Source organism: Ptiloglossa arizonensis, chromosome 4 (assembly GCF_051014685.1).
Source record: "Ptiloglossa arizonensis isolate GNS036 chromosome 4, iyPtiAriz1_principal, whole genome shotgun sequence".
NCBI classification, from domain to species: domain Eukaryota; kingdom Metazoa; phylum Arthropoda; class Insecta; order Hymenoptera; family Colletidae; genus Ptiloglossa; species Ptiloglossa arizonensis.
Genome location: NC_135051.1, coordinates 8,029,138 through 8,508,556, shown reverse-complemented (window position 1 = coordinate 8,508,556; position 479,419 = coordinate 8,029,138). Strand labels below are relative to the sequence as shown.

The 479,419-nt window shown below is 37.3% G+C and overlaps 57 protein-coding genes and 5 long non-coding RNA genes across 145 annotated transcripts in view; 34 read left to right on the top strand and 28 right to left on the bottom strand.

Annotated features, from left to right (window-relative positions):
* The window catches only part of LOC143145458 (DDB1- and CUL4-associated factor 10 homolog), a 3,039-nt gene extending 1,557 nt beyond the window's left edge, over nucleotides 1-1,482 (bottom strand). The window contains exons 1-4 of one of the 2 annotated variants that reach the window (XM_076308852.1): nucleotides 715-1,482; nucleotides 517-630; nucleotides 81-450; nucleotides 1-6 (exon numbers count right to left, since the gene is read on the bottom strand). The exon at nucleotides 1-6 is cut by the window's left edge and continues 210 nt beyond it. In XM_076308852.1, the coding sequence (XP_076164967.1) occupies nucleotides 1-6; nucleotides 81-450; nucleotides 517-630; nucleotides 715-911 (687 nt within the window). In that variant the 5' untranslated portion in view covers nucleotides 912-1,482. The remainder of the gene's footprint in view (nucleotides 7-80; nucleotides 451-516; nucleotides 631-714) is intronic. The other variant, XM_076308853.1, reaches the window with a different exon arrangement.
* Nucleotides 1,483-2,017: 535 nt separating this feature from the next.
* On the bottom strand, nucleotides 2,018-12,565 carry St2 (Sulfotransferase 2). The gene is made up of 27 exons (XM_076310119.1): nucleotides 11,906-12,565; nucleotides 11,540-11,841; nucleotides 11,377-11,471; nucleotides 11,022-11,295; nucleotides 10,828-10,975; nucleotides 10,690-10,740; nucleotides 10,237-10,435; nucleotides 9,891-10,037; nucleotides 9,547-9,668; nucleotides 9,338-9,485; nucleotides 5,510-5,547; nucleotides 5,442-5,447; nucleotides 5,210-5,328; nucleotides 5,102-5,122; nucleotides 5,007-5,042; nucleotides 4,432-4,617; nucleotides 4,346-4,386; nucleotides 4,228-4,271; nucleotides 3,983-4,170; nucleotides 3,798-3,881; nucleotides 3,639-3,689; nucleotides 3,393-3,596; nucleotides 3,197-3,293; nucleotides 2,966-3,122; nucleotides 2,779-2,899; nucleotides 2,618-2,712; nucleotides 2,018-2,529 (listed from the first exon to the last, which is right to left on the bottom strand). The coding sequence occupies exons 1-27, from the start codon at nucleotides 12,253-12,255 to the stop codon at nucleotides 2,218-2,220; spliced, it is 3,636 nt and encodes a 1,211-aa protein (XP_076166234.1). The 5' UTR covers nucleotides 12,256-12,565; the 3' UTR covers nucleotides 2,018-2,217.
* LOC143145860 (uncharacterized) lies at nucleotides 3,860-5,152 on the top strand. The gene is made up of 4 exons (XR_012991784.1): nucleotides 3,860-4,010; nucleotides 4,095-4,286; nucleotides 4,689-4,860; nucleotides 4,964-5,152. It is a non-coding gene; the product is annotated as an uncharacterized LOC143145860 (long non-coding RNA).
* Nucleotides 5,408-10,464, bottom strand: LOC143145859 (protein Skeletor, isoforms B/C-like). The gene is made up of 13 exons (XM_076309637.1): nucleotides 9,203-10,464; nucleotides 8,576-8,795; nucleotides 8,396-8,504; nucleotides 8,093-8,331; nucleotides 7,837-8,005; nucleotides 7,645-7,756; nucleotides 7,437-7,573; nucleotides 7,223-7,358; nucleotides 6,972-7,161; nucleotides 6,802-6,902; nucleotides 6,252-6,506; nucleotides 6,067-6,174; nucleotides 5,408-5,999 (listed from the first exon to the last, which is right to left on the bottom strand). The coding sequence occupies exons 1-13, from the start codon at nucleotides 9,276-9,278 to the stop codon at nucleotides 5,806-5,808; spliced, it is 2,046 nt and encodes a 681-aa protein (XP_076165752.1). The 5' UTR covers nucleotides 9,279-10,464; the 3' UTR covers nucleotides 5,408-5,805.
* On the top strand, nucleotides 9,605-11,172 carry LOC143145861 (phosphocholine transferase AnkX). The gene is made up of 5 exons (XM_076309638.1): nucleotides 9,605-10,016; nucleotides 10,073-10,148; nucleotides 10,210-10,452; nucleotides 10,510-10,637; nucleotides 10,709-11,172. Exons 1-5 carry the CDS (start codon nucleotides 9,983-9,985, stop codon nucleotides 10,960-10,962), a joined length of 735 nt encoding a protein of 244 aa, XP_076165753.1. The 5' UTR covers nucleotides 9,605-9,982; the 3' UTR covers nucleotides 10,963-11,172.
* Nucleotides 12,566-12,938: 373 nt separating the features above from the next.
* On the bottom strand, nucleotides 12,939-18,976 carry LOC143145926 (uncharacterized). 2 transcript variants are annotated; one of them, XM_076309773.1, is made up of 4 exons: nucleotides 18,043-18,976; nucleotides 14,205-17,898; nucleotides 13,946-14,120; nucleotides 12,939-13,869 (listed from the first exon to the last, which is right to left on the bottom strand). In XM_076309773.1, the coding sequence occupies exons 1-4, from the start codon at nucleotides 18,465-18,467 to the stop codon at nucleotides 13,646-13,648; spliced, it is 4,518 nt and encodes a 1,505-aa protein (XP_076165888.1). In that variant the 5' UTR covers nucleotides 18,468-18,976; the 3' UTR covers nucleotides 12,939-13,645. The 2 variants fall into 2 exon arrangements, with proteins under 2 accessions (XP_076165888.1, XP_076165887.1); XM_076309772.1 differs by having other exon boundaries at nucleotides 14,205-18,976.
* A 663-nt stretch (nucleotides 18,977-19,639) lies between these two features.
* On the top strand, nucleotides 19,640-22,014 carry LOC143145487 (phospholipid phosphatase 5). Of its 2 annotated transcripts, none has more exons than XM_076308897.1 (7): nucleotides 19,640-20,246; nucleotides 20,320-20,576; nucleotides 20,766-20,871; nucleotides 20,965-21,112; nucleotides 21,194-21,322; nucleotides 21,412-21,582; nucleotides 21,647-22,014. In XM_076308897.1, exons 2-7 carry the CDS (start codon nucleotides 20,479-20,481, stop codon nucleotides 21,799-21,801), a joined length of 807 nt encoding a protein of 268 aa, XP_076165012.1. In that variant the 5' UTR covers nucleotides 19,640-20,246; nucleotides 20,320-20,478; the 3' UTR covers nucleotides 21,802-22,014. The 2 variants fall into 2 exon arrangements, with proteins under 2 accessions (XP_076165012.1, XP_076165011.1); XM_076308896.1 differs by having other exon boundaries at nucleotides 19,647-20,246; nucleotides 21,635-22,010.
* A 148-nt stretch (nucleotides 22,015-22,162) lies between these two features.
* On the top strand, nucleotides 22,163-32,014 carry Slmb (beta-transducin repeat containing E3 ubiquitin protein ligase slmb). 2 transcript variants are annotated; one of them, XM_076308894.1, is made up of 9 exons: nucleotides 22,163-22,653; nucleotides 27,475-27,709; nucleotides 27,797-27,983; nucleotides 28,136-28,592; nucleotides 28,692-29,065; nucleotides 29,143-29,221; nucleotides 29,305-29,488; nucleotides 29,558-29,605; nucleotides 29,894-32,014. In XM_076308894.1, exons 1-8 carry the CDS (start codon nucleotides 22,600-22,602, stop codon nucleotides 29,566-29,568), a joined length of 1,581 nt encoding a protein of 526 aa, XP_076165009.1. In that variant the 5' UTR covers nucleotides 22,163-22,599; the 3' UTR covers nucleotides 29,569-29,605; nucleotides 29,894-32,014. The 2 variants fall into 2 exon arrangements, with proteins under 2 accessions (XP_076165009.1, XP_076165010.1); XM_076308895.1 differs by lacking the exon at nucleotides 22,163-22,653 and adding an exon at nucleotides 22,692-24,760.
* Nucleotides 32,015-33,612: 1,598 nt separating this feature from the next.
* Nucleotides 33,613-41,557, top strand: Ranbp16 (Ran-binding protein 16). 4 transcript variants are annotated; one of them, XM_076309685.1, is made up of 16 exons: nucleotides 33,613-33,774; nucleotides 33,883-33,916; nucleotides 35,359-35,596; nucleotides 35,672-35,838; nucleotides 35,915-36,139; nucleotides 36,234-37,101; nucleotides 37,195-37,480; nucleotides 37,555-37,699; nucleotides 37,782-37,929; nucleotides 38,006-38,165; nucleotides 38,257-38,659; nucleotides 38,745-38,907; nucleotides 40,229-40,306; nucleotides 40,379-40,569; nucleotides 40,650-40,777; nucleotides 40,893-41,557. In XM_076309685.1, exons 2-16 carry the CDS (start codon nucleotides 33,902-33,904, stop codon nucleotides 40,990-40,992), a joined length of 3,315 nt encoding a protein of 1,104 aa, XP_076165800.1. In that variant the 5' UTR covers nucleotides 33,613-33,774; nucleotides 33,883-33,901; the 3' UTR covers nucleotides 40,993-41,557. The 4 variants fall into 4 exon arrangements, 3 of the variants coding, with proteins under 3 accessions (XP_076165800.1, XP_076165799.1, XP_076165801.1); XM_076309684.1 differs by lacking the exon at nucleotides 33,613-33,774 and having other exon boundaries at nucleotides 33,812-33,916; XM_076309686.1 differs by lacking the exon at nucleotides 33,613-33,774 and having other exon boundaries at nucleotides 33,812-33,916; nucleotides 38,745-38,883; nucleotides 40,893-41,556.
* Nucleotides 41,558-43,632: 2,075 nt separating this feature from the next.
* Nucleotides 43,633-46,512, bottom strand: Mms4 (Methyl methanesulfonate sensitivity 4). The gene is made up of 4 exons (XM_076310403.1): nucleotides 46,440-46,512; nucleotides 44,071-45,391; nucleotides 43,946-43,999; nucleotides 43,633-43,783 (listed from the first exon to the last, which is right to left on the bottom strand). Exons 2-4 carry the CDS (start codon nucleotides 45,361-45,363, stop codon nucleotides 43,673-43,675), a joined length of 1,458 nt encoding a protein of 485 aa, XP_076166518.1. The 5' UTR covers nucleotides 45,364-45,391; nucleotides 46,440-46,512; the 3' UTR covers nucleotides 43,633-43,672.
* On the top strand, nucleotides 46,491-54,751 carry Alpha-cat (catenin alpha). Of its 3 annotated transcripts, XM_076310401.1 has the most exons (9): nucleotides 46,491-46,712; nucleotides 47,183-47,524; nucleotides 47,611-48,343; nucleotides 48,729-48,755; nucleotides 49,566-49,799; nucleotides 49,889-50,491; nucleotides 50,570-51,247; nucleotides 51,611-51,785; nucleotides 54,638-54,751. In XM_076310401.1, exons 2-8 carry the CDS (start codon nucleotides 47,208-47,210, stop codon nucleotides 51,773-51,775), a joined length of 2,757 nt encoding a protein of 918 aa, XP_076166516.1. In that variant the 5' UTR covers nucleotides 46,491-46,712; nucleotides 47,183-47,207; the 3' UTR covers nucleotides 51,776-51,785; nucleotides 54,638-54,751. The 3 variants fall into 3 exon arrangements, with proteins under 3 accessions (XP_076166516.1, XP_076166515.1, XP_076166517.1); XM_076310400.1 differs by lacking the exon at nucleotides 54,638-54,751 and having other exon boundaries at nucleotides 51,611-52,121; XM_076310402.1 differs by lacking the exons at nucleotides 48,729-48,755; nucleotides 54,638-54,751 and having other exon boundaries at nucleotides 46,493-46,712; nucleotides 51,611-52,121.
* Nucleotides 54,733-58,950, bottom strand: Paip2 (polyA-binding protein interacting protein 2). Of its 2 annotated transcripts, none has more exons than XM_076310410.1 (4): nucleotides 58,450-58,609; nucleotides 57,953-58,159; nucleotides 57,651-57,839; nucleotides 54,733-57,574 (listed from the first exon to the last, which is right to left on the bottom strand). In XM_076310410.1, the coding sequence occupies exons 2-4, from the start codon at nucleotides 58,121-58,123 to the stop codon at nucleotides 57,476-57,478; spliced, it is 459 nt and encodes a 152-aa protein (XP_076166525.1). In that variant the 5' UTR covers nucleotides 58,124-58,159; nucleotides 58,450-58,609; the 3' UTR covers nucleotides 54,733-57,475. The 2 variants fall into 2 exon arrangements, with proteins under 2 accessions (XP_076166525.1, XP_076166524.1); XM_076310409.1 differs by lacking the exon at nucleotides 58,450-58,609 and adding an exon at nucleotides 58,827-58,950 and having other exon boundaries at nucleotides 54,737-57,574.
* Nucleotides 58,951-59,701: 751 nt separating this feature from the next.
* Bnip3 (BCL2 interacting protein 3) lies at nucleotides 59,702-77,836 on the top strand. Of its 2 annotated transcripts, XM_076310407.1 has the most exons (6): nucleotides 59,710-60,005; nucleotides 67,733-67,898; nucleotides 69,256-69,343; nucleotides 75,610-75,683; nucleotides 75,988-76,143; nucleotides 76,332-77,836. In XM_076310407.1, the coding sequence occupies exons 1-6, from the start codon at nucleotides 59,966-59,968 to the stop codon at nucleotides 76,381-76,383; spliced, it is 576 nt and encodes a 191-aa protein (XP_076166522.1). In that variant the 5' UTR covers nucleotides 59,710-59,965; the 3' UTR covers nucleotides 76,384-77,836. The 2 variants fall into 2 exon arrangements, with proteins under 2 accessions (XP_076166523.1, XP_076166522.1); XM_076310408.1 differs by lacking the exon at nucleotides 75,610-75,683 and having other exon boundaries at nucleotides 59,702-60,005.
* An 86-nt stretch (nucleotides 77,837-77,922) lies between these two features.
* LOC143146107 (uncharacterized) lies at nucleotides 77,923-80,161 on the top strand. The gene is made up of 5 exons (XM_076310118.1): nucleotides 77,923-78,208; nucleotides 78,296-78,447; nucleotides 78,713-78,873; nucleotides 79,394-79,595; nucleotides 79,783-80,161. The coding sequence occupies exons 1-5, from the start codon at nucleotides 78,095-78,097 to the stop codon at nucleotides 80,159-80,161; spliced, it is 1,008 nt and encodes a 335-aa protein (XP_076166233.1). The 5' UTR covers nucleotides 77,923-78,094.
* Nucleotides 78,873-79,437, top strand: LOC143146278 (uncharacterized). Its single transcript, XM_076310411.1, has 2 exons — nucleotides 78,873-79,054; nucleotides 79,127-79,437. Exons 1-2 carry the CDS (start codon nucleotides 78,908-78,910, stop codon nucleotides 79,391-79,393), a joined length of 414 nt encoding a protein of 137 aa, XP_076166526.1. The 5' UTR covers nucleotides 78,873-78,907; the 3' UTR covers nucleotides 79,394-79,437.
* An 11-nt stretch (nucleotides 80,162-80,172) lies between the features above and the next one.
* LOC143146275 (uncharacterized) lies at nucleotides 80,173-81,763 on the top strand. Of its 3 annotated transcripts, none has more exons than XM_076310405.1 (5): nucleotides 80,173-80,302; nucleotides 80,381-80,504; nucleotides 80,593-80,921; nucleotides 81,019-81,408; nucleotides 81,613-81,763. In XM_076310405.1, exons 1-5 carry the CDS (start codon nucleotides 80,267-80,269, stop codon nucleotides 81,637-81,639), a joined length of 906 nt encoding a protein of 301 aa, XP_076166520.1. In that variant the 5' UTR covers nucleotides 80,173-80,266; the 3' UTR covers nucleotides 81,640-81,763. The 3 variants fall into 3 exon arrangements, with proteins under 3 accessions (XP_076166520.1, XP_076166521.1, XP_076166519.1); XM_076310406.1 differs by lacking the exon at nucleotides 81,613-81,763 and having other exon boundaries at nucleotides 80,593-80,717; nucleotides 80,787-80,921; nucleotides 81,019-81,552; XM_076310404.1 differs by lacking the exon at nucleotides 81,613-81,763 and having other exon boundaries at nucleotides 81,019-81,552.
* A 16,817-nt stretch (nucleotides 81,764-98,580) lies between these two features.
* On the top strand, nucleotides 98,581-103,623 carry Golgin104 (coiled-coil domain-containing protein 186). Of its 3 annotated transcripts, none has more exons than XM_076309895.1 (9): nucleotides 98,581-99,155; nucleotides 99,288-100,941; nucleotides 101,034-101,304; nucleotides 101,381-101,784; nucleotides 101,844-102,364; nucleotides 102,491-102,756; nucleotides 102,854-102,877; nucleotides 102,988-103,137; nucleotides 103,206-103,623. In XM_076309895.1, the coding sequence occupies exons 1-9, from the start codon at nucleotides 99,062-99,064 to the stop codon at nucleotides 103,278-103,280; spliced, it is 3,459 nt and encodes a 1,152-aa protein (XP_076166010.1). In that variant the 5' UTR covers nucleotides 98,581-99,061; the 3' UTR covers nucleotides 103,281-103,623. The 3 variants fall into 3 exon arrangements, with proteins under 3 accessions (XP_076166010.1, XP_076166009.1, XP_076166011.1); XM_076309894.1 differs by having other exon boundaries at nucleotides 98,582-99,155; nucleotides 101,844-102,382; XM_076309896.1 differs by lacking the exon at nucleotides 102,854-102,877 and having other exon boundaries at nucleotides 98,584-99,155; nucleotides 101,844-102,382.
* Nucleotides 103,624-104,540: 917 nt separating this feature from the next.
* On the bottom strand, nucleotides 104,541-152,589 carry Mura (ring finger protein murashka). Of its 6 annotated transcripts, XR_012991629.1 has the most exons (11): nucleotides 152,292-152,589; nucleotides 123,284-123,600; nucleotides 120,777-120,978; nucleotides 120,230-120,317; nucleotides 120,050-120,153; nucleotides 119,216-119,842; nucleotides 118,519-118,719; nucleotides 118,138-118,430; nucleotides 117,737-118,040; nucleotides 116,531-116,659; nucleotides 104,541-109,085 (listed from the first exon to the last, which is right to left on the bottom strand). XR_012991629.1 is itself a non-coding variant. In XM_076308278.1 (10 exons), the coding sequence occupies exons 2-10, from the start codon at nucleotides 123,514-123,516 to the stop codon at nucleotides 116,585-116,587; spliced, it is 2,127 nt and encodes a 708-aa protein (XP_076164393.1). In that variant the 5' UTR covers nucleotides 123,517-123,600; nucleotides 152,292-152,589; the 3' UTR covers nucleotides 116,474-116,584. The 6 variants fall into 6 exon arrangements, 5 of the variants coding, with proteins under 5 accessions (XP_076164393.1, XP_076164396.1, XP_076164395.1 ...); XM_076308278.1 differs by lacking the exon at nucleotides 104,541-109,085 and having other exon boundaries at nucleotides 116,474-116,659; XM_076308281.1 differs by lacking the exon at nucleotides 104,541-109,085 and having other exon boundaries at nucleotides 116,474-116,659; nucleotides 120,050-120,135.
* A 1,951-nt stretch (nucleotides 152,590-154,540) lies between these two features.
* On the top strand, nucleotides 154,541-156,410 carry LOC143146240 (uncharacterized). The gene is made up of 2 exons (XM_076310351.1): nucleotides 154,541-155,269; nucleotides 155,962-156,410. Exon 2 carries the CDS (start codon nucleotides 156,006-156,008, stop codon nucleotides 156,408-156,410), a length of 405 nt encoding a protein of 134 aa, XP_076166466.1. The 5' UTR covers nucleotides 154,541-155,269; nucleotides 155,962-156,005.
* Nucleotides 156,411-175,776: 19,366 nt separating this feature from the next.
* Nucleotides 175,777-176,357, top strand: LOC143146241 (uncharacterized). Its single transcript, XR_012991863.1, has 2 exons — nucleotides 175,777-176,155; nucleotides 176,220-176,357. It is a non-coding gene; the product is annotated as an uncharacterized LOC143146241 (long non-coding RNA).
* A 1,548-nt stretch (nucleotides 176,358-177,905) lies between these two features.
* On the bottom strand, nucleotides 177,906-180,206 carry LOC143145637 (cytoplasmic dynein 2 intermediate chain 2). Its single transcript, XM_076309192.1, has 9 exons — nucleotides 179,929-180,206; nucleotides 179,778-179,862; nucleotides 179,503-179,718; nucleotides 179,201-179,435; nucleotides 178,934-179,123; nucleotides 178,667-178,866; nucleotides 178,461-178,603; nucleotides 178,187-178,389; nucleotides 177,906-178,119 (listed from the first exon to the last, which is right to left on the bottom strand). The coding sequence occupies exons 1-9, from the start codon at nucleotides 179,985-179,987 to the stop codon at nucleotides 178,050-178,052; spliced, it is 1,401 nt and encodes a 466-aa protein (XP_076165307.1). The 5' UTR covers nucleotides 179,988-180,206; the 3' UTR covers nucleotides 177,906-178,049.
* Nucleotides 180,207-184,243: 4,037 nt separating this feature from the next.
* On the bottom strand, nucleotides 184,244-197,286 carry LOC143146283 (uncharacterized). 4 transcript variants are annotated; one of them, XM_076310417.1, is made up of 5 exons: nucleotides 197,149-197,286; nucleotides 191,091-191,263; nucleotides 190,256-190,565; nucleotides 185,446-189,723; nucleotides 184,244-185,180 (listed from the first exon to the last, which is right to left on the bottom strand). In XM_076310417.1, exons 2-5 carry the CDS (start codon nucleotides 191,216-191,218, stop codon nucleotides 184,854-184,856), a joined length of 5,043 nt encoding a protein of 1,680 aa, XP_076166532.1. In that variant the 5' UTR covers nucleotides 191,219-191,263; nucleotides 197,149-197,286; the 3' UTR covers nucleotides 184,244-184,853. The 4 variants fall into 4 exon arrangements, with proteins under 4 accessions (XP_076166532.1, XP_076166533.1, XP_076166534.1 ...); XM_076310418.1 differs by lacking the exon at nucleotides 197,149-197,286 and adding an exon at nucleotides 191,921-193,751; XM_076310419.1 differs by lacking the exon at nucleotides 197,149-197,286 and adding an exon at nucleotides 192,143-193,751.
* Nucleotides 193,112-196,424, top strand: LOC143146298 (MORN repeat-containing protein 5). The gene is made up of 5 exons (XM_076310452.1): nucleotides 193,112-193,299; nucleotides 193,937-194,142; nucleotides 195,090-195,276; nucleotides 195,948-196,107; nucleotides 196,175-196,424. The coding sequence occupies exons 2-5, from the start codon at nucleotides 194,022-194,024 to the stop codon at nucleotides 196,406-196,408; spliced, it is 702 nt and encodes a 233-aa protein (XP_076166567.1). The 5' UTR covers nucleotides 193,112-193,299; nucleotides 193,937-194,021; the 3' UTR covers nucleotides 196,409-196,424.
* On the bottom strand, nucleotides 196,989-200,833 carry LOC143146286 (NHL repeat-containing protein 2). Of its 2 annotated transcripts, none has more exons than XM_076310427.1 (9): nucleotides 200,535-200,833; nucleotides 199,397-199,563; nucleotides 199,153-199,312; nucleotides 198,657-199,075; nucleotides 198,348-198,577; nucleotides 198,039-198,264; nucleotides 197,677-197,874; nucleotides 197,489-197,602; nucleotides 196,989-197,415 (listed from the first exon to the last, which is right to left on the bottom strand). In XM_076310427.1, the coding sequence occupies exons 1-9, from the start codon at nucleotides 200,692-200,694 to the stop codon at nucleotides 197,011-197,013; spliced, it is 2,079 nt and encodes a 692-aa protein (XP_076166542.1). In that variant the 5' UTR covers nucleotides 200,695-200,833; the 3' UTR covers nucleotides 196,989-197,010. The 2 variants fall into 2 exon arrangements, with proteins under 2 accessions (XP_076166542.1, XP_076166543.1); XM_076310428.1 differs by having other exon boundaries at nucleotides 199,397-199,625; nucleotides 200,535-200,674.
* A 43-nt stretch (nucleotides 200,834-200,876) lies between these two features.
* LOC143146297 (HIG1 domain family member 2A, mitochondrial) lies at nucleotides 200,877-204,926 on the top strand. Of its 2 annotated transcripts, XR_012991888.1 has the most exons (5): nucleotides 200,877-200,974; nucleotides 201,052-201,277; nucleotides 201,369-201,638; nucleotides 202,629-203,622; nucleotides 203,700-204,926. XR_012991888.1 is itself a non-coding variant. In XM_076310451.1 (3 exons), the coding sequence occupies exons 2-3, from the start codon at nucleotides 201,139-201,141 to the stop codon at nucleotides 201,530-201,532; spliced, it is 303 nt and encodes a 100-aa protein (XP_076166566.1). In that variant the 5' UTR covers nucleotides 200,877-200,974; nucleotides 201,052-201,138; the 3' UTR covers nucleotides 201,533-201,808. The 2 variants fall into 2 exon arrangements, 1 of the variants encoding a protein (XP_076166566.1); XM_076310451.1 differs by lacking the exons at nucleotides 202,629-203,622; nucleotides 203,700-204,926 and having other exon boundaries at nucleotides 201,369-201,808.
* LOC143146289 (rhotekin-2) lies at nucleotides 201,616-205,598 on the bottom strand. 5 transcript variants are annotated; one of them, XM_076310433.1, is made up of 8 exons: nucleotides 205,323-205,598; nucleotides 203,686-203,879; nucleotides 203,411-203,620; nucleotides 203,155-203,334; nucleotides 203,013-203,077; nucleotides 202,696-202,910; nucleotides 202,240-202,528; nucleotides 201,616-202,125 (listed from the first exon to the last, which is right to left on the bottom strand). In XM_076310433.1, the coding sequence occupies exons 1-8, from the start codon at nucleotides 205,464-205,466 to the stop codon at nucleotides 201,953-201,955; spliced, it is 1,470 nt and encodes a 489-aa protein (XP_076166548.1). In that variant the 5' UTR covers nucleotides 205,467-205,598; the 3' UTR covers nucleotides 201,616-201,952. The 5 variants fall into 5 exon arrangements, with proteins under 5 accessions (XP_076166548.1, XP_076166547.1, XP_076166545.1 ...); XM_076310432.1 differs by having other exon boundaries at nucleotides 201,618-202,125; nucleotides 202,270-202,528; nucleotides 202,983-203,077; XM_076310430.1 differs by having other exon boundaries at nucleotides 201,696-202,125; nucleotides 202,983-203,077.
* Nucleotides 205,599-205,736: 138 nt separating this feature from the next.
* Nucleotides 205,737-207,948, bottom strand: Rpn10 (regulatory particle non-ATPase 10). The gene is made up of 6 exons (XM_076310447.1): nucleotides 207,790-207,948; nucleotides 207,224-207,364; nucleotides 207,034-207,145; nucleotides 206,573-206,947; nucleotides 206,177-206,462; nucleotides 205,737-206,103 (listed from the first exon to the last, which is right to left on the bottom strand). The coding sequence occupies exons 1-6, from the start codon at nucleotides 207,813-207,815 to the stop codon at nucleotides 205,880-205,882; spliced, it is 1,164 nt and encodes a 387-aa protein (XP_076166562.1). The 5' UTR covers nucleotides 207,816-207,948; the 3' UTR covers nucleotides 205,737-205,879.
* Nucleotides 207,900-210,869, bottom strand: LOC143146292 (uncharacterized). 3 transcript variants are annotated; one of them, XM_076310442.1, is made up of 4 exons: nucleotides 210,365-210,869; nucleotides 209,832-209,917; nucleotides 209,534-209,731; nucleotides 207,900-209,037 (listed from the first exon to the last, which is right to left on the bottom strand). In XM_076310442.1, the coding sequence occupies exons 3-4, from the start codon at nucleotides 209,690-209,692 to the stop codon at nucleotides 208,234-208,236; spliced, it is 963 nt and encodes a 320-aa protein (XP_076166557.1). In that variant the 5' UTR covers nucleotides 209,693-209,731; nucleotides 209,832-209,917; nucleotides 210,365-210,869; the 3' UTR covers nucleotides 207,900-208,233. The 3 variants fall into 3 exon arrangements, with proteins under 3 accessions (XP_076166557.1, XP_076166556.1, XP_076166555.1); XM_076310441.1 differs by having other exon boundaries at nucleotides 209,832-209,909; XM_076310440.1 differs by having other exon boundaries at nucleotides 209,832-210,211; nucleotides 210,365-210,868.
* A 622-nt stretch (nucleotides 210,870-211,491) lies between these two features.
* On the top strand, nucleotides 211,492-213,251 carry LOC143146294 (SRR1-like protein). 2 transcript variants are annotated; one of them, XM_076310444.1, is made up of 4 exons: nucleotides 211,492-211,781; nucleotides 211,889-212,057; nucleotides 212,192-212,886; nucleotides 213,089-213,251. In XM_076310444.1, the coding sequence occupies exons 2-4, from the start codon at nucleotides 211,900-211,902 to the stop codon at nucleotides 213,109-213,111; spliced, it is 876 nt and encodes a 291-aa protein (XP_076166559.1). In that variant the 5' UTR covers nucleotides 211,492-211,781; nucleotides 211,889-211,899; the 3' UTR covers nucleotides 213,112-213,251. The 2 variants fall into 2 exon arrangements, with proteins under 2 accessions (XP_076166559.1, XP_076166558.1); XM_076310443.1 differs by having other exon boundaries at nucleotides 211,495-211,781; nucleotides 211,880-212,057.
* A 179-nt stretch (nucleotides 213,252-213,430) lies between these two features.
* On the bottom strand, nucleotides 213,431-217,307 carry LOC143146291 (short/branched chain specific acyl-CoA dehydrogenase, mitochondrial). 3 transcript variants are annotated; one of them, XM_076310439.1, is made up of 9 exons: nucleotides 217,202-217,307; nucleotides 215,357-215,462; nucleotides 215,147-215,247; nucleotides 214,805-215,011; nucleotides 214,532-214,702; nucleotides 214,296-214,421; nucleotides 214,041-214,223; nucleotides 213,819-213,954; nucleotides 213,431-213,711 (listed from the first exon to the last, which is right to left on the bottom strand). In XM_076310439.1, the coding sequence occupies exons 2-9, from the start codon at nucleotides 215,367-215,369 to the stop codon at nucleotides 213,536-213,538; spliced, it is 1,113 nt and encodes a 370-aa protein (XP_076166554.1). In that variant the 5' UTR covers nucleotides 215,370-215,462; nucleotides 217,202-217,307; the 3' UTR covers nucleotides 213,431-213,535. The 3 variants fall into 3 exon arrangements, with proteins under 3 accessions (XP_076166554.1, XP_076166553.1, XP_076166552.1); XM_076310438.1 differs by lacking the exon at nucleotides 217,202-217,307 and adding an exon at nucleotides 216,611-216,800; XM_076310437.1 differs by lacking the exon at nucleotides 217,202-217,307 and adding an exon at nucleotides 216,248-216,500.
* A 563-nt stretch (nucleotides 217,308-217,870) lies between these two features.
* On the top strand, nucleotides 217,871-222,490 carry LOC143146106 (uncharacterized). Its single transcript, XM_076310117.1, has 3 exons — nucleotides 217,871-217,993; nucleotides 218,192-218,451; nucleotides 222,358-222,490. Exons 1-3 carry the CDS (start codon nucleotides 217,871-217,873, stop codon nucleotides 222,464-222,466), a joined length of 492 nt encoding a protein of 163 aa, XP_076166232.1. The 3' UTR covers nucleotides 222,467-222,490.
* Nucleotides 222,438-234,122, top strand: Hts (adducin 1-like protein hts). Of its 8 annotated transcripts, none has more exons than XR_012991882.1 (15): nucleotides 222,438-222,686; nucleotides 222,782-222,968; nucleotides 223,040-223,422; nucleotides 223,581-224,030; nucleotides 224,116-224,252; nucleotides 224,329-224,446; nucleotides 226,149-226,262; nucleotides 226,409-226,501; nucleotides 226,629-226,824; nucleotides 227,126-227,263; nucleotides 227,360-227,431; nucleotides 231,189-231,256; nucleotides 232,595-232,723; nucleotides 233,153-233,305; nucleotides 233,643-234,122. XR_012991882.1 is itself a non-coding variant. In XM_076310425.1 (14 exons), exons 1-13 carry the CDS (start codon nucleotides 222,576-222,578, stop codon nucleotides 232,706-232,708), a joined length of 2,181 nt encoding a protein of 726 aa, XP_076166540.1. In that variant the 5' UTR covers nucleotides 222,438-222,575; the 3' UTR covers nucleotides 232,709-232,723; nucleotides 233,643-234,122. The 8 variants fall into 8 exon arrangements, 3 of the variants coding, with proteins under 3 accessions (XP_076166540.1, XP_076166539.1, XP_076166541.1); XR_012991881.1 differs by having other exon boundaries at nucleotides 232,580-232,723; XR_012991884.1 differs by lacking the exons at nucleotides 232,595-232,723; nucleotides 233,153-233,305 and adding an exon at nucleotides 230,852-231,013.
* Nucleotides 227,443-230,839, top strand: LOC143146288 (uncharacterized). The gene has a single exon (XM_076310429.1). The coding sequence runs from the start codon at nucleotides 228,305-228,307 to the stop codon at nucleotides 230,288-230,290; it is 1,986 nt and encodes a 661-aa protein (XP_076166544.1). The 5' UTR covers nucleotides 227,443-228,304; the 3' UTR covers nucleotides 230,291-230,839.
* Nucleotides 234,123-234,540: 418 nt separating the features above from the next.
* On the bottom strand, nucleotides 234,541-236,633 carry LOC143146290 (tubulin alpha-3 chain). Its single transcript, XM_076310436.1, has 4 exons — nucleotides 236,486-236,633; nucleotides 236,244-236,414; nucleotides 235,756-235,972; nucleotides 234,541-235,680 (listed from the first exon to the last, which is right to left on the bottom strand). Exons 2-4 carry the CDS (start codon nucleotides 236,244-236,246, stop codon nucleotides 234,557-234,559), a joined length of 1,344 nt encoding a protein of 447 aa, XP_076166551.1. The 5' UTR covers nucleotides 236,247-236,414; nucleotides 236,486-236,633; the 3' UTR covers nucleotides 234,541-234,556.
* Nucleotides 236,634-237,204: 571 nt separating this feature from the next.
* On the top strand, nucleotides 237,205-240,038 carry Ytr (U4/U6.U5 small nuclear ribonucleoprotein 27 kDa protein yantar). 5 transcript variants are annotated; one of them, XR_012991887.1, is made up of 5 exons: nucleotides 237,205-237,409; nucleotides 237,507-237,721; nucleotides 237,816-237,976; nucleotides 238,051-238,300; nucleotides 239,929-240,038. XR_012991887.1 is itself a non-coding variant. In XM_076310450.1 (5 exons), exons 2-4 carry the CDS (start codon nucleotides 237,603-237,605, stop codon nucleotides 238,245-238,247), a joined length of 477 nt encoding a protein of 158 aa, XP_076166565.1. In that variant the 5' UTR covers nucleotides 237,205-237,409; nucleotides 237,507-237,602; the 3' UTR covers nucleotides 238,248-238,252; nucleotides 239,929-240,038. The 5 variants fall into 5 exon arrangements, 3 of the variants coding, with proteins under 3 accessions (XP_076166565.1, XP_076166564.1, XP_076166563.1); XR_012991886.1 differs by having other exon boundaries at nucleotides 238,051-238,895; XM_076310450.1 differs by having other exon boundaries at nucleotides 238,051-238,252.
* Nucleotides 238,694-245,061, bottom strand: Fanci (Fanconi anemia complementation group I). 4 transcript variants are annotated; one of them, XM_076310422.1, is made up of 22 exons: nucleotides 244,375-245,058; nucleotides 244,026-244,309; nucleotides 243,781-243,948; nucleotides 243,488-243,711; nucleotides 243,197-243,393; nucleotides 242,968-243,104; nucleotides 242,685-242,905; nucleotides 242,262-242,614; nucleotides 242,013-242,145; nucleotides 241,642-241,949; nucleotides 241,389-241,583; nucleotides 241,151-241,308; nucleotides 240,907-241,077; nucleotides 240,692-240,843; nucleotides 240,402-240,601; nucleotides 240,159-240,326; nucleotides 239,908-240,082; nucleotides 239,607-239,823; nucleotides 239,460-239,532; nucleotides 239,202-239,345; nucleotides 239,022-239,120; nucleotides 238,694-238,900 (listed from the first exon to the last, which is right to left on the bottom strand). In XM_076310422.1, exons 1-22 carry the CDS (start codon nucleotides 244,456-244,458, stop codon nucleotides 238,781-238,783), a joined length of 3,981 nt encoding a protein of 1,326 aa, XP_076166537.1. In that variant the 5' UTR covers nucleotides 244,459-245,058; the 3' UTR covers nucleotides 238,694-238,780. The 4 variants fall into 4 exon arrangements, 2 of the variants coding, with proteins under 2 accessions (XP_076166537.1, XP_076166538.1); XM_076310423.1 differs by lacking the exon at nucleotides 239,202-239,345 and having other exon boundaries at nucleotides 244,375-245,060; XR_012991879.1 differs by lacking the exon at nucleotides 239,607-239,823 and having other exon boundaries at nucleotides 238,694-239,120; nucleotides 244,375-245,060.
* A 395-nt stretch (nucleotides 245,062-245,456) lies between these two features.
* Fbxl7 (F-box and leucine-rich repeat protein 7) lies at nucleotides 245,457-247,720 on the bottom strand. 2 transcript variants are annotated; one of them, XM_076308859.1, is made up of 3 exons: nucleotides 247,624-247,720; nucleotides 247,418-247,526; nucleotides 245,457-247,084 (listed from the first exon to the last, which is right to left on the bottom strand). In XM_076308859.1, exon 3 carries the CDS (start codon nucleotides 247,069-247,071, stop codon nucleotides 245,755-245,757), a length of 1,317 nt encoding a protein of 438 aa, XP_076164974.1. In that variant the 5' UTR covers nucleotides 247,072-247,084; nucleotides 247,418-247,526; nucleotides 247,624-247,720; the 3' UTR covers nucleotides 245,457-245,754. The 2 variants fall into 2 exon arrangements, with proteins under 2 accessions (XP_076164974.1, XP_076164975.1); XM_076308860.1 differs by having other exon boundaries at nucleotides 247,666-247,684.
* Nucleotides 247,721-248,220: 500 nt separating this feature from the next.
* Slu7 (Pre-mRNA-splicing factor Slu7) lies at nucleotides 248,221-250,496 on the top strand. Of its 2 annotated transcripts, XM_076308664.1 has the most exons (6): nucleotides 248,221-248,539; nucleotides 248,640-248,911; nucleotides 249,016-249,339; nucleotides 249,430-249,727; nucleotides 249,806-249,968; nucleotides 250,050-250,496. In XM_076308664.1, the coding sequence occupies exons 1-6, from the start codon at nucleotides 248,312-248,314 to the stop codon at nucleotides 250,388-250,390; spliced, it is 1,626 nt and encodes a 541-aa protein (XP_076164779.1). In that variant the 5' UTR covers nucleotides 248,221-248,311; the 3' UTR covers nucleotides 250,391-250,496. The 2 variants fall into 2 exon arrangements, with proteins under 2 accessions (XP_076164779.1, XP_076164778.1); XM_076308663.1 differs by having other exon boundaries at nucleotides 248,222-248,539; nucleotides 249,806-250,496.
* Nucleotides 250,497-251,309: 813 nt separating this feature from the next.
* On the top strand, nucleotides 251,310-259,534 carry LOC143145313 (cytosol aminopeptidase). 2 transcript variants are annotated; one of them, XM_076308577.1, is made up of 8 exons: nucleotides 251,310-251,463; nucleotides 251,805-251,920; nucleotides 256,877-257,040; nucleotides 257,162-257,336; nucleotides 257,417-257,741; nucleotides 257,808-258,076; nucleotides 258,182-258,360; nucleotides 258,444-259,534. In XM_076308577.1, the coding sequence occupies exons 1-8, from the start codon at nucleotides 251,380-251,382 to the stop codon at nucleotides 258,668-258,670; spliced, it is 1,539 nt and encodes a 512-aa protein (XP_076164692.1). In that variant the 5' UTR covers nucleotides 251,310-251,379; the 3' UTR covers nucleotides 258,671-259,534. The 2 variants fall into 2 exon arrangements, with proteins under 2 accessions (XP_076164692.1, XP_076164691.1); XM_076308576.1 differs by having other exon boundaries at nucleotides 251,365-251,463; nucleotides 251,787-251,920.
* LOC143145312 (E3 ubiquitin-protein ligase COP1-like) lies at nucleotides 252,472-255,962 on the top strand. Its single transcript, XM_076308575.1, has one exon. The coding sequence runs from the start codon at nucleotides 252,754-252,756 to the stop codon at nucleotides 254,812-254,814; it is 2,061 nt and encodes a 686-aa protein (XP_076164690.1). The 5' UTR covers nucleotides 252,472-252,753; the 3' UTR covers nucleotides 254,815-255,962.
* Med28 (mediator complex subunit 28) lies at nucleotides 259,344-263,483 on the bottom strand. Of its 2 annotated transcripts, none has more exons than XM_076308579.1 (5): nucleotides 263,465-263,483; nucleotides 263,051-263,123; nucleotides 262,593-262,947; nucleotides 262,358-262,533; nucleotides 259,344-260,517 (listed from the first exon to the last, which is right to left on the bottom strand). In XM_076308579.1, exons 2-5 carry the CDS (start codon nucleotides 263,108-263,110, stop codon nucleotides 260,299-260,301), a joined length of 810 nt encoding a protein of 269 aa, XP_076164694.1. In that variant the 5' UTR covers nucleotides 263,111-263,123; nucleotides 263,465-263,483; the 3' UTR covers nucleotides 259,344-260,298. The 2 variants fall into 2 exon arrangements, with proteins under 2 accessions (XP_076164694.1, XP_076164693.1); XM_076308578.1 differs by lacking the exon at nucleotides 263,465-263,483 and adding an exon at nucleotides 263,409-263,426.
* Nucleotides 263,484-263,802: 319 nt separating this feature from the next.
* Nucleotides 263,803-265,469, bottom strand: LOC143146105 (uncharacterized). Its single transcript, XM_076310116.1, has 4 exons — nucleotides 265,145-265,469; nucleotides 264,701-265,076; nucleotides 264,496-264,638; nucleotides 263,803-264,387 (listed from the first exon to the last, which is right to left on the bottom strand). Exons 1-4 carry the CDS (start codon nucleotides 265,467-265,469, stop codon nucleotides 263,885-263,887), a joined length of 1,347 nt encoding a protein of 448 aa, XP_076166231.1. The 3' UTR covers nucleotides 263,803-263,884.
* A 738-nt stretch (nucleotides 265,470-266,207) lies between these two features.
* On the top strand, nucleotides 266,208-272,643 carry LOC143146371 (TGF-beta-activated kinase 1 and MAP3K7-binding protein 1). Of its 4 annotated transcripts, none has more exons than XR_012991922.1 (8): nucleotides 266,208-266,425; nucleotides 266,510-266,747; nucleotides 266,818-266,950; nucleotides 267,017-267,257; nucleotides 267,329-267,585; nucleotides 267,662-268,116; nucleotides 268,877-269,037; nucleotides 269,287-270,670. XR_012991922.1 is itself a non-coding variant. In XM_076310599.1 (7 exons), the coding sequence occupies exons 1-7, from the start codon at nucleotides 266,335-266,337 to the stop codon at nucleotides 268,929-268,931; spliced, it is 1,470 nt and encodes a 489-aa protein (XP_076166714.1). In that variant the 5' UTR covers nucleotides 266,208-266,334; the 3' UTR covers nucleotides 268,932-269,152. The 4 variants fall into 4 exon arrangements, 2 of the variants coding, with proteins under 2 accessions (XP_076166714.1, XP_076166715.1); XR_012991923.1 differs by having other exon boundaries at nucleotides 269,245-270,670; XM_076310599.1 differs by lacking the exon at nucleotides 269,287-270,670 and having other exon boundaries at nucleotides 268,877-269,152.
* On the bottom strand, nucleotides 270,746-276,820 carry LOC143146372 (succinyl-CoA:acetate/propanoyl-CoA:succinate CoA transferase). The gene is made up of 6 exons (XM_076310601.1): nucleotides 276,392-276,820; nucleotides 273,323-273,475; nucleotides 272,291-272,530; nucleotides 271,796-272,200; nucleotides 271,452-271,718; nucleotides 270,746-271,381 (listed from the first exon to the last, which is right to left on the bottom strand). The coding sequence occupies exons 1-6, from the start codon at nucleotides 276,588-276,590 to the stop codon at nucleotides 271,197-271,199; spliced, it is 1,449 nt and encodes a 482-aa protein (XP_076166716.1). The 5' UTR covers nucleotides 276,591-276,820; the 3' UTR covers nucleotides 270,746-271,196.
* A 61-nt stretch (nucleotides 276,821-276,881) lies between these two features.
* Nucleotides 276,882-280,774, top strand: Vha55 (V-type proton ATPase subunit Vha55). Its single transcript, XM_076310598.1, has 5 exons — nucleotides 276,882-276,953; nucleotides 277,774-277,918; nucleotides 278,398-278,864; nucleotides 278,942-279,607; nucleotides 279,679-280,774. The coding sequence occupies exons 1-5, from the start codon at nucleotides 276,897-276,899 to the stop codon at nucleotides 279,943-279,945; spliced, it is 1,602 nt and encodes a 533-aa protein (XP_076166713.1). The 5' UTR covers nucleotides 276,882-276,896; the 3' UTR covers nucleotides 279,946-280,774.
* A 121-nt stretch (nucleotides 280,775-280,895) lies between these two features.
* On the bottom strand, nucleotides 280,896-284,231 carry Rlip (Ral interacting protein). 2 transcript variants are annotated; one of them, XM_076309076.1, is made up of 9 exons: nucleotides 284,067-284,231; nucleotides 283,725-283,863; nucleotides 282,903-283,153; nucleotides 282,571-282,832; nucleotides 282,319-282,499; nucleotides 281,934-282,248; nucleotides 281,504-281,855; nucleotides 281,174-281,421; nucleotides 280,896-281,113 (listed from the first exon to the last, which is right to left on the bottom strand). In XM_076309076.1, exons 1-9 carry the CDS (start codon nucleotides 284,149-284,151, stop codon nucleotides 281,003-281,005), a joined length of 1,944 nt encoding a protein of 647 aa, XP_076165191.1. In that variant the 5' UTR covers nucleotides 284,152-284,231; the 3' UTR covers nucleotides 280,896-281,002. The 2 variants fall into 2 exon arrangements, with proteins under 2 accessions (XP_076165191.1, XP_076165192.1); XM_076309077.1 differs by having other exon boundaries at nucleotides 283,940-284,075.
* Nucleotides 284,232-284,344: 113 nt separating this feature from the next.
* On the bottom strand, nucleotides 284,345-292,164 carry LOC143145571 (uncharacterized). 4 transcript variants are annotated; one of them, XM_076309070.1, is made up of 13 exons: nucleotides 292,000-292,164; nucleotides 291,058-291,176; nucleotides 290,907-290,974; nucleotides 290,589-290,817; nucleotides 290,387-290,512; nucleotides 289,873-290,322; nucleotides 289,470-289,634; nucleotides 288,939-289,398; nucleotides 288,227-288,869; nucleotides 285,117-288,146; nucleotides 284,917-285,043; nucleotides 284,706-284,848; nucleotides 284,345-284,644 (listed from the first exon to the last, which is right to left on the bottom strand). In XM_076309070.1, exons 2-13 carry the CDS (start codon nucleotides 291,089-291,091, stop codon nucleotides 284,438-284,440), a joined length of 5,682 nt encoding a protein of 1,893 aa, XP_076165185.1. In that variant the 5' UTR covers nucleotides 291,092-291,176; nucleotides 292,000-292,164; the 3' UTR covers nucleotides 284,345-284,437. The 4 variants fall into 4 exon arrangements, with proteins under 4 accessions (XP_076165185.1, XP_076165187.1, XP_076165186.1 ...); XM_076309072.1 differs by lacking the exons at nucleotides 290,589-290,817; nucleotides 292,000-292,164 and having other exon boundaries at nucleotides 291,058-291,106; XM_076309071.1 differs by lacking the exons at nucleotides 291,058-291,176; nucleotides 292,000-292,164 and having other exon boundaries at nucleotides 290,932-290,952.
* A 520-nt stretch (nucleotides 292,165-292,684) lies between these two features.
* Nucleotides 292,685-297,387, top strand: LOC143145576 (interleukin enhancer-binding factor 2 homolog). Of its 2 annotated transcripts, none has more exons than XM_076309081.1 (4): nucleotides 292,685-292,935; nucleotides 293,227-293,533; nucleotides 293,606-294,170; nucleotides 294,259-297,387. In XM_076309081.1, the coding sequence occupies exons 2-4, from the start codon at nucleotides 293,234-293,236 to the stop codon at nucleotides 294,540-294,542; spliced, it is 1,149 nt and encodes a 382-aa protein (XP_076165196.1). In that variant the 5' UTR covers nucleotides 292,685-292,935; nucleotides 293,227-293,233; the 3' UTR covers nucleotides 294,543-297,387. The 2 variants fall into 2 exon arrangements, with proteins under 2 accessions (XP_076165196.1, XP_076165195.1); XM_076309080.1 differs by having other exon boundaries at nucleotides 293,196-293,533.
* Scgbeta (sarcoglycan beta) lies at nucleotides 294,211-297,046 on the bottom strand. Its single transcript, XM_076309082.1, has 4 exons — nucleotides 296,599-297,046; nucleotides 296,211-296,463; nucleotides 295,846-296,092; nucleotides 294,211-295,698 (listed from the first exon to the last, which is right to left on the bottom strand). Exons 2-4 carry the CDS (start codon nucleotides 296,348-296,350, stop codon nucleotides 295,051-295,053), a joined length of 1,035 nt encoding a protein of 344 aa, XP_076165197.1. The 5' UTR covers nucleotides 296,351-296,463; nucleotides 296,599-297,046; the 3' UTR covers nucleotides 294,211-295,050.
* LOC143145575 (venom protease) lies at nucleotides 297,065-300,520 on the bottom strand. Its single transcript, XM_076309079.1, has 6 exons — nucleotides 300,150-300,520; nucleotides 299,181-299,435; nucleotides 298,382-298,649; nucleotides 297,885-298,150; nucleotides 297,661-297,818; nucleotides 297,065-297,274 (listed from the first exon to the last, which is right to left on the bottom strand). The coding sequence occupies exons 1-6, from the start codon at nucleotides 300,238-300,240 to the stop codon at nucleotides 297,104-297,106; spliced, it is 1,209 nt and encodes a 402-aa protein (XP_076165194.1). The 5' UTR covers nucleotides 300,241-300,520; the 3' UTR covers nucleotides 297,065-297,103.
* On the top strand, nucleotides 299,231-335,308 carry LOC143145579 (uncharacterized). 2 transcript variants are annotated; one of them, XR_012991729.1, is made up of 4 exons: nucleotides 299,231-299,513; nucleotides 300,277-300,470; nucleotides 333,772-333,996; nucleotides 335,087-335,308. It is a non-coding gene; the product is annotated as an uncharacterized LOC143145579 (long non-coding RNA). The 2 variants fall into 2 exon arrangements; XR_012991728.1 differs by having other exon boundaries at nucleotides 299,242-299,513; nucleotides 333,772-335,308.
* Nucleotides 308,189-330,778, bottom strand: Gbs-70e (Glycogen binding subunit 70E). Of its 7 annotated transcripts, none has more exons than XM_076309083.1 (5): nucleotides 330,167-330,777; nucleotides 318,966-319,220; nucleotides 317,407-317,919; nucleotides 316,562-317,070; nucleotides 308,189-310,904 (listed from the first exon to the last, which is right to left on the bottom strand). In XM_076309083.1, exons 2-4 carry the CDS (start codon nucleotides 319,212-319,214, stop codon nucleotides 316,897-316,899), a joined length of 936 nt encoding a protein of 311 aa, XP_076165198.1. In that variant the 5' UTR covers nucleotides 319,215-319,220; nucleotides 330,167-330,777; the 3' UTR covers nucleotides 308,189-310,904; nucleotides 316,562-316,896. The 7 variants fall into 7 exon arrangements, with proteins under 7 accessions (XP_076165198.1, XP_076165203.1, XP_076165204.1 ...); XM_076309088.1 differs by having other exon boundaries at nucleotides 330,665-330,765; XM_076309089.1 differs by lacking the exon at nucleotides 330,167-330,777 and adding an exon at nucleotides 320,934-320,951.
* On the bottom strand, nucleotides 332,076-342,419 carry Tnks (tankyrase). Of its 2 annotated transcripts, XM_076309074.1 has the most exons (13): nucleotides 341,622-342,419; nucleotides 338,574-338,933; nucleotides 338,005-338,207; nucleotides 337,602-337,927; nucleotides 337,254-337,507; nucleotides 336,842-337,175; nucleotides 336,621-336,751; nucleotides 336,314-336,542; nucleotides 335,835-336,220; nucleotides 335,304-335,756; nucleotides 334,689-335,218; nucleotides 334,262-334,611; nucleotides 332,076-334,180 (listed from the first exon to the last, which is right to left on the bottom strand). In XM_076309074.1, exons 2-13 carry the CDS (start codon nucleotides 338,764-338,766, stop codon nucleotides 333,940-333,942), a joined length of 3,630 nt encoding a protein of 1,209 aa, XP_076165189.1. In that variant the 5' UTR covers nucleotides 338,767-338,933; nucleotides 341,622-342,419; the 3' UTR covers nucleotides 332,076-333,939. The 2 variants fall into 2 exon arrangements, with proteins under 2 accessions (XP_076165189.1, XP_076165190.1); XM_076309075.1 differs by lacking the exons at nucleotides 336,621-336,751; nucleotides 336,842-337,175.
* Nucleotides 339,204-341,590, top strand: LOC143146104 (uncharacterized). Its single transcript, XM_076310115.1, is given in 10 exon segments — nucleotides 339,204-339,291; nucleotides 339,368-339,561; nucleotides 339,564-339,684; nucleotides 339,761-339,822; nucleotides 339,993-340,137; nucleotides 340,189-340,373; nucleotides 340,449-340,536; nucleotides 340,539-340,684; nucleotides 340,988-341,132; nucleotides 341,312-341,590. Coding segments are annotated over 10 exon segments (1,353 nt in total). The 3' UTR covers nucleotides 341,491-341,590.
* Nucleotides 342,420-354,860: 12,441 nt separating the features above from the next.
* Nucleotides 354,861-395,613, top strand: LOC143145304 (Y+L amino acid transporter 2). Of its 7 annotated transcripts, none has more exons than XM_076308551.1 (12): nucleotides 354,861-355,176; nucleotides 355,644-355,794; nucleotides 365,895-366,145; nucleotides 367,802-368,048; nucleotides 379,590-379,715; nucleotides 382,534-382,672; nucleotides 384,404-384,527; nucleotides 385,302-385,502; nucleotides 386,422-386,496; nucleotides 387,757-387,916; nucleotides 388,128-388,220; nucleotides 388,494-388,567. In XM_076308551.1, exons 3-12 carry the CDS (start codon nucleotides 365,903-365,905, stop codon nucleotides 388,565-388,567), a joined length of 1,482 nt encoding a protein of 493 aa, XP_076164666.1. In that variant the 5' UTR covers nucleotides 354,861-355,176; nucleotides 355,644-355,794; nucleotides 365,895-365,902. The 7 variants fall into 7 exon arrangements, with proteins under 7 accessions (XP_076164666.1, XP_076164665.1, XP_076164668.1 ...); XM_076308549.1 differs by lacking the exons at nucleotides 354,861-355,176; nucleotides 355,644-355,794 and adding exons at nucleotides 361,101-361,268; nucleotides 389,948-395,613 and having other exon boundaries at nucleotides 388,494-388,549; XM_076308550.1 differs by lacking the exon at nucleotides 355,644-355,794.
* Nucleotides 395,614-399,383: 3,770 nt separating this feature from the next.
* Gprk2 (G protein-coupled receptor kinase 2) lies at nucleotides 399,384-426,679 on the bottom strand. Of its 2 annotated transcripts, XM_076309108.1 has the most exons (7): nucleotides 426,496-426,679; nucleotides 410,332-410,427; nucleotides 406,727-407,084; nucleotides 404,383-405,289; nucleotides 403,556-403,693; nucleotides 403,133-403,261; nucleotides 399,384-402,993 (listed from the first exon to the last, which is right to left on the bottom strand). In XM_076309108.1, exons 1-7 carry the CDS (start codon nucleotides 426,545-426,547, stop codon nucleotides 402,898-402,900), a joined length of 1,776 nt encoding a protein of 591 aa, XP_076165223.1. In that variant the 5' UTR covers nucleotides 426,548-426,679; the 3' UTR covers nucleotides 399,384-402,897. The 2 variants fall into 2 exon arrangements, 1 of the variants encoding a protein (XP_076165223.1); XR_012991730.1 differs by lacking the exon at nucleotides 399,384-402,993 and having other exon boundaries at nucleotides 404,379-405,289.
* On the top strand, nucleotides 425,450-429,382 carry LOC143145588 (uncharacterized). Its single transcript, XR_012991732.1, has 2 exons — nucleotides 425,450-425,555; nucleotides 426,557-429,382. It is a non-coding gene; the product is annotated as an uncharacterized LOC143145588 (long non-coding RNA).
* A 2,414-nt stretch (nucleotides 429,383-431,796) lies between these two features.
* Nucleotides 431,797-432,968, top strand: LOC143145587 (uncharacterized). 3 transcript variants are annotated; one of them, XR_012991731.1, is made up of 3 exons: nucleotides 431,797-432,204; nucleotides 432,465-432,644; nucleotides 432,839-432,968. XR_012991731.1 is itself a non-coding variant. In XM_076309110.1 (3 exons), exons 1-3 carry the CDS (start codon nucleotides 431,840-431,842, stop codon nucleotides 432,499-432,501), a joined length of 342 nt encoding a protein of 113 aa, XP_076165225.1. In that variant the 5' UTR covers nucleotides 431,808-431,839; the 3' UTR covers nucleotides 432,502-432,701. The 3 variants fall into 3 exon arrangements, 2 of the variants coding, with proteins under 2 accessions (XP_076165224.1, XP_076165225.1); XM_076309110.1 differs by lacking the exon at nucleotides 432,839-432,968 and having other exon boundaries at nucleotides 431,808-431,864; nucleotides 431,925-432,204; nucleotides 432,465-432,701; XM_076309109.1 differs by lacking the exon at nucleotides 432,839-432,968 and having other exon boundaries at nucleotides 432,465-432,701.
* A 5,131-nt stretch (nucleotides 432,969-438,099) lies between these two features.
* LOC143145956 (lysyl oxidase homolog 3) lies at nucleotides 438,100-448,373 on the top strand. Its single transcript, XM_076309831.1, has 8 exons — nucleotides 438,100-438,765; nucleotides 441,520-441,666; nucleotides 442,145-442,432; nucleotides 443,091-443,297; nucleotides 443,724-444,021; nucleotides 446,409-446,537; nucleotides 446,684-446,807; nucleotides 447,714-448,373. The coding sequence occupies exons 1-8, from the start codon at nucleotides 438,561-438,563 to the stop codon at nucleotides 447,834-447,836; spliced, it is 1,521 nt and encodes a 506-aa protein (XP_076165946.1). The 5' UTR covers nucleotides 438,100-438,560; the 3' UTR covers nucleotides 447,837-448,373.
* Nucleotides 448,374-450,577: 2,204 nt separating this feature from the next.
* Boss (G protein coupled receptor bride of sevenless) lies at nucleotides 450,578-462,134 on the top strand. Of its 6 annotated transcripts, none has more exons than XR_012991789.1 (10): nucleotides 450,578-452,107; nucleotides 452,197-452,884; nucleotides 453,082-453,210; nucleotides 453,718-454,206; nucleotides 454,336-454,848; nucleotides 455,820-456,308; nucleotides 457,239-457,579; nucleotides 458,552-458,740; nucleotides 460,181-461,654; nucleotides 461,756-462,134. XR_012991789.1 is itself a non-coding variant. In XM_076309649.1 (10 exons), the coding sequence occupies exons 2-9, from the start codon at nucleotides 452,755-452,757 to the stop codon at nucleotides 459,411-459,413; spliced, it is 2,304 nt and encodes a 767-aa protein (XP_076165764.1). In that variant the 5' UTR covers nucleotides 450,578-452,107; nucleotides 452,197-452,754; the 3' UTR covers nucleotides 459,414-459,457; nucleotides 460,181-460,237. The 6 variants fall into 6 exon arrangements, 5 of the variants coding, with proteins under 5 accessions (XP_076165764.1, XP_076165762.1, XP_076165763.1 ...); XM_076309649.1 differs by lacking the exon at nucleotides 461,756-462,134 and adding an exon at nucleotides 459,390-459,457 and having other exon boundaries at nucleotides 460,181-460,237; XM_076309647.1 differs by lacking the exon at nucleotides 461,756-462,134 and having other exon boundaries at nucleotides 450,578-452,001; nucleotides 460,181-460,612.
* A 171-nt stretch (nucleotides 462,135-462,305) lies between these two features.
* On the top strand, nucleotides 462,306-468,019 carry LOC143145872 (synaptic vesicular amine transporter). Of its 2 annotated transcripts, none has more exons than XM_076309652.1 (8): nucleotides 462,306-463,082; nucleotides 463,890-464,099; nucleotides 464,795-465,061; nucleotides 465,196-465,236; nucleotides 465,558-465,704; nucleotides 466,027-466,348; nucleotides 466,490-466,670; nucleotides 467,144-468,019. In XM_076309652.1, exons 1-8 carry the CDS (start codon nucleotides 462,992-462,994, stop codon nucleotides 467,193-467,195), a joined length of 1,311 nt encoding a protein of 436 aa, XP_076165767.1. In that variant the 5' UTR covers nucleotides 462,306-462,991; the 3' UTR covers nucleotides 467,196-468,019. The 2 variants fall into 2 exon arrangements, with proteins under 2 accessions (XP_076165767.1, XP_076165768.1); XM_076309653.1 differs by having other exon boundaries at nucleotides 466,490-466,709.
* Nucleotides 468,020-469,377: 1,358 nt separating this feature from the next.
* Nucleotides 469,378-474,457, bottom strand: LOC143145873 (uncharacterized). Its single transcript, XR_012991790.1, has 2 exons — nucleotides 474,109-474,457; nucleotides 469,378-469,811 (listed from the first exon to the last, which is right to left on the bottom strand). It is a non-coding gene; the product is annotated as an uncharacterized LOC143145873 (long non-coding RNA).
* Between the last annotated feature and the right edge of the window lie 4,962 nt (nucleotides 474,458-479,419).

Below are 479,419 nucleotides of genomic sequence, written 5' to 3'. Positions count from 1 at the left end.
GTTTGGCTGGAATAGAAATCAACCGTTACTTCGTACCACCCACAAAATGCACAAGATAAAAATCGTTTAACCAAACGCACTCTAAATCCTGTTAGGTCTTGAGATAATGTTGCTAACTTAAGATTGTGTATAACAATGAGGTATCCTGAGGTGGTACTTATTAACATCTTGCTGGCATCCGGACTAAGTCTTGTTCGCATCAGTCCATTTGTATGAAACACACGAGTATGCAGAATACTATTTTCGGTAAACGTATTTATGTCCCAAGTATATATGCTACCGTCGAATCCACTGGTAAGTAACAAGCTATCCTTGGGACTGTATTCTATATTCTTAACCCAATTTGAATGTCCATAAAGCGTTCTGATTCTCTGCTTCAAATTTCTAGCATCCCAAAGAGCAACCGTACTATCGTCCGAACAAGTTGCGAACATACGTTGATCTAAGAATCTATTGCAGAAGGAAATTAAAATTAGAACGTGAATAAAGTACCATTTATAGATCCTTTGTACACACCTTACACAATTCACACAATCGTCGTGAGCATCTTCTATCGTATGAATCAAGCTCCTTCTCAGAGGATCGAACATTAAAACGGTTTTCTTCTCGCATGCTGCCATCAGGAGCGAACTGCAAAACAATAAAATTACATGTGTCGCGAATATGTGCAACAGTGAAATTGAGTTGAAGAACGTGCAACTTGTAAAAACTAACCCGTCTGGAGAATATTCCAGGTTAAAGACTCCTCCGTGAGTAACAGGCGATAATGCATGATCCCAAGAAGTAACAGGCTGTATAGAAGAATATAGGGTCTTGTGGAAGTGATCGGCATGTCCCAGAGGGAAATTTATGCCCAATTCGCGTTGCCTTAACCATAGGCTCTTTGGTTGCCTGGTTGTTATTCTAGGCATTTCACCCAGGTGTAAATTTCACCAGCATTCAATCCAATATATTCAACAGTTTACGAACGATGTTTCACCACTTTATAAGACAGAGCCCAAGAGGGCGGAATTCGAAATTTACGAAACTTTGTCTAGCCCTTCCTTTTGTTATACGATACGAACTATGGCCGTTGATATAGCGTCCGGATTGTTCGATGAAAATTCACAATTCTTTCTTTGACGGACAGAACAGCATCGACGCCAATTCCCTACAATTTTACGGTTTTCCGAAAGACGATCGTTTAGTACTGGGAAAAGCTGAGGTTAAGCGCAGAGATGCCACTAGTGAGCGATATTACACGTGACTCCTGACAGACGCCTCCGCGTTTTTTCTCACTCGATGATCTTCGACAAGGCCGAGAGCAGTGTAAATAACAGACCAAAGTGTCACGACCGTGTAGAATGTCAGACTCCAACGGGATTTTAAAGGAACTTTAAACACCTGACACAACACAACTCAACGCCATCTTTACTTGACATACAACGTCGTACGTGTGGGAACGTTGTATGAGAGAACTCGGCGCGAGCCTCGAACCCACTACTCACGAGCAAATAGATTATTCTACACACAAGTAGATAATTGTTACAAACATACTAAACGAACCATGTTTCCGTTCTACCAGTAATTTACGAATTGCCTATTTTTGTACTTCGTTGTATAAAAATAGGAATTTCTTAGACGAACCTAAATGACTAAGAGTCTATTAAGTACTCGTTAATAGAAAACCGGTCTCTTATTGTGTAGAAACATGTCCATCAATAGTCGTAATTAAGACGTATGTGTCGTTAATATACACTCGTTATGGATACATTAGCTAACCATACATTAGCATTCTTTTCACATTGAAAGCGTGTCATCTTTTCTTCGGTAAAATCGAAAAAATTATAATCGTGGCATTATTCACTAACTCGGAAACTTTACCGTTGATTTTTGCATAATTTTTCCTGTCATTATGTCCTCTCGATATACGAAAAGAACATAATACCTTCGTTAACCACTAACAGAAAACTTCGAATAACCGTCCTCATGAAAAGAATGCCAGTGTGTGGTTAGCTATTGTAAATACTCCTTGTCACCCTTCTAATATATTTCTTTAACAAAATTACGTACAATAAATGTGCGCAGGATATGTTTACACGAAAACACGTATGCGTAATACATTTGTAATTAACCTATAATGAGATAATATCGTAACGATAAAAAATGTAATTATCTTACATTTGGATTTCATGCAAGATTTACTTATATCGATTATAAACATTTGAATCGACCGTTTCATTCTTCGTCTAAGCTAATTATTTCACTGTTGAAGTCAAGGCCACTGCTACGTAGATGCTTTTCCGTCCATTCGTCAAACCTTCGGGACAATTCTTCGGACATATAGTTTCTCCAATCACCAACCTTGCCTTTCCTTATAAACTTTTCGTCCGCCGATACATTCTTTTGCGATACAATCTGTTCCAAATTCACGGCAGGATTTGCTGCCATTTTTGAAAATTCCAAATGTTCGCCAAGCTCGGCAATTTGCTCGTCCATTACACTTTTTCCCAAGAATTTCGCCGTTCTCTTGATTGCATCCGTTTGATTCTGACAAAAATTATTGTTTTTAAAAAACACTTCCGCGAATGAAATTTTTCGCTCTTTCACTATAATTTCGTATAAACCTTTAACTTACTTTTTTCATTTGCTCGTAAGTTATGAACAGTACATTATCCTGGTCTCTCATTTCCCAAAAACCTAACACGTGATTCCAAAATGGACCCATTGGAGCTTAAATAAAAATAAAAGTGGAAACAAAAGAAACTAAAACGAATGCGAAATATTTTCGATGCGTACCACTGTCTTCGAGAAACAACTCGGCAAAGTCCTCGAAACTTCCCGTGATATTGTAGAACATTCTGCAGAAATGATAAAAACTGACACAAGTGTCCTTTGGATTCCTTGCAACGTAGATGATCTGAAACCAATCACAATGTGTAACAAACGTAACATATTGTAATCGTTACTCGTATGTTTTGAGTACTTTTGGTTTCTTTTGATGGATTTGCTGCGGCAACAATTCCAACGGGAGGTGAGATTTGATGTATCTGGTACGTGGCATTTTTACGACGTTCTCGACCGAATCACCCAGTTTGGCAAACCATTCTACATAATTTCCCGCGACCATCAAACACGAGGCTCTAAATCAGTAACGTTTCGAATCATTAAAGATTTTTTTTTAATACCTATTTAGAATCGTTAAATTCAAACTCACTCGAGCAACGGATTACGCACGACCAATAAGGTTCGCGCCTTTTCGTAATTGAAATTGTTCCCGATGCACCACACCATCTCCTGTGCCCAATGACTGCCTATGATTCAAAAAAGCAAGAAAAACATATTCGAGAATGGATAAAATCACAAAGCAATGGAACTCGGGTAAATTAACATAGACATAAATTCAAATTTACCGGTTCGCGGATACGACACCATCCACACGTCGTCCTCGTAAATCTCCATGTCCCGTATCTTCGTTCCATAAAAGACAAAATGGGGCGGCAATAAACAGTGACTCGGTTCCACCCTCAGGAAACTAGATTTCAATCCGAATATCTTATCCATTCTTGCACCCACATCGCCTTCGATAGTGGTTAAGGTGATCGGTTTTTTGTCCATTGTGAACAATTACGGTATGATTACGTTAAATAATTACACACTTGAAATCCAAAGATTTTCAGCGCGGGAAAAAATGCTGATGCGGGTACAGTCTGCGAAGAAATGAAGGTTCACGAGTTTAATAGTGGTTCCTTGTCCCCCCCCCCCCCCCCAACACACACCACAGCCCAACTTTTTTTTTTATCTCGGCAACTTTCAACCGAACGATGTGTTTATGCTGGTGATGTAAGCATTTATTTTGTTTCGTATAACATTATGTGATAAATTATAAAATAAATTTTTGTCTTTAAAATGTGGGTTAGGAAGAGGAAAAAATTTCGTATTTAATTTCTTTTGAATGTGTCGAACAATCGAATACGCGCCATTTAACGCTTAAGGCAAAAACGTCGATATAATTGTGCATTCTCTTTAAGGTATAAATCGCAATGTTGCTTTATGATACGCGACTCATAAATGCGCCACCAATCGCGATATAAATGTAAACCAGTTATTTGCAGATGTCGTACGAATTGTATCCCGATGATATTAACTTTCTCGTTCATACAAGATTTCACTTCCGGAGAAAGTTGATGCCTTTTAGTCAAGGAATGAGCCAACTCGATACTCGATACATGTATCGATACAAATCACACGTCGCGCTTGAATTTACTATATTTAGGTTTACTTCGAATATGCTGGTCATAACAACGGTAAATATACTTTTATATTCCATTGTAAAGACAATTGTTCAAATTTCATCCGCGCTTACGCCACACACATCACGTGACAACTTAAATTCTAATCTGTCAACTGCGATGCATTTTCATTCTTTTATTCGTTATCTAAAATTCATGCCGTCAGTAAGTTCGTTTTTTCGCTTGGTTACGATGTCTGTACGGTATCCACTTTGAAAGGTATATGTGATGCATAATCTCAAAAATGATAAGTCGTATACACAGAAGTAGTACAAACCGACATTTTTTTGAATCTCGTTTCTGTGACACTTTCTCATGGATACATTTGGAATGAGTGATGCTGTTGCTATGGAAATGTTTCATTTCACTATATACGTCATCACCATGTTATGAATATTAATGTTCAACTTTATTTAGGTACTTTATTTATACAAAGTATAAACTCTTTTTAAAGAAGGATGTCATAGTTTAGGAAATGGCTTGATTAACAATGAAAGGCAATATGGATACACTGTTTCAAATTCCTGTGAAGAAATGCAATTATGATGCACTTGGAGCCGTATATTCAAACTTTTACATATATGTTTAGGTAATAAAAGTTTGAACCTTGAAGAAAATTTGAAACGGTTAAATTTATTTTCATTGCACAGTTATAAAAAGTATAAAAAGTTACTAATTTTTCCTTTAACCAGGTGATAAAATTATTATCGGACTATAGAGCACATTTAGCTGTACTAAACATCATAGGGCATACTCCGATACAAGTGATATCTTTGAATAAATTGAACGAGGTAAACCTTGTAAATTATATACAGCCCAGGTTATTCAACACTTTGTCATTTTATAGAATCCTATTAAGAATCGTAAAAGAAAAATGTAAGTTTGTGTCTGTTTGTTACATTACTAATTGATATGGAAATAATAGTAAAGTATCCTACTTGAAAAGACCCTTTTAAGTAAAGATATTTTAATAAAATTTAAAAATTGTATTATAATACACTGTATAGAAAATTTTATGAGATATAAAGATAATGTAATGTGGCTATTAATATTAATTCTAAAGATGAAAAAAATATAAGTAAGAATGATATATTTATATTTGTTGAGAATATCTTTCAGTATTCGGTTTAATTGTAATATCTTAATACATAATCGTTTAAATAACGATACCTGTTACTATAAGTAACACATGTTTTATTTCAGTAAGACATTTACCAATTTACAAAAATCTTTTTTACCTTACAAAAACGAAATATTTGAAAAGTTTATTGTGCAACTGTAACTCATTAATAGAAAGAAGAAAAATTAAGACTATACACATCTAGGGTGTCTTCTTTAGACCCTTTAGAAGTGTGTGATTGATGAAGTTAAGAATACGTATTTAGTTCCACGTGTATCAATTACTGTTTGTGTTCGATCCGTTTCTCACGTGGGAATCAAATACTCTACGTTATCATCGCGATCGTACTCTTTTCTTTTCAGTCAGTTTATATTCACATAGCGAGGAGGAGTGATTAATCTCGGTAGCTTAAATCTAAATTTGTAACAAACGAAAAAACACAGCCGTTATTCCTACAAAGAGCGACAACTTTTGCGCGACAGCGGCGTTCTTCGAGTAAGCATCCACCACGTGTATTTTCCAGCCCATGTTTGCGTGAGTAAACGAATTGTAATAAACAATATCTGGCCACGTGGAGTTTGGTGTAACTTCCAAGATTCCACCTTCCCCTGTTAAAACAATTGGTAATGGTTAAACGCCTTGAAACAATTTGCAAATAAATTTTACATTACTTACCAGATTCGCACACATTCACTAGCGATCTGTTAAATTGTTTAAACGTTGAAAAGTCATCGTCCAGTCGTCTGTCTCGTCCATTATGTTTACTCAAGCAAAGCGGACCAACTGTAAATATTGCTCATTTTAACGATTATTTATCTTTAGCTCGAACGAATTACGAATCGACAGACTGTGTTTCGAACCTGCTGTTGGTCTCGGTTGACCTCGTCTAGTGAACTCAACACCAGCCAGTACTCTAACTTTACTCTGTGCCGCATCGCTGAGCCGATCGTATCCACCATGTGTTTCGTCGGTTATGATCAACGGATGATACAAATTAGAGCTATGAGGATTGTTACCACCGTGAACACGGAAGTTGTAAGTCAGTCCTCGACGAAGATACAATTCTGGCACAAGCTGGCCCTCGATGTACCATGCCAAACCCGTAGATGTTTGTCCTACAATATATATGTATGTATGTATGTATGTATGTATGTATGTATGTATGTATGTATGTATGTATGTATGTATGTATGTATGTATGTATGTATGTATGTATGTATGTATGTATGTATGTATGTATGTATGTATGTATGTATGTATGTATGTATGTATGTATGTATGTATGTATGTATGTATGTATGTATGTATGTATGTATGTATGTATGTGGGGGGGGGGGGGGGGTGCGTGTGTGTGTAAATCGTTATATTATTTATATCAACGGTCAATGTCGTCTATCGTTGTCGCTATACCTGTGATTCCTTGATAACCCTTTTTACCTCCAGATGGTCCGATCGTGGCCTTGAACGTCCGAATGCTTCTGTCGAATATTTCCGCCTTCTCCCAAGGTTCTCTGTCAAGGAAATGTCTTTCGCTAAATATCTACAGTTCGAATTATAAACAATGCCTACTGTTTACTCACACAAGTTCATGGTTGGTCTCCGTAAAGTCCATGCACGTGTTCTCTGGTTCTTGACGAACCAGTTCCACCTTTAAATCGCTCTTGGGATATAGGTCGTGAAAGGTCGGTTCTTTGTTCTTGTCCAATCTACCCAAAGCCCATACCACGTACACCGGTCGATCCGTGGGATACTCTTTGTCTCCTGGATCGGCTACGGATTTAAAATACTCGATGCAATTTGTTCTCCGGTTTGTTCCGGCGCGTTGACTTACACGAGGTGAGAGTACGTCTGTAGGTAATGACATTGATCCCGTCTTCTCTCACAGCCGTGTATAATTGATTATTGTCCAGACCACCGAACAACTCGTCCCTGCAGACTCCTCTATATTGACCTAGAACTTTGCCACACTTTTCGCGACACAAAGGATAAATTATTCCAGGTGTGAGCGTCCCACACAAACATTAGACTCGTCTGTGTTTACGTACCGGTGCTTTCGCGGTAATGTTATAATCTCCTGCGTAACCTCTGGTCCCGTCCATATACGCGACTACGACGTCTGCGCCTTCCATTTGGCTGGATGTCTCCGAACCGGACAAACCGAAGGACATGTACTCGTTTTCGTCTGAAGATCGTCGGACATCGTACGATTTACATACGTCGCGACATTGAAAAAGAAATGAAAATTGTACTTACCGACTTGACCGGCCAATTGGACGGTGATCTGAGGACCGAAGATCTCCCAGCTAACTTGGAACCGTTTATGGAGCTGAATACAATTCGGCAACATCTGCGTATGCTTGATCACCTGTACTTTGATCGATTGCTCAATAGTACTTTCGGTGCTGACAGTGTAAACGATATTAAGAGATTGAAACAATTTGTTACTTTTACGAGCGAGGGGGGCACGTTCAGGCCGTCCGGAACGATCACAGAACCGTAATTCGATTTACTCTTCACGTCGAACACGCTCAACCAATCGATTTTGAAAACCGTCATGTCTCCTGGCAGTTGAACGATTATATCGTCCCCGTTGTATGCTCGAATCGGATCCAAACTAGTGGTGCACAGAACGAAACTCGTTGCTCTTGTAAATTTTAACGAGATTCTATCCGAAAGGATAAAATTCAATTTGTATACTCACTAGCCATACTCATCGGGGACTTTTATTCCCTTGCTGGAAGGTTGCGGTCCCAGACCCACCCAGAAGTACGTATCCGTTCCCTGTCCGTCGTACGTAAACTCTGGTATCTTGATGGTCTTCGAGTCCAGGATCACTATGGACTCGGAGGACACACCGTGCGATCGTTTCGTTAATTGGGAGATCTTCTGGGGCGCTGGTGGGTCGAACTCCTCGGGAATATACACATCCCCGAACGTATTCTGAGCAAATCGATTTCAAGTTGAATTTTTCCCCGGGTTGGACAATTTTTTAACGCGCTAGTACCTGACTCCCCAGATCGTAAACAGCGAACCATTTGATCTCGGTTACTTTCTTGTTGTCCGGTAAAGTGAGGGTAAAGTCTTTATTGAAGTACCGATCGAGGATGTTCGTTCTGAAACAGAGAGTACACGAGTGTTTACGAAACGAGGCTTTTTTCGCGCAATTGTACCAAAAAACACTGACTTGCCCCACTCGTCCGGCACGATGAAACCTTGAGGACCCGGTCGATTCGACGCGCCAGCCCAGAAGAAGGTATCCGCTCCGTTGCCATCGTAACTGAAAGACGTCAGCAGCAACGTGTACTCGTCAACCACGTAGACGTCACCGGAAACTTGATGGTGGTACGCGTTCAGCTTTCCCAGGTACTTGCCCCTGTACTCCTCTCCGTCCTCTTCAGCGGTACCTGAAGTAGTCGAAACTTGTTTGTTGGTAAATACTCGTTACCGTTTTGTTGGAAACGCAAACAGTTCTTTGTTCGGTATCACGGTATCACAGGAGGAGGGGACGAATGGGGGGAGGAAGGGAAGGGAACAAGAGAAGAGAAATCTGCGAACGCGAGAACCAGATCACCGTTTCTGCATTCCGAATGCATTCTTTACGGCGCGGTTATTTTACAATTCCGTGCAAACGAGCAACCAAATAAATCATCGCGATTCGTCGAATATTTAGCCGCGAACTATGCGTATCACACGACGGTTTGGAAATTGCTGGAAATCAGCCACGATGGCTCCCGCCGCGCGGAGACTTTAACGCCGACTTTAATCAATGCGATTAATTGTGCTTTCGTTCGGAATGTCTCGAGAAACGTACCGCGATCGGGGAGCACCACGCATGCCAGAACTGTCACGAGGACACGCGTTATCCACCTCCTCGTAACATCTGCCATCGCTTCATCTTCCTCGTGTTGTCGAGAACGGCTCAGAAATCGCTTCCAAACGATCGTACGTCGTTCTCGTTGCTCGCGAGACACACGCGAGCCGAAAGTTCCGTTGACGAGAGACCAGGATAAAGCCTCGGGAAGGCTGGTAAAGACACAAACGACGCTGCAATGGACGGCGGTTCCGACTTGTCCCGAGCACCTCTCTGCGTGCCTCTAGAAAGTAGACTTTGGCCGTCGGAACGGTTAGTACACCGCTCTCCGGCCACCTTGGCACGTGTTACCGCCTCGAAGAGAAAGTGTGCGTGTTCCGAAGGAGGTGGCTCGATCCGATTCAATGTCCACGCACGGTGTCACTGGACTTTCGTCCTTCCGGTGGTCGCTGGCACGGAATGCTGGCTAAAGAAAATAGAGAAGTCGACGAGCGACTAGGATGGAAAATAGAGAAGTGACTAACCGTTCACGGGATGCCTCGTTTGTTTCCGTGTATCGCATTTCCGTTCGATCACCGAGGAGAAGAAATCAATTTCGAAATCGCGACGCGATATTTTTCAATAACGATTACGATCCGCTTCGATGACTCTTTTATAAATCATTACGAGTCGCGTGTTACGCCCACACGGAAGGTACGCAATGTTTGATCGATTCAGAACCGGCGCAGACCACTGTGCACAATCTCTGGCACTCGAAGCGTTCGTATTTTCTTGACATCGATGTCGAGGATGATACTCGATTGTCAACGAAACGGTGAGACCGGTACGCGTGTTCCTAATTACGCATTATCGGTAAATTGTTGTTGCTAGATTCGATCGAGGAACAATTCCTGTGGCTCCTCAGATTCGCCAGCTTCAAAAAGATCAGAGACTTCCTCGCGAAGAAGTGAGTGAGCATTCACGTAGAAGCGTTTCATTCTTTCTAACATTCGTCGTTACGATTCTAGCCAGTCGATGGATTTGAATTATCTCACGGTGGATTTGAAAACCCCCGTTACGGCCGCCATCGATCGCGGGGACCCGCAAATTTTGTCACTCTTATTGGACAAAAGTACAAAGACTCTGGACGATGGTATCGCGCAGCCCTGCGGAAGAACCGCTCTCATGTACGCCTCTTTCTTCTCGAGGAACACGGAGATATTGCAGACGCTGTTGAGAAAGGGAGCCGCGGATCTTCGACAAACGGACGCGTGAGTAAAAGAATTCGAACGAACGATTTTTAATTTTTAAGAAAGATCAATCCGCAGCAGAGGCTGGACTTGTCTTCGATACGCGATCGTTGGAGAACGATTGCAAAACGTGAAGTTTCTGTTGGACTCTGGCGCTTTCGTAAATCGACGAGACTTTCAAGGACGAACGCCGCTCGCGACATCCGGTAAGATAGGGGGGAGGGGGGGAGACGAGACAGAGAGAATTCTCGCGCTTACCCAGAACTCGTGTTTCCAGTATACCTTTCGAATCCGGACATCCTGTCGCTTCTGTTGCACCACGGAGCGGAAATCGACGCGCGCGATAACACGAATCTCACCGCTCTTCAGATAGCCATTCTCTCGAGAAAGAGGGACATGGCGATCGCTTTGATCGAAGCTGGAAGCGACACGGGCGTCGCGACGCCTTCGACGGGAGCTTCGATCGGCGAACTGTGCAGAACTTGCGTCCCGAATGTTTTACGATGCCTCGAACCAAAATCAAGGACATAATTCGATCGTAGAACTTTTATTTGTACAATTTTTGTCGATTCAGAAGAAAAGACCCTGGCTGGTAAATTTCTCCCTCGTGAGCTCGTCAAATCGCTCGATCACGTTCTCGGGCATCTCTGCCCGCCATTGATTCACTTTACCGCTTCTAATAAAATCGCCGTCGACGTTGATTAATTTCAGCTTCCTGTTCATCTCCACGGCGTCCTCGTAGTTCACCGCCGGATTGGACTTCATGTTGGCGAAACTGAGATGTTCCAACAGTGCGTTTACCCGCTCGTTGGACACGGTTTTGTTCAAGAAGGCCGCCGACTTCTGGATCACCGTGGACAGATTCTAGATTTTGCGAAAAGTTTTCTTTTCTTTTTTTTTTTTATACACTTTCTACGCAACGGTTACGATTCTTTCCGTACTTACGGACTTCATGTCTTCGTACTTGAAGAACAAAACGTTTCGTTCGGCCCTCCTGTTCCAGAAGTGAAGAACGTGCTCCCAGAACGGAGTGAAACACACTGGGGGAGAAGAAACGAGAGCGTTAAACGACATCCAGTTGGATGTTTCGTGTATTTATCGCAAGTACGTTTTTCACCCAGGAAGAGGCGACAAAATGTGTTAAAGTCGCCCCGATAGCCTTCCATCAATCTGCAATGATGATAGTACGAGACGCAGGTATCTTTCGGGTTCCTGGCAACGTAGACGATTCGCGGTTTTCTCTCGCCGGTTCGAATTTGACGCGGAAGCAAACGATAAGGCAAGTGAGTCTTGATGAATCGTGGACTTGGTCGACTGCTCGCGTAGTTTACGCTGTCCGAGACCAGCTGGTGCAGTTTTACCTCCGGATGTCGAGGCATGATCGTGGTGTAATCGAAAAGCACCGAATGCCTGGCCGAAAACGTGTACGGTAATTATGAGAAAAGCACGGGAATGAACCACCGTGTCGACTTACTCCAAGAATGGAAATCTTTCCGCTAAGAGAAGCTTCGCACCCTCGAAATCAAGGTCGTTCCCGATGCACCAGATCATTTCTTGGGTCCACGTTGTACCTGATCGCATAGTTGTATCATTCGTGTTACATTTGCAGCTATTTGAAACGAAGAATGGCGTACCGGTTTTAGGAAAACTGCAAACCCAGATGTCGTCGTCCCTCACTTCGAAATCCTCGATCGCGCGTGCAAACTTCTCGAATCTCTCCGGCAAGCAGACACCCTCCACGGTGACGTAACCTTTGCGAAATTCCGTGATGAATTTTTCTTTCAGAATACGATCCAAGTCGTCGTTTACGAACCAAGGGGCCATTCTTTCGATTTCTATTCGTAACGATCGTTGATCAGAGACGCGACAACCGATCGTTCAAAGACGAACGAACACCCTGACATTCGAGTCAAGTAAACTGTCGTTAACACCGCGAAAATCGCTCGAACGAGACACGTCCGCCTTTTCGAGGGAAAACCGACTGTCTCGAAATCCGTGGATATTCTTATATAGAGCAACTAGTAATTCGAGAGGTTTCTTTATTTCGGTGTTGACACACTCCACTGGAACAAGGTTGCTGCCGATCTTTCGCGACTTTTTCCTTTACGAACTGTTTCTTGTCCTCCAACGTGAACTACCGATAATTGAACGCTGAAAAAACTGCGCGAACATGAAATCTTGACGGTGAGAAAAGACCCCATTTTGCGAACAATTGATCGTTCTTGCACGGTTTCGATTTTGCAACCGAGGGCAACGAACGAGGGATAAAAAATCGAATATTTGAAGTGAAATCGATCGGTCACGTTGCACGCCACGAGTCAGATGCAAAGAATTATAGTTTGCGACCTTGTAAACGAACGTGGCGCGCTTGGTGCGCGTGTCTTGCAAGAGAATGCAAGTTTAAGTAGGTAATGAACGATAATTGACGTACACGCGAGTCTGTACTTCGTAGATCGATGGCTTCGTCTTGAGCTGGTGTCGCGAGACATGGAAGAACTGGAGAACGGTTGACGCATAGATTCACTTTATTCGGAACAACCAAAACAAGTATTAATCGTCATACAAAAAAGTAAAATATTAGAAAAATCCGAGGGACTATATTATCTAAGTCTTACGAGTAACAAAGAATTGTGTACTGTGATTCAGGTACTAACAACTACTTTCGTCGTTTTAAAGCATCTCGGTTTCAGACGAACGAGCGATTCGGTTCGGTCGTACGCTTCGTCGACGCAACGAACTTCGATGAACGCTTTACCAGTAAAACGTCGAAGCTTCCACGTCATGAGAAAGTTCCTTATCGTTTCGCGACAGAATGAAAATTTCTTACTGTCGTATCGTCGAATAGAATCTAACTTACGCGCAACGTTTTCTAAACGTATATCCTTAGTACGAAAATACCTTGGCAAGACGAATTTCTTCATGTTCGATATGTAAATATCGTAGATATGATATATAGGCACAAATCTTGCGGAACGCGTATTATAATACTTTGGTTCTTAACCATACTACGGAGACTGATACTCTTTTGGGTCGTCGTAAATTTTTATCTCCTAAAACGATCTCTGAAAGAAAATCTTGAAATTTAATGGTCCTTCCGGTCCGAAAGGCAAAATACTTTGTACGCTCCGCTCTGGTCTTATTTAACCGCCGGACCACGATTCGCTAATTGACGTAAAGTTATTGACGCAGAGACACGCATAACGTGTCTCCAACGTTACATGTTGGATATAACGCTAACGCTCTGAGACAGATCCACTTGGCCTCTCAGTACCTTCTGCTGTAACTTTTTACAAAAGATTTTGGCCATCAGCTTGTTACGTCGCGCCTCTTCCTGCTTTTCCTGTTGTCGTCTTTTGTGCCGCACCTCGTTCAAACGAAGGTACCGTTTTTTCAGCCTTTCTCTCATCTCCTCGTCGGTGACTCTTCTCTGCGCGCAAACTGAGGATGAAAAGTTTTGTTTCAGTGGACGAAAGCGAAAAAAAAATGGACTCTGTCGAGCAACCTATGTGTTTACCTATCGGTTTGGAAGACGCCTTCGATGATTTGACGACGCCCGACGTACTAGCCATCGCCAGCAACTGTATCCGTTTCTCTTTGCGCAACAATCGCAGATGAGATATCTCCGACATGTACTGCCGACGCGTTTCTGCGTTACTCACGAATTCCGCTTTGTTTCTGGTCAAGTAATCCTTGAACGGTTGAACAGATTCGTTAGTACAGGAAAAATGCAAGGACGATTTCGGACTCGTGTACCGTACACGTTCCACATTTACCTGCAACGTATTCTTCCGCGGTGCGCCCATGCTGGGACTAATTTTCTTTACCGTGTTACAGCCACAGCCATCGGTTTTACTCCCATTGACGGTACGATTCGGTAATGGCACTTTCATCAACGCCCCCGAGCCATCGTTCTTTCGTTCGTCCTCTTTGGCGAACGACAATTCGTACGCGACCGGTTTCGGGTACGTTTGATAACTACATATCTTCGCGTTGTGACAAGCGGCGCCGCAACGACGACAATATTTCCAATCTCTGTCCGAGTCGCTCGGTTGGCTCGCTTCGTCGGTGTAATTTGGTTTCACGAGGCCGTTGCAGCCCCTACCGTGCGGCGGCTTCTCCTCGCCGTTGTTCGCCGCTCGGTTGTTGCACGAACAATCCTTCTCGCAGTCGCATTTCGGGCTGTTCTGCACTTTGTACTGAATGGTGTCACCGTCTTGCCCGTTGCTCGTACAATGAGCCTCCGCCCGGTGACCATAGTGACGCGTGGGATTGTGTTGAGCTTTGGTTCCGTTCGAATGACACTTGCAGTTACGAGTCTCCGGTTCGCGATTGTTCTCGCAGCTACAGTCGGTGGAACACTCGCACAACTTGGTGCGAGGGTTCTGCTCGAAGCTGGAGACACGTCCGTTGCCATCCTGACCGTACCCCGAGGAACCCGAGGGGATCGGTGCCCGGCCCTTTTGATTCTTCTCGCATTCGCAGGCGTTGGTGCAGTTACACCCTTTGGAAATCCCGTCCTCTCGCTCCCGCGAGTAGAACACCTTCTTCTGACAATTGTCGCGCTTGGCGAGTTTACCGTGTTCCAGTGGCTGCGGAGTGGAACAGGTCTGACATCCCTTGGACGATGGTCTCTTGTTCTCGCGTCTACCGCACTCGCAGGCATGTTTCAACTTGGAGGCGTTTATCTGGTTCTTGGTCTCCTTCTGCCTGAACTGGCTGACCTCCTTGGTCGCGCAGGGATGAGCCATCTCGGAGGAACCGGTGCTGTCGCCGTTCATTCGATCGAACGGTGTCTGTGAGCCGATAGAGACCTCCTCCTGAAAGTGGTCCACGTTCGCGTGGATCCTGTCCATTTTGTACCTGTTTGGACGGTCCTTCTGTTCCTGCAAACAGTACACGCAAGCGGTTACCACGTTCTGAATGGAGCAGTGCTTTGGACACTGATTGGCCTCCGTGCTCCGTGTACAACTGTTTTGGAACTGCATGGCGTCGTGAGCAGGACACTTGATGTAGTGGACGATCTCCGATTGGATCAAGGTGGGGATGGCGGACGCCTCCCGAGGGACCGTCTGCACACCTGTGCTGATCAGCTTAGTCGTGGAGTTTTGCGTGTTCGAGGCAGACACGATCTCCCCGCCAGTCTTGGAGTGAGCACCGGTGACGTTGGTGGCCGTCTGCGCGCAGCTGTTCCTCTTCTTGACCCGTTGTATCATGACGTTCGCTCTACCATCCGGTTGACACGTTGCCAAGTTGCAGTGAGACGACCACGGTTCCTCCAGAGAATTGGTTCGCGCGTCCGATTCGTTTCTTCGTAGATAGTCTTCCTCCTTGGTCCGAAAGCCACGGACTTGCGAATCGGACACGGTCTTCGGTCTGAAGGTCGTCGACTTGGGCTTCCTGGCAGGTCTGTCCAATCGTCGCGGCTCTTCTAGAAGCTTCTTCAGATTGGACAGGTGACTGATCTCGTTCGTGATCCAGATCAGCTGGTTCCTCTTCTCCATCTCGGCGTAACTGACCAGTTTCGAGTCCCCTGAGTCGGAGTTGCTGCACTTCTTCAGCTCGAACTGCCTCTCGGACAGCGTGGTGAGCAACCTCCAGTCGATCTGCTCCTCTTCGGCGCTGTTGCTGGAACGAACGTTTCCCTGACCTCTTCTGTTATTCACTACCGCGCTCAAGAGCATTCTGTTGCGATCCGGCGGCGTGCTGTTCGTCAGGGTCGAATCGCCACGCGACAATTTGCACCTCTCCTTCGCATTGAATATGTCCTGGATCTTCTTGTTACCTTTACGACCCCTTTGGGGAAAGAAACACTCGGAGCTCTCGCTCTTGTCGGTGGGAGTGTTGCTGCTTCGACGACAATCATCCGATCTGAGACCCATCCTCGCCTTTCGACCATCGTTCTCCGTTCTATCGGTGTTCTTGTCGATCTTGTCGCTGCTGCTCTCCAAAATGGCGTCCTTCGCGATCACCCCGACAGAGTTCCGTCCCCGCGAGGTCTCCTTCTGCGCGTTCCAATCGGCCGAGGAGTCGCTGGTGGTGTGCTTCTTCGTCAGAGCTTCGAGTATCTCCGTTCTGTACACTTTGCTACGAGCGTCGTCCGGGTTCCATGGAACGTTGTCCTCCAGATTGTGCTCGATTTTGTCGTCCGTGTATTTGGCGGTTATAAGTCTCTTTACCACGTGATGTATCAGTCTTTTCTTCACCTCGTTGTCGCATTTGTTGGCGTCGACCAGGCTCTTCAAAATGTTCACGCTTCGTTCCAGATCCCTCACCAGGCTGTCCGAGTCGCCCCAGAGTTTCTCGTTGACGCTGGAACTCGTATTGGGTAAAGTAGATTGCGACCTACCTGTATCCGAAGACGAGACGTGGCTGCCACTTCCGTTCGGAACGTTCTCGTAGATGTGCCCTGGAAAGTACTCGAAGCTATTTGCCCTTCCCGTTATATTCTCAACGTCCTCAGGATGGGGCGTCTGCGTCCTGGACACATTCTGCGACGGTTCCGAACAGCTACGTTGGAATTTTGTCTCCTCGCCACGTTCGCTGGCCGTGGCGTCGCACGTCTCGCCAGGTTCTTGTTTTTGCCTCGAATTTGGAACTTTGTACGTGCCCTTCGGGTTCCTTAAAATCGAGTTCATACTCTTTTGCAAACTAGTACCTCTCTTTGGTAACGGCGGCTTCTCCTCCTCGAGAACCGAGACCTGAACGCCCACAGACTCTTGGCTGTACGCGTTCAAACTCGTTTGTATGACTTTATCACAAGTGGAAGGTTTATTTACAATAGTGGCGATCGACGACGAAGAGTTAAAGATCAATGGCAACGGAGCCCGATTCTTATCCCTGGCGTATAGATTCAACTCGCTCTGACTTCTTTTCAATGTCAATTTAGAGGGCGGTATTACCAACGTGTTCATTGATGTGCTCTTTTTCAATGGCGACGTCGGTAAACATATGTTTTCTTTGTTCGTATTTTGTTTACTCGTCGCTTTCCGTGCATCGATCGAGTGCTTCATAAAAGGCATCTTAAATGTAAACGTTTTAGGCATCCCATGATTGTGATCTTTTTTCAAATACTGCGCGAACGAATCTTGTTGCTTGATGTCTTTAGGAAGCGATCTTTCGTTGGACTTTATATTGTTTCCTGCTATTATACCCGGTAAATGATTTTTCACGATAGGAGTGATTTCAATCTCGCTTTCCGACCCTGAAGCATTCCCTAACAAAGGAGTTGAGTTGGCATCGGGAGTAATAGACGTTTTAAAGTTCCTTTGACCTCCCATAAGCTTTCCTGGCATCCCAGATTCCGTAGTACCTTCGGGATCCAATCTCAAAGCGGCGGAACAACCTCTAGCTAAAGCCATACGTTCTATTGTACTTAAGTTTTTATCGCCTTGTTTATTGTGAGGTAATATATTAGAGTAACCAACGTCTGCTCCGCTATCCCATTCGAGAGGCTTGTGAGAAGCGATGCTAGAAGTTGGAGAAGATACCTTACGTTCTATGGATTCGGTTAAAATTTCTTGACTTTCGTTCTTCTCTTCCAGAATTGTTTCCGGAGTCACAGGTTTCAGATCGGGTGATAGAGACCGGGGATTCGATAACGGTTGAACATACCTGGTAGACGAATCTGTATTCGATGATTGGCCAATCAGAGGCGGCCTTACCCATCTTCTCCTTTCTCTAGGCACGTACGAACGTAAATTATATTCTTCTCCGATGCAATCTTGTCTACTAGCACCTCGTTTGGGATTCAACTCGTATATGCTGTAGTAATATTTAATGGCTTCCGGCGATGCACTGGTTGCAGGCAATGAAAAGTATTGATCCAAATTTGCGCTATCGGAATACTTATGATAATATTCCATCACCTGAGAAGAAAGACTTTTGTTTGCTGTCCCCAGATTGAACTTTGGCTGAGAAGCAACGACCCGCAAAGTCTCACGTTCGATTTCCCGTGGTTCTCTTACACGCGTGAGATCTTCCGAAGCTTCAAAATCTCTCAAACGACTTTCGCAACTCGACGCAGAGTCATACTCCATAATCACTAATTATGCATATCTTGTCATCTTTCATTAACGGTCTCATGCCTTGTCACATTTCGACAATAAACTTTTTCCTCGTAGAAGACCGCTCGTAAACATTCGAAAAACCAGGCATGTTTCTCCGTTTAAAGATAACGAAGCTTCTTTGAAAAGTACTATTCAAAAGAGAGGTTAGGACGCTATCCTAAACGAACTCGAATATAGAGCCGACCTAGTTTCTTCAACGTAACAAGCTTTTTAGCGAACAATTTAATGGTTATATTACCTCCGTGAGAACCGGTACGATACTTGGCACATTGTACATGATTCAAGTAGCGTTTGACAATTTATAAATGTTCACTACGAAAGCAAAAATAATTGTTTACATTTCCTTAAAAACTCAATCGTAAATTAGCAGTGAACAGTATCCCGAGTAAACAGATTTTTGCCGTTTCAGGGACTAATGGCTCAGTTCAAGTTACCCCTACCACAAAAAAGGTATACCTCATCTGCATCCGTACCCCTAATTTTTCACGATAATACCCTTCATGATAAAGCTTTACACTTTGTTCTGACAAACGAAAAACTCTGGTAACCAAATTATATAACTTGCTGCAAAATCTCATTGGTTCGTTGTATCTCTGCCCAGGAGTGTATCGTAGATTCGATACATAGTGTAGATCTCGTAAAAATATTAGTTTTGTGGTACCAAAATGTTCCAGATTGTTACATCAAGCGGTCAGGATAAATGCAATGAATTGTTGTATAACATTTTCCAAGACTTTAGTGGTTCACTTCAATAAAGTTCCCAGAATCACTGTTCTTAAACGAGAAAGTCGCTCCAAATCACTAAATTTACGAGATCTCTATTTCAGATCATATAACACCAATTCCCATTCTGAGTCCGACCGCCATCTATTGAGTTCCCGAAGAAATAATCCTTTCACTTTTAACCGCTAGATAGCGCCACCTGTCCCATATTTCGACTACATTTAAGTATATGTTTTGTGTAACACGTAATATAAATCCTCAAGAAATCTGAGTCCTACCGCCATCTATTGAGTTCCTGAGGAAATAAGCCTTTCACTTTGCCCCGCTAGATGGCGCCACGCGTTCCAAAACCAACTAGATTTAAGTATGTTTTTGTGTAAGTAAACACATGATATGACTCTTCTACGAGGAATTTAGATTGGATTAATTTAAATTAAAAAACTACGAGGTTGAAAAATTCTCCAACGAAAAATCGTCATAATCTTAAAACAAAGAAAGCATATGATAACAGGAACTAATGATAATGTTCCTAAATGTTGTAATTTGATGTATTTTCAATTATATATTACTATATATTTGATACACTTTTCGTGTAATAGCGTCCAATTATACTTATAATAATGCTGTAACCATTGTGATATTAAAATTAAGCAGGGAATGCATTTCTCTCTGGTTGCATATATATACGTACACACAATTGTACACAATAAAGTCTGATTCTCATAACTGCATCATACTCTGCTACAGTATGTATCAGTATTTATGCATTTACTATATGTAATTCATCAACGCAGCGAATCATTTTCAAAGGTAGCATCAAATCGAATGTTGTTCAAATCAAAATGGTGCAGCTGAAATGTAACGTATTCCATGCTACATTACCAGCATTACATTTCATTTAAATATACCTTCATGTAAACGTATAAAGAATTAACTATTACAAAAATTCAACCTCCCCGGAAAATGTTACAAATGATTGGTTAACACCCATTTTTATACAAAAATCGTATTAATCTGTTAAAAAAGGTTGGCGATAAAATACAGTAATCGATAAACATTTGTCTTTATTTATATAATAATCGAAAATATGTATTTTTAGATGATTTTACAATGGATGACTTCATGCTAATTAATGTCATTCAAATGTGCAGCTGTTTACATATCTGTACACCTGTATAATGAATCGTCTGGATTTGTGTAATTCTACAATTATTTATACAAATTTAGAAAAATATAACTCCATTATGATTGCTGCTACATGTACAAATTTGTAATGGCTGTTGCACGCAGTATGGATTTCTTGACAGGATTTTGGTTTGATGTATTATTACGGATTGTTTTAGCAGGATTGTTTATGTAAGGTTTCATTTGATAATAATACAGCACGTTATTTCTTAATCAATCTCTCAGAATTGTTCATACAAATATACATTGTTATTTTAAATTTAACCATATGACATAAAAATAATTCACTGATATTTGTAATAAAAAATAAATATACTTTTAACATTAACATTTTCTTTACACACACACACATATATATAGTGAATTAGAAAGAGCAGAACCATTTACAAGAAAAATTCACGAGGATGAATTGTGGTTGTATAAAAATCCAAGAACTGATTCGTATGTTCCAACTACAATATTATGGGTAATTTATTTTACACAAATGACCAAATTTTTGTATATCTTGAAATTACAACTAAGTTCTAGTTATTTATTACTAATTTATATATCTTTGTAGCCTCTTGTATTCCTTATGCCAGCCATAGTGATTTTTCTTGCTTTCTTAGTTTATAAAGACAGAACTGACTTATATCAAGCAGTATTATCTCTTACTTTAGCATTAGGATTCAATGGTGTAATTACAGACATTATAAAACTTATAGTTGGTAAGAATTTGAAAATATCAATCTTATTTATAAAATAATAAATAATGTATATCTAAAATAATATATGTAAATTTCTTGTAGGCCGTCCTAGACCTGATTTTTTCTGGAGATGTTTTCCAGATGGAAAAACAAATCCAGATTTTAAATGCAATGGAAATCCAACAGTGATAAGAGATGGAAAGAAGTCATTCCCTAGTGGACATTCTTCGTGTATGTATTCCTTAAAGAGATAAATGAGGTGTACGGTTTTTAATTAAAAATTATATTTCATAACGTTTCAAGTATTATTTATTTTTCAGTTGCTTTCGCAAGCTTTGGTTTCATTGCATTGTATGTAGCTGGTAAGCTACATACATTTAGTTTAGTAGGCAAAGGACAAACATGGAAATTATGTGCATTTATTTTACCCATTTGCATTGCTCTTCTAATTGCACTCAGTAGAACTTGTGATTATCATCATCATTGGCAAGGTAGGCATATTTTTTATTATACAAATAAGTTTTCTAATACTTCAAATTTTAGATGTGGTTGCAGGTTCGATAATAGGATTCCTTTTGGCATACATGTGCTATAGACACTATTACCCACCATTAGACTCACAAGTATGTCATAAACCATATGCTGTACTTACTTTTCAAGTTCAACCAGAAAACACAAAGAATCGAAATGATCAGATCAAATGGATTTAATATATTAGTAATTTATAGAGATAAACGGTGGTATTAAAAGAATTATTATAATAGTTTGGATCTTTCAGAAATTTCATGTTTTTATTTTATACATAATTTATGTATAATTATGAATGTAGAAAATGCCAATACATAAATTTTCAATGAATGTATATTAAATACATATTTTGATCAAACATTCTGCCATTAGGAAGTATCTATTTTACCAAATAAAATAATTTCAATATAAATGAGGATTTTAAATTATTTGAAATGGCGCGCTCCGAGTATGCGCAGAAACGTACATAAAAGTAAGCATTCGCGCATAGACGCCATTGTGAAAGTGTCGTGTACGGTTGCGCCACCAAGCTGGTTTCAGTCAAAGAGGAGTAGTCCAGTCGATGGTGTTAGTGTTTCTCGCTAAACTTTTTAACTTGGCGGTTGATCGCACATATCTTTCTTAATTGCAAAATTCGACCGAGTATCTCGCAAATTGTTAAAAGTAACCAACACCGCGTTTTGTATATTGTTCACGAATAGCAGGAAGCATACTGCAATATACCTTTTTCGTGCAAATTAAAAGTTGTATCAGGTTTCTCGGCACCGTGAAGTGACATAGTTATTTACGAGCTGTTGTGTTGGTGAAATGTTGTCTCAACTTCCTGTACATGGCGAAGCTCGTGAGCGTCGTCGGTCGTGTTGAATAGTCATCAAACGCTAGTGTTCGAACGGTGTTTTATCCCTTTCCAAGAACGTTCCACCGTATTGACCTGTTTCTCACAACCTAGATCAACGAGATCGTGCCAGTTGCGCGTGAAAATGATCAACATGGAAACGGATAAGATTATCGACGACACAAACACGAATCTTCAGGTACGCTCATACATTAGTATTTTTGACCCGCCATTCTACCGCCATCTTATGTTTCCTTATGACGGAGAAATTTGCTAACGTTTCGCGATCGGCCTTAATTCCTGAAAAACCTTATATTTGTCACACGTGTTTCACAAAGAGAATCGTTAATTGGATAAATATGTCATGAGTAAATTGTAGAATTCAATCGTATACTGTCATACGTGACAATAATTGTGATTATTTCTCTAAACTTTTTATCAAAAGTATATTTACGCGTACCTATCAATGACAGTTATCGCGACTGGATGAAAGTCTACATTGCATCATTTTTAGTCATTCTCATAGTAAAACAAACACTGCCATACATTTTTGTATTAATAATTAGATGGTTATCTTTAATCTAGATAAAGGAAAATATGTATCGAAAATATAATTCGCATAAATGATATGTGCTGCTACCCTTATCATCAAATGTTATTCTAATACTATAATATTTGTACACTTTAGTATTAATTTAGGTCACAAATACCGTTGTATTTGTATTATACATTTCATATATAGACATCTGTTTAATATCTTATAATGCTTTATTAGTTTAATCATTTGAAGTGTGTATACAAACGACAGTATCAAACGAAACGTGTTGGTTGTCTCAGAAGTTGGAATTTAAATCGATACGCTAACACTTCCCGTTAATATATTACTTGTTAAATCTATATATATATATATATTTTTTTTTTTTCACACACACGCACACATACATATATACATATAACGTTTATTCTTTTATTTAATATTATATAAAATACAGTACTTTTCATCTGAAAGTTATAGAACCTCTACGCGTGATAACATTTAATTGGTAATGACTTAATTTGATCGGCAATAATCTTCTTTGTTGCCGGAACAAAGGACAGATCGCTTAAACACAAGTCTAATCTTTAGGCTTGGCGAACTCTGAGAACAGGTTACTACATAATCAATGTTTTAACTCCCTCTTCACCCTTTCTCCTGTTTCTCCTCTTTTACAATCCCCTACCCTTTTTCAGCGCTTCTTCCGCGACTCTGAACTACTCTATGTTGTTACATTCGTGGTAATAGGGAACGATCGACAAAGATCTAAATTTGAGTTTACCTTAATTCAGATTAAACAACTTATACGCGATCGAAGTTTATTCGCAGTTTTGAGTGACTTTATCACGAAAAAGTCTCACGAGAAAGACTAGTCGATCAAACCCGCAAGCAAACCAGCCGTAAACCTCGACCGTGTATGGGCCGTTATAGAGCAAGTAATACACAACGAATGATCAGACGCACCAAAGTATCACTAAAATCGATTATTCCTTTATTCTTGAAATATAATAGTTTGTCTCTTTTTATCAATAATTATTCGATATCAAAGAGACAGAATAAGTACACTTGTTCTAACTAAAAAATATTTTCTTCTTCGTTGCACGGCGTTACAGCAATATTGATTTGTACGCACGATTGGGTATAAGCCAAAACTGTCTAATTATGCATACAAATATTTGGACCTGTCCTCTATCCTTCTACTATTTCTTAATTAAACTTAGATATGTATAAATTATTTACATTAAACTTTGTTACAACTATTATAAAAGAAAAAGATTGTGAAATACAGAAAATCAGAATCAAATTTAATAAGCATAAAAAATAAAATATTTTACGATAAGAAATTTCTCTAAAGGGCATAATAAATTAAGTACGTGATCTGCGCGTGCATTGAATTAAAGGCCAAACTGCAATGATAAATATATGTATATATCTCGAGGAGATTGTCTCTGTTTATGACACAGAAAAAGGGAAGAAGTTGCAATCCTTGCGTCAGAAGGTCTTGTGAATTAAAGTGTAGCGTTACCAACAATTCACTTCTTAACATCCATAGCAACACAATGGTTACAGTACTTCGTTAGTTGATATTTACTTTAAGATTGGATTTCCGTATCTGGATATTTGGTAAAAGTGTACCATAATTCGTTGACGTAAATGAACTCTACATTGTGTTACTGGAAGGGGCATGAGTCGACCAAAAAAAAGTGTAGCCCTCGTATTTATTGCCAGTGACTCATCATTCCGGTTATACTACTCACTACTACATTGATCGGTACGTTTTTAATTTTTTGCAGTTATTTCGGCCTGATTTGTCACAAAAAGTAAGTACAGATATTTGAGGGTTAACGAGGAAGCGATGCATTGCGACTATGAATTTACAATCGTCTTTCAAAACTGGATGCATGTAAATTTATGTATTGTGTATCTCCGAAACTCGTTTTTTTGTCACATATTTTTTCATTTTTATATTTAGAAAGACACAAAGAAAGATATCAATAACCAAGGACTACGAGAAATTTCGAAATCTCTGCTACTGCAAACGCGTTTTATCTTCACTAGTCCTATTCCTTTGAATGACAAAGAATTTTATTTTCCCAACCAGAAACCTAAGATATCCACGTTCCAGACCGTTTTAATTTTTTTTTCAATTCACTGTGTGTTAAATTTCCGCCCCGTAAAATTTTTTGTTGGGCAAACTGAAATAAGTATGTAACCGTAAATAAATACCTTCAAAACCGCAAGATATTATTCTCTTTTTCGCGACTCATTCTTGATTGTCTTTCCTTTGTAACCCGATACTCGTACGAGCGGTCTACGATAATGTTGCATGTATTTCAAATTTATACCCGGCAGAGCGTAATTTGTCGATGCCATTATCAGAAAATTATCTCGATATCGATATCGATATCGATACTGGAATTGATTCATGTATGCGAGTAATATAAATATCAATCGTCAAATTTTCGTTCTAATTACAATTTAGTCGAGTGAAAGAATTTATTCAAATTGTTCGACTGATCGAGTGCTTGGTTCGAACAGATTGTTTCGCTGCTCAAATTTCGTACTATTCGCGTGGTTCGAGCACTTGGACAACATTAGAAAATAGAGGGAATACGTAACGACGCGAAGACAAAGAAATACGAAGAGCATAGATTCGACACGAGTTCGCGATCCCGTTACGCCGGGAGCATCATGGAGAAACATTTTCAGGTGATCGAGGTACCCTCGGTCGCCAGGACTCTTCAATGTTGCTATGCCACCTTTTACAGTCCAGTGATCACAATATCTCGAACCGAAGGATCATTTTCTGCCGCAATGTATACACCTGATAATAATATGGTTCTCCCATTTTCTAGTTTTTGGATAGCTGCATTTTTAGTTTTGTTCTGGAGAGAGAAAGTCAAAGCAAATTTTAAACAATGAACCGGTTCATTGAAAAAATATTCTCCTCGCATATTTATGAATCTAAGTGTATTTTTTGTAAATATACTAATTTATGAATAACAATTTGCTCGTGCGGCAAATAAAAAATTGGTCGAAGGAATAACAAAACACGCGACACAGAATACACTTGGGTGTTAAGATCAGTAAGTTCTTTCGTTTTTCAATATTATTCAAAATAATATCGATCAATGTCTTATACTATTATCTTACTGAAATACTCAAGCAGGCGGCATTTTATCTAAAGTATATGATAAGGGATGGCATTTTATACTTTTTGCATGCACGATAATTTATATAATATTAATTTGTATATTACTAAATGAAAGCTTGAACAAAAAACAGAAACAAAAAAAAATGAACAATCACCATTACGTTCGTCGATTATTATAAATACAAAAGTTTATAAATAATTCTACGAATAAAAAAAGAAACAAAAGGGATAGTCTTTTTTCTAAAGCATAGTTTATCATGCATTTTTATTACACGTTAATTACATAATGGTGAAGTTCGGTTTAGGTTTCTCTCTCCAAAAGAAAACGGAAAGTGCAACTCTTTGGGAACTTTTGCACGATGACGTATGTGCACTTAACTAAAATGAAATGAAAAAGAATCGGAACTTAACATTTTTAACAATGTTTTTTCGTAAAGTATGTTAATGGCAAGATAAATGGTTTTAAATAATACTAACGTTATAGATTCGTAATTCCTTTAATCGTCTCATCGCGGTTACGACGTCAAAAAGGTTTCGATCGTTTCGTTTCTTCAATAGAAATGTTCAACTTTAATTGTGGAACGCTTAACAAGATATGCGTCTATTATAAGGGTTTTCGTTTCCAGAGGTGGCAAGCGTAACAAGTAGGTCAGACACGAAATACATATTAGATTAGCGCAGGCCACGGTCCTTCGGTACATTTTTTCTATACAAATGTCTGCCACTGCAAATTAATTGAATTTTTAATATTTGATTTATACATTTAGATAATCACGGATTACGTGTTTTGTTTCAAAGAAAATTCTTAATCCGCTTCACTCGCAATATTCGTAAATATTCGCGATTTCTATTTCTCGCGTTCACTGATAACGAGTGCGTTCACCGATAAATTGTCTCTGTGTACAATAGAAAATGCTATAAATCAAAGTAACGAATTGCGTGTTTGAACATCTATTTCTGCAAGCATTCTCGATGTCCTGTACATACAAGAGAGCGTGGTCTATCTGAGGTCAAGAACCCGGTACCACGCTCCACCTCAAGATACGTTTGTCGTGTAGTAGGTCTGCGATTACGCATATTTTTGTATGGTGCTTAACTCTTAATGTAGATGTACTAAAAGAAATATTTAAATATACATTGAATAAATATATGTGAGTATTCTTTATACGACCCTTGTAATGTATAATACATATTCAGTGATTGATGAAGAAATGTTTTCATGGTCTAAAGTTAAATTGGATTAAATTGCAAATATTTGTATATTTTCTGTTTTAAAAAAGCTCAATATTTATATTTATATACTGTATATAACTTGTATGATATTTTTTCAGTATCCAGTAACAATACTCTATGATCCTACTCGCAAGAAAGAATTGCCAACAGGGGTATCTGCACAGTATGGAGAAGAGAGGGAAATTTGTGTGAAACTGTTTGAAAGATGGAGCGAACCGGAACAAGTCAGTTTTGTTGAACAGTTGCTAACACGAATGTGTCATTATCAGCATGGACACATCAATGCATATCTGAAACCAATGTTGCAGAGAGATTTTATTTCTCTATTACCAAGTGAGTAATCCTATTAAAAATTTTCTGTTACAGTATCGAAATATATCTATGTATTAAAATTTTTATGAAAAACATTTCTGTTGTTAGAAAAAGGTTTGGATCATGTGGCAGAAAGTATTCTTTCCTATCTTGATGCTGATTCATTAATTGCGGCAGAATTAGTATGTAAAGAATGGCATAGAGTAATTAGCGAAGGAATGCTTTGGAAGAAACTAATTGAGCGAAAAGTTCGGACAGATTCAATTTGGAGAGGCCTTGCTGAAAGGAGAGGATGGTTAGTTGATGCTTTATGCTCTCTTATTACTCAAGCATAATAGTTAAAACGCGCAGATTTTATGAAATGAAAAATTAAACAAATAGCAAAATTATGTATAAAATTTTAAAATTACAGTGAACTACAGAAATTTGGTTACATTTTACTTTTAGGATTCAATATTTATTCAAACCGAGACCAGGAGAAAGTCATCCAAATCACAATTTCTATAGAACTCTTTATCCCAAAATAGTTAAAGATATTGATAGTATAGATAGTAATTGGAGAATGGGAAGATTTAATCTTCAAAGAATAAACTGTAGGAGTGAAAATTCAAAAGGTGTTTACTGTTTGCAATACGACGACCAAAAGATAGTCTCTGGTCTTAGAGACAATACAATTAAAATTTGGGACAGAAATACGCTACAGTGTATTAAAGTTTTAACAGGGCATACTGGTTCTGTTCTGTGTTTACAATACGATGACAAAGCAATAATATCTGGTTCTTCTGATAGCACTGTAAGAGTTTGGGATGCTAATACTGGTGAAATGGTTAACACATTGATACACCACTGTGAAGCAGTTTTACATCTCAGATTTAATAACGGCATGATGGTCACTTGTTCGAAGGTCAGAAAATATTTTCAATATATTTATTACAAATATCAGGATACTTTCATTCACTTTTATAAATTGGAGAGGGTAACATTACTTTCTAATTGTTTTCAGGATCGTTCAATAGCTGTATGGGACATGACATCACAAACGGAAATTGCATTAAGAAGGGTACTCGTCGGACATAGGGCAGCAGTGAATGTTGTTGATTTTGATGAAAAATATATCGTTTCTGCTAGTGGTGATAGGACTATCAAAGTATGGAATACATCTACTTGCGAATTTGTGCGAACATTAAATGGACATAAACGGGGTATAGCGTGTTTACAATATAGAGACTGCTTAGTAGTTAGTGGTAGCAGTGATAACACAATCAGACTATGGGATATTGAATGTGGTGCGTGCTTACGTGTTCTGGAAGGACACGAAGAGTTGGTCAGATGTATTAGATTTGATAGCAAACATATAGTTAGTGGAGCTTATGATGGGTAAGTACAGAAATTTCGTTCTTATATAATATTTTGTATTATTATATTATTATTATACTTATTGTTTCACATTATAGAAAGATCAAAGTATGGGATTTAGTAGCAGCTTTAGATCCACGTGCTTTAGCTAACTCACTATGTTTACGTACATTAGTGGTGAGATATTCCATATATTTATTTATTTTAACTCTGTAAAATTACTCGTTATAGTCGTAACTATGGATTTGTTCATGATGTAGGAACATACGGGACGTGTATTTCGTCTTCAGTTTGATGAGTTCCAGATAGTATCATCATCGCACGATGATACAATACTAATTTGGGATTTTCTCAACTTCAATTCATCAAATGGAAGTATATTACATGGGCCGGCAACAATACATGCTTCAGTTGTGAATCAATCTAACACCAGATCTCCATCTCGTAAGTATAATAAGAAAGGTTTGTTTACTGTACTTAATCTTTTCTGACATTACAAACATCTTTTTATAGCATTTGAGTGACGCATTAATAAGAAGATTTCTTCAATGTGATATAATTGTAAGTATAATACATAGTAATTTATTTTTAATCTTATTTACTATCTTAAAAAATAACGATTTTTCAAATTTCACATATTATTTCTAGAATACATTATACAGATTATAATCTCATACATAGAAAATATATTTTTTTTTAGGATTAGATACATATAGTGCATATATTCGTTTATTACATATGTAAATAAAATTTTATTGTATCAAGTTGCACAGGTACTTTTTTTTTAATGTTGTACCTAATAGGAAATGTGTAAAAATATGTTATGTTAATCGGTTTATTTGATTTCAGACAAGTGGTTAGTGAGCGAGTTTAAATGTGTTCACAATAGTGTACGCAAAGAATGAAGAATCAGTGCCCAGATTGAACAGCGCCTAGACAGAAACAGAATCTCAAAAAGACATGGTCATTGACTTTTGTTTATTGTTTGCTGTGAAAAGCAAAAGTAATTCTCTAAAATAGGATGTATGGAGTGGCACATAAAACTATAAATTAATTTATATGCGCTTGACGCACTGCGTTTAATAACGAACAGTATATTAAAACCATGTAAATACATCCCATGGATGTAAATAATTGTCTGCTTTGGCCATATCTGGAATTCTTCTACGCTCTATGACATGATAGAAGTTGACCACTTTCCTACTATAAAAAGAAAGACTTACGATACGTAAAGAAAATGAAAACGTTTTTAGGGAGGCTGGATACATTTAATAAGATGTTAGCTGTATTATAGTAAATTAATGATTTGTTTATGTAATTAATTTATGGTAAGAAGATTGTAAAATGTCGTTTGATTGGAGTACTTATCCTGTGTGAATGTGAATGATAAGGCATTGCTATGCACGGAGATTATGATAACCATCATGTTTCATTATCTTCGAAATCTAGCTGATGTGAAGCGGTATAACCATGTTTAGCATTATAGATGTACAGCCGTTAATCGAACATATAGCAATTTCCATAGACATTAATTTTATGAGATTCATATTATATACTGAAAAGTACATGGAAAACTAACTACCTGTACACAGCCATTGGTACAATACCATTTGCATTTAAAATATAAATTTTCATTATACCAAGATGTAAATATTGATTCATACAAAAGCAATATAATGACTCTGAAATAATCTTAACTGCTGTAAACAAATTATTATGTTTTGACTCATAGTCTCGAATAAATCATATTTTTCAGCTCCTGTTTAAGTTTACGTTAGTCACATTTTTGAAAAATATAAATTATAAGCACATTTTAAATAATACAATATATGTTAAAGTGGAACTATCATTTTCAAAATTTTGCACGCATTTATCAAAAATACAATTTGTATTTTTTTAACAGTCAGCATGAAAAGGTAACTCGATTACTCATTGGTATATTAAACAGCAGACCAAGCATATTACAAATTCTCAAAATTGTTAAAGTATAGTAATTTCTTAATGTGTGTATATTAAGAAAAATAATACGAAAATGGTTTGAATATTTTGACCTTATTAAAAAGTACGAAGCAAACTTATGAGTATGTAATTCCTGATTTTGATTTTCATGCATGTATTGTAAATTTTATACAACATAGATTTTGCATTAAAATTAAACAGAATACATGCTAAAACAAAGGAAAGAAATTAACTATTACTGATAAAACATGTGAAGTTATTTCACTTTTACATAACACAAGTAACAAATAGTATTCAGTAGTACTTGTACATTAATATACTATTATAACAATTTTTATATTGAAGGCAAAAAATTATGCAAAATTGTGAATTGCATGTAGTCAAATTGGATACAAAGAATTGTGATTTTTACGCTAGAACAATGGCATGAGAAATTTTCTATAACTTTAAGGTATGTATATATGGGACTCCAGTGCAAACTATACTTTTGTAGTATGCAGCATGTTCTGAATTCATGGAACACTTTAATGAAGAAAATAGCATAATAATAATCTTAGCAGGTATTAACATACTCTTTGTAAGCACATACTCCATTATATTACAGCTATCTATGAATGCGTACATATACTTTATTTAGAGTGGGGTCTTAAAACATTTGAGTTAATAAACGCATTATTATAAAAATACAAAATTTTCATTATGCAAAACACTACACTTGAGATCAGTCAATCATTGAGACAAATATTTGTGGATATGAAATATATAGCATGATAATTAAGAGGTCCATAATATTTGATTCATTTTTAGAACTTCGTGACAAGTGATGCGTCTTGACTGTAACTTGGGTGTTACATTTATCAGAAATAATAGTATGGCAGAAATATCTTTAAGAGAACATTGTGATGTTTATTGTTAGTAATAACACAAAGTTTCATGTATGAAATTAATTACATAAAAATGATATGAAGGCTGTGGAAAAGCTATATTCGAAATACAATACCTATGCAAGAAGATGGGAGAATTTTAATAGTAAGGATTATCCATCATTATCCCTTGACTTTAATACCTTTAAAAAAGTCTACCATTGCAATTATAATTTATTTTAAACATACAGAATAATTACACATTTTAAAATATTACATTTTCAATAAGAAAAAATTTGAAATCTTTGCAGATGTGTGTGTATGTGTGTGTGTGTCATAGAATTTTACTATTAAGATATGTACAATATTGGTATGAAAATTATAGTCATTTCATATCACTCAAAGTAACAACTAAATTGCAAGTTTAGGTAATAATTTAAATATTTTCAGATTGATAATATATGCTTAATATATTTGGAGTAGATATGTATCTTTATTTAGTAGGGAATAATGCATTCTTTTATGAAAAATTTATGTTTTATGATACATTGTGAAGATTTTGACAAAAAGTTGGAACTATTATTATAGTAAAAGATTCAATGATAAGGCCTCAATCCGAAGGTTATAATTATGTTTTATTATTTATGTCATACATATCATACACAATGGTATGTACTACTCAAAAACCAAAATACATAGTCATTCAGAAATCACTATCAATGACAATCCTTTTTTTCATGATGTAATTAAATTATCAACAAATGTTTTGAAAACAAATGCGTTAATTGTTTATTCATCTAAAACATTATCTGTATATAAACAATAAAATTTTATATCTGAAAAATTTAAAACTGAAATTTAATTCGGAAAAAATATTTAAAAATTAAATAAAATGAAATTTACGATATTTATATTAAAATAATTCTATTCATATTTATTGATAAAACTTATACTTTCATCTATGTAAAGATAGATTGTCAAAAATTCAAGGATGACGAATATCTGTTCCCTTCCAAATGGAATCGATGAATTTTGTATTAAATGTTTAATATATATATACACTTTGCTAAATTTTCTACGATTATTACCAATGTAATATTTATTGTTGTGTTTCATTCCAATCATGATAATGATTTAAAAATTTTAATGCAACTTACATATCTTGCTCGTTAATATTTTAATTACTAGCATTCGAATACGTTTACAACTCATTGGAATACAACACTTACCCAAATAATTTTTGATTATCATAGTGAAGATGCGGCTTAATTGTGCTTCTATCTTTGCGCGATAAATGAGATATGATTTTTTTTCTTCCTTTTTTGTTATTTAAGGTGGCATTGTCGATGTTCCCAACATAGTAAATATTACTTCTAGATACAATAGGTCAAATGGATTTTGGCCATTTAAGGGGAAAGTCACCATATTCCGGCTACCCTCTCTCTTTCATAGTTCGCTCTTATGCACGCTGCGTGGTTTAGATGCGTAGGAGCATACTACTAATTGCTTCATGAGACGACTTTAACTAATTTTAATCTTTCAAATCGTTATAAAACAATGCTCTGATAGTAGATCATGATAAGTAAAGTATAAGATAGGTTATTGTTTCAAGAATTAAAATATTTATTAAATGTATCTCATCTTTCAGAATGAACTCTGATTATAACTTGTATGCATGTGATAGGTTGCATGAGTCGCTATGAAATAACTATACTGTCAATAGTTTTGTGATTCCATATCATGATTTAGTGTCAGAAAATTGTTATTTCATAATGATTTATGTGAGATATCGCAAATATGTTACATATTTTGGCAAGTTAAAGTCGCTTGTATACCATTGTGTATGATATGTAATGCTCTGCGCATTTATGTTGCGCAGCACGCGTGAACAAGTTGTGAAGGAGAAGGGTAAGTCGAAACTTAGGGACTTTCCCCTTAAATGGCCAGAATCCATTTTGATCCATTATACATGTGTGGCAGTCAAGATTAAAGCATGTGATCCTGCCTTCATTGTAGATAATACGAAGCTGCGAAAATGGCGGACGAACAGGTGAGTTGCCGATCAAAATAATGTGCGAACCTCGAAACGCAACGAAGTTATTTACGACGAAGTGATTTCGAAAATCGTGCGGTAAACCAGCCGGTGGTAAATCTGTTGCTAGTTATGTGATATCGACGTGTGTCCCGAACGTTTTGCTGTTGGGAAACTCTTGAGTATTCTTCGAAGCTACTGCACTGTTTGTTGCCGGACTACAGTGATTATTATTTTGTCGCGCTGTCAATGAAAATGCAATCACGAACTGAAAGGTTCCTCAGCCAACTGATTAATTGACATTTTAATGTATGGATGAAACCATGTTGCCTATGTGCGAGACTTTAACCTTGTTGTCGTGAATAGTATTGTGTAGATACAATTTCGAAGTTTCAAAAGATAATTAATGGGTGGAAATATCATCTAAATCGTGAATTTCATACTTAAACATTATAAATTGGGAAAGTTCCATTTCTTTTCCAACATTCTCGTGTAAAACTATTGCTTAAAATTACTTTTAAAAAATACGGCATAACCTATCTGATACTCTTATTTTGCAACATAAACTAAGATGTTTTCTCTGTTGCTTCGCGTATACGTTAGATCATTGTTTATGACATTCGGTACAAACGTTCTTTTAAATTAATTGTGATGTTCTGGTTTAATTGAAAACAAATTAAAATGCTTTAAAATATATTCGTAAGATATTCACAAACCGAATTCCTTATTAAATTTAATCGATTAATATTTGTTATTTACAAAACATAAACCTCGTAACCTCAAAATATTACTTAAATTCTAAGGAAATAAATTAGCATTCTGTTTCTGTATCCGGAATAGTAAAAAGGCATTGTTATAACATTGTTTGTCTTTTGTTTATTAATTAAGAAAGTGAAAAAGAAGTCTAAAAAAAATTGTAGAATTAAATCATCAACGCTATTAAAATTGAATGTATTTAGAAAAACCAGATAGTGATTTTGATCACTCGCTTATATTATTCTATTCATCACAGTTGTTACTTTAAAATAATTTGCAAGAACCAAGTTTCTTATGTATTAGCTAATGCAATTTCCTTTTTTTTTTTCACATGAATAATTCTCTAGGGTTTTGTATATAATTTTTTATTCTACGCAACAATTATATCTGAAAAAAATATTGTTCAATAAGAGAAAAATATTTTGTAAATAAATGGTATGATTTTAAAAGTATGTTTCTTTGTTATAATGTCAAGGTTAATTAAGAAATATGTATTTAGCTATAATTATGTTTCATGCTTCTCGGATAAAATAATATGTTTTGTCATTATAAACTTTTGAATGTTAAATGTAACAGAAAATAAGAATTTAGTGAAGAATCTGAAAAGTGAAGCAATGGTTTCGAAGCTTATAGACTTGAAATATCTAAATGGAAATATCAAAGTATATGTTTGAATCATGTCACTAAGAATGGATCACATACAGGAAGTACGGCAGCTGGAGTTGCTATGCAAGCAGTTGTATGAATCGCAAGATTCTGCGCATCGTGCAGAGGCTGAAAAGGCACTTGTTGCTTTTCAAAATACACCAGATACGCTTACAAAGTGCCAGCTCCTACTTGATCGAGGAGATTCTGCATATGCTCAATTATTGGCAGCCACTACATTGACAAAATTGGTTTCACGTTCAGCAGGACTCAGCTTACAACAAAGGCTTGATATACGTAAGTAAATTGATTAATTTATAAAACCAAAAAAGATAAAGATATTTGAAATTAATTTCTGTAATTCTGTTTCAGGGAATTATGTTCTTAACTATTTAGCAACTCAACCAAAGTTACCAAACTTTGTGATACAAGCTTTGGTTACATTATTTGCTAGGATATCAAAGCTTGGTTGGTTTGATTCTGATAAAGAAGAATTCGTCTTCAGAAATGTGGTTAGCGATGTAGCAAAATTTCTTCAGGTGTGATATAATTTTGATTTCTCTGTAATTTTGTGAAAGAATTTTGATAACTGTATAATATTTTTGAATAATACAGGGATCAGTGGAACACTGTATGATAGGTGTCCAGTTACTTTCTCAATTGACTTGTGAAATGAATCAAGTATCGGATGCTGATGCAAATAGGTCTCTTACAAAACATAGAAAAATTGCCAGTAGCTTCAGAGATACACAGCTTTTTGAAATATTTAAGTTATCATGCACTCTACTGAGTACAGCACGTGAGAATTGTAAAAATTTAAATTTTAACGACGAGGCACAAGTATGTCTTTTCTTTTCTGCGTTTTTCTTACAGATAATTTAGTGTGTTTTATATATGTTCATATAACATTTTCATATATTTTTTTTAAATTTAGCACGGTTTAATCAGACAGCTTTTAAAACTGGCACAAAATTGTTTAACATTTGACTTTCTTGGAACATCAACGGATGAAAGTGATGATCTCTGTGCGATACAAATTCCAAACAACTGGAGGCCTATATTTCTGGATTCTACATCATTGAAACTTTTCTTTGATCTATATCATAATCTACCAAACACATTGTCGTCCTTGGCCCTCTCGTGTTTGGTTCAAATAGCATCTGTCAGAAGAAGTTTATTTTCAAATCCAGAACGGACACAATTTTTAACACACTTAGTTAATGGTGTGACACATATAATACAGAATCCAAGGGGTCTGAGCGATCCTGCAAACTATCATGAATTTTGTAGACTACTATTAAGGTTAAAAAGCAATTTTCAACTCGTAGAACTGATTTTACTTGAACATTATTCAGAAGATATACAGTTAATCGCAAAATTTACAGTCCAAAGTTTACAAATGTGGCAATTTTCGCCAAATAGTTTGCATTACCTTTTAACTCTATGGCAAAAGATGGTGTCATCTATACCGTACATAAAAGTAGGAGATCGACACTTATTGGATATATACACACCAGAAGTTGTAAATGCATATATTACTTCAAGATTTGAATCAGTTGCAGTAGTAGTTAGGGAACGTTTGGAAGATCCACTCGATGATTTAGGAGTGGTCCAGCAACAGTTGGAACAAATATCGGTAATCGGAAGGTGTGAATATCAAAAGACATATACCTTATTGATACAACTCTTTGATCAAGCTGCTAGAACATACCAAGAATTAATGACACAAACAGCATCACCAACTCAACAAATGGATATCACTATACAAGAGGGGCAACTCACATGGCTTGTGTACATTATAGGTAAGAAAATAATTTATAGACTATTAAATTCGACAAACATGAATAAAGCAAGATATATATAATGAGACAAATACATAATATTTTAAACATAAGGTGGTGTCATTGGTGGAAAAGTAACATTTAACAGTAATGAAGAATATGATGCAATGGACGGTGAATTGGTCTGTAGAGTACTTCAGTTAATGAATTTGACTGATTCAAGACTTGCACAAGGTGGCTGTGAAAAATTGGAGTTAGCAATGTTGAGCTTTTTCGAACAATTTCGTAAGATATATGTAGGTGAACAAGTTCAAAAAAATCCTAAAGTATACAGAAGACTGTCAGATGTTTTGGGTGTAAATGATGAATCTATGATACTCGGTATTCTGATCCGAAAAATGTAAGTATATTCAAACATAAATAAAACTGTATAATCATTGTTTGAACTATTAATCTTTAATGGACTGTTCACAGAATAACAAATCTGAAATATTGGGGTCGTAGTGAACAGATTATTTCAAAAACATTACAATTATTAAATGATCTGTCTGTGGGTTACAGCTGTGTTCGTAAACTTGTAAAATTAGAAGAAGTACAATTTATGCTCAACAATCATACAGTATGTATAAATAACTATTTTCAACTTTGTAATATAATAAACATCGAGCAAAAGTACTATTTGAGTATCTTATTATTAACAGGGAGAGCATTTTCCATTTTTGGGAAATAATGTTCCTGTCACAGAAATGCGTTGTAGATCAATGTTCTACACGTCTTTGGGTAGATTATTGATGGTAGATTTAGGAGAAGATGAAGAAAGATTTCACACTTTTATATTACCCCTAACAGGTATAAAAACCATTTTATATACGGAAATATAGGAATACATTTATTTAACATTTATTTTAATATTTTTTATTTATAGGTGCACTAGAAAGTCTGGGGCAATTAATGGGTGCTGCTGATCCTTCACTTTTTGCAGCAGAAGAAGCAAAAAAAGCATTAATCGGTTTGGCAAGAGATTTGAGAGGTTTAGCTTTTGCATTTAATACAAAAACATCATACATGATGCTGTTTGACTGGATGTATCCTTTTGTTAAAGATATAATTCAATCAATGTATGAGTGATAGTAACTCGTTCATATTTAAATATAAATTACCTTAATCCGTACATAGATATCCAAACTATACACCGATTTTATTACATGCTGTGGAATTATGGCATTACGAACCACAAGTCACAACTCCCGTCCTAAAATTATTTGCTGAATTAGTACAAAATAGAAGTCAACGATTACAGTTCGATGCATCTTCTCCAAACGGAATTTTATTATTTCGTGAAGCTAGTAAAGTGATATGTAGTTACGGTAATCGTATATTGAATGTTGATGTTATAAAAGATCAAATTTACCCTTTAAAATTGAAAGGAATAAGTATATGCTTCAGTATGCTAAAAGCAGCTTTGTGTGGAAGTTACGTAAATTTTGGAGCGTTCAGATTGTACGGTGACGAGGCACTAGATAATGCACTTAATACATTTGTAAAATTACTCCTTAGTATACCACAAAGTGATTTATTGGTATGTATTTGATTTATATAAATATTTATAAAGGTACTACAAACACAAGGACAATATTTTAATATTTCGTTATTATTCTTGATAGCATTACCGAAAGTTATCTACGACATATTACGTGTTACTAGAATGCTTGGCACAGGATCATATGGTTTTTCTCTCCACCCTAGAACCCAGAGTTTTCTTGTACATTCTATCAAGCATCAGTGAAGGCCTTACAGCACTAGGTGCGCAAAAAGACTCCTATACAGGTCTGTGCGGCTGATTCTATCTTATTATGAGTCTCTTAACCTCTATGCCATGCCTTGGGGCTGTTAGTCTCAAATCATTTAGGCCAATTTCTACTTACTAGAAAGGTATTCGTCCAATATTTTGTTATGTTTTTGAGAAATTGAAAAGCTATGAATATTTGATTATAATTGAAGTGTTGAAAAGTTAATTTTAATGAACTCTATCAATTTTGATACCATTTAACGTTTTAAAATTTGTTTAAATATTTCTATTCAAACTGTACATGAAAATATAGAATTATGTTTCGTATTACGCATGTATGGATAATTGGACAATTTTTTAATGATTTTATAATAACCGATTATTTATTCTGTCAACTTTATATAAAATATAAGAACTTTAAATAAAATGTTTGACAATAAGGAATTTATTATTTAAAGATATCAACAAAAAGATTAGTTAATAAGGATGTTTCATTTTTTTAATGTTCATTTGCCTTTTGCATTGTTGCTTGGAATGTAAACCTGCCTTTAGGTAATAGTTATTATCATAGTTTGAAACACATAAGAATAATTGCATATGCTGAGTAATTCATCCTCATGCATACGGAAAGAATGATTGAATCATCATGGTGTTATAATAGGCAATGAGAGGATTGGAGTTTGTAGAATCAAGACCCTATTTGCTATTGTAATGCTTTTTTAAAACTTTTATTCGTGTTTTTAGTACAATGATATACTAAAAACTTAAATTCTTCTTTAAAGTTAGATTGTATAATGGGTCTAGCACATATAGTCAGCCGCACAGCTGGCACGCTACTAAAATGTATGAATGTTTTACAGTTATAAGTTCTTGAATTATTAATTTACTAATTATCATATGCATGGTATATTAATATTGTTTGTTTTTCATGTTTTACGCTTTGTTTTTTACTTGACACATAGTAAGCTAAACAATTTACAGTGTATTTTTATGAATATGTAAAATACCAACAGTTTCTTTTTATTTTATTTTCGATTCACTCGCACAAAATTTATATACATGATTTTATATTTTGTTTTTTATTTAATTAATTAACGTTGAAAGTGTCAAACTACCTTTAATTTTTAATATAATTATATTCAGAAGAATGATACAATTAACTTATCATGAATACATAGTTTTACAGAGCACATATTTAAAAGGTAGGTCTTTATATTAAGTTTCACAATAATTATTGTGATTACATTTGCAGGTGATATAAAATTTTTATTGTATGCATTACTCTTGTATAATAATTTGTATAGATTGATTTGTTTTACATATAGAATATGAAATAAAAATAATGCAATTTTATTACAGATACAATGGTTTGTACTGGTTGCTGTGCAACACTTGATCATATTGTGACATATTTATTTAAACAACTATATCCAAAAGGTATGACCTATATAGTAATACACATATGTATAAATATATGACTATGCATGTAACATGTATCTTTTCTGACAGGGGGTTATGCAAGGAGAGAAAATGCTGTAGTTTCAGGAGGAGGAGATTTATTCTTACAAGTTTTAAAACAACATCCTGAAATCCTTCAACAAATATTAAGTACTCTTTTAAATGTGATAATGTTTGAAGATTGTAGAAATCAGTGGAGTATGTCACGTCCGCTCTTGGGATTAATTCTTTTAAACGAGGATGTAAGTGTACATAATTTTCCTTCTAATATTCTATAAAAGATAAACTAGTAATTTGATAAAACAAATATTTGTAATTTCAGTATTTTAATCAATTGCGAGAAAATATTATTAGAAGTCAACCAGTTGATAAACAAGCAACAATGGCACAGTGGTTTGAAAATTTAATGGAAGGAATTGAAAGGAATTTACTTACAAGAAATAGAGATAGGTAAGAAAGAATAAAAACAGAAGTAAAGGTGGTTCAATGTACAACAAATTACCATTCTTTATGAAAAATAAGTATAAGACAGTACATACATTTTTATTCATCTCTTTTATTTTAGGTTTACACAAAATTTGTCATTGCTTATAAAAGATATAAATGATACCTTGAAAGGACCTTATATGTCTGCAAACGCCGTCAATAATATGATGACGTTGTAGTGATACTGCTCTCTTTCTATTAGATTCTTCTAGGTTCTTGCCTGCCAAATGCTTGAATGTGTGTGCGAGTGAAACTATAAATTATGGTGGATTTAAAATTATGGTTTTAGATGAGTATAAAGATAATAAATTAAGTACTGTTGTTTTATAGAACCATTATTGTTTGGCTTCCTATTCTCTTGTTATCTTACTTTGTTTTCCAAATTCTTTTGATCTACATAAACATTTCAAACTTTAGCATAATAAAATTCATATTCATTTCTTAAGTGTATACATATATACATACATTATTATAATTTCGAAATTAATGTATGTATATGCATTTTATCCTAAATTTATAGATAGAAAAGAATAGATTCTTTTTATTACCTTTATACTCCTACTACTTTGATTCAACACAATATTGGAACATGAATATTCTTGCACATATATTATCTACAATGATTGGCAATAAATATATTACATTTTGTAGATCCACAGTTAATATACATTGAGGAATTTTTTATGGATAACTTGAGGTTGAATGCACATTAGTTACTTTCTGAAAGCGTTTAGAATATTATGAATTTAAGGTTAATATTTTTATCTTATTTTAATATAAAAGGAACATGTATGCCTTTCAGCACGCATTTTTTTAATTTCCAGTGCCAAGAATCAGCTTTTATACATATTGTTCATTATATTTACACTTTACTTTAAATAAACATTATATCGTCTTAATTCCTACATACTATTGGAAGATATAAATTAGAATAGGAAGCCAACTATATGAATTACTATCAAACATCTTGTTCCATATTACTTTTACTTGCAGCCGACTTCCATTTATTTAAATGTATTCATTATTTAAATATTTTTTATTGCGAAATATGGGTCACAATTGTATGAACAATTTGTAATGATAATGATAAAAAATTAATGGAATTACTATCAAAAAAGTATTAATAATCAATTATTTGAGAAACTGAACTATTTAAGTCTTTATGTTAATGAATACAGCATTCATAATATCAATGATACTCCATGAAGAACATTATTAAATTGATACTGCAAAAATTCACTTACAAATGTATTTTGTTACTATTATTATGTAATTATAAGTGTCATTGATAATATTTTATTAAAACAAAGTCGGTATTAAATATATGTTGCAGAAAGCTATTAAAAGTCATTTGACTGTTAACATGCATATTGTAACTTTCTTGTATCTATTTAAGTGATGCAAAGTTCTGTAAGCATTTTTAGCATTAAAATCTTTTGCACTTCTGTAAAGTATAAACGGTTAAACATTTTTAACAAATTAATTTTCTGTATTAAGGTTATGAATAATGTATATTATTAGCAAAAAAAAAAAATGAATTTCAATAATAAATACTTTTTCATTACATAAAGACCATCAGAATTATTTTACAAATGGGTATAATAATCGTGGTGAATGTATATAAGTATCTCCTATTTTTTACATGATTTCATTCTTTTTGTTTATATTGTTTTGTTTTGTATTTATTTTTTCCATATAAAATGCATGTTAACAGTAGAAGACTAACCATTTTTTATTGATATTACTATTTATACTATAAATGAAGATATTTCGATAGTTTCTGTAACTTCAAAGGTCACATTTTTAGATTAAAGATTTTTAAGCGCCCTTTACATACAATAGGCCTGAAATAAAATTTGTTTCACTGTGTACTGTCTTTTATACTTCATTAAAATTTCTTTTGTAACAATCAGATTGTACAATAATTTCAAAATACATTCTAAGGTTCAAAAAGATATTGTTCATTTTATGGCAAACAATACATTCTGTTAAATCTATTTTATTTCAAATGCGTCAATAGTTATCACTGTATCTTTATAAAACTTACGTTATATTAATAATAATTTCGGGAATTTTTTTGATTGAATTCGAATAAATTAATTATTAAAAAATTTCTCTTTAAGGCTACTGGCAACATTAAACAGTGAAAAATGAGTGCATGAAAAGTACGTGTAAAAAATTCATGTGAGTTTTCTATGTAATATTAGTTTATATACAATTAATAATTTCGTAGAAGATATATTGTTTTATTTACATAAAATATCACTTAGGTTGCATCTACTCATTTATATGTTTTTTTACTGTAAAATAGAGAAAAGTTGTTAGAACACAGCAAACATCTCATCTTTTTATAACAAATTTTTAGGCACTTTACTTTTAATAAATATTTGTAAAAATGTTAGAAAATTACTTTTATTAACCGACTGTCACAGTTAAGTATTTACTGTAAACGAATGTATTGTACATACTTTTGGTATAGTAAACATGTTAAATTTCATACTGTATAAAGTGTCAAAAAATATCTAATGCAAAATTAAACTAATCAATAAGATACCATATTCATCCATATAAGAATGTCTCCACTTTGTATTTGTTTTTCATTCAATTAAATTTTGCGTTAGATTTCCAGAACAATTAATGTATGAAAAATGGTTTAAGTTTTTATATAGTCTTAATATCATTTGTTTTATATCATTTGAATTTGAATAACTACCTACTATTTTTTTGTATTTATGAAATAAGCATACACTTGCATAAAATATGTGAGTATTTAAATTCAACAAGGAAGAAAGTAGTAACAAAGTACCATTAGATTTCTATAAAAATTTTATTTGTACTTTTATTGAATTTCACACATATTTAACTTAATACTCTTTCACCATCTTTAGCTGTGAACATTGTATACATCTTTTTACTTAATTCGGGACCAACTTTACGCATTGTTATAAGAGGCCCGGCTGCTCTTCTAATCTGCAAACCATTCAAAATGTTTGTGAAATGTAAGTAAAAGTATACTAAAATATTTAATTTTAATGATTTTAAAAATTTCTTTAATATAGTTTTCTTTGCAATTCATAACTCTTATCATTGTGCATGAGATATTATGAAGTATAGCTAAAATTTATAATTTACCGCAATGTCTTTCAACAAATTTAGTCCTTCATTGTGTGTACAATTCTTGTATGCCTGAAATGAAAGACAAAAAATATAAAACAAAGAGTTTGATTAAATTATGTTTAGTGTATATTAGAACTCACTTCCATCAAATCTGCAGGGCATGGATACACAGAACAAATTGCTTCTGCAATTTCAAGAGTACTTAAATTAAATTGACATAGTTGCTGTTGCCACAATCTTTTTAATCCATTTCCATCTTTATCTACACAAACTGTATTCCTATTATCTCCCATTATATACCAATCAAATTTACTTGTTAAATTTGTATTTTTTTCCAATTTATATGGTATTTCTGCTATAGCTTTTGTACATTGATAAATCATTTGGGCTAGATCTTCAAAATTGTTAAGTAGCCTGCTGCTACACTTACTAATTATTTGTATTTCATTGAGGCACATTTCTAGCTGTTGTCTCAATACTTCTGGAAAGTTCTTAAATTTAGAATTATTTTTAGTATTAATCTTTTTTATTTTATTCTTTGTTCCATTTTTAGCTAGATTTGTTTGTTTTTTATAGATAAAATAATCTTCTATACCAAATATTATTAACATCATATTGTAATTTGCTAATGATCCTTTGATAGTAGAAATAGTTGCACAAAAGCTGCCATCTGCTATTTTTGTTATTGCTTCATCCCAGTTCCAAATTATCAATATTTGATTAACTTTTTGGATATCTGTTACTGTGCATATTTCATTGGTTTCATTAACATAACTGTTTTCAATACTTCTTTTCCATGTGATACTGTTTGGTATTAATTCTTTGTTAATGCTGTATTGTATATTAGCATCAAGCAGTATGCTTGTGATTTTTGTAATAAAACCAAAATTTTCAATACCTTCATCAAGAACAACTTCCATAAATTTCATACATTCACCAGGTTTTATATTTTTTGACTTCTTTAATGCAATTGTTTTCAGTGCTTTTGCTCTAATTAATCGTTCTTGCCGTTTTAATCTTTCTTCTTTTAACTGATTTATATTTTTCTTAGCTACAGCTTTACCAGTCTTTTGCTCTTCTCTCTTTTTGTTTGTTTTATTCAAATTTGTTGTGGAATCAGATGAATCAGACTTGGTATATAAAAGTTTTTCATTATATTGCTTCAAATTTTCATTACTGGTAGAAAGAACCTTTTTTAATCCATGAGAGTGAACATTAGATAAAGAATCTTTATTAACATTAATTTGTAAATTAAGCGTTTTATCTACATCGTTAGTATGATAGAACTCTACTTCAGGAAATTCAAAGTCACTTAAATCATTATCATGAAGTGATGTTTTTTCTTTGTTTCCTTTGTTGACATTTCGAAGTTCATTATCTTCAATAAATAAAATAGATTCGTCCGAATCGCTTAGAAGAACTACTTCTGCCATTGTATCCAAATGCTTTGTCAAACGTATTCTTGAGTGTAAAAAATAAATCTTACATTAATAAAAATTAATACGCTAAATAAATAAATATTGTAGAACTATTTTATGATTCAATCATACTTCTCATAAAACGTTCACCTTTTAGATTACAATGTACAGTGCGATAAATTTAAGCGTGTGAAAGAAGCGGTGCATAAACCTATTTCAATGTCAACAAACGCTTATTCTGAATACTCATCAAGTGCGATAAGAATGTAACTTTTATCCATTCAACTTGAAAATGAGTAAAGGTAAATAAAATCCGAAAGTGTAATAAAAGCATATTAAAATTATGTGATAGGTTATCAATTCAATAAATAAATTTGTATGAAGTACGCATCACATAATTTTAAAAATGAATTCTGATACATATAAACATTGTTTTTCATATTTTATTTAAATTACATGTGCCACATGCAATCAAATACAATTATAGATATTTAATACATAACAATCTGCTCGTGGGATCAACAATTAATATAAAGCTTAAATAACGCCATCTAGCATTTTAACCACGCAACAATTAGACATTTGTTGAGAGTTGAAACGGAAAAGGGAATGCATTTCATGTACCGTATTTTTTCCTTTCAAACGGAATTAATTGAATGGACTTCTGGGTACCATTATTAATTTTTGCAATAATTTCTTAATGGGAGGAATATTATCAATTTTTCAACAGTTTATAGTGTTTCAACTACGCACGTCGAACCAACTACACCCCTGATCAGCACAGCGGTGTCGACATAGTGGTCCAATCAGATTCTAATCACATAAGGCAGTATTGTTTATATTCACTCATCCGTAAATTAAACGGACAATAGTAAAAAACCGATGATTTCAAGATGAAAAATAAAACAACGCATTGTATAACGCAATATTTCAAATAACATTATTTCGAAAATTTATTGGTCTGGATATAACAAATACGTTTCCCACGGAAGTAATTTGATACATAATATGCTTTAAAAGTTTGAAAAAGACATCCTTTGATTGGTTGTTTCATTTTCATGCAAGCAGTCTTGTATGTGTATACTCTATACCTTTCTGTAAGATTGCTTTAACGTCCATGTTCAAGCTTCGGGCGTAGACGGGTTTTGTTCGGTATCGTTAGCTTTTCAACTGTAGCGGAAATAATGACGTCATGAATGAAGTGTCGGTGACAAATGGATGATATATCGAAATGATATGGAATTGTGTATACGTTAAAATTTGCTTTCCAATGTGACTGATTTTGTTAAAAACACTACAAAGATAGTCGTGAGTGGGTTTTATTAAAGATTCCATAGGTTCTAAGCTATAGTCTTTTCATGAAGGTAAGAATTTGTTATTTCGTATTGTTTTCCGTATGCAAGTGTCAAAATTCGAAGAAAGATAGGTGCGTTCTAACGCGTTATATCTTTTTTAAACATAGATATCTTGCAAGTTATCAAGATCACACCTTTCGAATTCTTTTTACGAAGAAAGATTAAAATACGTGTAGTACAATATCTATTTAAACTTTGTAAAAAGTAAAATTGATCATTACAATTTTGTGTAGTCATTATTATATACTATATCAATAAATTAAACGAGTGTAATAATAATTATTAAATGTATAACGAAGAATAATTTAGAATAAGTAGAAAATATAAAAATTATTCCATATTTTTCTAATTGATTAATTTGTATTTTGTTTAATAAATTATCTGTATCATGCTATAAGAGCACAGGTAATTTGATTGATGTTTAAAGCATTTGTATGTTTCTTGTAATAACATATGTACATTGTTATTTTAATTTTCAGAATTGATTTATGTAAAACAATAAATATGTCAGATCATTTTGGACCAATAACTTTGAAATGGGATCCCAAGAACTTGGAGATTCGTACCATGTCTGTAGAAAAGACATTGGAACCTTTAGTTTTACAAGTAACTACTCTTGTGAATACAAAGGGTCCTAGCAAAAAAAAGAAAGGAAAGTCAAAGAGAGCCAGTGCTTTAGTTGGAACTGTAGATAAAGCAGCTAGTAATTTTATTGAGAAAGGTGAACAAATTGCTTATGAAAATCCTGATATTACTGATGAAATGTTAAGCGCCGTTGAAGAAGTAAGGAAAACAGGTGCAGCTATGAGCATTGCCGCCAGGTATCATTTGTTTCATTCTCTCACTTTTGCAATATATAAAGGAATTTATATATATTCCTATATTATTGTTATTTAATTATCTGCAGGGAGTTCTCTGAAGATCCTTGTTCCTCTTTAAAGAGAGGCAATATGGTCCGTGCTGCAAGAAATTTGTTATCTGCAGTAACACGTTTGCTCATTTTGGCAGATATGGTCGATGTGCATTTATTGTTGAAGTCCTTGCATGTAGTGGAAGATGATCTACAAAAATTAAAAAATGCTTCGTCACAAGGAGAATTATTGGAAAATATTAAGCAATTTGGAAGAAATGCATCAGAACTTATGAATCAAGCTGCAAAGCGTCAGCAAGAACTGAAAGATCCTCAGTTACGAGACGACTTAGCAGCAGCAAGAGCTGTTCTCAAAAAGCATTCAACTATGCTTCTTACAGCATCTAAAGTTTATGTTCGACATCCTGAACTGGCAGCAGCAAAAGCAAATCGTGATTATGTTTTGAAACAAGTTTGTGAAGCTGTGAATACTATCAATGATGTAGCACAAGGAAAAACTCCAGTTGATAGTCAACATCCTTATGAAGGACCTGGTGAATTAGCTGCTGCTTTAGATGATTTTGATGAAAGAATGGTAATGTCCCCACTTGCATATAATGAAGTACGTACAAGACCTAGTCTCGAGGAAAGATTGGAAAGTATTATCAGTGGTGCTGCACTGATGGCAGATTCTTCTTGTACTCGAGATGAACGTAGAGAACGCATTGTTGCTGAATGCAATGCAGTCAGACAAGCACTTCAAGATTTGCTTAGTGAATACATGAATAATGTAAGTATATATTTATGCATATGTATATAGTTTACAAATCATTTTCCATGGTTCAGAAACATAATTGATTTATATATGTAAAAATACATACATACACAACAAAGTAAACTAAAAAACACATCTGAACAAATTCAAATAACTACAATGTAGAAAAATTTAATTATTTTCATTTTTCTGAAATTTATGTTAACTTATATTTTACTCTATAAGATAGCAACAAGAATATCAAGACATTATTATACAATACATTTTGCAATTGTATAAGTTCTTACAAAGATATTTAGAACACATAAATTATTATATTATCATTTAATGTAATTGATTGATTTATGTATTCCTTAATATGTTTATTCTACTCATTTGTTTTTTATTTTCGTGACTGCAGTTACAGCTCGCTCGGGGTGGGAAAAGGGTAAATATGAAATCTTTGTGTTCTCGCACTGCTCTTGCATACAATTTACAAATCAAGCGAGATGTTTTAATTGCTGAACACTATATTAGTCCTTACATATATTATTTATGTTACCTCATAACAAACACTAATCAAATATTCCGTAATAACCAAGTGTTCATAAATTTTCCAATTATCCTCTAACTTGCACTACTGTACATATTATAGTATTTTACAATATGTAATATAGTTACCAATTAATGGAAATGAAAAGGTATATAGCGTAGACAAATAGTGCATATTACAAATGTAATTTTAAATTTGCTAAGATTAGAAAAGTTATAGATAGACATTTTTAATCAAAGTAAATGCGTAGTTTAAATTAATTTTAATTAATCATAGGCTTCACGCATACTTACTTTTTTTTAATGTAAAAATGTTATTTTATAGTGCAGAAAGACCTCCCATTTATTTAATTTTATCACTTTTTTTGTTAATGTTTGCCTGTGTACATAGCATTGTTTAAATAATTTAATATTATTCAAATTAAAACTTTTTTCTCGCTAAATAAATACAACTATATTGTTTATAATTAATGCCTTAATTTTGGATACATATTAAATATGTAAATTCACCAACTAAAGCATTTTTTGTACAATAATAATATAAAATCAGCCTTTCTAGTTGATTATTTACCATTATAATAATTATTAAAAAATTGTAATATTTTGCACTTTAATACAATTAGTACAAAGATAGTATAGATTTTATTTGATTTTCCATACAGTGTTAATTCTTATATATCATCTCTAATGACACTTATTTTAACAGATAGGAGTCAAGGAACAATCAGAAGGTTTGGAAAGAGCAATTGATCATATGTGCAGAAAAACACGCGATCTTCGCAGACAATTACGAAAGGCTGTGGTGGATCATGTGTCTGACAGTTTTCTAGAAACAAGTGTACCTTTGTTGGTTCTCATTGAGGCCGCGAGAAACGGTCGTGACAAAGAAGTGGAAGAGTATGCACTTGTTTTTACAGAGCACGCAAACAAATTAGTTGAGGTAAATTCATTATATATTATTATGTTTACTTGTAGTGTTCAATTTATTGAAATGGGTATAATTTAATAATTTTGTATTTACTTAATCAGGTTGCTAATTTGGTATGCAGTATGTCAGGAAATGAAGATGGTGTGAAAATGGTTCGTTACGCGGCAGCTCAAATTGGAAACTTATGTCCGCAAGTAATTAACGCGGCCCGTGTTCTGGCAGCTCGAAATCGATCTAAAGTAGCCTTAGATAACATGGAAGTATTTCGACAAGCGTGGGAGAACCAAGTGAGAGTATTAACCGAAGCCGTCGATGATATTACTACTATTGATGACTTCTTAGCTGTATCCGAGAATCATATCTTGGAAGACGTAAATAAATGTGTTCTAGCATTGCAAGAAGGTGATGCCGATACTTTAGACAGAACCGCAGGTGCAATTCGTGGACGATCAGCCAGAGTGTGTAACGTTGTTCAAGCTGAAATGGATAACTATGAGCCTTGTATCTATACGAAGCGGGTTTTAGAAGCCGTGAAAGTTTTAAGGGAACAAGTAATGCCGAAGTTTGCACAGAGAGTAGAAGTCGCAGTAGATGCTTTGGGTAGTAATCCCGCTAAAGATGTGGATGAGAATGATTTTATAGATGCATCAAGACTAGTTTATGATGGAGTCCGTGAAATTAGGCGCGCTGTATTGATGAATAGAGTAAGATAATTTAAAATGATAGATCGCGTACTTCTGTTTGCCACAATGATCTCACTTATTTCCTACGATTTATTTTAGGCGGACGAAGATTTAGATCCGGAAGACGTTGAGCTTGACGAACATTATACGTTAGAAACTCGTAGTAAATCAAGTGCTCAAACAGGTGAGCATGGTGTTGATGAATATCCAGAAATTAGTGGTATTACAACAGCTCGAGAAGCCATGCGTAAGATGCCAGAGGAAGATAAACAAAAGATTTTACAACAAGTAGAGTATTTCAAAAGTGAAAAACTAAAATTCGACAAAGAAGTTGCCAAATGGGATGACGCAGGAAACGACATTATCGTTCTTGCAAAGCATATGTGTATGATTATGATGGAGATGACAGATTTCACTAGAGGTCGCGGACCTTTAAAGACAACTATGGATGTCATTAATGCAGCAAAGAAAATTTCTGAAGCTGGAACCAAGTTAGATAAATTAACTAGACAAATTGCAGATCAATGTCCTGAAAGTTCTACTAAGAAAGATCTTCTGGCATATTTGCAACGCATAGCATTATATTGTCATCAAATGAATATTACGAGTAAAGTTAAAGCAGATGTACAAAATATTAGTGGAGAGTTGATTGTATCTGGGCTTGACAGTGCAACTTCTCTTATTCAGGCAGCTAAGAACTTAATGAATGCTGTTGTTCTTACTGTCAAAGCTTCGTATGTTGCATCAACAAAATATCCTCGACAATCTACTGTAACTGTAAGTATTATTGTTTCCTAATTATTTTTTTATAAATTAAGATTTATATTTACTTAAAAGTGTTTCTACATATATACGAGTTTAGAAAACCACATGTATCTTAGGTTTCTAATTTCTCCTGTATTTTAGTTATATAACAGTACATTATATATTAGGTATATTATGTATTAGTATATTTTTAATTATATGTAGCAACTTATGTACATACATAACTAATGTTAATGTTACAACTGTTTTATTAACTAACAATTGGATTACACAGTATGTAAGTATTTATGAAACTATACTATAGCTGTTAGTTGCACCTTCTATTAATTTTAGTGAGCTTACCGAGGATTATAATTTATTTATTTGTTTAATTAGTCTCCAATCGTTGTATGGAAAATGAAAGCACCAGAAAAGAAGCCATTGGTACGTCCTGAGAGACCAGAAGAAGTTAGGGCAAAAGTACGTAAGGGTTCACAGAAAAAAGTGCAGAATCCAATACATGCACTTTCAGAATTTCAGAGTCCTACAGAAAGTGTTTAAACTTTAATGTGTAAGTAATTTAATAAAGATGGAACCTAGAATACAGCATCACCTTTGGAAAGTCATACAAGCAAGATGTTTTATTTTCTGTTGCATACAATATTCAAATATTGTCTGTATTTATTATCAATTTTTTGTGTATCATGAAATATAGAAGGTAAGAATCAATTATTCTATAAAACTATATCTTAGACAGTTAAAAAAACGAAATTGAGCGTTTTGCAATGAGTTGTGCTACATATTTTTAGTATCATCAGTGTACAATCATATAATAGTGTACTACTACTTATAACACTTGTTATTAACAAAGCAACAGAGGATTTTTCATATTAAAACATAAAAAATATTAATTTCATGTCTACAATTGTGATAAAAAAGAAAAATATAACAAAATTATAATAAAAATATTTGAAAATAAAATATCTTGCATAAAAGAAATGTTCATATTCTTTGTAATTATTGATTTATAAATGTTTGAAAAGCAAAAAAGACAATGTATGATCATGTCAATTTTCAGATGACATTTAATTAGATCTCAAAAATTAATCTCTTTTTCTAGAATGTATGTGAAATTTAGATATCAATTATATACAAATAAGTGACTAAATGTCAACTATATTTCATAGAATATAAGAATGACCTACAATTTAAAGACGAATCATTTGATAACTCGTGTTGATTATAACATTTTAATCAGTATAAAGTATTTACGAATATTATTTAAGTAAATTATACTTTACTTAAACGAAGTTTACAAGTTTTTATTACTCGTAAATACCGATAACTGAATATATTTTTTTGCAAGCAATATCTACAGTGCAAGAAGTGTGACCACAATACTTAATTATATAAAAAAATCTACAATACCAATTAAATGTCTAAGGAATGCCAATTTTTTTCATTATTATGTGTATGATTAATATGCAAATATCAATTTTTAATTATGCATTTAAATTTTTTATGGAATTTTATGAAAGAGTATCAAATAATGAGTGGTGTGTGTATATTAGGACGGTTCTTAATTATAGATAGTCGAAATTTTATTTGCTAATTGTTTTGGTCTCATCCCTCAGAATGGTTCTAATAGATACACAAATTATTATGCGCGCATATACTTTTTTATGTAAAACATTAACATCTGTGAGTTACGTTTTCTCGTTTTTCGATCGAACTTATATTTTACAGAAATTATTTTTTTATATATTGGACTAATTCGGGGGTGTGAGAAAAAAAAATAAGGACCAACCTAATGTATATGTACGCATATATGCACGACAGCTTCAAAGGCCTCATATTTTTTATATTACATTATTGTACAAGACTAGTAACTAAATTGGTCTGATTAAAATTGGTGGAAATGTATTCTTAATTTTTTTCAATTTATATTCAATATTTCAGTCATTGTATTTAACAGTTTTACCATCAACATACTTTCTTATACATATCCAGGAAAAAAGAAAACGTCTCTGATTGACAGCATAAAAACATGTACTTTTGGAATATTTCAATATTTAATGACCTTGAACAATGAAGTTCTCGGTTCAAATAATTTTAACAATAATCTTAGGCCTTGAATTTCTGCCAATGTGTTATATTAATGTCAGTTTCTTATTGTAATGTATTGTTTGACAATAATATTGCTGCATACTTTGTTATGCTTTCACATAAAGTCTGCTAAGATACAGGTAACAATGTTAACAGTGTTAACAATCTTCCCAGCTAATAATTATATAAATAATTCCAACTGAAAAATATAAATGTCGATTTAAATCCATCTTTATAAAGTAATAATCTGTATAGATTCAATCCATACATGTATGTTTGATATAAAAAAATACATTACTTTCTTGCATAAGTTCTTATCTGTACAATTCAGTTGCATACATGTTTTTTTTATGCATCTCGAGTTTTTTAATATTACGTATTTGATTATAGAAAATTGTAATATTATCCATTGTGTTTACGATTTGTGAAGTACACAATTTTGCAATTAAACAAATTGTATTAACTTTCATCGACAAGACTTACAGGAAAGCAATAAGAAATAATACAGTATTGCATTGGAATAAAGAGACTGCAGATCAAAGTATTTAACAATTGTATATAAGTAAATATGATTACACATTTTTGAAGAAATCTTATTTACAATGATTTTGTAACACGTATAGTTGATAAGAAGTAATTGTAAAGAAACTGATACCAATTTCATACTTTATATGATGAGTAAATTATTACATTATTTACAGTCGTGCATAATCAATTTGAAAAATTTTTCCTTTTAATACAATATTAATAAATGTAGCTACAAGTTGGATGCATTATCATTACTTTTATGAAATAGATTCTCGCAGAATTAAAAGTTTATTTCTATAAATTAGTATTATCTGCTAAAATAAGATTGCATATAATTCAATATTTGATATAAACTTACCTAGACATACTGACCAATTACAATTCATTGCATTAAACGAATTTTGTAGTGAATGTTGCATGACTATGAAAATAGTATGTTGTATATGCAACAAATATATAACATTAATATCAAATTTCACTTTTATTTTTATTATTTAGTTATTATAGTAGGTGTTGGTTACTAGAGTACATCAAAGTGTTTGCAGAAAGTTTGAAATAGCAAGGTTTCACATTTTGTTGATTTTCAACGTATAATATGTATTGGTATCAATTTTTTACTGTTGTAAGACAAATACTAATTTATATAGGAGTAATTGTAAAATTAAATTGTAGTTATTGATATGCTGCCAAATATAAGGTGATGCTTTTAATAAATATCTCCTTTTTATCATTATTTATATTTTTTAATTTGCCATATGTGTAACTGAATTAAGGATATATATGTTTCAGAATAATAATTCTTAAAACTACAAATTAAAGGACAGGATATATTAAAATGTTCAAATACAATACACAGACTTGTATTTTATATATTTCATTTACATACTAAATGATACAGAAATAATGATACGTCACGGGAAAATCGCAAATGCAAATATTTAATGGCAATGGTATGATATAGTAATTCAAACTCGCTTAAAAAATATAATTATTTCTAATTCATTACACATTGCTCTTGCAAATGGTAATTACAAAAGACAAACTTCACCATTACTTAAAAAAGATTATCTACCATTTGGATTACATTCTTTTTTTTGCATTTTAAATTTTGTACTTTTTTATCTTCCAACATAAAGTTGAACAAATATATGTACTGCACAAACGCATAAATTATCAAGTAAAAGTAGAACACAATATTTATGCTTGTTAATCTGAATGTTACAAATTATGTTTATCGCTACAATTACCAGATTCTTTTATATAATTCTCATAGAACTGCATTTTATTATATATAATATACGAGACAATTGCAGTAGCTTATTTTTTAAAACCTAGATATTATCTTGTCATTATTAATATTATTATTACATACTAAATAAATACAGGTACCATTAAAATAACTCATAAAAAAAACTGATACTTATTTTTCAGATATTATTTGAATTTGAGACAATTTAAGTTCATGAAAACTCACAAGTATTATGCAACAAAGCATTATATATTGGTTACATTGTAACCGAACAAATTCACTATTTTCTTCTACTGCTATAAAAACAGCTTCCACTGTAATGCTTGACATGCTATTAAAAATATTAATAATATGATTTAAATATTGCATGTCATTTAAATTGACAGCGATTCAATGACTACAAGATACATGTTAATATAACTATTAGTATATGCTCCGTATTTAGACTTTTTTTCATGATTTTATTGCAAAGAATAAAAGCATACAAACTAAATAGCTGCTTTCAATTAGTATATTATGCCATTCTATCAATATTATATAACAAATTAATTAAATTTACACCAGATCCTGATAAACAGAGTTTTAAATCTAAAAAACAGACAGTCTCCCCATATTAAGTTGAATTTGAAAATTAAGAGAAATTACTTAAATTTATGGTTAGTTGTTTCACATGATTGATGTATTATTAAATTTGAATCGTTTTCAAATAAATCTATAAATATCTGTAACACATTTTGTTACAAACTACATATACACTTCTTTTTTTTTTCTTTTTTTCTTTTTCCATTGTTGCATGGAGCCACAAGTGGTAAGAGATATGTGAAAAAATTCAAAAACTAGATAATACGAAGCGTTATGAAATTAATAAGGTGCCTTAACTGTGAGTAATATATTTGATAAATCTATTTAATTTGCTTTATAATCACAGTTCCTGCATTCATACTAAAGTATGTTGTGACTAAAATAATACAGATTTACCACATGCAATCTTACAAAATCCTGACAGTATGTATGTCTATCACAATGCAAAAAATGTTAATAAAATTTGTACATAAGTATGTGTTTCCAAATAGCACATATAGTATAAGTGGTGAACATTGTGTTTTAAATGTTATTAAATTACAATTTTATATTCCAAAAGTTTGCTATGTTATACTCAAACATTGTTTAACAAGAATGATATGCAAAGTCTTTTTATAATCAATTTTAAATTACCAAATCTGAAATGTATTCACCACTTATAATATTTAAATATTATATTTCATATACATATTCTAATGAGTTTTGAAGTATTATCGTTTTATAGAAATTTTATTACTTAGTTAAAGTAAGTAAGCAATATGACTACTCTCAACATTACTAAAGAGAGCCACAGAAACAGTCCTTCACAGCCTGTCTAAGACTTTCATTTGAGATCTTTAAGTCTTTCAGATGTATGCTGATAGAGGACCAGAATTACGACATAGGTTTTCTCTTTTTAAATGAAGTAAATTGACAATAAAAATCATTGTTGAAAGTTTTACCACATGATTGGATATATTAAGTATGCTTCAGTAACAAAATATGCATTGGATGCGATACATTTTTCAATGCAACATTTCACTTACATCAGTCTTAACGACTTCAGTATATTGTTCTTAGTTTATGTCAGTGACACTACAGAAGATGTATACCAGTATAAAATAAGTGTTATAAAAGGAACTCTTAGAGAAGTGTTTCATCTAGAAACGCATACTACATTATAAAACCTTTCAGATCTTAATAAAAGAAGCATTCTGAAAGAATTAAAAAAAGATATGCTCATCTTGGATGCAATAATTAATTATCAGGTGTACATATGTACAACATAATATTTCATGGAAAAGTGAATGCAATGTATCAGAATTAACTGAAAATTCCAAAATCTATCGATACACAATTTTCTTTTATACGCTGTCTCAATTTGCAACAACTTATATGAGGTAAAAGTAGTGAAAACATTTACTTTTGGGAATAATTGTTCTTGGTTAAACAAGAAATATAAATTGCAAATTTCTGTAACAAGTGATTTATGTGTATATCATTATGGATTATATTGACACAAAATATATATGTAAAATTAAATGTTTATAATATTATGCAATATCTCCTGTCTATAAAAATTTGAATAGCATATTTCTTTAATTTATGGTTATGCAACTGATTTCATTAATCTTGGACATCATATAACAGCATTACGTATTATCCACTTTGACATTCGTTATATCTTTGTACGTTTAGTCACAGTCATTTAACTCTTAATATGATTCAGTTAATACAACTGTGTTACTGAGGGTGGTAAATATTAGCCATACACATAGCCCATTTTTATTATCTTTAAAGAAAGGAATGTATGGCTTCTATGATGATTCGGCAGTAACTTCTGGCGGTGTACTTACAGATGTTACTGCTGACTTAAATGCTGGAACAAATTCAGCAGCATTTGGATTTAATGTACTCTGAAAATTTACATTGCGCAAATTAGATTGAATATACTCTACGATATAATTTAAATGTGCATTATTCAAATTATACCTGTTTAGCAAGGTCATCGTGCATTTTTAGGTTATTAAGTTGCTGACAAAGTTCAGCACCATTTTCAGGCATGCTTGTAGCAGTAGACCAAGCAACAGAATTTGTATTTCTTTCGTGTTGCCTTTCATCTTCCCACATTGCTTTTAAACATTCCTCTGTCAGCTCTTCCTCCATTAACTGTTGGATCACCTATAATGTTTTTATAGAATTGTTGTTTTATAAACATTATTATTTTGTAACAACAAATAGGTACGTTTTGTTTAAACTTAATTAATAAATCAGTAAAATAGTCATTACTGAACCTCTTTATCAAACTCCTCCTCATTTTCCATCCATAGATACTCCGAAAAATCACTATCCTCTGTTTCTTGTACATCGATTTCAGATTCAAAGTTATTGTCCATATAGGAGATAATATCAGTTTCGTGCCCATAATCATTTCCACAACCACTGGTTGGAATCTTCATTTTCATTCCAAATATGTATTTAGCAGTACAACGAGTAATTATCTAAAAACAAATTGATTTCTCTTTACCTTACAATACATTTTTAATGTATTTAAATATTTTATTTTATACACAGAAATATATTATATATTTATATACACAGTTGATACATCTCAATCATTGGATAATAATATTGGAAAACATTTAATATATAGTGAAAAATACTAACTATGGATTGAATTATCTGAACTATTCGGACAATTAAATTGCGTATTTTATCAACAGAACAATGGACTCGATAAAATGTATCACGATAAAAAGTTAGAAAGAAAAAGTATTTAACAAAATGCAACCTTGAACTCTTTCTGCGTATACGAGATTCGCAAACGAAACGTTTAAATATGCAATTGCTTCGTTTACACATATGGTAGCATCGACTGCGAAATTACATTTTCCGCCGAACAAACGGATCAATTCTAGCGTTTACCATTAATTTATTATCGAACGCGTGACCAACTGAAAATTTTGAACCGTTGTATTTATCGCATCGTAGCAATCGGATACGGGAGAATATCGCTTGACAGATCTGTTACAGGGCAACCATTTTTAACTGTCTACTTTGTAGTAACGACAAAGCAATATTTATTAATCTTTATTCATAATTATGGCGTGCATCTATTGTTATTACAATCGAAGATAATCCCCTATTAAACGTGAAGTGTAAACATACCTTTTAACAGTGCGTCTCTGGACGATTTGCGATAGAAAACACGATTTACGCAGTTCATGGGTGAAATACGTGTCGTGCAACACAAATTAACCCTTGAAGTAATGCTGGGACGGTGCTGCCACCACGTACAAAAAGAGCAATGCACTCTGTGCTCCAAAAGTTGATAGATATTGATTTTGATCTGGACATCAGGTAATTATGAAATAATGAGTAAGTATCCAAACTTTATATTTTTAAATATTTTTTAGATAATCCGTAAGCATGTAATAAATTAACAAATGAAAGGTCAGGTCCAAGTATATTTTGTTACGTTGTCAAACGACATGACAAGCAATGGAATTACGAGTGCAAATTTTTTTCTAAAATGTCTAAATAATTGTAGAATTTTTCGTTGACAAAAATTTGTTCGATAAATTTTGTTTATATCAAATAAACTATAAATGTCAGGATACGTTGGCACATTATAACGTACGAAGTTAAACAAAGTATTTCTTGCTAGAAAAAAACGAAGCAAATATACTTACTATATAAATGAACATGAGTTATACATACGTGTGTTCGTACATATACTTAAATAAGAAATGAAAATCTTAAGAAATAAAATTACATTCATGAACAAAGATAAAAACAATAGTATATACTTCGTTTTAATATTTTTCAAAGATACTTTCCGCAGAGTCCACTTTTTTTTAAAAACAAAACATACGTGCTAAATGCGAGATATTTATAATCAGATACATTTTCCGAGATAATTTTTAATTTTAGTTTAGTATGTGAAATTTTGTATTAATTTATAATATGTTCTATGATTATTTACTTTGTAATTTTCTAACGAATAAAGCGTAAACATATATTTTGAGTTACCAGTGGAAGATCATCATGGCTACCGAGGTGGTCCTTCATTTGACTTGAGCAGTGTATTTACATTGAAGCGCGTGCTGTGCGATTGGCTGATCCGGCTGACGTGCGTGTGTTGACGTTTCATCAAAACAAAGCACAGCGCGCGACCGAACGAGCATTTTATCACGGTGGTTCGTTGTGAGTGTATCGTCTTCTGCGCAAACAGAGTTTACGAAAAGTGTACATTGACTGTAACTACCGTACCGAGTTATAGTGAGCGAGTGCCTTCGATCATCATAATGTCCATCGTGAAATTTACCTCGGACGAGAGTCTAGGCGGTGAGTAAAGGGGTCCTTTTCCAGAAAGATGCGAGCAGCTGTCAGTTTAACATCGCGGCCATTTTGCGCGATTGTAGCTGACGCATAAACAAACGCGATCCTGCTTCCTTTTGCGTCGCAAACGTATTTATTCGTAAAGCATACTATTCTGAAGGTAATTTGTGTTGATATCTGTTTCGATTTTGAATCAATGGAAGTATAGCATTGCAATAGTATTCGCGTAAAACGATCGTGTATAATTCTGAAAATTTTGGCGCGATCATTTTCTTACTACTATCAAGACATAAGCCGGTATTGCATTAAAGTAGGTAAATTCGCTCGTTTAAAAAAGTCTCGGTTGTCAATTGTTCAAGTTCAGCCATTATAAGTTAATTAATATTTGACAAATTTAATGGAAATACGTCAATAATGAGTTCGCGTTATTTGAAGATTCCGTTTTGTTTTTTCACTCTTAAATTATATTTCCATTGTACGAAAGTATTTCGTAAAACGTCGACATTTTGTGAAATAAAAGGCTGGTACATTCTAAATCTAGGAAATGTTTATGCAAACCAATGTATGATAACTATAATTTTTATTCTTGTTTATTCGCAACAAAGTGAACACAATCTTATCGATCTTTAATTCGCCTTATTAACGACGATGGAAAATTTTTTATTTATACGTGGCTATTTATCAAATAGTTCCTTGAAGGTTTTTTTTGTTATATCATTGCCATTCTGTATGCATGGTGATAGAACACCACACAGGAAAAATGTACTACACGGTGAAACAAGTTTCCTTTAATACCTTTAAAGGACGAAAAGCGGTAAAGGAATTATACTTTGGGAACGAGAATTCTTGCATGGTAAAGTTTTCAAATAAAAAGCTTTTGGTTTCTTGTTGTATTTCGGACACCTATTAATAATATTTTAATTTCTATCAAAGTTAAGAAAATTTTATTGAAAATTAAAACAAGGTATAACAAATTAAAACATCATATTTTAGTCTTTTATTCGAAATTAAAATAAATTGTTTAGATAATCCCCATATTTGACCTCCATTATATATAATTCGTTGCAGTCTATGTAACGGCAGGATCGTCGGTTGGTTGTTTACTTTGAAGCACAGTTGTCACGAAAGGGAAAAAATGAAGGGCAAGGAAAACTAGCTTTTATTACATTTCTTTGACGGTCATGAAACTCGTTAACTTAAACCAGACGAATTACGGATAACGATGGACATATTTCCAAGAGGTACATTGTATATTCGATTGAATTACTCTGGAACTTCATTTTGGTCTATATATGTACCTATCACTGTAGTCAAATTTATTGCAACGAACAAGGTTGAAAAGTGTGAACGACACGAACAACGGAAGCGTTTTTATCGATCCTCCTAAAGGTTATTCTAGGTCGCGAACCAAACAAATCGTACGTTGAGAATAATTAGGTCAGTGTCCTACGAATTGACTTAACCGTTCTATTTAAACGGTCCTAACCTATCAAACGCGGCAGTCGGCCAAGTTCAGGGACGTCGTCTTTGGGACGTTGAATTTACATATTTCTCGAGTGCATTGTTTATTTTCGCGTTATTTCCGAGCGGTCGTGCGATCGTTTCGAAAAAATTATAGAAAAACCGGAACGTGACTAGTGTCAGGGAAGCAACGGCGATATCGTGACGATATCGGTTCATTATCTTGACGTAATGTTTTTTTCCGTTATGTTTGTATAATAGGTATTGTCGTGCATTTAGAATTACGAATTACGAAGGACTAAATGCTACGAGATAACGAATGCAAATTTTTTACAAGAAAAATGGAGAACAAAATCGACTTCAATTATATGTACATAGGCACGTTCGAAATAAGTTTTTATCGAAATTCCGTAAAAAAAGTTCTATTCTACGATGTATTTTTTTCATTGTTGTTTGTTCTACGTGTCTCGCGTAGCAGGTGCTACGTAGCAGTTAATTGTAGCGTAGGAACTGGAGTTAATTTGGACGTTCGATATAGAAAAAGTTTACTTTTTTCCTGGAACATTGACCATTGACTCGAAGGCTGCGCAGCCGTAATACTGTCTACGTGACTGTTCTCAGGAGCATCGAAAAGTGACGTCATCACGTGGACGCTATTATATCGGGAACCGGCAGGATAACTTCTTCGGATGTGACCCGATTTCTGGGAATGTCTCCTCGGTCCCTTGTTTGGTAAACATGACTTACAAGTCACACCTGCATCGCTGTGAAGCAATTCAACAGATTGCAAATAATATAGACGCAACAATTTACTCTACGATTTTAGTTGTACGCCAAGTTGCACCGGTAGTCGTGTAGTAATGTGTTGCCATTCAAGACGTCTACGTTGCGCGATAGGCAATACAATAGCTTCACGCTGCCTACGAGGAAGGTTGTTTAACCTTTAGCGGTTCAACTGTGCCTCCTAGGAACGAGCAATGTACCAGCATAGTGGTCCAATCTAGAACGGAGGGTAAATTGAAGTTCAGACTATAGTTATTCACTGATTTTTCGTAGATATGTATTTGATCTTTTTCGGAGCTCGAAGTAATTAAACTCTTCACGATGCGGTATTATTTTGTTGAGTGATCCTTCTTTATATTTTTTTTCTTTGCAACAAGTTGTACTCGTGACCAACTACAATACGATCGTTAATATTAGTACACCTTTTCGACCATTTTCTGGTAGCAGTGGTCTTATAAAAGTTTGCACAATGGCAAACCCGAAGAGAGAAACCTTCTTAAGAGACTATATAAATACAATAGTATCGTTGCCCTGCGCGCCTCCGGAACGTTTGATTAAAATGGCGGACTGATGAAAAGGGGGGCATGTTCGTGTCTATTTTTAACCGTAACTCCGTAACACTTAGCCTGTCGTGATTTCGTGGCACGTGACGTTTCCTGGTCGTTTGTCGTGCGTTCATCTCGTCTGCGTCAATGGTGTCTCTCTATTGGTCGCGTTTCACAATGAACGTTGTTAATCGATTTAACGCGTTACACGCGTGTCATGGAATACTCTCTGCTTTCAGTTGTAACGGTTATACGAGGTCAGGGAACGAAATTTTACTTTTTCTATTATATAGAATTTATAGAATATTCAAGGCACAATAAGGTGCTGTAACTCGAACATACGAAATCTTATCCAATCTAGGTGTATCTTACGCGATTATAGAATTTTTCACCTCAATACCAGGAACTATTTTTTCCTTTTCTGTTCGCGAATAATTTTGAAGACAGCGAAGGAATCACTATTATCCATGGTGAATCTGTTACGTTTCTATTGTAAACGTTCTCTGTGAGTAAAATGGGTCTTTAACGATTGTGAAAATAGGTCGACTGTTTGAATTCGGCGCGCTCAAAGTTCACCGGTGGTCCTCGATTGAACATCCTCTCTCTCAACATAAAACCGTGGAACGATATTCATACCAGACCACGGGAGTCTCGAAAATGATTAAACTTTTTTCAAGGCAGAGCGAACGAAAAATTTCATCAATTTGGTAATATGCACCAGTTCGTATTAAAAAGGTGTCTTGCACCTTCTAACGTTTCATGATGATTACAAAAGTTGTACATCGAGTATTTCGTACGGTCATTTATACAGGTATTCGATCAAATTGCGCACCGTTTGCTCTTTCGCGTATCAGTTGCCACGCGAACAACGTACCGACTAATAAATAATCAACGAGGGAAAAATGTTCGCGTACATTGTGTGCTTTATAATCTTCATCGATTCGAAGGAAGTTTTCTCGGTTATCGTTTTCGAGTCACGGTCACTGCTTCGAACGTTCTCCATATTGGAATTACGAATTGTTTCGAAAAAATTTCTATAAAAACTTCTGCGTCTGTAATTCAGACGACCAATCAATTTTTAATACGTTTCTCGATTATAGCGAGAAGTGCTGCCAATGGAAAATAATGGACGATTGTCTGGGGTCGATCGTGATTTCGCGTTGAATGACGGTGTATGTAGGTATTTACGTGCAACGACTCGTACAGTAGCGTGGTTCGCAGCGTATTCGCTTATCGCGCGTCAATTTACGAGCTTCGAGATCATAAATTCCCAAACTTGTCACAATGCGTGGTACAATTGGCCGCAAATTACGGCGTATTTTGTCGTCTCTCGAATCGCGCTAACGTCTTCTTTCAATCATTCGTATACTTTCCACTCGGGCTGTGTCATCGGCAACATGTACGTGTAAGTACGTATATCTTAATCAATGTTTTTTCGCGGTGTTATTCGCGGAGTTTGTCGCGCAAATTTACTTTGTCCGTCATGTATCATATATTATACATATGTGTATATATATCCTCAAAATATATCGTTTTTCAATTCGAGTTCAAAGTAATTACCGTCCCGTTTGAACCGGACGATCCGACATTTTGTAGCAAAAGATTATTGTTATCGAATCACCGAGGAGGCGGTTAGATAGGTACATCGGTATACTAATACAATAGTAGTAGTAGTAGTAGTAGTAGTAGTAGTAGTAGTAGTAGTAGTAGTAGTAGTAGTAGTGATGTCTGAATATTTTCGTGTACATTTCGGTGTGCGTATACTATCGGTATTCGTCGTAATTAATGTGTTTGTTGAAACGTGTTTACCCGGGTATCGTTCGTGAATTGTGTTCTTTTTGTGGAATGTCGAACATAACCGCAGTGCGATACGTTTGCAAAGTTAACACGTGTGTCCTTGCGACGCACGTGTTCCTTTATTTATTTTGATCGAGTCGGAGTAGTAGTTCTTTTCGAAAGTGGTTGCCAAGTTCCATTGGAGTCCAAGTTTCCATGCATTTCTGTTTACGATTCTTTAGGCTGAAGGTCTGAAAAATTCAAGAAATATCTGTGCACACCTAATTGTGTTAGGTTACGTTGATAATCATTATCATTGTCAGAGGATGAGTAAAAATAACCTGACCTTTATTGTTCGACGTTATGGTTTGTAACATTTTTTTTCTTCTTTCTCAATCGTGTACAAATGTATTTCGTTGGAACCTGGTGTCTGACGGTGTACGATAATGCCACCAGTTGATACAACCTTTCCATATTTATCCCAACATTATCATTGGAAATTAAGTAATGACAATTTACTGTTTCGTTCCCGACGTTCCTTTTTAATTCCATTTTACTTTTGGCAAACCGACGGCGACACTCGATGTCGTTAAATCCCCAGGAAATATCTGCATACGTATGTATGTACATTGGTGGTGATATTTGAAATTTTGCGATGTTGAACGTTGGGCGTTGGGCAACAAAATACGGAAGGAAAACAATCGTCGATTATTTTCTTCTGCTTTCTTTTCTTCGAGTCATCATTTTTATTACAGGGATAAAAGATCGATACTTACGTCGACTTCTCGTGCAGCGCAGTTTACTGTAATACGCACCTCCGAGACAAAATTAATAAAAATGAAGCAACGACGATGTTATTCGATGTTAACTTCGATAATAAAGTTTGACGAATCGTTTCGAAAAATTACGTCGTTGAATCGATTTATTACATCCATGAATTATTTATTCATTATTACGATCGAAGGAAATCGATCAATTTCGTATAGCCTGACGTTAAATTTAAATAACAGATGACAAATGGTATACAAAACTGTACTAAAACAAATGTCCTCGCAACGTTGGACGCAGTCAGTGTTAAAGATGGGTGACTACCATCGTGTATTTTACGAAGCTTTTCCGTAGATATAGAGTCGTGTAATTATTATTAATAGCAGCAGGTTTTTAGTCTTGTGCAATGTTAGAATTATACTAGCACAGGAGGGGAGAATAATTGATCGATAGAGTTTGGGGAAAAAATGTGTTTTGTAACTACAAATGCAATGAATTTGTACAGGAATGTCACCGGAATCCATTCTCCGTTTACTCCGGTCGATGGATTCTATCATTAACGATACCAATCATTAGTGGTGGGTGTGTATTATTATGGTTATATATCCTCGAAGCAATAAAAAACTGCAAACGTGTCAGTCACGTAAATAGACCGCATTGCAGATTGTAAAAAATTGAATAAACAACGCTTTGTGATAAAATTGTTCAACGTTTTCATATGGTTGTGCGTACTTGGTGGATCGATCATCGTCGATCAAACATTATCTAAAAGATCAGCCGGTGTTTTTTCTGCAATGCTGATAATTGTCGCACAAGGAAGCACGAACGTTCGAAAGAATTTAATGCGTTTTAGAATGCGAACACGAACCGTGGTATCGAAACCAGTCGAAAGGAAGATAGATTAATGGAGAAAGAGGTCGGACAATGATCTTTGACGTTAGTTGGCTGACTGGATTAATCATTGGACACGTTCGATGTTGTACAGTATTCTTCCTTCGCTGTTCTCTAATTTCTTCTCGCTACGTCGCATTGTGCGCGTAATGCTGAATACGTAGACCCGCGAAATATAATTGAACGCAAGTTTCACTTTTGTGAAAGTTGAAGTTCTTTGACCATCAAATGATAATTTTACATCGAATCGGAAGAGTTTCGTAACTCGATGAATTTGTATTCCTTTATCGGGAAATCGCGGAGTGCTCGAAAGTTGGAGCATAGTAAATTGTTTTAAAAGGAAACGTATACGATACGGAGCAAACGAGTCACGATGAATCATTGATTCGTAGCCGATGATACGGGCAACGCGAGTGAATCTCCTTCGTTTTTTATCGTACACGTGACGAGCCAACCGCATGGAAATTACACAAGTAACCATCGACACGGTAAATCTCACGTTGTACGAACAACTGGAGCGTGAACTCTGACCTCGGCGACAACTCCTTTTCTTACTTCGATCGATCATTTGCCAATTTGATACAACGATGCGCAAACTTTTGCATCTTTCAACACCTCAAAGAACCAAGTATAAACGAAAAACGAAAGACGAAAGTTTTAATCAAATTGAAAAAAAGGATAAAGGTAATTAAAAGAAAAAGAAACAGATTTCACCCTCCCGATACTTTATTTGCAAACAATGAAGCTGTCCCGAGAGACAAGCCGCTGACGCGTCGGTTATCAAGAACGATTAATTAAAAGTCCTGTTGCGTTTTTCCCCGTGGAAAACCAGGATAGATTCTCGTTACACCATCGAACTCTGGCTAGGTCAATCGTACAATCGCCTTAGGTAATGACGCAATACGCTATATGATCGCTACGTCAGAGCCAACGGACCTTGTCCGTGAACTTCTTTGATAATAGAGTCGAAGATTGTTCGATAACGGAGTCGTGCGATCGTGTTTTACGTTCCCGCAAATGCAAGGTCTCACGGGTCGATGTTTCTATCTCAGCGGAAGTCCCAATTCCTGCACTTGTTCCGTTAATACATATACACGTACATACATACACACATACATGCATACATAAATACATAAATAAATACATACATACATGCATACATGCATACATGCATGCATATGTATATCAATAGCCAAAGCGTCTCCCATTTCCAACATAACGACGTTTTATCAACTTGTCCACTTGCGACGAAATGCAACGTCCAGTGGAAACTTAACACTTTTGTCTACCGCATCGAAGCAAATTTTCTTTTGATTTTATCCGGCATTTTGGAAATCGATCTAAAAAAAAGATTCAGCCTCAGTAATTAAGAAAGTTATTATTCGGGTCCAAGTGTTCGTAGGTTTCAGGTGTCCTTGTACACCCAATGACTTTCCAAGCTATGGTCTCCTTTCTACATACGTTCCGTGATTCCACGTATAACGTCCGTTTTTCATTTGACATTCGCAGAGTCATGGGTGGAACTGAGTTCTGTACCCGACAGGGTAACACCATTACCGTTTGGTAGCGGTGGGGAAGAGTACCTGCGATTACTGAAAGAAGCACAAAGGGATTCCACACAATCGTCCGCCAGGCATTCCTTGGCGTCGTCTCGGCGAGACACACCGAGAGACAGGTAAGGCATTTTACTCGGAAAATGTTTCGATCGACTGTGGACGAGTTAGCGAACATAATTTTAGAACCGAATCCAACACGAGAAAATAGCGATTAAAGTTCGTGTACGGTCAGTCGCTATCAATCACTGTCAGTCACGCGACCGAGGTTCTACCGTGTTAAAATTTACCTTTGTATTCGCATCGAAGTAACGAAATATTAATAAGATGGAACCTCGATTGTCCGACTAGAATCATTTCATAAACGAGAATAATGTACGTATTTTCCAAAGGATGATCGATAACTATGGTAATAAGTTCGGAGCGAGTTTGGAATTCAGTGTAGATTTTTTTGACCGATGACTGGTAATTTTAAACACCAAAGGAAGAGTGCCCGGGAACGCGATCGAAATTAAAAATCTTGCATCGATTACTGTTAATTACGAAATCGGTCTATGCGTTTGCGAGTTTAACCGAATCGTCAGACCCCTGGTTTCGTTCGTTGCTTTCCCCGTACGGGAACCAAGAGACCGAAGAAGAGTCAAAAAAAAAAGGGGGGAAAAAGTGAATAAGCGGTAGCATGAGTCAGAAGATGCCGAGGGTGGGTGGGGCCCGTGGTAGAGACCAACGAGGAATCTTTTTCTGGAAGGTTTCTTTGTGTACGTTTGTAGGTGTTGGTACGTTTCAAGGATCGCCGTACGACAGACGGAAGAAAAGGCAAACAAGCCGTCTCACTCGCTTACCGTATCTGTCGATCCATCTCCCGAATAACATCTTCCAGAATTTTTTCTTCTGGTCGAAGATTTCAGTCGTGGATAGGATTTTAGTCGATTCAATAACGCTACCGGTTTTGAAATTCTATTCGGAATTTAATATCGTATCGCTGTACAACGCGCCACGCGACGACGCAGTTCTTTTCTTGGAATTTTTAAACGCTCCTGGAGATAACGTTTCCCCAAGGTCACGCGTGCATCGGCGTAACGAGATAACGCCTCGTGTTCCAAATTCGATCGATTTGCGGATAAAGGAGGGCTAATGAACTCCCGTGACGAGTTTCTCGTGTTTATTTTCTTTCCATGACGTACCTGCGGGATCCACACTGTAGCGATCGTGTCGCAGGTGTTCGACGATGTCGTCGATCGATGGTTTCGCGTTATCTTGGTAGTTTCCCTCGACGAATTACAAAGAAAAAGGTAACGATCAAAGTCGAGCATGTGTTGTCAGTAACCGTGCGAGTAAATGGTAAACCGGAGGAGGAGATGCGAATTATTTTTATTCTTTCGTCGTTGATTCGAGTACAGATGAGTCGTTGTACGCTCGCTTCTCGATGACGGACTCGTGAGAAAAGTCGTGTACAATTTTTGACATGTTCTATTGCAGCCCGAAGAGCCCGCCAAACAGCCCCAACACGGAACTCTCGACCGAAGACGAGCTCAAGGGTGTCTATATAAATTACAACTGTAACAAGGTCAGTTTCATAATCGATTTCTAACACCGCGTTGTGCTTTCATGTGATCTACGATTACGAAAAACCCAGCGTTCGCGACACTTTCTTTGTCCAGGTATTGTTTCGCAGTCGATCTGCACGAGTCGTTGTAACAACAAGTCGATGGACTTGATCTTGGTGAACAGTTGGACGATTTAAAGGTTGCTCAGTTTTTTCTTCTTTTTTTTTGTCGGACTCAGGTACCCTGAACTCTCGTCGAATCCATTGTCAAGATTTTCTTAAGCGACAATCGTAAAATGCAATTTATGTTATTCAAAGTTTCCTTCGATTCTTTGCTCGATTCCATATATATATATATATATATATATACACACACACGTGTAATGCGGGCGGTAATAGTCGCGTCAACTGGATACGATCGAGAATCACAATGCTTCGTTCTTTGCCCCAATTTTTTCCCGCGGTCGGTGCATGCTCTGGCAAGGCTTCAAAGGGATATGCAACAACTGGTTTTATCGAATGAAAGAACCGGCCACTTTCTACGCAAGGTCTACAGATTGCTGACTCGCGTACTGCGGCCTCGCATAGAGCACGCGTTCGGAACGAGTTCAAACGGAACATGCATCCCATTGTAAATTGGGGAAAAACGGTGACTTTTGAAAATCGCGATCGAAAAACCGCGATCTAAAAGTAGTAATAAATTTACCGAGCTCTAGACGATCGAATTTCGATCACTGTTTACCCGCGATTGGAATCGGTCGAGTGTTTTCACGAGTATTGTTGCGATGTTATCTTTATCGTCGGAAAAATAACAAGTCCGTGGTCACGCATGTCGCGATATTTTCAAAAAACAATGAGTAATGTATTTGTGAGAGTGCGAACGCGCGACAGGTACGTTGCAGCGAGTTGCGCGATATCTCCTTTGGGTAGTCGTTTGCGAACGCACCGAGGTCGGATTTATCGTCTTCTAGGGACGGTGGTAACGAAAACAGCGAGAAAGACAATTGTATCGGGGCAGGATGAGTAACACCGATAACGAACCGCCGCAAAGAACAGCGAGCGCGCAGCGGCAAGGATTTTCCATGAGTCAGTTGCTCGATTGGTGTTGTCTCGAGTACGTACGCAACTTTTCTTAGTGTACGCACGCCTTTGTGAAGGCGAGGTCTTGGAAAGTACAGTAGTCTCTCCGCTACTTTGAGAATTTCCGGTCGTTTGCCTTAACCGCTCAGATAAGATATTAAAAATAGAATATCCGAGGAAGCTTTTGTTTCCCCCGTACACCGGGTTATACTTTTGCAACGTTTTTATCGAGGATACCACGACGCATCTTTTCGAACGGCCTTGATCGTTTGTGATCGCTAGCAATAAGAAACATCAACGTTATTCTACAGTTGCAAAGATTCTGCGACGTAGAAACGGGGCCTGGTATGCGCTGCATGTTGCCGGCAGGTAATCGGATGCGCGCATTCGTTATATGTACACCTTACCGACCAAGGATACCCAGATTCGCATGCCAGCGGTGTGTAGATAGAAGTACAGTTCTCCGACTACGTTACCCCGTCATGGTTCGAAACCTTGACGATTCCATCCAAGTAAAGATATAAAACGCCGAGAAAACACCCGTAAATAATGCCTGGTCGAGTGCTCGGTATCGATCCGTTGGACGGTAAGACACGGTAAAAGTGTCCATTTTCGTAGCGATTTATGATTTACCCCTTTCCGTTCGTTTATCGGTAAAATCGCTTTTCTTCGATCGAGCGTACAAGTTGAGTCGGTACTCGTGTAAGTAGACCGTATTGGCTAATGGCCAATAGTAAACGAATGCATTACGTAGATGTCGCGTTTCGTCACGGAATGAAAAGACATGTGTACGTACGGGCACGACGGGCCGTAGATCGTTCACCTGCGTGCGTGTTCTCCAGTAGTGCGCGTGTATTGCCCCGTTACGGCCAGATCACGCGATCGCGAATGAGCGAATCGGCGTTCTCTACGCTCTTGGCTTCTCATCTCCGTGCAAAAACCGGTCCACCCGGTGGTTCGTGCGTTGCGCGTTCGCGAAACGGGCTCGACTCGCGACAAGAAACGCTTCGAGGAGAGAGACACTCGATAGCAACGATAATACGGCGGTACGCTAGTCGAGATTAAGTCAACTTGGCCGTTATGCCCATTCCACGTGAATGCACTCGCGTTGTTCCGTGGAACGCGATAAACACCGACACGCTTCGTCGAGCGTACATACGCTGGATGCAATAATCTCGAGACATTTTCTTTCGAGATAGGCGAATAACCGAGGCGTTGTCGTATTACTGTAGCGATAGATACGCGATGTATGTATGAGGCATGGTCGGTCAGAGAACTTTTTCTCGCGACCGGTCCAACTGAAACGGCCCGTTCCAAGACAAACCAATGGGACGTAAAGGGACGAAGTCGAGCCAGCTTTGTTTCCAGTAGCTGCCGATGCCGATTCGTCTCGCGGAAACGTAAACATCGGTGGGAATAGGAAATGCAGTCATCGGGTAGCCACAGTTTCTGTCTCTCGGATTATCGGTACTTACCTTTCGAGTTGATTAATGCGGTTCCATCGACACTGTCTCTCGGGCGGTGTTGTACGAAATAAACGCTAACCGTCGTCCTCCTCGCGGATGTTTCCAATGCTTGGGAAACAACGAAGGCAAAGTTTCTTCGCGTAGAGAGCGTATACTGCGCGTTAAAAAATTTCTCTTTTGCGCGTACCACACGAACGTGACATTGCGCGGTAACGCGTTCCACTTCCGCGTAATGTCAAAGGGGAGTCGGGCGCGATGCATTTTCCGCGAGGTCGCACGATCGGTTTGCAGAACTTCGAGAAGGATTTTTTTTTTATATTTCGCAAGTTGGTTACCGACCGGGCTGCAAATTCCTCGATCGAGTAATCGAATAATCGACCCTCTTCCAACGAAATGCGGTTTTCAAGGGTTTTCTTCCGCTGAATGAGACCGAGACACGGCCTCGTTGGTGGAGACTTGGTTTATTACGCTCTGGAAAGGAAACAGGGGGCACCGAAAAGAGAAGGCTACGATTATCACGAGCGGAAAAAGAGCAACAGGAAAGTGGGAGAGGAGTCTGCTTTTTAATCGTCGCAGTAGTCATCGACCAATCGGAAAACAAACGATCCGGAGATCGTGCAGTGTACAACATCAAACGAATCGTACGCGGTCGTCGTTTACCAGGGGCGACACATGGGTGACCTGGTTTCTCTCGATCTTATCTTGATATCGATTTTTTTCGCGACTCGAGTTTGTCGCGCGTACCAGCGGTTAGATAACTTTACTGTTTCAGAGTTTGAACAACGCAATTAATAGATTGTTTTTACGTCACTCGACGTTCGATGCTTCTTATTCGCGAACGAGAGCAGCGACTCGCGTAGGACGATGATAAATTATACATGCAAATAAATGGGTAGAATTTCATCTACGCCGACCCCCGTCGCAGTCGTAAAACTTCTCCGCGATCGAACGAGTTTCCCTCGTAATTTAAAGAGCTATTCCAGAACGGTTATTAGTCTTCAATTATCGGTTTACGTTTTAATCTTACTTATCGCGAGTCGACGGTGCAATCCAGACGTAAAATATAGTCTTAAATGCGGATTTAACCGTACGTGCGCTTAATTTTCTTTGCGACGGTTTCGCGGCGCGTTGAGACAGTCGGTGAAGATCCTTTTTAGGTCGCTTCTCATCGGCTCGCGTCCTTGGTGTTCGTTTGCTCGTTGTAAACGTTGCCTCGAGAACGTTGCACTTTGGTGCATTATTACACAAATAGGTAGCTGCAACCGTAATCCCCGCGTTATAGAATATTTATACCATTTTCGGTTCGTGCCGCGGGTTTATTTCAAGAATCGAGTCACGACACCGCGATCCTGCACCAAATCGGGTCAGGTTTACCACATATGTGTAGGTACGCTGCATTTTTTTCTAAACGCGTCTCGATGCGTATTTTTGCTTCGCCATATTGGAGCAATAAACAGATCCACGCGGAGATATAAATTCTGGCCGGAAAAAACTTACATAAATTTACTACACCCAGGGGTCGAAGAGCCAATAAAAAGACCGTGTTCTTTAAGATTTAAGATTTCAATTTAAATCTTTCTTTCGACTATTAATTTCTAACGATCCAAATTGTCATCTGTAATAATATTGAATCGAGAAATAAAACGTTTCATTTACCAACACGAGCAACAGGCCGTCGTGATTTATCGTAATCGAGAACCGTACGACTCAATTATAAATAAAACTTCATTGTAGGTGTCGTTCGCCACATGTTTCGCGCACTTTGCGCAAACATTTACATATGAACGCGAGCGTTGGAGCTCGTTACGACCTCGAAAAACAACGCTCAAAGTTTCAATTACGTTATTTGCAAATATACAACGTTCTATGCGCATTCGATAACGACGATCGCATTTCTGAAATAGCAATGAGAAATGTATGTTGAAATCCATGAAACATTTGCAGGGACATTACCGGTTTGTAAAATACGCTCCAATCGTGTGCCAAGTTTGTCAACGCTCGCATTAAACGCGGACGACTTATTCCTCGAAATAGTGTCGACTCGGTGTGGATTAATGCGTAAATAGAGCTCGAGAGTAAGTATGGACGCTATCGCTCTCTTCTCCTGAAATTACGTCTCGTAAATTACACTTGTCTGTACGATGCAGGCATCGACTTTGTCCGTGCACCGTTTTGGAACTTTTGCTCCTCAAGAGTACACGTGAAATTGCACGTGTACAGTATGGGTTCAATTACCGCTGTAAAAACTTTAGCAGATACGTAACACAATACGTAGCGAGTGTATTGTATTTGCGTTCTGGAGTGTCATTTTTAGGCTTCTGCACCGATCGATATATCGTGGCGCGTTATCGACGATAATGATAAGCACTCGGTGTAACGAAAACGCGAACCGGTGTGTCGTGAAAAATTTCGAGACGCTTCGACGTTTGCGATAATCTTAAATAATTCTATGTACTCGTTTGAAAGAAACACCCATGAATATTTACAAACCGACGAACGTCGTTTAAAAGGAAACTTATGTAGATACATGTATTCTTGCGCCTTGCTCTAGATCCAATTTGTCCGGGATGAAATAATAAAGAGAACCGTGATTAAAATTGGACATCGCGTAGGTATCAGTGTTTGCATTCTCGTCGGGTTCGTGCAAGTAAACGTGCAAACAAATAATGAATCGTACAAAACATTGAAATCAAACAAGACGCGTAAAATACAGATTTAGTCCAAGAACTGGTGGCAAGGGGGATTGTTTACAAACAAGTGTACGTTTCGTTTAATTCCGTGGCGTATCTAGCGATACGAGTGTCGCGTCGCGATTGGCCTACCGCCAATACAAGTTGCCCTTGGATGCTTGTGCTCGTACTCCATTCGAAGTCATTCACAGATAAGAAGCGCAAAAAAGGTACGCGTTGCTCGTTTTGCTGGCGCACAATTTCGACCGTATAAACGTCTTGCCTTCGATCGATGTTCTCGGTCGAGATTTCGCAAAGAAAATTATCAACGAGAACGTTACTTAAAAATTTACAAGTACGGTAAATTACAAGTGAAATATGTAAATATTCACCGCTAAAACGTTCGAGGATTGGGGGCGGGGGCGTCAATTGTGCTTTACTAATAACGATAACTCGATTCAAAAGTTGACAAGTATCAGAGTTGGCGTTCAACGTGCAACTTTGAACGTTAACCCATAACTGGTTGGTAAGGTGGGATATGACGCAGACTCCGGGTAATTGTGTCATTGCCGAAAGTTTCCTTGAGAAATTAATAATAAATATTTAAATAATTACAGCGAATTCTACAGACCCCACCGTACCAGTTACGGGGTTAAAAAGTCGATCGCCTTATGCAACAAAGCGTGGTCGATTGACAAGTTGCTATCGAGTTCTTCTGTGAAGACAAGAAACCGATCTCCGTTTGTAGCGCGCTCGTTTTACCGCGTTAGCCAAAACCGTGTAGCGGTGCGCTCGAACAAGCTTTGTATTACACGTGCAATGCCGGTAAACCGACACCGTCGTGATTTTAATTCGATTCAGACGCTACGTAGAGCCGTGCACATCTTCAGTTTCACCGGATGACACGAGATCCACGTGCGACTCTAAACGCTCGCAAATCGGATTTCCAAGGATTAACCGAGGTTTTTCGTACGAGCAGTCTTCCGCGCGCTTAAGGATTCTACGCCGTCGAGAAATAATGATTCAGTGTTTAGTTAGGTACCTATAACGATTCTTCTTTCGTTCTGTGCAGGAGCCGGAGGTTTTGGATAAAACCACCGACTGGATGTACGAATGGAGCTCCCGTCCGGACCAAGTACCGCCGAAGTACGCAAAATATTCTATTTTTAAATATTTACGCCCTCTTTGAAGTACTTGAAAGTGGAGCACCTTGAAAAAAAAAAGAAAGAAAAGAGCGAGTGAGAGAGAGAGAGAGAGAGAGAGAGAGAGAGAGAAGCTGGCATAATCTGGTAGACGGGCGACTCCGCGTCTCGAAATAAGTCAAAATAATAGAATAAATCTCTTTCGTGTTTCTCGACGACCCTGTGTATTTACCTTGCTCGACTTCTGAGAATACCCCGCGTCACGAGGCAAACGCATATTACTTACCGGCCCTATTTTTGTATTTCAGAGACTGGAAATTCAAGCATCCTCTAGGAATGAACAAACGCAAATCCTACAGCATTCGTACCACGAAAGTTGGCAAGATTGGCTTGTTCTCCAAAGAGGTCCTCTACACTCTTGTCATTACGAACATTCTGTCGGTCTTGGTTGGAGCTGGCTTGGGGTAAGGACTAATTCAATGATCGTATAAAGATAGTTTCGAGATCACCAGCGTGATCGTTTGTTCTACGGAGTGCTCCGTTATATTTCTTTCGTAAAGTGTGCCGTCACCGGTGCGAATCGTTTTCTAAAAATTCCATAACGAGCCGCGCGCGGCCCTCTTAAAGATTAACCCTTGTTTCTGGTTCATAGAGTGTGGCTGACCAGGCGAGGATCGATAACGTCCAGTGTGACCATTGAGTGAAGAAACACAGTTAGGAACGCGAATAATAAGGATTGCTGCGCTTATGAATTTGAAAAAGGATCGAGCAGAGGGTTGTTCCATATCGAGTTGCAAGAAAGACTGAAGAGCCAAGTGGGTCGATCGAGCCTAAAAGAAAAATTGAAACACGCAACACATTACTTCGATTACCCCCGAATTTAATATTAGTACTATTCGTCTTAACACTAACCTGCCCGCAAAACTTAACGGTATACTTATCGAGCGCCGTATTATCGTGTAAATTGTATGCAATTATATGCTTAGAAAGAAAATGTTAAAGCGAAAAACGTAATAAGAATAATATGATTTATTATTATAGTCTAGCATTGTTGAGGAAACAAGAACATGTCCAATTTTATACTGTTTCTAATGCGTTTCTATCTGCGATAGTTTATAGGTATAGCTTGGATAGTATTTATCGATACTTAATTATTACTTGTTACTACTACTTGGAGCTAAATCAGATTCGAGCGAAGGTACAGAATGTTTATGTAGGAAATTGGTATACGAGAGGGAGGGTGTGTATCGTTTGGATATGAGTGAAAAAGGAAAGAGAGATAGGGAGAGAGGACACAGCATAATAACGAGGGGAGGAACGTAACGAGGGTGTCTTAATAAGAAAGGAATTGTAAAAAAAAAGAATTCTGCCGAATTGAAACGAACGTTCAATGTTGGTACGAATAAGCAAACGCGTTTGAACGCGATAAATGTCGTATTCGATTAATGGAATTCGCAGTTTCCTCTTTCGGCAGCGTGTAATAATTGAAAACTTTCCGTAATGTACGGTACGATAAGCCGAACATTGATCGAGAATGTTTTATGCGTATGGTTTCTATTCCGTTCTTGTGTTTTTGGATTTTGTATTGTTCGCGACGGTCGGAACATTTATAAAAGATCGTCTATTTGATTATTTAATTTTAATTTCGTTATGCATTAAACACAGAACTGAAAGTTCAAAACACAAATATTTACTCGAATTGGCGTGTTTGTAATCTTATATATTTATTACGTAAATAATATCGATGATACGCACGAAATATTATTTGATAGCGATTTTATACGCCGTGAATCATTTTTTTATTGAATTAAATTCCTATTCTTTTCTCAAAATTTTATTCCAGGTGTAATACGTTACAATGTTAATAGTTTTGCGGAATTACAAATCGCTTCCCCCGACAACAACGTCTGGTTGTTATCAAATTGTGACAAAACAAGACTTAATAGCGATCGCGATACTTTGTCAGTTTTCCAAGGTTCATTAAAGGTTTTTCCACAAATAATAAGTACACATATATACTTGTACCGTGTATTCAGTGTAAGATGCTGTATATTATAAAATAGGGCGTATTCGATGTAAGTAGAAATTAGCCACACAGATTTTTTGTATTTTCAATATAATTATGTATATTATACAAAACCTTTTACTTTCGACTGCCTTCGCATTGTTCGATCGTAACTTACAAAGCTTATGCGACCTGTTTCTCAACGTTCAATCTGAAAGTATCCACGAAACGACAGTCCTTGGTTATCTTTCGTCCAAGAAAATGGCGTGCAAATCGAAAAAATCGGAAGTGATTTTCCTAAAAAAATGAACGTCCAAGCAAATCCTATTGATCGTCCACAGCATCGCACATTCCAAATTTAATACACTTTACGGGAAGAACGAAGTTCCATCGAACTGGATCTACGAGCGATGACGAATTACGATGACGTTGATGGTTGTGAGAAGAACGTCAAGATCTTCGTTAGAATCTTTCCACACGAGAGAGCTTGTCCATCGTGCACGAGGATGGATGTTGAGCGCAAGGTAATCGAAGCACTCCTCACTTGTGTATACGGCGTTTAAAAGTACCTTGATCCATTTTCCATCATCCTTGATGTGTTTTCCATCTAGAGAATTTATGTACGATGTTTGCAAGAGTTGCTACCGAATAGAATCGCTTTACCCAGGCAACCATCTTACCGGTGCTTCAAAACTGACGGAATCTTTGTCGACTCTACCCAAGAGGAGGTTTACCGTGTCTCGACGGAAGACCTCGTGTCAAAGTAAATCATAATCTGAAGTTCCGGGTTAATATCCGAGGCTTCCTGCCGACCATATCTTTTTGAGAAAGGAAGCTTCGACAGACTGCAAAGTATTGTCGGTAGAAGAAGTATACTGAGCGTGTACATGTGATAGAAACTGGAGCGACAAGACGAGAGACTGAGAGACTTTTACGAGTTCGTTATGTCTCTTCCACCGATAATGAGCAGGGAAGTAAATTCAAACTTGGTCAACTCGTGATTCTAGCTAATCAGTCACCGGTTTCAGAATTTTAGACGGCGTGAGCTGTGTGGTGATTGGTCACGGACAAACAGGCTCAGGGAAGAGCTTCACGATCACTGGACTCCAGAACAGTTGGGAGGTATACGGTTCCGGCGTATGGAGATCGAACCCTAGTGTCGTTCACGGTGATTACGTTCCTCTTCTCAGCACAGGGGTCTAGTCGCGCGGCTCTTCTCCGACATGTTCAAGGAAAGATCAAGCAGGAACGTAGACAGCAAGATACAGTATCGCCTGAGCTTCGTCGAGCTGCACGGAAAGGAAGCGAGAGACTTACTGCTCTCTGAAACGGAAAACAGGATCTGGATAAACGATCGGGATCCATTTAAGGTGCTGCTTTATACCCGTGCGAAGAGGACTGTAAAACGCTGAACGAAAAAATCTTAACCGTGACCATTCTAGGATATCTCGATGGCTAGCGTGAATACCGAGGAAGAGGCGCTGAAAAAGATTTTCGAAGGAGAGCTCCGAAGATCGATCGTCAGAGGAACAACCTACTTGACGTCTCATTTGTCCACAGCCGTGATCACTGTCCATGCAACCAATATTAGTTTGATTACATCGTGGGGAGTCGTAACGACAGCCAAAGTAACATCTTACGTCGAATTTCATAGGCTGCTTCCCCAATCGACGGTCGTTTGCTCCACGTTTCCCAGATTCACGTCGTAGAGATGGCTGGTACAAGCTCCGCGGGAAAAGAGAACTGCTCGAAGACGGTGTCGGATATCAGCATGGCGAATTTGACGAATAGTCAACTGGAGCAGTATCTCTCGTACATTGGAGGCAAGAGACCAATCGTCCACAGGGCGACACGTTCCATTAACTTGTTGAAGATCCTGGGGAACGCTTTTTCGGTTTCATCCGTGATACGGTGAATATAAAAAATAAATAATTTTTCGAATGCTCGTCTACGAAACCTCGAAACTTGTACGTCGGTGTATCCAACAATTTGCGAAACTCTTTCCAGGCAAGCCCTTTCCAAACATTATTGTATTTGTAACCTGTACGTTAGACTGTAGCGGGCGTAACAATTGCTAAACAGTCAAATCTATCGACAGTTTCATATCCCACATTCGGATCACGAGGGAGGATCTCGACATCACGCTATCGACGTTACGGTTCACTGCAAACATCGCGAAGCTGAAGCCAGTGAAGATGAAGAAAGACGTTAAACATCGACCAGATCTTTTAGTGCTTAGACTTCAGGAGGAGATCGATTCTCTGAAGAAGGAGCTGATGATAAACGATCTGTTTCTCCGTCAGGAAACTCTGACAAATATCTCTCAGTCGCGAGCGAAACAAATTGAACGAAGCGTTCTAAATTTTCTCGGCGGCACGATCTCCGATTTCACGCTGTTTAGTGTGTCTCAAGCCGAAGTGCTGCTAAGGAGTATCATGGATTTATATAACAGGTTGCGTCATTCTTTTTGCACGTAACGTAATTTAGAGGTTAATGTTCTGACGACCGAGTACACTAGGTTAACCGTTAAAGAGGCTGAAGTTGAAAAGCTGAGGGAGAACTACGACAATGTCGTAAAAAATATGGCGCAAGTTAGCGCATTGACAGGATTATCGAAGGTACTTCATTTCATCGTTTCTTTTCTATTTACTCTTTCGATTGATCAGTTTCTTTAGTGCAAAATTATACGGATATAGGAATCTGTGTTATCTACCGATAGTCAGCCTCGGAGTCGGAAGAGAACCAGAAGTTTAATAGGGACCTTACCCGAAGTAAAGGAAATTTCTGACGAAACAGAGAGAAAAAAAGTTGGAAATTTAGGTAGAACGCCTTGGTTAATTCTGCATTTTCTGGTGTTTATACATTTAGCGCTTTAAAGAGGATTTAGTAAATAATTTAAAACGTGCAGCAACGGTAGGAGTGACGTTAGGACCATTGACAGAAGAAGAGGAAGAAGGAGAAGCATTGAAATACGATAAACATCTAACAGAGTTTGAACGAATACCTAACGATGACAGTCAAAATGCCTCGATGGTTTGGATCTTTATCCCTAGTGTATCAAATTTAAACATTTCTTTCCTTATCAATTTCCTCGTGTTGAAGATTCGGCGGTTACTCGAGCGTTTCTTAAAGGAGGACAAAAAGTACGGGAGATTTAAAGATAATTTGGATAAAAGCAAGGAGATTCTCGTTACCGTTCGTCGGAGATTCTTGAACTCGATCAATAACTACTTTCAGGTGACGCGAATTCGATTCTATATCTGAAAGAAAGTTTCGAACTAAATTCTCTCCAATTTCGTATTTAAGGTATTAAATCTTCAAAATTATTCTTCAGGCGAAGAAATATTTGGAGAATGCACGCGATGAACTTAGTAAATACCAGAAAATTCAATTCGCCATGGAAAATGACTGTAAAGAAAGTTGGGTTCCGGAAGTCGAGAAAGGCATCAGTCGTGATATTGCGTGTCGCGAAAAAGTTGTATTAAATCTCGAGGAAGAGATTACACAGGCGCAGGAAGAGATCCGTGAATTAATCAAGGAACAAATTGAGATGCGTTCGAAGTTGAAATCTGGTTTCGGGGAATACTGCAAAACAATAGATTTCGTATTGCTTTACAGAGACAAGTCGATGAAAATGTTGCTAGATCCCGTCGAGAAAAAATCCTCACAAGTAACTAAATGCAAGTTCAATCAGTTTCAGCGAGCGATGATGCGCAAGTTTGAGGTAAATGTTTTAAGTATAACACGGCATGTATTACTGGATGTACAATAGGCCCTTTGCTTACTTTTAATATACTATTGTAATTTGAAAATTAATCGATCGAAAGCATCCATGAGGACTCGCTTTACTTCTTAGTTTCATACCTATATAAATATATATATATATATATATATATATATATATATTATTTTACTTTCTCAATGTTAGGTAAGAGGAAGGACGAAGAAAGTGTGACAATACAAACGGGCATCTAAGAATGTTATCTAGAATCAATAAAAGTTACCACATTCGCTTACTGTGGCAATCGTTATTGTATTATGTAACGCAATAAAAGTATTTCAGTTTCGTATTAGCATAATGATAATCGATGATTTATTCTTACAATTATGACTAGACCATCTCCTTCGTATATGCAACCTACAATGCACGTTGTTACGTATATAGTTAGTGACTCATTAGTTTTCTAATATTTAATAGTGTCTAATCGTCCGTAATACTCTCGTTACTTCCTGTCGGTGTTTCGTCTAATATTAATACACTTTTAATTGTAAACTTAACCAACACGAGTGAAACAATTAAATCGTTTTCGTGCTTTTTCCCTTGTTTGAAGTTCAAGTGGAATTCGTTGACTTACAGTAGTAGGTCACGCATTCAGTTCGTAGCGGTTGACAGGACAAGACGTGACGAGGAACGCGCGAGGGTGGAAGTAAGTGAGCATTAGTTTTCTAACATTTAATAGTGTCTAATCGTTCCTAATACTCTCGTTACTATCGGTGTTTCGTCTAATATTATAATAATACACTTTTAATTGTAAATTTAATCCATGCGATGGAAACAATTAAATCGTTTACGTACTTTTTTCCTTGTTCGAAGTTTAAGTGGAATTCAGTGACCTACAGTAGTAGGTCGCGCATTCAGTTTGTAGCAGTTGACAGGATAAGACGTATCGAGAGACGCGCGAGGGTGGGAGTAAGTGAGCATTAGTTTCCTAATATTTAATCGTGTCTAATCATTCTCAATACTCTCGTTACTTGTTATCGGTGTTTCGTCTAATATTAATATACTTTTAATTGTAATTTTAACTAAAAAGAGTGAAACAATTGATTCGTTTTCGTGCATTTTCTCTTCATTATAGAGTCCTTATCTATATATATCAATTCGTATCTACCAATTAAATTGTAATGTTGGGCATAATATTTCTAGTTTATTTATAGCTTAATTGAAATACGATAGTGTTTATTTCGGTAAATAAACTCTTGGATTTTCAATTCACAAATTTTTCACCTGGGATATTCTCGATCCCCACGACTAAATATCGACAAATTTATTCTGTATAAAGGCTTAACGATCCCGTGAATCCCTCGTTCCTCGAAACATTAGTTTTGCTGAAAACTCAAACCATTCCCAGTCGAAGTTCAACAACAATCCAATGACTTACAGAGGTAGGTCGTCATTCAATCCGTGGCAGTCGACAGTTAAAGACGTATCGAGAGACCTGCGAGTATAGAAGTAAGTGGACACTTCTCGTTAACATTTAATCGTGTCTAATCGTTCCTAATACTTTCGTTACAAACTATCGGTGTTTCATCTAATATTCATGCACTTTTAATTATAAATTCAATCAATACGAGTGAAACAAATCGTTTTTGTGCTTTTTCTATTCATTACAAAGTGCGGATCTATATAAATCAAATCTTATCTCGAATTAAATTGTAATTTTCGATCAAATATTCCGATTTCACTTATTGCTTAATTATGATAGAACAATATTTATTTCGATAAATGTGTTTTACATTTATAGTTTTTTTTTGTTGCAGATTACCAATTGTAGCGATGGTGTCGTACTACAGATGAACGCTGCGATATTTAAGGATCAGCTAGAGTGGAATTCATGAATTATTGGTAAAATTTTCCAAGTAGTAAGAATAACAGATTACATTCCTCTTTATTCATTCCATATTTATAACATGTATATGTATATTTGATTTTAATTATCTGTCACTTGAGTGTCGCTTATCGCGAGCATATGTGATTTACAAAAATCAAATAAAAATAGATTAATTCGAATCTAATGTCGATAGTTGTATCTATTTGATAATTGGAATAACTCATATATTACTAGATTTCGGTCGTGGTTTAATATTTTTCTTTTGTACGTAATGTAATCGATGTTCCATAAAATTATCTCTACGGACCCATTGCAATTGTGTTTGCGTACGCGTTTCGGATGCGAGTTTTTCAACGCGTAGCCGCGTATCAACGTGTCTTTGGAACACGAGTAGCAACCGATCGACTTTGATCTTTGCAACGAGTTTTCTAATATTTATGAAAATCGCGATATGTATTTCTCGACGAGAATGAACATGTTCGCAACTCTAGTAACGAAAACCCTCTATTGAATAATTAAATATTGAACGAGTACATTGTAATAATTACAATTATTAACGTTCATATATCATTAATAACAAGCAGTATTTTCTTTACAAACACTCGATAAACTATCCCTCCCTTCCTCCCATCTTTTCTTTCAGGAATTTTGTCGGCCGCGCGCAATGCGGCCAAAGTGGCTCCGAGTAGAGTCTCGTACAGGCTTTAGGTCCACGCGATGTAGACTCATTGTCAGTGTTTCTCGCGTATCGTAAATTCTCTCGAGAGCATCGTGGCTCTCTTTGCTTTTTCAATCTCGTCAATAGAATCACTTTTGTTCGCCGGCTTTGATACTCGGTCGCGTTACATATTCAGTTTATATTTTTATTTCTTTTTGTTGTAATATCTAAAATTAATCGTCACCGGTATTAGAGTCAGTGCATCATTGACTCAGGAGGGGTCTCGTGCAGTCCTCCACGAGCACCAACGTAAGTATCTATCACCATTGTTCTCAAATGCATGCATATCAGCCCTTGTAGTTTACTATATCTGTTTTCTGATTTTTTTAGTTCCAGGGTCCAGAGACTTCTACGATGACATCTGGCTGGGACATCGGGCGGCGCTAAACCAGGGAACAACGTAAGTACCTATCTGTCGGTACTAAAATTGAAACCATTTTGAAACTTTAGAAACAGATCGTTACGTTTTCTGATTTTTTTTGTTACAGCCTCTCCGCCTTGGGGTCTCCTACGATGACATCTGGTTCTTGCCGAAGTATTCACCTGTTCGTGTTCTACGATCGGTGAGTCGCATGCAATTTTTTATTCCTCCGGTTCCCAATCATGTCGTAGGACGAAAGGTCCGAATCGACACGGGTGACCGGTTGTATTTATATTTGCGAGTATAGTGACCGCGAGTATATTTACCATATACTCGCGAGCAATGATATTTCTCGTTTTACTTGTACGTATTTCTTAGTTGAGGTTATAGGGCCTTCTTGTATACCGCGTTTTTTATACTGCGATATAATTATTTAGCAAAGAAGTCGAATACCCTCCGACTTCGCAATTCTAACGATTAGTATTACGCAAAAACGATATTATCGAATATTTTATTAGTTTCTATATTGTTCTATATTGTTCGAGTCTCGCGTTAAAATATGATTCGGGTATTAACGTTTACCCGTAGATTTTATGTTACATATCGTATACAAGAAGGCATTTCGCGATGGTTAGATTTCCGAGTCAAAGTAACAGATTTGTACAGAATTTTCCAACTTTTGAAAAATTTACTTTGACGACAAAATCGACCAAGGGTTATTCAAAATTTTGAATAATTAAATAATTTATCTTAGATTTTTTTGATCAATTTCTTTTTACGAATAATTCTTTTACTAGTAGCTTATTTGCATAGTAGAATTTTTCAATTTTCTCTTGATTTTTCACAAATAAAAAGTCGAGTCATTTTAACAGAAAGAAAGAATACTCTCTCGTTAAATATTACATACATTAACCACACGTTTCTAGTTCAGGATTTTCAGCATGATTTTTACGTGTTCATTGCCGGAACTCGTTCAAGTGCCCAGGTGCTACTTGCTCGAGCGAAGGCAATGGACACGATGTTTTCTTAGTCAGTGAGATAAACAATAATATTATATATGAGTGTCTGACAATGCGCTGGCGTATCGTGCACGACGTAATTTCCACATGTGTGTGTGTGGTTAGGCTGTGGAATTGCGTTGGTTCGCGAAAATATATCAAAGAGACTATGAATTAACGAATACTCTCTAACATCGTATTATCAATGACGGTAACTATCTATATTAACTTAACTTTTGCCATTACATTCACGTGACAATTGGTCTCCTTAAAGAGCCACGCAATAAATTCTTATGCTCCTTATGAGTAAATGTACGCAATGGTCGCCAGCCATTGTCAGACAATTTTAGGAACTTGGTACGTACCCTTAGAGTGTGCATGTTGTGATAAGCTCGGGTGTCGGAGGCGTCCCGGGGACGCCTCCCTAGGTTAGGCTCATTGCACCCGGGCGTTATGCATGAGAACCGCGGAGTGGTTGTGTTTGAGAGAATGTGTTTTGCCATTTTTTAAATATAGGTCTAGGTAGGTTAGGTAACTTACCTTCTGGTATGTGTGCTAAGAACTGTTAGGTAGGGCCAGGGCAGGTCGTCACATTCTCAATTCGGGTAGGCGCGTTTTCGCGTGACGTACCTGCACCTGTAGGACAATTCGAAGAATAGATGGCGAAGCTAGTGCGAACGAAGAATGTCGTTTGCATCTGGCGTTGCTTTCTATTCTTCGGATTTCTCTGCTTTAATTTTCGTGGACGCGGTCGCGTCGGTTAGGCCGGCACGACCAACGGTTTTCAAAATCGTTTGCACGGTCGCACGCGTGTTGCGCGTGGTTTTCGCGAAATGTAGGGTTTCAGATCGGGCAATGCCGCCCGAAGAGAGAAGAGGCTGCAAGCCGCAAAGGCCCTAGACAAATTGTCTCAAGAGTGGGCTGCAACGAATGGTTCTCCATCTTCGGATATATCTATCCGAGGATGGAAAGTCATTACTATTACTATTTTGTCACTGTACTCGCACGTAGTTGTGTAGTAGTTAGTTTTTTTGGCACGTGTACACTTACGTGTACCACGCGTGCCGTGGCACCCCATCCCCAATGATATTGGGCAATTCGCGGTTTGAATTAGCGTTGCGAACAGGAAACGATCACGGTTCGAATTAGCGTTGCGAATGAGAAAGAATCGCGATTGCAATTAGATGCATGGACGAGAAGTCGTCACGATTTGAATTAGGGTTGTGAACAAGTAATGATCGCGATTTGAGTTAGCGTTGCGAATGAGAAAAGATCGCGTTTGAATTAGCGTTGCGAACAAATACCAATCGCGATTGCAATTAACCGTACGGACGATAAATCGTCACGATTTGAATTAGCGTTGCGAACAAATACCAATCGCGATTAAAATTAGCTACGTAAGTAGTAATTATAGTTTAAATTAGCGTTGCGAACAAATATCGAGCGCGCTTGCTTTTGATTTTGCAAGATCTGAATGCAAAGATTGCATTCATTTCTAGAATAGCGTTGCGTTCGATGAGTACTTACCGATCGCGATTCCTTTTAGTGTTGCGAATGACGAACATTGAACGCGGTTGTATTTCTATTTTCACTTAGCGTTGCGATATCGATTAATCGCGTTGCTTCGAATTAACGAATTAACGACGCGAATGGTTCGTGTATTTTTTTCAATTAGTGTTGCGACTCACGTAACGCCCAAAAATTGCCACTAGAATCACTGTTGGATTCACGAAACAGCTGAATCAGCTGTCCAGCACGTGATTCCCCGCAGTCTAAAATGACTGTACTCGAATTAAAGATAGCGTTGCGAATTATTTAACATACATAGGTGCACGGTATTCAATTAGCGTTGCGAACTATAAAGCGCCCTAACGTGGTTGCTTTCGGGAGTTTTTTCATTTTGCATTTTACAATATATATATTAGTGTTACGAATAACGAAACACCTCGCGCGATTTTTATTGAGAATTTGTTTCATATTTTGATCAGTTAACTTCACGAATATGAAAGCAACCTATTTGGTTGCTCTCGGGAGTATCTTTTCTTCTTTTTCATTATTATATATTTAATAAAGTAGTGTTGCGAAAAAAGAACGGTCCACTCACGGGTTTTTTTGCAAATTTGAGAAGTAGACCATATTGCAAAGAAATTGCAATTGTCGCGTTACAAGTCGAGCGTTTGTAACTGAAAATACTGCTGAAATATAGAATCGTATCTGAAATGTAATTTTTACGAATTATACATATTTATTACACATTTGACGTATATGTATCATAATTCTGGTACGGTGCCAGTAAAACGATAATGATGATAAATTTAACAAATTATTGTAGCTTCTACAATAGAGGGTATTCGTTATTAGATTTGCTACGGGATATATTATTTTTGCAAACGCAGTTGATTTACAGAAAAATTTGTATAATATAGTAGTGTATTTTATAAATATTCGAAGTCCTTTGCATCGATCAAAGTTGACCCACGATCGTTGCGTAATTTAATTGAAAATTAAAAGACTCGTACTGAAAAAGTACGCAAGCTGCAATTCGATAGTTTGTATCGATAATAAATTTTCAAGTGGAGTCTATATTATCGCGTCGCTATCGTTTAATTCTGGATGCAAAAATAATTTAGATTAAATCCAGTAAAATATGATTATTCCTATATCAATGACGTTAAAAATATTTTAAAATTTGCATATTCTCGATAAATAATATATGAAATAAAATTGAAATTCAATTTTTATATAACAAAGAAACAATTAAAATTTTAGTTTTCCGGTGTCAGTGTTATTGTGATTGTATGCATAATTTTGTTTTCTGTCTAATAACAAATTTTATTTTCAGCTATTTTCTTTCTGTTATTTCTATGTCTACTAATCGATAAAATAAGTTTTGTTTTAGGATATGTGTCTGTGCATATTTTGAATTGGGACTATAGATAAGCGCAAAGAAGAATGACAAATGTAAAGGAATCGGAAATGGTGTGTGAGGAGTTCAAAATGGAACTTTATTATAGCCAAGAGGAAAAAATGATAAAACTTATGACATTTTGTCTAATATCCTTCAATTTATGTTTCAGAACAATCTTCGTGGCACCGTTCATCAAAACAAAAAGGAAACATATAATGTTTCCTCGTATTTTTCTAGATATTTCTATTAGGTAGGATGAAAATGAAATTAGATGTTTAGTTAGGTAGGCTCTTTTTGACATTGTATTTAATATCCACAGTTTATATTTCAGGACAATCTTCTTGGCACCGATCATCGAAAGAAGAAGGAAACATATAATGTTTCCTTGTACTCTTCTAGAAATTTATATTAGGTAGGATATGAATGAAATTAGATGTTTAGTTAAGGAGGCTTTACTGGTAATTTAATATTAGCTTTTAGATAGGGAGGATATTACTATTAAGTACAACTACTAGTTTAGGTAGAAATAATTAGAATTTAATTAGGTAGGCTTGTACTCCATTTTGCATCGACTTGTGCTTCATTTTGCATCGACTTGTGTCATAGTTAGCCCTTTCAAGGCAGATTCTTTTGAAAACTCTAATGGTTGTTGGTTCTTCGAACAACGATCTAACCACGATCGTTGCTTTGTTGAGTCGTATATTAGGCAGGTTGTAAATCAAACTTCTGTGTAAATGGAGGGTGGTTGGGTAGGGTTAGGGTAGGTCTCTACACGCAGCAACCTCCACGTGGTGAGACCTGGGCAATCTATATTACTTAGTATGTAATTACTAATTGCATCACCTGTAGTAGGGTAATACACTTGTTAGCTACATACAAAATAATATGAGCGAATAGCTGCGGTCTTTCTTGTAGACTTTACGATAGACCTAATTTGATTTTAGTGTACATCAATGTATCCAAGCTAGACAATGTTCCATTCATCCTGTTCATTTTCCTTTCAAATAAGCGCACCAGCATTGAACTCGCCTGATTTTTCACGAAGTTATAGTCATTCGATATATCACTTGCATTTTCAGTCCTTGGCTTTCCTTCGTTACTCGAGTACTGTAGCAACGCAGAATTCGAACAAGCGGATTTGTGATTGCATGTTGAGATAAGTACTATTGTTCCGTTTATGGACAGAAAAGTAACATTACGCCCGTCTATGGTCAGACAACTAGTACACACCACCATGTTCAAACAAGTAGTACAACCCCATTCGTGGTTAGACAAGTAATAATGACCCCACACCATGTCAGTCAAGTAGTATAATACCGTCCGTGGTCAGACTAGCAGCATAACGCCGATCTATGGTCGGACTAGTAGTATCACTCCCCGTCTATGGTCAAACATGTGGAAAATGTGCGTCTATGGTCAGACAAGCAGACATGCATGTGTATGGTCAGACTATTAGACATAAAGAAAGAGCTAGTAAATTATTGGCAATCATTTGCGCTTCGAATGAGCCCAGAAATATTAAAATCGGGTGATTTTCAACGAAATTATAGCCATTTTACGAACCGGCTGCATTTTCAGCCCTTGCGTTTCGTTCGTTACTCGGGCACCGTAGCAACCTAAAATTCAGATAGCCACAACTTTGTTAACAATTGAACATCCGTAAATATTAATAACAATTGCGGAAATGAACAAACATTCACCAAAACCGATCGCCTTTGCAGATTTCGCAATATCTTGATGTTTATTTATCATAAGTGTTTATTGATAACGCATAAGTGTAAGTATTATTATCATTCTGTGTTCGCAATGAAATTTTTCGTTGAGGTTCGACCGACATTGTCGAGGCTGCACATATCGATTATGCAGTCATGGATGTTTATCACGATAATTTTTCTAGAAAAGCAATTAATTGAATTTTAGCGTTTTTAAGTAAAGTATACAACTTCTAGGCATATTGTATAATCATAAGAATCAAACAAATGTTAAATTAATCTACCAAATAAACAATTAGTACTTTCCATGCTTTAGAACTTTACGAAACACGTTTTTACTTCGAATCTCGAACAAAATCAATTTCTATAAGTTACTTCATCATTTGTAATGCATAAATAAGATGAACATTGTTCGATTAATATTGAGAACATCCGAGAATATTAATAACAATCGCGGAAATGAACAAACATTCACCGAAGCCATTCGCCTTTGCAGATTTCGCAATATCTTGATGTTTCTTTATCATAATTGTTAACAACCGTTGTAGGACACTAGCTTAAACAATTATTAACAATGTCCTGGTATAAATAATGGCTAAAAAGCCATTAATTTCTTGAAATATTCGATTAGATCGGACAAAGACAATCGAAGTAACGGTAAGTGATCTTGTGGTTGATATATAAGGAGCCCCTCGTTTTCATAAATTTCATTCCATGGGGAGCCTCCGAGGTGGATGGATGTCATCGTTTTAGGTACTTTGAGGGGGGGGGGGGTCCTCTGTGTGAACGGTACTGATCGCCCACTCTCAAATTTTTTTTCTTTTCTTTCAGTTGCTTTTCCATGTTTGTTTCTTTATCACTGTTTCATTTATTTTCTGCCACCTAATTCATGTCATGTATTTCATTGTCTTTGGAGTCAAATTCTTTATCATGCCTTGACGTGCTTAATTCTCTTAGCTAGGTACATCAGAACCGAGGAACATCGAGGGATCGAGGAACGTCGAAGAACGAAGAACGAAGAACGAGGAACACAGAACGAGGAACGAGGAACGAAGAGGACTCCGTCATCGAATCCGCCGTGGGATATTCAGCTTAGTTTTAAGACTAGACTAAGTTAGCCTTAAGGCCACCATGTACGAATCTCTGTACTCTGCCAAGCAATTATGAAATTAGTTAGCTATAGAATTAGCTTCTTCTTGCTCGCTTCCTCGTTTCTCAGCCCGGTCACCACTGCTTGTTGCATAAGCAAGTGACCGGCCGTGTAGGTGGTCCTAACGGTTTGTCGCCGTCTCTTCCGGTGTGTCCGCTTCCAGAGGGGGCATGTTGCGAATACAGGAGCAGGCATTTTTTCCGGTCCCTGTGGAAGTCTCCAGGATAAGACCCTCTCTGTGTGAATTTCTCGTGAGCCAAATCCTTGCTTAGCGGCTGGCTCCGGAGTTTGGAGCAACGGGGCACTCCTCTCGGGGGGTGAAAGGCGTCGCTCCTTTCCTCTTGAATCGGGCGCACCGAGGGGAAACGGGATAGACCTAGTAGGACCAACTATACGGTTCGCGTCGCATCTTTCCAAATTTTGCCTCGTTTTGTTCGGCAATGTAATTTCTTGGCAAAACTACACAAGGGAGATCGATGGAACTACGGACAATAATTGTTCGTCGCGGGTAGTAGCGGGCTAATTGGCTGCGAATATAGAATAACTTTTATCATTTAAATAATACGTACATAGAATAATTACTTAGAGAGTAAGAAAAATTGTATATTACAATGAAGAAAACTTTTGCAGAGCATAAGAATGTTAGGTACTTAAAGTATGATGATAGAATATAGAAATACGATTGTAACTGGAAGAGATATGTATATTGTATTAAATAAATCAAAAATATTCAGAATATTACGAGTTTTTTATTACAACTTTCCTCCCCATTACTTGCATTCCTACGAATCACTTCAACAATAATTGAATGACGTCATTTCCAACAATTCACGAAAAAGATATACCTCCTTCACTATCACGTTCTCCTGATACCAAAGTCCCGAAATCAGCGAAAAATTTCAGTCAAAGTACCGAAGCCCGTTTAAAATTTGCGCCTCGAGGAAATTCTTGGAAATGACGTCATTTCCAAGAATTTGCGCCTCGAGGAAATTCTTGGAAATGACGTCATTTCCAACAATTCACGAAAAAGATATACCTCCTTCACTATCATGTTCTCCGGATACCAAAGTCCCGAAATCGGCGAAAAATTTCAGTCAAAGTACAGAAGCCAGTTTAAAATTTGCGCCTCGAGGAAATTCTTGGAAATGACGTCATTTCCAAGAAGTAGCACGATAGGAATACCTCCTCGCACATCATGTTCTCCTGATACCAAAGTCCCGAAATCGGCGAAAAATTTCAGCCAAAGTTCAGAAATTCGTTTAAAATTCGCGGCTCGGGGAAATTCTTGGAAATGACGTCATTTCCAAGAAGTGGCACGATAGAAATACCTCCTCGCACATTATGTTCTCCTGATACTAAAGTCCAAAAATCTGAAATTCTCTAAAAATTTTGCCCGAAATTCAGACTTTGGTATCAGGAGAACATGATGTGCGAGGAGGTATTCCTATCGTGCCACTTCTTGGAAATGACGTCATTTCTGAGAATTTTCGGAATTTCGCGAAAATGACGTCATTTCTGAGAATTTTCGGAATTTCGCGAAAATGACGTCATTTCTGAGAATTTTCGGAAAAATTATAGCAAAATTTAGAAATTCTTGGAGTGGTGGAAATAAAGTGGGAAAAGAAAAAATTCTAATTATATTTTACTTAATGAATTTATTAAAATGTATTACAGTTACATCGATCTACCTTCACAGCGACTTCTTTCGCGTTGATCCTACGTGGGTCCACCGTGGGTGCACAGCGAATCCGCCGAGGATGCACCCCTCTCCCCGGCAGCCCTCTCCAGGGGGATGGACCCCCTCTCTCCGAGGGTCCAAGTCCCCCAGAGAGGGAGCTCCGTCCGCCGCGGGGGCTCCCGGGCGAATGAAATTTTCGGAAGCCGGCGGTTCTATTTATACCCTCGAAAAGGTGACTTACCGTTACTTCGAATTTATTTGTACGATTTAAGCGGATATTTCAAGAAATTAATAGCTTTTAAGCTATTATTTATACTAGGACATTGTTAATAATTGTTTAAACTATGGTTCTACGATGATTGTTAATAATTATGATAAATAAACATCAAGATATGACGAAATCTGTGAAAGCGAACAATTTCGGTGAATGTTTGTTCATTTCCACGATTGTTACTAACATTTATGCATGTTCTCAATATTGATCGAACAATGTACATCTTATTTATGCATTAAAAATGATCGATTCGCCTACAGCAATTAATTTTGATCGAGCTTCGAGGTATATAGTAAACGTGTTTCTTAATGTTTCAAAGCATGGAAAGTAACAATTGTTTATTAAATACATTGATTTAACATTTGTTTAATTCTTATCATTTACACAATACTCGTAGAAGTTGCATTTTTTACTCAAAAGCGGCGAAATTCAATTAATCGCTTTTCTAAATAGAAAAATCTTCGCGATGATCGATATGTGTAGCCTTGACAATGTCGGTTGGACATCAATGAAAAATTCCTTTGTGAACAAAGAATATTTGAACGAAATGATATTTTAAGCCATTATTTATACTAGGACATTGTTAATAATGGTTTAATCTACAGTCCTACGATGATTGTTAATAAATATGATAAATAAACGACAAGATATTGCGAAATATGGAAATTGGATTTGTGTGATTCTTTGTTTATCCACGCGATTGTTATTAACATTTATGCTTGTTCCCAATATTAATTGAACAATGTGCATCTCATTATACATTACAATGGATTAAGTAACTTAAAGAAATGGATTTTGATCGAGATTCGAAGTAAAAACTTGTTTCGTAAAGTTTTAAAGCAGGGAGAGTAATAATTGTCTATTTGTTACATTAATTTAATATTTTTTTAATTCTTATAATTTACATAATTCTTGTAGAAGTTGTATTTTTTACTTAAAAGTACCAAAATTCAATTAATCACTTTTCTACATAGAAAAATCATCGTTATGAACACTTGTGAATCGACAATCAATATGTGTAGCCTTGACAATGTTGGTTGCACCTCAATTAAAACTTTCCATCGCGAACGAAGAAGAGTGATTAGTTATGTATCGTCTACTTTTTAGGAAAAAGAACAACTTCTACGCATATTGTCTAAATTACAATAACTAAACAAATATCAAATTAATGTACCAAATAGCCAATTATTACCTTTTATGCTTTAAAACTTTACGAAACACGTTTTTACTTCGAATCTCGATTATAATCAATTTCTATAAGTTACTTATTCGTTTGTAATTCATAAATAGAATGCACATTGTTCGATTAATATTGGGAACATGCGTAAATGTTAATAACAATCGCGGAAATGAACGAACATTCACCGAAACCGTTTGCCTTCGCAGATTTTGCAATATCTTAACGTTTATTTATCATAATTATTAACAACCGTCTTTGGACCGTAGATAAAACAATTATTAACAATGTTCCGATATAAATAATGGCTTAAAATCTCTCAATTTGTTGAAAAATTCGTTAGATGTTGCAAAGACAATCGAAGTTACCGTGCGATAAAATAAATGAATAATTCTCTACATATCAAAATTATAGTTTGTATGTATGCAAATATATTCTGAACGCGCAATTACAAATTCCTATAACGTGGTAATATCATGGGTTGCCATCTATTGTAGAACGGATTAAACTACACTTAAGGGGTGAAAACACCTGGCGGAGAAACGCTCAAGTTTGTCGAAGAATTATTCTAACCTTCAACAATAGATGGCGCCACAAGCATTATTTACCGACATTACAGATAAGTATCTGCTTTCGAATAATATTCCCTACCGTGCTATAAAATAATTAATTTTTCTTTACATTTCGAAATTATACTTTGTATGTATGAAAGTATATTCTGAATGCGCGATTCCAAACATTTGCGACGTGGTAATTACATGGGTTACCATCTATTGTAGAACGGGTTAAACTACACTTAAGGTTTGAAATCCTTTAGCGAAGAAACGTTCAAGTTTCTTGCGTTACCATTATGCTTATGGCGCCATCTATTGATGAAGGTCAGAATAATTCTTCGACATACTTGAGCGTTTCTCCGCCAGGTGTTTTCAGCCTTTAAGTGTAGTTTAACCCGTTCTACAATAGATGGCAACCCATGCAATTACCACGTTACAGGAATTTGTAATTGCACGTTCAGAATATATTTGCATACATACAAACTATAATTTCGATATGTAGAGGAATATTCATTTATTTTATCGCACGATTACTTCGATTGTCTTTGCACCATCTAACGAATATTTCAACAAATTGATAGCTTTTTAGCAATTATTTACATCGGAACATTGTTAATAATTGTTTAATCTACGGTCCAAAGACGGTTGTTAATAATTATGATAAATAAACGTCAAGATATTGCGAAATCTGCGAATGCGAACGATTTCGGTGAATGGTTGTTCATTTCCGCGATTGTTACTAACATTTACGCATGTTCTCAATATTAATCGAACAATGTGCATCTTACTTATACACTACAAATGATTAAGTATCTTATAGAAATTGATTTTGATCGAGGTTTGAAGTAAAAACATATTTCGTAAAGTTTTAAAACATGCAAAATAATAATTGTCTATTTGGTACCTTAATTCAACATTATAATTTACACAATACGCGTAGTAGTTGCGTGTTTTACTTAAAAGAGCCGAAATTTAGTTAATTAGTTTTCTAGATAGAAAAATAATCGTGCAGAACACTTGTGAATTGATAATCGATACGCATAGCCTTGACAATGTCTGTTAGACCTCGACGAAAAATTCCTTCCCGAACAAAGAATATTTCACCAAAATGAAATATTAAGCAATTTTCTAATCGAAAGATTGCTAATAATTGTTTCAACCATTGTACAATGATAAGTGTTGATAGCTACAATAAATAAAAACCGAGATATTGCGAAATCTGTGAAGACCGACGAACGTTATTGTCTCTTTATATATCTCATTCATGCATTATAAATTCATAATTAACTTTCAGAAATTAATTTTACTACTAGACATAAGGTAAAAGATGGTTACTGATATGTATCTTATATAAATAAAGATTCAATACATGGAAAGAAATAATTGTTTGTTATATATATTTATTTCATCCTTACCAATTCACACGATATCCATAAAAATCTTCGATAAAGATTACAGTTTTTCTCGTTATTCTTCTCCTTTGTTTATGTTATATATTAAACAAAGTAAGAGATAATATTGCTTGCCACTAGTTGAAATCTATGTAATAAAAGCAAACTGTATCTCTTTCTTAGTAAACATCGCTATATGGATCAAAAGATCGTTTAATAAAATTATTTTTTGCACGCTTGACAGAAGAGGCGGCATCTATAGCTACTGGACCTATTTCCGTAGCCAGATGGAGACTCACGGACTATAATCACTTTTTTGCACATTAAATCACATTTCAGCATAAATGAACATGTAATTGTAGTATTTGAAACGCTAAAAAAATATCAAATCATGTTACAGAACCAATAGCTACTGAAAACCTGCATAAATCACCATTACTTTTTATTCTATATAACAAAATTGTTTATAGGTAGTAAACTTAATGTAAAAAATAAATTCCACAGCCTAATAGCACAGCTAATTAATAAGTCAGAGTGTTTTCAACAAATTTTTGCAAAATAGTTTAATAAAATTATTTTGTTTTACGTATGAGAGGTGGCGCCATCTGTGACTACTGGGCAAAGTTTGACAAGAAATAATGTATATTTCCGTCAGTAGATGGCAGCACAATGCACATTCTGGCATGTTTCATTCGTCGCGCATGCGTGAAATTGTGCTGAGAAACATATTGATTACAAAGATCCCTACTAACGTCGGCAATGCACCGCTTCTTTAAATTTGCTCGTAAATAATTAATAAGGTTAACAATCATTGCAAAATTTGACCAAGAAGCTTCCTACGAATGTCTGATATGCAACCGTGTCCAAATTATGCAACAAATGGAGGGAAAAGTCGAGAAAACTATCGATTACCCCTATCGCCACACACGTCGGCAATGCAACGGCTTCCGTAAATTGCTCGTAATTAATTAATGAAGTGAACAATAGTTGCAAAAGCAGTCACGCAAGCTTCCTACGAATCTCAGCTACCTAATGCGTTTTCAAATTATGCAACAATTGGGACGGAAAGTCGAGAAAACTATCGATTACCCCTATCGCTACCAGCAACGGCAATGCAATGCTTCGGAGAAATGTTTATAACTAATTAACCACGTTAAGAATCTGCGCCAATATGGTCCTTGAATGCAGACACGAGCTTCAGCTACCTAATGCGATTCTAAAAGTTCACATTTCAGCCCTGTAAATAAGCGAAATTAACATTCTTTCCCTAAGAACATTCTTGCACGCCATTTTGTCGCGAATTCTTTCTCCGTTCTTCTCGCACGCTGTTCCTCTCTTTCTCTTTCATCGATAGACGACTTCCTTTAACTTTCTGTGATCCTGCTACCAGCGCTTGAAATCGGTAAAGCAGACATAAGAGTTACCAACCCTGCATTTATCGATGGCCATAGGATAACTAAGTAACGACGTAAGAAGTCATTGTCAAAATTGTTCCTGAATATTGTCAGCAATTTCTCCTGAACAATGGAAGTCCAAATTATCTAATAATCGAAACAAAATTCGAAAGAATATATCGATAACCTCTAATATAACGTGTACCGGCAATACAACAATTCTGTAAAGTGTTTAGAACAAATTAGTTTTATTGAGAATCTGTGCCAAACGGTCCTCGAATCTTGCAACGAACCTCTGGTACCCGATTCATGTCCAAGTTATCCTGTAGTCAGGACGAAAGTTCGAAAAGGATATCGATTACCTTATTACAAACGTCGTCGATAGAAGAGCTTCTTTAAAATGGTCATAAGAAGTTAATATCGTAAAGAATTTTTACAATAATGGTTTTGCAATGTTGTCACGTACCTGTGCTACGCTATGGAAGTGTAAATAATCCAGCAGTTAAGGCATTTTAAGAAGAAATTCCCATTTGTCTAACCTAAATATTAGAGGCTATGAAATAAGCACTCTGGAAGTATTATTACATTTAAACTAGTTTACTAGTTCTCCGTGAATCATGTAGTTCCATCTAATTTGTACCGTGGAAACTATACTTCTTTAAACTTAGCGGCTTTTCCGCTACCGGCGCTAAATTAAGGTGTAAGGTCAGGTGGATTCCTTCGCTTCTAGATGTCTACACTATTTGACTGCATTTGTTATCTTTTTAACTAAAATGAATTTTATAGTAATACTTTTATAACGCTTAATACAATTGGTGTTGTATAATATTTATTTGTTGTTATAGTTTTATTTACAAATGTTTAGAGAAAATAAATCGTTTTACGATAAACTTTAAAGATGACTTTCTTTTGTGCCTATTTAATACGCAATAGACATCTCTACATATCAATGGTTTTGGATTGACCTCCTCGCTTAAAAACGGCGTTTTTGGGAACTATATTCAATTGTACTATACTCTACCTAGCTAGATCTATGCATATACCGTGAAAAAAGATATATATACTACGCTACGTAGCGAAAGGTACAAGTGGGTTACGATTTCCGATTGGTGAAATACCTATGTATTCTTAGTGTCAGAAGCATTTGCATTATCAAAAGATACAATTCCTCTCAGCAAAATTCTTGATCGATGTTTTCAGATCAAGCAGTAAAGCTATCATGTTCACAGCAATGGTTAGAAACGGCATGATTAATGACATCTGAAGTCTTTTTGATTTTAGGTTATTTTCCCTAAGTTTAATTTTTATTTTTACGAATGTCACCCTATATTATAAATGTGAATTTGTGCCAAATCAACAAATTTCTTCAATACTAATGACTTTCACTGGATATTGCAATATCATCAAGTAAAGTCAAGTTGACTTCAAAGAATTGGAATTTGCAATTTTTGAGATGGATGAAGAAAAATCGGTTAAAGATGAAGTATTTTCAAAAAATCTCAATCAGACCGATTTCGATGTAAAACTAGACGTTCCACTTACAGAAGGTACGGGATAAATATTTTAATAAATGCAAACGTATTAAAGTATTTGATAAGTCATTTGATAGAAATATATCAGTTTGTTAAATTTAGAACAAAATTTGTTAATATTAGTTTCCTTTTTGTTAATATTTGTAGTAACTGATTCCTTAGTTCAACATGGGATGAAAACTAGCAAAGATGTGATTTCAATTCAGGAGAAATTTGAAAAAGTAGCACAACCTAAAATAGATTCAGTATTATTAAACAACAAGAGGATGGAGCATCATTCTTTGACAGAAGAAAACAGTATTATTTTGCCTATTAAAAGTTCTACTTCTCTAAATGATTTATCAAACAATAAGTTTTTAAAATCTCAAATATTATCTGTTGATACAGATCTAAAAGGAAAATCTCTTCATAAATCATCTTCCTGCAGTGATATTAGATTACCTTTGTCAACATCATCTAGTTCATTTTCATGCACATCTTTGAATATGGTTTCTAATAATGTTAGAGAACCTTTGGCATCGAGTGAGCGTGAACAGTTACAATTAATACGAAATGATAAAATAGAAACACTTTTCAGTACTAAATTATGTATGGATTCTCAACAAATAAAACCCTTGGAGAAAAATGTTATTGTAGAACATGATAAAACTTGTGAGGTTCAAAATGTCATTGGAACAGAAGAAAATATAATATACACTTCTATCGTAAATAGCAAATTGATGGAAACTAATGGCCCAACAGAAATTTCAAAAAGTATAACAAAGTATGAAGGAACGTGTAATAATGAAGAAAAAAAATCTTCTCAATATATTGGGAATATCAGGCCACTGAGCAATGTAATAATTCGACCAACTTTGGTTGGTGATAGTAAATTGGTTAAAATTCCACTGCCAACAAATCCAATTAATATAATGCAATCAAATGCTCAGTTTCTAAACAAGAGCCGCAATTTTTTAAACTTTATTACAGAAAAATCGACAAACATAATGGAGAAAGCATTATTACCGCAACATTTAACTATAAAATATAATTCAGTGATGAAATCTATAGATGGTTATAGTGACAAAAAGTATGCAAAGGAATCTGTTAGTACAAAAACTCCTTTGACAGAATTAACATTTCCTACTGAATCAAACTTACTGGAAAAAACAAACTGTATCTTATATCCATCAAAAAGTTCTATAGATTTGCAAAATAAAAGAGACACATGTATAATAAATTGTGAAAATAAAACTACTACTGCAGCAAATATAAATGGAGCAACAAATATTCACACAGAGAGGAATGATATGAAAAATGATAATATTACTGATTGTACACAGAATAACACAAAACAAGTTGGAATGCATTCTATTATGGACAAAATTAATCAAGGAAATGATAATGGACTCTGCATGGAAGCAAATGGAAACTGTAACAACATTAATTCTGTAGAATTGAATTTAGAGGACAATAATAACTCCTCCTCTGAACATTTAAGACAAAGTTTGCAAAAGCACCCAGCATACCTCACTTTATTAAAAGATTATGCTGATATAAAGGCAAAGTGTTTAAAATTTCAAGAAAAAATTGATTATGTGGAAGAAAGAAATAGAATATTAGAAGCAGAAAATAAGGGAGAAATCTATTCTATACAAATTGAAAATTTAGAAAAAACAATAAATAAACTTACATTCGAACTGCACACATCATTAACAACACAAGAAACTCTTAAAAAAGAATATAATGCTGCTAATAAAGAAAGAGAAAGTATGGTAATGAAGTATGCAGTTAGTGAAAAAAATCTTATTGACACTCAAAGGTATAATAAGATTTTGATACTTGTACACATACATAAGCATATTGTATAATTTATAATGTTCAAATTTTAATTTTTTAATGTATTGTAATTAGAGCAAGAGAATGTGCAGAACGCAAAGCAAAAGAAAGTGGAAAACAACAGGAATTACTTCAAATTAAACTACGAGAAATGCAAGGAGAACGAACAAGGATATGTAATATTTTGGATGGAAAATGTCGTGAAGTAATTGACCTCCAGAAAGAGGTTGAAAAATTGAAAGAAGATGTAAATATGAGGGACATCAAATTAAAGTGGACTCAAAACAAACTTAAAACGGAAATTGATTTACAAAAGGAAACTCAACAAAAATTAGAGAAAGCTACAGTAATAATACATATAGTTTATTGTATTCATAATTATATGCTTATAAATTTATGATATTATTTTATTTTATTTTTAGACCAGAATTAATGGAATGAAGGAAGAATGTGAACAAGTACGTAAAGAGACACAAGAATCAATGCGTAAATTCCAACAATCGGAAGAAAACAAAGCTGTTACATTGGACCAACAATTAAAAGAGCAACAGGCACGCTTAATATTAGAAAGACACGTTATAGAAGATAAAGAAATATTGAGGCTTCAATTACAAAAAGAAGTGGAGACATTGAAGCATAGACAACAAATCTTAATTGAGGAAAACAATACACTTAGTTTAAAAATACAGGATGCTGAAAGAGACCGTTTGGACTATGAGAGTAATCTGAGTGGTTTGAAAACCATAGCAAATCAACATCGAAAAGAAATTATAGAATTACTTGCTAAAGAGTCTGAGTTAGAAACATTAAAAGTACAGCTACAACAGTAAGTATCACAGTCACAAAATCGTAATTTTGTTTTATTACTTTATCTGTTTAATTCAGCAAGGATCAATGCTTGGAATCAATTGAAGTGGAAATGAGGCAGTTGCGTTCAACTAATGAAGAATTACAAGCTGATATGTATGCATGTCGTCAGAAGGAAGCTGATATGCTAGATTTTACACAAAAGTTAACAGATAAAAATGTACAACTTCAATCAGAATTTACAACCATTGTAGCTAAAGTAGAACAGTTGGAAAAAGAGCATGGACCACTACATGAACGTATAAACTATTTGACTGACAAAATTAAGGTGTTAGAAGAATGTCTTGCAAAAGAACAGAAAATAAGAAGTGAAGAATGTATGATTCTGGCCAGGCATCTTGCTGAACAGACTCAATTAGCACAAGATCTTGCTCAGAAATTGGAGGATAGTCAAGGAGAGAATGCTGTATTGAAAAGAAAACAGCAAATAAGTATGAAGGAGATGACACGAGAACTACAGCGATATCGAAAGAAACTAGAAGCTTTTGAAACATCATCGCCTTATAATTCACTAGGCGTCACGTCTAGAACTGGATCAAGTATATCCCTTAATACAGGTTTTTCAAGCATAATAATTTTGTCGGTTATAATTATTCAATTTGAATTATACTTCTTTATATACATTTTCTTGTCGTGTTTTTTTTTATACTTTATACTTCTTTTAGGAGATACTTTAAATGGTGCCTTATCTGATAACAGTATTAATGGTGATCAAAGCATTCAATTTATGGAACCCAGTAAACAAACCTTAATAGATCGTATTATAAAGTTGCAAGAAGATAACGCTAAAAAAGCGGAAAAACTAGATTTCTTTGAAGAGCATTCCCGAACTTTGGTTGAAGAATTGCAGAAAAAAACGAGAATTATACAAACCTACATTTTACATGAAAATTCTGGTGCCATGGGCAACAACGAGCGAGATAAATATAAGGTACATTTTCATTTTACTTACTAACTAAAATATTTTGTTGAATGTGCTAAGTATTTAATATCAATAATGATACTATATTTTACTTTCTATATACAAGCATATCAAAAGTAGGAGAAATGCAGTAAGTTTAATAACAAAAGTTTAAATATTATTTCATGAAAAACTAACATTAGATCTAAGTGTAATTCTAAGTTAATTAGATACCTGGTATTAAGGATTATTTAATTATAGGCTGAATTAGCAAAACACGGTGGAATAATGGCCTCAGTTTACAATCAACGAGTTTCGGATGGTAATATGACATTGGAACTATCTTTAGAAATAAATCAAAAGCTGCAAGCAGTTCTCGAAGACACATTATTTAAGAATATTACTTTAAAGGTAAAATTATAAATAAAATAAATTAACATCTATATTTTTTTTTTTGTTTGTTAATATTGTTCTTATAGGATAATATCGATACTTTGGGCGAGGAAATAGCAAGGTTAACAATGCAGAACCAACAAAGGAAAATTGCAAATTAAAAGTATGTTAGAATATTACACTTGTACTTACCTTGTAAAAATAATGGAATAACTCGTGCACGTATTAAAACTGCGAAGATAGACATATTATTATGTAAGAGATTTATGGTATATAACATATTAATATACATTTGAATGTCATATACTAAAACATAAAAGAAATTACACTTTAATTGGTAACACAAGAATACTAAATCATTATCTCAAGGATATATTTTACTTTAATTCGAATAAATACATGTATATTTTTAATTTAAAAATATCTAGGTATAATAATTTTATGCTTACCTTTATGTAGTTTATTGTTGGAAGTGAATAATTTTGAACACTGCAGAATTTTGTATTAGGAGCTTATATTTAATTTATTATACTTTCTCATGTTGCGTATAATCTGTGAATAAGTGATTTGGGTATAACTATTAAGTTTTTTTATATGTTCTTTTATTGTTCTTTACATGGTTTATTTAAATTTAATGATTATATTTTTATTGAAACTGTAAAATATTATATAAAAACTGCATTTCAATATCGAAAGAACAGTTCTATCATATCTAGTCAAAAATTATGATACTTAGAAGAAATAATTTGTTGTTTTATTAAAGAGTTTTAAATGCCACTGCAAAGTAAACTTGCTGCACTCAAATTTTGTCATGAACATATTCATTTTTACATTTAAATGTAGCAATTACCATTTACTTGTACCATTATCATTTTAATATGCAAAATTACAGTTTTAAGGAAGCATTCCATACCATTAAAGCATTAGAAATTTTTAATATGTAACCAAAAATTTCAAAGAAGAACTTACTAATATTATATCAATTTCATGTATATACAAAACACAATGTAACATATAGGTATGTACCAAAATGTGTGAATTGAAAACTGTATATTATACATAATACAAAAATTGTAAACTTCTGTAAAAAAAATTTTTTGCTAATATATCAAATATTGCAGAAAAATCATCAGACTTTTCTAATTTAATACAATTATAAGAAACATAAAACGTGTTTTAGTTTCCAATGTTTACTTAAAATCAATAGTTTTTATACACAATTTATTAATAATTTTATTTTAGATTTGTTAAAAATAAAAAATCTTTTACTTACCGTAGTGAGTCTTTCATTCATTATTAAGTGAATTTCTGTTGTTGGCCAATAAAAGGAAATATAAATTGAAGTGTAATGAAAAATGCACAGTACTTAAGACGAATTGTTTTACGCAATCATTTTAGTAATTAAAAAGATTTTAATGATATAGGATTGTTCACACGTTTAATGACAACCTGTACTACATAATATAAAGTATTTGATTATAACAAGACAAAGCAGACCTTGTGACTCTGTAATTTATATCCATTTGGATTTTTGTTGTCAGGTAATTATGAAACTATTACACTTTTACTCCATCTAATAAGAGGAACACACCTATTATTCGCAATCGATCTCGAGTTCTCTTGAGAAATATCGATTTCTCGCTATTTGCCATATATAAGACACATTATTCCATCAGACAATAATTTTGTTCTAAACGTTTTGTTCTTCATTCTCTTCTTATTTTTCTTCACCCTGTATATACATATGCACAGCACTTACAATCTTACAAAGCATGTGTACTACCGAAATTTACAATCGAGTGAGGCAAATTACGATAAACTGCGATTTAGTCGAAAGTAGGAATGTGTACTCTTTACGTATCTTGTGTGTACATATGACCTGTGATTTGTACGCGCGCGCGCGCGCGCGTGTGTGTGTTACGTAGCGTGGATATTGCTTTTTGTACATTGTATCGCGGTATACACATGTACATGAACTTACGTTCTACGTTCCATTTATTTTCTTCCAAAGGATCACGGATCGTTTCGCAATTAGGGCAACCTCAAGCGACGATTTGTAAAGATAATATGAATATATAATAATGATGGTTGCTTCGTTTGCCCCGACAATGACTGACACGACTACGTGAGGTATTAAGTAATATTAAAATTTCGCGATCGAAATAGTATCAGTTCGATTCTGATTCTGAGTTTCGGTAAAAGAACCGTTATGTTGGTGGGTAATTACGTGGGTGAAAAATACATGTTTGATCTTGTCACGTTTTGTAGCATTAACTTTCAAATAATCTTTTACTTCTTGCTGTATTTAATAAGCGTTAAAATTTTCATCCGATTCTCCCTTTGCTTGAATTGAGTGAAACTCGAAAAGGTACAATATTTCTTATATCCTTCGCGATTGGTAATCACATTGTAACAGAATTTCGTAAAGAGAATTACGTAAATACTATTATTCTGATTTATCGACTATTTGCGTTAAACGAAAATACATGCCACCGTTACTGCATTACAAAAACATTGCAACTGCCTATCGATGCTATTTCCCGTTACAAATTTGATCGCGTGTCATCTTTCACTTTCAACGTCGCATGTTTACGTAGAACCCAAGTTTTATACATTATACATTTGCATTTTACCCAGTATACATTTGCACCGATATCAACGAATATTCTTCCCTTGCGAAACCTGTTAATCACTTTAACGAGATTCGACGTAAATTTTTTATACAAGATATCTTACTAAAATCAGGACAACAAATTGTCTCTTTTACTTCCGACGATACGGAAAAACTGTTTCAGACGTAATTCGAAAGGTTTCAAAGGGTAACTACGATGTATGTTTTACACTTTCGAGGTTCGAAGCGATTAAGCATTAACAGAGCGATTTTATGCACTTCGTCCAATACGTAAGTCTGTACCTAAATGTTGTCGATTGACGGAAACAAATCGTGTGTCCAATCGAAAACATCTCGCTCTGTAATATGAGATAAGTGAATCCAAACAAAACCATGTGATTGGAGTGGGGCCGTTGCAATAGCAAGCGGCCATTTCCCGAATACATACAAATACTACGGAATCTCGTCGGACTCGTGATACGTTCCTGACTGAAGCGCCGCGTCGAGATAGCAAAGCAATTAAATTTTCGTCGCGCGACAAGTTCTGTTTACACTCGACTTCTTCGTTTCATGGAACATGCTGTAATTATGCACTTCCGTAGAAAAGTCTCTCAATTGACCAGGGCGAAGCAAATGCGCGCGAACGCGTATGCCCTCATGCGAGCTGATGGAAGCAGGCTTCTCTCGCATCGATCTGCTCTGGGCGTACGCTACTTCTCAGTGTTCACTGGATAGAATTACAAATTCCCATTTCAGCGAATAATAAGAAAAGAAGAAAAAAAAGAAGCGTAAATCTTTCAGTCGCTCTCGTTTTTTCGACGACAGATCGATTATTTTTTAGATGCAGAGTCGATGGAAAAGGTGCAGCGAAGTCGAAATTTTTACGAGTCGCAAATATAATACGATCGCCTTTATTTTTTTTTTCTTTTGTACCAACTGTCGTCGACTACCGTGATCGGTAACAAAGGTTTCGAATTGCGTAGTAAATACGGACCGTACCTAGAGGACTTCACTATTACCCCATCGACTGTACGCGGTGTAACGTAACATTTTTGGATCTAACAATAAGTGCTTTAAAAAGCTTCTAAACGTCGCGGCACTAGATTTCAGGCTCGCAACTTCACCACCCTCGATACACCGCATTCCTTGAGCGCGTGTTAATTTTACCTGGTGAAATTGATTTCGACCCCGCCGTCCTGTAGTCTGTTCGCTCTGCTTGCCCATTCCTGCGTTAACTCTCTGCCCGGTTATATCGAAGTTGCCGACTACCAAGAGGGAGAGAGTTAGTGCTTAGAGAGAGGATGGAGAGGGTAGGAAGGGGGCGGGAGAGATACGTTCAACTCCGCTGATTGGAGAGAGAAAGAGAAAGAGTGAGAGACAGAAACATCGAAAGTGAAAGATAAAACGTGAAGCGAAGAAACGAAAATGCGGATAGAGACGATAAAACCCAGGGAGGTACAGCAGAGCGAGAAACACAGAGAATAGGGGGGAACGGGGTTTATGTTCTAAAGTCCACGACCCACCCCCTATAAATTCTACTAGCCAGAGGGGTTGGTATTAAAGAGGAGCTGTTCGTAGGCGAGCGTAGCTGTCGAGCGCTTAAAGTGGATACAACGTTTCGAGTGTGCCACTGATCGCGAGATATGAACATATCCCACTTTAAAGTGACTCGAATACTATCGCGTCAACCAGACCCTCATGGATTACGTCCATCTTTTGTACGCGATTTCTTTTCATTTTACTCTTACTTTTTTTGTCCCCCTTTCTCCCGTTCCTCTTGTGACCCTCGCTGCGCGTTTTAACCAGGCACGAAATGCACGAGTATCGAGGGTGGCAAGAGAGCACGCCGGGGATCCTGTCGATTGGAATAGCATCGTCGTCGCAAATTAGAGTCTAACTCCCTTTGGTCGGGGCGCGTTATATTGCGAAATTCAGCGACACGATCGAGGGGGCCCCGTTACCACGGCAGCCTTGCGGATCGATCGGTAATGGCGCGATCGATAATACGTGTTACCGTCGGGTTCGACCGGTGTCGGTGGAATATGAGAACCAATGAAAACGAATCGATACGAATTTAACCTAGTAATGAGTCGATAAAGCTTGGTCCCGGCACTTCCTAACTGAACAGAGAACGAATAGGGAAATAGTCGATACAAACACGACGCGACGTGTATGCTCGTGCGGTATCGACTAAAAACATACAAAAAGGGATTGCGATCAATTGTGTTTCTACGTCGCGCGTGCAATTAGATGAGGACAAAATTCGAACGTTCGTTAGCCGTGTAGATACCCTCGAAGCACGATGTTAAACGAAATCAATTACGATCGTGGTTCAACGTGGTTTGAATTCATGGAAATTGCATGCGAATAACAAGGACGAGTCGATAAATAAAGTTGAACTGAAAAGAAATTTTGAATGTGTAACGTGAAAAAGTCATGTAATCTGAGAATAATAATGATTGATAATATTTCATTAATAATAGTAATAATAATAATAATAATAATAATAATAATAAAAATAATCGTGATAATATTAATAATAGCGATAAAAATTATAATAAGGATAATGAAAATAATCGCAGCGGTAGTAGTAGTAGCAGTAGTGTCGGTATTAATAATATATAATGTTTGGCATCGTTATCTTCGCGTCTGTACAATGGTTTGCTTCCACGGAGACGCGGTTCGATGTTTTTTCTCGTTTTTTTTTTCCCTTTAAAACGATCGAAACGTCTCCCCGGTAGACAGAAACTCGTTTCGTTTTGGTGATTAACAAAGTGTTCCCGACATTAGCGATTACAATCTAATTATTGATAAACTTAATGAACCAATATCATCGTACGTTAATAATAACATAATAATAATGGTAGTGATGCACAACAACAAAAACAACAACAACAATAATGGTAATAATAATAATAATAATAATAATAATAATCACCATCACCACCGCCATCATCATCACCATCATTATCATCATCATCATCGTCATCGTCATCGTCATCGTCATCGTCGTCATCATCATCATCATCATCATAATCATAATCATCATCATAATAACAACAAGAACTAACGAACAAATTAAATAGTGGTAATACAACTAAAAAACGTTAAATCGAGTGTGTATAAAAAACGTCTAACGCATTTCTAGTATATTAACGAAAATAATGGTATCAGCAGCAGCAGCAGCAGCAGCAGCAGCAGCAGCAGCGGCAGCAGCAGCAGCAGCAGCAGCAGCAGCAGCAGCAGCAGCAGCGGCAGCAACAGCAGCAGCGGCGGCGGCGGCGGCGGCGGCGGCGGCGGCAGCAGCAGCGGCGGCGGCGGCGGCGGTGCCGGCGACAGCGACATTTAATTCTTACTATAAAGTAGAAAATCCTTATAGAGGTCGACTGCCGAGGATAGCGTCTACGATCCCGGTGATATTACACTAATTATTTTGCTAACAGTATGACCTACGTTGACTACGCCAACGAGAGAGAGAAGTAAATAAAAGAAGGACAAACAATTTCCGAGGAAAAGAAACCAATACACAAGGCGTACCTTCTGACGGGTAGATCATCGATTATCGAATTCGTGATGATTCAACGAAGAAAAGTTACAAGATAGAAATTAATCAGTTTTCGACCACGCACACTGATTCGGCGACAATAATAAACATTTCGTAGACATTTCTCGCGAAAAAACAAAATCGCGTATTTTAAACGGAATTCGAATCGCAGTAATTCCTCCATTTTTATCGTAACGGTTGTAAGGTGACCTTGAGTCGAAAACTGACCAACATCCTATAACTTCGCCTTGACAAACGATCATAGGTTGTGTAAGTCCGTCTGCAGACGTCCCGAACTTTAAAACGTTCTTGCGCGTTGTAAGTTTTGCACGGGCATCGCTTTATCTTTTTTCAACGGTGCCCGTTCTTTTCGAAACTTCGTTTTGCGAAGCCCAGATGGCGGTGCACGCCTTCGAGATAGGTCCCGACGTAGAAACGCCGAGGAAAAAAGAAAGCCGCACGATAAAAAAGCACTGCCTCGCCGCGAGAGAAATACTGTTACCGTTTCTTCTTTCGCACGTGAACGAACAAATTACGTAAACTAATGGCGGTGCTTGTACTATGTGTGCCAGTGAAGCGATTCGCCGAGAATCGGTGCTTCTTTATCATGTTCCCTCGCACACGGGCCGTTGTACGCGAATCGCGTTCGATCAATGTATTTGAACAAACGCGCGTGAATACACTTGGACACTCCGTTACTCCGTGGCTATTGTTTTTCTCGCGAGAACCGGTGTTTGATTTTATTGCCGTTTCCTAGACGCTTCAACGAGCAAAACGACGCATTTTAAGCTCGATTCGACGCGATGTTGCCGTCCAGGCGAAAAGTCTGCGCGTCAAACTGTTAATCGCTGGTCAGGTGTTCGGTAACGACCAATTATTATTATTAAGTCACGACCAACACGAGCATCGGTTACAAAGGAACGATACACGTATATCGTTACCCTCAGTTAAATAATTAATCTTCTTTTCTTTCTTTTCTCCATGCTTGTATAAACAATCTCACAAAAAAGTAATTTCGATAACGTGATGTTCCTCTTTGCTAAAAATGATTAAAAATTCCCGAGTATTGAACCGAGAAAAAGAATTCTAATGGGAAAAATTGATTATTCTATCGGCAAGGAAAGTGCCAACGGACGAGTGTATCGTTTAACATCGGGACTTCTTGTGTAAATAACTTGCAACGTTTTTTTCGCGTGTGCTCGGTAAAAGCGTAAAGGTCGGAAGACTTGGCCAAGGCTCGACGTTATTTTAGTAAGGCCTTTAGGTTGTGCGTCCACGTTGCTCGCCGGTGCTTTTAGAAGATGAATACTTCAGCAATGGCCTTCGATATGCATAAATCAGTTTAACGCGCAGCTGGCCTCAACGGCGCACAATACGACAGCCAAGTTAACGCGCAAGTTCAATATTATACTTGCGGGGCCAACCACCTTCCCTCTAACCTAAGTGATCGGAAATCAAACATACTTTCGCGTTTCACGGTTAGTTGGAACCCCGCGTGTACATAACGCGCGCACGTCTACGGCGTTCCCCGCGAGTACAGTGTGTATACAAACGAATACATGTCACCCTATGTACAAATTATACGGAGCTTATCGTTACGTCTACGAAGCGACTCGCGCGAGCTCACACGTCGGAACAATTACTTTTGGTATTGTTTATCGGTGATCGATTCCTCGAACGTGCACGAAACGACGAAGGGCGGCGCGACGATGCTTCGAATACCAGAGAAAATAAAACAAATACACGACACCGGCCCTGTTCGCGGCCGACGCAAATTCCATGTCCGAAAACTCTCGATAGAGAGCGTACGAACAGTCTGGAAAGCGAAACCGTGGAACGTTCCAGGAACCGATCGCGTTTTTCTGCTGCGACTGGTACACTAGGCTTTCGGGGTGTATTTATGGTACGCGTTACGAGTAAATTATACTACCTTAGACTAAACGTATCGAGGGACGGAGCGTTGGATGGGTGAAGATTACCAGAGCCGAGAATCGACATTCTCGATTAATGCGTTTCACGTTTTCGCGACCTGGGCTTTTCACTGTTTTTGGGTTTTTTATATAGTTGTGTAATCTTTGGCAAACGTGCTTCGACGTTTCGCCGCTATTGCAGGTAACTTCGTCGAACGTACGATGACGCACCGATCATAGAGTACCGTATAGTATCTAGTAAAATACAGCATCATACAGTTGCATACATACAATATCATACATCAACAAACATCCTTATACTATGTCAGACGGTATCGTACATCACCGTAGAATACCGTACGGTGATCAAATATCGTCGTACAGTATCGTACAGTGCGATACGATATTGTACGATACCGTACTCGTTCGCGCAGTATCATACACTAGCTATCATACTATGTCATACATTATGATATATTATCATACATTGCCATACGTTACCGTAGAATATCATGCACTATGATATATTATCGCGCGTCATCGTACATTTTATCGTATAATATCATGCACTACGATATATTATCGTACAGCATCATTCGTTCTCATTCACTGTCACGCAGTTATCATACATAGCCGTATCGATATCATTTACTATGATATATTATCGCACAGAACCGTAAGCTACTACGCGTATCGTACCGATACTATACTATACAGTATCCTACAATATTATATTACAGCGTCAACGCGTCACGAGAGCCGTGACGAAGCCAGCTGCAATGTCGATAAAATATTAGAAAGCTTTTCCGAAAGGTCACAGCTCGCGCTTCGAAGCCGGAAATAGTATCAATCGACATTGATTATCGGTACTGACGATTTCGAAACAATTTGCTTCTACCCTTCTTTTTCCTTTTTCTTCTACAGCCCAGCTTTCCCTTCTCAGAAAGATCTCGAAGATCCAAACGGATGTTTTAACCAAAAAGTGAACGCAGTTACGTTTGAGTCGATCATATTCGGCATCGGTCTCTTCTGATTGAACGCTCGTCCCTTGCGACAAACTCTTTTTTTCTTTCAGTTTCGCGCGGATTTACACTAGTAGAAAACGAGCTTTCCCCTTCGTCTTCCGGCCGAGTCGAAACGCGACAAGAAGGGCTAGCACGTGAGACGCGTGGACACGATGGAAATTTTTGTGATATGTGTTCTCTTACACGTCTAGGAAAAAACCAACACTCCTTCACCGTCATTTCTCTCGTCCAGCCCCTCCCTACGTTCACAAACACGCGTACAAACAACACATGCATACACACACACACACACCCACACGCAGCAAACGTGAGTTTTTGATATCGTGTTGGACAACGATCCGGGTTTTACGTCCCGCTGCACACTGCCCAACTCGCGTTCGCGGCGAGCCGATGGGCGACCGATTGAAACGAGAAAACGTTGAACGGAGATTTCCGACTCGTACTCGTGACTCGTCGTCCAACTTCGTTCGATCGTATCACGCGTCGTGACGCACTCTGCGAACGCTCGTCGCGAATGCGGCTGGTAAGAATCCCGTAGCTCGCTACTAAAAAAGTACATGTTTTACGTATATGCGGTTATACGGACGAGTTTCGCTTCCGTGTGAATCGCTGTACACCGTGTCAACCCGCACGGCGTGGACAGATCGGTGGATAGCGCGTAGCTCACGAATGGAGAAACACTATTAGGCTAGACAGAATTGGCGACTAGTAGCCAATACGTTGCGTCGACGTTGCAACGCGGAGAGTATAGAAAATTTTACACGGTCCGCGCATCGAAATTCGTCGACCGTTTCCCCGTACAATTAACAATTATAACCGCACCCGAAGCACCTTCGCGAAAATCGGTAACGGGTGAAAATTCGAGAACCAAACAAGTTCGTTTAAACATTGAAATCATAAGCCAAGAAAGAAACGAAAAGGAGAAATGAAAAACGAATCTACGAGAGCTTCGTATCTTGCTTCGAGTGTAATGTTATCGAGAGGACACGTCGCGTTTCGTATCCTCGATCGTTTTTCAGCTAGGCAGGCGGACACGGTAGTAACAATTCTCTAGCCACGTGTTCCATGATTTTGCTTTTGTGCTCCAGACTTCCGTAATTACGTTCTCGCGCACACAGCGGTGAATTTTCAGACACGATCGCTGCGGAGCTACTCGAGCGTTCGAGAATCGAGCGAATTTTTTCGAAATCGGTGAATTCTCTCCGATCACTCGAACGTCCCGAGCACTCGATTAGCTCCGTCTCGATAATCGTGCGACACAATGATGGTCAAAGTTCGGTTTTGTCCAATGGGTGCATGGTACGCGTCCCCTTCACCTTTCTCGCTCGAACTCTCCGTTTCCCGATACTCGATCAGTACGGTAAAGGCACGCAATAAGAAATGGAAGGATAGATCAAGGAGGTACAAACATGATCGTACGGTGTCACGTTCGTTTCCAATACGAGTACGTTAGTCGACCACCTTTCTCTGCATAATGTTTTCATTCTTCGTTTAGCGGCCCGTCTGACGCGAAAACCGTGAATCAATCAAAATGTTGCCATTGTTTCGTTCGTCTCGAGTTGAAATAACCGATCCGACGAAAGAATCAAGAAAACGAGGGTTCTGGCGATGCAAGTTACAAAATTGATCGCAAGAGGGTCCTTTCTTTAACATCTTTCACGAAAGAATCGAACAAACGGGTGTTGCAACTTAGAAAAATATTTTCTGAACGAGAAAAATAATTGGAAATTTTTCCACTTGGAAACTGAAACGCGTGGATCGAAAAATCATGATTCTTTTTTTTTCTGGTTCGGTTAATTTTGGACAACGTTGAAGGCCTCGACGAAGAATCTCGGAAACGTAGAAATTTTTCTTTCGAAAGAACGAGTATTTGAGCGCGTCGATTCGAGCAATTGAATCCAATTCCGTGAGGAGACATTTTTCAATATTTCTCATCCTTTTTTTCTTTTTCTTTTTTCACCTTCACCCAATGAACCATAATCTTTAACTTTTAATCTAAACGTCGAACAATTCGCCAGTTCGGTTCTCCCCCCCCCCAACCCCCACCCACCGTCTCTTTACTCACCCGTTGTTTTTTTTTTGTTTCGTTCGGTTTTCTCACCGCACGTGTGTTTATTGTTTATGAGATGTGTGTATAAAAAAATATGAATCGTTTCATTTCATCTATTAGAGGTAGATACGCAGGAAACAGAAGCAGTATTCTTATCTTTCAATCTTACATTTTTTTTTTGCTTTTATTCAGCTTTGGATCTTCTTCGCGTAGTTTTACTTTTCTTTTAATGCGTAAATAACTATTGCTGATGGGTCTGACCGGTTGTCATTGTTCTCTCTCTCTCTTTCTCTCTCTCTCTGTACTCTTACGATTCGAACTTGAATTTGATCCGCCATTACGTCTTCTTTTTCGTTCCGGAAGTCTACGTTCTACGATAGAATGCGATCGCGTTAAACAACGTGTACAAAAACTTATCTATCTCTCGTTCGTTCTTCGAAAAGGATACACAGCTCGAAGAATGAGATGAAAACAAAACGAAAAAAAAAAAAGAAAAAAAAAACAGAAACAAGTAACCCCCGACAAATCACCGCCTGGTGAAACGAATTCTCACTCGTGAAGTGTTGTCCGATACGTTACTAAACAGTCACAACCGCTCGACGAAACAATCCAACAGGTTCAACTCTACCCACTTAGCACCTGAACGCTATTACAGCAAACACTTACGATACAATTATTCGACGTGACAAATTATAATCACTCGAGCCACGAATGAAAGAGACACAAAAGAGCCGTATTGTTTACTCGATCTTAAGCGAATCTTTCACGACCACTTTTGCATGTTCCTCTTTAACGGACGATAACGCCGCGCGCGTATTATTCTTCATTTGCGAGAAGAGACAAAGAGAAGAAGAAAAAAGAAACAAGGAAACAATTTTACACACTACATTTGGTTAAGCACCCAAACGAATACCACTACGATTGGTTTGTTTGCGCACATGTATATATGTATAGGAGTGTTTATGCAAGTTTTTATGTACAATTTCTAGAATTAAAAGATAACTATACTCATATAATAATAATAATAATAATAATAATAATAATAAAAACTTGGAAAGTTAGTGGGAAAGTGGCAATAGTTTTTTTGTATACGGATAATTATGTACACAAATCCCGAGATATTGTATGTACAAGGTGAGTATAGTAACCGGGACGGGTTGTATCTTTATTTTTATCGGAGATTGAAAAAACATTGTCGGGAAAAATTTCGTATCGTTTGTCAAGCTCTAGCATCGTGCAGAACGATTTTTTTCCGAGGTGCATCGGTGCAGTTGAAATTTGCAATTTCACGAGTTTCTTAAACGGAATTCTATAATTGTTTTTGTGCAATTTCAATCTTCGTGAGATTCTGCAATATTTGAATACTATATCGAAAAAATTAATATTTTTCAAGATATTGAAAAATAATGTCTATTCGTGAGCTTTTGTTTCAGTAGATAACATAAAAGAGCGAATTGCAAGCAGTTATTCAAATGTGAGTACTCAGCAACTGAAGAACGTAACTGAAAATGTTTCGAACGCAATAGTGGAACATTTGACCATTTATCGTAAAAATTAATAAAGAGTTAAATATCTTAAAAAGTATTAATTTTTTCGACATGGTACTATAATACCATTTTACGCAGAATCGTTTGAAGAATCAAATTCGCAGAAAAAAAAAGGTATACTTCCATTTAAAGAACAAGTGCAACTTAACACACTGCAACTGCACACTGCAACCGCACCGATGCAACTCTGAAAAAAGTAGCACAATACAATAACAGAGCTTGACAAACGATGAAAAATTTTTCTCCATAGTTTTTTTTTCCATCTTCGTTAGAAACAGAGACACAGTTCGACCTAGTTACCGGACTCACCTTGCACGCGCGCGCGTGTGTGTGTGTGATCAATGGAATAAACGCTGCAACGTTATTCGCCTTGTACAAATTCTTTTGCATGCTGTAATTTAAAATCGTGTACCTTTTTTTTTCTTTTTTGCAATTCGTTACGGTCCTTTTCTCGAACACCGACATGATTCCAAACTCTGAATGCAATCCCCCCCCCCCCCCCCCCCCCGTGTATTCTTCTTTCTCGTGTCACCCCATCGACTCGTGGGAGACGCACGGACTGTTGTGTGGTTCTTCGTGAACGTGAGTGGGATCGTTAACCAAAAAAAAGAAGACGCTCCCCGTCGGCCCTCCTCCAATCCACCCCCACCCCCTTCTAACAATCTCTCCCTGCCCCTGGCTAGAGAAAAGGCGCGAACGCTTATCAAAAGGAATTTGCACAAACCAGCAACGTGACAGCTCGCGACAGTTGGCGCTAGTGCACTTCAGCAGCTCGGCGTCAGTCGCTACTGGTGCCGCTGTTCCCAAAGTATTCTCCAGCGTCGCCGCGGCATATTGGACACGTTCGGTTCGACTGTAAAAAGAAAAAGGAGAGAAAATGACGAATCGATCGATGGACGGTGACGATAGTCCACCTTGAACGGTGGACGATAGTTTGCATTTTCGACAGTAAGAGATACACAATTTGAACACGAATGTCACGATTGATAAGAATCGCTGAAAATCGTTGAAGATTGAATTTTGTCCACCATGGGAGAAAATTTGTGGTACAAATAAGGTCGTGAGAATTTTGCGACTCGAAACAAATGCCTGACATTGTGTGCTGGTAAATCTATATATAATATAACGTTTGCTACGTTATATATAGTACTATATATAACGTTGGTCATCGGTTGGAAATACGTATACTGAATTGATTTTCCATTGTAGCATGAATTTTTACTCACGATGAATGCAGATGAAATATATTCCTGTGAGAATTGTTTTTTTATTTTTTATATTATAGAAAGAAGCAAAAAAAAAGAAAAGGAAAGAAAACCCATTATTATGGCATAATGGGTAATAAATTGGGTATATTTGTTGTTCCTCTTACTCATTGTTATACTTATACTATTATTGTACACCTTTGTTTATTACAGAGGACTGAAATTCCAGCTGAAAACGTTCATAATACACAGGTTAATTTTAGATCCCATTCGGTGTAATGTTTTTGTTAGGTAAGAAATATATTGGACATCCATTTAAAAACCTAAAAGTGACCTTCACGTTTCGATAAAGAAACGAATTGTTGTAAAAGAGAAGCGAAAGTGAAAGAGAATTTCATATTAACCTCCTAGTGGCGAACACCAGGTCTTCCATAGATAGAAATTTTAAAGTAAAGAAAAACCTTACACTTTCTAAATTAGTGTTACCGAATTCCAAAATCGAAGTGAGTAATACTTTCTGTAAGAAAGTTCTGTAAAGAATATTTCACCTTTTCTTTAAGAATATAATAATACAAATTTAACAAGAGATCTACCAGAATCAATTTTAAAGAACCATTGCATAGAACTAATCTCACTACAGGTGAAACGTGACCCGGAGTCCGCCACTGTTCCGTGGATCGTTCGATCCTATGGTCTCTCAAACCTCTAAAATCGACGTCGCTTACTTTGAGCCACTTGTCGATGCACTTCGAGTGAAACTCGTGCGAGCATGGCAGAACGCGGAGCGATTGCAGTGCCTCGAAGTCGCACATGCAGACCACGCAGTTCGTCTGGTCACCCTGATGCGTCTCCGCGTTGAATTTATACGAAGGTAGCTGCTCGACTTCGGCACGCGTGAGTCCACGCGGTTTAGCCTCGCCCAGTCTCTCGGCCAGAGATAGCAAAGCCTCGTAATTCTCGGTCGCCGAATCGGGCGACGACAGCTCCGCTTGGCTGTACGGGGATAATGGCGGGTTACTGAACATCGCTCTGGAAATTGCGAAATTTTGTTGATTGCGCCAGGGGCAAACCGGTGAAATTCAAACGCGACTACAACGAATGTCGTCCACGTCGTGGTGACGCTTACAAGAAGTGGAGTAAGAATCCCGGATAAGTTGTCGGTGGTATCGGTGGCGTGCCTCTCCATCTGTTGGACCTTGGTCGTCTGAGCGTGTGAACATTCGACGCGGCGCGTCGCGTTCTGCTCTGTATCATCTCCAATTGACTGTTTCTGGTCTCCGAAAGGAATATGGGTGGCGGTGTCGTGACTTGAGTGAGAGCCGGAGGCGAGTACGAGTGCGGTAACGGTAATGGAGCACCAGCGGCAGCCCCGACTCTGTGATGGTGATGGGATTCGATTAACTCTAATTCAACTTCTCGCTGCAACAAAGAAAGGGGAATACGTAAATATACACTCGAAGGCACGCAGTACGGTACAGAGGGCGAGAGATAAAATTCCTCCCGGTACCTGTTGCGAGAGCTGATGGTGTGCGGTGTAATGAGTAGTATGGACGGGCGGCGGAGGCGCGTGAGCATGATGAAGAGCCGCGACAGGACCACCGGCTGGCGTTGGATATCCTCTGGATGCAGCGCCGACTATCGAACCGACCAGACTGTGACCCGGATGGGTAGAATGAGCTGTTGAGTAGTGACTGTGATGATGGGTGACCTAAGGAAATACGTTCATTTGAAGCAAACCTGACCGAGCTCTAACAGGGTGGGTCGCGTTCAGATAATTTTCTAATTGAATAATACTTGGAACGATCAACATTTTCTATCGCACGATGACCGAATATTTATTTATACTATCTATTCAGTCCCCGTAAACGATGCACCAGAATCGTTTCCATTGCCAAAGAATAATCGTATCGCTCGTGTTAATCGTACACAAAACGTACCGAATAAATTCCCTGCTTATGCAATTACTGTATACGAAATGTGGATATATTCAGCATTGACGGTACGATTGCGAAATACGTTTGGTATTCTCGGGTCGACGGAGATGGATAAAAGTATTTTCTAGCTGTACAGTCAGCGAATACACGGTAACAGATTCAACTACGTACGTACAGTGTGCTCGGATACGTTTTGAAAATACGTTCTACCTATACCTGAACCCTCGACCAACGTAGAATCGTTTGATCAGATCGGGAAGGATTATTTACCTGACACGAGTGCGCGAACGCGTGCGCTGTGGGCGGTGTGTATATGCTGTGCAGCTGACAAGGGAATCTGTAACCTGTTCCCGGTGGATGCCAAAGCGGTTCCCCGCTAACGGCGACCCCCAAGCCGGAAACACCGACTTGACCAACGTCCACGACCACAGGGCCGTTCGCTCCTTGCGCGGGATGATGTCCAGTGCCCGCTGGATGATGGGGATGGGTCTGATGCGCGCTATGCATGTTGTGATGCGTGTTGTGCAGATTGTGGTGCGAGCTGTGTATATTGTGATGGGAACCGTGGATCCCGTGATGGGAACTGTGAATCGTCGGATGGGAATTATGACCCGGCAGGAAAGGATGAGACAACCCGAAGGAATCCGTGTAACGTTGATAACGATTTCTGATCGTCGGGCTACCCCGAGTGGACATGTGATTACGGGGCGATCGTCTCTGAGGCGCCGGTGAGAATTCCCATGGCGGTGGCGTCGGCAGGGATGGCAGGGACGATATAGACGGTAGAGCGGTATGCAACGACGGTGTGGGCGACGGTGGTGTTGTCTCCCGCACTTCTATACCGGAAACGGCACCGTTGCGCGATATTCGACGACGTTTTCTGGATGGAGACTCGCTCTGAAACAAAAAAATTCGCGTCAATCGTTTGCCCGTTAAATACTACTGATCGATTACACACTTTCTGCGAGCGAAGAGAAATTTTAAACGAAAGTACTTATTACTTTCTACTCCGTATTTAAAATACTCTCGTGTTGGAAGCGATGTAAAAAGAAAAAAAAAAGAAAAAGAAATATTGTTCAAACCCAATGATGGAGGATAATTTACCTTTCTGCCATCGTCTTGACTAGGTTGTCTATAATATGGCGGTGACGGCTGCATTTGTACCGGGCTTAGAGGTAGCTGATTTGTGGCTGAAAAACGTGTCGTTACTTTCAGGAGAATTGCAACGAGGGAACGCGTACGAGTAGTAAAAATCGATAGACCGTTTCAAAACTCCGAATATACCTTGAGAACTTCTACGGTACTCCATGTCGACGCCGCTAGCTCCGAGGCCTGGACTCATATTCAATAATGGACCACGCATCGCGTTCTCCTGCGAGGGTATATCAAATTTTTTTAAATCGTCCTTTATACACGAGCGTTGTCTCGTGCGCGCGCGTATGAGTAAGTAAGTGAGTGACTGAGTGAGTGAGTAAGTAAGTGAGTGAGTGACTGAGTGAGTGAGTGAGTGAGTGAGTGAGTGAGTGAGTGAGTGAGTGAGTGAGTGAGTGAGTGAGTGAGTGAGTGAGTGAGTGTGTGAGTGAGTGAGTGAGTGAGTGAGTGAGTGAGTGAGTGAGTGAGTGAGTGAGTGAGTGAGTGAGTGAGTGAGTGAGTGAGTGAGTGAGTGAATGAGTGAGTGAGTGAGTGAGTGAGTGAGTGAGTGAGTGAGTGAAAGAAAGAGAGAGACTCTGTGTGTATGTGTGTGTGTGACACTAAGAGAGAGAGAGACTGAGGGAGAGAGAGAATGTGTATTCGAGCGTGTGGGTGCGCGAGAGAGAAAGAACATGCTTACTTGGCCGCAGATGTTGATATGCAATGGCGGAGAATTAGTCGGCGGGCCCACGGGCTCTTGTGGAAAATGTGCTGGTGGACCTCTTGATTGCGGACTATGCTGCGGGGGCGGTTTATACCCCACGCTCGATCCGCCCACGTTCCCGTGATACGAAACTTCCTTACCGTTTGGCCCGGAAGACGTACCAACCCCGGGACAATCCCTAAACGTATAGAAAAGCATGAAATATTAACAATGGCGCCATAAAGCCTGCCCAAGTGATGTTACGGTGAAAGTGGCGTATTGTCGAAGTTCAATGTAAACGTGTATTTAAATACGGTCGCTCATAATTTGCCAGCAACGTTTAACTTTCCAATCCCTCGCGATTTTGAATCGTAACAATTACGAAATTGAATCCAAACGTTTAAAAAAAATATTTATTAATATTTTTTTACAATTTGAAGTAATTTATCCAGATTCGTGTAAAATTGTAATCAGTACTTGGGGTCGTTTCGTACCCACGCGTGAAACGTGACCACTGTAGCACGAAATTTTTGAACGTACACTTTCACCGTAACATGCGTACACGCGTAATTCCGAAAAAGTTTTCTTCCAGCCAAATTATGATCAACGTCCATTCTTTGACACCGACGCATACCGATCTATTGAAAAATTGGTATCTAGAATACCGGTTTAACGGCTCGACGATACCGGTGAAACTATTAGCAATAAACACATTTATACGCGTCGCGTACCTATACTGTGCAATTATCATCATGGCAACGACATTTCTGTTCTCTTATCCTTAACTCGTAACTAAATCCGAACGTGTGATAAAGCGTTCCGTTGGACTAGATACCGTGTCACGAAGGGAGCACAGTATTATTTCTAGCTTTGCACAGCTGAATAAATGTGGCCGTCGTATGACGAGATTCTGTCGTGTTTACACGAATCGTTTACGATACAATAAATAGACTTACACGTTCGAATCTATCTTGTGGGGCCCGTCGGTAATCGATCGAACGTGAATCCTGTTTTTAACGTTAAAACTCTCGGTCGATAAGTAGGGACCTCTTCCACGCGAACAACATAATACGCAACAATAAGAAGTACAGACGCAGAAGGAAGAATCATTGTGTATACTCATCCAAACTGATATTTATAAGGCTGGCATGCTAAACAAGATAACCAGTGAAGAAACGTGTAAACATGGTACGCAAAGAACAGAGAAAATAGAGGGGGTATAAAAAAACAGAACAAACGTTCAAACATTCGTGGATAAGAAAATCATAGTTACTCTGTTAACGAATGCTAAGGTTTGTTATTGATCTCAGTCGTACTTTCAAGGTCGCGTGCTGTATGGTGTCTCATGCAGCATATGAGTCGCACGAAGATAAATTCAAAAATTTACATTCCGCGAACGATCGTCATCGAACACACGGATACAACTTTTTCGCTTTATATTTACTGTGCCATTCGTGGATACGCCGATTCGTCTCTCGCGTGTATGCCTATTCTATTTACAACGTGATTGTATATACAGATACACTTTCACGAGCGTATCACCTCACGAGCAAGCTAACGTCTACGTTTTCTTTCTTTTTTTTTTCACATGCAAATACGCACATCTATGTCGCATGAACATAGACCACGATCGAATTCTCAACGATCGGGAGAATCTGACGCAATTTCCCGCATTTCCAGCGACGCGAACGCCGAACAGAGGGGTTAGGATTCGACGTACGAAAATCGAAGGAAGAAACACCGGGGTCTTTGTTTTTTTAACGAAGCGACAAACACGACTGAACCACGCAGCGTGGAAACAAAAGTGCGCCGCGGCAACGTCTGCACACGTAGCGTCGTAACGTGTGCATCGCGAGGGCACCCTTGCGCGCGTTTATTATCGTTGATTAGAATCGTCGACTCTTCAATGTCGGTTACACTGAAAATTAAACACATACTTGCTAGGCTGAACGCGTCGCTTAACCGAACACTTTCGCGCTGACCGTACGGCTCTCGCTACTACCGAGCAACAGTCGCGGTTTAACCGTTTCTCTATTCGTCGAATTTTACGCGGGCACAACGAACGAATGAGAACCCACTGTTTAATTCCTGGCCCGACCGTCGGGGAAACTGTTTCTGATTATGCCGCTAGGTTACACCACGTAACACTTCAAGCACAAAAGAAAGAGTAAAAGAAAATCGGGTAATAATTATTCACCTCGTTACACGATAACAGATCGCAACACACTTCTGATTAGGGGACCCCGTCACACAGTATTTATATGCGCGTCCAATGGCACCGAGTGTCATCGGTTACGATGTTACCGATCACGCAATTATTCGTGGAATATAAAAAGAAACCGAACGGATGTACGATGCATGTCCGATTTAAATCGAGCGACGATATTCGAATCGGGTGACTCACGCGTCGTAGTCGCGCCGTTTTCCGAAAATCCGAGAAAAAGAAGAAAAATTGTTCGAAACAGAAATTTTGCACCGACAGTGCACGCTATTCATTAATATACCCGTTATGGAAGCGTGGTGGACATTGTCGATACGGGTATTCCTTGTTGCCGGTGTACTGCTGAGGTATCTGGGCGTGTTGAGGGTGTTGATTATGAGGGTGCCATCCAACGCGGGCATGAGGTGGCGCTGGAGGGCGCGAGTGCGGCCCTGTCGGGGTACCACCGGTTACTACGGTCCTGTAACGTCCCTGCATGCCCAAGCCGCGATGCTGATGACTTCCAGGGCCGTTCATTTCCCTCCCTCTCGCTCTGCCTCTTTCGATCCTATTCTACCCTTCCTTCCACTCCTATCCCTTTTACCTTCTCTCTCACAGCACCTGCACGTGTATATATATACATATATATACATATACACACACATACATACACACACATTATATATAAAATATATATAAATACATATATATGCGTGTATATATATCTATATAGGGTGTATGTGTATGTATATATATATACATATATATATTGGGTGTGTGTATATATATATATATATATACATACACACCTCTTCTCTTTTCCTCGTTCGTGTCGCTCGCTGTCGGACAGCAGAAACGGCGAGGTTAACCTCACCGTGCAATTTTGCTCAACTCGTATTTTTTCTGGCCCCTGTTTACGTGCATGCCCCGCACAAAGTCCTCCAAGGTATCGAACCTAACGAGATATTCGAATGACGTTACGATGACGGGCGAGGAGGAAGGCTAGATGATTTCAAGAGATTTCAACCTCCTGCTGCTCTTTCGAAATGTCGAAAGAACATCCGAGCTCGCCGCCATATTGCATGCATTGCTCGAAACGCCAAGAGCGGCACCACCGATTTCGAAGGCCCCGCGCGTTTCGCAAAACACGCATTTTTTTTTTCTTTTTTTATCACGCTTTAAAAAAATCACGTTCGCTCGTTGGTGATATCGGTACCGATCGAATAATTTAACGTCTAACCTTGAACGTTTTACATTCTCTGATTCGAGAAATTGAAAAACTGCTAATACAATTCGGTGACGAATAGACTCTTCGGTGATTCTAAGAATGCAATCTGTATGTAACCTAACCTCGCAGATTACTCTCGGAACTGTTAAAAATTTGATTCATTCTCGAACGTTATTGTTATTGTTATTTCCGACACTCAATGATCTCCATTGTAGAAACGATAGCACACAGAGTGTTTTTCAAAACAAACATACCATGCAGTGCGAATAGTAACAATTATTCAAAGAGAGATACGAAATAAACAAAAGGGAGACAATTATTTTTCTTTACGTTTATATCCAACGAGTTACGCGTTCGCCCCGAGTTGCACGAGATCTATGCGCGATGAAAAATCGTCGCGAGGGGGCGGTGGGTGTTCCGGATCGTTCGCGATTCGAGCGAAACATTTGAATCGCGAGTCCGAATTGCGTGGCGACCAGTTCGGATGCGTTTCTTTGCACCGTCAAGGAGGAAAGCTCTGTCCACCACCTAGCCTCCGTGTGTCGATATATATATATATATATATATATATATATTCCTCGCTGTTCAACGTTTTCTCGTTGATCCTCATTTCTCTTGCTCGCCGTTGGCAAACGTTTGCTTTTGTCACCGTTTGCACCGCGGAGACCGCGAAAAGGAGCGATTCGCCCGAACGACGTATGTAAATCGGAGCTTGATAATTCCACGGAAATATTTATGAAATTACACGCGTTTCCGCGCTCGATTCTATGACCAATTCTATCTCAACCGCGTTTGTTCTCCGTTAAGGCGTAAAGATCGGAAGGAAAAAAAAATTAAAACAAAAAAAAAAGAAACTCTGTGCTGAAAAATTCAACGACAAACGGTTACTGGCGCCATCGTGCGACGACAAAGATAATACGTTCGTTGATACCAAAATTCGTTCTATTCGAATCGTACGGAACGTATCGCGTCATTAAACGGCGAAAGGACCTACGAAGAAACGCGGCAGAAGATTCTAATGTCGGCGAGATTAATAAGAAATAATTTCATCGCGTAATAATTTCACTTAATACGTTTGTAATTTCAAGATCGTTTCGAAGTACACGATTTCCAGAAACATTTTTGTTCCGTTACAACGAAGGGACGACGAACAACAATCGACGAGTCACGCGCATGGTGACTTTCGAGCGATCGAAGGACAAATTGGACCACAAGTGCATCGAAAAATTACGTTTGAAAAATGAATTTTCGAACACGTTTGTAAATAAACTACACTCGACGCATAAGTATCGTTACACTGCCGCGAATACGACGAAACGTGTCCCATCGGGGGAGGGCGGTCCTTCCCAGGTTCGCGATGCGCGAAGTAGATGCGCGGACGCGCATCCCGTGCATTCGTAAGACGAAACGATACTTCGACACCGAACGCACAGACCAGTACACATCTGGGTTCGGGAGTATTTACACAACCACTGTTCTCTCGCGACCTCGGTACACACGAAGGTCGATTCTTTTGTTTCGATCACTTCGGTTCGGTCCTTCTCGCCAAAGACGTGTACAACGTTAATCTAAAAACCCCGGCGAGTAAAATGAAAACACGTTACGAACGATCGCGTGGAAAATAATGTTACCGCGCGGCAAACGTCGCGATACGTTTATTCTTAGACTTCTTTCTTACTCCCCTGAGACCGATATTGTGTATCTTCGCCAAGGAACAATGCAAAGCGGTCGAAGCATAGAATTAATAACAAAATTCTCGAGAGGGATCAATCGTTTGATAGTAACTAAACGTAACCATTTCGTGTAAACAAGTAACAATGATCTTGAAAAGTATAAGAATCTCTCTCTCGTCTTTACCGATCTCTGTTTCTGAATTACCGATACAGTTCGTCGAACAATCCCGGTTGCGTTTCCTCGCGCGTCTCGACGTTCGTAAACCGAGCGTCACGCATGCGCTCGTTTCGGGACACCCGGTGCGCGCGCACGTTCGTTACTCGTTATCGGAGTTACGGAGAATTCACGTGCGTCGTGCCAGCGCGTTAAACGCTGAGACGGAGACCTCGCGGACGACGTTTCGTCCGGCAAGCCCCATGTCCTCTCATCAGTCCCAACGATCATCGGCTCCGCGAAACGTGGCGTGTTCCCTGAACGAACGAACTCGACGGGATCGCTCCTCTTCGACGGCACACGCCGTCACGCGAGGCGCTAGTGACGTTCAAGCGTGACTTTAGCGTCAGGCTAGAAGCACAAAACAGGGGTGGCAAACTGACAAAAAAAAAACGTATCCAAGCGAGGATCAAACAACGACGAGAAAGGTATCAGATTGACTGGTTGTGCAGGACACCGCGAAAGAAATTTTTACGATACATCGAAAACATCGATCGGGATTAAATGAACTCCTCGGTGATTTTTTTCGATAATAATCTTCGACTTTCTCGGAGTTTATTTATTCCCGATTCGTAGAATCGATTTTTGGACAAGACGTTGATACCAATCCGGGATAAATAAACTCTTTGGTGGTTTATCGTTGAGAGCGGTTTCGAGCACTCGGAGTTTACTTAATCCTGTTTTACACTAGGATTATTGTTCAATTTATCCGACAGGAAGATGAAAGTTAGTAAAAAACAACAACAACAACAAAAAATGTCCTAGAAAATCCCTCGATAACCAAAGCACCCTGTACAAATACTGCTACATCGATGCAAGAGGTACAGCGCCGCATTAGAAGAACGAGAAGCTTCATGCGGAAAGGTACAGAGGATGCACGTTCATCGATACGCGTGGAAGGTAAACGTTCGTGAAAATATTTTAAAGTAAATACACTGGACAGCGTAAAGGCATGCGTTAATTTTTTCACCGGTAGCTGACTCGCTGTTTTCTGAAACGACCAGCTGGTTATTTTCAACGAGAAACTACTCCAAGTATCGTTGCATTCATTGTACTGGTTTTAAATCATCCTCGATCTCGTTGTTCTTCGTTCACGCGAGAACAGTACTCAAAAGTGGAAATAACGGCGAGTTTATTTAAATAACGCGTAGTATCACGCGTACAAGGATAAAAAGAGGTCGATCTTCGCGAACGTTCGCAGGATTCAAAGGACGAGGAATAGACCAAGTATCCTCTTAAAATGTAACAATGGCATGCAGGAGGTGGTGATCATTTGTGAAAAAGTAGATAGAAAATGTGCAATATAATTTCACGCGCGAGGTTTCCTTCCCGTGGAAATTACTATTGGAAATTTTGCAAAATTTTCAATCGTTTCATTTTCAATTGTTCTATCACTCGAATTACTATTTCTTAAAATTAAAGAATTAGAGTCTCTGATTGAGAGAAAAATTAAGTGAAATCTCGGTACGCTTGAACCACGTTTTTCATTGGAGAGTATTGTAACGTACTCGATTTTCAATAGCTAAAAGAAGCCTAAATTTGGGCTCTCTAAATCTAGAGCTATCCCCTCGAGGTATTATTCGTTTTTCGACGCATCACGATCAATCATACCGATACTATACTTCTTCACAGTGTACCCAGTATGCACCGCGCCTAAGTTCGTTTTACGATATTCGACTACATCCGGCGACCAATTTGAGTAGCCGGATTCTACGGGCCGAGACTAGAACGTTTTCTGGGTCCTTTGTGTACCCAGAGCGCCCGATCTTTTTTCATTTTTTGAGAGAGAGAGAGATGGAGGAGTGTAGCCCGACCACGATCTCAAGTCCGAAGAAACGATTAAGTGAACCGGAATATCCAGGCCCCGTTGCTTTGGGCCAGCCTCTCTCTGGTTTTATACGGCCCCGTGGGCCCCCTACAAGAAAGAAAAAAATGTTCCGCCGAGTAGCAATAAGCGGTCGATTGTAGCGAATTTTTGACCTGGACAAGGATCCCCGTGCGCACGATACTCGACCCTGGGAATTCCAAAAAAAAAAAGAAAAAAGATAAATGAAAAAAAAGGAGGAAAAAAACACGACGGATTTTGACCTGGACGAGGATCCCCGCCGTGCACACGGTACTCGACCCTGGGAATTCTAAAAAAGAAAAAAGACACGGCGGATTTCAACCTGGACAAGGATCCCCGTGCGCATGATACTCGACCCTGAGAATTCCCAGAAAGAAAAAAAAAAGAAGAAAGACACGGCGAATTTCGACCTAGCAAGGATCTCCGCGTGCACGATACTCGACCCTGGGAATTCCAAAAAAAAAAAGAAAAAAGACCGGCGGATTTCGACTATTTGGGCCTGAGACTAATCCATGTCCTCTCCCCTTAAAACATTGGAACCGAACTCGTGGGGACAATCGCCAATAGGTTGACGAGAATATTCATCATCATCGGGTCCTCTTTTTCTCCCAGGAAATCCATGGTCACGTCGGTTGCACGCTTGCCTCGAGTAGACGCTAAGAGCCGCGTTTGCAAGTAAATACTCTCAGAGGGGTTTTCTTCGTAGGAGTGTGAATCGTGATCAACGACTCGAACCGTTTTTATACTTGGATAATCGAAAAATTATTCAACGGTCGTCCGCGAGTCGAAGCTTTACAATTTGGACCGAGTGACGATTTTGCGCGCGAGCGAACCTTGAATAACGTTCAATGGTAATTTTTTCGATTGCATCGGGTGAAAGAGTGGCTTAAAGCGATTGAAATAAAAATTGAACGATCTTTGGAATTTTTTTGAGAGAGAATCAACTTTAAAGGTAGTGTACACTTACGTTTTGAGAAGTAACAGGAATTTTTCGAGCACAAATTCGCTCCAGGTTCTACATCGTTGTACACAGGCGTGTAAAAAAGAATTCGTTTTCCGGGTCAAAGTGATAACTCTCCGGCTGGTTATCGGAGACAAGAAAATGGAGGTGATTCTTAACCTGGAGCGTGAGACATTAGGTTGTTCGGAAGGACATTTCGTTTCTTTTTGGTGAAAATTAAACACGATTGCACGAACACGAGTGTATAAACATTTTATTAAATGTATAAACAATTGTATGAACAGAGTGTATAAACATTTTATCAAATTATATATTCTCCAGTTTGGAAAACGAAATTAATTTCCGAACAAGCCAATATTTTGTCGAGATGGATTGTTTGAATCTGAAAATGAAAATATTACACCATTTTGAGAGAAAGTGTAAAAATTTAGGAGTTTTGTCACAGGTGAAGGGAAACTTCACAAATATCGAAAATGGAACTGTTTTGTTAACAGTTTGGGGGGTAGCTAGGGGTATAATACATAAATTTTGTAATAGTTGCATTGTTAATTGATTAAGAGTGTTATTTTTCCACTTTCTTAATTAAAAAAAAAAAAATAAAATACTTTTTCTCAGAACTATCTTGAAAGAAAGTGTAGAAATTTAGGAGTTTTGCCACAGGTGAAGGGAAACTTCACAAATATCGAAAATGGAACTGTTTTGTTAACAGTTTGGGGGGTAGCTAGGGGTATAGTACATAAATTTTGTAATAGTTGCATTATTAATTGATTAAAAGTGTTATTTTGCCAGTTTCTTAATTAAAAGAAAAAATAAAATACTTTTTCTCAGAACTAATCAGTCCTCTTAGAGTCTCAGCTACAGTTTATCGTGGATAGATTAACCCTCGTTCGTGGTGTCTGTCGGTGGAAACACAACGCAGACGGATACGTATGAACGACACTCTGTCAGCTGTGCGTTTATGTAAATTTTTCAACGAACATCAGTGGAACCGTATCGAAAGCAACCGGGACACTCACGGCTGAACGGAGTCTCGGTGCCAGGTGAACACGCCATATGACACAAGGCGATAAGAGTATTTGACGAAAAGATAGCCAACGATTTCGTTATTACCCTCGTAATAGTTGTTGTTGTTCGATTGACAATGGACTGCTGAATGAAACGAAATACGAATATATTTGAAACGTTATCGTTACGAAATAACATTATTCAGAATACGTGCAAGATGAACTAGATCAGGTGGATCGGAGAATGTTTCGAAAAGAGAATTCAATAGTCTACGGTATCTCGATAAATTGTAGAAGTTCAAAAATCATGTGTTAAAATATTTCTCAAAAGAAAAAGAGAATTCAGCAGTCTATATTTTTTTTCTTTGACAAATATTTTAATATAAGACGATCGTACTATGTTTCTGGCGGATCATCCTGTATAGACGCGAGGGTACAGGATCTCTCCTGTACGTCCGAGGATTTTCACGGAGTGAAAGGACACCGTGTGGATTCGTATGTATCATCTTTCCTCATTTTTCTCTCATCGAGAACGTGGACTTGTGGCTGTCCACGTGCATTTAAAGATTAATTTATGTATTGCACAGAGCAAAGCAACGTACTTCACTTTTATTCCATAATTGGTATATAGTACGAACGTCTAGGAAACCATTTTTTTATAAACGTCTCAATTTTAATCCAAGGGTTGAAAAAAGTGATCCAGGAACAAGCCTTGCGATTAATAGTTCGAAGGATCACCCTTTTTTGAGAATCGGAGACAGAAAAGAAGATTGGCGGGAAAAGTTTAAAATTTGAAATAAAATACTATTGAGAGACTAATAGAGAACGAGACTCCAAAGGCGATAAGTCGACGAATTGTAGTTTAAAAATCATATGTTAAGATATTTGTCAAAAAAAAAAAAAAAAATAAACAAACAGAATTCAGCAGTCTACGTTTTCTTTTTTTTTGACAAATATATTAACATGTGATTTTCGAACTTGGACAATTCATAGAGAGAGCTTCCAACAGTGTATCTCATTGCCCTATTCTCGATCCTAATGTATAGTTCCATGCCCTTTGCACATACTTTCGATATTATTCGAAAGTGGTCAATTTTGAACCGGTACCGACATTTACTCCGCACTTACTTTTTTCAAAGCGAATTTTTCACAAAATTTACTTTCAAAATTCTCCAATCACGCTTCGAGACGATCACGCTAAATTTTTCACGCGTTTCCAATTTCTTTTTTTTTTTTAAATAAATCCCCCATTCGCCCTCCAAGAGGATCATCGCAAACCCGTGAAATCGCACGGTAGAATTTGGTGCGTGCGATACCTACACGTTCGTCGCGCTATCCGGCAAGAAGCACTCTAAGAACGTACACAGTAGTATTTCCCGCCGTATCAACGAGACAGAGACATTTATTTCCTTGGGCGAAGATAATGCGGTGCACATGCACGAGGTGCACCATATGCCGTGTATATTCGCCGTGTCCATCGCGCTGTATATCATTAAGAGCGGTAAGGCAAGAAGCAAAGTAGCCTAACAGGTGCCGTTAAATACCGTTTAACGGCTGATACGTCCCTTTGTTGGTACCAGACGCAAATAAAACAACAACGTCCGCAACATTGTCGCAATATCGACGTATCTATTTATTTTCCCCGACGTGTTTCGACGATGGACAAACGTGACGCGATTTTCCACGAAATTATCCTGTTCGGGGCACGCGAGCGGCCCGCGCGATACATCTCGGCGTAAATGATCGAAAAAGTTCATTGCAAGAATGTACGTATTATTGCAGAACGTACGAACGCACGCGTGTGCGCAAACACCGAGTGGGAGACAACGCGAGAGAGTCCCCCGGATGATGACGATGTGGCGTGGTCGTGCTCGCGAGAAAACCCGTTTACCTTTAAACTCCTTCGTTCGTGGTAGCGGCTCTCTCGAGAAAACGTCGAACGCAAAAAACCATAGCCGACGACAAGGACGAAGGAGACTCGAAGGCGGACCCCGTGAAACGCGTGCACCGTTCCGAGACAATAATGTGATCAAAAGCTGGCCCAAACCGGGTCACCAAGACGATCTCCACCGGCAGAAGTTTAATAATCCCATCATCGAGTCGCGAACGACTGTTCCATCGTACGCGGGTGTCGGTTTTCCACTGGCACAGTTAGCGAGAAACCTACCAATAACCTAGATGAGCCAAGGAAACTTCCAACGTGGTGAATACAGGCGTTGGACACTTTTTCGACTTACCGATAGCTTCCACGGCTGTTCAGGAGTGTTTTCTTCTGTAGAGTATGGTCCAGGTTGTGGTCGTAAGAGTAGGTGCCTATCAATAGCGCGTATAACGCGTCCAGGGGAACCAAGAGTTACACTACGTAGTTTGGGGGGATATTTTTCAAATAAGAAGTTTCCAGATGACGGTTACAGAGAGTAAAGTTCCGCAGGCAGTTCGCCTGTTTGTCATCGAACTTGGAGAGAATGAACGTATCAACGGTCCAGGTAATACAAGAATTCTGACCTCGATTCCATGAAACGTATCGCGGATCGTAGATATTTCGACTGTTGGATCTAGAAAGAGTTTACGTAGCAGTTCCTGAGATTGGTGATGCGTCGATGGTACCAAGTAGGTCGAGAGACTTTCAAATCTGATTTTGCAGGGTGTGTTTCACCTGTCGTCCGATTTTTGAGTATCGAACCCGAGATGAACCAATCGACAATTCAAGTAACCTGGACGATTCTCAAATTTGATTCCGTAGAAGACCTGACGCCAAAGTTTCGAACACCAGACACCCAAAACGAACCTATAGATAGGTTTAACCTTATCCAATGTAACAACCTATCGATAGGTTTAACCTTATCCAAGGTAACAATCTATCCAGGTTGGTTCTGCGGAGTATACATCGCACTTGACCTCCAGTTTTCGAACACTGGACCCGCCCAACGTTTCACGGACGACGAGTCTACGAGATCGAAATAGAGAGTACGGTCTCTCCGATCGTAGCAGCCGGTTCTCTAACGTCTCCTGTGGTAACGGAGACGCGGAAGAGTCGAAGATCTCGTAGGAAACTCGTTAATTCAGTGCGCCGAAGTCGAGCCGTGCTCGCGTTGGACCAGTCCAGTACCGTACGATCTAGATCGGGACAAGTCCCGTGAGCGGGTTACGTGGCGGTACGAAACACCGTGGTAGATTCCCGTGGACAAGCGCAGGGGCATAAAACTGGACCTACACGCGGGGCCACAAAGGCACGAATTTATGCCGGTCGAGGAGGCAGCAGCTGCGTTTTCGATTTTGCAACAGCTGGTGCCCCCGTGTCTCACGGACGTGGTCGCAGACTTTCGTCGTCCACTCGACCAACCCTTAAAAGGCCGGGTACGACAAAAGGCGGTCCCTAGGGCGACGACGACGACGACGACGACGATGGGTCGGGACCCTGCGTCAGGTTCTCTCTCTCTTTCTCCCTCTCTCGTGTGCGACGAAAATGCTTCGGTTCCCTTCGAATCCTCTAGGAATCGCCAGCTCGAGAGAACTCGAAGGAGCCTCAGTCTCTATCGATCGAGGCCGCTTCGTATCACGAAACTGGCTGGCACCCCGGAGAGTGTGTGCGAGCGAGCGAAGGAGAGAGAGTGAGAGAGTGAGTGAGTGAGTGAGCGAGTGAAAGAGAGAGAGAGAGAGAGAGAGAGAGAGAGAGAGAGAGAGAGAATGAGTGAGTGAGAGTGAGAGAGTGAGAGAAATGAGTGAGTGAGTGAGTAAGAGAAATGAGTGAGTGAGTGAGTGAGGTGAGTGAGAGAGAGAGAGAAAAGGAAGAGAAGACGACGCAAACGGAGAGAAATTTCAACTTCAGTCTTCAAAGAATGTACCGGTCGTAGCAGGGCTCTTCCGTTTTCACCGTCAAATTCACCGTCCATGGTTGATTATTATTGCGATTCGAGGCTTCACGGATTGGCCAACCTGGTCTTTTCCTTTTACGTACGCTTGTGCCAAGTGTAAAATGGAACTTACGGATTGTGCAAGAACGATCGGGACCATGTTACAAGTTGCCGCATCTGGTGGCGCATCAAATGCATGTGCGCCAGGGCCAATCGGAGGCGAAATTAACGAAATAAAAGAATGATTTTTTACTCATCGCCGACCAACCGAAAACCCGTTCTCGAACTCTTTCTCCAATAATATCGCTGTAGCACTGGCGTTTACTATATCTTACTAGCGTATTTTTCAACTATATCGGGATCGTAGCAAATATCGACACACGATTAATTCGATATATAGGCCATTGTATATAGGGGATTGTATAGGCCATCGCGTGGTAATTGTATTAAAAAATTATTTTACTGATCTTCGATGAACCAATCCCTACTTCCGAACCTTTCCCAATAGTATCGTTAAAGGATTGTATTTTTATATCTAATTAGCGAATTTTTCAAATATATAGGGTTCGTATCGAACAACGATACGTGACTCTAATTCAATGTCAGCTTTGGACTATTACTTCTATCTACAATTTAGTCAGAAAAATTTAGTCAGCAAAAAAAAAAAAGAATTCATTTTGGTAGTATTCGATGTTATTAAGTCACAATGTAACCTCCCCCCCCCCCCCCCCCCGTTTCCCGAAACGAACAAGGAGAGTTCGTTCCAATCTGTTTCACGGTATTCCTTCACTTTTCGGGCGAAGATAACGCAACGATATTCCGTGCGTGCGAGAAAGAGAACGATTACACCACGTGGATGGTTAACTAGCAACTTTAGAAGGAACGGGAACACTTTAAAATATCCAAGTCGATCCAAGCTTCGAGGATACGTTTCCTCGTGGACTAGAAAACGCAACGAGCTTGCGACAATCGTTTGTACGCGATTAATGATATACAATTGAACCAGGATGTAACCGGTACCGAGACATAAATTACGACTAATTTGATATATAGGTTATCGTGTGATAAATGTAATAAAAAGTGATCTTTATTTCTTTATCAATTAGCGTACATGTAAACGACGAATTGAGAAAACGTGGTGTTATTCGATGGTTTTCATCTCCGACCGAGACCACTGTTCTCCGATTATTACTAATTTCCGCTTTCGAGCGACAAACTTATCTATTAGCAATTTATCTTTGCGTATTTCTCGTTACATTTTCGCGAGAATATTATCGTTAGATCGACGTGGTTTTCCCAATGAAAATGAGTTCCAAATACAATCACGTTCGAACTACATTTAATTTTATTTTACATAGTTGCTAGAATTTCAAAAATAATTTGCGAAACGCGCGATTGAAACTGATCCGAATGTGATCGTTTTCGTACTCGTTTTCATCGGGAAAACCTCACCGATTTATCGATAATATTCTCGCAAACATACGATGAAAAATATTTTTAAACGTACACACGAGACTAATAATCGTTTCATTTCTTCACGAATCGAGGGTCTATCATCAGAGGACCCTTTGATAGGGCTATCACAAAGATTCCGACAATTGTATACATTGTTTTCAGGACACATTGTATAACGTATCGTGCTCCCTATGCACAATTATATTAGATTATTCGGGGAGTCATTTCATTTTTTTTTTTTTTTGGTGAAAATGAAACACGATTTCTTTAGAGCGTACAAACGTTTTATTAAATTATAGATTCTCCATTTTGGAAAACGAAATTACTTTCCGAACGAGTCAATATTTTGTCGAGATGGATTGTTTGAATCCGAAAATGAAAATATTACAGCATCTTGAAAGAAAGTGTACAAATTTAGGAGTTTTTCCAGCGGTAAAGGAAAACTTCACAATTAACGAAAATGGAACTGCTGTGTTAACATTTTGGGGAGTGGTTAGGGAAACTTCACAAATATCGAAAATGGAACTGCTTTGGTAACAGTTTGGGGAGTAGTTGGGGGTATAGTACATCAATTTTCTAACAGTTGCATTGTTCGTCGATTAAAAGTGTTATTTTGCCACTTTCTTAATAAAAAATAAATAAATAAATAAATAAATAAATAAATAAAATAAAATACTTTTTTGCAAAACTATCTTGAAAGAAAGTGTACAAATTTAGGAGTTTTACCAGCGGTGAAGGGAAATTCACAATTATCGAGAATGGAACTGCTTTGGTAACAGTTTGGGTTGTGATTAGGGAAACTTCACAAATATCGAAAATGGAACAGCTTTAGTAACAGTTTGGGGAGTGGTTAGAGGCATAGTACATAAATTTTGTAATAGTTGCATTGTTCATCGATTAAAAGTATTATTTTGCCACTTTCTTAATCAAAAAATAAAAAAATAAAATAAAATACTTTTTCTCAAAACTATCTTGAAAGAAAGTGTACAAATTTAGAAGTTTTGCCACAGGTGAAGGGAAACTTCACAGATATCGAAAATGGACTGCTTTGTTAACATTTTGGGGTATATAGTAGTACCTAAATTTCGTAACAGTTGCATTTTTCGTTAGGCCTTTAATCAAGCCTCGCGTATTAAACACTAATAACCTCCTCCTCCTCCTCCTCCTCGTGCACGTATCGTTAAATTTCCGATTTAAAGAGCCCGCTCTGCCAAGCCTGAAAACACCGTAAGAAACGAAGAACGTCGTCATTACGTTCCGATGACGATCAAAAAATAAAATGCTCTCGTTCACGATGTAAACAATTATTCAAAGACAGTTTCCCCGCTTCACCCTGTACGCACCATTCCTCCGCCCTGCGCAGTGGGGGGAGCCACTGACGAGATTAACGGCGACGTCTTAATTTATGCGGCGCGCAGTATAACAGGTACACTTAGCCCTGCTAAACTGGACCTACTGGTTTGACGAAACGAACGAACCGGACCGTGGTAACAATCCGGAAACGGCGGCCAGTTCTCGCTTATAAGTATGGTACGTGTCAGTGCATTGCGTCCGCGTTTGTTTACGAGGAAAAAACTTGCGCGTATTGCGCAGCGATCACTGCTCGTTTCTTACGGGAAATGTCCGGCAAGTGTCTGCGTTCGATTGTCCTGAAACTTTGGAAAGCGTTCTATGACAAAGGATACGTATTTTTTTTTTATTTAACGGTGAAGTTCAAGGAGAGAAACCACCCTTGAAAATTTCACTCTTTTGATAGTAAAGCATTGAAAATTTTCATTAAGAAGTTCAGAGAGAATTCACCGATCTTGTTAGTCACACGATGACTAACACGTGTCGGATGAGTCCTTACGCGCGAGCTTTGCTTTAAAAAGTCATTCGTTCCGTTTAGAGCTCGCTCTGCGCAGAAACCTAATTTTTTCGAGGAGAGAAATCACCCTCGAAAATTTTACTCTTTCGATAGTAACGTATCGAAAATAAAAATTTCAGAGAAAATTCACCGATCTTGTTAGTCACACGATGACTAACGAGTCCTTACGCGCGACCTTTGCTTTAAGAAATCACTCGTTCTGTTTAGAGCTCTGCGCAGAAACCTAACTTTTTCGAGGAGAGAAACCACCCTCGAAAATTTCACTCTTTCGATATTAACGCATCGAAGATATTCATTAAGAAGTTCAGAAAGAATTCACCGATCTTGTTAGTCACACGATGACTAACGAGTCCTTACGCGCGAGCTTTACTTTAGGAAGTCACTCGTTCCTACTCAACCGCGATTCCACGCACTTTAAGCCTCTCTTCCGTTTAGGGCTCGCTCTACGCAGAAACCTAACTCTTTCGACGATCGCGTGCACCGTTGCACGCTATATACGAAGAATATATGCCGTGATACGATCTGAAGGGAATCAAAAAATAGATCGAAAATGCGCAATTGCATTTTTCCACGAGGAATTTCCTTTCTCAGAAAATCGACGCGGAATCGTACGCGGAGCGCGCGAATAAATCTTCGAAGTTGATTGTCTCGAAAACGGTGGTTCGTACGAAAAAATTGTGTTTCGTGTTTTTAATCCAGTTTTTCGAAAGAAATCGATTTCTCGATTATCTCGAAAACGGTGGTTCGTATGAAAAAATTCTGTTTTGTGTTTTTAATCCAGTTTTTCGAAAGGAATCGATTTCACGTGATCGTTTTTTTTTTTCTTTTATTCTTTTCTACATTTCGTTCACGATTCTTCCCTCTGGAAGAGGGATGCTTTTTGAAAACTCACGAAGAACAATGACTCTACGATTATCGACCAAGGTCGCTTTTGTATCGCTATTATATCGATCGTCGATTCGACTAAGGAGGAATATTGTTCGTTCGTCGCGATGAGAATTTCACGAGCGATATTTTCAATCGTCAACGGTTTACCAAGCACGCTTCGCGACGGATTTTTACATTTCGATCGAGCACACGGCCAGCGATCCGCGCTCCAAGTTCCGTTGAAACGAAGTTTTTAACTCCGAGGTAAAAATACACGGTCAGATAACTGGCTTTCCGGAGTTAGAATCTCCCAGGAGCTAGCTCCGAGGTAGCCACGCGTTTCCCTGTGCAAGAGGAACGCGCGATACGCGGATCTCCGCGTACCCCGTGCATCTCCATTCGTTCGTCCTTTGAGCATACGTGAGTTGCACGCTCGAAGTTGGCGCAAAACAAACCGAGAAACAAAAACGATATCATCCTGCCATCGAAGCAAAGCTTTCGCTAGCACACCCGCACGATTCACTTGTTAAATCTTGGAATACATCGAATATCGAGGTTAGCTTGATAACAGCGTATTATTGTATTATTTTCTCACATCATTCTCCGGGTTTGAAAAGACTTGTTATTATTTAATTCAAATTAGGATCGAATTACGGTATTCGTTCCATGTACTCGAGTTAAAGGGGAACACCAAGTGTCTGCACCTCTGGACAATTCTCTAACATTTTTCGCGTACATCTCTAATCATAATTACGTGAAATAAATTGTGGAATGAATTCAGCGTGGAGTATTGAAAAATACACGAACAACGAAATGTTTGATAAAAATTAAATAAATCCCCAGTGGTTAATTTTCTATTTCACTGTTCGATACAAAAAATCCGTTTCGACTATCAACTCGTCCCGAATCCTTCGAACGAATAAAAACCTACCCACTCCCGGTGCAGGCCTAATTCCTCAATAAAAGCAGTTAACGAACCCCCCATTAATCTCACTCCTGAGCGTCTTCACCGAATTCCTCGAGCATTCATCAAATACGATTCCAAGCCATAACCTCGAAGCGCGCTGTACGCACACCCGCATATCCATCACAAAGAACTACAAATTTCCAAGGGCTGCGACTCGAAGGGTACGAGAGTTTTACCAGTCGTTTTTCCCTTTCCCCCACCACACGACGTTTTTCTTCACGAAACTGATGTAGGACTTGGGTGAGAGAGAGAGAGAGTGAGAGAGAGAGAGAGAGAGAGAGAGAGAGAGAGAGAGAGAGAGAGAGAGAGAGGCGCGTGAGTGTATGGGCGCGTGCGCGCGTTTGCGCGCGCGCACATGAGGGAGGCGGCGGAGTGGGGGAAAGGGATAGAGAACACCGCTGCCCGTATGCATCAGTGTACCCGCATGCCGCAACAGCGAATTACAGAGCGAGAGGGGACAGACGAACGGACAGAGAGAGAGACAGAGATGAGCACGTTTCCCTCGCTCGTATAATGATAGATATTGTGGCCAGAGCCCTCGAGGGAGGCTTGTCCTCTCCCTTTCGTGGGTCTGAGCGCGACAACAATCGTTCCAGGTAGGCGCTGAAGGTTTCCAGAAAGGTTTCCGTGGCGACCCGCGTGCAGCCTTTTCACCTGGTGTTCGTTCGTGCACCTTCCTCCTTCGTTCGTCGTCGAGCCGCGAGTGCACTCACGGTGGCGGAGCTATTCATAAATCCGTTCCGAACTTTCTACGTTGCTTTCCAACGAGCAAGCCGAGCCTTTCGGTATGATCGACTACTTACGATTCCGCGACGAGCGCGTGCTTCGTGCGTTTTCGAACCTCGTGCTTACCCGTCCCCCCTCCCCACCCTTTTTGCGCCACGGTCGGGGACAGTCGCGGGGACATCGTGAAGAACAGGTCCGGGAAATACCAACGCCGGGCGAGGATTTTCGGGCCATAAAACGTTTCACCTTGGACACGGTTATTCGTGGGATCGATGGAACCGTTCTCTGAGGGTACCGTGGTCATTACGAGTTCGAAAAATTGCATCGTTGTAATGTTTACAACGCTCGAGAGTTCTAAACTTTGAAAGTGGCAAGCGTAAGGCTACTATTACTTACTCTCCCCCCCCCCCCATATTTTATGAAAAATACATTCGTGTAATTTTACTGCGTCTAAATGGATTTAACATAATTTCAAAAGTATGTATATGTAATTATATAAGACATGCATATGTAATTATATAAGATACGTATATGTAATTATATAAGATACGTATATGTAATTATATAAGATACGTGCATGTATCTTTTCGTAAATGTAAATTAAAAATCGACGTATACGTAAAATGCAGTTTTCTTCGATGCACGGTATACAACTGCAGTGATCGACGTTGAAAATCGGCGCTGTGTAACGATAAACGTTTTCCCGTGCGTTAATAAAGTTATCTCAAAGAAACGATTTTGTTTTCGAAACTTCGAACGGTAGACGCGAATCAACAACAATCGAAATTGACATCTTGGACTCCAACGCTTCGTGGCCTGTTCTCTCGGTTTTGTACACTTCACTTTTCGAGTGCACCGTGCCGTTCAAATTTAGAGCAGATACAGGCGCTCCAGGCTTCTGATAATTCGCATTGACGCGATCAGAAAAGGCGACCTGGTAATCGAACGTGAAGGCTGATAGCTGGTTGCACTGCGACATTTTATCGCGTTATTGACGAACGTCGCGGTATCATATCGCAGCAGAGAAGCGTTGATGCAGACACTTCTTGCGGTGTATAGATTGCAAGGAACACATAATGTTAATGTTTGCGTGTGGGTATACAAGGTGGACCGTTTAAAAAGAATCACCTAAACGTTTCGAAAGATTTCAAGGTCGCATGTAAATATTTTTTTTTGCACTATGTATTTCTCTTGTTACTTTTCTTTATGCACTTTCTTTGTGTACTTTAATATTTTCTTTAGGTACTAGAATATTTTTTGTATGTACTTTAATATTTTCTTTATGTACTAGAGTATTTTCTTTATGTACTAGAGTATTTTCTTTATGTACTAGAGTATTTTCTTTATGTACTAGAATATTTTCTTTGGGTACTAGAATATTTTCTTTGGGTACTTTAGAATTTTGCATGTGTACTTTAGAATTTTCTTTGTGTACTTTAGAATTTTCTTTATGTACTTTAGAATTTTCTTTGTGTACTTTAGAATTTTCTTTGTGTACTTTAGAATTTTCTTTGTGTACTAGAGTATTTTCTTTATGTACTTTAGAATTTTCTTTGTGTACTTTAGAATTTTCTTTATGTACTTTAGAATTTTCTTTATATACTTTAGAATATTCTTTACGTACTTTAGAATTTTCATTGTGTACTTTAGTACTTTAGTACTTTTTTTTGTAGAATTCTCAATGTCACCCATACCTAACTCTTGAAGAAAATCTTTTTTTCAACGCATACGCACTCGTCGAAAACATTCGAATTAAATACGAAATACTTTTTACGGATAATTTTCCCTATACGAACACTACACGTTATCGATATACAATTGTGCTTCGATCTTTGCTCAACCGCGACACAGAAACACCGAACGGAATTGCGTGCAATCGCGGGCAGCAATACATATTCAAAAAGAGAAATTGCAGATCGGGGGTAATAATCCATGAATTTTGATATGCCTCAATGCAAGGCACGGGAACGTCTGATATAAATAATTGTATCGCCGATCGGCGAAATGAGCCCGTGAATGACGCCCAATGTCCCGACGCGAGTGCATAAAAATATATTGCAACCGACAGTGAACTTCGAGAAGCGTTGCGTACACTTTTTACAAGTGTAAACTGTTCCCTTTTACAAATAAAACGCCTGCTTATTTTTTACCGTGACGTATCGACAAAAACCGATCGCGTGAGATCTGATGACAATTGAAAAGACTGGTTTGTTTCCATATCGATGCGAACGTTCCAAACTGTGAAGACTCGTGCATTAATACGTGCATTAATATGCATCCGAACGCATCGACAATTTCGATTTTCAATCATCGCAAAGGATCAAGACCCTCCCAAAAATTCAACGACACCGTGTCTCTTTGCAACATTAAAATAACGTCGTTGTATAAATTAATTTTATTCCTTCCAAAAAGGAAATGATTACTAAACATTGCTGATTTTCTTTCAGAATACCACGTTTTATTTGTTATTTAAATTTACTGCGAGTATGATACACACAGGTCTGAAAACGTTACAAAAAATTGAATTCCTTGGTCGGTGCAAAATAAAAGCGAAATTTTTCAGAAACAAACAAAGCTCCGTACCGTAACAAGGGTTTCGTGCGTGTTACTTTTGTAACATTTATAATTTAACGTAACACTTTGCGCAGTTTTCAATGCAACCGAGAAAAGTGCACACGCGTGACTTTAAAATCAATTTCCTCGAAACGAAGCTTCCTACGAAATAAGTTTACTCTCCGTAATTTTTTTATAAAAAATAAGAATCATCCCCTGCATGGTTGTTTACCTAGCCCTTGTAAATTATATTTTCGGAGTAAATTAAAAAAAGAAAAAAAAAAAAAAAAAGAACAATATCTTTGAGCCATTGGATGAAACAAAGGAATTAAAATTGATCGATAAGTTATCGACAATCGTTAAGAATGCTTCAAGAGTAAGTTTCTGGTATAGGGTGCGTCATTGATAACACCATTTTGTTATAACGCGTACACGAGTGCAGCCGTCTCTCTTCAAATGTGCAAATAGCTTCGAATCCGTTATCATAGTACCACCGTCAGCGTAGACGTCATCGGAAAGATTAATAACCACGATACAGCTGAACATCGTACATGCAAGAGGCTACGAACTGGAACTGTTCAAGTAGTTGGAACATGGCGACCGACTACTCGAATGTTTCGAGTAGTTGGAAAATGGCAGCTGGTTGTTCACGTTCACAAATCCCGAACATCAGTGTGTTGTGCACTGAAAAATACCCCGCCCATACCGGCTCACAATTCTTGTATCTCAGCGTAAGAAATTATTATACCGTGAAAAAGCATAATCGGTGTCTGAGAACAGGGTAACAGGGGTTAAATCGCGTTGTTTAAATTTTCAATACCACCTTAATAGGGTATCTGTTATAGTAACAGGGTAACACCCTTGATTTCTTGCTAAAATACACGGACCGTATTTTTTAACCAAAAGGAAGAACCAAACTAGAGTATTTTCTTTATATACTAGAGTATTTCCTTTATGTACTTTAGTATTTTCTTTATGTACTTTAGTATTTTCTTTATGTACTTTAGTGTTTTCTTAAAATTCTATTCTAAAATTTGTATTTAGATTTTGTACAAAAAAATTTGCCAATAAGAGCATATTTCTCATTCTTTTACGCGATGGATTCAAATGCTCGAGCCGACTGTGTGAACGAGGCGAAAGTGAGTGATTGTTGTCCACTCGTAAGAGTTAACAAAACGTACAACGGTACATGCTTTTAAAAATATGTACCGTAATATCAGTACCTTCAAAATAAATACTTTCAAAATAAGTGTGATAAATATTCGTGTATAAAATAAATCCGATATCCTCGGACAATATTTATTCGGTTACACGGCCAAAAGAAACCAGCGCCGTCCACGGAGCGAAGAAAACGCTTACCTCGTAAGGCCCCGAGCGGGCCGCGTGCTATTGTGCCGCCGCGACGGATGAGACCCAAGGGTCTGCTGACTTGGTCGCTCGAACGGTCGAGGTTCTCGGTACGATGGGACGGAACGAGTTCCGTACGGCTCGAATTTCGAACAACTCGAGTATTTCGAGTATGTCGCTACCATGAGCGCGTCATTTTCACGGATGAATCGCTTGTAAAACGAAAATAAACGGCGCGGTGTGTACCGCGTCGGTCCTCTCTCTGTCATCGTCCAACGACCGTGTTCAAGGAAATTCCTTGGCTTCGAAAGGGACACGACCGAAAAGAGACGGAAAAAGTAGTCGGGTGGGGCGAGTGGAGGGGGGAGTTAAGTCCGGACTAGGTCGGAACGTCGTTTAATGACGGCTAACGTGCACCGACGGCTACGGAGAGGTCCGAGACATCCTTCCAACTAAGGATACATGAACCGTAGGTACCGTTCCCTGGATGGGCGATGTCCACACTTCCTGAAAAACCCCAGGTGGACCTGCCGCCTTTCTTCGGCTACCACCTGCCCGTCCCTCGCAACAAGCCGTTCTCGTCGGCGTACGCCGCTTTCCGTGGAAGATATTCTCAGGCAAGCTGACCAACCGCCTCGTTTCGAAACAAGAATGCGTGAGCTGTAATTCCATGTCGATCGATAAAGAAAACGCTTTTGTTTCCCCTCGCGTTTTCTAACCGGAACGAACAGACGAACTGTTGGTACGTGGCTTCGGTACGGATCTAATGAAATAACGACGATAACCGCCGTGAACGTAATTCCGAGACACCGTTGCGATACACCGGGGATCGTTAACGGGCTGTCCTGACGAAAATACGTTTCGAACGAACTCCTTGGTAACGAGTTCGTACACGTATTCGCGATCGCGTGGAAATTACTTTTATAATTATTGATTCGTATCTTTACGGATACGTACGGTAACAGACGAACGAAATTTAACGATTTTCGAGAATATTTCAAACACTTTGTTCTACAAACAAGACAATTCGCGCGATAGTAACAGTACACTGAGTGTGTGCGTGACAGATGCAAAATGATAATTAAAGTTTCGAGCTGCATTTGATTTTTTTAATCGGATATTAGCCCCATTCTAGAAAAATTGGCGAGGATTTTCGAGACATTCCGTATTACCACGGAGAGAGATTCGTTAGACACCTGTGATCTTAATACGTACAAGGAATAACTAATTTGGTGAATAATTATTGCTAAATCGAAGTTGGTCTGTGGATCCTTATTCTCACCTCGTAGAAGAAACTGTTTCGTAAGCAATCATGAGCGTTAATGTAATCGTATTGTATGCTAAAGGCTGCTTATCCGTAAATAGAAACGAATAAATCGACGAAAGCTAATTTTAAAGGGAAAATATGAATTTTTTTTTAAATATTTTATCGCGGAGATGATCGGACGAGACGCGATAAAATTCGAATAATGTTTCAGTCGCCACGAGTAACTTTGTAAACGTTGGTAACCCCATCTAAAATAGATAACCTCTAATTTCGTTCACCCGTAGAACGTACAAGAGCAAAGAAAGAAATACGATTACTAATTTTAGTATTTAATTATTTCGATCGATGTAATATATTCTACAACGAAACGATATTGTAGCAGAATTCCGAGCTGAATATTGCCCGTAAATCATCCGAGCTCATTTACTATACAATAGAACGAGAAGGGAACAGCGGTGCTGAAAAATTCTATGTTCGCGAACGTGACGACGCGTGAAATAGAAGAAGAAGAAGAAATGTTACGAGGAAGAAAGAGAGGCACATTGTTTATCGCGACAGTATCGCATTTCTCTCGGCGGATGGCCGGATGGGCGAACCATGGATCGACAGTAGAATCCTTCTGACAAAGGAAAGAAGGAGAAACTACGGAAAGAAGACCAGAGAGAAAAAACGAACAGGACACACAGTACGTTATATGCACACCTTGCGTCTCGCTGTACATACGTTTCGAACCTATAGACCTCTGTGTGCCAAAAATTATACTACTAACTCTTTGTACTTTCCAACAATGGTCGTTGTATTAAATGTTTTCTCGAACAATCAGGACCAGTTTGTGTTGCGCGTATACCCTTCACCAAAGACGAAAATACAGCTCGATTACGAGTTAATGTTTCACGAAGCAGTTTCAGAGATGACAGAAATATCAGCGCAAGAATATACCTGGTAACCTTTTCAGTCGGTGTCAGTCGGTCACGCAAACAATGGGTTTGATTCCGTACTTCATTTTGATAGAAATAAGAACGACGCAATAGCGAGCACACGCTGAAGTTATTCTTCAAACGGAACGAGTTTTGTATCAGGACTATCTTCACTTCGGTACGATGTATATATCGGGTCAACCAGGCATTGACTAAAATTTAAATCGCGCTATCTGACAGAACCGCGAATATTTATTGAGATTTCTCACGCACCGTTCGATCGCGTCCAAGTTCATTCGCAACACTACAATGATCGGTGATAATACTAACGATCATGTTCGGACGAAAAAAAAGTATAACACAAACTCGAACTACTCTAAATACTACTCGGATAACAAAGCTACTTGAAGTGCTACTCCAATAATCGATCTATAGATTTCTATATACCGACGTACTGATTTATCATAACAAACTTGAGAAACTTCACTTAACTCGTGACTTGTAAGTCTTCGACAAACTTATAGGGAATTTATCTTTACTGCGAGTAACTTTATTTGCGAGGAGGAAAATAAACGGATGTATCACATGCGACGTCTGTAAAGGTGGCTTTACATACGGTGTATCTTTCGAATCGACACTTCTTCGTAACGAGAAGCAAAAAACCTTGAAGAATCGACGAAACACTAGCTGGGTAAATATTGTCGGTGAAAAATACGTGTCAGTTCCCGTACAAAGTATCGTGCAACTATCGATAGAAGTTCGTACGAGACTTTTCCTAGCGAAAAGGTCTGCCTATTCGCGAGGTTCGAACGCGTGACGAGCATGAGTCGAGAGAAGCATTGACGTAGCGAAACAGAGTCGAGCGAAATGATCAACGGATAACACGGAAAAGGAGAATGCGTACTGACAGCAAAGTACCTATTAGATTATAAGTCGATATTTATTGTTTGTAGTATTGTTTCGAACTTGTATGGAAAGAAAAGTATATATCCGGTGTACATTCCGCGAGATATGAAATGCCCGCCGGAGGGCGTATCGATTCGGACAAAACATCCATGGCAAAGTGTACCGTTCTCGAAACACGTTCTAGCAAACTAGACGAAGGTTCGTGTTTTTCTACTCCGATAACGTTTAAAGTTACACATAGTTGACTGTCGTTGTAAGAAGTACGACATAACGAAGTTTTTCCTACCGTATGGGGTAACACTCCCGCGTCGCTGTCATGCTTCGATGTCACACCGTTTCTGTGTGCGAGCGGTTGAAAGCAGAGGCCACGATGATAGTATCAGACGCACGTATACACTGTGGCACCGTAGAAGGCACACGCATGTACGCACGCACGCGCGCACAGACACATACACACACGCGCGCGTACGTGACAACCACCACCACGCGGTAGACACGAAGCATACAACCCAACCCGTTGGCGGCGCGCGACAGACTGAAACGAAACGCGGCTCGCTACACTGGAAGGGGAGGTAGCCGTCTGGTGGGGGTGAAGTGTCACTGGTGGGGGGAGACCCGTCGCAAGGATGTACGATGCGACAACGGTGCCCAGTGCTTACTCCTTCGGCTACGATATGGTCGATAAGTGCTCTGTCGACATGGGTCGATAAGATTTAACGTTAGTCTTGCCTTTTTTGTGCTTAACTATCTATGTTTGCGAATGAGCAAGATTGTAATACGAAACACTAACGAAGGGGTGCCATTCGATTTACTATGTTTGAAGATTCTGAGAACAAATTGCTAGAACGTTGCATTGTAAAATAGTTTTAGTAAAAACTCTTATGGAAATGCAATTTTTATTCGCACTTTTAAACCACGATTATTGTCAATATTACGATTATAAATCTCAAGCATTGTTTGTAATTTGTTGCGAATATGGAGCACTCCGATGTAAGGTTCTTTTCGTACGATTAAACTCGATCGAGAATCGATGAAGATATTGTAAAAAAGGTAAAAAATAGTTATCAAACCGTTAAGCCCTTGTAACGTCCGCTTGTCTAGCAATGTACTGTCTTTGTTTTCTTCGTTCAGTGTAATATCATTTTTAATGAAAGAGAAAATTTTCAAAGCGTTTCGAATTCATTCTACGTAACCTATGTTCTCTCCTATAGTATGATGTTATCGATTGATACTAAACGTAAAAGTACTACAACAATGCCAATGTGTAAGTAATTTTAATGTAGTACTATACACCTCTTATGTATTAACCTACTTTGAAGGAGAATCATATCTTTTGATGCAAGCTCATTACGCGATTTGTTTAAAAATATGTATTTGTCAGTCGTAACCACGAAGTTGCTCTGTACTGTACATCCCTGGGTCCTACAGGGTTTAATATCGTGAAGGGTAGCCGAGAGGAAGGAAGATAGGGGCGACCCTAAAGCAAGGGAGTGCTGATGCTAAAGCCACGAGCATGAAGGGACCTTCAAATAAAAAAAGGTAGGACCTACTGAGTGAACGAACGAACGAGCAAGGGCGAGAGAGAATCCGGTCCCTCTTCTTTCGAGACCAGGGAAAGGCCGCACCCACGCTGTTCTTCAAGATCATACTGGGTCCCCGCTGGCACAGCCCTGGGCGAGTAAGTAAACATACTAAAGTTCTGGTACTTCGATGTGGAACGAAGCATTTTCCACGAGGTTGGATACCCTCATGAAGCACAAACGGTCACTTGTATATACGTAAAAACAAACCTTCCAGTCGAGCCACTGTGACAAAACGAAACCGATAATCTAAGCACGTAAGGTTAGAATTGTATAGACGCGTAAACAGTAACCATCGAAATTCGACAATAGTTTACTTTTCAAGATGCGAGACAAGTTTCAATTCCGTTGAATCACGCGACGAGCGCATAAAGGGACGAATGAAACTTATACGGGTCTGATCATTGTTACTCCGATCACACGACGCTTGCACAATATCGCCGAAGTTGCGCTACGTTTTGCCGAGCGACACCTTCGCCTTTAAAGTGAATTTGTGTCGCCCGGCCGCAATGACGTATTACAACAATACACGAATGTAAGACAATCAGAATGCACATACTTGGCCAGCGAGTTGATCACTTTGGTCAAGCCAAAGTCAACACGTGGCAACACCGCGCTACAGCTGTCATACGCGTCACGCATCGAGTCAAAGCTCAACTTATTCTACATAAGTGTTTTATAAGAGCCGCCGGATTCTGTCCCTCTTTGTACGGCGATACGAACCGTTGGAACTGACGCCGACACGACTGCACACCACCAAATATTGTTCCTGGTAAAAACTATTTCCGAGTTAAAGGACAATGTTGCGTGGTCAGAGCATTACTACTTGGGACGTCCTCAGCGTTAACTCGTAGCATTCTCATGCTATCCACTTCCCTCTCCCGAAATCCCAGACGGGAAAGTGAGTTTCGGAACATGATTGTTAATTTTACGTAACGTACGACTTGCCTGCTTGCTAGGAACAAGTTTCCCCTTCAGCTTTTACCCAGATCTCCGCTCGATACCGGACTCGAATTTTCTCTCAGTTTCCCAATCCCGGTACCGGTAGATAAAAAATAAAAAAAAGTAAAAAGAACGATGGAAAAGCTATAACACATACGGTTCTCCACATTTTCGTTCGGTCGAAACGAGTCGCGGCAACTGCTTCGACGCACTTTCGAAAAACAAACCGATATTTATCTGCACAGCTATGTTAACTTTACAGCACGAGGAAGAGGGGACGATGCGAACAAAGAGACGTAGTGACAGTGAAAGAGAGGATAGAAGGATAGGGTTAGTCTGTATCAACTGTGCACCCTTATCAATTGGAAAATTGGTGTGTGCAGTGGGAGCGGAAGAGGAGGGGACTCGACTACGTTGGATGCTGGAGGGGAAAGAGCGATTAGGTTTACGCGCCTGCCAGGGACGTATATGTCGAAGGGTTAGGGGTGGCAAGAGGGCGAATGGGTGGATATTCCGAAGAAAGAGTATCGAGTTCGGATGTAATTTTCCAGTTTTGAAACCTTCGTTGAGCTCATCGGACCAGAGAATCCTCTAAAGTCAGAAATTGTTTTAACGATCCTGCATTGTCTATGCACCCTCGCGAATTAGAAATTTCAGCCGGTCGACCGGAGAGCTCTGGTGGCGAGGAGGGTGCTCGTACAAAAGCCAGGGGCGTAACCAAGGAATAGAAGGGAGCCTTTGTGTGCACGTTGAGAAAACCAAGAACGAGCAAGTGAATCAGCCGAAGAGGACAGGAGAGGGATGGGGGCTAAGCGAAGGAGCGAAGGAGGAAGAACGATAAGGCGCTTAGGGCGCATGCGTCACTCGTCGTGGGCGTCGGGAATGTGTTGACACGAGAACCCGAGAGAACGTTGTGGCTCTAATGCCACGACGCCCGTGTTATCGTCGATGTGGTTCCCACACTGCGGGTCCGCCCCGTTCTAGCAAAATCTGGGTCTCTTTCCTTTCATCCTAGAGATGAAATTGTGTCTGACGTTGCCGATAGTCGAACCAACTTTATCGGGCTTGAAAATATCGCGCAGGACGCGAGTCGAGCGAGCAGTTGGAAGGTGAAACACAACGTATTTTTTTCGAAATTGTACTGTTTAGGTTAAATCGTACTCGCGCACATTGAGTCCGCCAATCGCAGTTCGCGCTTGGTAAAATATTGTCAAGCCTCGAACGAATAACGTCAACCAATGCTCTGGGTCCTCTGGTCGTAATTTCTAATTTAACTCTTCTCAGCTACGTCGTTGCCGAGGCCCTATTTTTCATGAAACTTTTATCCGATGCTTAAAGGCTCTATAATCCACGGGGTTGGGTTCGAATATATAGAGAATGGGCGCTCCGTCGGAACAAATGGTGTGCTCGCTGCGCAGTAAACTTATATTCGGCTATATTCTGCGAAGGTAAACACAAAGATGTTCGTATAATTAAATTATCGTCACTTCCGCGATGTGTCCGAGTACATGATAATGTACTAACGGTAAAATAATCTATAATAAGATTCAGTTTATTCGACATGCTGTTAAAAGTTTAGCAACTCTATATCTATATATTATGTTCAAATATTCCTTACTGTTCGATGAAAAATTGAATGCTTATAGGATAGTATTAAGAATGCAAAAATTATAGCTGCACATAAAAAATTTCAGTTTCCATTACGCTGTGGCATATGAACTTTTATGCATGAGCAGGACCCTCTACAACCACTTTTGAAAAATTCTATGCATTTATAAGTACAGGCTTTATAGAGCAATAAGGAGATCGTGGTTGTTGAATAGTAAACAACGTGTTTTCTATTTGGGGGCCCGAAGGAACTTTTAACCTGGCTTAATTTGTAAACACACTATTTACGAAGCAACAAAATCTATATATGTTTTAATTGTCCAATACGTATAACTGACACAATTCCCTTTTAAAATGAAACAAATAAAATACGCGTTATCTACATAAAATAACTCCATTTCATGACAGAGTTTGGTTACAACCACAAATTAATTAAAAATGCATTTACACCTTTATTGTGTATACACACAGACAGACAAAACCCACGATTAATAAACGTGACAAGCATCAATTGAGGGAAGCATCGAAAAATTATTGCATACTGGCTGAAGCTACAAAGTTTCACTATCTATAGCTATGGAGAACTATTAGTGTTACTTTCTATGTATATACATAAAGACTAAACACATAATCGATTGCATGTCACATGCGTTTAAATTTAAAGGATCAACAGCGTCCAATTAAAAATCTGAAACATTATACTATAAATGACTGCAATAAATATATCCGTTAAATTAATTGAAATACTTTCGTTTCGAACAATGCGCTCGTCGCTTATTTCGTCGCGTATTGTCGGCAATAAAGTGTACCCATCGAGTACAACGTACCTCGGTTATATTGCACAAACACTACGAAAGAGCGAAGCCCGAAAACAGTTTCAGAAGAAGGCTTTGCCACGTAAACGTATTGCTTTCACGAATATGCGAACGTACGTAATCATTCGACATGTAAACAAAACTTGTGCCACTTGTATGCGCGCGCGCGCGCGTGTCGTATGATAGAAAGACCTCGGTAAGAACGAGATAAAGGAAAAAGTACGGAGGGGAAAAGTGAACTACAAATTGCAGAAAAATCGTAAACGTACGACACAGGTGCATCGGTGCGATCGACATACATGAATCTTTCTTGTGCATCTAAGGGATTTCATCACGCGACTGTACATCCTCTGTTTGCGAAGGACACTTATCAAAAAATCGAAGGTGGAATACCACAATGAAAGCCAAATACGAACCGAGCGGACAAAGAAAGATGAGCAAAATGCATATTGAATGGTGGGAGATAGAAAAGAAGAAAGAAAGAAAACGGAAAAAGGGTGGGAGCAGGAAGTTTTTCAGGTGCGGGTAAAGGGAGGGGGCTAAAAATTTCAAGTTCAGTCACCAGAAAAAACGCGTTTGGGAAGCTATGTAAAAGCGATGGATGAGTGTTGGAGACAACACACTGTTAGGGTGAAATAAAGACAGGGTCGAGCGAGCGAGAGAGATAGAGATAGAGAGACAGCGCGCGTCCAAATTTCGGAGGGAAAACTCCTACCTTTTACTGGGATAATCTGGGATTTTCAGAGTGATGTCATAGCAGAGTACGTTGGTTGCGCTAGGCGAAACCGACGGTCGGCGATGGCCGTGCAGATCACCACTGAGAACACTGAGGTCGCTCCATGTCTCTCACTCGACCCAAGTCACGACCCCGCCCATTATGGGCCTACTGATATTCTCGAGGTCGTATGTTAAACCATAAACCACCAAATACGTTCATATATCTGATTAATATCGCCCGTAAACTACCAAAGATATCGTCTAATATTCCGCGTAGCGGTATCTACGTCGCAAGATTATCAGCGTTCTTGGGCACTGACGTGAAAGCCTCTCACGAACTTCCTATATTTCGCCGTAGTTTAATGGCGGCACCACTTGCTTGCATCGCAATAATCACGTTGTTTTCCACCGATATCGACGGAGAAAAATGTCGGACGAGTACAATTTTCTTTTTACCTTTTTACGAAAAATATTCTTGTTTTATTTATGCCTGTTTATTTAGTACAACAAATGACCAAATTCGACAAATTCCTGCAAATATCGTATCTATAAACGAGTCTCTTTATTTTTCTTAGTGCTTAAACGCTACCACTTTGTGCGAAGTGGCCGCATCACACGTATGCACGTATAGCTTAACGAGTTTAAAAAAATCACCACGGTGGGAAAATGGTAGGCAAGTCGCTTTTCTCATTATTTCTAGCTACATAGACTACTTCTCTTTCAAGTCTTATGCGTATTTTATGACTCATATTACGATGAATCTCTAGATTATAAATTTCTTAAGTATTTTTAGCTTCGCAATATTCGAAGTATTGTGCAACTAATTCGTGACAACAAATTATTCTTTTGCTTTAAGCAATATAAGGTATGAAACGTTGATTTTTAAAGAATTGGACAAAATGATTATTTAATATCTTGGAAATCGATTGAACTAAAAGATCGATAGCTTGCAATAAATAATTTTCAAACATCGATCCCGGATACTATAACATTTACAAAATTAAAAAGCTGTTGGATGATGTACAGTAGAAAAATAGGGAAATAATATGAAATTGTGTTTCTTATTCCTGACGTATCTACTTTATATATATTCATGTACATGCACACATATATACTCTGTAATTGCCCTTTGAGAGGAATATAGCACGTCAAACGCATTTTTTCTTCACGTAAGGTTTCAGTGTGTGCAGCTAAAACGCTAGATGGTGTTATTGCAGCTGCACGATGTAAGAGCATAGATTCATTATACTACTGATCATATGATAAAACGACTTTAACTTTCCGAAACATCTAACCTACGAATAACCTACATTTGTACAGTTACATTATTAATTTATTATCTATAAAATGAATGTATAAGATATTATCATCTTGTTGTTATTATCATTACTGAATTTTAAACACGTAAATGATTCACACCGTAAATCAGCTGATGTAATTATTAACTTTTCATTGTGTAGTATTATTCATTTGTAACTACGTACGTACATATGTAGCTGTATGGAACATAGTATTCTGTGAACCTCTCAATTCACTAGCGTATAATTCTATCTCACGTTTATTTAATGTTTGCTGGTAGTTAGTAAACTACGTATTTATAAATACATACTTACATTTTTTTGTCTTTCTTAAAACAAGAATCTTAAATATTTTCATATTTAAAGAACATTGTTTATTTGCATCAAAATACATATAAACATATAATGTCTTATCATACATGAGAAAAAAGCAATTTTTGAAATGATATATAATACTTAAAATATTTGTATTAAGGGGATAGAGGTATTTCCTGTTTATCTATGATAAAGACACTCTGATAAACAAGGAAAAAATAATAAGATGTACAAAACCATTTCTTAAATTCAGTCCTGTTTCACGAGGTGTCGTGCTTCACTATTTTCAACCAATCGTCTTCCCACTATCTTCCGATCGTTATACACAACGTCAATTTATTTAGTGATTTCGTTATAGATTATAACAATAAAACAGCGCTTCATGTTACAAAATATTCAGACATATTTTTAATATAATGGAAAGTATAAAATTATATTTATAACAAGATTTTTAAGGATATATAATAACTTGTACGAAAAGTGCCGACAACATCCGAAAGAGAAATGTCGTGATTGGATAGAGAAGGTCACGTGAGTCGAAACGCTTCAAAATATTGGTTGAGTTTGAGTAGAAGGGAATGTTCATATCCTTAAGTAGGCTTGTGTCTTCACAAAGGCAAGAGACAGTGTTGGAGAAGGATTGTGCTTATGAGCACGTAGTTTACGAATTCAATCGCAGTATCCGGTTTCAGCGAGTGTAGTGTGAGTTAGCGAAGTGGAGAGGAAAGGTTAAAGTGAGAGGAAAAGGAAAAAGACAAGGCAGAAATTTACAGGCACTGATTAGGATTGATTATAAGCTATTGAAAGAGAATGAACGCCGTTTAGTGCGCGTACATATACAATCACATATGCAATATTACAATAAAGTTAATTTCACGTTTGCAAACATATGCTTACGCGCGCGTGCGCATAGTGGAAGGACGAACACAAGTTTCGCTGTCGAACGGTGATCGTTTCGTGAAAAATTCGTGGAGGGCAGCGAAAACAAACAACTCGTGTCCGCCATCTTGCGCCTCTCCAGCTGCGTTAAAAAGAAGTGGGAGAACTAGAACGACGCGTGTGCTTTTATTTTGTTGGGAGAAGAAGTGTAAGCAAGAGGTGACCAACGGTCACCGAATGTGGTCAAATTTGCAGAAAACACGAATAGGGAGGACTGCAAGAGAACTCGAAGCAAGCGGGGCGAGGTAGCATTGCGCTCGTAGAGGTGGTTCGTGGGGTACCCCACCAAGTTTATTCCTCCGCGTTCCCCCTACCCTTTTGCCCTGGATCCCAAGATTGTTGCGCAGTTAGAAAAATCACTGAACACAATACCACCTAAAACTTTTGGTTTCATCTTTGGAAAGTAGCCCGCGCACATAATACGGTAAGTCTTGTGGCATACGCTGAAAATTAATTATCTATTCTCTCTCCTATGTTTATGCGATGTTGAGGCATTATAGTTTTTAACATGGCAGGGTAAACAAAAGAACAAACATATCAAACTATTAAATAAACTTTAGCAGGATTGGAACAAGTTAATAAACATTATTAAAATTATTATAATATATCTATTATTTGATTAATAGATATATTTAACACGTTCAATACGGCTAGACTTACCGGCAGTTCGGGGTATCATATGTTGAAACCTGGCGTTGCTCGATGAGAAACACTGGAAATTGTGGAACCTGGTAGAATATATTAATGAAAAAAGGAAATTTCGTATAGAATAATGAAATTGATTTTCGCATTATCTTGCAATAAAAAATTTATTCGATGCACTTTATTTTTACTTTAAATCGATATAAAGCCAACATTAGGGAAATATAAATATCGAATTCATTCATTGTTTAGCTTAATACAATCAAAATTTTATTATTGCTCAAACATAAATGTAATGTTTTGACAAATTTAGTAAGTTATTTGAGATTATAACATATTCTAAACTTAAAATACGTGGAACGACTGCATTAAATGTCACTTATCAAATGAAGCATTTTCTTATGAAATTTAATGATTATCGGTTAGATCAGGACTACTTGACACACAAGATTAAGAAAATGATTCGTTTTACAGACGGGTTGGTTGACTTTGTAAGTCGAAAGTACGATAAAGAAGCCATGACGAATTCGGCATCAAAATTAAACAACAAGGTAGAACGACATGGTTCACCAAATGTCGGCGTCGACCGGCACCATCACCGCTCAGGTGCAATCAAATCGTCGACGTTCATCCACAATAGTGGAAGGTCTCATGGCAGAAACTCGACTGGTAGATTAAGCTGCAGCCCCCATTATTCATCTAAAAGTACAAGAAATTCACCGCTGCGGTATGACTACAGTCCCCGTGGCAGTCCAACGAACAGTTTCTATGCAGGTGCAAAGTTTTCCGAACCGCCGTCTCCTGCGAGCCTTCCCAAACCTCCAAGCCATTGGACTACGAGACTGATGAGCAGTTGTCAGCAATCTGACAGAAGTTGCGATATTTCAAATCATCTTAAGATGATATTAAATGTCCAAGCCTGATACCCAAAGACCAACAAACCGCTAAAAACGGTTACCAGCTGCTAAAACAAAGAGACAGGTACAATATTATCGTCCTCCCTCTTGGATGAAGGATGTATTTTTCTCTTGTACATGATACCAAGTTGCTCGTTAAAAAAAAAAGAGAGAGAAACAGTGTTTACATGAGAACTGCGCGATAACACAATCTAAAGACGATATAAGTAATACGCAACTAGTTCAGGGCACCAGTGTCTTCAGTTTACGGTACGGATGCTGAGTGAAAACTATGATTTCTTCTTTAAGCTATTATACAAAGCATACAAACATTAAGAAAAAGACGCAGGTGCGTCTGCTGCGAACCGTGATTCAAGCATATAACTTGTAACAATTCTATTATGCGCCGTCTATGAAGATATAAACGTATGTATTTTAGATTATTATTATATATGGTTAACTTGCAGAGACGCTACACATAAACATATACACAAACATTGTTATATTATCTGTTTGACGAAATGGTACGAAGACATAAGCAAAGCTGCAGTAGCTATTTGTAGAAACAATAGCGATTCTTTTTTTTTTCATTCAAAATTGCTGCGACTTAGCACTGTTATTATGGCAGTATCTTTTATTCTTTTCTATTATGTCCAGAATTCTTTCCAAAAGAATTGTATCTTTACATGATTGGTTGCAAAATTTTTGCTAGCACTTTTCTTTTCATCAAGGATTACTATATACTTACAACATAAGTGGTAAACTTTAAGTGTTGCATATATTCATTTACTGCTCTTTAACATAAATCTAGGTATCGATTTAGTATGGCTTTGACTAGTGACTATAGTCACTAATTTACTTGTTATCTCCAGTTTCTGTTAAGATTTTGATATTTTGATGTAATTCATAAGTTTATCAAATCTTGAGGGCATAATCAAATTATCCTTATAAGATTTTCCAAGCAAAATAATTATTTTATATTTATCTTACTCTTCTACCGAAGGTATTCTTTTACATTTTGCAGCTCTGCAAAGCAATACATAAGATTTAAAATGACGAGTTTCCAATGTGTATACAAATGGATTAATTCTTTGGAATTCGTATAATTCATTGATTAAAGAATGAAATGAGATTGAGCGAATGAATAATGAAAAGAATAATTGATATGTATGATGATATATGATAATTATTCATTTTTTTCAGTTCATGATTGAGCAATATTTGTGCTTAAATTAAAAGATTTTTTATGAAAAATTCCTGTATGTGACTAATTAAAAAAAAATTACTTTTTACGTAATACATAAGGTATAATGAGAACTTTATCATTAGAAAGTCAATGCAATACTCTTGTTTATCTTCTGAATTACAGTTTCATCGAATAACACCTTTGAGCATGTTCCTTTACTTAATATCTCTGGAATATAAAGTCACAACAGGTTTTTTTTTCCCACGCATAAATGCATATGTCTTAACAAATCTTTTAATTGTGAAATTTTTGCTTGGGGGATATAATGGTAAATGAATTTTCTTTTTTTTTTTTCTCAACAACATTGCACATGTTTTGATGTTACATTATAAAAGTGACAATGATGGTTTTTAATTTCCTTGCATATATTTTTTTTCTTTTTTTTTTTGACCCAAAATGCAGATATATTTAAATATCCAGACTGACCAAATTACTTGAAGTTGTGTTTTAACTAATATGTGTTTTTTTTCTCTCATTTTATTTAGAAGGCATTGTTTTTTTAAATTGTTGTTTTCAATTCTCCCCTTAATATACTTTTTTTTTTCTTCTCATAAGTTAGTTTATAGGGCGAATTACGAAATAAGTTGGTGTATGTATTTGCAGATCTCAGAACAAGTGCATTCATGCGTCTGTATGAATATACATATGGCAGAATGAGAGGGAAAGTGAGAAAAGATAGCAAAACGTGCAATTTCGAACTTTCAATTACTTTCTCCGTATTTGTAGTACAGTAAGGTGAAATTTTTAATCGTATCTATAGCATCTCTGACAGTTGTGCGTCGCGTGGAATGGTTGATAGAAATCCTGATGTAAAGTCCGACGAGAATTTCATTGGTTTTAATAAGCAACCGGTTCTAATCGAACACAATCTCTCGATCGATTCTTTTTTTCTCTCTCGGTGGCCGGAGCAGTGCCAGCCACAGCTGGTTCAAGAAACCGGACAACAGAAGTTTCGAAAAAAAAAGAGAGAACATCGCTTTCTTAACTCGATTATTTGTTAAGTGTACATTTTAAATTTGCGCGATTCGAAATTATTATTTTCCCTTGAAATTGATAAGTCCTTAATGTAAAAATTCTTCGTAAATACTAAAATGATTCTCTCTTCGTTGAGCACATCGATCTGTGTTTTCCGTTCGTTCAAAAGTCTTGCAAACTGAAAGGTTTCAGCAACAGCTTGTTCGTAGTACCATTGGTGTACAATTGGTAATCGTTTCGAAACAGTTTCTGTTCTCGGTAAAAGAGAAATCTCGTCATAACACTGCGCGAAAAACGGGAGTGGGGGAAAGGCAGACGTACACGTACAGAAAATCACTTTCATGGTAGCCCGTTAGTTGGTCGCTTTTCATCGTACCGGTACGTCGGAAAATATTCCGAAGACTCGTCTTTTTCGAAAAAAAAAAAATTTTTTTCAATTGAAAAACCTCTTTCGTTCGATTCGTTCTTTCGTTCGGAGAAAACAACGTAGCGATCAATTTCTTTTCGACCGCCCGGCATTTCAGTATTTGTCCAGTGACTCTTCTGTAAGTTTTCGAACGAATAACGTGAAAACTCCCTTGAACCGTTTTTCAACGTCGATTGTAAATACTTGCCGGAAATCGGACAAATTTTCATGATCGTGCGTGAACGAATTGTTCTCAAGGCTCGTTGGGCGCGTTGTAAACGAATTATAAAACACTGCCGTCCCGCGGGAGGTCGATGAACCGAAGCTAAAACGTACAGAGGTTATCGCACAGACGCGCGTCGATCACGAATTGTGTAAATAAACAACGGTGGAAATTGTAATTTTGAACAGCACGTGTAAATGTCCTGTAAAAATTAGTGTACATACGAACGAAAAGCAACGTGCACACTTTTACACACACGCGCGCGCGCGCGCGCACACACACACACACACACACACAATAAGGGGAATAATGATTTCGGTGGCAACGGCGTTTTGTTCCGTTCCGATCGAGAGCGTGACTAGAAATTCGAATCTTTAAGTGCAGCAATACACCGCGTACACTTGCTCGAGTCTCGCGGAAAAGCGAAAAACAGTCAGTATGTGCGAACTGGTAACGGAGATACGAGGAAAAGAAAAGAAAGGAGGGGGAAAGAGAAGAAAAAAAGAGAGAAAAGACAATCGAAGGTTGCCAGGCTCGATTTCAAGCGGTTTTTTTTTGCAAACGAACGTGACAAAGGGGAGATGAGGACGCTTCGAAGGGAAAGGGGGGGGGGAGACGAATGAAAGCAAAATGGCGCGGAACGAGGTGCAGAGGCATTACAAAGCGAACCGATCAACCAATCGATTATATTAATGAAAAAGAACGATAAGAAATTAGCTGTGATGATGACCCTATAGATACTACTAATTTTTAATTGGTAATTGATCAATATATATATATATACACACATATATACATATATATATATATATATATGATAAACGATAAGGTGGGGTAATTTATAAGAACGTGCAAATGGAAATTACGGTTCTTTCGAAGGATACGCGTGGATAACACGGGCAAAGACACGATGCGCGCGCGTCCGCTCGAAACGAAACGAAAAAAATGTTCGGGAGGCGTTTTTCTCTGTCTCGGAAAAAATCAGGGGTCGTCGCCCCGCGCTCTTCAAGCGTTACTATTATTAATTTATCGTAATATTTTAGTGGTTAGCGATACACGCGCACGATCGTGGAACGCGGATTGTTCTTGAAAGCGCGACAGAATTTAAAAATAGAAAAGAATAAAAAAAAGAAACAAACGAAAAGGGGGTGCAATGTTTACCGCGACAAAGAAGAAGTAGAGGAAGAATAATAAGAAGTAAAAAAAAATGAAATATATTGTTTAGGAACTCTCGAGTACGTCCATCACGTGTCGTAATCCACTTTCGTGACTTTAAGATGAGGATATAGTTAGTAGTTCTAATTATAAGAGCCAACGAGAACTTAGGTCGTTTCGAAAAATTGGATCAAGCTTGGGCGGGAATTTTAACTACACGAACGCTTCTGGTTTTCCATTCGTGCGATCGTTCACCAAGGATCGAGGAGTCGCAGTTGCAATCAGTGAGGGTGGGTCCGTGGTTCTTCGTCGAATAGACGAGGGGAGGTGAGGGGTGAGCAAGAGAGAGAGAGAGGAACGATACGAAACGATCCATACTCGACTGGCATTTATTGTGATATTGTAACGTACAAAATCGTTCGTCGCGAGTTACACGAAAGATCGAAGAATAATCGATAAGACAAAATTATGATTCTCGTGGAGGCTTCACGGATGTGTCATGGGTCCATTTTGGTGAAACAAGATGCAAAAGATAAGGCGAGCGCCACGTTCACAGATTCTATGGTGTACGGAGTCTTGCGCTTGGCCCGTATTAACGTAAACAATTTATGAAATTTTCCATTCGCGAACAGTGTTGGTCGGGTATTCGTCTCGGGAATCATCGATTCTGATTTAAAACTTCTTTCGATAATTTTTCACGCAACGTGACACCGGTGTTGAGTTAATTAAGGATTTACGAGCAATCGCGCGACAACGATTGATGATAAATTTACGTTAACATTGATCGCCTTTTCACTCGCCGAGTTTTCGTTAACTGGCATTGTTTCCTTCCGAAGTAACGCCCAATAGATGTCTCAGAAATTGAAAACGAGGAATGGGGTGGATTATTCGACATACTCGGACGGTTTACGTCAATGTGAAGATTGCATCGCAAAACTGCCAAGTCTGCTAATTGCACCGTGATGCATCCGTCGACGAACATTGCGCGACATACAAGTGCACACACACATGACTTTCACGTGCCCCTGTGTGTCTCGTTTAAACATATATATGTATCTTCGTACCTTTTGAAACGGTTCTTCTTTTGCTGGCCTTTTTTAAAATGTCACGTCCCATATACGTTTGTTAGATAGTCAAACCGTAGACTTAAAGGAAGAAAAAAAAAAAGAAAAACAACGTTGAAGAGTGTACACATCGACGTTACATATCTCTTTGGTTGTCTCCGATCCCGTTCATCGGATTTCCTGACTCTTGGACATGGTTGAGTTCGTCGTTGCGTCAGAGCGTGCGTTTTTTTTTTTTTTTTCGTTTCCTGGGTAAATTGGCTTCAGAGTTTCCACAAAAAGAGAGGAAAAAAAAGAACAGCGACGGGGATTCTCGTCGTTCTTAGATTCTTCTGTGACGTGTACAAGCATTCGTACGGGTTCATCCGATCGAAAAGAGAGCTTGTTTCCTTCCAGTTGAAAGCGAATCGCGATCGTTGTTGAAATTTTCTTGCGTCCCGGGCATCGCGTTCATTTCGCGATGCATGTATTTGTTTCTTCTCGCGAACGAACAAACGAGACTCTTTTTCTCGCGAGGGAAGTGAGTCGGTCCGGAAATTCCAATTTTGAAAAAATTCGACAGGTTTGATCTCGAGGATCTTCGTCGAAGTCTCGAGCTATTTTTGTGATTGGTCACGGTTCATTTTTTCAAGGTGAAAATATCACTTGTACGCAGATAAGTGTTTCCTTGTTTATCTATAGAGATGTATCTTTGAAATTACAGTAGGTAATAACGAAAATGGCCAGGAAAACATTTTAATACCCTTTTTACGCTTTTCTGAGGCGATGCTATCGAAACGATACGAAGTTTTTGTTTAAATAAAAAAAATTCTTCGCTACTATCGTTCAATATTTTTCATTAATTAAATTTCATTGAAACAACTTAATGTACGTTTTACAATTACGCGAACAATGGCATTGATTTCACTATTACTTAATCGGTGAACTTTGAACAGATTTTAGTGAAATTTATTGTCAATTGCCGGATACGAAGAAAAATATTACAATTATTATCGTGGAAAGCGTTAATCGAGTATAGTATAGAAAACATGCTGTCTTATCGTACCACGTGCAGAACACACAAATGTTCTCTCATACACACACACACATTTTTTATATTTCTTAATCGGTTGGTAAACATTTAGTTTTCATAGTTCAAATTTACTGCAAATATGGTAATATCGAAAGAAAGTGTTCTATATATACATATACATATATATGTCTATATATATACATTTTTTATATTTTTCAATCGGTCGGTAAAAATTTAGTTTCTGTAGTTCGAATTTATTGCAAATATGGTAATATCGAAAGAAAGTGTTCTATATATACAATTTTTATATTTTTCAATCGGTCGGTAAACATTAAATAAAACTGCTTTTTACACCAGGCACATCGTAACGATGCAGGCTTTCCTTCCACGTACTGCAGAACGGGATGTAAAATTATTGTTTCGATAACAATAGTTTACTGGATCTTCAAATGGTTCGAATGTGCGAGTAACCACCCTTTGTACCAAGTATATTTAAAAAGTTCATGAAAACAGGAATGGATAATAATAATCGATTACAAGTTTCTAATTGTACGGTACTGTTTCGTGGAACAAGATTAACATCAAAATTTTATAGTTCTCATTTGGAGAAATTTTAAGTTGTACAACTGTACATTGTAAAGGATGATCCAAGTTTTCTTCTAATGTACATTTTCAATGTATTTCCAATTGAAAGCTATTTTCATCCGCGTTACGAATATTGTCCTCGTCAAAGTTCGTTGCAAACGGTTTTATATATTATAATTTACGGAAGGTTGTACTTATCGTTTCTCATTACTCAACATTTATATAAATTTTGTTGTCTTACTCGACACGATGTCATCATTCTTTTTAAAATTCCGAAAACAATTTCTAAATGTCATTGTTATGAATTGTGTTTTGCCCCCCTTGTTCAAAGTAATTTTAAACATCACGAACACGTTCTGTAATCGAAATTGCAGTGTTTGACTTCGATTCACCTTGCAGCGGGAAATTTTTTTATTTAAGCAAAAGTGTTCTAACCTTTCTTTTTTTTTGTAGCTACTGTAGTTTCAAAGCTACACGTAAAGATACAGATAAATTGGAAACACTGAAGGAACGAATTGTGACCCATAATAAAAACAGTTGATAACATCTCTCAAGATTTTCAATAAATCTCTGCTTTCAAAGAACTCAGAATTTTCGGATCGTTGGACTTTTAGCGAATTTTCGACCAACAATAAGTTTACCGAGTTACATGCTCTTCGTTTAAAAAAAATCGTTCGTATAATTTTAGGTAAATGACATTAGGGAAAAAACCAGTTTCTTGCTATTATTATCCCTTCTTTTATTCGTGATTACTCTACCTCTAGATTAGTAAGCGATCGATTCGACCATTCGTTCAACAAAATTTTTACGTAACACTTGAGCATTTCAGTTGCGTTTTTAGCGGGCTTCTCTTTGTGTTCTTCGGGGAAACTCACGTACAAACGTTAAAGAGCAGAGAAATTCTACGAATTTTGCATATCCGTGCCACTTCTTACATGGAAAGAATACCGGCGACTATCGAACGTTCTTTCGAAAGTATTTCAACAAACGAGGAAAAGAAACGAAAGAAAGAAAAAAGAAAGTCGTAAAAACGCTCATGGAACAAAAAGAAAAAAAAAAGAAAAAAAAGGAACCAACGTCTTCGAACAACCGTCAAACGGACATACGTCGCGCCACGAATTTGTTTCAAAAGTATTTTTTTTGCGAAAGAACTTCGTGACGCAAATTATCGTTTATGATTTCAATCGCGTGAGCAGAATATAGCGAGAGAGATGAAAAAAAATAAACAAATCCTCCGATAGCTCAGCGATCTTCGTACGAAGTATGCACTGATTATATATATATATATATATATATATACAGGGACACAAAACACAGCCACACGAAACACTATGTCGATTAATTAATTAAGCCTTAAATTTAGAATTAAGTTGAAAAGGTCTGAGAAAGAGAGGGGGGAAAAGCTACCGCTCCGTCGTTGCGTACGCCAAATGGTCTACGATTATGTTAATCGAATTGTAACACCGATCTGATCTTCTTCAAATTTTACGACCGTAACCGCGCCTGCGTCCATTGCGTTCGAATCGACGATATTTTGATTCCGAGCTCGAATGTTTTCCGTCAAAGAAGAAGAAGAAAAGAAAAAAGAGAAATTCAAGACGCGCGTCGTACTCGTTTCGATCGTCGCGCAGACCCGTTTTTCCGTTACGAATTTTCGATGCCGTGAGAGCAGCGCGTGTGTTTCGTCGTCGTTTGACCGCGTGCTAGATATATACAGTGCTGGACGAAAGTATTGGCACAGCATCATTGTTCTGATACAAGTGCTTATAACTATGAAACAAATTGATAAAAAGGAGAAATTTTTTAATACATTTATTTATTTATTATTCTAGATTATTATTTAACAGAAACAGTAATATAAATAAAGTGATATGCGAAATAATAACAAAAACATATTTATTGAGCGTTTTAAGCGTGGACAAAAGTATTGGCACATTATACAAAATTTAGTGTAGTTGTATCTCTCGGAAAAAAATCCGATTGTCACTTGATGGTATAGGTAGGGGATTCCCTGATAGTCATTTTTTCTAACAGTCATCCTTAAGTTCAGTCGATTAGCAACATAGGAAATACAGTGCTGGACAAAAGTATTGGCACAGCATCATTGTTCTGATACAAGTGCTTATAACTATGAAACAAATTGATAAAAAGGAGAAATTTTTTAATACATTTATTTATTTATTATTCTAGATTATTATTTAACAGAAACAGTAATATAAATAAAGTGATATGCGAAATAATAACAAAAACATATTTATTGAGCGTTTTAAGCGTGGACAAAAGTATTGGCACAAATGATTGAAAGTACTTAGAAATTAAAAATTAATATTTGGTTGGCCCTCCATTCCTCATGATAACTTCCTTCAATCGTTTTGGCATTGAAGTTACCAATTTTTTTGTAAAATCCGGCTCTATATTGTTCCATTCTTGTAAAATAATAGCTTTTAATTGGTTTTTGTTTGTTATATTATATTTTCTAATTCATTCCAAACATGTTCGATGGGATTCATGTCTGGACTCTGGGGTGGGGTATTTAACGTGTGTGCGGTATTGTAAACGATCCATTGTCGTACAATATAGGCAGTATGTTTTGGATCATGGTCTTGTTGAAAATAAAAATCACGCGGGAGATTTAATTTATTAGCACTTTTAAATAAGTTTTCCTTTAATATATTTAAATATACATATTTGTCCATAATCTCATCTATGAATACTAATTCGCCAACCCCAGACGCTGCAATGGAACCCCATACCATGACTCCACCTCCTCCATGTTTCACAGTGGCTTGTAAATGTTGTGGATCCATTTCCGTATTTGGCTTTCTCCAAACTAATACTCTGCCATCTGATTTAAATATATTAAATTTACTTTCATCTGAAAATAATACGTTATTCCAGAATGTGGGATCCTTTTTTATAAATTCTTTTGCAAATTCTTTTCTCATCTTCCGATTCTTCTTGGATATGTATGGTTTCCTTCTTGCGACACACGCAGAATATCCCGCATCTTTTAACACTCTCAGTATAGTTTTCGAACTTACTTCTTTTTGATTTTCTTCATTTAACTTTGCTCTAAGTTGCGATGAGTTTAATTTACAATTTATTTTCACTTCCTTTACAATTTTCCGTTTTTCTCTAACTGTTAACTTTGAGGGACGTCCACTTCGATTCCTACTTTTGAAATCTGATTGATTCTCAAATCGTTTTACGACACTTCTAATAGTGAATCGACTTCTATTAACACTTTTTGCTATTTCACTATAAGATTTTCGCATTTTGTGCAAATTTAATATTATTTTTCTCTCTTCACTTGTAGTTTCTTTCCCTCTTCTTGACATTGTTGCTTGTTATATTTCCTATGTTGCTAATCGACTGAACTTAAGGATGACTGTTAGAAAAAATGACTATCAGGGAATCCCCTACCTATACCATCAAGTGACAATCGGATTTTTTTCCGAGAGATACAACTACACTAAATTTTGTATAATGTGCCAATACTTTTGTCCACGCTTAAAACGCTCAATAAATATGTTTTTGTTATTATTTCGCATATCACTTTATTTATATTACTGTTTCTGTTAAATAATAATCTAGAATAATAAATAAATAAATGTATTAAAAAATTTCTCCTTTTTATCAATTTGTTTCATAGTTATAAGCACTTGTATCAGAACAATGATGCTGTGCCAATACTTTCGTCCAGCACTGTATAACAAGCAACAATGTCAAGAAGAGGGAAAGAAACTACAAGTGAAGAGAGAAAAATAATATTAAATTTGCACAAAATGCGAAAATCTTATAGTGAAATAGCAAAAAGTGTTAATAGAAGTCGATTCACTATTAGAAGTGTCGTAAAACGATTTGAGAATCAATCAGATTTCAAAAGTAGGAATCGAAGTGGACGTCCCTCAAAGTTAACAGTTAGAGAAAAACGGAAAATTGTAAAGGAAGTGAAAATAAATTGTAAATTAAACTCATCGCAACTTAGAGCAAAGTTAAATGAAGAAAATCAAAAAGAAGTAAGTTCGAAAACTATACTGAGAGTGTTAAAAGATGCGGGATATTCTGCGTGTGTCGCAAGAAGGAAACCATACATATCCAAGAAGAATCGGAAGATGAGAAAAGAATTTGCAAAAGAATTTATAAAAAAGGATCCCACATTCTGGAATAACGTATTATTTTCAGATGAAAGTAAATTTAATATATTTAAATCAGATGGCAGAGTATTAGTTTGGAGAAAGCCAAATACGGAAATGGATCCACAACATTTACAAGCCACTGTGAAACATGGAGGAGGTGGAGTCATGGTATGGGGTTCCATTGCAGCGTCTGGGGTTGGCGAATTAGTATTCATAGATGAGATTATGGACAAATATGTATATTTAAATATATTAAAGGAAAACTTATTTAAAAGTGCTAATAAATTAAATCTCCCGCGTGATTTTTATTTTCAACAAGACCATGATCCAAAACATACTGCCTATATTGTACGACAATGGATCGTTTACAATACCGCACACACGTTAAATACCCCACCCCAGAGTCCAGACATGAATCCCATCGAACATGTTTGGAATGAATTAGAAAAAAGAATTAGAAAATATAATATAACAAACAAAAACCAATTAAAAGCTATTATTTTACAAGAATGGAACAATATAGAGCCGGATTTTACAAAAAAATTGGTAACTTCAATGCCAAAACGATTGAAGGAAGTTATCATGAGGAATGGAGGGCCAACCAAATATTAATTTTTAATTTCTAAGTACTTTCAATCATTTGTGCCAATACTTTTGTCCACGCTTAAAACGCTCAATAAATATGTTTTTGTTATTATTTCGCATATCACATTATTTATATTACTGTTTCTGTTAAATAATAATCTAGAATAATAAATAAATAAATGTATTAAAAAATTTCTCCTTTTTATCAATTTGTTTCATAGTTATAAGCACTTGTATCAGAACAATGATGCTGTGCCAATACTTTTGTCCAGCACTGTATATATATGTCCGCTTTCTCGAAGGTCGAAACGACGATTCGTCGCGTCGATTTCGTATTCGAATCGAGTCGCTTCGAACGCGACGCGACGCCCTTTCACCTCGTCCGAGCAACAACAAAAAAAAGAAAGCGAAGAACAGAAAAAAGAAACGAAAGGAAGAAAGCGAAATTAGCGTGGTTTTACGGTCGAGATAATTCTACATATATATATTCTATATATATATATATATATATATATATATATATATCGATTGATTGAAAATGAGATTTTCGAAGCTCAGAGCATCGTTGAGGGAGAACCATGATTTTTACCTACGGTAGCAAGGAGAAGTCGCGTATATTGTTCGCTCGTAAAATTCCCATGGAAAACGCGTCCGTTACGAGTCCCTGTCGATGACAATATTTTTTATCCTTCTTCCTGCTGCTGCTTGTGAAAGTCCAGCCGTGCATCGCCGCGAACCGACGATTCTCTTTCGTTCGTTAAACTTTTATTTCGTGACCGAGTTCCAGAGTGGACAATTCTCGCGTACAATTGAACGAACAGAGAACAGAGTTGCACAAAATTCACACACACATACACACGCACACGCACACACTCACCTAAAACCGGAGAAAGAAGAAGACGTCGGGTGTCGTTGCGATGCACGACTAAACTGAAAGTAGGGAAAACAGATCGACCGCTGCCGCGGGGAAAAAAAACGCACTGACTATTTTAGCGAATCGAGATTCGACCATGTACCTTGATATGTAATATATCTAACGCGTGTTTTAAGAAAGTATGTACGCGTCCGAGAGAAAGAGAACGAGAGAATGCGCGCGCGCGTGTCGAAACAGTGAGAGGTTCACCGAGTGATGTATGTGTATGTACATGTATATGTATATGTGTAAGGGAGCTACCTACGAATATGTTCGGCATAAACCTCTGTTTACTATGCTCCGCCACGCCTAATTGGTCGATCAGCGATCGCTGACCGACGACACCGTACGGGAGAGATGTGTCTTGGTTTTCTCTTGGTAGGGATCGTTTATCGTTTGGGCAGCCACATTTAAATATCTTCGATAGCTCACGCGCTTCAGCATGGATCGATCTTCGTTTTTCAATTCGACCTCAATGGGGTAACATTGCTCGTTGATCGACACCATGCTCGAGGCAAATTTCCTTTCGATACGTTCTCGCATACATAACCTTTCCATTTACGTTCACCACTTTCTACGAATTTATTCCATTCACAATTTCAACAACTCCCTACAATCAAGATTGTCGCTGTCCAGACTGAACCGAGGAAAACAAAGCTGATTTTTCTTGAACGTAGAAGTGGAATCTGAAGTCATTTCATTCGCCACGTTGCGGAAAAATTTTTAACGGAAAATTTTAACTTGGCGTCTTACCATTGGCAACACCACGGTGTTCTCGCTTTGGAAACGAAATAATGAAAGAGAAACGGACACGTTCTATCACGTGGACCAAAGAAAACGTATAACTTTGATCCTGCGGAGGAAAAAGGACCACTGGAAGAACGCGTCCGTTTCGTTTTTTGATTTCTCGTAGAGCGATACCGGATCGTCGCGGCAACGATAAGAGAAACGCGCGCACGACGATGTTTACGCGCGAAGTTTGAACGACGCGCGGTAGTCGTGTACTGTCGTCTGCACGTGCGCGACGATGTCCCTTCCAACGTGTATACGGCGCGCGAAGTAACTTCAGATTCCGTCTTTACGACTTTCGTTCGCGCGACAATGTTCCTTCCAACGTTTATACGGCGTGCAAAGTAACTTCAGCTTTCGTCTTTCCGACTTTTACGCGACTCGACACGGAGAGAATAACGCGCGAATAAAATCGACGAATCGCGCCCTCGAATTTCTATTATCTCTACCAAACCGTAATTAACGCGAATCTTTTGTCGAGGGATCTGTCCGAAAATTGGCCGACATTTGAAACGTTTTTTTTTTTCTTTTAAATTTCAGACACGTCATTTTCAAACGTTGTACGTCTGTTTGTTTATCTTTTGTCGATCTGTGAACGCTATTTTAACAGTCGATCTCGATGCACGGAAACAAAATTTACGTATTTAACCAAATATCGTCTGAACCAATTATTTAAATAGTCGATTTTGAGTATGGAAACAAAATTTATGTATTTGACAAAATATCGGGTGAATCAATTATTTTAATAGTCGATTTCGATGCACGCAAACAGAATTTATGTATTTAACAAAATATCGTCTGAACCAATTATTTTAATAGTTGATTTCGATGCACGGAAACAAAATTTTCGTATTTAACATAATATCGCCTGAACCAATTATTTAAATAGTTGATTTTGAGTACGGAAACAAAATTTATGAATTTAACAAAATATCGTCTGAATCAATTATTTTAATAGTCGATTTCGATGCACGCAAACAAAATTTATGTATTTAACAAAATATCGTCTGAACCAATTATTTAAATAGTCGATTTTGAGTACAGAAACAAAATTTATATATTTATCAAAATATCGTCTGAACCAATTATTTTAATAATTGATTTCGATGTACGAAAACAAAATCTATGTATTTAACAAAATATCGTCCGAACTAAATCCGAGAGAAAAAGTTGGTTTGTTTTCGCGAAATTCTACGGCTTTTTCGAGCTACGAAAAAAAAATTTGCATCGAGTCGATTCGAGAAAAACGTTTATCTAAATACAGACTTCGGTTTTGAGGTCCTACAACATTGTTAATTTTCCCAATTTTATCGTAATCTCTGTCCCGGTCGATGTTCAAGAAAATGTAAAAGAAAAGGCAAAAAAAAAAAAAAGGAAAAATCAATTTCTCTTCAAATCGGGCGGATCCCTTAACGCTGAAAGCACCGCGCCGTTTAAAAATTTTATAATTTTACAGACGTTGCGCGACCACCTGTGATCTCGAATCGTCAATTATTAAATCACTTGCATCGTTGGATCACCGTTGCGACTTCGATTGGAATCGAAAAATCCTAGTCTTCGAAACGGTACCAGTGGATCGTGAATCCCCGGACGAGCCACGTGCTATCGAAGCGGTTCTTCGATACTTTGTTCGATATACCATCGACGATTCTGTAACTGTGCTCTTGTACGTCTCGGTTAACGGAATACACACTCGGAGAGTTCCTCGAGGAAGCGAAGAGGGACTCACAGTAATCTCTCTTCGCTTTCTTAAGGAGAAGAAAGATCACTTTCTTAGATCCGGAATGGACATCGGAACTTCGACAACGAAGACTGCTTTTTTAGCGGGAGAGCTCAGCTTCTTTAGCAGAAGAGCTCAGATTTTTTAGTGGAAGAGCTCCGCTTCTTTATCAGAAGAGCTCGGCTTTTTAGCAAAAGAGCTCAGCTTCTTTGGTGGAAGAGCTCGGCTTTTTAGTGGAAGACTTCGGCTTCTTTAACAGAAGAGCTCCGCTTCTTCAGCAGAAAAGCTCAGCTTCTTCAGCAGAAAAGCTCAGCGTCTCCAGCGGAAGAGCTCAGCGTCTCCAGCGGAAGAGCTCAGCTTCTTCAGTAGAAAAGCTCAGCGTCTCCAGCGGAAGAGCTCAGTTTCTTTAGTGGAAGAGCTCATCTTTTTCGGTGGAAGGGCTCAGCTTCTTTAGTAGAAGAGCTCAGCTCCTTCAGCGGAAGAGCTCAGCTTCTTCAGCCTGGATCAGTGGGGGATCCAAGTGCTCCAAGTCGCTCCCTTCTCACCTTCTGCTTAAAACGTGATGAGAGTTCGATGTTCCAGACGGAAGAAGGGATCGACTCGTATCACCAACGATTCCAGTGCTGGAGGCTAGGATTTTGCGACGCGAAAGATCGTATTGCGACGAAATCGAAACGGTTATCAGGACTAGAAAAGAAAAAAAAACGAACCCTCTTTCGCGCGCGTTTCTTCTCCGTTTCGAAATGCGCCCTAAAAACCACGTGGCATTTCTTCCTCGAATGGTTTCCCTTTTTTTTTTCTTATCCCTGTACCTTCGTCCTCGCTCCCTTTATTTTTCTTTTGTAAGCTTACATTTTACACCGAACATCGCTGTACAGAGCATTATTCCGCGAAACTCTGGTCTGCTTTAATCGAACGATGATGAAAATAACGAACGAGACTCGCACAGTGCACGGATGGAGACACTAACTCGAACGGAGGCCTGCACTTCGGAAACGCGACGGGTGTCCGTTGTTTTCTTTTTCTTTTTTTTTTCTTTTTTTTTTCGCTCCATCCGAGATTTTCTCGTTTGCTACGAAAAGAAATTCACTTGTCGAGTACGAGTCGCGAATGTAGTAGTTTTTGGTCGGAAAAGAAATTTAACAAAAGCTTTTAATGAGCTAAAATAATAACGAATTATTTTAATAACGATTGTACGAATGTGATTGTAGCGACACTTGTCGTTCGTCGTCTTCCGCGAGTGTAGGCCTTGCGAGGTGCCCGATAAGGTTGTAGAAAAAGCAAAAAAAAAAAGAAAGAAAGAAGAAGAAGAAACGGAATGTCAGAACTTTTGTTCTGTCCTTTCGACGAATCGAGGGCGACGAGGTTATCGTAGTCGGTAAAAGTCGTAGATAATAGTAAAGATATCGAGTCGCGATCTTTGTAACGACGATAAACAGATCGACGACGCGCTACGAGAACCGAGAGAAACGATGATAACGATTCTCATGTTCCGTGTCCCTTTGATGAAACTCCTCCGACGCGTTGCAATCTACTGTCACGTTTTCTAGGGTAACGTAAGAAACAATAGAGTTATAAATGTATATGTAATGCATCGTGTGCGTAAGAAACACGCGACGAGTTAACGTTTAAGGTCTCGAGCGGAGCGTGCGGGTTCGAGTGGGGAAAAAAAAATGAAAAAAAAAAGAGAGCAGAGAAATGGCACGCGCGCCGTGTAAACGTTACTCGATGGTGCCCGTTTCGCGTACGACGGGGAGGATCGGATTGATAATAACGACGTAACGATAAAATTGGGGGGGGGGGGGGGGTTGTACATAAAAGAAGCGAAGAGGAAAATTTTGTTCGTGGGAGCGGAGAAGCAAATATTTTGTTACGTAAAACGAACGGGACGAGAGAAGAAGACGATAGGTTTCGGTACGAATTGTTATCGTCGTACGCGCGTTTTTCAAGTACACTCGACTCACCGATTTTACGTACGGGGGACGCGAGTTGGATTTTTGAATGCGGCGAACCGATGTGTTCGAGCTACGCGAGGATATGAACGAAGAAGGGTGGCGAAGAAGAAGAAAAAGAAGGAGAAGAAGAGAGAGAGAGAGAGAGAAGTGGAGGAAACGCCGTTGTTACGCGCAAGAACGAGATATCCTTTTATCATTCCTGAGCTCACTGCTAATCTTGGTCGCTTCTACGTTCAAATACGAATCGGAGGAGGGGAGCTATCGATACATTCCGGTTGAATCCCCGATGTGGAGATCGTGCGCGAAATAATCGATATCGCGTTACGAGAAACGGGGGAATCTTGACTGGGGGGGGGGGGGCGACAGAAACTCCTGTCCAGATTGTTTTTTTTTTTTGTCAATGGAAAACTCAGAGGACCAAGAATCGAAGAAGAACGAGACAAGAGGATAACGGGAGGGCTCAACGAGATGGACACGATCGACGAAGAATGGATCATCATCGATTTGGCCACCTTTCCGACGCGCATCCCGTTGTTTTCTTGGCGAAACAATCGTCTCGTGTTTGCGCGTCCGACGTGAGGAGAACTGTTTGGAAGAGAAATGAAAAAAAAAGAAGAAAGAGAGAGAGAGAGAGAGAGAGAGAGAAAAGAAGATTAAATGTACGAAGAGGTCTAGTCGTGGTCAAGGAAGACTCGCAATTTTTTCAAGGATCATAGAATCGTCCATTACGAGGCTCGATAGAGGAACAATTATTTTTTGCCGTTTTTTCTCCTACTTCGAGGAAACGAATCTAGAAGTTTCCACTGATAGGATTAACGTAACAACTACCGAGTTAAATACGAACGGCGATGGTGTGAGAATGATCGAGAGATCCTCCAGATATCTAGGCAAACATTGGAGATAAAAAGAGAGAGAAAGAGAGAAAGCCGGTAATATTACGAGAATGATAAATGACGCAGTAATATTACGAGAATGATAAATGACGGACGAACCTAAGAGGGTGTTGATCGTTTGTATCGTAATTTTGGGACGGTTGTTTGGTGTTTGCGACGCATTTCGCGTAGTTGTAGCAGCGGTCACGTGTTGCATGTGGCGCCAAGACGAGATAAAAATGGCCGACAGCACCGAAGAGAACGATTCGAACCTGGCTGGAAGAATAAATGTCTTTCAAGATCGTCGATTTCGATCATCAAGAAGCGCGAGAAACGGATACGAGAATTGAGAATAGCGAGAGCGTGTTGTGTGTATGCGCGTGTGTGATGAAGAGAGAGAAGAAAAAATAAAAAAAACCGCTGCGTCCGTCAGCGCGTGTTGGTGTCATTTCGGGATTAAAATCGGATCCGAGAGCAGCGACGTTGGAGCGAGTGTGAGGATTTCTAAAAAATGATCAGAAAAATGTCTTTTTGTGAACAAAAAGCGCCAAAAAAAAAAACATGAAAGAAGAAGAAAAAAAGGAATCTGTGCATGCGTGTGTAAGAAGAGAGGATGAATGGATTATACGGTAAAAAAAGGGGATTCGAGGGTGGAGAGATATCGAAACGTTCGGTGAGAGTAACGAGAAATGATGATATCGACAGGAAGACGGGAAGAGATCCGAAGCTGTGTGTGGTGTGCAATAATCGTCGTGGGAGGAGATGAACAGCTTCCGTGTGAGAAAGCTCGAAGACGTGGTCGTTGGAAGGACAAATTTTTCGATCATCTTCCGTCTGGGGACAATGTATTGTTCGATGCGAGGATCTTTCTTGGAAGGACAAACGGGGAGAGAAAGTAGTCACCGTGAACTAACGGCGAGACGTTTTCTCGAAATTTACGTCTTCGAAGTTAAATATTTCGGCGCGGCACAATTACATGTACACAGGAGGCATATATGAACACACCCGTATATATGTATGTAAATAACGCGACGGATATGGGAAAGAAACGAGGGACGTCCCATTGAGCCGATCCGAGTATTTAAAAAAAAAAAAGAAAGAAAGAAAAGAAGAATAAACTCGCGTTTATGCGAGCCACCACGTGTACAAAATTCAAATGGATTACTCCGCGGGGACACGCACATACCTACCTTTACCGCCGTACACCACTTAAGCGTAACGATGGTGGAGAGGTTGCGAGCAAACCTCGTGTGATCGAGAGAAAGATCGTAAGCGGAGATACAAAATTGAGAGAAAGCTGTCTTCTGTAACGGGAACGCCCGATAATTTTCGACGTGGGCACCGTTACGACGAAAGAAACGCGTGACACGTAACGCGTTTGAAGTTTCTTTGGCGTTTATTCTAGCGCAGATGGAGCCACCTCCCGAACAAAATGGAAGGTGCCGGAAAGCAACGAGAAATTCGTTTCCTGGTATCGCAAACAGTACCTTCTTTTTTTTTTTTATTCTTTGCACTTGTCCCGTTTCTCCCGCAACAATTCTTCCCAACACAATTCTCCTTGGTACCGGTGAAACGAAAACTGACGAAATTCGTTAACAAAGCTGCCTACCTTTAACCCCTCAAGACTACCCGATGAGAATCATCTTCAGTTTCCGTTCCCGCCTCATACTTTAACAAGTTTATCCATAACCCCGTCCACGATTCCCTTTACTATCCCTTTTTTTTTTCTTTAGGGCCCTTCTCAGGGCCCGCAGATGCCTTACACATCGGAGCAACAACTTCTCGAACGAACTAAACATCTACGGAAAATCTGTCCTTTTCAGGACACTGAACATTTTCTTTTCAGGTCACTGAAAAAACTGTCCTTTTCAGGACACTCGACGCTGTCCGTTTTAGGACAAAACATCCAAGATACCGTGTTTGGACGAGCTCCAAGATTTTGTTTCAGGATTATGTGAGAGATGTCCAACGGAGGGGAAAAATCGAAGCTACCTATCTAGGAAGAAATTTTAAATAAATCTATTCTTTTCCTGGAGAAAATCCACTGTACCTGTTCTACTTGTATCCCGTTTAAGATTGCATTGTGATATTAGATTGTATTTTCAACTTTACGTTCGACCAAGCTGATATCAGGTATGTATACTTTCGTCTCTGTGAAATTATAACGGTATGATGACTAACGCAATTTTTGTTACAGTTGTATTGATACGATTCGTACTCGAGTTCAATTTCGCTCGTACGTCACGTTTTCATGGACACTTCAGCACATTTGCATAAAAAAACTTAAGAAGGTCACAAAAGTTATCTGCTATGGAACGTTCAGGAAGTTTTACTACAAGTGTATCGTGTCACGTTTCACTGAAAAGAGCAAATTAGTTTCACCGTACCTGTGCGCCGGTATTTTCTGACAAGATTTTATTTTTACTTATCATAGGAGTAAATGTTATGCAATAATATCGTTACTGACGGATAATAAAACGCCGTGCTCGTTAACGAGTGGTAGTGGAACGTACTTCCGTTGGATACAACATTTGAAATCGGGTTATGTAATTTATGTCCTAAAAACGACTTTAAAAAGAACTCGTAAAATGTTTTTAACTGCGAATTTGTTACAAGAACGAAGCATTAACTAGATTCGACGAACTGTTTTTAAGCATTCTATCTATGCTCGTTCCATTTCGCAGTGTCATCTTGTAACTCTCTCCAGCCAACGCGTGTAGTAAAGCTGCCCAAGAACTTGGACGATGCCCTCCTAAGATTGTGGTGTGTGTGTGTGGGTATTCACACAGGCAGACTCTGTTATAGCAGAGACAAGACGCGTCTACCTGAGATACAGCTGAAAGGAATTTGTTATTTTGTTTGATCAACTATGTTTACTGAGATAATCTTCGTCTTATAGATCATTTTTATTAATATATTTTTATAAAACTGTAAAAAGGAAAACTGTACGCTTACCTGTAGTTTATTTCCGTATGACCTTCGTTTACATCGATTAAATTTAATAAAATCCAGTCCATACACTGAAGTTCGCGGTAAACGTGACGCAATGAACTCAAAACTTAACGAAGTTGTACGAAGATTGAGACTCTTGCATTGATTACACAGAATTACGTTGAGTCAGGTAGTCCATGTTTGATGAAAAAAAGGAAAAATTTCCTTGTTCATTTGTTCTCGATTCTATCGTACCATACGTATTTGTACAAGTTGTAAATTTTTTCATTATTTTTTTTCTGCTTCATAATGCGTGTATCTGTGACGTCGAGCATGACTGGCCGAAAAGATGAATCACGGCTTGAAAATTGAAAGGAAGAGCGTGACAAGTGTAACTGTAATCTACGCGAGTTACGTTCATTGAATTGTTAACAACTTGATGAGTTTAAACACATTTTAACGAATGTATTTTAATACTGAAATGCAAATATTAATAAATATATTTTCAAATAACGTGATTACATCCTTTTTTTACAATTCGTCCTTGTTTTCAGTCTCAGAAGTACCGTAAATCCGTGACCTAAAATCGACCACAATAGTAGGACATGTTAAACTGTCTACTAATAAACTTTCACTTATTCACTTAAGCATTTTACGATTACGTATATGTATTTTGTATCTCCAATGTATCTCTTATTTTCTTAAATATTATTTGGTTGAATTCGTGCATTTTAGTTAAACTATTTCCGTATAATAAAATATCCACTTCGTAGATGATCTGATATACATATTTACATCTCAGGCACGAAATGTCTAATGTAATAATCATACGTGATTAATACTGTGGTTTAATTTTAACACGTATTGTATTCATTGAATAAGAATTTGAGAATAAAACATTGTCGATACTTGAAAAGTGAGAGAATAAATTTCTTGAAATCAAAATATTAAATACTTATACAAAAGTAATATATTTTCTTTAACAAATCTACACTTCTTTTATTATATGTATTGTAAAAAAAAACAGTGTTTATCAGTAATGTAACATCTGGATGAAATAAAATAACTTAATAGTGCAATTTATTATGTAATATTGTTAATATAATTGTCGTGGAATTTTCCAGATCTCTATATTTCCTTTGGTGTCACTTATAGCCAGCAAATCTCTACAAAAAAAAATGTAAGAAATGATGCCAAACAAAATTTCGATCACATGTTGTTGTCGGAACCTACATTTGAGGATTTACGCGTAAGCAGCTGGTATTTTCCCTGCGAGAATTATCGAACTTCACATTTGTTACAGGTCTACCATTCGTGACGTTATACAATTTTACGTTTGAACCGGCGCCATAGGTTGCTAATACATCTCGATTTCCAATCATCCATGTGAGCCCTATGATCGTATTTTCAAAGAAAATCGATCGTAGACACGTATGCTAAACAATAAAAACAAAAGTTTAAAGTATTTGAGTAAATTTTATATGAATTTTTGGGCGAAATTTTTTACCTTTTCGAAATCGTATATTCGCATTTCCTTATTCGTGGCGGTACTAACAAAAAGATTACGAGTAGGAGAACATTTAATGCAGGTAATGCTACCTTCGTGTTTTTCATATTCACTTATTACAGGGTCCATGAGAGTTTCGTCTCCTATAAATAAAAAGGAATAATTATTTAATTACACTCTTATAAAAATATCAATAAAACGCATACCTTCAATAGAAGCATTGCGATCTAGACTGCATTTATATAGTCCTCCACACAAAGTGCCTACAATGAAGAGTACAGGATCTTGGAATGGAAAATCAAAACTGGTGATACATAATCCAGATTCAATTGCGCGTTCGCGAGTTCCACCTGCACTGCGCGGTCTTGAACTTTCTATTGGATTATATTCTTTGGCTATTTTGAATCTAAAAATGACAATATAGTAAAAAATGTTATGAATAGTGAGTCATTGATTTCTAGGGAAACCATTACCGTTTAATTGAAGTAACAGTGGCAATTTTATGGACAAAAATGTATCCATCTACACCAGAGCTCACTAGTACGGTCACATCATTTACAGTTCTTTCTTTCCAATACACTTGAGACACAGAATCCCCATGAGTGGAAACAATTGTTGGTGTTGGTAATGCATTGTCCCTTAAGTTCCAAACAAGAACATCACCTTTAAAAATGTTGTGTGTAGAGTTTTTTTTTATCTATAAATGTACATATTTACTACTCAACAATTTTATAAGTTACCATTAAATAAGCCAACTGCTAAAATAAGTGGTTTAGTTGGATGATAAGCTAACGAGGTGACACATGAATCTGTTTCTAATGTTCTGTTTGGAGAATCTGTGAAATCACTATTCTTTGTTTGAGTGTATAGTTCTATTTTGGACAAGTGGTCGCACCATGTTTCATGATAAAGATAACCGTAGGAAACAGCTAATGTTCCTCCTTCAATACTCCAACACATATCGGTTACTTTTATCTGAAAGTGCATCTATGTAATATAAAATCTTATAAAATATTAACAATTATAAATAAATGACAATTACCTGAAAATCTGTTTCATTTGTACTATTAATTTTTTGTAGAAGCTCTGTGTTTGTAAATAAATCTCCATTAGTTTCTGGGTCATAATCTTCAAATGCACTGGTTCCATATGATTCATCTAAAGCTTTTATTATACTTGGTGTAACTTTGTTTAAAAATTGGGCCAATTTCAGATAGTCCACCTCAGGCTTCTTCTTTTCATCAATTATGGTTTGAGTCTAAGAAAAGAGCCTTTACTAACTTGATATCTGTATGTTTACAAATGCATTTTAAATACCTCGACGCTTCTTGTTTCAACTGTTTGCACGGGGTTCTGCTTATAAGAAATCTCCGTCGTTTGGACGTTTACCGATAATTCCGATCTGAAAGACATTTGTAATTAAAGCAAAGAATAAAACCAATTCTATATAAAAACATAACTAACGTACTTTGCGGATGATAATTGCGAATCAAAGCTCACAGTATCGTGAGATCGGTCAGTGAACATTATTAAACAATATTTATTTCACTTTCGAAAATTGTTTAGTTTTTAAATGAATACTTTAGTCGTTTATAAACTTTAATTTTAATTTGTCATAAAAACAGAAATAGTAGTAAATGTTAGAAGCTTTTTAATACCGACGCTTTTCATTTGACGAGTTCTTTATTCCGGATACATGAACGCAATGTCCATTGATCCTTGCTATTTGAGAGAAAATACGACATATTGAAAGTATTCCGTTCTACTGCATGGCAGGCTTTTAGTTGTAGCGCAGCTGGTACACTAGATGGTGCTATTTAAACTTAATAAAATGTTAATCCAATAAAACATTATTACTTATTACATACAACCATTATGTGTTAAATGCGTTTGTTAAATTAAAGTTTTTAAATATAGTGTTAAACAAAGTTTTAAATTTGTTGAGGAATTTTTAACCTAATAGTTCCATAGATTCAATTAACTCAACCTAAGGTTCTAAATAGCAATTTCTTTCCCATAATAGAGAATAAAGTTTGCTTCAACATAAGAGCATAGGAAGCTTTTCAGAATATTAGGGATAAAAGTTATAAATTTCTCTTAAATAATGAGGAAAATGATAATTCTACAGATATAGTTTATGCACGAAATTTTAATTCTGTGCAGAAGCAAAAATCCAAAAATAATTTAATTTGTTTAAAATTGAAATAATCCAAAAACGTTGGGTGGTGCCATCTACGGCAAAACGTCCAAGTTTGTCGAGAAATAGTTCCCTCATCGAGACGCTAGATGGCGACGTAGGTACTGTTAGACTGCTTATTAAAATGTAGCTGTCAAAATATAATATTTTTATTCACAAATGGAGATAAGTAGTGCGTTCGGTGATAAACATAGAGTGTTTATTAAGAAAAGATATGCTTAAAACGTTTACTACAATGTGAAAGACATAATGTAATTGTTTCTTAAAAAATACATGATCATAATACATCGAAATGTGTATGTAGGATATTATAGGCTATGAAATTATAGGCAATATGTAATTTTTTCTTAATAGTAAGTGTATATATTGCTTTAATAGTTGCGAGTTTATTGCCTGCTAGAATGTAAGCGTTAGAATGTAATTTTTCCATTATAAATAGGAAGAAATAATGTGCCAAAATGCGTACGCAGGATCCCTGTTAAAAGGTAAGTGCAAAATATAATCTATATCTGAAGTCTTGTATTAAGAGTTCTTTTTAGAACTTTCTTACAGTGGAAATGCCGGAAAGCAATCGTTTATTAAGTAGTGACTGCATTAAGAAATATGTATGACATGCTCCTAAGGAAGTAACGAGCGAATTGTAGTTTTTTTAATAATAGAGAATAAATTTTGCCTCAATAGTGGAGCATACAAAACCTTTTAAATATCAGTCTTAAAGGTTAAAAATTTCTTTCAAATAATGTAGAGAATGATGATTGTACGGGCGTAGTTTACGCATAAAATATTATTTCTGGGTTCGTAATCCGGCACAGAAGCAAAAATTCAAAAATAATTCAATTTGTTCAAAATTTAAAAAATCCGATTGCGTGAGTGGCGCCATCTACGGCAAAACGCCCAAGTTTGTCTGGAAATAGTTCCCCCATCGAGACGCTAGATGGCGATGTAGGTACTATTAGACCGCGTATTAAAATGTAGCTGTCAAAATATAACAATTTTATGAAAAGATGGATAAGTAATGTGTGGAGATAAACTTAGAATGCCTGTTAAAATGCAAGGGCCAAGTAAAATGTATACAAAAACTCATGTGGTAAAAAGTGTATTACAATGTGAAAATCAAAATGTAATTTTTTCTTAATAAATACGCATTCCTAACCTGTTGCCCCAAAAGTCGATAATACTATCGATTACCTCGCACACTACAAGCGTCGTGCATACGGCAGCTGCCGAAAAATGTTTATAACTAGTTAATGTAAGTAACAATCGTAGCGAAAATGGTCCATGAATGTACCCACGAACCTTTGTTATACAATGCAAATCTAAAAGTTTACAATTTTGCCTTGCAAATGTGTTAAATTAACATCTTTTTCCTTTTGCGCCAAAGTAGCGAAAATCGAACGACCTCCTCGATCATTCTGTGGTCCTGCTACCAGAGCTCGGTATCAGGCGAGCAGAAATCAAAGTTAGTCGACTCTCTTGTTCTCTATCTCTCTCGCACAATGTGCTCTTCTCTCTCTTACATCGGTAAACGACCTCCTACATCATTCTATGTTCCTGCTACCAGGGGATGAAATTCGGAGAGCGAAAAGATACCCAGCCGTCCTGTATTACGTAAAAACATATAGGTTATGTAAACACGAGAGTACTTATTACGTTCGAAAATTGTTCGTAACAATTGAACGTTGTAATCAATCAATGTGAAAATGGTTCTTGAATGTCGCTACGAGTCTCTGTTACTTAATGCATGCCCAAATTATGAAATAATTAGGTCAGGAGGTCGATAAAAATATCGATTACCTCGCACGCTACAAGCGTTCTGCATACGACAGATCCCGAAAAATGTTTATACTAATTAATGCCAATGGCGATCGTTGCGAATATGGTCCTTGAATGTTACTACGAATATCTGCTACGCAATGCGTTTCCAAATTATGCAATTATTTGACCGGAATATCGATAAAACTATCGATTACCACGCACACTACAAGCGTCGTGCATACGACAGATCCCGAAAAATGTTTATAACTAATTAATGTCAATAGCAGTCGTTGTGGAAATGGTCCTTGAATGTTACTATAAATATCTGCTACGCAATGCGTTTCCAAATTATGCAATTATTTGACCGGAATATCGATAAAACTATCGATTACCACGCACACTACAAGCGTCGTGCATACGACAGATCCCGAAAAATGTTTATAACTAATTAATGTCAATAGCAGTCGTTGTGGAAATGGTCCTTGAATGTTACTATAAATATCTGCTACGCAATGCGTATCTAAATTATGCAATTATTTGTCCGGAAAGTCGATAATACTATCAATTACCTCGCGCACTACAAGCGTCCTGTATACGATAGATCCCGAAAAATATTTATAACTAATTAATGTCAATTGCAATCGTTGCGTATATGGTTCTTGAATGTTGTTATGAATATCTGCTATGCAATGCATACCTAAATTATGCAATTATTTGTCCGGAACGTCGATAAAACTATCGATTACCTCCGATACTACAAGCGTGCTGCATACGACAGCTCCCGAAAAATGTTTATAACTTGTTAATGTAAGTAACAATCATAGCGAAAATGGTCCTTGAATGTACCCACGAACCTTCGTTAATCAATGCAAATCTAAAAGTTCACAATTTTGTCTTGCAAATGTGTTAAATTAACATTTTTTCCCTTTCCCGTCAAATTAATGAAAGTCGAACGACCTCCTCGATCATCATGTGTTCCTATTACCAAGTAACGATATCGGAAGAGTTAGTTCCAGTGTTAGTACCACAGAGCGTAAATGTCGAAAAGAAGCATTTTGTAATTAATAAATGTACATATTGGATCAATAGGAATATGTAGGACACCCTTATTGAATTAGTAGACGAAATGTAATTTTTTCTTAATAAACAGGATTACATATTGCTTCACTGATTACTTAATGCATGAAGACACAGAATAGCTATTAGAATGTAAGTGCAAAATATAGTTTATACATAAAGTCTTATGCTAAGAGTTCTCCTTAGAACCTTTATTACAATGAAAGGATACAAAGATAATTGTTTCTTAAATAATAAATTTTCCTATTGCATTAAAAAGTATGTATAGAATGGTCCTAGGTAAGGAAAGAAAGAATTGTAATTTCTTTTTAATAATATTGGGGATAAAAGTTATAAATTTCTCTTAAATACTGAGGAAAATGATGATTGTACAGGTATAATTAACGTATAAAATATTATTTCTGGATTCTTAATCCTGTGCAGAAGTAAAAATCTAAAAATAATGTAATTTATTCAAAATTGAAATATTCCGAAAACGTTGAGTGGTGCCACCTACAGCAAAATGTCCAAGTTTGTCGAGAAATAGTTCCCTCATCGAGACGCTAGATGGCGACACGGGTACTGTTAGACAAATTGGAAAGTATAAATGAAAATATAATTATCTCTTAAATAGTATGGTGATTTATTGCACGTTCAAAATAAGCATATGTAAAAGGAGAATACGCGAGGTATAATTTGTATAGGGACTAGGAACAGGAAACGGGATAAGGAATCATGGAAAAATGAAACTCGACAGACAGGTAACCCATTCCGTATAACTTTTTATTTTGTTTTTTTCAGGAATACCAAAAAATCGTTTGAAAGCAAAATTGTATATATTTGTATCCCAACGCATCTCTTTCGGACATTGTCTTCTGTATAAATCATTTGTTCGAAAATAATAGGTTGTTCAATAAATTTTGTCGTTCGATAAAACTTATTGAACAACCTAGTATTTCGAAATATATATCTCCTATGTCTTTTTTAAATAAAAACAATAATTTAGCTAACAACGACCGATCGTATCCTCGATTTACAAATTTCGCGTTGTCCCTTAAAACGCTCGCTAAGTCACTGTTTCAACAGCATCTTCGTGAATAAAAAATCTCGTCATTTGTTTTTACCGATTCTGTCGATACTAAAGCATAATTAATATCGCAGAAGCGTATTCTAATGTAAACGTATTCGCGTACAACATTATCGATTATAACTTAACATGCATTCGTGTTACGCTGTTTCTGATACCCGAATGTCGAACTTCGAAATCAGATGGATGCGTAACGCGAATAGAAAGGATGGCAAAAATATTGATCGATTTAATTGTACACGAATACAATGTGAAATTAAATAGATAAAAATGAAATGAATGATTCTGTACTGTGAATTTACAGCAATCTAGGATTGAAACGGCCCGTATGAAGTATAAGACCAGTAGGGTTATGCCGTACAAAATAGAGGAAAGGTTGATCCAGTTTCAGTCTAGGTTTGTCTTCCGATCTTTCAGTGCCTCTTATCATATCCCTGATTGAAACAACACGATAATTCTTCGACAGAATATTGGTCGATGAATCGATATCTAATTTCTTTTCAACACCCGATAAATGATGCTCCTCGTATCTGGAATTCCGCAGGGAGGGACTTGTTGGATATATTTCCACATGATGTCGTCCATTACCAACGTTTTCGTCACCGCATGTACTGAACAGATTCATCTAAAAAAATAATAATTGGTCATATTAATTCCTCTGCAATATTATAATCAATTTATTATTGCTGGTCATGGGTTACTACTTTTTTCCAAAAACAAAACTTCAAAACACATCTTTCCTGCACCGATTGTTCCAATAGATTATATAATTATGTAAATAATTTTAATAATTTTGATTTATTTCGTAGTACATTTTATTACACGTTATTTCTCTTTTACTATTCGAATATAATCTGCTAAAGGTAAAAAAAAAGGTAAATTATTATTACCTGCAAGACATCAGACAAAAAGAGACGATTCCCAATTCCTCCGTTGATACCTTTGAAGTCAGCATCGTTCGTGAACAATCGATCGAGACCCATTCTTTTCAAAGCAGCGGTAGCATTAACGACCGATCGATGGCTGAACTTGGGTATTTGCAATTCAAGGCCGGGTCTCGGTATCAGAACCTTGAGAAGTTTATTCCAACTTCCATCACGGAATGCACCTTTAACTAGTCTTTGCTCAAGACGATCTAATGTATCACCGGGCGCGGCGTGCCCTTGTTGACCAGGCAAGAGAAATATTGTCGATACGAGTTTATTGATACCGCCGAGAGCGACAGCGGTGGCGTCCAAACTCGGTTCATAACCTGCAAGTACATTCGATCGCCAGACAGTGGCCGGAACGGGGATTAATTTTCTCAGTCTGTGCGCTGATGAAACGGCAAAGTACAATTCCCCGTCGCGACCTGTTGTACTTGCTGAACTGATGTTACAATCCGTTTGAAACACATTCGCCGAAATCGCAGCGAGCGGCGATCTCAAAGGTACTGCGTTGCTCTTCACGAAATCTTTTATTCTACCACCGGTTTGCTTCCTGATTAGAAGATTCGTCCGACGACGCGCGAGATCGCTGATGGTGGCAAAATTTACTTCAGCCACCAGCCCCTCGTAAAACTGTTGTGCTTGTTCTTTGTAGAACGGTAACAATTTCCTCACTTTAACCTTGTCCGCGAACAGCTCGCGAACAAATGCGGCGTTCACGATACCCTGGTGCCTTGCTAAGCTCACAGCATCCGTTACGTTCTGAAAAATCAGATGCGGATTGAAGGTAGCCACGTTATCAAGCCCGAGTATTTCATTCATTTGATCGGATGTCGATCCTCGCGCGCCGAGAAACACCATCGCTAACAAACTGATCATACCGAACGGTGAGAGAGCAAGCGATCTGCCAGTACTCAATCCCTTGTTCGCTGCTATCCAAAATTTAAATGCAAGTTCGTTGCAAAGTCTAGAAAAATTCACGATGTCGACACTTGCGTTTCTCGTACTGGTATCCAGCCCACCGATGCTTTTCGACGCGTTCAATGATACCGTCGATTCGACCTCGTTCATTGGAATCGACGTTACCGTCGTCGTTTGAAAACGTGTACCTGTTTCCGCAAAGTTTGTTTCGACCATCATCGATTCCGATACTTCTAGTGGTTTTTTGGTTGCCGCGACAAATTTCGTCGATGACGAAGAAGGTGTTTGGTGTAAAGATATCCGTTGCCATTTATGATCCAAATTAACGTCCGTGGTGTTCACTTTGCTCAAGCTTGAATTTTTTACGTCCGTAAATGTTTGATTCACCTGTGAATTATAAGTTACCGAGAGTTCGGGTTTCATCGTTGAATTGTTCTTTTTTATAGTAATTTCGTGAAATTCGTTCGACATTTTCGTTTCGTTCTTTAATCTATCAAAGTTTGATTTATCGTTGGACTCTTTTATACTGACAGTCGGTGAATTGGTTGTTGTCACGGTCCACTCCTTCGCGTTAGTGACCGATTGTTCTTTATCGACGGAAGTAGCGGTCGTTGTATCGGCTTTCCAGCTTTGATTCGTTTCGTTTTTTTGACCTTCCACTTTTTCTTTCACGAGACTTTCTATCGTACTGACCGCCATTAAGGTAGACGTTTCCACATGTACAAATTCCGGTTGTTTCTCGATTGATTGTTTCTCAGTGTCGGATGAATTTGTAACAACAGTCGTTTCGTTCGTTTTTGTCGACAACTTGTCGTGAGCTGTCGTTATATCGAGTACAGTTTCATTGACGTATTCTGTCGATGATGTTTCTACAAAATCTTCCGCGGAATGTGTCACTGAAGTTGTATCGTCTTTTTTGAACGCTTCTAAAGGAATTCTTTCGGGTCGTGGAACCATTTCGGGTTTAATTTTCGTCAATACCGTGTTCGAAGCATTTTCTTGTTCTGGTTTCTGGAAACCGGACGAAATATTGGAAACTTCGGCTTTTATCGAGTTTTCGGTATTTGATATTTTTATCGTTGTCGTCTCGAAAACAAGATTTAAAATAGGTTCGGAATGTTCGATATTCGTCGTAAAAGCGTTTCGATCGGTAACATCATTCAAAGTAGGATCGGTAACGACATCGTTCGAAGTAGAATCGATACTAAAATCAGTCGTAGACATCACGTTCGTATTTTTTGACGCGGTCGATGGCTCGTTGTTTTCCACTTGAGAATATTCCATATTCGTAGGCGTAACGGACACTGTTCCATCCGTTGTTTCCAACGTTACTATTTCTTTATGTAAATTCGGTGATTGAGACTGTTCCATTAAATTTTCATCTGTCGCGGATGCACCCTGAGTTTCGTTTTTACTCATTGAACTTTTCTTTTCCGAATCTAGAATATGTTCCGAAGTTTCCATCATGGTCGGTAAAATAGACGTCGAAGTTTGCATCTCGTGTTTCAACAAAGTAGGCGATGTCGAGCACGGTGTGACGTCTATAGATTCAACTTTCTCTGGAAGTGGAGTTGTATCGTGCGTTGCATTCATATCAGTTAATTCCAAACCAGCAATGAGCGAGCTCGCTAACGTTTTGGTTGGAATATTCTCTGACGAAATATTGGGTAAAACGACTGCCTCTGTAACAGGAGTATTCGCTTCTATCGAAACAGTTCGAAGTATATCTTCGATGATCGCCATAGACTCGACGTACGAGTGTTGTGCAGCAGTTGGTATTGTCGATGAAGAATTGGAATTCACGACAGTAAGATTCGTTTTTATTGAATCGGAAGCATTAGACGTCATTGTTTTATCCACGGTTTCTAAGGACGAGTTAGAGGGCATTAAATCGACCGCGATGTCGAATATTTTATTTGTATTCATGGTTTCCGTCGTGTTTGTCGCAATCTGAATATTTGACGTGTTACGAGTGTCGTCAAACTTTGTTGAAATATTAATGTAGTTCGTCGTTTCTTCGAGAGGTGTCGTACTTGCTGAAGCGAAGAAAACAGGCGAAACTGTGGAAAGAATTTTATCCTTCTCAACATCGAATTTTGTTGTTGTACCGACAGTCGATTCTTCAGCGAGCATCGTATCATTCACATTCAATGGACTGTTTTTGTGAATCGTAGACAATCTTATCGTTGTATCGACCACCGATGCTATAGTGCTCGTTTGTATCTCAGAACTGTTGCGTTTTTCCTCGGTAATTTCCTCGTGAGGAGTTTCTAGTCCTGAAAAGACGGGTAAACCGGCCGAGATAGGAACTTCCGAGATTTGATTGATCATACTGGACAGTGAATTTTCTAACTCCGCGGATAACGGTTTCAAAGGTTGTGTAAATTCCATATCATTCGGTTTCGTTACCACGTCATAGGTGATAGTTGATGACTCCGTTGGCGACTCTGAGGCGGGTTTATCCGTATTCGCAGTAAACGTCGCAAACGAATGCAAGGGCGTTGTAAATAATTTATTGACCAATGTTTCGGTTTTGTCCAATTCTATCACCGGTACTGGATTTGTCGCAATATTAGCGTCAGAGTTTTCGTTTGTCCAAGTATCTACTGGTTTCGTTTTTATTTCTGTCGTCGATAAAGGAACGATTTCTTCGGTGACAGAAATCTTCGAATCTGATGTTGTACTCGTAAGCTGCGTACTATCGTAATTATTTTTCGTGGATACAATAGGTAGTAGAAAAATGTTGGATGTTGCTGAATCATATGCGTTCACGGGTACAGGACTCTTATTGTGGTCATAACTCTCCCCGAACATATTTTCTAGAGGCACCGTTTCAGTTGTTATCTTCTGAAAAATGGAGCTACTCTGAGTAGTGTGGTACGTGTCTTGTGGTTTGTGTTCTGCCGTGATTACTGGCACAGGAATCATTAATTTTTCCGTATACGCAGCTATCGGAGCTTCCGTAGTGACTGTTGAAAGCGTTACTTGTGTTTTGTTTTGGTGAATAATCGGTTCTTCTTTTTTCTCCACGGATACGGTGGGCGCACTGTGCTGCTCATCTGGCGAAATGATTTCTGTAGTATTGAGTTTCAATAAATTGGAGAAAGGATCGTTCCAGACGGTCGACGTTGCTTCTTCGACGCGATGAGTTTCATCAATCGTATCTCCGTACTTGTCACCAGCCAAGATAGCAGGCAAAATGTTGCTCCATTCGACGTTCGCCTTTTCCGGGACCAAATTTGGAATAGTACCTGTTAACGCCGACGGTTTATCCATAGCACTCTTCAGAACGCTTTGCACCTTTTCAACGACATCCATTACCTACGAATAAACATAAAATATTATAAATCTATCTTTCCACATTAATTACGATTATCCCTACATTTTTTCATCGTGCTTGATTATATAAACTTTCGGATTTATTATTAAAAGAAAACTTGCAAAGGGAACAATACATGAATGAATTGTATTATTATACACGTAACTACTTAAGCATACTGTACAAACTAGACATTTGGCAATAATTTTAGAATATTAAATTAATACAGTAACGAGAACCTTCAAGTACTTTGAACAGTGTATCTTCAGTTGGTCTACTATATTATATTGGGTTTATTGGGTGTCATTTCGTTTTCCAAAATGGAGAATATATAATTTAATAAAATGTTTATATACTCTAAAAAAATTGTTTCATTTTCACAAAAAAAAAAAAACGAAATGACTTTCCGAACAACCTAATACTTTATAAGCAACATTTCTAGCAGTGTACCTTTACAAATGATAATATTTATTATTTTGTATCCAATAAAAAATCTTGTGCAACCTAACTTTTTCAATCAAACTATTTACCAACCTTCTTTCCACCGGTAAGGATATCTTCAGCTTTCTGAGGTTCCTGAATTCCTATGTTGGAGTGATCTGGTCCTCCAGCTGCAATTAAAGCTTGAATCTCCTGCATGGTCATTTGTTTCGTAATCATGTCACCCCTCTCGTTGTACGTGTAGAATTGAAATCCATCGGGTTTCAGCAAATTAGCCGGAGAAGGAGGCAATCGGTAGAAGTTAACGCCGATCGAGGCCGGTGAACTATTGATCACTGTTGAGCGAACGCCGCCATTTTTTGCATCGTTCTGTTTCGAAACAACCGACACCGACTGGATCACGCTGGAAATTATAAAATACAGTAATCTCTGGATAACTGAAACAATTCTTTCTCGAAAATACAAATTATTTTACCCCTTGTAATTGAAATGATTTTTCCCGGATAACTAACATCACGCTCGTTTCTGCTTGTTCGCTTCCCCAGTCCAAAAAAAAAAAAATGAACAAAAAGTTCTGGAACGAAAATTCGAACTTTCCCGGATAAATGAAACGCCATTCCACTTCGCAAACAGTTTTGGAACAATTGATAGTCCTTTTGGAATATTACAAATTATTCCGAAACTTGTAATAACCTGAGAGACAGGTAGGTAAGAAATTTTATCATTACGTCTGCGGCTCGTTCGAATTATGTACGCGCAAATGGACGAGGATGAGCAACAGCGAGAACGAGCGAGATAAAAACGACAACAGCGAGGACAAGTCTGTGACAACCTAAGAAACAGTGCTCTCCGTCTCTCACAGTTTCCTTTTCTTTTCCCCCAGACGAGCGGGTGGCCACGCGTCCAGCACAGGGCGTAAAATACTGACCTAGATTTGAAAAATTTCCTAGGCGTTAAAACGGTATCATTCTCCAGAAGCGGCCAACCTAAGCTGGAACCTAAACACGTCCATAGCGCAAGAGTTGTCAGTGTCGCGTAAAACCGTTTCAAGGACATGCTTCTGATATTCCAGGTGTATTATTCCTTCTTCTTCGCAGCGATCTGGAAGCAAGAGGCGTTCGAAAACTATATCGAGAAACGCGTATCTCCGTATAAAACTTGAGCCCGAGATAAGCTGCATCGCGAAGCAATGCAAAAAAGGTTACACAACGCGATGGCCATGTACGCGCGGAAAAATAAATCGAAAGAAAGACAGAAGCGACAGTCGAGTTCGTCTTCTTTTCGGTTAACGACCCTTCGATTCCTTGCTACCCCCTTACGGGCCATCGCCTTAACACGACGACCGGTTTTCCGTTGCGTTGTAAATCGCTTAGTAAATGCGATATATGCGCACACGACTGCAAATTGTGAACAAATACGCGCGCCTGTTTTTACAATGATCACGACAAGTGAATTAGAATTATGTGAAACACACCGAGACGTATTTAAGCGAATAGTTCGACGCGGCTCGTGGATTTAGAACAGTAGTCGCGCTTTATTTGTACATAATTGAAGAAACAACGAACAAATGCGAATTTTACGTAAATACATACGAAGGGCGAGCGACTAACTCTCACGCGATTAAAGGAACGACTAAAATTTGAAAGAAAAGTTAAGTTCATTCCAAATCCGTGTCTATGAAAAATTAAAACTGAATCTTTTTACCGATGATTGGATCGCGCGATCAATGCACTGAAACAATATACCGATACTAGATACCTCAATAGTCTCTGACGTGTCGATAAAAAAGGAACATGTGCTTCTCAGCGCAAACCGGCGTGTTTTCGCTCGCACTTTCTTCCCTTTCTCCCTCTCACTTTTAATTTCTGTTCCTGGATTCTCTTAACGTTTATTATCTTTGAAAATCAACGGTCTAGATACGGTAACAAGGATACGAATGATGGTCGAATCTTCACGATAAAATTGGTACCGACATCCTACCCCGATTCAGAAGCAGTAGATCGATTTATATTCTTCCGGTGATATCTTCGGGAGCATTCGGCTCTTCCCTCCTTTATATCTCCTCTCGTCTTGCCTTTTATTCCGTTCTCTTCTTGTCCTTTTCGTATCTAACGAGAACGTGTGCCGCCCTTCTTCTCGTTCTTCTTTTCGTACCACCTGTCGTCGTTTCTACTGTCTCCTACCTTGGATGAGCGCGTACTGCGTGGCGCTTGGATCCTTCGTTGAGACGAGTGCATCGGACTGAGAAAGAGAAGTGATCGGGGAGAGGGGGGGGGAGCCACGGTCTTTCGAACGAAAAGATGGGGAAAGGGTGAACCGGGAGAGCCGAGATGTTGGCCGGAACGGTTTACGCGGAGGGGACAGACGTACGTCGGAATACATGGGAATATATATATCGGGAGGAGGGGAAGGAAGAAGGGAGAGTATGAGGTCGAAGGACCAGCATGGAACCGAGTCGAACGGATAAAAGGAGATGAAAACAGAGAACGGAAGGAGGGATTGCTCGATCGGAGCAATAATATTTCGGAACCGTGGAATGCAACGGTGAGAGAGTTTCTTGCGACTATCCGCAAATGTTTCCGAGCTTCGACAATGTAATTAACCGGTCTACGATCGATTTTTATTCGTTCGATCCTCTTCGATATTGCGACGGAATATACGTCTCGCCGTACACGATTTTCGTTTTCTGCGACGACGCGAAGTTGGAATACGATCGACGACCATCGCGAGAAAAATATCGAACGGTTCGATTAGTACGCCGTTGACGCACATTTTGTAACATTCGTAGCGATACGAATGTCGAAAGCAACGTCAAACTTTTTGGAGCACGATTTTACTTGGTCAACGGACACCGACGATTAACGGCGTTTAACGGTACATCGTCCGAATAAATTGCTTTCTGGATGGTATATTCGTAACGTTGCCAGGAATTTTTGGGTAGAACGTCGCTTCCGAGAACGTAGTTTTCGTTCGTGCGTCGGAACGTACTCTATTTTGTAACGTGAAATATTTATACACGTACGAGAATATTTAGAATGTGTACGGTAGGGAAGAAAAAAGGAAGAAACGAGACGATTTGACTTTACACGTGCATATCGTTCCTATCCACGATTGAGAACATCGACGAACGATTAACGGTATTCGTTTATAACTTTATACTCATTTCCCTTTCCACTCCATCTTTCGACTGTTTTAAGAAATATTTGGCCGATACGTCCCGTTCAAGAATCGCGAGAGTATCACGAGAGGAAAACACACGAAGACTCCGTTAGGAAGTTCCTCGAGATCAATCGCTTACGCGAAGTCGTTTTAAGTAACGTTATCTTTCGACGTCTCGATCGTCTATCGATGGCAAGATAAATACTCGTCGCTCGACCAATCGCAAGAAACACAGAAATACGAACCGATTCGATAAAACTATAGACTAGAAACGATTTTTATCGATGTTTTTTCTTTTTCTTTTTTGATAGGTCCTCGCAAGATGATTTAATAGACGTTTTCTTTCCGTTCTCTCACGCGTATATTACAGTATATGGGTTGAGCGAAACATTCCATTTTTTTTTGCATCGATTGCGACAGTTCGTACCGATTGAAAGAAGAATACGTTGCAATCGACGAAACAATAGTTTGTTTCTTTGTGTTTTCGATTACGATTCTATAATACCGATCCATTCGATCACCGAATTAGTAAAGAGTCGACACATAATGTTTTAATTACCAACAATAGAAAATAACCGATAAAAACCTTTATTCCATTCGTTATTCGTTATTTAGAAAACATCGAATCAGGTTCAAGCTGTACGAACGTACGGAAATCGATTGGAGTTACACGAACAAAATTTAGAAATAACTGAACAACATGAACGCGTTTCTGAAAGATTTCGAAGACGAGGAGACACGTTTTATCGATGGCAGCGAGTACATCGGTTCTTGGAGCGCACTCGGCATGGAAGGAGTCGGCAAATTCTGTCTACCGCACAGTTAGTATAATTCGCAAAAAAGTAGCATAGAAAGGTCTCGAACACCCGTTCCTTTGATTCTCTTTTTCCGGAACGCGTCGTCATTCGGGGAGATGGAAATCAAAGACCCGAACAAAATGAAAAATGTTAAAGAATCACGCGCCGCGTTCCGTCTTCACGAGGTGTCCAAGAAAATATGTGACCTGTTTTGAAAATTTATGAAATAATTTCAAATTTAGAAAAATTATAAAAATCTTCGTACACGATACAAAAACGTTTTCGTATACGATACAAAACGCATATATATATATATATGGAATAAATTTTTTAAATATCGATTTTGGGGGCTTCCTCCGAACAGGCTCCTAGGCAGATGTATTTTTTTTTTTGTTTCTTTCTTTCCTGCTTGTAGGATAACACGCTACTGAAGGGAAAGGATGCGAGGGTGAAGTATAATATATAAATAGTAGAGCGAAGGGAACGCGGGAACGGGCACACGCGCGAATCGGACACACCGGCTACGATTTTTCAGTCTTGGGATTAAGTTTTGTAAGTACCGGTGGTCGAAAACGAGGACGACAAGGTGTGCATATACGCTAACACCAATAATTCTGTCTACGAGGTACGTGCACACGTACTGGTTTTGAGCACGACATCGAGCATTTCTCGCGCGTAAGTCGACGCATACCGTTATATGCGACCATTTCGGTTGCTCCGTACTCTACAGTTTGTACGCGTTTTTCATTTACCGATAGTTCGAGAATCCCGCTCTCAAAATACATACATACATACGTACGTACGTTCGACGCGCGAATCTCATCAAGGTTGTAAAAGCTCGTGTCACGAATAAATGGAACGAGAACACATTTTCTCTCCGCCCCTCCCATCCTCCCCACTCTCTTTTTTCATTTAGTACAGCGCAGAGGAGGTACGAATTTTTACCACGCTTTGCGTTTACACCGCGTTAGCCGCCGTTTTTCAAGGGGAGTTCCGCGATGGCACATTTCATGGTCATGGTAGTCTGTATTGGCCTCGCGGGCAAAGAATGGACGGTATTTGGCACCAAGGTGAATGCAAAGAGAAACGATACACCTTCGAAGACGGTTTGGTCTTCCAAAAGAACGATTGGGGATACTGCGAGTTTCCCGATAGACGGTCAGTGAAATGCACACTCGGAACGAACATCAACGATTGCTCCTAGATGGAACGAACACTAATTGTCTCTCTCCAATTTTAACGCGGTTCTGCAGAATAATAGAACACGGGTCTCCGTTATTACGTATGAAACGTTAGGTGCAGACACGCGACGATTGTAGAAATATAAATGTAACGAGAATTTTATATCTCGGGTTTCGAATTTTATATATATATCACTGTCTGTAATCTTCGTGCACATGAGACAACAGATTCGAATTCTCGTCCCACCGAATTTTTTATTTCATTCTAAGAGATCGGAATTGAATTTTCGTTCGATTTGCTCGTCGCGAGCCACCTTTTTAATCTCGTTCGGCGCTTATCTGTCTTTTTCTTTCTTGTTCTCGATACAACAAATAATTTACAAGTAATTCAAGATGACCGAGTTACACATCTTGTGTAGCGCAAATCACACGGTACGTAACTTGAATTATTTATATCTCTAAAATTATCGAGCGTCTACGACTAATATTTTACGTGTAGCAACAGGGACCTATATTTTACCATTCTCCAAAAACACATCAAAATTAGAGTGGGACAGGTCGAGTTCTTTTCTAGATAGAAAATATAAGATATTCCTATTTAACTGGATAAATCAAGTGCTGCAATTGTAAACTAAGAATACATTATAGATACAATATGTGCCTAATAAATGGATTAAGACCTGCTGGAGCGACATTGCGTACCAATAATGAAAAAGAATTAATAATTTTACCTGGGTGTTATGATACGGGTATTGGAATCTTTAATTCACGTACACATTGCATCGTGTCTTATCACGATTTGAGAAAAGTATGTTACATAGAAGACAATATGTTAGAAAATATTTTAAAACTATTGAAACGCTGAATCTCTAAAGGTACTGGAAATACCAACCCCATCGATGGTTCAATGGATACTAAAATACTGTCAAAAGGGATGGGACATGCCGACCGGACATCGAAAAGATCTTTACGAAAATTGGTTTTCCAAAAGAGTCGATACACGAATTCTCTTTTCTAAGTTACTACCTTTTTCAAACGACTCTCCTGAATCTTGGTGGAAAAGGTACAAACAAATATTGATTAACCATTACAGTTGTTATCTGGTATAAAATGATTATTAAACAATAAGCATTCTGATACTGAATGATCAATAACCAGGTATACATTATTTTGTAAGTATTTTCTTTCAACGAATATTATCCGATAACTTTACTTTACACACAATTATTGTAACACGTTTACCTTATAGACCAAAATAAAGTAGTTGAAACGTTCAGTAGCAAAATGCACAGAAGCATAAATGATGAATAATTTTGTAAATTTGTTTTGACCGTTGTTTCTCTCCGTTTATCCGTCAAGATTAACTACTTTTCAACGAGATAAGTGTATCCCGAAAACAGGAAGTCTGAAAAATTATTGTCAGTGTTCCAAAAAGCTTTAGTCTTGGACAGAAATCTACTTTTCGCTCGGAAGCGATCGCAAATGTTTCAATAGTTGCAGTATCTAAACAAAAAATCGTTACCACAATTATACTTTTTCGCTCGAAATAAACATTTGATATTTTCTAGTTTCCGCAACATTTGGATTATGATGCACAAATTATGCTTTCAGTAAATATTTTGTCGATAGACTATAAGCGCGACAAACATCAATTTGTAAAATAATAAGTTAAATGTGTTAAAGACAAAATAAAGGAATTAAGAAACGTTTATTATTTAACGACAAGTCTTCTTTGTTCCGTTACAACGTCAGAAGCATCCGTCTTTTGGCATATGCGATACACTATTGACAGTTTTTTTGGTATACACTCGAACGTTTTGCAAGCTATGATATCCAAAATCATGTGTACCTCGTGGATTCCGCTTCCTTCGGTAACATTTATCAACACTGGACTCGATAGATCACCGGATTTTGCCCTGGCTGTCCATGTGCTCCCTTTTGGTAAATTCACGATCCATCTTTGAGGTGCGTCTGGGTTCAATTTCAAATCATTGTCGTGAAAAGTTACGGTAAACGTAACATTCAATTCACCACCCTTTTCACTGATCCTCGTATCAAAAATGTAAGCGTTCCTCGAAACGTTGTCAAATTCGATCATGGGAATATTTATTGGCAACTGGAACACAAGCACGAATAATTATATATGCCTTGGTTTCAATATTTACAAGACGCACTGCGTAATAACTTACCGTGGAAATAGTTTCATTCCTCGTGTCGATGACTTTGACAACATGATTATTCGTATCAGCCACGTACAAGAGATCTCCGTTCGGACTGAAGGCAATACCACTGGGTTCATCGAACTGTAAAATAAATGTAATTTACGATCATGAATATTGAATCAACAAGCAGCAACAAGTTTTGAAGCAGAACATACTGAGAATTCCTCGTTTGGTTTTCCACCGCCGTACATGGTTTCACAGTTGCCCGTTCTCGCGTCGATCCTTTTAATCTTATGATTGTAGGTATCGGCTACATAGATAACATTTTCTTTCGGATGCCACGTTATTCCTAAAGGATGCTGAAGCTTGGCAGTATATTGGGCACCATCGGAATCTCCAAAATCATGTAGATCCTGAGTTACCGAAATGTCCCAGAACAAAAAAAAAAAGAAAAAAATTTGAAATTTTTATTGTTCACTTGCAATACGATCGAATTTGCCCACCTTTCCTACGATCGTTACCAAGTATATATGCATAATGAATTGTTAATTAAAATTAGTTTCATATTCAAACTGACCGACGGATTTTTATTTGCGCCACAAACTGCAGAAACTCGTCCATTCTTTAAATCTATACACCTGACAGCACTACTTTCGCTATCAGCAAAGAAGGCAACCTTGTTCTCCTGAACGACCACCAAACCAGACGGTTGAGCTAAACCAGCTGTATGAGGATAAGCATTATTGCGATTTTCCTCTCTACCACTTCCGACGATTGCAGCGCACGCGCCTGCTTTGTATTCTCTGCAGATTTAAGAATACAATATTTTATTCTCATATAGATCGACGATGAAACCCTATTAATATTAAGAAAACATCACCGTTACCTATTTTTCCACCAAATAGTGTCTTCCAAAAAAAGCGCCCAAATCTGATGCGTACCCGCGATTGCGATCAATAATACGGGTACGGTATTTTTACCGTACTCATAGTTGTAAATAGCTAGATCCCATGGAGAAGACAAAACTTGATCCTTCCAAAGTTTACCTCCGACATAGTCGTGGCCTTGAGAACCTGTACCAGCAACTGTAGTTACAGTTCTCTTTATTAAATCTATCTAAAAACGATTTTCATTAATCCTGTTTGACATTTTAAGGGCAGATATTGATACAAAAATTGATGTTTTGACCCTTTACCTTTCTAATTGCATGATTCTCAGTATCGGCAACATAAATGAAAGTTCCGAACACGCATACACCTTGAGGTGCATTAAATATAGCATTTTCAAAATCTCCATCTCTAAAACCTGAATCAGAACCACCAATAATGTATTCCACATTCTCAGTTATATCTGTTACCAAGATTCTATTGTTCCCTGTGTCAGCTATCACCAAACTTTGTCCTTGTTCACTCTGACAAACTTCTAACTTACTAGGAAACAAAAGACTTTCTTTTCTCCCTGTGGACAATAAATGCTTTGTCGGCTGCAAAGGGAGATTGTTGTTAGATATTTGATTTAATGATTTAAAATAAGTTAATGCTACATTTGCATATAGAAGCATTTCTTTTCTGTGTCCTTCTCCTACAAAAACTGCCAATGGTTTGCCCATAGGACCTATAATGTACAAAGGTTTTTAATCTAATAAATAGCTCTAAATAATGATTATACCACAGTATGTATAAACATCTTACCTATCATTACCACAGTTGGCCAGCAAGAGATTCCTAAGTTATGCCATGTTGATAATGTCATATCATTTACAACTGGATGTGTTATATTATACCTTTGTATAGCTGATAACAGTCTATTCGAATCATGTTCATTTGAAAATTTTGCGCTGTGCACACCAACCTAAGGATAAATGTCATACAACAGTTGTATATCGAATATTAAGGAATAATACAATATTTTAGGGAGTATTTTATATGTACTAACAACAACTAGACCGTCCACAACTGAGAACTGCTTTTCAAGGACATCTAAATCTGGTAAAATATGCATACAATTGATGCAACAGTAGGTAAAGAAATCCAAAAAAATTATCTTTCCAATGAGATGTTGATACACAGATAATCCTTCTGTGACGTTGAACCATTCCAATCCTGATATATTCAAAAGAAGGAATTCCTTTGAAAACTAGTTACCTTTTGGTAAATGATGAATTCTATGCCAAAGATTAGAACAATAAAAAATAATCGTGTAACTTTGATGGTAGTAAATGAAATGTGTACTAAGGACAAATATAAAGAAAAAGGACTAGTAGTAGATGGTAGAAAAAGTAAAGAGACACAAGGAGAATCAACAATATTGATTTAATCTTCTTCTGCAGATAAACCATAACGTAGATACAAGCTCCTAACTGTAGTTGCATTTGCTACAGCTATTTCCCCCATGATTGCCTGAGTTGCATCTCTTATATCATTGTATCTGTGTAATAAATCCATAGTTTCTTCAGTAGAACAAAATTCTCTGTCCTGAATTCTCAAATCGGATAGTTCTCGATCGAGAACTTTCTCGAATTCTTTGAGCTCGAAGTATTCGCGTATCTCCTCTTCCGTAAGAAAAACATTCTCTTTACCGATCAAACACGTTGATTGGTTCAATTTTGCTACATTCACCCCCCTAATATTTTTCGTGTTTTGTTCCTTGAATTGCTTACAGTCTCCGTTGCGCGACATGAATACTATCACACGCGATATTTTTCACCTAACGAAAACCAGAGAGGACCTTTAAAATTTTCTTCAAGTGACCTCGATACACAGATTTCACTATGGTTACACGCACTAATGCTATTTACACAAGATATGTAATTTAAATTTATAAAACTGTCATCAGAGATTGGAAACAATAGATTACTCACTTGCTTGTCAAGAGCATTCACAATAATTTCAGTGGTAATAAACGATCGATATCGATCAATTTATAAATGTTGATAGACACGCACGCGTTTCAATACAATCGTACTTACTGCTCAATTGTAATAACGATTTTTTTCACATGTATGCAATAAAGCACTTGCATGACCAAATATCTCTGTAGTATCTATCTAGAAGCAAATTTTAAAAATAATAACCTGTTTTAAAATCGGTGATTCGCAACTCTTTGCCCGCAAATGTTTTGATATGCTTTAATACTAATTTCTCTTGTTCCTTCCTGTCAAGTGACGATTCCAGGCTATGACGAATTTCTATGCAAATTTGAGTTAATTCCCCCATAGTATCTCTCACACTCATATTTTACTTTGTATGTTAAAGTATACACAAAAATGATTGATGATAAATAACAAATTATCAGAGATAGTTTATAACTTAAAAAGACTGAAGTGTTGGAACACTCTGGAACGAAGGGAACGAACTGGAATGGAAACTTATAAAGACCCAACTAAGAAGTAGATGTAAAAGTAATGAGAAATGGTCAAATTTTCAAGTAATACAATCGTACCAACCGTATTTTGTTTTCTGATCGCACACTTGTAAACTCGGCCTATTGATACTAACTGAGACATTGAACAAAGTAAATTACATATTGGTATATATATTGTTGCATTCTTTTTAAATAAAAAGAAGTAATTTTGTTACTTTCAATTACAGAGTATGGTTCTTTTTTCCAATTAGTGTCGACTAAATTTAATTAAGAGTTATTCAACATTAATAAATCAAATTGAACATCTTACATTAATGCCTGAAATGCAGGAAGAGAAAACGTTGAATGAATTAGAATGGGTTCGGACGCCAGACATAAACTTAAATAGGAAAAAAGAAACCTTTAAGGAGAAACTGGTTCGCAAAGTTACAGAAAATCCTTTCGTACCCATAGGTAAACGTAACCTCTACATATGCCGCATTGTTATGTAATTTATATATAGTAACGCAAGATGAATACTTGTAAAAAAAAATGATTTCAATAGGTGCAATAGCAACCACAGCTGCTCTCACATACGGTATATGGACTTTTGCCAAAGGTGACGAAAGAATGTCTCAAATGATGATGCGTGCACGTGTTGGAGCACAAGCATTTACTTTAATTGCTATAGTTGGAGGGATTATTCTTTCAACAAAACCAAAAACATAGCTAATACATTGGCATTATGTTATTTCTTTACTATAAATACAATCCCATGAACATGTATGGAAGGAATTACTTAATGCTTGTTATGCATTTAATATAATTACAGGTTGTAAGTATTGTTCTTTGTTTCATATTTAGCTTAGAAATACTTAATTACAAAAGTTGTTAAGTAATTGTTTTCATTAAAAAAGATTAGAAAACATTGTCTATACTTATAGAGATGATAATGTATAGAATATAAAGAATATGCAAAAATATAAGACATAGTTTATAATTTAAAATACCTTTAGAGAGATTCATATATTGCAAACATACAGAGTGTTTGATCAATAATCAAATGTGTGGAATATGTCATTTATATTATTGAGTAAATCAAACTGTAAAAACATGTCCAATTATCAATAATTTCCATTTTTAATAAATTCATCTATGATGAATTGTATCTGGAAATTGCCAGTGAGATTTAAATTCGATAATTGAAGGTCGAGAACGTACATTCGTCAAAGCCCTACCAATAGGACTATGATACTCAGAAACAAGTTTACAAGTTTCCTTTGTTTTAGATATCCTTGACAAAGAATTTGGAAAAACCGATTCTGTAAAAGTTATAAATGATTTCCATGGTTGAAATTATATGCATAAATTAAATAAGAAAGCACAAAAATAACTTTTATAAGAACATGCTTCTTTTAGTTCCTATGAAGTATTACCTATTAACGGCGTTTCATCGTAGAGAGTACCTTGTTTTTTATTCTCGGCAAAAGAATTTCTCATGCTTGTGTTCCCGCTTAAATTCTCAGAACACGGAATTCGCTGCAAATCCACTGCCGCGTGTTTCCATCTTAAGTGTTCATTAATTCTCATTATGAATTGATCAAACCATCTTTGGACATCTTCTTTTGAATTCAATTCGATAATATCGCGATTCTTGGCACCATTCTCGCAATTGATTATTCGTAATTGGTTGTTCATCGATTTTGATTGTCGAACAAGTGTCTCCTGAAATGTCAGGATTAAAATTATATCTTCATAGTTAAAAGATTTGCACAATAAAAAAGTTTATAGAAAGACTGTTGACACTGGGGTTTTCCCACTTTAGTCCGAATGCAGTACATGAGAAGTCTCTACATTGGACAGCAATGATCTAAGGTGATCTTCCATCTCACCTTGTTGATGCCAATTTTATAATTAGGTTCGTGTAATCCTTCTGCAGCCTTTTTTGATTTCCATGCTTCAATTTCAAAGCCTTGCAGTCGTGCCCAGTAACGTTGATCATTTATAGTTATGAATCCTATGCGAACTTCTTTAGTGATACAATCTGGTTGAATGGCTAGACGGCAACAGAAGTGGCCAAATAATGGTAAAACATGTACTTTGTTTTCTAAAATAATACAGGTAATATAAACAATTGTAATCTTCAAAAATGAAATTGTGAATTTGAACCAACTCTTACCAAAGTTGTTCAATATCAAATCGTGCGTACGTATATTCCTGTTGGTATCGTCAAGAGTCATTTTTGCATAAGCCACTAAATTGAACCAAGGTCCACTGAAAGGTAAAAAGTTAAAGATAACAAAGTAACTCCCTGTATAACATATTATACAATATTAAAAATGAAAACACACGCTTTGGTAGAATCGAATTCCTCTCTTAGAGATGCTGCAAACTTTCTACCCACAGTTTTTGAAATTGAAGAATGAATAGTCCTCCTAATTCTCCTAGGAGTACTGGCAATACTCATATCTTCTTGCAGAATATGACTATAGACTTCTAATGACATTTCGAATTCAGCTGGCACATTGTTACTGTAATCGACAAAAATTACCGTTTTTTGTTTTACTCTATTTTTTTTTATGAGAAACTAAAGAACAATTTACTTACAACAACAAAACATCGGGAAAACTAATGTCTGTCTGTTCTCTATCAACGGGACAAAGTAAGCTGGTGTCGTGAATTTCTGTGCCGACACGAGCTAAACAAAAGACGGCGAACCTTCGGTAGTCACCGCGATTTTTAAAATGGTCAGAATCTCTCCACATCAAGGGGAATCGAAGATCAGAAATGGATAGTTTCCCTTTACCTTCTGGAATGCTGTAACATACAACATTATTTAATCATTTTTAATGTAGATACTTTTGATCGAAGATATAAAATACCTCGTCACTTTCAGGGATGTGTCCGTTCTACGATGTTGTAGCTCAGCCATGTAAGCAGTCATTCTTTTATTTGAAGTGAGCAAAGCACGTGCCGCTTCCAAACTTTGAGCAGGATGCCGCGCAGCAGCTAATAGTCTTGACGATCCTTCCTTCATTTTGACTTCTAATTCGATTTTTCGTTCTAAATCATATTCCTGAAAAAGAACGTTAATATCTATAGTAAATTGAAAATTTTCTCTGTAATCAATTTTTTCGTAGACTTCGCAAGATATTTAGTTCGAAAATTATTCTTGCTTGCGTAGCGATACTTGATGACAAAGCAATACGTCTGCACTCAACCTACGCAAATTTAAGTTTCGAGTTATTTGTCTTCTATGCATTTTTATCCATTTTATTATTCAAACGTAAAACAAAAATCAAGAAAACTGAGATTTGCAAGAACTTTCGAAGATATACGAATTAACGAATATATAGAACCCTTCTAAAAATCATTTTCAAAAAATGTTGAATTACGTTATTCATATCCGTATAATATAATTATACATTCTATATCCATATTACAGTCCATTGTTAAATTTGTAATTTCTAAACATTAAAGGAAAATAAAACAAAACAAAATGCTGTCTGTATTAAAAGGTAAACATCGTTTAAATCTAGCGATAATCCGCTAAGAAAAAAAAAGAAAATCGTTCGAAACAAAAGTTTAACCACTTTGTACCTCTGTAGGACTGCAAATTTGTTCGCGTTTATAATGATTGTTAAATTTATTGCAAATGAATAATGCTACCATATCTCTTCCTCAGAAACTCCTATGAATTTATTTCTTGCTGTGCACAAAAATATATACGTAGACAATCGAAAAAATAACCGATTTCAAACAAAAATAATTAAACGGAAATAAAGATATCTCTTCAGCCTCGTCGTGAACAGTTTCGTATCGTACTAAACGCAGCAAAGATCCCACAATGAATCACACAAAGGAGGAAGGAGTGGGATTTTTGGGTGGGATTATTCAAGTTCCCACCCATCCGCCGCGTTAAAATCAAACTATGTACTAAACTATAAAGCGCAAATAGAATCGAGATAATAAGAAAAAAAACAAGTTAGAAGGGTGTGTAAAATGAATTTATACACAATAAGTATTATTTTATATTATAGTATTGTTTTTAGTAATATAAATGTAATTTAGTTGTATAACATTTAAATATTCGGGAACCCTAAAACAATTAAAATCCATTAGGCACGATTAATCAAATTATATCGAAATAAATCTTACGGATCGTAAATTTGATATATGTAAGTGTTCAATTATTCTCAGAAATTATTTAAAATAATTTTTTTGCATAAAATCACTGAGGAATTACATATGCTTTTTTTTAATATAAATTGTGCGGTTCTCTAACGGTCTTTTTCAAAAGGAAAGATGCAACGATATGCATTACCCAATTCTTTCACGACAATACCTAATAATATCCATCTTATAAAAGGATAAATTGCTTGATTTATTCAAATAAATAATGAAATAAATACAAATTCTACCTACTTGTAACATTAAAAAATTCATTAAATAAACTGGAAATTGTTTGTAGAACAGGTTGCAGACAATAAAATTAAATTTTGTTTGAAAATAAACTTACCACTGTATTTTTACAATTTCGAATACTTTCCCGTCTCCTAACTCGTGCCTGATAATCACTTAATGACCGCAAATAATTATTTTCCTTATCCAAAACACCATTCAAGCCACGAACAGTTCCGATACTTTTCCTACGTGGCGCCATTTTGAAGTTTAGCGTCTCTTTTCAGGAATGGTTAGGAGAAGCAGCCATTATGTGAGGACGTCAGGTAAAAACACAGAAAGAGGGGGTAACAACATGCGACATGAAGTAAATATTAACTCTACGTGTTTAAATGGGTGATCATTTGAAAACTGTTGTATATTATATCTAAATCGGTGGTTTGAAATTCCACCTAAAGTGTGTCATCGGTCAATGATCGGTACTGGTCAATGCTAGTTAAAACCGAAAGATAATAGATGAAAAAATGATAAGTGAAGTTCTGAAAAATCGAAAACTTATATTTGGTATACATGTACATACCACACTACTACAATTTGGTATACTTATATTTGGTATACATGTATTCACAAAACAGGGATTAACATATAGTTATATATCCAAGAAGCATAAATTTTTCATTTCTTGTCCTTATCCTTGTCTTTTTCCTTCTCCTTCTCTTTGTCTTTATCTTTGTCCTTGTTCTGTTGGAGAGATCCAACGGCTTGACGGACTGCTTCAGAATGAGGATCAACGCCAGGTAAATTTTCTAAAACTGATTGCAAAAATGCTGGGTCGGACATAACGGCAGCATAGTCCTCCTCGACTTCCATGGCTTCTTCTTTTAGGGACTCGAGTTCTTCTACAAAAAAACAGAAAATTGTTAAAGCGTGCATGCGTGCACATATGTATAAATAAGATGTAATATAACGTACGTTGATCTTGCATGGACATCTGCATGGCAAAAGCAATTTGCTCTTCCTCTGTCATACGTGCAAAATCAGGCACATTTCCACCGGTAGACGCAGTAGTCTCGGATGCCGAAGAGGAACCTTCGGCACCCTCAAGTGACATTGCAAGTGCGCGTTTTAACATCGCTTCTTCATTAGGTGCTGTTTTAAGCGGTTCTGTTTGTTTGTTTGTAGTCACTTCAGTTACTTGTGCACGTCGTGCTTCATCCTCTTGACGTTGCCGCTGTTCTTCCATGGAAACACGTAGTGCCTGGACAATAGAACGGTAAAATAAAAAATTATTGTCTACTGACAGTATTGTATATTGTATATTGTCTATTGTCTTTGTCTATGTTAATATGAAAATCGCAAAATATATACCAATGCTAACTCTGGATCTTCGTTTGGATCGACTCCGAATTCAAAAGCAGCTCTTCTCATTCCTGTACCACCCATTCCATCTTCTCCTTGAGTTATATGACAAGAAAGTAACACGTCCGATAAATGTGGTCCAGATGCGACGTTTATCAAATAATTGCCTCCGCCGTCCTTTCCATTTAGAGTATTAATAAAAGCTGTTAACACATCAGTATTAACACCTATTTCGCCAAAATTAATCACGTCGACACAAACTTTTTCTTTCTTCAACCGCTTTGCTAATTTAACTAGTTCTTTTTCATCCACCTCTATTGGACTACCGATGAAAGCAATAATACGCATTTTGTGATTTTTACCTTGACGATGTTTCAATGCCAGCTGTTATTTAACATTTTTGTTCATGATTATTATGCTTGTTGTTTATATATTATATAATACAATGAAAAAATGATTAATATACTCACATGGGCAATTCGTATTCCAGTAATTAAACTTAGATTACCATTTGGTTGAACTTGATGAAGTTTTGATAGAATTCTACCGACATCGCTAGTCAATGTAGCTAAGACTTCAACGCTGTATGGAAATTAAATAATTTACAAGTAAAATTAGAAAATATATACTGATAAAAGAGTATAGAATAATTTGACATACTTGGCCAATGTTATTAAACCAACGTTATTCTCGGGATTTGAACGAGTCTTCGAGTGACAAACCAAATTAATGGCATCCTGTTGGGCTTGAAGCCGTGTTGGTAGAAAATCTCCATTTCTTGTGTAATCGCTGTTGTCGACACTGGAAATGTTTAAATAAGTATTGATAAACTAATAAATATTTTATATTCATAAACGAACTTATAGGGAGCATTATCGCATAACCTCTATACACGTCATTTATGAAGATGAATATATTTTATTTAAAAGCAATCAATATTTGTTCAATTTCGAATATTTTATTCCTAATTTGCATTTAGATTAGCCTTTCTACTTATTAATTCTAATTTTGCAAAGAAATTGATCGCAATTGCGCCACAAGTTGCTTCAACTTTGCACTGTCACTTGCATTCAACTTTTGTATGCTATCGAAATATTCGCTTTTGGAGGAATATTATGAAATACTGATATTATTATTAGGTTCAATCGAATTTTAAAAGACGTACGTTACAAATTTAGAAAATATAACGCTACTGGGAACAATTTTGATAAATATCAAGAGCTTACCATATCATTGTACTTTCTAGTACCATCTTGGTTCGAATCACTGGCTTGTTTCGGTCCGTTTCGTTCCGTTCTGTCGTATATAGCGTATCTTTATGTATAAGTACATGTTTCAGTTCTGTTTCGGTTCGTTTCGTTTTTGTTACTTTACGAACGAAAAGAATTGAAAAATAATATTGAGGAGAAAAAGAAAAAATGATGTTGCTTATACGCGTGAAAAATTACATTGTACATACACATATATGTTAATCTTCGTGCAGAGTATAATTATTATAAGGGAAACGAATTATTTACTATATTTGGGTTAAAAATTGATCGAGATTACGAATTAACATTGAAATGAAGGTAACAAAAAGTAACAAAAATGGAATGAAAATAGAAAGTATTTAAAGAGAGGTGCAACGATCGACATAAAAAGTGTTTGAAAAGAGAAAAAAAAAAGGTAAATTAAAGGGAAAAAGAAGATTCGGGAATCGTGTCTAGTTGGAGCGTTGAATATCTCGGTGCTTGATCCATTAAGGTTGCTTCTTCGTAAGTAGGTGGTTGGTCGGTACGACACCTTGATTTTAATAACATTTGTCTAGTTCGCCTTCTATCGGCGAATGCCCGTAAAATAACAATAAGTGGCCCTAGAAGCAACATAACGATTCCGATCGCGAGCATTATTATAGCAACTGCTGCCCCGATTCGATTTACCGGAGAACGTCTCGATTTTGTTTCATTTTTGCCGATTCCTGCGGTGTTATAAGCGATATCACTATCTTCATGTTCGAAAAAATTTCTTTCATCCAAAGCAATAAGATTGGTAGAACCAGAGTTTTTGAACTTAAATAAAACACCCGATGTGTTGTTACTTATCACAATCTTTTCCCCGTCATACGGATTTTCGTCGAGACTGAGCGCAACGATCACATTCTCTTTGTGATCTATCTTGCCTTCTTCGTTTTTGTTAGTCGCATAGTTTGTCTGTGCTTGAATGTCACGAATGTCTCGAGTGTCTTGTTTACGATTTGTTGTAGTCAGTTTGCTGATCATTGGACTCTTTTCAATTACTCTTGTACCAATATTGCCCATCCGATAAGAATCATCCAGTTTGTGCGGCCACTGTCCGTTTTGTGTAGCAATATTGACATTATCGAAAGTGACATCTTTCTGCCGACTTGCGATTTCGTGTTCGATAAGTCGATGCCATTTTTCCGCGATACTTGATTCTTGGATCGATTCTTTTTCATTCCACCTTGTTAACCTTTCCTGTAAACATAGTGTTTTCAAATCTTTTGCCAATTCGTTTCTGTATTCCAAAAATAATCTACAAAATCTCGAGGGACACCAATCTTTATAAAAATTAATTAGACAGAAAACCGCCTTTTAACATATCTCGTAAAACTAGCATAAAGAGAGAAAAAAAAAAACGTTCATCGTAGAAAGTGCGATCAATCGATATTAACTAATCGTGTTTTCACTCGATGATTGGATGCCCGTCTAAATTAAAAGTAGCCATCGTTTATTCACGTAACTGGATATAAACATTCAATATTTATGGCAGATATATGTATGTTCGTTCCAGCGTAACATGTTGAAAAATAACATATGTACATAACAATGTGATACACGAGAATGTTCATATTTCCATTGTAATAAATTGCAATACCACGAGTATTTTTTTTTAATACGTCATACGATAATGGTGCTGTTCGATATTTGAACGCGACACCGTATATTTTCATAATCGATTGAGATATCGAACCTGTATATTATGCGTGTCATTTCGTGCCGCTTCCTTTTTATCATATAGAGAGATCGCACCCTTTTGGACAAGTATAATCCCAACAATACTCCAAACAGTCAGTTGGAAAACGATTATCAATTTTGCAGACCATTTATTCGCTTTCGTGCTAAAAGGCATCTTTTTGAAAAATGTCGCACGTTGGTAACCCGCATACGTCTGAATCACATCGAACAAAATATCGATAAGGGCGAAGACGATTTTGAAAATGTATCGTCGTTGGGAGATAAAATAATTATTTCACCATAGTAAAACTTACTTCAGGCTAAGTATCACGTTCTCCGTTTCAAAGGAAATAACCATACGGTTCCTTTTTCCGGTGTCCAATCTCTAGATTCTGAAAGACTGAAACAACTTTAATACTTGCCGACATCAAGAACGAAAAAATTGATTTCAAGTGTTCCCGACTCTGTTCTCGAAAAACCTTAAAAGCTTTCCGTGAGAGTCGATAATTAACTTTCGGTTAATACGCGTTTGATTGATGTCACGAATAACTGAAGACACCCGAATGTAAGTATTATCAAAAATTAACAGGTGGAGCAAATACGCATAACGTCATTCCGATACCGTTGCCTTGTTCGCGCTTCTACTTTCGCTTCCAGTAAATATGGCAACGCTTAGACGGTCGATTATTGATATCTAAAGAAAGAAGTAATTGTTAACGCGGTTCAATACTTCCAGCCTCCGTGTTATCAATAAAACGAAAATCACTATTTTAAGTTCCATTTGTGGAAGTGTGATCCGCACGTTCATTGGTAGACGTGATCGTTACGATAAGCTCTTTTATTTTACCTTCAGGTGTCACGTTTCTCCTTTTAAAACGCACTATGTTAATACGCTGTCAATCAAAATCGATCGGCACGAACACATCGACGTAGACTCGTTACATGCATATCTGAACCAACATCTGTACCGATCGATCGTAACTGTTGCTTCGCTCTCTTGGCCGCTCACACGACCGTTTGATCGGCTAATGGTTCGGTCAGTTTGTCATCGACGAATAACGCATACGTCACACGCAACACATTGCTGGTCACGTCTCGTGGATCGTGCTGCTTGTTTGTATGTACTCACTCTCGGCTTCGGTGCGGTCACGTGTTTCTTTAATTCCTCGTACTTTAGCGAATCTCGATCGTAATGCTTGCTACAAAACTGATATGAAATCTAGATATACGGTTTGCATACACAGTTATTCTGTTTCTCGCTATCGTTAAAAATCATTACGACCGTGACGGATATGTTCTACGTGTTCTATTTGTTTGGCACTTGTATGAACGAAGTGGTACAGAGTTGAATGTTGGTAGATTAGTCTTATTGTATAGTAGTTGCGATTTTATTTTTCCGATATCTCTAGTAGACTCGTCCATGAGAACCAATTAAAAAAATAAAACAAGTAAGGAGTTCGGAAAATAGTAAAATAATATTGTAAAGAAAACAGAGGTCGGGACTTTCGTATATTTATTGTTGACATATACGAACGTTATACATTTGTACATATGTTAAAAAGAAAAAGATTCGTATTGTACGCTCGCATGAAGACGTTGACAGAACGTATTCTAATAATGAGACTTGTCGATAAACATATATGTATGTGTAAGACATTCAAACTATTTGTATACTCGAATCTCTGAATTTCTGCTTTAAAATTTCAAAGATGAAAGGTATTAGGCGATAAGATAAGAGCTATGGAATATGTTCAATTTAAATCGAAACACGAATTAGTTATTTGTGTTAAAAAAACGTGCTTTTTTCTGTAGATATTCGGATTGTAAATATATTCGAAAATGAAAAACGATTAAATTCTTGATACTTATTCGATACCACTGATAAAATAAACTGTTATAAACCTCGCCTGTGTTAATATTTTGATCCGTTGAATCCATTATGCTCCATTGGTAATCACGTAACAGCGCTATCTATTGGATGCAAAGAGTTTTAAGCATTAAGATCAATCGAACTGTGATTATGAAAGTTCGACAAATTTCGACAGTTCGATGTAAAAATTAGCAATTAATAAATTTAGAATAAAAGTTATGTAAAGTTACACAGCTATCTACACGCATATATATGTATATATTTATACTGGTCCATAGTAGACGCAATATGTATATGAGGTGAGAATACGCAAGAAACTAGCGGTTCGATTAGTGCTATACCTTGAACGGCTAAACGTGGTTACCCCACACTGTGTCAACAGCTTGAGTGAGAGGTACGTGTATTTTTGTATATAAACAACTAAATGTTTATGCGCAATAGCGTAACGGATTAATAAAATTATCAAAGATGGTAATATATACGTAAAAGTAGATATATTAGAATCAGATAGAATGGCATTCAAAATGCAAGACACTGAAGAATTCAAACTCGTAACTCATCGAAAGAAACGTGTTCCTTATATTCGAAATAGTTGTGATGGAAATGTACCTTTTCCCGATGACGATGATAACAGCAGTGACATCAATACTAATTACGAGGCACTATTTGGGTAAGATATTGCTCGTTCTTCAAAAATGTCGACGTGAATTTCTTGCGCGTATATAAACTCTCGTTCATTTTTTCAATTAAAATTGCTAGGTACTTCTTCTTTCTAACTTCTCAATTTTTTACTACACTTTTCAGAAAGCTGCTCGAGGCAGAGGCTGAATTGAGAAATTCATTGTTTGGTGATGATGTTTTTCATTGTTTGAAAGATTCATTGAGTGCTTTAAATGTTCATGGTATTTCTGAAATACTATGTTATGGTTTGGGTCATTTCTCTTCTCGCAGATCTTCTAAGTATCAATTGGCTTTACTTTTGTCTTTGAAAAACCATTATGGCTCCCAAGTCCACATATACGATCCAGTTTTTACTTTAAAAGAAATTAAGCTTTTAAAAAGATGTGGCTGTAATGTCATAAAGATCAATGAGGAAGGCAAGCGAGTTGTTCAAGATAATGTAACATTAGTGTATATGCCACATTGTTCGTTACATTTGATTAATAATTTCCTTTATGCAAATTGGGGTAACAAATTAAGCAAATGCATCCTTTTGACAAATAGTTTTTCAGTTGTGGTGGATAATTTAGTAAATGCAAATAAATCTACTCTTATCGACTACATCTTCCGTGTGCAGCCATATGTTACAGAAATTGCTTTCAGAAATAATTTGATATATGAAGAAGCTTTCAATGATTTAAATATTCACATATTTCTTGAACAAAATATTAATACAGTACCTAGGAGTTTCTGGAGCAAAAGAGAAAAACCTTCTTACAGAGATGTATCAATCGATTATTTTACTGCTAAACAAACGGAACGAGTAGATGCTAAAAATAGTAATTATATTTTCAGCTTTCTATTTGATAGATTTTCGACATTTGCAACAAAATTGATTGAAGTCATAAAGTATGCTGTATGCATAGCAACATATGTACCGAATTTATATAAAAATGATTAAGGATAATATTAATATGATACAAATTAATTAAATTCTCTGTAGAGCATTAGAATTTTAATAAACAATTTTGTCTGTCACAGGTCAGAACAAAGATGAATCCTAATATAAAATTGATTCGCTCACTTATAAAGGAAGTTCGTCATACATCGTCTGAACGGAACATGAAGGATAATATTATGGTGCATTACATACTGGAGCAAACTCGAGCTCATCAAGAGACTTCTGAAGTTTTGTGTAAAGCACGAGAAGAGTTGAAAAACTTAGCAGAGATGTATTTATGTTATTTGAGTTCTCTGCGACAGTGCAAAGAAATCCAAGGTCGATATACTGGTAAAGGTGAATGGAGTATTAAAGAAACAGCAGATCTTGTTGGATTTAAATTACCTCATGATCCAAAATGATCTTAATTCGAATTAATAACATCAGTTTAAAATAAATTTATTTAAGACAAATATTATAAAAAGTAGAAAAAGTATAATGTGTTATACAAAATACAAAATAAAGCTTTCTCTATAACAACATCAAATTTATGAATATTCTTTGCGAATACATTTGGCTATAGTTGATAGCTGTATGTTACTGGTGCCTTCATAAATTGTTCCAATTTTGGAATCTCTGAAGTATTTTTCTTGAGGAAAGTCGGTTGTATACCCTACTCCACCCATAAAATCGATGCATTTTGCAGTGACGCGTAAGGCCATTTCTAAGTTAGAAAATTCATAAAATGTAAATGTTATAGATACTCCAGTATTTAATAGTTTACCTCCAAATGAAATAGAAGAAAATTTTTATGAAACAAATACTATTTACCAGAAGCTACAAGCTTTGCCATGGCAGCCTCTTTCATAACATTCTTTCCGGCATCGACCAATCTGGCTGCATTGTAGACCAATAATTTGGCGCATTCTAGGTCAGTGGTCGCTTGGGCAATTTGATGTTGCATGGACTAGGAAAATGCAAAACATTTAGAGTTTGCTAAACATTTGATATTTTGGTCCTATACAAGGAAAAAATATGCATTATTCGTTTTACTTGAAATGAAAATATATCCTTTCCGAATTGTTTTCTTTCCAGTGTGTACGGTATAGTAGCATCCAAGCAACCTTGTGCTATACCAATCATTTGAGCTCCGATACCAATCCGACCTTCGTTCAAGAATCCAGCAGCGTATTTGTATCCGTGACCAAACTGTCCTAAAAGATTACTTTCCGGAATCTAAAAACACAAGGGACCTGTCGTGGAGCTCACCATTTACAAGTATCTTAAATATACGTATAAATCGTTTACTATAACATTATCGAAGTTGATCATGCAGGTACCCGACGCCTTTATTCCCAACTTATCCTCAGGCTTGGCAATTGACACTCCAGGTGTATCTCGTTCTACAAAGAATGTTGTAATGCCACGGTATCCCTAATAACGAGATATGAATTACTGAAACGTTCGTATATTTTCTCTCTTTCACCATTTATTCTATATTCGTTGAGGATACACATCAGATGTGCTAGAACAATGGAACTTACAGCAGAAGTGTTTGCGTTTGCAAAAACTATAAATAATCGGGCAATGTCAGAATTCGAGATCCACATTTTCGTGCCGTTCAGCACATAGTTGAGTCCATCTTTCTTTGCTTCAGTTTTCAATGAAAAGGCATCAGATCCTGAACCGGACTCTGTAAGGCAAAAGCTACCCGCCTGGGACAAATAAATTTTTATGAAAGTGAAAAAGGATGTAAAAGCGATACGCATACATAAATTCACGTTCTTATGTGACATCTGATGTTCGTTTTGACTTACATAATCTTGAGCTAATCGCGGCAAATATTTTTGTTTCTGTTCTTCCGACGCGACTTTCATAATCAATGAATTCACCAAAGTGTTATGAATGTCGACCAGAGCAGCGACGGATCCATCGATTTTCGCTAGTTCTTCAACGATCAAAATCGTTGTCATGAAATTGCATCCAGTACCGCCGTATTTTTCGGGGATCTCAATGCCCATTAACTGTTGACAAGCAATTACATACGTTAATACGCTTATATTTTGTATACATAACTTAACAGAGTGATAACACAATCGAGCTTAAAATAGTTTCTCATAAAATTATACTCGATACGGAAGGTCACGCTGTTTACTTACACCGTTTTCGAAAAGTTTTCGTACTAATCCCTCGTCTAGTTTGCCTTCTTTCTCCATTTTTCGTACGAGTGGTGAGATTTCCTCCTTCGCGAGTTTATTAACTAGAAAGCATTGCATAACCATACACAATTGCAAATGTAATTAATTGGTAACGTAGAATATGGAAATTTTATCTAGCAAACAATGAATTGTGCAACAAACAATAATTACCGGTTTCTTTCATCAATTGTTCATCGCTTGAAAATTCGGTTAAAGGGGCTGAATAACGTAATGTAGTCGTACTCAGATCTTTTTTTAAGTAGGCCGCTCGCGATATCTGAAATTTACGAAATAGGATTAAATACTTTAAGTGACTTACTAATAATTTATTCCGTCATTAATCGTTTCAAGATAAAATATATATTTATCTAACATTTTTGACGTTTGTTGTAGTTTCTCTTCAAAGAATAAAACAATTTTTCATTCTGTGATACAACAATTATAAACTTCTGCAAGAAGAATATGTATATATATTCGGTCTGCGAACCGAAGAATATTATACATATAATAAAAACATATAGAAAAGAAACGTTGGGACCTTAAACTACTATTAAACAAACATGCATACACAATTTTAATCAATTTTTTATCGTAAAGATTAAAATTTATGCTTGCTAAATAAAATATAAATTATTTTGATTTAACGAGCACATAATTGATCTGAAAATTTTAAACTATATAATGCATAAAAGAAAATAGCATATAAAAGACGACGATAGTGACTAGCGCCGCTTCTAAGAAAATTCGATGCATCGGAGACTCGAATATTAACAAGGAGAGGTCAGTCACAAAGCAGTTGGATCGTCGATATTTAATCGATAAATTTATTCTTGTGAATCACGAAAAGAAAATCATATCTACGAACATATTACGGTCGCGTGCGAAGATATCTAACATTAAAGTTACAATAAATCGGAGGCACTCTGTAAATAATGAAGTAGAACCTTATGAGTAATTCTACCAACTACCCGAAGATGAAATTCATATGTTTGAATCTCTTTTTGAACATTTGGTCATACACAAATACGATGTCTGCGAACCAAAGATTTCAAACTCACAAACCTCGTTTCCCGTAAGCGTTAACTTTAAATATTTTGAAATCACGCGTATTAATGTAGCGCAATGTCCGGAACATTTATTCATTCGTTATCCATTTAAATTCACTGAAAGAGAGCTCGATTCCAACAGCACCAATATGACACCCGTCTATGAATAGGTGATTTAGCTAATGATAATTGTTGTAATCTCAATGTTTATGTGCCACGTCACGTTGTGTACCGATACTTTTACAATTTTTCGATCTATGTTACTCGTTCAAAATTTTCCAAGTATTATATGTCTATAATACATTATTCCTGATATATAGTTATTAACCCCGCAGAAAAAAAACGCGAAATGCAAAAGAATTGTTTTGTGCATACATACTTGTATTAGTGATGTAAACAGTTTTGTATTTAATTTGAGATTCATGTTCGAGATATGAATTTGGTACCAATGAGATCTATAAAATATTTTAATTGACAATGCACAAGGTGTTAATCTGGTGCAAGACTTAACGATCCGGAGAAATTAGAAATCGGTGTTGTCTGGTCCCACGCTAGACTAATACTGATTGGATTGTAATGTTATGGGCATCGATACTACTCTAAACTCCGTTCACGGTTGAGTCTGCACGAGCGTCAAACAGGTTCTTATGTAATAAAAGAAAAACAATTTCTGATTTATCAGTGAACCCGTTTCAGTAACGTATCTTATATAAACATTCGCATTTGATATAAATTCATCATATTGTTACGTAGTTATTTTGGTGGAGAACAGTTCAGCAATCTCGGAAGTATTGTATACATACATGCATACATACGCGTACACGCGTATACCTTTATCGTTCAAACTGAATTGCGTTTACATTAAACTGTTATCGTTTGATATAAGGCTTATCCGTCTTCGCGTAATTTTCATGCAAGTTTTAACAATATCTTTATCAATACGTCGATAAAGAAAAAAGTTTCTCCTTACAAATCACTCGCTTATATCCTCGATACACTTAAGCGTCGCGTTTCAATATTAATTGTATTGTCGTCAATCGAACCTCGTTAAATCTAAAAGTGACGGCATAAACTTAAAAGAATAACCGTACATATACATAAAGTCTTGTTATACGTTCATCGGCGTGTTTTAAACTGTCTTATGCGTAACGTAGGATGAAAAAGAAATCAACAGAATAAATGCACTAATAATCAAAGTACATGGCAGTGGAGGGAGTGCTGCATTAATATTGTGCACAAACATGTTGCAATTTTGTTGCGACCATAACGCGTGGCTATTGAAAAAAGTTAATAAAAAAAATTAAAAACATTATATTGTACCAGGAGTTGTTTAATTTTAATCCATGAATTTAAACGTTATTGTGACACAATGTTATCAAATTGTACATGCTGAAACTAATTAATACACATTGGGTATTGTATTCAAAGCGAATGCTAAACTTTTTTATGCTTTCAATAGTATCACTTTGAATATTTTGGAAGATCGTATTAACAAAAACGTTTTTCGGTACACGCGACGATACCGTATGTAATATATTATTGGTTGTTCAAAAGCCGAACGCTTTCATTGGACAGCAAGTTTAGGGCACAGCCAACCGAACAAAACGTTTTCGAGAATCGATCTCTCGTTGAGTTACCCATGAAGTTTCATGAATCTGATGCGCAACAGTATTGTGCGCACGTTTCGCGTGCCCAACATGAATTGGGTGAAGAAAAAGAACAGGAGACATACGATAGGACAGAGACGAGAAGGGAAGGAACGGTGTGACGGGTAAGAAAACGGACCCTACAGTATCCAGTACGATTAGTCTTCGTACGTGACATAAGAGAAGGTTGATCGAGCATGGAAATTGGCACTGATCTGGATAAGATTCGACAGAAATATCAAACAATAGGTTAATCGGTATTTGACCGAGATAGCGGAACACGGTAAAGGGAGACGCCGCATAGTTCGAAGTAGGAACGACAAAAGGTAGAAAGAAGAGGAGGTGGAAGTGGAAGTAGTGGTGGTAGAAGTAGTGCTTGTGGTGGTGGTAGTACGGGAGAACCAGGAGGTGGAGAAGGCTTGCCAGCCGCCGGAAGAGCATCGACGGCGACGGGGGCGGGGAAGCTGTCCACCGAACGGAACGACCGCTCGGTGATACGAACGGCGAGTCGAACGGTTTCCCGAACGGATACGGACATACCAACCTTCGACGATATTCGCCGATTTATTGCTAGGTAAGTTCATACGAATCGCGACAGAAGCTCTGTTTATCGTAAATCATTTCGAAACTCGAGACGCCGTTGGACGCGAGGAACCGTAGTTCCAAATAATTGACAGGAATGACGTAGCGTAAGGGGTGTGTCGTCGATTAGGCGGCAATTTTGTATGCTTTTTTTGTGTGCCGTTAAACGCTTCTGGATGATCTTTGATCGCTAATTATCAGGTATCTCATTTCCATTCAGTCTTCGAGCATCTCGTAAAAGTATTTCAAAACAGATTGTCAAGATTCTTGTTGTGATAGTTACGCCATCGAAAACCATTGCTTTCTGTCGTTGTATCGCCATTTGCATTGTTAAATCGTTGACCTTCTTTTCCTCATGTTTTCCGTTTAAAAGATAGAAAGCTCATGCGATACTGAGAAGTTCACTTTCAACACAAAAATGACGTTATTCTGTTGTATTGTTTCCCGATTACTGTAATTTTGTATTTGATCGCGTATACACCGAGGAAAGCTCGTAATGAAAGTAAAATTCTGTCGATTCTTCGTATATTTTCAAATCTTGAGGATCCGTGTTACTTTTGTGTTGGCCGTATATTGGTAGCAAGGATAAGCAACAGTGTGTAGGACTTGTAAACGAAACGTGTGCGTTGGTTTCTTTGAATACGCTGTTAATCGATCTGTTAAAAATATTCTTTATTAAAAGTAACGAATCGTTGAAACGTTGTAAGAAATAATAGTAGGCATTCAAATGGATATATTGGCAAAGCTCAACGAGGATGATCAAAATAAAAATTAACATCGTTTCGTAACAATCGATATGTTTGTGCGTACATCGAATACGTTTACATTTATCCGGCAGTGGTTAGTAAATCGATACATCTAAACTCCGGTCATTTGGGCGTATTCACACGAATAACCGTATACTGAGTTCGTCTCGCCGTCCTTATGATCGTCGTTGTTTTGTTGACGCGTATACAATGCAGATACGACACATAAATACATGCATGCATATGTATACGTACATGTTGCGTTATGTATGCAATTGAGCGAAAATGCAGCTTTCGAATTTCCCGCGAAAAATATAATTTAACAAATAGGTGTACCGAGCGAATGCACATCTTACAGCAATGAACTTGCCTGTTTCCTCTTTTTCTCGTAACAACTCTAGACCGCCCGCGCGCAATCTATCGTCTACGGCTTGGAAATAAACTGGTTGCTCTCTCGGGTTTCGATTCTATAGAAGGCACACCGCTCACCTGTGTGTTCACAGTGATCGGTTTATCTTCTCGGTTTCCTCTACAGATTTCAAACTGCGACATATCGATCCAATTTACCGATTTACTATCTTTGAACATTATTTTACGTAGTGTCGAACGATTAGTTTGGAATGTTTTCTTCTTACGATCGATGTCATATCAGTTATTTAACGAATGCCCGCGCAGATAGTGGTGCCATACGCAATACGAATACGGTGATTCCGGTGTTACTTTGAGAGGAAAGTAAGTAAAATGCGATCGATAATGTCTTACGATGCAGTAATTTTTGACCAATTGAACGCTTAAGAAAATTGCATATTATCTTATTGTAAATACGACGCGACTGTGCCTCATCAGCCGAACGTGGTACCGCCCAACGAACCACGATAGAGTAAGCTTTGCGTTTTAAGTTATGACATCATCGAGTCGAGAAACAGCGGACGCGTCGCATTAAGTATCTCGCGCGCGATATGTGTCGGTCCATTATCTCGGTAGTTAAACACGTTATCGAATATTTTTTCGTATTACTGATTCTCTATCAGGGAGCGAAAACGTTCATCGGTGTCGTTTCTTTTTTATTTTAACTCGTTTTATCGATGCGATATTTAAACCTTTAATAAGGTCACGTTGTATTTTCAATGCAATTTCGATGATTCATCGAAACATGGAAACAGTACATTTTCTATGTTTTTTACAAAACGGTGTGAGTGTAAACGCGTAAGTGATTACAACTACCGGTTGTGAATAGGCAATCTTCAATCGGTGTTCGCTGTTAAATAACGTTGATGAACACCAATTGACGGAGTGGCACTATTTAATCACGGCGAATTACGTATTCGACCAGAGATTATAGGGAAGTCAAAAAGTTTTTTTTTTCTTCCACTCGGTAGTTCATACAAGAGTTGTGAAATGAAAAATTGGATAAAAATTTTATCCACGAAGACGAATAAGCTTAAAATTTATATAATGCGCGGAATCGTTCGAAATCTTTTGTAGAAATCAGGGAAGTTGTCAGTAGGAAGCACAGAAAAGAAATGGCCGCGAACTGAAAAGTGTATCGATCGTTATGGTTGTGGTTACGGGAGTTCTGACCGTGTACTTTTGCTAAATACATGATGTGATATTCGAATTGTTACAAGTTTACGCGATTTGGTCGAAAATATATATTCGTGAAAATTCGTTGACCAATGGAATCGTGACATCATCCTAAAAATTTGTCGCATCGTTGGATCAATAAATTTCGGGGAATCCACTTCCTGCTCATAATTTCTGAAACAATAAATTGGCGAATACTTTAAAAAACGATTAAAATTCTTTTCTCGAGACAAAAATAGCTCTAAATGATTTCTCTTTCTTTTGCGATTACACATACAATGAGACTGTTTATTCGACGGAATTAATGAAACTAAGGACGGGGAAACGATGAAATGATTTCTTTACGAAACGGTATCCACGGTTTCGTCTCTTTAAATTAGGATTCGCGGGAGATATAGATTCCAGTTAAGCTTACACTTTCAAGTTGAAAGCCATTAGACGCGGTTTCCACGAACACAAATGTGTCAATGTCAAACGTGTCAGTGTAATTTACTAAATCCATTCCCTGATAGTAACAAGCATCGTATTAAGAAACAACAGAGCACACCTTCACATTTTGGTTTTCGCATCCACTGCTGCCGAAAATAGGGTTAGCGTTATGAAGGGTTTACAACCGTCTTCCAAATATTTTTTTTTTTATCGCACCTCGTCACAAAATGGAAATGAAATGATATATAAGCATCGGTCGCACCACTTGGTGAAAGCGGGGTTCGGCAACTGTTGCTTTATAAACCTAACCCTAAATTTTGTACGAGAAAGGGCAAGTAGCTGAATGGATTTGTTTTCGTCCTTCCAAAAAGAGATACAACAGAAAGATACAGGGAATGTAAAACGAGTGGCGGAGAGACGAAAACGTAAGATGAGATCTGAGTGTGGTATAAATAAGCGCACTAAGAATTTGAGAAAAAGAGCGGTACGATTTCGGTCGCTCTAGGGATTCTTGTCGTCAGTCACCCCTGCTGTCTACGTATTTGACGCGCGTTACACTTGACTGTTACTCGCGAGTTTATTGATCGTTCGCTGACTTCTGCCGGTTTTCCTGCTTTCCTTGCTTTCTATCAATCGACGAAACACGATGCACTATACATCGGCGGTTCAGCAACACAAAAAGATGATAGGGTCCGGTAGATCGACGGTTTTTGTATGCAAAGATGGCGGATGTGCTCTGTAAAATTTTATAGTTATCCCTTGAATTTACGCTGTTTTTTTTTTGTGTATTCGAAGACAAATTATAATCCTACGATATAACCGTATTTTATTTATTTTATTCAACGACTTTGTAATCCCATAACAGAATGCAAAGAAAATATAAACACTGGATACTATAAAGTGCAAAATTCAATACGTAATTTTTTCGGGTAATTCTTTAAAACTTATTTGGAAACTTATTTATCTTATTATTTTATTTAACGACTTTATCACGTCGTAACTGAATATACAAATAAAGCACCATCTACAACAAAGTTGAGCAACTGTTGTTTTACAATTTAAGCTTAATCTTTTCGTGAAATATTATATAATGGATTAATGTAGAAATAATATTAATACACATACAAACGTTGTTTTAGTCGGTATCCAGAAAAGGAGAGGGAAGGAGGTGGAGGAGGAGGCGGTGGTGGTGGCGGTGGTGGAGGTGGCGGCGGCGGCAACGACGACGGCGGCGGTGGCGGTGGTTGAAAAAGTGGAGGAGGAGGAGGGAAAAAGGAAAATCAACGGCGAAAAATAATATACAATAGAGAAAAAGGAATAAATTCAGAAAAACACAAGAAGAATAAACGCTTTAAGGATGGCGGACATCAGTGAACAGCAAACGTTGTCCGAGCCACATACGAATGGAGTAATGGACGGTTTGACAGAAGAAGAAAAAAGTAAAATGAGGCCTGCCGACATCGACGCAGTAAGACAAAAAATAATTCTTATTTACTCTTTGGAAGATGGAGTTTAAAATTACGTTTTTCATTTTTTTTTTTTTTTTTTTCTTTTTTTTTGTAGGATATGAGGGAAATGGAGAGGAGAAAGAGAGTCGAAATGATGATGAATTCGCGACTCTTCCGAGAGGAATTAGAACGAATTATCGAGACGCAAATGAAAGACGGTGCCGGGCCATCCGGCTTATTGCAGCAAATCTCGGACATGATGGGTGCACAAGGTGCTCGGTTCAATGGAAACGTGTTTAAGAGTAAGTTGGTTGAGTAGAAATTCAATTATCGTTTGGTTGATCAACCGTTTGACTAATAGATCTCGTTTCAGATTCAAATTGTGTATTACCTATCAACGATATACGAGGCGTAGAAAGTATGGGTTACGCGAAGGGAGAAAAATTGTTGCGCTGCAAGTTGTCGGCAATATTCAGATTATTAGATCTTTATTGTTGGACTCAAGGCGTCGGCGGACAAATTACAGCCCGCTTGAATCAAGATCAAGAACACTTTTTAGTTAATCCATATGGGTTGCTCTACCATGAGGTTACTGCCTCGAGTTTGGTGAAAGTTGATATGCAAGGGACGATCGTGGAGCAGGGAACAACTAATTTCGGTGTTCACGTGACAGGATTCCAATTGCATTCGACGATCCATGCTGCAAGGCCTGATATAAAGTGCATTGTTCATATTACCACTCCGTCCGTTACTGCTGTAAGTAGAGACAAGTATTCTCCTTGTGTGTGTATTTTTTTTGTAAACTCATTATAGATGCGCAAAACGCAATTACGCCAAAGTTGCCAAAGAAATTATTTTGTATCCACCAATTATTCTAAATATATTTGATTTAAAAAAAAACTTTCCCCTTGTAGATCTCGTCGCTAAAATGTGGATTATTACCGATCGGACAAGAGAGCATAGTAATAGGGGAGGTGAGCACGCACCAATACATAGGTGGAATCTTTGAACCTGAGGAAAAAGAAAAAATAGCTAGAAATCTTGGTCCCGTGAACAAAGTGATGCTGTTAACGAATCGTGGTGCTCTTTGTTGCGGAGAGACTGTCGAGGAAGCTTTTTACAACGTTTACAACATGGTAATGGCTTGTGAAACACAACTAAAATTGATGCCCGCCGGCCTTGATAATTTGAACCTCATCTCCGAAGAATCGAAAAAAGCTATATTCGAAACTTCGAGGAAACCACCTACGCCACAACAAACAGCTCAGATCTCCGAAAGTACAGTTCTCACTGAAAAACTGGAAAAGCGCTGGCGAATTGGTGGTACCGAATTCGAAGCGCTGATGCGTATGCTTGATAATGCTGTAAGCATCTAGTTCTTTGATTCTCTTATTCTGCGATTTCCAACCACGATTCGATTATAAATAATGTTATTTTGATCGCTCACAGGGATTTCGTACGGGTTACATATATAGGAATCCTTTGGTGAAAGGAGATCCTCCACGACCTCGGAACGATGTCGAAGTACCACCGGCAGTCTCGTCTTTGGGATATTTACTTGAGGAAGAAGAACTATATAAACAAGGGTAAATATATCGCGACGATAACGATTCGCAACAACTGATGGAAGCTTCTAATCATCTTTTCCCATTTCTCCTGCAGACTCTGGAAAGGTGGCCGCAAAGGTACGGACAGGTCACGTTGGTTGAACTCGCCTAATGTGTATCAGAAGGTCGAAATACTTGAGACGGGAACTCCTGATCCGAAAAAAATTACAAAGGTAGAGGTTATCACTTTTGAGAATAAAAACGAGTAGGTGCGAAGGCGTATATATTTACCGGGGGTAAAAGAGAGCATACAAAATAGTATGTATGAGAAACTAAAATTCCCACGAGAGTTGAGCAGTCTTGCGAACTATATTATCGAAAAGAATTAGTACATTTAAAACAGTGTCGATGTCGATGTCAATGTCAATGTTCGTGAATATTTTACGTGCACATATTAAATTAGAAATTCTCGAAAGAGCCATTTATCGGAAAGTAACTGTTGGCGGCTAATTAAGAGGAAAAGACATTGTACCGCGCAATGTTCTATAAACATCGTTTTTCTTCATTAGATTAAGTAAGAAGAAGCATGTGTTCCAACGTTGACAAACGAACAATTTTTTTACGAATACTCAGACTTTTGGACAATATGATCCAACTTGTCCGGCTACATTGTTTTGTTATTCGTGGCAACGTGTAGCGTAATTTTCATATTCTTGGTACATTCCAATTAACAAGTAGTCCGTTAGAAAACATGTTGTGAAAGCACAGTCAGATGAGATGGGATGAGAGGAGAGAGAGAGAGAGAGAGAGAGAGAGAGAGAGAGAGAGAGAGAGAGAGAGAGAGAGAGAGAGAGAGAGAGAGAGAGAGAGAGAGAGAGAGAGATTAGGGCATGCGAAAATATACGCCCATCGACTTGCGATTAGCACGAAATGTAATTCGCGACTAAACATCCGTATAATATCACGTGTGTTGTTCGGCCCAAATACTGGAAAAAAATTATTGTCGTCATTAATAGACTTTAGCGCACCTCTCTCTTGTAGCTTCTTGATATTTAAATAAATATATGTCTACTGTTCACCGTGTTAGGTAATTCTCCGACGAGGAAACAGGACCTTCATTTTCATTTTGTGACAACTGTGACAGCATGTTGTCGCAACAAAAAAAAATTCACGGGGTGTGAGGTTCGTTCCGCGAGTCTGCGATTCGATGAGCTCAAATTTCGCGAGCAACGAAGCCGCACACATTTTTTTTATGAAAAAAATTTCTTTTTCAATTTGTACATCGAAAGTCGAACTCAAGAATATACGGTTCTCTGGCATCGGTTGCTCGATCAATTCACATTCGGAACTGTGTACGAATGTGTGCCTGTTAATCGTGTCATCGAAGTGACGAATGTTCGATTCTTCGTCCCACTGCATTTACAAAACCAGATCGATCGACCCTATGTATATATTTTTTTTCTCATACATACATACATACATACATACATACATACATACATACATACATACATACATACATACATACGTACGTACATACATACATGTGTGTGTGTGTGTGTGTGTGTGTTTGTGTGTGGTGTGTGTTTAAAGAAAGAGAGGGGAAGAAAAACGGATAACACTCTCGGAAAATATTCGCGATTAATAAACACGAAAACGTTAAACGAATATTACAACTTGATAAAAGGAGAAAAATCGAATAAATCGACGCTGGCCAAACTATGCCGAAGAACTCGAACTCTCGATAATTCGATGGACGAACGATTGGCAAAAGTTGTCAACATCGGGCAACACGGCGGCAACGTCACCGGCAAAGCAGGCACACATAACATACGCAGACGGTGCAAGAAATCAAATTTCACGATGCTGTACACGGATTGTCAAATTATATTGGACACTTGGGGGTCGAACTAACGTTCTGGTTTTGTTATGCAGTGGGTGTCTGACGGCTCTCCGACCCACAGCAGTACACCGGTGAAGATCGACAGTGCTCTTCAATTCGTACCGAAAAATACCAATCCAAAGGAGTTTAAGCAAATACAGCAACAGGTAAGTGTCCATGTATAAATACTTGTTCGTCCGGTCTGTATTATCAATTTTTGTAATAATTACGCGAAAATGATATACGTGGTATTAGAATCATTTGGTCGATATCCTGCGCACAAACCTTATGCTTTCTCTGTTTGCTTTTTTAGATCAAAGATTACCGTAGGGCAGACAAGATATCGGCTGGACCACAATCTCATATATTGGAAGGAGTTACATGGGAAGAAGCGAAAAAAATGCAGGTAATGTTTCAGACTTTTTGACAATAGTGCAGTGTTTGTCATTCGGTTATTGGTTCTTTTTATTGTCCATTCGAATACGTTTTTGGTAAAAAACGAAGTAACAATTTGGTTTAAACGTGTACAAAAGGATGCCACTATCAGCGGAACTGGAGAGCAAGTAGTTTTGGTAGGCGCAGCCAGCAAAGGTATTATTCAACGTGGCTTTCAACACAACGCGATGGTCTATAAAACTCCGTACGCCAAAAATCCATTCGATGCCATTACCGATCAAGAACTCGACCAATATAAGAAAGAAGTGGAACGTAAACAGAAAGGTGATCCATGTAAGTGAACGACGAAAATTTGACTGAATATTCTTGATTTACTAATCAGCGATATTTTTGTTGTTTTGAGTTTATAGTCAGCATCGTCGAACCGATGCAATTAAAATCTACGAGAAATTAGACAAATATAGAGCAAGTTTAAATGAATTCCTCGTAGAAATACATTCAGAACTAAAGAGTCGAAACGTAGTACTAAAAAAACATAGTTAAGACTGAATTGCCATTCATTTATTTATTACATTGACAAACTGAACCCTTGATAAAAATAAATGTATCGATAACTAATTTTTTCTTCCCAAAGACGACGAGTCGCAATCTGAATCGGAGGCATTGTCGTCTTTTAACGTCAGTCACGCAACACACGAATCGAGTACTGCCAAAAGTCCAATTCAATCACCAGTATCGGTAACTTCGGAAACAGAAGAAGAAAGCAGAGACGGTAATTGAGAATTTGTTTAAATATTCATCAAGTTTTCTTTGTATTATTGGTTGTAGAATCGTTTTAATAACTCAATCATCTAACCCCCGTTTACAGAACCCCGAGTATTGCGAATAGAAACGAAACAAGTGCCTGCACCGAGTCAACCCGAAGTTGTATTGAGCGACGGTAAGTTAACTTTAATAACATTGATCTATCGGCTTGAGCAACTATTCGATTTCTCACTACCATTGAGAACGAGCAAGGAAATGTGGGTACGTATGTTGAACGCAAGCCAGGTGGAAAGCCTTGTATCGTGTTATCGTTTCCGTTTTCTATCGAACCTATCGGTTCTTAATAATTAACGAAGAAGGCTTATACCACGAACACGAGAACATTTGTAACCCACTGCGTTTGCGTTTACTCTTTAATTCCATTCACATATTTCCCTCTTTTTTTTTTATTATTTATGATCACTAACGCTTGCACCGTGCATGTTTGTAAATCTCACGTATTCGTCGGAGAGGATTTTTTTGGGGGCCTTACTAATGTTTCTCCTTTTCACCCGCTGACTATCATTCTATTTTTTTTTTTTCTTCAAATCCCACATCGCACGTTAAACGCATCGCATTATGCTTTTTCTTTACCATTCACGAATCGTCGTAATCGTAAAAAGAAAGGAATTGAGGCGAGTAGTAAAAATCGCGATTCGCGGTTGATATTTCAGAGCGTGTTACTAGTCATCTGTCCAGGTATCGCGAATGCGACGTATTTCAGATACACAGGTGTGAGCATCCGTGATCATAACGTGTATCTTCTGTCTCCACGAGAAAGAAGGTAGACAAATGGAATGAATGAACGTTTGAAAGTACAGTACTGGTGTTTTTTTTTTTTTTTTTGGAAAATGTGGTTGCAGATCGTGATTTGTGGAGCAGATACTGCGGTCAAAGCGAAAGCGAATATAACCATGTGAACCGAAACGGAATCTACGTTGATCTCAGGCATTGTGATCGGCAAGAACCGCGTTTAGAAATTGCTCGAAGCGATGTCGTCGCGGAACGCATGAGACCCATGATAGTTGACTACATACCTATCTCACGATCCAAGATTAATTCGTTGAAATACAAATTTTTCGAAGTCGTTTCCCTTCCCGCGGAGAGAGAACGTTTGGAGAAATCATCGAACGAGACAAGAGGAAGAAATATCTTGAATACCATCGACTCGGTCAACTCTGACAAAGAAACAAAAGAAAGGAGTAGCAGAATCCCTAATTACAGATCGATCGATGCAAAACCGATCGTCAAACTCGTGGACAGTATCGATTCGAACATTCCTTCGTTGAAAACAAGATCGAGCGCTCTGTCCCATTTTGACTTCAACGTCTCGACCAAGTACAATTTGGATTCCACCAATATGAGTTTACTGTACAGCTTGACACCATCTGTAGATTTAGAAACGCTTGAGAACATCGACCAGACCGTGAGCGCTGAATCACGACCGTCATTGTTCGCGTACGAATGTAAAATTAATGTAGATCATTCCACGTTGTGCTCACGCGAAAAAAAATGTTTTGAGTGCAAAGAGCAACAGTGGGAGGAACGCATGTTAGCAGAAACCTCCCATGATTGTATTTGGCTGGAGGATTCGTTCGATAGTAACGAAAATTACGAATTCGCGGACAATCTTACAACCAAGGACAAACGCGGCGAGATTTATTCAAACTTGGGATCCGACATGTTGGAGCGTTCAGCTGACACGGGTCTTCAATCGATGCAAATCAACAATGAAATGTTCCAAAGTGACATCAGCGACACCGCAAATGAGATAATCGCCCAACTCGATGCAAATGACATTTATGCCGGTATCTCTTGCCTCGTGGCCGAAATTTTTGAAAGAGTTTGCACTCTTTGCAGCATGCAGTTGAGCTGCCAGCGCAATGGATTGCAATCCTCGATCTCGTCATCGCCTTCGTTATCATTCTCTCGTACTTTCTCGACGTCGACGCTACTGTCTGTGCCAAAAGACGAACAGCTCCTACTAAAGAAGAGCCCTATGTCTCGAAAAACTTCACCAATCGAAGATCCCGATGGAAACGTACCTGTCTTTGTCGTACGTGAAATTGTCCACCACTTGATCGATGCGGACGACATATCTGAACGCAACAATTTGAACATTACCATCGATTACTCTTTCAAAAAGGCCAAAAACTCGGCGAACGTAGAGCTGAAGGAAACGGGAAACACTATCGACGGGAAGATAGAATTGTTTCGAGTTGAGGGAGAGATTAATAACTCGACGATCGGCCGGGAGGAAGCGTATTGTCGAAGCACCAAAGATACGAGAAATGCTTCCATTGTTGATTCAAACGACATGGACAAAAGTAGCGAATCGACTTTGATTCAGATGCCGCCAGAAGCAATTGTATTCGAATTTCGTACAATAGCGAAGAGTAATTCGACGAATGTCGACGATAAAACGTTCGAATTAAATTTTCGAGTTGAGAAGAATCAGAACACTGGTACCATTCTTAACGATGGAAGAGCAGACACAGTTCAAAACTCCGATGTAAACTGTTCCCACGTTGAATCGGTATCATCGAATCCTTCCCCTCTGCATTATAAGAGCACCAATTCGGATAACTCGTCCGAAAGCAACGATATAGAAACTGAATTGTTGAAATTGTCGGAACTCTGCGATCTCATAGATACTTCTAAACCTTGCGAGCTCTGCGCCGAATGCATTTATTGCACAATTAGTCACGACCAAGAGCGTCCTTTACCACCCATAGATGAAGTCTGTGAAGACACGAGCATGAATTTGCAGCAACAGCTGGATCAATTCAGCAATGAGCCATCCAATGAGAAAGCAGAAGACGCTGGTCTCAATGATACATGCACGTGTCTAGATGCGAACGAGAACGGAAGCGATAAAGAATTCTTCAAACGTGATTTAGAGAATTCGAGAAATAGGGGTCTGTCTAAATTTACCCGACTAAACAGCGATCTTCATCCACAATCGTCAAGCTTTGCTTATTCGGAATTCGCTTAACTCTACAATTAACAGTACTCGTTAAGTAATTTACTTGCAAATCAGAAAGCGAAAACACTTCTTTATGTTACATAACAATATTTATTTGTCGCATTTCCCCAACCTGTCGGGAATTTATTTCACATAAACGCTAACATACGATGTTTTTTTTTTGTTTCATTCACTTTTATTTTCAACAAACAAGTTCATAACAATGAATGTACACTATAAAAAGTATTTCAATTCGACAAGTTCCGTCACACGATCATAAAGGCGATGTTGCACACTATGTTAATCACCAATGTGATAAAGAATATCGAGCATGCCTGTTTTTAAAAAATAGTTGCTTGTTGCATCTCCATTCTTTCTTGTTTGTGTTTTTCTCTAGTGTTTCATAGTTATTTTTTTTTCATTTTTTTTTTGTGTTATACAATTTTTTATTACTTTTTTTTTTTGTATTTCGTACTTGTGTTGTACGTCGAGTATACTGTGACTACGAAATAAATGTTTTCACGAAAAGCTTGGAAAAAGAAAGGTTTACAATAAAACTTTTCTTACTATCCATTTTAATATTCATCTCAGACGGTTTTGTAACGTTGCTTCGAACGAATCTTGACCTTCTGCGCACTGAGACGACATACAATCGAAGCATCTTCTTCGGATACTGCTTGTTTTCCCCCCCTTTTCGAAGAATCGAAACATTCGAAGAGGCAACCAGAATCATGTTGATTTCCGTTTTATGAGGTAAGCTTGTGCTTGACTTTGGTATCGGCGATTCGTTACATTTTGTACATTATTGTTTTCATTAAACCCACGGTACACTTGCAAAGTTATGGGTACAGCTTACGTGGCATTTGACTATTACGCATAGACTCCTTATTGCTGTATATAATATAATACTTAATGCTTTTTGTTCCAGGAGAAAATACCGTAAATGGCGATCATTCGGATGCACATCACAGTACATTTTCTCAAAGTAGCAAAGAGGTTTGTTGCTCGAATTCGTTTACCAAACTGTACTGTCCTCGAGCTTTGTTCCGAGTTAATTACATACAATGTAATTCGTACAGTCTCAAAAATAATTTATTTTGTTACGGTTCTTGTAACGTAAAATACAGATCCATTAATTCTTGTTGGTTGAAAGGAATACCGTATATCAAAGGCACCCTTTCTTGACAAACTTCATTGGATAGTGTTATTTAAATTTTACAATCAGTTAACAATCCGATGAATAAATTCGTACTTATTAAATACGCATAATTGCATTCTAATCTATTCGCGTATATATAATTCAAATAAATTATGTTAAATATTGGTTACATAATATACCAGAATTCATTCGCTGTATACAATGATGCACACCAGTTAATGTTTCAGTCGTACAATTAGAAGTTTGTTCAGACAGAAAGGGTAAGCGTTTGACATGTCGTATTTCCCTAAAATGACAAGAATTAATGTTTCCGTGTAAATAGCCTCGTCGTAATTTAATGATATCTGATAAAAAAGAAAAGACGAAGCAACAAAGAAAGCTCGAGGACTTTTAAAATGCGTGTGAAGGCAACAATGAAACACTGTCGATACCAACGACCGATATTTCGCAAAATGAAGTTGCACTTTAATTCTGAATTATTTGTCAATGATTTCGTTTTGCATAAATCGCATTTATTAACGTCGTGCAGTTGCAACGCGGTTAAATGAATCGAAAAGAAATTCGGGACTCGAGTAATTCTAGATTTTTTCGATTTTCATATTGCACAGTCTCATCATTCATTGTTAAATAAGTTTTCTAGAACCATACATAAACAGTACTTTCATTGATTGTTATGTAATGCTACGAAAAAGGTAGTTTGCCGATAGTGTTCGCTTGCATGAATATGGGCGGCCAATTTTTTGTGATTACAGTATTCATATAGTATGCAAATCATTGAAGCTTATGAGTGGTGGGAAGCGAGGTGGGATTGGGAGTATTGGGACACTTGTGCCCAGGGTCGTGCCTAGGTACTTTATTTCATCAACAACCTAGATATGAATATTTTGCATCATTATCGTAAGAACGTTTTTGGTCAAATCATAACAGACGGAAGAGTGTTACAAATAGTTAATTTAATTTCTTTTTAACTTTATCATTTACATCCAGGGGCACCTTCTGCCCTTGCCATGTCACGACCTTGCTTGTGTATGTATGGGTGAGATGGAACGATCGTAAGAGAGATTGTATGTCTTGTATCTGTACCTATGCCAGCAAAAATTGGCTGATTGCATGTGCATGCAAGAAGGTTTATGGTTACGGTTGGGACCTTCCGTGTTAAGGGTTCCGTGTCGCAGGATGTGAGCGTTAGCGAGGAATCGCCAAAGAAGGAAAAGAAGAAGAAGAAAGGCCTTAGGACACCGTCATTCCTAAAAAAGAAGAAGGAAAAGAAGAAGCCAGTCGAGGCGTAGGTAGTCCTAACTTTGGTACGTATGTACATATAAATCTCAAGATTGGGATTGATTTTTCGTCCACGACCGTGTCGGTCTCGTTACCGTTTCTTCGACATCGATTCCTGTTCCCGTTCTAGTCTCCAGCTCTTGAACATTTACTTTTCGTTCGACTTAAAGACGAAGCGCGAGTAAACATAACCTAAACTTGCTCAAAGTAGAAACAAATAGAATCGAATTTGTGTAGCTTACTTATTCTACTTATGTATACAAAAAGTAATATTTCGACCCATTGTGCATTAGATTTGCAATAACACCACGTGATAAGAATGACGCGTCGGTTCGGTGAACCAATGGAATTTCAATTTCGCGGCGATCTTCAAGTTGAATGAACGTTCTAAAAATCCCATAGATCGATACAGAGTCGTTTTCAATATTGTTTCTAATGTTATGTAATCGATCAAGCGACGAATTGTCTTGAGAAAGGAATCAATGTTGTCCTGATATAAAGTTGCAAGACAACTCGTCTCATCGGTCATCTGGATAATTGATTTGCGACATACCGTTGAATTCCTACGTTCTGGAAATACTAAGAAGGCGTACAGAGAGAGAAAAAAGGTAGGCAGGTTTCTGTCTAAGCATTTTTTTTCTCTTAGCGTAGACGAGCTCTGGCCCTACTGTAATTCGCATAGACGCAGCAAACTTAGATCTCGTTTTCTTAGTTGCCAGTTAGAGTCCAAGTCATCGTCGCCACAACGGTACTGATCGCATTATCATTCACACGAATCGTATATGTAATTTGTTTCTTTGTTTTTTTTTTGTTCCCATCCTGAAAAAAAATGTCCGATCGCGTTCGTTTATATCGCGCGAAATTAATGCGAAAATTGGTTGTTGATCATACACTGTAAAACAATTGTTTTTACTAACTGCGTACTCTCTGCTCTCTCATTTCCAGACACTGCCACGAGCAAAAGCTTATCGCAAATAAATAAAATGAAGAACAAGTACCGGATGAAGATTAAAACGCGAGACAGAAGAGTCGAAGATCGCAATGCGAGTCGAAAGTGCGTACACAGGAAACGAATGGAAATAGGAAATAGGATATAGAAAATAGAAGATCGGAAGTCGAAGTAACCATGCAACAATCACAGCATCTTTCCAGGACTCAAGACTGCCATCGCATTACGTCTACGATAAGAAACTATATTGTACTGTTAATGTTTTTACGTTTTTAATTTGTTAAGGCGTCGCGCTGATGTATTTAATCCGCTATTTAATTTCGCCTTCCCAGCCCCGTTTGTGTAATGCAATAAAACAAAATTACGTCTACAATTTACGATAAAAGATCGAAAGAAATGCACTTGCCGCGTGGCTGCTTTCTCTGTCCAGGTTTGCCAACGACAGTAACGATCATTAAACATTAAGCGTATCGTTATCTTGCCTTCATGGTTACCAATACTCCGTTCTATTTCACCTCTACTATATATATATATATATACTTTTATATCACTTCTAGCAAAACCGAATCCAACCAAGTAGATACATTCATGAACATCAATCCTCCTTAAGGTATACTGAGTGTTAAGAAAAAAAACAGTTTTACGTCATGGCTTTTAAGTCACGACTATAAAAAATTTATGGTATAATCCGAAGTTATATTCGTAATACCTGCCATTAATTTATTCACAATCTTTCCAACTACTCCTCTTTGGTGCCGGTATACCTGTCACTTTCTTTTTCAGGATTACAAACGTAACAAACGTAAACAATTAACAGGAAGCAACTAACAAAATTGAAGGAAAAAATCGATGAATGGCGAAGGAATATAAAAGGATGAAGAATTAACCAGTAGATGTGGTAAATATAGCGTTAGTATTCGATAAATTCTGCTTCGGCATCGACAGAATCTAATCCGACTTCTTCATAATCCTTTTCCAACGCAGCAAGATCCTCACGAGCTTCAGAAAACTCACCTTCTTCCATACCTTCGCCAACGTACCAGTGAACAAAAGCTCTCTTAGCATACATGAGATCGAACTTATGATCGAGACGAGCCCAAGCCTCTGCGATAGCTGTTGTATTTGACAACATGCAGACAGCTCGTTGCACTTTGGCTAGATCACCGCCGGGCACAGCTGTGGGTGGTTGATAATTTATACCGACCTTGAACCCAGTCGGGCACCAGTCGACAAATTGTATCGATCGTTTCGTCTTAATGGTAGCAATCGCGGCGTTCACATCCTTCGGAACGACATCTCCTCTGTAGAGCATACAACAAGCCATATATTTACCATGTCGTGGATCACACTTGACCATTTGATTCGCCGGTTCAAAACACGCATTAGTGATTTCGGCAACTGAAAGTTGCTCGTGATACGCTTTTTCGGCCGATATTACTGGGGCATAGGTAACCAGAGGGAAATGGATTCTCGGGTAAGGAACCAAATTTGTCTGGAACTCGGTTAAATCGACGTTTAAGGCACCATCGAACCGTAACGAAGCTGTTATCGAGGAAACGATTTGTCCAATTAGTCTATTAAGATTAGTGTAAGAGGGTCTCTCAATATCCAAATTCCGCCGACAAATGTCGTAAATTGCTTCGTTATCGACCATGAAAGCGCAGTCTGAATGTTCAAGAGTCGTATGAGTGGTGAGAATAGAATTGTAAGGTTCGACAACCGCTGTGGAAACTCGTGGTGCTGGATAAATTGCAAATTCTAATTTAGACTTTTTTCCATAATCAACAGAAAGACGTTCCATTAGCAAAGAAGCGAATCCCGACCCAGTACCACCTCCAAACGAGTGAAAAATTAGAAATCCCTGCAATCCAGTACACTGATCTGCTAGTTTTCGTACTCGATCGATTACTAAGTCTACAATTTCCTTGCCGATTGTATAATGACCACGTGCATAATTGTTTGCCGCGTCTTCTTTACCAGTAATCAATTGTTCCGGATGAAAGAGTTGTCGATACGTTCCAGTTCGAACCTCATCTGCAAACAATCGAAGTCGCTATTTGCATGTCCTTTGAACATTAACCGATTGACTCTCTTTCCTTTTTCTCTTACCAACCACTGTAGGTTCTAAATCGACGAATACCGCTCTAGGAACATGCTTTCCGGAACTAGTTTCACTGAAGAAAGTGCTAAAGCTATCGTCTCCGATCATCTTATCCGTCGGCATTTGTCCATCCGGTTGTATTCCATGCTCCAAACAATAAAGTTCCCAGCAGGCGTTTCCAATTTGAACGCCAGCTTGACCGACGTGTATGGATATGCACTCTCGCTGAAACAATGCAAAAATTCGTTTTCGAGCAACCTCATTTATTCCTTCATTTATCGTCCTCGTTCTACGTTTGTTGACGACGTATTAATGGACGATGAAAGGGAAAGCACTTATTTTAATGTCAAATAAACGGTCTGACAAAGTCACTGTATTTAATTTTAATCAGAATGAAATCAATCGAATCCAATTTATTCACATTTATTCGGATAATATTCGTCCACATTTGTCACTGTAATTTTATAGATCACCATTAACAAAAGAATTCTCTTACCATTACGAATCACAAAATTTATTACGCGTTACTTCGTCACAGAATCCGTCCTCCGTTTGTTAATGCGTGTATACAAAAGGTGACGCCGCTTCTCGGAACGATTGTGACTTAATGACGCGAGAACGGTCGACGGCCTCTTATATCCTCAGCTTCAAGTTGTCTCAAAATGATCTTGGAATAATGGAAAACAATGATTTTAACAAGAATAATTTAATTTCCCGGTACTTGTTCTAGTCAAATACCTTTCATACAAAATACTGTACTTTGCACATTTCTCTAACATCGAATTGTTTCAACGTTTAGTCTCGAGCTTGAGATTGTCATGAGAAGTTGGGTGTAGGAAACACTCGTTTTCGAACGGCTGCGTCGCATTTAAGATTAAATCTAATAAACAGATATAAATAGCGTGCCAGCTACAGTTTCGACTAGTTTTAGCCAGCCAAACCATGGGTAGTTGGTTGAACGAGAAGTTCATGATGCAAATTCTTGTGTTCTATTTTTATCCAAGTATATATCTCACCCTTTGACCCTTACAACCCAGCCAATCCGTGATCCAGTTCATATATCTCGTCGTATCCTATTATTTTCATAATTTATTTAAACCACCTTTGCTTTTGAATTTGTTCATTGATTCAATCGATAAGAAGTACACAATTTTTCCACGTACCTCTAACGTAAATATTTAAATCTACTTTTGCACATGTCTAAAACATTTATGAAATCGTTCCGGGGCCAGAATAAACGAAACATCCAATCTATAAGGTTTTAAAGGATTTTTAATGTACATATACCAAATTAAAGTTCACATTGTTTTGTATTACCAAGTCATTGACAATTGACAATAATATCGACTTGTAAATTTTAAGCGTACAAGTACTTATGTTATATGTACATACAAATCAATTATGATCCAAATTGATATTTGTTAGTTACAAATTAAATCGATATAATAACTGTCGATTAGTTACTAGTAACGTTCGAAGGGCGATTGTGCATGTACAAAATTAGCTGTTTGACCGGTTGCAAGAAATATTCTGAGAAATAATCTAAGAAGCGCTAATTTTATAGTGTAAATTGTGATGTTGCTTATTATTATCTAGTATATTGCAGTATAGCTGTAGTATACATACGCACCTATTACACGATATTCAGTCTTGTGAAATACGGTATCTGATATACATAAACATAACCTATTATAAGGATATTCGTATGTATTTATATTCAATCATTTTTACTGATACCTCTGCTGTTTCTCATTATTAGGTGCTTGAGAAACAAAGTGCATAAACGCATCTGTGTCGACCCAACAGTGTTCATAATGTTAATATTAGATTAATTCGGAATTAGGAGCTATACAGTATGGGTCGTAGTCGTACACCTTCACCAGCAAGGAGAAGAGATCGATCCCGAGATCGTGATCGGGAACGAGAACGAGACAGAGATAGGAGAAGAAGACGTTCTCGCGAAAGAAGAAGAAGGTATTGATTTGTATTTTAGACTTTATTGTAGAATACTTTAATTATAACATTATACAACAAAACAAAGCATATCATAAGTATGAAATTATTGTAGATCTGTCGAACGTGATCGAGTAAAGTCAAGAGATAGAGAGAGAGAACGTGATCGTGAACGAGAAAGACATAGGCGTTCATATAGTAGATCAAGATCAAGAGAAAGAGATAGACCTAAGCCTAAAGCAAAACCTTCCACAACAGAACGTCCTGTAATCACAGGTAAATAAGAGCATTAAAGCAATAATGCTATTTCAAAGATTTATGGATCAATTTTGCAAGCTAATATTTTACAGAGGCTGATCTTCAAGGGAAAACACCCGAAGAACAGGAAATGATGAGAATAATGGGTTTTTGTGGTTTTGACACTACTAAGGGCAAAAAAGTTGATGGAAACGATGTTGGTGCTGTGCATGTTATTCTGAAGAGAAAGTACAGACAGTACATGAACAGAAAGGGAGGATTCAACAGACCATTGGACTTTGTAGCATAAAACACGTAATATTATGTCTCTACGACATACTTTGTATTCTACAGATTTTCCTTGTACGAAAATTTTATAATTTCCAGAAAGACAATGACTCAATAAGACATGTAAATGATATGAAAAATATTCTTTAAAAAGGAAAGTTCGTCATATTATGTACTTACATGAAACATATAAGCAAGTACATAATGTGCAAAATGATGAATGACTGTGTGAGTGATGAAACATGAAACAATCAATTTTTGTTACAAAATTAACTAAAATGACGAAGTACGGCGTTAGGCGCAATATTGTCTCTTTTACACTTGAACAAGTATATAACTGCAAAGATCTTTCATAGTTAGCAAGAGCCTTTAACGAAATGAGTATTTGATATGTTTATTCATTAATATTAATGATACCACGACATATGTCTGCATGATGAAGGAAATAACAAGGATTACAATAGTAAATGCATTCGTATAAAGATTATATTATAAATGTTTCAAGAGTACAAAGTTTAAAAGACGATATTAAAAAGTTTTATGAAGAAGATCATTTCAATCATCTATCCTGGATCGTTTTTTTAAAGTCATAGTGTCATCACCAGTGCTGTTCGACTCGTCTGTAGGCGAGTGACGAGTTACATTTCCTACATCTTCTGAGCTTAACAAAGTAAGCTATTAAAGAAAAAAAACACTATAAAATTGCATGCAATACAATCATTCTGGTCAGAAGTAATTATAATAACGCCACAAAATGCAGAATTAAAATTCAATGTTTTTCTATTGCTACTATTACCATGCTCACATCCATCTTCTCTAGACTTTCTACTAGTTGTGAATTTTTAATTCTGAAGTCTCTTGTCACGCTATGCTTCATGTAGTTTTCCAATGGTATCTGCCATAAACACACATGAAAGAATTAAATCTAGAGAACTATCAAAAAATTAATTCATATTACTTTGTACCCAATATTCACCCCTGTCCTTTTGCCAAGTAATAATACTTCCTTATTAAATTGTTCGATTTCGTAGACTACGCGCGGAATTACTTTGGTCTCCTTTAAAATTTTGTTCCTTCGTGCGTGCAAGTCAGATTTTGAATTTGATTGATTTTGATTTTCCTTTAGGGTATATAGTGAAACAACGGGGGTCAATTGTTAAAATAAATATCAGTATCGACAACTGTTTTTTTTTTTTAATATAAAAGATATAATAAAAAAAATTAAATTAAATACCTCGACATATGTCACCAGATTGTAAAAGGCAGCTTTTAAAGGTTTGCCAGCCAATTGTATCACTTGAATGAACCTGCAAAAAATATCCAGTAGCGTTAGATTTACGATAACACATTATCAATTATATAGATAGGCATTGGAGCACACTTGGCCGTTTGAAATGCAGCGTTTTGATTGCTTGATTTTGCATAGAAATATTTTGTAAAATTTCCGAGCAGATGATATAAACATTGTAAATTCTTGAACGTGACATCGATACATGGGCCCAGTTCTATTGATGTATTAGCTATTGTTTGGAGTACTTGTGTAAGATGGGACAATTGCTTACACAGATTTCGCTCTTTTTCTCTTAAATTATTGTTCCCTGTTTTGATGTTGCAATCGATTTTTATATTAAACACAAGTGCTACTGCAAAAATAAAAATCATGCTCTCTAATTAGTACTTACAGACTTCGTCGATTGTTGCAGGTGCTCGGGATATGGTGTCTTCTGCTTTTAATCGCAACAGCAGCCAAGAAGCATTATTTAATTTTTCTTTTATGTAATCATTCAACACATTATAGATTTGCACAAAAGTATCATCGCGTATAATTTGATATTCTCCATTTGTTGTTAATTCATTCTGCGTTTGTACAAAAATTAGAAGCATCAGGGCAAAGAAAATTTGAGGAAAAAGTTACTTTAAAATAATCGCTTACACCGTCAATACTGCCAATTTTTTCGCACAGTTTTAGACAAATTTCATTCAACGTCTCTCCATACTCTTGAGTATATTCTTCTAGACGTAACAAAAACTGAATAATTGCAGGAACGATAGGACTTCCAACAGCTTTTGTTTGAACTATTTTATTGAAACATTTGTGCACCTTTTATGATACGAAAAAATAATTCTATATATAAGAAATGAATCTCCGATAAAATACGTATTGCAAAGTACCAACCTTTTCAAGTTTGCATTTTTCAAAATTGATTTTAAACATAAATTGTTCCAGAATTTGTAATAATAGGATTGGTATTTTCTTTCTCGTATCATTATCTGTTTCTTTATCTAATGATAGTATCAAGTAAGTGTTTAATGAGGTAATAAGTTCTTGCAGTTGAGAATTGATATCTTTCGACACTGAATTTTTCTTCGACCGTACTTTAACCAAAAGAAGTTAATAGTATAAACAAATGAACTTTCTTTAAATAATGCGATAAATTATTGCGTAAATATGATAAGGTCACCCACAAATTTGGTTAAGAAATCGTGGCAACTCTGATGGCAACGATATACAAATACAAGAACAAATCTCCTTGAAGCACTGTAAAGCTAGTAATGCTATTTGTTCATCATCTTCAAATACATCATTCAAAGTTAACAGAAAATATTCATAAAGCAACCTAAATAATAAAAAGCCTTATTATTATTAACGGATGTAAATTCCTTCCCTTTATTTTGCTTACCCTCCTATTTCGATGTACATATCTATGTAATGATTAATTTGCATTTGAGATGTATCAGTCATTAACGATTTCGTTCGTTGTAGGAGCTGTTCACATGTTTGGAATATATAACGACAAAAGTTGTGATTTTCATGAAGGTTGATAACATTGTTTTGAGTCGAAGAAGGCCGTCTATGTGTAAATGATTTTTTTTATAATAATTGTTTTATAAGAATTACATTTTTCAAAGTAACATTATACTCACGAGTATAAGAGCAATAAGCTTTGATAAATGGTATCCAAATCCATAATGGTATTTGGTATTTTGATATTATTTAATCTGCCGTGCTTTCTCGTTGTATTATTTGCATCCCTATCTTTCTTAGTTTTGCCGCCATCAATTTTTTTTATTTTTATGGATTGCTATTAACAATGCCACAATCAAAACATTAATTATGTAGCGAAAAGGAGAAGACAGAAAATGCTTACGCGCAATATCTTACCAATTTGGTGAAATCTACCAATCGCGAGTATCCTTTGAACAAATCATCAATTTTATTAGAGCTTTCTTGATTGTTTTTCAAACACTCTCCTATCCGAAAGGCCATTAAGGCCTCGTAAATCGTAATTGCAATGCTGAGACTTTTTAACTTTATCTGTGATTTCGGAAAATCCTCGGAAAAATCTATTCCACGCCCCTGAAATAATCAATACATCAAAATTTGTATAAAACTTGTATATTTTTGTTTCAATTACCAGATTTAAATGCTCCAATTCAGTAGCTGCCATTTTTGTACATAGTGACTCTAAACTATTGTACGCCTTATCAAAAATATTTGATTTTTTTGGCAATGTATGGATGTATATCTTTTGTATTGCAAATATCAGTTCCCCTATAGGTTCTTGTATAATCACTTCTTCTCCGTGAATGTTTGTACACAGCTCAAATTTTACAGGTGGCAAGATATCACCATCTATTTTAAGATAGAAATTTAAATGTGAAAGAAGCATGTCCATGACGACTTCCGTTATTCCAGGATTTTTTTTTATAGAACCATAGAAGCCTGAAAATATAGTATCATTTACAAATGATACTAAATCTCAAATATTAAACTGTTGGTTTTTACCTTCATATAGATATAATCTGACTTCAAATTCATAAGTAAATGTCTTTCTTAATATATCCAGTATTTCATAACACAAAATTTTATTACACTCCGTAATTGGTTTTTCTTGTTGTGTATTGCATTCTAAGGTTATCTAAATATTTTGATTAAAGTTACTGCACCTTTGTCATAATAGTAAATAGAGGTAGTAGAAAATATACCTCTCGATTAGGAAATCTCTATGCAAACTCTATTTGAAACAGTTTATACCTGAGTTAATGTTGATCTGGAACTGGAACTAATAGCGTACATAGCGGGGTTGGAACGTTGACTAAGCCTAAAGCTACTCGAGAAATGTATTTTTGAGTACTTTAACATCTCTAAAAATCCAATTACCGCCATTTGCCGTTTCAATATACCTTTCCTATAAAGAGCTTTTCTCAAAGTCAGAATAAGACTTTCTCGTATGTTAGGTGAAACGTGTATCAATGGAAAAATAGCATATAAAATTTGAGTTGCCACGGTAGTTGGTAAAAATAATAATCGTTCAAGAAGAGTCGTGATCCAAATTTGATGATCCAAGACAATTACTGATAATTCACGACAGATAAATTTTATACAACCTGGAAAATATTTTTTAATGAAAGTAAGTGAATGATATAACGTTTAGATAAAAATTTTATTTTTTGTTACCCGTATAGTGTGTTGTTGGTATACCACCTGCTACTATTTTATCAACCAACTCTTGTAATATGATGGCAACTGTTTCATGACGTTTTTTAACTACTTCTCGAATTATTTCTGCTCCTACACACTGCACAACCATTACATTATTTTTCAGTTTTTGATCTGTACTCATTAATGTAAATGCTAAGCTTGTGATTCCTTTTAATACCAAGAGACGATCTTTATTGCTGTAAGTGGAGTAAACAGTAATGGGAACAATTATATATAAAAACAAATATGGATTTGTTACCTGCTACTAATAACTTGTCGAATAGTATCAATTATGTTACAAGGAGATGGTATAAGTTGTCTCAACCATGCATTACTTTCTCTTCTTTCTTTGTCTAAGCTACTGTTGATAATAGCCAATCTTAGTATTTCAAAGGTCTAGTAAACATAATTCTGATCAGTACAATAGAAACACGTCATTAGAAACTCTTAAATAAAACTACACAAGTTTCCCTTTACTATGTTCTTACCTGATCTTCGTGTAAACTGGAAACTGATAGCAATACAGCAAATACAAATGGTTGTAGTGTGTACTCTGAAGCATGAGATACGCATTTCAAATAACGAATAAAATCTTTCATATTTTCATGGTTTAACTGTGCTGCTTGATATACATGGTACAATACAGTACTCTCAATATCTCGTACCTTTTTTGTACTTACTAAATCTGTGTATAAATATATATTAAAAAAAAAGCAATTAAAGTAACATACAATAATCGTTGATTCTTTGTGTTAAATTGTACATTCCTGTTTACATACCAATGTCTTCAATACTATCCTTATCTTCAATAAGAACTGCTTTTGAATAACAAGACTCAAAGTATTTACAGAGAGAATCTAAAATATATTGGTTATCTCGAACTTTACATAATTTTAGAGCTTGATACACAAAAGGCGGCACTTGATCTAAAGGTAAATTAAACAAAGCACGACATAAGGCTTTGAGAACTTTCCTGTGATCAGTCTTCTCCAAAGTCATTTCCCTTTATGTAGAAATATTTAATTAATTACTCCTGTAAGGTTTTATTATCTAAACATATAAAATCATTTACCCAAACATTTTTGCTAATGATGGCAAAAGATCAACATTCCAATGATAATCACATATTGTTTTAATTATTGATGATTTATATTCAGATCCAGAAACTTCTGCATCTATGTGAGTAATATATTTTTCATTTTCCAATGCTTCGAGTAATACAGGTAACAAATCTTTCCAGCTAGTATGAATAAATTTTATTATAAAGCTATCATATTTTGGCAAAAATAAACTAATATAGAATACATATTACTTTACCTCCGTATCTCGTCATCGTCGTTACAAATACTGGCAATACAAAAATCTACAAGTTTAACAAGATGTTGCTTAGTATATTTTGGAATGTCCAAATTTATCCGATTAATAATTGCATCTACGCGTCCAGTGGATACTTTAGCTTTTCCTAGCAATTTCAGTATAGATTCGATTAATTTAAGTCGTTTTATTTGACAAGTTTCAGAATAGGAAAGCGCTTGTAAAATATCATCTAATATCTTCAGTCCATCCGTGTTACAAATATTACTGCATACTATTTTCACGAGCTATTCAAATCCTTCTTTTAGTTCAAATATCTCTTACTTCAATTAGTAATTAAATTCTTATTTACCTCCTCTATATTTGAATCTTGAACAAATGCTTGCAATTCTAATCTATCTTCACAATCTCTTAAATTGTTAAATTGTTGATTCATGTTTTGATACTTAATACAGCCAAATTGACTTACTCCTTTTGTTCTTATTTCTGGATAAAAATATATTACTTTTTGCTTTCTGTTTTTCTATTTCGTAAAATTAGGAACTAAACATCGCACGTGTGATCAGCATAAATAAATATAAATGTGTTTTTTTCTACACAGTATGTTATACGCATGCTTGGTATAAATTCAAATAGACAACATACGATTCTACTACTAATATTTCCGAAATGGCCTTAACGTGTCTTATCCAATACAACAAAGTAGAGAAGAAGGAATTCTGTTTAACAGTTTTCCGCGCTTAATACGATAAATTGTACATGTATACAAAATATAAGATAATCAAATAACTATTTACAATAATTACTGAAAATAAACAAATCAATTGTGTGCCATATATCGTGTTAATCTCATCGACGCAATGGCGATTACTTATCGTTAGTTGGAAAAGTAGTTTAACAAATAATCTGTAATCACGACAAGGTAGACAAAACACTTAACATTATACACAAGATGTATTCAATTAACATTATAAACGAGGTGTATAATATACTGACAAAATATATAATAGACGTTTCTTATAGATATTTGTATCATAGGATTTGAAATAACGGCCTCGTAAAATATCAGTAGTTTTAAAGCGACCTCTTCGCTTAAGCATAGTGATTTTAGAAATTAGTATATTCAATTGTACCACTGAAGTCGGTAAAAGTAGTAAACGTAGAGAACTTGTCTCTGTATATCATTTGTAGTTTTATCAAACCCGGCCTAGAAAATATTTTAACTGAAAGTTCCATTCATTTTTACAGATAAAATTTTATTACATTTTTTGATAAAAAAATTTTTTAATTCGAATGTCCTTGAAAAACATTTCTCTTTGTATTTAGAAACAAAAGTAGTTCATATTGAATATCCCTAAATTGAATATTTATAAAAATATGGTAAAATTAATCCTTATAATGTTATATAATTTTGAAAAGTTTTATTTATAAAATAAATATACAAGTTACATGAAATTCAAAAGATTCTTTTCATGTATTAAATTATAAAATCAATAAATAGCAAGAGGTGTATTTGGAAATTACAAACATATATTATGTATGTATAAAAAGTGTATGTAAATATATATACATATATGCTCATACAATTCATAGTATATGATGTATATGTATATATATCTTTACAATTGTTGAGTAGTTGTCTTTTTACAAATTAGTGTCTAGATAAGTAACAAAACAAGAATTGTTAATAAATAGGTTGTAAATATGGTAAGCTAGAAATGGTTTAGAAGACTCAGCTTGAAAAACCAGGATTAGTGTGTTCTATGATGCATCTACGACAATAACGTTTTACTGCTCGATATCCAACCCATGTAACCCTAAGACATTCACCAATATTGAGTTGTCTCAATCCTCGTACATAATATGCCAGTGCTTCCAATCCAGCATCTGTGACACGTTCACAACCACACAAGGATAACTTTTTTAAATTTGGGCATCCAGTGGAAAGGGCTTCAAGAGTTGCATCACCAATATCACACTTTCCTATATCAAGAGCTCTTAACCGTGGACAGCCACGTGCTAAAGCTAACGTAGCACTGTCACTAAGTGCTTCACAGCCACGAGCATTCAAATACCTCAATTTGTAACAATGCCTAGCAACAACCAACAGACCAGCATCTGATACACGATCACATTTTCCCACTGAAAAATAACGTAAGGATGGACCAAGTCGTGCTGCTAATTCGCGTACTCCAAAATCTGTAATTTTTATACAGTCAGAGACAGATAACTGTCTTAGACTACAGCAATAAGAAGCAATTGCTACAAGACTGGCATCAGTTATATGTGCACATCTTCGTAAATATAAACAAGCAAGATGTGGCATGCGAGAAACTGTCAGTATCAAGCCAGAATCTTCTACACCATGACAATCGCTGAGATCTAATGATTGTAACTGTAACGTTGTTATTCGGCTGCATGCTCTTGTTACGCTAATACACCCTGTTAAGTCCAATTCCTTCAAATGTATACAGTTATCTAAAATAGCAGTGACATTTGTGTCTGTGACACGTCGTGAATGTCGTAAAACTAAGGAAGTTAAACTTAAAAAAGGTAACTGGGCAAAAATCCCAGCTAAACCAATAGCACCTTCAAGTATAAGACGACGAATGCATGTATGACATCCTCGTCTGGTCAAGGCATTTAATGCAACAGTTGCATTTTGGGGATAACGCACTTCTACTTCTTTCCAAAGAGATGGATGCCACGCTATTTCCCACAGACGTCTGCAAGTTTGAGCAATAGCACAGAGGTCTCTGGTACCCAGCCAACTAAATATCTTCAATAATAAAGTATCATCCAGTTGACATAGATCCGTAACATAAATGCACTTTTGTTGTAACAAAGTTTGTTGTCTAATTGGAACTGATACAGTAACTGTTGAAGATGTCGAGCGGCAGGCATTATTGTCTAATGTGTGATATCCTAAATCAATTGCATCCGAGACTGGTCTATATAGACCCACTTTTTGCGATGCATATACAGTATCCCTTTCAGAGTTGTCCTTTTCCCCAAAGGATGGAAGGAGTAGCGGACAGGATCCATCCATTCCATGCTCTGTTCTGAGTAATAAAAGGTAAAAGTACATTTGTAAAAGTATATAGAACTTGCTAAAATTTTGATTTATCGTGTAGTTGAAGTATTTTATAATCTTAATAATTTCTCCTAGTTCATTTTGTTAATTACATTCATGTTCTTAAGAAATAATTATATTTTTGTAAATGAATTGCAGAAACAAAGTGTATGAAGAACGAAAATAATTTTAAAAAAGCAGCTCTAGCATTAGAGCTCAAATTTCGCGGGCATATCAACAATCAATCAATTGATTTTCTCAATAAGTTAAACAAATGATATAACACTTCATATTAAACAAATATTCATAAATATTTACTTACTAATGTGCGATAAGCAAAAGAATCAGCAACAATACGTGACATTACGGAACAGTATCGATCTATCTAGTACTGCCTCCATTTTGATCTTACATTCCAATTCTTGAAGCATCTGGAAATCGCAGCTGTTTCTTATAATGAAATTAGAACATATTACCGTTTTCAGAAATATTAACTAATATACATTCTTTATAATATATTAATTATACATTTTGGATCAGAAATTAAAGCAAATTTATCAAATTTGATACATGGTATTTGATACATGAAGGTTCCAATACTGTCGATAAATCCCCACTTTACAAACAAGCCCACTTAAGGTGATTTTCATCAAGGAAGTTAATAATTTTCGATTCTTAAACACAATTTTAAATATTTGAAATATGATACCAATCGATATGGCTCATAATCAATATTAAGTAACGATTTTTATACGTATTTTTTATCATTTTTCATAAATAATTCATAGTACGTACTATATACATATATACATACGAAGTACAATAAAGCTTTTCAATTGTTACTTGTAGTAATATATATTTTGAAGGCATAATAATCTTTTCGTAAGTTTCAATAATTTAAATGATATTAAATACCTGTAAAACATTTTGTACGTCATACTAGTATAAAATCTTAAAATACAGATTTATTAAAATAAAAAGTAACATCCAATAATATTGGTTATTCTCACGATTCGAAAGTTGATTTGCTATTAAATTTGTCTATGACTTTTGTAAACTTCCCTTAATCAAAGTGGTACTTTATTGGTTCTCTGTCGTTCTGTGTAAGTTAGCCACAACAATTGTATATAAAAATGTACAAGTGGTATCGAGTTTCATAATATGAAACGTCAAATGGAAAATCTCTTACAAAGTTGAGAATAATTGTTTGATAAGAATGGCTAACACCTTAGCCAACGTACCTGTATCAAAAATTATAAAAAATACAAGCAATTTTGAAGATGAACCTAGGAAGAAAAGTAGAGAAGATTGGCGCAAAGCAAAAGAATTGGAAGAAGCAAGAAAAGCTGGAACAGCACCAGCTGCAGTAGATGAAGAAGGCAAAGATATCAATCCACATATTCCCCAATACATCAGTGCTACACCATGGTATTTTGGAGCTCAGGTACTCAATAGTTCTGTTAAAAAATTAATGCTTTTCTAAGCTATAGTACTTATATTAACTTTACAAAAATGATCTTTTAACTATATAAAAATATTTTAAGGGACCAACTTTAAAACATCAAAGACCACAGCCTGAAAAACAGAAGAAATTTAATGGAATAGATGATTGGTACAATCGTGGTGTTGATGTATCTAATGTAGTAACAAAATACCGTAAAGGTGCGTGTGAAAATTGTGGAGCTATGACTCACAAAAGAAAAGAATGTATGGAACGTCCTCGTAAAATAGGAGCGAAGTATACAAATACAAATATTGCACCAGATGAATTTACACAACCTGAGTTATCTATGGATTATGATGGCAAAAGAGATAGGTAATGTAAACATTTTTGTTATTGAAAATTGAATTTTTCATTTGTTATTTCAATAAATCATCATTTGTTCGAGTACTATATTATAAATGTATTTATTTATGTAGGTGGGCTGGTTATGATCCTTCAGAACATCGGGCTATTGTTGAAGAATATCAAAAAATTGAGGAAGCAAAAAGACAAATGCGTGCAGAAAAATTAAATGCAGAAGAAAATGATGAGCAGGATTCAGATAAAGATGAAGATAAATATGTTGATGAAGTTGATATGCCTGGAACAAAAGTAGATTCTAAACAACGTATCACTGTTAGAAATTTACGAATTAGAGAAGATACTGCTAAATATTTAAGAAATTTGGATCCAAATTCTGCATATTATGATCCCAAGACAAGATCTATGCGTGATAATCCTTATACTGGCACTGAAAGAGAGTACATATTGTTTTTGTATAAATTTACGAATTTTATTAACCTTTTTCATAACAAAAGTATGATTTTAATTTTATATATATTTAATTACAGAGTGGATTACAAAGGCGAAAATTTTGCACGTTTTTCGGGAGATACACAACGACATGCAAATGCTCAATTATTTGCATGGGAAGCACATGAAAGGGGCGTTGATGTTCATTTACTTGCTGAACCTACAAAACTGGAATTACTTAAACAAGAATATGACAAAAAACGTGATGAATTGAAGGACAAAGCTCGTGGAAGTATAATTAATAGATATGGAGGTGAAGAGCATCTAGATGCTCTACCATCTTCTCTTTTATTGGCACAGACAGAACAATATGTAGAATATTCTAGATATGGAAAAGTATGTTGATTTACCAATTTATAGAGCATTAAAACATGTTAAATTCTAAACATTTTTATAATTTACATTAATTTATAGATTATCAAAGGACAGGATAGGCAAGTGATTCGATCGAAATATGAAGAAGATATTTTTCCAAATAATCATACATCTGTTTGGGGATCTTATTGGCAATCTGGTAAATGGGGATATAAATGTTGCCATTCATGTATTAAAAATTCATATTGTACAGGAGAAGCAGGTAAAAGAGCATCTGAAGCAATAGTCATAGAATCTAAGAAAACAATGTATGAGGTTCCAAATTTTGATGATCAAAAATTAGATTCATGTACTGAAGAATCCTCGAGTAATGACAGTTCATTGGATGAAGAAGAAATAAAGTCAAAAACAATAAAGAAGTCAAAATCTTCTAAGAAAAAAGATAAAAAACGAAAACAGAAGGAAAAACGAAAAAACCAAGAAAAAAAAGCTAGAATGCAAGATCTCAATCAATTGCAACGATCATTGCAAAAAGAAGCAGAATGTTTATTGCAGATGGACGATAGAAAACGTCCTTACAACAGAATGTATGAAGTAAAAGAATTGACATTGGAAGAAATTGAAGCATTCCAAATGAAGCGACAGCGTGAAGATGATCCTATGGCAGAGTTTCTTAACAAATAATTGTTAAAAAATGAATGATATGTATTAATTAAGTGACATGAATGTGTTATTGAAAACAAATTTTAAATGTTTATATATATCTAATTAGACATATATAACAAAATAATTTATATATATAATTTATCTAATTATATATATATAAAATAATTTCTAGCCTAAGAATTGCATCTGGAGTATTTCTACGGTCACTTTGATTACAATATCGTGTTTTTTTTTTAGAAGTATAACATTATAGATTCGTAATATACTTGGCTTGTGCACGACATAGCTACGTAACCATACCGCCCGCGCGCGTGCGTGTGCGTGTGCGTGTTGTGTGTGTACAAACACATATACTTTGCATGATAAAGTCGCTTACACACATTGCACAGGCACGTAGCTATAGGAAATATTCCCTTAGTAGTAGCAATAGTTTTCTACAAAAATCTTGAAAACTGAGGCCGAACGGCGGTTTAATGTATAGGAAAAATTTGTTCAAATGTTGATTTCTACACATATTTAAAAATCATCGAAATCGGTGGGACCCCCCCCCCCCCTTTATTTAAATATCAATAATTATATTGTTTGTCTTTATTAAAGTAGAAGAACTAAAAATACATGAAAATTTAGACTCGTATAAGAAAATAAATATATAATACAAAGAAAATACAAATGCAAAAAATGGAAAAATACGTAATAATAAATAATGCGATTGATGGTTCCTTAATGTGATTGGATATTTGAGTGTTACATAAGTTATGCTGATTTTATTGGTAAATTCGTTAAAATGATTTGTTTTTGAAAATTTCCGCCAGATGGCAATACAAAAATAAATAAAGCATAGTATATTAGAGTTGCGGATCTACAACATTGGTGACCAAGTTGCTAGATATCGTATCTTTTGAGGACACGTACACGTTTACATATATGTATCTACATACACATTTGTACGTATCTAATGGTGATGTGTGTGTGTATATATATCACCTAAATGCTCTCTTGAACAAATTATGGCATTGTCTCTTATCAGGGGTAAGAGTCTGCAATACGGAAATTCGCAGTTACGTTTCTTATCCTGCATCTCGACCATGAAGGTAATTATAGTTTATTTATGGTTTAGAAAGTATTCATCCCTATTCTTTTATTGAAGAAACAGATATTTTCAATTTACGCAACAAACTATCGAAGCAGAGAATTTTCTTGGTCTTCGAAAATTGTAGAAGGGAAAGGGGAGAAACGCTTTATCGCAAGGTGCAAATTTCAAAGAATTTTCGCGAACTGTATAAATAATCTGGTTCCATTTATTTTCTTTTTATAATAAAATTTATGTAATAAAAGACACACTTGTTTTGCAAGGCTATAGTTCCATTGAATTTAACATGTTTAAAACGTTTTTACGTTCGACATTTATTCGCAGTATTTGAATTTTCAACAGTCAGGATTGGTGCTCGGTGTGTACGAAACAGAAGATGAAAGGAATATTTCATTGACTCCCACGGCGGCTAAATATGATGCCATAGTTAAAGGAAAACTACAAAAAAATATTTTGTTGTAAGTTTAAAATTGCTTTTGTAGCCTATAATATATTTCGTATCGTAATTACATTTTTTGTATCACGTATTTGTGTAAAATCTGTGTTATTCTTTTTACTAAACACATTTTTTCACACAATATGTGAAATCAGATCATAGATGCGTGTCCATATTTAGGTACAAGTATCATTCATCAAATGTTGGACCAAGTTTCTCTTGTTTTAAACAACTATCCTGCTAGTCAAGATAAACAATCTACACAATGAATGACACAGAATCACGATAAAAAATTAATTATAATACACAATACAATTTTATATATTATTTTCGTACTTTCATTTTAAAATTATGTGGATTAACATTAATAATATTTAAATGTTTTATTGATAGTTCCAGCCTGAAACAATTGTCATAATGCTGCCTGAGCTTTATATAATATTCAGATTTGCTTTTCCTTTATTGTTTTAAAAATTTTTCCATAAAGTATTTTCTGTTAACAAAACTCTCGAATTTGAGTGAAATTTATGTCCCACGAGCTCACTGGCATTATTTTCATTGTTTCAGGAGAGACTAGACTGAGAGACGGTATTGTACGCATGATATGAAGCAAAAAGATCGCTGCGCAGAAGGAGTTACCAGACATATTTTGTTGTATAAAATCAGTTTAGAAACTCATTATTCAGAAAATAAGAATTTTTTTAAACTGATTATTAGCAAAGTTAAAATTACTATTAATGGGCTTAAAAGAGGCTTTGACAACATGAAATTTAAAAAAAACATATTAAAATCATCAAATATATTTTAAGAAATACTATAAAATATAGCATTATATAATTTCAGTTAAGTAAAATAATGTCGGCTATCAGTGATAGTACTTTGGGAAATGATAGCACTGCTGGGAGTAGTGGGGGAGTAGGGGAATGTAGTAATCGAATAAGTAAACAACATCAATCAACAAATGTTCTTCATAGGATTAGTGGTACACTCGAAGATAAAAATAATGATTACCTGTGTCCTATTTGTTTTGAGATAATTGATGAAGCCCATATCACACGTTGTGGTCATACATTTTGTTATCGTTGTATAGTAAAATCCCTTGAAGCTAATGGGCGTTGTCCAAAATGTAGCTATACACTAACACAACAAGATATTTTCCCAAATTTTTTGTTACACGAATTAATTTCAAAATATAAAACTAGAATTAAGGGTCTTGCTGAATTAGGATCTTCATATACAGCTGATGGTAGACACAGAGCCATAGGAACAGATTTATCTGTACCTCCATACGATGGATTGAGAGATATTGTAGCTGCAGAGAGTGCTAATCTAACTTTACCCGATGTAAATGTAATGTTAGAAGTATTGACACAAAAGAAACATTTGCTTGAAGCAGAAACATGTGCAGCACAAAACAAATTGCTGCATGAATTTTTAATACATTTATTGCAGCAGAAGGAAGAACAAAAAAAGCAATTACAAAAAGAGATAGCACTAATTAAAAAAGATATGGAAGAAGTTGAAAATATATTAAGGGATGTTCAAAGTAAATGTCCTAGAATAGAAGATTTGAAAAAATCGAGTGAAAATGATACTGCACAAGTGTCAGCTATTAGAAAAGAGATGATAGGCCTTATAGACATAATAGATTCAAATATGGTCAAACCAAATGAAAAAGCAAGTGCATATGGAAATGATACATATGCTAATCCTACCGGGAATCAAAAACAAAATGAATATACAGTTGGTTCAACTTTAGCTATACGTAGAAAGAGAATGCATGCCCATTTTGATGATTTTGTGCAATGTTATTTTGATTCCCGTGCAAAAGAGCTACTCCTTGGACATAAGCCTCAAGCCCAGAGTGACACGTGGCATGGCACAAGTTCAGGACTTGACGTTTTTAGAGAAAATCTTGTAAAATTTTCAAGATATAATTCATTACGTCCATTGGCAACTTTGAATTATTCATCAGATATTTTTAATAATTCCACCATCGTTTCAAGTATAGAATTTGATAAAGATAATGAATTCTTTGCAATAGCTGGTGTTACGAAACGTATAAAAGTATTTGATTATAATGCTGTAGTAAGGGACACAGTAGACATTCACTATCCCTGTGTAGAAATGGTTTCCAGCTCTAAAATATCATGTGTTTCATGGAATTCCTTTCACAAAGGAATGTTGGCATCATCTGATTATGAAGGAACTGTAACAGTGTGGGATGCTGCAACTGGTCAAAGAACAAAAGCATTTCAAGAACATGAAAAGAGATGCTGGTCTGTTGACTTCAATGATGTTGACACTAGGCTCATTGCATCAGGTTCAGATGATGCTAGAGTTAAATTATGGTCCTTGAATAATGATCATTCCGTTGCTTCCTTAGAAGCAAAAGCTAATGTATGTTGTGTAAAATTTAATCCACGTAGTTCGTGCCACTTAGCATTTGGATCTGCAGACCATTGTGTCCACTATTATGATTTACGTAATATGAAAGAAGCATTGTGTATATTTAAAGGTCACCGTAAAGCTGTGTCATATGTTAAGTTTATAAACAAGGAGGAAATAGTATCTGCAAGCACTGATTCACAGTTAAAAATGTGGAACATCAATAATCCACATTGTTTGCGCTCATTTGTTGGACATGTCAATGAAAAGAATTTTGTAGGTCTTGCCACCGATGGTGATTATGTGGCATGTGGATCAGAGAATAATGCACTCTATGTATATTACAAAGGACTTACAAAACAATTGTTCTCTTATAAATTTGATGCTGTTCGAAGTATATTAGAAATACAAGAACGAAGAGAAGAGGATCTGAACGAATTTGTGTCTGCAGTTTGTTGGAGACAAATGTCTAATGTTGTGGTAGCTGCAAATTCCCAAGGAATTATTAAAATATTAGAACTTGTTTGAAGATAATCATAGTTTAAAATGGTACTTAGCACATACTGATGTGTATTTTAAAATTTATTTAATTTGGTGCTTAGGCACAAACAACAACGAGAAGCAAACATTTATTCTAAATGTTATAGTAATTTGTTATAAGCCAAATTAAAAAAGGTGTTTATTACACCAAAATCTAAATTGTTAGAGACTGACTTATTTGAGAAAGTAATACTCCGAGTGTTAAGCAGCGCAAATATTTTTTTGTAATTATATTTTTACTAAAAGTATAGGTATCGTTACTTATTCTGTTTTTAATTAACTACTTTTTATTTTAGATATAATTTAATAGACTGAATCTTAACAATAAATATTTCATATGTTTATATTAGTGGCACATGCCTGTCTCTGATAATTTATAATATAGAATGTGGCCTTTTATAATTTCATGTTAAATTTGGTAACATTTAAGGTAACACACTAAATGTTACCAAACATAAACCTATAATAAAATTAATGTACTTGCACAGTAACTCTTAGCACAATTCACATGTAATAAAATATTTTTATTATATAAATTTTATCTTAGTTTTATGTGATCTTAACTATTATGTATTATTTGTATCTTTGGTCATAATTTTTATTATATATTAATAATATTCATTTATAATTACAGCATATAAATTGTTCACTATTTTGTTATATAGAGTAATTTGTTTTAGTATATCATATCTGATATGTAAATTACAAATGCAACATAAAATTTTATTATTACAAATAATCTAAAATGTAAAAAAAATATTTTTGTGACATCTAATGATATGGAAGAAAAGGAGAACACTTTAAATTGTCAAATTACCCTGAAAATTTTGACTTGAAAATGTAACTCTAGTTATACAATGTGATCCATTTAATAAATGTCTTGCCAAAATAGCCTAATTAATTAAATTCAAGAGAGTAGAAATATACAAGCTGATATAAATAATAATGATTGCTATCTATTCAACTGAATTTGTGCCAAGAATATTATCTCAGCTAAGGAATAATGAGTGTGCTTGAATTCCATTAAGTTCCTACTATCAGTGTTAAAATAGTCTTTGTATGTTAGTGTCAGAGCTAAGAAAAGAAAGAATTTGTGATGAAAAATAGTAAATTGTAAATACTTTTTATTTGCAAAATTAGAGTACTTATTACATATAATATATTATATTATATGTATATATATATATATATATATATATATATATAATATATAATTATGATATATATATTAATTTCAGTTAATAATAGCTTTTTAAAGAAATATTTATAATAATTAGTAGAAATTTCATTATAGAAAGAAAAAGATTTACAATAACTATTTTCTATTTAAATATTATTTTACTTAGCTTTGACTAGTATATTTTATGCAAACAATTTTCACAACTCATGTTTCAAAATATCAATGTGTCAATTTTTAATAGTTTTATTACTATTTACACGATACTATTAAAGCAAACACTGTTACAAATATGATAAAACCCCATAACAAATTTACATACTTAAATGTGTATATGCATAAACAAGGAAACAAATTTTGGTAACACAGATATAGTTTTACATTGTACTATATTATATTTTACAAGTAACACTGTATTATTATACATTTTTATTAATAATGAGTATATTGGAAATAATTGTAACGCCTATCTTTGATGTATTGCTAGTGCAAATCAATTATCTCTACTATAGAGCAGAGAATATAATTGTGAATTAATATGTAGCTCTAATTGTGAGAAAAGTAATTATGATTACAATGTAATTAATAATTAGAATAATTATTATTGAAATTAGATTACTTTTAAAGAAGTATATTCTAGGATGTATGTAAAGGATAGTATATTTTTAGATTATATTTTAAAATTGCAAATGCTACAGCAAATGCTATAAATGACGCCTAGAATTATTGTAATGAATAAATTTGTGAATTTGTGTCTCAGTACATTCTTTAGTAAAAATTTTAATTCTATATAAATTTATCCCTTACCTTAACAATGTATGTTTTAATATGTAAGAGATTTTAAATAACACTTCAATGCTTGTACCACTACAGAGCAGGTCCAAAAATTCCTAAAGGTTGTGCTAGAGTATTTTGGGGTTTGGATGAAGAGTATTATGTGGGAGTTGCAGTTGTTGGTCTTGGAAAGAAAAATCTTGGTATTAACCAACTTGAAGAAGTACACGAAGGAAAAGAAAACATTCGCATAGCTGCAGCAGGTAAATATTTGCTTTGTAAATTTATTATTTTTCTTCTAAAGTATATTTTTTTAATATCTAATAATACGAATTGCTAATGTTTATATCATAATTTAATAATAATATAATAATGTTAAATCAGCGGGTTGTCGTGCATTGAATGAAGTGGATATAAAAAATATCGCACTGGAGGCGTTAGGGGATGCAGAAGCTGCAGCTGAAGGAGCTGCGTTATCAACATGGTTCTATCAAGGTTTGAAAAATAAGGAAAAACAAACAGCATTTCCAATTGTTTCACTTTATGATGTAGAAGATGAGTGAGTAGCATTTTTAGTTTTATTTATTTCAGTATACTATTATATACAATGAATATAATGGAAATTGTTTTTATTTCAAGAGAACAATGGCAAGTCGGATATATTAAAGCTCAAGCACAAAATTGGGCACGCCAATTGGCAGATACTCCAGCCAATCTAATGACGCCCACAATATTTTCTGAGGAAGTGTCTTTAAATCTCACTAAATTAGGAATTAGTGTTCAGGTACACGATAAAGAGTGGGCAAAACAGAAAAAAATGGGTTCTTTTCTCAGTGTATCTCATGGTAGTTGTGAACCACCAAAGTTTGTTGAAATTCGATATAAAGGTGCTAATGATGATTCACAACCGATTGTCTTTGTTGGGAAGGGTGTTACATTTGACGCTGGTGGTATCAGTCTCAAGGTAAAATACTATGTAACAAAATTTAAAACTCAGATTCGAAGATAATTATATGAATAATAATTTTAGCCTGCATCTGATATGGACGAAATGCGGGCAGATATGAGTGGCGCAGCATGTGTAGCGGCTGCTATTCGAGCTGCTGCTGAACTTAAATTGAAAGTAAATATTGTTGGTTTAATACCACTTACTGAAAATTTGCCTTCGGGCACTGCAACTAAACCAGGAGATCTTGTAATTGCAATGAACGGAAAAAGTATCATTGTAGATAATACAGATGCAGAAGGTAGACTTATTCTTGCTGATGCACTTTGTTATGCTCAAGAATTTAATCCAAGGTAGTTGCTAAGTAAACTTAACAACGTATAATTCTACATATGATTCAGTATAGATATATAAAATATTTTCTGTATATATATATATCTATATATATATATATATAGATTTATCTTGGATATTGCAACATTAACTGGTGCAATGAGGATCACTTTAGGAGGAGTAGCGACTGGAGTTTTTACAAATGATGGTGCTCTCTTTGAAAAGTTGAAAAATGCTGGTACTCTTAGTGGTGATCGAGTATGGAGACTTCCACTTTGGCAACATTTCACTGATGAGATGACAAGTAAGATAATAAAGTAGTATTTTTAGTACTTTTTTACATTTTAGAAAAGACAATACATTAAATTAATGCGATCTTACTTACAGAGAAAATTAAGTCAGCAGATGTAAATAATATCGCGAAAACCAAAGGTGGTGGCTCATGCACGGCAGCTGCTTTTTTACGAGAATTTGTTCCAAATGATACACCATGGCTGCATTTAGATATTGCAGGAGTAATGGGCCCTGGACATGATGAGTTACCATATATACCAGCTGGAATGACGGGTCGTCCAACTCGTACGCTTATTCAATTTTTACAAACATTGTGTTAAAGTTTACAATTATTTTAAGTTATATGGTGCAAGTTGTACACACGCGCGCGCGCATGTGTGTGTGCTCGTGTGTGTGTGCTCGTGTATGAGGTGGGTGTGCGTGTATATATATATATATATATATATGTATATACAATGTATGTGTATATGTATATACGCGCGCGCGCGCGCGCCTGTGTCATTTGTCTGGTTTTTTTTATATGTATATGTATAAAAATACTTTTATTTTATATACTTGCTGCCCACCTCCCTTCTTACATTCCGACATTATTCATATCTGTGTAAGTGCATTACAATCAAACACAGCAGAGAACAACGAATCAAATCAATGGGAATGTAAACAAAATTGAGCTAATACTTACACAACTTATAAAATTTGTAATCGTTACGTTTTTGTACAGAGTTATATTACTTTACAGTACGACAGCATTTAGTACAAATGTAATGAATTCTTAACTTTCTTGTACAGTTCATTTTGTTCATATTATGTAAAAAGTTAAATTCGGTTAACAATAATCATTAACAACGTTAATGACTATTGATAACCATATTATACAAAATAAAAAATGGAAAGAGCCATACAACGGGAATAAATTTGTACAATATCGTACAGAAAAGAATATAAAATATATACTAAATTTGTATAAAAAATAGTTTAATAGATGGTTTAATCCACGGGAGGTATGTCAATATTTGGGCAACTTACACTTTATTTGTGTCGTATTTGAAATACATCCGACAATTTTGATCAACATTGTGTAAACGTTACACATGATTTGTAAAAGTGCTAATAATTATTCGAACTTATATAATAAAATACATGATTTATTGTATGAAAAAACGTGCTTCTAATTCTATGTACATGTGAAATTTGGGTTACTTTTTTACTTTTTTTTACCACACAATCTTGTTATGTACAGTTTTTGTTTCCACCTCCAACCCTCGCCCCTTTAAATAGTTTAAAAAGAAAAACCAGTTATACTGTTTTATGGGTACATCATATTTTGCAGAGTCTTCTGAGATGTTATAATACGGAGACTAATGTAAAATAATTGAATGAATGCTCGCAATTCACAAAAGTCACGAACAAAAAATGTTTTTACAAAGACTGAATGGTATTTCATGTTCGTTATTTAAACTAAAACGATTCAATAAAACTAGCATTGTTTAATTATATATTTCCAATGAAAACCCTGCTTTTTCAGAATAACTAATAATATGCGGTACGCATATTTTTATCACACGTAGTTTCACAAACATGCCACAAAGTTATTTTGTAACACAGCCTTAGGACTAAATCGATGAAGCACTTTGATGCTTATTAATGGAAACAAAATCCATTGTTTTTGAGGAAAGGTTTCCAGTCACAATAATTGCAGACATAGAAACAGTATCTTACAATATAAATGAAATTGTTGTAAACGTGTTCATGTACAGGACGGCGGAGGCTGCTGCTGTGGAGAGGGAAGGGGCGCTGCCGCAGCAGCTGCAACTGCGGCAGCAGCAGCATACGACGACGGGTCCGAAGTATCGAGGAGTGGTGGTGGCGGAGGTAGACTTCCTCCTGCGCTTCGTCCTTTTCCTCGGCCTCTTCCTCGACCCCGACCCCGGCCCCTTCCCCTTCCGCGTCAACTCCGCCTTTCTGGCATTCCTATATTGCTCGTTGTCTTTTCCAGAAAGGCTAGGGGTCCTTGAAGGGCACTGCTTCCTACACCTCCAACAGGAAATCCTGCTCTTGCACCAGTTACACCTACTCCTCCCTGAGTCATAAACATCCCTTGTTGTCCAACTGAAACTCCAACTCCTTGAAGACCTGATGTAGGAGGAGCACCTGATCCTTGCTGCACCTGCAATGTCACATCAAATGATCTATCATATTGATATTGTTAACACATTATATTTAATATATTTTTATCACATGATCTATATGGTTATAAAAGAAATTGAATGAAACTAAACATTTAAAAGGATTAATGATAGTATTGAAATTACTTAGCATAGAAACCTCAAAAGTACTGTACATACATGCATATATTTTGGTATACAGATTTACAAATGAAAATAAAAGTGGAATTTTAATCGTTCCAAGCCAATAAGGTGTATAGGAACAGTAATTAGATAGGCAAGGGAAATGAAAGAAAGCACAATGTTTTTTTTTAACATGAACAGAGATTTATTCTGCAAACATCTACTTGCATGTAAAAACAACGCAAGTAAAGTGGCACATATTTCCTTGCAATTATTCATTTACACGAATGGCTGCAATGTTTAAATTTAATATCACATCTAGACATTCATGTGAAAAGACACATGTTAATTTACGAAATACAGCAGAAAAGTTAGAATAATTATAAAATAACTTTGACATGTAATTATAGTATATTATCGATCAAATTTCAACATGATAATACACTGTTGATGCAGTGCATAAAATGTGATATTTATCTTTTGAATACAAAAGTATTCATTTTTAATAGCTTTTATATCAATGCAGAATGCATGCATACGTTTACATGCAAAAGATATTTATCATATTATAAACAAGGCTTATAAATACTGAAAAATATCTTATATCTTTGACAATTTGTAGTACGTGATGTAAATAAATATATGATGTGAAAAAATATGAAAGAAAAATTAAAATACATAAATAGCTATTGTGTACATGTATGTAAGTATGTACTTTGTTTATGAAGTTATATTGGATTTCAAATATCGCTATTTGCTCCTAATTATAATATATATACATAATAGGGATTAAGAGGTTTACTATTAATGTTAAGCAGACTAATCTGTGCTGATTAATTTTTTTATTATTGCCATTATCAGATTTATTATGTCAGTTTTTGGCTAAACATTTGTACACATTTTAATAATAATCATTTTGGCACCATTTTTTATACAATATGTATATACGAGTATGTTTATTTGATACTTTCTTCTTTTATGAATGAAACTCATGCTTTTATAATTCTGTACCGCAGTTACTAATAAAAGCACTTTAATTTTTCTTTCTTACACATTACACTTCTGTGGATAGGAATTATATAAGGCACTGATTACACGCAACGCTAGTATACGTTGCTTTTTGTGCAGTAGGACCAAACAATTTTATGTCCTGAATAGCTATTATTTTAAAAGAAGGAGCAAAAATAGTTTCTACGATTCTGATAAATATTTCAATCACAAAAGATTACTTAATAGTTTAATCTATTTATATACATCTTATACATTCACACCCACATGCATACACACAGGCATATACAATCATTCAATTATGATACTCATTTTCAAATTATAATGAATAATAGGAAAACCTAATAACAATAAATATAAGATTTCAATCAGAATGAGAACATTACAGTGAATATAAATAATCTTGAGACATAAGTATAACTATATGGTGCAATGATACTTGGTATAAAGAAATTCTCAATACTTTACATTATTAATAAGTCTGGGTTTACAACTAAGGTGAGATAAACATTAAAGAATAATGATTCAAGATGTTACTGTTAACTATAACCTCCACAACAAAAGAAACTTTCTGCAAATATCTAATTTTCGCTGTCACACATTTTTGAAATTTTATGCATCACATTAAAAAAAGTATTTTTAACACTATTTTTAGACAGCTGCCTAAATACAGAAGTTTTAACTTTTCTCGTAACGGTATTACTTAAATACCTGTTGCTGATGAAGTTGTTGTTGTTGCATTTGATGTTGCATTTGATGCTGCAGCTGTTGTTGTTGTTGGAGCTGCTGTTGATGTTGCAATATTTGCTGCTGTTGCTGCATTGTTGTACTTCCACCTCCATTTGCATTTTGTTGACTTTGTCCACTTTGTGTACCATTTGGTAAACCTATAAGATTTTTAAATTATTACTCCTGATCTTATTTTATAATTTTTTAAGATTCTTACCATTAGGTGCTGGACCTTGAGCTGGAGACTTTGCCCAACCTTGCAGGTCAGCTAAAAGATTTTGCCATACTGCGATTTTATCATAGTGCCTTTTTATAAGATCTTCCTTACGTGCTAATTCTACTCTAAGATCATTAATATCTTCTTTCACTACTAGTTCTGGTTTTAATGCAGACAGTAAAAATCTTTTTTGTAAGAAGAAAGCTTCCATTTGCCTTGCAAGATCTATAAATCTTAGTGTGACTTGTTCAACTTCACTATGAGCTTCTTCTTTATCCACAGTCAAACCACCAGATACTCCAATTCCATTGTTCCCTAACCCTTCGTCCTTTGTTGTTAATATACTCAAGCATTGCTGCAAGTAGTATTTTACGTTAAAGAACAAATCTTTTATAACAAACATTATATTGTTAATCAAAATTATTAGGTAATGAATAACAATATTGTTTACAGTATACCTGAAATGCTTCCTCAAATTCGTCAATAAGGTTACCGTTACCGTTAGTGGGTGTTGCCATTATACTTGCGGTACTTATATAGAAAAAAGATATATTACCGGTTACAGTTAATTTAATTTTATAATAGGTTCATTATAAAAGTTTAAAATAAAACGAGTGTCCGTAAATGATATACACGTTTAACAATCAAACAAGATAACAATAGAGCATAATTAAATGAAACGTTACACACAATCATTAATATATACATTAGGTTCAATATTTAATTTCTTTGATATTTAGTACGTTATACTTTATGCTATATATATTATTAAAGTTAATACAGTAAATGATTAACTTTTTGGACTACACTTCTTACATCATCTCACATGCTAACTCTACCACATTAGTCAAGTAATACTGAATAATACTTACGTGGTAATCGATATACATATGTCGATTAGCAATAATATTTTTTATATTTTTCTAATTATTATTTCTGATATTAGTCACGTGCTTGTGTAAATATATCGATTAAATACATTATTGGTTATAAGAATTAATTTAAATAATATACGATAATCATTACTTCTAACATGTGTTGTAATTGTTTATTATTTGTATTTTTATATTTTTCTTGTATAAAATTGTGTTTGATAATCATTTTATTAATTACTTAGTATTATCTGATAAACCATTATTATTATTATTATTATTATTACTGTTTACACGTGTGTAGTAGTTTTACATTACACAAGACATGGATGTTTTACAGTGAATTATTATAAAAAAAATGGTTTGTGATGAAATGTGATAGCATAAGATAAAAGTGTCCAATATTTGATTATTATTATTTTAATCAAAGTCAATTAAATCAAACTCTATAAGATCTCGTGATATACTTCTGTACCATGGATCGTACAGATCCCATAAATCAGGATTTAAATCTTCTTTGCCTTTGGGTGGTAAATGTGGTCCACATTCTGGACAAGGAGGATAACGTCGAAGATCTAAAAATCTTTCAAGTACGTCTGGATCAAAGCTTCTTTGTTCATAACTTGTTTGTTGTGTTGTTTCAGGAGTTGACACTGATGTGTCAATCTCACCATCAAAAGGTACATCTTCTATCTCTCTGAGCATTTCTTCATCAAAAGGAGCATCGAGCTGTAAATCATCTGGCACATACTCTGCAGCTGCTATTCTTTCAAATTCTTCTTCTAATCTTCTGGATACATCTTTATCCTTTAGATTCATTAAACTTTCTTGCATAATTTCATGAGCACTTGGAATATCTTGACGATCCCTTTGATATTTTGATTGGACAAAATCCTCGATAGCATGGGTTCTATATAAATATCATTAATAGATATAGTGATTATCAAAATTTTATTTAATACAATACTTGAAACTTTACTTGTATCTAGATTGAATTGGTGATAAGTGGTCACTTGTTTGAAGAAAATCAGGAGGAGTTTCATCTTCAATGTTAACAGCATTTCCACCAACATTTGCCACAGCAATAACAAAATCTCGTCTAGCTTGTTGCAATTCCAGTAATTTATTGTTTACTGCTCTACTTTCTACAGCATCCTGCTTGTTAAGAGTTTCACTGTCAAAAGTGAAAAGAATTTGTATTACCATTATAGGTAAAACAAAAGGTTATAAATTCACCTGATCACTTGAATAGAGCGATTTGCTACTTGTGATGTCATTTTTATTTCAACATCAGTAGATGGTGGGATGCTGACAATTGTAGTACGATCATTAGTTAATGTTCCAGGAGGTATTATAACATTACTAATTGGTCCATCACCAATTGGTTCAGCCTGAACTACATCAGCATTTAATACTTTGACTAATTCATTGGTTTTTTTAGGTAAACTTTTTGGAGTTGCTTTTTTTTTGACATGACTGGGTCCAGCTTGTATATCATCTCTAATTACTGGCAATGGTTTTGGAGTAGGTGCAGCCGTAGTACGTGATTTTCCTCTAGGTGCCGTTAATCTTTCTCTACCCACTCTAATTAAAAATAAATTTGGGGATGGTACTGGAAATCTTATATCATGAAAATATTTCCTTAAATTAGATTCAACTACTGTCGCAACCTGGAATCACCTCCTATTGGAGCAGGTGTTCTTTTAGGTACTCGACCAGCAGTCAGTGTTGCTTCCTTCTTGCGTTCGTATTCTTGTTTAAATTTTTCTGCTGCTTTTACTCTAGCCAACATCGTTTTAGTCATTCCTGGCTTCTTAAAGTCGACCTTTTTTGGCTCAGGTACTACTACTCTTTTACGCCGTCCGAATGGGTCTGGTTCACGTCTCTTTTCTTCATCTTGCTTTTTCTTCTGTTCTTGTAGCAAGACTGAGGTCTTTGCTTGACGGAGTTGTTGTGTTTTTGTAAGCCCAACACCGGTGACACCTCCCCGTACATTCCGGCGCATTTTCTCTTTTATAGAGTAAATGTAATGTAAGAACATTAAAAGATGAATATTTAAGGAAAGGAAACTTTATTTTCTGAAGATATCAGAGAAATATAAAAATAATAATTTCTTATATTTGCAAAATATCAATATATAAAAAAATAATTTATAAAAAGATTAATTTATAAAAACTAATAAATAGGATCAAGATTGAAATAAATACCTGTTCAATAATTTATAATTTTTTGTTAATTTAATGTTATTTTAAGTAATATTACATATGCAATTTGTTAGATTTTCATGTTGTAAATATTTTCTGAGATTAATTATCCATGACTATGTCGTTACAGTTGTTATATATTCAATTTTCGATCATTTTAATTTTTATTAATTACAAAAATTTATACTGTTAATAAACCTAAATGTTATGTCATTTGGCAGGTAGGATAAAAGATGTATGTGACAAAAACTGCTTTTGTTTTTAATAACATACATCCTTTGTCGAAAAAAAATGAAGGTTTGGTAAAGTAAAACACAAAAATGTTTCGTGAAATATATTATAGAATTTTATTTAAATATTACAAGAAAATGCGTATTATTTATTGAACAATTATGTTATATTGTCATTTAATATTTTGTTGTATACATTGTGTAAACATATTCATAAATTTATATGACCTAAATAATTAAGATATAAAGTATCGTAGTTAGTAGCGTTTATTTGAAATATACTTAATCGATTGTTACAAATTTTCAATACGTATCTTTAATCGACATAAATCGATATTTAATCGATATATTAGAAACGTAAGTTTATATATCCTCAGAGCAATATAGTATGTTTAATAATTGAAATTTTTATCGAAGTTAATTTATATCTTTAATAATGCCCAATAGGGCAGAACACCCTAATTTAATGCCTTTTCAAGATACTCAATACAGTTGGACGGACGATTTGCCAGTCTGCAAACAATCTGGTACGTAACAGTTAATTGTCATAGACCGTATAACCTATAAATGAATATGTGAATATTATATATGTTTCTTAAATATTCATCTAGGAGTAGGATTTTCTACAAATCAAATTTATCGAGAGGATGGATATAGGCAAAAGGAGCATCCATTTGAAGATCGCAGTTTTCATTGTCGTTATAATGATTCAACATTCCTTTATGGAGTGTTTGATGGTCATGAAGGAACAAAAGCAACAAATTTCGCTATGCAACGAATGGCTGCAGAGATTTTACTTGGACAGTTAAATGGTAAATCAACGGATGAAGAAATCAAAGAAGTTCTCAGGTAATAATGTATAACTAAACAATAAAAACACAAAATGATTGTATTTTGGTGAAATAAATTATTATTCCAGACAAGCATTTATAGCTGTAGAACGAGGATATCTGGATTCTATTGGTGATCTTTTGGCTGAACGAACTAGCTTACAGTTTGATATACCTGATGGATTGAACTCATATGAAACATACCAAAAATTTCCTCATTTGGTTAGATTTATTAAATGAACTTATTAATGAAAGTAGTAAATATTTACATAAAACTTTTCTTTTCAGGTTGATAAATTAAATTCATTAAATTGTGAGCTATCAGCAGGTACAAGTGCAGTTGTGGCTCTTGTGTTTGGTGGGAAATTGTATGTTGCAAATGTTGGTGATAGTAGAGCTTTATTGTGTAAAACCGATAATAACCAAGTGTTAAGGGTTATACAGTTAAGTGTCGATCATGATTTACGGAATGAAGATGAATTATTGCGATTATCGCACTTAGGATTAGATATCGATTCCATAAAACAAGGTATTTGAATAATACTTCAATTAATTTTGGTTTTATTGTACTGAACAATTTAGCAACAATTTATATTGAAGGATCTCATCTTGGAAATCAGGAAAATACCCGTTGTCTTGGAAATTACCTTGTTAAAGGAGGATATAGAGAATTTGAGGAATTAGCATCTGCCACAGCAGAGCCTATTATTGCTGAACCAGAAATTCATGGTGGAATAGAGCTTGATGATTCTTGCAGGTTTTTATTACTTATGTCTCGTGGTCTTTATAAATCATTAGAAGAAGCAACTGGTACTGATCAAGTTAATAAAGAACTAGCTCTTATAGCAGTTGAACAGGTAAGAAGTAATTTATTGATGATTATGCAGTAATTATGCAATGATTATATTTTTATTCTTATGAAATAAATTTCAGTTTCGTGTACAGTCTACTTTGACAGGAGTTGCTCAAGCAGTTGTAGACAAAGTTGTAAGAATTCATCATGATGTTAACATGAGTAACTCTCAGAGTACAATGACTACCGGTAAACGAGATGATATAACACTTCTTGTGCGAAATTTTGATTTTCCACTTCCCTGTGCATTGACAAGTTTAACAACTAATCAATCGGTTAGATTTAATCCAATTGTAGAAATTGTCCCAATAAAAACAATGCCAGAAAATGAGGATTACTCAAGTACAGGAGTTACGGATGAAAATTTTGATACATCAACAAGTGAAACCTCCACAACATCAGATATGTATCCCCCTGGTACAAGACCAACAATTAGAAATGCAAAAATTAAACCTTATGTTAATTTCTCAGAATATTATGAAAATGTGGAGAAAAGACGACGAGAAGGAACGTTACCTGAAGGAATAAATTTTTAGTAAGATGAACTTTAATATTAAGCATGCAATATATTTATAAACTAAAACATATGTTTGTATGAATGCAATATTTATTTTGTATAGTGCCTTTTAGATAACAATCAGCAATAGTTATTGAAACTGTATATAAAAAATGTTATATATTAAAGTATAATTATTTCATTGATAATAATTATAAATCAATCATAAAAAGAAAAGTGACATCAACATTTTAAATTCACATAAGAATTTTGTTGCACATAAACTAAAAACATTTAGATGAATTACAGTTGTTGACTTACGCATATACAAAAGGATCAAACCTGTTAGATTTTATACAATTTACAACTTACATGTGTATACATAAATTATAAATATTTAGTTGGATTACATTTAAGTCTTTCATATGCAGCTTTTTCAAGACATTCTCTATGATCCGGATGAGCAATTTGAATCAATGCATTTGCTCGCTGGCGTAATGTTTTACCAAAAAGTTGTGCTATTCCATGTTCTGTAACAATATAATGTGCATGTGCTCTTGTTACTACGACTCCACCACCTAGAAAACAAATGATTATGATTGCATTTAAAAATTATACTTTTCAAAAAACTCGCATCAATTTAAAAAAGCAATTTCTTGTAAAAGAATAATGTGAATTTGATTCAAAGAATTTGATTTCATACCAAGTTTAAGTACAGGTTGAATTTTACTCTCGCCTTTGCTTGTGACTGAGGGAAACGCAATTATAGCTTTCCCATGACCATCTTGACCCATTGCAGCACCACGAATGAAGTCAAGTTGTCCTCCAAAACCAGAGTACATTTTACATCCTAAACTGTCTGAACATACTTGACCAGTAATGTCCATTTCTATGCAAGAATTAATGGCTGTCATTTTTGGTTGTTGCGATATTACTCGAGGGTCGTTCACATAATTGATCGTAAGCATTTCTATATAAGTAAATAAACGTTGAAGTATGAAAATAAGGTTGATGTTAAGAAAACATTTGTAAAAATTTACACATACCTACAAATGGATTATTGTGCAAAAAGTCATATACTCTTTTGGTACCAATTGCTAAAGATGTGACCATACGTCCTCTATGTTTAACTTTCATTTTATTTGAAATATTTCCACGTTCTGCTAGATCTACCATTGTATCACCCATGATCTCTGTATGTACACCCAGATCTTTGTGGTTTCCGAGGGCGCAGAGAACAGCGTCGGGAATATTGCCTATTCCAAGTTGCAAAGTTGCTCCATCATTTATTAACCTTTGCGCTATTGCCTTGCCAATTTCCAGTTCGAGTTCATTTGGTGGAGTACTGGCTACACATGGCAAAGGACAATCGTATTTCACAGCCCAATCAATGTGGCTAGAATGGATTACTGTATCTCCAAATGATCTTGGCATGTGTTCATTAACTTGAGCTGCGTCGAAGTATAAAAACAATGTTTAGTCTAATTGACTGATAACTGTCGTTTATAATTAACGATTATCTATTAACCAATGATAACTTTTGCCGAACTCAGCGCAGCACGGGTACAGTCTACGCTTACACCTAGAGAACAAAAGCCACGTGCGTCCGGCACGCTGACATGAATTAACGCGACATCTGGAACGATTCTTTTTTCATAAAAAAGCTTTGGTACTTCATGAAGAAATATTGGAATATAATCTGCTCTGCCTTCGTTAACAGCATCTCTGAGATTAGCTCCAATGTAAAAACTTACGGACCTGAAGTGTTCTAAAAGACAATCGTCACTTTATGATCACGGAGCACATTGAGAATCATATTTTTTCCGTAATTGAAAATGTTCACAGTGAGAAGTATATTATGCTCGTAATTGAGATTATGCTCAATGAGATTTATATTGTGGCCGTAATTGAGAATAACAGAATATCGTACTCTGAAATTCAGGACTTGCAAACGGTGCATCTCCTTCGAGACCCATATGAAGTAATCGTACTCCGCGGAGATTATTGCAGACACCGTGTTCGGTCATAGCACGTAACAATTCCATAGGCGTAGCTGCGCCTCCTTGTATGAAAACTAAGTGCTCTGGAAGCAAGAATTTAAGAAGCCAATCTAATACCAAATTCTTTTTTAAATTGGATTTAAATATTCTACACAAAATCATTATAGATACCTGAATTTATGATTTTAATAGCATCCTCTACACAAACCCATCGTGGACAACGCTTTAAGGGTTGTAAAGGTTCTCGTATGTACTTTAAACCACACATATGAAGCGATTTCTTCGGTACAAATTTAGTGAACGCTGATTCTACATTTCGACGAAAATTGACACCGAACATTTTGTCAGAAGGCATATGACGCGTCGAAAATTTTTTAATGATTAAGTCCCGCAAAAATTTGTTGATACGATGGAATATAAAAGTCAACTACATCAAAATTTAGATGACACATAATCTAAAGGATTTCGTGAAATGTCAAATTACATCAGAGCACATTAGATGCGTTACCATCTCCACGATTAGTATTTGAATATCGCATTTGTCGGTTTTCGATTTTTCAATCTTTTCGATACGAAATTATTAAAACATACGATACGCTTTCACATATCTTATACTACATGTAACGGGGGGGGGGGGGGATGGTCGTAACAATGTAATATATGTATTTACATTTCATTTTAAATTTATTGTTTCAAATGCGATTTGCCTCCAATTATTACAATAATTGTATTATACAGAGGAACGTTTTGAAATTTCATATAAAAAGTATTTATCTTCATTATTTTAATTTTAAAGTATATACTGTTTTTGTTCGTGTTTTTAACGTTAAATACCTATTTAAATTAAACGCTTTTTCAAGTTTGTTTAGGGATGTGTAATTCCCTAACTGTTTACAATGAAACACCTTATATTTACTCAGAATGTGATTCCCTGTATCTGATGTTAAGATCTGTTTTCAGTGCTTTTGATCATTATGATTCTACATATTCATTTTCTTGGCAAGAAGGCGTAAATAAAATAAAAATCAAGAGATAGTTTGTGATGGAGATCTTAAGCACGTATGTGTAAAACTATCGCGAAATGCTATTAGAATTTGTCGGTTACTTTTATTAAAACGCTTATGGCGCTGGCATGACGTTCAAACGTTTAAATGCTGCTTTTTCCAAAGCCTCTCTGTGATCGGGATGGGCAACTTGAATTAGTTCGTACGCTCGTTGCTGAAGACTTTTACCGAATAAACTAGCAATTCCATGTTCCGTAACGACATATCGAGCAACTGCTCTACTCGTAACAACACCGGCACCTTAAAATAAAATATAAAATTACTCTAACGAGTGCAAGAACTCGATCGTTTAAAAATAATTGTTACATACCTGATTTAAGAACAGGCTGAATTTTGCTCTCACCCTTGGAAGTAATAGATTGTAAGGCAATAATGGGCTTTCCACAACGATCATCGCTAATCGCTGCACCTGTGATGAAATCTAATTGCCCTCCAAATCCAGAATACATTCTAGTTCCGATACTGTCAGAGCAAATTTGTCCAGTAATATCAACCTCGATACACGAATTGATAGCTGTCATGTTCGGTTGCTTAGCTATTACTTTTGGATCATTTACATAGTCCACCACCAGCATTTCTGTAATATCCGTTAGTTTAACATTTTATTTCGATAAAAAATTTAATTAATAATCGCCATAAAAAAAATAGACTTACCTATGAAAGGATTGTCGTGCATAAAATTGTACAATTTTTGAGAGCCAACACAAAACGAACCGACGATTCGACCTTTATGCATTGTTTTTCGATTATTCGTGACGCATCCTTTATTTACAAGATCAACCACGCCGTCGCTGAACATTTCACTATGAATTCCAAGATCTTTGTGATTACCCAAAGCTGACAACACTGCATCTGGTATGCTACCAATACCCAGTTGTAACGTAGCTCCGTTTACTACTAAATTTTCCGCAATATTTTTACCGATTTGCTGTTCTTCCTTCGATGGTGCTTTTACAGGATGAGCTGGAAGTGGTGCGTCATGCTGCACAGCGTAGTCCAAATGGCTAACGTGAATAATAGCATCACCAAATGTCCTTGGCATGTGTTTGTTTACTAATGCTATAAAAGATGATAACAAAGAATTTATTTAAAATTAATTTTTATGTAAAGGCACTGTAATGACAGAATTAGAAAGATTTGAAAATTTACCTACGATATATTTGCAATGGCTCACGGCAGACCTCACACAATCCACACTAGTACCAAGTGAACAATATCCATGTTCATCAGGAGGAGAAACATGGATAAGAGCAATGTCAGGCTTAACGTATCCTTCCTTAAATAATCGTGGAATTTCGTGTAAGAAAATCGGAACGCAGTCGGCGGTTCCTGCTTGAACAGCTGCTCTTACATTGCCTCCAATGAATAAGCTGATGGACCTGAAATGTTCTGTATACGAAGTGTCATAATATATAAAAGTATTGATGTATAGTTAGATATTGCTATTATATTCATTGTCATTGTTACATACAAAAGAAAAAAAAGGATTTACATCTAAGTTACATATAAATACTTTTCTTCAGCTTCTGAAAATATCAACACAAATAAATTAAGAATGGGACAATGTTGAAAAGTGAATAGCAAAAATTTTCGAGATTTGCATCGTATAAAATATCATAATATATATCTCATCTTGTTGTGCAAAAATAGACTTAAGACAATCACATTGACAATTTGCATAATAGTAATTGACTAAACTTTTCTTTTTAAAATCATTAATGGACAAATTATATGTTTACTTTTGTTAAGTTTCATTAATTTTCATGTACCATTTAAACACTATAGGAGAAATCTGATTTTTTACTCTATGTCACTTATAAAATTAAATATAGATCTTGTGATCTAATTAATGATATTGTTTCTTCTACCAATGAGTATTGAGAAATTAGATTTCTTTTTTTTGGCTTTGTGCAATCTTTCAAGACCACCAGATATTGGAGTATTATAGTAGGATGATTCGATAATAATAATAAGTTTATGTATATAAATTTCTATCACTATTGTTATAAGCTTATTTCAATACAAAATTGGGTTTTGATCCATTAATAATTGAAATATGTATATTACATTATTTACTTACTGTGAATACTAAATTTGGTTGATTTAAAATTGCATCAGTAACAAATCAACTAATCAAGCTTATCACAATTATTTCAAAAGAAAACACAGATTATGACATACTTGCGTTTTCTGGTGTTGCGAATGGGGCAGCACCCTCAAGATGCATATGATATAATCGTACATTTCTTATATTGCACCGAACACCATATTCAGTCATTGCTCTTAAAGATTCAACAGGTGTTGCTGCTGCTCCCTGAACAAACACCACCTGATCTGTAATAAAGTAATTTATATTATTACACATACATTTAAAAGTCAATATTTTTACATAAGCAGAATGAAATATAATTTTGTCCACCTTGATTATTTTCATTGATACTGAAGTAATTTTTTCATAATTTGTAATTTATTGTAATCATTATAGTCATAATTTGTTTTTTACATTTTGAAATAAACGCGAGATGAAACAAAGAGTCGCGAAAAATACCGAACAATGATAGTTGTTCGATGACCTTCAGCGATCACAATCTTGTGCCGTGACCATACATATCGATTCCTTATTTTTTATCTTACTTCGAATGGCAAACAAAAATTATTTTATTACACCCACGACCATTTCGGTATGAGCTAAAAGAAATAATATAGCACCATATAGAGAACTGAGAATAATTTTTAACCTATTTCAGAAAAAAATTTACAGAAAAATGTAACAAAAATAACTTTATAGGTTTTGTTGAATCAAATTAGGTAAAGTAAAAAGAAAGAAAATTAAATCGCTTCATTAATAATAAAACTAAATTATATCCTTCACTCTGAATAATCGCATTTTTAATTATTGCTTTTGACCATTATTGTTTTACGTTTTAACGCAAATATTTGAGAAAGCAAGACAATTCTGAAGTGATCAATTTCGGTTATATTTTTACCGAAAAGAATATGTCGCTGAAATTAAAAAATTCAAATTTTTTGTCGACATTACAGACGGTAAGCATTGAAACTAGAATGATGTGAAGCAGGACAATAAAACCGTCTAATACATCGTGTAATGTGCTATTTATACAACGGAACAGATAACGATAGCTTTACCGAAGGAAAATATTTCATTGCAAACCTAATTATCTGCAAAACAAAAGATATAGAACATTACATAAAGATCATTCATTTAATATTTGACAATAGGATATAGGAATATGCTATATCCAAATATTGGTACAAAAATTATTTAGTGTATGTAGTCATTTTTATTACAATTTTTTGGAGAGATATTCGATATTAAAATAAGTCTCTGTTTATATGCAATTGCAGGTATTTACACCTTGACCTCAAAATACTCCTCCTTGGCCGAAGAGCACGAAATCGCATTCGCTTGGTCTATTTAACAAATGAAACGTTCAAATTAAGAATAATGCTTTGTTTTTAGCTTGATATATCAAACTTTTATAACGTAGAAGCTCTTATACAAATTATTTCCATCATATCGTATAATATATGATAATATTAAGATGGCTACTATTACAAAAAAAAAAAATTAATATCATATAAAAATTTTAAACAAAGTACTATTCTATATTTAGGTCTTGGTAGTAAATATAAACAGAAACGTCTCAATATAAAGTTTCCGAACGTGTAATAAAATTTTCATGCACGTTTAAGAAATAAGTTTCGGTTTAAATTTGCATAGAGATTTGTTTACGTATTTCCTGGCCGAACGGAATCTTTTAAACCCATATTCGATATATATAATTAAGAAAAATGCCTTTTTGAAATAATGTTCTTGTTTAAACCATATTATACCTTAACACCATGAAAGTTTCAAATTATTTTACTTAATTATAAAAAAATGTATTCATCGATGGTTAAAAATTGTTTACAATATAGCACAGTAAATATTAATTATACGGCTGCCGATACATAAACACCGATACGTATGAAATAATGATTGCTTGTTTAGTTAAATGTCGTGAAAGACAATACGTCCTTGATGCCGTCTGTGAGTCACTATTACAATTCTTAGAATTATTTCGTCCCGTATCTAAGATACGATTTTATAATTCTAAAAAAGAAGTTAAAAAATGAGAACAGTACAAGTGGAAAAATAGTCGAGTTACTTTAAAAAACATTTAGTCGCCGTCATTTGTCTTTTGTTTTTAATAAAATAATGTTTTTAATACGAGTAATAAAATTTTATTTAAAAAATCGAGTTTATTTAATAATATATGGTGTGAGCAATAGGTTACTATGCCAGAATTAATCATAAGTAGGAGTTTAGATCAATGGTTAAACCATACACATTTTTTTATTGCGAAATATTTCCGCACGAAAATATTTTATACTAAAAACTATTCGTGAAAATAACTACAAAGGTAAACAGTGTATATGATTCATAGTACTCAGATGTAATGCTTCATTGCATTAATCGAAAATAAATATAATTGTATGAAGTATTTTAGTATTTTTGTAATAGTATTTCAGATTCTAATTTGTTCCTGTCTTATTACGTCAGACTTTTATTAAGTCAATCGTCGGTAATCTGTATTCATTGAGTATGCTCTACATAAAATGTTACGTAATAAAAATTATCAATTCGATTACATTGTATAATTCGATTGTACATAACAATTGTGAAATGTATAAAGTTCAAAATCAGAATTGGACTATGTATGTAAAAAATTAATAAATGTGTTGTTGCAAGAATTAATGTTACATTAATAAACAGCAATGATATACCGAAGATGTGTGTCCGTTCGATTAGAAAAATTAAAAGGCGCGAAAATCAGTAATAGTTAATAAAAGTTCAATATAATCAAAAACCTATTTTTAAAATGGTTCTCTCCTGTATCTTACAAATGAAATGATCTCATTCGTGTAAATTTAATAGAAATCAGAATTTAAACAAATTCAAAATCACTTTAATATCCTCTCAAAAAATGCTTAAAATTATCAATTCAAAAAGTAAGTCTTCATTTCTAACATATTTACAAAGTATTGTTATGTCAACACATACAAATCATTGACATTTGAATTTATTTCCTGTTTTAAGGTTAACTTTCTATAAAAGAAAATTTCTGCACAGTTACAATCTTGTATAAGAAATTGAATGAATCAATGCTTGTTTTATCGATTAAATCGCAAAATTGTAGTTGAAGTGTCATTAACGTGACAATTGCATTGTGAAAAGTCGTTAATTACCTGAATCTAGTTCTGCATGTTCAATGGCCTCATCGGCCGTTTTAACCCAAGTAGGTTCCTTCCCTGGTATTGGCGTTGATGGCTCGTTCCGATACGCAAAATAAGTTTTTTTTGATGCTTCAAAACAGTAAGCACGAGATTGAACTGTTATTGTTTTAAGAGTTTTTGATAGGTTGACTATTCGTTTTAGAGCTGCCATGGTCTAGATATGGCCTTCTGTCTGTCAGTGGTACACGAGGATACAGTGTCAAGTGGAACGATGATAAAAATATTTGTAATCAAGCTGCGTAAGATATACACGATACACGTTTAAAGAAATAAGAAGAACTGCGAAATATTTAACGCTACTTTTAATAAATTATATTTCTCAAACGTACATGTATGCTCGAACCATCCACCACCGTACCTCGTTGAACACTCGCGCCTCTTCGGCGCGAAATTATCGGAATTAGCTCTGTATCTAAAAGCAGTACCACTACAGGAACTGCACTGTATTGTAACTCAAATGTACCACCAGAGGGCTACAAACAGCAACCAATTCTGGCAAGTTCCTTACGTTGTCGTAAGTTAAAATATTCTACACTTAAGGATTGATTCATTTTTTCTTTTTTTTTTCTTTCAAAACAGTTTCAATTCCTACAATCAAAATACGAAGTCGAGATAAGAAGTAGAAAAATATAAATTTGATACGTCTTCTTATTTTCTATAATTTACTGTAAAAGAGTGTTGTAGTATTCAAAAGAGTACGATAGCATTACTTTGGATAATTTTTTATTATCAAATAATCCTGTAATCTTTATATTTGTACTACTACGTTATTAATTCGAAATACGAGAAAAAATATTACTCAATTCTTTTATTGGAATACAATTACTGAATATTGCTATTGAATAATCTTATTTAAAGTGGAATATTACACTTGAATAAACTCCAATGGTAACAAGAACTGAACATATGATTTAATAAGGCATCTTACATGATAAAATATAAAATTTCTGTGTATATAATTTTCAATATTATTATCGGCATATTTTTATTGCAATAACTTATTTTATAAAAATTACTTTGTTTATAATAAACACGTAACGAATCATTTAGTCTAAACCACGTGATCGCACGTGCTTTTGCTTTTATCTTTGTCAGATACTTATGGTTCACTTTATCTACATGATTGCCAAAGTAAAATTTATTTAATTGGAATATTATAAAACATAACAGTCACATAACTATTAAGAAATTTCAATTTTTATCTACTCTAAAAGTTCTGATTAGTTCTGATCAATTATTTTGATGTATGGTAGACTTTATTTTCAATTTAAATCTACATTCAAGTTACCCCCCACTCTTAACATTTGAGTCTGTCTTCTTTTATCGGAGCTCAGTGGCAGTACCTTCTGCTGTTTGGCCGACGTAACAGACCAAGCAAAGTATTCAGCAAAATGTACGCTAAAACTATCGGAGAACATCAAGCTGCTAAGGAACATGCTTTGGCTGTTTCAAGAGATTTTATTTCACATCCTCGTCTTAGTAAGTGATATTTATTTAATTAAAACCTATAAACATAAAACTAGTGAAATATAAGTACTCAGCGTAAACTGGGCGTAGCAGTTGATCGATTTGCAACAAGTCAGCTGATCCCAAAAGTGTTTGCTCTTTAATTGCTATAATAAATTATAAAATATATTCTTAATATGAAAAAATACATGAAATAATGTTCTTTAAAGATTAATGGCTTAGTTAAAAGTCTGGAAACATTCTTTATAGAAGTATTATATTATCCATGTATCATGTGACTGCACACGAAGTATTGACATAATAAGATTTGACAAATTGTTTTGTCGCATTTAAATTAAATTCAATGTAAACATTTATTTGAACGATATCACTAATCATACTCTATAAATACATTGCACACTAATTTTGTGTTAACAATTATATAAAATAAAAAAAAATTACATATCTATGGATAACAGCTGATATTAAAAATTTGTGTTTTTTCTTTTTAGCATATAAAACCGTGTCAGGTGTAAATGGACCATTAGTTATATTAGATGAAGTCAAATTTCCAAAGTTTGCAGAAATTGTCCAATTAAAGTTAGCTGATGGTTCTATGAGATCAGGTCAAGTGTTAGAAGTATCTGGTTCTAAAGCTGTAGTTCAAGTATTTGAGGGTACTTCTGGCATTGATGCAAAAAATACTCTATGTGAATTCACTGGTGATATTCTTCGGACACCTGTGTCTGAAGACATGTTGGGGCGTGTCTTTAATGGATCTGGAAAACCAATTGACAAAGGCCCGCCAATTTTGGCAGAAGATTTCCTTGATATTGATGGTCAACCTATTAATCCATGGTCACGTATCTATCCAGCAGAAATGATCCAAACTGGTATTTCAGCTATTGATGTTATGAATTCTATTGCTCGTGGCCAAAAAATCCCCATTTTCTCAGCTGCTGGTTTACCACATAATGAGGTACTTGAATTAATATATGTTTATTTTTTAATCACTACATGTAATTATTTTATCTTATATTTTATGGTCTTATATAGATTGCTGCACAAATTTGTCGTCAAGCTGGTCTTGTGAAATTACCTGGGAAATCAGTTTTAGATTCTCATGAAGACAACTTTGCCATTGTGTTCGCAGCTATGGGTGTAAACATGGAAACTGCTCGTTTCTTCAAACAAGATTTCGAGGAAAATGGTTCTATGGAAAATGTGTGCCTCTTCTTGAATTTGGCTAATGATCCTACTATTGAAAGAATCATTACCCCACGTCTTGCTTTAACTGCAGCTGAATTTCTAGCTTACCAATGTGAAAAACACGTTTTAGTAATACTTACTGACATGTCCTCTTATGCTGAGGCACTTCGTGAAGTATCAGCAGCTCGTGAAGAAGTACCAGGACGACGTGGTTTCCCTGGTTACATGTACACTGATTTAGCAACCATATATGAGCGAGCAGGTCGAGTAGAGGGTCGTAATGGTTCTATTACTCAAATTCCAATTCTAACTATGCCAAATGATGATATCACTCACCCTATTCCTGATTTAACTGGATATATTACTGAGGGACAAATTTATGTTGATCGTCAACTTCATAATAGACAAATTTATCCACCTGTTAATGTACTTCCATCTCTGTCTCGTCTTATGAAATCTGCTATTGGTGAAAGTAGGACACGAAAAGATCACTCCGATGTATCTAATCAACTGGTAAGTCTGGCATTTTTTAATAATTGTTAAAAAAAAAATAAAATGTAAATTTAATAATAATTTTGTTTTAGTATGCCTGTTATGCTATTGGAAAAGATGTGCAAGCTATGAAAGCAGTTGTTGGTGAAGAAGCCTTAACACCAGATGATTTATTATACTTAGAATTTCTTTCCAAATTCGAAAAGAATTTTATTTCTCAGGGAAGTTATGAAAATCGTACCGTTTTTGAGTCATTGGATATTGGCTGGCAACTATTACGTATTTTCCCTAAGGAAATGCTTAAACGAATTCCTGCCAATACTCTTGCTGAATTTTATCCTAGAGATTCCCGTCATTAATTTTTCTTATAATTATAATTCAAATTTCATCTTCCCAAAAGCTCCATAAAAAAATTATAATTAAAAAATAATGAATTATAGTGACCTGACCTGTTTCAAGACCAGAATGAAGAAATTAAAAGTATGTATAGAGTTTTGAAAGTATAAGTAATATATCAGTGAAATGATTATAATATTTTCATTAATCAAATTGAAAATAAGAGTAAAGAAAGTTAAATAAAATTATTATCAAACGTTATACAAAATAATTACAACAATTTTGATCAATTAAAAAATTAAACTATAATAACAAATATGTGGTACTAAAAATATTTGTGCAAGACTTGTATTTAAAAGGTCAGATCCACGTTGAGCTGTTTAACGTTAATTTTATAGCGTTAATATAATTTTAATTACAATACAATGACGTTTTCTTGTTTTGTCCGAATGCTTGCTTACAAAAAGTGATTTTGTAAAGTGTAATATATTATTCAGTATTAACATAGAAAAAGAGATGCGATCATATCACTTCATATTTTTTTTTGTCCTACATTCCAATATAACAACGTTATACGCACGACAGAAAAAGTAATGTTTGATATTACTTAATGTTATAAATGTTTAAAAGTTGATAGATAAGTAATGTTTTAAGTCAATATTCTACAAGCACTCTGTTGCTTTGATGTTGTATAGACTAGTATTCTTGTTTGAAATAAATATATAAAATGTAGTTTGAATATGAATTTATACGCATTTGTTTATATTATTAGCACAATTAACAGTCTAAATACAAATGCACGTGCATGGTGTAATCATAAGCTTGAACGTATTAAACAAACTCCTTGTGGTATAAAGTACAAAGAAATTATTTATATATATATATATATATATATATATATATATATATATATATATATATTCTGTTTCTTTATTGTTATGATTAAATAGAATGAATCGAAAAAACATATAGTTGTGGTAACATCTTATAAACTATATATATTTATTCTATGCAAAACATCATGTTACATATTTCCAGAATCTGTATATTATTCTTTTGGTAAATTTAAAATTCTGTTTCTTAATCAATAGTCGTCTTAGTTGTTAATTGTTGAACTGCTAATTGAACACGGAGTTCGATGCAAGCATCTTTTTCTTCTATGATACTATAGATTAAAGTGGTCATTTTTTTCTGTAAAAAAAAAATGATTATAACAAATAAATCAAATTATTATAAATACTTTATGTGTACCTCAAGCAACTGATTTTCTTTGTCTAATTGAATCATAGCTGTCATTTCAGCTTCATTTGGTGAATGTATTCTTTCCAGTGGTTTTTTTTTCTCTGGACCGTGTTCTAATAATATTTCTGCCAGTCGTTTAATTTCATTTCTTTCTTGATTTATTCGCGACTTTAATAATGTCTGCATGTTTAATAATTCTTCAAAGATCAAACTTTCCTTCAGTTTATCTATAACATTTTCAGATTCGGTTTCTACCGCTGAAATTAAAGTAATGCAATTTGTTGTAATTGTAGTAAAAGTCAGTAATCATTAATTATTGAAAATGATTAAATTTTATACCACATTCACTTGTTCTAAATGTTGCATTTTCTGGCTCACTAGATTGTGATGTAAGTGTGGGTGGCTCTGCAGAATCAACGATATCCTTATCATGCATTTGAATATTTCTTTCATTTTGAATAATATTTGTACTTATTAGTTCTTTATCTTCCGAATCATGCACTTTGTTATTCCTCTTTAAAGTTGAGGTACAAGCCGATTGAGTCTCAGGTTTGATGTGCCCTGTATCTTCTTCTTCAGCTTTTAGCTTCTGTACATTTGTATCAATTGCATTTTCATCATTTGATTTTACATCTTCGTCTAAACTTTTTTGGGTAGCACCTTCCAACTTTTGAACAGTTTTATATTTTCTCTGAAAAATTCAAATTGGAATTTATATACGAAACATTTTTCACATGTATTTATAAACTTAGCAATAATGAAATCTGACCTTTAATTGCGTTATCATACGTTGTACTTCCCACAATTGTTCCTCACGTGTTTTAGTAACAAATCCTGCATTCATTTGCATATGTATCTGTGAGAGTAATGATTCTTGTTTAGATAATTCAGCAGTTATACTTTCTATAGAATCTGGAAGATTAACACTGCCAGATGAAAGTGGTGGAACATATTTTGTTAATTGTACATTTGGAAAGAGAGCTTTGCAATGGAATAACAAAGCTAATAATAATCTATGACTCATTTGCAGTACAGGACTTAATGTCATTGAGATGGTTTGAGCATTCATTTTTGTTGTTTTTTCCTGGAATACAGTTTCGTATAAAAAAAAATATACATACATATTATGCTCCAAATTTCTTTGTTCAACATACTCGTGCTGTAACATGATCTAAATGTAATATAACCCATGCGAGAAGAACTTTATTACATTCTGGCAATTGTTGAGTTAATTGTATTAATTGTGCTTCCCTCTGTGAGACATCTTTTGTAGATGCTGCTTGTTCAAATCGAGATATCATTTCACTATTCTCTAATACAGGTTCCGGTAGTTCTCTATAATTATTATAATAACAATTTTGATCTTTTTATTGTAAAATTTTCTATTAAAATTGTAGAATACAAACCTAAGAAATAATATTAGTAAGCTTGTAGCTACTGTAGGTTCAAATTCAGATATATTTACAGGATCCCTGTTATTGTATAATTTTTTTAAATATTGAACTTTTGATTTTACTCCTGGAACTTTATACAATGCCTCTATATTCATTCCATGTTCTTCCACAAAATCAATACAATCTCTTATAACTAGGGGTAGTTCAACACCATCATGACAACGGCTTCGTTCTACTGCTAAATGCAGGCTAACACCAAATACTGGTTGTTCCTCTGAATAAATAATTTAAACAATTTTATTTGACTATAATCAAATAGAATCAAACATATTCATATGTCTTACCGCCAATATCTAAACCGTCTTCTCCAATATGTTTTCCTTTTTTACGGTCCTTTAGTTTTTGTTTAGCTTTATCCTTCTCCTTTTCTTTACGCTTTTCCTTATCTACATCTTTTTCATCTTTATCTTTTTTTTTCTTATCCTTTTCCTTCTCTGCATCTTTTTCTTTAACCTCTTTTTCTCTAGACTTTTCTCGTTTTTCTTTTTTTGATGGAAATTTAAAAGTTTTGGTCTTTTTTGACTTTGAAGGACTTCTGTGATTTAAATTATATACTAGTTCAAGTAATAAAGTAGTTATATATAAAACATAAAATCAGATGCACATATTATAGAGTATAAATTTTTCTTAATTTGAAGTCAATCTTTTCTTTGTACATATAATACAATCACTTTCACAATAAAATATATATTTACTACAGAAATAATTATTAAAATAATTAATAAAATTAAATCATAAATATTTGAAATAAGTTTGTTTTCCATTTGAAAATAATGAGATTATTATTTTCAAAATCGACTTTGAATTATTAACTAAGTACACACATATATAACAAAAATCAATACAACTAACTTTAAATCAATATGAAGCTTTATTAGCATCCCAGTGCCAACAATGTGTGAAAATTAAAGTTACCTTATAGTGTAATATTAATTATAGAAGAGTTAGAATACTTATTCAAACTTCTATGACATAAATTATGCGAAACATATAGTAATGCAAAAAATATTTCTTTACAACAAACCAAATACAAATGATTTTTAACAAAAAAATTGAAATAAGAGAGTGAAGGACTGTAATTCATAAGATTGTATAAAAATTATTACTTTGTTTCTTGATCCTCATCGGGAGAACTTTCACCTTCTAAGGTGGCGTATCCTCGATCTTTTCGATCTTTCTTTTCTTTGCGTTTACCACCAAGGAGTTCTTTTTTAGAATGTTTTTCATGTCCACCTTCATCACTAACTAGAAATTAACACATATGTATATAACGATTAACTGATTGGATTATAGAAATATAAATTTTGACGTATAATCATACATGTCATAAATTAAAAGAAAAAATTCCGGTGTCTGATTTGTAACTTGCATGATAGATGCATAACCTCTCTATCAAAAAGGTCATAATTCTAAACAAATTAAGTCATTCAATGAATGACAATACGTACAATCACTTTCGTTACTTTTCTTAGCTGATTCTGATGCATACAATCCTGGAAATTCTTTTTCTACATCTGGACTCTCGAAATCCATACTTTCTCGCTTACGATGCTTAACCGACTTAAAAACTTGGTGTCAAATTATCGATCATTCGGTTCGAGTTCTCATCTCGATTGTCAAAAATTGTCCAGGTGTCAAATCGATTATTTTAAAAATGACGAAGAAATGCCTTTGAAATTTCGTTCTTGTATATTCGAAAGCTTATTTTATCAAAACAGTATAGTTAACAATCGGTAAAATTTATTATTTTATTTTCATTAATAAATATTTTCTTACAGGTAAATCGTTGTTAAACTTATTAAATTATTTTAATTTATCTTTAATGTATCACTTCGCGTACTTCAGAAGGAAACCATGGTTTTAAAATATGACCATCTGCTTCTTTGTTAGCCATATAAGTAAAATATGCTTTTTTGAAGGATATAGAAGGAAATTTTCCATAATCCATTGTGTTCCACATTGATTGTGCATATAAAACACGTTCTTTGCGAACTTGGCTATAAAATATTTCTTTCTTTTTTTCAATCTACAAATAAATATAATTATTTGTGAAATATAACTATAATTATTTTATTATATAGGCACACCTTTTCTTTTATTTTCTCTGCTTGATCAAAAGTTAATTTTCCAAGTTCAACTTTTGTTAGTTTTAATGGTGGAGGTTCAATTTTGAATGGTTTTATTACATCTAATATATTCCACATCATGATACTTTTGTGTATTGAATTTTCTAAAAAAAAATATATATTACAAATATTAATATTTTATGGAATAGAATAGAGGTACTATCTTGCTTACTTTTATCTGTATTGCTAATATTGATTCCATTTCTATACATTAACCAATATTTCAATTGTGGCATTAAGAAACATTTTGGTAGTTTTGCAAATAAAAATCCTTCTTCTGCCATTTTCTTTAATTCGTTCTAATTATTAAATATTTTTAAAGTTATTACATTTAATGCTAATGAACTGAGAACTAATACAAAACTATTGTACCTGTACTACTGTCATTAAATCAATCATAGTATTGTTAGAACTTTCATTGTTTTTTTTGCTAGAAGTCTCTACATCTTCTGTATTTAATTTCATAGTTTTATCTTGTTGCTCAGGTTTTTGAGAAAAGTATGAACTTTTCTGTATATCTGTTTCATTTCTAATATCTTTATTTTTCTTCAGCATTTCTTGTATTATGGTATTGTTAGAAACCAGATTATTTTCATTTTTGAATGGTTGTTTTGTCAATTTAGAAGGATTTATTATATTTGTTTCAATGTGATTATCTGCTATGCTGTTTTGAACATACGTGGATGTTACATTGCCATTGTTCTCTATACTTACATCATTTTTTAGAATAGAATTTGAATTACAAGTCTGTTTACAACTATGAATATCATGTGCATCATATGCTTCTATAGGAGTATGAATTTGTTTATATGCTTCTTCTGTAGCTTTTTGCCGTTGTTTTTTTTCAGCAAGCACAATTTTTGCTGGCAATGGTAATGGACCAGGAGGAATATTTGTAGGTGACCAATGTCGATGAAGACAAACACATGGTACCTCTTCAATACTTTGTTCAGGTGTATGAATGGGTGTAGCCATTTGTACACCACCCACTATTGGTTCGGATGGTAATTCAGTATGATTTTCGGCAACACCAGTTATACAATATTTAACATCATCTATATATTCATCTTTTCTTGGAATTCTTTTCACACCTGATATCATTAATTTCGTATCTACTATCACTGGTTTTGAAATATTCATAATATTCATGTATGGTTGTTTTTTTATGGATTTCAATTTTTGCCGACGTTTCTTCCATTTCATTACTTCCTCTTTGTGTTCAAGTATTTTTCTCTCATATTTACATTCACAAACTGGTCTTTTAATTTTAAGATTTCGCTGTGGTATTTTGCACCCTGCTTTATTAAACTTAGCACACTTCAACCAACAAGGCATACTGTCTCTGCATCGTGTAAAGTAATCAACCAACTCTACATCCTTAAGTGCTAAATTCCATTGTTCTTTTTGTGACTTTGCTTCTATTAATTCTTTTCTGGTTTTATTAAGTTCTTTCATTCTTTGTTTTTCTTCTGTTTCTTGAATACCAGATGTATCTATAAATTCATTACAACCACAAGATACATGGTGTTTTAATGTTTTTGATACGAGATTTTTCAATCCACTATGTTTTTCAAAGAATTTTAGACTTGGATGTTTACGTTTAGTAAGGCACATATCATATGGAAATTCGCAAAGATCATATACAGGTACATATTCATCACTTCTACGTGGACTTGGTGGTGGAGTATGATAAATAACACCATCTATAACTTGCATTTTTTTGTTGTCTTCATCTTTTTTTTTTTTTAATAATTTTTTCGATTCCTCATCATCTTTCTTTTCACCTATAAGCCCGCCAATATTGTATAGTAGTACTTTTTTCTTCTCCCGATTTTCACGACAAACGCATGGTTTTCCTCCTGGCCGTACTGGTATTGTTTCTGGAAGATAATCTGGTTCACTGAGGTAAAGCAAAGTTTTTTTTGTTGGCAGTTGTTGTTCTGATTTTGTTCTCCAGCCACAAGGTCCTTTACTTGGTAATTCTACATTCATCTCTTTATCAACTTGTACAGAAACAGTTGTATCTTCTATATCCTCACTCTTTAATGTACACTTTCTTGGAGGTTCTTCAGGAAGATCTACTGGTTTAGCATCGCAAAAATAAAGTTCAGAAGATTTTAGTATATTTTTTAAATTTAGTATCTGTTTTTTCGGATCGGTGTCTGTATCTTGAATAATTTGTACATCTTTCTTTTTATCTCGTTTTACAGACTTCCTCAAATTAAACTGTTTGCTTCCTTTTCTTTTGCCACTACCCATCAATCGAGTTTCTTTTTGGTTTAATTTCCGTATTCCTGTAATTTTGTTACCTCGTTTATTAATTTCAATATTTCTTGAATTCTCAAATCTTGTTTTAGAATTAATATTAAGTTGATTGTGATGTGTAGCTATTTTTTTACTAATTCTGGTTTCATTATCATTTGATTTCTTTAACATTATTTTTTTATTTTGTTTTAATTTAGTATCAAATCTCTTACTTGTTTTTAAATGAAATAAACTCATCTTTTCTTGTTTAGATTTCAATTTCATGTTTTTATTAGTTGGCACAGATATTGTTGCTACTTTACTCTCTTTTTTAATATTTTTAGAAGCCACAGTTTTTTCATTCATCTTCTTCTGACTGTCTTTACTTTGCTTTTCTCGTAAAAGTTTTTGATCTGTTGTTTTATCATCAACTATGTTATGTCTTATTACTTTGTCAGGCATTTTTTTAGTTTTTGCTCGAGTTCCTGCAGATTTTGAAAAGGCTCCTTGAGTATCTCGACTATCAACTGACTTTGATTCTTGTTTAGCTATCTTTTCATGACTTCTAGACTTCAAAGAGATATGTTTTCTTGAAGTTTGTAGAGATGGATTTTCTTGTTTAAGATCTGGAGATTTTTTTCTTGAATCCCTGATGGAATCTTTTGGAATATTTCTTTTTGTATTGGATTTTAAAACAACTTTCTGCAATAAAGATTGCTGAACTTTCTCATCTCCATCTACTAATGTTTTGGACTTGATAGGTATTGCTGATGGTTTTGGAGAAGTGAGTTTCAATAACTTTTTAAAATCTGTTTCAGAATTTTTTTCTGATGGTGCTGTACGAAATATATTCCATGGATCATCATAGCCTGGGTAAGTGGGATCAGGGATGAACTTTTTCACCTTTTTCTCTAGTACTTTTGTTCTAGCTACTATGGATTGTGGACTCATGTGACATTCTTTATGTCGCTTCTTTGTTTTTTCTTTTACTTCTTCCTTTGATTTTTCTTTTTCTTTCTCCTCTTCATTTATAAGATCTTCTTCATCAAATTCTCCTGGAATTTCGTCTAATTCTATTTGCTGTTTTTTTATTGGTATACGCTCACCAAAAGGTCCTTCACAGACAGCTCGTCCAGGTTTTACTCCACATGGAGGAACCTGAATAATTTAACCTTGTTAATATATAAATTATAAATAAAACATTTAATAAATTTTAATTTTACAAAATTAAAGCATACTCTCAATATTTCTTTTTGTAATTTTTCCTGTTCTGCTAATTCTTTCGGAGTTAAAGTATGCAATGCACCCCATGGTCCTCCACAAATACTCATACCATGTTCATCTCCACATGGTTGAAAATTTGCAATACTGTACATATTATTTTTTTGTAGGGAAGTATTCTTTAGTGCTTCCTGTTTTGTTCTTTCTGCTCTTCTCTTTAATTTATTTATTTCACGAATATATGGGTTCCTTCTACATGATTTATCACCAGGATACATTTTACAGGAAAAAGCATGAGATTTGTCGGGTCTAAATTTTTTTCCAAAACATAAACCATCTTGTTTTGTCCATGGTATATGATCATGACTTACTGTTGGAGTCAAATCTTTATTGAATATCTGTTGAATTGCACATACACATTCTGGAACATTTCTAGGTGGTCTAGGTGGTGGACGTTCAACAATTTGAGCTGGTATGTGTACCATGTCCTCTTTGACACCAGAAATAAAATACTGCATTTCACCTTTTTCATTTGTGACACCATTTATGAGAACATTAGTTTTAAGAACATCATCTGAGGCTATAATTTCTAATAAATTAATCGTCGATTCTGGTGGAGTTGGAGCAGGAGAATGCATAGCCATAGATCCTACAATACATCTATTACAAAGAAGGATTATAAAATATATTTTAAAAAGTGTTAAAAAGTCATTTTATTATTATCATTACTTGTTTTTTTTCTGATCTTCAGTTATAGTGTCTATTACGAAATAAGGTGTTTTTATTTCCTTTGCTTTTAAATATGACTTTCTAGTCTGTCTGCAAGAGCAACAATTGTCGCATGTAGGTCCTGGAAACACCAATCTTGTTATAGCTTCTATACTTTTTATCATTCTATTTGCTTCCCTTTCTACTTCTCGAAATTCTTCATCTGCATTCTGCAACCATTCTTGCCATTTTGGGGATAAATTCTCCCTACCACTTGGATAAATTTTGTTTGCTCCATCTCCAAGTTTTAGTATAGCAAAGAATCTTTCGTCACTATTAGTTGGTGTTACATTTACAATACCAGTCATTTCATATGTTACAGGGCATATTGGTGGTTCATCTGCAGCACCAGATATTACATAATGTGCATGTTTCTCATTAAGCCAGGATTTTTTATTTGGCAAAGGTGGTTGTAAAACTCCTAAAATACATTAAAAATAATGTTTAAAAATGATTATGTATACTTTATTTGTACTTGGACAAATAACATACCACAAATTTTGTATTCAACTGGTCCTGGCATTTCACTAACTCCATTGATCATAAAATCAAATATTTTACTTCCGTTAGGTAATTGTGGAATATCAAAAGTAGATTCTTCTGCATTTTTACTATTACTTACTATATCCAATTGCTTAAGTTTCTCATTTTGAATATCTGATATACAAATAGTAGTTATTTATAAATATTAGTGTGTAATTTATGTACATATATACAGTGTATACCAAATATTATGACCCAAAAAATTGGTAAGAATATGTACATTGAAATATTTGAGGAAATCATTGTTTTGTTGGAAGAGATAGATTTTTACAAGCAACATATATTTTTTGAGTGTTAAAGTTTAGTGCTACAACGTTATATAATGTTAATATTTTAAAGTAATGTAGTGTACCTGTATTGTTTATTTCTTTGGAAAAAACATTGTCCTTTTGCTTTTTTTCAATATGGTTATTACTGAGATTACTAATAGGATCAGTAGTTGAAGTATTAATCAAATTTTTCTTCCTTAAATTAACTAAAATATTGTACTTTTGCTTTGAATTGGTAGAAGTTTCTTTTTTAAATTCTTCTTTGATGGACATATTGTGTTGATTTTTATAAGCTAAATTCTGTAATTTGCTAGGTTTGTTTTCTCTATTGTTAAAATTAATTTTTGTGTTCCTATATGTAGTTAAAATACAGTCTCTGAGTGGCAATATTATATTTGGTATTGGTATTAATTGACATTGCTCTTCCCAGTGTTGCAAATCATTATAATAAGATGACCAATCTAAATGTACAAAGAGTTCTTCTTCATATGGTGATCCCATTTTTTGTCTTACTGGAGATGTTGATGGTACAGCTATAATATAAAAAATACATATTTATCTTGTAAATCAATAGTATACTGAATAAAAAGACATTACGTTTAGGGGGTAACTTTGGCATTATCAAAGGAGGTAATCTTTTATGTAATTCCATTACAGCTTCTGGCAAAGTTAAAAATGCAATAGCTGATAAGATTATTCTCGCATTACTGTCATAAACTTTTCCTAAAATTATTATAACATGATAGAGGGCAATTTTATTTTGTTAAAAGATTTATCTTGTAACAATTAAATAACAAACTATATCCTTCTTCTTCAAAATAGTTTCCTGTTAATATTTTGTAGATTTCCCTTAAAAATTCAATTACGTTGCAATTACGAGATTTGTGTAATTTTCTAATAACATTTGATGTAAGTGTAAAGAATGTAGATGTTATTCCAATTTCTATAAGTGTTCTTTGTGTACGTCCTGTTACCATTTCTTCACAATCTTTATGCATTAGACATTGTAACATTATTAAATTTTTCATCTGCAGTTTAAGAATACTTTTTATTTTAATTAATATTCTAATTTTAATAATTACTAAACGATATACAGTACTATTATTAAATACTGTACTTGATTAATGGAAAAATCTTGATACCATCTAGGATATGTGTTTGCTTCCTTTTCAGTAGAAACATTATCTAAAAGTAAAATTTAAAAGTTTATCAAACTTTGTTTCATCAGTAGTATTATAAAACTACTAAATTAAAATACATGTATTTACTTCTTTGTTTTCCAATATAAATATTTTTATCCATTTCTTTATTGTATAACTTTTGTTTTTGTTTCCATACTGTATCTTTTGCAAATGCTATTTCATCTTCCAGATACCACTTTATTGGTCTATGAAGTAAATTCATTATTTGTCCATCACGTAAATTTCTAAAGTGACTTAAATCTTTAAGATTGTCATATGAAGATCCCACACGAATATGTTGGTGTGAATCAACATGTGGATTATGCAATTTATGTAAATTTGTTATATTTTGTAAGTTATGCAAGGTTTGCTTATACTTCATAGAAATTTTATGTTTGTGATTCCCACTGTCTAAAAGTTTAGTCTTTGGAATTCTCTTTTTCTGTTCAGAATCAATAAATTGTGCTTGAAATTTTAAACTTGGACCTCCATTTATTGCATGTATAGATATTAATGAAGTCTTATAAAGTGATTTCTGCCTATTATATTTTGTTAATGGATCAATGTCATCAATTGAACAACAAAAGCTAAAAGGTTTTAGAGTCATATTCTTTTCCTTATACCTTTTATTAATAAAAAAAAATTAATAAACAAATTATGTATAAAAAAAATTTTATGTTTACCTTTTATCTATTAATTGTGTACTGGATACTTCTGATTTTGAGAAACTGGACATTTTAACTGAATGAAGTAAAGGGTAATGGTAATTAAAAATGCATATTCCTTATTTTTTTAACTTCATTTAATTTGTATTATGTTACACTTGTAAATTTGAAAGTTGTGTAATATTTAAGTTAATGTCAGTTTGAAATTTAGTGTAATGAATGTGCCTGCAGCTGCATTATACAGGGTAAGTCACCAAAGATAAAACATCTATGTCAACTAATTTAGAGATTCCAATAAAATTTAAGAGCATGATGTGAATGTTTTCTTCATGGTCATTATTTTGGAAGTTTTTAGTATACCTACATTCATTTTTTACAAATAAAAGGACGTATTTTTATCTTGCATGTTATAGCTCAAATTAAACCGAATTCATTAGTGTATTATAATATAATTTAAAAGTGTCTTTTGGTTATGTTACTTTATTCGTTTCAGTAAACAGTATATGGTGATATTAAGTATTAGTGCATACATTGCATTGTAAAATTATAGAGCACATTCTTTTTAACTTAAATGTAAATAGATTGTTTGTTATGATGAATATCTTGTTTAGTTTTCTCCATAAAAAGAAATCTAATTGTGTCATATTTAGTTCAAAATTCGAATTTTTATTTTAGAATTTCTTAATAAAAATTCCAATTGCAACTGAAATCATCACTATTTCATTTTTCAATAAAAGGCTCAAATTTTGTTTTTTTATTGTGAATCTCCAATTTCTGATTGAAGAAAATGAATTTATAATTGGATCAAAATCAGATCTAATATAAAAAGATTCAACAATATTATTAAAACAAAAAAAGGTAAAGTATATACAGAAGACAAAATTGATTTTTTAAAACTTTTAAATGAATAAATTTGGATTCCCCTATCATATGTGAATCTGTTAGTACATTTCATATAACTTTTAATATATAATATTTTTTCATATATTTTTTTACAATTGTAACTTTATGAGTTTTCATCTGTTTGTACATAATGTTAACGTTTATAGGCAACGAATATAATGTTAACATAGAAGTATGATTGTAACCAGATTGTGATTAGATGGCGCTGAGGTAACACTTTAATGATATGTTGGCAGAGTATCTTTGTATACTAAGTTCTCAATGACGTTATAATATACCGAAAATTGCTTGGGTGCCGTTAATGAATATGTTGAGTTGTTGTTTGAAGTAAAAATTAAGAATTTATAATAAAAAATTGTGAAATATTTTTGTTTGAAGCTCCTTTTTGTATTTTCAGGTAAGACTAATACATTTATATTACGCATTCAACCTTAGAATATGTTATCTTTGTTGAATAGAAATGATGTCGGGAAGGCGTCTTGGTTAATTCTTTCACCAAAATTTTACTAATTTTTATATAATTATTAAATATACATTATTAATTTATGTATTAATTCAGTTTACTGAACTTTAAACAATTTGAGCAATTCATTTTATCATAAACACTAAGTTTTCAGTATTTTCAAATTGTCAATTCTATGTAACAAATATTTCTAGAATACTTTTGAATTCTCATCTTTACGAATAGACAAAACATGGTACGTGGTGGTAGAGGTGGAATGATTAGAGGTGGTCGAGGTGGAATGGGACGTGGAATGGGATTTCCTAGGAAACAATTCCTTCCACGTCTTCCATTTGATTATACATTATGTGAAGCTGCATTCCCACGTGTTAAACCAGCTCCTGATGAATCTGACTTTCAAATGGCACTTTTGAAAAAAAATACAGACATGTGCCCTACTCCAAAAGAACAAAGTTCTATTTTAAATCTTGTGACCAAGCTACAGAGTGTACTTGACAATTTAATTGTAACTCCAGGAAGTTTTGAAGCTTGTGTAGGTATTAGTTCGTTACTTAATTACGTGAGCCTTGGTTTCTTTGTATCATATAATAATTTGTTTTTGTAGCAACTGGAGGAAGTAAGACAAGTTGGTAGCTTTAAAAAGGGAACAATGATCAAGGGACATAATGTAGCTGATATTGTTGTAATCCTTAAAACATTACCTACTAAGACAGCAGTGGAAGCGCTTGGTACAAAAGTCAATAATGACTTGAAGGCTGTTAATCCAAAAGAAATTTTTAGACTTACTCAAACAGAGCGTGGTTTTGATATTGCTAATAATGAAGCTACAGTGCGGGTATTGATCACTACATTGCATCAAAATCTACGGAAATTAGAATCTGATCAGCATTTAGATGTAAAAATATGTCAAGGTCATCTTGCTGCAATTAGACATTCTCGTTGGTTTGAAGAAAATGCTCACCATTCCAGTATAAAGGTTTTAATAAGATTACTAAGAGATCTTAGAAGTAGATTTGAGGGTTTAGAACCACTATCTCCTTGGATGCTAGATTTGCTGGCACATAATGCCATAATGAATAATCCTAGTAGACAGGCATTGCCAATAAATCAAGCATATAAGAGAGTGCTCCAATTACTTGCTTCTGGACTTTTCCTTCCAGGATCCGCTGGTAAGATTTATTGTATTTCGGTTAAATGAGTATATAGTACATTATTATGCTGAAATGTATTAAATATGACCATTATAACTTTATTTAGGTATTTCTGATCCATGTGAGGGTGGTAATATACGTGTGCATACAGCTATGGCACTGGAACAACAAGACTTAGTATGTTTCACAGCTCAAACATTGTTACGTGTACTGGCTCATGGAGGGTATAGACCATTACTCGAGGGTACTAATAAACTTGCTGCAGAAATGAGTGTATGGCCAGGTGGTGTAGTTGCTAGTCCCTTAGATAAAGCATATGAACCTCCCACAGAACAAGAACAACAAGACATGGAAGAAAGTAATGAGGAGATGATAACAGAAAGTGCTTAACTTTTAATTGAACACGGTTGTATTAACTTTTTCAATGTTCTAGTAAAAGAACACGAATTCTGCACTATTTTTAATGATGGCAACTTGTTCGTAATCTTTATTATTCAATTTAAAAGTTAATGTATTCAATATTGAGTATGAATTTTGATGCATAATTTTTTATTAAAAGTAACGTAATTAGTGCCGACGTTTTTACACAATGTAATTGTATGTCATACTGTACGTAATATTCACAGGATTGCAAGTCGCAGTTTTAATGCACTAATATCTGGAATAAAAACCAAATAATATCTACATACGCTCTCATAGAATATATGCTTCTGGTTGCCTTGCAGAATTCATTCATACAAAAATTTATTATAATTCTTTCACGTTTCTTAATGCTTCATTAGTATTTAATTACTTATATAGTGAAAAACAAAACCATGTATATCATTCATACTTCTGTTGGCAGTGCTGGATACATTAAATAATGTAATTACAATACAATTGCAATATTTTCGCGATTCTATTGTGAGCAAGGATCACTTTCTGGAGTTCTGACAACGCGAGCACAGTTTACCGATCGACTGTTTGTACCTGTACGAACTGGCATTCTGAACAGTTTCCCCTGTGGCATACAAATGCAGACTTTGTATTGTTCGTGATTAACTGGACTTTGTAAGAACATCGGTGCGACGGGTATATTCTCGACGTCTATAAAAACACCATCTTTGGCGTTAAGAACGATGCTTCCATTGACACTCTTTAAAAAAATATCAGCATCTGCGCTCCAAACGATATCTTTACTTTCCATAGTAATGCCTTCCGCACCGTGAATGGAAATTTGTTCGTCAGAGTTTACAGTTAGACTTTCGTTAACTGGCGATGTGATCCTATGGGTCTCAGCAATTTTTACATCAATTTTTTCTACGCCCACCGGTAAACCAAAATTTGGAAAATCGGTGGTAAAGTAGATGACGCCAGTCCGAGGATCTTTGATCTCAAAAGATTCCACTTGGGACATTGTAGTACCGTTCGATAAAATCGTTACTTTTGTACGTATTTCTTTGTGTGATCTGCGATTATTCACATTTATTTGTACACCAGCTTCGTCACCAGAGATTTCCATCGGTTCATCGCCATAACTTTGGCAAACTCCCGAGTGCAAGCACACCTGCGAATACATAATTTCGTTAATCACGAATTCGCAAGTTTTCTTTTCTCAAGTATAGTTGGTGTAAGAAGTACAGTAAACTTTTCCAGGTCTATATAACTTATTTAATGCGCAAGTTTGTTATATCTCTTCCATCAACTATCTAACCTTGTCTAAGTCGGTTCTTCCATAAAACTTCACTAGATTCTCGTCAGGTATCACTTCCATCGCCTCCATTCTCTGACTGATCCGTAAAACGGCGATCACTATGATGTTTAGGAAAAGATTGCAGAGGCCGATTATTGCCAGGATAAATGTTAAGGTCCATAAACAGTAACGTCGTTTCGTAGACTTTTTATCGAACCCTAACATTGTGTGAGACGAGACGATCGACGTTCGATTAACGTTTTCAGAACTGAAATAAAATACCAGTATTATACCATACATTCGTATCGAGACAAATCTTCAACGTGATATACATGATCATTATAATTATATATCTATAGCTGTGTAAAGATCTTTCGTTATTTTACCTTGTACGAACACTGTTGCAACTATTCTGACGAACGCAGGTCTTAATAAGTGGACCGTCACTATTTGATAAATTATCTTCGGCTTTTGATATCGAGGGAGAACCGGTATCATTTCCACACGGTTCAAGGATGGCCGACATTGAATCGTTGTGCTTCGTACGTACATAAAATATTCGCACTATTGGTTCGGAATGTGTTTTTCTAAACGAGTGATGTGAATTAAGAACAAAAAATGAAAATGTTTCACCACTATCTGTAAGGAGTAAGATGATTTAAATTAATTTCAAATATTGTTTCATAATATTGTAACTATCGATATGTACTTTGTGTTTGTAAAAGTAATTAAGCGAAATAAAATCAACGGTAAGGAATTATTGGTTCTTCTTACCGAGACGAAGATTGCTGGAGTCGAATGCGTTTAGATGAAAAATCTACATCTGATTGTTTATTTAATTGCACTTGTAGTTAAAGTTGCGCGCGTAACGTTTACGTCAATTCTTGCTTCAGTTACAATCGGTTTCGGATTCTGGATGAAAACAAAAGTAGATACCCACGGTTATGGTTTGGTTTCAAACAAAGACAACGAACCGAGTAACGAAAACTAGGTAAAATCCGTCGGTTGGCGCTTGCGCGTCCAGAGATCAATGCTGAATATTGTCCGAAATCTTTAGCTTAAATGTGTTCGAAATTTTACAATTTGTTCGTATGTTTCTATGTAAATTTCATAAGACGAAAATTCTTATAGCGATATTAAACGAAAGAAAGTAATTAAAAAAAAGAAATCAGCGCAGGAAGATGAAATGTTTTTCGTTTAAAAATTATTGTGGCAACGATGAAATTAAATATTAACGAACTAACGTAAAAAGGTATTTATTTAATGTTCATTAAGCATATCACGAATTTGGCCAAACAATGTTTTCTATCCAAGGAATGTAATTATAAACGCGAGTGTATACACCGGGAGAACTGCTACCGCAAATACGTCCCACACTTGTAACACCAATTACGTTGTACATGCAGTCATAATCGTTGTTTCGGATCGCCAGTGGTCCACCGCTGTCACCCTAGACATACAAAAATAAATTTTTAGATTATCAAATATTTGTAAACAAAAATTGCTGATTATTTTAAAAGTATACTCTATTTTTGAAAAATGTATCCAAGCCTTGAAATGATCAGCAAAAGCTTAATGTTCAAAAGATAAGATGTACCATTTGAAAAACGTAGAAAAATAATATTATTATTATTACATCTTTATTTTGCATCTTATGTGTGCACAACAGAATGATTGTCTCATTGTGTAAAGATGAAGTACATTCAGAGGATTATTTTTTAAATCCAACTCTAAATAGAGATTTGTGATATCGACTGCATTGGATTTACCACATAGAGGGCCCTAACAGAGGGCAGGACTATATTTGAATCGTCGATTGAGCTCGAAGTTCGTTACCTGACAAGTGTCTTTTCCGAGATTACCAGCACAAATTTGCCATTCGTCCACGATTCCACGCTCGAGTTTAGTGTCTGAATTGAAGCTCTTATTGCACTCCGGTTGAGACACCAAGCTAATCGTGACTTTCAACAAATCATTTGAGCCTTCGTCGTCAGCTAAAACAGAAATTAGAGTTAAAATTGTGTCTCGTTCCGCAGAATATTTTTAATCGTTACACTTACTCCAGTCGACCAAACCCCATCCGGTTGCAGTTGCCTTATCGTCGTTACCGGTATCGGGTAAAGAATAAGGTAAACAACTGGGTCTTATCCATGCGTCAAATTGCACATCTATTTCCAATTTAAGAAGCGCGATGTCGTGATACTCGGAGGGTGGTTTGTACATGGGATGTTTTATTCTCTCGATAATTCTGATGTCTTGTGGTTTCGCGTCGTCGTCCGTTCTTTTGAGATTCAAATCACCTACACGCACCCAACTTGCGACTCCCCTGCAAAGAATTACGGTACTCGTATTTGGTGTTGATATTGATATGTCGGTAATCATAGTGGCGCTAATTGTAATTTCAATACTTCGTAAATATTGGCATTGGTAATTGATACTTAAACCGATAATAATTCTGATATTAACATCAATACTAATAACGATAACGATAGTGATCTCGATATTGGATATCGATATCATTGTCAATGCTGACGATATTATCAGCGTACATATCTACCTGTTTCTATCGTAAAGACAATGTGCTGCAGTCAAGACGAATCTCTCTGAAATCAAAGTGCCACCACAGGACCCCACAATGCCTTCGTCAATGGTATAGTATCCAATTGCAGCCATATGTGGAAATTCCTTTGGATCAGCTTTTGTACCGCCGACAATAAGTTTACGAGTTTTGAGTACACATAAGGATACATTTACTGGTGTCCGATTGGCCGATAAGATAGGTGGCGTTACCATTTTATACACTGATCTGGAGTACTCTTCACATTCTGAAACGATCAGTTTAACAGATTACCTTTAAGTACGCTGATTTTTTAATTGACATTTTTTTCAATAATATCAGAATTTAGTTTAAGTTTCTGTTACGAGTAATTTGTGATACATTTAGTTATCCAGGATAGGTTAGAATACTTTTTATCATAAATCAAATTTTGACTTTGTGAACACATAAGCCTGATAGAGGTCTGAGCTGATATTAATAATAAAAATGAATGGAATTATTTTTCATTTATGTATTTAATATTGTCATTGTAAATGTCATTAAAGCATGAACATTTTCTTCGTTTATTTGTTCATCTAAGAACGACTTCCATATTGTTTTTAAGAATGTTGAATTCAAGACTAATCAATATAAATAACACAATCTAGTATTAATATGATTGATAATTTATAATAATAGTACTATTTTTCAACGCTTCCAATTATATATTTCATAATATTTTATAATTTTTCGTTGTCAAATTCAAAATTTTCTTGTACATATATATCTTCATGAACTGTTAAGGATATAAAGCACTCACTTGCTCTTGCTACGATATTCCTGCCGGTAAAGGGTACGCGTGGTGAAGTAGAAGTTCTAACTGTTGTCGTTGTTGTTGTAGGCGCCACCGTGGTTACAGTAGATGTTCTTTCCGGACAACAGACGATTGGTTCAAAACTTGCATATCCACACATTTTAGTCGGTGGAAGTCCTTTCAACAAGTCCTCATAAACCGGTAGGCAGTTTTGCAATCGCGCGCAAATACCCGGCGTTTTGTTAATGGTGCACACGTCGCCTGAAAATGATCGAGATCGTTACATACGTTGAACAAAGCGTCGACTGACGCAAGCGATAAATCCATGAAGAACACCGGGTAAGTTTACGAAGCAATTGTACTTTGAGAAAAAATTGAGGTTAAATACAGTTAACTAAGTATCTACATGAACACGTGTTCATAGAAGCGATAAAATTCGGAATTTCAAATTCTTATTAAATTTATTGCATACAAATATACTTTATAGTATTTGAGAAAATGAAAATTCTTCATTCGTAAATTTATAAATAATATCGTATTACAACTAATACTTAATGCGGAACATTTCATCGGTTTATGAATATTTAAAAATAAATCGTACAACCGAGAGTAACTTATCGTTGACCAGCATCTCCAACCATTTTTTTTTCCTGAATTACAATTACGCCTAAGTTATTTGAATTGATTGTTGCGCAATTGAATACAGACGATACAACTACATAATTGTAGATCGGGTTAGAATAAATCGTATGACGGAACAAACGTCGTTAAGATCGTAACGAATAAACATTTGATAACAAAGATAGAAGCGATACGTATTTTAACAAATTCTTTTGAAATTCTTTGAAATAGGACTACATTTTTGGTTAATTATTTTTCAACAAATTTACGTAAAATTCTTACGTACATTCTTCCTTATTTTTAAATTAATCTTGTATTTCTAAATTTATCGACTGCGGAAAAAGACCTCTTTACCTTCATATTCAGCAGTGTAGGACGTAGAAACAATTAGAAGCAATAAAAACGATGCAGATAATATCACTGACAAGAATGACTGCGACAACATCTTGTCGTTCGACAAACTTCGTTTTAATCCTTACAGGATCCAACTGCTGTACTTCTTTCTTCCGGTTCGAACACTACTTCAGGTCTTCCTTGCTTGATGACTTTTGTATACCCCACTATCTTTTCCCCTACTTGTCCGTAGTGGTGGGAGGAAACCACAAACGAGGAGGACGAACCTGTCTGGTTTTTTTTATTCCAATATTATCCCCGATTGCAGATCAAGACGAGCAGGTTAGAGTAGTAATTAAACTTTGTGTTTTTCACATTGCATTGAAAATTGAAAAATACTATCGACTTTCGGTAAAAATTCTCCGCGCATGCTGAAAAAAGACAATTGAAATGGATGCTCGGGAGCACACTAAGTCGCGTTATTACATGTGCAATGTGTGCAACAAAGAGCTATTCCAAGGTAGCAAGCAGAGGCGCGTTAACATTTAACGTGTGCGTTGCTCGCATGGGAACGTACCTTAAACTCTTCTGGTCTGCAACATATTTTTGCTCTACGATTATCCTTTGTGAAAAATAATTAATTTCTCGTAACAATAAATGTCACATGCCCACCAATTTTTTAAAAGTGTTTTTTTTTTTGGAAAGTACGATAATTGATGGCATCCGTGAAAAAATATCGCGAATAGTTTAACATTAATGCAACATAGCGGATCATAAAAGAGACGTTACGATCGAAGCATTTAAAATACTATTTTTATCATGAAATACGTTATGTTTTATGTAAAAAAAAAAATCGTATCTACACATTACGTAAAATTTGTATTTATAATCTGAAATCCGTTAGTTTACATTCTGATAAACTTTTATGGTAGAAATAAGTCGATAAATATCATCCTCTGTACACATATCGAGAAATATTATTGTAATTATTAAAATTTACGTACATATTGTAATTTTTTCTTCGAGTTTATTGAACACCAGATAACTCGAGGTACACGATAAGTGTGTTCCCTGATAAAAATTTCAGTCTTAAGGTGGTTAATGCATTGACGATGCAATTCAGGTACAATTATCGATTACGCGTGCACGAGTTCTTGTTTCTTTTTCTTTTTTGTCTTTGATTTGATAGGTAGTTCCCCGAGTACGCAGGTAAGTTTAACGTCACATAGCGAGAAGTATTTTTCGAGTATGCAATAATGTGATGGCCATCGATGATTAAGAAACAATCTCGCGGGGTAGTTGCGATGTAAAGACTTCCGGTAACTAAGTGTAGAACAGGTATACTGAGTGGAGGGAGTGTTGGTATTTGCTAATAGAATAAATAGTGAGATTAATACAGCATAGAATAGCATAGAATATTTCTTTGATTTTAAAAATAATTGCGCGGTACAGAATATTTCTTTGATTTTAAAAATAATTGCGCGGTACAGAATATTTCTTTGATTTTAAAAATAATTGCGCGGTACAGAATACTTCTTTGATTTTAAAAATAATTGCCCGGTATAGAATATTTATTTGATTTTAAAAATAATTGCGCGGTATAGAATATTTCTTTAATTTTAAAAATAATTGCACGGTATAGAATATTTCCTTAAACTAATAAGACTCGTAGAATTTAGAATACTTTTTTCTATTTTTCTAAATAGAATATATTTTGTCGGATAAATAAATTTCAGAGCATCGTGGCAGGCTATTAGAATTTAAGATTACTTTTCGAATCCAATTCTTCTGGTATCGCTTAAATTTTTTTTTTTATTGTGAAATGTCACTTTCGATCTCTCAAAATTTGTTTCTTTTTTTTAAACAATATTTTTAAGGGAACATTTTTAAGAGAACCACTGAACAAACGATTTTTATTCTCTCTACACGATTCAAAATTTGTTTTCGCGTCGGCAACTGAGATTAACGGAAACAATGGATACATTGCAATTGTTTCCCTCGCAACTCGTTTCTCGAATTACGCGACAAGTGTTGAGGTTATCGTGACATTTATTGTGTACGTAATTGCAATTAATTCCTAAAATAAATCTTTCTATTGTTTTTTAAATTTCTTTCCGTATCGTTCGTAAAGGTATGGCACCCGCTGTAGAAATAATTACGAACACATCGTTTGTAAAAATTATTTTTCAATTATCAAACGAAAGAAATCTCTTCATAATTGGGAACAAATTTTGATCGATAACACACGTACACGCGCATGCGCGCAGAGAGAAAGAGAGAGAAAGAGGTTAAGAAAGTACGCAACGAAATTTTACATAGAGAAAAGTCCTTTTAGAGAAGAGTGGTTCACGATTTTTCCAGAGAAATCCAAGTGCAAAGTTGGCACTCAGTATGAGTAATGAATCATGGCGAATAATGTAGCGAATACTGAGAACAAAACCTGGGTAAAACAGAATATCTGGAAGCCGGTGAAGTACCGTGACGAAGCGGTGAAAGTCAATGTACCTTCGGCATTGAACAAACGTGTTAGACCGGCTTGCTCTTCGAAGTCCATGGGCCATCATTGATCTCTTATTGTCAGCGTCTAAATTTCACAAAATTCCACGGGACGCGTTTCGTAGTCGAATTTTACGAATTAAAAATAAACCGACGTTACAATTACCGACGTTTCAATTACCGACCATCGCAGAATTATTTCAACTCTTTGTATTCAACAACCGGATCGCATAATGACTTGGTGAACACATCATAGAGGGTGTTCTACGAAATTTTAAAAATATAAATCGAAAATATAATAAAATAATTTATATTTTACCCGAAGAAAATATAAATCGAAAATATATAATATAATTGAGATATAATCGTATAAATTGAATATCGAAAATATAAAAAAAAAAGGAAAAATAATTCTCCGGAAACACTTTGCTTCCGGGAATTTACGCGAGAACTAGTTATCCAAGCTCGATTAAAATTGTAGGTAAGAATCGGAGCAACAATAAATTCTGCGATACAGATTACGTAAGTTGTATGGAAAATAGATTTTTCATCGAATGATTCAGAGCGAATAGAAAATTTAGGATTTGATAATATCCGTTTTCCCAGGTTTTTAATTGTTTCATACCTTGCATCACGATGAATCCATCGTTTTGACAAAATTATTCGGTCGTTCGGGAAGTGATTTCGTTTCTTATTGGTGAAAATAAAACATGATTTTTTCAGAGCGTGTAAACATTCTATTAAATTATATATTCTCAATTTTGAAAAACGAAATCACTTTCGCGAACAACCCGATAGAAGTTAAGGACATAAATAAACGAACACCGGTGCGTGTTTAACACTTCCCACCTAAAAATATTTTATTCCTAATTTATTTTATACATAACACGTTAGCGTATTTACAATTCGTTACCCGAATATATGAGCATCTTGTATCATCCAATAAAGAATAAACGTGTTCCGATTTGTACAACAATGAATAACCACAGTCGTAGCGAATAAAAAATAAAAATAACAGGCGATTAATAAATCGATGGACATTGATAAATATAATAGTAACAATTAACACGCGGTGAAGACCTATCGGCTAATGTCGGGCATTGAGCGCTAAAAATAAAGGGCATTCTCTACTTAAAAATAAACTCTACGCGGGGCGAATAAAAGAAACGAGGAAGTTAAACCGATACACGTTGTATAAGTTGCGTGCAAAAGGGAACTTCGTACGGTCTTGCAATGCCTGAAACGAACTTTCGCGAGTAAACTGGACGCTGGCCCTGCCGCGGCAGAGAGAAGAGTTTCGCGTTGAAATTTTTGAAACGTTCGTTCATCGATAAAAAGACAAAACAAAAAAAAAAAAACAAATGGAAATGAAACAGATAGGAATATGTACATACATACGTACATACGTACATTTATACATAGTATATACACGTATGCGTGTGTGTATGTACAGAGCTCGCAGGAAGATGTACATACATACACACAAACATACAAACATACAAACATACAAACATACAAACATACAGACATACAGACATACAGACATACAGACATACAGACATACAGACATACAGACATACAGACATACATACGTACGTACATTTGTACATATTATTACACGTATGCGCACGTGTATGTACATAGCTCGCAACGTTGAGGAAGTTTGATCGAAACTCAATTCCACGCGTCTTGTAACGATACCATTTCACGTATACAGTGCGTGTATCTGCGTTAAATTATCAGTCTTGCGGCTCTCACGAGGAAATTGTACATTTTACACAGAGGTGGTACGGCGTTCACACGCATGGTTTTCAATGGTAGAAAAATCGCGTGGCGGTAAGGGAAACTAGTTTGCGCGCGAGTTGTGCGCGTTTCGCTAAAAACGGTTACCACTGCTCGCAAATTCGCGCCTCTTTCCCCTTCCGTTGCGCGATTACTTACATCAAACAGGTATAGCACGCTCGATGGAAGAAATTGTGCCCATATTTGGGCGCGTAACATTTTTCGAATTTTTTTTCCAATTCGTCTCTTTCAACCATCGAACACGCTTTACAACTTCGTTGTGTATGTTACGCTCGCTTGTACACCGTGACGCGCGTATATAGAGTCATTCATCCGTTGGATGACCAATGGTTTCGCTTGCAAGGTCGTTACACTCGAAGGTCGACGAGCCAATCGCGCTTGTTGTTCCCAGCGAAGCAGACATGAGCAAATTTGATTTGAAACGATATCAAACGAGTAACTATTCGCGTATAATATTTCAGTCTTTTATTTCCCGCGACGTTGTTTGGAAATAATCGAAACATCGATTCGTTTGAAGTAACGGTCACCTCGATGATACTTGCGCGTCGGTTCCGAAAATAGAAAGTCGATCGTTGATTTTTGTTTCTTTTTTTTTTCTTTCTTTCTTTTTTTTTTCTCTTAACGAAACGTAAAATATATCTCCATTTACTTAACCACGGAACGTGTCAGCGAAGTTTCTATAGGAACATATCGGCCGTTATACATTTATGAGCTATACGAATCATCATCGCCATCATGTAATTCGAACTTACAAACTATGGTACGATTGCCGATTACGTGTGCAGAATATCGATAATGTACACTCGTTGCACCGATTTCTTTTCTTCTTTCGTTACATTTGTTTTCGCAACACCTCGCTTACTTCCATGTAAGTGTTTCATCGTTTCGAGTACAAAAATTATTATTATTAGTATTAGTATTATTATTATTATTATCATGGAAGCTATTTCGCGAAAGAGATAACGATAATGGAAATAACGATGCAATAGGACAGTGTGTTCGTTGTTCGAGATACTTGGAGTAACGTTCGAGTTAAAAAGGGCCCAGGTCTGCCGTGAAGAGATCGCTTCTTTCGAGCCAAGTTCCCACGTGTGCAAAACACACACACACATACACACACTTCTCTATGGAGCGCGCAGCATCCCTACAATTGGCCCCAATTTCGATTGGCCGTTCAAGGTTGCTGCCCCGATCACAACGAAATTGTTAAAAAATATTATTGCACTTCGAAGGAACATCGTACCGAATGGATGTTTTCAATTCTGTTGTTCCGCGTTGGAATACGTGGCTTTGAATGAATCGAACGTTTTACCTATCGGGCGATCATCATAGATTCTCGTGGAGTGTTCGGTTAAGGGTTAACCCTTTGGACTCGAGAGAAGATCGATAATTCGGTGTAATATTTGCTATCCGGGAAAACTCGGTGGTTTGGAATTCAAAATGGACATTTAAGTATCACCTTCACGTACGTGAAATATACAAAAATGTTCCAAATTAATTTCACGACTTAGAGAATTTTCTCCACGACAATTTCCAATTTATCCAATTTCACGGTTCTCGAATTTAAAAGGACCGAAACGAGGAATTCGATGATCATTGTGTGACTTCAAAGCGACCTGTTCAAGTTACAATACCACGTTAACCCTTTGGACTCGAGAAATCCTCGGTACACACCTAATTCGGTGCACTATTTTCTATCCGGGGAAACTTAGTGGTTTGGAATTGAAATTGGAATTGAAATATTACGTTCTTGTAATATACAAAATATAATATACAAAAATGTTCCGTTTCAGATTAATTTCACGACTTGAAGAATTTTCTCTACGACAATTTCCAATTTACCCAATTTTACGATTCTGCAATTTAAAAGGACCGAAACGAGGAACTCGATGATCATTGTGTGACTTCAAAGCGACCTATTCATGTTACAATACCTACTATTTTCTATCCGGTAAAACTTGGTGGTTTGGAATTGAAATATTACGTTCTTGTAATATACAAACTATACAAAATATAATATACAAAAATGTTCCGTTCCAGATTAATTTCACCAGATTGATTTCACTTCCAGATGAATTTTTAAAGAATTGTCTCGAAGAAGCCTCGAGCGCAAAGGGTTAACACACACGTGTAGAGTCGTATAGAGTTTTCCAAGTTCTGCACACTAGTGTTAAATTTGATTCCTTCAAACGTCGGTCCTGATCTCAATCTATTCAAGTTGAAAATTAATGGCAGCCCTGGCTTCAGGTACGCCCTCGTAAACGTTCAAGAAGACTCCTCTTCGAGTTCTACGAAACGGAACCAACACGCAACACGCTTCTCTCAGTTGATCGAACTCGTTGCAATTTTTATCCGTTGCTATCAATCACGACCTACGCGTACACACGCGTGAGCGTGTTACATTTTTTATAGATTGTACCGTAATGCTTGGTACAACCGAAAAGGGGATGATCCATGTTGGAAAATGAATCAAGGAACATTTCCGTGGAACAGAAAATTGTATTCGATTTATGTTTCAACGTAATCATCAAGCTTTGCGTTTATACCAATTACGAGACACCTCGCGTTTGTCCAGAGACAGATATAGAGAGAAAAAAGCTTCATTGAATTCTAGAGGATATCAGCAGAATCGTACTTCGCTTAAGTAGTCTCGTTCAACGTAACGATTTGTGTATCAAGATCGATACTTTTTACGTACACGAGTATAAATACGCGTCGAGGATCGATTAGCTCCGTTTCGACACTCCTGTGTTCAATCGTTCGATGTATCCTTCCGTGGTTCGATTCATTGAGCATGATCGATTGTATACAATATTGAAATGAATCGAGTACGAGATACGGTGGAAAAAGAGGAGGTGGTCGCGTTCTTAATTGTGAAGATAATCGTCGCGACAAAGTGAAGCCACAACAGGGAACAATAACGAGTAATCTTCTTGGTAATCTTAGTAACGAGTAATCTTCTTCTTTCGAGTTTCGCCTTTTCGTGGAATTGACAAACACTAACATCGTAGCGAAAACAAATATAACGTCGGACGTGTATTACGTATATAGAGCCTTGTCGAGAATTAAAAGGAAGGAAAAGAAATAAAAAATAAGAAATATACATACATACAGATACGTATAAAAACAAATTTACCGCGTTCGATTTGCCGGCAGCCTATTCGACGAAGAGATCTGTTTACAAAATGAAAACGTGTGGATGTAGAAATATCGGCGTGTGGATACGCGATCGGATACAGGTTCAGTACAAACGAATAATCGATGAATGAACACTACGGGTTACAAGCAAATTTGCAAACATATTGTACAATGATATTATTTGTCCTTTCGTTAAGATAGAGGATGTTGAGGAACTGTCTCCCGTCGTCTTTCTATAAACTACAAACGTTGCACACTATCAACGTACGAACCGTTTACTTATTTAAAAAAAAAAAAAAAAAAAAAAAAAAACCATCGCGTGGACCGAACGATGCACAACAATCCTATCGTCAAAATTCCCCAGCGATATCGCTCTGACTCTCCAGGAATCGTCTCGCGTTACCCCAATTTGAAAAGAGAATTTTGAACGAGGTAATGCGCGAAACATTATTTCTCCGTGAAACGCAAGAACAGGTACGTCAAGAATGTAGGACAGAGGCAAACGAGACCTAAACGAGCCAACTTGATATTTCACACGAAATGTATCGAGAGAAGATGTAACCAACCGATTAAAACGATCGAGTTGAGTCACGAATGCTATCCCCCCCCCCCCCCAAAAAAAAACAAATGAATCAATCAGTCATCATTGCTTCCAATTTCGGAGGTATACCTAACGAATTCGTTGTCAGGTTGGGAACACCTACAAAGGATGGCCACTGAAAGACCGACTGATTCGACAAAATCACAACTAGTTCGTTTGCAAAAAAATTGACAATGTTAAATGTCTTTCTCGCAAATTTAGCGAACATTGAGAAAGTAACGGAACGTGAAACAATTCAGTTCATATAGATTGGGTTAATTTGTCGGTTAACGTTTCCCAGAACAGTTTTCTTAAAATTTGATAAAGAACGAAAAGAAAATAGTCTTTCAATGGGCAGCCAACGTTATCGATTTTTCATCGCACGATTTTCGTCGAAATGGTAAAAGGCACTGTCCAACAGTCGAAAAACCCTCTTGCGTACGCGAAGTTCTCCATACTCCGTACCTTTTACCATCTCGATTATGTATACCGATGTGCGATACACCTAAAGTCGATCGCACGTTCCTACTTTATTTCGTGACATTCCTCGCGAACACGAAGTGCGAACCGTCCCGTAACCGTCGTCGCTGCGCGACAAACTCACGTTTCCCGAGTATTCGTGTCTCGTGTGTTCGTAGGGCGTGAAGCCAAAGCGGAGGACGTGCGTGCGCGCGCCGATTCTCTGCGCAAGTGTGTGCGCGCGCCGATTCTCTGCGCATGTACGAGCCAGTCGTATGTAGCGACGTCACACGGCGGTGTCGAAGCGTTCTTCTATCGCGCGCGACAATAATAGTAACAGCTCACTTCTTGTACTTCTTCTTGGAAACAATAGAGAAGAAAGCAAAAGAGAGCCGATCGAATTTGAGTGTTTGGTCACCGTGGGCATACAAACGCGAAAAGAATTCGCTCGGGAGGTAACCTATCGCGCGCGGTCAATATTACCGTGCAACACCAAATATTGTCAATAACGCTTCGGTACAACGCGCGTGGGCACTGTTGCGCGATGTTATATCTCGATCCGCTGTGAATTTTCGTGCCACTCGCGTCGCTCGAAGCGAATCGAGGAGAAAAATTGGAAATATTGTTCTATTGGGTTGGGTTGTTCCATTGCAGGTCATTTCGTTTTTTTTTACGGTGAAAACGAAACACGATTTTTTTCGACTGTACAAACGTTTATACACGTTATACGAAAAAACGAAATGACTTTCCAAACGACCCAATAATAACATTGATCGCGCGTGGTTACTTCGAACCAGCTCTCACGAAAGCGATATCGGAAAGTTTGCGACACCGCTTTCGAGATACCTCGCGCAGCCGAAAAACAGCGAAGATACTCTCGCCGCGATTCGTATCGATGTATGTTACGAACAGTTCCGCGACGAAACGTGAAACTGTTTCATCGAGAACGAACAATCACGATCGATAGGACACACACCGCTCGAGAGAAGGAATTTTAATCCCCGCGCACAAACCCGCCGATTGAGATAACGGGGTTTTGTTCGCGGACGATAAACGAAAAATAATAAACGTAGCCTTAAAGTAAGCGTGTACACGGTCAACCTATTGAGTTACGAACGATCGATAAAGTCGAAACCGAAAAGTCACTTCGCTACGCGAGTCGAAAGTGGCGAGATTAAACTATCGCGCGCGGTTTAATCATCGGTCAATTTGTCGTGCAAAGGGCGCGACATCCAAAGAGAAATGTTCCATAGGCGTGGTAACCGATACCAATTTACGAGACGATAATGACCGAAGCAGGATTAGCACGAGCGAAATACAGTGTTGCGTAATTTCTGCCCTCGTTATGGCATTATCGTGACTTGTGCGAAGGAAAGAGAGAGACGGTAGTTAGCACCGGTCGGATAGTCGAAAGGTGGTCCCTTTTCTTCTTTCCTTTTTTTTTATTCGTTCTCAATCGCGCGTTCTCAATCGTACGTGTACACGTCGATGACGATCGAGGTAAACTTTACCGCGACACTCGGGGAAAAGCATTCCCATGGTGGCTCTGTTGCGAGACTGTTAGACGTTGCAAACGTCGCGCGGTGCCTAAACTTTCACGCGGAATAACAACGCGGTCTCACGCCCCGGTGAAACGCGTTCAAGAAGAGTACAGCTGCACCGACATTTTCACGCCCCCGTTGACCTCCGTAACAACGAACGATCGTGACTGTCGTCTCGCTCGGAGCGACTCGCGCGCACATTTTTCTCTCCGGTCCCCTGGGGGCCAAGTTGCTTGCTTTTTCTTAGAGTAGCTTATTCGATAAAATAAAGAACACACTCGAGTCCGCCCTGCTCCGTGAGGGGAACTTATTCGCAAAGAAGCAACGAGTGGTAAATTCGTGCAAGTTCGTACGACGTCGAGAGAGAATCGAGAATAGAGAGAAATTAGAGCGAAGAGTAGAAAAACAAAAAGAGTGGGGGAGGAGGAACGAGAGAGTTCGGATGAATGAGAACGGACGAGACCAGCGAGAGGTTTGGTCGACTCAAAGGTGGAGAAAAAAAAACTTATCTTGACGGACGTCCTCGGCTTTGGCAGCCAAGTTCCAGGAAAGAGGAACAGGAAGAGGGGGAAGACGACGCACGGCGATCTCCAAATTGGCGGCTGAGGGAAGCATGGAATTAACCATCCGATGATCTTGGCGCGCTCTGCAAATCTTGTCGCACGGCTACTGGTGTGTGTATGTGTGTGTATGTATGTATGTGTATATATACATATATATATATACACACACTCTGTATGCGTTCCTGCACGTTGTAATCTGAAACGAGAGAAACGAGAACTGTACAAGCTGTTCGTTCGAATAATGAATTGTTTAATAGCTCGAACGCAACGAAGGACACACGCGGCTACCAAGTGCAACAACGCGGTCGTTATCTTAACGCTATCATTTTTTTTTTTTATTCGTCTCTTTTATCCAGTTTTTCGTATCGGCTTGCACGTGGCCCGCGAACACGTATTACTGCATTTATCGAAATCGTACGATTCGTTTTTAAGCGTTTCGTTCGCTCGTTATTGCACCAATATTTATAATTACGTCTTCGTCATGGTAAAGGTTGGTTGATTTATCGGTGACGGTAATATTCAGGTTATATGTATTATCGCGTTGCGGAGTTATGCCTTTTATCGTATCTGTGTACGGAATTATACTTTTACCAGTTTAGTGTCCATATATTAGGTCGTACGGAAAGTCGTTTCGTTTTTTTTTCTTTTTTTTTTTTTTGCGAAAATGAAACACGATTTTTTTAGAGCGTGTAAACATTTTATTAAATTATATATTCTCCCTTTTGGAAAACGAAATTACTTTACGAACAACTTAATATGTAAGTCATACTTCGTCGATAAATCACGAATTGATATTTTTGATCGATCAAAACTTTCACGGGTGAATTTTCTTAGACCATGGATTTATATCGTTAATTTGTTCACAATGGAATTATTTCCACTGCGATGACACAACGTACCCAGGAAATGATTAACGTTGGTCATTTACATCGATTCACGGTAATGTATTGGGTTGTTCGGAAAGTCATTTCGTTTTCCAAAATGGGGAATATATAATTTAATAGAATGTTTATAAACTCTAAAAAGAATCGTGTTTCATTTTCACCAAAAAAAAAGAACGAAATGACTTTCCCCGAACAACCCAAATTTATTAAACTCCTATGATAGTCGAGTCAAATATTATTTTTAAATATATGGGAGATTCTTTAGTAATGCGAGAGGATGAAAGAGATTACGTGTTGTTCGGAGAGAATCCGAAGTGTTTGGAATAGACGAGCAAAGTGTGAAAGAAGAGCGTTTGGACAGTCTTGAGTTTTTAGTCTTTGATAGTCATTGAGAGTTCTTCTTGGAAAAACGCGTTGCGTCGCGTAAAGAAGGAACAGCGTAGTCAGCGTAGTAGTCAGCGTAGTCAGCGTAGTAATCAGTGTAGTAAGCGTAGTAATCAGCGTAGTAAGCGTAGTCAGCGTAGTACTCAGCGTACTTAGCGTAGTAAGCTTAGTTAGTGTACTCAGCGTACTCAACGTACTCAGGGTATTCAATGTACTCAGCGTAGTGAGCTTAGTTAGCGTACTCAGCGTACTTAGCGTAGTCATTGATTGTGTGATTTGTTGATAATATTTCATTCCTACTGCAACATTATTCGACACACGTGTATTCTCGAGCTGTATTCACCCTTGCATTATAACCATCGCTAACTTATTGAATAAAATTCCTCCAGTAATCGCGTGTATTGGAAAAGAAACGTCCATTGTGTATCCGTCCCGGTCGATTCGAATTCGAAAGCGTGCGTGCGAATTCGAATTTCGCGGGAACGTTGGCGTGCGCAGGAATCGATAGTTTCGAAAGTACGGATGCAGTAAGGGACAGCTCGGTTGAGGTGTTGGGTGTCGAGATTACCCGGTCGGCCCACACGTCTAGACGTTTTAAAGTTTTTACAGTGCTCGCGAGGCGTGGTATGGCATGACTGCAACGCGGCACCATGCGATATTATACGATCCTGTGCCACCACTTTTCACAACCACGCCTCGACCGGTACTATATGTGCGAGTATACACAAGTGTCGTTACATTGTATGGAAGACAATCTCACCGGGAAGTTCGGTTCCCCATAGGACGCAAACAACTAACGAAGAAACGGACAGGGACGTGGAATTTCAGTATTATGGGTATTCGTAAGCCCTGTGTGAAGTTCGAACCGCTATAAATACACAAGACGAAGCAAATCTCAACGATGACAACGATGGTTCACGCGTTCCTATACATCGCGTCGATTCGAGCGTTACAACAGACGAAGTAACAAGTTCCGAGCGTTTTTTCTCTTCATTTCGACGATGAAATTAACCAAATTAGAATTTTCGGATTTAGATCAAATATACATCGTTTTGTTCGTTAACTTTTGTCCATTTAGTCCAGCTTTCAATGATTATTTGCTTTTCGATTTACCATTCGGAGCTACTCCTCGACACGTGGTGCACGATTATTATTATTTATACAGATATTAGACGAAGTAAAAAGTTCTGAGCGTTTTTCTCTTCTGCTTCGCTTTTTCCCCTTGGTCGCAGTGCTACTGAACAATGTATCGAATTTTCTCTCTTTTTACCTCCATTTTGGACTGCTCTAACACGCAAGTGGATCCACTGAATATAAAACTGATCAGAGAACTTTTTTTAAAGCCTTCAAAACAAGTTTTCAAAAAAACTTTTTTACGTCGCCTTCAGGTAACAATATAGAACCTCAAGATGCACCGTGTACATCGTGAGGTACGGCTCGTTAACGAAAAAACGCTCAAAACTTGTTACTTTGATCATTAATTCACCGTTTGTACAGTCGGCGTTGAAACTTTCGGCGTGTGCAATCTTTCCACATGTAGACTGTAGTACGTGGACGTTTTCGCGGGTAGTCGAATAACCAAGGAAAAAACCTTCAAAACATTTCACTCCATCCGTAAATTTTCTATTTCTCGCGAAGAAAAAATTCAACGATCGTCGACAGATCGAGAGACGCTTCGATCGGTTCGTTACTTGAGCTCGATCGTACATTGACAATGCACTTTTTAAATCGTTACGGTGAATCGAATAATTATTCATCGCGGATAAACAGATTCTCCACAGCTGTCGCCGCGTTCCTCTTATCGATCAACGCGCAACGATCGAAACGTAACAATTTATCAATCCGTCACCTGTTACAGCTTCCAAAGCGTAAAGCTACTTTACGCTCCGCGTAAGAAGTGACGCGGGAACGTAAGCCGATTTGACAATATCGCGATGTAGGTTAATGCGTGAGGATCACCGAATTCTACGTGTCTTCTCGTTGGTCCACCGGCCAAATCGAATTGGGAGCACCGCGTTTGTTTAGATCGAGAAGTCCACGCTTCGTTGGAGAGGGGGGATCGTATGAATCAGGGAAGTATTTTCAACGTTTGAAACACGTTAAGCTAATAAGTGCGCACAATGTATTCGCGCACGTCGTTCTACTGGCAGTAGGCCAAGGATCATTCTTTCGACCATGAAATCGTTCGTGATCTATAAAGTGTTCAAGGCACTTTCAAATTATCGTCGCGGTTAAAATATAATATTTAGAAGGTCTGTCGCGGATCGGGCTCGCGTACGATCTCAAGAGACACGACACATCGTCCAGGAGACACTTGCATTCTTTTTTTCGAAGATATTCGAAAAACGTTCCGTTTCGTCAAGGGCGAGACCAAACGGTGACCCGTTTCGCGTTCGATTTCTCGTCGAAGTCGAATTGAAAAATTTTCAAGCCCTCGAACGAATTGAAAAATTCGATCGATCGGTTCCGCGTGACCTGGAACAAGCTCGTTCGCGCTCGACGTACACGTCGGTACGAATTTACGGCGTAAAGGCGCTTTCACACCTACTTAAATTGTGTACACCCCGATCGAATGCAGCAATTAGAATTCCTGGTCGTAGCGAGTCGAATCGATCACGACCGTATACGATCAAGGGGAAAGGCGGTTCAAGCTGGGGCGTTCTCGATACGAAATGTACAGGATAGATTCGAAAATTGTATCGACATTTTAAGGGGAAATATTGTCAATATTCAAGTCATTAATTCGATAGAAATATTAAGTTGTTCGTAAAGTGATTTCGTTTTCCAAAATGGAGAATACATAATTTAGTAAAATGTTTGTACGTTTCAAAAAAAATTGTGTCTCATTTTCACAGAAAAAAAAAAACGAAATGACTTTCCGAACAACCGAATATCTTGTCACGGGGTGGTGTAATAATCTTTAGTTAAGGCGATTAGAGTCAGGCGTTTCAACCTGGGCGTTCTCGATACGAAGTATACAGGATAGATTCGAAAATTGTATCGCCATTTTAAGGGAAAATATAATTTTAGAATTCTATTAAAACTGTATGAATTTTCCAATCGTTGAAATTGAGTATTCAGCGCGGTGGAAAAAGTTTCGAGTAGATATTCGCTAGTTAAGGGATCGTTCAAGTTGACTTCGAATACAAAAGTTAATTAACAGCCTTGAATGTTTATATACAATGCAAGTGAGAAGCTAGTTGAAGAAAAGAAACGGAGATAATAGAATAATAGAAAGAGAAATAATAGAATTTTAGGATTTTATTAAAACTCTAGGAATTTTCCAGTCGTTAAAATTGAGTATTCAGCACAATCGAAAAAGTTTCGAGTTGATTTCGAATATAAATGCTAATTAACAGCCTTGAACGTTGATATACAATGCAAGTGAGAAGCTAACTGAAGAAAAGAAACGGAGAAGAAAAGAGACGAGGATGAAGGAATGAATGTATGTTGTCACGGCGTGGTAACAACCTTTAGTTAAGGCGATTAGAGTCAGGCGACTCGCCGGTCGGTGGTGTTATCGTCGCGGCACAGCAGATTGTTATTTATAGAGAGAAAGTACACGTCGCATGCAGGCTTCGCATGGAAAGATGCCGGCGTGCCAGATCCTCCCGAGTTTTTGAGGCAATTTCGGCTCTAGAGAGCCCGTAGGCCTCCCATAAAAATGGCGTCGCGACGCGAATCGCAAAATCGCTTCGGCCTCGAGCATCGGTGATCTTGTAATTTAACAACTTGTACGCTACACAAGAACTACGTCCCCCTCGAAACCCCCCTCATCGGTCCCCTCTCCTCCCTTCCTTCGCATTACGTGTAAGGACAGGTCCGTAAAAAGATGGTATCTCGTGATCGCAAGTGAGTCGAGTACACGTATGTTGGTCACCTATGAACGATGTAAAACCACCGGTGAATTTTTCTTTTATTACCTAACATTTACGTGCTCTCGAGTACGGACAAATGGTTCTGAAGACGAAGTAAGAACGAAAGCTTCGCTACTCTGAAGCAACTTGTTTTCTTGATCAGTAAATCAACGATCTTAAAATTGAATATTCGCTTCTTCTGCTGTGACCTCAATACTTGTTTGTTTAATCAAATAATATCTAGAAATCTAGATCGTTTTCTCCCCTGTATATCACCCAAGAGGTCCCTGTGTATCTATTCATTATCTATTCAAGGATTTGTTAACAAGAAAAAGCCAATCACCAGTTACCAACTAACCATTTACGTGGTCTCAAATATATAATAGATAAATGGTTCAAAAGACGAAAGCTTCGCTACTCTGAAGCAACTTGTTTTCTAGATCCGTAAATCAACGATCTTAAAATTGAATATTGGCTTCTTCGACCTCAATACTCGTTTGTTTAATCAACTAGAAAAAAAAATAGACGATCCGTAATCTTGAAAATCAATCTAGATCGTTTTCTCCCCTGTATATCACCCAAGAGGTCCCCGGTGTATCTACCCGGTGATCCATTCAAGGATTTGTTAACAAGAAAACCGCTCAAGCGTCGGCGATAAAACGTCAGTAATTCTCGTAACGATTTCAGGGTGATCGTTATCTCCGTGGTGTCGAACACGATCAACTTACCATAAAAGTAACGCGACCGTTGCCTCTCCTCTCCTATCCGCGCCGCGCTGATCGACCTTCAATCGTGTCTTTCCGTTCCGCGCGATCGTGTCGTCCTCCCGATTTCAACTGGATCGTTGTCGTCGCCCATCGCTTCCCATTTTTCGTTAACGTTTCCTTCGCCGCTCCCCTGTTCCCGACGCCGGTCATGACACACGCTTCATACGACCGTGTCCCCCCCGTGTGCCTTCCGGTGTGACGTCTCGTCCCGCGTGATCTACGCCTCGACAATGAACCAAATAAACTGGAAGGATTCGTACGACTTCGTACATCGTTTTACGAGGTCTCCGGAAGATTCACCAATACGGGGCGTCGTTCGCGAGATGCTGCCAAGAGGCGAACTCGCTCCACGTGCGCATGTTCGCTCTAGTCGCGTCCGTGATCCTCGGTATACCGTCTCGTATCCCGTTGCTCGTGAAACCGTCACACGTGGTCGTCAGGATGTCGTAGCGCTTGGCCGGTGCCCGAGGCTGCAACAGAAAACGACGTACGCTTATTTAAACAACCGTGGGATCATCGACAGAACAAATACAGGAGAACTGGTGCGATCGTTCGAGGAGTGACAAGTGTCCTCGAGCTAGCTTAAAAGTATTCGGCTCTCGCGGTTGAACGTTTGCGTCGTTGAATTGTGTATCCGTTTGGAAAAGGTTTCCAAGTAGCCAAACAGTGAACCTCGACGAAACGAACGCGGAAGGGACCGTGTATGTTCTCGGGTACCTGATGATGAAACTGTCCGAGCAGTTGGAGATCTTTGAAACCCTTTCCAAAATCGCTGCTGCGGAGTGTCTTCGTCCTAGCGTACACACCTCTAGTTTCTTGCGCACGATGAAGTTCTTCCCATCGTTGTTGTCCCAGAATTCTTTGCCGTTTGTCCGGTAACGCACGCAGAACTCGACCACGTTCGATTTAAGCGGCAGGGTCAAACGGAAACGGAACGTGTCGTATAGTATTAGGGCCGGTGCGCCCGGTTGCTCGACGTAGGTGCAATGGACGTCCTCGTGGGTCTTCCACGAGTCGTTGCTCGCCCTGACCACTACCTCCTTGTCGTAGGCTAAATTCCGCACCTTGACGGTACCAACCAGACAATGCTCCGTTTCCCTAACTATCACGTTCTCCAAGCTGACGTTCTCCTGGTCGAGTTTACGACGAAAGGCGAGGTAATCGCTAGCCGGTTGGGGGAAAGTCACTTGCCAGGGAGACGCAACCTCGACGGGTTCATCGTTGTCTATTTTCGAATGGAGAAGCCTTCCCGTTAATCCGGCCAGGTACGCCGTGCTCCAAAGCGGCGGCACGTTGCTCGGCTCGGACATCACGTGAACCTGTCGAAAGGTAAAACAGGACAAGTGGAGATCGTGTTTCAGACTTTATTACCAATTGCACCATGCGACGGGAGTCTTTCGAATATCGAGTATGTATGGTGTTATTAAATCAAGTGTGAAATTACATTCACCGTCGGCGCAATGAACACCGGCTTGCTGGAAAGATTCCGGCCAAATGGAAACAGAAATAACGATTTTAGTTGCTCGACTGAATATTTAACGGGGAAATTCTATAAATATAGAAGAGGGAAATATTTAACGTTTATGGCTTTCCATGACGTTGTTACCCAAGGTTAGGTTCAGACACTGCTGGAAGAGAGTTGGAGAGTATAATAAAAGAATAAATGTATAATTGACGGATGAAAAGGGAGATATGAAATTATCGAAAAGAGAACTTATTTAGAAGATTCGATACCAATATGCATTCGTTTCGAACGAATAGTTTCGTTCTGTTTTTGAATCGTAGAATAGTAAAAACGAAACAGTTATACTCTGTCGTTAACTTTGTTTGTTTCTATTAGTTTCAGTTGGTCTTTTGTAAAATAAACAAATCTATAATTGACAGAAGAAGAGAAAGATATGAAATTATTTGTAAGATTCGATGGATACAAATCTGTATCCAATCGGACCACATCTGAATCCAATATGTATTCGTTTCGTGTACATCCATGCTTGTAAACTGAATAGTTTCGTTCTATTTTGAATCGTAGAATAGTAAAAAACGAAACAATTATACTCTGTCGTTAACTTTATTTGTTTCTATTAGTTTCTTCGGTTTGATTACGTCTGCCGAGTGGTTATAATTATTGCTAATGCTTTCCAACCGATCGTAATTTCCCTATAACGTACTTTGTAATAAAGTACTTGAAACGTTCATTAGTAACAAGCTCCTTGGAGGGAGATTATCGTTTAACAAAAATCGAACGAAAAGTCGAAGCAATGCGCATGTGTGTGCGCGCGCTGCCCGCAGAGGCTAACGCGAAACGTTATTTTATTTCTCCCCTCTCCCTCCCTGTAGCAGGGGGGATTATGGATGAATTATGTACCTGAGTGAGGGGCCGACCACGGTCGTCGGCGAACACCACCCTTTTTTTCTGTTTGTTGTTGCCATCGTTGCTGTTCCGTATACTGTCTATGGCCAGAGATCCAGACGAAAGACATGGTCTTATCCTGGGTGGCACCGATCTGCTGGTGATCGACGGTGCCGCTACCACCAGGGGACTGTACAGGAGTGGACTGTACACTGGAGGACTATGCCCCAGAAGCAGTTCAGCAGGCATCGCTATGGAACACATTTAAATCTGAAAAAAGAATCCAATTTTATTTCCATTATTACGTATATGCTTCGATCAATTTAACTTCTAATGTTCGAACATGAGTTGTTCGGGAAGTCATCTCGTTTTTCAAAATGGAGAATATATAATTTAAGTAAAACGTTTGTACACTGTACAAAAATTGTGTTTCATTTTCACCAAAAAAAAAAACGAAATTACTTTACGAACAACCTAATATTTGTCGAAAGAGTTCCAATAATTTAACATCTAACAATCAAACGTGTATTTATCGAAAGAATATAGTTCGATTAATTTAACATCTAACGTTAAAAAAAGAATAGTTTGATTAATTTAACAATTAAGATTCAAACATGTATTTATCGAAAGAATACAGTTCGATTGATTTAACATCTAACAATCAAACATATATTTATCGAAAGAAAAAAAAATCCGCACTCGACTCTCCCGACATTTGAACAACGAATTTTTTGGCTCACGAGAGCGAACACTTCACCATCCGAGCTATTTGCACTATCGACGTATCGATCTAACGACCAATGATGAAAATATTTCCGAGAGCGATTGTTCGAGAATGTTCCGAGATTCGTGCATCGCGAAATTCCCTCTATCCACGAATTGGGTAACTTCTTGACGATTTCGTGCTTTCGAAATTGAAATTTGCATCGCTTGGACGATCCAGTGCCAAAATCTTTAATAACTACGAACGTACGGCGCGTAGATTGCCAAAAACCTCGTCGACGGAATTACGCGTCGGATCACGTGAATCGACTAACCTGAGCTCAATCACACGGTCAATATTTACGGATGCGACAAACGCACGGAAATGTACAAGCCAAAAGGGACGTAAATCCATTTGTACGTTTGAATGAAATTTTATCTCTAGGTAGACAGATTGCAGAATAAGCTGACTCAGTGTGTTGACCGACTTATGAACATAAGTAGTCAGGTTTTTTTTCCGAGTAAACAAAACTGGAAACTCGTACCCGTTAAAGGTGCAATGACTTCCAGACATTAGAATACGTTCATGAATTGCGAAAACATGAATTATTCCCTGCGAGAGAATTAATATTAATATTTTCAAATGGTTGAACAGGGATCACATTTGTCTACGGAATGATTCTCGAGTAGCTAAAATAGCTTCGTTTAAAAATAAAGGACGTAAACAATATAAATTCCGTTCCTCGGTTTATAAATTGACACGTAATAGCGTTCTCTCTAATTTTATCGCTTTAATAGTCTACTAATTGTTCGCCCTTATATAAAACACTCTACAGTTATAAAAAAACTATTTTTCTAACACTGATCTTCGACAACAGTTTGAAATAAATTCTTATCGTATTTAATTCTAAATTATATTGGCTCGTACGAAAAGTCATTTCGTTTTCCAAAATGGAGAATATATAATTTAATAAAATGTTTGTACACTCTAAAAAAATCAAATTCATATTGGGTTGTTCGGAAAGACATTTCGTTTTCCAAAATGGAGAATATATAATTTAATAAAATGTTTGTACACTCTAAAAAAATCAAATTCATATTGGGTTGTTCGGAAAGACATTTCGTTTTCCAAAATGGAGAATATATAATTTAATAATAATTTAATTTGGTGTTTCGTTTTCACCAAAAAAAAACGAAATGACTTTCCGAACAACCTAATAATATCAACCTAATAAACAATTCCTAACGGCTACTTTTTGTCGTTCGTTGATACAGACTTACGTTCGTCGATCAATCACGTGTAAAGTATGAAACGTCTCCTTAATGATAATACTGTTTCTCGAACAACGGACGTGCACAATACTAAAATGTAACCACAATCCTCGTTTACCGGCCGATTGTTAATTATTCGATGCGTTCACTAATTTAATTGTTTACTGCTCGGAGGATAAGACACGACGTAGATCTTGTACAACTCTATCACGGTAGAGGTATTTTGCGCGTCGGGATAGGTGCGTGTAGTCATGTTACTCCGGGAGTGGAATTACGACTCTTAAGTGTGGCAATAATCTCTTCTCTCGTCCCTCGAGACTTGTTCGAAAACCAGACTTGACATGTACCAGACCGGAACCAAACAAGCATGCGTACATGAGTAAGAATCAACCGGTATCATGAATCGGATGTTTCGAGTTTCAAGCTACTTGAATCGCCGCGAACGACCATTTCTATTCAACATGACACTCCTTCGAATTATCAACAACAGACGAGAAGAAGAATAGGATTACCATGGGCCCTAAAAAAAACAAACTAAACAGATGTTGCGCCACCGATCGATTCCCGTGGGCACACATTTATCAAACACTTTCATCCAATTTCGAAGATTACCCATGATAGGGCGCCACTTGTTTTAAGGGAATTACGCATCGTCGATAATATGCGAATATAGTCTCGTGAAGACGCGACGAAAGAATTGGTCGTTACGAATCGTTGTATCGAAAGAAAGAAGAAAAAGAAAAGAAGGTACAGAACGTTAAATAAATCCGGCTGAAAGAAGCATTTCACTGGAAAATCGAAGTACACATTATGCATAACATTGTCCTCGGGTGTCGTGATTAACTAAGGGTAGAGGTCAAAACGAGCACTCAAGTATTATTTATCGTTACGCGAACAAGACCCCAAGGTCAAACTGTTTGGACTGCTAAAACAAGAGCAAAATAAAAGAACATTACTTATCGCGCATTTTCTGCATAGTCTTTGGCGACACTTTCGACTCATGGCTCTCCCGTGTTGTGCGTGTAAAAATTGCGTTGGTTGTGTAATTTCAATTTTTGCCTGTCTCTTTCTTATCTCGATGAGAATTCGTCTCGTTAACTTCTTAACCCGCGGACAACAAAAACAACAACAGTCACAGTACTGTCCCCGAATGAATTTTCCGTTTGTTATTGAGTGTCAAACTTCTGCATATTCTTGCGCAATAATTGTTTTTCAACTGATAAACGATTAATTAAAGAAAAAGGTTGCAGCTGCGTACGAAAGAGTGCAGTAGATCGCTAACAAATCAAGCTACAATGACGATGACAACGATTGAATTGAAATCGACCTTTATACAGGGCGAGCATAGGTTACGTTTACATTAGATTGAAAATTTTCCTCTCTCTTAAATCTATGTATGCATACACGTATCATATTCCCGTTCATCTATCTTCTTTTGAATTCTGATAAATTTGATCATTCTCACGTGGTCGGGCGATGAATCACACAAACAACGAAATAAGATTCTCGCCCCCAATCTTCAATAATCTCGAAGGAGAGTATTCGTAACACGTTGTACGAGATATATTCTGAATAGTACACGTTCGATCGCACCTTTATCGAGAATTATAATGAATTGTTCCCACCCACTGCTCTATTTACCGACGCGATTCACGTGATCTCGGAATATATCGGTATCAGTTCTACGACGTAGAAATCTTTATCCTAGCTGATAAACTAACCCTCGTCGTCCGTTCTCGATCTACCGTGTTGTCGTTGATTCCGTTCACAAAACGGACGAACGAACGGGCAGCTTCGAAACGGTTGTGTTTCTGTGGATTTACAATATAACCTCGTCCGTTCGTACGGGAAGAATCTGTAAAACTTATGCGAGATGGGCGACACGCTACGTCGTGGAATACCAACAATGCAAATGCATGTTTGTGTGTTCGTCAGCTTACAGAGGGCAGTGTTCACGGTCACGGAAAAGAATTGTCGCGCGGAATAAGTCGTGGGACCTCGAAAAAGTATTGCGTGAGAGACTTATCGAATGACGTAACAATCGTAAAAAAATAACTCGCATTATTTGGGACATACCGTGCGTTGAATAAAATACGCGAAATACGAGAGAGAGAGAGAGAGAGAGAGAGAGAACGCGTTGTACGTCCCGATGACGAAAAAATTGTCTATTATTGCCGGAGAAGACCAGACACTGATTGATAAAGAATACCCGCGCCGTGGAGATAATCTTCAGTCACGCTCGCTGCAATGCACCGGTTCGTCGTGATATTTCATAACTTGCCGGCAGATTACTCGGTACAAATATGTGTTATATTATAACTATCGTGAATCACGGTGAACGGGACACCACGACGACGACCGTGATAACACTGAACCGTCTCTCCCGATCCAGACGAAACATCTCGATTTGACTATTTCTCACGCGTTCCAAGTTTTTCATTCGCCCGACGATAACTCCTCCGTATCATTCATAAACGTTCACGTACGATTTTACGCGGACCAGTAATTTCGTGCGAAAAGTCGAACGATGTTATAGGCAAATTACAAACAGTGGAACCAGTCCCGACGACAGATGGGTATTATGAAAAAAGCATGTTCGTGTTTTATGACTCGTGAGAGAAAATTGCGCAGCCGTCATGCTATCTCGAACATGCGCAGGTTAAAATTAGCACGACGCATCTTCTAAGCGCTGCGTAAACCTAGACACGTTACGCCCTTGGAATCAGTCCAATTGTCTGACTTCTAAGGTAGATACATGTGTATACGCAAACCGTTCTCCTCGTCGAAAATCGAAAGAGCAACACCGTCACGGCCACACTTTCGTTAAGAAAAAAAAGCATCTTTGTTGTTTCTTCGATACAGAGTCTATCGACCCTGCGCCGAGTACATTGTACGATTCGTATAGCCAAAACAATAGAGTACAGTTCCGTGAAATCTATATAGACACGAGATGAGACACACGTGTACCGTGTAAAATGTCGCTTGCTTATGGCGTCTTACTCGCTAAACCGAATGCTTAGGATGGATCCAGACTCGAGTCCAGTCATCTAAAGTAATAATTTCTATTTGTGAAACGCGTGCATTTGCTCGTGAGCTGCACTTTGTCACAAGAGTAACGTAAATAAGCAGAACTATATGGCTTCAGGTATTTCAAAAATAAAAATTGACGATTGGGAATTGGAAAATTTTAATTACAAATAATGTAACAATATACATGTGTACACTTATACCGACTATTTTCGTATTTTATTTAGGTTCAATTCGTTTGGCTGAAATTTAAACGCATCTTCAGATTTCATTCTCGATTGTCCGTTTTCTTTTAGTAACGGTATATTTCGTTTAATATTTTTAAATAATTCATGCACGGTGTCCCATATCGTCGCATACCCGGTTTACAATTTTAAACGCATGTGTGGACTACATACAGTATACTTGGTCGTACAACGATGAATAAAATATTATTAACGTTATAATTTTTGCCCGCTGACGATACTGTACTATATAAAAATTCATCGGGAGAAATAAAAACGAAGCACACAGTAAAATGGACACGTTCTCGGCCCAAGAGTATCGTATGATAAAATATTATTTTTAATCCGCGTTGAAAGCGATTACAAGAAATTTATATTGAACGGTTCTTATCTAGCAACCGTCGCGGCAAAAAGTAGCATATTTCAATGCGAGCGTTTCAATTATAATGAAATTCTCTTCTATTGTTATTAATTGCTATCAATCGACTCCGATAACGAGGGGTCGCGGGTTATTGGGAGTCACGTGCGGAATTAGACTACAACTAAACTGCGATAATGCGAGAAAATATAGCGGCAGTCCTTGACTTATCATAGGCGACAGAAATTTCGCAAAATTATACAGCCGGAAATATTATCGACCGATACCGCGACCAACGATAAATTTCCCCACGGGACGAGTAATTAACAGTTAATTACTTAATTAACGGATCGTCGTGGAAAGAACTGTGAAAAAAAAAACATTTCGATAAGTTTGTAATTGGAAAATTACACGTGACTTTTATACCGAACCGCGATACTGAATCGTATATACGGGAATAAATATATATACATATGCATCGAATAGAAAATACAGCACGGCGTTGGTTATCAATTTGTAGTAGACGTTGCTCGACGATAATAAACTATTAACAATTTATTAGGGTGAATTTCGATGCACTCGTGTGCGGTGTCATTGGTTGCTACGTTACACTTTCATCGTCGTTTGTATTCAATTGGATGCACACTTTGTGTGTGTGTGTGTGTGTGTGTCCAGGGTCTCGCGTGTATCTATTTAAACACTTTAACTCTACATTATTTTTGCCCAATCTGAACACGGTTCGTCCATTCAGTCAGAAATAAAATTTAACAGAAAACCATGTTTTATTGGATAATTCCAATAAAATGTTTTACTATGTTGGATGTACTTTCATGTGGAAAATTTACTTAAAAACGTTTTAGAAATTCACAGATATAATAATAATAAAAAAGAAAAAGAAATGTCCCACCAATGTATGAACGATTGTGTTCTCGCGAAACAAACAATAGATATTTCAAAAGTTTCGAATAATATGAATGCGACTGATCGTGTTCAATGTCGAACAGGACAGGCGACAATGTACGTACGTACATGTACGTGTATCGTATACGTGTGTCTTTAAATTGACGCGACATGGCGCAGAAATAATATTTGTTTTCTCTACGCCGCGTGTATCTTTTACGGAGATCGGTGAGAAAGCGCAATTATTTTGTAAAAGAACGTCAAACTTGTGTCGAAACGTTAAAGTCGTGTGGGGTGGTTATTTAACGAAAGTCGAGTAGCAAATAATAGTAGAGTGCCAGGGAATACGTCTCACAAAATACGCTCAGCGGTCAACGTGTTGACGAAATGATACCGATAATAACAAATACGTGTATAAATTATAACCGTCGACGAAACACGTCGTCGCTTGCGTTCCTTCTCTTTTTAGAATATCGATACGAATTATGTAAACTGCGTTGTTATGCAATCGATCGATAACGGGCCCGAATGCGTAAAAATATACGTAACGAAAGATATTACGAAGATAGAACGGGTAGGGGATTATAAACATACATATTTGGAGACCTTACTGACTCGACGAATGACTCGTTGAAACCTTTGATGAGCATGCCTGACCTATGATAATCACAACGCGAGACTTCAGTAAATAGTAGCAGATTTATTCCGAATCGATTATAATTCCAAAGACATTAATTTTCATTATCGTATTTTATGTTGTCTGTTATCTAATATTATGCGAACGAGGACTTTGTATCAATAATATTGAATTCTTTTTTTTCTTTTTTTTTTTTTGTCAACGCGAGTGCCTTTGTATTTAGAAGAGATTAAGCAATCGGCAAACTACCAGAGAATATTTGTTCCTTTATTTATTTTGTACACAGAAATTGACGGAGTTGTTTGCTCAGCGAAATGTAAACATTTGATCAAAAGAAAAGACTCCACTACCGACAAAATCTTCGCAACCGGTTTACCTTTACGAGACGCGAGAGAAAAAAAGAGCGACAGGCGCCGTATAAATAGTAGAGAGAAACCGGTTAGCGAAATTTGAATATTTTCTTTTTATAGCGCGAATTTCTATCGCGCGACGGCAACACATCATTAAGAACAGCCTTGGCGAATATGTGTTAATGCTCCATCCTTGGTGAGATTTTTATTTAGACGAACGCGATATCGCCAGTCAGGAAGTACGGACGTACAAGATAATAAAATGATACTATTGTGTTAATACAATGAAGGGAGAAAAAGAAAGAAAAAAAAAAAATAATAATAATAATAAGTCTCGACACGGGTTTCTCACTCGGACCTTCTCGTAAAACTCATGAAAACTTTCCCTGTGTCGTTCGTGCATCGACTGCTGCGACACAAGACCACGAGCCGAACACATGTCTCTCTGAATAATTCTAAAATTTTATCGGACGATTCACGATTGGCACTAGTGTCATTAGAGCCAATACACCAATCGTAACAGTTCTCAAACCGGTATTTTTCAGTGACCGAAGGCGCCACTGAGGTCGGATCCTCAGCTCTTATCGCGTCGCGTTTCTGGTTCGAAGCAGCCCGATAACCGACATATCCTTGCCGACATTACACCCTCGAGCGCGGAATCTTACCGGACAAAGTTTAATCGCCGAAACCATAAAGAAGACGCAACACGTCGCGTAGATCGCGCGAGATGCGTTTGTGTAACCGATAAAGGGAAAAGTGTCTCGAGATTAAAACGATTTCGACGCTAATGATGTTCGACAACGTCAGGCAAGAGACACTTTATCTAGGGTGAATTAAATTTTGTTCTAATTATTATTACATATTTTTTTAATCACGTTTCTCTTTTTATTTGAAACATCGCCTCTCCGATTATCAATGACACATACGTACTACGCTGTTCGGACAGATAATCACGTGATTGAGATCTTTTCCAAACATAAATAGTTTTGATCGTCTTCTTGATCATCGATAACTGTTCGATCTTATCGACCGAAATAAAGACTACATTTGACCGCTTGATTGATTTCACCGCGCTTCCAGAGTGCAGGACAATCTGTGTTCGTGTTCTCCTTCCGATCGATAATCGGAGGACACGATGTTTAAGATAAGAGAAAATACGTCTTGATTAATACGCACGAGGCAATACATGTAATTCTATATTTACGCATCTGATAATGATAGACTGCGTGTTTAGAATATAATTATTCCAAGACACATTCAGACCTTTGCATGGATAATGATAGCCTCTTGACTTTCGCTGATTTGTATGTAGAACAATAATGCTAGGAGACGCCGATACACAAATATACAAAGCTAGATAATTCGCACATCGTGTCGTGTATCGTAAATAATTTAATACGTGTCTCGTACTCTATATAGTAGATCGTTTCAATTATTCCAATTTATTTTTTTTTCTACGCTTTGTAATTTTATTATATGTGTATATATGTATAATTACCTGTGATCGCGTACAGAAATGGATAAAGAGGCGTTCCTATTAGTGCGAAGATTAAAATTATAAGGCTTGGGGGCAGCACTGATCTACCTCATTCAGAAAAATGCATTCCATTAGCATGCTTTAAATAAATTCCAGACAATAAGAAATACCGTATTTGTAGGTGTGACATAATATCATCCATGAATCACATGTAAACGTGATTCCCCAAATTAAGTAGTGGACACTTTTTAAGTAGGCAACTTTTATGTAAGTACGAATAGGGTGACAAACTCTATCGTACGACATTTACCGCCGCTACTTCCCTTGTCACTTATCGAGCGTAGCATCAATCTTCTTTTACTTCCAGAAATGCTGTTATCGATCGCGACAAGAATTTACCATAAATTATGATTCGACATAGAAACTCTATCAACGTTAACTTCGACATAACCTTACTCAGATTTATTATTTTTATGCACAACTTTTAAAAATGTCCGTAGGGGGTCCATGCAGCGTGTCCCTAAACCGATGCCTCATTCCAATGATTTTCTCTGCGCTTTCTCCGGAAGTGCATATGTACAGGGCGTGCGTGGGAATTATATGTGCAAACAATTCATCTTATGTCTTGTCGACTGTCTCCAAGTAGGCGTCCGTGAGAGACGAGTGACCGGGAAACATGCGTACTTGTGCGGGGGCACGAGAGCACGCGGCACGCGTACTTAAAAACGAACAAAATGCATTTTAAGAGAGCAGTCAAGCCGGTTACGAGAAGAAATCTGCTGCTAACAAGCTTGGAACACGATTCATGGGAGACACTGGGTAATGTTATTTTACATTCTCAGTACGTTTGATTGAATTCGTTCGAAACGAAGATGTACTTTTTCATTGATAGGTTAGAATGAGCTATAAATAATCGGGCAACTTGAAGTGTTATAAATCTTTTACAGTTACTCAGAAGTTTTTATACAGTGGCGTTATGCTACTATCGTTTTTACGAGTATAGCGAGTAACGCGAGTACAGTAATGACGGTACAGTTTCATGTATTTAACTTTGGAAGATGTAAGTAAGTTAGACTTCTATCTATCTATAATTATTTACGACTTCTCTTATTTATTTTTGTGACTTGCGCAAACCAATTAAAATGTTTTATTACACTCGGTTTTATTATACTGTAAAGTAGGTTATAAATTGACTCGATCGTGATAAAGTTGCGATATTTTAAATATTAACACGTTCAATCTTCAAGACGGTACTATGATGAGGATGTAATAAATTGCATAGTTCACATTTTGTTTAAAAAATAAAATGATAAACTATAACTAATTAAGAAATAAAACGTTAGTAAGTACATACTTTTTAATATTTTTCGTCTGGACCGCAAAAAGTAATCAATTTTAGGTAGCATGCGTTAAAAATTCAAGAAACAAATCACTACCAATATTTATTTATTATTTCCGTTCTGTCAGAAACCAGTTAATCAGTCCCTCGTCGCGTCATTAAAAACGTCGGAGATTATAACAATAACGCTACTAACAATGTTCTTCCCGCCCATAACGTCTAATCGGTCAAGCTTATTTTCTTTTTTTTTCCACGATAAAAGCGCATTTCTCTGAAATGCAAATAGCCATGCAAGTCTTTCTGGAGCTTTCGTTTCGCTCGTACAATCCTTTCTCGTTTTTCTCAACGATTATCTCATACACGTGTTTCGTGGGGAGCGTGCACGCGCGTGCTGTTCTTATTGTCTCTATCTAATAACGAATGGATAAATTCAGACCAACAATCACGATACATTATACGATAACATATTACGATAAATGGCGATTCCTTTCTATATGACACTCATGACATTCCTCGCAAACGTTATCTCAAAGTTTGTTTGTAAACAAAGGGGACTGCTTTGCGTGGACGATAATACACACTACCAACTGGACTATAAATGAACTTTATCTTAAGTTATAGCTGCATAGTGCTGCAATGGATAACCAATTGTGTAATCCTACACGTTTGTGTTACATAAGAAATTGTTGCGGATGCGCGACGGATGCTTTCATGGTCGCGTGCACAGATTCCGATGTAAATCGATCTATCATGAACTTTGCGCAGACGAAATTCCCGAATATTTAAAACAATGCAAAGTAGTCGAAAATAACTAGATACTCGATACCATTGTACGTTACGAAGCTGATATTATCCCGTCGCGAAACAACGATTCAATCGGTAACAAGTTTCCACGAAATAAATAAGCAAAATAAAGCAATAGTTACTCACGTATTTGTTTGATTCGAGAACTGTTCCACCAAGAAGTGGACGAAACTGAAGAACCAGATTTTTTCTTCGTACAGGATTAATGTAGGGCTTTCTGCTATTCGCGTCTTCTCTGCTTTTCTTCCAACACACACAAATCTCGAATGCGTCTTCTCAACCTTCGTTTACTTTAGTCTGGACTTCGTCAGTAAATTAATATCATCGATTCTTAACGTGATAGAAGATAATTTCCAAAGGAACTTTTGAGAATAGTTGAACACATCGCGATACGTCAGGAGATTTTCTTGTTAACTATTTAACAGTAATTTTCTCGTACGAACACCGCGAAAAATCGGATACACTATGCAACAAACGAATCAGATCGTAAAGTATTGACGTATAAACGAGGGAACGGATGGACGATTTTCACGTGGCAAACATGACGCAGTGCATTGCTGAAGTCGATTTCTGAATATCACAAATCTTGGCTCATTCCTTTTGCTTCATTATTATGACACTTACAGACTATTACCGTGGACGTTTTTCTGTTGGACGCAAGAGAGGTTTATGAGATACCCCTATTGTTGGTCGTCAGCGCGAATCACGCGTTCTGACCTCCTACTCGTTCAGACTGCGTCTGAAAGCACCGGCGTTAAGTGTCATCCGACCATACGTCGCCGACAAGCCGGTATCCCGAAACGCGCACGCGCCACCTCAGTCTCATGCGCTTCACGTGATTCCGTCAGATCAACGAATCAGAAAGCTCCGGGTCCACGTGCTCGCATTCTTACACGGTGCTGGCGACAGACTCGATTCATAGGCCAGAAGTTAATAGGAACCAAGAAAAGAATAAGACAACCGATTGTCGGGTAACACCGGTTTTTACCTCAACTTTTACAGTAAATCCTCCCCAGACATTTTCCTAAAAATAAAATTCTGTACGTCAATAACGGCATGTTTAAATTTACGGACGCAAAAACGTACAATAACTTCTCGACGGCAAGTTTCCAAAACTGAACTTTCAAACGGGTCATTTATAAAATGCATATAGTTAACATACAATTGGGATTTTATCAAAAATTTGAATCGTAAATTTGAAAATAACGCAATGTATGGTAACATATCTTTAAATTCGAATGTACAGTTAAAGGTGAAATTTATATAAAGAATGTTTATGTAGCAGAACGTGGGATGATTATGTTACATAGGAAAGTGTAAGATAAAAGTATGATAAATATTACAAGGCTGGTATAAAATAGTACGCGTTATTTATTTTCAAGTAAGCCTCCCTGTTGTATAATGTAAAACCGGTAACTATTTGATCGCCATAGTTTAATTTTAAAGATGTCCTTTCTGACCATAGGGTGTTGTGTACAATAGCGAGGGATCATAAAATGAATCAGAGGGATTTGTTCAAGCAACCCAGAGGGTAATTTACATTATTTGTCATTAAGGGGCTTTATGCGTTTCGATAAATATGAATGTAAATCTGTACTGTCAAAATTCGTCAATAAAGCAAGTGTTGATGACACACAATTTGCAAATTGTTACACGACTTACTCGACGACGTATACATCATAGAAATGAGACAGATTTATTTCCTTCTTTGTAAGTTCGTAGGTATGGGTAAACGTAGGTATAAACGAGTTCTCTGGTAACATGACACTCCGCCATATTGCTTCAATGCAAAAGATTTCTATAATCTAGTGTGCTCCGTTAAGTCCATTGTTACTGTGCGAAAGATTACAAACACCTAAAACCTGATATATCTCGGTTAGGACAGTGTCAACTTGATTATTTTTTTATCGTTTAAATAAACGAACGCGTTGAGTAACTGTTTTTCTCTTATATCGCTATCCCATCATTTATTGAAATGTTGATTATTACGAGAAGCCAATCGTACGGCCAGGAAATGAAAAAAAATATATAAAACTGGTCGCAACGGTAAAAAGAATTTTTTTGTTTGAGTCAGTCCATTTTCTTACAGTTAAAGCATAATAATCGAGCACGCTCGATTGATTATCAGTTTCGAATGCAGCAAACAAAAAGTCGCAAGAAATTTTGTGTGTTAGTTTACAATACTTGGTTCGTTTACATCTTTATATATAAGAATGCAGAATTAACAAACACTGGATTTGTTGCATCATCTTGAGCACTTACTTAACGAACACATATTTGATATATACACCCATAAATAAAACCGTCACCTAAATAATTACTAGGAGTGTATCGAGATAATATTGAAAACATTTGTTTCATTCACACTCATACAGCTATGTATTCGCATACTCTTTTTCTTTTTGTTTTCATTGGAGATACAAGAGATGGCTTCGTACCACACTGTACATATGTACGTACAAACAATATAATGCCGCGAATTATTTGAAGCAGGATTATTCCTATTATTTTAAAGAGATCACATTAGCGATACCAATAAATAATGATAGTTTTCTATTTATAGAACATTGCGTCGATCGTAGCGTTTCACATAACAGAATAGAATGCTCCCAATTGTAATGAAATTGCCTCACACGATTTATATTAAAATAACTTTCGTTAGTAATTATTAATAAGAAAAAGAGACTTCGTTGTGTATATTAAAAGATGGTAATATGCTTGGTATTGGACTTGAACAAAAAGTGTACATGCATAATTTATCACCTGAGAGAAACCAAACCATACTCATTTCAAAATAATTAGCTTGAGTGAACAATCAATATGTTTTGCTAAAAAGAAAAATGCAAGTACAATAAAATGTATATGTATGTACAATATTAAAAATTACTACGAGCTTATAGGAACCCTGTTGATAATATCCTCAACATGAATGAATTATTCTATGCCTGAACTATCAACTGAATATATAAAATACTCGCATACGTATATACATGTTAGAGGTAAAGTCCAAAATTTAAAAATGAAAGTTTAAACTTTCTTAATGAGATGAAAAGAAAATTCTATGAGAATGATACAAATACTAAATATAATACCTTTCGTTGTATGTGTAATTTTAATTTTGTTTGTAAGTTTCGGTAGCGATAAATCTACTTAGTTCAATGGATTGTGCTCGTATGACTACGCGCGAACACGTACTTATAGTTATTTACAAATTAAATGTTTGCCTCCAGACTTTACCTATAACGCATACGATTAAAGTAGTTGCTTTAACCAGCACAATTATTTACCCCAAAATTGATACATTACTATGCCTTCCTTTCAAATGATGTTCCTTTGAGAGATATCATGTCACACCTTGATCGGACGATAATCAGGTGCGACGATTAAAATTTATCATATACTTGCACATCATACACACACGCACGCGCATATGTGTGTATATATATGTGTATGCGTGCGCGCGCGTTTCGCAATTTGGTTAATAAACGTACGTTTACTGATTTACATTAAAAAATCATGCTGGTCTTTGATATTCTAATTAATTCATGCTGATATATACATCATAGTTAATATACATCAATAATCAGTCGTGTGTACGATTGCGTGATCAAATAAGACCATTACATTATCACAAATAAATGCTAAAAATTAAATGTCCTATCAATTGTCTTCTTTGAACTTTAAACGAATAGATCCGACAAATATTAAAATTCACCTATCACTGTTTACAGATTCATCAGAGTTACCACGTTTCAGCTAAAGCAGATAAAAAATGGAAGAATTGATTCCGAACGAAATCAAATTGTCTCGACCATTATTTAAGACATAGTGTTACACGTTCGAGATCTCTGACAGCAACAAAGACTTCGCAATCTTGCCGCAGGGCTAGACTCTTCCGATCACCGTTCCTCGACACTTTCGCTTCCTCCACTTTCCTGTTGAGGCCTTGCAATCTGGTATGTAATAAGATATTCCGGATACGCTTGTTCGCCTCTATAGACAACATATTCGGGGAAAACTAAACCACCTTGTGATGGTCTGCCCATCACACTGTGATGGCCTGGTGGTGCATGAGCCATTTTCATTGCCGAGAATTGCAAGAATGATTTGCCCAGCGTAACACGGCACAGCAGTAAATGTCTACAAGTAAAAAGCATTATACAAAGCATGGAATATTAATCATGAAGTAGTCAATTCAGATAATGTTTAGTTTGTTTTCACCTGTGGCAGATGTAACAACTTCTGTCTTTATGGGCCGGGCATCCAGTACCTCCGCATATACCGTATACATATTGATTACTTTTGCTGCTGTGTTCCGCAAAATAAATTCCAGCGCCGAACATGCCACCAATATACGCGTGTCTTTCGTCGAAACCTTTTTGAACAATGGCGTTAATAAATGGACTACCATGAAACAGCATTCTCTCATTTGCTTGGGGTAAAGTTGAGCCAGGTGTAGTTCTAGAGCCAGTACTTGGAGAAGAAGGTGCTGCTGCGCCAACTTCCTCTGCAACTTCCTGCCTTCTATGCGCATAGCGCTCCCAAAGTTTGCGGTTTTGCACTTTTTGTATCTATGTTTTTGGAAAATCACAATCAAATTAACAAAATTGTTGCTCTTATATATTTGAATATATTGTAATAAACATACCCTAACTATATTATATCGTGAAAATATGCCACCAGAATGACCATTATCTCTATGTTGTCTAATGGTACTCTGCATTTCTTCTTCGACGGCTAAAAATTCTTTGTCCTCCGCTAACAGATCTACTAACAATGTTCCAGGTGCAATAGTGGGTTGCCAAGGAGTACCAGCAGTGGTATTTAGAAGTTTCTCCATTCCTTTGATTAATTTATGTCTATAACCATATGCAGATACCCCAACTTGCTTCAAATCCTCGTGACCCATCTCCGCTAGTATATCTAATGTAATTTGTTCACGTTCGAATAATTCTAATAAGTGTTCTAATCCAAGACTCTGGAGGAAACCAGCAACGGTCGTGATGTTTGAACTATCTTTAGAGGAATCTTTAGAATCTCTTTCAGAGCATGTTTCAGATGGTGGCATTGGGCTTAAACAAGAAGACGGTCTCGCAAGTGGTACACATAACGTCATAGCTGTTCCAGAAGGCATTATGACTGTTTCTTGAGTGAGCGGTGGTGGAGGTGTAACTGGAACTGAACAAATTTAAATGGTTAACAAAATATATGAGTACATAAATAAATTTGTAATGGATCTTTATCGTAATTAAAATTTAATTACCCGCTACGATACTGGGTGGTCTACTGTTAAGAGTATTATTACCATTACCACTCAAGTTCATGGTCACTCCTGCGCCACTATTACCAGATGGTACCGACGGTACTACTTGTTGTGAAGCCATAGCATCTTGCAATAAGCATCTTACGTCGTCAGCGCTAGCTAAATCCACAGGAGTTTGCCCCTCTTGATTTTTTAAAAAAGGATCCGCACCGTGTGCCAATAAAAGGGCGCACAGTTGCGTTCTCCCTTTCTGCGCTGCCTCGTGAAGTGGTGTAAAGCCCCATTTGTCAGTCGCATTTACTACAGTATTATATTTAATGAGTAATGCAGCAATATCTAAATGACCATAACTTGAAGCATTGTGCAAGGGTATTAATCCTCCTTTATCTTGAGCATTTACATCCGCTCCACGTTCAAGCAAAAATTCCGCTACTTCCAAATTATTGTACCCCGCTGTGTTAAAATACGATTAGATTAGAATATATAAAATAGTAAGAAATGAAGGAAATACGATAAAGCAATACAACTTACCAGCTAAGTGTAATGGAGTACTGTTACGACCTTGCGCATCTCTACAATTAATATTGTCTTGAGTAACAAGTCGCTGTACTCTGGCTAAATTGCCCTTCTTTGCTGCATCTAAAAGAGCACTGTTTCCTCGTAACAAGTCTGCTACGTCCTGATCACCGTCTCTCACTAGATCCAACGGGGTTGCGCCGTCTCTATTTTTCTTAGTTGCGTCTGCACCATGTCTTAGTAACAAACGAACTATTTCGTACTTTCCTTTAGCAGCAGCCTCATGAAGCGGGGTGAATTTCCATAAATCCGCAACATTTACCGACGCACCATGTTTTACTAATAATTCCGTTACCTCATAATGACCATAAGAGCAGGCATTGTGTAAGGGAACCAGTCCACTGAAAACATAAAATTAAACATTTTTTAAATCTTGCATTTAAATTGCTATATATTGTGTTAAAATAAAAAAATTAATTTTACAATAAACTTACCCTTTATCTTTGGCGTGTACGTCTGCTCCATGTGCCAATAAATATTCGACTACAGGCACTCTATTAAATCCCGCTGCGAAGTGCAGCGGTGTGGAATGCCGACCATCCAAGTCACGACAATTAACAGTATGTGGATTTGTTTGCAAAATTCTTTCTACCGCTGCTAAATCACCAGATTTACTTGCCTCTAACAGCTGTGCTTCTGCATCGTCTGTCCCGCTTGGTGGATCTGTAAAACAAACAATGGAAAAAAAACATTATTTGATTAAACAATTATTTTGAGTCTAAAGTAAGATAGACTTCGAACCTTGTAGTATTTTAAGGACATTTTCTGCAGCTACTTGTGCCGCAGTATAGCCCTGAAGCGATACTATAGATGGATCAACATTGTATGATAACAATATTCTGCAAGCTTGCACATTGTCTTCTCTAACACACCTGTTTATATAATAATATTTTTAATAAAAAAAATCAAATATCTTTTCATAGAATAATAATTTTTCAGACGTTTTATACGGTTCACGATACCTGTGTAGTACAGTTTGCCCTAATCCATCTAAAGCATTGACTTTTGCATTATGTCTAAGCAGCACATCCATTGCATCGTAATAAGAATGATCAGTGGCCACATGAAGTGGTGTAAGAAAGTCTTTATTTTTCTCGTTTAAAGCAGCATTTTTCCTAATCAAAGATTCTATTACTTGTTTTCTCTTGGGATAAGGAGATGCAACGGCACAGTGCAGTGGTGTATCCCCAGTATATGGGTGTTTAAAGTTTATAACTTCTTGGGACAGGTACTTTTTTAACTTAGTAAGATCTGCCTGCCTGCAGGCATCCAAGAGGCAGTGTCCCTTGTATTCGTCTACAATTAAAGTGTATCTAACAAAGTCACGTTCTGTGTGTACTTTTATAAAATACAATACAAAAATAGTAAACATACACGCTAATCTTTCTTGCAATTCCAATGTTGGGGCCACATCAATGGCGCTTTTACTGTGGCAGTTTAATTGAGTTGGATCCGCACCCTCGCTTAGAAGTAATGAGCACACCTCAGCTCTGGATTTACTAGCAGCTTCATGCAGTGGAGTGAATGCCCACAAGTCACTGGCGTTAACTGCTGCACCGTGTTTTAGAAGTGCTTCAGTTACCTCAAAATGACCGTACGAACAAGCATTATGAAGTGGTACCAAACCTCTGTAACATTATTGTTGCAAATGAGTTACTTTATGCTACTTTCTTTGGAAATTACAGATTAGTCAAAGAAAATTTTACAATTAAAGATATTTACCCTTTATCTTTTGCATGCACATCTGCTCCATTTTGTAGTAAAATTTGCACCACTCTAGATCTATTGTATCCAGCAGCTAAATGCAATGGTGTCGACCTTCTGCCATCACTCGCATGGCAATTTACATTTAAAGGATTTAGGAGTTGTAAAAGACGTTCCTCATTTCCTGATCTTGCTGCTTCTAGCAATTCGTCCTTTTTATATTCTCCTGTTAATACTGGTTTAGTTGCAGAATCAGCTAATTCTAGAGCTGTCTTCCCTTCTGTATTTCTGATATTTGCATCTGCCCCATGCTGCAGCAGAGCAATGCACACATCTATTTTACCCTGTAAGAAGAATGTGAAATTTAATAAAATTGACTAACACATTAAGAACTAATAAATTCAATAGAATTAGAATGTACCTTAATCGCAGCTTCATGCAAAGGTGTATAATTCCAATTGTCTCTGGTATTTGGATTAGCCCCTGCTTCTAACAAAAGTCTTACAACATCAGAATGTCCAAAAGAACAAGCATTATGCAAAGGGTGCAATCCTCCATCATCACGTGCTTGAATAGATGCTCCAGCAGAAAGCAGAAACTCTACTACATCCCTTCTGCCATAACCTGTGTATTAAGAATAAAAAATGAATTCAATAAGATATATTATATTGTTAGAACTAATTGATGTGAACATCAGTATTCATCCACCAATAAAATAATACAAAATTTGTGTACAATAAAGTATGCTTTATCATATGCAATTGATATTACATATAATAATTAATTGATATACATTCAATTTCTTAACATAATTATTTAAATTGACGAATGACAACATTCGAAACTCGGTCTTTGAACTGTTCCACGTTTACGACATGACACTAAAATATTATGTTCTCGATCAAGAGTTAGGTATCAAAGTAAATTATAATCCGTACGTTGAATTTCGTTAATGAAAAATCGAAATTGCCGATATAATAATGAGCTTACCAGCTGCAAAATGCAGGGGGGTGGACTTGCGTCCAGCAGTGTCTCGAGCATTGACCGTCTTCGGTGTAACCAACGCCTTTACCCTCGCGAGGTCTCCTGTTTTGCATGCCTCGAAGAGCTCCCTCAAAGGATCCGCGTTCACCGATCCCAATAGGGAATCGGCATTTGTCAACGTCGATCTACGGCCTGCCATTTTACACCGCCATTTTCACGCCACTGTCCAACAGATACACTTCACTGGCTCATAGTGTTGAAAGCTTTCACGACACCGAGATGAGTTGCTATGGCATAACTCAGTGGCGCCGCCTTCCACCCAGAAACGCTCATTTTTTAAAACTCTACCATATGAAGCAATTACATCTGCACCAGGATGTAGAAACACCAATATAAATACTAATTCTTATTACAAACGTTTAATAAATTGTGTATTTACACTTATTATACATACATATTACGTTCCTAATATACATACTATCTATATTTTGTATTCATAATTTGTATACAAACATTTTTTTCATAATGTCCTTGAAAGGAATTTATATACGATTTATGGCTAGAAAAGCGGATTGCTCGTGCATACGTTATTTAAAATTACACGAAAATTTAATGGAAAACGTTCATTAGTAAAGTATGTCGATCGATGATTTGTTTTATAAAAATGTATTTCTACTTATTCAAATTGTGCCAACATCGTTTGAATGTACAAAACACTTTAAAACGATATAATGTAATTAAAGCAAAACAATGTATATATAAATAATTACTATTTCTATTTTTAATTCATACAAATTTATAGGGAATGTTCAATAAGCCTAATACTTTTGGTTTCATTCATATTTCTCATTACTTATTGTTTGTGCATAACTCAAAGCAATTTCAAAAAATGGTTCAGTGGTCAATCATGAACAAAACAGATGAAAAACAGTATCGCATAGAAATAAAATATTATTTGGAAATTTTAGCTTTATTGTTATGACGTAGCATATTTAATATGAAAATCCAGATATAAATTTTCCACCAATACTAGTGTCCCATTTATTTCTGGCAGAAGGAATAAGATTCTTAAGTATTATGTGGAAAATATCAGAAATTAGCCTCAAATCTTATATTAGTGGAAACTATAAATACTTAAAATTAAAATGAACAAGATAAATTCTTTATGTATTTATTAACTCATTTTTTTTTAGATATTGCAAAATTATTACAGGATCCTAAAATAGAGAAGAACTACCATATAACAAAAACATATGTATTTAGCCAATATGAGCCTAAGAAAGAGCATTGCTATTTTTTATTTGTACAAGAACGCAAAACTTACTTTAATTAGCTTTGAATATTACATGCAGTATAATCCATTTTTATTATATCTATTTTATTATCTTGTATAATCTATGAAAAGAAAAATTAATTGTTTAAAAGATGTACAGGCTCAAATCTTCATAAAAAGCAGTAAAACCTGTACACAAGGTTCCAGTTAATTCATTAATTCCAACAAGTAAAAAATATTGAAACCTCAAAAATGACAAATTATTTGTAACCGATACAACATTATTTAAAATTGGTAGTAATTTAATTTGAATATTAAATTATAATTCATCTAAATTTAAATTTCTAGTGTGGAAAACAAGTATTAATCAAAATTTTCAACAAAAAAATTCTAAATTAAACAAAATGAAAACTCTTATTAATGCTTTACATAATTTAATTTTGGATTTATTTGTCAATTGTATAATTTTTGATGATAATAATCTACCAAAAAAAGATTTTGAAATAGTATGTCTATTCTTCAATAACATAGAGGTATTTAAAGCTAATATAAAATTATAAATATTGTTAATAACTTAATCAATAATTCAAAATGTATTTCCTTTAAAGTGTGTTAACAATGGATTATACAAGAATGATTGTTTAATATTACACACTCTGTTGTTGACACTCAATGAAATATTAAATAAAGTGAAATACTGTTAAAAATGAATAATCTCTTGGACATATCAAGCTGGGAACCAAAAATTATTGAACACTGTAAAACAATAAAGTCTATGGAAGAAATGTTTCAAAACCACATAATAGAAGTTTCTATTATGTCAGGTAATGTACAATGTAGGTTATAGGAGAATAATGTAAACTGTACTGTGGAAACAAATTTTCTTTGTTCGATGAGTGAAGAAATAATATTCACGTTAGCAAATCTGAACTCTTTTATTAATGTATGGGGAAATGATAAAACGTTACTTTAAAAACTGAACTTTTCTCCAATACAAGGTAATACTCACTTTTCATTGATGTAAGTGCACAATTAAGATTTGTAATTTCATACATATTTTATAGTGAAATACAAATACTTCTTTGAAAAATACAATTATAATCCTGTTGTTATATTTGAACAATTAATAATAAACTTTCAACTTCAGAATGGAATAGAAAATATTGTAACAAATGAGAAATCTCATCAGAGACAATAATTAATTTACAAACAACTGCTTAATAAAATAATGGTTTCTCCAATATATTCTCGATTATTTTCTTCTAAAAATTCAAGGGAAATTCATTTCAAAGGTTTGTAATAAAATTTTTGTATAAGAAAACTATGAATAATGGTTAATGAATAAATATATAACTGTAACATATTATAGTTTGTGCGTAGATGTATGTACATTATATTAAATATAAGGCAAAATTATTGTAGATATATTTGTGTTTTATTAAACTTAAACGAAAATTTTAATTTTTTTTAGATAAGAACGCAGCATTTACTCCATTGCAATCACAAATAAGCAAAACACTAAAGAAGACTCAAATTCGGAGATCAAAGCGGAAAACTATTAACTTAAATGCTGCAGTAAAAAATGTATTTAATCTTTCTTATAAAATTACGAATATCGTAACTTGTTTAACCAATAGTTCGAAATTATGAGGATGCAACATCAAATTAGGCGAAATAAGCTTCAAAGTGATTAAAAGACAAATGTATTTATGAGTTATATATGTATGTACATATTATGCGAATAAAAATTATTTTCTCAGTATAATGATCTCTTCCCTTACACGTCTTTCGGTTATTGATGCCAATAATATATCACAATGTTTGCACTATTATAACATAATCGTGATTATATGAAACACATGTATACGACTTTTACATATCGTTCGCACTTATTGCATCAGAAGAAAGATGCATATCACATGATGTTGTAGATTTCTTTTTTGGGAAGATTTGTGTAACCTTGTTCTAAATGATGCACTAACAAAATGTATTTAAGAATAGGGAAGATAATCGATGTACAGGAACGACGACAGATGGCAAAGAAAAAAGTGATTGGTGAAATCTTATTCGTCATTTAATATGTAGCCACTTGCATACAATGGTTTAAAGGTAGCTATATTACGTTTATACGAGTATAGGTTATCCATACAGGAATTTATTCTCAAAATACAATGATATTTATTTAATAAATACCAGAATAACACTTAAAACAATTTTTTGATTAAAAAACAATAGCATACCGTAGACATCTAGTGACAAAGGAATCAAATTTTTTTTACACACTAATTTGGTGCCACAAGCGGAAAAATAGCTAAATTTGTCCAAGAATAATTCTCGTTGCGTCAATTACATAAAGATATCAGAACACACATTATAACTAGATAGTTTGATCGTAATAATACTTTTAAAGTAAAAGCTTGTAGTGCTCGATGTACTCGTTATTTTTTGCGACTTTCCGCCTTGATTACTGGATAATTTAGACTTGCATTGTGTAGCACAGGTTCGTAGCATCATTCGCCACTACATAACCTATGGGCTGCGATGTAATGTACAATTGATAACTCTGATGAGTGTTTTACTGATATCAGACTCTGTTGGAATTCAGAATGACATTGAACGGACTCTACAGATGTCAAAGGGACCGAAGAATATTGTACGAGAAGAATGGGGAATAATCCGTGCTAAAATGTCACCAAAGGAAAAAAACGTTAATTTATCACATCTCCGGGCCAAAATTGCGAACTTTTAGAATTGCATTATGTGGCATATGCCCGTGGCTACATTCGATGACAACTTTGGCGAAGATAATTATCGAGATTAATTGATTATCAACATTTTTCGGTTGCAGTCGTATTAGCGAAGCTCGTAATAATAAAGGTGATCGATATATTTTCCACTGTTGCGTCTTGATTATTGGATAATTTAATTTTGCATTGTCTAGGAGAAATTGCTGTCAATATTCAAAAACAATTTTGACAATGACGTCTTACGTTATTACTTAGTTACCATCGATTTTTGGAGGTAAGAATTCCTTGGGCATCGATACAATGTATGATTGGTAAATCTTATGTCTGCTTCACCAATATCAGGCGCTAGTAGCAGGATCACAGAATGTTAAAGGAGGTCGTCGATCGACGCCAGAGAAAGAGAGGGGAGCCTTGTGCGACAAGGAGGGGGAATATTCTCCCGCCAAAACGACACGAAAGGGAAAGAATGTTAATTTCGCTTATTTACAGGGCAAAAATGTGAACTTTTGGAATTGCATTATGTGGCAGAGACCCGTGGCTACATTCAAGAACAACTTTGGTGGAGATACTTGTCGAGATTAATTAGTTATTAACATTTTTCGGATGCAGTCGTATCGGCAGAGTTTGTAGTAACGGATGTAATCGATACAATTTTCGACTTTCCACCTGAATTTTTGGATAATTTGGGCAAGCATTGCGTAGCAGAGATTCGTTGCAATGTGCCAAGATGACTTTTGCAATGATTTTTAATAATCTTAATTAGTTACGAGCAATTCAAGAAAGCAGTTCGGGCAATTGCGTTGCCGACGCTATGCAGCGAATGAAGTAATCGATATTTATTTCGACTTTTCGTCACAATTATTGAATAATTTGGACGTGCATTGGGTAGCACGGACGCGTAGCCTCATTAGGAAACGATTTTGACTTAAAACTTTAACGAGACTAATTAGTTACAAACATTTTTCAGAAGCTATTGTATTACCGACGTTTGTAATGTTCGACGTAATGGATATTTTTTGTAAATTTCCGCTATAATTGTTGAATAATTTGCAGGTGCATTACGTTGAAAAAATTCGCAGCAAGCTTCAATGACAGCTTTGGCAATGATTTTCAGCGACAATAATTAGTTGCGAGCAATTAAAAGCTGGACGTGCGTTACCGACGACGCGCAGCGGCGTTTGAACTAGGTTTCCGCTGTACCGATTTCAAGCGCTGGTAGCAGGATCACAAAATGTGAAAGGAGGTCGTTGATCGACAACAGAGAGAGAGGGGAGCCATGTGCGACAAGGAGGGGGAATATTCCCCGCCAAAACGACGCGAAAGGGAAAGAATGTTAATTTCGTTTATTTACAGGGCAGAAATATGAACTTTTAGAATTGCATTAGGTAGCGGAGGTCCGTGACTATATTAAAGGATAAAATTGACAATGATTTTTATTGCGATTAATTAGTTATAAACATTTTTCCGAAGCATCGTATTGCCGACGCTTGTAGCGATAGGGGTAATCGATAGTTTTCTCGACTTTCCGTCCCAATTATTGCATAATATCGAGATGCATTACGTAGCTGAGATTCGTAGCAAGTTTCTACGACTGCATTTGCAACGATTGTTTACTCCATCAATTAATTACGAGCAAGTTACGGAAGCCGGTGCATTGCCGACACTTGTAACGATAGGGGTAATCGACAGTTTTCTCAACTTTCCGTCCCAATTGTTGCATAATTTTAACACGTATTGAGTAGCTGAGATTCGTAGGAAGCTTCTATGACTGTTTTTGCAATGATTTTTAACAACATTAATTAGTTACGAGCATTTGCAAGGAAGTCTGGTATTGCCGACGCTGCGGCCACGTGTAAACTAGGTTTCTACAGTGCCGATATCAGGCGCTGGTAGCAGGATCACAGAATGTTAAAGGAGGTCGTCGATCGACGACGGGATAGAATTGGCGCCAAAATGGCGTGAAAGGTAAAAATCGTTAATTTCGCTTATTTACAGGACTGAAATGTGAACTTTTAGAATTGCATTAGGTAGCAGAGGCCCATGGCTGTATTCAAGGACCATTTTGGCGGCGACTTTTATAATGGTTAATTAGTTATAAACATTTTTCCGAAGCATTTTCATTACGACGCTCATAGTGCTATGGGTAATCGATAGTTTTCTTGACTTTTCGCCCCAATAGTTGCATAAATTAAGGATGCATTACGTAGCTGAGATTCGTAGGAAGTTTCAATGACTGTTTTTACAATGATTGTTTACTCCATTGATTAATTACAAGCAATTTACGGAAGCAGTTGCATTGGCGACGCTTGTAGTGATAGGAGTTATCGATAGTTTCCTCGACTTTCCACCCCAATATTTGCATAGTTTTAACATGCATTACATAGCTGAGATTCGTAAAAAGTTTCTGTGACAGTTTTTACAATGACTGTTTACTTCATTAATTAATTACAAGCAATTTACGGAAGCAGTTGCATTGGCGACGCTTGTGGTGATAGGAGTGATCGATAGTTTTCTCGACTTTTCGCCCAAATTGTTGCATAATTTAGGCATGCGTTACGTAGCTAAGATTCGTAGGAAGTTTCTATGATTGTTTTTAAAATGATTGTTTGCACCATTAATTAATTACAAGCAATTTACCGGAGCCGCTGCATTGCCGACGCTTGTCGCGTTAGGGGTAGTCGATAGTTTTTTTGACTTTCCGTCCCAATTGTTGCATAATTTGAATATGCATTAGGTAGCTGAGATTCGTAGGAAGCTTCTATGACTGCTTTTGCAATGATTTTTAACGACATTAATTAGTTACGAGCATTTGAAAGGAGGCATGTATTACCGACGCTGCGTAACGATGTGTGAACGAGGTTTCCACAGTAGAAATATCAGGCGCAGGTAGCAGGATCACAGAATATTGAAGGAGGTCGTCTATCGAAAACAGAGAGAGAGAGGAGCCATGTGCGACAAGGAGGGGGAATATTCTCCCGCCAAAACGACGCGAAACGGAAAGAATGTTAATTTCGCTTGTTTACAGGGCAGAAATGTGAACTTTCAGAATTGCATTATGTGGCAGAGACCCGTGACTACATTCAAGGACCATATTGGCGCAGATTCTTATCGAGGTTAATTAGTTATAAACATTTTTCTGGAGCAGTCGTATTGACGATCCTTGTAGTGTACGAGGAAATCGACACTTTTCTCGATTTTCCGTCCCCATTATTGCATAATTTGGACTCGCATTACGTTGCAGAGATCGTAGCAACATTCAAGAACGATTCTAACACAGATCTTTACTGAGACTGATTAGTTATAAGCATTTTTCAGAAGCTGCTGTATTACCAACGCTCGATGAATTCACGGTAATCGATACTTTTTTAGAATTTCAGTCGTAATTGTTGCACAATTTGAACACGCATTGTGTAGCAAAGATTCGTAGCAAGATTTAAGGACAACTTTTTCAATGCTTTTTGGCAACATTAATTAGTTACGTGCAATTCGGAGCAGCCGTTGTATTGCCTACGCTTGTACTGAACGAGGTAATTGATACTTTATCGAATTTTAGCCCTAATTGTTACATAATTTAGACATGCATCGTTTAATCGTGATTCGTGGCAACATGCAAGGGATGTCCTAGGAATTATTATTTACAACGTGAATTAGTTATAAAAAGTTTTCCTCTTGAATTATTCTTTTTGTACTTATAGAAACTAAATATTTCATTACAACTAACATACTATCAGTAAGATGTAAATAATTATTATAAACAAATGATATATGTCTAATTACATGTATGGAAAATAAATGATGTATCGTTGTACATTTTATCAATGTAACACATACTTTTACATGACAATTGTTATTAGAATTTGGAAATATATATTTACGTTAATAAACAACGGGAATGTGTATGACTTGTAATTCATAATCACGTAAATTTTGCTTTAATAATGCTTACAAAGCTTGTTAGAATGTTACGGTCAAGAGTTACAAATTTCTTTAAACAAATACGAAAAATGATGGTTGCAAAGGTATGATATCTGCGTGAAATATTATTTCTGAATCCTTATCGCTGTGTAGAAGCACAAATGATAAAATAATTTTATTTGTTAAACATTTTAGTAACCCGAAAATGGTAGGTGGTGCCATCTACGGCAAAACGCCCAAGTTTGTCGGGAAATACTTCCATTATCTAGACGCTAGATGGCGACGCAGACACTGTTAGACTCTGTATTAATATGTAACAAATTTCTCTAAATAAATACGAAAAATGATGGTTGCAAAGGTATGATTTCTGCGTGAAATATTTTATTTCTGAATACTTATCGCTATGTAGAAGCACAAATGATAAAATAATTTTATTTGTTAAACATTTTAGTAAACCGAAAATGATTGGTGGCGCCATCTACGGTGAAACGCCCAAGTTTGTCGGGAAATAGTTCCGCTATACAAACGCTAGATAGCGACGCATATACTGTTAGATCGTGTATTAAAATGTACCTTTTAAAATATAATTCTTTCATAAAAAATAGGGATAAATATAGGGATTGATGGAAACATACGATGCGTGTTGAACACGAAAGGTTCACATGAAAGAAAAATTTATATTTTGACAGATACATTCTAAAACACAGTAACAGTACCTATGTCAGCATCTAGCGGCTGGACAGGGGAACTATTTCCCGACAAACTTGGGCGTTTTGCCGTAGATGGCGCCACCAATCATTTTCGGGTTACTAAAATGTTTAACAAATAAAATTATTTTTGAATTTATGCTTCCGCGCAGCGATAAGAATCGAGAATTAATATGTTATGCGTAAATCATATCTGTACAACCATTACTTTTCGTATTTATTTAGAGAAGTTTGGTACATTTTAATACACGGTCTAACAGTACTTGCCTCGCCATCTAGCGTCTGAATAAGGGAAGTATTTGCCGACAAACTTGGTCATTTTGCCGTAGATGGCGCCACCAGTAATTTTCGGATTATTTAAATATTTAACAAATAAAATTATTTTAGCATTTGTGCTTCTGCGTAGCCATAGGGATTCAGAAATAATATTGTACGTAGAAGTCATACGTTTGCAACCATAATTTGGCTGTATTATTTAAGAAAGATTCATAAATTTAATCCTAATATTCTGAAAGGCTTTTTAAGCTCAACTATTGGGGCAAAACTCATTCTTTATTATTGAAAAAAGAATTACAATTCATTTCTTGCTTACTTAGGATAATTCTACACACACTTCTTAATGCAACAGAAATGCTTATTATTTAACAAACAATAACCTTTCTTTCCTTACATTGTAATAAACGTACTAAGAATTCTTAACATAAGACTTTACGTATGAATTATATTTTCCATTCTACCTAATTAATTAAACATTGATTATATATTCTATACTTATGATTCTTTTTATGGCTTTTAGTGTATGTTTAGCTGTGTACGCGGAGAATTCTAAAACCGAGTTTCATCAACTTCGATTGAATATTCTAGCTACTAAGTGTCCTGTGTGTAGCACCACAAGTGTTCAGCCAGAGCCTTATCAAGATGTCTGTTCATCAAGAGGCCCAAATTATTAACCTGACTATGCATATAATAGACCTAATCTTAAATACATACTATCTATTTACATAGACGAGTATGTCATCCACCTATCTGTATATACGACCGATCTATAAACTGTATGACATTATACACTAATTTCTACCCAATTTATTTTATTTTTCACTAATTTGTACCCAAGTCGATACTAAATCTCAGTACTGTTACTTTTGTTTCTGAATCTTCGTTAATGTGTTTCATCTTTTAACGTGTCGTTATTGTTAATATCTTTTCATTAACAAAAGATAATATAATCTCTAAACGTGTATATAAGATTCTACATGAAAATTTTTACGTAAATAAATATTTAACACGTGAATAAAAATTTTGCCTACTTGTAGTGACATTTTCTCTACTTGTAGCGACATTTCGTCTATTTGTAGCGACAACTCCTGAATCTTTCATCGCGAACGACACAATGCATCAATTCAGAAACGTTAACATCGAAAGGGGCGACAACTGAAAGAGAATGGTGGCGATTACGTTCGTTTTCCATGGTAACTGGACACGTTCTAAGCAACACGACGGTATCCCGGTTTCGAGCACTTTAAATCGTGTGTCAAGGATTAACGTGTCATCGGTGACGTAGATCGGCCGAGACTTCGGTATTGATTCCGTGACGTCATTGAGACTCGTCCTACGCAACAAGCGTAACGCTGAATCGACGAGATTCCTTCTCGTTCGCTCGGCTCGTGCCATTCTTCGTGATACACCTCGTGCAGCGACGTTATTGCTCAACGCGACGTTACCTATCACGTAAACGTTGAATAATTGAGAATACAGCAAGCAACATTTCACACTACCGAGACAGACCGATTGAACACGCTGTTGATCTTTCGACAACATTCTACGATAATACGGACAACTTTCCTTCCATTGGTGCGCAAACAATATTATTGCACAAAGAATAAATAAACCCAAATAAATCCAGGGTTGTTTCGTTTTTTTCGGTGAGAATGAAACACGATTTTTTTAGAATGTACAAACGTTTTATTAAATTATATATTCTCCATTTTTTTTTTTTTGTGAAAATGAAACACGATTTTTTCGAGTGTACAAACATTTTATTAAATTATATATTCTCCTAAATTATATATTATCTATTTCTGTTCACTTCCTAAACAATCCAATAGAATCTTTTCGAAAACTTTCCGTCGACACGTTTTAATCTCGGGAAACGTTTTTACAAGTTTCACACGTTTGGAGTAATTCGTCGTAAGAATATACTACGCACGATTTATTCCCTCGTTCGTTTTCTCATTTCGAATTCCAGACGAAAATTAATCGTGTCGTTCCCAATGGATGGGAAAGAAAAACGAAATAATTCATCTATCGTTTGCGTATCGTAATTTTTTCCCTAAAATGAATTCTATCGCAGTGATTCATAACTGCGTTCGCAGAACCGAGTTTCGTACGTTCACCACCGGTGGCTTATGTGTGTCGATGACTGTAATTACCTGTAATTTCGACGCGCGGAAATGTGCAAATTTACAAGATATCAATATGTATCACTCGAGACAAAAAAGAGAGACACAAGCAACGATTACACGTATCGCGTTCAGAGGCTCGACCGTTCGAAGGTCGTAGTAACGACGAATTTGCATGTTTAATGAACCATTTCTCGGGCAAGAAATGTCGTAAAAATGCTCTCGTGGCTGCTTCACGATCACGAAACGAACGAGCGGAAAGGGAAAGAAAAAAATTCGGTGACGCAAGAACGAGCACGACGTTCACGTGTTTCTCTTCCTTTTGTTTCGTTTCGATTTTTTCACGGTTCGACGAACAAAGAAAAAGATTAATATTTCACGCGTTCCACGATCGCTGGAGGTTGAGAGAGAAATCGATCGTAGACGCACGTGCGTTCACGTTGAAAGTTCTTCCGCCGAAAGTTGCGTCAGTCGGTGCGTTTAACCCATTGCGCTCGAGTGGCGACCGAGAGTCGACAATTCATGCACCGGAATTTTTGTGCACTCTACTTTTACTAATTTTTCCAATTTTTCTAATTTTTCTAATTTTTCTAATTTTTCTAATTGTTCTAACTTATCTAAATTTTTTAATTTCTCTAATCTTTCTAATTTTTCTATTTCTTCTAACTTTTTAAAATTTTCTAATTTTCCCAATTTTCTTAATTTTTCTAATTTTGTCCAATTATCAAGGTAAACTTCATAACTTGAGGTGAAAAGAAATGCTTTGTATAATATACAGAGATGTAAGATCCGAATTGCGTCTACGATTTATTCTTAATTTTGAGTTAGATCTATTCAAGATTTTCAGTTTACGTGTAAAAAAACGAATCGAGTGCATAGGGGGTTAATTCACGTCCAACGATGGCACGTCGTGACACGGGGACAAAGAACTCGCGCACCTGGACCGAGGGCCCTGTGTAGAGACTTTCAAGGGATGAAAACCAGTTGGTTGATTTTCTTTTTGCGTTACACGATCTTGTACCCCTTTATACCGAGTCCTTTGTCTATTTTCCCGAAATTCTTAGACCGGGTCCAGCTGCGGGTCCCTTTGTGTTTGGATTAGGTGCAGAGAGATAGAGATGGGTAAAATTCTTACTTGAATAGAAAATTTTTTACAACAACGAAAGTAACTTTCGACGCATTGTTTGTTCCATTTAAATTATGATCAAATTTCAAATAGAAACTTATCTGAATAACTATCGATCGAATAAGTATTGCAAATGAATATCTATAATTGGTTTTTATTTATTGAAATTCTATCCATAAATTGGCAGAGATAAAATTGTAAGTAAATTGGAAAACTGAAGTGTTTGTCAGAAATGTCATAATTTGTTCACTATCGATCTATTTTATGTGTTTTACGTATAATACTACAAAGAATCTATTGATTACATTTCCAAAGGAAATAATGAAAAATTGAAGAAATATGTGTAAAATTGTTTTTATTTCATATCGTTCAGTCTGTCAGTGTCCACCCTGAATTAATGTTGTACATCTTTATTGCGTAAACTGTGAAGTAGATAAATGTGTACCCGTGAAAATAAAATATATTTAAAATTCATAAGTGCGTAAGCTGTTTTAAAAACTGTAATACGTTCCATACGGCGATAAAGTGGATCCAAATAAATCCAAATAAATCCAAATAAATCCAAATAAATCCAAATAAATCCAAATAAATCCAAATAAATCCAAATAAATCCAAATAAGTCCAAATAAGTCCAAATAAGTCCAATCAAATCCAAACAAATCCAAACAAATCCAAACAAATCCAAACAAATCCAAACAAATCCAAATCAATCCAAATCAATCCAAATCAATCCAAACAAATCCAAACAAATCCAAATAAATCCACGTGACAATTGCAAAATCCTGTTGCCTAAAGAATCAGTGAAACTTTACTCACGTGAGGAACTCAATTTACATCCAACTTTATCATCTCGTTCATCGTACGATAATTTAAATTTTTTCACACAGAAATGAGAACACTTTTTGTTCAAAACCTACTGTTATGCACAATTAGTATGTTGTATGTAGAGGGTGATGATTCTTAAAAATAATCCGTAGAATACATCCGAAAAGTAAAAAAATGTTTGAACTATTTATTTATTTAACGTAATATGTTTATCTTATCGTTTCAACGTTCACGAATGTGTACATACGTCCAAAGAGTGTGAAAGTTATGATGTTTGCATCGAGAACAACTTTTCCTTTAATTTAATACATTTTATAAATGTTGTTAAAGTGTGACCATTGTGCCCATAGTTTCAGTGGAAGGATACGGACCTGCACGAGGTGTTTATACGGTTATACAATTATTATAAAGGTTAGACATGCTTTTCACGTGACAGAACTATCATTCGTTTAGTAAGCATGCGATTTCATTGACTACAAGAGTGAGAAGATTAGTGAGAGTAATTGGAGGTACAAGATTATGCAACCTGCGAATAGCGTGTCGCGTACATACATATGATATATAATAAAAGATAAATAATAATCTTCTCGTAAATTTCCTTCTTTCTGATATTCATATATATTTTCCTATTAGTTGGAACAATGAACGTTATACCGTACCGAACATGTTTTCACAATTTTTTTTTTTTAGTTTACAACGAACGAGTTAAATAAAAATAAAAACTGGACGAGTTCCATAAGAAATTTACCATTTCGACGATTCACGGTTATCCCGAATGGTATTCAATTTTAATTGAATATAAATTCAAGTCGTGGTCGTTTACGTCTAATGGTGGTATCCGGAAAAAAGGTACGACTATGTGAACGAGAATTCGCAAGAAAAATCCCGGGAAAAGCACGTAGCTATCATTAACGACGAGCGTTACTTCGAGGAAGTTCAAGGCGTCATTATCATAGATATCGAGGTGTCGTATAAAGTTCATTCATATAGTAAATCGCGTCCGAGTCCACGTTGCGATAGTTGTTAAACGATTCGTTTTATCAAATCTTGTTGTTAGTAAATTATTCAACCGCGGACAGTGGAAAAATAATAGAAGTAGGTTAATAAACTCTCGAGTCCGATTAATTAAATTTTATCGATTTTACGAGACGGTCGCGTGTACAACGATGCTGCACGATGGTACAATTGGTGGAAACAAAGGCTGTACGTTCGCGACACAAGCGTAATGTGATTACTACGCGTTCAGTGTTACGCTGTTGCGCTAATTTAATGCAATTTCATGTGTTGCGAAGTTAAGCGATCGATCCGTTCGCCAATCTTTCCAACTAATATTTCTGAAAATATTTTACCGTTATAGTTGACCAACTATTCCGAAGTAATCTCCACGAAATAGTTGAGCACGAAATAGTCTAGCACGAAGTAGTCGAGTACGAAATAGTCGAGAAAAAAGTCGAATACGAAATAGTGGAGCACGAAATAGTCGAGCGCGAAGTAGTCAAGCACGAAATAGTCAAGAAAAATGTCGAGCACGAAGTAGTCGAGTAAAAAATAATCGAGTACGAGATAGTGCAGCACGAAATAGTCTAGCACAAAATAGTCAAGAAGAAAGTGGAGTCATAAAGAGGGACTTTATTAAAATTGTAAGTAAAAAATGCTAAATTTATTTAATCCACGTTTTATCTCGAATCCGATAAATTAGAAGCGACTGCCTACCTACCGATCGTTTAAGACGGTTTAGCCTCGAAAATTTACAAATTTGTTATTACATAGTGTCAGTTTACAAATTGTTGTTCCTCTCGTTAATATTTACAGATGCCTTTCCGAGCCGTCGGGAATATGAAACTGCATACACACCAAGGTAGGCACCAGATAGATTATTTAATCGATACAGATTCGTCTGGCATCGTACAATGCACACAGGTGTGCTTCTCCCACTGTGTGTACACAGTGATTCTCGATGATACGTTAATATTTGCGAGGAATGTATCTATTGTGGAACACGAAAGAAAAGAAAAATATTATACAAACACACCTCGTGCACACGTCTGTTACAACACATCTATTACAACAACGTGATTACGATCAGACGCTTTGCTATTTTATAGTCTGAGACGATACTTGACGGCATGCTGTTCAACACGCTATTATAGATAATAGTAATCGTATAAAGCATTATAACCTTAATGACCGAAATATCGAGCATTCCTATCGATACCGTTAAACGATTCAATTCACGACAGTATAATGACATAATAACTCGCAGGGTATCAAGTTTGTATCTAACATTGGTTTTTCATTTGCATTTATTATAAGCACGACCGGTAGTTAATTTTCGTATCGTACGCAGAAATTAACTTACAAATAGGTTAAGTAATTACACGTATTACAAAACGGCTATTCGTTACTTTTCAGCAAGTTCCATTTTTATGTTTAGCTCAAACTTCGAATGCAATATCTGTGTTTAGAACGTAAATTTGAACCTAATTTGGGATGGTCCATTGCGGCGCAAAATTACCGGTTCCTCGTTCAAGTTCAATCGTTAATTCGAAATACGGTTGACTCTCGTGTAACTCGACAAATTACCCGATTTAAGAATTAAATCCGTTTTAGTTGAGCTTTAAATTGTTTTCCTCGTCGTTACCGGTTCCTTGTATTTTATCGTTGTTTTGTTTCTCGACACAGACACTCTCAACGTGACGATACAATTTTTTCATTGCTAAAAAAAATACGTTCGAGGAATCAATGACTTGCCGGTGTCTTCTATTCGCGATTCGAGACAGCTTACACTTTAAATACGTAAGTATACGCGATACGAAGGTATTTTGGGAAATTAAGTTCCTAAGAAAAGTTATCTTTAAGGAGAGAAATTCCCGTACAGTACCATTTTTTACAACGCAAATTCCTGCAACGCGGTAGACGTTAACCGCGTTGTACGAGAGTCTACCGTGTATTCCAAATATGTACCATCCGTGGATATATTGACCATCCGTACCAACATCATGATAGAAGATGACGAAGGCTCTCTTTAGAAAATCGTCTTAACAGCGTTGCAGGTAATAATAATTGTCAAAGAAAAACGACCGATAGAGCTTTAGGGTAGTATAACGTGGTTTTATATACGCTATATGTGCATACAATTCACAACGCTTTTATTCCGTAGAGGTCCATACGACAGTAGGGAGAGAGGGAGGTAGGGAGAGAGAGAGAGAGAGAGAGAGAGAGAGAGAGAGAGAGAGAGAGAGAGCAGACGACATGCGCCGACCCTCGTTGGCCGCACGTTATAATGCGCAAAGCCCTCGAACGGAACGAACGTTGAACACAGTCATTCAGAGCTCGACCAGTACGCGCACGGTACGTTTCGTGGCTCCTCACGTCCTCGTGTTTTGTCGTGTTTGTCTCGCGTTCGTCCTGTCTTCGTGTACAGTGTCCTGCGTCCGCCCGAACGACCGCCGGTGAACAGAGATCGATCACACCACGACGAGAAACAATGCTCTGAGGGTGGCTCTCGTGTCAATGCCGGACTTCTCTTCTCCGTGATCGACCGGCTACGCGCGAGTGATCAGTGAGATATTCAATCTTTTCGAGCAGACCTAACCCGCGAAACACATCGAGACTAGGTGAGTGACGCAATTCGAATTTTAACCTCCACCGTGAGAATCGGTCGCGACACACGACGGTTTCTTGAGTTTTTCGACGGTACGTTGAATGAAAAGTTGTTAGGGAGAATCGTTAATATCTGGAATAGGGTCGTGTGTAATCGAGGAGGGAGCAAACGGTGTCAAGAATAGCGCAATTCGTGTTTAGAAGCGGTGCCGACAATCGACGCGAAGAAAATACATCCAAGTGGATTCGTGGGGAATGTAAACAGTGGCGAGACGAATCTTCGATTGATTTTTTCGTACATCTCGATATAATGCTCGGCATCCGCTGTGATGTAAAATTCGTTTCGTTCGAGGGTTTTGATCGACGAAAACCCACCCTCCGTCGTCGAGGTGTCACTGATTTTTCGTCGATACTGTTTTCTCAGAGTATCGTAGAAAAAATATCTTTGGTCTGACGTTGATTCGTGATTCTGCTAAATTAGAGCGAACGTGGAACGAGAAATGGGTTCGGAAAACCCGGTCGGCGACCCACGTGGCCTATTGATTTTTTCGCCCGCCATGCCGCTACGCCGATGGTGGTGGAAATTGGCCTTTTCTCCAACGGTTAACGCACCGTGTGAATATCACGGCTAAGTACGTTGTCTCTTTTCATTGCGAAAATAATCGAGTACGAATTGGTACTGCAATTAAACCGTAGTTTTTCATTTTTTTCTTATCATTTTCGTCGTTGGCCAATGGTATATGCGTGTAGGTTTTATCCAAGCTTATTATTCCAAATGCGTGTAGTTTACGCTTAACGAGCCTCTAATAACAGTTGCAACTACTAGTATTAATATTTACGTCCGTATAATTGTTATTTTCAGTCATAGAACTTTTTGAGAAGAAACGCGATATGTACAGTGGATATAGGTTAGTATTTTTTCGATTCCACTAGTAATTTATCGAAATCGCGAGTAAATAATGATAAAATATTAATTACGATTCTCCGTAAAATTGAAATATTAAGGAAGATTTCACAAATCAGACTTTTTCAGATGTGTATTATCCCACAGGATAATGGTGTACGGCGGGACGATTCGTCTTTATAGAGTTACAAAACATGCCTTGCCTTTTAACTCAACGAACGATCATTTTTCAGCAAACGGATCAATAGTATTGTACACCTATAGTCACTGTCGATCGTTTAGTTACAATTTTTGACAGGTACATCGGTAAGGGACATTGCCATAATTGGCGTGGTAAACAATACAATGTAATTTACAATCGTGTCATAAGCTTAGACTTACAAATACGTTTATTGACAAACGAATTGTGGGCGAACATTTGTTCGATTAAATATTGAAAAATTAGATCGACGGGACGATTCGTTATTTAACAAGGATAATATACTTACCTCGTTGAGACTGACAAGAAACTTTTCCATTGTTTACGAAAAAGTATCTCGATCGTTAATATCGAGTTTTTATAGACTTGAAGCTACATGAAAAAGATGGATGATAAAAAAAATACGTGGAGAATGGTTGAATTATTTTTAACGCTAAAAAATTAATTCACAATTATTTTGAATCATCGCGTATCGATGTAACTCGTAATTTGTACATTATATTAGGTTGTTCGGAATGTCATTTTGTTTTTTTTTTGTGAAAAGGAAACACGATTTTTTTCAAGCGTATAAACATTTTATTAAATTATATATTCTCCATTTTGGCAAACGAAGTGACTTTCCGAACAACCCAATAGAATACACTAGATACTTACAAAGTACGCTATAGAAGAAGTAAGTCTTCAATTAAGATTATTAAGGTAGAATTTTACAATTAAAATTTCTGTCATTCTGCGTTGCATCTAAGGGAGACTAAGTCTCCAATTGCAATTGTTAAGATAGAATTTTACAATAAAAATTTTTGTCATTCTACGTTGCATCTAAGAAAGAATAAGTCTCCAATAGCAATTGTTAAGATAGAATTTTGCAATTATAATTTCTGTCATTCTGCGTTGCATTTAAGGGTCGATACCACGTGGTTATCTTTTACGGGTGCTTGAGAACGGGTTGTGTGTACCGTTAGACGGTGAGGAGTGTCGATGTCGGTAAAAGATCAATAGAAACTGACATAATGTTCCGTGAAAGTTTGGGAGCTCCCCCCGGACTTGTTCAGGGAATGCCCCGTGTACGTGCACAAAGGCAAAACCGTTACAAGATCGAAAAGGTTTATCTTTAACGAATTTTTTTCTTTCCTTGTCTATCGACCTTCGTCTTTCGCAGAAGTTTTTGTTTTTTCTTTCACTGACACTAAAAAAATTAATTTTACGTGTAAGATCGAGACGATAATTTTTTCCAACGTTTTACGAATTCTTTTAGCTTTTACATTAAATATATTTTATATTAACCCGTATTCGGGTCGTTTGGAAGTTCTTTTTTTTTTTTTTTTTTTTTTTTGTGAAAATGAAACACGATTTTTTCAGAGCGTGTAAACATTTGATTGAATTATATACTCTTCATTTTGGAAAACGAAATCACTTTCCGAACAACCTGATGTGTTATATATTATCGATCGTGTTTCAATTTATCAGGTACATTGTGAAGGTGTCTACGAAAAGATCGATCGACAATTTCTCGAAGAAAGATAAGATAGGATCGGTACTTGAAGAAATGGTTCCGGAATAGACCGTGGGTCCAGAGAAGATTGTTCTCACCTGTACACTTGAATCGACGAAAGAAATAGCACGTTACATGCTCGTACTTTCGTTCACTTACAGGATTTGGGTACGTGTGTGCGCTGTTCGAGGAACAGGCTTGAAGCTGTACGAATGCCAGACTGTCGCATTAGGAGTTCGAATTAAAGAGAGTTGCTCGTCCGTATCGTCGCGTCCGGACCCTGTGGATAAAACTATCGAGCCGATTCGCGTTGAGTAATATTTTACAAATAACGATCGGGAGGTCTTTTAGATTTCTTCGTTCAATTCCAACCGGTATTTTTCCGAACGAAAATACCGTTAATCGATGGATTAAAATTGGACTTTAAAAATGTAAAAATTATTTATACACGAAGAGTATTTCCCCGGGAAGAAATTAAACCGAGTGTGTAATTTTAAGTTGGGAAAGAAAAAAAACAACAACATTGAAAATATTTCAGATAACGTTGGGAATGTTTTTTTTTTTTTCAAATTATTGGACTCGGTCTTCGTTGTTGAGATTACGTTGGAATATCGTAAGTGTTTAAACGTTTCCTTCTTATATTGACACGTATGTTGTTACATAGGAAGGGAAACGGTATACGGGTAATTATTTGATTGTGGAGACGGGCTGCTATCTCTGAACACGAGATGCGGGGAAATTTGATACTGTACCGTGACACGATAGCGGCGAAACGCAGCACTGTGTGATCGTTGACACTGAAACCTACATGCTCTGACGTATAGCGCGATTTATTCTTCCAACCTGGATGATCGATTATAGATTTTAAATGGTGTCGGTTACGTTACGACTCAACAAGTAGTCGCATCGCTGTCTTACTTGTTTCACTTGGCTCTTGGTCGCTGCACTGCCGCTGTGTATGTGTATCGAACCGAGTGGGAAATTCAAAACTGAAACTTCTTTGTATGCGTTCAAAATGGTATCGTTAATCGTATTTCGCGATCAGAAGTACCAGGACAGTGACAAGTGTTGGCCGGTGGTACACCTTCGAAGGTAAGAATTGAAACTATTGATTATTCGTTTAATGTAGAAACATGTTAACATTGATCGACGCCAAAGAATTTTCACGTTAATCGAATCTGAGAAGCGTGTTGAGAGTTTCAAGACATTTTTTTCGATAGACAAAAATCATCGCTTTCGCGGAATATTTCATATTGTTAACGAAAGTATATTTTCAACGGTGTCGTGTTACACAATTCGTAGAAAATTTGATTTTAAGATCGATCGAAGTCGGTCGATTTGTTTTTGTCGCATAACAAATGAATTTTATCCCCGTTGCTCAATTTTTTTTTTTTTTTTATATATATTATCACGTGCGAGTTTCGCGAGATTTGGCAGATATTTATGTTTTATATTTTAACATTTATAAAATTTTATCGCTGCATTGAAATATAATTTTAGTTGAAGCAAGTAGTAAATAAGTGTCATTGTGGCGTAATAGTAACGCATTAAAAAATTTTACAATGTAGCCAGAGTTCAGTTCCATGAGAATGGACAATTTCTTTCTTTGATTTATTTATTTAAATCAAGTAGATTACGCGGAGACACATATTAACCCTTTGAAATCGAGAGGAGACCCTCGATCACCACTCGATTCAGTGTACTTCTTTCAATTCGGGAAAATTTTGTGACTTGAAATTCAAATTGAAAATTAGGTATTACACTCTTTTAAGATGTAAACATATGTATGCCGAGTATTGAAATAAAAATATTCCATTCCACATTTATTTTGCGATTTAAAAAATTTCATCGTGGCGCCAGTTTCAGGTAGCAAAAACGCTTCGAGTGCAAAGGGTTAAATTTAAATAAAATGTTTCTATTCGTTAGAAAACATTTTCAAGGGTACATTTCAACGTACGAAAGTTGCCTCGTCAGTTCTAATACAAACAATAAGACGTTAAACTGTTAAAAAACCCGGAATGGGATAAATACTATATTTTGCATATAATAATAAGTTTTGTATTTCTCGTGTTTAACGATAAATACCATGTTTGAAAATTCAATATGCGTTCTCACTAACTTAATTAGTTTGAATAGATAAATCGAGAGAGAAAAAAACAGAATTGAACCCCGCGACTACGATGTAAAATTCAAGTACGCTATCATTATGCCACAATGATACTTTCTAATCGCTACTAAAATTGTATTTCAATGTAACAATTAAATTTTTACTTTCAATTACAAATATATAAAAAAAAACTCTACTGTCTCTGTGATATTAACGGGTTGATAGTATGAAACGTTTATACACTCTAAAAAAAAATGGTGTTTCATTTTCATAAAAAATAACGAAACGACTTTCCGAACAACCCAATATTTCGAAATTTGCTCAATTTGGCTCGATGACTATTTTCAAATTTTTAATTTCCTCTTTTATCCTATTTGTTTTCTTATTTCAATCGCAATAGTTTTCCAATTCGAATCGATTATTTACACTTCGTAAATACAATATCCGTTTAAAAAATCAACGCACAAACTTCGAATTGATTTTTCGTTCGGGATGCTCAATGCACAATGCACTTTTCGCATCCGAGTAGCCGCTCTGTTGCACCGCGAACTTTGAAACGTTTCCTCGGTTGTCGGATGAAATCTCAACCTTTCCAGTTCTCCAAGTATTCCCGTAAGGGTGATTGAGAAGACCCTCCAACCTGATATAATACATTCTCAACTTACACGAAAGTGTTCTATATTTATACAGTCATTCTATATTTTCGTCCCCGATATATTTTCAAGAACAGAGCAACCGAATCGATCGGTAACGCGCAACGTGTCGTCCACGCTGCGCAGAAAATCAAAGTCCAGTGGAACGAGAACGCAGAGAACACGTCTTTCACGGAAAATTCGAGAAATTATTATTTCCCCTTGAGCGTCGTCGTGTACGGATCGCGCGCAGAAAATTCGATGCGGACGCTCGTTCCTCGTTCTCCTCCGATTACCGCGGTCCCGTGGACGACGCACACGTTTATAGATCGATCGCGTAGTCTCCGTTTGCGCAATCGTCCGTGCGAATCGCGGAGTGAAAGAGCCACGAGAGCGATTGTCGTTCGGCTATCGCGTCCGTACGATGCCGCATCTTTCGCGTATAGAGACGTCGTACGTCGTCGCTTAATCTGTTGTTTGTTCGCTTCGCTCTTTTCCATTCATTCCCCGGCGCGAGCGATCCTTTCCCGTCGTTTTCGTCGATCGTCGTTTCGTCCAGTTGCGCGCGACGTCGTCTCCCCTCCCCTCCCCACCTCTCCCTCCCCCCACCCGTTACCACGCATCCGAAACGATCACGTGTGTGCGTCGGTACGTTAGCGTGCAACGGTTCACGTCGTTTCCGCGTACCCAATAAGCGAAAGGATTTGCCTGATGGCGACGGCGTCGATACAACAGACATCCAGGACGATGTTGGACACGTACGGGACTTTCGGTATGTGATAGGGGATTCGATAAGGATATTTGAACCGATGCGTTCCAGTTTCGTACACTTATTGACGTAGCGTGCCGCGGGTGTTTCGAAAAATACGAACGACACGATTTCAAGTCGCAACGAAATTGAAAAGCCTCGTACGCATATTCATCGAATCGCGATGCGTTTGATAATTGACGTTTATCGTCGGGTGGCTCGGACAAGTATAATTGTATACTTATATGATTCGATATAATAAATTTACAATACACGATTTAATGAAACGTTTGTACACTCTGAAAGAATACAATCGAGTTTCCTTTTCCACCGAAAAGAACGAAATTACTTTCCGAAACGACCCGATGGTTACGGGACCGATAGCAGAACCTTGAAATCTCGATTCGAAGTTTTACGGCATCCCCCTAGCGTCGTAAATTTACACAGAGACATCACTCGAATTTAGACGAAGGATCTAAATACAATTCGATTCTTAACTTATTTCTGTACGTGCTAAAATTAAAATAATCGGATAATTACATTCCGATTACTTTTTTTGCCGATTATAAATTGTTACGCAATTTCTTCTGTACGTGTACGCGTGTATTTGAATTTATTCTATTGAATTTGGACCGATACAGTGTTCACGAGCCACTCCCCGTTGGGATTTTCCTTAAATTGAATGTCCCTACACACTTGCCGAGATAATTGAATTCGATAGGTAGATCGATTGAATTTGGATCTCGAGTGACAAGTTACCCGACGATACAGAGCATCCCAAGGATCTCCGTAAGTAATAAGTCATTCGACGATATGTACGGAATATCTCTAATGTCTCCCTAAGCGACATCTCGGTCAATACAGTACGATCCAAAAGTCGCCGTACGCGACCACTGTACTTCAAATGTACCCCTTCTTCGCGCGTAGCAACTTTTGAAACAATTTGTAGATCGCTTAATAAAAAGCGGATTAGATTGCCAATAAAGATTACCAATAAAGCGGAATCCCAATTATCTCCTGGACGTTACGTGAGAAGGATAAACAAATGTTCGAGGCTGTCGGTTTATCGTAAGAGAAATTATTGTATTTATTGACACGACAACGAACCGAAACGGTGCGTAACGTGTTACGAACACAGAGAAGAAACGTCGAAACGTTACCGTGGAAACGCGACACTCGACGTAATGAAATTTCTGCGCGCAAGAAACGTCACGTAGCGTACGATTTTCATTAGTTATCGAGATACGAGCGGTTTAAATTTGGACGAGCAAATAATAAACACGGACATCACGTCGGTTCGAGACTATCGTTGGCCGTGACTTGCGATTAGGCTACTTAATGTTTGACCCCGCTGAAGAACCACCGTCGATGCTTCTTGTTTTGACTGCGTCGTCGATGCAGTGAAATCGATACAACACCGATTCGTTTTGCGACTTGTACGATGACACGGAGTGTGCGTTTTCACTTGGTCGTGTGCCGTGATCGACAAATGGTCCGCTGTCGACCGGGGAATATTTAAGTGAATTATTTAACGGGAGAACGATGAAAACAGCATGGGGACACGTTTATTTATTTACGCGGGAGAAGTTCGTGCGGTTTACAGTGATTTTACATCGTCTTGTTCATTTGTACGAAGAAACATGAGTATCGCGAAACGTTTCACGTGGCGGGAAGTAAACACGTGTAATTGAACACGTTTGGAGGGATAATGTTCAGTTGTATATAATAAGATTCTTTGTGAGCGTAAAGACACTTAAAAAATCAATGTTTCGAAAGCTCGAGGACCGAAGATGTTTTCAAATTTGATTTTGTCCCGATCCTCGCGAACGTGTGATATTTTATATAATAATATTCGTTGTAAGCGTAAAAACACTTGAAATTAATGTTTCGAAAGCTGGAGGATCGAAAATGTTTTCAAATTCGATTTTGTCCCGATCCTCGTGTACGTGTAACGTATCGATTGAAAAATAAAAATTTTTGATAGGAAAAGACTGAATGGTAAAATCGGGTATATCACGGTACAGATGGTGTTTTATATTGGTCGATTGTTACATAGGTACGAAGAAAATTATAGCTTACACCACTGCTGAAATTTTACGTTGCTCTACTCGAACCAATGGAATTACACCAATTCGTATCGAACAAAATTGAAAGAAGACAAGTTGTAGCTGGTATTGTTAACAGTTGGTTAGTACAGAGTACAAAGTAACAATTAACACACGATATACAAGGTGTCGAGTAGATACTGGACATGTCGCGAAAGGTTCGCCGTTCTTCGCGGAAAAAAGGCACCGCGAGAAATGTAAAAGAAAATTTCTTCGCGAAAAGAATCAATTTCGAAAATTTACGGCGCGCTCCCACGCTTTTCAGCGATCCATCGAATCCTTTCTGCTATCCGAAAATAGTTCACACTTGGCGAAATTGTCCGATCTAAAAATACCCATCCACTAAAATAGTATCATTTCTTTCATCGAATCTTCGAGTATTCAACGACTTGAGTATCAAGACCGCGGAGAATCGAGAACAAAAGCGTATGGAAATTCACTTTCGTGAACGCCTCTCGTCCACATTCCACGTTCGAGATAACAATCACGATGTAACTGTCGACGATACCGATCTTCTTCACACTTTCGTTTCTCTTCGCTGACCTCGGTCACGGAACCGACCAAGGAATGGAAACCTCGATTATTGAATCCGCGACGTTGCACCAGTTTCTCATACGTGATCGTGACTCGCTCTACCTCCCCCCCACACCTTTCAATGTGAACCGTTCAGCGTGTCAGCATGGCTATTAAGCAATTAGGGAATTTACGGAATCCACCGATTTAAATACCGGCTTAAACGATCACAGAGGCGGTCGACGGATTAAGAAACTGGTTTGTCACCTGCGAGCGAATGATAGAAAGGTGTGGTACGACGTCCGCGAATGCGATTGGTTCGACTCAGCGTGTAAGAAGAGGGAGCGTGATGGTCGAGTGGCGCGATAAACGCAAACTGTCCACAAAGTCATGTTTTATTCGTTGTTTCGGAAAAAGCAAAATCGTTTGATGGGGATCGGTGACTCGATGACACAGAAGATATACCACCGGTGGGAACAGGATCGACGATAAAGGGGTATGTTTGAACATTGGTGTCAAGAAAAAAATCTTTGGTGTTTTGATAAAATAAGAATAATAATTTCGAGTTTGGATGAATTAATATACGAAACGAACAATGTTTCGTATTTTTCTAAGATTTTCAACTTATATTTTTCCTTCTAATGGCTAATCGAAATTTCATAGACTACTTTGTGACGATAAGAATAATAGTTTCGAGTTTGGATAAATTAATATACGAAACAAACAATGTTTCGTATTTTTCCGAGATTTTCAACTTATATTTTTCCTTCTAATGGCTAATCGAAATTTCATAGACTGCTTTGTGACGTATTATGTATTAATATATACCAACTTACATAAAATATTCTATTCACCATATTTTACCGTATTGTTTTATCCTTTACACGTGATTCTATGAACATTATGTAAGGACGAATTGTTGAAAATGCAACGTACGGGGTCACGTTTAGACTTACTTTCATCGGAAGAACCTTGACGATCGATCGGTAAGAATCTCGCACGGATACAACGACGCATCGAAATATTTCAATGTTTCTTCCGAAATGAAATTCACGGTTGGTCACGCTCGAGACTACGTTTCTTATTTCTCTTCTCGAAACGTGTAAAAATTGGCTCTCGAAAGCGGGAACTCTACTGTTGATCGTTACGAACACGGCGGGATGCATTATTCAGGTGAACGAGGGAATTTCTGTGATCGCTGAGAAGTGGAACAGCGATAAGAAAAGACTCCCCAGTTGCTGCCGGCCCAGTGGCTTTTAACTAATGAATCGAAGGAACGAAGACTGGATGGCCACACGATGTCTCGAGATTTACTGTTTCACTTGAACGGTTGTTTTATACCGTTCGAGGTTAATCAACAGGTGGCGCGTTTTCGAAATAACGCCGCGATCGAACGACGAGAGGAAAATAGTGAAAAAAGACCGAATTGAATAATTCAACGGGAACGTAGAAACTGATAAAAGATATACCGTGCAATAACGCGAAGAAAGGTTCTGGACGTCAGGTCCGCGGTATTTACGTTAATTCTGTGAATACTTTGAAAAGAACAATTGTGTGCCTCGACAACGTTCGTTTACTTTTTTTTACGAAACGTGGATGTAAATAAATAGTAAATGTCCTTTGAGTGTCAAGGGTAATGCTACTACCACCATCGTTCTCTTCACTTGTACACAGTGTTGAGAAATAAAATGTATATTACCCGTTCCGATATACAAGCATCGTAACGATAAATAAAAGGTGAATAAAATGCTATTTAACTTTCTATTTGGCAATTTTCGCGAGACACCGTCGCACGACCAACTTGTGTTCACGATCGTTGACAATTGGATAGTTGTTCGTTTCTCGTGTGGTAACGAGGAAGTCGTGAAATCTGATAAAATTGACAGATTTAGCGTTCGGTTGCACGTGTCGCGTACACGGACCATTTTACTGTATTGGTGTTTCGCTGATAGAGATTTATTGCACGGTGAATTGAACGAGAATTTTCGAACGTGTTGCAAATTGACGAGGGATTGGGATGGATGTGTTTCAGGAGGGAGGATGTCGAAGTCGGGGAGCATCAAAGATGGCGAGAAGGGCTCGTACAATACGGTACCGGGCGCCGACAAAGCCAACGACGAGATCAAACTCGAGGCGAAGATGTCACTGATGAACGGCGTCACTGTGATCGTCGGCTCTATTATTGGTTCTGGCATATTCGTCAGTCCCACCGGTGTCCTCAAGTACACGGGCAGCGTGAACGCGAGCCTTCTGGTCTGGATTGCGTCCGGAATTTTCTCCACGGTAAAACAACATCGATCCAATTCGTAGAATCGATGGCTATAACGCGTTTGGTTCCACGAGGAAATAAGAGATTTCATTCGTCGAGTCGTGTCTCACGGCCAAGATGAAACTCAACGAGTCCACTATAGGGACTCACTCGATTACACGTACACACCCCCACTACTGATTTTAATCAACTTTTGCAGTGCGGTTTATCGCGAGCCACTAACGTGTGAAATATTGAGCAAAAATATTGTCGCGCGTGTGAAATATTAAGGAAAAATATTTTGCAAAAGTTGATTAAAATTGGGGTGTACGGATCGAGTGCTTCCATATATAATTTGTAAATATATTTTTGCCCTTTTACACATAGGATGTGTAAAATATTTTTGCCTAATATTTTACACATAGGATATTTTTGCTTAATATTTCACACATCCTATGTGTAAAAGGGCAAAAATATTTTACACATCCTATGTGTAAAAGGGCAAAAATATTTTACACATCCTATGTGTAAAAGGGCAAAAATATTTTACACATCCTATGTTGTAAAAGGGCAAAAAATATTTTACACATTAGATATGGAAGCACTCGATCCATACCCTCTGCAATGTTAGTGGAACCAACTTTTGCAATGTGGTGTATTGCAAGTCTCTGACACTATGTCTAAAGTATTAGGCGTAGTTACATAAGTAAATTATTCATACCACCTGTTACCTTCCACTGTGTCAAGTAACTTTCGTATGACACTTTTTTCGATAACCAATCCCTCGTGTAACATTGTCGTAATGTTATTTAAAAATTTCCGAATTGAGCCTACAGAGAATGATACATCGACATTTTGAATGCCACCGTTTCGAAAGTAGTCTCCTCAAGAGTCGATGCAATTATACCAGAGGTACTGTCATTGTTGCAAGGTTTTTCGAAACTCTTTATCTTCGTTGTTCAACGAAAATCTCCTTTGAGCGTCGTTTTCATTACAAAGAAAATGAAAATATTACGGATAATCGAATCGGAAGCTTTTCAACCTTTTTTAGAACAAAGACAGAACTGAAAAGAAATTTTAACAAAGATCGTGCTGAACGAAAGAAAGGATTTTCAATAGATTTTGCGCCGACCTCGAAAAGGACTGCCTTGAGAGTGACAATTCAAATCTCAGATCAGTTCGTTTGTTGCTGTAGACCTAGCTCGGACATTTTTTTATACCACGTGATCGCATAGAAACGAAAAAGTGCATTCTCACTGTCGTTGCGTTCAATAGAGGATTTCTGTTCACGTGTATCGACACAAATTTGATAAGAAAGTAAATCTCGAGATCGAAACTGATCATGGTTTACAATACACGTTTACAACAACATCTGGTTGTTCTATGGTGCGTTAAAGACAATCAAGACGTTCTCACTGTCGTGAATTGTTCACGTGATCGTCTTTAACGCACCATAGAACAACATGTCGTTGTAAACGTGTATTGTAAACCACGATCAGTTTCGATCACGAGATTTACTTTATTATCAAATTCGTGTCGATAGACACGAACAGAAATCCTCTATTGAACGCAGTAACAGTGCAAATTTCACACTTGGTTCTTTCTATGTGATCACATGGTCGTCTTTAACGCACCATGGAACAACCATAAATATACAGTGATAAGATATACAGTTTCTGGTTGCACAACAGGTAGGCGCATACTGTTACGCGGAACTTGGATGCATGATCAGAAAGTCCGGCGCCGATTACGCGTATATCATGCAGACCTTCGGACCTTTCATGGCGTTCATCAGGCTCTGGGTCGAGTGTATGATAGTGCGGCCTTGCAGCCAGGCCATCGTGGCCTTAACCTTTAGCGTTTACGTTCTGAAACCAGTGTTTCCAGACTGCTCGCCACCGGACGACGCAACGAGGATACTTGCTGCCTGCTGCATATGTAAGTAGTGCATTCTTTTTTTTTTCAACCAGTTGAACGAAATTCAAACAAATCGAACCTGGAGACATTTGATTCGTATTGAAGATAAAAAAGGTCTGTTGACGTTTGGAACGATTGATATCTCAGGTGACTGAGAAACTTGGAAGTTCAATCGAGCTTCGAATGAATCTCGAAATGGACGAGTATTTTAAATAAATTAACGTACCAATACGTACACGACTGGTCGTAAATTTGGTCGTTCGCCAGTTGATAATTTAGTAAGTAAAGAGTAGTAGTAAGGAGTACAGTAAAGAGTTTTGATAATTTTTTAACGAATTCTTTCTCGACATTCACGTCCGATTTTCATCCGTGGAATATACTGATAACATTTGTACGGGAACCTATCGAACACTTTATCTATTTGCGATTAGTATGAATTATTACCGTATCGTGTATTTAAAGTTACGAATATACACGATAGAAACGTAAAATGTCAACGAAGCAAATCTGGTACGTTGATTAATTTTTCTTTCTATTTTTTTTTTCTTTTTCGAATCGTACGTAGTTTCGTCCCTGGAGAAACGTTACATTGGGACGTTACATTTTCGAAACGCAATTGTTTCAGAGTATGTATACAAAAAGTCACGAAATCGTTCGAGGGTGAAATATGGACACATGTTCGACGATAGTGGTCATACCTGTCCTCTCTCACGAAAATTAAACCCACCGACCGATTAAACACTAATTCCAGTGTTTGATTTGTGCCTTTGTCGTTTCATCGTGCGAACCCCGCGGAATTATTTTCATTGGTCCGTTGGATTTTCAGTTCAGTACCGACAAACAACACCGTACCGTTAAACGTCGTCCCACAATAATTCACGGTCGGACCACTGATCGTCTAATCGAATTACTTTCTCTCCGCTTTAGTGTTATTCAACTTATCCTGTTATCTTGACCCGCATTCATTCGTACCGGGTTCCTTTGAACGCTTCATTCGACTTCGTTGAATACATTATTACGCGATCATTTATCGGAAGACTTCAATTCGAGCGACGTTGGAAACCCTTCCACTAATTATTGATCCCGTTTGGTCGGGTTTGTCATTCTAGGATTGTTAGATCTCGAGGTTGGCTTCGGGGGCACGTACGTTTCGACTGTTCGATGCTTTTGTTCTCATCTGTCTCTCGTCTCTTACGGTGAATCGACGATTATGTGACGGGACATAATTCCAAACTGTCACTTTTTAACGAAGGATTCGAGTTGTTCACTAAAAGCACAAATTATACAAAAATATATAGTATAAATTCTAAAGAAATTGATGGTAGAATCCCGATTCGTCGAAATTCAATTAATTGAATCCTCCAAATTCAACCTAATCGAAACTAAGAACTTTACTTGAAAATTATACAGACGGGAGAAAATCCGTTATACACCGGTTGACTTCAGAATATAGACTGCTTTATTTGCGAGTTTGGTGGGTTTATATACAGTTGTTATCTTAAAGAATAGTACAAGCGGAAAAGTTTCACACGGTTGGTTTTCGGGGTAACTGTATCGAGAGGACGTGTTTAGTCGAATTCGAGCTTGGGGATGCACTTGTGGCGGCGCTACCCACGCTTGCCACCAGAGGGAAACTCATCACCAACCGTTTCCCGTAAGTTCCTGTACCTGCTCCGATCGGTATATATACGGTCCCTTACCTATCTTCCAATGTCCCGGCGTATAAGGCAGGGCCTGCTAGGATGCATTACTGACGAGTCCACTAGCAAGAATGAAACGCTCTTCCCTCTCTTTTCCATCCGTCGACCGATACGGGCCGCCAAACACTGTTCCGTGTGGTCCGAAGTCATTTGTAGAAATTAGTTATCGAGGAAAATTGGTCAGAATTATACGTGTGCGTAGAGTGAAGATATAAACGAAACGAGAAAAGAACGCGAGGTAATGTTCGATAAGAGGATATTTGTTTGTAAAAGATTTGAATTCCAGAGAAATATTCCTCAGAGTGTTATCGATTCGACCTTACGAGTTCACCCTATACGAATTATTATTGAAACGCTGGTGAAAGATTTGCGCGGAGGGTTCGTGGAATTCGTGATCGTGCATCGTTCTTGGTGATTTCTTTGGTACCGTTTCCACGACACAGGCACGACCTTTCGTCCTGTTGTCAGAAACGAAGCGTAGGCAGAGCGTCCTTCGAGGAAGTTTTCAGCGGTAATGCCGCGTATCTCGTTACGAGGACAGTTTGTAATGCTCTCAATAATAATTCCGGCCTTGGAATCTCCGGCTCTTCCTGTTTTCTCGGTAATTGAAACGTCGGTCTCGCGGTGTTTCGGAATCTAATGATTTCTCGAGGGAATCACGGTTTCCGTACCGAGACCCAATTAATTTACTGACGATTAGTTGCCGATTGAAGGGAAAAAAACGTCGATTCGGGCTGAGGATATCTCACCGAGGCGACGTACAATACGTCACTTGTGTTTGTACACGTATAATGGTGACTTTAAAAATTATAGAAAAATATATAGTGTGAATTCTAAAGAAATTGATTGTAGAAATTGTAGAAAAATATATAGTATGAATTCTAAAGAAATTGATTGTAGAAATTTTGAGAAAATTGATCGTATAAACTCCAAAGAAATTGATTGCACAAATTATACAACAATATATGGTACGAATTCTAAAGAAATTGATTGTGCAAATTATACAAAAACATATAGTATGAGTTCTAAAGAAATTGATTGTACAAATTTTAAGAAAATTGATCGTATAAACTCTAAAGGAATTGATTGCACAAGTTATACAAAAATATATAGTATAAATTCTAAAGAAATTGATGGTAGAACTTTTAAGAAAATTGATCGTGTAAATTCTAAAAAGATTTATTCTATAAATTTTATCGTATTTGTTATGTATACGTGGTCCAGTTGCGGTCACACAATCATCTTATGGAACGTACAGTAGTATTGTATCTACAATTTTCGTATCGCTGTTGACAGACATTTCAATCTTTAGAGGGGCATCGAATTCAAATAATATCAAGGCCAATGTAATATTGCAAGGGTATTGTCAGTGACTACTGACGATGAATCAAGAATTCTGTAAATGTTGCGTGTTTTCATTTCCCGCTACTACGCGATAAATAACGACATTGAGCAAGCAACGAGAGCACCGCGTCTTAGACTTTCCTCGTTTCAGCCGATTGAAAATTGAACGCAGAAAAAGTGTCGTTGACTGACAATTCTTAACCTTTTGAACTTGAAGCTTTTTCGCTTATAAAAACTGGTGCCTTAATAAAATTCTTTAAATTGTACAATTAATCTTAAACGAAACATTTTCGTTTCAATACTTTGCTTACATACGTTCACATCTTACAAGAGTGTAATATTTAAATTTCAGTTTCAATTCCAAAAAAAAGTGCATTGAGTTAGACGGCGACTCTCGAGTCCAAAGGATTAATGTACAAGGTTTCGGGAACATCGTGACCAAACAGAGAAGCTGAATCCCATATGTAAAAAATGAAAGAGGTACACCCGTTACTTCTCCCCTACTGACACATGGAATTCAGTTTATTTTTCTGACTACATTGTTCGTGACTATTTGAATAAGGAAATTCGTGAAAGGTGAGAACGGTGCTCGATTTACCGATAACAACGATAATAGTTTCCTCGACGTTTTTCACAATTTTCGAATCATGAATATTACAAAAACATATAGTATGAATTCGAAAGAAATTGATTGTAGAAATTTGGAGAAAATTGATCGTGTAACTCCAAATAAATGGAGTTTGCATGATTGCACATGGTCTGTGAACGTTTGTCAAAAATTCGAACAAAACGATAAGTAAAAGTTCAATTCGATTAGATTCGTTGAAAACACGAATACGCGGTAATCGATCTCAGGAATCGGGTAGAAGAAGCATGTTTATGAGGAATCCTTTTTACGTGGAAGGTACCGCAGTATAGGGATCGTGTTTCTTTTGTGGTTGCTGCAACTGTCCTTCCGCCATGGTATCGAGACCGTGTCGCGCGTATCGTTTTACAGAACTGCGAACCCTACGCATGCCCACAGAAATGTGTCCTTATACGTATATAACTATAAATAACAAAGTATTTCAAATAATCCAATCATTATAATATTTTTCAAATATTCCTTTCAAATCATTATTTTTCATCTTATTTCAAATGAAATATGCCAATACTGTTAGCGAGGTAATTAGTAGAACCACTAGTGGGGTAATATAGCAATACCATCGATACAATTACTAACGGTATTGTAATAAATTAATGGAATTATTAATGGTGTCAGAGTGACTTAAGAGCATACTTACTAATGGTATTGTAATAAATTAATAGAATTATTAATGGTGTCGGAGTGACTTAAGAGCATACTTACTAATGGTATTGTAATAAATTAATAGAATTATTAATGGTGTCAGAGTGACTTAAGAGCACACTTACTAATGGTATTGTAATGAATTAATAGAATTATTAATGGTGTCAGAGTGACATAAGAGCATACTTATTAATGGTATTGTAATAAATTAATAGAATTATTAACGGTGTCGGAGTAACTTAAGAGCATTACTAGTGGTATTACGCTAACATCATTAGCTACAATTATACCGGTTAAAATTATAACTGGTATCAGAAGCTAATACATCCAGAATGTTTCGATTAAAATACATACAGAGATACTTCGAAACCGGTCGATCGATCTAAAATTACTTTGTCGTTGACAACAGCTTGAGCCAATTTCCGTGGCAATCCTCTTAAATTTTTTTTTTCTTTCTTTTTTTTTTTTTTGTCCACGGGCCAATCGTCGAACGCGCAGACTCCAATTAGAGTTGCAGAAATAAAAACGTAATCTCCCTCCCGGTGGCGGGAAGCGGCTTTCGCGAGAAATCGTCTCTGTCGACGTAATAATACGCGAAAAACTCGGAACAGAAGAAACGAAGGGGAAGACGGAAACGAGAAGACGCCTTCGTGGAAGCAGAGCATTCCGTTTAATTTCCGATGAATCGTTCCAACGAACATTGAACGAAGTTTCCCGCGCACGCAACGAAATGGAAATCCCCCTTGCCATCTCTGATCCTTCTATCGTTGAATACGTACCGTGAATAACCGAGAACGTAATTAATTTCTCGAGACTCGGTTTCGCGATTTTTAAATATTCGTGTCGTGGTTTCTCTTAACGTCGTTATTAATAATGCCACGGACCGAGAAAATTCAGAAAAAAAACATCTCTTTCCTGGTAATAAAAATTTATTTGAATACCGTTCGGTTTATTACTCGCGTACAGCAAGAAAATTAGTTCCTGGATCGAGTTTCCAGTGACGGGGATCGATTATTAACTCCAAGGGGAAGCCGATCGTTACGGGAAACGTACAATTATCCACGGAATCGTTTGAAAAAGGCACATATCGAAATGTCGTTAACGAGATTTATTTAAATCGATACTTGCATAATTTTGTTACAATGCTTAGCGACTCGAAAAATTATTTTTCGATTTAGCTCGATACCGATAGTAGTGTTACTATTACTATTGGGTTGTTCGCGAAAGTCGTTTCGTTTTCCGAGAATATATAATTTAAGAAAATGTTTGTACACTCTAAAAAAATCGTGTTTCATTTTCACCGAAAAAAAAAACAAATGGAGATTTTCTTCCAAAATGGAGAATATATAATTTAGTAAAAATGTTTATACACTCGAGAAAAAAATCGTATTTCATTTTCACCAAAAGAACGAAACGACTTTCCGAACAACTTAATATTATTATATTGATACTGTATTCAACTTTTGTCGAATGCATCGATTTCCCGTTAAAATTGAGGCAAAAATTTACCGCAAAATGTAACAAATTTTTTCAAACACGCGTAATAACAAATCGCCCTAATATTTTGTATAAAATATTTAAAAAAACTACCGAGAAGATTTGTGATTCTTTTTGTATTTCTTTCGGAGATATTCAATTGTCCATTTACACATTACTCGTTATATTTCATCTACTGGGTAATGAAAAGTATTAAGAAACATTTTTTCGTGTACCGATCGATTTATTGGGTTGTTCGGAAAGTCATTTCGTTTTTGTTTTTTTTTATGAAAATGAAACACAATTTTTTTAGAGTGTATAAAACATTTGATTAAATTACATATTCTCCATTTTGGAAAAAAAAAATCATTTCCCGAACAACCCAATAATTGATACTATGATTCGTATCGAACATTTTTCATCGCGACGATAAGAAGGCACAGATGTCATGAATATACAAATTCAATAAAAGAAGCGTGTTAAAAGGTGCGACTAAATATTGCCGTTCGAATTTCATTCCAAAATAATAGCGTCTGTTCTCGTTAAGCTTTATTGTCGTCGTTCGCGCGGCGATTATATTTCCACTGTTTTTCGAGTGACTGTTTTACGTGGAAAGAAAAAAAAAGGAAATTGTACAGCAACATTATTTCCACGAGCCCCATCATTCCCGAGAGAATCGACGTCGAAATCGTTGCCCCGGCGATTTTCAAACTTGAATTCCCCGCGAACGAAGACTCCCGCGAAAAAATCCTCTCGACACCCTTTTCGACGTGTTTCGTTCACGCGAAACTATTAAGGATCCTCCTCCTATATACATTTAAAAACAATCGATTTGACTATCATTGGAGTTTAATAAATCAATAACTTTCGACCGGAGACTCGTCGTAAGGATACTCGGTGTTCGGAGAAATTACGAAAGACTGCGGGATTAATGGCTACCAACGTGTACGGTCGCCTCGCAAGACGAAAAGTCATCGACCACGAGAAAGATCCGTCGGTATGTATGCATCGGACGGTGGATTATACCTAGACTGGAGCCCGATTGGTCGAAAAGTCAGTGACTTTTCATCAGACAGTGGTCGTGTGAAAAGATCGCGATAGCAATCATGTCCAATTGTGATTAAATGTAATCTTCTAATATCGTGTCAAATGGCGGGTACAACAGCATAATTCGCCGAGGGGGTCACGAGCGACGAAGCGAAAAAGCACGTTCGTGCTTGACGAACGAGTAGGATAGCGCGCGCTCGACGCCGGACGATAGAAGACGTTCCAATCATGGCGGTGGAACGGAGGGTAACGAAAGAGAGAACAGGGAGGGGAAGGGCGGAAAGAGTCTCGCGATATTTCTCGAGATGTTGCGTCAGTCGGCATTTCTTACTTTTCTTTGACGTTGCCAACGAATACGCCAAGGACGCGCTGGCCCGAACGTGTCGCGATACGCGTTCGTAAGGTGGAATCTTTTTCATGGTCGTGATTGCACGTACGTACGTTCCAGCGACCAATGAACTTGGAAACGGTTCTGAAAATCATTCGGGATCTCGCCGGGCTACATTATCGTCCCTGTTCGAGCTTCGAGTAATCGAAACTCCTACGACCGCGGACAATCTAACCTGAAATTTATTCTAGGTTTGTCGACTAACCTAGGAACGGTATACACCATTCCGATCACATATCGAAGTTTTTCGGTTGTTCGGTATATATACACACCGTAGGTAGAGAAATTCGTGGTACAAATCGGGCTCGCGAAGATTCTATGGCTCGAAGTAAGACGAAAATATAGTGGGTCGTTCGGAAAGTCGTTTCGTTTTTTTGTTTTGGTGAAAATGAAACACAATTTTTTTAGAGCGTATAAACGTTTATTAACACTATAAAAAAAATTGTGTTTCGAAACAACGAAACGACTTTCCGAACAACCCAATAGAATAACTTTTGTGCAAGTTAAGAATGTATTATATTAGGTCGTTCGGAAAGTCATTTCGTTTTTTTTTTTTTTTTTTTTTTTGTGAAAATGAAAGACGATTTTTTTCGAGTGTATAAACATCTTATTAAATTATATACCCTCCATTTTGGAAAACGAAATGACTTTCCAAACAACCCAATAGTTAATCGTTGATAGTGTTTGACGTATCTTGTACAATCACAGTAGTCTGTAGCGATATTCGTAACGTCGGTTATCGGGTGATTGATTTTAAATTAAATTTTTGTTCTTCGTGACTACATTTCTACCATGAATTGTTGCCTACAGTGTACATCACAGTGACGGTGTTTCAGTAGTAGTGATGTACAAGTATGGTAATGATATAGTAGGAACACCGTTGAAACACAATATAGGGTACAGTCTAGTACTATAGTCGCGGTGTAACCGGAGTGGTGCCTTACGAAGTATAGTCGGCGCATCGGTGTGCTTAGTTGCCGGTCAGTTTTTCCACGTATCGACGATTGCGAAAGTAACGTGTCTGTATATTTGTAAAAAAAGAATTCTAACGTAATGTCGAATAAGCGATAAAGTCAATTATTCCGAAGTTGTGTTGCACAGGCCACCTTAATAATTACTGGCACCCGTAACGATCGTGTACACCGTACCAGGAAGCAATTCGCGAGAGTTCCGTGCCTCGTAGCAACGAGCAACACGAAAAATGTAAAACTCGCGGCCGATTGCATCAGAATTTCGACACGCGAGTAAATACGTAACGGTTGCGTAACAGGAAGGCATCCGTCGTACATCTTCGTCCAGTCCTATCGATAATAATTTCATCGCATCGGGAATCGCGATACCCGTGGGTACAACAGAATCTTCGTGACCGTGTCACGTCTGTTTGGATAGTTCGCCGATTCGTTTTACGAACCGTGGCCCAAATCGTCCGTACCGTATGTTTCTTTGTCCGCCAGGCGAAACAGGTCGATATGAAACATAAAAAGTAACGTGTGAATGGACAATTAAATATGTCTCAAAGGAATGCAAAAATGATTGCAAATCTTCTCAGTAGATTTTTCAAATATTTTATACAAAATATTAGGACGATTTGTTATTGCGCGTATTTGAAAAAATTCGTTACATTTTGCGGTAAATTTTTATGTCTCAATTTTAACGGGAAATTGATATATTCGACAAAAATTGAATGTAGTATTAATATAATGGTATAATATAGTATCAATATAAAGTTGTTCGGAAAATCGTTTCGTTTTTTCGAAACACGATCTTCTTCAGATTGTATAAACATTTATAGAGCGTATAAACGTTTATACGTTCTAAAAAAAATCGTGCTTCGAAAAAACGAAACGACTCTTCAAACAACCCGATACTAGAACGATTTGTAATCGTGCGTGTGCTTGAGAAAATGCATTAGCATTTTTCGTGTCTCGATATTTAACGGCAAATTGATACATTCGACAAAAGTTATGAGTAATGATATCAAGAACCACGGTTTGTTACCAATCTTTTAGAATTTTTCAAACTTGACGCCTCAAATTGGTTACTTTTGCCCATTGAGCGCAACACCGCGTTATCACGGTTGACTGGACTGGTGTCACAGTCAGTCCGTTGGAGTGTGTCCAGCCTCGTGCAACCGGTTTCGTGGAATAAAATCGTAACGTTAATTATATCCATTCATCTGCTACTGTTTGAAAACGAATGAATATTTTATTGGCGTTTAATTAACTTCCGGTGCTTCCATGGATTGCGACCTCGGGCTGTACAGGAGGTTCGTTTCGTATTCCGCTACGTCTCTTTCACCGAATCCGAAGCAAACAATGCATCCCGAGTAAAGAAACGTCGGTGGTTGTTTTTCTAGCGAAACGACGAAGACGTTTGTTCCTCGCAAACATATTTTTAATTCCAGTAATCGTTTCGTCGATATGCATACACGTACATAAATTACGACATTGTCGCAGGTTTCCGACTCGCGCGTTATCTCATATTTTATTTCTATAATTGACACTATGCTGCTTCGACATCGTTATATGTTATCCATGAATTGTTATCGAAGGTTCATCTTTTGTGCAAATATTTTCGTGAAACGTTGTTTCGAGAAGTATGCCTTAGAAAATTTCAATTTCAATTTATGAAACATAAGATGGAAGTATTGCAACGAGGGGAACGATAGAGGGTGGTTTGAGAATATCGGAATTGAAATAAAATTTCCAATGGAAATCAAAAATCTATCGTTGAAAGTTATCCTCGTTCCAAGGAAATCGATTATATTCCTTATAATGGATTATATTTTCTTATACATAAAGAAAAAGGATTGAATCGATTCGTAAAATAAGTGATTAAAAATGAATAGCCAACGATAAATGTAAGATCCTTTGAACGCAGAGCCTCGTTTGCTCGATGCCAAGGGTATTACCGACTGCCGATGCTTCCAGGTTCTAGGTCTCGATATCTAACCTCCAAATTGGAACGCCGATTTATCTTGTATGTTCTCTACAATTTTTCGATCGATTCAGCAGCGACCCAAGAACGGAAAAATAACGAATAATGTTCTTTAAATCTTCTGTGCATTCGCGTTATCGCGCACTTGTTAGCACTTGGTCGTCAATTCGTATCGCTGCGAATGCAATCGTCATACGAAAAATGTTGCTTACGGTTGGATAGTCGCGTGCTATGGTTCGAACATTCCGTGACACGGTGGCGTATTATCGGTCGTCACGACTCTCCGCGAACGTCAAACGCGATCATCGTTGATAAGTTTTTTTCTTTTTTTTTTTCTTCGTTTAATCTCAGCAGCTAATGAATCTGATTAACTAGTGCACGAATCGATCAAAGGGCTTAATTACGCACGAGACATAGCCGACAGACGGTCTTTGAACGAGGAAGAGTATAATTCTGAACGATAAGTCTCAATTTAAATTACATACATTCTTGCTCGAAAGATTGGGGTGCTTCTCGTTTGCAAAATATGTATCTAGAGAAACATTTTTTTACGAACAATGATCCAAGAATGGAATTCAGATTTAGCGATTGGAAAGGTTCAAAGAGGTTATTTCATTGGTCGTTAAAATTTTGCACGGTATAAATTAATGACTCGTAGCGTTAACTACCATGAAAATGCAAATTACTTAACGCAATTCTGACGCGGATGCATTCTTTGTAGCTCCTTGCGGTTGTTAACGATTACTACAGATTCTAGGTGATAAGATTCTTCGACAATCTTAAATAGCATCTTTTCTCTATCCTGATGCATTTATTTCATTACGCCAATAATAATGATATAATAATAATTGTTAATATTACTGTTATTGTTATTATTATTATTTTAGCAAGTATAGTTTATTTACCACGAATTCAAACAGTTTCTAACAATATCCTGCCTCAATTTGAAATAAAAAGGAAAATAATTTTCTGCCTCAATCTCTACAAAAGGGGCTCTAAAACTTTTTTTTAGAGTTTTCATTTTAAAAATAACGTGCTAAACTAACTTTATTTTGTATTTTGTTCACACAAATTATTGATTTGTTATTTTAAAGAAAATTATTTGGCTGTTCGAATAAAACAACACACAATTATTTCAAATAATATCTGGAACCAAATAAGATAATATAAGATTCTTTTTCAAATAATTTATTTGTACAATACTCAGGTGTAGTATTGTTTTTCAAATAATTTATTTGTACAATACACCAGGCCTAGTATTATTTTTCAAATAATTTATTTGTACAAAACCCAGGCTTAGTATTATTTTTCAAATAATTTATTTGTACAATACTCAGGCTTAGTTCATTGGGCCTTAATTTTTTCGCGGCAACCTGCTTCAGGTATCCTCACGTTCATCAACTGTTGGGATGTAAAATGGGCAACGAGAGTGCAGGACATTTTCACGTACGCCAAGCTCCTGGCGCTGTTCATCATAATCGTCACCGGTGCTTGTCAGCTGTTCAACGGTGAGTTCAACGACGCTCGACTTTCTCGATGATAATGTACACGATCCTGCCGGTCGAGTATAAAAATCAACGCTCCCCGTGTATCTCGTCGGCGATCGTTTATTTCTTGCACGGTTGCCCAATCTTTTTCTTCCTTGATACACAAGCTACGCGACAAAGGGAGAAGTTGCGTCAGATCGACTTTCCCTCGCGTGTAAATATATCCGTAGCACGCTCTATCGATCATCGAAATATTCCGGACGATTGTTCGCTCGGCCTGGTTTCGCGTTTTACACACGTTTTACACACGGGGGCAAGAAACCACGGACCAACGTGTCCCCCTAGACTGTCCACTCGTAAGAAACTATAATGGTTTAAATCACTTGGATATTAGCGAACGGGGCACGCTGGAAAAAATATACAAGCGTGAAGTTTCGCACCGGGTCGACGTGCTGGGTTTTTTAATGGCGTTTTACAGCATCTCGCGACTTTCCGGAATTTCTGCACCGAGAGACATATTTTTCGGTTTTTTTTTTTTACAAAAGGTTCCCGACGGTATTCGTTGCTTCGTTAAATCTTAAAATCGAGCATCAGTAATTAAACGGAAATCTACATTGTTTTTTTTAGAAAAATCAGTGAAAATTGTCAGTGAAGGCGAACGAAGAGTTTAGATTTATCGAAAGTCGCGTCAATTTTATTTCATTTTGATAAAAGTATATAGAGAAATTGTTTTTAGTTTATTTTTACATCCGTGAGTCGATTAATATTCAAATTGAGCAATGACCGAAGCTCTAGAGCGATTGGAACGTCTCTGGTAAATTATGGAATACGTACGAAAAACTAAGTGCATCACTTACGCGGAGGCGAGACGAGAAAGTAATATTTCGTACGTGTAGAAAATGGTACTTTTATTCATAATTGAGCTTTTCTAAAGGTCAGAATGGATAAAAGATATTTATACGATTTGGTTAATTCCTGCTAAAAAATTATAACTTTCAAAACTGTACCCCGAAGAACAACGATAAGAACATTATTATTGGAACATCGACGAGAGGAAAAATTAAAGAGCAAAATATTGCTTCGCGGTATTATTCGGTTGCCCCCGGATTGATGTAATCACGTACAGAGAAAGGTACGATAAGTGAATAAATCGCTGCGGTGAATAACGGTCGTAAAATTTCGTAACAATATATTGGGTTGCTCGGAAAGTCGTTTCATTTTTCAAAATGGAGAGTATACTTAATTTAACAACATATACACTCTAAAAAAATCGTGTTTCATTTTCACAAGATAAAAAAAAAATGAAACGACTTTCCGAATAACCTAATGAAAGAATGTGAACTTTGAAAGTACCCTTTGTTCGGTATTGTAATCGAAGAATTTTTAACATTCGCGTATCGAGCAAATCAATTACTCCCCCTGTGGTTTCCAAGGCGAGGGTCTCCTAACGTTTGCCTCGTGTTAGAGGTAATAGAACCAAGAACGAGGAAGTCCGCATTAATGTTTCGCCACCCACGACTACCCTCGAGTGAACGTAAGACTGTTAGGCGTTTCTTCGCTTGTCGGACGAGACAATTTGGCCAATCAGAGAGGTGAATTAAATACGCGGACGATTCGAGACGCACGGTGTTGCGTGCCGAGAAATCGCTTGAATTGAGCTATTCACTTCTCCAAATGGTCCCTTTTCAGACGAATGTCTCTCGTGTAAGAACTCTTTTCATTTCGCTAAATTGCGTCCCCGATGTTGTCTCACTTCCACGGTAAATGCGATCTCCGTTTCTCGCTAGAATGGAACTTTTCACAGGAATTCGCTTACGGTAGAAGCGGAACGACAGAGGGTGAATAGTGTAAAGAAAAAAGCGAAATAAACATTTAACAAGAGAACGTATCGAACAAAAGAAAATTATTTGTCTATTTTTTCGAGTACTGTGTATCATTAATATTATTTTTCTTCTAATTGTTACTTCACATAATCGAGATCCAAGACACGATGTAACTTGTTTTATAAATTGTTCTTACCTTCTTCGTTCGATCCTAGTTACTATAACTAGGTTACTATAACTAAACCCCGAGTTACTATATATCATTAATAATTTTTTTTTTGTCATTAGTTTACGTAATCAAGATCAAAGACACGATGTAACTTGTTTTATAAATTGTTCTTATCTTGTTCATTCGGTCCTAGTATTATATATCATTCATATTCTTTTTTTTTTAATCATTAGTTTACATAATCGAGATCAAAGGCACGATGTAACTTGTTTTATAAATTGTTCTTATCTTGTTCATTCGGTCCTAGTATTATATATCATTCATATTCTTTTTTTTTTAATCATTAGTTTACATAATCGAGATCAAAGGCACGATGTAACTTGTTTTATAAATTGTTCTTATCTTGTTCGTTCGGTCCTAGTACTATATATCATTAATATTCTTTTTTTTTAATCATTAGTTTACATAATCGAGATCAAAGACACGATGTAACTTGTTTTATAAATTGTTCTTATCTTGTTCGTTCGATCCTAGTACTATATATCATTAATATTCTTTTTTTTTTAGTCACTGGTTTGCATAATCGAGATCAAAGACACGATGTAACTTATTTTATAAAATGTTCTTATCTTGTTCGTTCGGTCCTAGTACTATATATCATTAATATTCTTTTCTTTTTAGTCACTAGTTTTCATAATCAAGATCAAAGACACGATGTAACTTGTTTTATAAATTGTTCTAATTTTTTTTGTTCGGATATTCTCAAGTTCGTTGGATCTGTGAAAAAATAACGGACACCGTGCACCATCGAATCCCGTATTTGATCGATTGCTTCTGTGTTTTACAGGACACACGCAGTATTTCACGTTCGAGAACACCAACACGGAAGTGACGTCGATAGCACTCAGCTTTTATTCGGGTCTGTTTGCCTACAATGGCTGGAACTACTTGAATTTCATCATCGAGGAACTGAAGGACCCAGTCAAGTATGCAGCCGATTAGTCATTCTTCCAAATATTTAAAAAAACATTCAACTCGCTTGCAAATGATTTCCATGGATCCTTGAAATGTTTACGATTTATTTACAACACGATAAGCCACGTTGCTTCGTTCTTGTTATACCAAGTTCTTCAAACTTTAACAGAAAAGAATATATATATATATATAAATATGAGAGAGAGAGAGAGAGAGAGAGAGAGAGAGAGAGAGAGAGAGAGAGAGAGAGAGAGAGAGAGAGAGAGAGAGAGAGAGAGAGAGGACGAAGTTCAGCGTGTTACTGATTTATAACCTAACCCTAGAAATAGAGAGTGGATTCTGTTTGACCACTTAACCGCTGTGCCCGAGTTAACTCGTGAAACATGGTTGTCAGACGAACAAGTGAAATCACGCTTGTCGACCATAATAATAAACGGTAAAATAAAAGAATGAATGTAAGATTTTCGGTGGAAACCCACGAACACGTGACCGTCTTTAAATATTCCGAAAAGGTGCAATCAAGAAGATCGCGTTTTTTTTTTTTTAGACAACCGCTAACTGGGGAAAAAGTGCTTGACAGGAAAAAACGGTCAATGGGGTGATCGGTTCTGAAACCGAGGAATTTCATCGTGGATAATGTGAAAGTATGTTCGAACCGAGCAATGTTTAAATTAACCATAAAACTTGTTACAATTGAACCAGTCGTTCAATTGGTTTGAAATGGACCTGATCTCGATTAACCAGAATTTACTGTACGTTGGATCCACGTGTGTTGTTACAGCGTTGTAAACGAACAGAGAGAGGGGAGAGAGAGAGAGAGAGTTACTTTTCTTCGCGCGAATAAAATTCGTTTGAACGTTACACATTGCGCGGCGCCATTTTCGAACGAATCTCAACAATTTGTCCATTTTTGCGCTTCGATTGTAAAAAGTAGCCTCGTCGAGGGTATCTGTAAATTTTCGAATTCGTTGCTTTTACTTTCAACGAAAAAATATTTTCTTTTTCTTTTTCTTCTTTTCAACGCTGACTCGAACCACGTTTGCTTTACGCACGCACGCGCACGCGCGCACGCACACACACACACACACACACACACACACACACACACACACACACACACACACACACACACACACACACACACACACACACACACACACACACGTATCGTCGGTCGCAAGTTTACGTTTTACGTAACGTTCGTTTACTTGCATTTCTCCATGAAAAAAATCGTCCCGGACGAATCGACACGATTAACCCGGTCTTCGTTGCAATCTCACGCAACGATTAACAGCGATTGCAACAGCTGATCTAGTATATCTATTAATTAAAAGAGGGGGTCGCAAGCTCGGCTCTATTGAGTTCGATACGAGGTCAAGCGAGAGGGTTCGTGCTCCGGCGTTCTGTGCCTTTCAAGGTCAAACTTTTTCCTCACAAAACACGGTTGCAACCCATTAAAATCAATTTAATGATCGTCGAACTTTACGCTTCTAATTCGCCCGTCGTAACAGGGATCGATGTTACGATTAACTATAGAGCGTTTTTAGAATCACGGGCGGGAAAGTTGCTCGAAAGACCACGTGAAAGTTGCACAATCCGCTCCGTTCGTCAACACGTACAACCAACGAGATCTCTGCGCGCAACTATCGAGGTTGTCCAATCGTACGAAAGAATAGAAAATAGAAAATTAAATAGCTGTAATTAATATCACTTTATGCTTATGTTTCTTTTTCTTTTTTCAGAAATTTACCAAGAGCCATCGGAATTTCGTGCGTACTCGTCACGCTCGTTTACGTTTTCGCCAACGTGGCCTTCTACACGACACTGAGTCCCGTGGAGGTCCTGGGAAGCGAAGCTGTGGCAGTGGTAAATTTCATACCGTGTTACAATCGAGTTTGGTACCAAATCTATGGATAGGTTGGTCCAGATATCGACCCGAAGCAGGAGTAGAGCAACTTTTTGTTAGAACTGTAACCGTACTGTGCATCGAGGGATCTAAAATATATCCTCATTATAATAATTATGATTGATCGCTGAAATCTACTTATTATATATTTTAAATCTCCGTGTAGCTCGATAATCAAAGGTAGATTTGTAAAACGAAAACTACATTGCAAAGAACAAAATAATATTACCAAATTTCGATTACCATTCACGAATCTTAAAAATTGCGTGCAGAATTACTCGCACACTTCAAACAATACATCCTTCCCTTCTACTCGTCTTGGACAGTGTTTTTCTATATATTGGTTTCTTTGGAAAGTAATTTCGTTTCGTTCCCAACGGAGGACCTATTTGTATTTTTTTCACGGCCAATTTCACACTCAAGCCGCACAATTATTGTATATTTTCACAGCAGATACGGTAGAGGCTTGTTTGTTAAAAATTTTGTTCGATTCTTTGCAATAGTTTTCGTTCGGTGCCCTATCAAACATGGAAAATCGAAAGCAGCATTTTCGATATATTTTACCCTTTTGTTATCGAAAAGGTGAAAATACAGTTGAAGCGAGGCGAAAATTATACGATGCCTACGGAGAAGATGTATTCATCGACAATGCAATAATATATATCCGTAATAATTTTCACACTGTTTCGAAATACGCTGTGATTTTAATTTTAGATTTTTCTTTACCTCCACAGACCTTCGCCAATCGTCTGTTCGGGGTATTCGCATGGACGATACCGGTATTCGTTGCCCTGTCGACGTTCGGTGCAGTAAATGGAATTCTTCTGACGTCTTCGCGACTCTTCTACGCCGGCGCTTGCGAGGGTCAAATGCCGGAAATATTGACCATGATTCAAACTTCGAGGGTCACCCCAACGCCGGCCGTTATCTGCATGGTGTGTTGGTATTTTATGTACTCGTGAGACTCGAGTGAAAATACGTTGATAAAAGTAACGAACGAGATGGAATACGATATCCGTGTGTTTATCGTAAGGTTACTTCGAGAACTTGATACCATTTTTCTTTGTCTCGTATAACTAGAAGAATTAAATACTCGGCCAGGAGCAAAGGTATTCGATGAAAACACGAAACTACAAAGAGTATTTAAATATATATACATGAATAAATATGCATGGACAAAAATTACATAACTTATAACTAATAATAGTTCAATATTCATTACATTCGTAATATATTCCATTTCCTTTGCGTTTATCAATAAGAGCTAAGAATTTTGAATATTATTAGCTACAAGGTAATAGGCTAAGTAATATTTTTTTTTTCCATACTTATCACCACTATGATTAATGTACATTCAACTATAATTATTAGTACATGAATTATAGGTTTTTTTTATTTTTAAATATTTACAATGCACGAATACTTTTGTTCCTAGTACTTTATATAATAGATTGTTCAATAAGTTTCGTCGTTCGATAAAACTTATCGAATGACCCAGAATATTATGTGATTTACCCCATAAACAGGAACAATTTTCTGGCTCCTTTTTGGCAGTACAATGTTCTTACACTCTATGACACTTGTCTCGACTACTGTTTCCCTATTGTGACAGAACGACTGAAAGAAATTAATCTCTTTGAGCGTTTTAAATAAACACTTATTCTTGGATGTCGAGAACTTGTCGTTAGAAATCGTTTCTCGGTGTTTAGACTCGCTTACGACCCATTGTGATCACCATTCGTGCAATTTTCCCCGTTGATTGCGTCCGTTGTTGAGTAGCAACGAGGATTGCTTTTGCAGTGGTGAGGATCCAAGAAAGCTATAATTGAAATCTGGCTTCTCGATTTGTTCCAGGCCCTCTTGTCTATGATGTACCTCTGTTCTTGCGACATCTTCGCCCTGATCAACTATGTTGGCTTCGCTGCTTGGGTAGGTATACATTCCCATAATACATAATTATATATACAGTTTTCTGATTAACACCAGAAACCGTAATCACGATTTTGCCGCAAGGACAAGTGAAGTCATGTAATAGTTCTAATTGACATTCAATGTTATTAGCTCATTGCTGAGAATTCCTGGCGCATGACTTGATTGGTTCTTAGTATAATTGTCCATTGGGAATTGTGATGATCGTAGGACGATAAGTCCGGTGAATGTGATTCAGATTTTACATTAACCTTCTGCGAAAGTTGTCTAATTGTTCCAGTGGCTGAAAGGGAAGGCGTATCACCGTTAATCGGGCCAAGAAATAACCGTAATTGTTTCAATTATCTAGTTAATATTGATTGGTTCGTTGATCCACGATGAGAAGTTAATATTGTAGACATTGTTGTAGTTTCAAGAAATGTGTAACGGTACCTTACGAGGTCGTTTCACTCATTGGGGCAATGCAGTCACGTTTGTATGGTTCGTTGCATTCAAAACAAAGTTACCATAATTGACTCTCGTGTTCCGAGAAATCTATTAAACATTGGTACGACCACTGCGGGCAGAATGAGTATCTTGTCCATCACGAATTGTTAACCCAGACCGGATGAGTGATAATTTTCTAATTGGTTCGTAATGTTCGACGATATCTTTCCACTGCAAGGAAAGGCAGGAACACGTGGCCATCTTGGTGCATACACCTCGTAAGATTCGATTTTCCCGTTAACGAAACTGTATTTGTTTACGCAATCGTGTTCAATCGTAACATCGGGTGTAAAGAAACGTGTGCAATCACAAAAAAAGAAAAGAAAACGAAAGATACGAACGCAACGAATACAACGCTACCTGTTCCACATGAGTTAGTAAACACAAAGATGATGCACGAGAACGAAATGCAAGAACGAATCATAATCTTTCAATGGAACGTTGCTTACCGTTTCTTTTTTTTTTTTTAAATGGAACACTGCTTTGACTTTTCAGTGACGAGAATCAAAATAATGGAGATCTGTATGTAATAATGGAGAATGTATAATTTGATCAAATGTTTATACGCTCTAAAAAAATCGAAAAGAAAGAAACGACTTTCCGAACAACCCAATAATTGGTGAAGTATTCTTCCTGTCACACTGATGAGTCAGACACTACTCATAATGTCCCTGCTTCTTGTCTCTGGTGATCGATTAATGTTCGCCTCGACTCAACCATAATTTTCAATCGCAAGGAAACATCTTATTCACGATACTTGTTGTTTCTTTACAGTTAAGCATAGGCGTTTCTGTGCTCTGCTTGCCGTGGCTTAGATGGGCTCAACCTAATCTGCCCAGACCGATCAAAGTGAACCTGTTCTTCCCAGTAATATACATCATCGCCACCATCTTCGTGACCGTCGTACCTATGTACGCCAGTCCGGTGGAAACAGGTAAGAAATCGAACCAATTGTCGCGTCGATTTAATCAACCGACGTGGTGATGGGTGATCAGGCCATAAAAATAAAAAAGAGGCAAGCGTTAAAAAGCTTCGTCAATTGTTACGATTCACTTCCTTCTGGAAGTCTGATTTCCAAAAAAAAAAAATTACTCATACGAAGAAAATATGTTCTCTCAATTTGAAATGCACTTCTTATCTTCCAGGATACGGCTGTCTGATGATCTTGACATCCGTGCCCGTGTACTTTGTGTTCATCGCGTGGAAAAACAAGCCGAAATTCTTCCAGAAAGGAGTCGGTAAGTCGACGGTTCGCACAAACGGAAAACAAGATTTCTATGAACGATCCAAGTTCCAAACTCACGATATCGGGATTCGATTCACGATCGTTCGAGTATTTTTTCTTTTCCTTTTCAACCGTCAACGTTTTAGTCGCTTCGTTCGCTTCAACGAGAAATAAGTAAGACGTTCTCGGTTTATAATTTGGATACAAGTATCGGTTGACTTTTATTTTTTTTTTTAACATCGATCTCGCTTTGTTCCGTTTCTGTTTAACCGTTGTGTTTCTGCAGGCGCCGTTACCAAAACATTGCAGAAGCTGATGGTAGTCGTCGGACCAAAGACTAAGGTTCAGAGTACACTCTAACATAATTTTACTCTTGTCATGTCACGCATGCTTAACATACTTTGATTTCGATCACCGCTTTTCGATCACCTGGCATGTGCTCCTCGAGTCGTTTTATTATCTCCTGGTTCACTCGTAACGTTGAAATTATATCCGTTTTGTCAACTTGCACGATCTATAATCATTGTGAGTATTTGTGAGACTTTTGTTCCATTTCCAAAAGAAAAAACACGTATAATTCTATACTCCGTTCTTGATCTGCGTTTCGTTTAATCGCTTCTAAATTAATTTCCAGATTGCGAAAACGATTCTTGCTTCCGTTGGATCTCGCTCGGTGTCGATCGTTTCTATCTCAAAGGACCCCCCCCCCCCCCCCCCCACGATTCAGTGATCCTAATTTGTTCAAGTCGCTATCACATTGTTCAGTTTACGTCGAACATCGTTAAAATTTCATTTTGCACGCTGCACTCACGAAACAAGCACCACGCACACTGACTTATACAGTGCTCTCACATGGTGGCATTAATAAAAAAATTACGATTAACGTAATTTCGGATAAGTCCGGAATTAATTATAGCAACGAAGGCTCGACCGTTGTTTTCGTCGACTTTTTAATTATTCAATCGTGATGTCGTCACCTGGCGATGGATAAATTCTTGCATAATTTACAACTGTAAATAAGATACTTTACATTGATTCGTGTAACTTGTGAACATCAACGTGAATCGAGAACAAATGTGGGATGATAATAATAGAGAACAAGCGAATTAACTTCACCGGTATCATTTTTGTTAAGATTTACGACGCGTTCTGTACGAAATTTAGAAATTGGTATAAACTTATTGTACATTATAATATCCGATGGCTCGAGAAGATATTTTTGCGCATACGAGATTAGAGAATATTTCTGTAGAAAGAAGTAAACTGCGTGCACTTTTGTGCTAAAAAGAAGACGAAAGTTAAAAATATTCGCAAAGCAATATTAGCTTCCCCCTTTCGTTTGCTAATGCCGTAAAAAGTTTCTGTAGAAAGAGATAGACTGCATACACCTTTATTGCTAAAGAAACTGAAAGTTGAAAGTGTTAGCGAAGCAATATTAGCTCCTCCTTTTATTCGCTAAAGTGTTAGGCAAAATGTAATAATATTCTTGGCCGAAAAGCTGAATAGTTTGTGTATATCTTAGGAACTGTACGACAACAGTGTAAAACCAACAAATTCTTTTTTTTTCTCTCTTCTTTGAATTACCGTTCACCATCTATCTCTTTGATGAATGGAAACACTTTTACAATGTGACGGCTGCACGTCGAATTTGAAAACTCTACTAACAATCGTATTGTTCTTCAATATGTCTCCCAGCGAACGGACAAACAATATTTAACCATTGAAATTGTTCATTTACAGTAAGCGTGACGAAGTTCCTGCAGAAGATTATGATGGTGGTCGGCAAGTCGAAACCCGCTCAGGTTTAATCGCAGACAAAATGTGCCGTCAACCCCCATAGAGGTGATTTCCAGCTTCAAGACAACGAGAAATAGAACAGACTTTTCAAGGACACTCGGAGAACGTTCATCCGCTAAAGCTCGTGTAAAATATTTATTTATTACGGGGAGGAGAATCCTAACACGCTCTCAAATTTGATTCTAGGCTGGACCTATCGTTGCGTTCTAAGATTAAAATCAAATTCGACATCGATACGAATCTGTACCGCATTTCGAGGCTTTAAACGAATCGGAGTATTACATCGAGGTTGTAAGATGAACTCATTTCGTTTGCAATTACGATAAGAGTGTGTACCGATTTAAAGTCTAGGCTGGGCCTACATTGTACTTTGAAATTCATATCCGGAATTGGTGTATTTAATCGAGGGTTTCGAGTCAGACTTTTTTCTTTCGCTTGTAATTGCAATAAAACGAGTTATTACAATTCGGGAACGAAGCTGAACCTACGTTACACTTTCAAATTTAATCTAAATTGGGGTATCATGTCGAAATCCTGAAAACTGACACCCTGGTTATATATATATATATGTGTATGTATGTATAACCAGTTGCAATTTGGAGTCCAATTATAAAACTTAATTTCCAGAGATCATTCGAATCTCTAAACGACTCAAATAATCATTCTCCGAGCGACGGGAGGGTGTTCTGATAAGAGACAGCCATATTTAATTAGAACACCCCCAAATAACAAAACCCTGGAAGTTGCTCAACGTACCAGGTCTCATTTTCTCGTCTGGATGTTATCCTCGCTAAATCTGGTACCAAGATATCGGCGGTGATGTATTACCGAAACCATTCCAGCGGAGGTACAATAATACTGTCGGATCGTGACTGAAGTTAGCAAAAAAGAAAAAAAAGAAAAAAAAAAGAAAAAAAGGAACAACACGAATTCCATATCCTAACATTAAAAGAAACAACCCGATCATTTCTCTGCTACAATATGGCGCAAGTTCTCAACGTTCATCGCTTCGTTTCGTTCCACTCTGTGCCATTTGCATGTCTCGTGATCCGATTCTTCGTTTCAAGTCTTAACACCATCGCCTAGAACTTTCAAGTGAATGATTCATCATTTCTCTTTATTTAATCTCTCGCCATCGTCCGATATATTGAACAGCATTGAACCACGAGTCGCGGTTCAAAGGGTGTGGTCGTGAAAAGGTCAGAAATATTGCTAAACCGAATTCGACTTGCAACTTAGTCTCGATTTTGTAGGAAAATGGAACAGCGAATGAAAAACCAACTTGTAAAAGATAAAAGGATGTTCTTTAACGCGCGCCTCCGTGATCGAAACGACCTCGATTCTTTTCCAGATAGGGGAGATTGGGCAAAAACTGTGATATTTAATTTCTGCGATTCATAATATCCACCGGGATGAAGTTTCAGAGTTGAAACGACACCCGCAACATTCTTTTTTTCTCCATTCTGTGGAAGTTGAATGCGATTTAAGATAACTTTTAGCCTTCTCCGTTCCGCTGTACCCTCCCTTTGGTTGCACAAGAACAGAGAAACGAAACATCGGAACGCGATTGTTACGCGCTGACATTCGACTGTCAACCTTGTATAATAATAACGATAAAAAATATTGTATTCACATTTTACTATCACTGGTATTGGCACGTGTATATGTAATAGCGAACGCCACAACTTGTCAGTATTCGATGAACGCGCAGGATAGATCAGTAAACTATTCGTTGTCGACTGGTTCACATTGTTGATAAATGAGTAATCTCGAACGAATGCACCGAATAAATTTACGTCGTATCTGTAGTTTTTGCACGAGAGAGAGCAATGTGTAATATTATATCGGTGTGTTTGGTATCCATAAATTTTTTGTCATCCTGCGTGCATGTCTAGAGGGTAGTAATGGGTGTCTACAATATTTTAAGAAAAGGGAAAATTACAAACGAAACTGTTCAATTTGTCAAATTGCAAGAGAATATATTTCACTGACTCACCGATATTCGAGTTCGAATCAGATTGTATCGTTCAACTGTCCCCTTAGTGGGAAAATTATAAACGAAATTGTTCAATTTGTCAAATTGCAAGAGAAAATATTTCACTAACTCACCGATATTCGAGCTCGAATCAGATTGTATCGTTCAATTGTCCACCTTGGTGAGAAAGAACAGCAGACGTAACTGTCTTGCAGTTGTCCAATATTCATTGTCTTTGTCGTTGTAAAATTGTGGACAGCGTTATTTTGTACACCCTGCATATCACATGCGCCCGGAATCGTTACAATGCGCTCTACGAGCAACCTTTAACGGCGATTTTTCATTGCGAACCCACTGGTTGAAACCCATTTCGCCGATCTGCGAGAACGAAGCTCGATCGTACAGTCAACTCGAGTGACTTTCGCTGTATTTAGGTTTAATGTGTTTGTTACTCGTGTTTGCGAGAATTTTCGGTGCACCGACTGATCACGGGCAAACTTACGAGCGTAAAACTGTATGCGCGTTTGTTAAGAACGTCTTGAGAATCCTTTCTCTGGTTCGTTTTTATTTTTTTATTTTTCTTTTTTTATTATTATTTATCGTCCCGTTTCCTGTACAGAATGTGTATGCGCGATGAATGTATCCCGATGAGAATTGTTTCGTAGTATAGTAACGTCATTTGTGCGTGCACCTTTTATTAAAGGATCTTATCGAAAGTTTTTGGTTCCTCGTCGATAGGATCGCCATTATCAAGCAGAGGTTGAAAACTCTATTCGAGAATTTTGCAGCGGTGAAAATACCGCGGAGATCTGTGCGCAACGTGCGATACTTGGATCGCATTTTCGAAAGAGGAACCAATAATCTATAAACGACACACGAAGCTCGTAAGATTGTCCTGCCTAATTTTTTCGAGTCGTTCAATTGAACCGTGCAACCGCCTGGCATCGTGACAGTGAATACTGCAATTATTCACGAATCAAGACTTAAATGTTTCACGGTGCTCCTATCGTTGACAATTCCACCCCCTCGTGTGCATCGCGATCTTTACGCACCGTAAGTGCACGTTGATTTTCGCGAGACTCCGGTTTCGCGTTTCAATTCGAGCATGGCCGAGCATGGCGTGAGCTAAAGAGAAACGTGTACATCGCACGTGTGTGTCTCTGCTTGCGGTGTGTATCGGGTACGATCGCGTCGGTTAAAAGTCGATAAGAATTTTCAGTCTTACGGTAACGAGAACCTTTCGCTCGACCAATTGGGTGACTACAATTTTATCGAAGTGTTCTTCCGCGGAGAGAAAAGAAAAAAAAAAAATTAGAAACGAAGAAACGAAATTCGAAATCTTTCTATTCGAAAAATAGAAAACGAAAACTAAAAAGGAACAAACTTTCGGCATATCGGTAACTAACCGTTCCAGGACCCGGTTTGGTCCCGAACGAGTTGATTTTATCAAAATTTCTTCGGAGACCACTTTTTCTTTTATAAATCACTTTCATTTTTAAATCGTGAAACACTGTCTCGGATCGGAGCGATTTGTACTTGGAAATTTCGAACCAACGAGATTTAGATGTCGTTCGTGGATCAATGTGTTAGAAAAAAACATGGCGCATATCTGTACAAAGTCGAAGTAAGACAATGACCTTGACGCATCAGTTTCCTCAACCTTGACTTATAGCCTAAAGAACATTCCGTTGCATTCTCGCGTAGGATTCTAAATAAGTTTAATTGTTTCCATCAATCCGAGAGCAAGCTTCGGCGATTCGTCCGAATCGGAACACTTTGGACGAATGAAATTCGATCGATCGTTATCGATTGAAAAGGATAAACGAACGAGAAGAGTTAAATGAAAATTCCGAATGCTCGAAGTTAATTCTAGACTGGCGATCATTCTCTTTGCACAATCTTACCAAGAAGGGGAAAGGACGTATCGCCGATGTTATCGGTTACACTTAGTATAGTTTCTGTCGTTTAGCTGTATACTTTAAGGAACAAAGTTTCGACGATCAAAAAACTTCCGTGGAACATTTATCAGGGTGTCTATCGCTGCGCGGGCCGATCGATCCTCTAGTATTTCATTTAGATAAGCTGTTCGGAACAGCCCTTTCTCTTCCCGCTCTGTCGTCACGAAGTGGAAGAAGTGTTCTCGCAGCCGAAGTTGGACAGCGCTGATTCAAAAGTTAAACCGCCAGGAAAGTAGCTTTAAAGCGCGCGGGCTAGATTTCAAGGTCGTTCTAATTAATTGCAATAGACTTTTTTAAACACTGTAAAATAAACGGTAAACCCTGATCGGTTGGTTAGAAATTGTACATCGATTGATTAGTTTTGAGAGATACAAATTGAAAAGAAAAAAAAAAAGAAAAAAGTAGAAACACAAGTCGTACAAGCTGCACCTTGGACTGACGTTATTGATATTGAGATTCTTTGGGAATAAGTTGAAATTAGAGGATCGTATATTTTTGCATCACGATGAAACGAACCAGCATCGATAGGCACTCTGGCACGCGTGACAATAAACATTTACCAATTAACGAATTAATCGGAAGTAAGTAAAGTAAAAAACCGAGAGAAAGAGATGAGTGGAGATACGTTGTCGGAATCTGAGCGCGTTTTTGTGTTACTTGGTCCGCGTAATAGGTGCGTGCATTTGATCGATGTGCAAGAAAGTCGTTGGAACCGCGAAGGAAGGGGTTGAGAGACATCTGTCGGGATAGTTTTGCTCTATATGTTTCCGGGGACCGTGGTTGCATCGTTTTTGCTCGAACAGCGACTTCGAAATTTCATCTCTTTCGATTACAGAACGATTACATTGGCGCGTTCGGAGAGTCATTTCGTTTTGCAAAACGGAGAATATATGATTTACTTATATATAATTTATTTATCAAATGTTTGTACACTCTGAAAAAATACACTCCACATTGTTGAGGAAACCATTCTTAACATTTCGAGTTTTTTTTCATTTTCACCGAAAAAAAAAACGAAACGACTTTCCGAACAACCTAATAGAACGTTCCATAGGACGGAATGAATCCAATCGAAACTGCGCAAGCGCGGCAAGATCGTGTACGATAGAATTTCATCGGGCTTGCGTTGCATCGTGTAACGAAACCTTGGTCGCGTATCAACGAGCCTTGTTTACATCCAACTTCGATCGTCGCATGGAACGTACTATAAGCGTTTGAAGCTCAACGGTGAAGGGATTGCACGAACAAAGTTCGACGAGTTATCAGAAGGAATGGAACGTTGTATTATTTTTATATTGTGCACGTAGCAGTAATATGACAAACTAGAATTCGAAGCGACGCGGACACAGAATTGGAAGTTTAAGGACCAGAGGATGATAAATCGAGCACCGATTATCGAAGAAATCGATCGGAACGTTGTCATGAATATTAAGTTAAGGGAAAAATTCGAGATGTTCGAGCGTCGAACGAAACCGTTTACAACCACTTTGTCACGCGTACGATTAAGAAACGCGCATTTATTTTCGAACACGCATACAGTGCCTATGAAAACAAAAAAAAAAACAAAAAAAAGATAACGCATAATAGCAGTAGCTTAGGATCTAAATAGAGCAGAGGAACGGAAACGGGAGGTCTAAGGGACAAGCAATCTGTGACAATATATTATATTGCATAAACGTTGTGTGTTAATTTTGCAAATCCTCCTTCATCTTGTAAGATACGTTTGTTAAGTATAATCAGCTCCCACGAACTAATTGTAATTTTGTTCTTTTTTTTTTGACAACAAGAGAATTGAATTTTGAAAATTGTGTGACATTTCGAGAGGTGGTATCGGAGTCTAGAATCTAAAATAATTAATCGTTCGACCTACGAAAGGGCCGAGACTAAAATTTCCATAACAATAAGAAACATTTGTTTTTCTATCTCCTACCTTATATCCAAAACAAAAGCAAATTTAATTCGATGTCGGGGTATTTATTTTATTTTCGGAAGAATTCTTGGAAAAGATTATTGGTCGCGTTTAAAGTACTTTCGATGTGATAAAATATAAATTTATATTTCAAACGCTGACACGGAATTGAATAGCAACGAAAGAAAAATTATTATTCAAGGGCCGCGTGAAACAACAATAAATGATGAACACTTGGTTATATACGCGTCTATATTTGTATGTATAAATATATAAGTTATAAATACGAAACGTTCACATATTTATAACTTATACATAATATATATAATATATTTATAATATTTATAACTTTGTCCATATCGGTTGTACAACATACAGAGATTACAAAAAAAGAAGTTTCATTTGGTTTTGTCGCAGCGTCAGGAACAAAGAAATATGCATTTTTCGTTCATTCGAGTCAAAATGAGAAAACAATGAGTAAAAAAAAAAAGAATTAGCTCGAAAGGACTTTTTTTTAAGGATGATCTCTATTAATATTTTTTATTGCGATTTAACGATGAAAGTTACGGTTGATTTGTGCGTCGTTTTTGCACTTTAAATTTCAATCGAATATAAACGTATGATATGCAAATATTCGAGTGGCAGTAACCTCAATTTATAAACTAGATACAAAATGACAAGAGAAACCGAATAACTGTACTTGCAGCTAATACCTGCAAGTTGTGTGACCTAACAGCTTTCAAATTATCCCATTTAAAATGGACGATACGTTTCAACGTGTCCGTACAATCGCTGAATAATTGATCCTTTGAAATTATTAATTCGATTAACAGTTCTACAAAAGGTTCGAATAAATATAAAAACGAGAAGAATCGAATCAATCAGAACGATCGAATAATAAATAGCTTTGAAGCTCGTGATCGCGAAAGCGAGTGAAATTAGATTTCGCTCGATTACATTTAGTACCGTTTTCTTTTATTCGCTTAAGATGCGATAAAATATCGAACTTGGTTTTCGAGATCAACGATTTCATTTTTACGCTCGTTCGACTCGATAAAACTAAGAAAAGTAAACGGAAAAAACGTTGAGCGTTGTACTTCATTGTTAACGCGATTTCGGCGGGACATTTAAGATCATAGATCGTAGTGCTAAAACTTAAGTCTTGCTTCGATGCTAAGATGCATGCAATCCTAGCTGCGAATAGTATTTTCTAATAAATACGAATTTAGTGTTTAAACTGATTCGTACGTACCAAATGATCTTGAAGAATCGAAATTCCATTAAATCGAGGATTCGATGGCGTTGCGTTTTACAATCATGTTATAAAAAAATTTGAGGATTGATTTTTTTTTTATTTTATCAGAGAAAAAATATTAAAAAAAGAGTGACGGGTTTGTTTCAAATACTATTTTACCCCCACTCTGCTCGTTTCATGGAACGTTCCAACAGTGTGAAACATATCTATACATTAATCTGACTTTTACGATAGTCTTTTCATACGAAGTAGCGCGTAGTAGCGGGTTAAAAAAGGACGTGGAAGATATACTATATAAATACATTGATAATCTCACACTGACATTTCCGTCGTCTCGCGATAATATTTCCGATGACGAGGTTCTTACCGCTGTTTCCTTCTTTTGCATCTACACAAACACGCATCTACACCTAATTGTAGTCGCTTCCTGTTAGCATTACTAGTTACCGTTAATATCGTACGTATGTACAAAGGAGGACTTCTGCGTGCTTACAGAGCTTTCTTGCTGGTGCTTTAACGACCAGCGAGGCACCTTTTCTGGAAATATTCACAGGAATAACGATGAATAATTTACATATTTAAGAATTCAAACTGAGTTCTTCTAAATTAAATTCCTAAATTCCTCTCCATTCATTTCTTGGGGAAATTATTCTTAACATTTCAACTTAACAAACTTTGTTACTCAGCTGAAAAGTAAAAGCCTTGAATGAATGCAAACATTACTCTATATTCTGAGAATAACTCCTATGTTGCACATTTACTTTTTCATTGTTGAGGAAACCATTCTTAACATTTTGAGTTAATGAACTTTACTATTCTTGATCAGCTGAATGGTGCAGAACTCAAATTTAATAAAAGTGTTAATTTACATTCTAAGAATAATACGTATTCTTTGAGAATTTGGATGTACGATTATGCTACAACACAATGAAAGTTGAACTCTATGATTGAATTGAGATCTGTTTTCTTGCAACATTGATAAGTGTCTGAGGAAGACTGTTATTGGAAGAATATTTAAGCAAAAACTGTTGTTACTTTTAACTATTGTAGTGCCAGATTGCTGAAACACTTCTATATAAAACAAAAGTGACTGTAACAGTTTATCACTATATCTTTTCTTTGTGTCAAACAATGACCACTATAGAAACTTGTAATATTTGTCTTGTGCATAAAAAAACCAATGGAATGTTTTTCGTTAATTTTCTTTTAGTATTTTGTTAAAGTTATTAACTTATTGATCATTAGTTTACTAATGATTTATGTATGACAATTGAAAATTGCATTATAGACTCTATTTACAGATAAAAATGTATGGTATCATTTTTATAATGTTATACCTTGTCAGTTATCTTAATCATAGCAAAATATTAGCGCCATGAAATCTGAGGCATTCTCAGAAGTGAATTTACAAACAAAATGCAATGTGTTTATATTCACCGGTTATTCCAATGCATTTCATTTACCACGAATGCCTCTAAAGGCATCCAATCTCTGCGCACGCTTTCAACATTGCACTTAAAAGTCGTGAAGAGAAAGTAAAAACAGTTACTTACATACAGACACTTGCACAAAAAACTGGAATGATTTCTTGTAATGTTACTCGCGTTGTCATTTCACCTCTGTCTTTATGATTCACCAATGAAAACATTCGTTCTCCACATCATGTAAAGAGACAATGTATAAAACACACAAAATCAAAAAAAAAAAAAAGAAGATTCAGAAGAATATTAGTAATTTACACTGTAGAAAAAAAAGAAACTGACGAATGGACGAAGACACGTTTCTTCTTTCATAAAACCCAGAAAACGAATTCTACGAAATTATCCGACAATCGGCGCTAAACGAGATTCCAAGGACATTTGTCTGCCAAATTTCGAGGTACTTATACATGAGAAATCGTACAAACGAGTTTCTTTATCTCTTTTGAGCAAACGACCGACGCGAGCATCATCGTCTTTTCTCATCGAACACTACCCGCCAAATCGTTTTCATATATCGTTACTCGCCAGCTCGCGAGAAGGTTAATAAGTTATTATATGGTTTGAAGAACATTGGAAAAAATCACAGTTGAAAGCATTGACAATGAGACTGTGATTTACCAGTTACGGTGAACCACAATGTCAATGAAAACTTTTTGCAGAAAATTTTCTGCAAAAGTCGAAACTGTTTAGATCCACGCTTTGGCGGCGTGACACGAAAAAAGATGAAACTGTCGCAACCTCCGTTCCACGATATTCTTTCCACTCCCCCCCCCCCCCCCCCCGAATTAATGATTAGTTTTTTACGCTACTTATGATATACGGAGTAATGTAAAATTACATCGCTAAGTTTGGAACCCACCTCGACGACTCGAGAACCGACGTAACATATATCAATACCATTTTTTACGTTTCCAGAACAACATTATTTTCTATTTAACAGAATGCTTCCGGTTAAAGAAAAACATCTCGAGGGCAGATGGTGTACGTAACCTTTTAAAATAAATACGGAGCTTTCGAAACATCGAGTTCCTCAAGTGCACGTGGTAAAGGGTTATGTGTGTTCGACGAATATACTTCACGGGTACAAGTACGGGATTTTCGCATGCGAGGCATATATAAGCGTCTAATCTTACCATCGAAAGTGTTAAAACCGAAAACATTTTTTATGTGCGATTTAAATTTCGTTCAAAATGTTAACATTCAAGGAACGTGTACAAAATCGAATGCTTCAGAAATTAGTGTAGCTCAGCTGTTCTCGAAATTGTCTCGGTGACTGGATAATGAGAATTCTACCGCAATTTATACAAGTGACACGGTATCGTGAGCGATTGAAAATTCGCGATCCGATCAATAAACGTTACGATTTTTTGTGCTCGTTTCCAAAGAATCCACCAATACTCGATCGATGGGCAGTTTTTAAACGTTTACCAATCGAATTGAGACGAATAATGGATATAATATTGCGTTTTGTCGATAGGAGATCGCACCGTTATTCGTGGATTAATTAATAATACGTTTAAATTACTAGATCGTTACCGCTTATTGAGATATATGCGTCGTTCACTTTAAATACGCAGTAGTACATAAATATTACTAGTGAATAGGCTGTAGTGTGAATATTTCAAGATTAATAAAGACTAATAATAAACAAAAATTACACATAGTTCGTCATTCGTTAAAATTGAGATTCGTTACACTCCAGCTGAAAAATGTTTGAAAAGATTCAACTTTGTTTGAGAAAAAAAAGAAGATTCATTTTTGTTCACTTTAATCGCTATTTCACACGACAGCTCATTCGTGATGCACGATAAAATTTGCCTTGGCAATGACGCATAATACAATCCTTCTTTTATAAAAAAAAAAAAAAAAAAAAAAAAAAAAGGTACAAAGGAACTGCGAGAATTAAAGGCCAACAGAGTGAGCCTTGTTGATTCATACAATGATTCATTAGTATTAATCCCTTCGGTGCTGCGAGTGCTCGTGTAAACTCAGTCAATAGTGGAGAACGTCTAAAGGCGTTCACCATGTACGCTTGATAAACGCGAATATCTAATTCTTGCACACCGTGTAAACCAAACACATGAATACCAGCACTGAAAAGATTAGAGGGAGACCACTACTTTTCAAACTTGTATTCTCGTCTTATTTTATCGATTCTCGACGAAAAGAAAAAAAAAAAGAAGAATTCTATCTTGCGTCTACAAGCATTTGCGTTTCTCTCGACTTTGTATAAATATATGTTTTTGAGTGTGCGTCTATCGTGTACGTTTCATCGTCTGTGCGATTCTCGATAGGGCCTTACGAAACTTCGATTGTTCACGCGATTAAACGTTTAACTGAATCACTTGGAGATAGGTAGAGAGAAAACAAAAAATTGCTACTCATTTTGTGCGTATCTCAGGACGGGTTTCTCCTCATTTAAAATTAGTCGATCTAAAAAGGAAGAATTATTTACACAAGCGTTTGTCACGCAGACCGCAAATAATCGTCGAAAAGCGAAAACGTTACCAAAACGCGTACTTCCTAAGCTAAATGCATCTATTCCGCTAGAGTCCCATCTTATCGACATCCAACAGAAATTTGAACGAACCGTTAATTACGTGGTCCAAAATAATTAGGGGATCACGATTGTAAATAATTAAAATATCAGGAATGAAATGAATACAACGTACTCAATATAGTATGGACAGTATTGGATACCTTCTCGAGTGATGTGATCCTCTAATTATTTCCACCAGTGTTAATTACCTCTAGATCAACTCAGAAAATATACCGGGGTTTATCGATCAATTAAGGACATATAGATCACAAAAATCTATAAATCATTCTTAGACCATGTTTACACGTTGCTCAGAATAATTAGTGGCCTTTGTAAATGAAAAATCGTTAGTTCCTCTAGTTGTGAATAGATTTAAAAATATTAGTTATCCCGCTGGAATAGATGTCCCTCTAATTAGTTTGAGCCAGGGTATACATTCAGCAAGAGACTCGTCGATTAATTAATCTTCTGAATTCGTGAAGAAACAAAGGAGCATTCGGTTCCAACGGAGTATCCCTTTCTTTAAATGCAGTTTTTATGATATTGCGATTTCTACGCGTACAGTACCATTGTTCAATAACAATGTTGCCTATTTTTATCGTATCAACTGTGCACGTGCCTGTCGTGTGCATCGATTGCGCTAAGTACACATGCCCGATACACGAATGGCAACAAGCAACATTCACCATAATCACAACGAAAGACTATGACTGTTCAAGGCCACCAGTTGACTACTTTCCATCACTCATCGATCGACTATGTCTACCGCTTCATCTTGCGGTTGTAAAGTATGACTTCGCCCCATCACTTTAGTCCGTGTTCTCTTTCCTGCCCAATCACCGAATTTAAAAAACAGAGAACTTTTTACGAGTTAGCTAGGAACTTTGTCGGGGACCCTTTTCTACATTTGGCGTCCTATTTATGCTTGAATATTATACCAATACCTCGAGTACACCATTCGTAAATCTTTCTTCTCTATTGTATTTACGCGAACATTGTACACGTGCCAACGTGTACACGCTACGTATCTTATAAATGCAACACTAATGATTCTGTCGTTGTCACGTGTATCGATAGCAAACATACTTAGGCGCAAAGAAATTAAGCACACCGTTCGAAAGTGGTGTACAAGACGCGAAAAAAAAAACTATACGATACAATGAGACTTCTATATCGAAGTACTCTTTTGTATATAATTATTCAAATGCATGATGCACACGAGTGCGTTGCATTGATATAGCTTGTTCAGTTTCGTACGCGAAGAATTGTATTTCGATGTGTAACTATATGTATAATCATATATACTTGCTCGCTCGTAACAAGAACGAGTCAACCGAAAATTCTTCAATTTGCAGATTTTGTGTTTCAAAAGTTTGTATTAAAAAAGAAAAACATCTATAATTATTCAGTTGGATCGTTCTTGTTAACAACGAGCGATATACGTGACTATCAAACGCGATTAGGTGTACCCTCGCGAATCCACGAATCACTCTCTGCTTCAAGAAACCTGAGAAGAACGTGTTCGGTTGTATTTGTCGGCGGTATTGGCGCTCGCATTGCTTCGCCCCGGACTTCGAGCCACCATTCTTGCACGAAGGAATGCGTAATACGTGTGCGTGTTTGCGTTGGAAATCACCACCAAAGTCACGGGGCCGTTTTCTTTTCCGTTTAAAGCAATTTCGGACAGCATCTTAGCGCTCGTCGGCGTCGCCCGCAGCGTCGGCGTCGCAGGGACGACGATGTCGGTTGATTCAGACTATTTGCGTTCATTTTGGATCAGCTGGCTGGCATCTCTGAATTCTGACTCTGAGACAGCTCCAGCAAATGGCACTCCGATAACGGTATCTGTCTTGTGCGGGCGCTTTGCTTTTTCTACAAATGAAATGCACACTATTACAACAATGACAGAACAATTTGTAAATTAAATATATGGTATATTGCCGTATTAAGAAATGATCTTCAGTGATTTTCTATTTACTTTGAGCAATATACCAAACAGTGGTATATTTACCTGTCTTCGAAACGGGAAACAACCTCTGTTCTCATTATTAGGCGGAGGATGATTTATCAGTAAATCAGGAGTCGGTGTGTTATTAGGACCTAGTACGTTCAGTTCCTTAAAACATTCAGTCTCTATCATCTGAAATAAGAAATACATTTGATGGTACAGAAAATAATTCCTGTTTGACCGAAGATGTTGCATCTTTTCGTGATAAATTCGCTTTGAAAGCTAAAATGGGCACTGTTAAATGAAAGCAACGATAGCGAGCCACTTGCTGTCTCTGACGTACGAGAACACTCTAAGCAAGCCATATTTTTCAGATGTAAGTGGACGGAACCGACGTGCGGCCATTTTGATACACGATAATGTCTACGATTGACGTGTTCCTTCTCCAAAGCTCGATATAGATATTAAATAAATAAAATAGCTTACTTCGTTTTGCCATGGAATAGACACGCTTCCGGTATTGAATTTGCTGTAGAAAGTGTCATCCGTGGCGTCCAAATTGACACCTTTCACCGTCGAAAACTGCTCGATGTCCAATACATCTTTAGCATAAACGGCGTGCGGCTGAAAGCAAAATTGTTCAACAATAACGAACTCCGTTGGATGGATTAGGTCCAGAAAATTGGAATAGGATTTACTATTTTTCTTTTTAACTAGAGCAAATTGCTTTGTACTATTAGTTTTATAAACACTATGCTATGCAACACATCAGGAATCTATGGTACTTATATTTTGAAATAGAATTGTACGTTGTATAGGAAGTCTATGAATTACTGAACATACACGTTTCAAATATACAACTATGGTTAGATATTCTGCTAGCTACATAAGACAAGAACAATTCTTGTTGTTTGTACGCTGAAAAATATTATTTTACGTAGGATATCAATGATCTATTGTAACTGTAGTTTCAAGTATAATACTACACTGCGTAGGATTATCAATGATAGTATCTACAGATTCAATTACAAAACTATGCCAGCGGAACATTAAAGTATAAAAATTTGTTACATAGTACATTAACGATAGCATGTTAACTTGAGACTTTGGGAAATGGTACTTCTACAGAGAGCGTAGAGTTGTCCAAAAATATAAATTTCTAAAAGCTCAAGACAAACCAAAACTTTTCTATCAACGATCATTCGACTTCTACGTACAAAGAGAGAGAGAGAGAGAGAGAGAGACCCGATTGCCTGATGTTTCCAAACGAAAGGATAACGACAAGAGAATCGATTTGAACGACACCTACTCACATCCGGCACAAACGGCGGTTCCCACATACCGGCCTCGACCCTTTTCCAGTTCAAGCACTGAAAAAACCCATGTAACTTCACTTCCTTCGCACCGTGTCTGCCATACTTGCATCCCAGCCTGTTCTTAGGGCTCTTCTTCAACAGCTGTTGGCAGAGACTCTTCGCCTCTTCAGTAAACTTGGGCGAATACCTCTCCATATCCTCCTTCACTCTCCTATCGACCTCCTCCCGCTTCACTTTCTCCTTCCTGGCACGAAACGGAGCCTGGCCTTCTATCATCTCGTACAAAAGACAACCGAAGCTGAACCAATCTGGCGAAAAGGTGTACTTCTCATTGTCGATCACTTCTGGAGCCATGTAGCCTACCGTGCCCACTCGTCCCCTCACCATGTCTCCCTCAGTAATCTCAACGGCCAGTCCGAGGTCCGATATCCTCACGTGTCCGTGATCGTCCAGCAGTATGTTCTCCGGTTTACAATCCCTGTAGACGATCCCCTGCAGGTGCAGGTGCTCCAAACCGCAAACAACTTCCGCCGCGTAAAACCTTGCGCGGTTTATGTCGAAACCCGGTTCGCCACCCATGTTGTAGATATGGAACTTCAAGTCGCCGCCGTTCATGATCGTCAGCACCAAACACAGTGCGTCTTTGGTCTCGTACGCGTATGCTAACGAGACCACGAACTTCGAATTGATCTTCTGAAGTATGTTCTTTTCTATTAGGACCATCATCTCTCCTTTACGTTTTTTGATCCGTTTTTTCTCCAATTTCTTGCAGGCGTACATCTTCCCTGTTGCACGCACCTGACAAGCGCAGACCTCCCCGAAACCGCCTTTTCCAAGCACCCTGTACATACGGAAGGTCTTGCACGTCACCGGCTGCGCTTCCAGCCATTTCCACTGAAGGTACCTGGAAACAAAGAAGTTGTAGAATTTTAAGAATTATCTTCGATCAGAGCTCGCTATTGTTAGAAACACTGGGAGGAAATGTTTACTGCTTCTAGCAAATCTTTAACGAGGTACCCTTCTTTTAGTCGTAAAGATAAACGATGGACTCTTTCGTTGCGACTGATTGTAAGTACTAAGCCGAGATGCTAATGAATGTGTTTATGTTGTGTAAACTGTGATTACCCAGTAATTACGGTTTTATGTATCAAGTCATTATGTGGGTACCGTTTTTTTTTAAATATAATCTACATTAGGACATTAATTCTGTGTTCCCAGTGTGAAGTGTGTGATCTTTCTTAAATAGTATTACTATAATATTTACTTATAATAGTAAGTTTACTATTAATAGTATACTTATAATAATTAGTCATACTCAAAATTAGTTCTGTTATATAATAAATGAGTATGCTATAAGTGGAAGCATACATGTATTCAGTTAGATAAAGATTCACGATCTTGTGTGCAGATCAGATTGCTCCACCCTGAGCAATTATCGATTAATAGTTAATGCTGACCATCTGCTACAAAGAGCATCTGTGAGCCACAGTATCTACACTTTCAAGTATAAAACTACGTTACATATGCTATATAAGATATGAGGGATCCATAATATATATAGATTTAAAAGCATGGTACCTGCAGCAGTTACAGTCTCAAATATATAGCGACACAGGGTGATTTTTCAAGTTAAAATATAATCTGTAGAATATTTGCACTCGATTCAATTGTACTTGTACTTATACATGTTTTTTCAGCCAAGCGACAGAGTACCAAGACACAACTTATTCTTACACAAGTGTTTATGGAATGCTGATAAAAACACAGAGTAATTTTTCAAGTTGAAGCATAATGCGTAGAATATTTTCATTGGATTTCAGAAGACTCGATTCAACTGTAATCGTACCTGTACGTGTTTCTTAAGCCAAGCGACAGAGTACCAAGGCACAACTTATTTTTACACAAGAGTTTATGGAATATTGATAAAAACACAGAGCAATTTTTCAAGTTGAAACATAATCCGTTGAATATTTACATTGGATTTCAGAAGACTCGATTCAACTGTAACCGTACCTGTACGTGTTTCTTAAGCCAAGCGACAGAGTACCAAGATGCAACTTATTCTTACAAAAGAGTTTACGGAATACTTCTAAAACCAATATTCCTTTAAACCGACTCCTGTTCATGGTCTGTTACAAAGTGAAATACAAAACTGTGACGCGTCGAGTTATTCTTAAAAAGATAAAAATCAAACATGGTTTGTTTTGGAGGATTTCACAGGGAAATTTCCAGTGTTAAAAGGCAAGGATCGTTTTCGGTACATAGTGCTCTCCATAGATACACGCGTCTGTAATAACCGAAAGACAAGAAGATGCCGTAGGCTCTTGAGTCCAGGAATTACCTATAGAAATAGAAGCTGGTTTGGAAAGCTGAAAAAGGCTCTCCCGCCAAGAAGTTCTTCACGGTCTGTGCGATCTCGACAAAGAGCTCCTTCCCACCGGTACCGAGTCGTTCCTCGCACTGAGCTATCAAGGAGTCGTTCAAGACGTCGACGACCTCCGAGCCCTCTCTCTTCAGGTACTGCTCAAACAGGTCCTTCGCCAGCTCGGTGCGATTCTCGTCCATCTCGATCTCGTACTTCTCGATCGCATCCAGAAAAAGATTGTACCGATGGTAGGCTGGCTTCTTGTCCTGGCAGTACTGCCTGAACAACAAACGCCCGATCGGTTGCTGGTCCACCACATAGCCATACCTGATGTCTAACAAAAATTTAGATAACATTAAAATCGTGTCGTTGAACACACGTACCGGAAGAATTACGTTAAATATCTCATCTCGACAACGAAGATGAAACTTATACCAACAATAAATAAAAGAACAGTACTTTAACGAACCTCGAGTTAAAACTGTTTCATCAACGTTGCGATTATTGAATGTTTGACCGTTTTCGACCAATAATTCGAGAAACGTTCTCACCGACACCTGTATTCAATTTTTCAATAAATTCTTTAATTACGTGCGCTGCACCGTACGCGTAGACTTTTTTTAATTTCTAATAAAATTAATACAATTAAAACGTGATGTTTGTAAGTTTGCACATGCTAGTTTGCAATGTGGAATCGTTTAGCACGGCGAGGTTAGTTGGATGTATTTTTATCAGGCGCCAATTAACTTTATTTTAATTGTTCCGCGCGCGCGCGCGCGAGAGAGAGAGAGAGAGAGAGAGAGAGAGAGAGGGAGAGAAAGAGAAGAAAAAAAAAGAAACGCAACAGCCCCGGTGGTGATCAGTATCGCAGACATTCCGGAAATTAATTTCCCGCGCGAATTCTTCGAGCAGGCAACGAATACTTCGTAGCAGACGCGATTCTCGATAATCGTGAAATCGTATCGAAGTCCCTTTGGCTTCTATTCGACCATTGCGGAGGCACGCGAACACGATGAGAATAATTCCCTCGCGGTTCAATTAATTCTCTATCTACGAATCCCACGGTTCCCGACGTAATGTTTCGTAATTGAGAAGCGATGGTTAGCCTCGTTCGCGAGGACGTTAACGTAACACGTAATTAAGCAAATGAACATCGAGGGAGCTTAAGCGTAATAAAATCACCGGGATACATTTTCTCTCTCTCTCTCTCTCTCTCTCTCTCTCTCTCTCTCTCTCTCTCTCTCTCTCTCTCTCTCTTTTTAAATTAAAACAATTTACACGATTCTCCTGCAAAGTATCAAAATCTCTTATACATCGGATTATTTGGATAATTCGATACTCGAGTATTAAAAATTTCTCGTTTTTTTTCTCGATACACCTGGTTTTCTAATTGTTCGTAACGCAACGATGTCTCGAAATGGAAATATCTTTTTATCTTTAGGATTTAGGTAATAAAAACGTTAGAATACAGGAGCGAGTCTTAATGTAATTTATGAACGAAGAAAGAGAATCTACAGTCGCGTAGATTTTCTTTGTTCGAAAACGTACACCGAACAGCGGCGAAGGATTCTCAGCGCCATTTTCTTCCAACTATCGAGCTTCTTTAGCAACCTTATCGTGTAATGTAAGTTTATTGTTGCGGTTCCTCGACGACAGAACCTATCGACTACAATAGCCCGTAGAATCTACTAAAACTTTCGCCATTGGTTCTCCTTCAGGTTTTAGTCGATTCTTGGTCGTTCATCGGCCACAACACAACTCCGTGGAACGAATTCGATCAAGAGGAGGCTCTCCAGCGGAGATATTGGGTTGTTCGTAAAGTTGTTTCGTTTTTCAAAACGGAGAATATATAATTGAATAAAAATGTTTGTACACTCCAAGAAATCGTGTTTCATTTTCACCTAAAGAAAAATAGAGATTTTCTTCCAAAATGGAGAATATATAATTTAGTAAAAATGTTTGTACACTCTAAAAAAATCTGGTTTCATTTTTACCGAAAGAAAAATGGAGATTTTCTTTCAAAATGGAGAACATATAATTCAAAAAAATTCATTTCCACGAAAAACAAACGAAACGACTTTCCGAACAACCAAATAATTTTTTACATCAAACGTACAAAGACAACGATATTCGTTATCCTCGACAACGAAACAACGATCGAGCATTAAATGGAGATTTTAATGCTTCGACAGTTCAATTAACCGAGACAACAAATCCAAAACGTCTTCTTATCCGAGGTGTCTCCGATCTACCACCACCTACTCGATCTTTTTCTTTTCTTTCCTTCGTTTTTTTCACATCCTCGGCGTCGCGAGATTCGATCGACCTCAATTTCGGATCCAATAATCCGAATTATCAGATCCAAATTATTGATCCAATAATTCGAATTATCGGGTCTAAATTATTGATCCAATAATTCGAATTATCGGGTCTAAATTATTGATTCAATAATCCGAATTATCGAATCCAAATTATTGATCCAATAATCCGAAGTGAGGTCGAACGAGGGCTCGTGCGTCGATTAACAAAGGAAAATAAAAGAAGTTTCGATATCGTGTCACAGTTTCGAAACAATTCACCTAGACTCTTATTTGGTTCGCAAGTGGGACACAGATATCGCCTAACGAAGATTTTCGCCTAACTGAACCTCGATCAAAATATTTTTAGAGGCTGGTAATTATATTTACCAGTAATAGCAAGGGAATCAAAGAATTTAATAAACAAATCACTTAATTGCTTATAAACAGGTCACTTTGAAGTCACTCGATGATCATCGAATTTCTGGTTTTATACATTTTAAATTCGAGAATCGTGAAATTGGATCAATTGGAAATCGTCGTAGAGAAAATTCTCTAAGTCGTGAAATTAATCTGAAACGGAACATTTTTGTATATTACATTTTGTATATTTTGTATATTACAAGAACGTAATATTTAAATGTCCAATTTGTATTCCAAACCACCAAGTTTCCCCGGATTGAAAATAGTACACCGAATTAGGTGTGGACCAAGGATCACCTCTTGAATCAAAAGGGTTAACGTGATATTGTAACTTGTGCCGTAATATAAGAGGAATTTTAAACTAGCTTTTGGTTTTAATACGTTTCAAACGATATTCGAAAGTCAACAGAAATTTGGCTCTGTTTTCAGCATAAAGGAATACCGAGAAATCTCCTTAGGCAATATAGATAGGTGCTTGCAGCTTGAATCTGAATTTATCATTGCAGAAATAATGATATTTATTAGTGATAGCAAGGCGATCGAAGAATTTAATAAACAAACCACTTAATCGCTTACAAACAGGTCACTCTGAAGTCGCTCGATGATCATCGAATTCCTGGTTTTAGACCTTTTAAATTCTCTAAGTCGTGAAATTGGATCAATTGGAAATGATCGTAAACTCTTATTTGGATTCCAAAGGGGACACAGGTATAGCTTAACGAAGATTTTCGCCTAACCGTGCCCCGACCAAGATATTTCTAGAGGCTCATGTTTAACGTAGTACTGTAACTTAAAGATTTAGACCATTTTAAATACGAGAATCGTTGGAATTGGATGAAATCGAAAATCGTCTCGACTCACCGAGTTTATCTTTTAGGCCGATGCACTGTGAGATGTGTGGAAACTGAAGTATCTTCCGCCATTTCTTGCTTTTACCCTTGTTGCTGTCACCACCGCCTGAAAATCAAACAAAGCACGATATTTAACGACAAATGAACACCTATCGGGCACCAATCGCGCGTCACGCGTAATCTTTGACGACGAATCTCGAAACCGGTGGCTCGCGATCAACTATATTACTATTATTATTATTATTATTTGTAATAATAATATTCATCTCTGGCCGGTTTTCGACACCGTTTCGTGTCACGTGAGCGTGACCACCATTTCCCGTGACAACGCAATTACGTCTGGCTCGCAAATGGATTTGCTCATGGATTCACCGCCCACGAAATTACCTTTTCTAAGTCTCGAGCCCTTTTTACACTTCCACCCTTCGATGTCACGCGTCACCCCTACACACCCTCTCCATTCGACAGCTTCGTGTACTGCACGCAATCTATTTCTTGTCCACCATTATCGGTGGGTCTTTTCAACACACGTGATACGTGTTAAATACACGTATCCTCCATTCGAGTAGATACCGAATAGAAAAATCTCCAATGTCAATGTCAACGTGCCACTCTATTCGATTTTCATAACAGTGAACACGGACAAGTGTAACACACATTACCTTCAACGTAAAGAAAGGTACTGTTCCTGAAATAAAACTTAATAATACTACTGTTCTTTAAACCAAATCGGTTAAATACTTGGGACTTCGCTTGGACTCAAAATTAACCTGGAAACATCACATACGCTCTAAAACCGATCAAATTCGCATTAAAAGGAGAAACGTGTACTGGCTTACGTGCAGAAAATTTAAACTGAGTCTTGACAATGAACTTTTAATATAGAAATCAATTATAAAGTCCATTTGGACACACGGCATCGAGATGTGGGGCATTGCCGCCAAAAGCCACATTTCTAAGCTTGAGTCACTAATCCTAATCTGGAGTCACGAGTCCATAATCCTTAGAACAGTAACTAATGCCCGTTGGTAGGTTCGAAATGACGAAATCCGGAAGGACCTCCAAGTGAAAACAGTTAACGACGAAATCAACACCCGTTGCAAGAGTTACAAGAAAAGAATAGACAATCACCCTAACGAATTAGCAAAAAAGCTATATACGAAACTAGTCTGCCCCGCAGACTGAATACGAAACATCCTAAGGATTTACTATCCTAAAGGCACCTTACCTTAACAGATGTTCTCCATAGGGATAACATCCACGTGTTAATCAACCTCACCCGATAACACAATTTACCGAATGTTCTTGCTGAACGAATTGTAAAGACACTTGGGAATTTATAATAAAAAAAAAAAAAAAAAAACACTATTCGATTTTAATTAATTGATTTCAGCTATTAAACTGAAAAGTTTAATAAAACGTGGCCACTATTCGATTTGAATAAATTCACTTGAGCTATTAAACTGAAAAGTTTAATAGCTGAAAGGTTGTTTTTATTTTTAGCTTCTCAGAGGTGTTATCGAAACAAATTTACTTTCCGTTGCACCGCGTCGAATGGGATAATCAAAGGTCGAGGAAACGTTTCAAAGTTCGCGATGCAACGGAGCGGCTACTCGGCCGCGAGAAGTGCATTGTGCATTGTGCATCCGAAAGGAAAAATCAGTTTGAAGTTCGTGCGTTGATTTTTCGAACGGATATTGTATTCACCGAGTGTAAATAATCGATTCGAGTTGGAAAACTGTCGCGATTGAAATAAGAAAAAAAAAAAAAAAAAAAAAAAAAAAAAAAAAAAATGGGGTAAAAGAGGAAATTAAAAATTTGAAAATACTCATCGAGCCAAATTGAGCAAATTTCGAAATATTGGGTTGTTCGGAAAGTCGTTTCGTTTCTTTTTTTCAGAGTACATAAGAGTATATAAGAGAATACATTAGAGTATTTTTCTTTTGGCGAAGATGAAGGTTTTTAGAGCGTATAAACATTTTATTAAATTATACATTCTCCATTTTGGAGAACAAAATTACTTTCCGGAGCAACCCGATAGTATCACAGGGACAGTAGAGTATTTTTTTTAATTTTTTTATATATTTGTAATTGAATGTAAAAATTTTATTGTTACATTGAAATGCAATTTTAGTAGCGATTAGCAAGTATTATTGTGGCGTAATGGTAGCGTACGTTCAATTTTTTAAGAAAAGTTCCGAAAGTACCGAGAACGCAATGATAACTTCTGTTAAAAAATTCGAACTAAAAAATTTAGTAGCGTATCGTAAAAGGAAATAACAATCGCAACGTTTCGTTTAACGCAGCTGAAGAATTTAATCATTTCTTAAGGATTGATCCTTGGCCGGACCAAGTTTTACAATTTATCTATAATCATAATTATAACAATTATACTATATTTTCTAATTATAATTCCTCTCTGTTGCTCGTCACGTTTATTTTATTTCCTAGCTGCGCGCTCCGGGGCTCGTTCTCCGTACAAATATTTATTATCAAATTCGAAAATTAATTTCAACCCCGGTGATTTTTCATCGATGTCGGCCGACCTTTTCCCACTCGATTTCATCGAGTACGAAATTGATCAGTCATCGATTCGTATCGATGCGTTCGATAAATATACGGGTTATAAATATTTTCGTTTAAATACGTGTTAGTTGCGGTTGTGATACAGCCAACCAGCGAACGAATAAATAAAACGTTGTTTCCGGGTGGCTTTCGAGACCCAGGTATGCGAACAGAAAACGGTTTCGTTGGATAATCAATACGCGAGCCGGTAGTTGAAAATAGTTTCCAGAGTTCAGCTAACCGCAGGTGAAGTGGCACGGTTTCGTTTTCCGTGCCCGTAATTATCAGTATCCGTAGTTTCGGCGAGGTGGAGCTTTAAAGACCGTAAATCACGTAGCTTTCAACGAGTTAGAAGATATTTAAGGTAGAAGATAATTTAAAGAGTTGAAGATATCACGAGACAATTGAATCTCGAAAGCTCGAAAACGAAACGACACAACCTTAGCTGAGACCCGAAATTTGCTACAGCGAAGATAATTTAACGATCTCGAGATCGTTCGATGAATGAAGATTGGTCGATTTGTTTTTACATACTATAGTTCCAATATCCTGGTCAATACCTTGATAAATCGTTACCTTAACAAAAGGTGCGATTATTTTTTCACGAATCGAACGAATGAAATAAAATGTGTAAAAATGAGGGAATGCTCCGGAGTGAAAGAAGCAAGTTATTTCTCGATGGATTGTTCTCTTTTGGTTGGTAATTTATTTGGAAAAAGAAAAATCCTCCAGGTTTGGAGAAAAATTACATACGCGATGATTAAACGATTAAATAAAATTTTAACGCCGAGAAAGAGGAAACGATTTCTTAAATTTTCTCTAAACCGAACATCGCTACAAATAGATTCGAGTTCCATTTGGAAAAAGAATAATCCCCCAGGTTTGCAGAAGAATTACACACACGATGATTAAACGATCAAATAAAACAATAATTTCATTACTTTAAGTCAGATTAAATAAATTAACCCTGAGAAGATTTCTTAAATTTCTTCTAAATGGAACATCGGTACAAATAGATTCGAGTTCTATTTGGAAAAAGAAAAATCCCCCAGGTTTGGAGAAGAATTACACACACGATGATTAAACGATCAAATAAAACAATAATTCCATTAGTTTAAGTTAGATTAAATAAATTAACACCTTCTTAAATTCTTAAATTAAGGTGTTCCGATGTTCCGTTTAGAGGAAATTTAAGAAATCGTTTTCTCTATCTCGGCATTAAAATTTTATTTAATCGATTTCTTAAATTTCCTCTAAATGGAACATCAGTACACAATCGGTTCGAGTACCGGTTAAGGGTGCGAAAAAATTGATCGAACAAAGCTGGTGGAAGTTTCTTCGCAGTGGTAGAGATACCGATCGCGTAAAAAATTTCATTCTGCGTTATTTGGTCGCGATCGGTGTGTTTTCTCCGCGCGTGGAGTTACACCGCACCCTCTGTAAGACGCGAGGTGTAAGTGGGTTAACGTCGTCTTTCGTTCGACGGGATTTAAACGCGCATGCTCCAATCGGCTCTCGACTTGCACGATGCTCTTCGTCGCGGAAAAGAGACGAGGACGGGCGGGAAATTTCCTCGAAAAGCGTTTCGTCATCGATCGTAGCCCCCCACCCCCCACATCATCCCCTAGCGAAAAAACTCCACAGACAGCCCGAACAGAAAGAGTCGTAGGGTGTTGCCACGGTTTTCGCGGCACCGTGAACGACTGATTATATTTGTGCAACGTATGCAGTCGATCGATCGGTGAATCGGAATCCTCGAAGTAGAAATTTGGAAAATAATTCTCCCACGTGAGAAATTTGAAATGAAGATATATTACACCAGAGAACGATTCACTCGATACTTCTGGTTTCATTTTGGTTAATGAAACTGTTAATAATAGTAATAATAATGATAATAATAATAATAATAATAATAATAATAATAATAATAATAATAATAATAATAATAATAATAATAATAACAATAATAATAATAATAATTCTGTCTTATGAAACAGTGTTTGTAAGTATCGGGTTGTTCAGAATGTCATTTCATTTTTTTGTAACACGATTTTTTTAGAGTGTATAAATGTTTATAATACACATAACACGATACTTTTAGAGTGTATAAAAATTTATCCAACTATTGGGTTGTTCGGAAATTCATTTCGTTTTTTTGAAACACAATTTTTGTAGAGTATTATAAACATTTATACGCTCTAAAAGAATGGTGTTTCAAAAAAACACGAAACGACTTTTCCAACAACCCAATAGTTGTATAAATGTTTATACACTCTAAAAGAATCGTGTTTCAAAAAAAAAACGAAACGACTTTTCCACCAACTCAATAGTTGTATAAATGTTTATACACTGTAAAAAAATCGTGTTTCAAAAAAAAAAATGAAACGACTTTCCGAGCAAGCCAATAGCTAACACGAAACGCGGTATTTACGTCGCGGGAAATAATTCGATATTAGTCTCTCGATGACCGAACTCCTCGCGGTAAGTAGAAATACAAATACCGGAACGGGCAAGTGATTCGTTCGCGTTGGCAAAACATTTCTGGGAATAATGTAATCGCGAAGGTCGTTTTCGAGGCAGCGGTGATAGATTCAACGTTAATCTAACATCGCGGGAAAACATTCGACGTTGTTTCCTCGAACGATTCCCCGCAATAAGAAGAAGCACAGATAATACGACGATAATCGTTCGCGGGAATAATACAAGAAATCACCGCGAGCTATGTCATCGAGCGAGAGCCATTCTCGAAGCGGTGAGAGCCACGTACGAAGGGGGCACGGATGCAAATGAATCCTCGGAACATCGAGCGAGCGTAGTTTCGACGCCGAGTACGTACATAATAGGCGAAGTAACAACTTCTGAGCGTTTCTCTCTCTCTCTTCGTTTCGACGATGAAATTAACCAAGTCAGAATTTTCAAATACGCGCCGTTTCGTTCGATAACTTTCGTTATCAATTCGGTGGTAATTTCATAATTCCGCGATCGAACGAGTCCTCGTCCCTATTGGTGAATTGTCCCGTTGGTCGTAGCGCTAGCGAACAATGTATCGAATTTTCGCTTTATTTTTTTGTTTACCTTCGTTTTGAAACGCTCTAACGCGCAACCGAATACACTGAACTTGCAAACTGTCGGAGAACTTTTTTTAAAGCATTACGTCGCTTTTAAGTCGCAGTATAGAATGACAAGATGCAACGTGTGCATCGTGAGATACGGCTCGATGAAGTCGTCTAACGAAAAACGCTCGAGACTTTTTACTTCGCCCGTTATTATCGGGTCGTTTCGTTTTTTCTTTTTTTTTCTCGTGAAAATAACTCTATACGAGTATAAATAAATAATTCTATGGTACAATCTATTGTAGTGTCTACTATAGTAACTCTACAGTATTATTTGTCGATCTATTGTAATAGTTTCCACTGTAGAAAAATGATACATCGTCGGGACACGTCGGGTCGAATATGACCCGAGAAACGTAGCAAAGTCAACGGATGAATATCAGATTTGTAAAGAAAGGTTTCCCGGTATCGAGGAGCAGCTAAATCGTGTGAAAATGAAACACGATTTTTCCAGAGTGTAGAAACATTTTGTTCGATCATACATATTCTCCATTTTGGAGAACGAAATCATTTGAACCGATACGAATCTCGTTTCTCCGTAGACGAAACCGTGGAACGCAACCGGTCCACGAAATAATCCCTAAACGAGGGAACTGTACAAGAAAATGATCGCGCAAGGTCGCGGTTCATTCATCTTTGAAACGTTATAAACGTATTACGGCATCGCGACCAATGGCGAGCCGCTACCAATGCGAATACATTTGCAAATTAATGAACGAAGTTAATTCTGAGAGTGTGTCGCGCCTTTCCTCTGGCCTTTGTCGAACGAAAACGCGACAACGACCTATTACGAGAACCCGGTGAGCGAAAAATTCAAGACTCGGTGATCCGAATTTTCGGAAATTGTTTCACTCTTCGTCCAGATTTCAAATATAGGCTCGTTCGGAAAGTTAGATTAGCAAAATATTGCGCATCCTGATTAAAATTAAACGGAATTCGAAATTTCTATATCAGCCGAGACGAACGTAAATAAATTATCACTTAAAAAAGGTGTATTATCGATCGTTTATTAATTTCTTCCCCGAAGGAAGAAGCCGAAGTATAATTTACCAGTATAAATAATTCAACTTGATCCGATACGATTTGTAAAAAAAAAAAATTTTCTCAACTTCTCGAGGACCCAATTGTTTTACCATCGATTTAGAGATCGATTGTAATGGTCAATAACGTGCGATGGAATTTTGTAATTCTATGGTACAATCTATTGTAGTATCTACTATAGTAATTCTATAATAATATATTATCGATCGTTTATTAATTTTTCCCTGAACGAAGACACCAAAGTATAATTTATCAATATCAATAATTCAACTTGTTCCGTGGGTCTTCCCCGGTATGATATGTAAAGAAAATTTTCTTCAGGACCCAATTATTTTATCATCGATTTAATAATCGATTGTAGTGGTCAATAACGTGCGATGGAATTTTGTAATTCAATGGTACAATCTATTATAATATGTACCATAATAATTCTATAGTAATATTTGTCAATCTATTGTAATAGTTTTCACTATAGAAAAATAAAAGTGATTTTGTTGTCTAAAATGAAGAATATGTAATTTGATAAAATGTTTATACGCTCTAAAAAAATCGTGTTTTATTTTCACAAAAAACAAAAACGAAACTACTTCCCGACCAAGCCAATAGTTGAAATTTGGGCCAAGAGAGAAATAATTTTTAAACATTCTGATCACCGAATCTTGAAGAAAAAAGAAAAAAAACTTAAAAATACTTTTTTAATCAAAGTAAAATACTTTCATCCCAATACTTAATAAAAGCGAAATACTTTTATCTGAATACTTAATAAAAGCGAAATACTTTTATCTGAACACTTAAGAGAAGTGAAATACTTTTATCTTAATACTTAATAAAAGTGAAATACTTTTACCTTAATACTTAATAAAAGTGAAATACTTTTACCTTAATACTTAATAAAAGTGAAATACTTTTATCTCAATACTTAATAAAAGTGAAATACGTTTATTTTAATACTTAATAAAAGTGAAATAATTTACCGATTTAACGTTTCGCGAAGAAACAATTTCTGCTCGACCGTTCGAGTCCTGAGCAACATTTTTCAGATTTTCTGTCAAAAAATCTCGAATATAAAAAATAGAAGCGCTGTTCGGGATTTGTTGAAAAATTTTTGTTCAATACCCCTTGCGACTCAAACGGTTAAAGACACTTTTCACAGTGCGGTGCAATAGTTACCTGAAATTCTGAAAACAGTAACATTGATGAATTATATTACTAATTTCTATTTTTGTTCGTCCCCGCGATTACGCAAGTGTGGATGCATAGATAGAGGAACGTATAACAAATAAAAGAAAAAGTGCTAGTTATTTGTCGGAACTCATGAATATACACGTATACACGATAACATTATCTTTGTCTTTTTCGCGCGATATTTTTTTCAACGATAATTAACAACAAGTCGATTATACGCGACTCAAAATAATTACCGGATTATCGTCTCGAATGACAATCGCGCGATAGAGTGTTAAGTATTTACAACAAAAAAAAAAAAGAAAAAAATTTGCAAATTGTTACGTAATCGTTCGGCAACATTCTTTTCGCGTTAAATACACCATATAATACCGCAATAATGGTACCTATTAGGTTGTTCGAAAAGTCATTTTGTTTTCCAAAATGGAGAATATATAATTTAATAAAACATTTATACGCCCTAAAAAGATCGTGTTTCATTTTCACCGAAAAAAAAAAAAAAAACGAAATTACTTTTCGAATAAGCCAATATTTGAAATTTGGACCAAGGATGAAATAATTTCCAAAAATTCTGATCACCGGATCTTGTTAAAAGATCTTGTTAAAAGACCGAATTTTCGTTAAAAAAAATACTTAAAAGTACTTTTTCAATAAATGCGAGATACTGTTATTTATCGATTTAACGCTTCGCGAAGAAACATAACGATGCTTGAGTAATGGAATGGATAAACAAATACAATGCTACTTTCTCGATATATATATTTCTCAATTTAATATTTCTTGTACGACTCGATGTGCGTCAAGAGGAACGTGACCCTTCGGAACAATTGTCGTTCCTTTTCAAACCGTGCAAATGCAACCCGGTCACGTTTGCACCTAACGGTACGATAAAGTGTATCATTGATCTCTCCTTATTATCACGCAAACCTTGCTTTTTAAAAAGATTGCACGACAATTGTACCCGGCTCGCTGTAATCACTAGCGCGGATGATTGTTAAATACGAACGAGTAGTTTCTCGAGGTTACAAAAGAGAAACACACCACCTTGATTATTATACATTAGGAATTCCTGGGACGAAAGTCCCATTGTATACTCGATACGTTGGATTTCTAAAATATTGCGCATCCCAACTAAAACTAAACAGAATTCGAAATTTCTGTATCAGCCGAGACAAACGTAAATAAATTACCATGTAAAAAAGGTGTATTATCGATCGTTTGTGAATTTTTCCTGAACGAAGAAGCCGAAGTATAATTTATCAATATAAATGATTAAACTTGATCCAAAATTTTCTCAATCCCTCGAGGACCCAATTATTTTATCATTGATTTAGTAATCGATTGTAATGGTCAATAACGTGCGATGGAATTTTGTAATTCTATGGCACAATCTATTATAGTATCGACTATAGTAATTCTACGGTACTATTTGTCAATCTATTGTAATAGTTTTCAGTATAGAAAAATAAAAGTCGTACCGTTTCCCAAAATAGAGAATATATAATTTAATAAAATGTTTATACGCTCTAAAAAAAATCGTCTTTCATTTTCACCAAAAAGTGATAGATAGACCAAAAACTTTTCGAACAACCTAGTAATATATCGTCAGGACATGATGGGTCGAATAAGACCCGAGAAACGTACTAAGATCAACGGGTTAATTTCAGATTTATAAAGAGATGTTTCTCTATCGAAGAGCACCGAAATTTGTCCACGGTTATTTCTTAAGTGTGATCAGCGATACACCCTCCGTATTAATTTTTCTTCCACCCTAATCTCTTTACCTACGAGTCTTGCTTTCGTTTCTTCTCGCGGCAATTTATCCCCACCGTGTTTACGATTACGATGGAAACAGTGCCCTCGCAATTAACCCGTACGGGTTCGTGGTTCTTATGTAATTTACAGCCGGTCGCGTTAACGCTCGTCTTGCTCGTTATATGTATACACATTTATAAAGTTCACCGAGGCGATGTGATTATAAGCCCATTGACGTCGATGCCGCATCACGCGAACGCCCATTTACCTACTTTTCAACGTGCCACGCAACAGGCTTCGTTTGTAACTCTTCGACGCACGGGATTCACGCCGCCACTATGTTAATTAAAATTCGTTCTTTCCTACTCCCATCGCCCTGTCGATTCGCTAATGGCACAACATGCTCGTGTTTCGGAACGATATCGACGTAGCCACACGATTCCTCACCGTTTCGGTGAGTCTCGCTGAATTCGAATTGTGGCCAACGAAAACTGCGAAAAACAATATGTATTTCCTTCGGCGATACGACTCGTTCATTGTTAGCAGAGATCGCCCAGCGGTATGAGATTGCAAAGTATGATGTACACTGTTTGGTCCAGTTTTTCATCGAAATTTTATTGTTTCGTCTCAGCACAAAATTTAATATTCGTATTAAATTTCTATAAAATAATCTAACTCGTACATTGTTACTATTGTTACTATTAAAATGAAAATGTATGCGTAAGTGTTCTAAAATTTTCAATCGACTGAATTTCTCACTCACTGATAATTCAGGTTTCTTTCTAGACGGCAGAACCCTATAATTTCTATTTCCCATAAGTCGGTAAAAGCATGCGGACCTGTGTACATTTCGAGATACAAGCGTGCAAACTTAACCTCAATTTTCCCGCTCGCGTTGTATACGAACGAGCGTTTACAGCGCCGCGAAGGGCGTTTAATACGTGTAATACTTTAGTTCGATACGCCTTCTTTGGACGTATCGTATCAAATTGACACGCCATCGTTTACACTTACATTCGATACGAATCGTAACACTTGATACGCGCTTCGAGCGCGCTTGTTGCGAACTGAATAGCTTGAACGAAGGAGGACGTTCGCAAGACGGAAGAGGACGTTTGCAGGACGGAAGAGTAGCGGCGCTGTATTGCACGAACGCATCCCGCCCGATCAAACACCCGCGAGAGAGTTAAGACATCGTATAAAAGAGACTACCGGCCATATCCCCGGTCTTCCGCCCTGCGGTCTAATTGATATATTGGATGGTAGGATTGAAATACTACCATTCTTAGCGGCGCCTCAAAGCTCCACCGTGCAATCGGCTCTGGATACGCTCGCTCGCTATTCCTCCCCTGACGTTTATCGCCTCGACCGTTTCTTCGCAATTAGTTCCCGCTCGGATTGCGAATATACGGACCGGGTTTACGACCCACCGCTGGGAACACGTGTCCTTGGGCGAATGAGCCTGATTTTATTACGTTTCTGAAACGAACCGCGCGTGTTCCACGAGAAAGGAGTAGTCTAAACGTACAACGTGCTAATGGCCGATGTTGGATGTGTCCCGATCGGTCCGGTACAATAAGTTCGTCTTCGCTTCGCGGATTTATGAGTTATCAACGATCACGTTATGCACTTGTTACGCGCCGTCGGGGACACAATCTACGACGCGCCAATTTATCATTCCTGCGCAATTTTACTTCCTCGCCACGATACTGTGGAATTAGTCATTTCTATGGAGATAGAAGCAATTTGTTCAGGAAGAATCCGGATGTTCGTAATAATAATTGCAATGACGATGATAAGCAGAATTGTATACGATCTGAAATACAGGACTCAATAAAGTAATATATATATATTATTATTCTCCGTCGTTACTATTGCAAACTGTAAGGTACATCTGTTTTCTTGGCTTTGACGTTGACCTTGGTAGGATGCAATATATATATATATATATATATATATTGAAATATGCATTTTTCAAGTATCTTCCATTGTCATACCTTAGCACACAGAATAACGAAAATAATCGATCTGTGTAAACAAAATGATTTCGTTCAAAATAAAACAAAAAAATCGCACAGTTCAAACAGTTTCTTCGTATACTTAGAAACGTTTCGCGTTTAGTTATCTCTCTAAATCAGTCACGAACCAGCTGGCCAAATAAAGCTCAACAACATTTTGTTACTATTTAAGTTTTGTTGATCATTCGGTTTTACCGCCCACCGTTACTATTACAAACTGTAAGGTACACCTGTTTTTCTTGGCTTTGGTGTTGACCTTGGTAGGATACAAAACAATAATTGACTTATCTATTATATTTAATACCATTAATTTCCTGACTCGTTTGGAATTCTTTAATTCTTTAATTTAAACGATTTAATAAATCGTGCAGCAAGATATTTCTTAGTAATAAAATTTATTACTAAATTTTAGTAATAAATTTTATTAAGATTATTTAATAATAAAATTAGATCTGGTTAGGCTTGTAGACACATTGGTACTACCATAGAATTTCCAGCAGCTACCAAAGTATTAGAATCGTAATCTTTGAATTGCTATGACGCGTGTAAATACGTCTCACCGCCATGGATGTAAACAAACAGCAGGCAGTGTTTTAAACGTGTTTTAAGCTAATAAATAGGTATTGATCTATGTATGAAAGTATTTGTAGTCCGATTTTATAGTGAAATCTCATTTAACGTAAACGTTTTTTATTACATTTCGTTAACAATAATAATCCGACGAAAAAAAAAAACGTTCTTCCTGTTTATAAAATGAATAGGTGGAAAAGTAGCATAAATGTACAATTAGAAATTCAGTACAACGTACGTATAAAAACTTCTCCTCTAAGTCCAATTACTAATTGTTCATGATATACTGATAAAACTTTACATTATTTAGTCTACTATAATCCTCTTTCAATCTTCACAATCTAAACGAGGCTCGTCCAAGACTACAACGAGTTTCCACAATATTTGTGCTATCGATGAGCGTATTATTGACAAACTTTACACGAAACGTACCTTTTTGTCCCGAAACATAAAGGTTAGTCCGTTTCTAACCTCCCTTCGCCAATCCTTCGTACACACGACACCCTAAGTCCAATTACTAATTGTTCATGATATACTGATAAAACTTTACATTATTTATTCTACTATTATCCTCTTTCAATCTTCACAATCTAAAGGAGGCTCGTCCAAGACTACAATGAGTTTCCACAATATTTGTACTATCGATGAGCGTATTATTGACAAACTTTACACGAAATGTACCTTTTCGTCCCGAAACATAAAGGTTAGTCCGTTTCTAACCTCCCCTCGCCAAACCTTCGCACATAGAATCACGTGCAATTCCTTTGATCGGTTTGTAGTTAGAAATTAGGCTAATTATTATTCCGGATGACGATACATCGACCGCGGGACGCTTTAGGTAAAGGAAAGTTTAGCTACCTTAACGAAATCGCCTCGGGCCCCGCATGGAGTCTGCAATTACCAGTGGTGCGCGCGCGCATGCGCGCTCGCGTCAATCCTACGGTTCGTGTACTTTATCGCGCGCGATACAAACAGCAAGAACGTAATAACGTAAACTATGCAGTTTAATTAGGATCCTGTGCCGATACGCGTTCTCATTAAGCTATTTGCATATAAACCGACGGAGCTTGCTTGCCTGGACCAGGCATCCAGGCCTCTAATGGGAACTTAATTTCGCGTGCAGCGAGTAAATTCGTGAAAATACTAGGGGTTGCTCGGCTTATCGCGAACGTGTTACGAGAGCTCTGTGCGCTGACATCTGTTATTCGTAAAGAGAAAAATGGTGGAGGGGTATCGAGGTTATGTTTCTTAACGAGCTTTTACACAACGGATAATTGGGCTGATTAGATATCCAAGATCAAGCTTATCGATGAAATAAATAACAATGATAATTTAATCTCGAATAAATCTCGTAGTGAAAAATTTCGAACCACAAGTTCAAACTATTGGAAGTCCACATTTTCGTATTGTTGGAAGAAACAATACGATGCAAAATCCAACGATACGAAAATGTGCCCCATTCGTAACCGTTCGATCATTGTTTAAAAATTTCAAGATAAATTCACCGATAATACTGTTGACATGAAACGAAACGATAATAACGGGTGATTCGACCTACGTGTAGAAAACCTGGGGCGATCAACGTCAACGATATACATCAACGTGTTGATGTATCCGGTGTTGAGAATTCGTTAAGAGTACACCCCCCCCCCCCCCCCACTCCTCACCATTGAGTAAGCGCGGTCACGAGAAAGACGATTTATAAAAACTGTAACGGGATCGACGAGGTGTGAAATTATTCTAGAATTGCTACGGTTACGTAGATAATTTCGTGCGAGATTAATGGCGAATTTTGAGCTATCTGCGCGTGAAATTCAGAAGCGGACGTTGTACACGGGTGTTTCGGATCTGGAAATAGGAAACGTTTCATGGAATTTACCTCGGTCGAGTACGCGCACCGGAACGAAATATCATTCGCGCAATTACTTCGTACAATTTCCACGGTAGCATAACAGCGGCGTCTTGTCGGGGGTAACTTGTTGATCAAAGAAGCCATCGAAATGTTTCCCAATTTAGCGAATCCCCCTTCGATATTTTATAAACAGTTCGTTCATTTGCGTTTGAACGTTTCTCCAGCGTGTACGCAGCGTGCGCTAACACCTCATGTGTGTGTGTGTGTGTGCGCGCGCGTGTGTGGGCCTGCAACATTAAACTTTCTTGCTGTTGCAGAAGCATACGGAAGACTTATACTAGTAGCTACACCTCGCGGCACATGGCAAACAAGAATGGCGTTATGTGCAACAATGTGACGAAACAATTGCACAACACGAAGGTAGGTACAAGGAGGTGCGAAACATTGAAGATGATACCGACCGCGAAATTTGCGGATACATTGCGTGAACACATACGGAGAATCTTTGAAAATGAATTTTCTCGAGTACGAGGCATCGTGGAAAATTTGATCGTTGATTTTCAATTTGCTCGTCAACGTCGAACAAACAGGTTTCCGTTTTGTCACGATTAATGCAATTGCTCTTTAACTACTGCTCCGTGATCAACATAATTACTTTGCAAGTACTCTGAAATGAATGGTTTGTAAATAAAAAAAAAAAAACTTTGAAAAAAATAATAGCGTATGCATGTATTCCGAGTCTTTCGATAAAGTTGTGTAATATTCAACGTGTACGAGGTCGTCTCGAAGTGTTTTGAATTTGCAATTTAAAAAGATAGCGATGACCTTCGAAATATGAAGAAAGAAAAAAAAAACGAAATTAGCTTCGTGTTCGTTTTCGTTGAGACGTCTTTTTCAAAATGATGAGATGGTCGGTTTCTAGTAGACCACCTTGTATGCCCGAGATATTTCCTGGACGACACCTCGGGGTATAAAAAGACGGTACAGGGCTGCGATTGTTTCCATGCGACATAAAACGTACGTAGTGATTCGTATGCATATCGTTGCGAAGGTACCTTATCGTGCAGGAAACGAAGGGACACAGAGTAAACAGTTAACGGACGAGTGGCACAGGTGTCATCCGCTCTTGGTGAAGGTAGGTTAGTGCTCGCAGCAAAGAGACAGAGAAGAAAAGAAACAAGTATATCGTACTATTTATATTTAAAGAACCAGTCGATCAATAGAAGCACGATAGACCTTAACTTCACTTTATCGAATGCGACTGTGTTTACAACGCGAACGTACCCCGTCTGTCACTTTTCGAGCTATAATTTTTACGAGACATCGTTTAACCGTAATCTGTATAATTAGCCGAAGAGCAAACGGTTCTGAAGGAAACGTTTAGCGTTGTACTTTCTAATTTCGGAAAACAAGCGTTTACAGTCTTAACTTCCCTATTGTTAACGACAATTCTATTGTAAATTCAAAATTGAACGACCAACGAGAGACCTTAACGATACCGTGTGAATCTTGGGTTAGTTTATTTCATTTACCCTACCGTGGACAGAAATTGTTCATAACACTATCATATTTAAAGTTTCGTCACTTATTAACGAGACACTCTGTACAGTACACGAGCATTACTCTTCGTCTAGACACCACGCCACATTACCGGAAATGTGTCGTATCGTGTACACGCTAAACTATTAACCTCTTAAGTGTATTAAGTACGACACGATGTATTTCGCTTATTTATTTTCCAAGTTACTTTAAACATCGTTAACGAACGCTAAAATTTTGAATAAATATATTTGAATTTCCCTGTGCTACGACACAGCGATCTGGATTCGAATTTTTGTCCTTTTCAAATCAAATAATTTGCCCGTTAGGACGTCGAAATAACGACGCGTCGTACAATACCGACAAACTGGCCAAATTGACGCGGACCGGTTAAAAATGGCGTGAATAATTCAAACCGCGATAAGTTGAAAAAAAAAAAAATAAAAATAGGAATAACTATGGTATTTGCGAGTCGAAGAAAGACAGCGATAAAAAGCATTTTAAACGGAGCAAAAGCGCCAGCAGTAGTCACTAACCTTCTCTCGCTTTGAGGTAAACAGTGTTCGCCACGATATTCTCCAACTCCATCAATTCCAGCTTGATCGGGTTTACGCGGCCGAATCGGGGAGGAGAAGCTGGCCGGCCGACGGTCGGGGTGGGGAGGAGCAGCGAACGTCTCGAACGGAAGTCCGTACAGCTGGTGTCGTTTTCCGGGGTTGAGCACCCTGTCGGGCTTCGGCAGACCAGCTCCCATCTGCGGCCCCAGGACACCACGAGGACCGATCAGTCCCCCTTCACCGAGGACTAAGGACAACAGGAAGAACGTCGACAGACTTTCGTCGGACAGTTGACTTGAACCTACTCGTGTTCGAGTTTCGAAGTACGTCCGAACTGTAGATCCTGGCGTTTCACGTCGAAGACCGGAGGAACCACCTATCGAGTCGACTCGAGTTCGTTGGCCCCCTCTACCGGTCAAAAGCCGACCCTTTCCGATGCCGCGTGCACTTGTAACGTTAAACGTTGCACAGAACCGAACGTGGGGGAGTTTCACTTTTCACCGCGTCGTTGATTCCCCGATTTCGCGACGTAATCGTCGAATTAAAATCGAACGGTCACTTTCTCGCGAAACACTTCCGTCAGTGATCGAAATGCACGTCCTTCGTGTGGATCGTTGTGTTTACAATATTGTGGCTCCTCGCCACGGTTCTTCTTTATCCGCGAAAAAGAAACACTGCGAAGGTGACTTCATGGGGGTGCGGCAGTCGGTAACTCTTCCGTTTTTCTGATTGGACGACGGTCGATCGCAGCGCGCGACGCACACCAAACCTCGACTGTGAAAGCGTCTAGCCCTTAAATACCAGCGGAGATCGTGTACGCGACAGGCCGCTAACAATCGTTACGGCTAATCCCCAGAGCCGCGTTAGCGTGCCATCGTAAAAATGTCACGTGTGTATCGCGGATTCACGACATACGAAGGGACGACGACCGACTCTTGCACGCGCGTACCAGCGCCTTTCACTTCGCCACTTTAACGACGCCGCGGGAGATGCCTGCGCATCCGGTAGATCCTTCTTTGTGAATTGTGTCTTCGATCACCACGATTCGAGGATGACTACGCGAGACTGAACGTCCACGATTACGTTTCTTCCTTTTTCACCCGTTGTCACCCGAATCTCCGCTTACGAAGGGGAATAACGATCGACCTTAGAAAATCCTTGTTCGTCCCGCTGTATTAAGTTATGCATCGAGACGCGGCGAGTACTGTTTACGGAATAACGGATCGAGAAACTTTGTTTCCTGTGTATCGGTGGTTTCGGTATACCGGAGACCCTTCTATTTGCGTATTTCCAGTCTCCTTTAGAACGCCACTCCGCGAAGCGTTTAATGTATTCCTCTTTATACCGATCCCCGAGATGTACGTTCTGGAACCAGATTTCAGATTGCCGTGTTATTAGCGTGACAAGGATTGCAGGCGTCGACAGTGGCGTAGCCGACAATAACACTGACGCTTTACCGTCGAATACTTTGTATGCGATTGGTGGCGCGTTCTTCGAAGTAGCTGACGCTGCTTCGTTTACACATATTTTTTTAATTTCTGAAAGGGATACGTCATGATGATAGCTGTGGTCAGGGTCGACGGAAAAATTACTGCCGCTTCGATGCAACATCCATTTCGTGCCCTTTTAGGCCACAAATTAAGAACAAATGAAACCTCCCTGCACAGATTTAAAGTAATAGGTATTGAAGAACATTCTATCGCATAACAATATTATCGAGGGTTGAGCTTTTTTCAAAATTTACTTTTTTCGCTTTTAAATTAGAAGGCTCGTTAATGGTTGTATCGTTCTCTACTTTATGAGTTTATACGGGAAGTGACTCCGTGTTCTTTTTCCACGTAAAGTTGAGCGTAGCAAGAGCCGTACTACGCCACTGTTTCCGTGGGACAGGGATGAGGATATCGCGATCGTTTGCGCCAGACCCATCGTTTCGTTTCACCGTGGCGCAAGTGTATTTGAAAAATCACTATGCTTCTCGCGCTTCACCTGTTTATCTGCCGCGTAAGAGACACGCACCTATTGTCGCGCTTCTACGTGCGAAACTGCAGACTCACATGTGCGTGAACAGTACGCGCAGCAGGTGTACTACGGGGATAAAGATAACGACGCGACTAACCGCATCGTCGGCATAATACCCGACGCGGTAATCTAATAACTTTTTCCAGGGCTCGATTCCCACCAACGGACCAGCCGTTTCCCTTCGCTGTTCTCTATACACTGTGACACAGAAATAGCGTCACGACCAAGAACAACGAACTCCTTTTTACAAGTATAAATAAAAAGTCCAGAACACATTTCATCGATATCGGACGTCGATAATTCGATCACACCGATCAACGATCAATTTTTAATTAGGAATCGACCGAAAGATTTTCCGTACTCGGGTATCCCACTCATTTACAAGGTTAGGTTAAAATAGGTTTTCATTCCAAAACAAGAAGAATATTCTACGTCTTCGAGTCTTCTAAAAGGAGCACTTTGTTCCCGGCTGTATCAATAATTTTCACCCTGTACATCGTCCCCCCCTCCCCCATCCCCACAAGCCAAGCCACTTACGAGTAGAGCTACGGAATGGACTCCCGTGGAATAAGATTCAAATTAGATGGATTCTCATCAAAGTGGGATTTTATGGCTTGCTGTATTACACGGATACCAGTAAATCCTATTAAACTGCGACGGCTAACGAATGGGGAACTCGACACGAGCTCTAAATTAAGTAACGGACGAAAACGGGAGATTTTTGATGGGATGGTAGAGAAGAAAGAACCACGTGAATCGTTAAAGGTTTTAAACGGTTGTTCTCGATGATGCGATTCCTGTTTCGTGAATCCGGATTAGAAAGCGGTGGGCAGTGTCGACCGCGCGAGTCAACAAAATTTTTTGAAATAAATAAAAATAAAAATAAGCTACCTCACTGCGAAGTAAATAACGACGGTTGCCGTTTTCCGTTTGTTTATTTTCCGATCGACAAATATCATTGGCTACTTCGTTACCTAGAGAAAGAGACGGGGTGGAAGAACAAACTCCGGGAGTACAGACATCATTGGATGAACACGGATCGTTACGTTCACAGGGATTGTATTTTTTCCGTTAAACTGACACTTTGATTACGAATTTAGAGATGCAATATTATTTCCCGTGTTAACAAAGGGTCGCGAGAAAATACGCCCGATTGCATTAATCACCGGACAAAAATTGAATCGCTCGGCTTATTTGTTCGAACGAGGAAGAAACACACGCGCCGGTATTTCCGAGCACAAGGAACGAGTTACGTGTTTCATAAATAATAAGCACGATTTTAAACGTTGTGTTCTTTTGAAACGATGTATTTACGCAATGTAAATACATTCATTTTCCATCGTCACTCTTCCTTCACCACATAACGGTCGAAATCGCGACGAAATAGTTTACGAAAAACCATGAGATATTCGCTTTCTGTCGATTGGCTCGCAGCAGGTTATGTGCGGAAATAAAAACTGCCGATAATCGATCAATCGCGGTGTCCAGTTACTCAAAAGCATCTACGATGTGTCAGTCGGTAATGTATTTCCTACGTAACGCAGGATAATACCAATTTTAGCCGCGGTGAAACAGAAAAAAAAAAACAGATGAAACTTCATGTAGATCGACGAAGACGACAGAGAACAGTACGGGTAGGGTCGAAAAAAAAGAGGGGGAGAAATTAATTGTTCCGTATCACCACGAATAGTCGTCGGTCAGACAGGAAGGAATGATCAATGTGCGACAGAAAGTAATGATAAAAGTTCCGATAGCACGTGCGCAACAAAATGCGGTAGCATGGTTTTCAGCAATACCGAGGACGAACACCCTGTCGAATGAAAATCGGATATTTCCGTCGTAAGCGTTCTTTTTTCACGAGCCAGTTAGGTATTGGATACTTGATGCTGAAACGATGAACAATCGATCAATTACCGAGATTGCGTGTCATATTTAATGAAATGATCCTCGATGTTCTCAAAACACTTTTACCGATAGTGAAGTTAAGTTTTTTTGAATATGCAACAAACGCATGCTTACGAGCCCGTACAAACTGAGATGAGGAAATTGGTGATTCGGTGTCGGCGAATATATAGTAATTTTTCTTGATATTTCTCGCTTTCGAAATATTAAAAATATTTTAAAATATTCCGGTGGAAATCACCGCTGTCATAATGGAATGTCGAAAGATGAAACGTCCGTGTGTATTACCTGACCGTCGGGAAACCTCGTTCGACGACCGTGGAGGCCACTCTTTTCTACTTCAGAACAAAGCCGAATTTTTATGGTAACGGTACACTATCCAAGAGAAGGAACCCGGAGGTACCCGCGCCGAAAAAGCACGCGGCGTGATGGCAATATAACGAGAGGATGCGAAAAGCTTGCGAATGAAAGGGGCGATTGAATGAGAAACAATGAACACTGATGGCAGCACGGACGAGTTCATTGAATGAGAACGAACGAACGAGCGAGCGAACTTTTGCCCGCGAATCGAGAGACATTGTGACGATGCATGCTTCGCGCACAAACCACCTCTTGTGCGTGTACATCGAACTGAAAAATCAAACGCGAGAATAGAGGGAACCCATTGTCCGCCGCAAACTGGAAACACTTATGTCGGAGAATTTTGGTCGAACAGCTTTTGACACCGGTTCGCATTACCCACGCGCTCTTTTTCCCTTGTAAGAGCGAGAGCAATTACAAAGACGACCGAACACGTTAATACGGTGACAGTGACATGTAAATAGACGTTACGTTACAAGGAGATCGTAACATCTGCTCGACCATGAACTTGGAAACGCTAGAACGAAAAAAACCGTGCAAGGGACTCGGGAAGCCCGCCGAAATATTCTCATCAACAAAACGTGGGATATCACGAGACGCCGCGCCGGGTCGAAAACTGTCATACGAGACAACACGCGATGTGAACAACTCGAAACGGATGGATGCGTTCGATGAAGGTTATCTTGTCTAATCGTATGTGGGTGTGAGGCGCGCGGTTAGACGTGCACGAGTTTTCGAGAAGGTGGAGATGAAAAAGAATACGAGAAAATGAGGCAAAAAGAAAGACGGGACGAAGAAAGAGACGCCGTTACCGACGGAGCGACATACGGTGTAGTGCACGTCACAGGGCACGAGTCAGCGCGACGTCGTTTTCGTGAAACACGAGACGGGCGTAAACGATCGTACGACGCTTTCTAGAGGGATAAGGCGAGCTCGGAGTGGAGAAGGGAGGACGCACGTACGGTGTCGGTACACCCAGTATAATGTAACACACCGATAGCAGAGCACCGCGCGGTCGTAACGGCGACACGAAGAAAGCGCAATGGCCGACCGCTGCACCTCCGCTGGTAGCTTCGATTCTTCCGTAACCACGAGGAAAGTCTCACACACTCCTGCATCCGTTCTAGGTTCGACACACATGCACGACACGCTTTGTCCGAGCCGACGATACCGCGAAGAAGTGCGGACGTCTTTCTCCCGTTTTACGGGACGGTTCGTACTGTCCGATCGTATGAACCCGCTGCCACTCGCGCCAAACCGCCGCGCACCGTCCCGTCCGCTGGATAAAAACCGACTGACTGGCATGCTCCGTTTCGAGTCGCGATGCACCGCCGCGAATGAAGAGGTTAGGTGGGGTGGGGAGGAAGGAGCGCGTTGGGATACCGAGCGACGTTGCTACCCCAATCGGTACGAGTGAGACACCAATAGACGCGCGGACAACTGCGATTGGGCGTGGTAGAGTCCCTAGGCTCGTCTTCGGATACCGACCGCGGGTGTGATCCCCGTGGCCGCCATCTTTGCTAATTTGTTGGCGCGGTAAATTTGAACTTGCTTTTCATAATCCTACCGAAACCAACGCCTAAGGGCTTTAATCACGAGCTCGAAGAATGAAATGCATCGAAGTCAAACCCTATACGGATATTTATTCACGTTTCCCCTAATTATAGGAATTTTTGTCTCGATTTTGTCGAAGTGAAAATATAGTTGCGCACGGAAACTTATATCCACGTTGTCCCGAACAAAAATATCAACGAAGAATCATTTTCTCCCGCATTGAAAAATATATGAGAACTCGACAATTGAAACAATTACACGTTGCAGAAGAAACAGAGTGTTCACTTGCCCAGGTATCGGAAATATCTTCTTTATTGTGTCTATTGCATTTTGGTTACGATATCCCCATTTTATCATTTATGAGAATTATGATCGTGAACCTAGAAAATTACGACGTACAATGTCGATGAACCTTAGCGTCTCGCAGATGCGCGCAGGGTCGGTAAGCCGATTCTACAGAAATGTTGCCAGTCACTGCAATTTACAGGCTGTTACTGGCGGCGCTACCACTCGCACCCTTTCAGAAGCATTTTCGCGTACATTGTCGCGCGATCGAGACCTACTGGCAGAATAAGGACGCGAATAACCCCGGTTTCCATTGAAATTTTCAACGTCCAGTGACGCGGCGATCGTTGGCGCGCACATTTCGCGCGGAGCGACACTAATTTCGATTTAATAATCGAGATCGTGGCTCGCTCACGAGAAATTATGCGTACAATAATACAAATATACAAGTAGTAAAAGAAATACTCAATAGTATTAATAATACTAAAATAATACTTAGTATGTATGAAAAATTAAAATTTGCGAAAGCATTGTACATTTTTCGAGGAATTTGTGTATTGAATATAACAATACACTGTGGAAGAATAAAGTATCTAGAGAATTAAAATATATTTTTTATTTCGCTTATCGATTTTTCTATTTCTTCTATTAACGTAGACCTTCGTTTACCAAAGGTGGAAGGAATACATATTTTTTATTCCACTTATTAATTTTTATATTTGTACCGTTAATTCATTAAGTACATCTTCGTTTACCAAAGGTGTAAGGAATACATATTTTTTATTCCACTTATTAATTTTCATATTTGTACCGTTAATTCATTAAGTAAACCTTCGTTTACCAAAGTGTACGGTTCATCGAGGGACCGAAATGAGTTGTCACGAAAACTAACTTCCCTCCCCGTGCCCCGCGCGCTAAAATTACCTCCCTTCCTCCCCCTCCTCACCACTTCGCGCGACACAAAAACGAGTAATCTCAGGAGCGACGCGTGCAACAATGCATCTGGAGCATCGATCACGCGCGTCATTAATGGTTGCGGTTGCGGTTAGAAGGGATCGAGAACTATAATTCACCCGGCCGCGTATACGCAACGCGGCGCATTATGCGTGCGAGACGATTTATGGTATCCATCATCGCTGCTCGGTACAAAAACCATCGATCCGTTCTTGCGACTCGTGGAAATCTTCCCGGTCGTTTCTTGCTATTTCGGTTGTCTTGGATTTTCGTTCTTTATCGTTAGGGAAACAACCAACATTTTTCCTTAACTCGGAATTGCAAAGAGAGAGAGGGAGAGAGGGAGAGAGAGAGAGAGAGAGAGAGAGAGAGAGAGAGAGAGAGAGAGAGAGAGAGAGAATCGCGATTCGATGAAAATGTAAACACGGTTTTGTAACCGGTCCGTTACGAAACGACCGATGCAATGCAAACAAATATCCAGATTAATCGATAACGCAGCGCGGCTATTGTTACAGAGGGCTGTTGTGCTCCCTCCGAGGCGGTTTCTCTGCTCCACTTATAACTTCACCGTTCTTCGACCGAAAACATTTTATTGTCGCAATTTTCGACTTGTTCCCAATCGTTGAATTTTCAAAGATTGTACACCGAGTGGAAAATATAAGTCACGGCGCTGCTCGTCAAGGCACTCTTGGAAAAGTAGTTTCGAACCAAGTGCTTGCGATACGAATCGATTCGATGCGAACGATATTTCTTAGAAACAAAAGACACCATTTTTACCACACTGTCGATTATGGTATCAAGGATGTATTCTGGTATCTTCGTTCGCGAAAAATCGATATTTCTTAAAAACAAAAGACACCATTTTTACCACACTGTCGATTATCGTATCGAGGAGGTATTCTGGTATCTTCGTTCGCGAAAAATCGTGAATCTAGCGTAAACATGGATAAATACGTGTGGAAAACTCCATATAAAAAAGGAGTATCTTCAGAAAAATGTGAGAAACAAAATAAGTGAGGTAAAAGTAACAACATTAGACACATTTACTTCCCGCCAACGAGCTTTCGCTAGGTTTGCTTGTAATTCGAAGCATTCCACCGCGAAACTTAATTTTCACAGCGAAATATCGTGCTACTTGGTCCGGCCGAGTTAAAAGGAACTTCTCTTCATCCCTCCGGCCTCTCGGGTGGCGCACCTCGTATCAGAAGTATGTCAAGAATTTTGCCGTGGGCCGTTTTCACTAATAGCTTACGATAATTGGTTCGCCGTGTTCGTCGCGGTTACGCCACGAAACGAACCGTGTCAAAAGCGGCCTGTTACTTGAATTATAAGAATTTTTTGCCATGTCCTCATCCCGCCGACGGCGATGAGGTCACGATCAAACGGAGAACGGCGAAAAAATTGCGCGAGACGTACTCGGTGGACGTACCTACGAAATTCTTGTTCGTTAAATATTTCACGCTCCCGTTCTCACGAGCGTCGTGGTTCATCACTGACGTTTCAAAACATTCGTTTCGTTGGAACATTGATCGATGATCGCGGAAAAAATACGCAAAAACTTGCCCCGATTTCCTAATCCTGTGTGTTGTATTACTTTCGTGTTTTATTAACGAAAATTGAACTATCGAAAAAACGCGAACGTGTAGGGAAGAGCAAATGCAGACCAAATACAATAATTATATTGAAATAGTTGCGATTGGTTGTACACTTGATTATTGATGTAATCGAAATTTCGAATTTGAACGTCCCGCGCAAGCTGTGCGGAAATCTCTTGGTTCCATTCGGAGAGCATACGCGACGAACGCCAATAGGCGTCGATCGCACGCGAAATACCAAAATGATTTGAATTTGGTTTTTCCGTTCAATTAATCCCAATAATACTCTTCACGATGCAGGAAAATTTCGGTCGAAACGGTCGCTAAACCGATTTCCGGTTTAATTCGTGCCACATACCTCGCGATCGATCCCAATCAACGTGCATCGACCATATTTTCATCCTCGTTAATCCAGATTCTGCCGCCGCGGATCCAATTTGATGAACTACCGCTGTATATTTGTCACAACTGTATAAACCTTGATCAAGAGGGTGGTTTGGTGGTACTTTTGGTTGGAAATTTGAGAACGTTTATAAATCTTTTTCACAAACGAGTAACAATTTGTATCAGAATGGAAATTAAACGAAGGAACGGAAAAGAACCGACGGACAAAAATCAATATTATTAATCTTCATTTATCGATCGAGTGAATCGCTGTGAAGCGCAAAATTTCAAAAATTAAGCTATCGATACTTTCGTCGCTGGCTCCTAGAGGGCGCTACGATAAAATTTCGTGATATTCCTTTTAAGCTGAAAATCTTAAGAGTCGCGTGCACTTTTACGGATTCTTAAGCACCGCGTACACTTAACGCGTATTTGTGTACACTGTATGCACGATGCATATTCGCGAGGTTATATTTCTATAACATCGTTTTCGGCGCGTCTCGTGTCTTGCACACTTTTTCTATATTTCATTCGTGTACCTTTCTTCGCACTTGCGTAACAAAGACGTTTAATAAAAAATATTTTTCGGTCACGGTATAAATGATCGGTTCGATGATTGTGCAACAACGATCGATACGAGCCGGTGTATCGAGTAACAAGAACCGCGTTTCGCAGGCCGCAGAGGCTTTCTAAGCTGCGGATCTCTTTCTTCGGATCGAGTTGCCTTTCGTTCGCCCTGCTGACCGACGGTATTCGAGTACACTTCGGATTCGTCGGCGACAATGGGGGGAAAAATGAAGTTGCGAGCCCGCTTTTTGACTTCCTCCAAGTCCAGGTTTGCCACGGTAGACTAAAACTCACATTATTTACAATTCTATATTTTAAGTCACAAATGTGTTAAACTTAGTCTTGCTGTTCTCCTATAATTGTAGGTATATACGTTAAGAGTGAAATGATCAATTGGTAACTTATGACCCAATTTGTTCATAGATAATGCAAAACCACTAGGTAGGTCTTGAAATCATTGATCACTCCATCATCGTGGATCTAGGACTCACATTATTTAGAATTGTATATTTTAAATTACAAATGTGTGAAATTTAGTCTTGCTGTTCTCCTATAATTGTTGGTATACACTTTAAGAGCAAAATGATCAATTAATAACTTATGACCCAATTCGTTCATGGATATGGCAAAATTGTGGTAATGAAAGGGATTGCGTGTTGTCCTGAGAGAATCCGAAGTGTTTGGAATAGACGAGCGAGCGAAGAGTGGAAGAAGGGCGATCGAGATAGCGCCGTACTAGGAAATTTTAGGCGTACGTGACTTAGAGTGAAAGAGATTAAGAATTAGAATGAAAGGGAATGTGTGCGTGTGAGGATATAAGGTGCGAAAGAAGTGTTTGGACAATTATTGGCAATCAAGAGCAGTCGTTGGAAAATCGTCGAAGCGCGTCGTGTCGCGAAGGAACAATGTAGTCAGCGTGGTCAACGTGGTCAGCGAAGTCAGTGTGGTCAGCGAAGTCAGCATGTTCCGCGTAGTTATTAATTGTGCGATTTGTCAATGTTTTGAGTTCCTACTACTACTATTGGGTTGTTTGGAGAGTGATTTCGTTTTTTTGTCGGTGAAAATGAAACACGATATTCGTCGAGTGTATAAACTTCTCATTAAATTACATACTCTCCATTTTGGAAAACGAAACAACTCTCGCGAACAACCCAATACATTATTCGATACACGTATGTTCTAGAACCTTATCCACCCTTATTGTATAACCACCGCTATTTAAATAAACTTCCTACAACGATTAATTAACAACACACGACCCGATTCGTCCATAGACAACGCAAAATCGCCCATTTCGCGATCAAAGCACTCGAGCAGCGTCTCGAAATCATCGAGCACTCGATGTTTGAACACTCCCACGGGATCACACAATTAATAACTACGCTGACTACGCTGACTTCGCTGACTTCGCTGACCACGCTGACCACGCTGACCACACTGACCATGCTATTCTTATTTCACACAATTAATAACTACGCTGACTATGCTGACTACTCTGACCACGTTATTCTTATTTCACACAATTAATAACTACGCTGACTACGCTGACTTCGCTGACTTCGCTGACTACGCTGACCACACTGACCACACTGACCACACTGACCACACTGACCATACTATTCCTATTTCACACAATTAATAACTACGCTGATTACGCTGACCACGCTATTCTTATTTCACACAATTAATAACTACGCTGACTACGTTGACTTCGCTGACTTCGTTGACCACACTGACCACACTGACCATGCTATTCTTATTTCACACAATTAACGACTACGCTGACCACGCTGACCACGCTGACCTCACGTCTCCAAACTCGACACGTATCCTCGACGACAACGATGCCCGTTCAGTGACGCGAACGTCTCAACACACTCGTTGCACGATTGTCGAATCCATTCGCGGGACGAGACGAAGAAGGAAGGGACGTTAGAAAAAGCTCTCCGCTCTGTTAAACGTCAGAACTTCTATCCCGGACGCGACACGCGCCAGATCGCGATGCTCGTCTCGCGAACGAAGCGTACAGATCGCGTTGCGTGATCGACGCCAGCACACGCCTACATCAGTACCCCGGGAAACGGTACACGAAATACACGTGCCGCAATTCAACTAACAACGAACACGTATTCGCTCGCGCGTGGACTCTTCGTGGCGCGTATCTGCGCACGCACGACAAGAAGATCGACTACTTGTTGAAGAAAGATACCTCTTGGCTCGATTTTTAATCGACGTGTCATACGACGAACGAACGGGACCGGTTTGCGAAAGCACGACCAGAAACGTGTCGGGGTACGATCAGATCGCGATGTAACGACACCGTGTGATCATTTACGGAGGTACACCGTGTGATCGTTTACGGAGGTACACCGTGTGATCGTTTACGGAGGTACACACCGTGTGATCGTTTACGTAAGAGGAAAAATGAGATCGGTGACGAGTTGGAAATCCATTTTGCTCGGTTTGTCGACGATGTTGGTGATACTGGAGGTTTGCTTAGCGAGCAACAGCACCTGGGACAAGGCGCGCGAGAAGGCGCGGATCGTGAAGAAGCTGAAGAAGGACTTCCGGAAACTGAAGAAACAAGATGGCGCGTTGAAACTAGTGGGTGGCGAGCACAGTCACGAGGGTAAGGGAACCTTCGAGTGGATGTTGTTGCGTTGTCTCGAGGACACTTCTCTCGCTTAATCGTTTATAGAAATAAATACAAATGGACGATACGTTTCCCACTTTTGGGAAATAGAATTTCGATTTGGTTACTTTCGGTTCCGAGGTGTTCGAAAGGGTGGCTCTGTTGCCGGTTGCGAGAAGAGGATACTTGAAAGTAATGTATTTAAGAAATGATATTCCATTCGACTATCATTGGAGTTCAATGCTAATAGAAAATTAATGTATTTAAATATTTATTCAACGAGTCACTCGGCACGAAAGAATCGACGAAACGAACGCTACACGAACCTCGAAATTCCCATTTCTCACTTTTGTAAACGATCGTCCGAAGCTAGTAGATGCGAACCGTTTGTTTTTAATTAAGAAAAAAAAAAGAAAATTTTTAATATTCGATTTTCAACTTTTTAAATTCGATCGATGTCGATACGTTAACGCTGTGTTCGGTTAAATTGCGTCGAGTATTGTTCCCCTCACGAAATAATAAAATCGTAATTCTTGGTACGTGTATTTCTCGTAGTTCGAACAGGCTTTCGGAGTAGTTGGTAGCTTTTCCTCTTCGTCGGGTGAGGCGTGAACTACATAAATCTCCGTCGCGAAAATAACGGGAGTTACGTGAAACGTTGCGGTTTTATACGACGTTACTCGTTGTAAGTTGTGCAATGACGATTAAAAAGGGGTCAACTCAGAGGATGATTTATGTCAACGACTGTGTGTCAGCATAGTAAACGTCACGTAGTCACAGAACCGCGAGTCGTGAGATGGAATGGTCACCGTCAAATTGGACCATAAAACAGTGTGGAAACCAATCCGTCCCAGACATTCGCGTGTCAATTTTTATTGCTCTCTCCCCCCACCCCCTATTGGACACATTACATTCCATCGTTATCTTTCCTTCTACTGTTTCTTGCAGTCGTTACACACATTTTCGAACAATCCTCTGGAGCGAATGCTCACCCCACGAATAAAAATTTCTTCTTGTAGAAAATATTGAATCGTTCGGTAAGTGATTTCGTTTATCCTCGGTGAAAGTGAAACACGATCTCTTTAGAGCGTATAAACGATTGATTAAATTATAGATACTCCGTTTTGGAAAACGAAGTTACTTTCAGAACGACCCAATAATATACTTCGTACATTGGACAATACCGCACGTACTTAATATTGTTATATTAACAATATAACGCTCAACGATCGAGCCGTTGCTTGATGAATTTACATGAATCTTTTTTTACAAATCACCATTGAAGCAACGGGCCGGATAAGAGTGTTAACCGCGGCTACGTTTTCGTTTTACAATCGTACGGTTATTTATACAAATGGGTTAACGAACGAATTCAGTTCCCACCGCAGGACGGCAACGTACACAAAGGAATACGCGATTCTCGTAAACAAAGCTTGCCTCACAGTTACCGAATCGATAGCGAATCGTAACCTTCGCGTCTATAACCGTTGTCTGTTTATCAACAATTCGTCAGAGAGCTTGTGAAACTGAACCGCGCGGAGCTTGATTCCCATTAGCGCTCACGTTCGAAACTATTACAACATCGTTTCACGGTACTCGTACACGGTTCGTATGATTCCACAATGTCGAGTATAAGCAACAATATTGATCAACCAGGGACGATAAGGCGTTTCGACGAAGTGTACCGAAACAGTTAAAAATTGTTCGATATCGTCGAAGCTCTGTCCATGTATAGCAACGCGTACGTGAGGTATTGTCCAATGTACGATGTATACTATTGGGTTCTTCGGAAAATAATTTCGTTTTCCAAACTGGAGAGTATATGATTTAATCGAACGTTTATACGCTCTAAAAAAATCGTGTTTCATTTTCACCGATAAAAAATAAGAGATTTTCTTCCAAAATGGAGAATATATAATTTAGTAAAAATGTTTGTACGCTTTAAAAAAAACGTGTTTCATTTTCACCGAAAAAAAAAAAACGAAATCACTTTCCGAACAAGTCAATAGAAGTGTAACGAAAATAGTACGCGTGGAATTTTTTTCGAGGCGTCGCTTTGCACAAAAGTTTTTTCCGTAAATTATATACAGCAACGGACGATTACGAATATTTTCGAAACTTTGACAGGTTCTTTTAAAAATATTCCACGCGTATTTTTTCAATCGTGCAACAATTCACAAGGACGACGAATTTATTCAGTCGATGGTCGTTTGCATTCGTTTCTTTATATATTACTTTTCAATTCCAACTTGGACAACAGTTGTCATCCATTAGAAGTTGTCACGCGATAGAAATATTAGGTTGTTCGGAAAGTAACTTCGTTTTCCAAAATGGAGAGTATATAATTTAATCAAATGTTTATACGCTTTAAAAAAATCGTAAAAAAAAAAAAAACGAAACAACTTTCCGATAATATATACATGAAGAGAAACATTGGAAATATCGTCTTAACAATATTAAGAATCTCGCACGTGCCGCTCAATGTTATCGGTACAATATTTCTCATTTTCTCCTTCGATAATATTGATCCCTTTTAAGTACCTTCGGGGTCTAAAAAATGTACCGAAGAGCACTCACGTCCCCTTTCGGCTTGTGCTCGTCGCGTCTTGAGCACAGTGCGAGTATCACTTGAGCACGAGTATCCCTCGAATTCTAGTGGGAATCACGCGTAATTTCCGCGGCGCTCCGTAAACTTTGCCACCGTTTAGTGGAACCGGAAAACTGTAAGGACATAATTCGCTTGGTGCACAGGAAACGTGGAAATACTTCACGACGGGAAATGGGGCGGCGTGTGCGACGACGAATGGGATTACTTGGAGGCCAATGTGGTTTGCAGGCAATTAGGCTTCGACGGTGCAATTAAACCGACGGCGAACGGTCATTTCGGCCAGGCCAGAAGTGAGATAATATTGTCTCTTCGTTCCGGTCAATACATATCCCTCTGCGCCGTGAACGTAATAAATAGCATCGTTCCCGCCACAATGGACGAACATCGCCTGCAATTGTCTCGAATCAGTTCAAAAATCTGTACCACGATTAAGTATAAACGTTCAACACTCGATTCTCCGTCTCTTTGTACCAGCCTTCGTACGTTTACGCGGAACGATCGATTCTTTGCGGTCCAGTGTCGTTGTCCAGCGTTATTATCACGATTATTGAATATTATTACGATTATACGCATTGTCGAGTCGGAGTTAAAGTGACTATATATAGTTTTCTCACAAAGATCGGTGTCCGCATGATTATTAGTGGTTGGTCATTGATTCGTGAAACGAGTTTTGAGAATTGAATTTTTCACGAAATCCGTTTTACGTTCGCGCGCGCAACCTCGGACCGCGGAGATCTAACGTGTCGAGAGAAAAAAAAACCGTTTCAGGAAGATATTGGCTGGACAACGTGTACTGCGACGGCAGCGAGGACGAACTATCGAAATGCCGGTTTGACGAATGGGGCGCTACCGACTGCAAGGGCAGCGAGGCGGCTGGTGTAATTTGCGCCCGCGGTGAACAGGACGAGGAGGGGGAGACGACAACGCGGGTGAAGCCCAAAAAGAAGCCGGAGAAGTCGAGGATCAACGATATCCATCAGCAGGGAGTGGCGATAAGATTGGCCGGTGGCCGCATCCACTCCGAAGGCAGAGTCGAGGTCAAGTTAGGAAACTCAGGTAAATACTTGTCCCGGTGCTCGTGGAACGACGATGTCCAGTTCTCGCGATACGAGGGCGATTGAAGAATCATCCGATCGAACATCCACGTCCATCGAGAAATTCATAGTCCAACGAGCAATTCGTTCGATTCGTTTCATTTTTACTTTGCTCCTTCTGCGACGTACAAAATTCAATCGTTCCACCTGAATGAAAATTAAAATCGATACAAAAACACGCAACGAAAGCTACACGAGCCAATGACTCGCTAAAGCAAAATGTACGATATCTCGTTCGTTGTTGCTCGTACAGCGACAACGTGTACGACGAAACTGATCGAGAATGAAATTTGGTAAATTTCTTGCGGTATAGAAATTTTCGATAAAATCGATAACAAACGAGTTATCGTACCGATACTTTTCACCTTTGATATCCTACGCGAGTTCCGTTCGACGCTAAAGCACTTCGTGCGCTCGAATGGTATTGTTTGGTCGCGCACAATTTAGCCAATTGGTAAGTATGTCTCGTTGGGGAAAGAAAGATGCTTCGAGCAGCGTGCTACACCCCCGTCACCCAGTTCACAATTGCTTGCGATCCTCTTCGCTAAGGTGACGAAACGGAAAACACGGGAAACGTTGTACGACCTGTAACGAGACACGGCGAAGTAATTTCGTTTCAGATTGGGGTGTTGTCTGCGGCGACGGCTGGTCTCTGTTCGAGGCGGCGGTGGTCTGCCGGCAATTAGGCCTCGGTTACGCCTCCGACGCCGTCCAGACGAATTTTTTCGGCGGCGAGAGGATGCCGATGGCCGTCAGCGGTGTGCAGTGTCGCGGGAACGATACCAGTCTCGTCGAGTGTCTGCACGACAGGATTTTCGACTGTCCAGGTACACGAGAATTCGTTGTCGAGTGTTTGTAAACCCGACCAAGGATCCATGAAGTCCACCGGATGCGCCCTTACGCACGAATTTCAACCATTCGATCCCGTTAGTTCGCTCTCTCCTCGGGAATAATTGAATCGTTCTACAACCAGAAGAATATTATTTGTAGAAAAAGAAAAATATTTTGTAGAAAGTGAAACGGACAAAATTAGATAATAGGAAAGATTTGCGTTCCGTGGAGGGAGCAAAATACTTGCGTCGATCGTCTCCTTGGACGTAATGGGAGAAGCGAAGAGACGACGAGCGATCGAAGATTCGACCGTGGTGGTGGGGGGTGGGCTCGGTAACCTACAACGGCCAATATATTCAATCCTGACTTCTCCGCGTCACCAAGGAAGTATCGTTACTTGTCGCGATAATTCATTTTCCTAGGTAATGTCGAGAACGTGGCCAGTGTCGTGTGCCATCAGGAGATGCCGGATCTGGTGTTCGATCACATCGAGCTGATGCGCACCGCTCACCTGGAAGACAGACAACTCTATTGGTTACAGTGCGCAATGGAGGAGAATTGCGTCGGCTCGCAGGCGTACAAGGTGCAAAAAGAGTCTGAGAATTGGCACCTGGAGACCAGAAGGCTACTTCGGTTTACCGCGAGGATCCTCAACGCTGGTACCGCGGACTTTCGGCCCTCCGTTCCGAAACACCTTTGGGAATGGCACATGTGTCACATGTGAGTAATAAACGGACGAGGGCATCCACGATTAAATAACGGCCATTTTGTTTTCGCTATTAGGCCGTGACGAATCGCGTTTTAGTATAGTCGAAACTAAAAGGGATGTACAAGGTGTCTAAGAACACGTGCTGTTTAAAATAATTACTAAAAAGGAATATATCCAATAGGGCGAACAAAATTTTTTCCAAGGTTACATCAAGGGCATCTTGTGTTTCTTGAATGGAAAATGTTCCCTGGAAAACAAAAATACGTGGATTCGTTAAAAAAAAATGAACGATCGAAATAATCGATAAATTGCAGGTTATTTCAGATGGTAATTGTTATCGACTCACCCTGTCTATGGAATGAGTTGCGATAGATCACAACTTGTTTCGTGTTATATAATTTTGTCTATTATTTTCAAGCACTCTTACGAAAATTTCGGAACGCAACTAGTCCCAAATTTCTGACCAATCGACAACACCTAGGTTATGATTTCGACGAACATAAAATCAGCGATAATTCGTTCCTGTACGAGAATCGAGAATCCCGAACGAACGAAAAGATAATCGTCAAAATCAAGACACGAGAAAAGTAAAGATAACGAAGCAAGTTCGTGAAAACGATTCTATTTCGTTTCGTTTCCGAGTTGCACAGCTTGTATTCGCGTTTCGTTAATTTTTTCGACGACGAGTCCCACCTTCGCGCGTTTTTCGGGAAATTGGACTTACGAACTTCAAATCTCGTGCAATCTCGTCGTCTTACGTTACTTGGCGGGCGCATCGCGAACGGTTATGTAGAACTCTTCCAAGAAAGAAATGAAAGTAATATCGGTCCAGTCGCGTTGCTAGTTTCCAAGCTGTTTAGCGCAATGTGGTTCGATTTTTATCATCGGCAGCTTTGCAGAATAGTCGTGTTCTTGGAAATGATATCCGGTTAATGTTCCCAACTTCGCTGCCTTTAATGATAACGTTCTGTAACTTTTATTCAAAGATGTAGAATCCCCGAGCAAGAAAAGAATTCAATAATATTTAAAGTAGAATAGTATTTTTTCGTACGAAACTGCTCGAGAAAATTGATTTCAAAGAAAATTAAGGTTAGGTTACAGAACATTCTACACACTTGCCGAACCTCGATCTTTCGTCGTGCGTAGTGAATGTTTATATTTCATTTTATTTTTATTCCATTAAGATGCCATACAGCCGTGAATTAAACTACACACGCGTAACAGAACAAAAGAGAAAGTTTGTTGAGAACCTTAACAAACTTTAAGCAGCTCTTAAATGCTTCTACCGACTTAAAAAAACCTTAACAAAATTTAAGTAGCTCTTAGATGCTTTAACCGAGTTAAAAAGTAATCCGAAGAACGTTAAACGGAAGGTAAAGTGTTAAAAAGTAATTACTTACAATTTTCGGGCTAAGAAACACGGAGAATCTTTTTAAAGGCACAGCGTCTACATCTTAAGCTGGTTCTCTTTTCTTCCCGCGTAAAAACGTAGTGGGGGTAACAGAACACGTGATTGGAAAAGGTTCGTATTAACTGAGGGTTATTACCTGAATAAATAAATCAGCGATTACGAATCGCCCTTGTGGAAATTTTAAAATATTAAAAATATACATATACTAAAATTTATATTAAATATATATAAGAATATTAAAATAATATACATATACAATATACAATGAGTACTAATTGTAAAAGAAGAAGAAACGGTAACTTGTTAACGAAATAATTCTTGATGGAATACGAACAGATTTAAAAAATAAACATCGGTTTATATAAAAGAATTTAATCGCATCAGGTCATAATTTTCACCTTTCGAGTTTTTGCTGTTACAAAATTCTTCATTGATCCACAAATCTTAAAATAATCCATAAGCTAACATTTTTTGTTCGATATTCTTGTGACACGGTTGATCATAAATAGAATTTAATTATTCTTGATTCGAGAAACTTCTGAAATGAAACATTCCATTCGTTAAAAACAAATTTTAACTTTCAATTAACCGATGTGAACACTGGCCTGTTCATTGGCCACCCGCGCACGACGAATAACCTGTACACCTGCATGTGACAGCCCTGGTCATCGATTGTGTAATCATCTATCGCGTCTTTTCACGATCATCGACTCTATGCGCATTGAATCTATGATACTTCCGACCAGAGCGTCTTGCCGACACAGCAGACCAATGAGGATTCGATCACGTGACTGATCCATTGTTTACGCATTTCACCCATCGAAAGATAAGTTCGTTCGTTTCGCCGTTCCTTTGTCTTAGAGAAAGAAGCCCTTTGCCGTGGATGTTGCACGAAAGCACGGATTTCAATCGTAACGCCGTTCTGAAAACTGGAAATGGTACTCGTTGCGCGATCATTAATTCCGCATTGCGCGTTGTTGACAACAGGCATTACCACTCGATGGAAGTGTTCGCAACGTTTGACGTACTCGATGCGAACGGGACGAAGCTCGCCGAGGGGCACAAAGCGTCTTTTTGCTTGGAGGACAATCAATGCCTGCCGGGGGTCGAGCCGAGGTAAAACGCAATCAGCTTCGTTACCGAATATCGTTTCGAGTTTGCTTGTCGACGGGAACGTGATTCGAGCGATTTTTTTTTCGAGCGGTCCCAGCGACGCGTGTAATTGGCACGCCAATTAAATTGCGCACGGTACACGATTTCAGGTACAAATGCGCCAATTACGGTGACCAAGGAATTTCAGTGAACTGCAGCGATGTGTACAAGCACAATATCGATTGCCAGTGGGTGGACATATCTGAGCTTCAACCTGGACAATACACCTTCAAGGTACGGTGTTTATGTTACCGTTTATTAAAGCTTTGGTGGCGGCACGTTTCACGCAATGACCGCTGCTAACCGACTACATTCGCGAAAGTTCCACGCAACGAAAGCTTCTGAACCGTGTTCTCGAACCGATAGTTTTAATTTCGGTAATTAATAGTTATTCAAATATTATCGCTATGTACATTGATCGTTAAATAAATAAATAAAATTGATCAGATATCGAAAGAATATTAATCTCTTCGGTACTGTCCGCATGTATACGATTGACTATTGACATTAATTGACAACTATCGAATTTGTACATACGGCTTGTTCTCGGCCGTCGAAAAGAGGTTAGATTGTATGCTCGATTAGTGTAAACGGTAATTACTTAATTGAAATAATTTGTTGGAAAAAAGTACACATACAGCCCGTCATGGATATCGTTATTGTTAACAAGCTTCCTTACAAAATATTTTAGAATTACGAATATCAATGTCGAATTACATGATTCGTTCGAAACAAAGAAATCTATGGTTGCATTGTGAACGTGCAAGATCGTTAGTTACGTAGTCGATGATAATAACAACAAAGAAAAAAGATTTGCGTTGGATGCAGCGCCTCGGAAGAGTTGAAAAACGATTGCGTAACGAAAACATTCGACGGTAAGGAGATCATAATCGGTTGTTGCGATCTGTCCGTAAGAATGACGTTAATAGAAACGCATTGAACGGGAGCCGTTTCCATACTGTGCGTGCGAATAAAATTGAAGTCAGGTTGAAGTCACCGATGTATGTACACAATAAAAACGTACAGCAAGAATAATAATGATAAATAATAAATGACCACGATCCGTAAAATCCATCGAGAAGCCGGACAATTGCGATGCCATAGGAGGGAACGATAATCGAACAATATTTACGTTTTCAGGTCGCAGTAAATCCGGAGTTCAAAGTGGGCGAGATGTCGTTTGATAATAACGCGGCGATTTGTCGTCTGCTTTACACGGAAACTTTTGCCACCGTGCACAGTTGCGTCATGGGTCGGCCTTGACACGAGCCGTTATGATAATGCCAGGCGTCGTGATTCAACGAGGGAAAAAAAAGAAGGAATCGAAGCCCCAAACGATACCCTTCGTTATCGTCGCTTATTAATTAAAATCTGTCTGCTTTTCACGCGGTGCTCGTAAATAAAGTTCGCTCGAATTAAACGTACCGTGTCCTTAATTGCAGCGCCTTTTCGGCGACAGTTTTGAGCAAAACACACTGGTCGTGTAACGAGGCGGCTGCTTTCGTCGAAACATCGCGATTCCTCGTGTTCAATGGTGTCGTGGACACATTGGAACGTGAAGAAAGTCGTAGTCAATTTGAACTGTTTTAGACAGTGAAACAAAGTAAAATTTTCGTGAACACAACGAATCAGATTTAGGGTACACGAACTACGATAAAGTAATTCAAACAAACATTATTGTAAACCTATTTCGACGACGACTGGAAAGTAGAAAATATTTGGGATCCGATAAGTTTATCAGTAATTATTTATAATCGACAATAACTCACGAATAAAGTTAAACATTGAACTTTGCCGAGATTTGGAAATACTTGTCTCTAGAATAATTTAAACTCTGCCATAGACGCGACCAGAAATTCGTAATTATAATTTCTATATCTAGGAATAATAACCTCCGTGTCATTAAAAATTGTGAGTACGGTACTATTGTTTTTTTCTTTCTTTTTTGTCTACAACAAAACCTCTTACACTTTCTTCCCTATGTATGTTTACATTTACGAAATACTGTATTGTTTCTTATTAGGCATTGCTGTTTACTGTCATTGAAGAAAATATGACGATTGAAAGCCAGGAGGATATTAAAGACGCGTTTGCAACGACTAATGATACGTTCAGTTTCTTTCAACGAAGCATCCGTACGAGTTATTTGGACTCTAAAAATAATTGAGCGAATGGCATGGGTCACCAATTCGCTCATGCAACACAACACTTAAGTATGGATCGGCGCCTTGGCTGGGCAACCAGCCGGACAGATCGAAGCCGTCTCAGGACGACCTCTTCGACGTTGATGTTCGCCGCGCACGGAATCTCAAGTTTTGAAGTCTAGGACCGAATTTATAGACGTTTGACCCCGCGCGCGCTATCCTCATAGTTTGTTCTAGATTTTAAATCACAACTACGCTAATAAATGATCAATTCAGGAGAGAAGTTCCTCGTAAACCCGACGTCTCGCAGCTTCGTGCACACACCTAGTCGATACTCGGTGTCCTGGAATACCGTGACTGCTTTGCAACCAGACTCTATCTCCTTGAGAAAACTATAAAGATATTGGACGAGTATGTTTAAGAAAAGAAGAGGGAGCACCGAGTGAAATTTAAACCTCAAGCTCCGAAAATACAGTTTTCCTTTTCGGATATTATAGTTCGGAAGTATGAATCTGGATGTCTCTGTATACGTAGCAGAAACGAAAAGGTGGTGATTCTAAGTCGAAATTATGGAATAGATTTTTCTATCGTAGCGTTCGCGAGTTTGAAAAAATTTATGAAAAATTCTAGGGAAAGTTTCTTTTAAGAGGTTGCGCTTTGCAAATGATAGGATTAGGAACATTTTCGATTGTTCTTTGATTTTCTAGGCCAGATTTCACTGTCGTTAAATAAAATAGCTTACGTAGCGAAAGTTTGAAACTTTAAAGCAGGTCGTTACTTTTTCTTTTTTTTTTCCAGATAAGTCCTGTCACCTTCAATTACGATTGCTGATAATCTGATAATTAGAAGCGGCTGTTTCACCTACTTTTCTTTCCCCTGTAAATAGGGGGCCTTGGTTGTCGTTGTCGAACAAGTTGTGCAATAATTTAACAGTTTTAAATAACGTTGCGTTCCTCTTCTCATACAACCGAAGGAATTCGCTTTTCGCAGCCAATATATTTAAATGAAAGTTCACTATTCATTATTGCGTCGATACATTGGATACCGTACAAGTTCGTTCAAAGATCGAGTCTACCGCTTCTTCGAAACGCTTCGCGCAAATTAACTTCAGATCGCTTATAGATTATCCATTAACTTCGTTTCTACAATACCGCTTGCCAATTTTCGAAAAGGTTCAAGGAAACAAAGAAAAAAAACTGTCGTCCATCTTTGAGCCTTGGCCCTAGCTTCAAAACTTTGCAAAGTTTCGTTCAATCGACGTACCAACCGTTTTCTAAATTTCCACTCGCCTAAAAAAAAAAAAAAAAGAAAAAAAAATTATCCACGCTGCGCTCCCGAGCGGTTCGATCTCGCGAGAAGAAGCGTTCTCGATTCAACGAACCGTCGAAAACGATTACCCTTTAACATCGACCGAGACTTAAAACCGAAAAGGAAGATTTCACGAACGACACGATTCGCCGTGGCATCGATTTCGATGAAATGGAACATCGAACTGGGTTAACGCTTCCATTCGACGAGAGATACAGCTTGTCGACTTCGATCATCGACGAGAGGGATCCGTCGATCCCGCGATCGTGATTCAACACGGTCTCGTCAAGGAGAGACCCCGGCTGTCAATTAGATTGCACGCGCGCGGCTTAAAACGGCTGCAACGCACACAACGTGACCGTGTAATACGTTTAAAAAGAGAGGAAAAAAAAACACACACAGAAGGGGGAGGGCCAGAAGTACGGCTTCCGTGGTGGTTACCGTCGTTGTGCAGTGCGCCAGCTGCTTCCTTCGAGGCGGTCGTGAATGTTTCGCATCGGTGACGTCGTCGCCGAAAACCCAACGATCGTTGTTCAGTTACGTTCACGAGACGGGACCAAGCGGTCTGGGTCCCGCGAACGACGCCAAAACCTCGGAAGAAAGGAGTCCAGTAGCGAAACTCGCGCGTGGTACAAACTTTCCCAGACATCTGCTTGTAAACAAAGCCGACCTGGACCGACTTGGCGATCGGGAGAGAAGTGGTTGAAGTCGCGGATCGGGGACCAAGGCTCGAGAATTGTGAAAGAAAACGAAGGGGATAGTTCAGCACTCGCAACTGTCACCAACACCTACCGTTTGCGGTAGAGTCGAGAAGCGGAGAGGAGTTTCAAGCCGGGAGGGTTGAAGATCCAAACGAGAGGGTGCAGAGAGTTTGGAAAGGAAAGCTGAACCTCGTCAGGCGGAGTCTTTGAATATCCGAGAGGGAGCAAAGAATCTGAAAGAGAAAATTTGAGAAGGGGCGATCAAGCGTCGAGAGTCCGGGAAAAGGAAGATCCGAGATTCTCGGTTCGGACCTACCAACTTTGATAGAGGGCTTCCAGTTGTAAATTGGGTCGAGGTTAAGTGGATTCATCGCAGAAGTCGCGGATCGGGGACCGAGGCTCGAGAATTGTGAAAGAAAACAAAGGGGATAGTTCAGCACTCGCAACTGTCACCAACACCTACCGTTTGCGGCAGAGTCGAGAAGCGGAGAGGAGTTTCAACCCAGGAGGGTTGAAGTTCGAAACAAGAAGAGGGTCCAGAGAGTTTGGAAAGGAAAGCTGAGCCTCGTCAGGCGGAGTCTTTGAATATCCGAGAGGGAGCGAAGAATCTGAAAGAGAAAATTTGAGAAGGGGCGATCAACCGTCGAGAGCCCGGGAAAAGGAAGATCCGAGATTCTCGGTTCAGACCTACCAACTTTGATAGAGGCCTTCCACTTGTAAATTGGGTCGAGGTTAAGTGGATTCATGGAGGGGTGGACCACGAGGCTAAAAAAATTTCAAACGGGACACGATCGGGTATAGTTGGGGAGAAGAGTCTGTTACTCATAATGGAGTCCCCAAACCTTTGTTAGACACCTACCACTTGTAATACGGTTAACCGATTGATCGAAAACAAGCAGACAAAAGTATCTGAGGGAAGAGGATCGTATCCAGAGAATAGGATACAGGATCTTTCCCTCCAGGTGTCAATTAAAGGGAGGAATCGATAACTATGTATGTAACATAGTCAACCAATTGATCGAAAACCAGTAGACCTGAGTATCTGGGGGAAGAGGATCGTATCTAGAGAATAGGATACAGGATCTTTCCCTCCAGGTGTCTTCGTATTAGAACACTCGTCATTAATTAAAGGGAGGATTCGATAACTATGTATCGACGTAGCAAGTGTGCGAGAAAGTGGCGAACAGGTCACCTGCATCACGGCGTATCCAAACTATAGCAGAGAGGCTAGGGGTACCACATTAAGAACGTGGATCATCAGAGATTAGACCCCAGGTCAGAGTAGCAAGAGTACAACTCATCTATGCTTGGAGTAAAAATTTAGACAAAATATTATCGAAACTTTGAAGATCACCTAAAACGGAACAATCGCCACCGTAACGTAAAAAAGTACCTATTACCGTACCATAAAGACTCTTTGGTCTTGTAAATGCTGTACCGTTTTATTAATGAAAATAATATTTTTTTTAGGAGTTCGAGTTAGGTGGACTAGGACGCAAGGCGTACACGGGTTAACGTGAAATACTGGCGTCGAGAATCGTAAACATTAGGGGAATGTGTTCCAGGCTGAATACTGATCCCAACAGTGGTTCTCGTCACGCGATTTGATAGATTCTAATCGGAGTTAACGCGTGCCCAGCCGGATCACGGTATTGCGGAGGATACTCATCGCTGTAAGAGTCTCGCGTGTCCTGGTGTCGTTCACAAGCGTCGATCTCTCGGTAGGCGATACGGAGGGATCCCTGGGGTAGCCAGGGAACAAGAATCATGGGATATTTTTCCAACGAAGAGATCTCGCGAGGCTGACGGAAACTCTTTCGATCATGGCGTTCATCGTCCCTGGAATTAAGTGAGCGGAACTTAACCACGAATAGGGACTATGCCAGACACCCCTTGAAGGGGTATCGATTAAACACGGACAATGAGTGAAATGTGTTCCGTCTGGAGACTTTACTTGGGTCACGGTGACACGCGTTTCGTCAAGTACTATTGAAGCAAGGATTCGTCGCGGCCTTGCCGCTTGTTTCAATGACAATGACGTTTCTCAAGGTCGTGGTGTTGCTGTGTATTCCGCAGCTGTCGTTGGCATCGTTCGATCGAACCGTGTGCGCGAAGAATCGTAGCCAGCTGGAGATCTCTGGCAACGCTGTTCTATCTTGTAAGAGGCCCGATGACAACTAATTACATTATATCGCTTAGAGTTGGACTTAATAGCGAGTCCGTGAATTCTTTGAATCCCTCGAACTCTCACTTCGGTTCACTTTGCACTTATTTAATTTCAAGCACTTATTTAATTGCCATGTCGAGTTGTTTAATTCCAAGCACAAACCAGTTTCTAATATTGCTAAATTTTAGTATTCCTGGATATCAATCATGGACCGTACTGCAACACCACCTCTCCCAAGGGTATCCAAGAAATTTCCACAGCATTTTATGTGGTTCACACTCTAAACAAGTACGAATTCATACCTGGATTTCCTCTAGGTGAGAGAAATAACCAACAATCGTTATTTTAGATGTTGGTACACAAATGACTTCAATAATATCCATTTAAAAGATACAAAGATGTTCACAACTTTGTCGACACGGTGGAGTAAGCTCTATTTGTAATTAATTCAAAGCTTTTGATTCAAAGAAATCTACTTGAGTGGTATCAGAACCATCTTATCAGTAGTTCGATCGTTTTAAATAATTAATTCTAAACTTGGAACGATTAACTCACACTTTCGTCGAGTCTGTTTTTATCACAAGATTGTTCCGTTTAAAGAAGATACAGAGAAGTTCACAACCTTATCGACACGGTGGAGTAAGCTTTATTTGTGATTAATTCAAAGTTTTTGATTCAAAGAAATCTACTTGAGTGGTATCGGAACCATCTTATATCGTAGTAAGAGTGATTCTTCGATCGTTTTAGATAATTAATTCTAAACTTGGAACGATTAACTCACACTTTCGTCGAGTCTGTTTTTATTAAAAGATTGTTCTGTTTAGGGCTGAAAGTCTTCGACACATGCCATGACGAGTTGACGGTGTACAAACAATCTCTGCAAGCAGCAGTGTACTCAGATTGCACGGACCATTACGAACTGGGGATTCTGTTGCCCTCTGAGTACATCTCGGTTCTGGAGCCGTTTCGTAATTACAGCGTCCTGCCTATCAGCACGTACAATGAGCAAAATCTAACGAAACCGTTGCTGAACCTGATGGTACACTACCTGAGCACCAGGTTCGAGATCGTCGATCTGTTACTGGTAAACTCAGACTTCGCGTTGAACTTCTTTCTGGACACCACGCAGGAGGCTGGTATCTGCGTGAAGAATTACGCGAACATCGTGGAACTGGACGAGAACGAGACGGAAGCTGTGATTGTTGTGATCGGGACGAGGAACGATATTCGACAGTGGATCGAGAGGGGTGAGAAGCTTCAGGGACCTAGGAAGACTTGGATTGTCCTGCCGCTAGATGGATCCAATGTCGATGGTATTTAGAGCCGAACGAAAAATAGTATTTGGTTAATATCGATGTAATATTTTGTCTACAACGATATAATATTCTAAATGGTATTTTTGATCATTTCTTTGACATTTATCGACGACGTCCATTTTCCAGACTTTATACCTCCAGGATCGTACGTAGTAAGAACTCCACCCTTCAACATGAACCTGCTGGAGAACGTGTCCCTGTCGGATGATTTCCTCGTGGCGGCTGCCAACTCGGTGATTCACTCGTCGCATCTTCTCGGTGTTGGCAAGGCTGTGTTCGAGGTCGCCCAGGTTTTGCAGGACCTCCAGAGACGAAACTGTCCGCGTGGAATGGAAACAACCTGCGTGCTACCACGTTTCAATCCCCACGTAGGCCTAGAGATACGCAATTCCGATGTGTATAACGCGCTGCGAATACTGCCCAAGCTCCACTCGATCAAGTACATTGTGGCGATGAGGGGCCAGCAAGGACTGATCGACATGGCCACCTACAGAGTGGAACCGGCAAACCTGAAGTTTCGGATCACACCCGAGTCAAGGTTGCCTAAAATGCCCAAGTTGTGCACGAAGAAGTACGTTAAGAACTGCGAGGATTGCTCGAACTTTAAGAAGAGATACGGTCCACGCGGTGTGACTAGAGGTTTGCAACGATAGAGGCAATTAATTAGACACGTAGTTTTATTTCTGATTAAAAATTTCGACCATATTTGTGGCACTCTTCGGTATAATACAATCAAAAGCAAATATGTACGTTAGAATAGCAATTTACACTTGTGAATGCATAGGTAAAAAATTTTATAGTGATTTTGAAAACTTAAGAAACGAAAAATATTCTAGAATCTATTGTTATCGTCTTGGAAGACCTTCCTGATCGTATTACATTCGTGACTGAAAATTTGCATCGTTGCTTTAAAAGTACTAGCCAGTTGCTTTACAAGTTACGAGTTACAAGTTATTCTCCATTTTATTCTTGGGAGATCGGATGCAACACTATCATTAATCTCGAGAGGGTTTCTGTCCATTCTCTATAATGGACGAAAATCTGTTATAGATGGATAGTAAATCATTGTAGAGAATTGACAAATACCCTCTCGAGATTAATGATAGTGTTGCATCCGATCACCCAAGAATAAAATGGAGAATAAAAGGTAAACCCTCAAGAGGGTTTTTGTCCATTCTCTATAATGATTTACTATCCATCTATAATAGATTTTTGTCCATTATAGAGAATGGACAAAAACCCTCTCGAGATTAACGATAGTGTTGCATCCGATCACCCAAGAATAAAATGGAGAATAAAAGGTAAACCCTCGAGATGGTTTTTGTCCATTCTCTGTAATGGACAAAAATCTGTTATAGATGGATAGTAAATCATTGTAGAGAATTGACAAATACACTCTCGAGATTAATGATAGTGTTGCATCCGATCTGCCAAGAATAAAATAGAGAATTTTCAATACAAGGATAATCTGATAATTAGAAAGGTCTGTTCGAAAGGAACGTAGGTCGATACTTGCACCCTTACGAATAGGGGGCAAGAACGATTCCTCGATAGAACCTCGTTGGTGTGCTCAGAAACAACGTACCGACTAATGTCTCCGCTCGTTACAGATACACTCGACGGGGGTTTATTAAAGCCGGGCAACTGGATACCAATTTTCCTCACGGTGGTTGTGTGCGGCACACTCGCCTGCGGCGTGATTGCTGTCTTCATTATCTACCGCTTCATCGTCGAGGATGTACTCGATGGGAATCCAGCTCTAACTATCGTCCTGATACTGGCGAATATTTTCACACTGTTGACGGTCCTTCCGTTCTGCATGAACGACGCCTACGTAGGCGCAGAGATACTCAACTCGAGGAAGATCCTCGTGACCACTCTCGCTTTTGGTATCGACTTCTCGGTGATGTTGTCCAGAGCCTTCTTCCTGGTTTTCTCCAAGGGAGGTGTCTTCACCGCGCATATCAACGGATATCTGCAGGCTCTGATGGTGTTCTTCATGTTCGGTGTGGAATTGGCGATATCAATCATGTTCTTCGCTCTCAGCACCGAGGACTCGGCCTTCGTCATTAGGAGCCTCATCTTCATCGCTCTGCTCGGTAAACCATATTCTTCGAGTATCCTCGTTTCAAACATCGGTCGTTTCTCAGCGTGTAAATTACAGATATTTTCCAATTTTTCAGGACAACGATATGTTCAAGTAACACAGACAGTAATTAAGGATGCGTAACTGGGCCCGACCTACCGATCCTTCTAAATTCTGATGATTTCCTCGATCACCTACGATCCTTGTTAAGTTTTCTCGGTGTAATCCGCGTTTATAGATCTTTTTTGCCACTCCGACGGTACATTCTCCGACTATTCTTTCTACGTCTACCTTAGACACGTAGTTTTATTTGTGACTAAAAATCTCGACCATATTTGTGGTACCCTTCCCACCTTGGTCGCGTGTTCGACGATGAAGGTGTCAAGATTCTATTCGGTGGAATACTCGATTGAAATGTTTATTCCTTCCAGATTCGTTCTCACCAGTTCCTAATCTCGTCTACCTTAAACACGTAGTTTTATTTGTGATTAAAAATCTTGACCATATTTGTGGTACCCTTCCCACCTTGGTCGCGTGTTCGACGACGAAGGTGTCAAGATTCTATTCGGTGGAATATTCGATTGAAATATTCATTCCTTCCAGATTCGTTCTCACCAGTGCCTAATAGTACATTCCTACGTTACAGTGACTTAAGATAACCTTACGAGTCCACCGGTGGACTCCTCTCTTGTTTTCCCATCTTTCCCCCCCTATCTTCTCGCCCTTCGGCCACCGTGGATTGAAACTGGCCTTTATTTGTTCGCCGCGACTCGGCAAAAAACACTTAACGAAACCGTGGTGCGTTCACGTTCCCAATAAAAACATAAGACCGCAGTAGAATTTATCGCAGTCGTTCGCGCACCCTCCGTCCGTATACCTCGCCAAATCCCCGAGGTGTTCTTAATAAATGTACACGAACCGTGGTAATAAAAACCAATTTCAGGTTACGATATATTTCTACTGGTGGCGCTGTTCGTGGTGTGCTTCTTTATCGTCCAATTGCCGCGCAATTATCGCGAAGGGAAATGTTTCTTCGGCACCTCGATTGGTCTGTTGATAACATGGGCCATCTGGCTGACCTGTTTCATCCTGATGGAACCGGAATCACGCGACACGGTGGTCTCCTTTGCTATCATCGCCACGGCATACTTGATCATCGTAGGTGTTCTAATTCCAAGGACCTATTACATGGTCAATCACTTGGCCAGAGGAAAGGAGTTCGGCCAGAGATTTGGATCGACCGATCTGGGCCCCGATCCAAGGATAAACACGATCATGAGACAGGTCAGAGCAACGAATTGCGTCGGTAGGGTTGCCACCTATTCGGTTCTTATGGTCGGAGACCATTTTCTTCGTTGTTGGTCCGTTTACTTAATCCAATATTCTTTTGTTTTCAGTAACGATCGAAATAAACAAATGAACGATTAAATGCAAATCGTTCTTCATAAGGCTGGAATGGCGTCAAAGTACGGATCGTGTTGCCGTTTAAAAAATTTTAGCTACTATTGGCTTGTCCGGAAAGTGATTTCGTTCTCCAAAATGGAGAATATATAATTTAATAAAATGTTCGTACGCTCGAAAAAAATCGTGTTTCATTTTCACCAGAAAAAAAAAAGAAACGATTTTCCGAACAACCCAATATTTAATTATGGAATCAACGTAATTCGATTAGGTGGCAATCCGATTCTTTGGATTCTTTTATTTTTCATTCGATACGTGTTACAGTCATCCTTTCTTTTCGAGCGTGACATGTATATTTTTTTTTTCTAGTTTGCAAGAATTCCTTCGTTTCCTTCACTCTGTAGAGATATATTTCTTTTTGTTACCATTTAGAATATTTCTCTTTCGTCGATTAAAGTACATCTGTTTCCCTAGTGACCGTTATCCGTTCGTTTAACGTTTTGAAAAGCAACTCTTGAATTTCCTCATCGACGTGTTATTTCCAGTGTATCGATTAATTTATTCATTTTCGTAAGTTTTTCGTACCTCGAGTTACGTAACAAAATCAATCGCCACGTTAACTTCAAATATCAATTATGTAAATGTAAGCTACTTTCAGAAATAATTATCGAACACTTCGTTCTGCTGGTTGAACCAGTGAAGCTGTTAAGATGTCCTGGTTTCTGGTAGACCACCCTTTACACTGGAATCGATTGTTGCCGGTTTAAAGTAGAAACTCACACTCGTACATTTCTCTTATACAAGCGTCGTTAAGAATCGAAACAGTCCGCATGAAAAATCTTTTATGTTCTTCAGACACGTCCGTTTTACGATTACGTGCACCCCGGTGGAGGAAACGCGACGAATTTGCAGCCTGCGTCCACGTACCCAAATTATTACGGCAGCTCGAGTCCGAACCAGAAGTATCTGGCCCAATCAAGGGGGTCTGACATGCGGGGGACTCCCGGATACAACAACTACGGATTCCACGCGGAAATGCGAGAAGTGAATAACTTTTAAAAAATGTTACAAGTGTGCATCTAGAATGCGATCGTGAGACTTTTTTCTTTTTTTTTTTTGAAGCACGTTTTTCTTTTTATTACCTCTTCGTTGTGCAGCTTTAGCCTCCAATGGTAGAGTGTAAAATTCTGTTGCTCTTCAGCTTTTGTAATTGTAGTTGGAAGCTGGAAAGATAATTCCTGAGTTACAAAAGTATGTAGTACAGTAACGTACCTTTGAATTTCAATGACCTATGCCCACCGTTGTTACTTAATGTTTCGAGTGAAACGTAATCCTAGGAGAAATAGTTTGAAGGTATGTAAGAAGAGTAAGCGAGTAAGAAATAGTGTGAAGAAGTAGTGACGATCAAACTCAAGGAACTATCCAATTACAAAAAAATCTTATTTCTACATTTTTCACTTTGTTTCTTATATAATAACGGTGTCGATAGATTGATGAAACTATGAAAAATTTTTAATTCTTGCAGTTGGATAATTCAACGTGTGTGTTCCTTATGCTCAGTCGCAGACCATTGAAGGCCAATTAAAATGTCTGATCACAATTCCTTCCAGAGATCAACATCTAAGCTTCGTACAGTACATAATCCAGTATTTAAACGATACAGGCCAATTCAATAATGATGTAAAATTTTCAGGCATATTCCACTCTTCAGAATTAAGAAAACAGATCTAGTAAAGACCAGGCTGCGAATCAGTTCCCAAGGTATATAGACACTTTTAGTCATTGCATCGTCGCGGAGATCTGGGCGAAATGAATTAGTCGCTCAAAGTCACCAAGGCACTACCTCCAACAATTCGTTGATACATTAGTATAATATAGTAACAATTCGTTCGCTCGAATTAGAAATTTGGTTACACACTTTTTGGCCAGTTAAGCGATTTTATGTACACCCTCGAAATTCTGAAACGCTTTCGTAGCACCCTGTAGAGAAGTTGTATATAATTTACGAAAAAAAAACTTTTGTGCAAAGCGACGCCTCGAAAAATATTCCCCGCGTAATACTTTCGTTACACTTCTATTGGCTTGTTCGGAAAGTGATTTCGTTTTCTTTTTTTTTTTTTGGGGTGAAAATGAAACACGATTTCTTGGAGTGTACAAACATTTTTACTAAATTACATACTCTCCATTTTGGAAAACGAAATTACTTTCCGAACAACCCAGTTTCTATCGAACTGATGACAACAGTTGTCCAAGTTGGAATAGAAAAGTAATACACAAAGAAACGAATGCAAACGACCATCGACTGAATATATTCGTCATCCGTGTGAATTGTTGCACAATTGAAAAAAATACGCGTGGAATATTTTTCAAAGAACCTCTCAAAGTTTCGAAAATATTCGTAATCGCCGTTTCGAGGGTGTGATTTGTAATCGTATACCGATGATTGTGTCGTCACGTTAAGAACTGAAGAAGTAACGTTTCCAGTTAAGAACGAGCTTCGCGGAAAGAAGCAACGTGAATACAGCGTACGCACGGCCCAAGTGTCATCGTAAGAAGAGAACCAGGAACGAGAACGATCGCGTAGAGACCACCGACGTCTACGTCGAGACTAACCGCGGATCGAATCGGAGACCTCGTGACGAGATGTACACCGCAAGATCCACCAGTCCCGTCTTCGCGCAAATCGAGGGGGCCATCCGCGAGGAGAACGAAGAGGACAACGTAACGAGGATAACGCGATTTTGAGACTCTAATCCCCCCTCTCCGGTGTTCATATTGTAGTCACGCGCGGCCTAAAGAACCGTGCCCCCCCCCCCAACGTCTCTCTCGTCTCGACCTGACCCCGAGCTCTCAATGAAATAAATCCTTTCGATTCGAACGATCGAACAGTGGAGAGAGTCTTTTTCTTTTTGTACTGATAACTTCAGTACCGATGTACAAAGACAATTTGTTTACGACACGTGTGTATTTTATCGGACACGAATAATTTATACGTCGCTCGAATGCTCCCTCCGGTGGACGTGCGCATTCTCTTTTTAATAATTTCGATGTTAATCAGTTTGATGGTCGATAACGTGCAGAATTGATTTCTGTAAAAGAAAGAGACCCGCGTTACAGGGTTCGCGGGAACTGATCGTAAGGTTACCGGGGAAGGATCTCGTCGACTTTGAGATCCGATTTTCGAAAGTTTACGATCAGGATCGGATTTAACCGTGAACCGGGAACTTCGTTGGACATTCAATTCCACGCGTGCGGAATACCCGTTGCACCGGAACCGCCATTATCGACTTAATTAAAGTAGAAAACGAGGCGACGGTGTAGCTCCCGCGTTGCCCTATTGCGAGGAAAAGGGCTCGCGAGCCGGGGAACCAATCTCGCGTGTTCCCTTCGAAAATTGCGTTACGGCCGATCGTAATTCCGCAATCAGGGCACAGGTGTGTGTTCCGGTGGAATATCGATGACAGTGCCGTAAGCCGGAAACCCCGTAGGACTTTTGTGAATATTCGAACACCGTCGCAACGAATCCACGAGAAATGAAAATTTTCACCGCGGATGGACCGATCCACGCTACGATTAAACGAGAAATCAAATTTTCGGATTTGATTTACACACTGAGGTCTCTCAACCGAACGAAAATAACGTCGAGATTAATTGAAAATCGAACGAGACGCGTCGAACGTATAAAATTTCAATTTTTTCAACGAGGTTTTCTTTTTCAGACGATACACCGGAAACGAGTAACCGTGGTTACGGAATGCGATCTCTCAGCTGGAATTCTAAGGAAATAATGATAAACGAAATTCCAACGAAATTGGGATAAAATGCAAATATAGTGAAAATTTCCACACTGAGATCTCAACCGAACGAAAATAACATCGAGATTAATTGAAAATCGAACGAGACACGTTGAACGTATAAAATTTCAATTTTTTGAACGAGAGTGCGCCTCGGGGACCGTGTAACGTATTATTTAAAACGAAAGCGATGATTTAATGTACTCGATTCGTCTCGAGTGAATTTACATATTTTTAACTTTCGACCCTTGGTTTTCATTTTCAGACGATACAACCGGAGACGAGTAACTGTAGATACGGAATGCGATCTCTCGACTGGAATTCTAACGAATTGAAAATATTGGGATAAAATGCAAATATAGTGAAAATAAAATTGAATAAATAATTGATTCGAATTTCGGACCAAGTCTCTATCGTTCTCTGATCTATACTCTCCGGAGAACGCATAAAATATTGTGTAAAATTAAATAGAAGCAGTAATTATACAGAGTTACTTATATACTTTTTTATTTTGATCCTTAGGTAATCTTCAGAAGTTACCCACGAAGCAAGTGATCGATCCGAGAAGAAGCCGTTCCCAATTATATCGAAATATTATCCGTACTTGAACATCGTCCTAGAGTTTTCTCTTCTTTCTTCGCAATGGAAAAAAATAAGAAGAAAGAAGCACACATTAAATCGCTCGGCGAGGATACGCAACGCGTCGAGACAGTTGTGTTTCGCGCTTCGATCGATAAAAAATGGGCCACTAAATTTCATTCGCGTCGGTTCGTTGACCACCACCGACGGATTAACCTCCAAACGATCGATCGGTTTTAAATTCGTTCGATCATCGTTAGAACGATCACAAACTCTCTTCGTTCGCGAGAGAAAATTTCAACAAAATTTTCTCCAAAAATTCAACGAGAATCGATTCTTCCAAAAGTCCAGCCGCACCCTTGAAAGTAACCCTTTGAAAATTGGCCCGTCTTTCGATCCCTCTGGAAGCAACGACAACGCTTCAATCCGCGTGCAGAGGCCTTCGTGTGAAAAATATCGAACATCAACGTGAGCAAATGGGATGGGGTACGGCTGGCTGGCGGTCGACGATAAGCAACTATAACCCGGACGATAAATCGAAAAACGCATCGGCTCGTGAAAGGGCCCCGGGTGCACGAGCGAGCGTCCCGACGCTCGTCGGATCCTGAAAAAGCTTCTGCGCAAGGACGTGGACTTCGACCGCTATAAAAGCTCGATCGGGACTGGCTCGCTTTCCAGTCACGTATATACAGCTCTGTTTCTGGTACCGAGAGTGGAGATACATACGAGGGGTGGGGGAAGAAGAGAAGTGGAATTGCTCAGCCACGGATCGGTCGCGAAACTCTCGATCCGATCGACGAAGAAGTATATCCGTTCGGTGATGGGGAAAACCGGGACCGGGACCGGAACTTGAACATGAAATTGGAAACCACGAGAGCTCTGGTCACCGTAGCCACTTCGTTGAGGAATCGGCACAACGACGATGCTCGAACGCGCGAAGAATTCACGGGCGATACTCGTCGCTGTGGTCTACATGAGCCTGTTCCTGGACAACGTGTTACTTACGGTTGTTGGTAAATACTATTGTTAAAATCCGTTTGGGAAAATACTTTAACGTTGTGGACGAAACTGTTGCTCGAAGGGGCACTGTGAATCTTCTGGTGGACGTTTGAAAAAAGATTCGGCTACACGAGGCTGGTTCCGATTCCATCGAGACTCTTTTGCTTTTTAAAGACGTTGTTATACTCTTCTGATGAACATTTAAACCAGAATAATGTAGAATACATATGTAGACTGTTTTTTTTTATGAGGGTAATGCTACTCTTTTAGTGGATATTTGAAAGATATATTCTATTTGCTTTTTAAAGACGTTGTTACTCTTCTGATGAACATTTAAACAAGAACCATGTAGAATACATATGTAGACTGTTTTTTTGTGAAGTTAATGCTACTCTTTTAGTAGACATTTGAAAGATATATTCTATCCAGTGCAGAGTGGTTTAAATATAGAGGAGACTTTCTTTTGCAAACTTGTTGAACGAATAGTTTGTGAAAGGGTTGTTGTTTACTTACGAGTTTACTTGTTTTTAATTTTCTGTTTAAATACTTTACTATTTTTCGATCCATTTTATAAGAACAGACTTGTGGCAACTTTCTAGCGAACACCTTGTACATGTATTATATTTTCCTCGTTTAGGTGCCTCGTATAATGTATTCCGCGTCTCGTGAATGTAAGGCGAAGACTTTTTTTCGAACGAAATTGAAAGTTTCAAATACGAGTCCGTGGTAACGATATCAGGACCGACGAGACTCGCGACAGTCTCGACAATTTCTATTAATTTTTACGCAGCGTTACATCCTCGCTATTTGATTTGTTTCAGTGCCTATTATTCCCGATTACCTCTGCACCATCGATAGGAACTCGACGACGAACACCGAGAACGATGAAAACGGCCGCGTGGGATTATTGTTGAGCTCGAAGGCGCTGGTGCAATTAATACTAAATCCAGCTGTGGGCACTCTAACTGGCACCTTGGGATACACCAAGCCATTGTTTCTCGGGAATTTAAGTCTCCTGCTGGCGGCGATGCGTGAGCATGCTTTTCTTCTCCGGTCATTTTTAATCCCTTGTGCCTCGAAATGTTACAAATGCTAATTTTCGACGAGTCGTAACCACCTGTGAATCTTAATCAATTCTTCGTGCACTTCTACCTTTGAAATGTTTACTTCTTTTTCAATAAAAAAAACGCGGTATTGCGTGTAGAACTTATTTGTTGCACTATGTTTACCAATGGTAGGGTTCAACGTGTTTTTACAATTCTTAATCGACCTTAAAGGGTTCTTTCGTTTCACTCTACATTCGAGGTCGTTGACCGAATCAGCTCTTTTTTGTACCATGATCACTGGGACGTCCTTTATTCTAAATCGAACATCACAAAAATGACTTATCGAGATTTAACACAAAGATGTTCAACGTGACATTTCGTGCGCAAAGGATTGAATCAAGGAAAATGGGCACTACCGCCCTTAGCACTGGGCAAACGGGACACTTGCCCCTAGGGCCAAACATAAGAGACCCCGCACTTATTGTTCGTTGCTTCCACATTTTGTAAACGATAAATGAATGTAATTGTACTAGCCTTAACGTACAATTTTTCTTTTACAACTGTACGACTAATACCTGAACAATTTTTAATTTTTTAATTACATTGGAATGAGAATAGTGGGCCCCACAATTTCCAAGGGCGATATTGGAGGAGGAATTTAATACAATAATTGTTCACAGTGTTCGCGTTTGGACAAACCTACGAGGTCCTGTTCCTGGCTCGAAGCGTCCAGGGTATATCATCCGCGTGCATCGGAGTTTCGGGGATGTCGTTGGTCGCCTCTCAATATCCGGAAGAAGACAAGAGATCGAAGATCATGGGCTTCGTCCTTGGTAGCATCGCGCTGGGCGTTCTCGTGGGATATCCGATCGGTTCTGTTCTTTACGATCTCGAAGGGAAAATGGCACCTTTCCTGCTAGTGTCCTGTTTCATTGTCGTCGCCATATGTACGAATCCCCCTTTGTTTAACCCCTACTCGTGTCTCGCATATTGACCATCGACGAGCACTATTTTCCATGGAAAATACTCTCGGTGCAGTATGCTAGTCACCACCGAATTTATATTTAAATCGACGTTTCAGGTCTGCAAATTTTGACACTGGACACCGAGAAGAAGATCGAGGTGAATCAATTTGAACATAGGTGTTTTTTTTTTTTTTTTTTGATTATTCTTCGACGCGTAAAATTAATCCTGATCGCTTTAATTAGTCTTGCAGAGTCGTTACACGCGCGCCATTAAATTTCACAGCAACGTTTATCATCGAAAGTGTCACATCTCTATAGTTTCAAACTGTATGCAAGGCTTTAAAGCAATACGCGTACGAAGCATTTGTTCTCGTTAGTAGAATAAGATATAGAATGGAGTTGGGTCGATTTTTTAAATTATTCACATTGTTTACATTCATCGATCCTACGATACGAATGACGCAAACAATATCTTCAGTTCAGGAGAGAAGAAACATCCTGGACACATCTGCTCTCCGATCCACATATACTCATCATCTTTGGAGCCATATGGTGTTCGACATCTCCGATGGCAATCTTGGAGTCCTGTTTACCAATATGGCTGCAAACTCGTATAAAACCAAAGGTCGAATGCTCTTGTAAATAATATACGTACCTAGTACTCGATACGGTTTAAGAATATACTCAATTTTTTTTTTAATTGTGAAAAAAAAAGAAACAAGTATTCTCCGGTAGAGATACAAAGCGTTTGGAAACTTTTCGATCAAACTCCAATAGAGGTACAAGTGTTCGGTGAAGTGATTATTGAAAGTAATTATTTATGTACCATTAATTACCATTGTAACGGGTAGAACATACTTCTTAAGTGTGGATGTTTATTTTAAGAACTCCCTGTGTATTGAACAGCCAGGACGAATCGATCTAAAAGAGAAATCTGTTTGTTGCAGAAATGGCAGTTGGGAACGGTGTTCATTCCAGACAGCGTTGGATATCTTGTCGGGACCAATTTCTTCGGGATGATCGCTTATCGCTACGGGCGCAGTAAAGTCGCGGTTCTGGCCATGTTTGTCGTTGGCATAAGTGCCATTTTGATCCCGTCAGCCAGCACCATGTCACAACTGATAATACCGCATTTAGGAATGGGTTTGGGCATCGGTGTAGCGGATGCTGCTTTGGTGCCATTATTAGCCAGCTTGGTGGACCGAAATGGCGACTATGGGCCCGTTTACTCCATTCAACAAGTGGCCGTCAGTTTGGCTTATTCCCTTGGTAATTGAATGTTTAAGTTACGGGGCAATCAAGTACCAAACTGTGTCACAATGGATATAATAAATTTAGAAATTTTGTGGGAGGGTGTAAACGAATGAATTTCGACAATTTCGAGTATTATATTTACGATGTTTCTTCAAGGGCCGATTTTGGGAGGCGAAATGGTGAAGGCGATCGGATTCCAATGGGTCATGGGTATCGTGGGTCTGCTGAACATTGGCTACTGTCCACTGCTCGTATACCTGGCTCTGGAAAGGAGAAAATTACTTACGCAAGATGACGAGAAAAGGGATTACGAGACCTTTCAGAAATCGGTGGCGAAGTACGAACGATTTCAGGACTCTGACGACGATCTTTGATCGTTTAGTATTATTTAACACCTTCGACAACATCGGTGAACGGATTATAGATACTGTCGCCACGAACGAAATTTTCTATGCAATGTCGACACCGCGCAGAACGATATTTTTCATTTTGATTTTATCTATTCATACTTTTTATTAACATTGGCTACTGTCCACTGCTCGTATACCTGGCTCTGGAAAGGAGAAAATTACCGACGCGGGACGACGAGTCTATAAAATGTCGACTCCGCGCAGAACGATATTTTTGATTTTGATTTTATTAATTTGTACTTTATTAACATTGGCTACTGTCCATTGCTCGTATACCTGGCTCTGAAAAGGAGAAAATTACCGACGCGAGACGACGTGTCTATAAAATGTCGACACCGTGCAGAACGATATTTTTCACTTTGATTTCAATTAATTTGTACTTGTTCTCTTGTATCTGTAGCAAAAATCCTGCAAAGAAAATATTTATTCCCGAAGAAGACCTCTACCGTTAAGTCCAGAAGGTTTATTCTCGTATAGAAACGAATTATATGTAACGATCATTGACGAATTTTCAATAACGGACTTACCTGAAAATAAAAATAAAAGTAATTTACCGTTTAGATGTTCGTTTGAATTTTCAGTGCTACTGCGCGTTGAATGTACACCAGGAGAAGGTTCCGAAACAACATTAGCAACGTCATTGTATTTCCACTTAACTTTACCATGAGGAGTAACTTCATCGTGAGTCGCAACAAAGTAAATTACCATCTCCCAAATTATTAAGCAATGTCTCAAGGCTGTTAGACGAGCCGTGACAAGGTCCGAGGAAGTTTCCTCGACTGGAGGAAACATTAAGGCAATTTCGAAACGTCTGAATCCAAGGGCGTATTCGTTTCGAAAGGCTTCGTTAAAAATTTCGATAAAAGCTACATTATTTCATTAAAAAGGATACATCCACGATCTCTCGAAACGTCCTCAAAATTTCGTCTCGGAATAAAAAGAATCACTCTCTAAAACCAAAATCTCGTTTATCGATGCGGCCACGTACGTTCATCGTTGATAAATTTCATCTTTCGAAAATGAATTGATCGAATGAGAGAGAGAGTCAATCTATTTTTAATTATAAATTTAATATTCATATAAAACGCAAACTGCAAATAATGCTCTTGTAAATAATATACGTACCTAGTATTCGATACGGTTTAAAAATATACTCAATTTTTTTTTTAAATTATGAAAAAAAAAAAGAAACAAGTATTTTCCGGTAGAGATACAAAGCGTTTGGAAACTTTTCGATCAAACTCCAATAGAGGTACAAGATACACATTTATAAACATTGATTTATTTATCTACATAATTTTTATTTCATTAACAGGTGGAATAATAATTATGTTCTTATACTTTACCAGCCTAATTGCAAAATCCAAAACAAAACTTTTTAATATAAATAAATATACATATATATTTATATTAATTATTCCATTTACATGACTAATTTACATATCAATAAAATATACACCAAATATTTTAACCTTAAAAATAAATTACAAATTTAAAATTTATTATAATCCTTATCTACCTTTAACAACAATATCAATCCTATATATATTTTTTATTTTATTAATCTCAGCAAATATTTCGGCTAAAAAAATCTTCCTCTCCGTAAACTAAAATCTTATGATATAATCGAAATGAGACAGAAAAGAAAATGAACCAAATAGTGACTGACGATATCGTCGAGAACATATACGAAAGATTCGGTGAGGAAATATTCGAAAATAAATGGGAATTAAAGTGGACCGATTCACATGATACGAAATGTTTTGTTAGGGTTCTTTTTTTTTTGTTTCAATACGGAGGGGAGAAAAAAGTCTCGAAACGACTTTTTCGCGTTACTGGAGACCACGTCGTGTGCACGGGCCGAAAATTGCATACGGTTAATGGTGGTCAACAGCTGTTCGCTCAATGAACAAAAGGCGTGCCCGATGCTCGTGAGGCGGTTGCCCCAGTCTAATGAAATAAACGACTAATTATCCCTCGAATTGCTCTCGACTAAATTACCAGTGTAATTATAATACATCGGCGTGACGGTAACGCGAACTGTTTCAGTATTTTAATAACAATATTTTTCCGTAGTTGTACAGTCAAAATGGATTTGTTTTCGTTTGAAAAGTGGCACGCGAGGTATTAAACCGAAACTTGTTCAGTTAATTAATACACTTACCTAGTCGTTAACTGAATTTTCTCCAGTAATTTACCCGTACAATAAACGAGTTATTAATAATACCACGGTGGTGTAACAATAAAGGTCGTCGTTACGAATATAACTTTGTCCAGAAATACAGAAAAATTGATAAATTGGGAACACTTTGAGAAGATAAAATCGATTTTTTAGTAAAATGTTACGTCTTATTTTTCAATTATAAAATTTAATTTCTAATGTATCGAGGTGATCTTGGCTTCTCAAGCGAGAAGTGGATGTTTATTTTATACTTGCACGAAATGCTAGAGTCGATAAGTTGTCAGTCCTCGAGGTACCATTCAAAGAAGTAAAAAACGGACGATTTGGTAATTTGAAGAATTATTTAAATTTGCAAATTATCTATTTATTTTGTAGCGATCGAACGATACAATTTTATCAAAAATCAAAAAATATTTATTCGAATGGTCGTATCCTTGTTAATTTTTCGAATTTCGACTCACGACTTCGTGGACGTACTCTTTAAATTCGAAAGAGGAAATTCGGTACTTTGAAGAATTATTTCAATTTGAAAATTATCTTTTTATTTTATAGCGATCGAACGATAAAAATTTATCAAAAATCGATCGAATCGGGTTCACGTAATTAGAAAAGTATTTATTCGAATGGTCGTGTCCTTGTTAATTTTTCGAATTTCGACTCGCAACTTCGTGGACTTCGTACTCTCTAAATCCGTAACTTTACGTGAAAAAGTTCCTCTTTTGTCAGAGACGTAAGGAAGTTCCGTTAACAGGGCGAAAAACGTTTTTCATCTTCGCGATGAAACGTGGAACGAGTCCACGAGTTGCGAAAGTTGCATAAAGCAATCGCGGCGCCCACGATGACATCGTTGTTAGATGTTGCAGAAGATTGAAATGTCAACGAGCGTCTGAAAACGGGTGCGCGATTTAAAAATGGGGCTCCTATTAATATTATAATTACGATGGGAGGAGTGTTGTAATTGGTTCCACCGAGTTATTGATATTTCAACGGTTAATGTCGATATTTCGTGATGCCGAACGTTGAACGTTCGCCTTTGCTAAAATGGTTCGGTGTGTTTAAGTACGTAATTATAGGCTACGATTCGTAATGGAAGAATGGTAATAACAAGAGGCACAACTCGAGACCGAAAACGAAGCGTAATTGCCGTATGGAGTGAAATTACTCGACAAATTAATTTTTCTCCTTTCGTGCTGGAAAATATTTTATGTGTGTATGTGTGTGTAATAGAAACGAGAAAATTAATTTTTCTTAAATGTATATGTATATATATATTTCTCTCTCTCTCTCTTTGTGTGCGTGGGTGTGTGTATGTGTGTGTACACCTATTACACCCAATATACATATTATTAGTATAATATACAACCTTTATTACCTTTATTTAATTAATGGTGATAATAATTATTACACACACACACACACACACACACACACACACACACACACACACACACACACACACACACACACACACACACACACACACACACACACACACACACACACACACACACACACACACACGTTCACCGGTAATTAGGACGGGGTTATTAAAATTTAAAAAACGTAAACGAGTCTTGTCACTGCGAAGCACTTTAAATACACTCCACGAAGACGCGTTTGTGCCTAATGACAACGAGGAACTGAAACCCAACCAAGTGTAATTAGACTACTTACTTAGGTCGCAAGAACGTCGACGATTAACAATAACCCTGTACATTTGAAACTAAAAGTTTCTCGCAAGATAAAAAATTCCAAGCGCTTGAAAGTCGGTAATTGTGCACCGTGATTGTTTGTGCGCGCGCGCGCGCGCGCGCGTGTGTGTGTGTTCTAAGGTGTCGAAATGAAATATTACTCCTGAATCTTACACGAACAACCAATATTTTCTAACAATAAAATAATTTGAAACTCGTCCAATGGTCGAAAATAGAGATAATTTTTATCTCTGAAGAGTAGAATTATCTACTCTTATATATATATATAATTAATAATTTTAAATTCATCGATCACCTCTATTTATTTCAATTCCGCGATATTGTTGTCATTCGGTCGTTATTGCACGAATTAAAAGGAAAATTATGCGATTTGACTTGCTAATACGGAATTACGTGACTCGATTTACTTAATTTTTGCACACTCGATACTCCGGATTCGCTGTTCCGGAGAATCTGAGTAAACGAAGAAATTAGCTCTCGACGCTGAACAAGGGCCATTACCTCAGCCGTGGTTTTCCCTGCAGAAATGACGTTACGCTAATTGCACCACGATCCGAACAAACTGCAAACGTTCACCGTGCACCATAGGAGGGCGCAAGGAACAACGTCGAAGGGTCTACTTACAACAATACAGCGCTGAAACTCAATAAACGCAAGAAAGGAGAACGAAGGAGTCACCTATGGAATGACGAACACTGTTCGTTTCACGGGGTTTCTCGACGAGCAACGTAAAATTTCGATTTTCGTTTAGAGTAGAAGGAACGATAATAAGTCTCGTGACAACTGTTGTATCGTGCACGCGAACCACTGTTTGCAATTTACGCTAGCAAGCCAAGCGAAAGCATCTAAGTGGTACCTTCCCGAAAGTCTGAACAGAGAATAAAAACATAGTAACGATGTGACTGGGAATTGAAGAGAGTGTCTAAAAGTCGAGGAATAAATACCGTGACGTGTACTGCGAATTGTCAATGAGGACAAGGCTGCGAAAAATGTTTCGGTCGCTCAAGATTATTCAGATGAGATCATCCCCACTCCCACCTTGCAGGTAAATATAGTCTGTCCCCTTAAACAGAGAAGTTGGACGTAAAAGCAACAAATGTGCCTGTCGTAATTCACATTGGAATATTAGAGTGATATTAGGTATTGTGAAACCTCGATACATGTACCCGACACGAGCACACTTCTTAGAAAATAACAATTGTATTATACTCAGAGTCTACGACGTCCTAAGTGTGTGAAGTTCATAATTAAACTTCTTTGCACAATGAGAAGCCTGAAGAAATATTATGAAACCTCGATACATGTACTCGACACAAGCACACTTTTCAGAAAATAACAATTGCATTATAGTCAGCGTCTACAACTTCCTAAGCGTGTAAAGTTCATAATTAAACTTCTTTGCACAATGAGAAGCCTGAAGAAATATTATGAAACCTCGATACATGTACTCGACACAAGCACACTTTTCAGAAAATAACAATTGCATTATAGTCAGCGTCTACAACTTCCTAAGTGTGTAAAGTTCATAATTAAACTTCTTTGTACAATGAGAAGCCTGAAGAAATATTGTGAAACCTCGATACATGTACTCGACACGAGCACACTTCTTAGAAAATAACAATTGTATTTTACTCAGAGTCTACAACATCCTAAACGTGTGGAGTTCATAATTAAAATTTTTTTTTACAATGAGAAGACTAAAGGAATAGTCTAAGTAATTGCAAAGATATATTTTAATACGTTTAATTAATCTCTGTACGTTACTCCTTTTCATATACAAGGACACGTTTCTCTGCCTCGAAACTTACCTCTTGGATTGTATGGCGACAAGGGTGGCGCTCCCTACTTTGAAAAACATCGCGATGTAGCTTCGTTTGATAGCAAAAAAGTAGAGTCTCGGTTATTGATCAAATTTGTTGCGTCTCTTCGACACGAGCGACAAAAATGTCTCTACCCGTGCTTTGTATATTAATAATCATCCGTCCTCGATTTTCGAACATTAAACGAAGCACTAATATATATATAAATAAATTATTATTTTATTAAATTCTAGCACGGCCAATGACCGATACGCTCCGAGTTCGATAAACGTGTACGGAAGTTTTTTTTCTCTTCGCTAGATGGCTAAGCGAATTCACGAACGAATCGCATGCAAGCTTAATCTCGGCGATTAAGCACACGTGAAGCTGGATCGTTTCGTCGTGAAAACGGGTAACCGAGCACCGTAAACGTAAGAACATTGAACCGTTCTGGTAGGACGATGTTAACGTCACCGTAATCCCGTAATAACGTTGGTTAAATTGTCCTCTATAAATAGAAAATCGATGTTCGCGCGATTCTGATCCTAGTCGAAATGAAGCACGAGCGAAACCTAAACCGGGCAACCGTGAACTTCTCTGTCCCGCGAGTTTACAACGATGTGGACGAGAGAATTCGAATCGTGCGAGGAAAGGGGGTGCCCCGCTCGATCGGTTACGAATTTAAGGGTGACATTTAACGATGCAACTTGCCTGAACGTTCACGCTCCCAGAAAATTCCGATGCCCCTTTTTTCCGCTATATTTACACAGATTGTTTTTATCGAGGCACACTGCAAAGGTTTCAGATACAGACACTTGGACCGAGGACCTTGAATACGACCTTGACCACTGTCGTTTTACTCGTCGAAAACCGGGCTGCGTAGGCACTTAAAAGGTCGCCATTTAAAAAGAAAGAAAAAAAAAACCAAAACGACCTTGGTACGTTCTTTACGTTCTTGGTCGGTAACGGTGTTATTTTCACGGTACAATATTTTGTTCCGTGTGAACAATTCGAAAAATCCAATTTTCAATCGAAAATAACGATTCAATTTCGATTCACGGTACCGCGGAGATTCTAATTTATTGTTGGTTACTCTGGTATTTTATAGAAAGCGAACAAACGTAATTTTTAGAACTGTGTTATTCTTGTGGTAAATTTTAGGATAGGAACTGTATCGACGAATTGAAAAATATAGGTTTTCAAGATATTTGAATCGTAGACGATAGCGACCAACACCGGACAAATTTTTAATTATATTCGTATAAAAATAGCGACACCCGCGATCTACAAAGATGGCGTTACTTGTACACAAAATTTGGGTTCCATGATGTACGAAATGATTTCTCCATTTGTGATTCTCCCACCAGCTCGACCCAAATACCACAAAACTTTGAAAATATTTCATTATTTACGAATCGTTGCCATTTGGATATTCCAATACCGAATACCGCCCGGTACAATGTTCGAAAAAACGGTCAATTTTATCAATATGCGAAGGATGGAGATATTTCTTCGGGTCGAACGATATAAAAATTTCATAATTATTCTTCTCAGGCCCCCTCTTTAATAATGAACTCCAATTTCCATTTCTTTGCCCGTTGGGAAACACGAAAAGACAAGCGGGAGGTATATGCAACGAATGTTACGAACGAACGTGCCCGAAGTCACTTACCGATTCTTGTGAATCATAACGACGGTGGATTTATTTATTTCCATGGCGTACGTGAGGAGACTCGTAAGACGAACGGAAACGATGCCAGTAGCGAGCACAGGCGGAGCAAGCACTGGATAAAATCAGCGGGCATTCAGGATTCTGATTAAAATTTGACCAGGGCGGGTCCACTTATCTCCTTCCTTTACCCGTCATCCTCACCCTCTACCTAACCTCACTTTTCTTGACTAACGAGCCACCTTGCCTCTCCACCTTTCCACGCTCCCATCTATCTCTTCCTCTTTTTTTTCCCCTTCGCGTCGCGAAGCTTGTCGTTAGATCCGCGCGAGGTTAGGGCATCCTCTCGAAACCGAGCGTCTTTTGTACGTAAACGAGATGTCGATAAAAAATGAAACGTCTACCTCTGGATATACGATTCGACGAAGTTTAACGATCATTAGCAAGTTCACGTACGTTCCATTCGAATGTGTATATTCTCAGCTCGTAGTTAACGAGTGAATCGGTGATTACTAGAATTCTAACCACTGTTATCGTCGGTTGGTGATTACTTTTGAGTTAAGAAAAAACGGATACGCGTGTACGTGTCATTTTGCACGTGTATATTTATACTGTGGCGGTACCCACGCTCGCCACCAGAGGGTGTCCGACCGTCGGCCGTTTTCTCGCAAGTTCCCGTATCTACTCTGATCGGTATATATACGGTCCCTTACCGATCTCCCAATGTCCCGGCGCATAAGCCAGGTCATGCTGGGATGCTTCACTTCACGAGTCCGCTATATAGCAAGCCAGGAATCGAAATGCATTTACCTTCCTTTCACCCACCTTCAACATTTTAATAAAGTAAACCGCGCCAAAATATTAAATACTGTAAGAATTATTATATCTATCTCTAATACTGGGGGTGTGTTATATGATTACATTGAGGAATTAATTTTAAGAAGGTGGTTAAAATACGAAGAATAAATTTGTTCAATTTAATGAAATTAGTTAAATAATATAGAAATAAATCAGAAATTTAGCGGATACAATAAAATAAGGGAAGGGTGAATTAAAAGTTTCTTAGGATTACACGTGTATTGAATGAAGGTAGTAGTAGTAGTAAGTAAGCAGTAGTAGTAGAGGAACAAAAAGAGAGCAGCACATAATTAAAAAAAACAACTATACTGAAGACGGACACGCTTGAACAATTTTCCAACAAAGACCTAAAAACACTCCTCTCGCAACTTTATAATATCGTCACAAGCACTTATTATTCCATTATTCTATGATTTTAATTTCTTAATCTCTCTCACCCCATTCATCTAGTCACGTTCGCCAAAGAAATTTCCCAGTCTGGCGCCATCTCTCAATCGCTCTTCTATCACACTTCACTCGCTCAGCTATTTCAAACACTTAAGATTTTCTTTCCAGACCATACGCAAAATCCCTTTCTTACGCATTACCACAATAATATACGATTGTCTTTAAACATACATTCTCACAACACTCGAAGGGGGTGGTAGATACAGAGAACCCATATATAAAAATATATATATATAAATAAAAATACACTTCTGAAAACGGTATTAAACTTATCCCTTCCATCCAGTTGCACGCAAATCGCTTTCGTGTCTAATTGAGGCACACCCGATAATTACGAGCCCTCTCAACGATATCCGAGAGGAAGCGTCGAGAGTAGTGAATAGAGAGAGTGAATTCTCTCGATCGTTCCGTGAATTTAATCAATGAGTTTGCCACCTGCTATCGAATCGCCACTTATTCCGCCGTAAAAGGAGAAGGAGACCACCTCCGTGGTAACACACACCACACCCACCACCAGTCATCGTGGCGAACTCTTCGCGACGCACGTATTTACGACAGATAACAGAGGGTTTTTACGAGCTTCTTCGTAGCCGAGAGGTGTTAAATTCGCTTGCGCGGATAAGCGTTGTCGTCTCGTTCGTCAAATATTTACACGCACCGAGACGTTTCTGTGCGATACCGAAATTTTTATTCGCGATCGCACCGGTTTCCCCGATCTCGATCCGGCAGGGACTTCGACGATCATCCAACACCCTTACTCGAGCGATTCGTCCACCTAAACGACACGAGCGAAAAAAATGATCGCTCGAGCAACGTCGGCACGTCGAACCTTTAAGCCGTTCACCTACTTAAACCGGCCAATCGATAAAGTTATCACTTGACGGTCTTCTGCACGTTGAACCTTTAAGCTGTCCTTCCACTTTGCGGTTGCGATCGAAAATATTATTCGATAGTCTTATGTACGCCGAACCCTTAAGCCATTCTCCCACTTAAACGAGGCAATCGATAAAATTATCTCGTCGATGACATTATCTAGCTGATTGTATTCTTGATGACATTATGCTGCCAATTGGTCTGTTCGCGATATTGTACCATAAATTATTCCGACGATATTATGCTGTCAATCACCCTTAAGCCATTCTTCCACTTAAACGAAGTAATCGATAAAATTATCTTGTCACTTATCTCGTCGATGACATTATCTCGCTGATTGTATTCTTGATGACATTATCCTGCCAATTATCCTGTTCATGATATTGTACTGTAAATTACTCCGACGACATTATGCTGTCAATCACCCTTATAAGCCATTCTCCCACTTAAACGAAGCAAATTATCTTGTCGATGACATTATCTCGCTGATTGTATTCTTGATGACATTATCCTGCCAATTGGCCTGTTCATGATATTGTACTGTAAATTATTCCGACGACATTATGCTGTCAATCATCCTGTCAATTATTCTGTCCGAACTGTAGAGAATCTTCTCCATATTGAACCTTTAAACCCTTCTTCCACTTTAGTAACGCGATCCAAAAACTCGTTATTCGACAATTGGAGACAAACTAGCGGAAGCACTTTGCTCCCAAAACTACTACGAATAATTCAACCGGTTAAAATGTTAACAATCTTTTTCAGCACCGATTCCTTCTGAACTTTCTCATCCTTCAGTCGAGCGGAATATACAGAACCGATGAAATCTTACAAAAATTGAACAACCTTAAATTTCAAGATCGACGAGAATTCTCATAGAACGCGATCGGTAAAAACTGTTACACTAACGATTCTTTATACGAGGGGAGGAATCGGTCGGTAGGATTTTCTCGTATCTTATCGTCCCCCCGTCGAATGAAACGAGCCAACCTTAATCTCTACAACTTGACCTCAATCTCCCGAACCTTGAATTTCTATGTCAACACGAATTCCGGCGCGATCTAATCGGTCAAAAGTTTTAACGATTTTTTTTACGCGAAAACGAAAGGTTGCGAGCACACGATCCCCTCGAGACTTTTTCGTCACCGTCCCGAGTGGAATGCGTAAAAGAAAAAAAAAAGAAAGAAAAAAGAAAAGGAAATAATTCATTTTACCGTGATAGAGACCCACTCACGGTCCGGTTGGCCACACGTATGACCCCTCGAACGACTTCTGGTGCCCGAAACGAGGGACGAGGAACCCCTTCGATGCCAATGGCGTTTTCACCCTATCGCGCGGACACCAACGAAGAGAAAGTTAGGTCGTCCTGGAATAGGGTCCTGTGGGGTAATTCCTGCGACTTTCTATTCCATGGTAGGTTATACGACGCGTTATTGCCACGGTTTCACCTGACACCGGTCGGATCAGGATTTACGATGTGTAAACGACCCCTATTCCCCTCGACCGACACCTATACCTAAACCAAACCCCTCTGTAACCCCCATTCGGGTAATCCCCGCCATTCTAACGGCGATATCGATTTTTAATTCGCAGCGGTACGTAGCTCCTCACGGCCACGGTTTTCGTAAGTAAACTCGCCACCGTGGAAAGATAAATGACCGTAGAATTGCCGTGAAAGAACGATGGCGGACGCGACTCGAACCAACGCCACGAGTTGATACTTCAACCTATGTCCTCGGGATAGAATTTGCAGCTTGTACAGCTGGTCGTGGTGCGAAACCGAGTATCGGTGAACCCAGACCTCGAAGACTCGTGAAGAAAGAAAGTATACATTGTGTATATTTTCCTTTAAAATTATCACTTCTCGTTCGGCCCGAATCGAGAGCTTTCGATCCAAGTATGGATTTTACGAAAGTGGAACATTTTCTTTTATTTTATTTTATTTTTTTTTTTGAATCTAGAAGAAACTCTTCTATTCAATGAAAATTGAATGCTATCGTTTAGTATTTAGTCGTCAAAATGTCGAATATTTGTAATTTGGGTATAGTTGTAAACACAGCTCGGTTATCATACGACACTTTCTAGGTCATAGGAAGAATTTAATATTTAAAATAAAAAATTCCATTCGTGGAGCAACGGTTCCAATTGATTGTATTTCGACGAATATTTATTTATTCGTTCGAAAAGCCGAATTGAACAGCGTGTAGAATCGATCGGAACACACCCCTTCTTCCTGTATTGTTCGAAGTTTTATAATTTTCCAAATTTCTCGCCCGGGGATCTTCCCTTGTCGGTTTAACGTCGGTTACAAGGCCCTTTTAGTCCTGAGCTTCTCTTTTTAAATACGCTGTATAATGATAGCACAAAAGGCTCGAGTATCGACGTGGAGGACCGCAAAAAGGGTTAACGGATTACAGCCGCATCACTGTCGGCGACGTACGCGCGCCAAGAGAAGCAACCCTGTGAACAAAAGCTAATAGTAGGGGTGAGATCGAGTCCCATACATGCAAATACAAATTCAATAGCGAAGTTTCGTTCTGTAGACTCTAAAATGTGTACAAATACGTGGAAATACAAATTCAATGGCGAAGTTTCGTTCTGGAGACTCTAAAATATGTACAAATACGTGGAAGTACAAATTCAATGGCGAAGTTTCGTTTCGTGGTGTTCGCTTCACGGTACTCGTGAAAAGCTCTCGCTGTATTCGCACTCGCGAAGTACACGGTCCAAACGTTCGTTGAACGTTCGTCTTGTTCGGAAAGTGATTTCGTTTTCCAAAATGGAGAATGTGTAATTTAATCAAATGTTTATACGCTCTAAAAAAAAATCGTGTTCCATTTTCCCTAAAAAAAAAAAAATGAAATCACTTTTCCAACAACCTAACAGAATGTATTATCGGGGGCATGAACAGGGAACGAAGATGAATTACATTGGTAAGGAAAAAAAAAAAACACGGTGACTACAGTTGTCGGATAAATATCTTCTTCGCAGCTGGAGACTCTAAAATTACTTGTTCGCATGGGCACGGTCGTATTCTACTTGCGCTCGATGGACCAAGCGCGGGTACACTCCACTTAACTTTGAATAGCAAACAGTCGTAGTGTATTATATCTAGAGAAAGAAATTAATTTGGAAT

Coding starts and splice junctions, on each gene's coding strand:
- LOC143146291 (XM_076310437.1), bottom strand. CDS start 216,328: ATGAATAAATGTTCCGGACATTGCGCTACATTAATACGCGTGATTTCA. Junction 214,703..214,804: donor CGCGATTAGCTCAAGATTAT/GTAAGTCAAAAC, acceptor TATTTGTCCCAG/GCGGGTAGCTTTTGCCTTAC. Junction 214,224..214,295: donor TCAACTTCGATAATGTTATA/GTAAACGATTTA, acceptor TTGTGTTTTTAG/ATTCCGGAAAGTAATCTTTT.
- LOC143146283 (XM_076310417.1), bottom strand. CDS start 191,218: ATGTCCTTGAAACGGTTTTACGCGACACTGACAACTCTTGCGCTATGG. Junction 189,724..190,255: donor TCCTTACCGGTGGAAAGAAG/GTTGGTAAATAG, acceptor GTTTATTCGTAG/GTAATGGATGTCGTTGAAAA. Junction 185,181..185,445: donor TTTTGTCTGATGTCTTGCAG/GTAATAATAATT, acceptor TTATTTTTTTAG/ATGAATCTGTTCAGTACATG.
- LOC143145859 (XM_076309637.1), bottom strand. CDS start 9,278: ATGGCAGATGTTACGAGGAGGTGGATAACGCGTGTCCTCGTGACAGTT. Junction 8,332..8,395: donor TTTACGATCTGGGGAGTCAG/GTACTAGCGCGT, acceptor CGATTTGCTCAG/AATACGTTCGGGGATGTGTA. Junction 7,574..7,644: donor CCAATTGGCCGGTCAAGTCG/GTAAGTACAATT, acceptor GACGATCTTCAG/ACGAAAACGAGTACATGTCC.
- Mms4 (XM_076310403.1), bottom strand. CDS start 45,363: ATGGCAGAAGTAGTTCTTCTAAGCGATTCGGACGAATCTATTTTATTT. Junction 44,000..44,070: donor GCCCTGCAGATTTGATGGAA/GTGAGTTCTAAT, acceptor CTTTCATTTCAG/GCATACAAGAATTGTACACA. Junction 43,784..43,945: donor ATTTGTTGAAAGACATTGCG/GTAAATTATAAA, acceptor AATGGTTTGCAG/ATTAGAAGAGCAGCCGGGCC.
- LOC143145575 (XM_076309079.1), bottom strand. CDS start 300,240: ATGTTGTCGCAGTCATTCTTGTCAGTGATATTATCTGCATCGTTTTTA. Junction 298,650..299,180: donor GAATATCGTAGCAAGAGCAA/GTGAGTGCTTTA, acceptor TGATCGTTTCAG/AATGTGAAGAGTACTCCAGA. Junction 297,819..297,884: donor ATGGGGTTTGGTCGACTGGA/GTAAGTGTAACG, acceptor TTTCTGTTTTAG/CTGACGACGAAGGCTCAAAT.
- LOC143145312 (XM_076308575.1), top strand. CDS start 252,754: ATGTCGGCTATCAGTGATAGTACTTTGGGAAATGATAGCACTGCTGGG.
- Fanci (XM_076310422.1), bottom strand. CDS start 244,458: ATGAATCAACAATTTAACAATTTAAGAGATTGTGAAGATAGATTAGAA. Junction 241,078..241,150: donor AGCTTATTGCTCTTATACTC/GTGAGTATAATG, acceptor ATTTACACATAG/ACGGCCTTCTTCGACTCAAA. Junction 239,346..239,459: donor ATCTGGTGACATATGTCGAG/GTATTTAATTTA, acceptor TATACCCTAAAG/GAAAATCAAAATCAATCAAA.
- LOC143145872 (XM_076309652.1), top strand. CDS start 462,992: ATGCTCGAACGCGCGAAGAATTCACGGGCGATACTCGTCGCTGTGGTC. Junction 465,062..465,195: donor TTTCATTGTCGTCGCCATAT/GTACGAATCCCC, acceptor TCGACGTTTCAG/GTCTGCAAATTTTGACACTG. Junction 466,349..466,489: donor CAGTTTGGCTTATTCCCTTG/GTAATTGAATGT, acceptor TGTTTCTTCAAG/GGCCGATTTTGGGAGGCGAA.
- LOC143146278 (XM_076310411.1), top strand. CDS start 78,908: ATGTTCAAGGAAAGATCAAGCAGGAACGTAGACAGCAAGATACAGTAT. Junction 79,055..79,126: donor ACGATCGGGATCCATTTAAG/GTGCTGCTTTAT, acceptor TGACCATTCTAG/GATATCTCGATGGCTAGCGT.
- Gprk2 (XM_076309108.1), bottom strand. CDS start 426,547: ATGGAGTTGGAGAATATCGTGGCGAACACTGTTTACCTCAAAGCGAGA. Junction 410,428..426,495: donor TTACCTCAAAGCGAGAGAAG/GTTAGTGACTAC, acceptor TTTGATTTTCAG/GCGGTGGTGACAGCAACAAG. Junction 407,085..410,331: donor CGGCCTAAAAGATAAACTCG/GTGAGTCGAGAC, acceptor AATTTTTGTTAG/ACATCAGGTATGGCTATGTG.
- LOC143146107 (XM_076310118.1), top strand. CDS start 78,095: ATGACGAATTACGATGACGTTGATGGTTGTGAGAAGAACGTCAAGATC. Junction 78,209..78,295: donor GGATGGATGTTGAGCGCAAG/GTAATCGAAGCA, acceptor TTTTCCATCTAG/AGAATTTATGTACGATGTTT. Junction 78,874..79,393: donor TGATTACGTTCCTCTTCTCA/GCACAGGGGTCT, acceptor TTCACGTCGTAG/AGATGGCTGGTACAAGCTCC.
- LOC143146289 (XM_076310430.1), bottom strand. CDS start 205,466: ATGGCGCCACGTAGGAAAAGTATCGGAACTGTTCGTGGCTTGAATGGT. Junction 203,621..203,685: donor ACATCCCTGAAAGTGACGAG/GTATTTTATATC, acceptor TGTATGTTACAG/CATTCCAGAAGGTAAAGGGA. Junction 203,335..203,410: donor TTTCCCGATGTTTTGTTGTT/GTAAGTAAATTG, acceptor TGTCGATTACAG/TAACAATGTGCCAGCTGAAT.
- Gbs-70e (XM_076309083.1), bottom strand. CDS start 319,214: ATGTGTTCCATAGCGATGCCTGCTGAACTGCTTCTGGGGCATAGTCCT. Junction 317,920..318,965: donor GTGGTCGGCCCCTCACTCAG/GTACATAATTCA, acceptor ACCTTTCGACAG/GTTCACGTGATGTCCGAGCC. Junction 317,071..317,406: donor TCGTGCGCAAGAAACTAGAG/GTGTGTACGCTA, acceptor TTTCTGTTGCAG/CCTCGGGCACCGGCCAAGCG.
- Ranbp16 (XM_076309685.1), top strand. Junction 40,570..40,649: donor TAATTCTTTTAAACGAGGAT/GTAAGTGTACAT, acceptor TTGTAATTTCAG/TATTTTAATCAATTGCGAGA. Junction 40,778..40,892: donor CTTACAAGAAATAGAGATAG/GTAAGAAAGAAT, acceptor CTTTTATTTTAG/GTTTACACAAAATTTGTCAT.
- Boss (XM_076309647.1), top strand. CDS start 452,755: ATGACAATGACGTTTCTCAAGGTCGTGGTGTTGCTGTGTATTCCGCAG. Junction 454,207..454,335: donor AGATGGATCCAATGTCGATG/GTATTTAGAGCC, acceptor TCCATTTTCCAG/ACTTTATACCTCCAGGATCG. Junction 454,849..455,819: donor TCCACGCGGTGTGACTAGAG/GTTTGCAACGAT, acceptor CGCTCGTTACAG/ATACACTCGACGGGGGTTTA.
- LOC143146105 (XM_076310116.1), bottom strand. CDS start 265,469: ATGCGCCGGAATGTACGGGGAGGTGTCACCGGTGTTGGGCTTACAAAA. Junction 265,077..265,144: donor AACACCTGCTCCAATAGGAG/GTGATTCCAGGT, acceptor TAAGATTTCCAG/TACCATCCCCAAATTTATTT. Junction 264,388..264,495: donor CATTGAAGATGAAACTCCTC/CTGATTTTCTTC, acceptor ATATCTATTAAT/GATATTTATATAGAACCCAT.
- Alpha-cat (XM_076310401.1), top strand. CDS start 47,208: ATGTCAGATCATTTTGGACCAATAACTTTGAAATGGGATCCCAAGAAC. Junction 49,800..49,888: donor ACGCAAACAAATTAGTTGAG/GTAAATTCATTA, acceptor TTACTTAATCAG/GTTGCTAATTTGGTATGCAG. Junction 50,492..50,569: donor GCGCTGTATTGATGAATAGA/GTAAGATAATTT, acceptor GATTTATTTTAG/GCGGACGAAGATTTAGATCC.
- LOC143146371 (XM_076310599.1), top strand. CDS start 266,335: ATGCCCAATAGGGCAGAACACCCTAATTTAATGCCTTTTCAAGATACT. Junction 266,951..267,016: donor ACCAAAAATTTCCTCATTTG/GTTAGATTTATT, acceptor TTTTCTTTTCAG/GTTGATAAATTAAATTCATT. Junction 267,258..267,328: donor TATCGATTCCATAAAACAAG/GTATTTGAATAA, acceptor TTTATATTGAAG/GATCTCATCTTGGAAATCAG.
- Golgin104 (XM_076309894.1), top strand. CDS start 99,062: ATGGATGAAGAAAAATCGGTTAAAGATGAAGTATTTTCAAAAAATCTC. Junction 100,942..101,033: donor AATCTTATTGACACTCAAAG/GTATAATAAGAT, acceptor TATTGTAATTAG/AGCAAGAGAATGTGCAGAAC. Junction 102,383..102,490: donor AAGTATATCCCTTAATACAG/GTTTTTCAAGCA, acceptor TACTTCTTTTAG/GAGATACTTTAAATGGTGCC.
- LOC143145571 (XM_076309070.1), bottom strand. CDS start 291,091: ATGGATAAAAATATTTATATTGGAAAACAAAGAA. Junction 290,975..291,057: donor TTATATTGGAAAACAAAGAA/GTAAATACATGT, acceptor TTTTACTTTTAG/ATAATGTTTCTACTGAAAAG. Junction 289,399..289,469: donor AGTTGAATACAAAATTTGTG/GTATGTTATTTG, acceptor AATGTATTTTAG/GAGTTTTACAACCACCTTTG.
- LOC143146372 (XM_076310601.1), bottom strand. CDS start 276,590: ATGGCAGCTCTAAAACGAATAGTCAACCTATCAAAAACTCTTAAAACA. Junction 272,201..272,290: donor CCATTGCAAATATATCGTAG/GTAAATTTTCAA, acceptor CATCTTTTATAG/CATTAGTAAACAAACACATG. Junction 271,719..271,795: donor GCACGACAATCCTTTCATAG/GTAAGTCTATTT, acceptor CGGATATTACAG/AAATGCTGGTGGTGGACTAT.
- LOC143146294 (XM_076310444.1), top strand. CDS start 211,900: ATGGCATTCAAAATGCAAGACACTGAAGAATTCAAACTCGTAACTCAT. Junction 212,058..212,191: donor AATTACGAGGCACTATTTGG/GTAAGATATTGC, acceptor TACACTTTTCAG/AAAGCTGCTCGAGGCAGAGG. Junction 212,887..213,088: donor ACGAGTAGATGCTAAAAATA/GTAATTATATTT, acceptor TGTCTGTCACAG/GTCAGAACAAAGATGAATCC.
- Rlip (XM_076309076.1), bottom strand. CDS start 284,151: ATGGATTTCGAGAGTCCAGATGTAGAAAAAGAATTTCCAGGATTGTAT. Junction 281,856..281,933: donor GTATGATAACGCAATTAAAG/GTCAGATTTCAT, acceptor TGAATTTTTCAG/AGAAAATATAAAACTGTTCA. Junction 281,422..281,503: donor ATTTAGAACAAGTGAATGTG/GTATAAAATTTA, acceptor CTTTAATTTCAG/CGGTAGAAACCGAATCTGAA.
- LOC143145861 (XM_076309638.1), top strand. CDS start 9,983: ATGTCGAGGATGATACTCGATTGTCAACGAAACG. Junction 10,017..10,072: donor ACTCGATTGTCAACGAAACG/GTGAGACCGGTA, acceptor TGTTGTTGCTAG/ATTCGATCGAGGAACAATTC. Junction 10,638..10,708: donor AACGCCGCTCGCGACATCCG/GTAAGATAGGGG, acceptor TCGTGTTTCCAG/TATACCTTTCGAATCCGGAC.
- LOC143145304 (XM_076308547.1), top strand. CDS start 361,208: ATGGCGACGGCGTCGATACAACAGACATCCAGGACGATGTTGGACACG. Junction 361,269..365,894: donor GGACACGTACGGGACTTTCG/GTATGTGATAGG, acceptor GATGTGTTTCAG/GAGGGAGGATGTCGAAGTCG. Junction 368,049..379,589: donor ACTTGCTGCCTGCTGCATAT/GTAAGTAGTGCA, acceptor AACCTGCTTCAG/GTATCCTCACGTTCATCAAC.
- LOC143146298 (XM_076310452.1), top strand. CDS start 194,022: ATGAACGCGTTTCTGAAAGATTTCGAAGACGAGGAGACACGTTTTATC. Junction 194,143..195,089: donor CAAATTCTGTCTACCGCACA/GTTAGTATAATT, acceptor ACACCGCGTTAG/CCGCCGTTTTTCAAGGGGAG. Junction 196,108..196,174: donor CTTATCACGATTTGAGAAAA/GTATGTTACATA, acceptor GAATCTCTAAAG/GTACTGGAAATACCAACCCC.
- Fbxl7 (XM_076308859.1), bottom strand. CDS start 247,071: ATGGATGGATCCTGTCCGCTACTCCTTCCATCCTTTGGGGAAAAGGAC.
- LOC143146286 (XM_076310427.1), bottom strand. CDS start 200,694: ATGAGTGTGAGAGATACTATGGGGGAATTAACTCAAATTTGCATAGAA. Junction 198,265..198,347: donor ACTATTTGGTGGAAAAATAG/GTAACGGTGATG, acceptor TTAAATCTGCAG/AGAATACAAAGCAGGCGCGT. Junction 197,416..197,488: donor GGAATGAAACTATTTCCACG/GTAAGTTATTAC, acceptor CTTGTGTTCCAG/TTGCCAATAAATATTCCCAT.
- LOC143145956 (XM_076309831.1), top strand. CDS start 438,561: ATGAGATCGGTGACGAGTTGGAAATCCATTTTGCTCGGTTTGTCGACG. Junction 444,022..446,408: donor GAATGGCACATGTGTCACAT/GTGAGTAATAAA, acceptor TGTTGACAACAG/GCATTACCACTCGATGGAAG. Junction 446,538..446,683: donor CTGCCGGGGGTCGAGCCGAG/GTAAAACGCAAT, acceptor ACACGATTTCAG/GTACAAATGCGCCAATTACG.
- LOC143145487 (XM_076308896.1), top strand. CDS start 20,479: ATGTACAAATTTGTAATGGCTGTTGCACGCAGTATGGATTTCTTGACA. Junction 20,872..20,964: donor TTCCAACTACAATATTATGG/GTAATTTATTTT, acceptor ATATCTTTGTAG/CCTCTTGTATTCCTTATGCC. Junction 21,583..21,634: donor TTATCATCATCATTGGCAAG/GTAGGCATATTT, acceptor TTCAAATTTTAG/ATGTGGTTGCAGGTTCGATA.
- LOC143145637 (XM_076309192.1), bottom strand. CDS start 179,987: ATGTTCACTGACCGATCTCACGATACTGTGAGCTTTGATTCGCAATTA. Junction 179,719..179,777: donor TTGAAACAAGAAGCGTCGAG/GTATTTAAAATG, acceptor CTCTTTTCTTAG/ACTCAAACCATAATTGATGA. Junction 178,604..178,666: donor TCGCAATGCTTCTATTGAAG/GTATGCGTTTTA, acceptor TTTTATTTATAG/GAGACGAAACTCTCATGGAC.
- Slu7 (XM_076308663.1), top strand. CDS start 248,312: ATGGCTAACACCTTAGCCAACGTACCTGTATCAAAAATTATAAAAAAT. Junction 248,540..248,639: donor CATGGTATTTTGGAGCTCAG/GTACTCAATAGT, acceptor AAATATTTTAAG/GGACCAACTTTAAAACATCA. Junction 249,340..249,429: donor TATACTGGCACTGAAAGAGA/GTACATATTGTT, acceptor ATTTAATTACAG/AGTGGATTACAAAGGCGAAA.
- Mura (XM_076308278.1), bottom strand. CDS start 123,516: ATGAACGGCCCTGGAAGTCATCAGCATCGCGGCTTGGGCATGCAGGGA. Junction 120,154..120,229: donor GTACCGTAGAAGTTCTCAAG/GTATATTCGGAG, acceptor TTCTCCTGAAAG/TAACGACACGTTTTTCAGCC. Junction 118,720..119,215: donor CGTTCGCGCACTCGTGTCAG/GTAAATAATCCT, acceptor GTATTTCCTTAG/GTCACCCATCATCACAGTCA.
- LOC143146297 (XM_076310451.1), top strand. CDS start 201,139: ATGCCTGAAATGCAGGAAGAGAAAACGTTGAATGAATTAGAATGGGTT. Junction 201,278..201,368: donor AAATCCTTTCGTACCCATAG/GTAAACGTAACC, acceptor TGATTTCAATAG/GTGCAATAGCAACCACAGCT.
- Slmb (XM_076308894.1), top strand. CDS start 22,600: ATGATCAACATGGAAACGGATAAGATTATCGACGACACAAACACGAAT. Junction 27,984..28,135: donor CTTGCTGAAAGGAGAGGATG/GTTAGTTGATGC, acceptor TTTTACTTTTAG/GATTCAATATTTATTCAAAC. Junction 29,066..29,142: donor GTTAGTGGAGCTTATGATGG/GTAAGTACAGAA, acceptor TTCACATTATAG/AAAGATCAAAGTATGGGATT.
- LOC143145313 (XM_076308576.1), top strand. CDS start 251,380: ATGGCATTGTCTCTTATCAGGGGTAAGAGTCTGCAATACGGAAATTCG. Junction 251,464..251,786: donor CCTGCATCTCGACCATGAAG/GTAATTATAGTT, acceptor ATTTATTCGCAG/TATTTGAATTTTCAACAGTC. Junction 251,921..256,876: donor CTACAAAAAAATATTTTGTT/GTAAGTTTAAAA, acceptor GTACCACTACAG/AGCAGGTCCAAAAATTCCTA.
- Ytr (XM_076310450.1), top strand. CDS start 237,603: ATGGGTCGTAGTCGTACACCTTCACCAGCAAGGAGAAGAGATCGATCC. Junction 237,722..237,815: donor TCTCGCGAAAGAAGAAGAAG/GTATTGATTTGT, acceptor AAATTATTGTAG/ATCTGTCGAACGTGATCGAG. Junction 237,977..238,050: donor AGAACGTCCTGTAATCACAG/GTAAATAAGAGC, acceptor AATATTTTACAG/AGGCTGATCTTCAAGGGAAA.
- St2 (XM_076310119.1), bottom strand. CDS start 12,255: ATGGCCCCTTGGTTCGTAAACGACGACTTGGATCGTATTCTGAAAGAA. Junction 10,976..11,021: donor CACGAGGGAGAAATTTACCA/GCCAGGGTCTTT, acceptor TACAAATAAAAG/TTCTACGATCGAATTATGTC. Junction 4,387..4,431: donor AAAAAACGAACTTACTGACG/GCATGAATTTTA, acceptor AATGCATCGCAG/TTGACAGATTAGAATTTAAG.
- LOC143146240 (XM_076310351.1), top strand. CDS start 156,006: ATGACGAATTCGGCATCAAAATTAAACAACAAGGTAGAACGACATGGT.
- Med28 (XM_076308578.1), bottom strand. Junction 262,534..262,592: donor TCAAGGTCCAGCACCTAATG/GTAAGAATCTTA, acceptor AAAATCTTATAG/GTTTACCAAATGGTACACAA. Junction 260,518..262,357: donor AACAACTTCATCAGCAACAG/GTATTTAAGTAA, acceptor GTGACATTGCAG/GTGCAGCAAGGATCAGGTGC.
- LOC143146290 (XM_076310436.1), bottom strand. Junction 235,681..235,755: donor TTTAGAACCTACAGTGGTTG/GTAAGAGAAAAA, acceptor GATTGTTTGCAG/ATGAGGTTCGAACTGGAACG.
- Vha55 (XM_076310598.1), top strand. CDS start 276,897: ATGTACCACCAGAGGGCTACAAACAGCAACCAATTCTGGCAAGTTCCT. Junction 277,919..278,397: donor TATTTCACATCCTCGTCTTA/GTAAGTGATATT, acceptor TTTTCTTTTTAG/CATATAAAACCGTGTCAGGT. Junction 279,608..279,678: donor CCGATGTATCTAATCAACTG/GTAAGTCTGGCA, acceptor ATTTTGTTTTAG/TATGCCTGTTATGCTATTGG.
- LOC143146275 (XM_076310404.1), top strand. CDS start 80,267: ATGGCGCAAGTTAGCGCATTGACAGGATTATCGAAG. Junction 80,303..80,380: donor CATTGACAGGATTATCGAAG/GTACTTCATTTC, acceptor ATACGGATATAG/GAATCTGTGTTATCTACCGA. Junction 80,922..81,018: donor CGATCAATAACTACTTTCAG/GTGACGCGAATT, acceptor ATTATTCTTCAG/GCGAAGAAATATTTGGAGAA.
- Hts (XM_076310424.1), top strand. CDS start 222,576: ATGGCGGACATCAGTGAACAGCAAACGTTGTCCGAGCCACATACGAAT. Junction 222,687..222,781: donor GGCCTGCCGACATCGACGCA/GTAAGACAAAAA, acceptor TTTTTTTTGTAG/GATATGAGGGAAATGGAGAG. Junction 224,447..226,148: donor ATCCGAAAAAAATTACAAAG/GTAGAGGTTATC, acceptor TTTGTTATGCAG/TGGGTGTCTGACGGCTCTCC.
- LOC143146292 (XM_076310442.1), bottom strand. CDS start 209,692: ATGCCTTTTAGCACGAAAGCGAATAAATGGTCTGCAAAATTGATAATC. Junction 209,038..209,533: donor ATGACACGCATAATATACAG/GTTCGATATCTC, acceptor CTATGTTTACAG/GAAAGGTTAACAAGGTGGAA.
- Paip2 (XM_076310409.1), bottom strand. CDS start 58,123: ATGAAAATGAAGATTCCAACCAGTGGTTGTGGAAATGATTATGGGCAC. Junction 57,840..57,952: donor AGGAGGAGTTTGATAAAGAG/GTTCAGTAATGA, acceptor AAAACATTATAG/GTGATCCAACAGTTAATGGA. Junction 57,575..57,650: donor ACGATGACCTTGCTAAACAG/GTATAATTTGAA, acceptor GTAAATTTTCAG/AGTACATTAAATCCAAATGC.
- LOC143146288 (XM_076310429.1), top strand. CDS start 228,305: ATGAGACCCATGATAGTTGACTACATACCTATCTCACGATCCAAGATT.
- Scgbeta (XM_076309082.1), bottom strand. CDS start 296,350: ATGTCGGCCATCCTTGAACCGTGTGGAAATGATACCGGTTCTCCCTCG. Junction 296,093..296,210: donor TGCAACAGTGTTCGTACAAG/GTAAAATAACGA, acceptor ATTTTATTTCAG/TTCTGAAAACGTTAATCGAA. Junction 295,699..295,845: donor GAAGAACCGACTTAGACAAG/GTTAGATAGTTG, acceptor ATGTATTCGCAG/GTGTGCTTGCACTCGGGAGT.
- Bnip3 (XM_076310407.1), top strand. CDS start 59,966: ATGTCCATCGTGAAATTTACCTCGGACGAGAGTCTAGGCG. Junction 60,006..67,732: donor CTCGGACGAGAGTCTAGGCG/GTGAGTAAAGGG, acceptor TGACATTCGCAG/AGTCATGGGTGGAACTGAGT. Junction 76,144..76,331: donor TTGGTTGGAGCTGGCTTGGG/GTAAGGACTAAT, acceptor TCTGGTTCATAG/AGTGTGGCTGACCAGGCGAG.
- LOC143145576 (XM_076309081.1), top strand. CDS start 293,234: ATGGTACGTGGTGGTAGAGGTGGAATGATTAGAGGTGGTCGAGGTGGA. Junction 293,534..293,605: donor CAGGAAGTTTTGAAGCTTGT/GTAGGTATTAGT, acceptor TTGTTTTTGTAG/CAACTGGAGGAAGTAAGACA. Junction 294,171..294,258: donor TTTCCTTCCAGGATCCGCTG/GTAAGATTTATT, acceptor AACTTTATTTAG/GTATTTCTGATCCATGTGAG.
- Rpn10 (XM_076310447.1), bottom strand. CDS start 207,815: ATGGTACTAGAAAGTACAATGATATG. Junction 207,365..207,789: donor CTAGAAAGTACAATGATATG/GTAAGCTCTTGA, acceptor AAACATTTCCAG/TGTCGACAACAGCGATTACA. Junction 206,104..206,176: donor GATGTCCATGCAAGATCAAC/GTACGTTATATT, acceptor GTTTTTTTGTAG/AAGAACTCGAGTCCCTAAAA.
- LOC143146106 (XM_076310117.1), top strand. CDS start 217,871: ATGAAGTTTCATGAATCTGATGCGCAACAGTATTGTGCGCACGTTTCG. Junction 217,994..218,191: donor AGACGAGAAGGGAAGGAACG/GTGTGACGGGTA, acceptor AGTTCGAAGTAG/GAACGACAAAAGGTAGAAAG. Junction 218,452..222,357: donor ATTCGCCGATTTATTGCTAG/GTAAGTTCATAC, acceptor ACGTTGTTTTAG/TCGGTATCCAGAAAAGGAGA.
- LOC143145587 (XM_076309109.1), top strand. CDS start 431,840: ATGGCCGACCGCTGCACCTCCGCTGGTAGCTTCGATTCTTCCGTAACC. Junction 432,205..432,464: donor CGACGTTGCTACCCCAATCG/GTACGAGTGAGA, acceptor CCCTAATTATAG/GAATTTTTGTCTCGATTTTG.
- LOC143145926 (XM_076309772.1), bottom strand. CDS start 18,467: ATGGAGTATGACTCTGCGTCGAGTTGCGAAAGTCGTTTGAGAGATTTT. Junction 14,121..14,204: donor CGCGGAAGAATACGTTGCAG/GTAAATGTGGAA, acceptor CAACCGTTCAAG/GATTACTTGACCAGAAACAA. Junction 13,870..13,945: donor GGCGTCTTCCAAACCGATAG/GTAAACACATAG, acceptor TTTCATCCTCAG/TTTGCGCGCAGAGAAGAGTC.
- Tnks (XM_076309074.1), bottom strand. CDS start 338,766: ATGGCAGGCCGTAGATCGACGTTGACAAATGCCGATTCCCTATTGGGA. Junction 336,221..336,313: donor GTACACGCCAAAGATAAAGG/GTAAGTTTATTG, acceptor TTATGTTTTCAG/TGGACTGGTTCCCTTACACA. Junction 334,181..334,261: donor AGTTGTTACATCTGCCACAG/GTGAAAACAAAC, acceptor TTTTACTTGTAG/ACATTTACTGCTGTGCCGTG.